The sequence below is a fragment of the Cydia strobilella genome, chromosome 8 (assembly GCF_947568885.1).
Source record: "Cydia strobilella chromosome 8, ilCydStro3.1, whole genome shotgun sequence".
NCBI lineage: Eukaryota > Metazoa > Arthropoda > Insecta > Lepidoptera > Tortricidae > Cydia > Cydia strobilella.
The window spans coordinates 4429904-4980669 of record NC_086048.1 but is presented as its reverse complement, the minus strand read 5'-3'; the positions used below and the strand labels follow the sequence as shown (position 1 = coordinate 4980669).

Here is a 550766-nt window from a genome sequence, read left to right as displayed (position 1 = left end):
TAGTCTCCATGGACAGGGTGGCTAAAAAATAAGTGCATTCCCGTTACCAGGGAAGTTTTTGGGTTATACTAAGCAACTTTTACTATGCGGCCAACCACGAAATCGCAAAAAAAAATTTACCCTCCTATAGAAAATGAACCAGACAAGATGTATGAAACAGACAATTTTTTTTTCGCGATTTCGGGGTTGGTCCCATAGTAAAAGTTGCTCAGTATAATCCCAAAACCTCCCTGGCAACGGGAATGCACTTATTTTTTAGCCAGCGTGTATATCTCGTCCGTATAAGATGAATAAAGTCTAACTAAGGAAAAAACGTGCCTCTGAAATCAAGAAAATTTGATTCTCGCACAGATGGCTCTACCACCAAAACCAACCTTTGGCTTATTCTCGTTTAAATGGCGTTGCTAACGGTTTCGTTTGTTATTTAACAATTTTAACACATAAAATAACATGGGTCAAAATCATATAAAAAAAAAAGTTTATTTCAGGCTTTTAGCCCATAATACAAATACATGACGACACAAAATAATAATAAAAGCAAAATTAAAAATAATGTCAACAACAATGATTACTTAACTAAGTATATACCTACGTCATTTAGCCCAGTTATGGGACACTGGTGCATGCAATGAGGGCTATCGTTTTTTTGCTCCCCAGTTGGCGCCTCTGTTGATGGTGGTCCAAAAGACTAAAGAACAGCTGTCAGTCATTGAAGTGACATCTGACATTTCGAACTATGGAAAAGACCACCATCTACACTAGCGCCCCTAGCGGCGAATTCATACGCGTACGCGTTAGCCCTCATTGATGCAATGACCACCAGTGTCCCATAAATGGACCGTCAAGCCTGTCGGCGACGACTGCCAGCAGGGCGCTGCCGCTGGCGCGCACACGTCGCGCTGCTGAGGTTGCTCTCTTGCGCATGGTGGCGTAAAAACAATCCACACGCGCCTTCGCGAACATCCCCGAGGCGCTGCAAAACCTCGGCAAACGCAGCAGCGCCCTTAACGCATTATTGTATTGAACACGGAGAGCGGAGAACTCTCGACATTATAATGAATACAAATAATAATAAAAAAACATTTATTTATAAATTTTTTGATATTTTTATTTTTAGTTTTAATCGTGTGTCGATGTGGATAGATGGCAGTAAATTTACTGTGACTACAAAATTTACTATGACAGTACCCCTCTATCCTATATATTATCTTTGATATAAGCCAGCAGCCAGCACTAAATTGTTACGAGAGTCAAAGAAAGGGTTTTATTTTATGACTATTTTTATAGAATTTTTATATCGCCCGTGTTACATACGTAAACATTTTCCATGACAGTTGATAATAAGTAAATAACAATTAATCACGATTCTTTACAATGCGTATGTAGGCAGAATATGATCAGATGTCATTTTATTTTATTTTTTATTTTATTGATAAGAATGTTTACATGACATTACAGTTGAACCAATGCGTCACGAAACTTAAAACTAACAGCAATAATAATACATAAAACAGCAACAATTATAACAACAATAATATCACATAACATTAGAATAGACAGACAGACAAATTATGTTGGAACAGTTGAGTCATATATAACAGTTTCGCCTCTGGCTAGATGCGCTTATTCTTTAGCTTAGTGCCGGACGTCAATCAAACGCAGAAAATAGTGGACACCTCGCGGACAGAATTAATTTGTTTCGATCCCTGTCTAGTATGTAGTACAGGTCTATGGTGTATAAATACTTATATTGGAGACTAAAAGTTATGATTAACATTTGTGTGAAAAATGAAGCTTAATATATCTGCCATCTCTGATGATAATCTGATACTACTGTGTACATTTCATAAAAGTACTAGACTATCATTACACTAGCTAAACCCGTCAATTAGATCTTAAACTAAAATTGGTTAACAAACAAAAGCCGTAGTAGGTATATCAATGAGGATATAAGATAGAGCGGTACTGTCATAGTAAATTTTGTAACCACTGTAAATTCACTGCCATCTATCGACATACTTTAAAAATAAAATGAAGATTTAAAAAAATACGTTAAAATGTATTTAAATATGGATAAATTATTTTTTTATTTGCATTAATTATTTTTATATGATTTTGACCCATGTTCTTTCACTGGTATTCGTTAAAATTATAAATAACAAACGAAACAGTCAACGCCCTCTATACGAGAGTAGGCCAAAACTGGTGGCGCCATCTGATCGAGAATCAAATTTTCGTGATTTTCGAGGCACGTTTTTTCCTTAGACTGTATCCATCTATTACGGAGTTATATCTATCTTTGTAGGTATATATAGGTACGTTTCTGCGCTCTCGACATCCAACAATACTCTGTACACAAGAGTGCATTAAAGAGATGGTTATATAATACACACAACAGTAAGTGCGACGAAGATGGCGAATCACGCGATACGATCCCGCCATAGAAGGAATCTTATATGGATCCTATACACAGAAGTGGCCTACCGCGTGCGCCCTTGAGGGACAGAACATACGCAATGCGACAATAATAAGGGCCCTCCACACTCATGCGCGAATCACGGCGCGTAGCCGCGAACGTAAGTGTGGCGTCGATTTCGCAGATTGTTCACGCTTTCGCGTCAAGTTTCCCGTGTATTTCTCGGGTTATTAGCCCGCGTCAAAGGAGGCGCGAAGCGCGAACTGGCAAGACCATTACACACTATTTTGACTCACATTGGCAAGATAAATCCATACTTCCATACTAATATTATAAATGCGAAAGTCTGTGTCTGTCTGTCTGTGTGTTCCCTCTTCACGCTTAAACCGCTGAATCGATTTAGATGAAATTTGGCATAGAGATAGGTTGAGTCCCTGAGAAGGACATAGGATAGTTTTTATCCGGAAAATCATCCCTTAAGAAAGTAAAAAGCGGGGTGGAATTGAGATAATTAATGAAGTGTCTGCTAATTTGTGTGCATAATATGCTCAAATTGAATAATTGCTACAAGACTTTCTCCAGGCGCTATTCTTACTCTAACTGGGGTTACTTAAGTCCACACAGACGAAGTCGCGGGCAAAAGCTAGTATAATTATATTATTTTACGGTTTTACAACAAAACAAAATGAAACAAAAAAATAGTTAAATCACGTATGATGCCATAGTTATCTATGGCATCATACGTGATTTAGCTATTTTTTTTGGTTCGCGCCAAGATGGCGGAAAAACATCAGCTGATCGAGTTTAACTGCTAGATAACTAGGAGTTAAACTCGATCAGCTGCGAAACCAAACTGCGAAATCGCCGTGAAGTTTGCGAGTGTGGAGTCATACGTCAACGTCGCGACATGTTCTCTCAGCGAAGTCGCGCCGCGATTCACGCACAAAGTCTGGAGGAGCCTATATATAGGTATATAATGATAAGCCCTATCCTAAACGAGGCATGCTCTTACTATTCAATTCTTAAATCACATAATAAAATTGACTAGCATATTATGCACTCAAATTAGCAGACACTTCATTAATTATCTCAATTCCACCCCGCTTTTTACTTTCTTAAGGGATGATTTTCGGGATAAAAACTATCCTATGTTTTTCTCAGGGACCCAACCTATCTCTATGCCAAATTTCATCTAAATCGATTCAGCGGTTTAAGCGTGAAGAGGGAACACACAGACAGACAGACAGACTTTCGCATTTATAATATTAGTATGGATGAGAATTTTTCCAGGCGCTATTCTTACTCTAGCTGCGGTTACTAAGTCCACGCAGACGAAGTCGCGGGCAAAAGCTAGTAACTAATAGTACTCCTTTACCAGCTGGTGATGAGCTGGTGTGGTGAAATAGTACAGCGGCATCTAGCGAACGATTCGTAAACTAAACAAAAATTGTAAAGATCGATCAAAATTTGTTAAACAAATGCATGTCATATTTTTAAATCAACTAACAATATTGCTTACGGCTAACAATACTTTGAACCAATGTTATATTGAACTTTAATAATTAAAGTGTTTCTAAAATATACAAGTTACTTAGGAGTCGTGCTAAAAATACAAGAATATTACAAAATATATTATGAATATATCACAACTCCTGTATACTACATTCAGAACAAGAAGAATTTGCTATTCAATGACACTTACGTGAGTGTTGCCAAGTCGTACTATTAATACTATTTTAGTTTTTAAATTGACAGCATAATGGCTAGCTAAAATACAAGTTAGAATACACTAAAGACATCAAATTAAAATCAAAATTATATAAAATAACTCAAAATAAGAAGTTATAAATTACTGAATATTTGAAAGTGGATTTTAAATGTGTTTCCAAATTATATTTTATTTTAGTAGAAAAATAGAATTTGTGATTGGTATCACTAATAATTGCCCTGACCCCATCCATCAAAAGTTTATATAGTCAATGTGATACCAATTTTAAGCTTATTTTTGCTCTTAAAATCGTTGTGAGTGTTTCTTATACATATGACTGTCTATTCATTGCTATCCTTTTGAGAACAGTGCTAAAATTTACTTGAAAACTATAAATAATCACTATGTTATGTGACATCGTTGTCCAGACGTTTTGCTTCTTATTGTGTTTTATTTCTATGCTCTTCAACGATGTTTATTATACTAGCGTAACTTATTTCGCTTTCAGATACTAAATGGATAACGTTTGAGAGAAGCGGTGTGCGTTAAAGACGAGTTTAGATGCAGTGCAATATGATTTTGTATTGAAATCTGTTGTTCACTGCACAGAGGTATAATGGGGTCCATGCGACCAACCGGACGATTCCTTTCGTTTACGAAGAACATTCCGAGGGCACAGAAACCCACTGGTGTGTGTAATGTTATTTTGTAACTGTATAAACAAGATTCTCGAGTTTTGGATCATGGAATTGATATGATCTTGAATGTCCTTGCTGTCTGAATTACAAAGGCACTTCACTGTGTTTACTGTCGGTTTAGACTGTATCATCTGCTTCTTTGTAGAATTATGCCAAAGATTATGACAAAGGTAGTGAAAATTGCATCATGCGCTTAAATATTTCTTGTTGACTTTCACCTTTAAATGCCAATCTGACTTCTTTATCATGAGCTTACTTTTATATTTTTGGGATGTTTACTTTAATTTTATGAATATACATCTGTAACTAATCAGGCCATTTGTGCAAACTATGTTAGATTATTATAGCCTCTTTATTTCCATAACTTACAAATTATTTATTTACATTTTAATTTTAAATATCGTTAAAATATGCTTGCTCCGTTGATTTTTCTCCTTTGTTCAGGCATGGATTCCGTTTGGGTATAGGCCTCCTCCCATTTCTTCCATAAATGTCTGTGTTTGGCATTGTACAGCCAGTCTTTTCCAGCAACCTCTACTATGTCATCGGTCCACCATTTGATAGGTTTACCAGCTTCCCTCTTGGCTGGTCCTTTCCATCTTGTTATTAGTGTTGTCCATCTGTTATTTGTATACCTTGAGATGTGTCCTGCCCGTTGCCATTTGACCTTTAGGGCTTTTATGTTTGTTTTGCAATAAAATGCACAAAATTAAAAACTATGTTAGATATCTATAATAATTTTAATTTTTCAGCTTGTGTAAAGTATACTGCCTGATTATTAAATTCTAGAAAATAGGAAGATTCATTAATAAAATATGTCTTGAATTTGTTTCAACCATGCTTTTCTTGTTATTGGAATTTAATTTTAACTGTGTTCTATTGCTATTAGCAATTTTTACATTAGCAATTTGCTAATGTAAAAACAGGGGGGTGTCACTGCGCAGTTTAGGTATATTTGGCCGGCGCACCGCCTGGGCAGGTGTATTTTTTCTATATATATATATAAAGAAAAGTTTTTTTTTTTATTTCCGGACTATATTACGGTACCTTTGTGGCATACCTACTTCCGTGAGAATCAGACCGGACTACTACTATCTCCGGCTAAAAATTGTATGTTTACAGAATCTACGTTTGTAATTCCTACATATTTATCTTAAAAATAATAAATCAGTAGGTATAGGTACAGAAACTTGTCAAGTGACAACCCCGTGCCGACACTCGCAGCTCGGTCATAAAACTGCGGCGCGCAAAGAAGATTCACGGTTCGTTATAAGTTATAAGTTTCAATTTTGCTTGCAGGCGGCGAGTGTAGGTATAATTTAATACCTAAATCTGGCTTTTGTGAAGAAGTGAATTTTCTGTATGGTAGTACTATTAGTTATTCTGTGGTAAAAACTTGTTTTTTGTTTCATTGGAAATATTATTTAATGGCGCCATCTAGTTTTAACATTTATTGTACTTGAAATCTGCTTTTTGACTATAACTAGTCAGTCAAGTCCATTTATATGTTTTGAAATAATAAATAGCAGTAGTGTGGCAGTTTTCATATGCAAATATCTAAAATGTAAGATTAATATTTAATGTAATCTACAACATTGATGATTATCATGGTGTATGGGGGTTGACAGTCTTCTTTATTTACTAGACTTTGATGCTGGAGCGAGTCTTGTCAGGTATTGCCAAAAAATCTGTATTAATTTTATTATATTACCTTTCAGTGGCCAGTGGGTTTCCCCAAAGTTTGTCCGGTAGTGAGACGGATGTCTCAACGTCGAACGAGAACCTGTCCCGCGAGGAGCGCTATGTGGTGCGACACACTGCACGCGTCGAGCCGCAGGGACAGGAAACGCAGACCCAGAACAATAATAATAATAACAACAGGAATTCCTTAAAGGTAATCTAAACAATTACATAATATTTGATTGTCCAGAAGTTAGCAACAAATGATAAACTTGACGCTAGAAGTAGACTGCAAAAATGGTGGTCTTTTTGGTAACAAAACCGATGTATGAAGTAAGCACTGAGCACTCTTTGGTATTTTACGAGTAAGATTGACATTTGAACGTAAATTCTTAACTGCTTTGTTCTGTAAAGATCCCTTGGATATGATATAATTATGTTTTTGCAACAAACTGTAAAACGTAACTGTATAAAACTTTCAGAATGGAAAAGTTGCGTGACTCCAGCGTCTTATTGTAACGTATACTTAAGAAGAGTATATTTTGTAAATTACTTGTGACTAAACTTGATAAAAAAAAAAAAAAACTTGATTCAACCATAGATCATCATCACATATTTTTACATCTTCATACTGGCGCAGCAAAATTTGTTGAAATGAATGATTATTGGTTACTTATCACAATAACATTACTTCTATTTTCCCCAACAATTCTTGTACAAAATATGATAATGAGTCCTGGCAATTTTAAAGGCGAATATGCTCATTGACCTTTCACACCTTTGCGTTTATCCTGATTGCCTACTACTTCGGAACTCGGGGTCCACTTTCCAGCTCTTAGTCCCCCTTTTTGCGGACTTTGGCATCTTCTTTCGTATAACTATTGGCGCGCATATCATCCCTCGCAACGTTAACTCATTCACTGCCAGAGACCCGCTAGGCGGGTTTTCAGTTCGTAGGCACTTCGCACTGGCAGTGAATGCGTTAAGGCGGCATCTCCAGAGAATGGAGTTGGCCGGTCGAAGTATTGTACATATGGCGCCACCATAGGTTTTACCTGTCAGTCCTATGATTAGTGTCAAATTCTTGTTTTTTTTGGGCTTTTATAGCCTGGAGCCCTTTAAGCCAAATTCATAGAACCAAACCAGAGACGGGAAAAACCTATGCTGGCGCCATCTATACAAACATCTATAGAAACACATGGTTTGCAGTTGCCAACCCCATTGAGAAAGAGAGCTATAGACCTCTTCACAAATGAGTACTAAACTCTAATGTTATTCTGTACAGGAAAGTGTGACCGGCAGCAACCGCAACTCTCTGAAGGAGTCCGTGGGCGGCGGCAACAGTAACCGGAGCTCTCTCGATGTGTCATCCTCATCATATAACACGCTCATCATACACAACCAAGACGACCCATGGCCGGCGAGGCCTACGCCTATTCGGTAAGTTCTTGGTTTGTTATAGAGCGTATTTATATATTAAGACCATGTCAGTTTCGTATCAGTCTATGAACCCACTATAAAACGGTGTGTTACAGCATAAATCGTCTTCAATAACTGAAAAAACCAGTGATAAAATATATGAGATATTTTTCACTATACAGAATCATATAAACTACTGTCTCTATCTTCGACGATAAAAATCACGAGACATATAGGGATCGTGCGCGTTGCAGTCAAGTCAAAAACCTGAGGGCTCACGTACTGCACCTTACAGTTCACACACGATCCCTATGTGGACCTGCCCTAATTCATAGGGGCTCACACGAATCCTTTCTCAGATCTCCTTAATATCTTTTTGGACGAGTTTGAGGGTAGACTGCGTTCGTTCGCACAAAACTTGTTTCTCAATGAAACTAACAAATTAACATTCCACAGAGAACACGAACGAACCAGCAGCGAAGTGAAGCACACCACAACTCAATCCTCGCCATACCATACGTTAAAGAAGGCTGAAGCTAAGAAGCCCAGCGGCATACCACTACCCAAGGTACACAAGGAACAAGCTGTCACCACCACGGCCAACTACATTGATATTGGTGGGCAGAGGATCTACACTAGTCCACCCGATCATTCCGTTCAGGTTAGTATAATAGTTTTGTTAATATTACTACATTTTTAGCTTAGTCTAATCTCAATAGATAGCAATATTGTATTTCGGAGCTGTTAGATGGGTTGGATGGGTGGGGTGCATTAAAAATAACCATATATTTTCCTACCTACCTCCTTAATCTAGTCAGTTTAACCTAATGGTTAAATAATGGGTTATTTAACCAATAGGTTAAACTGACTAGGTCGAGGAGGTAGGTAGGAAAATATAAGTTTTTTTTAATGCATTTATTATGTGTCCGCGGCCTGCAAAACGTCCCACTTTGTCACTTGCCATAAAGACGCTTTGACAGGTTATTCGTAAAAAGATACAAACAAATCTCGTCCTTATGGTAAGCGACAAAGACTTTGTGGTAAAAAATGCCCTTATAAGCTTATGATTCCTACTGATGTGAAGACTGAATATTTGGCGTCATCATATTCACGCAAGATCTTCTACAGTTTGCTAATGAAAACATGGGGAAAATAACCCTAAACGGGAGGGTTGTGTACACCAGGGATGGGAAGGGCAATCTGGGCTCTCCTACGATTTCTCACACCTCGTATGTTACTTACTAAATCTTAGATTTTTTTACTTCACAGGAAATAACCGAGATCCCTGATGACTTTCTCAACCAATCATCAGTCCTCAAACATCTGGCCAAAGAGGTGGCCGGCACGCCAAGCGCGGAGCGCGGGCCCGCCGAACGAAAACCGAAGGGCAAACCCAACAAGCTTAGCAAGGAGAAGCTTAGCTTGAGTCGGTCGCAGCCGGACCTTACTGGGTAAGTCCTCAAACACTTGGTCAAAGAGATGGCAGTGGCAAGCCTAGTATTCACCTCATGATTGGAAGGTTCACTTCAAAATTTCGTGTATTCTTATTTCGTCTCTTCATAGGGCAAGAGGGACTCCTCGGTACGGAGTGAAACATGTCGAGCGTTTTTCGACTTAAAATACGTGAATGACCCGTTATTAATATATTTAATATGTTAAGAGGGACAAAGTTTTGGAATTTCTATGTTCACGGTAGTTCACAGTATACATACACAGGTAACCCAGTGTAGCTAATCTCGGGTTCCTTTAGACTTTAATCAGCATACAAAGATGATAATGTTAGAGTTTTCGACTGTTGCTTTATACTAATTCAGTTTTCTTCTCCTTCCCGCTAGACCTGTTTCCATTTACTTAGGGTCGGCCTTCCTTGTCCTCAATTTCCATCTAATACTAATTTAGTCTGCAATGGCTAGTATTAAACGATCAGCAAAAAAATACTAACCTAACCTAAAAACTAATTGCACAGCAAAAAAACTAGGTAATTGCATAGTAAAACAGTATTCTGCTGTGAAAATATTTCTTCATTTGTTAAGTTAGAACTATTTTATTTCGAAATAAATAATCTAATCTATTATTATCATTTGGAATTTACAGTCTACACACATTTGTATATTGTATGTATTTGCAATATGTTTTGGATCTATTTCTTTTCTATTCTTTTCTTTTAATTGTGTTGTACATGTTGCACTCTCAGAGCAAAACTGTATGTATTAACGTTCAGGGGATACAATTTTGGCTAATGTAATTATAAACTACCTTTCTTAGGCTAAGAATTATATATGCTGTTTGTTTCCCTAATCAATAGAAAAAGGAAAAAGAAAATCTGAATTTTTCAAGGACGTATTTTTTTTGAGGAATGCTTAAAATGTTTTCTATACCTCATCCACTGGAGTTTAGGATAAGTGTGGTAACTGTTCCTCCAGTGTCGGCACTACAGCGGGCGTGCGCGCCGTGCCCGGCGGCTCCGAGTCCTCGGGCTGGTGCAGCGGCGGCGAGGGCTCCGCGGAGGAGCCGGACGACGCCTTCGGGGCCGTCCTCGACGCCCTAGCCGCCGAGAACCAGCAGCTGAAGAGGCAGCTCGGCGACGCGCTCGAGCGCGTCTCCAAGACCAACAAGGTCGGTACCTATAAAACTTCCCGCAAACTTTTAGTTAGGCAGCGCCTATGTGTGGTGACTGCGAGTTGTCTTAAATGCATCTTGTAGTCGAGACGATCCGTTGGCAGTCCATAATTAATGTACAATTTTGTTCCAGTTGGAAGAGGAAGTGGAGAAAGTCCGCTGCGCTCACGAGGAGCTAGTCGGGTCCTGTTCCCGCCGGGAGCAGCTCGAGCGAGCCGCGCGCACGCGCCTGCAAGCCGACTGTCGCCGGCTGCACGACCTCAACCGCGCGCTCAAGCAGCAGGTACCTAATTCATATCTTATACTTTTAAACGAGCAATTCTTGTATAGATGTATGTATATATATTTCGGGGATCTCGGAAACGGCTCTAACGATTTCGATAAAATTTGCTATATGGGGGTTTTCGGGGGCGAGAAATCGATCTAGGTAGGTCTCGTGTATGGGAAATGCGCATTTTTGAGTTTTTATATGTTTTTCGAGCAAAGCTCGTTCTCCCAGATATTTCAATATATACAAATAAAAATAAAAAAGCCTTTTATTTCTGGGTAACATGAAATATAAAAAATATTTGCAAAACTTAGTCTAAATTTGTAAGGGTAAAAAAATCACACCGGAACCCTTATATGAGGTATAGGCCTCTTCCAGAATCTTCCACCTCTCTCGATCTTGGGTCATATTCAATACCTGACCTGAAATTCAGCATATTTATTTTCTTTATTATGCCGCCTCTCGTGCTAATCTTGCTTCCCTATTGCCGTTCGGCAGACCTGTCTGACCTTTTGGGTGATTAGGAGACTTCCAAGATCCACGAATTTGTGGATCAGTTTAGCCACTATTGAGCTTATTTCGACCAATGTAGTGCCAATCGGGCATTCTGTGCCGTGTTATTTACATTTAATATGTGCAGGTGGAGTTGCTGTCGGCGGGCGTGCGCGCCGACGGCAACAACAACGCGGAGGCGCTGCGGAAGGAACTGCAGAACAGGGAGATGCTCATCGCTCAGCTCATTGCCCAAAGTAAGTTGTACTTTAGAAGTTAGGAGAATGCGAGGAAGAGATGTCAGGGAAAAAATGCATGGAGAAACAGAGGAGGAATGAGTGGGAAAAAAGAGGCAGAGTACAAGTGAGATCAAAATTGGTGGAGACAGGCAGACTCATGCGCACTTGTGGATGAAACCGCGACGGCGCGTTATGAGGTGGACCGTATCTTTGATTTTAGTATGCAACCTCCTGTGGTCGTAACGCACTTAAGCTTATCAGAATGATGTGATGCATGTTTGAATGAATATTTGTTTGTTTATAGACAAGGAGCTGGCATGCAGTAAAGAGCGACAAGAGATAGAGATGGCAGCACAACGAGCCACTCTACAAGAACAGCGCACGCATATCGACATACTCGACACCGCGCTCACCAACGCGCAGGCCAACGTCGTGCGCCTAGAGGAGGAGGTACGTTTGTCTCGCTCGCTCGCACGCGGTAGAGAGACAAGTAATAGAGATGGCAGCCCAACGATTCACCCTACAAGAACTGCGTATGCATATCGACATACTCAACCCCCTAAATTTCCCCCTAAAATAAGAAAACAATAGTAGTGGTGGTAATTGCTGTAACTGATTCAAATTTTAGGTATCTACGTCAAACGGTCTCTGAGAAAAACGCATTTAACTGATTTGCAAGACCGAAGTGATCCCATAAGTGTTCCGTTCCGATTCCGATCCCATAAGGTGAAATTCGGCCGAGCTTGCTGCGGACTCTTAATGACAAACAATAATAATGTTTCATTGTAAAATATTTCAACGCTTTGTATTATTGTTTAGTGCCGCCATGCAGGCGGCTACGTGGAGCGCGTCATGGGCCTTCAACGTGCGTTGGCGTCTCTCCAACAAGCTTCGGACCGCCGCGAACACACCGAGAGAAAACTCAGGGCACAACTCGAGAAGGAACTACAGACATTGAGGTTGGTCTTATATTGTTGGTCTATGAAGCGTGTTATGTAACTACAGCGTGTGTTCTCTTTAATAAGCTTCATACCGTGGTCACACCGTGAGGATACTCAGGGCACAACTCGAGAAGGAACTACAGACATTGAGGTTGGTCTTATATTGTTGGTCTATGAAGCGTGTTATGTAACTACAGCGTGTGTTCTCTTTAATAAGCTTCATACCGTGGTCACACTGTGAGGATACTCAGGGCACAACTCGAGAAGGAACTACAGACATTGAGGTTGGTCTTATATTGTTGGTCTATGAAGCGTGTTATGTAACTACAGCGTGTGTTCTCTTTAATAAGCTTCATACCGTGGTCACACCGTGAGGATACTCAGGGCACAACTCGAGAAGGAACTACAGACATTGAGGTTAGTCTTATATTGTTGGTCTGTGAAGCGTGTTATGTAACTACAGCGTGTGTTGTCTCTTTAACAAGCTTCAGACCCTGGTCACACCGTGAGGAAACTCAGGGCACAGTTCGAGAAGGAATTACAGACATTGAGGTTGGTCTCATTTGGCAGGGCCGCCATATGAGGTGGAGTTATATAACTACAACGTGCGTAGTTTTTCAACAAGCATCCGACCGCCGGGAACACCGAGCCGAAACTCAGGGTGTAGCTCGAGAAAGAACTACAGACATTGAGGTTGATCTCATTTGGCAGGGCCGCCATGTGAAGCGTGTTATGTAACTTCAACGTGCGTTGGCGTCTCTCCAACAAGCTTCGGACCGGCGCGAACTCACCGAGCGGAATCTCAGGGCACAGCTTTGTTCGTGCGCTGGCTGTACAGTTTTCTCTAACTAGTTACAACAGTTGGCGAGCCTTTCGCAAATCTGGATTCACTTCTATGTTTATTCTGTCTTCATGATTTACTGTTTTTGTCCAGAAAACGCGAGTGCAACTGCGGCGAGCGCGGCGCGAGCACCGCGGGCGGCGAGGCGGAGCTGCGCCGGCAGCTGCGGGAGCGAGACGAACGACTGCTCGCGCTGGAGGGAGAGTGCGCCAAGTGGGAGCAGCGCTACCTGGAGGAGGCGGCCCTGAGGCAGGCTGCCGTTTCCGCTGCTTCGATACCCAAGTAATACTTTTACCACGCATACAACCACCAATCGTAGCCTTCCTTTCTTACTTGGCAAACGGCAGGGTCGCCATGAAGGGGGGGGGGGGGGGTTTAGAAAATCACAGTTTCGATTAATATGTTATTCCTGATCAAGTTACGTGCTATCCATACCATAAGCTTAAGTTATAACATAGAGTAACTTATACTAGAGCGGTACTGTCATAGTAAATTTTGTAACCCCAGTAAATTCACTGCCATCTGTCGACACACTTTAAAACTAAAAATGAAGATTTATAAAAATACGATAGAATGTATTTAAATATAGATAAATGATTTTTTTTATTTGCATTAATTATTTTTATGATTTTGACCCATGTTCTTTCACTGATATGCGTTAAAATTGTTAAATAACAAACGAAACCGTCAACGCCATTTATACGACTGTAGGCCAAAACTAGTAGCGCCCTCTGAACGAGAATCAAATTTTCTTGATTTTCGAGGCACGTTTTTTCCTTAGACTGTATCCATCTATTACGGAGTTATATCTATCTTTGGTTATAATAACGTCGTCGTCGATTATGAAAATTCTTAAAAAAAAATGTTTTTGTTTGTTTAATATTCCTGTTAGTAATAAATTTAGTTTATATGTGTACAGGGACGCAAAAATAGCTGCTCTAGAGAAGACCTCGGCGGAGTCCGAGCGGCTGATGGCAGAAGCCCGCAGCGAGAAGATCCGACACATGGACGAGCTGCATTTAGCCCAGAAGAAACTGGCCGACCTGGAGAGCAGGTATATCAAAATCAAACAAACACAAGAAATTATTTTTAAATTGTTTCATTATTTTTTTAACTCAAAATTCTTATTTATAAGATAAATTTATAATATCAGGAATTAGGGTAATTTTAACTCCCTCCCCAGTTTTAATAAATACAAAGTTATGGTACATTACATACAAGTATACAGAAGTCTTAGCACGGTACGCTTATCACTATGCCTGTCACGTTCTAACAAGTATGTGAGTGCGAAAGTGACGGACTTAGTGATAGGGGAAACCATGCTGCGCGGGCAGGTATCGCACTATCACATAAGCTCCTCACACAACAACACGAAGAATACTGATGTATATTTTTTATTAAGGATGGTATTACACCTGTTCAATTTATTTGTCCAATGTCATTGCGTCTCACTCTTTCTCTCATTAAGCAAAATGTAAGACGCAATACACATTAGTACAAAGAAATTGTACAGATGGAATACCACCCTAAGACAGATCACATCCTACGTACAAATAAGGAGAACTTCTTAACAAAGTCATAAAACGAATAAAACCGTTAATTATTTTCAGGGTTAAGGAGTTGGAGTCGAAGGTAGCGGAGCGCGACGCGATGATCAAAGTGCTGCAGAAACACACCAGCGCCGCCTACGACAGTGGCGCCTCTCTTCGGAACAACTCCAGCCGCGAGGAGCTAGGTAATGTCAAATGTGTTCTTTTTCACGATGACTATCTACTGATTATGTCTCGTCATTGTGCTAGATTTGTATGTGATGCGAGGTTATGTTACATTGTAAACCGACGCAAGAGACTCACAGCGTCATCTAGTCCGAAAATAACCGTTTTCCGGTGATACAAGAAACTACAGCCGGTCAAATAACATAGTCAGTAGAAAAAAGCACGGGATTCAAATTTTCTATGGGACAATAACACGTCGCGCCTACATTTTTTAAATGACTTTACAGTCTATAACAGTTGATATTTTTTTCTATTTAGAACATTGACCTCGTTTCCCAGTTCTATTAGGTAATGAAAGTAATGATTGTTGTTCGTATGTGTTGCAGTGGGCCTGTCGTCCGGCGCGTCGTTCTCCAGCGTGGAGGGCGTGGGCGGCGTGCCGGCGCGCTACCGCCACCTGGCGCGCCGCAACTACTCGCCGCAGGAGAACTGCAGCGGTACCTACTCACCTCTAACTTTCTCTAGAGCTCGCACTTATTTTTGGGTTTATTCCGATTGAATCCTCAGCTGCTGCTCGGGAACTCGAGCTCGGGAGGCTTATCGCGAAGATCGAAGTTTTGTTATTGCTCTTTTCTATTTACTCTTGCATATACAGTACCGGCCGATAATATATCGACTCCATATTTTTAAGGTATAACTTTTTTTAAATATTTGTAGTAACATATCTGGGGCATGTGATTTGCTGACAGGTTTTTTTTTTTTTTTTTTTATATTCTAATTTACAACTTAATTACTAAACATTTATATTCTCGCCAAACTGTTACGTTTGATGGCGAGATGCGCTCAGTTTTTATACACTTAACCTATTAAACTAGTTTTATAATTTAAACTATCAGTTTCATTAGCCATAATATACTTGTACAAACTATTGTTCAAAAACAAATAAAAAAAAAAAAAAAATGGCAAACAATGTAAACAAATATGTCAGTATGCGTTTCCATTTGACATATACCCTAAAAAATTTCAAATACTTAATAGTCAATAATATGTTTTCATGCAAAGAAACTAATGAAGATCAACATGTAATGACCTTACTCGCTCGACCTTAATTGGTGAGCACAAAATTATCAGTCCTCATTATAACATATCTCCCCGAAAAATGAGTATGCAAAGGTGACATTTGTTCAGCTGATTGTACCCTTCCCGGACAGGTTGCGGGTTCGACAGCACGTCGCTGCGGCTGGAGTCGCAGCTGGCGGCGCTGGAGTCGCGGCTGGAGCGCCCGCCCGTGCCCGCCGTGAGTTACATGCCGCTGCCGTCCGACCCCCGAGACCCCCGAGACCCCCGAGACCCCCGCGACCCCCGAGACCCCCGAGACGACCACCCCGGCTACTACTGACCCGCACCTCCACCCACCCTACCCCCACCCTACCAATCCATCTAAACGTGCCGATAAACTCGACCATTCACTCGAAAGCGGAACATCGAATAAGTATTCGCATTTTCTAGGCAGATTTGGCGAATTATTCGACGAACGCTAGCTTCTTCTGTTCGCAGGAATGCTCACTACGAGATGGTCGAGTCTATCAGCACCTTTAACTTTTTTTATAGTTTGACAAACTACTTTTATTTTGCAAAATTAGAAAGATGTAGGCGCGATGGGTCGATGTCTAATACCGATTTTGAATCCTAAATTTATAAAAATACTGGAGGTTACGCGTAGGACAAAAATGTATTATGATGCAGCAATTTCCTTTATATGAGTGTTTGCTGATGGTAAAATCGTTGAAACAAAAATATTTTATTGCGTGTATTTTCGTAAATGTAATTTCATGACTGCTATGACACGATCTAATTGGGGGCTTGCTTTGTTTTTTTTTGAGGTTGAATCTTAAAAATAACTTAGTCATTTGAAAATAATACTATAAGTGCGTGCCGTTTCACACTCATATTTCTTTGCCTCAAATTGAATGATGATATTTACACCTAAGCAATTTCTTTGTCTCACATTTTGCTTAATGAGAGAGTGAGACTCAATGAAATTGGACAAATAAATTGGACAGATGGAAAAACCACCCTTACCCGTTTCAATAACTTACCCTTGCAATGAAATAAGTACAATTGAGGACGAAAGTATTTTCGCCATTCACATTCCAAATTCAATGCAGCTATTTACAAATAATGCCAAAACTTGGCATTAAGGGTATATTCTATTTAAAAAAGCTTTTTCATACAGAAAATAAAAAAATATCTATCCAATAAGATAGGAAGAAATTAACTTAAAACTTAATCATGGCTAAGAGCCATTTCTAAATTATTTTTATTATGTAATTTTGAACTTTATTTGTAATGTTCATCAACCAAGCTTCAATATTTGTAATATTCGAATGAATATTCACGGATCGAATCAGTTCTAACATTCCTTTGTACCTTGAGAACACATTCCTTCACTGTCACAGCTTTGTTTTGTGCTCAGTGTGTTTCTAAAAGACTTGACGCTACCGTCATTTAACGCTTTTTTAACATAATGCTTCATCAGTTAGAACATCATTTAATAATACTTAAAAAGCGCTGATATTTAGAGTAACTTGTGGTCCTTTTTTACCAAATTCTTAATACAATTAGGCACTTTATAAAATATATTTTTTTACCTATGCGAAAGGAGTGCGACTTTGAACGTCGAATTACAAACGTGCGATGAACGATTGTGCGGCAGCGTTTATCGCGCTTCCGGTAGTTTGAACAAACGTTCGTCGCAAAGCCGTTCTGTCTATTTGAAAAATCGTTCGTCGCAGAGCCGTTCTGTCTATTTGAACAAACGTTCGTAGCAGAGCCGTTCTGTCTATTTGAACAAACGTTCGTCGCAGAGCCGTTCTGTCTATTTGAACAAACGTTCGTCGCATAGCACTTCTGTCTATTTGAACAAACGTTCGTCGCAGAGCCGTTCCGTCTATTAGTCGCACAATCGTTCATTGCACGTTTGTAATTCGTAGTACAAAGCCGCACTCTTGCGAAAGTGCCGAATTATGAGCAATTTTTTTATAACAATCAAGTGCCAAATGACCATTCGTGATTTAATGATATTTTTTACAGATACTATACTTAACAATTTTTGCTGTTTTATTAGTAAAACTCTCGTTACTAAGAAGCACTTGTGAATTGAATCTTATTTGTAGATACAGCAGAGATGGTCTGATAAGTGCCAATATTGTTATTAGAATCTCTAAAATGATAATTAGTAGTCATCTCCACTAATCTGCACCCTAGTCTCGACGTTGTGCGATATGAGGTCTGTTGGGGCTAGTACAGGCGACGTCAAAGATTACAAACCAGTTATAAGGTGCAAAAGTTTAAAATAGATATATTATCTTTGACTTCGACTGTACCATTAAACAAGGCAGGTAAGTGTTACGAGTATCGCGGTTATCATACTGGTGCCGCAACCGGATGCGGTGAAGGTGTGCAAGCGAGACAGCGTTAAGCATGTCCATCCATATGCGAATGCGGCACCAGTGTAAAGCCTAATGCACTTCCACCGTAAGCGTAAGTGCCTACTACATCGGCACTTTTTCAGGTCACTTTCGACAGGAGGCCGGTGTACCATGGATTCCGATGGTTGAGTTTTCCGTTTCACGAAATAACAGAACATCGTTGACAATTCTTAAAATGTACCTTAAACAACAATCGAATTGCCAAAAATATTTTTTTTTTGATATTATTAATTATCACACACTCTACTAGAAATGTCGATTGTGCGAGTATATTGATTCTTATTTTTAAGTATAGGTATTGGTAACGATGTCCTGATTGGTTACGTGGAACGAAAAACTGCTGTTAGGTTAGGATGCTAAGTTCCTGTTGATCGGCCTCCCTACAAAAAGTACCCGTCGACCGCGTAGATGTAATAAGCCTAGCTTGAATAAAGTATGTGCGCCATGGTGATAATATCTTTAAACCTTGCCATCTGAACATTCTTATAATATTTTTATAGATGATAGTTGGCGTATATGCCTCAGCAGACCTTATGCTTTAGCCATGCTTTGTATTGGCAACTAAGTTATATAGCGAAGTTTGCCAGATATGTACGCTATGGCAAACTTTATTTTTAGATGATTTCGAGTTGTCTGAACGTGATGCGTGAAGCGTGATGTCACAAAATTATGCCAAAGTTAGAATAACATTGTTATATTTTGGACTCGTGTTTTGTAAATTAAGTTAACATGCGTGGGTTTTTTTGATTTAAGATTATCGTATTTATATTAAACTTTGGGTTACAATTTAATGTGAGGTGATCCAAGGCCGATATTAAAAAATGTCGACTTCATAATTATATGATTAGATCCGAGCTGTGAGTGACATTGCTAGAGTTCGTGGAAGCTAACTCTGCACCGACTTGGATAGAAAAAATTCGTCAATTTATGACATTTGACATTGCAAATGGCTCGCAGAGTTAGCTTGGTCCACAATTGGTTACACAATGTTCATAAAATTAAAAGCAGAAAATTATCATGTCATCCTCGGTTCATCTCATTGTAACTGAGTTCCCGAGAAAAAAAAAAAACTAAACTATTTATTTCCCAAGCCTTAAGATAACACCTACAGTTTTGAGTGATATAACTTTTGTTTGATACCTTTTTTGCCTTTAACATTTTAAAGCTAAAATTATGGTATATATAAGCAAAACGGTGTGAATCAATCAGATTGTAAAATAATTGTTACAATAAAACGCCTTATCTAAAGAGGAAGCATCGCTTAACCCTTAAATGCATAATGATGTATATATGCATCGTATATTTGATGGTCCGTGGCTCAATATGCAGCTATCCAAAATCACATTTATTACTTTTATACAGCATGACACATCTATTTCAATTTATTAAAAAGTTATACAAAAAATCATGCATTTAAGGGTTAAGAGGCTTAAAATAAGAATTATAGATACTAATATTTTACTAAAATGCTAGATTGTATATAATAAAATATTTTTATAAGATATTTTGTAATCACTGTATTTTGTCGTATTTTTATAAAACGCATGTATTAGAATAAAAAAACATGTTTTGTTTGTTGTGGTTTTCTTTATGGCTTCCTAACCTAGATTGAGCTCAAGTTGAAAGATGTTTGAACCCAGGGTCTTGAGAAAGTTCCATTATCCAAAATGACTCTTTCGCGCAATAATACGCAAAACCGAGTTTATATTATACACCGTGTGAGCTTTATTAACATAAATTAATGTGTGCTTTTGTTCCGAGCTGACACAAACCTATTATATGCCAGTCACCCAGTTTGATATAACGCTACTACAACAATGCGATCGCTTCGAGTTTTAGCCGAAGGTATGTTCCAAACGTTTCAACGCAATGAAAACTAAACTATGTCAAAGTACGGCGGGTGAATTACTTATTTGCCATTGGGATGACTCCGGGTCACACTTTGAAACCATGACTATATAAGGAACAGCTGGCTATTTGTGGCAGTTATAACAAGTTAGGTATATTCATTCGACATGAGCCTGAGGCCCAGCCATGAAACAAATGAAAATCATAAATTTGCTATTGAAATGAATCTATAGTGCAGGGAATAGAGTTGATTATGATTTGTTTGAAAATTGAACGAAACCAAGTAAATGCAACTCTGTTTTAATTGAATATGATTTAAATTTCATGGAACTGAAGAAGTCCTATGGGTAGGACCTTGGGCCTTAGGAGGTTAGAGCATTTATTAACAATGTGTGTTTTTTATACCCTGGTTCACGGGACAGTATAAAAAAAAATCTCGCGTTCATGTATTTGGGTTTCGGAAGTAACTAAGTGTAGCAGAGCACGGAGATCAGCATATACCTATAATGGGTGCCGATGCATCTACTGGCGATATAAGCCTGGTAGCTGTTAAACCTTTTATTTATAAAACCACACACTCGAGGACGTCAGGATGTGTATTTTACGTGGTATAATGCGTAATTTTTTATTATTATTTATTTATAAATTAATAACTTATTTAAATCAAAAAAAATTATAATTTTAGCTAGAAGTAAAAAAAATAAGTGTGCGGTTCAGTCAGTGCAACCTATTTAAGAGAAAGCGAGGTTTAGACTAGCAAGAACTTGCATGCAATTCTCATTACATTGCGGTATCTGATAAACATTTTGAATGCAGTTAACCTTAGTAGTCAGCAATGTAACGTAAATTGCATGCAAGTTCTCAAAATAAAGCCTATAATTATGAAGGTTTAACTCCGCATCAAATTGAGAGTGACCGTGTTATAACTTTCTTCAGCCGCTTCCTTAATGAGGTAAGAATTACTAATTACTTTTAATTGAGTTTGTGTTTGACTGTGCTCCCATTGTTCCATTGTGGTAGATTAACACGATAACGTTTCCTAATCATTGTTGCTTAATTCGAGAAGATGTTTAGTGAAACTGATTATCATATATTTGAGTTCTATGCAATTAGGTAGAGTCTGTGCTGAAAGAGAAGCGTCGTGAAATATATGGGAACCATACATTCTACGACTCTTCTTTCCGCACAGCCTCTTCCTATTTAATGTGCACAATACAAGAAAAGTAAACTTCTACTTAATTTAAATTCAGAATCAACTCCAATAAATTGTACATACAATTACAACTACATCAATTCAATACAATACAATACACTACAACAATACAATACAATACATACAATATTCACTACATACAATTTTAAGAGTCAATGAAGAATCTAAATAAGATTTGAGATCTTGCATAGTAGATATGGATCTCGGGGCCAAGCAACTAGGCAAGAGCTCACAGTGCAGGCAAAATGATAAAATAGGTATCTCAATGTTAACTTCCTTCTTATTGCTATGTTTACAGCGCGGGCTCTGCTGCTTCCCCGGCTTGGGCACGGTTGGAGCTCGCGGCACTAATGGCCGCGGCGAAGAAGCCCTGCTGCTCGAGAGACAGGGCCGGGCTTCGCAGCAAACCCGTTCATCCAGCCTACCGCCCCCGCCGTCTGCCCTGCCGCGTCCACCAAGGAAACCCTCGGCCAGAACTACGAGATACGACCGGCTGGAACACACGAACAACAGGAAGGTATGTCCTGCTTGAGAGACATGTTAGGGTCTCACAGGAAAACCCGTTCATCCAGCCTTGCGCCCCCGCCGTCTGCCCTGCCGCGTCCACCAAGTAAACCCTCGTCCAGAACCACCAGATACGACCGGCTAGAACGCAGAGAGAGAATAGGAAGGTATGTCCTGCTTGAATAACCGGGCCGCGTCTCGCAGCAGACCCGAAGCTAGAACTCCTACCTCCAGCTGACGAACAGTAAAACATCTATAATTCTTAAAAACTGTAATAGATGTCATATATTAAAGAAAAAGTGACGAAGCCCTCCAGTGGTGAAGGCCGGATTCGAACCGGCGTCTTTAGCTATCGCGGCTAACGCCATGAACCCCTAGGCCACCCCGCCCAAACTTGAATCCCAAACTTGATCTATAATTCTTATAAAAAAAAACGTTTTTTATAAGCGGTCACCGCAGCCTATTGACGCCTGCAACTCGAGGGGTGCTACTGCGCGTTGCCGATCAGCCTCCAAAGACTATCGATCACTTATCACTATAGGAAACTAGCCAAACGCGACCCAAAAGTATGTTTCGACGCGTCCGTACGGTTCGGCAGTTTTTTGGCCGTAACAAGATTTTTATGCCGAAACCTGCCGAAACCGAAACTTCGGACGGACACTAACTTCTGTTTCTAGAGCAGCAGGACTTCACATTTACATTCCTGTTGCCAAGGGTACAAATTCCACAAATCTCGGAATTTCCTTCACATACCTGCCATTGATTAGACGCAAATGTACCTACGAAACGCATGTGTATAAACAATCAATAAAATCACGTGGCGCGGTCATTCACTGCCGCATTCCGTAGGCAAAACAGATTAAGATAAGATAAGGCCCACATGCCCGGCTCGCATCCATTTCGGAAGCAATCTCGCCGATTGAAACGTCCGGTAAACAACATGCACATACACTTAGTGAGGGTACATATGTACCTGCAGTTGACAAGATAGGTATAAAGCATTCGTACTGTATTAACAATGGACGAGCGATGTAAGCTATGCCAGTCCGCATTGCTTGATTTTTAATGATACTCGTAATTAGCGGTTGGAACGTTATCATTTGTTTTAGAATACTTAGGTATGTACTAATAAGATAGGTACGCAATTTCGCACATAAACAGTCGATGGACATATTGGATGTATACATACATTTCGTTAGGCAATGCCATTTTGTTGTGTCTAAAACAATTATATCTAAATCCAATTATTATTTATAACGGTGTTCTGTAATATGTCTAATGGCCATTTTTGCGTTATCGGCACGCAATGCAAGAATGCTCGTAAAATATAATGTTAGCTGTGTTAATAAACTGGGCTATCTTCCTTTTTATAGCCTAGTCAACATCACAATAATTGAAGATTAACCAAATTACTGTAGGTACAGTATTTATTATTATTATTGTTGGGGTGTTGTGGGCCTGTGAGTGTCACGTCGACCAAGCAGTGATCTATTGTGATGGCCCTTTAAAGTTCGTTACTAATGCCCGTTGAGTCCAGAAAATTCCAGATTCTTTGGGCCGTAATGTTCTGTACCTCATAAGGTTGCAGTATGTGCCGCCCTAAGTGGATACTTCTTTTTGACATTAGTGGTCCACAGGAACAGAGAATGTGCATTGCAGTCTCCTCTGACTCCTGGCAGAACCTGCATGTCGCATCCTGTTTTTTCCCAATTCAATAGGTACAGTAGCTGCGACGTAGTACTCTACGTATTATTAGGTACTTAGGTACCATAAGTATTTAATAGCGCAGTTGGTCTGATTCAATAAATCAATGAAGCTACAGGCTTTTCAAGCGTTCGACACAGAATTTAACTATAGGTACAGGAAATTAGCTTTTTATCGAATTAATGCGCGAAGCCAAATCCCATATCATAATCATTGGCTTGTCTAAAATAAAATGTTTTTGTAGCGATTCGAGTGATAAACTAGACCACTGTGTAGGTACACAAATACCTACTAATGTATGAACTGTATGAAACTGTTTCGTTTCTAATTAATTTTGTGAAACTAACACTTAACGACAGGAAATTAAGCACGGATCAGTAAACCGTGGACACCGTGATGTTAGGGTCACTCACGTTATTTAGGTTGAATATCGTTTGACATAATATTTCGTTGCATTTAGAGAATTCATCATCTAGCTGCACCCGCGAGCCTACGAGGCTTCGACCGTGACCGATCGAACACGTCGTCATCGATATCGTCATCAAGTCCTTCCTTTAATTTTAAACTATCATTACTAAATAAAAGATATTTTTTAAGAAAAAAAAACCGACTTCCATGTGGGATGTACGCGAAAGACCCGAGCGACCCGTTTTACTCGTCATCATTGAATTTGTTTGTGTCACAGGAGAATTCTAGTTTAAATCGTTGGTTTAATTAGGCACATCAAATAGGTGCATTTAAAGACTCTTAGAGTCTTTGAGATCCATCACTTTAGAGCCGATTCCTCTAAAAAAATTCGTCATACAGACTCATCATCGTTACTTAAAACTATACTTTTCAGGACTCTGACGGCTCCGGCTCAATCGCCTCCACGGCCTCCCGCAGCTCACCACTTCCCTACGATACCGTTCGCAAGCTTCCCTCCGTGCCCACGTCGGCCTCGCTGCCAGCGGCCGAGTCTCGCGAGTCCCTCGTGCGGCCCCGGGACTCGAGTCTGCCGTCGCCGTCGAAGCTCGCGGTGTACGCGGCGGCGCGGCGTCGCTCCGCTGAGTCAGCGAAGGATAACAAACGGACGCATCATTATCGAATTCAGTTCTAGTCATTGAGTATGTGTCTTTTAATAACGTCTTGGGTAGACTTGTTTTTGACGAAAGCACACTTAGTAGAGCCTAATTTCTGGTTGTGAATTTTATCGGCATTTAGTGCTCCTAACATAATACCGTCCATATATAATACCATTTTACCTTCTGCCACGTTTCCGAATCGAACTGGGCCGCTGGGGGCCTAGCCAGGATAACAATTAATCGTACATCGGCAAACGCCGATCGAATAGAAAAAAATGTATCAAGATGACCGATGCAACAAAAAAGTCACACGTGACATGATCATTTCCATACATTATTTATTATTTCACTTTTGATTGGCATTTTCTATCAACAATTGTCACTCTGCTTGGCTTGTCCCTTGAACTGTATAAAAAATACCATAAGTATTTATAACCCACAAGATGTTGCGCGCGAGTATATAGCACAATTCTTCTTTGACAGCCAAAATTACTTGCTCCAAAGCTTACGGTTATGGCACAGCTTCGCATAGAAAGGGATTCAAAGGGACTTGGGACAAACGCGCTTACATCTTTGTCCGTATACCTGTATCGTATTCAAAACTTGCACATTGCATAAGTTACGGAGAAGATACTAGCTTGCATTAAGTTGTGCCTTTGTAGGTTAAGTGTTTAATTGAATACAATTAAAATAAAATTGTTTTAAGTTTAGTCATGTCATACGAAATAAACGAGAAAATTCATACATATTTATGTTTATAAGAAAATTTAAACAAATAAGGCCTGTCCCGTAAAGTTTTTTTACATGAACACATTAAGATACAAAACTTTCAGATGAGCTTATTTTATCTGTACCTAACTATATTATTTATATAGCCCTTGACTAGTGATTCATATCAAAAAAACTATTTTAATGCATACATATTACACATACGCACCCTAATGCAAAAACGTAGAAAATGTTTTTTGCGAAACTTACAAGCAATGCCACTAATATTTTGTATTCGCAGGAAAGTCATAACAAGCTCCAAGGTTCCAAAGAAGAAGGTCAAATCATTGCAGAACGTGAAATTGTCGACAGAATATCATCGAAATATATACATAAAAAGAGAAATAAAATGGCACCTTTTCATACAAAGACGAAAAAGCATGGTATACCCATATAAAATTGCCAAACTTTTACAAAGGGGTTTGTGTTTAGCATTATTAAAAGCAGAATTTATTGACATTCTTGAATTTACAGAACAATTACTTAACTAGTCAAATAAAAATATTGGCGACAGGTGCAAATATATCCGAACATAGTGCTCCCAAATTTTATATGGGTCTTAAAAGCAAAATATAAAAACTTTACGGGGCAGGCCTTAACATCAGGCGGGCCGTATGCTTGTTTGCCACCGACGTAGTATAAAAAAAATAGGTATTCAGCAACGAATTAAATTTTAAATATAATTTCTTGTGTAATTGTAGCAGGCACAGAGCCTTCGAAAATGATTAGGCCACCACTTAACTCAGGCGTTTGGTAGAGTAGCTATGCAGTATGCAGTGGTTTTTTTTAAAGTATTTTTTTGTTTTTTAACTATAAAGTAAAAAGTAGGTACTTCGCCATACATTTTCTACGCAAGTATCAAACGAGCGTTCCATAGGCACTATTTCCTATGGGCAGTAAGTACTTGGTAGTTTAAAAAAAGATAGAACATAGTTAAAGGTGGATTAGGTCATACCAAAGCCATTGTTAAATGGTAGGCAAATATTGCAGGTTGTACCGATGTGAGTATAATATATTAACTTGCATTTAGTGTGCCACGTATTGTTTTGTATATCGGCCCAACGGCTCAAAATAACTGTATGAAAGTACGTATAAACCCTACCTAGTTGTGAACTAATTTATGTTAGTTTCAGACACTTTATTCAGTCACTATATTAAGTTTAAACAGAAATAGAGCCGTATACATTTTTTATGATTAATTAATTGTAAGAGAAAAAAAAAAACAAAATAATGTAGAAACTAGTGTGTGCCTAATACCTTTTCATGGAGTGTGACGTTTGGTACAAAGTTCCATTTTATCTGGATTTTTAGTTTAATTTCAGACTTACGATACTATTTATAAACTTCTGTATACATTTGATTACCCAAAAGTTTAGTCAAAATATTTAAACTTTTGCTTGGGCTTCGTCATCGCCAATAACTGGATCAAACTCGTGTACGAGCCATATAAAACTCGGTAAAAAATCGTTGCATCTATTTCGGTCGGAAATTGCTTGTATCACGGTAATATCGGGTTTGGGAGAATAAATCCGAGCTGGAAACGATTTGAAGAATCACGGGGGTTTACATTCTACAAATGTCAATGAGGATAATAAATGCTCTATTAACTAATTAATTGCCATTTTTTCTACATTAGTACTACGCCGTACACTTCAGTATGGTCAACTCTATGTACCTAGCTAGAGGATATTTATATGGTGTAAACCATCGTACGGGACGTAAAACGTTTTAAAGCTCTGGACAGCTGGTGTAATGTTTGATAATTGGTTCATTCCACATCTTTTTGCTGAATACAATACACATTTCATTTATTTTAAGCTTTTTATTTCTAGGTACCTACTCTTAATAAAGTTTAAGTCCCTACTAGAACCTTGATCTATAAACATTCTGCTAGATAGTGTGGGACGTTTAAAGATCTTGATGGTAAGTAAAATATTATCTGCATTTTTATATGGATAATACAGTCAGCATCAAAATGTAGCGTTAAAAGTGTCTACAATTATCTAATAACTTAACAAAAAGGGATATCTCATGAATCATGAGGAACAATCGGACTGACATACCGTATACTTATGCAAGTGAACTGTACAGATATCGCCCTTTTTGAAAAAAGTAGGTATTCCCAAATAGGAGATACTTTGGGTGCGTTGTTTCATCTGCTACTATTAATGCTGACTGTATGGTATGAATAATATGAATAAAACGTAATAACCACCTCTTATTGTAAACTAATAGCAAAAACATTACGGCATACAAATTCTTTCTGTCAATTTCGTAACCAATGTTATTAGGAAATATAGTATGCGCAATCTACCGACCTTGATCCTGACATTCGCTTGCGAAATGAGGGCGAGGCGACTCACGCTTAGGACCCGAGCAGCACAACTGGCTCAATTGCGCTCAGTTTTATTCATTCATTGATGTTATCATTGGGTGACGCGAGTAATTAAAGCGGCTGTTTGATTTGGCATGACAGTTGGAGATTGGTCGTACTCGGTATTGAAATAATGGTCTTTATTTCTCTAAGTAGGTCACTGGGGTACTTTTATAAGTCATGTAGAAGAGGCCTACATTATTAGGATTGAGAAATGAGAAAGGCAAATAAGAAGACGAAGGAATAGTGAGCTGTAGGTAAGTGAAGAAAGGCAAAGAAACTCGACTCTCAGTAATTGAGCCGCAGCTTTCGTTATACCAAAAGCAGTTCGTTTTGTACTTACAACGTGGGATACTCAGAAAAAAACTAGGAGGATATAACCAACGGAGACGCCACGTCTGTAATTTGCTGTACAAAAAAGTCTGCCAATTTTTGCGGGGGAGGGGAACGTCAAAATAGCCATGTCAGATAAACGTCAGTCCATACATTGTGTATGACAATTGGCCGTCTATTTTCGACAGAGGGGAACGCCTGTTAATGGCTACTCCGTTTGGTTATATCCTCAGGAAAAAAACATTTAAAAAATCCCGTTCCCGACTAGTTGACTCTTAGTAACCCCAACTTAAAAAGTAAACAACGTTGTATTTTCTCGATTATTTTTAGATGTAAGAGTTCGGTTACACTAACAATGGCGGGTCAGCTAAATATATCTAGATCAATACTGACGAAGGAACGGTTTAGCACCGATTTAGCACTTGACTGAATTGCCAATTTCATAATAGGAACTCCATGTATCAGTAATACCCGGAGTTAAATTTAATGGTTTTTAGAAAGTACCGATCGGTAAGCTTTTTTCTTTTTTCTCTTAACATATCAATGATGGAACTAGGGATGGCGGCCTCAAGCATTTTAGTTACCTACCGGTTAACGGAGAGATTAAAAAAAAATCATAAGTGATTGGTTATTAACTTATTATGAAACCTATATCGTCCTTAAAACATTAAGATCAAGGTCGCTAGACCAGCTAAATAGGTAGGTATATCTATCTTAATGTTAGAATGTCTCTTGTTATATCACGTAATTGCTCATGTAATTAATAACAGTACCATCGCCCACACTGTTAACTGAAAGTTCGTAAACCTTATTACGAAAGGCGTAAGGTCCACCGATGGACAGTTAAGAATGTTGCTGTACCTACCTATTTGTGTAGGTACTTGCGGTTGTGGTCGCTTCATCACGAATGCTATAGGTAGAGAAACTAGCTATTTCAGTTAAGGTCGATTATTGTTCAAAATTAAATTGCATCTTATTTGGTCCTGTGATTTAGGGACAGAAGACCCCAAATTGTTCCTTTTTATATTATTTTTTGATATATGATTAGGTTTCGTTTTACTAAAATAAAAACGGAATGGAAGGTATTTTAATATTGGCCTAAAGGTACAGGTTTGCGGTTTGAGATGTAACCCATTTCCATTTTACAAGTGAATAACCACCCGTTAAATTAAAACCTCAACGTTCTTGCTTCGTACGTAAAACGAACGCGAAACTCCACGCGGAGCTCGGAGTTTTTTCCTATACATGCTGTGAAATTAACTATATTATCTCTTCATAATTGAATACACAAGTAGACTAATCTGTCCTTATGTCCTTTATACAGGCATTGAATTTAATAACGTAAGTGAAGGTGTTGAGATATTTTTTTCGGTTGGGGAAAATAACGAGAGTTGAACACTTTTCGCGCGCTTAGGCTGCGGAACGCGTGCATCAAGCACGGTTGAGCGATCGGCGATCATCGATAAATCGAGCCAACGTGCAAATTAGGTGCTCGATACGCCAGACGATAACAAACTGGACGAAGTATGCAAAATGATTTATATATAGGTAGGAAGCTGGAAGGTAACGAACATGGTTTGCAAAAATTGAAGTTTAAAGTCCGCACGCATTGCAGGTGCCCTTTAAAAAGCAGCAGAAACTACCTGTTTACATTTCGATTCTTTCAACTTTTACTGCTTTTTACATAAAGTGAATAAAAGTAAAAACTAAACTTTGTCATAACAAGAAATATGTTAAGTGTGAGAAGTTTATTATTCAAGTTGGCATATTACAATGCGCTTATGAACATTAAATAAAGTCGTATGACGGCTGATCGGTGATCACGTGGTGCTTTCCATAGAAAACGAATCGCTGGAACTACCGGAAGCTCCGGCCCGGCCCCGGACAGGTCTAGCCTGAGTCATCCTGACAGCCGGATGAGCCGGACAGACAGACAAAAGCATAGGTATATGTTTTTCCCAAGCTGAAACGGAGACCTTCCCTTCGTGCTGTCAATAAAGAAATGCCTTGTCATGTGTTATTTGTTACATACCTATACTTATGATGTTTTTTTTGTATCCAATTCCATATCCAAATCCAAGACTCCGCTGTCCGTCTGTCTGTCACCAGGCTGTATCTCAGGAACCGTGATAGCTAGACAGTTGAAATTTTCACAGATGATGTATTACTGTTGCCGCTATAACAATAAATACTAAAAAGTACGGAATCCTCGGTGCGCGAGTCCGACTCGCACTTGGCCGGTTTTTTTCAAGCATTCTGTTCACTATATTACTATACCTACTCTAATCTAGAAAAACCTAAACTCTCTGTTCATATTAATTCCCCGCAAGCGTCTCAGTTTGTAAACCTCATTCAATAAGAAGCTGAAGTGCTCCGTTGAACGGCCGGCCTCGGGCCACGGTACTCATGCAGCCTATCAAACCGGTCGCGCGCGATTTTTTGCCGGCGCGCGCGCACGCAATCATGTAATCGTGGGTGATCGCGGAGCCTACTTTCGTTCGTGTTACCGTTTCCACGGTAAGCTGGTAAGTGTTGAGCTTCAGAAAATGGAAGAATTACTGCAGATTCTCATGCTCATTTATTAAGAGGATCTTCCAAAAAATAGCAAAAAGTCAAACAACATAGCTGTGTTTAGTATAAACCAAATTGTGTAAAAATGTATGATGTCAATATCCAGAGAGTAAAATGGGGTAAACGTTTGTATGGAAAAGCGGCCGCGTGGTCGTCCACTTTCCTCTTAATAATAATTAGTTGAATATTCTGCAAAGTGGGTAGTCTCTGTCCTCGTCGCTCTTATTTATATTAGTATAGTGAAGCTCAATTATTTATTGTTTATAAGTTGGATGCTTATTATATTTATCAGACATGAACGCGAGTCAAGCCTGTAGTTCTGTTCGAAATAGGATAGGTACCCGTTCGTAGTTAAAATTTCATACATTATTTATACTAAGGAGAATGCAATATATTTTTCATCACACTCGCTCAGTAAATGTGGAATTGCACGCAGGCTTATCGGGAACTATAGAAAAAGCATTTTCCATAGGGAGTTATGAGAAGTTTCTAGTATTATAATTAACAGTTTTTTGTCTTTATACTTCATTTTTGTATCGCAAGTGTAATGAAAATCATTGTGTGTAACTCGGTGCGTAATAATATTGCTAACTCGAGTCTATAAATCGCTCCGGCAAGCCATCGCGATTTAACTATACTCTAGTTTGCAATATTTAACTTACGCCTTACGTTACGCCCCATGTTGCACAATGTACTATTGACATTCTGGCTAGTAGGGTCACTAATATTAGCGGGAGGAAAAGTAACATTTTATAAAGATTATAAAAAACCGGCCAAGTGCGAGTCGGCCTCGCGCAAAAAGGGTTCCGTACCATTACGCAAAAAACGGCAAAAAAATCACGTTTGTTGTATGGGAGCCCCCCTCAAATATTCATTTTATTCTGTTTTTAGTATTTGTTGTTATAGCGGCAACAGAAATACACCATCTGTGAAAATTTCAACTGTCTAGCTATCACGGTTCATGAGATACAGCCTGGTGACAGACGGACAGCGGAGTCTTAGTAATAGGGTCCCGATTTTACCCTTTGGGTACGGAACCCTAAAAAAGGTGTGGAATTCGTGGAATTGGAGATGAAACATGGTCGGAAATGACGAGCTTTTTAAGTTCGAGTCACATGTGCCACGAGTCATAAGCTCCATTTAGACGGTTTATGAACTTGCATGCGATTTTCGCTACATTGCGGTTTTTGGTCGATCGACTGAATTCGTTGTACTCTGTAGTTAGCAATGTATCGAATATATAGTATATAGCCGTTGAATCCCTTGCCAGTCTTTCGTGACTTATTTATTTAGACCAAACTTCCTTAAATTCTTCGTAATGCTCGTGTTAACCTTCTGTGCGAGTTTAACCTTTACCTTGGAAGACGATTATCCAGCAGTTGCCTTAAAACTTTATAGTTTTACGAGCATTGCTATTAACTTAATTAACAACACGGTAGCGCTATCTAAGTAAATACGTACGTAGATATTTATTGTGTGCTTAATGCTTACAGTAATGTTTATCTCTTTGGTAATAGGCAAGCCTGAAATGAAGAAAGAAAAAATACTATCTTAAGGAAGAGGTTAGTTGGAAGATATCCCTTATAGGGATAAGTTTGGCTTTGTACCTTAGTTTCTGTAATTTTTTTAACCTGTGTACAATAAAGTGATTAAATAATATCAAAGATTTATATAACTCCGTATAAGATGAATACAGTCAAGGGAAAAAAACGTGCCTCGGAAATCAAGAAAATTTGATTCTCGAACAGATGGCGCCATCACGTTTTACCACCTTTGGCCTATTCTCGACTAGATGGCGTTGACGGTTTTGTTTGTTATTTAACAATTTTAACGCATATCAGTAAAAGAACATGGGTCATAATCATATAAAAATTAGTGATGTACCGACTATGGATTTGGCCGACTAGGTGCTAGGAATTCGGTGCTCGGAGGGCCGATTAGTCGGCTAGTCGGCCAGATCATTAGTTTCGTCTAAGTTCGGTTCAGATGCACTTAAAAACAATCGTTTTACCCCTTTCGTCGCGTCAATCATCATAGTATTGTAACGCCAAAAAATATAATAAAATTAATTAAAAATACGACAATACTTCATACGACAACCGGACATAAGAAAGCGACCACACGGTTAATAATTCGACCAAAAGTTTTCGTAAGCACCCTAAATAGAACTTGGGGTAAAAGAGGTGAAAAGCGTATGGTAAATACTTGCTTTTTATTTTTTTTTGTCCTGTTTTTCTGTCACTTATAAAGTGCCGACTAATCGGCCATTTTTGCCGACTAATCGCCGACTACAAATGATGCCAGATAGTCGGCTTTCCCGAGTAGTCGGTACATCCCAAATAAAAATAATAAATGCAATAATTTATCCATATATAAATACATTTTATGGTATTTTTAACCATCTTCATTTTTAGTTTTAATCGTGTGTCGATAGATGGCAGCGAATTTACTGTGGCTACAAAATTTACTATGACAGTACTCCTCTATCCTATATATCCTCTTTGATAATATTATTAGTACCAGGATAGAGGTGGATTAGTAATCGACAGACAACCTATTTTGTCTATACTCTATAAGTATTAAGCAAATGCACATTTTAGTTTTTTTAGATAAGTATAAGAAAGGTAGAGCCCTGTTGGATAAAAATCTAACCAAGCAACAACAGAAATCGTGTTACGATTGCACCTACTCTTCCCTAAACTAGTTAGTAGTTATCCATCAATCCGTTTCACAACGCCATAAGCTAGCAACGTATGGTAACGGCAGGAGCAACTTTCACTGCCGGGGAGCTTGACTGCTCGAGTCAGTTCCTTGGCAGTAAACTTGTGTCAGACTTTCAATATTGTGTAATTGTGTTAATTATGCATCTCGTGATTCAGTCTTCCGGCATCGTGGTCGGAAAACTTGTCTCAGTAGGTTTTGATGTAACAAATTTCTGAGCGGCCAAGGAGCTCGCAGATATCTGAACACGCCTCTATTGTCAAGGCGTACTCCTGTACAAAGGGTACCTGCTTAGATATTTTTGGGCACCTCGGCCGCTCCAATATGTCTGATGGCGACTGTACTTATTTTAGTTTGTTTGTACTCGTGTGTTTAAGCATTGGACCATTTGTTGTCTTGAATAAAATAAATAAATAAATTGGCGGTCATGATAACATTTTCTATTTATTTGGACCAAAATGTTGGTACTTCAGAGTATCTACGTACGTCCTCCAGACTGCGCGATCTTCCCCCATCCGGACTACCTAGACATCCTAGACGCCCTAGGTACCGCTGGAGAGAAGAGGTGCATAGTGAACTCGGCGCCGTCGACTGGACAGAAACGGCTTTGGACATAGTAGCATGGCGTTCTTTGGTGTCGGAGGTCAAGATCCACTTCGGGTCGTTCCGCCACAGCAGTAAGTAAGTATATATATTATGTACCTGCGCCATACGACTAAATAAATAAGTAGGTAAGTAAGTTGACCAAAATTTTCCGTCTGCCGACACTGATGCCCTACTAACATGGATGGAAAAGGTATTCTAATGGTAAAATAACAAATTTAACAGCAAAAAGAAAATCTTTGAAGCCTATCCTTTAACAATAAAGGAAGAAATATCAGAATTGCTAACGAAATAAACTTGACCTATTTTCATAAATAAGATAACGAATCCTTCAACATTCTAATACTGCTTGAGCCACTTCTTATTTTTCTCGGTATTGAGAAAATAATGAGGATGAAATTAGCAACTTTAGAGGATCAGAAATCTTTTTAGTATGTTTATGAAATAAAAACAAAATTCGTCCGCCAATATTCTGAGAATCGAATAAGATGATTAAATGAGAATAATTTTAAAAGCCCGCCCGTCAAAATAATCTATTAAGGTTAAAACATTTTTCGAAAAAGGTATCTTCTGAGAATGATACAATAAAAGTTAAAGACCCGGGTACATTGAGTCTCTGCTTAATACCTAGCAACAATGTAAGTTTAAGCCCTAAAGTGACCTTGCCTTTTGTTTAGTGTAAGCTGGATGCATTATATAACACTGCACGTCCACGTGGAAGCATAATCGATTCCTCTTGACCCAAATCCGGCGGGTCAAAGCCGTGCGGCGGCTCTGGTAGGCATCATAATAGACCTAGCACATGTGCGAACTGATGTTACGTTGGACCGGGGCTGTTATTGGCGGCGGTGTTTGACTCGGTATTGAGAACCTAATAGTATTACACCTACTTAGGTCTGATCTGTAACTTTTGCTTGTTTATTATAAGGATTGTATGTAAGTAGAAGTAGAATTTGTCTTTATGTTAAAGTTATTACAACTACGCAGCGTACATTCGTATTGACGACTCCCATGCAACTGATACAACCATTTTCGGTCGCCGTTACGACGCTAATGAGTCGACACCGTTTTTTCCGGTCATAATTCCGGTCGCAGTGTCGTCGCCGTTACGACACCGTTACGCGTTACCAGAAATGGGAAAGAGTATATACGCAGACACATTTTGGCCACAAAGTGTGGTCGCCGTGTGCACACATTGTTACCAGTTTTTTTCGGTCATAATGTTTCGAAACAGTTCGGTAACGGCTACGACACATGGTGTATAGATTTGGGCATAAACTCAACGCACAGTGTATACAAATGTTTCGACACTTTATGACCGAAAAGTGTACACACAGCGACCACACTTACTCGTAGTTACTTAAACAATAAAATTATGGTCGCATTGTGTGCACACTATTACCAGTTACCACACTAAGTTATAACCAAAGCTGTATACACGGTCGCAGTGTAGTAACTGTAACGACACCGTTACGACACATCTGACATTTAGTTACTATTACTTTGATGATTCTGCGACCGGAATGGTTATATGGGCTGCGCTGCGAAAGCATACTCGGGTTCCCAAGTCGAGCATTTGCTCTTATTACAAACTTGTTAATCTACGATTTAGTCCTACCAAAGATAGATTAGATATATATAACTCCGTAATAGATAGATACGGAAAAAACGTGCCTCGAAAATCACGAAAATTTTATTCTCGATCAGATGGCTCCACTACCTTTGGCCTACTCTCGTATAGAGGGCGTTGACGGTTTTTGTTTGTTATTTAACAATTTTAACGCATATCAGTGAAAGAACATGGGTCAAAATCATATGAAAATAATTAATGCAAATAAATAAAACATTTATCCATATTTAAATACTTTTTATCGTATTTTTATAAATCTTCATTTTTAGTTTTAAAGTGTGTCGACAGATGACAGTGAATTTACTGTGGTTACAAAATTTACTATGACAGTACCGCTCTATCATATTATATCTTCTTTGGTCCTACTATAAGACGATTATATTATCGCACTGGCGCCGGTAGGTAACCCGAAAAGGGATTCGAGAAAAAAACAGTTGAATACAGCAAGAACATGCTGCACTTGTGTAATGCACGATTTAGTCTTAAGTTATCCCCACAAGTGACCTTTTAGAAGGTATTGCGAACTTGTAACGTTTATTTTAGCTCTACACTTATCCCAAGGATATTCAATTTCATTTATTTAAGGACCATATAATTATCATATCATATCATATATTGCCTGCACCTGACCAGTTTTACGTTTATACCTAATTAACATTCTCGTTTTAAATTTTAATGTAATAACGTGTTTTACTAGCGATATTTTGAGATGTCAAAAAAATAATGTTAAAATCACCCCTGCGTTATCTGTAAACAAGGTGATTTACAGATTGGGTGGAAACATAAAAAGTTTCCTTTCTCCTTTTAAACATTGGACAACAAACGCGCCAGATGCACGTAATTAAAGTAAGTAATTAATACGTTATTAAGGAAGTAAGAACATAGTGGGTAATTAATGTAGGTGAACTAGGTATAGTATCATTTACCTACTTATAAATGTGTAGAGAGATATTCATTTTACCTACGAGTAAACCCCAATTTCAGCTTAATATACTACTTTAAGAGTACCTAGGATACCTAGGTCATATTTGTCCAAGATTGCTTTTTGGATATTTACTTATTCTTGCCCTGACTTATTAAGGTCGTCCAACAAAATTAAGTTCGTTACTTACCTAAATATGTTAGGTACATTTATGAGAAATTTAAATGCGTGGGGAGTACCTATATCAGACCTCGCAATTCATATTTATTTAGAAAATGTCAATCATTAGGTATTCTGGGAGCGTAAATGTTATATTTAGTATTATGTTCATTCATAAAGTGGCAATGCGCTTTTCAGGTTGGGTAATATACAACCATAAGTACATATTAATCTACTAATTAAATTGTAATATCATTATTTATAGAGAAAACTACAATGTGTGCTACTGTCTTTACATGTACTCACACTCTTTTTTAGGGTTCCGTACCCAAAGGATAAAAACGGGACCCTATTACTAAGACTCCGCTGTCCGTCTGTCTGTCTGTCACCAGGCTGTATCTCATGAACCGTGATAGCTAGACAGTTGAATTCACAGATGATGTATTTCTGTTGCCGCTATAACTACAAATACTAAAAAGTACGGAACCCTCGGTGCGCGAGTCCGACTCGCACTTGGCCGGTTTTTATTAATTTAAATTATTTCTAATGCGTACATTTTCTCCTGTTTAATGTAATTACAAATACGCAAACTCGTATCTGGGGGCACGGCACTGCCCCCGCCAAGTCAAGCAAAACAAAGAGGCACGGCCGTACCATATCCTTTTCTCGAAGCCATTCACGCCATTTTCAACGTTCTGTTTTGTAATGGTTAAAGCTAGAACCCTGAATTTGCAGTGACGTATAGAACATAAGATGATTTAGATATATTCTCAAAAACATTTCATACCTAAGTACATATAATGACTTGGCAATCGCACACAATGCTTTACTAGTACTCGTATGTGTAATAATGTGTATTGCTCAAACTGCATGCTGTCATTAGGCTAGGCTATGTTCAATTAGGATTATGTAGCCGTGCGATTGCCAAGAATGCCAAGTCATTATAAGTAGGTAATAAAAAATAAAGATATCTATCACCCCCCGGCACTGACTAAAATAACCGACTTGGAATTACATCTCAAAACTTTTTGTAGTAGAAGAACTGCGTTGCGAGACTTGCATCTTTTTACATGTAATGTTTTTGATCGGATTAATTATACGAGTTATGTTAAACATACCTTCTATGTCACAATCCTGAGCGGGTAACCTTCACACGTTTAGTAGGTCAAGAGCAATGCCGCGAGAAACACGAAAGCGAATTATTTACGCTGTCGAGCATTTCGTGAAATGTTACCTGGTTTTTGATCACACTTGGCCGATTAGCGGTTTCCTTTTGTATAAAATTGCATGATATTTTTTTATTGAGTTGCAATATTTTTACCAAATATTTTAAGTTATAAGTGTGTACAGTAAATGATTTTTACTTTACTTTACTTTTACACGCTCGCCGGTTTAGGGTGCTCTTCACCTGGCCTTTCTTCAGAATTTCTCCGATCCCTTTCAACTCCAGCTTCTACTTTCATTTTGTTAGCCTTCTTTCACTCATTCTTTCCACGTGTCCAAACCATTTCAGCATACCTTTTTCAATGTTTGTCACTACATCTTCGCTCAGTCCACACTTTTCCCTTATCACACTGTTCCTAATTCTGTCTTGTAATCTCACACCACACACACTTCTCAACGCTCTCATTTCCACTGCATTCACTTGGCTCTGATGCCTCTTCTGCCATACCCAACTTTCGCTACCATACATAAGTGTAGGCACCAACACCCATCTATACACAGCCAACCGTGCGACACCTTCTGGCTGCTCATAAAAGCGTTAAGTGCGGCTCGCGAGCTGCATGCGGCTCTTTGGAGTTAACAATTGCGGCTCTCCAAGACACCCAATATATCAAACCACTTAGGGCTCAGCTCAGACCACTCAAATCAAGTTTATGGCTCTTTGAGATTCCTAAAACTGATGATTTCTAGGTACTTACATATAGACAATTATCTCGCCGAGTTTGCCTAAAGGCGGGATTACACCAGTGTGCGGTGCGGTACAAGCATTCAGTACAAAAATGCTTACGCCTTAAGGGTTGAAAATACACTATATACTTACAATAGTACATCAGGTAGCCTCTATGCAGAACCTTAAACCTTAACCCTGCCGGCGCAGCAGTCGCAGCGTGCAGCGTAGTTGCACGCGCATCGTAACGTAACCCAATTATCAACTTTCACAACGTTGCGTCACTTGGTCCCTTCCACATCACAATGCTATGGCAATATCGAAAGGTGATCCGAAAGTTGCCAAGCGGATTTATCGAAAAGTTCGGAGTTAAAAGTTTATACCTGAGTTAGACCATGATAACTCTGCAGCGATTTTGACAGCACACTGTGTAAGTGTTATTTATTCGTCATAATAATTTCATAGAAGTTTGACGTTTAAAATAACACTTGCGCAGTCTGGGCTATCAAAATCGCTGCAAACTTATCTTGGTAGAGTTTTTTTATTATTTCCCACCGTAAATAAATTTGTATGGTTTATGGTGGGCTACAAACCTACTCGACCAATCATATTGTCGCATTGCGTATGTTCTGTCCCTCACGGGCGCAGGCGGTAGGCTACTTCCATAGGACCTTCTATGCTATTAGGACTGGTACGCCGCTGTTTACAGTACTCGTTCTGTATCACATTATGACTCGTTAAAAAAACTGGTCGCGAGCGGCCTACTTTCGTGCAGAACCGCGATGTCATCGTGTAAGCCGGATATGAACAAGTTCACACAAGTAAATTTTTACTCTCTTTCGCCGATTAACGAAGAATGTTTTGATATTTCTCCTTTGGCATGTGCTGCGGCCTAAACGGCAAGGAAAACCGTCGGATATTTTGACTACTTACGTACCCAAATCGGTTCACCTGTTGCGATGGCAATATGGCGACGATTACAACTCTGATGATTTATTTGAAAATAACAACATGCTGGTGCATGCATGGCTGCAGACTTATCTTGGTCTTAGTTTTGAAATTCAAGACGGAAACACACATATATTATACAATATTCAGGTTTCACGGGCTAGCCTTCAACTCTGAAGGTCTCAGGCGCCTCGACTGCACTTCCTAGTAAAAGGCAATACAGTAATCAATTTATTGGATTCTCATTAAGGATGCTTGCTCCACTTCTTAAAGCCAATAATAGGATAGAGCGTGGGACTGTCATAGTAAATTTTGTAGCCACAGTAAATTCACTGCCATCTATCGACACACGATTAAAACTAAAAATGAAGATGTGTAAAAATACGATAAAATTTATTTATATACGGATAAATGATTTTTTTATTCGCATTCATTATTTTTATTTGATTTTGACCCATATCTGAGAGTAGGCCAAAGGTAGTGGCGCCATCTGATCGAGAATCAAATTTTCTTGAGGCACCTATATTCCTTAGACTGTATCCATCTATTACGGAGTTCCTTATCTATCTTGGGTTGCGCGATCTGTGCAAACAATGTTGCACCGCTTTATGTAATTATACTATCCTCCCGCCCGCTCTGTCCGTGACTTGGTCCGCGTAAAACTTTTTAATAAATACTTAAGTGAATAGGACAATCTTACACAAATCGACCTAGCCCCACAGTAATCTCAATAAGCCTTGTGGTTACTAGACGACAATATGTGGCTTTCCATCACAGAATGGTCTTTATATGCTTTAAGTGGAATAAGGAAGTTTCCATCTGAAATTCCAATAGTAATTCTGATAAAAAAGGCCCTTTGTTTGTTCCCAAACTTGTTCAATGCCATTTGGCATTAAGTCCGCCATTTGTACATTGTTGCAATAAAGTTTAAATAAATAAAATAAATAAATAAAAGTAAAACGAACGTAGTTTTTCCGCAGGCGAGAATATTGTGTATTTGTTTAGTTGTTCGAACTCGTCCGATAACCCAGTTTGCGGTTGACTCACTTGACTGAATAATGCCGGGTCATTAGGAGAAATGGTAATTAAGTCACACCAATTTCAATACAATAAGGTTTTTTTATTTGGTTCATCACAATATGAAATCGAATCTTGTTGCCATTGCCATCTATTCCTAACTTTGTAATAGTATCTGCGGCGATGTTTCGGCGTATGGAATGTGCCGTTATCAGGAATTTTTCCCAGGCTGATAATTTTCCGGTACTATGTGCCCGGTTTATTCTATAGGTATGTAGGTGTATTTCTATAGAATAGGTATTCCAATATTTCCTATTATATTTTTATATTGGTTTTCCGTGAGTTAATGTAAAACATATACCCTCACAATTCTTACAAACCGAAACGTCTGCAATCTGCATCATGAAATAAGTACATTAAGTACTCGTATGAATTTCAATGTCCTTGGGAAATATTTCCGGAAAGGGGCGCTTCCCAGCGGCACGTCACTATAGTCCGACAAAAAATGTTAGAAAATTATTGAGAGCGCTATTTCCTAATCTTCCTATGTAACTGTCACATTTTTGACGTGAAATGCTTAATCATAATGAGCTCCTTCCGAGGTTTTCCCGAGGGTCTACCTACAGTATGGGGTTCTTCAAAAAAGGAGTGTACAGGCTTTAAAAGGTCGGCAACGCGCATGTAACACCTCTGGAGTTGCGGGCGTCCATAGGCTATACGGTGACTGCTTACCATCAGGCGGGCCGTATGCTTGTTTTCCACCGATGTGGTATAAAAAAGACATGGCAACAATTTAGTATGGAAATTTTTAGTTTAATTTTATTTAATTTCTACTATTTTATGTCGCACTATAAATACGAGCCTAAATTGGTTCTTGCCTGAGGGCCTACCGAAAATGTCTAAAATAGAATACATATTCAGTATATGCCTCTCTATCACCCGAATATTCAAGAGCGATCTGTTAGAGCGCGAGCCGGAGCATATATCGTCAGTCATCACCTCCCAAATGATACTGTGTCAGGTGATAGTTTAGAAGCTATCATGAATTTAAAAAAATTGTCAGCCGGTTGTATCGCGGTGGAAACACCGAAAGTTGATGGCATGAATGTTTTTTCATCATCGCCTCCCGATTGATATTGTGTCAGATGACAGTTTAGATGCTTTTATTTCATGAGTTTAGATGCTATTATTATTTTTAAATGTCAGCTGGTCACATGAACATTTTTCCTGCTGTGATAAGAGGGGGCAAACGCAAAGTTGTAGTTATTATGACAAGTTACACATTTTTAGGGTTGTGGCAAAAAACGGAACCCTTATAGATTCGTCATGTCTGATGTCTGTCGGTCCGTCCGTATGTCACAGCCACTTTTTCCCGAAACTATAGGAACTATGTTGAAACTTGGTAAGTAGATGAATTGTGTGAACCGCATTAAGATTTTCACACAAAAATAGAAAAATAAAACAATAGATTTTGGGGGTTCCCCATACTTAGAACTGAACCTCAAAAATTTTTTTTCATCTAACCCTAACGTGTGGGGTATCTATGGATAGGTCTTTAAAAATGATATTGAGGTTTCAAATACCATTTTTTTCTAAACTGAATAGTTTGCGCGAGAGACACTTCCAAAGTGGTGAAATGTGTACTTGTAAGTTGTAACTTCTAAAATAAGAGAATGATAAAACTAAAAAAAATATATGATGTATACCATGCAAACTTCCACCGAAAATTGGTTTGAACGAGATCAAGTAAGTAGTTTTTTTTAATACGTCATAAATCGTAAACCGTAATTTACCTTTCACTCACGCTTCACATAAAAAATACATTGTTTAAATTGTGTAATGTACGTAACCCTCGGTGCGCGAGTCCGACTCGCACTTGGCCGGTTTTTTTAGACAGGCCATGAAAAAGACTACACCCATAACCTTACTATGTGTATGTACACACACAGGTAAAAGTTGTCTATATAGAAAAATCTTGCCTGCTTGTGATATAGCCGAGGGACATACACGCACAAAATTTAAAACAGAAGTATAGTTTCAGTGTTATCTATTTATAACATTTATTAGTAAATCATCCACATTAACTGTATCAATTGTCATAATTATACCCCGTGCGCAAAGACGAATGTAAATACTTGTAACTAACCTTGTATCTTGGCCTTGCCCATCTACATTGTACAAATATCTACGAGTCTACGACAAACCAGTGATAATAGATTATCAGTATATACCGGTAGTCACATCGCCTCGTTTTATTCACGCAATTCACGGTCAATAAGCAACGATTCGTGTAATACATACTTACATACTTCTGTATGTTGATTTTTTTAAATTGGAATACTATATCATAGACGACGATGGCGAGCACCTGTCCGCGACTTCATTTGGTTTGGATGGACTTCGGAATTGCGGCCAGAAAACGGTAAGGATTCTAATCTAAGCATGGGTTTACTTTTAAACTATATGTGTGTTAAATTTATTTCGATCAATTCTGTACATTTCCTTTTTATGAAATATCACACTACCTTTTTATAAAATATCACACACACGTTGACAATGACAATAAGGCTTTCAGCGATAACCGCAAGGTTCTAGAGGAAAAAACTTGCTACTTACGCGGGTAAAACCGTGGGAAAATGCTAATTAGATAAAGTAGGTATCAACCTGTCTCAGGGTCAATCCTTGTCTACATATCATAAAATGCGATTTAACTCGTTACGTAATTAAAATAAATGTTCCATTATTTTATACATTTACATCCTGATGGCCTATCGCGAAAAACGAAAATAAACATAATAATAGAGAGAAAATAACGAATAATAGAGAGGCAGATAATTTAGATTTTCGTAAAAACCTTTTTTTTTAACGTAAGTTACCTTATTTTGCCTATTCATTTTTACAACATCGTAAAGTATAATATTTATTACCATATAGGTATAGGGTCGTGTCGTTTATCGTAGACTCATATTTGCTCATATATAATACCCTAGTTTTATCCGGTCAAACTTTATTTTAAATAAAGTATGCCGGTCTTCTCCGCATTGACCCTAAAATAATAAGTGAATGAGCCATAACCCATAACACATAGTAGCTATATTGTCAAGTAGGTACAATAAAATTAGGTTTGGGTTAATTTGGAAGCGGGATATTACTGGGACAAGGAAAATATTTGTACCTAAATAATGAATACCTATTTCCTTTTATATTTGATGGTACGTTAACTTCGGCTAATAGCTTATGAAAATAATCAGCTACGAGTCCAACAACGTACGTAAGTATTTAACAGTAAAAGGTAAAAATAAGCTTATATAATATTTCGATGCAATACCGATACCATCACCGTAACTGTAAGCAAACCTCGATTATTTTCTATCATAACAGGTGAGATTAGTTAGGCGGATGACGTCAGTAGCGATGTACCTACGCCAAAATAAGCTAGGTAAAGTACATAAGGTAGGCATATAAGGAACACGCAGTCTAAATAAACTCGTTCGTCAAACGTAAACGAGCCGGGTGTACGACCGATTACGCTTGTTTAGGTGCAAACGTATTTATAGATCCGCGAAACGCCAGTCGAAACCGAGCGAGCACTTTGTAAATGAACACTGCCAAGAGTGCATCACTGACAAGAATGGAAGGATCGGCCTCAGCGGCACGCAGCAATATGTATGACAAGTTTGTTCATTCGTCATTGAAGAAAAATTAAACATTCACTTTGTTTAACGAGTTCCGGCACCTGTAGCATGATCGTGATTTTATAAACGATAAATATCTGAATAGTAAAATTGCTCGTAACAACGGCTGAAAATTGTAGACAAGTTGAAGTATGAAACGGAACGAAAACGAATTTTCCTAAAAATTAAACCTAGATCTAATTCGATTTTCTGAGAGCATTTCAAATTCAGGGAATTCGTAGTTTATTCGAGTATTGTCATAATTACCTATTCATCAGTGGATATAGTGTTACTTACAGTGCGAGCTCTAGTAACCTAAATTGGTTGTTGTTGTTATATTGTACTATTTGTAGTTGACGTTTAGTGGCATTGTGTAGGGAATGTTTGAAAAACAACCTCCACGTTTTGACAACATAGCAATCACTTGTCATAGTATCGAGCCATAAATGTTACCGAGATAATATATGTTAAGGCCGTTCCATCGGTTTGCCGCTGTCACTGTCACATTTCGCAAGAAAGAACGGGATAGATCATGCGCGCCAAGCGTCAATTTTGATCGAATTTTGTCGATTTTTATTTATTTTAAAAACGTTACCTTACAATATCCAAATTCGAAAGCTATGAAATTACTATTTAAGTTAAGATTGTTTTTTCTTCTTTTTTTGTTTATAGTATCACATAATAAATAACCGAGTAAAGTTGGATTAAAAGTCCGAGTTAGAGGTTACTTAGGGAATTAATTGTATCGAGCGAAGTGTCATAATTCGTGTATTGGAAGCTATGATATTAAAGATAATATAGTCAAGAACTACATATGTTTTTTCCACGTCTACGAATATCAACGCCTCTTAGGAAAACATGATCATATAAGGAGATTTTTCGCCTTCTGGCTCAGGGAACCGCCTTAACGTATAAAGTTTTCAGCCGAAAGATGCTTTTCTGGGCAAAGGCCTTCCTTAAAATCCATACAGTGACCAGTCCAGCGCTCGCTGCCCACAGTCAAGGGTTGTCTGTTGTTTTTTTTACCGAATTGTCGGTTCGTGTTATTAGTGTAACCTAACCTAAGTATGGGAATTGGGAATCTATTTAACTACTTATCTACCCAAAACAAATTTCTACAGCGAGTTTCTAAATCAAGTAATTATGTTAAAATAAAAACTGGAATCAAAATTATTGACCCCAACTCCTTGTTCCCAACTCCAGAGACAGCATACAAAAATAAAAGTTCATCTTGAAGGATCTGGGTCAAAAACATTTTTAAGTATAAGTTACGCGGTTACGCACCTCCTGTGGACATTATGAAATAAACTGACTGATACTGATACTTCGGGTAACTCCAGTTAGCAGATCCTGCAGCAAGGACTAGGAAGGGGAGAGTACAAATGGGAGGCGAAGAGGCGATGTTGATACAAAATAGCACTGTAAGCTGGCATGGCTCTGTTGATTCAACCTAAGCGGCAGCGAGTCGGTGGAGTATGTCAGCGTCACATCACACCGGCTAAGCCTCAAACGCGATATCAAACAAAGTGCGCTCGCAAATCGGCTTATTACGCAACAACCCCTGCCACGTACCCCGCCGTGGGCACCCGCAGCCTGCCCGAGACACGGAGCACCCAGTAGATAGGATAGGACTGGAGTGTAGGGTTTGCAAGTCAGGATAGTAGGAGACGGGAAATTTTAAGCCTACCCGAATACAAGGCATCGTGAAGTCAGCATGGGGTAAATAGATGCTATACTTGGTGTGTTATAAATACTTGGTAATAGGTATGTGAGGGAATGTGACTGCTTTGTTTTTAAAACTCCCCTACCCCCGCTTCTTCCCACTTTAAGAGCCGGGATAACCTTATCTTTTTTACGTAATCTCTGATTTAATCAAAGCGAACTAGGTCACCTGGGGCTCCGTATTAGATGTCCTACCGCTATAGTTCCGCCACCGCTTTCGGTTTCCTCTGGCTCTGATTCAGTGTCCGTTTCCGGTTGTTTGTATATTCTTTCCGCTTTTTTCTTTAGGTTGCTTCTGTTTCCGGATATGTGTCCCCAATAGGATCGGGGTCGGTTAGTATAGTGCCGAATATCGTGGTTCAGTGAGTCCTCCCACGTATATATTGGGCGTCCCTCCTTCCTCTTGTTCTCTTTATATTTCAGAGCTGCGTGGAGTAGGTGAGGGTTTTTTCGTCTAAGTATGTGCCCGTAGTATGAGAGTCGGCGGACTTTGATAATTTTTAGGGTTCCGTACCCAAACGGTAAAAACGGGACCCTATTACTAATACTCCGCTGTCCGTCCGTCCGTCCGTCAGTTACCACTGTACTCATGAACCGTGATAGCTAGACAGTTGAAATTTTCACAGATGATGTAGGTATTTCTGTTGCCGCTATAACAACAAATACTAAAAACAGAATAAAATAAATATTTAAGTGGGGCTGTCATACAACAATCGCGTATTTTTTGCGTAATGGTATGGAACCCTTCGTGCGCGAGTCCGACTCGCACTTGGCCGGTTTTTGTAATTATTTTGCCTTTTAGGTTTTTGGACATTACGAAATAAACTGACTTTAAAAACAGCATATATTTCGTACTTTTCCTTATAGGCATCTTAAGACTTTTGTTTGACGACCGGTCTGGCCTAGTGGGTAGTGACTCTGCCTGTGAAGCCGATGGTCCTGGGTTCGAATCCCGGTAAGGGCATTTATTTGTGTGATGAACACAGATATTTGTTCCTGAGTCATGGATGTTTTCTATGTATTTAAGTATTTGTATAAGTATTATATATATCGTTGTCTGAGTACCCACAACACAAGCCTTCTTGAGCTTACCGTGGGACATAGCCAATTTGTGTAAGAATGTCCCTATAATATTTATTTATTTTATTTATTTATTTATCTTTCAGAATTTGCATGATAAAACTCTTAGCGACACTTGCACCATCCCACTAACCCGAAATTAACCGGTTTAGGGCCACTTGCACCATTCCACTAACCCTGGGTTAACTGGTTAAACCTCGAGTTACCATGGTTACCAGTACAATTTGTCACTGGGTTAACGGTTCAACCGGTTAACCTCGAGTTAGTGGGATGGTGCAAGCGGCGATAAACCCTCCGAATCCGAGTCGTAAAATTTGTAATATCCACAGAAAAGACGGCGGTTTACCCGAAAGTGTTTGACTCACTAACATTATTACCAGTTTATTTCCCCTACTAGTCGTAACAAGGTATATCGGATGCCACATTTGGCACAGGAATGTGTAAGCATATTGATTGTTTATTTTCGTACGTGCGACCACGACCACGTGCCGCGCAAATTGTTAGCTATGCGTGTCGCTCTCGAATAAATGTCACGTTTATGAGAAATACGGTTGCCGAGATCTGGTAATCGGTTTATTCCAAGGTTATTAACTAGTGTCTGTCCGAAACCGGATTTTTTGCCGAAACCGAACCTTCGGCCGGACACTACTGCAAATAGTTTCGGCGCGGCCTACAGCATAGACTACAAGTCTACAGGATAGACAATAAAATGTGTATCACCCGTTCGCATTCGGTTACGGTGTTGTCCTTCATTAACGTTTAACGGTCCCGTTTTTACCCTTTGGGTACGGAACCCTAAAAATTATCACAAAAGTGTGACATATCCAAAACTTTTGTGTCATGTCATACATTGTATGTTATAACGTTTACTCATCAAAAACGGATATGGCAATAATAAAAATGCTTTTATTTCATGACTACCGCTATATTCAAAATACAGTGGAATCTGTTTATTATGACTCCGCATATACTGACCAACCGCTTATTATGACGTAATCACTGTGCGAAGCTGCGAAGTTTGGTTTTCATATAAAATTCTTTGTGACATAGTCGGATTTTCATGAAATTATGACCGGTTATACTGACATTACTGATTACTGACACATTCACTGGTTTTCGTGGCCGTCCCCACGTCTTTCCCTTTGAGGACGTTTGGTGATGCGTGCGTGGCGTTTAAGTTGTTTTAGTTTTGATTCTCGGTGACAAGCAGGGCTCGGAACCGGTATTTTTAAAAAACCCCGAAATAGCCCAATACTTTGAATTATTTTATGCTCATTACGTAGGACTGAATCATGTATTTAGGAAACAATTTTGCATTATTAAAACGTCCCATTAAAAATGAAATTATAAACAAAAGAACGAAAAAGAACGTAATAATACCGGTATTTTTGTATGGAGCAAATACCGGTTTCCGACCCCTGGTGACAAGACTGACAAGTTGATTTGGTACAAGGTTAATAAAACTCATCTCTCACAAAGGAATTTGAGATTAATTTGGAATAATTAAGGCGGTTCCCTGAGCCAGAAGGCGTAAAATCTCCTTATATGATCATGTTTTTCTAAGAGGCGCTGATATTCGTAGACGTGGAAAAAATATATGTAGTTCTTGACTATATTATCTTTAATATCATAGCTTCCGATACACGAATTATGACACTTCGCTCGATACAATTAATTCCCAAAGTAACCTCTAACTCGGACTTTTAATCCAACTTTTTCGGTTATTTATTATGTGATACTATAAACAAAAAAAAGAAGAAAAAACAATCTTAACTTTAATAGTAATATAATAAAGCTTTCGAATTTCGATATTAGGGTAACGTTTTTCAAATAAATAAAAATCGACAAAATTCGATCAAAATGGACACTTGGCGCGCAGGCTCTTTCCCGTTCTTTCTTGCGAAATGTGACAGAAACAGCGGCAAAACGATGGAACGGCCTTAACAAAAATAAGAAGTTAATCAACTGTGCTTTATATGACATCCGCTTAGTATGACGTGTTTGTCACTTCCCTTCGATATCATTATAACTATAAATAGTAAACATGTGCCTAATTGCAAATATAAACATGTGCCTATAAATAGTCAACATGATGTGCATAAATAAGTATAATAAGTTTGATATTTACGAAATGTAAATTTTTTTTGCTTATTTCCGCTCTCGTGCAAACCAATGTAAGCGGCGGATGACACAAACGTATTCTCACCCGACGATAATTATGACATTCTATGAATCTGTTTTCAGTGGTTAGACTACCTCTAGTAAAGATCATAATCAGTACGGATATCGGAATATGAAGGGACCCACTGATTACCAATCCGCCGGACGATATCGGCCTGTCAGTTGTTCGGAACTGTCAAATTTTTGTTCCAACTGACAGGCTGATATCGTCCGGCGGACTGATAATCAGTGGGTGGGCCCCAGCGAACGAAAAAAGCAGTGGGCCCATTTAGAGCTTCGGATGTCAAGATAAGGGATCTAAATGCAAAACGCAATTGTAATTAAATATTGTTATTACTTACTTTGTTACAAAAATCATGACTATTTCTTTTCTTCATTTAGAAAGCGTTAAGTAAATAAGTAATAAAGTAAGTAATAAACACTTTATGGTACGAATGAAGAAAACAAGGTAACGGTAAGGTTGGTCATTACATTACACCACATTAGTCATCATGATCCCGTGATTAAACATCAAGTATTCGACCGAATGTCCTGTGTGTATAAATAAATTAATGGACTTCACACTTTATGTAACGAAGATCGAAGAATATGTAGACTGGTACCTACCGAAGTAGCGAAAGGGCATCCTAAATCAATACATTTTTAAGGCTACGGTGCTAGTTAGTAATATCTACTTATGGAAATTATGTCAATTATTTATGTGTAATAAAATATGGTAATAAAGTAAGCACGTCATTAATACAGATAATACCATGAGGGCGACAATGAGGGCTACCGTTTTTGTGCTCACCAGTTGGCGCTACTGTAGATGTAGGTCCAGAAAAACAGATCTCAAAATTATTCTATGCTTATTTTTATAAAATCAATACGTTCTAATATACACAAAGGTATTTTAACGTCTAAATGTGTCATTTTTCAACCTGTTTAATTTTGCATATATTTTAGTTGACACTTTTTTTTTAAACCACTAAGATTTATTGAGCTATATCTATTTTTTAACGTCTAAATGTGTCATTTTTTCAACCTGTTTAATTTTGCATATATTTTAGTTGACACTTTTTTTAAAACCACTAAGATTTATTGAGCTATATCTATTTTTTACCACGATTAATCAAAGATGGACAAAGAATTATCACAATTATGTTATGAATAAGGAGTGAAAACTGCCGAAAAAAGCTTGAAACTCCCCAAACTTCTATGCATTTGACATTTTGAAAGACCTCCATCTACACTAGCGCCCCTAGCGGCGAAATTTAACGCGGTAGCCCTCATTAACCCCACACTAAAGAACTTATTACTGAAGCAAAAACTCCGGGAAACATCCCAAGGCAAAACGTCGCGCAATCATAAATAAGTTAGGCTCGCACGGAACACGGAACAAAAACACTTCAACGGCTTCTAAATAAAGGCAGTAAGCACCTATAGGTTTCATATACGTTTACACCGATATGAGGAAAGCCGTTGGAGTTTCCCAGCGGTACAATGCATCGGAAAGTTTGCGAAAATTAGTCGCGCGAAGTAAGTATCTGTGAAGAAAGTAGCTCGAAATGCTTGCGGTGCACATGCACCTGACTGCATCAGAGCATTCAGAGCTAATAACAACGACGTAATATATTGTCAAATAGTGATTTAATATTAAAACATTCGTGATTTTTCTTGCATGGTTGAAGATGTATATTCACTTTTATGTTTAAAAGGTGTGGGTGAAATCAACTTTTAAGATTTGACTTATAAATGTATTATGTGTATATTATATATATGTATATTTTAAGTATAACATGTATATTATAAGTATATAAACATTTTTTTTATAATAAAATTAATAAACTGTTCATTTCTTTGTTTAGTTTGCTTGTGCTAAGTTAAGATGAGGTGTACTTAGGGCGAAGCCGATAATTATATCAGGTAACAATGGAGCGAATTTGGTATAATCAAATTTACATATATATAGACACAAACCAAGAAAAGTCTGCAGAGATTTTGACAGCACACGCAGTTCAGGTGTTATTTTAAACGTCAAACTTCTATGAAATTATGACGTATAAATAACACCGGCACTGCGTGTGCTGTCAAAATCTCTGCAGACTTTTCTTGGTCTAACTCTACCTAAGTAATTTACGATATATTGTATAGATTCTAGATTGTACGATAGTTAGATTTAGTAAGATAATAATCGTATTAGACAAGATTATATAGACATGTCAATTGAATCCGCTGAAGTCAGTTTCATACATCGATATGTACCTACAGAACAGAAGTCATACAACCATGTGACAATAAGATAGATAGAGTCACTTTAGTGCGATTACGTGTGCGCCTTTCCTTTGCTTTCAACAATTCAAAATCAACATTAATTCATTTTGCTATGTACGTAGAGACATTGGACATGTACGGGTTAGACTAACCTAACCACATGATTAGATTATTACCTGGACCTAGACGGATTTAGTCCGAAAACAGTTTACTTAATTACTTTTGATTTGAATAAACTGTCTTGCTTTCTGTTAGGTATTATGTTTAAGCGCATCGTACATTTTGTTTACATCTTCAACAGCGCTGTACTCAATCAATATAGCTGGGTTGTTTGTGATTATCTGCGGCGGTGCATGCGTTGCACCGCAACTTGTAGGAGGCCAATGCCGATGTCGGAGTACCGCGGCATCGTGTCCGCGCCCGCACGTGCACGCCCTCCCCGCGGCTCCCGATACCGTACCGACATAGCGGGTGCTTCTCGGCCGGCTTCGGAGCCCCTCGGCCTTCTTCGCGCCCCTACTCGGACGTGATTGCGAGAGCGGAGCGCACAAACCAGACCGCCCCCCTTCACCACCCGCCCGGGCCAGTCTACTTACGACAAGAGCCGTAAGCGGACGCCCTGTCGGTTATCCGTGCGTTCTGATCCGTCTTCAATTTCGTGGATTATTTGCGGAAAAGCATAACCTCTTGGAACTTTCGTGCTGATATTTGACATTTGGCCCGCCCAGGACTGTTGTGAAGTGACTTAGAGAGTGATTGTGAGAAATTGGTGACAGTGAGGCAAGGCTGGTCGCGCTACGTCGCCGTGCCTGAGTTGGCGTCCTCCCTCCGATTCTCGCGAGGTAAATGAGACTCCTACGACACCAATCGCATACGTGTACGGAACCGGATTACGTTGTGCTTTATATAAAATTCGCTCATTGAACTATCAGAATTTAATAGTTTGTTCGGTTGCGCTCCAGTGGATCCGAGATGAATGTGGTGCAAGTCAAGACTGTACCGTTAGCCAGATAGCTGCGTCGCGGTCGGCGCTCGCTTTAAAATGTGCTCAATACTTGTTAAGAATTTATTCTATCACTGTCTTAATAAGAATACGATTTCCTGGTCAACAACTAATAAAATACGAAGTTGTTGGGACATCAGTGCTAATAGCAGACGGCGAAGTTGATAGAGAAGTTACGTATACGGAAACGTTCACGTCTTATTGTTTCTCAATAATGCGGCTGGTACAACTGACTTTTGTTCCAAGTGTAAACAAAGCATTGTATCAGAAGACTTGAGAATGGGGCAATTGATTGCTTGGATTACAGCGACTACTGAACTTTAATTGCTTATCGGTAATGAGATCCTTTTATTTAATGGAGCATACATACGATTAAGTACTATGGGCGTGGCAAGCACCAAATGCTTCAAGGCTGCTACGACTGGTTTTTAAACCACTTGAGAAATTTCGACATCACCAGCGCTCGGAACTCGCAAGAACCTCTTTAATATCGACTACGATTGCCAGATGGCAGACTTGCCTTCTCTATGAACTTAGATTCTCTATGATCTCCGATTAGAAAGTTATGCGATTGAGGAGAATTTGACTAGGTGCCTTCAGATTTTTATAGCTTTCTAAATCGTTTTTAGTTACATCGCTAGCAGTTTCGGTTGGCTTTCTTTGTCATAAAGAGGTCACTTCATGGGATTTTTACCTGCAGCTGCAGGTGTTTGTTGACTTAATGTTTTCTTTGTGTCTTAATTTTAACTTGATTTTGGTAGCCAATTATCGTGCTAGCACTCCCCAACTGATGGATAATCAGTAAAATAAATATAAAACCTACACGCTTGCGTTTTTATGTCGAAGAAGATTGTGTCATTATCTCACGGCACCCGGTTCCGTTAGACGAAGATTTACTAATGCGCTTTGGTAAAGAATAGCTTTTTTCTTTCTGTCTGATTATTAACGATCCCTGGAGTATGATTTACTAACCTGTTACCAGCAATAATGGGCACCCAGTGCGAATGTGTAGGTAGTAGTTGACATTGGGCAGAAATTACAGTGATCTTTCGATTTAAAAGCAATTATTGTTCATTTTCGTCTTATTGGATTTAAAACAACTAAGCACCGTTAGCACTCGCACTCGTGCTCGATGAAATTGCATATGAAACGGAATGGTGGATAATAGTTGTACCTAGCAATTTGTCTCTTTTATGGTCTTCTATTTGTCGGTTTTAAACACGAGCATTGTCTGACTTCCTAGAGGAGTACGAAAGCGACGAAACTATGGGCGATGCTGTCTGCCTAGTGCTTTCTCAACCCGGCTATTTTTAGAGCGCTATGCTCGATGCGATGCGCGCGGCGGGCGCATGTAAGTAGGTCGCGATATTTGCTCTACCTGACTGCACGCCACTCAATGCCACTAAACAAATACGAAGGACAACATATTAAACATTATTTGCTCCAATTATACTGAGATAAGAGGGATTGCACTATAAGATTTTGAGACACGAAGAAGTTAGCGAGTTGAAGACATAGGACATAGGACCAACATGTTTTGTATTCCAATCAGATGCATGGAATTTTGTGGTTTCAATCGAAGGAAGAGCTATACACATACAGCGCTGTTTCGTTTTAGCTTCCGAAAAGATCGCGGGTGTCATGCAAGTTAAAAATAAGATTCCTTTGTTTACCTACTTAACGCGATTAGGAAAACCTAAACCAAGAAATATAGATTCGTAAACCCATACAAAAGGTATTTATTAGATATTATTAGGCAACGCAAACTTGATGTTTGGACTAGTCTGGCTGGAGTACTGTTATGGAATTAACTAAGCGACCTTTTGGTAATTACTTAATAAAAAAGTGCCGACGAAGTTTGCGTGAGACTTGTTCTTAATGTTCCAATCTGGGTTATCTTTTCCTTCGGCTACATTACATAGGGCCTACCGCGAAGCATGAACGAAGTTTTACCTCTCTGTGACACTTACATACGAATTCATAAGTGCGACAGAGAGGCAAAACTTATTTCGTGGTTCGCAGTAGGCCTTCTGGATTGTTCTTAGTTCTGTTTCCCATTTATTACATTACGTTTAATAGGAATTATTAATGTTTCCTTTTCTTTCAGCTGTTTCGAGCATAACTGTTGTTATTATGACTTTTGATTGGTTTTATTAGTATCCGACCGAAACCGGATTTTTTGCCGAAACCGAAGGTTCGGTTTTGGCTCAGTTTCGGCCGAAACCGAAACGTTTTAGTGATAATATCGTTGAAAAACAGTAAAAAACCTATAATTCGTGCAAGTGGTATAAAAAATTGGCCAAGTGCGTGTAGGAAAACGCCTAGTTTTAGTTAGTTTTACTGGGCATTTTCCGCAAATCGACATCCAATGTGCCTATTTTGCGTGAAACGAGGTAGCCTTATTCTAACCACCCCAGCTCGTCCATGAAACCTCAAGGTCTTCAGGTTGCTAACTGCCTCCTTCAGTGTGCACGGATTCCCTAGGTATTTGCTCCTGTGTACTTTTACCTGTTAACACTTAACAGTCTAGCAGAATATGTTTTGTTGTTTCTTCTTCTTCCATACACGCTCTGCACATGGGGCTGTCCGTTTTACCCATATTATGTAGGTGTTTGTTTAGTGTGTTACGTCCTGTTATTAGTCCTACTATTTTACGTAGTTGGCTTCTCGGTGTTTTCAGTAGTATTTTGGTGAGCTTGTAGTTTAGTTCCGGTAGAATATCTATGGTTTGCCTGCATGTTTTCATATCATTCCAGTACTTGTTGTGCAGTTGTATGTGATGTTGTTCTAGCTGGTTGTGTATGTAAAATACTGGTAGGGGCATAATTGGCTCGGGTCCATATGTGTTTCTGAACCTTTTCTGGCCAATTCATCCGCTGCATCGTTTCCTCTTGATCCACTATGCCCCTTTATCCATTGTACTGTTAGTTTATTGCCTTCTTTGCTCACTTCAGTGTTGAGGCTCCGATGACACTCAAGTATGAGCTCTGAAGTAAGTTTGTCGCTGCATAGAGCTTGTAGTACTGATTTACTGTCAGACAGTATTAGTATGCTTTCGTGTTTCACTTGTCGTCTTGTTATGGCATTGCAAGCTTCTATTATTCCTACACATTCAGCTTGGAATAGTTGGAATACCGTATTGTGTTCACCCAGGGGTTTTGAGATGCGTATGTTCAGGTCTTCCGAATATTCTTAGGTTTGTTTGGTTTAGTCCTTCTTTCGGATCTTCTGTTAACGATATGTCGTAATCTTTCCAGAAGATCATAGTTTTTGGTATTTTGTCTATAGGTGCTTCCAGCATGGGCAGTTTCGAGATCATATTTTCATAGATCTTCTTGTGCGATGAGCTGAAAGGTGTCCATAGGTTTAGATTTTTCAACCGAAGAGCCGTGGCAGCCGCTTCTTTCTGTATGTATATGTGTAGTGGCAGGAGTCCTAGCATTATTTCTAGGGCCGCAGTCGGAGTGGTTCTCATACAGCCCGTCGGAGCCACACATGCTAGTCTTTGTGTTTTATTTAATTTGTCTATTACCGTGGTTAGCTGGGTGCGGGGCCAAAACGCCTATTCTAATTAAGAAAGATTAATTAGAATTCACTGACCAATATAGAAAACTAGCCGATCTCGGTCCGAAAGTACAATGTTGTAAGTTGTAAGTTTCGGCGCGGCCAAAAGGTTCAGCAGTTTTTTGGCCAAAACCGAACCTTTGGCCAAAACGTGATTTTTATGCCGAAACCGGCTGAAACCAAATTAAACCGAAGCCGAAACTTAGGCCGGACACTAGTTTTTATCTTCGTTATTTTTATTATCGAATAGACGATTCAATAAAGAACTAAATCATTTGAAGATGATTGATGACTGCGCAGTAATCATCGAATGTTTTACAATCGGAGGTTTATGCTCCTTTGATTAATCGGCGGAGATTCGGAGAACCAAATAAAAACGGGTCAGAGCACCAGAATAACGAAACGCCGGATGCTACTGATTCACGCTGATCGTTGCATTTCGTTTTATTGGCTTTGGTAAATATTTGAACAGCATTGCCAAAAATACGTCCGGTATTCTGATAGTGTTAGCAACGATGAAACATTGAAAATACGTAGGTATAGTTAGTATTAGAACAATATTATTTTATGATAGATATGTAACAAAAACCAAAGAATGTATTTGCATAGAACACAGTTTATGAGAAGGTGTTACAAGATAAAATAAATCCATGCATTCAGTTTGCATGCAGGCGTGCAAATATTTAAAAAAAAACAGGCAATGTTTACAAAGCTTAAAATAATATAAATATAGGTGATATAAAATTGGAATGTATTATAAATTCAATATACGCGATATAATCCGTTTTCATAGTTTTATTTCATGAGTAACTATCGCGGTAACCGTGTATTAGATGACAGGCGACAAAACCACGACAAAACAATAAAGACGTTTTAAATCGCCCAACCGCGGAAAACTCACGAAAGAGGTTTTCTACGGTCATGAAATCATTGCGTTGTTCGAGCAATGCTCCCCAAAATAATTATCGTTTCTCGAAATGCCAGTGAACGCCATGGAAGAATGTCCCCACGGCTGGGCCGGTGTCGTCAGCTGATAGCCGGGGCCAACGGCCTCGACTTTGTCTCGTACGCACTTATCATACGCCGAGGTCGATGGGTTATCGGACTATTTTTTCGGCTTGATTTGCGATTAAAAACGTCAATAAATTCTTAGTATTGTTATATACGAGTAATTGAGCGAGTTCCTTTGTGTATGCGTATAGTTAAATCAACAGACAAGGTACAGTGAAATTATTGGATAGAAATTGCTATTCAGGGCAATCAGGGCATTGCACTGATCACACTAATAGTTATTGTATTTATAATATTGGGACCATATTCTACTCAGCTGTATATCTATTTTATAAAATGTACAGGCACCAATTTAATAACTTACACTTACCTTAACAAACAAATTACAACAATCCTAGGATTAAGCTATGATATGAGCAGGCATCGTAAACTGCGAGCGAAATCCATTGAAATGACGTTTGACAACCAGTTACAACCCTAGTACTTCTATGGATTTCGCTCGCACTTATCAAGTTATGCTTATGACGGTGGAGTGCATAAGTGTGTATCATCATATTCATAATAGAAGGCAGTTGGAAAATAAGATTTATAACAATATTGCCGCAAAAAGATTGAGGCAGTCTGATGTCATGTGCCCTTTATCAACGGTAACTAACAAAGTTAAAGGCCACATCAAGGTCAGTGCAAAGTAATAAGATATCGAAGGCGACCTACGCAGACCTATTAATAACACATCTTATAGGGACGTAATCCCATTTCTCTGCAAAATGGAGGCAATCAAAGCCAATAAATTGATAAATTGCTATTTACGGAGGTCTTTCATCTATGCTTGTCGGCTTTCAGGGAATTATTATTCCGAGACAAATTGTGGCATTATACTGCACTGCAAGCGACGACAGAGTCCATTCTAGAACATCTTAAATTTTCGTTCTAGAGTCACACTCTTCCTAGAGGATTATAAGTAAATAGTTGTCATGCAGATTAGTAACTAGAAAGGCAACGACGTTGGGCGCACGGTGAAATCCATTTTCAAAAACCTCAATAATGAGGAGCGATAGAGATGAAATAGTCTTTTACTTCAAAAAGCTAATTTCACTATTATAGATTTATTTCACAATGTGACTACACTCTTTGCCTTGCTTATCGCTGCTCTCAGGCTACATTCGGCGATAGCGATTGTTCTTTCGATTCGTCCTCCTCATTGGTACATCTGCCACATGGTCTGGTGACACTATGGATTTTACGGTGCGATATATTTCGATTAATGCATAGGTATAGTTCCTATAGTTTCTGAAAATTTGCAAATGCCAAACCATGCAAGAGCCGGGTTCCCTCTGCTTCTAACTATAAAGTAAATAAATAAATAAAGTTTAGGAATATAAGCGTCGTAAACGAAAATCCTTCAACAGACAGACGTCGATGACATCACAATAGTACGAATTCGCAAAGTTAGTTTGTAATTGGCTAAGATTGCCCACACTCGGCCGTGACGTGACTCATGGTTTTGAGCTAAGTCGGCACTTTAGACGATTTATATCTTCGAATAATAAGCGAATAAGTTGAGGTGAGTAAGTGCGTATGATTTGCCTTTCACATCCTTCCCACACAATCATAATTCATGCGAATGGAAGCACCATCAAACCAATGATATTTCAACTCAACGCCCAAATGATTTTTTTTAAAGGAGAGGATTGTCAGAAAGTGAGGTAAGTTTATTTTGTCGTTATCGCCGCGATAAGCACCATAGTCCGTAGGACGCAAGTGTGTGCTAAGTAGCTACACCACTATATTACATAGGTACACGAGTACTAACAACCTTGTGCAACGGGTAATAATTTAAAGGTAGATGTCCCCATTTCAAAAGCGCGAATAGGAGTTCTTGATCCCAGGAAGAGATACGGGACAGATAAGGTTGATAAGAAAAACGCATATCTGATACTAGAAGGAAAACATCCGAGACTAACTATCTGCTTTTAATCTGAACGCGTTTGAAGAATCTTGATTAACATTCAAATAAAGAATATACATAGCTCAACTGAACAAGAACAAAAGTAAGTCTATGAAAATGACGTGATTAATTGGGGCTTAGCAAAGCTGCCCTTTTAGTTATAGGTAGAAGGGAGTAGGAGTAAACAAACATGTGATATGATATGTAAGTTTTCTTCTAATATCTAAATCCTAAACTCCCTAGATTAGGTACTCACCTAACTGGGAGTAGTATTTTTTTACAATTGTATGTAAAAAAGCTAAATGTTGGTAACTTGATCGAGGATGTTAATTTTGAATAGAGGCGCATGTTAGACCCTTGCATTGTTCAAATAATGTTGTAAATAGGATTATACTAAGCTTTTGTTAATAGCAACTAGCACGACTAAACAAAAAAGCAAAACAACAACGTAAGATAAAAGCTTTTAAAATGTGTATTCATGATCTAGGTACTTATACTTCCTATAACCTACCATTAACCAAGCAGAAATTAATCTACTTATGTACGCGGGTGGTTAATTCTCGAATGAAATGTGACGTATTACATTAGATACGAATCTAATCACTTGGTTGGAGCCGAAGCCGACTCCGCTAAAGCGAAACCTGTGCGAGCAGAACGTCCGGATAATCAGATTGAATTGACACTAAAATAAGATAATGTCAGAATCAGGGCCCTGGCTGCTCCCAACTTATAATTGTGTTGTCGGCATAGCAACGACGTGCCGTAGTAATTCCATTTAGGTCCCCTTTGATATTGAGACCAGTCTGCGGGGACTGAAATTGATTACTTTCTTTAAAGGCGTTGTTACCTATACATAATTATTAAACTTCGTCTATGTTATTAGAAAACATTAATAACCTGCCTTAGATTACACCTTTGAAAACATAAATTTATCCCCGATGTTATTAAATATTTGTTTCCATTCTTGATATAAAAACCGAGTAGCAAGAATAGGTATCTATCAAGAGTACCAAGTCGGTTTTATGTTGTGTTTACCTACAGTTTCGGAGTTATAGCTCTTTTCTGCTTAACTTTTGACCCATAACTTTTATTTTTGTCTTTTCTCCCTCACTAAGCCTGAAAACAATATCTTTTGTGACAACTTAAGATATTAAAATTGAAATAAAACTATGAAAACGGATTATATCGCGTATATTGAATTTATAATACATCCCGACGTTTCGAACTCTTTACAGCGTTCGTGGTCAAGAGTTCGAAACGTCGGGATGTATTATAAATTTAATATACACGATATAATCCGTTTTCATAGTTTTATTTCATGAGTAACTATCGCGGTAACCGAAGACAATATTATATTAAAATTGCCTAAATTTTAATAGTACATATTTATTATTATGTATGTAATGTACACGAATTTGACATTGATTCCATTTTGTAATGTTACCTTCTCAAATTCGGTATATATCTCATATATGTAGGTAATATTAGTATTGTGTGGATATAAGCAAGTTTGACATGCAGTGACATATCAACCTGACCGTGAAATATGTTATACTGATGACCTTTTAGAACTAGCCGAACTTTGTTTGTACCGCCACAAGTAGCTTTGTTAATTTACGGAATAGGAAAAAATTACACTACAACGACCAACAAGGGCAGAAATACACACTTTTAAAATGCTATGCGAGAGATCAAATCCACGCAAACGCACCTGAAGCGAAGCATGTTACTTGAAATGAAACATTCCGATTGTGAAAACATTGCTGTTTAGCATAGCAGTCATTGCAGCAGCCAGCAGGTAAACAGCTACATATCTCTGATTATCACCTTGATGAAAATGACTGTTTTTAAATTAAATTCATCAAGAATATGACATTGCCCTTATTTCGTTGTTGCAGACCTGCCAGATCGATGTGTTGCTGGTGTACACTTGTACCGTCAATAAAACTATTAGATTAGCTTAGCACTCCCGCATTTGGCGGTCGCCACATGCATCCCGTCGCGATTCAATAGTTCAAACTTCGCAAGAATAAGTGCAAATCCAAAGTTCCTAGATATCAATGAATTGGTTTTCTCTTCCACTTGTCTAAATTGCCTTTGCTCGAGGAAGCGGACGTTACGTCAAGAAGTTCATTCCTCGTTTACGACTTCCGGCGCAGCTAGCCACGGAAGAGCGACCTCGATACTCGGGGCAGGGTTACCAAATTGAAGCTCACGTGTACCTACTGCGAACCTGAATACAGCGTGTACATACTGATACCGGATCGCCTCCTGTACTCTGACATAAACGATTTTTATTGTGATTAATCAAGATGAAGGACGATTACTTCTAGGGCCTTGACTCTAGGCCATGCGGAAATGTAAAGAAATAATCGAAGAATTGTAAATAAAGGTTTTAGTTTACTCAAAAGGATGGTATGACATTTAGACCTTTGGTTTTTATGGTAGACATATGTATGTATTATTAAGTATTTTCTAGTTAAGGCAAATCTTATTTGTATCAAACAACGAGTAAGTAATTATGGTTGCATATGTACTGAATATATATTAAGTAAATACCTTTTTCATTCTACCTAATTAACCGTTTTGGCCTCATTAATTTCAAGTCACTCAAGTATCTGCCTACGTCTGGTTGCTTTAGTTCTCTAGCTTCAAGGTTAATTCATAAAATTCCAATTTAAACTAATTTGTGTATGAAATATCAATAATTACGAGTTACGACAAGAGACCTAGGTACCTAGGTAGGTACATATATTTGGTCAAGCAAATGTAGTCAGTAGAAAAAGGCGCGTAATTCAAATTATCTATGGGACGATAATCCTTCGCGCCTACATTTTTTTATTTGCCGCCTTTTTCTACTGACAAGATTTGCTTGACCAACTTTATTTCGAATTCATGATAATGAGTCCTTTAAAAAAACAATTTATGTCAGTCTGCGCTGCGACCATGACCATGGTCTTGAATGTAGATTTTAGTTTCCGGTTTCATGTTTATTACACATATAATACCTACTAATAATTGCTATAACATTGAAGATGAGATAATAACTACCTACTACCTACTTTCTTAATCAGTTTGTCGCACATGTTCTTCTTGTCTCTAATACAATCAAACTTGTTTTGAACCGTCGCCAAAACCCATTTGTCTCTTTTCATAAGCATGCAAATCCTTAATAACAAACTCATTAAGTAATTAGTCTTTATTAATTAAGGACGTACGGTGCTCGTTATCGCTAAAATGTCCGAGCCGGAGAGCGCGGCCACCGGCATCGGCAGCACTGGCCACTTTCACCGCCCGCCATCTTGCGAGCGGCGGCCATGTCGTGCGTCTGCCGGCCACCGATCATTGAGTAATTGGCACGTATATTGTTATGCATTGCCTCGTGGTATGAGTATGACGTCATGTACTGGTAAAATACAGGTATATTTGTGATATTAGTTCAAGATGTTTGTGGTGAAACAGAGCTATGTCGCGTTAAAGATTGCCCTTGATCGTCAGTTAGATATCTTGTTACATCATCATCATCAATCAACGTAATCGTATATTTATTGAAGACGGGATAAGTAGTGAATAATCGATCTGGCTTTTAGCCTATAGTCCACATACATGAAAATAATGTGTCCAATAAAGTGGTTTTATTTATGTTCCCTCGGAAAGAAATATAAATCCTTTTCAGAGTTATAAATCATCACAAAACAGCTTCCAATGGAAGCAGTGAAGAGGAACAAAGGCGTATACGTATACCACTCCTACTCGCCATTTAACATTACAAATTTTGGCTAGACGAATTTGTTATAAATAATATATAAAACAAGTACGTAGGTAGATATTACAAGAATGAATTTCGTTGGTGTCTTTTCAATATATATTAGTCTTCGTGTACCTTCGTATTCCTATATACGAGTAGCTTCAGGTTTAGGCCGTGTGTAAGTTGTGTTGTAAGTAGATAGAAAGCTAATAATTTTATATCGGTATAAATACTAAAAAGATATAATATGTACAAACAAATACAAAATATACAAAAGTCAAAAGATATTTAGAAAGAAATATGTTTTAAAGCAGTCGAGTCATTTAATAAACGACACGATCATGATTAAATGAACGCAGTGCTTTCCGGCTTTCACAAGTTTGTGGCGAGCAATCTTCGTGACTACTTCCTTGACTTTGCTACGTCGGTCGTAAGCAAAAGTATGTTGTGGAACTACGTCTTTTAACTTTCCATTAGTTTTCCAACATTAGAAAAACTTTATAATTGTTTTCATAAGAGTTTCTTTGGAATCCTTTGTATTATTACGTTCCGAAAGTGGTCCTGACTGGGAGTGGTTTAACAAGGGATGATAGTTTCAGGTTTTTGTTATTATATCTCCGTAAATTAAATTGCTCGACTTGGCAGGGGCACTGCCGTGCCCCCAGATCTGCCACAATATTCTTAGCTTAGATTTTTCGTCATCCTTAATGTCACACCAGCATAGCTGATTGGCTAGCACACCTTGCGGCGACTTGCGCGATTTCATATTTCCATTTGTGCCGATCCGTACTTCTTCTTCTAATAAAACCCAACCCACGTTCACACTTGCCACATTCAGCCTTGATAAAAGTTCGTTCTCATACATAAATATGTTCTTTTGTTTCAGAAAAGTTTGACATTTTACGACGTCCCGCGTCCTTCAAGACATATAAATACTGTAAGTACCTACCATAAGTATGATTCTGTGTTTTGGTTTTTACTTATGTCAATCAACTCGAACAATGGCCAGACTTTTGGCTCAGGCCTGCGAATAAGCAGCTCTGTGTCGCATTTCCAGAGGTCAAAGCGTTATCAGACACCTTAATAGAATTTGTGATTGCAGTCTTGAATTTTGTAACATTTAATTACTTGCAAATGATTTGGTATCCAAATTTTAAAGCCTTTTGGTAGCAGTCCAAGTCCAATGACTTTTTTTTTATTTTCTTTTCTGTGGATCCTAAGGGCCTGCCCCGAACATAGAAAATATAAATTTCGTCCGTGCATTCGAGCGATAAAAAGGCAATAGATGAATAGACGAACGAACTAATGAAGTGGTTCTACAGTGGTTCGCGCTAGGTGCCCCTCTCATTTTCTGAAAAGTAAGTAATAAAAAACCAAAACACTTCGGAAATCCCGCAGCATTAGAACCATTGACCGGGCTCATAATATGCCATGTGTAACGCGATACAAACGCGTCGTGACGAGGACAACGTCCGGCCTTCGGGCAACTTAAATATTAATGACGCGTACCGCGGGAGGTTTCAGTCATTCAGTGTACAATTAGCGACGGGACTAATGCGAGAATATGCTGATTTTAAAAGATACTTGTATAAAATCTTACGAACAGCCTCTAGTAGCGATCATTAGTCTATTAAAAATGGTATTATCAACAGATGCATTTTAGAGCTTGATGTCATGACTATAACCGGGAAGTCCGGGAACTACTACGTTCGTTCGTCTATTCTATTTGCCTCTTTATTTCTCAAATATGTAAGAGCGATAGAGGCAGAAATTGAAATTGAGATTTTTGATGTTTGTGGTACATTAGGTATTAATTATAACAAAATGTTTCGCTCACATCACAGTTGTAGCTTAGTTCGAAGTTGTATTCAAAACACTTTCTTAGCCCACGATTATTTCTCACGTCACGTCGCAATTCGAACTTGACCTATTTCACTCTGTCAATGTCAGTAGTATTTTACCAGCAACATCTATTAGACCGAAAACACCCAACATTATCAAAGTTAAAAATATGTTACGAACTTTATGACTATTTCTGAAAGATTTTTTACATGAGTTAAGATTGTTTTGACAGTGACATATAATAGTTATTTGTTATACAAGGGTGCAAAGTTGTATTTTACCCGCGAGTGTGGAATTGAAACACGAGCAAGCGAAAGGATTCTATAGTTGAACCACGAGCGAAGCGAGTGGTTCTAAAATAGAATCCTGAGCGTAGCAAGTGTTTCAACACACGAGAAGTAAAATACATTTGCACCCGTGTGTAACACAAAACTTTTCACCTCACTATAGCGAGGAAAGTGCAACATCCACAGGCGTTAGATCATCTTCATCACTGAAATCACTCATTTTTTACGATATTATAACAAAAAACTCTGGAAATTCTGTATTTTTACGTGAGAAGTTTTTAAGTAAAAATTTTGTTGACAATGTTGACATTTCTGACGTATGAAATGTCAATGATGCGTTTTGAAATTGCATTTACTCAACTTGTGCGTTCAGAATTATATTTAACATCATTATTAAAAAACAAACGTTTCTTATGGAACTTTAAGGTTTATGACATAAAATCATTAAATAAAGCTAAATTTGGTATTTTTTATTACATTCTCAAACCATTTGTTTAATGATAATTAATATCAAACGAATCATTATTATGAGCGTTTTACGTTTTGTTATCTGTCAAGCTACTTAAACACGCTCCATCCAAGGTCAAGTTACTTTCCCCACTAGTGGATAAAATGCGTTTTTCCCCGCTTGTTTTAAAGGATAAAAGACAACTTTCCGAGCTTGTGAGGGGAAAATAAATAAATAATCGTCCAAACTGTCGATGACGACTGCTCGCCGGCCGCCCACATAATATGTATATGTAAGGCAGAGACACCTCGTCACCTAAAGGTAATTTCTGTAACTATTATTACCTCTACCTACCTGCGTCTATACTCTATTCTATAGTCGTCTATAGTCGTTTCACATTACGATACAATACCTATATTACTTTAGTAGTAAATTGTCAAGATTTCTATTTTCAGTTAGTTCATGATTTATTAACAAATCCGCCTTAAAAAAAGCCTATTTTGTATTCCATTGCTAGGCAATGGCCTCTCCTTTCTTCCGCCACTCATCACGGTTTGGTACATAATTTAATAGCTGTTCAAAATATTTTTACACTACTTTAGGCTTTTTGTCTCTAGTCTTGTCAAAAAAAATTCAAACAATGGCGAGCTCATATTCATCACATATATTAATTAACATATAATTTCGACTTAAATACACTTATTCCATCGTAAATTGTTATATACGAGTAAACACGGGCGATATATGTAAAGATTGAAAACTCAAGTCATGCATAAAATTCAAAACTCAGCAACCGGTTACTATTTGAAAATAACGTATGCAGATTAAATGTGACTGGACAAAATTCATTGTCGTATTAAATAAAAACAACATGGTTATTTTTTTATAAATTTTCATGTTCTTTAATAATGTATGCATACACGCAAGATTAAGTTTGCTCAAATGCGAGATTTTTAAAGGCAGTTATGGTACTTTAAAGCCATCGGTGTCAAAAACACAAATGTTGGCATTTTTTTAGTTACAATTTTATCTTCCTGAGGATATCTCTTCTTATTAGGAAACTTCGCATGGTCAACACATTTCACATTATCGTCCATTGGACCATTGTTCTCAAAATAATAGTTGCCTTGCCATGAATTTCCATTTTAAGTGACAGTGATTTTGTGACTCACAAAATGTTCCACTATCTTCCCTTTCGGCCGTAAGGAAATAGTACTGGAGAAATTACATACAGTTAATTTCGTGACGGTGTTCTTCTAGATTGACTATAATTTCAAGAGAAAGAATCCAATGCCCATCAAACTAACCGGATTAATTGACAGATATATTGACTTTACATTGGCAGTTAGATATAATTTTTTGTTTACTTTTTACATGTTCAAAATTTTTTCAAGATTTCACTCCGCATACGTTATGCATTTTTTTCTTATCAATAGATTTTATTTTAGAGATATCGAATGATGTTTATTATATAGAACTGTAATTCATTTGCAAAATGTATGAGGGGAAGAACGCAACCATTTACATAATTATTATATTATTTATTAGTCAGATATTGTTAACGAGACTTCCTCACATCCATACTTAGAAATGTATAAATATTGTTATTCGTAAATTCATAAATATTATGGGGAATATGATTCAATCGTAATGGTCTTGTGTTTACACAGCTTGGAAAATCAGATCATTCAACCTACAGTACGTATACTCGAAACTTGAAGCAAAGAGGATATAATAAGATAGAGCGGTACTGTCATAGTAAATTTTGTAACCGCTGTAAATTCACTGCCATCTATCGACACACTTTAAAACTAAAAATGAAGATTTGTAAAAATACGTTCAGTATTTAAATATGGATAAATGATTTTTTTATTTGCATTAATTATTTTTATATGATTTTGACCCTTCACTGATATGCGTTAAAATTATAAATAACAAACGAAACCGTTAACGCCCTCTATACGAGAGTAGACCAAAACTAGTGGCGCCCTCTGATCTAAATGCACTCTCTAACTTTCCTTGTCTCATGTGTATTCCACAATATGAACTTTAGATTCGGTACATGTTAAACGAAGATAAATCTAACCTGTATCTAAACTAAAATGGAAATTTCTTGTAAACTTGCCTCCCTAGCTGGTAACGAGGCCCGCAAGGCAAGCCTCCGCGTTTTACGATTATTCCACTTTATATTTTCCCGCAATACAGCGGGGAAAAGCCTTCTCGAGTTCACTAGAAAATCTTGGTGGTAAATCTAGAAAGTTCAAGCACTTAGGAACCCAGTTTTCAGTTTTGCATCCTTATTAATAAATCAATGAATATACCTATTTATGTCGACAATAACTTATTTTATAATTTACATTAAATGTTTTTTTAAATACAGGCCCTCACAACAGGTAGAACGGTAGCCGTAGTTGACACTTGACGTTTACGTTAGCAACTGCGTAAACTCGATCGCAGTCCATCTCGCTCGCACTGATATATTGGTGCGATAGAGAGGTTATGCGATCGATTTCACGCAGTCGCTAACGTAAATGTCAAATGCCAACTCGTGCAGGAGTCTGTGAAAGTATTATGGAATAATTGTAAAGTTTAGTGTTTCTAGCGGGATGAAAGCACTACCTACCGGTATAATCGCACGCGTACCAATAGTGCAACATACCTAGGGCGTTAGTTAAATATTGCAAGCGAGAGTATAGTTAAATCGCGACGGCTTGCCAGAGGGTAAAGACTCGAGTTTGCAATATTATTACGCCCCGAGTTACACACAATGTTTTTCATCACACTTGCAAACACAAGAATGAAGTATGAAGACAAATAAAACCGGCCAAGTGCGAGTCGGACTCGCGCACTGAGGGCTCCGTACCATTACGAAAAAAAAAACAGCAAAAAATCACGTTTGTTGTATGGGAGCCCCATTTAAATATTTATATTATCCTGTTTTTAGTATTTGTTGTTATAGCGGCAACAGAAATACATCATCTGTGAAAATTTCAACTGTCTAGCTATCACGGTTCATGAGATACAGCCTGATGGTGACAGACAGACAGACAGACGGACGGACAGACAGACAGCAGAGTCTTAGTAATAGGGTCCCGTTTTTACCCTTTGGGCATGGAACCCTAAAAACTGTTATTTATAATACTAGAATCTTCATAACTCCCTAGGGAAAATGCTTTTTCTATAGTTCCCGCTAAGCTTGCGTGCAATTCCACATTTACTGTGTGAGTGTGATGAAAACACAAATTGTCATACCAGTTTCCGATAACTAGTACCTAGACGACATAAGTTTAGTAGGTAAGGTACTTATAAAAATTTCGAAAACGAGTATTTACAAACTCTTTTCATAAAACTTAGCAACCTCTTACAAAAGTTACAAACCTCTGTTAAATTTTGTCTCTTTCTAACAAATAGGAATGTCGAAGAGACGTACAAACGATTATCAACGGTTTGTTCGATTTGACAAATGTTAATGAATAACGCCTTAATAATTTATGTATTAGGTACCTTCTAACATCATCCTTATTTCACTTCAAAAAGTCTTAGCTCAGTATAAATTAACCACATCCCGTCGAACAGGGGAGGCTGGGGCAAAAACGCCCCCGACTAGTCATCTTTAAATAATGAACTTGACCTAGTTGGGCCGGACAGGGCTGCTCGTCTCCGACATTCGCTGAACTCCAGACACGCCCGATTTCAGCTTGGAGAACAACCGATTACGGTTCTCATAAATTTTACGCGTATTATATTTTAATATTGTACAATTTAATTTGGAAAAAAAACACCTATTCGAAAAAGTGACTGAATTAGAAGGTGCATAATATGCATGATCGTTTCCGAGTGAAAAAAAAATTAAAAATTCGAAAATTATTGCATATTATTATGAATAATATGATGCTGGGAATAATTTAAAAAAGAAGAATACACGTACACTCAGCTGCGAAAGTGCATGGCCACTTTATGAATAAATTCCATTTATGTGTCCATGCAATTTTGCAGCTCGCTGTACATTATAATAAAAAATAGCAAGCACAATTGGCCTAGAAACGTTTAACCTACCAGTATAGGCAATTAATCGTTGTAAAATGTTAGGCAGGTCAGGCCAGGTGCCAGGTATGATGACCTGGTTGATTTTAGGTTACCTAATGATTGCGCCGTTTGTTGATCGAATCGAGTTAAACGTCACGTCACGAGGTTATTGGAATGTTCAGGTGTATTGAACTTAATTTCATACATATTCAACAGTTTTCATGTGCCTATTGTTATCGTAACTTTTATGATCGCACGTACGGACTTTGTAGAAGATAAATATATAAAAAAACGTGTAGCTCAGTGAGTAAAGTTAAACTCACAAACCGCTACGTCCATGTATGCAGCCTTGCTTATAGCTCTTTAGTTATAATTTAGTTTTCCGTCGAGTTCCTGTCAAACTTTCGCAAAAACACCTAACAACAAATTTGATTCGCAGTGCGCGATACAATGAAGTTACGGTTTGCGCGGGTGTCGCGAGTGGGGGTAGAGGGGGGCCGACAGGTCAATGACGTCCCTCCGTCTGGGCTCCCCGTTCGCCCCTTGTGAACCAGTTCCCGTCTCACCTAGGGTTACCATTTGTCAGGATTTAGATTTGACAGCAAGAGACAAATAACTCTTGAAGGGTACAGCGTTAATACGATCGAAATTTGCTCACTTTGTGACATAGATTGGGCCTTGTATCACCTTGTATCACTTTACGTAGCTAATAGCTGAAATACCTTTTTTAAGGTATTCGTCATATTGCATCCGAGTAACGTAGGAAGGGCAGATATATATTTATTTTTTAAACTATAATAAAAAACAAAAAGTTAAAATATGGCTATGCTTTGCCCTTGACACGGTTCCTCTGCTATATATTAACCATTATAACAAGTACAAAGTTGGATGATACATAGCTATAGCTTGAGAACAAATTAGGAGACAAATCAATATTAATATTAATTTGCATCATTCAAAGGCACCATTCGATTGCGAATTCCTAATGCTTCTCAACTCAAATACACTAATTAAACCTTTAATAGCATGGAGCATTTTTGTGGTTTCAATTTAATTAGTTAACGTTTATTTTAACGTTACACCAATGTAAAAGTAGCAGTACTTGTTAACCCTAACGCAGCCAGTCTCTTACTCGCTTACCTGCTGAACATTCCTGTTAGGTCACATTCTGCTTGGATGCGTATCAATAATAAAAAAAAGAAATCTATTTCCAACAAACCTAAGAATAAAACTTATGATGAATCTTGTATATAAGCAATTTGATGTACTATAGTTAGACTATAATCTATCTACAATGTTTAAATATGTAGTAGGCACAAAATGACAGCATTAGCATAGGAAATTAAACACAAACAACTTAGGAAAATGCTTATTTACGAATAAGAGGGCTGTTGCTGAGAAAATGAAAAATAAACAAAAAGCAACTACGCCAACCGAAGCTGTAGTAATACATCGATCGAATTGGCAATTTGGCATCTAAAACACAATATGTTTTTCGATTTCCGAAAGGGGAGAATGGGGTAACGCTAACGTCTCCCCTGCTTAGTTCCTCGAATTCGCGCAGATAATGCGATGTTATCGCACGAGCTGTCAGTGTCAACAGCGCGATCATGGCGCAATGCAACGCTTTCGCAAGTCTGTCGCAACTGACTACTACCGAAAATAGTCGAAAGTTTCTTCGTAATATTTTTTTGTGGCGGCTTTGCACTCTTTAGAAAGCGCGTAGTATTCTATGGAGGAGGAAATTTTTATTATGTTTTATAAGTAAGACTCAGTTTTTATTTAAAGCATTAGTGCCACATTTTCACGGTCTATTAAGTACAAAAATGTAAAAAAATTGTCTTTAAAAGGAATATTAACAATTCCAGGTTCTTCAAAACACTAAATTTTATCTTCGATGTCTCATGTCCTGAACAAGTTAGCCGGTGGGCTAGCCTGAAAAGGCAAAACGGCGACAACAAAATCTCGACAAGTCACGTTTGTTGCGAAGTTAACCTAGCTCCCGTCCCGTCTCCGGCGACCTTCGCTTCGCTAAAACCGTGAGATTAGCTGTTTATGTAACTCCTCATAAATTCCACTTGATCGCGATGAAGGCAAAGAAGAGCTCGTAAAACGATTTAGGTCGGCCTTATGTAACCGCATTTTACGTTTTGACAGGTAACGATAGAAAAAATATATTTATTAAGGACAGAGGATTCGATAATGAAATTTTACATGAATATTGTGCTCTGCTTTCGTCTCCGCAATCAATAACATAACAAGGAACTAATTAATTCCATAATAACTTATCAACAATCCTGATTACACGTAACGTTTTTCCTCCTCAAGTAAACGTACAACGCGTATTATGTCATTTTGTAACGGGAACCACAACGGTATCCTGTTTTTGATGGCTGCTCCTCTTAATGACGTAGGTATAATGTTTATATCTACCGTTATGACAGTTTAATAACACCGATATTTCACCAACTTGCTCGAGGAAGTAATAGCTAATATTAACCACACCTAAACGAGTATTGGATTCAAAAATTTACAAGGTAAATCATTTCTGTTGCCAATTTTAAGTCATATATTTTAATGTGCTTATCATACCATTTATGTAGGTATGTGTAAACTGTGAAATAACTTGTTCTGTGTTTCACATTCACAATAACACAGTAACAATGCTCAATGAAATGTATATCTACTATTGTACTTAATGCAGGACGCACTACCAACATCAAAACATTAACTTGGTATCACGTGCAGGAGAATAAACGAATATGTGGCATGAATAATCATTAATAAAATTAACCCATAATACGGTTTTGAGGCACTCAATTTAAAATTTTGAAAATGTCTCAATGCCAGTAATAAATCTTAAAATAAATCTAAATGTCACAGGCTAAACAATCTACAACTTTTTCTTGTCACGATACGAAGAACCATATTCCGGAATATCTAGGTCACCTGTTAAATAAGCCAATTGACCGTCGTAAATAATAATAAAAACAATAAAAGCATTGACCCGGGTGACTTCATTTATTAGTAACACCAGAGTTATTATCAATTTATCATTAATGCCCATGATTTGCTGATGTGATTTTTACAAGCACCTAAACCAACCTCCCAAAAAGGTGACGTACATCGTACATAGTAAGCAAAAAACTGTGTTAGCATTAGCACAAGATCTCCGACCCTAGAGCGCCTCTGCGTGGTGATGGAGGGTCAACGATTCGCTATGCGAGGGTGTTCACCTCTGTTTACACTTTATATACGACCGCGATTATCATAGAGAGATTTAACAATCAGATGACATTACCAAAAACACAATGTCACATTGTGAACAATAGATTTCCCCGGCCTCAAGGTCATCCGGGCACCTATTTTCTAATGTGACATGACAAGTGTGACAACGACGATTTCATGCGCCAATATAAAACATGGAGATGTATGGAAACGGATCTCAAGTTTCTTCTGTAAATATTGTTGACATTTAATTTTGTCATGTTTCTGACAAAACCTGAAACCCACGTCAGTGTAAAGATACTTTAAGATACTAATAATATCAAATAACATGCTGCTACTCCGTGGTAGGTACAACTTTTCACGCTCCGAGAATCCACGTAATTTGCCCAGATAAATTACCCGGTTTGTCATGGTATTGTTTTTGCTCCTAATTACACCTCTAAACACTATCAATTCACAACACTATCGTTACTTAATTGGTTTAATTTCTCGAATTGAGCTTACTGCTTTCTAAAAATAAACACATTTTTATAATCAATAACCTTAACTCTCGACATTTTCGACGCCAATTCAATGCGCAGAATCAAGTTTTTTGCAAATTACGTTGATCACCTTGCCGAGTGGCTATTCTACCAATAAAGGTTATTGCAAGTCACAAAAAAGTTGAAGCGTCTCGCTCAGCTTCGACAATAATAAAACACACGGCAACGTACTTTCAGGGGCAAATGGACGATAAGATTTTCAGAGTTCGATTCCTAGGTACTTACCTAGTAAAGAATTGTCAGCGTTGAATAAAATGTGTGTTTAACAAAGTGTATGTCTGTTTTGTTTTTAATTATAATAGATCCTTTTATTTACTTCTACTTAAACTTTTAAATTAATAATTGTGGGAAGTCGGTCGCGTTGACAAGGCAACCTTGCGGCGGGTGCGACGCGGGCGCACGCAGGTCAGATTTTTCGAAGGTCGATGACTCGCCGCCTGTTATTGCTACGAGTTATTATTATTAGCGCATCCCGAATAGTACGGGCGAACAAAGCCAGAGCGATTCAGAATCACGCACGATTGGGTACGATCTTTTTTTTTCTCTTTGACATTTTCTTGCGTCCCTTTTATCACTAAGTTACCTGCTGAAGTTACCTTGTAAATCGCCTACGGGTTGAATTTAAATGTTTAACTTACTTTACTGCGAGCAATACTTTTTTATTTCCTGTTGTATGTATGTAAAAAGTAATAAACTTTGCACCTTTGTAAAATCGTTAAAACAAATTGTACAGTGGACGGCTGTCAATTTTGTTTTTAACTTTTTTTCAACGCAACACAATCAATTGGAAACCAATAAGCTCCATGTTATGCTGTATGTTAATTCAACCACACATCAATATCCTGTTTAAAGTGAAACATGCCGCGAACGATAACAAGGTCATAAAATTAGATTGAAAGTTCGATATTTATTGGTGGAATGTATCGGTAATTTTTTGCACGGTATTATAAAGAGAGCGAATAATGAAGCCATTGTTGCATTGCATGTCACTGCGTCGCCCCATCTTCCCCGCACATGTTGCGCAAGAGACAAGTGTCAAATAATTTACGTCCGCACAATGCAATTGTCCATCATTGTTGTGTCGCTTAGGGTTGCTCATTGGCAAAAAAAATACTGCAAACTTTTGAAATAGTTTACACTGATACTGCATGCACTGTTATTAGGCGGCCTATTATTCGTAGGGGTATAAAAGTACACGACGCAGCAAGGTAGTTTAGTTTGTAGGGTAGTTTTTTGAGCAATAAAAAAACCGGCCAATTGCGAGTCGGACTCGCGCACGAAGGGTTCCGTACCATTACGCAAAAAACGGCAAAAAAATCGCGTTTGTTGTATGGGAGCGCCACTTAAATATTTATTTTATTCTGTTTTTAGTATATCTTGTTATAGCGGCAACAGAAATATATCATCTGTGAAAATGTCAACTCTCTAGCTATCACGGTTCATGAGATACATCCTGGTGACAGACGGACAGACAGATACACAGACCGACAGACAGACAGACAGACAGCGGAGTCTTAGTAATAGGGTCCTGTTTTTACCCTTTGGGTACGGAACCCTAAAAAGGATGTTATTTTCTCGGTCCGATAAAAGGTGTAGTGTAGTGTAGATAGGTTTTACGTCATAACGCCGTATAGTAAATATTTACATATAAAATATCAACACATATCGAATCCAGATAATGTAGGTACCTAGGCACAATAGGTATCTATTATATGTGTGGCTGGGAGGTATTATATACATATTTGTAGGATAGATAACGGAAAGCAAAGAGGTATAGGAGTTGGATCCGATAATCGCATAATGCGAAGCCGCATTTATGATATCCGATTGCATAACCAACCTACATTCGCATTAAACATACGGTCACGTCGGTCACGATATTTTCCTACTGTCACACACTAAACGTGACCTCTAAGAACAAGTTTGTGCTAGGTTAACTATCAGACACTTTCATTTGAGTGGTAGCCCTAGATCTGGCACGTAAGTCACTAATGCACCTGAGTAAGTTTTTATTACCTTAAATTAGAGCCTAATTTCGAGTAATCCTTGTGCAGTGTTATATAGTTTGGGAGCTGTCTCAACATCTGGCTATCCGGTCCAGACGTACAAAAAATTAAGATAAATGGCCCACTGACGTTTACAATTGGTATTCGGAATATTGTGGACGTAGCTTATTTAGAATGTCCCCAATCCCGATTTTATATGGCTTACTAAAACATTTAGAAATATAATATTGTCTTCGGTTACCGCGATAGTTACTCATGAAATGAAATAAAACTATGAAAACGGATTATATCGCGTATATTGAATTTATAATACATCCCGACGTTTCGAACTCTTTACAGCGTTCGTGGTCAACGGGTGACTGTGTCACCACGGTGTCACCCGTTGACCACGAACGCTGTAAAGAGTTCGAAACGTCGGGATGTAATATAAATTCAATATACGCGATATAATCCGTTTTCATAGTTTTATTTCATTTAGAAATATGTTTGAACAGGATGTTTACATTGTTTACGTTTTGCGAAAGAAGTCAATTTCGCATTTTCTGATGAAGTATTTTCAGGAAAACTACAAAAAATATTTCCGCATTCTTAAAGGAGAATGTTTTTCGCAACGCCATCGGTCATATTAGTATTTAAGTAATGTACTTACCCAGTTTCCATTATGAAACTAAGTATATTTTCTTTTCGAGCACGATATATCTAATCTTAAATTTGAGGTACTTAAGCATTTTTTTAAAGCCATTTAATATTCATGTGTATGTTATAATGTCACTAGTCTGGAAATTAAAACATTGCTATCATTATGATTGGTTTCGCGATTACATAAAGTTCGATCCGAAAATTGATTTTATAGCGGATATAAAATACACAAACATTGTTTTTTTTTATCGTACATCGGATAAAGAAAGTTACTACAAAATACTGTAAAACAAGGTAAGTACCAGACAATCTTCTTACTTCTGTACAATGATATAAGTACTATAAATACTCACTAAGATATTAAGCTGTCTACTGTCTAGTCTACTGCGAAAGAGGACAAAAGACTTAAATTGTGAACAACGAGAGACATAATACGAAATTGAAAATGTTATCCGATTTGATTCTTATTCTAAAAAACGAATACTTATAAGTTAAAGTTATTCGGGTGCATAAAAACCACCCCCTCAAATAAAGAGTCATCTACCTGCGAGAATTGATAATAGAACGCTCAAGGGTAGGGGACAGAGTTATGCTTCCCTTGTAAAAAACGGACATGGGTCCCGGATAATCGTATGTAACCAAAAGATTGGAAAGCGAAACCAATAGATAATTTGTACGTTTAGGAATTTAAATATTGGAAAGTTTGCTGAAACCAGATTTATATATAGACACATAATTAAATACTTATATTCTTTTGAATGTTTTATTAATATGTTTCATACAAAAAGTTTGTAACACATCACGTATTTCTGCTTCTGTCTAATTTAAGAAATAACATTAAGTAAGTATCGTAGGAATTATATTAGTTATTAATAATCTTAACCATCTATTCTGTTAGATTACATTCAATTAAATCAAATATACAATTATACATCACAATAACAAATTACTCTTACTCTAAACTATACTATCCTAGAAGCTAACACTAATAATAATAAATCACATTTCAGCCGTCCCGTAAATCGTCCCGCGACCCCCCGATGCAAAGGTGTAAAATAAAACGACGAGTTTCGTTCGAATGATATGAAGTGACTGCTTTATTAACTAAGATCGGTTACTTACAACTTGAGCACAGATGGCGCTAGGAGTTATAGAGTTGTGCATATTTTGACATTTACAACACCCCCACTCAAAATATATCTTACAATAACTAAATAAACAGCAAAATAATATAAAGGTTGCCGCTACACTCTTACAATGCCCAAGGCATTCATAAATTTGTAATGCTTAATAGTGCTTAAACTTTTTGTAAGTAAATCAGCTGGCATATCAGCTGTGCATAAATACTTAACTATAACAATATCTTTTGTTATCAGGTCTACAATAATGAAATCTTACATCAATGTGTTTGGTTCTGTTATGAAATACAGGATTAACTAACAATTTGTGTGCACTTTGATTGTCATTATGCAAAGTAATTTTATACATTTTCTTTGTGATTTCATATTGTAAGTTTCTTAAATATACCGCCTCCTTACAGGCCTCTGAAATACTAACATATTCAGCTTCGGTACTTGAAAGCGATATACATTTTTGTTTACTACAGCTCCAAGATATGACCGATCCGGACATTGTAAAACAAAACCCTGTGTATGATTTTCTATCATTAATATCACTACACCAATCTGAATCTACAAAGCCCTGAATATTGACATTCTCATTTTTACAATATCTTAATCCTACATTTTTAGTTTTCTTTAAATATCTTAGAACTCTTTTTGCATAAATCCACTGTTCTTCATTATTACAGTTATTAAATTGACTAAGATATGACACAGAATAAGCTATGTCAGGTCGTGTTAAGACCGCTAGATACATTAAGCTTCCTATAAGCTGTTGGTAGGGATTTTGACAGGTTATAACATTTTCCTTCTTACTCTTCAAATTTGCCTCCATCGGAGTATTTGCTGTCTTACATTCTGACATATTGAACTTCTTTAATATCTGATCAATATATTTTTCTTGACTTAGAGTGACAATATTATTTTTTGTATCAAATTTAACTGACATACCAAGACATTCTTTGACTCGACCCAAGTCTTTAATTTTAAAATTACTACTTAACATTTCTTTTAGATGGTTTAATTCTTGTGGGTCATTTGAAAAGATCAAAAAATCGTCTACATATAATGTTACCATGGTTTTATAATTACCAACAATTTTAGTATATAAACATGGTTCTATTTTAGATTTATTATAACCATCGGCTAACATACAACTGTCCACTTTTTTATGCCAAGCACGGGATGCCTGTTTGAGACCATATATAGCTTTATTTAATTTAAGAACCTTTTTGTCATCAGTACAGGCAAAACCTTCTGGTTTCTGCATGTATATAGTCTCATCTAGGTCTCCGTTCAAAAACGCTGTCTTGACATCAAGATGAATTACATCTAAGTTTAACTGAACTGACAGTGCAAACAAAAGCCTTAACGTAGTATGTCTAACTACTGGAGAAAATGTCTCTTCATAATCTACACCATACTTTTGAGTACACCCTTTAGCCACAAGCCTTGCCCGATACCGCACATTATTGTCCGAGTCACACTTCTTTTTAAGAACCCACTTACACTTCACTATTGTACTACCACTAGGAGCATCGATAATTTCCCACGCTTTGTTGTCCTGGAAACTCTGTAGCTCGTCCTGCACAGCTTGCTCCCAAAACTCCTTCTCTGGTCCTTCTAGTGCTTCTTTCAGTGTGAGCTCATTATCAGATTGGTCGTCGTTCATGCACATAAAACCATACATGTCAGGTTTTTTCTTTTCTCTCACTGGAAAAACCCTTCTATTTTCTGTAATTAAGGTTTCATCACAGACTGTCGACTCTTCTGAGGGCACATAAGTTTCATCATTTAAATTTATGCTACCTGTGGAAACAAATGAGTCCTCTAGCTCACTGACCTTGTCTGTGTCCTCCACTGGTTCTGGGCATTGTGGACCTGGGTTCTGCGCAGACTCTTCTAGCATATCTTCCACTGGAACATGAGTTTCTTGGTGAGTATACTTATCTTCCATAATGATGACATCACGACTAGTTGTAATACTTCTAGTTGTAGGGTTGTATACTCTGTACCCCTTGACATCCTCAGGATAACCAATAAGTATGCATTTTTCTGATTTCTTGTCCCACTTGAGTCTCTTTTCTTTTGGTATATGCTTCATGACTGTGCTGCCAAATACTCTGATGTGAGCCAGATTTGGCTTCTTCCCTGTCCACAGCTCATACGGTGTACGATTATTCAGTCCATTTTTCACAATGCGGTTCTGGAGCCTCCAAGAGACGGACTTTCCATGGGGCCTGCAACGTCACAATGCACTACATTCAGCAGCTCTGTACTTCTGTTACCTTCATTAGCAAAAGGCAACCGACTCTGCTTTCCCTCGCAGCACACAACACAATTTGACTTGCTAATATCTGCCTTCTCTTCCAATCTGATGCCTTCTACAGCATTCTGCATTTTATTCATGCTATGACTACAAACGTGTCCAAGACGGCGGTGCCAAAGGGACGGTGATTCCACTACAGAAGCCACAAAACAGGTCACTGTATCCAGTTTGTAAACACCATTTATAAGTGTTGCTGTAGCTATCAATGTTCTCTTCTTATTAAAGATTTTACATCCATTTACCGTAAACTGCACCTTATTCCCTTGTTTTATCAGTTGACTAACTGACAAAAGGTTTGTAGTCAGGTTAGGAACACACAGTACATTCTCGACCACTATGTCGTAATCACACTCTTTAGTTGAAGTCGTGATATTCATGTTTCCGCTACATATCACAGGCACTCTAGTCTTGTTAGCGACCATAATTTCTTTTTCAAAAGAGCCTGAATAACAAGCATCAATCACCCAATGTTCATTGCAAGTAATGTGAGTACTCGCACCGCTATCAACGTAGAAATCACTTTTCTGAAAGTCTCCTGTATAGAATACAGCACTAAAAGCATGACTTGTTTTATTTTCACGTTCAGATTTGTCGGCTTTGTCGCATTGATTACGATAATGTCCATGCCGTTTGCAGTTGTAACATTTGACGTTTCGTTTCTCCTTGACATTGACAGGTGACGTCTGTGCAGTCGCGCCATCCTTGCGAACCACAGACTTGTTATTTTTCTTATGTTGGCTGCGGAAACATGCTAGTGCGTTGGTCACATCACTATTTTCCGGTTCCATGTCCATCAACTTAGCTTTAATGGCGTCCGTTGTGATATCTATGCCGGCATGTTCTATCGCCATTATCATCGGCATATATTTTTCACTCAATCCCGCTAGCATGATAGAACCGATCCACTCGTCACTTATGTTGAAACCCGTTCCCGACAATTTTTGACCCGTCTCGACAATTTGAGTCACATAAGACGCCATTGATGTACAGTTTTCAAGTCGAATTGACATAAGATTCCTCAACAAGCTAATCTTTCTTGTAAAGCCCGAATCATCAAATAGTTGCTTCAATTTTGTCCATAACTCATACGATGTCGTGACGCTTTTTATATGAATATAAATAGACGGATCTATTGTCAAAATCAATTTAGCTTTCGTTTTGCTGTCTTGTGTCGGTGTCGCCGCCGACGCCGACGTTGTTTCATCTGGTTTTTTAATGCACTTTTCCATGCCTTCCAGCACCAGAAAGTTCTCGACTGCAAAACACCACTCACTATAGTTTTCGCGACCTTTTAGTTTCGGTACATTCACTAAATAACTTGAGCTAGCAGCCATGATTTTGGATAACGGTTTTCACCAATTACTATTTTCGCACAGTTTTATGAGTTTTACTTCACTTTTTAGTCCAACCGTAAAATACACAAGTCCCTTAGTCCATCACACAAAACTTTGCTGATAATTCTGACTATTAACTTGTAAAATAGTAATTATAAGTAGCTGAGCACATAACCTAAAATAAAACGACGAGTTTCGTTCGAATGATATGAAGTGACTGCTTTATTAACTAAGATCGGTTACTTACAACTTGAGCACAGATGGCGCTAGGAGTTATAGAGTTGTGCATATTTTGACATTTACAACAAGGTGCCCATCACGCTCGCCGCGTTGCCACGTTGAACCGCGATGGACAATCTTTGCATCAGGAAGGACCCAGAGCGAGGATCCAAACCTCTCTCCCGCATGGGTCTCCCCACTTCCCCATAAATAGTTCGCCAGGACCTCATAAAAAAAACATTTAAGAAATTATCTACATATAATCGGAGCAATCTTTTTCTTCATAAATAATCAATGGAATATTAGCCTATTAGGTGATATTTTTTAATTATAAGAGTTTTCTTTTTCATCTTTAATATTTTATATTTTCTTGATTACACTTTGTTCAAGATTTCTTCCCATAATTTAAGTCAACAGTCTTTGATGACATCTATATTTTTTCTACCTATATATACATGTAAAATTCATAAAAAACCGCGAGGTTTGGCAAGGAAGTACAAACAATGTTGAGGTAAAACAGCAATGGCACCTGAACGCGTAAAAAGCGCGAAATGCTCGCCCTACTGACCCAAATGTGGCGTCCGTGGTAGCGGCAAGGTCGTGCTAACTCCGTCAACGTATATCAAAATGCTATTAGATTGGGTAAAATGGTCTTAGGAAATAATGACATGTACGTGCGCACAACTATCATATGGATACATAAACATGAATTTTCTATTCGTTTGTCATTCGAAGATTCGTCCATGAAAAAATTACGAATAATTCATCTTCATGCAAATTTGAAGTACTTAACAGTAGACCACCCTACTAAACAGCTTATGCCAAAACGTATTACAGAATGCAGCAGTTTTAATTTAAGACACTAACTCCGGAAAATAGGTATTGAATCTCGTTTTGTCCCTGTCGAGATTTGAAAAAAGATTGGATGCAACCGGGGGTCTTATATTCTAGCTAAAATATGTTTTCGATATAATATTTGACGTATCAATATTATATCGAAAACATGTTAGTTGCGTGACTTGCGTGCTTTCGTTACATTTAGAGCATAGCCACATGATGCGCTCTCAAATCGAATTCGAATTACCTTCATTGGTGTTCGAATTTCGTTTATAAATACCTTGTTACCTTATCCCTCATTTTCTAAATTCTAAAGGATTGGCTATCTAAGTATATAAGTATTGAGTACGACAATCGAACCGACCTTCGGCGCTTAATTACACTTTTACTGTATATCCGGTTAGATGGACCATTCATGAATAGATGAACATTGTAAATGTAATGTTGCATTGCGCAACTATTCACCGTTGCATTGCACAACCACAGTTGTAATTTTGCGATATATGATTTTGATGACAGTTACTTTACGTTTAGATCGGACTAATTTGTAGTTATAAATTCAAATGACAGACGGACGGAAAGGGTTCCGTACATTACTTTTAGTTATAAATTCAAATATTATGCCGAACGTATTGGATCTGGGATTTCACTGTTTTACGAAGTACGTTAAAGTTCAAACTTAAATTGGTAGATAATATTCCCGAATATGTCAGGGGATAGTATCTTATTACAGTGTCTGTAAAGTTTTCTCGGGTTCATGCAAGATAAAGACCTAGGATCTTAATAAATTAAAGATAAATACTAAATATTCTTGTAGAAATTCGCTATCTTTTACGTAGCATAAACGTGTCCGGCTTCATGCCTCATTCATAGAAAAGCCATCCTATGAAAATGACAAGCTCGTATGAAAAAAAAGTTAACTTCAAGTAATGCAAGTGAAAGGTACCTAAACCATGTATAGTGTTTAAAAAACGGTTTCGTCGTGGCATTGTCATTGAAGAGGGCGATCATATTAACTTCGCAAATAAGATTTATATTGTTATTGGCGCTGAAATGTCCATGACTCATATCTGACTAATATAAATAATATGCTCATGCTGCATAACATAGGTAATTAATTAAGCTCTATTAGATTCAGTACGTAGGCGAAATTCTCGGGTTACGCTGCCCTAGACAGTCTGGCTCGAACAATTAGAAGTTGACTGGCCGTGTCGTATTATGATACGGGTACACTTGAATAAATAATATAGTAATGAAATGTGAGACGCGAACTAACGAAAGTGGAAAGTCTCGACAGCGTCGGGCGTTCACGGTGCATCGTTAGACAGAAAGTACCTATGTATAATATGCTTATGCAAATTGAAGCAGCATAAGGAGCGAATAAATGAGGCATAAATATTAATAATCCAGATACATTGTAAGTCATGACTTTACACCACCTCAATAAGATATTATTTACACAATGGTGTAAATAATATTGAAATCGCATGAGTAGAACCGGAGCTGCTAACAACTTTCGGACCAACCCTCATATGTGACTTCATATTGCTACTTAAATTCGTCAATTACCGAGCTCCATTAATTACCAACGGCGCTTTGGCATTTTGGTGGAATGCTTTCGGTATGCAACGAATGAAATTTATCCCGAAGCAATTGGTCCTATCCTTTAGATTCCTTTTCCTCTTCAGTCCGGACCCTCATTCTTTAGGATCGTTACTCCGTCAACGTAGCCTTGTCAATATATTCATCTCCATGCTGCTTTAATTGAGACTTCAGTCACTGCACTGAATTTCCAGATTGTCAGACTCCGATCTTGGTAATCAACGATATATATCTGTTCTCCAGAATCATGCTATTTAATTTTTTCTTACTTTTCTCTAAATACATAATTACTTCAAACTAAAATCCGAGTTTACAAATTGCCCTCGCTTTATGAAGACACATGTGATGATGTGACAGTAAAATGCAATGTTAAAATCGGAGCGGACGCAGCACTATCCTTACGTACTCTGTTTCTGTACAAGTAACACACTCATATTTAGGTCGGCAGCGCGTTTAGATACGCAAAATACAATGTTCTAGAGATAAGGAAGTCGCTGGACGCTGGTTATTTACTTGACAGATAACTCTTATTTACCGTTTGCGATATTGTTATGATAGGTAATGACGTAAACAGATAAACTGAGTTAAATAATTGTGTTTATTAAACCAAGTCTTTATAAGTGACAGCTTAAATGAGACTTTACTTTTTACTAGGTGGTACTAGAGTTAGGTACCAAAATAATTTAATCTTAAAAATCGTCATAGTAACACCACGCCATTTTAGTTTGTGATCGATCGACAGATGGTTTGGAGATACCTATTTGATTTTCTACTTCATAAAGTCCATTATTAGAAAGCGTGTACTAGTTGTAACTATACAACAATGCCTAGAATACTACGTGTTTTAAATGTCGTTTTTCAGTTTGTGTTACTGATAAGTGTAGAAAACGTATAAAAAACCTATCAATCACAAACTAGGCACTTACTAGAAAATATTTACCTATATCTTTCTCTGAAATCTCTATGTCTAGGAAGACTAACAAATAGCCTCGATTATTTCTAGAAAGATTCTTGAAGATAGCTCCAAAATAATCACGATCTTCAAACATCAAAGATCTGCTTGATAGCTGATACTACTGTTGAAGCTATGTCGCCAATTTAGCAAATTCCACGTACCTATTCTATAGTTTAAAATTGTTGGTGTGTTGCGGCACGTTAGTATGCGCGGGCGCGAGTAGCGGCGCCGGCGTTGACCGTTCGGGTAACGGCAAACGTTCTTATTATTCTTTTATTACATTCTACTGATTCGGCAGCCCTGGCAAGTGGCTTCAAAATGCTTAGTGCTTCCTAAAGTTATTTGACCCGCAACGGTTTTGCAAGATTATGTAGAGCGATCCACACGATTCGATGGCGATAGAATGTTAATAACTCTAATTTTCAATTAGCTATCTGTATAGTGTATCTGTACCTAAATGCCTACAACACAATCAACACATATAATACTTAGAAACAATAGAAAAAATAAGCATAGATAATATACGTCAGGTTAAATTAATGTTCATTAGTATCCGATATGGATCTCTGACACACCCACCCAGATATTTTATTCCACAATAAATAGAATTGAAAAGGTTATCATTGACTATTATTACCGCAAAGATAACTCTTATCAGCAAATACCAAAACTGTAACCGGAACTCGCCGGTTCTAAACCAACATGCAACAATCTATTCAGTGCGCATTCCAAACATTCGTAAACGCATTCTACGGAACCTCCGCAAGACGAACTTTAAATTTGAATCTTGGAAGGTGGTGATAAGGTTGGATTTGAAATTATAGAGTTGGGAGAGATATGAGGTTTTGAGCTTTGAGGGTCAAGCTCGGGCGCGCGGCCGTTGCCTGACTAGTGAACCCCTGCAGGACATTGACTCGCCCCCTAAGCCCCTGACCGGTTACCCCCCACGCCCACGCCCTCTATAACAAACCGACTAACTGCGGCAAACTCGTGTCTTGGTAATTAAATACCCAACCTAGTCGCGAAACAAAAATAAATAACCGGCCAAGTGCGAGTCGGATTCGCGCACGAACGGTTCCGTACCATTACGCAATAAACGGCGAACAAAAAACACGTTTGTTGTATGGGAGCCCCACTTAAATATTTATTTTATTCTGTTTTTAGTATTTGTTGTTATAGCGGCAACAGAAATACATCATCTGTGAAAATTTCAACTGTCTAGCTATCACGGTTCATGAGATACATACAGCCCGGTGACAGACAGACGGACAGCGGAGTCTTAGTAATAGGGTCCCGTTTTTACCCTTTGGGTACGGAACCCTAAAACGTGTTAATTCAACGGGTTTTTATCGTTCCCCGAAGTCTAATTAATTACTTACAGCGAAATCTTAAAATCTAATCATTCATTGAACGACTGTATAAATAATAGATCGCTGAAAAAAGTTTCCTTCAGATATGATTACACGCTAGTGATTCATTAATGGTATATTTAGATAATATGTTTGCCCGTGATCTCATTATTTTTACGCGATCTCTAATGTAAGTGTAAGTATGTATATGACTTCCTTCGTCTTCATTTCGATATCCGCCCGTCCCATCCGACCATGATTATCTGCTTATTACGTTATTGCCGATGTCATTATATCACTACCAATAGTACCAATTAGTAATAAGAGTGTTTACGACCCGATTACATAACGAGACGGTTTCCCGCCTCAGCACTAAATACAGCTCATTATATTGTTTACGTCATTCTTATTACAAATCGCTGCGTTAATATCGTTCTGCACTGTTGATGATATCCGATTACTCTGTTGACATGAATACTATGACTGTGGCTCAAAACGTGGGTGTAGGGAATGCCGAACTTATGGTCGACCTGGTTGCGCAAAGCGCACGTAACGGTAGTGTCGGTAGACCCGCGAACGTGCATACGGAGACCCCTTGGAAAGTAATCGCAGCGGTCACTTTCTCTAGAACAGGTCCCAGTATCGTATACAATCGACGGCCGTGTGCTTGTCACTCGCGCGCTTGAGGTTAAACTAAGGTATATGCACCTACTACACTTTGTTATATACATAGACTTGACAGTGCCCCACTTATTTCCTTTTCTGCAGTTTTATATTCCTAAGCAGGCGGAGCATCCTCAGACCTAATTGTTTATTGCTGCCCGTAGTCCAAACGAAAGCGACGGCTAGAGTAGCAACGGACTAAAATCACAAAATACTCGACGAACGTGATAAACGCTAAATGTCCTACGGGCAACCATGCCAGCGTGTTAATGTATGCGCCTGCCTTACGTGCGGTGCAGATAACCTTGCGACTGCCGATATTGCAACAATATTGCTGACGATTTCGCTCGCGCAATGAAAATAACTTCCATTTGCGAACTTCAAATCTAGCATACGTTTTTCTTTTATTAAATTGAGAAATGGAATCTTGGCAATCGAGTTAACTTTGCAAATAGTTACTGCGTCAGCATTTCGCAAGTGGTGAATTTAATGAAATAAATAGATCATTGGCGGTCGTTTCTTAGTGAAAGAAAAGTTTATAGGTTACTCCAGAATGGTGAAAGAAAACCCAGGTTTAATCCCCAGCTAGGGAAATTAAAATCATCCTTTGTTATTCGTATATGATGAACTGATGACATCTACAAAATAATAATTCATTCGCATGGGTATTTATAAAACATTAATAAAACATAAGTTTTGTAAAAGGTTTGCTAGCGGCGACACGACACTCGACTGCGTAAAAAAAGGAATGGCAGGCAAGCCGATGACTCGGCGTAGGGAACAAAAAACCAACAAGTGCGTTACCCCCTCGAAGTTATCGTAAGTATATATGGTTATCTCGCCAACTTACACGCTCGAATAGTGAACGGGCAACCATGTTTATAACAACGACTTGAATTTATGTTGATGATTTTCCTTAGCGAGTTCAGTTTATTGTATCGTAATTTTTGTTTACCTAGTGAACTTTATTTTAAGCGTCTTTACATTTGTAAATTTGTCTAATTTCGAGGTTACGAGTTCATCAAACTGCAGATTGTTAACACGTCCTGTCGGACTGTTAACACGTAAATTCAAATTACAGGCACGAAGTAATTAGTATTCTCGAATACTTTGTTTCGATACCAAGGTAAGGTAGTTATTGAAATTACTTTGTCATTATCAGCATTTATCAGTCTGTTGTATCTAAATTAGAAAACCGGCTTACTGTGCCTATTCTCAAAATAGTCAAAGATATTTTGTGAACTACCTACCGTGTCATTTACTACACTAATTTAAAATATTAGTCAATAAAAGTCAAGATACTTTAACTACGAGTAAATAAATAAAATAAATAAATATTGGTGACATCTTACACAGATCGACCTAACCCCAAACTAAGCATAGCTTGTACTATAGGTACTAGGCGACGATAAATAAACATAATTATATAGATAAATACATACTTATATACATAGAAAACAACCATGACTCATGAACAAATATCTGTGTTCATCACACAAATAAATGCCGTTACCGGTATTCGAACCCAGGACCATCGGCTTCGCAGGCAAGGTCCACTACCCAGCTACCCACTAGGCCAGACCGGTCATCAATCCTCGGTTAAGGGGTATATTATTTGTGATACTGACGATCCTTACAAATATGATAGTAATTATCTACATGATATCAAAAAGCATGAAGAAGAACTAAGCTATATACATAGTTGACATAGATATGGACACTAACGTAATACGTCAAGGTTAACATACTTATAATACGAGTACGTGACATAGCAGCTATATTTAAGTAGGAAGTTGGACCGAGCATTATCTGACGAATAAAGTGTGAGATGACAATAACGATTATAATGGGAATTAAATTAAACCACGGATTTTAATACGATTTTGTAGACGGTTTTATCATTTCCCATCCTTCCTCCAGTTTAGGGTATGGATTTAAAAATGAAAAGTGTCAGTTTAGACCAGTAGTAGTAGTCCAGATAAAATATATAACTAAGACGTCACCTTTAAAATAAATTAACAAGAAAAACATGTCCTGTTGTCATGTTTAAAAATACATTTTATAGCATTTTTCGCATTATCGCACTACCTGAAGTTGTTGTAGATCAATTTTTACTAGAGTTAGGTAGTTGATTGCCTAGCCCTGCAACAGCGAGATGACCTTTACGGACGAGCGCGTGGCCATGAGAATCTCCTGAAGGTTGCGTGTTTCTCGGATGACCGCTCAACACTGTAGCCGTCCAACATCTAACGTCCTGAATGTGCTAATAGTGTTCCTTTAAGGTCTTACTTCCTTCAAGTTATCTATGCATGCGAGTTATTTGTCTGGGTCTCACGAAGACTTCTTGCTAGTGCGGCATTGTCACGCAATTATTTCCTGCTGTAAACGCGGCTTTACCGTGTTGGTGGATGCCAATAGGTCGACCAACCAGTCGGTCAGAGGCCCTCCCTCCCTCTATATGTCCTCCCCCGTCCGTCTGCCTCTCAGCCTGCTCTCTCCCTCCCCCCAAGCCTCCCCACTGCGCTAGCGACAGCCGTGCCGTCCAATCCAGTCAGTCAGTGTCTGGCCGCCCGACCGATTGTACGTCTCTAAAATTATACCACGGACTTTTTACGTCACAGTTTATTTTGTCCTCAATTTAAACTAACGTTAGCCAAGTACGTACGTTTATCATTCCGTTAACAGTATTCATGAACATAATCGTGAATTTGAAGATGTACATGAGAAATCATATAACTCGACTACGGCTTTGTCTTGTTACAGGTACTCTGCCTACTTGGAACTGGGCTGGGTGTGAACTCAGATACGGTGTGTGAAGTTTTATGTAATCGTTTTCTTCTAATATAGAAGAAACCTAAGTGGAATTTGTGTGTGGAACATCAGACAACATTTTGGCTTTGCAGTGGATTTGTGTTTAGTAAATAAAGTGAAGTGTGCGGAGCAATTAATGCCCGATTGTTATGCTCTTTGAACAAGTGATTAGTGTTATTACTCGTACATTATTGGATTGTTATCTGTTTGCTTGGACTTCTAGCAGCTCAATGGCCGCTGTAAGTATTTTATTATTATTTTACTAGCTTCTCTATCATTTGTGACTTATTATGAGTTTAAAATTTGGGACATTATCTAGTCGAATAAGTGTATTTAATAAAAATGAGAAGATTTCGGCGTTTCGTCTTCCGCGACCTATAAAGCATAATCTTCAGAATAAACCACTTCCGACGGCTAAATGATAGCCTCGTTTTTCGTCTTGTCTCCTGCGATAACGGCAACAAAATATTTTCAAAATCCTTTTAATTTGAGAAAGAAGAAGAAATATTTTAACTCCTTTTAATTTGAGAAAGAAGAAGATTACCATATTCTAGGTTTGGTTGGGCTAACACTTCCGATAAAAATGTAGGTACCCTAATGAAGCTACAAGCAACAAAAACTTGTGAATCCAGAACCACAATCAAATGTGTTGCGTGAATATTCCGCGAATTCCCACGCGCTCAGGCAAAAATGCTTTATTTGAGGCTATTTACTAAACTAAATCACTCATTGTGAAGCAGCAAGGTTGTAAAGCTTTATTGTACATATGGAAATTAATTCCGATTTCAAAGCTAACTAGAGTAATGAGACAATTGCAAAGGTGCTGTTGGTATACGGGCGCCATCTTCTCGCGATCGACTGACGCGCGCGACGACCTCGTGTACAAGTTCACTAAATTTAGATCGCCAGTGACAATGTTGACAACTTGCGTGCGTTTTAAATATCGTAACATTGATTGTTGGACAATCTAAAGTTGATCGTAGTGAAAGATGAAAAATATCGCCATTTCGCCAAAAAGTTATAGACAATTCAATAAAACAGAACAGACAAAACAGGAAGATACAAAACTCCCGAGGTGATGAGATCTTTTGGTATTTGAAGCTCCCTCATTTATTAGAAAAACCGGCCAAGTGCGAGTCGGGTTAGCGCACGAAGGATTCCGTACCATTACGCAAAAAAACGGCAAAAAAATCACGTTTGTTGTATCGGAGCACCACTTAAATATTTATTTTATTCTGTTTTTAGTCTTTGTTGTTATAGCGGCAACAGAAATACATTATCTGTGAAAAGGTGACAGACGGAGAGACAGAGGAGTCTTAGTAATAGGGTCCCGTTTTTACCCTTTGGGCACGGAACCCTAAAAACACAAATCAAAAAATATTTAATAAAATAATTTGATTTGTTCCCAAAGTTATGAAGATTCAGATTGAAGATCAATAATCACATTATGAGCAAAGGGTATTGCTACTATTGTTTAACGGTTTGATGAAGATATACAAATAAAGTATCGCTAATATTAAAAGCATTTGGGAGTGTTTCGTGTTTCTCGGATCAATTATCCCAAGCAATACTTTACACCGATTTTGCTAGTAGATTAGATACGTGATGATCGCAGTCTAGCCTTTCGAAAGCTCGAATAAGTATGCTTGTAATGTAAGTATAGACGAAGTGGGTCAAGGCGCGAGCGGCTGCGTTTCCTACTAGCTCAGTCCGCCGCGGTGCTATGAGGAAGACACTCGTTATGCGCCTCTATCAAACTTTTATTGAAATAAACTGCCTGTTCAAATTATTTGCCGGGAATGGCGGATGTCGAGATTTCTGAATGCGTTTGTAAATGTCTCAATTATGTGAAAGAAAAAATAATAAAACAGAGCGGCATATAACGCTTCGTATAACCATATAAATACCTATAACCTAACAGAATAAACATGCAAAGAACGCTTCAAACTAACGGAGAATGTAATAAGCTGGTTATTCAAGTTTCGAAGAATTCGTCGTTTTCTCACGAGAACGTGCAAGTGTTGCTGCAAGCTTACAATGTGTACTTTCATCAACTTTTAAAGATAAAAGGTTTCTGTACTGTGCGAATATACTTCCTTATTAAAAAAATCAAACCTGTGTTAAGTTTTGTCTCTTTCTATCTAACACAAATATCGAAATGACGGATAGGGACAAACAATAAGTAATCAAGAGCTTGAGACAGTTGAAACGTTTATGAAAATCGGCATGTAGTTAGTTAATTTGTAATACCGAAATAATAGCATTACCTATTTGTAGATATTAAACAAAGACGTTTTTATGTGCACCTACAGATTTCTAGTTTACAATTGCTGATAAAAGTTCTCCCGAATGTGGGTCGTACCGTACGATTATCTATTTCTTTTTAGGTCAAGGATTTTGTTGATAAACGTAATCATTATTGTCATTCGAATACAATTTGGACCTTGCCACATTAACGAAATTAAGGAGCTTCTTGATTTATTTACTCTTGCTAGAAGTTGTGAAACTGAGTCATTAGCACTAGTGTGTGTTGTGTGTTGTAAACAAAGAAAGCAAACGCACAAGATAGCAGTTCGCGCTAGATGTTGCCAGTTATGTGCCTGCACCGACCCACTTAGATACTGGTGGTATCTCTATAACAGTTACGATAAAGACGAACCACTTTCTTTAGCACGCTCTAATCACAATTACAAGTACTTACAAATCATGTGAATTGATAGATTTAACGCCGATAAATATTACAAATGTTCTGTGACTTTTGCAACTTTCTAACTCTAGTAAAGTTATTTATAAACAACCTCTTTGCTCTGACCTTTTAGTGAAGCTATGTACATTAACGTATTTGTTATTGGCAACAGCTTCAGTGGCGTCAGTACCGGCTCATCGTCTTCCTACATTTTATTGTGCGTCCACTTACGTACATGAAACTTCGCAGTTCGCGAAATGTAAAGCCGGTCATGATGATCAGAAGTGGGATCATCGAATGTAACATTGACTTTCACATTAGTGTGGTGGGTCTGATGTAACGCCGAGGCCGCGCGCGCGCCGGGGAGTGATTAGGTAAACGTTGCGCGCGCCGCTTTCACCCCACTTTCACCTCTATTTCCGCATTACTCTGCACATTGGTGCACATTTATCGATCTAAAATTGCCATTAAATCGACTCATTACTGTAAATAAAAGTACAGTACGCAGCTTATCTTATATTATATGTATGAATTTATGTGCGTACAGTTATTGAAGTGAGATATTGCCGAGCTAGAATTACGAAGTAATGTTACGACGGTTTGAGATTCAAACGATCAATTCTCAGAATCAGGGATCAGGTCCGTTTTGTTGACGAAGCCATATGAATCACATATTTTTTGTCGTCAAAACCGATACGATGTAGAAAGACACGTTGATTTTGATAAGATTAAATTCCAGGTAGGATTTTTTAGTTAGCATTTCGTATAATAATAATATGTATAATATAATATTATTTCGTATAATAATATAATAATATAATCGTATAATATTAGACATATTTGAAATAGGTAAGGTACATAATCGAATTGGAATTTCTAAGAAGAATTGATACGATACGGTGTTTCTTGATTGATTAGTATTATATATGAGTTATCGTACTTATCGTATCGATTCATAAATATCGGCCCAGAGAGCGGCCGGGCTGTGACACTGGCCTGGTGACCTACAAACTGAGTGTTTTGCCGGTTCACCCACTTCGCATGCACAAATTCGTCAGTATCTTGTGTTACGCGTTGCATGTGATCATCAACCTAGTTACACTTGCAGTTACGTCTTCAATGTAAGTAATAAAAGCGCTCTATTAGCGCGAGTTGTGTCTGTGATGTTACATCATCACTTCATCATTGGCCACAGCATCTTTACAGATGATAGTTGCAGCGACTACAGGTATTTGAGGAGGTAGTCTACAGTCTACATCGACTGCACACATTCATCACTATCATCACTTAAGAGTTTCAAAATTGTGTATTATATGATTTTACTGACGCTTATAATGTTTGTAACATGATCACTTAGTAGGTTTTTACTGTTTATAGAATTTTGTTTCGTATTTATTTTTCCGTAATTAGTTGAACTCACCTAATCTAATGATTTGACGATGAAGTTTTTAAGTCCCAGACGGATTTTACGGTTTCAGAAAATAAAACACAAACTGCGGAATGATTTCGCTCTTTAACAACTTCCATAACAGACAACTTTTGTTAACAAACCTAACGGCTTCTATGCAATGGCCTCAAGAACCTAAGTTTCGCGGGCGAAAAAGTTTTCCGTAACAAAAACATTTTAGGAAGGTTTTTCCTTCACCATTTTCCTTCCTGCATCCGTAATGGTTGTTATGATGGGAAATATGTTAGATGTATACAAAACACGGCCAGCACCGGCGTCGCGCGATTTGCACAACGCCTGCAGCTATTGACCCACTGACACAGAAACTGCTGACGAAGGATAACGGGTCGGTTGCATGCGACACGAGTTTCAACTCTTCGCGCAACACAACTATGGTTTTGGAGAAACGCATTAGCAATAATAATGATTTTTTTGCGATTTTCAGAATAAATACAGATAAGTAATAGTGCGTGGGAAATTGTAGCTCAATCCCTCTCGTGCGTAGCCAGTGGCCAGGTGTTTAAATTGAACTTTGATCTACAATATTTAATAGATTAGGTTATAGGTATGAACCACCATATACTTCATAAACTTTACACCCTAAACTATTAAATCATAAATGGTAATTATAAGCATACAACGTTTGAAATGCGCAGTTAGATCGATAGTACGAATTCTCAGATAGTTTAATTGCATCTGCTCGTATTTATAATAAAACAAAAGAGTATTCTCAAGTAAATGTTGGAATGATTCCAAATGGATATACTCTAGTTGTCACAAGTCTTTAAATAGATCGAGGAGGTATTTCATCGCATTCTATTTGCATACTAACAGCTGCTGTAACCTGCACTGGTGCATCAGGATGTCATTAGTAAAACGGGAAAAACGACAGTGACAGACGACAGAGGGGATTCCGTTAGTGTAGATTAATAAAATGCAACATGTCGATGAAGAATTAACGAGCCTGTGACATAGTTCCTTAGAGAGGATCAAAGTTGGGCTCTGGTCTCGTATCTGTATCTTGAATCGTATGGGAGTGGAGACCATATTTGGGTCGCACAATTCAAGTAAGATCAAACCATTAGCCTATTGAAGCAAATTATGTGGACGAGCATTGAGAACACAAAGGCAGGCTCAACGTGGATTCGAATCGAAATGATTGCGAAAGGTATTTACTATATTGTCTATGGAAGATGGTAACGGGGTCACAACAAGAAACTGTTCTGATAAATAACAACTTGCATTTGATTTGATTAAGTGCCCTAAACAAACATCATAGTAAATAGGGCTATGGCCTATGATTCAACTAACAGCAATAATTCAATCTATCAACATCCTTCCATTACGGAGAGTCGGTTGTTATTAGTCCAATTGCGACATTCAACATTCCAATTTTTCTATGTTCAAACTGAGCGCTGAAAACATCGAAGAAAATCTTATATTTTTACAAACGAAATTACGGGTATAGGACAAGTGACATTAACAGATGTTTTTGATATTGTCAGTGTCACGCTGCCACGTTCGTCAGTTGAGTTAGCTTAAGACTGGGTCATAAGCAGACTACAAGCTGCACCGGGTCTCAGATGAGTCTTAAATGTTCATAACCTGCTCAAGGCTTCAAGACTGAGGAACGCTTGCAGTTGAACAAGGCTGAGTACGGAACCACAGAATTTGGCAACAAAACAGTTCCGGTCGTGATACACACGGATTTTGGTCGGATTAAACATAATCTTTTAAACTTTCGGGAATACGGCGGGTTTTATGAGGAAACTTGGAAACTTTTGTAATTAGCTTTGTAAATACGTGAGAAGGTATCTTTTGGTAGTGTTTGCATCCTGATATAATTATAAACATGATAAAGAAAAGGTTTCTGAAGGTTTCTTCTATGTATCCCTTCCCCTACGTTACGTTTCCCTTTGGTTGCATAAGTGGATGGAATATTTACTTAATGAGTATTTAAACTTAGGCATATTTTATAAACTTTACTGTTTATTAAACTCCTTATATACTCTTCCTTTTTCGTGATTTGGATAGAAACACCACTACATTAATGCCCTTGATACAATTGTATATAGTATTCCAAGAACGCATAGAGAGAAATGTAATGTGCCGATTATATTAGCGATAAACGGGAAGTAAACGTTAACTGAAACAACAGTTCGGCGATAAGTCGGTCGCAAACAACAAACAAAACTAATATTAGATGGCGTTGGCAATATGGAACGCAAAATGTGGGCCACAGCCGCCCCGGCGCATCACACCTACGAGCTCGGGCTCTTAAAACATCGTAACTTCTCAGGAAGTTCTACGCAGTAATAAAATTCTCTTTTATTTACTCATTCATGACAGTCAAAAAATGCTTCTATTTGTATATTTTTCTTGATTTATCTCGACTGTCTTGTCTGTCAATGACAGGAATAAAGATATCACGTCACGACCCATTTACTGAATTATTTATGGACGCTATCTACGAATAGAATTACATAGCGGGAGTCCGTTCACAAACTACCTACCTCTCATGGACTGAGAGAAACATTATCTTAACTAGATCGGTTGGTGAAACAGAATTTTATTATTGATCTGTTTAAATTTCGCTACCCAAAGGTTGTCTGGAAGAGATAGCTTTTTAGCAATAAGACCGCCTGTTGTTTACCTCTGTTTTCTTTTATTGAGGTGTGCAATAAAGAGTAGGAATTTGTGTTGTATAGGTATTGTTGTATTAACACCTGACGCAATCTCGTGGCTCGATATCCTGAATGTGAATTTATAATTTTTTGATTTAGCTACATATTTAATTGAAATGTTTAATGTAATACGCCATGCGATTAATTAAATTATTGAAACAAGACACCAGACTGATCCATTAATTATTTGTGTTGATCTATTACTTGGAAGATCTGTCTAATAGGTTTGTGTGACTTATTATTGTAACTTTCCCTCATTTTAGCACCAATTTAGAAGGAAAACAATTAATGTACCCTCTTTTATGGTAATGGTTGTCTGAACGAGCGAGGGGTATTGTTATTCGTGTTGCCCCAAACTCAGGACGAGTTGCATCTAGGGTTGGCAGACAGATGGTTGGTAAATGCCTCGGTTCTTACGTCATTTATGTAAATCTTTACCTCTTTACTCTGGGTAAGATGTAAATCTTTTAACTATATGCTTTTATTAATGTTTTATACAAATACCAAATCGACGAGGCGTCATATATGTACAACAATCGGTTTTGTATATTCAATAATAATGTCAGATTCTTTCTCTGTTACGCGCACGTCACCTAAAACATTTCTGCCCCATCCTGAATGATGCAAAAGATGCTCATCTCTATAATATACAATACTGGCGACCCGCCCCGGCTTCGCACAGGTGCAATGCTGATGTATTATACATATAAACTATCCTCTTGAATCACTCTATCTATTAAAAAAAAAACAGCATCAAAATCCGTTGCGAAGTTTAAAGATCTAAGCATACATAGGGACAGGCATCCATCCAGACAGCAGGAAGCGACTTTGTAGTGATGTTACTTCGTCCATATTTCGTTTTTTTTTTTGACATTAATGGCCACCATTAACATTTTGTTGAAATTACATTGATTGACAACCCTGGTTGCATCGCACTAGGTATAATTATACATATTTGTATTAGTGCGATCCCAATGCCTTTTACGAGTTTTACGTGATACATGGAACATTTGGAAGATTTAATATGAAATGGTCTTCGATGTTGTAGAATTGTTATTTTATTTGTCTTTACTCACAGAATATTGACTTTGTAGTGACTGATATTGGAAAAACTAGTTATAGCTTAAATCGTAAAAACTAATATCATTCGGAACAAGAGTTAAAAACATTGGTAAATAAGTAGGTAGTGAAGTAAAACACACTAAAAGCAAGTTAACACGTATGGAACATTTATGATAATTACGATAAATTCGCGAACGCAGTCATAAAAGACGATGAATCGAAGGAAGAATAAGGGCCATAACGCACTAGCGGATAACCGCGGGGGCGGCTAACCGCGCGGCTAGCCGCTTTTCCAGTTTAATATGCAACCGGAGTCCCCGGCAAGCTCGGCCGGATTTCACCTTCCCATACAAACGGAGTTTCGTTCTCATTATAAAACTACGTGTTGGATTGTAATGAAACTTTGCACATACAATGAAATGAGGTATATCTAGGTCTGTAATTAGTTTGTATAGCTGCAGTTTATAAAACAAACGAAATAGAGCAAAAACTAGTTTTGTATGAAAAATTTCAAATCACTGTATTTTTAAACTACGGTAAACTATGGTATCTGAAGCTACATAAACTAACTACAGACATAGATATACCTTATCCTATTGTAAGTACAAAGTTTTAGAGCAAACTAGCTACTCGTTTAAAAATGAGAGCGTAACTACGTTTGTATGGAGAACCGAGCTTGCCGGGGACCCTCAACAGTCACAAAATTTCAACCGCGGCGGTTGAATGGCTGGCCACCATCTTGTTTATACGCACTGACGACTCATTGTGCGGCGAGCCGCTGATGAGTCGACGTGTCCGTCCAGTACAATATTATTTAGCATAAAATAAAACTATGAAAACGGATTATATCGCGTATATTGAATTTATAATACATACCACGAACGCTGTAAAGGGTTCGAAACGTCGGGATGTATTATAAATTCAATATACGAGATATAATCCGTTTTCATAGTTTTATTTCATGAGTAACTATCGCGGTAACCGAAGACAATATTATTATTTAGCATTATTTATTATTTAGCATGTAGATATAGAATAATTTATTAATAATTAAAAATAAAATATGTAGATACATTTTTATAGTAAAGCAAAAAATAGCTAATAATAATTTAATGGATCCAAGACGCCGAGCGGCCCAGCCGCTTAACACGGTTTCATCACGGTTGGCCGCCATAGCGGTCAGCCGCTATGACAACCGCGTCAGGCGGCTGGCAGCTCAAACGAACCGCCTAAGCGGCCAACCGCTAGTGCGGACACATAGCCTAAAAACCAGACGCGCGAGTCACCTTGTTTCGCGGCGCGGGGCAATGACCCCGCACAGCTGTGGCCACGGCAACACACTAACGCAATTAGGAACTAGTGTGCGTGAAAAAATATTTTCGTGTGTGGATAGTGTAAGATCGATATACTTGTTAAGTTTCTGTTTTTTTTATATATCTAACTACGATAATAAACCAATAATATGATTGTTGAGTAATTAATATTTAAACTAACTAAATTTACTTAAGTTTAGGTATTTACCTACCTACAAATAACAACAATATTTACCATTGTTAACATCGTTATCTCTGTATTATTTTGTGCAAATTATGAGCCGGTATCATGATTATTATTAATGACATGTTATTTTATTATATTATAAATTTATATTTAAGTGAATATAGAAAACAACTGTTTAATTGCAGCCACTTGTTTTGTTTGTCGATGTTTGACACTTTATCTGAGTGGAATTTTATGTAGGTGACACACAAGGTGACATCATCACATCAGTCATCAAATTAGATCGAAGTCAACGAACTAGGGTGCGATTCGATGTGTTTTTAGCAACACGTGACATCGCAAATCTAGTAAAGTGGCCATCGTATGATTACTTCAATTTTATACCGTAATGCATTCCGAATTGCGTTTTCGACAGTTTGCAATTGACAATTCCACAAAACATATGACGTGGTCGATAGCCCAAATGCACTTTGAGCGATGACCATAATCCTAAGACATACAAAATTATCGGAGATAAATCAGATAAACAATGTTATTTTTAGAATGATTCAAATTGTGTCATACATTCGCGCCTAGGGTTACCAGATACAAATTTTGAATTTCCTGACAAAATTCCTGATTTGCGAATCTTTTTCCTGACGCTCATATCGATATCGGTGAGGTGACGACGGGGGCCCGGGGGTCTATCCGTAAGCGATATCTAATATCTATGTATGCTTGAGTTAAGATATGTTAATTAATACTAACCAAGTTATTGATAAAGTTAAGTTGACCTCATTGTTATTTTTTACATTGTTTAAATCTGTTTTGGATTAATGTAAGTACCTAATTTTTTTATAATATATATTTTAGGTAATTATCAAAACGTCGGTTAATTCATTAAAATTCCTGACATTTTCGTATTCCGACCGCATTTCTGGAAAACGGCATGTCAAGAAAATTCCTGACATCTGGTAACCCTAGTCGCGCCTCCATATTGGAATTATTCAGCCGAGCCGTTCTCTGCTTTCTTATTCATCAAAATACATTTGAACGAGCGCTTTGTTTTCATGGTCTCACTTTGAATTGGGTCAATGTCTACATTGTCTACTTAAATCATATAAATCTAAAATTTGCGTAACAGATGTTAGGTTAGGTCTAGAATAAGTTTTCGGAGTCTATTTTCGTGTTGTAGGTAGTCTGATCTCAACGTTTACATCTAATCATCAAAACAGATTACAAACACGAGAATATCTAATTTGATTGTTTGGTCGGTTGTAGGTTGTAGATATATGTAGTATATATAGGCTGCTAATTGTGTTAGAAAGGTTGTCGAACTCTTTTAGGGTGCAACCGGGTAACCCGCCTTCAATTTTCTTATGAGACTAAAACTTTTTATAGATAGGAGATATGTTAAGTTACTCTGTATAGTAATTAATTATACTATGGTTAAGCCTAGAATTGATCACAGTAGTGTAGTTTTAGCAAATATTCACCATCTTTCTACCTTGTTTCAGATCGCATGGGAAGCAAATACATAGTCATGAACGCGATAAAGGAGCACTCGCATCAAGCAGGGTAGCTGTTGACAAAGGTAAGTATTCATTCAATGAAATAATATACTTACTTATTAATAGTCTAATATACAGTAGGAATACAAAGTAATACAACGAAAATAGGAACGTAGGAATGGCCTATTACTATTTTTACCATAATGTTTCGAGAACTGAATGTGAGGAAGCCGCGAAATATTAAACTCCAATCCATTGCAGAGTATTTGTATGATGATCACAAGTAATGACACACTTATATTGTCCTCGAGTCTTGGATGTTCGACGTACTTATCTCAAATACTTACCTACGCACGTCAAACGCATTTAACCGATTTGCAAGACCAAAGTGATCCCATAAGTGTTCCGTGAACAAAATTTGTTGTAATTCCTTAACCCTTACCTTACTCCTTTTTCTATAACTACCATTGTACCTAGCTTTAAGTGTTTAGTGAGTAAGTTCTTTTTTGTAACTGAAGTGGCGCTGTTTGTAGAAGGTTTTTACAATAAATGTCTTTTCTTTTCTTTCAAAGTTTTGTATGGAACACAAAAAATTGGCAATGTAATATTTTAATCAGAGTGAAAGTGTTTAGAATATGTTCCCCTGCTGAAAGTACAGAAGTAAACAAACGAAACAATGTTAAATTATCTGCCGCGGTGCGTGTATATTGTTTACATCAGATCTCCATAAGTAAATATTTATAAGACTGACGTATAACTGAATGCGAAGTGACTGGACATCTAAATTTAAACCTGTTCCCTTCTGGCTTCCCGCTTGACCGACTTTTTCGATAGGTACACGTATTAATGAAAGCTTATTTAGTATTTTATACTGCGCTACTAATGTTCTGACGCAAAATTGAATTCGTTATTCATTTATTTTTTTGCAATCTGACACATATTCAGCTGTTACACATACCTTATGGTATCTCATGGGCCTTGAATACAGTAATCCAAATATAAGTGTTACGTAGATCTAACGGAACACTAATATTACCTGTGTCACTCACAGAAGTCAGGTTCAACTAACTGGTTTTTGAACTTTAAGTATCTTTTAGATTTCTCTCTCAAATAATGCGACAGTGTAAATTATTCAGTTCACCTTATACGCCCTGTCTAGACTTCTAAGTCGATTGCCGAATTCGCCGAACGACAAAGACTTTGCGGACGGGTTCACCTATCAAGGAAAACAAACCAGACGTTATTAATAATGTCGTTATGCTGACCACTTAATAGAATTTAAGTTTAAATTATCGTTAATCGGACGGATCAAAGTGAGTTTATTACCCGAGCTACGGTACGGTAGAAAGCATAACGCGTATAAATACACAGACTACTAATAACATTAACTTTTTGGCTTTCCCGTAGTTTTACGTTACCAACTCATATTTATACATATCTCGTAGCAGTTTTAATAACAGTGTTTCCTCTAAGCGCGGGGTGCTTAAGTGCTTGGTAAAAGAAAATTTGATTCTCGTTCAGAGGGCGCTACTAGTTTTGGCCTACAGTCGAATAGATGGCGTTGACGGTTTCGTTTGTTATTTAACAATTTTAACGCATATCAGTGAAAGAACATGGGTCAATCATATCATAAAAATAATTAATGCAAATAAAAAAAATCATTTATCTATATTTAAATACATTTTATCGTATTTTTATAAATCTTCATTTTTAGTTTTAAAGTGTGTCGACAGATGGCAGTGAATTTACTGGGGTTACAAAATTTACTATGATAGTACCACTCTAGTATTACTCTATGGTAAAAGTATGTTTTCCAATGGTTAAGCCTTATAACGGAAGCCGTGCCAGTGCATGCATAATTGCATCTTGAATACCTACACGCAACCGTCTGGTAGCTCGCGTGCGAGACGTGCTGAATATTGTTACTGATCGATCGATGCTAAATCGAACAACAATGATGAAAATGTGAAGCTTTCTTTTTAATTAATGATGACGAGCAACCAAGATAGAGTTATTAGCAACATAACAGTACAAACATTAATTATCTACTACTATATATAGTTGATTACGCAGTCCTTATGTCGTCTTGATTCGTTGAATGAAAAGGTTAAAACTGAAACTTAAAAACATTATTTTAACCTTTTATAGTTCGACAAGTTTTAGCAAAAACAAGTTCAAAACTGGTAACCTAATTAACATCCCAAATACTTATTAAATTAAACGAATTAAGTAATAGGATGATTAAGAAACAAATGTTCTGTATGTGACTTTTAAATTAAAAAGCAATAGACTTACAGAGTCATTTGTTCCAAGTTTTAACAAAGAATATTTTTTACTAATAGCAAAGACACCGTAACTCGTGTATGTAACTCCGTATAAGATGAACACTGTCTAAGGAAAAAACGTGCCTCGGAAATTAAGAAAATTTGATTCTTGCACTTGATATTTTTATTTTTAAGTTTTAATCGTGTGTCGATAGATGGCAGTAAATTTACTGTGACTACAAAATTTACTATGACAGTACCCCTCTATCCTATATATTAAATACTAATTAGTTTAAAATTATTTTGTTATTGACATACCATGTAATGCTTATGTTACTTTATGGCAAATAAACTGAAACTGAAATATTATCTTTGCTAATAGGTAAAAAATGTTTTAGGGTAGAAGTAATTTACTTTATGAGAAACATGCAAATCGTAGGTATAAACAAGCCTTTGTTGTCCGGGCGGGAGTCTTTCCGGTGTCCTATCGATTCGTTCAGCACAAGCGCGACTCCATGACAACGGTGAGGCTCTAGTCTAGTTGCGTACAGCGCGCGGGCAAATATTACGGCGAACCGATGTAAGTGCATTCATTGAAGGGAATACACGTTGTATGCATATTGACAAGGTCAATGTACATAACTACATAAGTATATAAAAATATTATGGCCTCACTTAACTGAAACTGACTGTAAGTTACTTACATAGGATAGGTGTCATGTTGCTGGGGTTATGTATCTTATTTTGCTAAAATACACACATATCCCGTAAAGAAACTAACATTATAGCAAACAATAAGTAATAGCGCAAAAATTAAGTAAATGCAAGCGGGCTTAAATATGTACGTTAATAAGAAGAATAGGTAGGTAAGGTATATTTAGGTACTCACTGCATTCAACTTAATATCTACTTACCTATTAGTTATTAACTAACTAGGTCGCAGTTGGAAACATAATCATGGATCGTCCCTCAGAGAACCCGCAGACATTTTTGTTGTGAAAAGTTGGCACGATTTTTTTTTCTGTTCCGTGAAATACTAAACGTTCACAACTCTGCGATTACGAGAATAAAGTATCAAAAAGGATACGGCTATTTATTAACACTACCGTTTGGAGGTCAGTAAACTTTTTCACAACTATAAGTATATCGAGTCATACGGAAGTTTCTGTGCGCTACATGTGTGCGTATATTAAAACATATACGCGATAATTATATACGCTTGAGGGCGAAGTACGCTCAAGGGCAGCCCGCGGGTAACGACCCCATCGCACCTTCGGCAACTTGTCTTCGACATTCACGACTCGTAACGATTAATGATTTCTCTGCCATTTACAATTACTCCCCTTTTATGGATGTTTTCAATTTACTTCTACATATTAGGTAGGTACGATAGTTTATTGTGTATTAAAGTAGCTCTTTCGTTTTAGGTGGTGATCCAGCCGGAGGATGGACATCAATAATGTACTGGAAGGGACTCGCCAGTACTTCATGGGTCTCCCCAAGCAAGCGCAGGCGGAAGGCAGCGGACAGCCAGTGTGGCCCGCGGGCGCGCCGCCTCACGAAGAGGGCGCTCCAGGCCAGTCCGGCGCCCCCGCGCTTTCCTCGCGCCCGCCGTCCGCCGCGGCCGCCCCGCCTTCGACACCTGCGCCTGTCGCGACCGCCGCACCACCGCGGCCACCTTCCGAGCCCCTGGAGCCGGAGCCCCACATAATACATAAGGCCACAGTGATGCGCGAGGCGGCCGAGAAGCGGCGCGAGCTGCCCGAGCCCGAGGACGACGAGGAGCCGATGAACGCGCTCTCACCTCCGACACACATTATTCGCAAGCCACCGCAGCGCACCCTGCCGTCCCCCGCCCCCGCGCTGGCGGCGCCCTGTCCGTCCCCTGCGCGGCCCCCCTCGGCCGCCCCGCTGCAGCCGCAGCCGACGCCCGAGCCGCATCCCGAGCCTAGCACGGCACAGTACCGCGCACCTTTGCATCGCGTGCAGACACCTACGGCACGACCAGTCGAGCATTTAGCTTCCGGCCGCCCTCCGGATCATTATACCGCGTCACGTCCACCTGAAGGTTACTCGCGGTACCACTATGATTCAAACATGACAGACCCTAGTAGAGGTTCCCACGGGTCATTAGTAGCGTCGCCTCAACCGTCTGCGCCGCCACGACATAGCAGTCCTCAGCAAACCTATGCGAGGCTGTCCAGTGCGGTGCCGCAGCATGCGACGACGCGGCTGCGGGAGACGGCCACACATAGTCCACCGGCAACACGCTACGCACTGCCAGCCACGCAGCCTCCCGCACCGCATCCGCATAACGACCGCGTACCGCCCATACACCATCCGCAAACACTCACAACGGGTGATAGACGGTCGCCACAAGTTTACGCAACGCTGCCGCGTCACGAATCTTCGCATTTTGCTCGGACGCCAACACATTACGAGCGGCAGCATACTATTCCTCCAAGAAAATACGATCCCCAACAATCATATCCTGGGTATCGACAAACACAAACCGCGGCACAAGCCGTGCCGAGTCAGCGAACAGAAGTATTTAAAGAGCATTATCAAGTCCAATATAAACATCCCCCAATGGATGCTATGAGTGCGCACTACGCCGCGAGGCCACCAGATCGCGCACCTGCACCGCACCCTCATGACTCGGCGCGTTTACCGACGCAACGACCTGTAGATTATCCCAGCAGCAACCGAACGGTAGACGCAAGAAGTAGTTACCTGTACCAGAGTCCATCGACTTCTTCCGTGCGCTATCAACCGACGGTGCCGGTGCCCGTAGTTCAAAATCACCAGCAGACAAGGACTGGTCACCGACATTCAGCGGCACCTAAACCTTCGTATGAATATCCCACGTCGAATCATGTTCAATCTAGTGCTCGACCAGCAACAAAACCTGGCTTCCCGAGCCAACAGCAACGTATGACTGTGTCAGTGACGTCGTTGGTCAATCAAATGAATCAAACAAAACAGAAAAAAGAGTCTCCTTTAGATTTATCTGTAAAAACTGTAAAAAATTCAGCAGATTCTTCTACAACCGTAGACGATGCTGCCGACTCAGCGTCGCTTGAAAATAAGAACTTGCCGTTGCAACCGCGGCAATTGCCTAATAGTCGACACGTTCCTCCTCAACACGTGCCACCATTTGGTGCGTCTCACAAAGTCGACTTTGCGCCTGACTTTACTCAATACAGAGAAACTAACAATAACCATAGCCCCGCCTTAGCTCCTGGCCATCCACCGGTACGGTACAATGGTACACATGAAGCACCTCGGCCCATCGTAGAAGCCTATCCGCCTGATCCCCGTCACCAAAGGTATCATGATCGCACTAAATATAGTATTCCGATTGCTACTCGACCTGAATACGCAATACCTCGCATAGATCTCACCACAACGATTCCTGAAGAACGTCATCTTGAGAGTAGAATCCGCGACGACCGGCACTTTGTAATTGAGGAAAGGAAGCGGCCCGCGGGACCCATTGTTAGCAACATTCCGGAGAAAATTGTCAGGTATGAGACCTGGACAGCCGACAGTCGGATATCGGACCGGTCTAGTCGCACGGCGCGGGAACAACATGAGCTAGCTAGCCAACCTGTCTACAGTTACAGTGCTCATAAACGTTACGAGGCTTATCCGGGTGATCACAAGCGACCGGTCACGTCAAGTGTCTATCATGAACACCGTCATGTAAACCATAGGTACCCCTATCCACCCGAGGTTCTCAGCAGAGATGTAAGAGAGTATGCCCACCCACAGTATGCTCCAGACAGAAATTCGTCTAGTAATAGCCGCCAGGTTATACAAAAAATTCCGAACCATAGAGATATGCACGCCCATCCATTAGATCCTCATAGTGGAGTACCAGCTGACAAAAGAGTTTTAAGTATACTAAGAAATAGTTTGGAAACAAAGCATCCGGAAGTCACTAGACCGAGGCCAATACCAGAACTTATAGTCATAGATGATGTAGATGACTCTGAGGTTGAAATAACAGATTTGACAAAGGAAAATGATATCGACTTGGTAGGTAAAAATGGTAATTTAGGCAAATCTAACACTAATAAAATAAATGTACCCAGTGGACACCAAATACACATGCCTAAAGCCATAGACTCAGTGTTAAAAGAATCAATTCATCAAAAAGTGGATCCAACTAATTTAGATCCAATGAGTAAATCTCCAGAAAATGATGTAGCTTCAAGGATACGAACGAAGGCAGAATTAAAAGTTATGCCTCCATCTCAAGATGGTCATTTGAAACCTGAAATAAAACTTGGTGTACCAATAGGAAATCATGAAAATCTAAAGCCTACTCCAAAATCACAAAAACAACATCTTTTCAATCAAATACGAGAAGATCTTAGGTTGGAATCTGTTATAAAAACTGAAAAGCCAATCGCGTCGTTAATACCAGATATAAAATCTGAGCCGATGAATATAGAGGAGATAGAAAAGGATGCAGTGATATCAATTAAAACTGAAAACTTTTTAGACACCGAGTGTATTTCTGAAAATAATACCCCAGATGACTTAGATTGGGCAAGCGCTTGTGATAACTTTATGGAACAACTGAAAACAGGATGTCATAAAAAGAAGCCGCGTAGGAAACGCACTGAAACGATGGAACAAGAAACTCCAGCTAGTGGTGAAAAATCTACTACAATTGCAACGTCTGAAATAACTCCTAGCGAACCTACTCCCAATATTGTAATTAAACAAGAGCCCATAGATGCTGATGAAATGGAAAACCAAATAGTGGCTGAAACTATAAATTATCTAAAACACCCTATCGACAATTCGTCTATACCTAAACTTCTGACCCAAAATAAACCAGACTCGAACAAAGTACCAGCTATTAGAAAACCTACTATAAATAAACCGGATATTAAAGATAGTATCGGAATAGAAAAACAAACTAATTTAAAAGAACCAATTGGTAATCAAAATTCAAGAAAAGATATTTTATCAAAATCATCAGTTACAAAAGATATTGATAAGAGTGATAAATCTAAGAACAACAAAAAATATAAAGATGTTGAGAAATTCACAAGATCGCCCTTAAAGCGTAAATCAATGTCAGATAAAAGTGAATCATCCACATCTACAAGCACTACGCCTATGAAGCACATTACTAAAGAAAAAGAACAAATAAAACCCGTCATAAAAGAGGAATCAGAGTCTACTGACGATGACGAACCATTAATTAAAAGCAAGATGATAAAAGAAAAAGAACGTAATGAGCGCCTCAAATATGCTATCCTTAAAGATATGTCAGTTTATGTTAAATTAGAATGCTGTGATGTAGACGTTAGTAAATTTACAAAAAAGAAAAATGATACAACCATAAACGACAAAGGCGAAAAAGCTACTAAAGGCAAATTAATTAGAAAAAAATCAAGATTGAAAGGGAAATCGTTATCTACAGATAACTCTAAAAATGATAAACGTAAGGATGATACAAGCTCTGAGAGTGAAGATGAAGACCTAACCGTAGCTAGCAGGCTGAGAGTACGTAAAACTATTAAGACAGAAGATTCCAAAACAACGCCTATTAATAATAAAACTCCCGTAAAATCGTCTCCCACGAAAAAACAAGATAATAATGTTAGCAGTAGCGCTAGTTCTACTCCAGCTCGAAAAGCAGGTTTTGGAGATGGTTCCGATTTTCATCCAGGATGGGAAGAAGAGCTGTATAGATACAAGCGCTCACTTCGCATGCCAAGCAGACTTATTGCTATTCCTCGAGGACGCTCCGGTGGACCTTTTGTTAAAGGCGCAAACACGTTATTTTCAAGGGGTTCTACTTCTTTGCCTGACTTAGACCCAGCTCCACTTTCCCCGGCGCCGTCTTCAGCCCCCTCTGCAGCAACTGATGATTTGTATGCCAGACGTCCTGATAAATCAACCATAGACAGTGATCTCGATTCTAATTCTAGTTGCTCAGTTGTTCATAACAATAGACTCCATTCTGATTCTGAAGCTTCCACCTCTACAGGGTTCTCGACGAAAATGAAAAAGAAGGGAAGTTCTATAGTAGATGTCCTCATGGAAAAGTATGGTAAGAAAGATGAAAAGAAAAAATCGAAAGATAAAGAAGACAAACTCAATAATACACCTAAGATCATTCCAAAAAGTACCAACCCGACTGAATTACTACCGACACCTAGCTTAGGTCTCATGAAAAGCGGTACGAAAGGAATTTTGAGTGCAAAGAAAGATAAATTGATGGAAGACATTTATTATTTGGGTGCATTTAGGAAAGAAACTGTGTCACAATTTAGAAATGCCTTTATCAATAACACAGATGGCCTTATGGGTGCTACAGAAGAATTTGCCCCGGTTGTATTAAAGTCTAGGACAAGAACAGAAAGTAGAGTTATTAAGCAACGAGCAACGATTAAAGAAGTTTTTGGAGACGAAAGGCCAGCATCAGCGCCACCGTCCTCCTGTAGAGACAAGGAAGAAGATGAGGTTAAAGCAGACAAACCAGTAGAAATTAAGAAAGAACCGGAAACTAAGGCGAAGATCAAGCCTAAGAAAATCATGAAGGACAAAATGAAACGCAGATCTAGTTCTATACGAGATGGACTTAGGAGTACAAAGTCACTGAAAAGAAACGATGCTAAAGGGCGTCTGATGCGCTTGAAAAAAAGAAACAATTTAATGAAATCTTTAGCAAACAAGAGAATTAAAGATGTTTCCACTCCAAAGATCAAAAAAGAAAAAAGTCCATCTCCAGATGACAAGGATGATAAGGATGCCCCAAAAGAAGAGGGTAGTTCTCCGGGCACAACAGAAGGAAGTACTAAAAGGCGGTTGAAACGTTTGTTTGGAAGAAGAAAGTTCAGTTCTGGGTTTGATTACATCCGCAAGAAGAAGAAAATCATCCGAAGAGACGATTCGATCAAACAAGCGCGCCGGCTAGCGGCGAAGCCTAGTCCTGAGTCAGTCCACGACATCCAGAAAGAGATCAAAGGCTGGTTTATTAACAAGAGCATCGGAGAATCACATCTTCACCGCGCAGCGAGATTGGGTTATACGGTAAGTTTTTGTTATAAAAATAAATGAAAAGCAAAAAAGAAGGAATTATTAAATTCAAGAAACAACAATATTCAACTGAAATGCTCCTTCCAAAATGATTCAATCCAACGGCATTAAAAGTTGTGAAAGATAATATATGTTCCATATCTGAATGTTTATCTTTTCGTTTCAGGATTGCGTGGCGTACTGTCTGGAGAAGATAGGGGCGGAGCCGACCGCGAAAGACAACGCGGGTTTCACGCCCTTACATGTGGCTGCGGCGAAGGGTCATGTTCGGATCGCGAGGCTGCTCTTACAATACGGGGCCAACGTCTCCGCTGCTGCGCAGGGAGGTATTAGGTAAGGCACATGATTATTATTTTTGTTGACGCCAGTTACGGTAGCAATCTTAGGGGAGTGGTTTAGTCACCCCTAAACCTTGACCCTTTGGCCTTGACTTGACAAGCCCAAAGTCAAGCCCCTTCCAAAACAAAATCCTAGATCCGCTACCTGGATGACGCAGTAATCGTTGAAGTTGTTAAATATAAACGTTCCGTTTAAAAGCCAACAAGTATTTTTTTGGGTACACATAAATTGTCAATTTTTCTCTTTAAAGTTGCAATTTCTATTTCCAGACCTTTACACGAGGCATGCGAGAACAGCCGCATAGAAGTAATCCGCCTGCTGCTTTCTTACGGAGCGGACCCCCTGCTCGGAACGTATGCGGGGCAAACACCTGAAGAGCTGGCGGAGGGACCGGCGGCCAAGCTTCTGCGACTTCATATCGCGGACGTTCAGGGCACAGCCACGGAGCCGTGGGTATTCCCGCCGTCGACGGCTATCATCGGTTAGTTACCATCATTATTTCCTCATCTGCTCTCTTACGGGGCGGACCCCCTGCTCGGAACGTATGCGGGGCAAACACCTGAAGAGCTCGCGGAGGGACCGGCGGCCAAGCTTCTGCGACTTCATATCGCGGACGTTCAGGGCACGGCCGCGGAGCCGTGGGTGTCCCCGCCGCCGACGGCTATCATCGGTTAGTTACCATCGTTAGTAGGTACTACCGGGGGGGGGGGGTCCGCTCCGTAAGAGAGCAGATGAGGTCATCTGCTCTCTTACGGAGCGGACCCCCTGCTCAGAACGTATGCGGGGCAAACACCTGAGTTCATGTTCACGAGTGAGTGATTTAAATGAATATCTTTTGATTGAACTCGCTCACTCTTCAACTCACTGATGATTTAACTCGGTCAGTAACTCATCTTTCCCACTCATGATTCGAATAAGCCGGTCGAGCGTGACGAGCGAGTGAGATGATGCGAATATGTTTCGGAACGGTTCGGAAGAATTCTTAGGGTGTCGGGAAAACATGGCGGGATGATTCGCTATCTTGGTCGCACTTATGGCTGTGTGTATCTAATTGGTTGACATCTCTCTCTACTCACTCGTGAACAATATAGTCTACAGATCTACTGAGCGAAAGATATGAATCAATCTTTTCAACTCAGTTAAGCGTTTTGCGCATCTCTACTGATGAGCTCGCACCGACCGGCAAAGACCGGCGATCAAGCTTCTCCGGGTACTACGGCTGTACAGGGCTATGTTGATAGTTGGAATGATAGTTGTATCATCGGTTAGTTATCACTTCTTGTACTAGAACATGGTCATGTCTAATGGTGATGAATTAGTTTCGTAAAGAGCGGGAAGTTATCTATGGGGTAGGGTAATTCTTTTTGCCATGTTTAGATTCGTAATTGCAAAGTTTCTGCCAACCGAGTGATATCACTATCACTAAATACTCTTATCAAACATAATAAACTAGCATATTGAGCTCTTTCTAACAAACACAACAACAACAACATAGATAGGGACGTTTGGGACCAACAATTATCCTCGGCTTGTTAGATATGACAAACGTTTATACTTAAATAATGTCATAAGATAATAGAGATTTGTATATACGAGATTGTCCCATTTAAAATCTTTTTATTACTGCAGACAAGGAAGAGCTCGGGTGCGACGCGCTAGCCTCCCCGCCGCCCGCGACGCCACCACCGCCCCCGGACGCCACCATCGAGATCCAATGCACGGAGGCGCCGTTGCCACCGTTCTACAGTCTACGGCCCGCGCCTGGCCAGCAGTCGGACGGGCTGTGGTGCTTACTACAGGACATCACCAACTTATTACAGGTGCGTATGGTAATAAATGCCATAATAAGGTAATGGGCTATGCAGATTACCATCAATCCTCTTCTTCCTCGCGTTGGCCCGGCACTTTGCCACGGCTCATGGGAGCCTGGGGTCCGCTTGGCAACTAATCCCAAGAACTGGAGTAGGCACTAGTTTTTTACGAAAGTGAGTCCGGTTTCCTCACGATGTTTTCCTTCACCGAAAAGAGACTAGTAAATATCAAATGATATTTTGTACATAACTTCCGAAAAACTCATTGGTACGAGCCGGCGTTTGAACCCGCGACCTCCGGATTGCAATTCGCACACTTACCGCTAGGCCACCAGCGCTTCCCTTCCAAATTTACCAATACATGGCAATATATTAAATGTAAAATGATAAAATAAATTAAAGCAAGTGTATTGGTGTAACGTGTAACCCGTTCTTGTGTAAAAATAACTATCTGCATGTTGTCAAACCAATACTTCTAATCATACAATCCTAATAATATGTATATTCAAAATTGAGGAAACTACCTATTGTTAGTACTAGCTCCCTACATTTAGAACTTCTTTCTCTACAGTTTTTATGCAATTAATTGCTTCTATTTCAAAGTTGCTCATTTGCATCATATTATTTACAGATAAAATCAAAAGACAGCCTGCTGAAACAGATCCACTGCGGCTCAGGATCGCCGAAGGAACTGCTTCGCGAGATCAGAACCCAGGAGTTTCTTGAACGGGCACAGTGCCACCAGCTATTGTGCGCGGGCGAGAAGGTGAACGTGCGAGCGAGCAAGGTGGCCCTCGTCAGGGTCACCGACAAGCTGCGACAGCTGCTCAAGGTCGAGACTGTCCTTGTTAGCTGACACCATCAGTGCTCGCAGAAGTGCATGTGTGTAACATGAGCATAGATCGTGTAGAAAAGACGACAGTTCAAATGCATACTGGTAGTATAATACGCGTAGCGGAAGCGTAGTCGCAACGGCCCGGCCACGACATCGCGCGGCGGCGGCAGCGGCGAGCGGCGGCCATAGGTGGGAACGAAAGGTCCGATCGCTGTGTCTCGCTCCAACCTATGGCCGCTGCTCGCTGCTGCCGCCGCCGCGCGATGTCGTGGCCCGGCCGTAAGGAGAGAAACCTAAGCGCCTGTATGCTGCCCTCAGTATTACGCGGGAAAACCAGCACTATAAGATAAATAAGCGAGGTGCAAGACATCTGCGTGGTTTCGTCTAAAGCACTTAAGCCAATCACGTCCTTTTAGAGGACCAGGCTCTACGAGATCTTAATACTTCGACTGATTATTTTAATCTTAACAAAGCTGTATCTCATTTAAGAACAAATAATTTCTTTAAATTAAAGTGTAGCCAGCCATTAACTGATAGTTTGTGTTCGTTGTTGTTTAGCTATTCTAATGAACAATGTGTATATAGTGTATATAGTTGTAGTAAATTGTAAAAATTGGTGCTACATACTCATAAAAACATATGTGGTGAATGGTGTATATTGGACTAGAATAGATAGATAGGTAAATGAAGTGATTGAAGTGGAAGTTTGATAATAGTTAGAATAATATAATTTTAAAATAATACAAGTAATAATTGAAATAACGAAATAAAGTTACCACAGTCTAGGATCAGACTTTAGCATATACCTATCTTAAATGTGTGTGCAATAATAATGCTTGGTATATTATTAATATCTGTAGGCTCGAGTGAGGAGTTGGTGCAGAGGTATCAGTCACAGGGTTGGAAAAAGCCTTAGCACATGATTGCTGTACTTAAAATACAAAGGACATTAGCAAGTGCAATTCATAGGTATTGTATGCGACTAGATAGGTTGTGAGCAGCTCCCGCCCTGCAGTGTCCACTGTTCGGGGCTTCCAACACTTTACGCTTGATATTATTTGACTAATACATCACTGACACTGTTATATTTTTAAAATGTTAAAATTATAAATTAAATTCATCATATTATTATGAGATTATTCTATTAATTTCTTTTTAATAGTGAATACATTGTTATGTTTGCTATTATTATAATAATATCCCAATATGTTAATTATTGTACAATTAATTTACAATTATTTGTAACAGTTATGTTTTTATTTATACAGTTGTGTAAGATATTAGGAAAATTTATTAAAGCATATCGCAAAATTTTAAGTCTGTAAATAAGATGGATTGTAAACAGAATACCTATTTTTAACTTATTTTGGAGCTCTATCTTGTCTGAATAGAACCACTGAGAGACTATTTGGTATTTATTTAGCCTGGAAATAGTATTTTGGAACATTGTATGGATGGTAGCAGTTTTTACTCTGTATCTTAAGACCATGTTCCGCCCTATCTACTTATTCCTTGGAAATAGTCAAAACGAAGAAGTACATGAATAATCTGTGATGAAACTTAGAAGGACTAGTAAACGCGGGATTTGGTAAGAAAACTAAATGTAATTATTGTAACTGACAATTTCTACAGTGTGTATACTTTTCTGAATGGATACATTAATACCTGTCTGTACGTACATTTAAGTATTATTGTAATTATTGACACCGTCTGGTTGATAACATAAAAAATAAAAATGTGAACAATTCAGAATAAAAGGTTTTTCATTTTCATAGGTCAAAAATTTAAAACAACGGAGGGCTTGAATTACAAATGGAGGGCTTGTATGTTGTGGAAACCAAATTTTAATAAATTTCCCTATAACATTTTTGAATAGTCCTTAGGTAAGTAAAAAGATTTCCTCAAAGGTAAGTATTGTGATGGTAAAACATTTGGGTTATGGGGGTATGGGGTATGGGTTTTCAAACCTAAAAATTTTAGTCACATGCACAGAACTAAAGCGAGGTTTAGACTAGCAAGAACTTGCATACAATTTTCATTACATTGCGGTATTTGATAAACATTTTGAATGCAGTTAACCTTAGTAGTCAACAATGTTACGTAAATTGCATGCAAGTTCTTGCTAGTCTAAACCTCGCTTTAGCATAAAAAATAAATTACCGGTCTGTAAATTGTACTTACTGTTTACAAACAATGCGAGTTTTATCATAGAACTTGCGTTGCGTGCGTGTGGATGTGGACTTGAATTCTTAATTCACGTAGCGGCGATATAAAAGAATTAAAAAATTAAACTTAATAGCTCTCATATTCCAGAGTATATTTATTTCATTTGCAAATTAACGATTAACATTATAATCATAATCAATTTAAACGTCAAATGTCAAAACAAAATGACATAGATATAGATGATGGAAATAGGTTTAGAATATCAGAGAATAACAAAAGTAATTACTTATAGCTTAATTTAACGTGTACATCGATTTGCGGTTTTTTAATTCGAACGGGTTACACTATATAAAAAATCGGTCGCATCACTAGCGAATCTGTCAATAGTGTCAATATATGGATTATGGAATGTAGAGTTAAGGAAACGAATCTTCATGTATCAAAAAGTGTAAAAGTGTACAGCAGTTAGCTGTAAATAATAGTTCGAAATCTGTCCGGTGGCGCTAGGGTGGCACAACGATATGACATGAAATTAGACTTCATTGACGGAGTGAAGTGCGCTGTCAGTGATTTAAAATTGTTATTTAAATGTTTAAGATATTTATTTTAATAACGATTTAGGATTTCATATTTCGCAGATTTAAAGTCTTGCCCGCCTAGGAACCAAGTGCTAGGTACCTTGCAGTCAAACTAGCCGCCCCTTTCTCAGTACGCATTATTTAGACTGCCACCCCTGTTATCTATTAGCCACCGCCGCCCCGGGCCTGGGCTTACCAGGCCTTGGGGCAAAGCCGCTGCTATATAGGATATATATATAAATTAAATAAATATGGGAAAAGTTTGCGTCGTAAACAGTTGCCACAGTGGGCGTAAGGTGAAAAATCTGAAAAATGTTACGAAGTCCATATCATTTTTCCGACCAACGGTAAGTTTGTAAAATATTTAAAAAAAGTATTAAATTGTTACTTTTATAATTTTTTTTAGTAAATTAACAATTTTACTTCAACCATTCTTCATGTTTCTTTAATTCCCAGACTCCAGCACGGTTAGAAAGTTGGAAAAAGTCGTTAGGAATTGCATTAAGACATGAATGAAATGTAAATTTTTTTTGGAAAACGCTCATTTAGCGTGTTCTACATTACGCTTACGAAGTGTCCATTGCTAATATACAACTCTCAGTGGATTTCGGTCTCCAGGCGCAATTCTACCTGGAGAGAGTACTAGCTCTCTATTACGCCTCTACTACTCTCACATGTGTTTATATGTAGTCTGGCTAATGAAAGATGAACCTGAAAAAACGCAACAATTTCAAAAAATCTGTTGCAGGCAGCCCTTTGATTACAAGGATTGCATAATTTTGATCGGTATCGGTATAAAGATTATGCAATCCTTGTAATCAAAGAGATGCTTGATATATACTTTCATTAGCCAAACTGTTTTGTGGGTATTGTTTTGTGACTATTTTTTTATATATATTTTACTTTTATATTCATGTAATGAAAACCTAAAGTAACGTTCGTGCTTTATTTATTGCTAAATAAGTTTTATAACAAAATATATAATTGTTAAAAAGATCTAAGTAATAAATAAATGAATAATATTATTCTATTTTTATTTTATTTGTTAGGAAAACCTACAAATAATAAGTAATAAGTTAGGTAATGACATAGAATCAGTGAGCCAATTACAAGTTTCCATTGGTAGACTAGGTAGATTATAGGAAAATTTTACACAGATCGACATACTCTCACTAGACGATCATATATATAATTTTAAATTGATATATAAGGGTTTTTTTTATTACAAATATTTGTAATAAAAAAAAAACCAAATAAATGCTCTTGCTTTTACCAGGATTCGAACCCGGGACCTCCTGCTTCATAGGCGGGGTCACTACCGACAAGGCTAAGAGACCGTCAAAAATTGGTCCTCGATTGCATTGTGGCGCCACCTAATTACTGTTTTTTACAGTCACTTTTTGATATATGAAGATTCGTTTCCTTAACTCTACATTCCATAATATGGATGGCTATTGCATGGAGACTATATAAAGGAGCCAAATCTCTATGTATGAAAAGTGTCCATCAAAAAACAGTAATTAGGCGGCGCCACATTACACCGAAATACTACCAAAAACAACCTACGTAATTTGGTCGGGTTATTTGTTGCCTTACATGTTATACTCATGTCCCAGAGCCTAACTAGCGCCACCGGAGAGATTAGGAACTATTATTTAAAGCTGAAAGCGGTCACTTTTGCAACAATTCTGCCATAAGAGATTGGCATCCTTTCTATACCATCCATAGGCTATTGGCTTGTGTCAATTATGGATGGTATAGAAAGGATGCCAATCTCTTATGGCAGAATTGTTGCAAAAGTGACCGCTTTCAGCTTTAAATAATAGTTCCCAATCTCTCCGGTGGCGCTAGTTAGGCTCTGGGACATGAGTATAACAATGGTATAACATGAACCAACAAATAACCCAACCAAATTACGTAGGTTGTTTTTGGTAGTATTTCGGTGTATGGTGGCGTCGCCTAATTACTGTTTTTTGATGGACACTTTTCATACATAGAGGTTTGGCTCCTTTATATAGTCTCCATGATTCATGGTGGCGGTGGCAATGGTGTCAATAGAGAGATATGCGGATGCGAAATGGATGCAAACGATTGCAAACGATTATAATTTGTTTCAAAAGTATCAGTAAAAAAAAAACCTATTTGTTAATTACGGAAACCTCAACGGAAACTTTCTACCAAGTAAAAAGTACTGCGATTACACTGTGAAGAGTATAATACGGACCGGATGTCAACCAATTTACAATTATCATGTTGGTAAATGTAATGCTGCCAGTAAAAAGACACATACTCAAAAAGAAGGTAAAAAAAAAATCGAATAATTTGATAGACAAGACGGATTTGGCGTTAGGTTTTTCAGAAACCATTTCTTACAAAAAACCTAGAAGGATTTAACCATTTGGTTATACCCTCCTAGTAAAAAACTGATGGTTAAGACTAAGTTATCATTGAGTTGACAATACAAATATTTGGCAAGTTGGCAACACTGCTCGTTACCGTACCGTTGATGACGGAATGGGCGAGGCTTGAGTTTATCTTGTTATTGTAAATTCTTTTAATTTTAACAATTTTTCTATAAAAACATGTATAAATAGGAAGGGAGTATTTTTTAAAGGTTTAGAGGTTTTTATTAAAAGTTATTTCTTAAGGTGAGAAAAGCTCGTTATTTGTGATGGATTTGTTATGTTTCTTGTTTATTAAACCGTTGTTTTTGTTCCAGCAAAAAATGAAGAATATATTGTTACTGTTAGCAGTAACGAGTTGCGGTTACGGGAAACTGGATCCTTATAACCAGAACTTCCCGCCGCAACAATTTCCTTCTGATAATACGCAGAACGGCACATATCGTTCTAATCCTCAAATACCGTACGGCAATCAAGATTACCAGCAGTCACAAAGTACGTTTTATAACGAAGGTTTCGACTCTGACCCCTATCGCGATGGTGACAATGAAGTGGACCCGCAGAACACTGCTAGTTACTACGCAGGTTTAGACTACGAGGAGAGGTACAAATGTCCTCCCAATTGGATTCGATTTAGAGAATCTTGTTACCGCTTCACGAAGTCTCCCAACCGGCCGAGGAACGACGCCCGGAAGATCTGCCAAGCTTACGAATCAGACTTAGTGGCAGTGAATACTCCTGAGGAACATGGATTTATCATTACTACTCTAATGAAAATAGATCCTCAAAAGGGTTCCTGGTATGTTGGAGCGCATCAACAGTCACCTGGATACTGGTCTAATGATTTAGATGGTTCTCAGCTGTCAGGTCTTGAAAATGCTTTTTTTGAAGATGTCACATCCATTTACAACAGCTACAATTTGCTGCCCCGCGATTACTTAGTATACAAGTTCTCACAACATGATGGTCGCTGGGGTCTATCTGCTGTAGAAGGTACTCAATATTATCATTTTATTTGTGAAGGGCAGCCTCAAAGGTTAAAGTTTCTAATAGAGGATACTAGATCCTTTACCTATGGCTTAGATGTTTATGATCCAGAGAGAATTCCGAGGGGACCTTATTTTACAAAAGAGCCAGTAGACACAATATATGACCCTCTCCGCAGCAATTTTGTGCAGCTGACTTGTGTTGCTGGAGGATATCCCACACCTGTTTATAAGTGGTTCAGGGAAGACTACCAAGTTGACAGCCCTGTATTTACTGAAATCAACCCCCTGGATGATACTAGATTTATTGTAAGTGGTGGAACTTTGATGATTTATTATCCAGATGCGGATAAAGATAACGCAAAATATCATTGCACTGCTTCAAACAAATACGGCGTCATCCGCTCTGAATCAGTCCGACTCTCATTTGGATTTATTAGAGAGTTTAATCAGAAAAGACCTATGGAGAGTGGCAAACAATACTGGGGTAAAGTTATGTATTGTGATCCTCCATCTTACTATCCATCTGTGAATTTCTTATGGGCTCGTAATTATTTCCCAAATCTTGTAGAAGAGGACAAGAGAGTGTTTGTGTCTTCAGATGGCGGAGTATACTTTTCTGCCCTCGAATCTATTGATAACGGCAATTATAGTTGTAATGTCATGAGCAAAGTTTCAGACATGGGTCGCAATGGGCCATTTTTCTCACTGTCTGTTTTTCCCCATTCTGATTATCAGCAGCTTAAATTCCCCAATAATTTTCCTAAGCTTTTTCCGGATGCTCCAGTTGTCGGTCAAGAAGTTATGTTAGAGTGTGTTTCATTTGGATATCCAGTGCCTTCATACAATTGGACCAGGAAAAACAGCCCTATGCCAAGGCGAGCGAGACTAAGTAATTACGATCGCATTTTGACTATTTCCAATGTTGGCGTTGAGGATGAGGGAGAGTACATTTGTGACGTCAGCAACGACCGGTCGCGCATATCTAACAGCGTGTTTTTAAAAGTACAGGCAGAACCTAACTTTACTATACCATTAGCTGACAAGCATGTTGACAATAAGGGTGAGCTGCATTGGAATTGTGAAGCCTTTGGTATCCCAGATGTCAATTACACTTGGTGGAAAAATGGCAATAAACTTTCTATGGAAACCTTAGAATTGGAAGACAGGGACCGATATATAATTCAGGATAATGTGTTAACTATAAAGCACTTAGATTCTGCAAGGGACCCTGGAATGTACCAGTGTGAAGCAAGGAATCAGTTGAAAGCGAGATATTCCACAGGGCAGCTGAGAGTATTATCATTGAAACCATCATTTAAGAAGAAACCCCTTGAATTAGAAACATATGGCTCAGAAGGAGGAAATGTAACTTTGAGATGTAATCCAGAAGCGGCACCCAGACCATCATTTACATGGAAGAAAGATGGAAATGTAATAGGTGCTGGTGGGAAACGATTTATCACTGAGAATGGGAATCTGATCATTAGACAAATTTCCAGAGATGATGAAGGAATATACACTTGTGTTGCCAAGAACCAGTACGGGTCTGATGAGAGTAGAGGAAGACTGATAGTTTTACGCGCTCCCCGATTCCTCGTGCGTCTACCTCCGCGCGTAACAACGCAAGTTGGCCAAGTAATCTTTTTACATTGTAGCGCTGAAGTTGATACACTCTTAGACACGGCTTACCTCTGGAATCACAACGGCATCCGCATGAAGGAAGCAGCCGATCTTTATGCTGACAAAAGAATTAAAATTGATGGCGGAGAACTGACCATTTATAATGTTAGTCTTTCCGATGTCGGCGATTACGAGTGCATTGTTAAAGCAGCTATCGGCCGCATATCCAGCCACACACAACTGCGAATCGAAGGTCCGCCAGGTCCTCCGGGTGGTCTGCAAATTTTGAACGTTTTGAAAAACACTGTGACTCTCGAATGGACTGACAGTAATTCTAACGGGCGCCCGATCACTGGCTACGCGATCACTGGTCGAACCAATTGGAACTCTACATGGATTACCATTGCGGAAAATATCGCCAACGTGATGGAGGTAGATCGTTACAACGGGCGCAAGCGAGCGGTCGTCCCCGTCACCCTGCATCCGTGGTCGGTTTACGAATTCAGAGTTCAAGCTATAAACTTCCTCGGAATCGGCAAACCTTCAGCACCCAGTCCACAATTTTCGACGTTAGCTGACAAACCTTATGAAGCACCCACAAACGTCGGTGGAGGTGGAGGCAAAATTGGTGATCTTACAATTGCCTGGACTCCTCTACCGAAACATTTGCAGAACGGACCAGGAATACATTATAAAATATTCTGGCGTAGAAACGGATCTGAAGTGGAATTCCAGTCGCTCTTGCTAAAGGAATATGGGAATGTTGGTAGTCATGTTGTGCGTATAGTGCATCAGTATTTTTATACGCCATACGATGTCAAAGTACAAGCTTTTAACGACTTGGGCGCGAGTCCTGAGAGCGAAATAGTTACTATATACTCTGCCGAAGATATGCCTCAGGTTGCTCCACAGTTGGTGTCAGCACTTTCCTACAACTCTACATCCCTCAACGTGACTTGGAATCCGATAGACCAATCCCGCGAGAGGCTACGTGGCAAGCTCATCGGCCACCGTCTGAAGTATTGGAAGCAGTCCAACAAGGAGGAAGAGTGTATCTACTTCTTGTCCAGAACTACGCGCGCCTGGGCTCTCATTGTAGGCTTGCAGCATGATACATATTACTTCGTGAAGGTATGTACCCATTTAATGTATCTAATAACGTTAAATTAATAATTGAATTACTGAGCATTGATTTATTTGTATGTTCTTTTCCCAATCCAGTTCAACAGCCCATATTTAGTTTTTAGACAATATATTTTTAAGCGCCTTCTGAAGCGTTGGAGGCCTATCATTAACCCTTAAATGCATAATGATGTATATATGCATCGTATATTTGATGGTCCGTGGCTCAATATGCAGCTATCCAAAATCACATTTATTACTTTTATACAGCATGACACATCTATTTCAATTTATTAAAAAGTTATACAAAAAATCATGCATTTAAGGGTTAAGGCATGTGATGTTCGGTCCTGAGCTTCTGTAGAATTCAACCGAACGCTACGATTTAGAGAAATAATAGGGTATCCTGCAATTTTTTATGAATGGTATCAGTCGATCAGGTTTGTTTTGAGTTTGAGGATCAAATGCCTGTATGGGACCCATTGTCTTAAAACAATACAAAAGTCACAAATGATGGTCAAAATCTGGCACCCGCACTTTACTGACGAAACTCTTCATACAAAATGACATTACATCGTGACGTCAGCATGTAAAGTCGCTATCGCTTAGAAGAGTTAGAAGCCGTGGAAAAGAAGGACAATGCGATTTTGTCGGTGAAATATTGCGTTTATGTATATTGTTGCTATACATTTTTTTAAAAATAAAATGTAAGGAATCGAACGGTACCATTCCATTCGGAACGGTTTCATTATGTTAATGTTTTTTTAACTTAGACGTCTTGTATTTATTTATGAAACCCATATATTATTAAGTTTCCAATTTATTGTGATAAATTGCTCATTTTCTATCAATCAATCAATCAAACTTTTATTGGTAAAATAGAAGTATTTTATATGTCAACACATTATTATTATCTTATACATAGAACATTACTTACACATTTCACAGGAATAATTATATTAGGTACATTATTATTTTTGGTCAAATTATTTTTATATGAATTATTTACTGATTTATATTACATTTAATTATAATTATACATTTTTAATTAATTCGGTTTCAAAATATATATAGATATATATACATATTTAAAGTATTACTTATTTCTATTACATGTAGTCAATATTACTGATTTATATTACATTTACAATTATACATTAATTAGGTATCAAAAAAAAAAAAAAACAATTAAAATATTTAAAGTATTACTTATTTCTATTACATGTAGGCAATATTAATATTTAGCTTCTAAATCTTAAATAAGTAAATAACAATCTTATGCTAACTATACATATGTACATTTTCATTATTTGGTGGTATTTTATCTTACCTTCCATTACTATTGGACTTTGGCAAGTAATCAGGTGGTCTCAGATGGCCGAAAGAAATCATTAACAGAGTAAAGTACATCCGTAATCAACTTTGCCTTTAGTTTGTTTTCGAACGATCTACTACTATTTGTATTTTTAATTTCGTCCGGTATTGCATTATATACCTTTGGACCAATTGAGTGCAGTAGCTTTTTCGACTTTGCCAGTCTAGTCGGGGGTGGTCGTAATTTATGTCGCTGCCTTGTGTTACAATTGTGAACGTCGCCGTATGTCGTGAATTGGTCTAAATGCGTTCTTACATATTTTGCGATTTCCAGGATATACAGACTTGGTAGTGTTAGTATCTTGTACTCCTGGAACAAGTTTCTTGCGTCACTATCCCACGGGACCCGCCACGACTCGCATCGCTCGTCTTTGTAACCTGAACGCTCTTTCTCGCTCTGCAGCATTACCCCATAGGTCGACACCGTAAGCGAGAAGTGAGTGAAAGTACCCGTAGTAGGCTTTTTTTCACATTGTCTGTATTAAGGCTAGGACGCAATCTACTTAGTGCGAAGCATGCAGATGAGAGCCGACCGCACAGGGTGTCAATGTGAGAACTCCATGTAAGACCGGAATCTACTATTAGACCGAGGTATTTCACCTCATCCACCTGTGGAACCGGCTGCCCATTACAGACCATGTTCAGATTGTGATCCTGCCTGCCACGAAGCCCAAATCGGATGATATTTGTTTTTTCGACATTTAATGTCATTCCATTGGCCATGAACCATGACGCTACCTGATCCATGACCATACTGGACTACTCTATCTATTTAACTAGATTTAGTTATAAAATTCAACGAGAAAAATACCCTATTTTGTTTTGAGCTTCTTTTGTTACGGGTGCACCATTACACTTGCAACTTGAGATCTTGGTACGTAAGAAAAACTAATGTCTGATATTGTTTTAGGTAATGGCATTCAACTCTGCGGGCGAGGGTCCGGAGAGCGAACGTTACCTGGAGCGCACGTACCGCAAGGCGCCGCAGAAGCCCCCGGCCTCCGTGAACGTGTGGGCCGTCAACCCGAGTACGGTGCGCGTCGTGTGGCGCTACGTGCAACCCACGGATGAGGAGGAGCCGCTTATTGGCTACAAGGTCTGCTTTACATTGAATTGAAATAATCTGCCTTTTTCCCAAAAGACAACAGTATGATGACTTTCGAGGTGGAACCGTTGAACTTTTGTAGCCAACAGACATTGTGGTACGCGGCTTATTATCACATTGATGCGGATCCTCACGCTGCAAGTAGCCGTTTTCCATCATGCGAGCCGTAGGTATGCTTTTTTTTTTAAATCTGGTTTTTATGGAGGCTTTGGACACTCTAGGTGAACATGTCAGCCTCATGGGTGCTATCATAGTTCCCTACTCAATGGAGAGGTCAATAAAGTGGTAAACACTGATTGCTTTGTCCGATATAGGCTCTGCCAACCAACAATTGATCTGTCCATTGTGCATGGAGCCCAGACTACCAAAAATTCTTTTTCTCAAGTCCGAATTCCGGACGCATTCCAACAACACGTGAGACGAGTCATCAGTCTTCTGACAGTTTGCACACAGTGGTGACGATTTAACACCCATCATGCACAGAAATTTGTTTGTAGGGATGTGTCCGGACCGGACTCGGAAAGCTGAGACTAACACTTTTCTAGAGAGGTTGGCAGAATCAAACCAGGGTATCCACAAGGGTCTCTCTTGAATTGTTCTGTACCAGATTCAAACACCCCTTGATAAAGCTTGTTCTCCAAAATGGTATTCCCATTTCTGTAAACATCTTTTTTTAATTCTGGGAATTACTTCACTTGAATATGGTATAGAATCGAGTACAGAGCCATCCATTACAGCGGTTTTAGCAAGCTTATCTACTGCCTCGTTTCCTACTAACCCTACGTGGGAAGGAATCCACTGTATTTTAACAACTCTATCATTACAAATAAACTCATGAATCAACTGTAGAGCTTCATATGCAACAGGCATGCCTCTTTGTCCATAAACACAACGATTAAGGTGTTGAAGTGCACTCTTGTTTGCTACCATTGTAGTAAAAAATACTCAAAATGTTGAGAGACGAGAGAATTTTCACATTTTTGAGTTTCAATACCGCTTTGTAATAATTACCATTATTATCATCGTTACAAGACCCGAAAGACGTCAAAATAGGCCTCTACAATGACCGGTGCGGTGCTCTCATTCAACCGTTCCCTGCGATCCTGACCAGATTATAGTATCAAGAAATGGACTGAGCTAAATTAAATGGGAGACAAGCCCAGACCATTTATATAACCTACCTGTGGTTTTGTCAATCTGAGCTAACGCGTCTATTGTCACTGTATCCTCATTGGCTGCAAGGTCAGTGTGATTTATTAGGCGATTAGTTACCATTGTACTCGGTAAACTGATCATTTGTAAAGTAAACTTTATGGCAATGGAAAAAGGTCTAATATTGACCACGTATGGCCACTATAGTTAAACAACAACTGTTTAGTTCGTTGATTGAGTGAGAAGTTAGATTTGTCTAGCAAGGTGGGCGCTTAACAACTACACAAAGTATTTCAAAATGATTCATGCTCTTATTTAGTACGTGTATATACTTACTCGTGTTTAGCAGTTTTTTACTTATTATTATTATAACTCGATTATGTAAGAAAACGACAGTTTTTCCTTAATAATCTTAAAATGCCCAACCTCTCCACAGCCACACTAAAGTTGCAAACCATGGTTAGATCCAATAGGATGGTTACATGTATTCAGTATAGATCACTCTGTCGATAAAACAAGTTGACACGCAAAACCGAAGAAGCAAGAACGGACCGATGCTATCTTCTCTTTGACAATAAGGGTAATTGCCCCTCTTCCCTCTGACGGGACGTCCGAAGTATTTTGTTTTGACTAACTGACCAAAATCCACATATGAAGTCTCTGAATTAAAATCTGCATCCGTGTCTGATTGGTTCCTTATCATTTTACAGGTGCGAGTATGGGAAACCGACCAAGACATGAGCACAGCGAACGACACCATTATACCCGTGGAGCACAAACTCGAAGCATACGTCAACAACCTCATACCCGGCAAGACCTACAACCTCCGAGTCCTGGCCTATTCCAACGGAGGCGACGGTCGTATGTCCTCTCCCCCAATCACCTTCCAAATGGGTGACTACCATAGCGATTCTCTAGGGTACTACGTAAGGGGTAACTCTGCTCACAAAGCAAGCTTAGCTTTAGGATCTCTTTTCTCACTATTTCTAGGTGTCTCTGCCTTTAGATGGCTGCTATCGTGATGTTTATTTTGTCCTTATTTTGCGTAGCTGTGTAACTAAGGTCTGATAATGATATTATTGCAATAGACTTATACCTATATTTTTACATTGAAGTTTTAAGCTATATTTTTGTACTGAAAGACGTAAATTGATAAATATTTCTTTATTTGCACAACTTCCGAGGTTGTGAATTATCCCGCCCATTTTACTCGAGATTTTATATATGTGTCATTCTCAATCAAAAGGGTACTTATTGTCGGTTGTCAATAAGGCGCTATTTCCATATAGCATTAATTTGAAATCAACCTTATCGACAAGCGACAATTTGGTACGTTTTGGTTGAAAACGTCACATATTTTTAAAATTTCTTTTTTACTGCTTTCTTAGCTTTAAATAATTTAGTCTCTCATGCACTACTTTCTATACGTTAAGATAGAATAACTTAAACTTACTATTTTAACTAACATTCCAAGTCGATATTCTATTGACAATAAGCCAGGATAAAATCTCATTACCTAATGATATTATATGGAGTCCATATCACAATTTTGATTTAGATATAAGAGATGTATGTAAATATTTTGCAATGTGTTGTTTATACATTTGTTTAAAATGAAATGCATTTTTACTCCTATAGACTGTCAAATTTTAAAATTATTATTATTTTACTTCTACAATCCGAGCCATTTTCTTCGTTTAGGATATTATAATTATGTAAGTTATTTCCAATTACACGCATAATGACATACTTGCGTAATGTCACATGTACGCTAAATGCTATAGTATATCTACAGGTTCGCGGGCAAGCGTATACATTGACAACCAATTTTATTAACCTTGGAACTGTGTCGCCTTTTACCATTATTCAATTCCAAGAGCTGATGATGAAGTAAACAGTGGGAATCAGAAATGGTAGACGATGAAAAAAAAAGAACGTGAAATATCGGATTGAAATTTGCTCGGAACTCTTAACTACGTTTAACCTTTTGGACGCCAATTAAATGACGAATATATCGGCAGCGTGGGTCCAACGCCAAAGACACACAGACCACAGAGCAACATAGACCGTGCATTCGAATAAAGTTCAATTACAGTTTTGACACTGGTGGCGTGGCGTCCGAGTGACAGCTTTTGTGTTTGACACGGCGTCGAGTACCTATGCCCCGTACCGTACGTATGTGTCATAGCGAGTGTCGTTTCGCGTGGTAAAAAATGTGTCATTATGCGTCTAATATTATTTTATTCTAATTATGTGGTCCTATGTATAGTACAAAGTGATGAAGTGAAGCAGTGGGGTAACTTACTTGTTATGTACAATTGTACAGTCAGCATCAAATAAGTGGTGACCAAATATAATTGCAACACATCCATATAATCCTTATTGCTTTGGTGTTAATGGCGTGTTGCAAAATTTTGGCCTCTTTGGCAGTCACTCTATTCTATCTATCTATTTGACGCTGACTGTAACAGAAATTAAGGAAGGTTTTGTTATCAAGATACTAAATCTAATTTAGCAATAAAGCAAAATTCGCAACTCTGGCTGGAAAAGTCCACCCCAGTGAACACTGTTTTTTTCAACTAAATATAAAAATAAAGAAAGTAATTTAAAATTGCCTTAAACATGTTGAAATCATTGTACGTAATGTTTAATATTAAAAGTTTCGTGGAATAAATGTTTTTATACTTGAAACTTACTTTGTTTGTCTTTGAAGATAAATAATAAGACGCCTATTTATGATAAGATCCCTTTATTTACATACAAGATATATACAGTGGTAACTACCTACCTATTTATTAATTTTGTGCTGTTTCATATCTACTTAACGCAATTTATTAACTCCTTGACCTTTTCGCCGCCACGTCACTCAATAAAGTAACAGTGTCATCAACGCCAAGCCACAAATTGCACGTAAACAACCCGTATAACATCATATGTACTGTATCAAAAACTGCCGATTTTTGCGGGAGAGGGGAACGTCAAATGTTATAGGTACGTAACGTAAAAATAGCCATGTCAGGATAAACGTGGATACGTGGAGTTAGTAATTTTGGTGCTTATTTTTTATCAATTTCCCATACAAACTTCCACCCCCCTTTACACCCCCTTAAATGATATGATGATTTCTGGGATAAAAACTACCTTGTCCTTCCCCGGGTCTCAAACAATCTCTATACCAAATTTCAACTAAATCGGTTCAGCGGTTTAAGCGTTAAGAGATAACAGACAGACAGACACACACTTTCGCATTTATAATATTAGTATGGACTAGCTTTAGAAATTAGTAGGTAATAAATTTTTAAACATCTGTATCTAAATCCATCCTTTTTAACTCCCAAATTGGTCCACTATAAATTTCCACCCCATTTTTTACACCCTTAGGGATGATTTCAGGGATAAAAATTGTTCTATATCCTTCATGTAGGCCGAGCACATGATTGGCGCGACAGTATCTCGCCGCGAGATATACTATACCCGTCTTCTACTAACTGTATGAATTAAAGGGGGACGGGTAGTCTATGTCGCGGCGAGATACTCTCGCGCCAATCATGTGCTAGCCCGGCTGACAGCTCAAGCTATCCCCATACAAAGTTAATTTCATCTAAATCGGTTCAGCGGTTATTGGTTCCCCATACAAATTTCCATTCCACCCCCTTTTTCTCCCCCTTGAGGGGTGAGTTCAGTTAAATACTCATCATTGGGTCCTTGTTCATTAATATTGCCGATACCCTATATGTTATACTTAAAATAAATGTAAGAAAAAACCTTGTATTTCTTCAAATATGTATTCATCTAAAAACTAAATATAATTATTGTAGTTTCTTATATTTTACTTTCCGTTTTAAACAGTTAGCATCCAAATTAAGGGACAAATCTCCATCCAAAGATTTTCGCTTTAACGTGCTGTCTTCTATAGGTTGCACATGCTTCAAAGGCAGAAGACCCACAGCGTACGGAATGTCATCATCTAATGTGGAATCTATTGTAGACTCATTGCTGGGTTCATTTTCTTTATTCATGTCGATTTTATTCTTATCTTCCCATTCAGATGCTGACGGTGCTGTGAGATCAATAACTGCATCATTATATCCGCATTCTGGTTCATGATTATTATTGGTTTTTGAATCGTTGTTGTTCACATGATTATTTTCAGTTTCGTGGGCATTTATATCCATATTATCCTCCCATTGTAAGCCACTTGAATTTATTCTGGAAGTAATATCAGCTGGAGGCCTGGTATTTTCAACAGCCACCTCATTGTCTCTAGTTTCGTTCGAAAAAGCATTGCTAACATTTAACGCATCGCCGTCAAAATCAGCTTTGTGATCTGTTTCACCTCTTTCAGCTTCGTTCACGGCACAGTCATTGCTTGATGTGATGCCCATATTCTTTTCAATATTCATTAAATCGTTCATAATTTCGTCTCTCCCTAGACAAGGTTTTTCCAATTGACTGTTGATGTCGAAAGAACTATTATCCAGAGTCTGTTTAGGAGTGGACATTAGGCAATCTAAACCATCATCTTTGAAGTCGCTGGCTTGAGGAAGCTGAAGGCTGAAGTCGTAGCAATCTTCGTTTCTTCTTAAGTCCTCTTGCAGATTAAATTGCTGACTCATATTTTCATCCAAGTGGGAGTTTTTCGTGTCAAGCAGGGACATGGTAAAACTAGTGTCCAGAGCGGTGCTCGTAGGACACAGCTGCTCCATTGTTCTCGCCTCGTTGAGGTGTTGTTCTTGATAATATTTCTTAACATCATCACTCATAGATTTCGTGAAGAAATGCATGTCTCCCTCGATCCCCGAAAAATCATGTGACGGATCATGATCCATAGAATGATTATTCTGCATACGTTGATCTAGAACTACATAATTCTGTTGGTCACCAAACGAGTCTAAATTATCTGGCAGAATTGCGTTCAGACTGTTTATAGAATCTTCGTGGTTGCTGAATTGTACGGCATCTTTGTCAAACTCGGCTCCCGAATAACTCTTATTTCCGGAGATCAACTCGCCTCTTTCTATCGATTTGGACAAATCGTCAATGCTTTTGATTTCGCTCGGATCCGCAACCTTTTCAATGATGTTAGGCTGCTCGATAACTTCATATTGAATCTCGCTGCTCTGCACCATGTCAAGAAGAACTTGTTCGTTGACGTTGATGTAGGATCCGTCTCCGGATTCGAAGAGTATGGGCAGATCGGTGGGAAGTCCTGCGCTTTTTAAGGCATCAACGTATTGGGACATGGCATTACTGATGTTGCTGTTGGAATCACTGGCAGACCTTGTGGTCGTAGTGTTGACGTAGGAGGAGATTCCCTCTGACCGCATGGGGTGTTCTTCAGGGTACGAAATAGTAGGATCTAGAACGTTGGAGGAGACAGTTTGGTCCATATACATGAGGTCGTTGTCGACGCCCATGTAGTTGTGAGCGCTGGTGGATTCAGGGCCGCAGATGCTGTTAACCGCCTGGGAAAGCGTCACCCTGTCCATGTAGTCCTGGAAAATAGAACCTAGTGATGAAGGAAGAAAAGCAGAGGAAGGCCGAGACGCGTGTTTTATGGTTCAAGCTAAATTCATAAGGTTAGTTATTTTATTTATTTTTCTTGAGTTTGGGTAAAAGTCGATCGAATGTGAGAATAATCTGCAGCCTGAAGATGAAGTTTAAAAGACGAGAAGAACGGTCTCACCTGCATGTGTCTGGTCTGCAAATGCTTGAGCTGGTGGATGGCTTTGCGCGAGTCCTGCTCGCGGCGCAGCAGGGCGCGCTCGGCGGCACGGCCCAGAGGCCCGGAACTCTCCCAGCCCCCGGTGCGCTAGAACAGACCACATCATGAACAGTGCCCAAAAGTCACAAGAAAACATTGCAAAACTCTACTGACCCTGAAGTCTTATCGTTTTCAAGGTTGGGTAATTGAAAAATATAAAAAAAAAAATTCAACCTGTTCCAAGATAATGTTGACCTATCTATCGAATCGAAGGTGTCAAAAATAATGTATGTTTTTCCTAAACAGAAACGCCAGTCAGGGTGAGTGCGTCTATCCAGCCATCGATGTACCTATTGAAATTTTGCCTCACCTAGTCTACTAATGACAATGCAACATAATATAAACCCCCCAACTTCACAACAATGACAGTATGCCAACAAAACATAGCTGCTTTGAAAAAAAAAAACGTTACGACTGGAAGCGTTACTGAAAGGCGAAATTAAGTGTGATATTCTTGCGATCTCTGAGCATTGGTTGTCAATGGATAAATTAAAATGTGTTAATCTTGACGGTTACAAATTAGCATTAGTGCAGAAACGTAACTTCGCACGGTGAATCTTGTATATTTACGCGGGATTATGTCAAATGTCTCGAGAACCACGATCTAGTTCAGTTATCGACCGAGAGATATTATGTCATTCTTGTATATATCTATCTATATATATTTATATATTTCGGGGATCTAGCTAGGTCTTATATCTGGGAAAACGCGTATTCTTGAGTTTTTATGTTTTCCGAGCAAATCTGACTACGGGACCCTAAAAAGACTCACTCTCACACTGGGCCGACCTCGGCGCGGCTTGATGGAGCGCGGGGCGTCCCCGTAGTCCATGCCGCCGGGGGCATTGCTGCCGTTCTCGATGTCAAACGGTATGCGAACCACCATGTCCTGATGAAATTATTATACCAGTTATTTGATTGTGAACTGGTGTTTAAGATAGGCAAAAGTGTGAACTTCAAGTGTCAAAACAAAAACAACTTTATGGCAAAAAATAAAACAACATGATATACAAATATATAAGTAAATAAAAAGCTAAGTTTAAACCTTGCTCGGGCGTCCCATATTGTCCACTGGCTGACCGGTGTTAGGCGTAGTAAGGTGCTTGGGGTCATTGCTATCCTAAAAATATAAACAATAAAAGATAAATGTGGTATTTTCTATAAAAAGGGACCTTATTATAAACGATGCCCCGATATAAATACAATGCCGCGCGACGCTGTGCGACGTAAGCGCCATCGACAATAAGGTCCCTTTTTATAGAAAATGCCCCAAATAAATAAGATAAATGCGCTAAAAATAAGAATATAGAGCCATATACTCAACGATTACACATGTCACCGAAGTCACAGTTTAACGCCGTCAACACTGATGCTTATTAGGAATCATGACGTCAAGAACGATTTTGTACACTGATGGCCTATTCAGATTGTAATTTCTTGTTATCAAACGGTTATGGTACATATATAAAGGTTAAAATAAATAACCGTTTCATAACAAGAAATAACTATCTGAACCAATTCGAACGCGCACTGACTTTAGAATGATACTTGAATCATGTTATTCAGTTATCGTGCGTCTCGCCCGCGCACTACATGTACGGACGAGTGCGAGTAAAATACACGATAACTGGATGACATCAGTTAGATGTCATTTGATATCAGTGTACGTTCAAATTGGCCTGTGTTCGAATGATTCCATCCATTCTCGTTATGTAGCGACATTGCTACGGACTCTTACTTGTAGTCTCGTAGCACATAAGGGCGCTACGCGGGAGCAATGTGTATGGCATTATATTTGTGAATTTTGAGATTGTGACAAAATGGCGAAAGGAGGAATAGTGTTTTTTTTTCATAATTTTCTTATCTTTAGAAGCTAGTCACAGTCACGGAAGCTAGTGCAACCTAGCTGAAACGTCGGAAAAAAGGTAAAATAATGAAATTTAATCGCGTTAGACCCGTTAATGACATTAATTAAATGTAACTACCCTCCTAAGGCCCAAGGTCCTACTTATAGCTAGCACTTCTTCAGTTCTATGAAATTTAAACTATATTCAATTGGAAAAGTTGTATTTCTTTTGTTCAGTTACATTTTGGGTTTTTCATTTGCTTGGCCTTAGGCGGCTACAATATTTTTTACAATGAAAGAAGTGTAAAATACCTGTGTATGCATATCTATTAGAGACTGTGGCGGGCGATTGATGACAACAGGAGGCGTGAACACCGGGAGCTCGCCTGTAAGATTAAAACATATTTAGGTATTTTTTGTTTAGGTAGATTATGCGATTGAAACTTGTTTGCGTGATTTTTGTAATAAAAATGTTGCGACATACAAATGTGCTAACGAAAAATTTTACTTATTATATTGAATTGTTGTTACACGTTTTAAACAAGAGCAAATGCCATGAACTAAATTATAATAGAATAGAATCGTTCATTGCGAACCATGGTACATAATACAGTTGTTACACTAAATTTGTGGAACACATGGCGCCGTGGAACACAAGGGCAATGCAAATTAATCTTATATCTAGTTATTTATGGAACAATTACACGGAAAGTAGATTACATTTGCAAGGGCAGACTGATCAAAACTTTACTACATCAGTTGGTTTGATAGAAAAAAAAATGTTACCATGCATTCCATTCCACAGCAGTATAATTTCAGTATAAAGGCTCCGTCACATTGACGCGGAAGCGTTCCGGAGCGATCGCGGAGCGGGGTGGTAGCAAGGCGGTGATGATATCACATTGAGCGCGGTTGACGGACTGAAAGCGTTTTGATCGCGGACCCGCGTTGTAAGTTACCTACGGCTTATTTCTGTAATATTTGTGTCTTAAATCATATAGACATGAATATTGTCTAAGAACGCAGCGTACTACGTAGGCGAACAACACGCGAACGCGAAGCGAAGCGATGCGGCGCGGGGTGAATCAATCCTTTATAACCTATAGAAGTGTCACGTGGGCGATCTCGTTGCGAACGCGAACGCCGTGGGCCCGCCGCGCTGCGCCGCTTCGCGTTCGCGAGTTGTTCGGTTACGGAGTTTCTCCGTAACATCCGTCATTGCAAACAGTTAATTGTTATTTACTTCGTTCCGCACAACCGCTCTGCCTCCGATCCGCGCTCAATGTGACGGGCGTGTAGCCGCTGGCGGCGCCCGCGCCGCTCCGCCCCGCGTCAGTTCCGCATTCGGTCGGCGGATCGAGGGCGGATTGAACGCGGTGCCGCGCTTCGGCAATGTGGCATACGTTCTGTGCATTCAGAGTTGCGCGGATCGCGCGCTATCCGCGTCGGTTCCGCTACATACCGCGTCAATGTGACGGAGCCTTAAAACAACTAGTGATATAGCCAAGCGACGACACTGGCAATTTTTTTTACCAGAAGTACATTTTCAGATTAAAGGTAAAACGTTAAAATTTCACATTTTTCCCGTAGACCGTATTCGGGATTTTATCACAGACAGAAAAAAATGTATGGCAACTTCAAATCGTTCACACGGCTTTTATTTCCCGCATAGATGCCGTGTGAACAATTTTGTAACTTGCCATACAAAATTTTCTGTCACTACGGTATTCGATAAAACCCCGTATAAGTACGGTATACGGAAAACTTCCCGTGGTTGCCATAAGCCATAATTATTAGCAATTCTTAATTTCTTACCATATAAAAATAAACGAACAAGAAAGAAAAACCACAAACAGGCCAATTCGAACGTATGTACACTGATATCAGAATGACATTTAACTGATATCATTCAGTTGTCGTGCATTTCGCTTGTACTTGTCCGTAGGTACATGTATTGACACGGGCGAGACACACGATACTTAAATAACATGATTCAAATATTATTCTGATGTCAGTGTACCCATGGTATAGTATCTCTGAAGAGGAGTAATGTAATGCTGATAATAATGCCATCTCTGGGTTATGCTGGACATATATTCCTCAGCCGTGGTGCCCTGCTGAGCTAAAAAGCGGTATCTCAATTGAAGATTGCATGCAAATAAGTACCTTAAATTTGAATCATAACGTTCCATTTCCAGTTCATTCGTTTTTGAGATACCGCCTTTAGCATAAGGAGGGCTGAGTGTGGCTAGACATCATTCTTGTGTGTAGATAGTAGAAAACAAAATATACCAAAACAAATATTTAAGCAGGTAACTTAATCGTATTTAATTAAATCTAGAAGAATATATTTTAATAAAAAATGTTTTGATAGTGTTACTAACCTTACGTTGCAAATGAACTAGGAAACAAAATAAATTTGAAACGTAAAAGTAGTTTTTTTAATATGTAGTGCAAACACCGTACAATGACAGACTGACGTATTTAGACGAATAAAAAAACCAAATGACGTTTGGTTTGACGGGAAATTTTGAAATTATTTCTAAGTTGTTTTTTAATATAAATTCCGTTTAAACATATTTTTGGTCAGATTTATGTTAAGATATTAACAAACAGCGTTTCTTTATATCACAACCAACCTTGTAAGTTGTGTTGAGTTGTGCTCTTACTCATTCAACCAAACCAACGCAGGCAAGATGAAAAGCAATGCCGGGCCGCGCCGAATCTGTGTACCTTCTTGTATGTACATCGGTATAAGGGCAAGGTAAGTAAATTTTCGAGTTTATAATATATATATACCTCCTGAACATTTATTTATTATTTCATCTTTATCAAAAGCTTTGATAGAGGCTTCGGGTAAAGCATATTTATGAAATGTTGGCGATGGAACATGGAACATTGTAACATTTCAAATAACAGCCGTTGAACTAGCACCATTCTTAGTGCCCGTAAGGCCCGTCATACACGTTGCTCTGATTATCATAATTAAGATACTATTTTCCGTGCCTAGGTCTTAATCTGATAAATCAACTACAACCTGCCAAAATTAGAAAGACATACATCTACTGATAAAATCCAACCACAATACGTTACCTTTGTCGACATTTTACATGAATAATATCCCGATTCACTGATTTCTTGTTACCTAACATTAAATGTGACAATAGCACACCCTTAAAATGCATGCTCAACACTTGTCCTGTTTCGCTGTAAAATAACCTTTTTATACTTTTGATAACATCTTAACTGTTAATATATTTTCAGGTATTAAAAAGCTTTCAGAATAAAGTTGCGACACGGCAGGTATCGTGCTTTTCTTCGATAAGTTTTTCGATGTTGTCAATGGCAATTTCAGTGAACCTAAAAAAGGAAAATCTACCTAATCTAATGCGCTGTAACACCCAGATCACCGCACCACAAATTGTGGATAAAAAGCTTGAATGTTCTCAAAACTATGAAATATGCGACAAAAATGGATCTAAATTAAATCAAAAAAAGTTGGATCAAACTATTGAAGCTTTCCAAGTTATTTTGGGATCAAGAAGAAGAAATGAATTAGGTTGCCTCTAATTATTGTTTAAAACATAGTCAAGAAATAAATTGTTACATACTTGCTGTTAAGTTATTTTCACGGAAGTGCGCTTAAAGCGTCGCTGTATTTGCATGTGTCTTAGTTACTTGGAATGGAACGTATGTAAATAAGTAGGTACTTATAAATAATATATTGTACTTGATTCAACATAAGTTTTCATTTATTTATTCTGAAAAACTGATTTATGTAGTTTTCTAAGCAAATGGAAATTGGTACGACAAAGATTACTACATAAATCAGTTTCCAATATTAAAGTTGTTACATGTAGGTAAAGAACCCATAAGTACGTGTGTGTGTGTGTGTGTGTGTGTGTGTGTGTGTGTGTGTACATGTGTGCGTGTTTACTGCATATACAGTCTCATTAGTTGAGAGCAGGACCGCTAGGGGCAGCACTAGTAGAGACGTGAACGTGAAATGTCCGAGAGTTTCTTATCTATTACAGTAATAACATATACTAATCTATGAGTGTACCTACGTTCGAATTGGCCTGTTAGTCTCTACGCCAAGTTAATTTGCATCGATTAGTAACAATGTATAGTCGCGCCATAGATGTAGGTATCTATACTCTCGTAGCACTTGGGGTGTAAGTCCTAACATAGTTAAGTATTTTGAAATTTATAAAACAAAAAAAAATACTTACTATGATTATTAATGCCCAGGCCTTCTTTCGTTACCTTCGAAAGACCCTTAATTTTTAGAAATTGTGCTGCCGATACTAGTTCATCTAAGTTTTCTTCCAAGCATTGAGTTTTGCCACAATACATAAACTCTACAAGCGATTTGAGAACGCTAAATCTCATTTTCAATATGATCAACGGCTCACCATTCTGTTTCTGCAGAACTTCCTAAAAACAAGATGATTAAATACGTAATGACTTAGCGTGTACGTTTATTATACTTACCTACAATATTATATCTGCCTACATATACCGTGAAATAGTAATAAATACCTGAAAATAAGCGCTACTGGCCGCAAGAACTGCTTTGTGAACACGCAAAGTGTGTGAACTACACATTAGTGTCATGTCCACTAATGATTGCATTTGTAGCAATTTACCAAATCTGGACATTAAGTGTTCAGAATAATCTTCATAATGAAGACTGTAACGTATTGGAGCCATTATAATTACTTTTACTCTACTGTAAAACAGTTTCCATTGATTTCAATTTACTGTATGACAGTCTTTTGCGACGTTCAGACTTTGACAAGATCTTAACAAACGAAAAACGAATAAAAATAATTTGACATTATTTTGATTTAAAAAGAAAGCCATTTTGTGGCAGCCAGTCAGTCGGTACCATAATACCATTGGTAAAGAGGTTAAAAGGCAAAATCTATATGGCCGCCACGACATCGACCCACCTATAATTGTTGTCTATGGACTCTATGGTAGGCGATAAAAATAGTATAGTTGGTCAAGCAAAACTTATCAGTAGAAAAGGCGGCAAATTTAAAAAAATGTAGGCACGAAGGATTATCGTCCCATAAAAAAATTGAATTTCGCGCCTTTTTCTACTGACAAGATTTGCTTCGCCAACTTATTATACGTATATATACGTAAGATTGTACAACAAGGGCATAAAGCGATCCATTTTTATCCGAGGCAATTTATACCAATATAGTCGAGGATAAAAATGGACATTTATGCCTGCGTTATACACTGCTTTTCACTTCGATTGTAAGTAAAATATACATACAAAAATATCCCATATTTTAGGATATTTTTACCGTATTTATTGAAGACTAAAGAAAATTGTACTCGGGCTGGTCGGGGGCACGGGGCACACCGGTCGGAAGCGCGCCGGTCGGGGGCGCGCTCGCAGGGCTGGCAGTTTGTATGGCAGATTTTGGACTTTTTTGATAAGTCAATAAGGGTAATAATAGATGATTTTACTTTATGCTCTAGAACATAAGCAACTTTATGTCGTCTACGCACTACATAAAGTCGAACTTTACGAGCATGATGAGAAGTACATGTAAACAAATCCACGAGATTTGGTCATTCAGCAATTGAATTATTGGGAGAATGACCGAGTCACCTGCGGCGGTAGCACGGTCGCATTTTTTCGCTTGTCACCATGTCTGTCACGTACTATGCTGCGCCCGCTGGTTTTGTTTGTTTCCGTTTTGTTAAATGGGTCATTTTATTGTAAATTGTACACTTCAATTTTATAATATTTTAAATGTTATATGTTTTTTCTACTCAGAATAACGAGCTATTTGGATCCTACTAGGAGAGAGGGTTTTTCCATTAGACTATGTACGACGGTAAAGGAATGGAATAAATTAAAAATGCATGGGGACAATTTTTTCTTCTATTAGGATTAAAAGGGCTCGTGAGTCTGAGGGATAATATAAAAATTCCCATATTAAAAAAAGGACAATTTTAAATAAAAAAAGGCACATAAACCTAAATTTAAACTTTTTCATTTATGTAAAGTAACTTTGTCATATCATTTGATATTAACCAGTCGCTTTTCGGTGACCGGACTTCCTTATAAGGCCTTGTTTCCCCTCTGGGCTGAAAGGTCAGATGGCAGTCGTTTTCGTAAAAAATAGTGCCTACCTCAATTCTTGGGATTTATTGTCAAGCGGACCCCGAGCTCCCATAAGACGTGGCAAAATTCCGGGATTACGCGGGAAAGATGATGTAATGTAATTTTGTATTGAATTGACGTGAATTATTTATTCTCTATTGTTGACACGACTTTTCCCCTCTGGGCTGAAAGGTCAGATGGCAGTCGTTTTCGTAAAAAATAGTGCCTACCTCAATTCTTGGGATTTATTGTCAAGCGGACCCCGAGCTCCCATGAGACGTGGCAAAATTCCGGGATTACGCGGGAAAGATGATGTAATGTAATTTTGTATTGAATTGACGTGAATTATTTATTCTCTATTGTTGACACGACTAAGTCACAATACGGTTTGCCTGGCGACATTGCTGGCAGCAACAAGACATGAACAAGACATTATTAAACAAAAATAAAAGAAGATCATTTTGTTGTATTCTTTTAATATTTAAAAAATGCAGAAAGAAATAGTAAATACGTTAGAAAATGAATTTATTACAAATTTGTATTTATAGTCCTTAATTAGAACAATAGCGAAAAGTAGAACATTAGCATTTTATTCGGCAGAAAAATAAGTGAAACTAAAAATCTATCACAGACTAACGTTATTTAAGTACTGTTGGTTACAGAATATATTTAATGCTAAATATTATATTTAATTAGCATCAGACCATAGTTCCAGTTCATAAATACATTATAAATAAAATTGGAGGATACAAGTCAAGGCAGTAAAAAAAAACTAGTTGTTTGCTTTCAGGTTGGAATGTATAGTAGGAATGCAACGATTTGTTCATAAGGCACTTGGAACAAATACAGCGAGATCGTGGTCAGATGTGTCCAATAAATCTACGATCATAACATTTAAACGTTTTCTATACAGTAAAATAAAAATTGTAATGAATCTTTTCGATACACATCTGAAACTACTAATAGTAATTTATATATAAACAAGAAAACCATTACATAGTTCCATATAATCTAATCACATTTATCTTTCATAAAATGCACAATTAACACATACGATTATAAGGAAGAACATCAATAGAGCTACGAGTTGAAACAGAAATATAGCGACAGGCGTCGAACAAACTCTAAATACAACCTGTGTGGATCATGCGGACACAGATAATGCAACTGCTACATCATCCACACAAGAAATATTAAAAAATACAAATTTGTAACATCTCCAATACTTTTAGTATCGTCTTAGAAATCCATTTCTACACAATAGTTTTACGTTTTACCCTTACCTTACCTCCCTACGACGAAGCTCATACACGACGGGCCGCGGCCACAAAACTTTTGCGCCACACCGCACGTTTCGCATAAATACCGGAACACATTCTGATAAATATCTGAGATAGAAAAATGTACCTACTTAATTGTGTACTTCTATTCGTTATTCTGGTGGTATTTATGTACTAATAATTCCGTTTGCAAAAAATATTGATTTTCATTTCATAGTTTTTGGATCATACTCTTGAGACCATAGACAAAACTCCTTATGAGAAAATGGTCTGTACATTTTAGGCGGGACCTAAATTAAAAACATTTTTTTTTTGTATTTAACATCTATAATAGGATAATTATCAACACTTTTTAATGTAATATACACTACAATATTGTCGTACTAATACGTTGAATTATTAAAGTGAGATTCCATCCCAGATACTGCAGAACACAAGTAACCAACTGAAATAACAGCCATGAGTTCGCTTATTATCTAGGTATGACATACATTTTTTTATTTGTCTGTTAGTTCGTGTTAAATCCAATATTAATAAAAAAATAATATACTTATTAATAAAACCTTTTAATTATGTAATATTAGCATTTGGACGTTGATTTTGGTAGGATTCAATAAATATCCACAAATAAACCGGGCTGAGCACGGTCGCATTTTTATCGCCTGTAACCTTGCCTGTCACGTTCTAACAAGTATGTAAGAGCGAAAGTGACAGGCATAGTCACAGGTGATAAAAATGCAACCATGCTGACACCGCTGAACTTTGTTGCGTAAGATAGTTATGGTCGGTATTATTCCTAATGCGAAATAAAGCAGCAAGTTTTGAAAAATTTGTGAGCTTTCTGGATTGCAAAAACTTCCAACTTTTTTTTAAAGTTATTGAATGCCTACGGCTGATCTACTCGTATTAAAAGTGGCATCATAAGAACAGCATAGTATCTATCCGAATGGACGATAAGGAATCCTACATAAATTTACGTTAAGTAAATATTTTTAGACATAAACATTTTTATGGGAGTTGAATATCTTAATAATCTATTTTAATGTCGATTGATAGATTGACTCATTAATTGACGGCTATCTAAATTAACTGCATTGTCGCTAGATTAGCTGCAAGAAAAAGCTATCATTGTACTAAGAATCATTTAAACTTCATAATTTTGTCGGAGATTTCTTTAAATTAATACTGCAAGTAAAATTACGCAATGAAATTATGTAAAGTATTATAAAATATCCTTCAAATCATCGTATATGAACACTTTACATAAGTATGAGTAATTTTTTTACAATACATAGCATGTAGAAAAAATAGAGATTCATTTTTAGAGATCGTCCAGTGAAACGAGACTATCGCTAGTCTACAATCATTTCAACGATGCTACGACCACGAAGTTGTCTTTAAGTTTTAGATATTCACTAATAAGTTACATTCCAAATTGGGGTCCTTGAGTAGACTGAGTGATAATTCGTTTCAGTGGCAGGTTACATTAAATCTAATATTAAAAGCAAATTACAATATTTACACCTGCCGGCGATTACACCTAGCTAGCGGCTCGGCTAACGAAACTTGAATTCACTAGACTTAAGTAGCATCACTTGTTAACCCGGTGGATACAACTTTCTTAGCCAGACTACACATCGATAGTTCGTCCGTACATATTTAAAAATAGCTGTACCGCGTCACAAATTTTTCACTTCACTCAATTGTCAATAATTTTCAAGAAGTCCTCGTCGGAGGGGTCCCAGGGGGCTTTGGCCTTGGCTGCGGCGTCGGGTACCGTGTGCTTGAGCTCGCCGAACGTGTACGTGCGCTTGTTGTGCCGCGCTCGCTCGCCGTCCAGACTGGCGCGCTTGTTCCAGCAGAACTGCGGCCGCGGCTCCGCGCCCGCCGACAGCGGCATGGCGAGCTGCACGCGCGACCCGCACAGCTCGTTGGCGCTCGACTGCCGCTTCAGCTTGTCCTTGCCGACGACGAGCTGGAAGCCGCGGAGGTCGGCCCGCCCGAGCTCGTTCTCGCTCATCTGCCGCTTCAGCTTCGTCGCCTCGGGGCTCCGCTTGTCCCCTAGACTGTTCTGGCGCTCGGTCCGGAGCCGGCACCGACTGCCGGCGGAGCTGGCGGTGTTGGTGTCGCTGGTGTCGGGGCTACGGCGGAGCGTGTCGACGGTGCTGTAGGCGTGGTCGAGCTCGCCGGTGCTGTTGTGGCGGGAGGAGCTGCGCCGCTGCGGACGGGCCTGCAGGGGCTGCACTCGCGGCAGATGGCCGTGGCTGGCCTGGCGCATGATGGCGGCGGGCTGGCGACGCGGCATGCTGCAGCTGCGCGGCACGAGCGCGTCGTGCGCCACGTTCTCGTACACGTGCGCGCCGTCGTCCTCGTGCGTGATGAGGTTCTGCCGGCTCTCGGTCGTCTCCTTTCGCTGCCCGACCGAGTTGCTCTTTTTGTGCCCCGGATTTTTCACTACGGGGACGTTCTTCACTAGTTTGCAGTCGCTCGCGCTTCGGGGCAGTAGATTCGCATATCCGTGACTCTCCTGTTTTTGTGGCCTATCCGCGGATTTCGGACATGTCGGAGCGGCAGTGTCTACCTCGTTTTTAGTGGAATTGGAATGTTTTAGAAGTTTACTTTGGGAAGGATTCGATTTGGCGTGGTCCGTGGCGGAAGTCGTCTGTGGGGTCGCCTCCTGGCGTTTTCTTTCGAGGTCGGGTTTGGAAGATTTGTCGAGGACGACTTTAGTTTTGTCGCTCTTGCAGATTTTCACGCTGAACCTGAACGGCGGTTTGAAGACGACCTGCAGGCGAGCTTTCTCGCCGGACAGCAGATTGGTGGCGCTCTTGGACGGTCTCGTTTTTCGTGTGCCCTTTTGTACTTGTCGATGCGTTCGCTCGGTGAGTCCTAGGGGTATAGATTTAGATTTAGGAATGGCAGTAGGCTGTGGCGAGCTCAGAAGCCACTTCTGAACTTTTGTTAAAGCTTCCGTATCTTTAGTGGGGGTGGATGGATGTTTCTGCATTGAACTATAGTCGATGGTTTCTTTCTTGATTTTGGATTTTCGTTTCTTTATTTTTGCTTTATGTTTTGACAGGAGGACATGTTTCGGAGACTTCCCCTCCGCATTCGTCACCACTACGGCACTTTCCTTCGGAACTTTGGCAGGGTCGTCCGGTTTCGCTGAATGACTTGGATTCTAAAATAAAAACGAAAACGTTATAAAGTTTTTTGTCACCTTGGAAATAAGATTCACAATGGTATTTTAATACATTTTCCACATTAATTGATTATAAAAGTGCCAACTTACCCTCTTTTTGGCGGCGTGTGCCGGAGATGCCTTATCTCCTTGCTTATTTTTATGATCCTTTTTATTGCGGTAAGCTTTTGTGCGGAGGGCAACCTTTTTCTTTAAAGGAAGTTTTGATCTGAAAAATGAACACGTAAATTTCGGTCATTTGATGTAGATAAAGGGGATAAAGGAAGGAATAAAGAATGTTTTTAATACATAACACTGACTTTTGTATTTATAAAAAAGTTATAAATTTCGAAATAATTAGGGTGGATCTTTTTCGCCTCAAGATTTCTAAATATAGGACGGACGCGATATATACACGCTATTTCATATAAATGTATAAAATATTTAAAAACAATTACCAGTTTTTGTAATTTCAATTGGCTCTCGAGGGGTTAAATTAAATGTGGTGATTGGCGAAGTAGCCATGATATTCACCTGACAGCCGTGTGGACGATCAGCCCCCCGTTAGGGTCGGCAGCGTCAGGCAGACGGACGGTTTCTGTGGTGGACGAGTGGATGATGGTGACCGACTTCAGCTTCTTGCCGTGGCGGCCTAGGAAGCGCGTGCTGGCCACCTGGAATGTTGAGTTTAGCATTAATTATATATACATATACTTATCTACTTAACAGAAGTAAGTTAATCTTTAAATCAACTTATGAAACAAGCGACACGTAGCGATGCGAGCAGTATTATCAGGAAAACTAATACCCAACAAGTTTTTCTAATATGATCCGTGTATTTTGATAAATTTGAAAAGTATTATGAATAATATAACTTGCTTATAGGAATTATAGGAAACTAGCTTATTCTACTACTACTAAGTAGGTAAAATCCGACGCACGCGTCTTCGTTATTCCGTTCACCCGCTCCGTGCAACTTACACCCGTGCCCTTAGACTAGAGTATACAATAAATTAAAGATAGCATCCTATTTAAATCTAGCCTTAACTTAAAAGTTGAAAATTAGTTTATCTAGCATACAAAGTAGCTCACTCGTCTAGCGTTACAGCGTAGCGTACACACAGTAGTTACCTAGATACAACACGATACCTCGGTTGTAAGATGCTAATACTTGTTAGAATCTATCTCGAGTTCGATTGCCGAATCTAAGATGCGGCAACATCGCTAAGGAACAATCAAATTAATATAAAAAGGAAGAAAAAAACGTATTTAATTCCATTACATGATTGGTTGGTTTACATAAATCTTAAATAGTCGTCAACTTCAGATGCTGTGTAATTCAACGAAATCTTTTATAGATTTGTTTCATTCAACAAGACCGCTATCCTGTCTCACTGATTATTGTCACTATCAAACATAACTTAGAACTTATCATGGAAAGCATAAGGCATTTAACATAATACGCTAGTCATAAGACCGGTTCATGTACGTATACGTACTTCCTCACTACAAAGGCCCAAGGACCTCAAAGAAGTCGACACCAGGTTATGTTCAGGCGCAGACTCTACTGCATACAATAAGCCTATCTGAATGCTTATTTTCACTGTGTCTCGCAATATTTTCCTGCATACAATAAACTGTTGTAGTAGTAGTAGTAAAACTCTTTATTGTACAAAAATAAACATAAAACAAGAGAAAACCGAATCATTGTGTATTTCTTTTTTGAGTTAGAACATGAAGAGGATCATTTCAGGAGTTAAATAAGAAATATCGAACAGAGATGTTCGTGACGAATACTTAATTTAGTTGATAACTCACCAACAAAGCGATGACAGCCAGCAAGATGAGCAGCACGGCGTACCAGTGGCGGAGCACCCAGCGCTTGAAGCCGGCAATGCTCTCGTCCGACAGCAAAAGTTTCCGCAGAGTGGCCAATGGACCCGACGGGTCTACTTCGCGACAGCGTTGGAACACGTCGCAGTACCTGCATCAGCAATATTTTAGTAATTAATGTAAATAAATTGTGAGGACTTTTGAAAAATTACGAATGTTTTGTAGTTTGTTTTGTAGTAGTAAAGATACTCGTAGTTGGAGAGCACTTTGGATATGCATTAATTTACTTATCGATGTTTCCACCATAAACTATGACATTTCCGCTATTATAGTCACATTCTCGAGGAATATACTCTTATGTATAAGCTCGTATAAGCTAATAAATAATGTATAAGCTCGGCTAACTTACCTTAGTTACGTTGTGGAATAGCTATTGTTAATATTAAGTATTAGGTGTTTTGTTAATTAGTATTTTATACTTATTCTAAATTATTGTAATGTATACTAAGTCTTTTTCTAGGTGTTATTGTTGACTTAATGTTTAAATTAATATAGTAATGCATGCTGAGATTGCCTGTAAGTGGGGGATCAATAAAAGATATGCCCTTTTTGTAATTTAATACTAGTATGTAAATTGTATCTTTTGTTGGTGATCCTAATAAACAAATAAATAAATAATATAATAACTGAAGACACTTTTATGGAATCTGTAGATCTAAATTTCTCGCTTGGTATTTCCGATATTGATCAAAACAGTAGAGACAAAAACAAGTTAAAATCATCTTCGACCGCTGACCTCACTGTAGATGGATAACATCAGCACACGGTGGTTGAATCCAGGAATATTTATTAGTAATACGATTGGTTAAAGGTTACATTGTAAAAAGGCTTACCCGTTGTAGTCGTTGCATGGCGTACCCGGCTTAGCGTACATGTCGGGTACGTCGAACGGCGCCTTGTTCCAGTGGAAGGAGGAGACGCAGGGCCCGCCGCCGCCGCTGCCGGCGCCGCCGCCGGGCTTGCGGCAGCACAGCTCGCACGCCGAGCGCGGGTCGTCCTTGCGCGGCGCGCACTGGCACGACTCCAGGCCGTACGCCAGGCAGATAGAGCCGGTACACTCCTGGAATATACGTTACAGAATTAATACAAGCGAAAATGTATCATTTATCTGCAAACGGGGCAACGTATACTTCCCCTCGTACGTCTACGCATAAAGTCGCCATGCACTTTTGCGGCTGATCGTACAGTCGACGGCAAAAATATCGATCCAGACAAATAGCTCAAAAATATGTGAACACGACTTTATTGTCTAAGGTGTAATATATATTTATGCCCTTGACTGTACATGAAGACTGCATACTAAAAGTACAGCTAGGCGTTTACACAAGTGGATAGAGTTATTCGGTGTTCATTTTGCAGTCCAATAATAAACTGCAAAAGTGGTCGATGATATAATAACTGATGATATAATATAATGCCACGCAAAGGCTATGTATAAATTACCCCCATGAAGCAGACCAGCTCCTTGTCGCAGCGCGTCTTGTTCGCCTTGTGCCTGCTCGCGGGGCAGGCGGCGCGTTTCCCGTCGCAATGTGCTGCATCGCGACAACCGTTGTCGGAGCGACATTTATCGCCGAACTTCAGTGTGCATGAGGCCGTGCAGCATGGACCCTGTAAATAACACCTCGATTTCAATGCTGGCCATAATTATACTTATTTTTTCGCCTATAGACATCTGGAGCCGTGCATGTGTGTTGATATGTCAGCTGTCAAAAGCGACATTGCTGCACCAGAAATACTCTCCAACACACACACTCATAATTTTGTCCAGATCAAATCCATACCAGTTTCAGAACAAGAAATTGGAATCAGAATAAATAGGGCTCCTGGAAGAGCAAATCGATTAAAAAGAAACTGGATAAATTCAGACGTGATAGAGTTCATTTTGATATACCCGTATAATTCTGTCAATCAGTCAACAAACACATAATCAAGTGGCTCACCTGACTAGGACTGCACACGCTGTGCTCCGTCAGCGTGCAGGGCTTGTAATGGGGCCTGGCCGCTTGAGGCCGGCAGCACACGTCAGTGCACTCAGAGGCCCAGCCGCAGTCGCATTCCTCGCCCTCTTCCACCACGCCGTTGCCGCAGATCGCTGGTTGAGGTTCTGACGATATATTTTTTGTTAACAACACATTTATTAATTACCAATCCGTTCCACTGCTGGGTACGGCTTCCTCACATTGCACAAGTTGGTTTGCGCTACAACAGTTCCCACGCATATTCATATAACGTATTTTTTTAGATTGATTTTGGTTAACGCTTCACGAAACGAGTCGTCACAGCGGCAAGTTGGAAGGCAACAACATTTCTATAAAACGTGACGCTATAAGCAGCGTCCGGCGTCAATCGGATACCAAGGCCTGAAAGAACTTAGTGCAGGCAGAATTTTGATTCTAAGTATTTATTTACCGTCGTGGCATTGGAGCAGCAGTGACAAGATGCAAATGGGATGGAAGGTCTGATTCAGATTTGACATTTGTAGTAAACATTACATGAACTAACCTGTGAAACATCCTTTGGGCGACCGTGCCTTGTTGTTTAGCACGGGATCTATGGCCCTGAGCGAGCACGGGGAGAACTTATTGTTGTTCTTACGGTCCCCGCTGGTCGCTCGAGCGAACATGATGTAGTTCCCGTCTTCCCCGAACGGGGTGCACACCTCTGGGTCGTGCTGGAATGAAATATGCCATCTTAGTTCTACTGCAAAGTTCAGACTTAGCCCCTGGAGGTCCTGGTGCTCCAGAGTTCATAATTTGCCAGCCAAAAAACGACCTTTAGCTTTTAGATTTAGAATTGAATTTAGATTGTCATTTCGGATTTAATTCGCGTCTGTGGGTTCAAATAAGGATCATTAAAATACATCTTGCTTGGTCTTGATGTCGTCAACTTGTGTGTTTTCTTCTGTTTAGCCTAATAGGTCATCCATCTATGAGTCAAGGAATCCAGCTAGGTAATGGAAATTAGAATGTACCTGACTTATCAACTACTGGTCGTTTAAAATGTGCCTAGCATAACCGTGAGCAATGGAAACAGGTTAGTTTGTAAAACATACACTTGGTACCCATTTGAATTAGTCTTGTGTGTAATTTTATGACATTTAATAGTACTCACCGGCGAGCCGAAGTTGTGTCCGATCTCGTGCGCGAGCGTGACATGCGATACTGCCGGCGGCACGTGCTTGCCGTAGTTGAGCAGGGTCACTATGCCCGTGTTCAGGGACTTCATGCTGCCCCGGTAATGCTGCAAGGACATTGGTTATTAGCGAAAAACAATTGTAGATGTATTATAATGGCATGTAATTGATTACAGTGGTCCCTTACACGATACAATTTAAATTAATCTTAGGAGTAATCGTAAATTATAGTTCCATTTCGAGCCATATAACTTGTATAAAATGTTAGACGCTAACATCCGTTAGTGGCCTATTTTGACCACCTTATGCGCTGCAATCGCTTTACTTACCCCCACTATGCACTTCGCACGGTGCCAATAGCATATGTAATTCTCATGTATTTCACACAACTATCTGCCGAATAACGAAAGAAGAAATTATCTTACCCCATTCTTTTCGCACACTCCGCCTGCGTTTTTAAGGTCACCAGTCCACGCTAGACCCAAAGTACCCATTTCAAAGTCTCGGTATGTGAACATGTACGCTAAACAAAACGCGTCGTAGTCTTCCTCTGAAAATAATAGTCATAATTGAGTTGAGTTGATTAACGTTATTTTTCTCCCATGGCGTTATTTTTCATTTTGGTTATTTTTCTTAAGTGCTTATTAGTTAGGAAGGTATAGGCATACAAATTTTTATTTAATTGAAATCGATGGATTCCAACACGTAGAAAAAGGCCTTCTATTTGTAGTGCAAAAATCTGCGTTGCGTAAAAGTAAAATTTAAAAAGTCCTCTTTTTTCGTGTTACTAGTTTCACTTTCTCAAACGCTCGACTATATACTTTAGAAAGTATTTTCGTGTTTTTCAAATGTCTAAAAATACTCCACATTAAAATCTGAAAAACTTATTTAAATAAATAAATTGATGTCCTTCTAAATGTTTTATCAATATCATGTTAGATAACGAGTAGATAACGAGAAATTTAAACAAAATGTACCTGAGAAAAGTTCCAAGTATTTCTCAACACCGTAGTTGTTGGGAAACCTGTAGGCGGGGTCCTTCATAGCGTCTAGCGTGTGTACCTTTATCCGTTTGATCATAAACGTGATATTGTCTGGCTTGCCGTCTTGGTTGAAGTCTGTAAAAGGCAATCACATTATAAATGTGTCTGCTCAAGGATGTTAGTGAAAGTAATACAAAGTAAATTTCATTTTCTAACCTGTGACTTTATAAATAGCGTTGACTTTCTGTACGTGGCGAGTCATAACTTCTATACAAGCTTCTTCAGATCCATATCTTTGATAGAACATGTGATCGGCTTGCAAGTAGACTAGACAGGTGGTCTTTCTCGGGTCGACGGTTGCTCGTTTGTTGACATGTCTACCATCGTCGCTTCCATTTCCACTCAAGACTGTATATCCTACGGGCTCCTTCTTAACAATATCCTTACTAACCGTTACGACCCCGGCTTTCGTCTTTATCACTTCGACGTGCGTCTTTGGTTTCGACGGTCTCGTTTCCTCAGAATCGAGCCGGACTTTAGTAATGAGGTTACTCTTATCGATTTTAATTTTCGGCTTTCTAGTACTTAATTTTTCGAAATCGCTGTTACTAGTATAAGGAACGTCTAAATCTAATGGTAATTCGGGATTTTTCTTAGGTTCGTCGTCTTGCATCTCGTCTTCTGGAAGCCATCGTTTTTTGCGACTATGTATTTCTTTGTTTAAGTTTTCTGTGTTGTTGAGGGAGTCATCTAGAGTTAGGTTGAACAGTTCCGCTTGGCTTCCGTGTAGTCTTTTGAGGTGTAGTTGGTGCGAGGCGCAGGGCGCGGGCTGGCCGTCGTTGGGGTGGTCGACGTCGGAGCGGCGGTACACCACGCTGTGCATGGAGGGGTGCGAGGCGTCGTATCGGGAGAGCGGCTCCACGTAGTATTCCTCGGTGGCCGTCCAGATGGTGCCGTCGAACAGCCCGTCCGCCGTGATCACGCCGTACACCTCCGACGTCTCGTCATCTGGAATAAAACATAAATAAATGTCAGTGGACGATTTCACACAAATCCATCTATTAACATAAAAGATAATCATGCAAAATAAATATTTCTCCTTACTGTAATGAAAACACGGATAGATTAGCAAGCAATTCGCTTTTACACAAGACTAACTGTATCATCTCATCATAGCTATATTGAATTATCCTCCCACACATATTATTTAATCACACTGGAGAATATACTTCAAAGATACATACAAGCTTTAAGTAGGCTTGTAGCTGTGACTGCTGTGAGTAGGCGTACTAACACAATAGGTAACTCCAAATTATATATAACGTAGTTCGTAGTACCCAAAAGGAATAGCTAAACATTATTTGTCCCTGATTAATTAAATTGGTAGGAGACCGTTCACTATTCCGAAACAACCTTTAAAACACAAATGGGCCTGGGACACTAAAACAAATGGCAGGCGATATTTTATGAAAACTAATTCGAGGTGCAAAGGGCGTCAGGCATCTGAATGAATAAAATCACAGCCTGCAGTCGCAGTCGAGGGATAGAAACCGCTCATAAATAACGGTAATTACTACCGCACCTTCCCATTTCCCCCTTCATTCATTCCTTGATAAAAGGAAGAAATCAGCTAAATGTTAAACAAGCTCTCTTGAAAGCCCTTGTAAAAGGCAGGATTTCGGAAGAAACGGTTTTAATGAGGTTTAATGTCTTCTTGGATTTTCGGATCAGAGCGGGCACTTCAGACTCGCGAAACGCCTCGCTGAAACCAGATTAAAATAAACGAGGTCTGTAAAGGGTCATACGCAGTTTGCACAGGACAGTCTACGAGACTCCTCAAAGGGTGAACACGTAGGTACAAAAATACGTAAATTGCGCATATTTTTATAAGTCGTTGACCGAATAAAAACAGGTCAAGTGTCTGAACAGGGTGCACATTTAAGAGGGGAACGGTTGCGGCCGCGGCGAAACCGAAAAGTGTTTATACGGATACGGAAAGGAACCAATAAGAAACTTCAAGAAGCATTTACTCAATTAAACTTTTGAATTAATTTCATCAAAATTAACTTTGTCTCCGGAAGCCAGATGGGTCTCGGTATATAATTCTGTTTTATTAAGTTAGTCACAGATTGTTGAAGTTTACTGGGATCGTGTTTAATTGGTAATGTCGGCAATTTGGGAATTTATATAACTGACTTAAGATCGCTTATAATCCATGAGTTATAAAACAACTTAAGTCTTCAGAGTCTTCGCCTAGATAGAGTTCGCCTAATTAGAGTTAACAAGAGGATTCATTATGGACATTTTTAATAGGACTGCAATTTTAGATGACAAGATCTTTCGCGACGAATAAGTACATTTTATATAAAAGCGAGGACCAATAGTGTCTAAGTATGAGCAATTGTAAAAAGATTTGTTTAAAATAATTAATGCTCTCCCTACAAATATAGCACATCTAAACAGTTTTTCTAATTTTGTAGTAGCTGAACTTTTAATTTTAATTTTAATTAAAAGAAACCCAGTTCGCGGCTATAGACCGGTTTAAGGAAACAATTTAATTTCCGAGCCCAGTCGTACAATTTATGAAAGGCTGAAATAAAAAGCTTAATTGGAAAGTGCCATAACGGTTGTTTACGACTGATTCTTTAGATATTTTGCAACGGGATAAATTATACAAAAAATTACATTACGCCGTTAAATAAACGGTAAATTGTCCAAAATAAAACGAATGTCTATTAACATATTTTTTTTACTGACTCGCAATCGATTCGTAAACTGACATAAAACTAAACATTAGTAGAGAAAGATAAATACATGTCGGGAATCGTGGGCGTATCATACTATCGGAAGCACATCAGAACCTTCAAACGTGGGTGAGAAGGGCTTTCAATTAAATACGATATTCAACTCACAGTCTTTACTGCACCAGACTGTTTACAAATCACAGCACACGTTACATTTCTTATCCAAAGCAAACCAGTGGATTAGACCCAGGAACCGTCACCAGCGTCTTCTTCTCCCATTTGTTCTCATCTGAAGATTGATTGACAGCATAACTTCAATTGCTCTGGATATCATTTGTTTTTGACAGCACATTCTATGACGCCTTGGCGGAACTGCGTCGAACGCCACTCAGGTGTACAGACATAACACCTTAATTTGCTCTATTTGTCAAAGATTGCGTGATAAAACGCCTCTTAAAGGCGATAAATGGAACAATTTAGCCATTTTCCATCATACATATCAATAAAATACCATTTATTGGAATTTTTAGTTGAAAGTAGTTCTCTTTTATATTTAGTACAAAATGTATCTGAATTGCAGTATCTCAATATTTTTTTCAAACTTTTTAAATTTTGCCCGACTGTCTAAGAAAGGTTATGTTTTTACTCTATGCAATTCTGAATAGGTACCTGTTTAATTTCACTAGATGGGAGATGATGACAAAGCCAAAGATTACTGCCGCGGTAGTATGGTCGTCTTTTTATCGCCTGTCACGTTCTAACAAGTATGTAAATGCGAAAGTGATGCATAACACGACAGGCGATAAAAACGCGACCATGCTACCGCCGTCGATAATATTCCAACTATTGCTTGCCTTGAAAATACCTAGAAAAACAAAGGGCGCGAATTCCATTCTTTAGCATTAGAAAATCTGAAGTAAATTGTTTAGAGCGAATAAATTCTACCTATAGCATCTACCTATAACAAACAACAACGTATATCATCGTAAGTCCCACCATAGAGTAACTTATACTAGAGCGGTACTGTCATAGTAAATTTTGTAACCCCAGTAAATTCACTGCCATCTGTCGACACACTTTAAAACTAAAAATAAATATTTATAAAAATACGATAAAATGTATTTAAATATGGTTAAATCATTTTTTATTTGCATTAATTATTTTTATATGATTTTGACCCATGTTCTTTCACTGGTATGCGTTAAAATTATAAATAACAAACGAAACAGTTAACGCCCTCTATACGAGTGTAGGCTAAAACTAGTGGCGCCATCTGATCGAGAATCAAATTTTCGTGATTTTCGAGGCACGTTTTTTCCTTAGACTGTATCCATCTATTACGGAGTTATATCTATCTTTGGTCCCACGTACAAGCACAAATTCAATTCGAGTTTTGAACTCTTAGATACGAGTATATTTACTTTAAAAGAAAGTTCCAAACCAAATTCAAAAGCGCAATAATTGCCCTGGGTCGGCTCTTACGAGGATAGAAGAAGTTGCTGCTAATAACATTTTACAACGGTAATTTATTCCAGCATCATTAAACTAAGTTTGCAAAAAAATCAATTAAAACTTTTGCTCTAGAAAAACCTTGTGATATTTAAATAACGCTGCATTGAACGTTGCCCGAGCATTATCTATGCAACATGTGTGCCTAATTGCCACCGCATTCTAGTTCTAAATGAAAAAGTGCAAATTAATTCAAACTAGCAATTTACCCCCTTAACTAGCTTCCTCGTTATAACTTCCCCGTTTAAACCCGGCATTACAGAACAATGGATCTAATAAATAGGGTAAGTACGGTCAACAATAAAATAATAAAGGAAAACTGTAATATTATTACTATAAATGAATGGGTATGCAGGGTATTTCAAAACAAGGAACATGACATGTTTTCAGTTAAATATTCATCCATGATTAAATTTAATCTTGACATTTTAATTTAATGAAAAATGATTTATTGTAATTTTAATTCTAGACATACTTTTTTTAATTATTCTCAATTATGTGATGATAATAATTTATTTTCTGATGTTGACATGTAATATTTTAATATTATGAATACATGAGTATGAGTATGAGTATCGTTATCACTACGTCGCGCTCGCTCTTTTACTGCTGTTGTTACCACTACGCGCTAAGGAAATAGGTTTTGTTATGACTACAATTCCAATATCTTATTGACGGATCCGTTTTACCCATCCCCAATCCCAATCAACCTGACATCGAATCGGACGTCCCTTTCAATGTATGAAATACCATTGACCTGGGCTTCTGCGGCTCATATAACAGCAAGTTATACATAGTTTTAAGTGAAGGTCTATATTTCAATCGTGTGAAGTCGCGTCGACTCCGTATAAAAAGGGCTTAAATGCCTGTACTTTACTATCAAGTCTTCCTTTTTAAATAAAGAGTAGTGGTAGACGGGCGGATGAATTGGCGCAAACGAACCGCGGGATACGTGACTGGCTTTTGTTAATAGTTCCTAACTAGGGTTGCCACAATCGCTTTCAGTAATGAGAAAATACTACGTAACAACGTTGGCCATTGTAAAAGCCAAGTTTAATTGGCAATCTATTAACACAATAGCCTTATCGTAGCAGTTCTCGACGTTTGGTCGTGCTTTCTGAAGGGTTAACCAAGAATAAATTTAATTATTTGACTAGTCCAGGATTAAACGTCATAATTATAGTCTTAGTTGCTTGTATTGTATCTTCGCAACCGCAAAAATATACCATGACAATTTGCCTATAGATTACTATCTTCTTCTCGCATTGCAACTTCTTCTGAGTGATGATCTGATGATGATTAGGCATCCTGAACTGCGAGCGAAATCCATTAAAGTACTAGGGTTTTCATACGTCTAACTGGTTGTCATACGTCATTTCAATGGATTTCGCTCGCAGTTTACGATGCCTGGTGATGATTGATAAAAATTACCCTATGTTAATTCTTTCCCGGGCCTCAAACTATTTCCATACCAAATTTAATCTAAATCGGTTGGGCAGTTTAAGCGTGAAGGGGTCAGACAGACAGACAGAGATATTTACTTTCGCGATTATACTCCTAATATTAGAAGGGATCTTTTCGTCGATTCAATTTATGTATTTTTTATTGGGGGTCTTCGAGGCCTATTAGGTTATAGTTCACAGAGTAGTTTGTTCGGAGACAACCCTGCTCAGAGTCAGCCGAGTTGCATAACTAATGTTTATCAGATGCGGTGAATGATTATGTGAATTCTTTTCATTGTGTTGCTATCTTCGTGTCCATGTAGCGTGTATCGCTTTAATTGTGCACTTAGGGATGGGATGCGGGAACGTTCCCGGAATGTTCCCATATAAGGAGACACTGAAGTGTAAAAACATATAAACAAATTTAAAGTTGTTCTTGATGTTATTGTTATTCGTTGTTCTAATTGACACTACGCCCAAGAGCAATGAGATCTACACACTGTTTGTAAATTTCCATATGAAAAGAACCCTCCTCGATATTTTTCGCTACAGCAATATATTTTGTCTTGTCAATGCGTCTACATCCCTGGCTACAATTTTTTTAGATGTCGCATTACAGTGGAAGGTCTAAAGGCGATAATGGTAATAAATATATTTAAAGGCAAAAATAGATTTATCTTTTTAGGCGAACACTAGAATAATATTATATTAATGTATCTTAGATTCAAAACTCCTCAATAGCCATTCATTAGGGTATTTGACTACTAGTCAATTTAGTTTCTTTTTTCGAACTGTCAAAACGATTTTGTTACTATGGAATTTGTGTGAAACACTAGCATGTGACGTCACAATCAAATTACCTTCTCTTTATAGTTTTATAAGGGTTTTAAAATAGAAATTGTGGACTCCATTAATCTTCTGGTGCTTTATTTCATTACGAAAAATTGGACATTAGAAACGAGTGGCGATAAATTAAAACACGTCCGAAGGGTGTTTTATAATCGACACGAGTTGCAAATTACCTATTCGCGCTTATATCGTACAACGTTTTACAGTACATATGGCCCTTTAAATTTTCGACGGAGTTGCGTAATGTGCTAATTATCGAACTAGTGCGGTAAACTAATGTAAACCCCATTGGCTAAGATTAGCACCAAACAGATCGCTATACAGGCTTATCATGGTTATGTTTGCTCACTGCTCAGATACAACGTTCTCCTCTGGGGAAATTCAAGCCATGCAAGACGCGCACTTTTAGCACAAAAACAGTTTATCAGGGCGATCTGCAACGTAGATGTCTTAATATCTTGTAGGCCGCTATTAATAAACCTGAATTTATTAACTGTGCCAGGTATCTATATATATGAAGTTTGTTTATTCGTTAGAGCCCACCCAGAACTCTTCAAAACGTTTAAAGATATATGCAACTTTCCTACAAGGTACCCAGATCGTCTCGCTGGCCCTGGCTGTAAGACACAAGCAATAACGCATACTGTAAGTCCATTGACATTTTTAATCGCCTGCATGATGACATTAAAGATCTGCCTATTAGTTTATTTAAGCGTAAACTTAAGAACTGACTCATTCAAGAATGTTTTTACTCTGTTGAAGAATATTTCGATTACTTTAGACATCAAACTTGAGATTTTATGATATAATTAGTTATTGAATCTGTATTGTAGTTATGACATATTGGTAATATAATTGTAATTTTGACATTTTAGTAATACGCTAGATTTAAGAGCACTAGAATATTAGTTGTAAGTACTCTAAATGCGTACCGTTGCATGCTTTCTTTTAATATTTAGGTACTTTAAATTTTGCATGCCTGTTTCTGGTGGAATGTGTGTGACCACGATATATTTTTTATAACATCTCTTGTACCACATTTTTAAGCAAAATAAAAAATATTCTATTCTATTCTATTCTATATGCACTGTAATAGTACATTTCGATGCTAGTGCGGAAAGTATGTCATATATCTGCACGTGTATCGAACGACGTTTTTTAATACAGTTGCGAAAAAATAAGAAAAGCAACAAGTAAGGAATGGAATTCGAAACTTTTATATTATTAATTCTGTGACACTGACATCATTGACATTGACATTATGAAGAGGTGTTTTTCTAGCTTTTATTCGACTAGAATAGATTTTGTTATTATTATTGAACCCACTTCAATGAAAGTTTTTTTTCAAATGAATGTTCTATAAGACAGAAACAATTGTAAATATTAAAACATTGTACTATTATTACCTAAATATCGTTATTTACGATTATTTGTGTGTCGTATATTTATAAAAACAATATCGAATGTTGCCTTTGGAAACTTAAAACATTCTTGCAGTAAGAAAATACGCCTCTTCTTTGACAGGCGTTCCGTTCCATTCAGACAACTTATTAAGAACGGTTTTTCAACATTAAAAAATAAAATACTTATAATGATGAAGAGGTAAGTAATAAAATATGAAATATGCATATTTTTCGTATTCTTACATTAACAGTAGGTTTTTATGTTGATTACGACGTTTAAAGGAAACTAATATTAACACTCATCAAAAAGTAGTCATGAATTGGAACAAGTAAAAATTAAAAAAAAATGGAAATGTAAAAAGCACTAGTTCGCGAAAACCAACTTTCCGCACGCTAAACAGCCACGAAAAGTAGCACTTACTTAAAAAATAATTTATTTTAAATACATAATATTGTCTTCGGTTACCGCGATAGTTACTCATGAAATAAAACTACGTGTTTCAACTTTCTTGGATCATCTAAATTCCATCCATAGCAAAATAAAATTTACTATGGAGTTGGAAAAAGACTGTTCTCTCCCCTTCTTAGATGTATTGGTAAAAAGAAATCCTGATAACACCCTAGGTCGCACTGTGTATAGGAAACCTATTCATACTGATAGGTACTTAAATGGCAAATCGCATCACCATCCCAGTCAACTTGTTACAGTAGGCAAATCTTTGTTTCAGAGAGCCCAGAGGATATGTGATGACCAGCATCTGGCCGCGGAGCTCCAGCATGCCAGGCGCGCGCTCCAGGCAAACGAGCTCAGGATACCGCGGGTCAACCAGAGGTCCCACATTAAGATCCCCACAGTCGAGCGCAGGCCTGCCATTCTGCCTTTTGTCAGGGGGGTCACGAACAGGATCAGCCACATCTTGAAGCGTGCTTCTATAAAAACATATTTCAAGCCAATGAAGAAGATGTCACAATTCCTGAGGCCTGTAAAATGCAATACCCCTCCACAGACTGCAGGAGTGTACAGGCTGGACTGTGAGTGTGGCCTATCATATGTCGGGCAGACGAAACGGAGCATTTCCACTCGGGTGAAGGAACACATAGCTGATGTCAAGCACCGTCGACCTAGGTCTGCTGTCTGTGAGCATGTCATGGATAAAGCCAATCACTCAATCAAGTTTGATAAGCCTCTGGTTCTTGCCAAGGAGAAGCGTTACATACCCAGAATGCTGCGCGAGGCCATTGAGATTAAGAAATATCCAAACTTTAATAGGGAAGATGGCTTTTCTCTACCACCAGCTTGGGATCCTGTAGTCCATCTGATAAAGGAGCAAGCGAGACATAGACTGTGAGACCTTAGTGTTGGATGATGCTGGACATTCTGATGTTTTGAAAAGATGTGTCCCGCCGAGTTTGTTGCCGGTCCCATATTGGGATACCCTCCTACAATTTAGGAGGGAATTAAATCTTCTCGGGTCCGTGGTGTAGGGTTGGAGCCGGCATAGTTTTTTATCGCGTATATATATATATCTTTACTTGAAAAATAATTATAGTGTATAACTAGCCTTATGAACCGATTTTGCATGTACAACCAGCCTTAAAGTTTGTAGTCTATGATTGTTCATTATTTTAGTATGTGGGTATTTTTGCACTTTGTAATTTTTCCTCAGTCACCCGTTGACCACGAACGCTGTAAAGAGTTCGAAACGTCGGGATGTATTATAAATTCAATATACGCGATATAATCCGTTTTCATAGTTTTATTTTATTTTAAATACAGTCAAATACCATCTATAGGTATTTTCTCGGGAACAATATCGGGAACATCACATCCCTAAATGTACTATTCCCTGTCCACATAATCCGACCATAATTAACGAATGGTTACGGACGGCGGTAAACAAACTTGAAACAATAGAACGATCTTTGATTAGCATCGATGAAGTATTATTTTCAAGTAAACTGACATTAGTCGGCCGTGAGAATTTTGCAGCCGACCTGATATTTTGCATTGATTCATTACGAATGAAAATGAGTACATTGTGCACAGAAATTATTCCAGTACCAGGTATTCCTTGCTTTGTTTATATTTTGTTTGGACTTGTGCCTTGTTACTGATTGTGTGCGCACATTGGTGATCGTCAAACGACAACGGGACACGTTAATTATTTAACAGATACCATGTGCCAAATAATGTTAGCCTCGAAGCATCAAGCATATTTATATAGCTTAAAGAAAATGGGTTATCAGTCTGGCAAAATTGATGCGTAAACTCATTTTCCTGACGTAAAAAGGTACGCTGTAGGTAGGTAGGTAGGTGGGGAGGAATTATTTAGATGTTCGGCGCGTTAAGCCTATCAGATACATACGTGGATTCGAAGTCACCTAGAACAGCACGAGCCTGAGAGGATACTAATCCTCTAGGGTAGGTAATATTTTTTATCCTCTTCAATAAATATAGGTAGGTAGCTCACTCAAAATCAAATAAAATAGATTTAAGTTTACCGAACCCTTTTAACGGCTTCGAAAATTTGTGACAATTGACACAAAAGCTACTTTTTTAGTTTATGAATCAGAGGTTTCCAAGCTACGCATTCTAAGTCATATTCTGTTAAGCTGGCTGCGGCAAAGCTGTATAGTTACGATTTTTCACGACGATCTTTCGGACACTCGCTGCATGGTCAAAATAGCATTGTATAGACTAAGCCGGATTTGCAGGGCTCTCGTTCGCCGGTCGTTATTTAACGAACACAATAACCCTTAGACGTTCTAGTAAATACTCCATGGAGCAGCTCTAGTTTATCAAGAGTGGCCAGGCACGAGTTTTAAATGCAATCCAATTTCGTTGGGTTGGTATTTCGCTTTGAAACACTAATTATGTAATCGGAAACAAGATAAACCATTCGTGAACCTATTTAATTAGTAGTAGCAACACTATAATAATATAGTGGTCAAATATGAATTAGAACATTGATTAGAGGGGAGAAGTGCGCGAACTTACTTGTCCATCTGTTCTGCAGAAAAATAAGAAGACGAAAGATAATGGTAATGCTGCCGAGACAGTAACCTTCAGGTCCAAGTCAAATAAAATAGGCTGTGTAGGTATAGTTTGTTAAAGGACTTAATATTGTCTTCGGTTACCGCGATAGTTATATACTCATGAAATAAAACTATGAAAACGGATTATATCGCGTATATTGAATTTATAATACATCCCGACGTTTCGAACCCTTTACAGCGTTCGTGGTCAACGGGTGACTGAGGAAAAATTACAAAGTGCAAAAATACCCACATACTAAAATAATGAACAATCATAGACTACAAACTTTAAGGCTGGTTGTACATGCAAAATCGGTTCATAAGGCTAGTTATACACTATAATTATTTTCAAGTAAAGATATATATATATATATACGCGATAGGCGCTATACGCGCCGGCGTAGTTTTTTTTTATCGCGTATATATATATATATAGGTATATATATCTTTACTTGAAAATAATTATAGTGTATAACTAGCCTTATGAACCGATTTTGCATGTACAACCAGCCTTAAAGTTTGTAGTCTATGATTGTTCATTATTTTAGTATATGGGTATTTTTGCACTTTGTAATTTTTCCTCAGTCACCCGTTGACCACGAACGCTGTAAAGGGTTCGAAACGTCGGGATGTATTATAAATTCAATATACGCGATATAATCCGTTTTCATAATTTTATTTCTTGTTAAAGGACTCTTATTTTAAACATAGATAGAGAGTACTAGCACCCTAGCACACAAAAGAAAATGTATTAGTATAGTTTTTCTGTTCTTACTTACTGACAATTTGGTTTGACCAACTATATATATATATATATATATATATGAGATAAGCGATCGACAGCTTGCCAGTTTCCGACTAGGCGTCCCTAGATTCTAACGCAGTAGGTACACATCATCATCATATGTACTTACAATTGTATATATAAGAGATCGACGGCCTCCATTTTTAGGTGTCTATTCGAGTCCTGGACCTATTAATCGTCATAATCAAACTGATCTCATGGTCAAATTTATACTGGTTGGGTTGAGGCGAAGCGCTGAGCCGATTCAAATATCGCCCCCGAAGACGGTTGACAAATTTCCGAATGGCTCGTTCAGGACGGTCGCGTCTTTGCGCAACGGGTATTGGAGTGGTCGGACGATCGAGTATATTCAAACTTTTGCTTTAACGGACTTGAGGCGTCGCCATTTCAGTTACAGAGGAGCAAGATGGGGTTTCCTACGAAAGTGGGATAAAGTTTTCACGGGTCAATGCCCAGTTAAGTTTTACCTATCCGGATAGTAAAGTTTGTCCAATTTCCCGCCCAATGTATTTACAGGGTATGCGGTCATACTGTACCTACACAAAAACAAGTTCTCCCCAACGGCCCTCGGTTCTGCCATATATTTGGGGTGCCGACTGCCACTTCAGCTTGCTAATTCGCTCAACTATCCGTATAACCTCGTTCCGGATTCGATTCCCTGAGCGAAGCTCTCTCCATCCCCCGTTCGCAATTGATTATGTAGGTATTGTAGGTAGTAAGGGTCCGGTCTAAGCAGGTGTAGACTTGCCAAGCGACATTAACATCAAATTACTATGACAATATGTTCATAGTGGTACTGCAACACTCAGTGGCGTAGCTAGGCCTGGGCGAAGCGGCCCTTCGCCCAGGGCCTCAAATCTCATTTCATTTCATTTATTGCAGAACCATGGTTACATTAAGGCCTTACTTCCTCTCTATTACCTTGGGAATACATATTGAAAGAAAACGCCTCGCAAATGCGACTTCGTTCGCGGCTAGATTAGTTCACGCGACGTCACTGGCCACACTTAGCAGAGTTAGTTTTCACGAACCTTCCAGCTTGCCCGTGTAGACCTGCGCCGTGTAATCCAGCGGGCCGGCCGACGAGTGGAACTGCGCACCCTCCGCGAACACGGAACTCGTGTCCGGCTTCAGGAGCAGCGTGAAGTCCCTGCAAACAACAAATAAAACAGTTTAATTAACCAGTTACAATGATTGCTAAATCCTGGACACGGCACCAATTGAAAACATTTGAGCTTACGATCGTGTATCAGCGTGAGAGCGTGACCATTACTCTAAGAAGTGAATATGTAGGTAGGAATTGAACAATTTTTACTATAGAGTACCAACTTGGAAACTTGAATAGTAAGTTATTCAGTACGACCTTCACATTTATTCGTCAAAAACAATAAATTCACACGCCATAAAACTCAAAAAGATTTTATGAAAAGTTTATTTTAATGCTTTAGTTATAAAAGGTGAATACAAAGAAAATATTTTTTTACAATCATCTCTTACCTAAGAGAAGAGCGTTAACTAGGGGCGAAAGTTACTATGAGAATCAGTCATTTTTGAAGTTATCCCGAACGTCCCACCGACGCCCGTTTGTCTAAAATGAGTAATAGCTTCTGGAAATTACGTCTGTTAATAACTTCGAAGTTGAGATCTGCAAATGAGGACGGACGGTGGATGTGGGCCAACTTGTGCCAACTTACTCAACTTAGTAATGAAACTTGAGTCGTCGGATACTTTGTTTCCATTTAAAGGGCTCCGCTGTTAAGAGGCTCAATGCGTTCCAACTCCGACTGACAATTTTTAATTTAATATTCCCACAGTAACAAGTTTATTTAATTTTTATTGTTTAAAAAAAAATCAATTCTTTTCTTGATGGACTTGAGAGCGGTGTTGCCCGTAGCCAATGTCATGTAAAAGGGTAATAGGAACAAAATAAATGCTCTTAGAGCACGACGCTGTTCGCTGGTTGTTGTAGTTGTCTCGTAAAACCGATAGCTGGATTTTACGAGAAGCACGTGGACTACCGGCCGTTGACTCCAAAATGGTGGTTAAACACGCTTTGAGATTAATTCTCCATTCACTGCACACTACCACATTAGATTATTGTATAATAAAGCTATCGATATTACACTTTAAACAATATTAATGAGCAAAAAACAAAGGAATTAATCACGAGGCTACTATCAAGATGGCGTTCGAACTGGAAGTAATAAAAAAAATAAAAAAAAAAATGCACAAAAGTTACGTCCAATAACACCTTTTTTTGCTGAAACTGTCAAAGTTTAATGCCATATATCTCGACGATAGTGCGTGTTGAAGTAAATATGTACGAGCATGGAACATATTTAGTCGAACACCATGTCAATATGATATTTATGCCATAAAACATGAAAAAATTGTGTGACAAAGCTCGAAGGTCATTGTGAGCAGGGTCTGGTCAGTCTCAGGGCTTTGTCCTATTTAGTGTAAATACTTTTAGTCAGCGGGTTTGAAACGTTGTTTTATTCTCGTCACTTCCTGTTTTACTAACCATACGACTTAGGTATATACCTAAGTCATATACACAAACAGTACAGTCAAACAAAAGATCCGCTTGGCAGGTCACGCACACAAAGATTTCACTCATTTGCGGCACCCACACTGCGAAGGAATTTTATGTTGCGTTACATTTCACTACTTAGGATTTATACTTTTCTACCTTAAAAATGAAAAATGAGGAGCACTGGTTTTCTGGTGTATAATATGAACGTTTTAGACACGCAATATGCACGTACGGTACCCACCGTTCTGAAATGTGTTTCTTCATATCAAAGACCGTAACTCCGTATAAGATAAATACAATCTAAGTAAAAAACGTGCATCGGAAATCAAGAAAAATTGATTGAGATGGCGCCTACACCTTTGGCCTACTCTCGGCTAGATGGCGTTGACGGTTTCGTTTGTTATTTAAAAAAAATTAACACATATCAGTCAAAGAACATGGGTCAAAATCATATAAAAATAATAAATACAAAAAAAAAATATCCTTATTTATTTATTTATTTTTTATAAATTTACTATGACAGTAACCCTCTACCCTATATATTCTCTTTGCTTCATATAAATGATACGTATATATACAGCTAATCGGTTCGACATGGATACCAAAAAATACATAAATGATACGAATATAACAAAACTAATCCATGGATTTATATTTAGTTTTTTTTTAAATCTTAGTATCTTTTTTCACATAAGTTTCAGTTGTAGGATTTATATTATAATCACCCAGATCATATTCATTTACTTCATTTATTAACAACCGTAAAGAAACCCAACTATCGTTCAAAAACTTCCAACTATGGTCAAAAATTAACTCTAATATCAAAAATAATTATTATTTGAAAGCCGCACTTCTAAGACAAGAGATGTTCATGAATGGAAGAAAAAACTCAAGACAATACCAGCATGAAAATTAGTACTCATACTTAATTACGTGTTGAACTTGTGGAACATAGTTGTAATTTGTAATACTAGACTATAATAGGGTGGTTTTACTCACAGAAATAAATATATCATAGAAGACGCAAATGCATCTACTTCGCGTGTCCGAATCCCGATCAAGCGTCGAGGTTGACCGTCGCTATTTACAGTCCACGCGCGTCAGTTGTTGCAGCCGGACGTCCGTGAAAACTCAAAAAATGCTTCGTTGCATGATAATAAACTGCAACAGCCCAAAAATTGCGAGCACCCAAAGGCAAAAACATATTTCCTATCACAGATTAAGTAATTTTAAAATTATATTATGCGTAAATTTTGTACGAAAAAGTCGGCACGCTTGGTATTTGCGTCATCTAGCGTATATATTAAATCTGTGGTTTTACTAAACTTTTTCAGTAAGAAAATCTTCTCCGAAGCAAAGGCAAGTATAATTGCCTTAGATCTCGCCAGCTTCCACGGGATACGTAGTGTTTTAATTGGATTTACCTTATATTTATTATGTCGTCGCGCTACTGCCCTCATACAACTTAATAAAGACTGGCTAACTTCGTTATATGACTCGCCCCGTCTAAATATAGCTACAATGTAGCTTCCTCGGACTTGGATTAGGAGCCTTGCTTAAGAGGCACACGAACCTACCCGCCGCCATATGTATAATCCAAGTTACGCCCTTATTAAAACGACCTTTATAACATAAAATTTGACATGAACATTTTTCTTACATACAAAGTTACTTAGTAGCTACCTACACTATCAATCAAAAATCGTCAATATTCAGTTCGGGCCAACGACGTCGTTATACCACTCGCTTATTCACAAACTGGATTTACTAAATATTGATCCGCAACACCGTGTATACGATTTCGGTCTCTATAGTCTATATAGTATAATATGTAGATATTATAGATTATACTCGTAGAGACGGAAATCGTAATTAATTCATTACTCAAGTAAGGTATCCGATTGCCACACAAAAGATGTACGAAATATCGCTGATCCAATTTCATAACAAAGTAGGGTTGAAATAATTATATGCTTCGTTGAGCATATTCTATTAAGTTATTTACTTTGCCAACCTTTGCCAAAACCTGGTATACAATACAGACAGTCAATCTAAATAAGTACATATTGTTTATTATTATTTAAGTTGACAATTGTACCTTAACAGCTAGAGCCACAGCGGCACAAATTGAGAGACAGTAATACATTGGGTACAAAAGTATTTACACTCACAAACAAACATATAATGTCATCTGGGGCTTGCAGTGGACTAGTAAGATCAACGTCACAGAACTATATCAACGTCTACTTTTAAAAGTTATATAGGTATATTCGGATGCCTAGTGCAGCGGCGTTTCTATTGCCGCGTTATTGCTGCAGCATTGATGTTGACGATGCCACTGTTAATATCCGTGATAAAATGACGGATCGAACGTTATATACGGAAATACGTTGCTGGAGTCGCCATTTGTATATGTATACTTAATCTTCTCTCTAGTTCTCGCTCTAGGGCCGATTATTAGAGGACGCTTCGTTCTTACACGTAGCCTCTAGTAGCAGTAGTCCGGTCCAGTAGTTCTGTTGAAATATATTTAATATTTATAGTACTGCTATTCTTTAGTAGCAACCGTTCAGTTTGTAATACTAAGAATTGTACCAACCGCCGGACTACTGACTCGTATTTTATTGCTTTACGCAATTGTAAGTAAAGACCGTACAGCTACTATAGATGACACTACAGACCTGAGACCTTTCTACGAGTCATCCACTACAAGCAAGAAGATCTCGCAAACCTCAGTGAAAGGGCCAATGAGTATCTGAAGAGTGCAAACCGCAATCTCTAGATTAATATTTAAATAAATCCAGTAATAGTAATGCCATACGATAAATGAATAAATAAGCAAGCGAATCTGTCAGTCTTTATTATTTACTTCTCTTTCTTTCCTTGCTGTATATGAAGCAAACGCACGTTTCTGCTCCAAGGCGGTAATTGAGTTAATATTTACTGCTATTGTTTATGATACTGCCCGAACATACTTTTATTAGATAGAAAGAGAAAATACAGGGATAGCGCACAGCCGTGGCTTCGCTCACATTGGTTTTATTTGATGGAATCCGAGCAAGTTTGCCGGTAACAAAGTTAGACCAAACAAATAAGAAGAAGAAATAGAACATAGAATCGTCTGTCTATGGTAGGGTTGCTATTATATACAAGCCCCGATGCAAATTAGTTCGTCTAGTTCCACACAATAATTTTGTTAATCTAATAAATTTTACACATGAAGATAACATGACCCAGGAATGGGAACCATAATAGTAATGTCTAATCCAGCTTATTTTGATCGTATATAAAATTGCATGAGACTTTAATTGTTAAAAAAATTTACTTTACAAAAACGTTGTCCAAATCATATTGTCCTCTCCTACAGCACGCATGGATGCATGGACTCAAAACAATATTGTCAGTACATTGGTAGAGCTGTGTTGCTTTCCCTAGCCCTTTTCACATCTGTTATATTCCTACCCGTCAAATAAAAAAAATCGTTATTTTTTTTTTCTTTCAGTACAAACGGTATTTCTTGTATTTAGATTTAGTTATTGGAGAATATCACCATATTAAATTAAACTACATTAGCATTAGTATTAAATGTTAGTGATCTTTAAACTAAAATATTATTTTTGTACAAACGCGAGAACCTCAAAAATGGTCTGACTAGACGAAAACATATGCATCAGGGTTGTAATATGGGGACGTTGGCTGGGACATTTTAGCATAAGTAGAGTATTAAGCTAATTTTAATTTAACTCACGTATTTTTTGTCACTCGCGCGACATGTTTCGAAGAGCCTAGGACTTTATTTTCAAGTACTTACAGTGCATGAACACCAATCACTATAACCAATAGCATGACATGATATGTCGCACGAGTGACTAAAAATACGCGTTAAACCGTAAAATTAGCTTAATGTAAAATGTATTACTCACGACAGTTTAAATTCGAAAAGTGGAGTAGCTCGTAAGGAGATAATTATTTAGGTAAAGTCAGGTATACAGGTAAAACCACGTAAGGTACGGTATTATGAATATTAAGATTTGATTATTCTTACTGTAAATTATGTGTTAGATATAAGTAAATTGCTTCACCCTATCCGGGTTCATGTACCATAGTAATAAGTCCTAGACATAATGCATTGTACATGACTACAGGTAAAATAGGTAAGATTGAAAAAGGTTTTTGGTTTTTCAATCCTTCAAAAAATGTCTCGGTATTGTACCAAGATTCAAACCCGGACATGTTCGACGTAGGGCAAATTTAGTCTAATGTGAAAAAAAATACAGTAAATAAAATGTACTTGTCTCGGTACACTAATAATTGGAAAAATCTCGTTCATCATCAATGGATATGTCGATGTAAAATATTTGAAAAGTTGTCGGAAACTCGAATGGCTTTATTTGATGGAATCTGCGTAAGTTTCCCGGTAACGAAGTTATACCAAACAAATAAGAAGTCGTCTACCTGCCGTCTAAACTAAAGATGTACCGAGATTGTTATCATTCTCGGCTGGGAATGGGAAGCTTTAGTTTTTCATCAAAGTTAGGTACGTCAATATAATAGTTACTTGTTTTACGAGGAGGCAAAGTTGTTGTGGAAATCCTTATGTTAATAATATTGATACCCGAGCAAGCGAAATATTCTAATGCTTAAAAAATGTTATTAAATATTCGTCATTCAAAGACATCAATTAAGACTCAATTACACTAAAAACACGGTTACTTTTAAATTTGAACAAAAAAATGTATTTTTCTAAGGTAAATATGCCTAAGAACAAGAAAATTACTCTAAAAATATTCAGCGTCACATTTACCGTCTTACAGCATTATGAGCACTTTCGATGTTGATTCTTTGGAAACCGTGAAAATGTTACCCACGCGCCATTGCATTTGGTTAATAAGATGCCATTTCGATTAGGCTTATGCAGATGTTTCGTAACAAGAGCGAGTAAACCTTATAAATGCAAAGCTAAAGTTAAAAGTTAAGTATGCTAAGTTGTCATGGTAAACAACTTTGTATTTTTTATACGTCGCTGGCAAGCAATGACGCCTGACGGTAAGCAATGTAGCCTATTGAGGCCTGCTCCAGAGGTGTAAGACTTGCGGTCCCGATCCTCCCTTAAATCGGACATGTCCAAAATACTGAAAATAATCCTTGACCCTCTTTTTGTATTTTTTTCTAAACCAGAATCATTGATTGACATGACATGACAACAAAATATCTGAATATAGGTATAAAACAGTTCCGTTACTTATTACATGCTGGTAGACACCGAACTGCCCCCAGGTAGCAGTGACGTCAATGACGTCGCTGACGTTATTATGACGTATAAATGCTACCTGGGCCTAACTAAACCCTTGAAATTAGGATCCTGAAATTTTAATCATAATTATATTCTTCAAAAGTTGTTATATACAACCTTCTACACTACTAATAAAGGATTTTTTGGAATTAAACCTCTAAAGGGGTGAAAATGGAGTTACCGATTACTAAGCGAACAAGATCGCTTGCATAACATTCGGACACCTTAAAATTCTAACCATATAGATGTCCCTGAAAGAACCTATGTGTAAACCAATCAAGTGCTTGTGCCAAAAATTTGTACTTTGATTTATTCAATAAGAAAGCTAATTATATTTAAAATATAATAAATAAATATCTGGTGGTAAACAAGTGGAAGTCCCTTTCCAACAAAAGCTGTCAAAAAGTGACATCCGCTTGTATTACAAGTTACAAGCTTTTGAGAAACGGGCCCCTGTCCTTGCTTATTCAGAAAAAAAGGCTCTTTACATGGAACAAGCAGTATTAATGTTCGCGAAGCACGTAGGACGTTAATTATAATTTAGCACCTTACAGTCGAAAGTAGAGACAACGAAATAATAAAGACTGTCTAGAATGTACGAAAATCTAAATTATGTAAAGTGTCATTAGAAGTATTGAATCCAGAATTAATATGTGACTGCGTAAATTATTTGTACTTGTATTTTTTTGTAACAGTATATTCCAAGATATAACCACTCACCGTACCTATCTCCTAAATGCAGTTTTTCGTATTTTCCACTCCGCTAAGGGTCTCCCTAGCTACATATATCGACGCGGATTCGGCAAAAGCCGATAGAAAAAACCTTAATGTCTGCTCGATAAGAGCGAAAACGTGGTCATCCGGCTCGGCTCGCATCGGCCGGCGCTTGCCCACGCGCCGACGCCTTTTACGATCTTATTGCGTAGTAATAAAGGTTTTTTCTATCGGCTTTAGCCGATTCTGCGTCGATATATTTAGGGAGACCCTAATCTAGTATTGTACATCCAAGTCGGCCGCTCGCACTCATGAAGTGTGAACCTACGTGATTTGCCCATATCAATTATCTTTAAGCAAAAGTGTCATTCTATATCTGTGGTCCGCCGATAGAGTTGTTAGACTATGACAGTGCAACCATCATATCCTTACTTATACCAGTCTAGACTTTATCAGTTATTTGTCTCTGCCTAAAGTGTATTAAAATGTAGAAGAGCAGGGCCGGCGGTCTATAAATCAGCCATAACTCTGATATATGAACGGGGAGCACGTCACCACCTTATGATTTTGGTTAACTCGCCAACTAGCACCTGCTTAAAGGATATATAAAAGTTACGACACAGTAAAACGGAGCAATCTCAACTTTCAACAAACTAAGTACCTGCGAGTACCTAAGTAAACTTGGGAAAGTTATCGACAGCTACAAACTATCGTTCATGTAGCATGTTTGATGTATTGTTACGCTGCGTTTTCATAGTCGATAACTTTCGAATTCTCTGGATACGGTGTGATCCGACTAGGCGGGCTAATAGGATAGTTTCTAGGGGCACTTGAAAAAAGCCCTGATACCTAATTAATTTAATTTTAATAATGTCATAAAACAGCTTATACGTCTTGAATACTATTATAAAAGCATGAAAAGGTTGACCAACTCTTGGAAAATGTTGGAGTAAAAGATATTTCCTTAAAACGTAAAACAGCTGTCGCCGTGCACAAGCAATCTATGTGAAAAATACTATAGTAAATCGGGATATCTACTTTTATTGCCTAATTTTGCAAAGCGACGTTTTACAAAAGTGACGTAACACATCCTAACCATTCGTAGCACGTACATTCAAAAACACCCCCTGACTAAGAGTATAATATTGTGTATATCCATCTGCTCAGCGTCGAAAACTTCGCCTAAACTTCACAAATTGTCGGGTCTCTTTAAGCCACAACCGGGAAATACAATTAAACTTGCGGCCAGTTTACCATCCACATGACCCCTCTCTGACCTCCCTCCCCATTCCTGGGTCCCCGAGGGTCCCTGGGGATTCCCGCTTGACCTCTTTGAGATACAATCGAATAAAATATATATGGGCCTCGACCGCCATTGGACTTCCGCGATTACGAACGGTCCTCTAAACATCATGTCAATCGGAATTAATTGGGTTATATTGTACGATTACAGCTATATCAAAACACACATGTGTTCATATATGTACTAAAATACTAGTTAGGTATACAGTTATTGTGACTAAAGTTTTAATATTGTATGTAAGCGCTTGAAAAGTCATAAATATTTTTCTGTTGGAAAAATTGCGCATCAGAAAATTCATATTACATTGAGAAACTTACAGGCCTTACTCTATTCTAAAGCGGATATAAAATACTTATTTAAGTATGTCTGAGCGTTATCACACTGTCATTTGGTCCAAAACGCAATGCATCCAAAGTCCAACCCGCACTACGTAAAACAAATATCTGGAATCTGGACTAATGAAGCATTTTGACAAACCTACGAGTACCTACTTTAGACGGATACACGAACGACATGCGTATTTTACTGCCACTGTACTAGTGTGCTCGCCAAGGTGTAAGCGAAAACAGGTAAAGTTTAAATTCCCTTGTTTGTTTATATACAGTGGCGACACAACCCAGTAATCCCGTACACACAGGGGCACTACGTAATCTCAAAAGCTAGGCTCCGCGCGATTAAAATTTTAATGTAGACACGAGCCGCGCGAGATAAACTTTTATAAAAAGGTGTGACACATTCACGAACCAATTTAATTACTTTGGAACACTGATGCCTCTCCCCGTTAATTAAAGCCACAAAGGATTTCAAATGTTACATGACTAATATATGTCAGGTTTTCCAGATCTTGCAGCATAACAGTCATGGTTTATTTTGTGTCGAAGAGAGAGCGCTATTATTAGGCACTAAAGATAGAGTAAATATTATGATCATTTTGTAAGTAGGTACCTATTTACTCTATCTATTCACTTTTTAGGTTTAACGAAAACAGATAAGGCTCCTATTTTCTGGTCCATGTAGCTCACAAATCAGTTTAAAATATAAAGGAAACTGGTCTAAAGCTTTTAAATCGAGGCTAGCAGGAAGTAGAAAATGAAACGAAAATATCTTACGTATAATGTCATGTTTTCACAAAACTGAAATAAGTTTAAGAAATAGCGTTCTTTGTATTAAAGCTGAAACAGTGTTTATTATCTAGCTTACTGAACCTGTAGGCAGGTATTCATAAGATATTTACTTCATGAAAATATCAAAACAACTATCACGACACCTATTGTATTTATTTAACATCTAGCTAGCTTCGGCCCACAACTTGCAACTTTGCATAAGTGGAATGATGATGATGGTTCATATAAAACATCCTATGTCATTTCCCCTGTTTCAAACTATCTCCATACCAGATCTAAAGCAGTTCAGCGGTTTTTAGCGTGAAAATAACAGACATACAGACAAAAGTTACTTTTGCATTTATAATATTACCTATTAGGGATAATGTTCGCGTTACGACATTTTAAGAGCATAATCTGGGCATTCGTACCGAAAATACTTCTGCAGCCTGTGAAATATTGCAAACTCGGGAACATTTTAAAACCACAAAAGTGGCAAGTACCCGTAAACGCTAACTTTCAAAAACTTCAGCCTGATTGTGAACTCGAAGACACGCGAATAGTTCAAAAGGAACTTGCTAACGAAATTCCAGTGCTGCAGTGTTATTGAATAGTACGATACAAGTGCGAAAAGTAGGACATTCGCAACGAGTGGCGATAAATTGAAACACGACCGAAGGGAGTGTTTTAAATCGACACAAGTTGCTAATAACGTTTTCGCTCGTAAATTATGAAACTGTAAATTAATTTTACTCGTTGAGAATTGCCTACTTTTCGTACTTGTATCGTAATGCACTATTATTTTTAATAGTGTGTACGTGTAGTGTACAGGAAAATACACAGTAAGCACTGTTAGCATCATAAGTAACAAACTAGAGTCGGACTAAAAAGCTAACACTGTATGGCATTTGCAGTGACAAAGTGTATTTAAATGTCTATGAAAATATGACCTTTATTTATAATGCAACTCCCATACTTTGTTCCGTTCAAATCGGTGCAAAGTTAGCTTAGACGGACCCTACAACCAAATTAATTGCTCAAATAATACAATTTACAGTTAATGTGTATTGCAATAAATGAGTTTTGTAAAATATGTCGTATTAGATTGTAAACGCAACGTAACTCATCACAGGTGTTTTATCTCTATTTTTATTCGTTGAGACACTTGAGACATCCTAAATGAGAAAAAGCAAGTTATTTTTTTTATTCTATTTACGTAAAACCGATTATGAATTATGTACGCCGTGTAGCTTTTCTTGGCATAACCTGTGTCACGCAATTTAAATTTTACCACCGGCACCGTCTTTTTATGACTTTATTAACATACGCGAACGGCACTTTACGCGCGTCCAGAACGTCTCGGGTTATAAACGATCTTATATGGCGCGGCATATTGAAACTATAATACGAGTTCAACACTCCTAGTTCAAGGAATAACCACATTTTTATTCACGAGCCCAGTGTCCCAGTGCTGGGCAAAGGCCCCACTCTTTTTCTTCCACGTATTCTGTGAAGTCTCCCACCCGGGGGCTTTAGCGCTTATTGGCTGAAACCTAGCCTTAGGCCGAAACATGATTTTTATGCCAAAACCTGCCGAAACTGGAACCGAAACCGTAACTTTGGGTAAATACAGACACTATGAAAACCGGCCATGCTTGATCTGGTATGAATGCACATACTCAAGCAGTTCTTTTTTTATTAATCTGTAATTCTTGTAATTCATAATAAAAATCCAATCATATTGCAATGTGCTTCTGCGAGTTTTCGCCAAATATATTCCATCATACCTTAAATTTTTGCCCAACTTTTTTGATAATCTTTACTCGCTTCGTACTACAATGCCACAATGGTATTTATAATATTTTCATAAGCTGTTTTATGCTTATTAGAATGTCATCTTACCAAAAACATACTTTTTGAAACTCTTTTCTACTTGAGGTAGTCAGGAAAACTTTTTCTACTTGAGGTAGTCAGGAAAACTTTTTCTACTCTAAGCAATGAAAGTTGTTTTTATATGGGAGGCATTTTTTTGTCAAAAAGTCAAATTCACCAAAGTTAAAACTATCTCAATCTGAACACAATCAGAATTTTTTAGGTATTTTAAAAAGGGAATGTAATAAGGTATAATTTGGTTCATATAATTAAAAATAATAAAATATTTTTAACTGAAGAATTTGGTAAAGACTTCAGAAGAGCGTGGACAAAAAAATATAGGTACCGTGGAATATATAACGCTCCAAGTCACAGACAACCTAACTTTATATTATGTTTCTAATTTTATTATGTAGTTTGATAACCACAAATTATTAAGGGAAAAGTGCTGAATTGAATATGTACATTAATTTAAAAGATTTACCACAACATGCGTGGCCGGGTGTCATCGTGCACAGTCTTTACTATTAAATATAACATGACACTTGAAAAATAGGTTTTGACCTCATTACATTACTTACTCAGAAGCGAGACGTCACGATGTCTAGATAAGTATCGGTAATGTCATTTCGTAGTTAGAAAGTTTGAAAGAACATTTTATCCCGGGAAGTGAGCCAGAAAATTCGGGACAGTTGTCTCGCAGGTAAGTGCTAAGTAGTTTTAACTTCATAACTCGTAAGTATTTTGATGTTGTTACAAAGTTGAAATGTCGTGATATAAAAAAAAAAGGGATCTTTTGTGTGTCAATAGTCAGTTCTATCGTTTTCTTACGAGTATAAAGTAAGTTAACATCGAGGGCATTTAAATGTGTAATAGGTACTGTTCATAAAACTATGTTCACCATTAAACTAACTCTAATCACTTTCACACACACAGAGACAGATTAGCTTTGGGGGCCTAGACAAGAAGACAATCGTACATCACACCAACCGCCAAACGAAAAAAAAAAGGGGCGGGTCAACCCGACTATTTTGTAGTTAGAAATAATTTTATAAATATTATATTATATCTCTAGCTTACATTTTGCTGCACTATCGCATTGGGCAACTGTTATGATAGCTGTATCGTTATTATCAATAAATAAATAAATAAAAAATGTTACAGTAAAATCTCAAACCACTAATACTGCCATAGAAATGAGCTAACACGATCTACATTTAAATAGGTACAGCGGCATGTAAGTTAAGTACGCAGTTCCCAGATTATGAAGTTTGGCCATTAGAGCTGTTGAATATGTAAGCGAATATCTGTTTGGCAGCTCCAAGTGGAGGGGCTGAATGCACAGACTACACAGGCACCGCATTATAAAGCGTTTACAACGAGCATGGCCTAGCACATAGGTGCAATTTTACTTGTAAAATGCTACGATTTCAGCAGCACAACCTAGTTGTATTTTACACTATTTCATACTATAATAGCCCAGTTACACCCCCAAAACTATTTTTGAAGTAAGTAAAACTTTTTTAGGCGCGACTAGAGGGTAACTTAGATTTTTATTCTGGCGGAAGTAACGCTCAGTAGTGACACACGCACAATAGGACACGTCAAAGTGCCAACATAGCGTTAAACGTCATCGTCAAAGAAGTTTTACTTCAATCGCGCGTAGATTACACGCACACTTTTTTTGTTAAAATTGTGGACGCAACTGAGATAGAGTTAGACCAAGCTAAGTTGGCAGCGGTTTTGATAGCCCAGACTGTGCAAGTGTTATTTAAACGTTGTTATTTCATAGAAGTTTGACGTTTCACCATACTAAATGTGTACGGGAGCGCTTGTGACTGGTGATTAGATTGTCTAGTGTGCTCTAGGGGTCTCTATTGTTTGACATAATTATTGAAAGTCATAATGTAATGATTGTCATATTATCATTAGTCATAATTTGGTTTTTTCTCAGAAACGATGTGACTAGCCATATGCTCTATCCATAAATATAAAGCATTTAAATAGTAAGAAGCCTTAGATTCAAAATAAAATTAGTTTTTTTTATAATATTCATATGATCTTATGTCGAATTATTTGATTTTCTCTCTTTCTAGGGTTTTGACAAAACATAACAATATAAATACAATTGTATTAAAGTATAAACAATAAGAAAACTATTAGACAAAAACTTAGAAAATAACAACAACTTTTGAAAACAACGCCATCTGTGGGCCGCGTGAGAAATTCAGTGCATTATGATGTACGTATAAAAGTATTGACTATCGAAACATTATCAACGAGCTGTTTAATGTTCAAGTGGTTGCATGAGAGGGATCATAGATGGCTCTGATTAAGGTATTACATCGTGGTCAATCAAAAACATATCTTATGTATGAGGAATAAGGATTACACGAAAGACATGTTGTTACGACTTTTTGTTCTGAGAAATCGAATGTCCGCACAGATGCGTGTCCGACTTATGTTATCAAATAAAAATGAGACTTAATTTAAGGAAGTAAAAGCTATATTATGAAAATTGCAATCTTAAATTTGATAGGTAAGTTTTATTGTAGACATAATGTGGACAGAGATTCCGAGAACCATGTCGACATTACGCAGGTGCATCGCAGGTGTTATTGTAATGTAGACATAATGTGGACAGAGTTTCCGAGAACCATGTCGACATTACGCAGGTGCATCGCAGGTGTTATTGTAATGTCGACAAACGAAATCATATAAAAGGGAGTAGGCAAGGGTCAGAATTCAGTTTTACTTTGTGCTTCGGACCGGCAATTGACTCTGGTTTAATAGTGATTGGAAAAAATTACTGGTGAGTGGAAAATCTCTGTTCATTTTTCTAAGTGTTTGACTTTATTTAGGACAAAGACTTAGTCTTTGACCTGATAGAGTTAGCCTTTGGAAATTGTGTCTTTGTTTGGCTTTGCGGAAACTATGTTTGTTTTCGTAATGGATAAACTTTGATACTATCGAGCAGAGTGCCTCCACGTTTGCTATTAATTTTTAACAGGAGTATTGTAACGAAGGTTTAACGTCTAGTGAATACTCTGCCCACAATATCTATTATTTGGTTTTACTGAGGGCAAACGTCTTCGACAAGACTAAGTTTAGAAGATGTGTTATTTTTCGGACGAATGGGGTCTATGAACTCATATCGTTTGGACTTAATGCATCCGGGCTGAGTATTTCATTATCATTTTATGCCTTCATAAAATAATCATCTAATTAAATTGTTTTGATTAAATATTTGCGTTATGATTGTTTGTTTTAAATGTAAAATATAATGTCTATATGACATAATTTATAAAGTAATAAAAATTATTTGTTTAAGAATAATATCAGAAAACTCCTACTTGTTTTTCTTATGATTCAAAGCCAGATCAGTGTCTAGACAGACAGTAGTCTAGCCTTTCACTTGCTATCCAAAACGGTGACAAACGGCAAATGGAAGGAGGTCTTTCTTTTACCAAGATGAGGGTGTACTTGGCGCTTTCTCTTTACCAACATAGAAAGCGAAATATCTCTCCCTCCCTGGTCTCCAATGCCCAACTGTTAGACTAAAGCGAGGGCATCACGTGCGTGCCATTGAGTGTAAACTCTGCTCGTTTGAAACCTACAGTATTTGGAGGTCTTGTATTTTAAATATATTTATATGTGCCATTTATAGACATAATAGGGACCTAATCTATCCAAGTGCTGTCCCTGCCTCTGTGCAACCCGCCTTGGAGGGGATTAAACACACAGGCCGATTAGCTTTGTTGTATCAACTTGGCCGGTTGAACGATTAGCTCTCTAATTAGGGAAATCACTTGCGTGTTTTTCAAAGTACTAGGTCAATGGTAAGTACGATCTGTGCTTTGATTACACTAGAATAGGCCAGTGTATAAGGAGTAGGGTAGCTTTACACTCACCATTTGTTAGGAGTTAGGGTCTCTTTTAATGCTTGATCTAAAAATCTGATATATGGTTGATATATATATTTTTCTTCATTATCCTGAAAAGCGTACGTGTAATAGGCAAGGGGTTTAATTGCCTAGATATTCCTATTTTATAATGAATCTGCGTAAAAAGGTATTGTTGTATATAAAATCTTATACTATTTGTTTTATTTTGTTAAAATTTCTAGTGTTTTGATGTAAGAGCGAGGTACTGAATATTTCATTCTGGTTTCTAAGGTATATACAAAATAAATTCTTAAAATATCAAGCTGGGTTTAGGTATACATACCGTTCTGGGATAGAAGAATGGTTTGTTTTAGGGATCCCTTGGCAGGCAAGAGCAGTCCAATGGGAGGAGTCAAGAGTTGAATAATGCTCGACTTGATATTTCTGTTTCATAAAATAGTTAACAAATAAATTTGGTACTTCGTTTGTGCGTCTAAAGACTGGAAATGCAGTCTATTCTTTTAGTTTTGGGGATTGGGGAAAAGGGATCAGTATCCCTAGCTTTTGGACATAAAAAAATAAGTAATTTTGATTGATTGATGATACTTGGCGCTTCTTTCATCAGATCATCTAGGAATGCATAGGATTGCGAAGCGTTGGTCATAGCCCATCTGGCTACAATGTTAGGATAGGTGACCCGATTGATGTTTTGAATCGGGATAAGGCCTTCTGACCCGCATCGAGCATGCGAAGCAGTACGTGTGAACTCACACATCGTTTAGAAGGTGATAGTATAATTATAACTTTCCCTAAAAAGCTAGGGTGTAAATGGGCTTATCCTGGGAGTGCTGCTTCGTATGTTATCCCGAAGGCTTAATAGGCGTAGCGGGACTTCACCAAAAATATTTTTAAACTCATTTTACCAACTACATTTTTAACCTCATACTAACCATGTATGCTGCAATTACCTAAATAACATTATACGTGGTAGGCCTTTAACAGCATTTACATTACATGAATGGATTTAACAAAATTGCAATATTATTTCATCACTGCGCTCGGGGTTCTATTTTGGAGCTCTTCGCTACGCTCGGTATTCAATTGTGGAATCCTTCGCTTAGTTCAGGATTCGATGTACGCCTTCATCGTAAATGCGTCATTTTGCTCTCCCTTGTGACTACTCTACTACTGACTTTTCTACTCTTGTAACTATTAAAATATTCCTTGAATTATTCTTTAGTGTTATAATAAAATATAATCTTCATTACCATAAATATTTATTCCTTAAAATAAGGGTCCAAAATATAGTTGTTACTCATTAAAGAATCTAGGGTTCTGCGGTTCACTTCGAGGGGTTCTAACGCTAGACTAGACGATCACATGGCCAAATTTTAGGGGTAAATTCTTAAGAGGTATTTAGCATAAGAGTAGTTTTAAATAGTAATAGTTGGGGAGGTGACATTTTGGTGTAACGTGACGCAGGATTCATTTTACCTGGGTTACTATGGTTTTTCAAAATATATAAAAGTAGCCGTTGGCTACATTTTGTTGACGTGAAACGGAGTGTGTACACTATATTTTAGACTTTTAAGAGAAATTAACTGACCTTTTGGAGATAAAAAGACAAATATTGACTTCATTATTTAATAACGAAGGCTTTAAATACATTTCTTCGGCTTTCAGTCTTAGTTCAGGGTAATGTTCTTAGAGATACTGCTGCCAGGAAGGTACCCATTTTTCATCTTTCATATTCCTTCATCACTTAGTCATGTTAGGGACTTTTAGGAGCAACCTTCATTTTAGTAACTGCTAGTGTATCTTGTATCTAAGAAATAAAAATAGACACATTAGTTAAATAACATTGCCTTATTAAATAGGAAATTTACTAGCAGGTTAACACTTAAGATTAGATGAGACGGGATAGCTTATAACAATGTCATGTAAGAGTACTTCAGTTTAGATAATGGGGGGTGAACCTTATTACATTAGCCACAAAACCGAAGCGTATTAGACTGATGATGATGAGGAGTGGGGTATAAAACACTTCAAAATTACAAGTAGTCTAAAGGAATGGGGGTGAAGTCTAACTTTTTTATTAATAACAACGCAAATGTGACACTACATTTGACAAATAGATAGCTAGTAGTGTGCAGGTTACAGCAGTTGAGATGGAACTAGCTGGGGGCACAGGGGTAGACATTCACATTGGGTTCCTGTTCGTTGCAGTCTTCAAATACGGGCATTTTTTCTTGATTTTCTGCTTTATAATCATTTTAACCTCTAACACTGCATTTTCCAATAATTATTGTTGTATTTCATCCATAATTCGCGGCAAAATCCTTTTGTAGATTCATGGGAGTGATATTTCAATCTGTAAATAAGAATTTTCATTGAAAGATTGACACAACGTACATAATTTTCACAAGATTGTTCATGCGGCATTACTGGAACAAAACAATATTTAAGGGCTAAAGTTAAAGTGTAATACTAACTTGTTCTTTGAAATTAGTTACATTCCAAACATTTGTTTTATTTGACTTGGAATCACATATCGCCAGTTCACATTTTATGCGAACGTCCATGTTTTGTTTTGAAAGAAAACGTTTTGCGGATGGTTGGTGCCATTGGTACATATCACAGATATACTCTGACACGGCGACTTTGTCAGTAGAGGAAGGCGGCTGATTTGAAAAATATAGGCGCAAGATTGACAAGTTAGGTTCGTTTTATTATAGCAATACATCAAAATGACATTTATGCGTTTATCTCGTTACGTTGGTAGTATGAATTTAGTATAACTAGAAGAGACTTAGAGGGAAAGGGGAGATGACCGAGCGGGGTGGTCTTGCGTCTTTTGATAGGAGTAGCAGGGATAGCGCAATCATTGCGTATGTTCTGTGAATGGGTTGACTTTATCTCGTTAACTTGGTAGTTAGATGATTATTACAAATGCGATTTTTTAGGGTTCCGTGCCAGGGGGGTGCAAAGGGAGTCTTTGTGGTGCGACTCTGTCAGTCTGTCTGTCACATTGCTAAATATCTCGAGAACTAATTAAGCTATTGATTTTTTTTTTATTGCTATTTAAGTAGGGTGGTATGAAGGAAATGTTGGTAAAATATAGGGACGAAATGGAAAAAAAAGGAGGGTTTTGTGGTTTGAAAAATAAAACAAACATCATTTGTGTACCTACATTCATTAACAACAAAACTTATTTTTTTTATATATGGACAATATTCATTGGAATATCTGAAACAAAAAGAAAGAAACTCATTAACGGTTACATTTAAATCATCCATTTGAGGGGGTACAGCATCATTTTGAATACTATTTTAATCTAGGTAATTATTAAACAGATCCACAGGAAATATTAAGTTTCATCTAGAACAAAACTATTTTTCAAAACTTTAAGAGAAGTTTGAGAACCTTTGTCTTACAGGTTGTATTTGCATAAGTTTAGATCACGAATAAGCTAGAGATTAAGTTTAGTTAGTAAACAGAATTAGAATAGGATATGTAAGCCTAAAGACATTTTCATCTTTTCACTCTTTCATCGGGAACTCTCCGTTTAGGCTTTTTGAAATATTTGTGATAGATGTAAGCCATGAGTTTTTAAGCATATAATAAGTTTTGTATTTATATAATGAGATAAAATACCTGTCTTAAGTGGGAATAGTCAGTGGATGTACAGTGAAGGCGGGTATGTTGATGCTGCGGGGGAATGTCAGTTCTCCAGGAAATGCTGGAAACAGAAAGAAAAAGAGTTAGCTAATAGGGTATATGTAAGAAAACCTATTTATAAGTTTTATTTAAAGTATTTATTATTTACTATAGGTATTTCTACTTAGGGTCTTCAGTTAAGAAAAGGGAAAATTAGGATATTTTTGCTTTACGGGGCAAATTTCTATAAATTAGGACACAAATAGGTTAGATTTAGATTAACAGGATTAAAACTAGGTTAGTTAACATAATTAAAATAATATGTATAACGCTAGGAATGTTCTTACTAGGGACCCTCTTCACTTATTCCTTGGGGTTTTGAAATAAGTGTCGGTCTTTGAAAACATTTTTTTTTTGTCAAACCTAAGAGTAACTGTCAACTAGTAGTATGGGGTTGTACTTACTTTATATATTTATTTATTATTCTTTTATTCAAGACAATAAATGGTCCAATGAGTGAATGTTTCTTCAAAATACATTTGTCATGGTATCTTCATAATATAGAGCCAATTTATTTTGTTCCGGTAAACAGTTTATGCTTATCGGGTACCCGGGGATCATATCAGCAGGGTTGTTGGCTTGCTGTAAAAAAAAAAAAGATCAGGTTGTAAGCTTAATTTTCTTTATTTCTATTATATTAGATAGGCAACTAAAAACAAACAAAAAAATGTTTTAAATACTCATCTTAACTGATTATTTTCTGTTTTGAAACATACAACAGTAGAGGGGAGCATTATATATAGAATTTTAACAACAGGGCTAAGTAGTTACTTATTATTCAACAAGAAACCTTAATGCAAGTCTGTAAGGACAGGAATCATTAGACAGTAGATTTCATGACAGATAGTTCAATTTGTGATCAATTATTTAGTGCTAAAGTAGGTTTAACATCCTCTAAAAGACATTTTTATCTAACAAATAAATAAATAAAAAAAAACCTTACCTTGTTTGTGCAATAAATTCTCCAAGTTTAAAACTCAGTTCATGCACAATAACGATATGTAGGCCTGTTAAACATCCTTTATAGACTGATCGTACGCTGGGTCATAGTGAAAAAGCACTAGATTCATCCATAAGTTGACGAGAAAAGAGGGGATTGGCCATATAATATTTCTGAGTTCCCACTTCATTTTGTTTTCTACCGATTTTACGATAGATTATATTACGAAAATTACACGAGCGCTCTTAGAGGCAATCTTTGCTTTGCTTTCTGGTTTTCAAATTAGGTCCATCTGGTCAATTTTGTTGTCGCAAATCACTTATGAAACAATGTCACATCGTAGATGGACACGACCTCCATTACAAGAATGGCGTCTTCAGTTTTGTTCCCAGCGTTTATCGGATGTTTTGGTATTTGAAAAGTATAACGCCGGTAACTAGGATATGTAAAACGCTGATAATAAATCACAAATAAGAAAAAATGAACGTCGTTTCAAGAAGAAAATAAATAGGTATTTAAACAATTGACAGTAGCGAAGGTTGCCATAGACAAATCAAGTTAAGCAGGTGTTAAACGTTTCGATTCAGTCTAGAGGTTTGATTGTGGTTTTGAAGCTATTAAATTGATTAGTTAAATTTTCCCATTGTATAATGCATCTTTATCTTTAAATTAATATGACGTGCAATTTTAAGGCCTAAATAATAATTTATTTTGCTACGCCATCTATTAGAAACTTACTTAACTAAGTCCGATACACTACATTCATAGACAAACAAACTATACCCGACCCAATTGCGTGGGTTGTGTTCGGTGTGTTGCAGGGGATGTTAGAGCATGTTTTGATTTCGTCACATTATACTCACGGGCGCTCGCGCACCTCTATAAAAGAATATTGTCTATGCGAAAAAGCGGGTTTACACTGTCGTTTTCATACAGTATTGAAATTAATTAATGAATCGATTGCTAATTATTTCTTCATAAAAAACAGATTAGATTGATCTTTAGAAAAAATATATGACCAATTAAAAATCATTTCAATAAAATTATTTATTTCTGATACTTTGATCTGTCGTTAATAGTCTTGGGTGGTCTTGGGTTTTGGCAATAACCTGGCGGTAAATTTATTTGGTTTCAATTTTGACAGTTCAGTTTGATATTTAATTTGCAAAATAAACAAAGTGAATTTACGGATAAAAGATTGTTTTAGTGAAAAAGTGTAGAAAGTGTAGTGGTATTTGATTCAAATTATGTTAAAATGAGTATAATTTGTGATTATTGTTGTGCGCGAGTGATAAAAATTGGTGAATTTTACAATTAATTTGACTTTCAAAGTCAAGGCAGAGGCTTTATAACAACGTTGAAATCTGTGGAATTGCTGAAAGTGACACAGACGTGCTACAGCTGGCTAAGGCGTTCACGCAACTGCTGGACTTGAACCAGGCAATCAGGAGATATTCAAGAACACAGGAAGAAAAAACCTTACCTGACTGACACCCATCAGATCAGACAGCGTGTTAGGATCAACGCTTCAATCACAGTTTCCCTGCGCGACAGTAAACACGACGAATGATGTGCAGTTGCTTCAATAAAGGCTCAAGATTTAAATGGAGAAGGAGAGAGCAAGGTGTTCTTTAGATAATCATTGGCATTCACAACATCATAACTACTATGGATGATTAATAAAACAATCAAGGAAACCTCTTTGCAAGTATGTTTAAAGTCAAGATAAACAGGTGATTGCACGGGCCCAGGAGGGAGACTAAAGAATCTTCAAGGTGCACTGGAGGTGATTTGGAAAACTTAGTATGTACTCTTTTCTTCTTTTGCCTCCTTTGTTTTTAAAGAATTGCGGAATAAACCATTTATATGTATGAAATTATTTATATACAGTGGATTTCATTTATTGCCAACTTGGTTGTAGCGATTATTCGGCCCATGAATTAAAAGCATACTTTAGTGCTGGATTTATGTGGATATAGCGACTTCGGGAGTAGCAACAGTACTTTTAATAAACCATATTTGTAACAAGTTCTTAGAGGTCCCATGCACATATTGCGATCAGAGTTATCAAAATCGGAGAGCTTTACTTTCTTAACATTATTCATTTACCCACATCGACAGATGACTAGCAACTGTGGTGACCTTTTGTTTATAGGTGGATAGTTCAGAACATACTCACGTATTTGTATTTATTTCTTTACATATGCCTATAACACGTGAATACAAATTTTGACAAGTCCAAAACAATTTCCAGGTTGTGTTTAGTATAAAAAAATATATTACTACTTGTCCACATTATATAAAATATAATACTAAGTTGGTGTTTAGATCTCTGAAGCGTTCAAATAATTTTATAATCACATGCTTTCTTGATTATTCTGTTTGCAATTCGGTAGGTAACACATTTTCAAGAGATATAATTTGTACATAGGTATATATGCATAGGTATTTGCGTTATATTGTGTGGATTACAGAATTATTTTTGTTAAGTAATTATTTTAAAAAGCAATTGAAAAATAAAACAATAGTATGTACAGTTAGCAGTATTATCCGTTTGTAGGAATGCAAGGTGGGTCATTTTTCTCTGCAACTAACTGTACAGTTCCAACGTTGATTCACTGTGTAGTGGGTTGTTAGTGTTGCGTTTTGATAATATAGCGTAGTTGCGTTTTGATAATATTGCATTCACTTTAGAATAAACACAAAGCCTAGTAGATAAAAAAAGGGGCTAAATTGGTGCATTTTTCTTTCTTTCGTGTGAGTCAATAATTATATTATTAATTTTATTAGTCAAAATATTCACAGATAATGATAAATAAATAAGAAATAAAAATCAAATTATTAAAGGGTAGGCTCGGGATGATTGCCACGAGTTTTATTTTTATTTTAAACATCTAGAACTAGAAATAATGGATTAGTATTGGATCAGGACAGAATAGGCTTATTCTTTTTTTTTTTTATTATTATTCAAGTTTTAATGAAATAATAAATTAAAATAATTTTTTTTGATTACTTGTTGGGGCGTTGGCTGTCTGTAATCAATTGAGTGAAAGAGCGAATGAGGAAGGAAAATTGTGTGTCGAGTGCTTATACTTAGTTATAAGTCTGTGATGAATTATGTGAGGATTTGTATGTGAGATGATGAAAGCCAATGTTGATGAATGTATTTGTGTATTGGAAAGAATGGATTGATGCAGATAGACAAAAGCTTAAGGGTAATCAGGGTAAACTAGAATTGTCGGTATTTGCAATGGGAACAAAACGGGGGGGAAAATGGGACATCTGGCTGGAAAAATCTTATCAGTAGGTTAAAGTCCATTGGACTAGACCCATTTAAAGGGTAGATTTTTGTAGCCAGAACTACACATGGTAATAAGCCCAATACGAAACTCTACACACCTTGGCTTGGATGGGATATATCCGACATTCGACATATTTTGATGGGCCGTGAGCGTCTAGAAAGGGCGAGGCTCTTTTCAAGAGGTTAAAGAAGTACAATTATGTTTTCATGAAAGTGAGGTATATTATTGAGCAAATAATTTTAATGTTATTTATTTTGGTTAAGCAATGCTTTAGTTTAGACGAAAAGGTTTTTATCATACCATGATGGGATATTTATTTGTGTCAAACTTAAGTTTGTTTTATATAAAAAAAAAAACACCCAAACAAACTTAAGTCGGTATATTTTATTCAAGTACAAGACATGCGCCAAGAAAGCGTGACTGAGGGTGATAAGGCAGTGAAAATTGGTTCGAATTTTGGCAATGGAGTTTGAAAGCTTCGTACTTATAAGAATTAAAGGTCTCTTCGTTTCGTGTGGGGAGTTCTTGCTGTCTCATTAGATGCTCTTCTACGGAAGTGTGCGGCTCACAGGGGGAAGGAATACCCGACGATGCCGGAATGAACTGGCAAGGATGAGTTATTAGAACTTATCAGACTCACAACCTGGTATCTCATAGCGGAGCGAGGATTCTGGGGAAAGAGTTATCATGGTTCATTGACAGAATTCTGATGAACTTGTTTCAGAGCTGAGTCATTTACAGTCACTTAGTAATGGAAAACACACTACACGTTTAAACAGGTGGGGAAAAGCACCGACAAGTCTAGAAAAATAGATTAAAGTTTCCATAGCACACATTGTGAGCCATTACAAAACTTGAATCCATTTTGGGGGTGAGATGTGACTAGCCATATGCTCTATCCATAAATATAAAGCATTTAAATAGTAAGAAGCCTTAGATTCAAAATAAAATTAGTTTTTTTTATAATATTCATATGATCTTATGTCGAATTATTTGATTTTCTCTCTTTCTAGGGTTTTGACAAAACATAACAATATAAATACATTTGTATTAAAGTATAAACAATAAGAAAACTATTAGACAAAAACTTAGAAAATAACAACAACTTTTGAAAACAACGCCATCTGTGGGCCGCGTGAGAAATTCAGTGCATTATGATGTACGTATAAAAGTATTGACTATCGAAACATTATCAACGAGCTGTTTAATGTTCAAGTGGTTGCATGAGAGGGATCATAGATGGCTCTGATTAAGGTATTACATCGTGGTCAATCAAAAACATATCTTATGTATGAGGAATAAGGATTACACGAAAGACATGTTGTTACGACTTTTTGTTCTGAGAAATCGAATGTCCGCACAGATGCGTGTCCGACTTATGTTATCAAATAAAAATGAGACTTAATTTAAGGAAGTAAAAGCTATATTATGAAAATTGCAATCTTAAATTTGATAGGTAAGTTTTATTGTAGACATAATGTGGACAGAGATTCCGAGAACCATGTCGACATTACGCAGGTGCATCGCAGGTGTTATTGTAATGTAGACATAATGTGGACAGAGTTTCCGAGAACCATGTCGACATTACGCAGGTGCATCGCAGGTGTTATTGTAATGTCGACAAACGAAATCATATAAAAGGGAGTAGGCAAGGGTCAGAATTCAGTTTTACTTTGTGCTTCGGACCGGCAATTGACTCTGGTTTAATAGTGATTGGAAAAAATTACTGGTGAGTGGAAAATCTCTGTTCATTTTTCTAAGTGTTTGACTTTATTTAGGACAAAGACTTAGTCTTTGACCTGATAGAGTTAGCCTTTGGAAATTGTGTCTTTGTTTGGCTTTGCGGAAACTATGTTTGTTTTCGTAATGGATAAACTTTGATACTATCGAGCAGAGTGCCTCCACGTTTGCTATTAATTTTTAACAGGAGTATTGTAACGAAGGTTTAACGTCTAGTGAATACTCTGCCCACAATATCTATTATTTGGTTTTACTGAGGGCAAACGTCTTCGACAAGACTAAGTTTAGAAGATGTGTTATTTTTCGGACGAATGGGGTCTATGAACTCATATCGTTTGGACTTAATGCATCCGGGCTGAGTATTTCATTATCATTTTATGCCTTCATAAAATAATCATCTAATTAAATTGTTTTGATTAAATATTTGCGTTATGATTGTTTGTTTTAAATGTAAAATATAATGTCTATATGACATAATTTATAAAGTAATAAAAATTATTTGTTTAAGAATAATATCAGAAAACTCCTACTTGTTTTTCTTATGATTCAAAGCCAGATCAGTGTCTAGACAGACAGTAGTCTAGCCTTTCACTTGCTATCCAAAACGGTGACAAACGGCAAATGGAAGGAGGTCTTTCTTTTACCAAGATGAGGGTGTACTTGGCGCTTTCTCTTTACCAACATAGAAAGCGAAATATCTCTCCCTCCCTGGTCTCCAATGCCCAACTGTTAGACTAAAGCGAGGGCATCACGTGCGTGCCATTGAGTGTAAACTCTGCTCGTTTGAAACCTACAGTATTTGGAGGTCTTGTATTTTAAATATATTTATATGTGCCATTTATAGACATAATAGGGACCTAATCTATCCAAGTGCTGTCCCTGCCTCTGTGCAACCCGCCTTGGAGGGGATTAAACACACAGGCCGATTAGCTTTGTTGTATCAACTTGGCCGGTTGAACGATTAGCTCTCTAATTAGGGAAATCACTTGCGTGTTTTTCAAAGTACTAGGTCAATGGTAAGTACGATCTGTGCTTTGATTACACTAGAATAGGCCAGTGTATAAGGAGTAGGGTAGCTTTACACTCACCATTTGTTAGGAGTTAGGGTCTCTTTTAATGCTTGATCTAAAAATCTGATATATGGTTGATATATATATTTTTCTTCATTATCCTGAAAAGCGTACGTGTAATAGGCAAGGGGTTTAATTGCCTAGATATTCCTATTTTATAATGAATCTGCGTAAAAAGGTATTGTTGTATATAAAATCTTATACTATTTGTTTTATTTTGTTAAAATTTCTAGTGTTTTGATGTAAGAGCGAGGTACTGAATATTTCATTCTGGTTTCTAAGGTATATACAAAATAAATTCTTAAAATATCAAGCTGGGTTTAGGTATACATACCGTTCTGGGATAGAAGAATGGTTTGTTTTAGGGATCCCTTGGCAGGCAAGAGCAGTCCAATGGGAGGAGTCAAGAGTTGAATAATGCTCGACTTGATATTTCTGTTTCATAAAATAGTTAACAAATAAATTTGGTACTTCGTTTGTGCGTCTAAAGACTGGAAATGCAGTCTATTCTTTTAGTTTTGGGGATTGGGGAAAAGGGATCAGTATCCCTAGCTTTTGGACATAAAAAAATAAGTAATTTTGATTGATTGATGATACTTGGCGCTTCTTTCATCAGATCATCTAGGAATGCATAGGATTGCGAAGCGTTGGTCATAGCCCATCTGGCTACAATGTTAGGATAGGTGACCCGATTGATGTTTTGAATCGGGATAAGGCCTTCTGACCCGCATCGAGCATGCGAAGCAGTACGTGTGAACTCACACATCGTTTAGAAGGTGATAGTATAATTATAACTTTCCCTAAAAAGCTAGGGTGTAAATGGGCTTATCCTGGGAGTGCTGCTTCGTATGTTATCCCGAAGGCTTAATAGGCGTAGCGGGACTTCACCAAAAATATTTTTAAACTCATTTTACCAACTACATTTTTAACCTCATACTAACCATGTATGCTGCAATTACCTAAATAACATTATACGTGGTAGGCCTTTAACAGCATTTACATTACATGAATGGATTTAACAAAATTGCAATATTATTTCATCACTGCGCTCGGGGTTCTATTTTGGAGCTCTTCGCTACGCTCGGTATTCAATTGTGGAATCCTTCGCTTAGTTCAGGATTCGATGTACGCCTTCATCGTAAATGCGTCATTTTGCTCTCCCTTGTGACTACTCTACTACTGACTTTTCTACTCTTGTAACTATTAAAATATTCCTTGAATTATTCTTTAGTGTTATAATAAAATATAATCTTCATTACCATAAATATTTATTCCTTAAAATAAGGGTCCAAAATATAGTTGTTACTCATTAAAGAATCTAGGGTTCTGCGGTTCACTTCGAGGGGTTCTAACGCTAGACTAGACGATCACATGGCCAAATTTTAGGGGTAAATTCTTAAGAGGTATTTAGCATAAGAGTAGTTTTAAATAGTAATAGTTGGGGAGGTGACAACACGTAACTTTTCAGGATTGCCATAAAACAAACCTAACCTAACCTAACCAATCTATAGGATAACCCGAGGAAAATCCTTAACGGTTTCAGAATAATGACTAATGATAATATGACAATCATTACATTATGACTTTCAATAATTATGTCAAACAAAGGGACCCCGTGCTCTAGCTGTTGAGGTGGTCTGTGACTGAATGCCACGGTTGCTCGACTCGACATCAATGTATTTCGTAATCTCCTTACTGAAATACAGGAATAGATCTCGTAAATATACTATTTATAAGGATTTAGACTTGGAAATATGTGTTCATTTACGTAGTATTGTCTTGAAATTACCGAGGAAATAATTAAGTAGGTATTGTTTACTCCAATAAAGGAATGCTGAAATAAAAGAGTGCTACAAAAAATCAAAACTTTATTCTGCGAATAGAGTTCAGGGTGCACTTACAAGTGTGGTTTGCGTTGTTTATAAATAACTTGGAATAATTTACTGCTACCACGAGTATAAAGACGGCGATAAAAGCAGACCCTCTCAAGCACAAAACATACTGACTAGTATTCTGTTAACCATTTTCTTTTCGCTATAAGATTGAGACCTAGGAAGACCGTGAAGTCCGTGACGAAACACGGATAAGACATATTAAGGGAGAGCCAAATTACACTTTGACCAAAGTAGATAATGACAAAAAGTGAACAAGACGAATAAAGAACGAGTGACGAATACAGAATGATATATGAAAACCGAATGAGACGAGCGATGATGATACCTGGGTCAAAATTCTTTTCGTTGTCTTGTTTTTTGTCCCAAAAAAATGTGACGGAGTGTAGCTTTTTGTAGGGCGTAAAATTCAGTTTTTAATTATTCTCTAGATAATTATAATCTACAGCTAGAAAGTCATGCAACAACACACAACTTTTTTATTTATTTGATAAAAGACAAAAATAGAAGCGTGACAGAGTGGACAGAAACAAAACAACGAAAAGAATTTTGACCCACCTGTGGGACCAGCACGCGGCTTTTGACAACAACGCTGTAACTGAACACACTTAGGTACATGAACAAATGCAAATTATTGTATGCAATAACGCTATAAACTAAAATGCATTTACGTTCCACGAACCAATATCAATAATACTCAAACGAAATTAACTCTAACAACTACAATTAAATAAAACACAAAAGCGTCCCCCGCAACAAGAATCGGTAATCATTAGCTTAAAGTTAATCGCCCCATTTGACTAAACGTGCATTTAGTATACCCATTAGTATTTTGTGTTTAGCCAGCCCAGTTAAGCTGGGTGGTTTTGTGCAAACCGTACTTAGTTATTCGATATTTTCAACGACTGACTCGAAAAAGGGGATATAATTATAATCCACTTTATAATTATACTAGCGACCGCACCGGTTAACATATTATACACCTTCCACAAGAATCATTCTATTGATAGGTGAAAAGCGCATGAAAATCCGTAGTTTCTGAGTTTATCGTGAACACACAGACATACAGACGCGGCGGGGGGCCTTCGTTTTATAAGGTGTAGTGATGGCATTATTCATACACGTCTGTCAAATCTAACAAACCGTTGTAAATCGTTTGTCCCTATCCGTAATTTTTGACATTTCTGTTTGTCAGAAAGAGACAAAATTTAACAGAGGTTTCTAAGAGGTTTCGAAATTTTATGAATAAATACGGGGGATAACGTGAAGTGAAGAAAATAACAATTTTTATTTACTACCACAAGTTATAGCCATATTCAACGTACTAGTACCAAAACATGGTTGTTTTTTTTTGCAATGAGATGCCCATTCGAAGAATGAGATACGTCATTTACTAGTTCTAGAAACGATATGGATTAGATGTCAGTGTCAAAAATGACGTTTGTGTTTGAAGAAACGTCATTTTTGACACTGACATATCTAATCCATATCGTTTCTAGAACTAGTAAATGGACTTCCGGTTCGAACGCCATCTTGATAGTAGCCTCGTGATTAATTCCTTTGTTTTTTGCTCATTAATATTGTTTAATGTGTAATATCGATAGCTTTATTATAAGTAATCTAATTTGGTAGTGTGCAGTGAATGGAGCTTTAATCTCCAAGCGTGTTTAACCACCATTTTGAAGACAACGGCCGGTAGTCCACGTGCTTCTCGTAAAATCCAGCTATCGGTTTTACGAGTCAACATAACAACGTCGTGCTCTAAGAGCATTTGATATTTCTACCTCTAACCGTGTCTGGCTAGAGCCCTAGAGGCCCATAATTTTATTTTCACATCACCTATTCGAAAAGGGAACTTTTCTTCCCTGCTAGGAGGGATCAAAATGGCACTTTTCTGTTCAAGGACATTTTGTTGCCAGTATGAAATATTGACACAAAGACATATGAAATTAGTATGCATATAATCGATTACAATTTCTTTATAATCGATTACGTGCGTACAATTTTTCTAACTTAAATAATATTTTGTTGTAATTGTAAACAATAAGTGTAATAAGCGTATTTTAAATTAATTAATAGCATATTTAAATTAAGTAAATTAATTAATTAGCGTAATATTTACAAAAAAACGTAAAAAAACATTAGTTTCATAATTTAATTTTTTAGGTCTCCTTATACGCAGCCATACTTGTCTATGCAATTTAAAAAGTTTATATTTAAAAAGTTTTGTACAAATATTTTACAAAGCATAATTAATTATGCGGTTCTGTATTGTGTATAAATTTGTAAATACTTAGTTTAAATCAATAACTTTATAATAATAAATATCAGTGATATAAGTCTTCATAGTTTTCTTCCGAAGATTTGGTTCAAAGGGGTAAGAGCTAATTTGTTACCAGAAAAATCTACAAAAATAATGTACTTGATTTTCATTGTATCATTTTAGGTGTTTGCTGCTGTCTTTGAAAATATATTAGGTTCATAATTATGAGCTGTAGGTACTTTTAATTTGTCAGTACAGTTACGTCTGAAAATATCGATACGGACAAAGTGCCAGAAGTATGTACCTATACTAAGGTCGTGTATACATACTTTTGCCACTTTGTCCGTATCGATCTTTGCTTAAAATAATAATGTTTAGAAACCTAATATATGTATGTAATTTCCTCATAGGTGACGTGAAAAGCAGTATCTGTCACATGGTAGCAAAATTATTTTCACCTTGGGCGTTAACACTTGAATCCCTCACTACGCTCAGGATTCTATGTTAGAATCCCTCGCTACGCTCAGGATTCTATTATAGAATCCTTCGCTTCGTTTAGGATTCAATTGTACGCCCTCGCCGTAAATATGTCATTTTGCTCCCTTGTGACACAATCTACTATTACCGTACACTGGCTGAAGAAAATCAAGAAATATTAATTCGATCCCACGTGGATCCCACTTTGACGTTGGCGAAATCATCGACAGTATCGATGGAGCCATACTACTTAAAGATTGATTGAACTAGTAAATGACGTCTCATTGTGCGGTTTGGCCTGTAAAGGGGCCCACTGACTATCAGTCCGCCGGACGATATCGGCCTGTCAGTGGTTCGGAACTGTCAAATTTTTGTTCTAACTGACAGGCCGATATCGTCCGGCGGACTGATAGTCACTGGGCCCCTTAAGTTTTGGATGTCACCTGACGATAATCTCTATAAGTAATGTAAAATTTGACACATTTATTAAAATTGAATCGATAACGTACCTACTAGTTGCATTGCATGTTATGCTACAATTTTAGCATAAAACGCCTTCGTTTGAGGTAAAATTTGTACGAACGTCAGTCTCGAATTAGCGATGTTAAATTTGAATTAAGATCGAATTAATGTAGTAAATGTTGGTAGGCGAGCCAGTTCGAAGCTAAGTGATAGATTGTATCAGGCGTATTCGAAAGTACAGTCAAGGGCATAAATATATATACATTACCAAAGCTTCAAAAATATGTGTACGCTCTTACACCTTAGACAATAAAGTCGCGTTCACATATTTTTGAGCCCGTCTGGATCGATATTTTTGCCATCGACTGTACATCAGAATGTTATTTGAATGACGTCATTTAGTTATCATGCGCCTCGCTCGTACCAAATACATGTACGGACAAATGAAAATCAAATAAAAAATTATAATATAAAATTTACGAACGAAAAAATTACCCTGACAGGCCAATTCGAGTTTTAGTAATTCGATCTGTTTACGATATGATACTGATCTGTCAGTATCAAACGTGACATTTCTTCAACCAAAACCGTAATTAAAGTTGCTCGCCAATGGAAATCGTAGCAGTGCTACGAGTACAGCTACGGTTCGTAGCCATTACCACTGCAGCGTAGAACTCGTTATGTGCATCCCATAAAAACTTCCAAGAGGCCAATTCAAACTTATATTTAGATGTCAAAACGATGTCTAAATGATATCATTTTGTTATCATTCGCGCGTTCTTTTTAGTACATTTATTGGCGCGAGCTAGACTCACAGACGAACGATAACAAAAGCCTATTTCAAGTCTGTAAGAAGTCATTCCTATGATTTAAAAAAATTGGTAGGTCTCCGGAACCTATACATCAAAAATAGATGAAAAGGCTTTTATTCTATAGTAGGTATTCACTCGTGTAAGAGTCGAGAGTATCTACACAAATCAATATGTTAACTACCCAATTGATATTCTATAATTATCTTAATACATCGGGATAGAAATCCACTACATACAATAATATGGTACCTAAGATTTTTGCAATAATCGCTTTCTGTTTCTGTTGCACTGAAACTCTACAAAAACACGTAAAATAAATAGTGTGCAGCCAAAAGAACAACTTAATTAATATACATAGAAAGTTATCGAGCATAAACACAATTTGCAAATGGAAATAAGTTTTTGATGGAACAAATATTTGATTTGATAATGTAATTTATTTATTCTTGTTAGTGCTCGCCGAAGCGGGTTTACGTTCATTTAGTTAATATAAAAAGTATAAGTTTTTTCTGTCGTATCTCATTAAGATTTTCTGTATGTTTTTTGTTTTCGTATTGTTATTAGTTTTTCTCTTTTGAGATAGAAAGACTACTCGTCGACCTAACGTTTCTATTATAAATAAAACTGCTAATGCGGTAATAAAATTACTTTAATCTCTACATAGTATAAAACAAAGTCGCTTTCCGATGTCTGTCTGTCCCTATGTATGCTTAGATCTTTAAAACTACGCAACGGATTTAGATGCCGTTTTCACCTATCAATAGAGTAGTTCTTGAGGAAGGTTTTAGTGCATGTATAATTTGTAAAGGTTTTGTGTAACCCGTGCGAAGCCGGGACGGGTCGCTAGTTCTTAATAAAGTTAAAATTTAATTCCGATACAAATAAGATGTGATTTTGTGACATACATACATACATGCCTGTCGTTTTTTGTTACGAATGAAACTCAAATTTGTACCCCTAGTGTAAATTTCATTGGATAGCGTCACGTGACGAACGCGTTTGCGTTAAGTGTCATTTTGTATGGGATTTTGAGTTTCCAAAACGACCCGCTTGGTGCGCTGTTCAAAATCCCACGCGCGCTCGTCACGCTATCGAATGAAATCACTAGGGGTTCAGGACACTGACGGACGGTTGACGGTTGGTATAAAACAGTGTTTCAAATCTGGACTCTATTTTGCACCAACCTTTGATACCTGTCAACCTGTAAGTAAGGTAGCTATGGGGCCCTAATAATAGGATAGTTAACGCTATATGTTGGTACATCCAGCTAGTACCACAACTTTCACATAACTTTAAACTTGTATCAAATGTTAACGAAATTGCCAACAAAAAGTTATATTAAACTCTCTTCACACGTTCAGCTGTAAAGGATGAAACGCCGCAAACTTGAGTTTTACGGACTTCACGTACACATGTAGTATTAATGCAGCCTTTAGTAGTTAGAGGAGTTGCGGTGCGCCCGGGGGCATGCAGCCACGGATTACACAAACAATCACAGATACGACACACTTTTGTGGCACATAAGTATATGTGCCGTCGCCGACGGCCAGTCGGTTTTATTTCGCAATAAGTTTCTAAAATTGCGAAATTTCCACAATGAAACATTCGGAGCTTCTCATATTTTTGTATGGGGATCGAAATATTAGTTTACAAAATGAAAGTTTCCTTAACCTGTGAAATTTTCCTGAAACATTTTCAATTTTTTTTAAACTTTCCGCAACTAATTACATCTCTAGCATTGTACATGCATTCTCATTTTTGTGTGAGCAATTGTGCACGCAGGCATTTTCTCAGATACTGCTGTGGATGTATCTACTCTCTCTTATTGGTCAAGAAATTAGAACAAACAAATAATATTAACCATGTTTTTTGACACTCATGATTATGTTTACATAAGGGTTTCATCGTTCGATAATGTAAAGCAATTGATTTCACATTAGTGACATATCCTCGTTTTGATAGCACCCCCATGTCTGCCGCAGCCAGTATCAGAATCCTTGGCGTCGACATTTCGAGTGAAGTCCAGTTCCGCGGCCATTTAGAGGGTAAGGCAAAATTAGCCTAAAAAAAGCCCGCCTACAGCTTTATAAGGCGCAGGTTCGCCCACACATGATATACTGTGCTCATCTATGTGCAGGGGCTCCCCAATACCAACTTCTCCCTCTGGACCGCATCCAACGAAGAGTGATTCTAATTTTCGACTGCCAGCATATTTCGGATCGGCTTGACTCCTTGGCGCTGCGTAGAGATGTGGCCTCACTCTGCATTTTCTATCGCATGTATAATGGGGAGTACTCCTAGGAATTGTTCTGATTAATCCTTGCCGCTTCTTTTCGCCATCGCCCTACGCGACACCATTCCATCTTCACCACTTTTTTATTCTATTCTTTTTAGATGGTTGGCAGTCCTCAACTGTGCGCTTTTCCAGAAACTTCCTGCCTAGCACAGCTAAACTGTGAAACGAACTGTCGCCTGCGACATTTCCGGACCGATACGACCTTCAAACAGTTCAAACCTTCAAGAAAAGAGCGTACTCCCGTATTAAAGGCCGGCAATGCACTTACAACCCGTCTGGTGTTGCGGGTGTCCATGGGCGGCGGTAATCGCTTACCATCAGGTTATCCGTCTGCCCGTTTGCCTCCTATATCATTAAAAAAATTTTTTGGTGTTAGCCAATATACCGTTAGCGCGATCGTCTGTCACGGCGGCGTAAATTTTTGCTATGTCAGTTCTAACGTCAGTTTTTGTATGATAGTGGCATATCGGCAGTAGTATTATGTAAATCTATAATGTAACTTATTTACCCCGTAAGTAACTTCTCCCCGCAGCGCTGGTCTAATCAAATACGGCGTAGTATAGTCAAGTCTTCCATTCATTACGATAATTACGTTGAAACGTTGACATACTTATACGTAAATTATAATTTATAATACAGTTGACAGTGTTGACACTGACCGACAACGCACAGCACAGCCTAAATCATATTCTTCAGCTGAGCTCCACGAAATAATTCATTTTTGGAAGATCAACCCTTAATGAGGGTGTAAAAAGTTGAAACTTTTTAGCGTCTTGTACTCGGGCAGAGTAGCGAGCGAAGGCTAGTCGTACTCGCATATATTTGATTAAGTACAGTACAGGCCTTAATGAGCATACTTTTATGGGTTTTATTAAAAATGTATGACATTTTTCCTCATAAATGAGTTCAGCACGCAATGTTTGTTTTTATTACAACCGTCGCTCTTACTGACGCAACGTCACAAGTGATTAATACCTACCTACCCAATATTAATTACTGGTGGTCGTACAATTTCCAACAATTAGTAGACAATAAGCCTCTCTCTAAGTCTTTACATTGTCCCCCACCCCCTCCTCCTTAGAACTCTCGTGCTAAATGAAAAGGTATTTATTTTGCAAATAGGCCTCAAGAGCTATTTTACAAGTCAGTACAACATTTACAGTGGCATGAAAAATACATAGCAACATTTATATAGTCCGTCAAGCCATTTCCGTCAGTAGAAGAAAGCGGCAAATTTAAAAAATGTAGCCGCGAAGGATTATCGTCCCATAGAAAATTTGAATTTCGCGCCTTTATCTACCGACAAAGTTGTTTGACAAACTATAAATACAGCAGCCAATTATTATAATCTTAAAATAAATAGCTTTTACAATATAACAGAGATGTACAAGTCTCTAGAGTAGTATATACATAAAATTTGGAGATGTGAAAGGTTCATGTATACGACATATATACGACAAATAACACATACGACAATAAATGCACTGAACACATGCTAAGTTTGTTGTCAAATACACAGCAATTTGTCCGAGTGCAGTCCTTCGTACAAACAAACCACGAAAGCAGGTTATACGGCAAAGAGCCATAAAGTTTTCAATAGTTTATTTCCTAATCACAAAGCAGTATAAATAAGGCACGCTGGCCACCGGCTGTCCGCTGGAAAACGTTTTAATTAAGGGAATGGACAAGTAATCATGTTCTAGTCGGCGGTGCCAGCGCAGGTAGTCGAATTGAGAGAGGACCAGAGTAATGAGAGCTCGACAACCTACAATTCTACCCCACGGTAATTTGACCTCACGGTATATTTTCCTTGCCTTCAACTCGTAATTTTTTTTGATAATATGATATGATACAGATACAGAGGACAAATGAGACCTAATTTATATAATGATTACATTAATACTAATACCTAGCATACTTTAGATTTAAGACTATTGCTGTGCCCTACCAGGGTCCATGTGAAACCCACTATGTATGTAATACCACCAAATGTAAACCATGGTTGCAATAAATAAATTATGAATTATGAAACGAATCACCTGATGGTAAGCAATTACCGTACTTATGGACACCAGACCTGCAACACTAAAGGGAGTTGCAAATGCGCTGCCGGCATTTAACACGGGAGTACGCTCTTTTCATGAAGGTTTGAAGGTCGTCGTAAGTTTGAAAATGTCGTGGGCGACAGTTCATTCCACAGTTTAGCTGTGCGATGCAGAAACACTTTGTTGGCGATCGTTTGGAATAACACCCCTGCACTCCAGTAGATGGTCGATACATTTACAAATTGACTGTATAAGTACACGACCTCTTATCTATCCTACAATAAACATAGCAAAGTCAACCTCAATGCGCTTAAATAAAGTTGTAATTAAAAGGGCAAAAGTAGTGAGATGTGATGTTGATAAGCGAGTGTTGGAAATGGATTAGTTCGTACATTACGACGAGTTGGGCAATAGTCGTGGTTGCTAAAATGCTAAGTTGTTTCTAGGTATTTCAATTTATTTGGGACAAAAAACTAAACTTTAATATATAAAAAAAAGGGTTCCGTACCATTACGGAAAAAAACAGCATAAAAATCACGCTTGTTGTATGGGAGCCCCATTTAAATATTTATATTATTCTGTTTATAGTATTTGTTGTTATAGCGGCAACAGAAATACATCATCTGAAAATTTCAACTATCTAGCTATCACGGTTCATGAGATACAGCCTGGTGACAGACAGACAGACAGACGGACAGACGGACAGACGGACAGCGGAGTCTTAGTAATAGGGTCCCGTTTTTACTCTTTGGGTACGGAACCCTAAAAACGTACTCGCATAAAAAGTGCGAGCGAGATGTATAGGAAGCAAGTAACGCATACGTTAGCAAATATTATGTCAGTTTGACACTGCTAAGGCAACTAAAGTTCGTCTAAGCTAACTTAGCACCGACTTGAAAATTGTAGATAATTAATAGGCTAGATGACAAATTTTCATTAATGGTATCAATCGATCAGGTTTGTTTTTAGGATCAAATGTCTATATGGGACCCATTGCATTAAAGCAATAGAAAAGTCAGAAAGTGAACGTTACGTCAAGGTCACTGAGAGCCCATCTTTAATGTATGGACAAAACAGGAAAATCGCGTTTTTGTCGGTGAAATGTTGCGTGTATGTTTATGGCAACTATATACGAGTAGTTGCCATACAATCTTTTTTTGGATAAAATGTAAGGAATCGTACCCTTATTTTTTTCCTTTTTGGAAGTAAAAAAAAACTTAAATCTTCAATCTTTCAGGTCCTGTATTTTTGTATTATTTCCATTTATTATTTTAATATCCACATTATTATGATAAATTGCTCACTGGTAAACTTTAACTCTTAACTATTTTATGAATGTTTGTAGTTTTAGTTATACGTTTGTATGTAATTTTAGTTTTAAGTTTATCACGAATAAATCATATGGATTCTATTTTTGATTTTACTAGATTTTGTTATAAAATTCTACACGTGTCATCATCCCTATAATATGGTATTTCGAAGAAATGTCTGATTTGCTAGTCATTTCAGGTTGTAAACTGCATACACATGGGAAACTTTATTATTTATCCAAGTTTAGATTAACGAGGAAATTTGAATAAACCAACAATACCTATATATTACTAACCGTAGTGATCTAAATATTTTAAAATATGTCTCACGATAGTTTAATTTCGATTGGATCAAAACTGTAACAAGTTGTTAAATATGAATCGGATTCCTGTACTCTCTAGCTTAATTACGTAATTATTACCCGACGTATATACGCGTCAAGTCTTGTGCTAACGAGGACTTGCTGCACAATATTCCGACCTCTAATAATACGCAACATATAACTTAATTAAAGTATGTGTAGCAGATGCGCGCCTCTCCGAGCAATATTGCATTGTTAAATGTCTAAATTGGAAAATAATTGACAACTGCAGCGAGTGGCGTATGACATTCGATTAAATAGATTGAGTTTGTGTAATGATGTTTCAGGGAATACTTAGTCTCCTACCAACTCCCAACCTCTCTATATTTGAAAGGTGAAAACCGCATGAAAATTCGTTCAGTAGTTTTTAGGGTTCCGTACCCAAAAGGGTAAAAACGGAACCCTATTACTAAGACTCCGCTGTCCGTCTGTCCTTCCGTCTGTCCTTCTGTCCGTCTGTCCGTCTGTCTGTCTGTCACCAGGCTGTATCTCATGAACCGTGATAGCTAGACAGTTGAAATTTTCACAGATGATGTATTTCTGTTGCCGCTATAACAACAAATACTAAAAACAGAATAATATAAATATTTAAATGGGGCTCCCATACAACAAACGTGATTTTTTTGCTGTTTTTTTCCGTAATGGTAGGGAACCCTTCCTGCGCGAGTCCGACTCGCACTTGGCCGGTTTTTGAGTTTATCGCGAACATAATACATACAGACAGACAGACGCGGCGGGGAACTGTTTTATAAAATGTAGTGATGGCTGCATAAGTGACAAACACTCTCTGATAAATAACCCTATATATTTAGCTAAAATATCTAATAATACCTATATTTATATTTATACCGACGAGTGTGGAAGCCAAGTTATGTTTTTTATAGAAAGCCCGAAGGTTTGCCGACGGTATTGGGCCATCAATCATCGGAAAACAAATATAAACAGGCAAAAACTCAAACGTTGCAACTGATTATGACACGTTGTCGCGGTTGCGTGGTCGTGTATGTTGCTTCAGTTAAAAAACCGGCCAAATGCGAGTCGGACTCGCGCACCGAGGGTTCCGTATTTTTTAGTATTTGTTGTTATAGCGGCAACAGAAATACATCATCTGTGAAAATTTCAACTGTCGAGCTATCACGGTTCATGAGATACAGCCTGGTGACAGACGGATAGACGGACAGCGGAGTCTTAGTAATAGGGTCCCGTTTTTACCCTTTGGGTACGGAACCCTAAAAATGCTATAATTTGTATAAAAGGGCACTTTCATAGTAGTTTATGTGTGAGTGCTACATAATGAATGGCATTAAAATGCGAGTGTGGGTTTGAAACGAGCTGAAAGCGATTCACTGCTTTATTTACACACATATACACAAGCTTAATGTTAATATATCAATACGTATAATATATATAATAAATAAATAAATAAATAATACGTGTTTAATAAACATTTTTTTTTCTTTTTTATTGTGGAACGTACCACAATACAATTACACACCACACCACATTACCACATTAGGTATTATTCGCGGTGAATGACAGATGGTGAGCTGGCAAAATTGGTAATGCGTTGGACCGGCAATCCAAATATGTGGGTTCGAGTCCCACGTTGGCCAGTGTTGATCACAGTTAATTATTTGTATACAATTTATATATTACAAGCTCTCTATGATGTGTCCAGGATCGCATGTTACGACCGCCATTGCGGCATTTGATCACACACTCAATAAAATCTCATTTCAAGTAATATCATATCTTGTGAAAAGTTCCTCAATTTATTTTACCTTGCATCAACCTTTAAGTTTGGAAGCCAAGTTTCGAAGTCTGTTTGGTTTGCCGGCGGGTATCGAACATCAATCATCGAGGAACAAATATAAACAGGCAAAACCTCAAACGTGGCGATTGATTATGACGCCGAGTCAACTCGGCGAGGCGGCCAGTGCGCTAATAAATCGATTTTTGTAAAAAAATATTAGCCCGGTATATTAGTAAACACCCCTATGTTGGATTGGACGCCGTACCAATAATGAGACGTACCTTGACTACAAATCATGTAAAATAAGTATTTAACATCAGTTTTTAAACACTGGCAACATTTTAGCATAAAATAAAGCTGATTGAGTTTGACGTTTCATTAATTTATCTCAAATAACAAGATATTTAAAATAATACCAACGTACAGGTGTGACTATTATATTTTGGTTGACGTAGTTCTAAGGCCAAACATTTTGTATAAATTGAAGAAAAAACTCAAGACTAAATCAAAAATAAAATTGATTAGTGTTAAGTATAAATTTTACGGTATCTACATAATACGTATTACCACTCAAAGTTTGTCAAATTGCGCATCATTTTTTAAAACCTTGTCAAAATGACCTGTCATTCGTTCGAAAGAAGAGGCGCAGGATTTTAGACCCATAAAAAATCCTAAGATATCGCGTTTCAGGACTTTTACCATAGTGCCACATAAAATACTAGAAATTAAATAAAATGGAACTAAAAAAAATCCACATTACTAAATTGTTGCCATGTTTAAGCATTTTACGTCAAAAATGTGACGTAGGAAGTGGCGCCCTCAATAATTTTCTACAATTTCTTATCGGACTATACACGGAACAGCGCTATTATGCCGACCGCTCGTATGCCGCCGGCTGCCATTGTCGCACGAACGGTGTTAGTTTATGAATAAGGCATTACCTGTCATGTGCGCGGAAAGAAAGGCGCAGGGTGCTCCGCAGTTAGGGCGCGTGCGCGGGCGCCGAGCGCCGCCACCGCACGCGCTTGTATGCGGCCGGCGGCCAGTGTCGCACGAACGGTGTTAGTCTATGAATAAGGCGATTACCTGTCATGTGCGCGGAAGGAAAGGCGCAGGGTGCTGGGCAGTTTGGGCGCGTGCGCGGGCGACGCCGAGCGCCGCCGCCGCACGCGGTCGTATGCGGCCGGCTGCCAGTGTCGCACGAACGGTGTTAATTTCACCCCTGTAACAAAGTTATGACTAATCAATAAAAGTATGGGAGAAATACTATTGCCTAGTCTTCTTAGTAACACCGTGTTTAATAATCTGACCATTTACGAAACTTGATAATTTCACCTTTTGAACTAGGTAAATCACGTCACGTCACGTCAGTATCTTCGACCATGACCATTGAATCCTGCATTGAAACATCAAAACAAAAATTAGGCCTGAGTATAAAATATATTTGAATACAGTGAACGGAAATTTGAATACGAAAATAAATTCATTTGTATTTGTATCTGAATATTTCTGAATCCATCCCAAAAACTCGAATTTACCAAAACCCTTTCGCTATAGAATTCGTTTGATAAAAAACATAAAATCAAGCATCAAACCACACCAGCTCAAAGCGAATTCGTTTCCAAAACTCGTTTCAAAAGTATGTAAACTAACCATTACTGCCCAGTTCAAACGAATCATGATCAAACAGAATTTAGTTTTTACTTGTTAAATCCAAACAAACAATCCAGGACACTATATAAAAAAAACAAGCTCTAATAAGGTATTTCAAAGTTTCAACATGTAAATTTGCCCCAACAACTCTATCAATAGAGTCGTGTTTCATTTTTCATTAGTAAATTTGCGTTGTTGGCCGTATCAATTTGGGAATTTCGAATACTTCATAAAGCCATTGCGGTGATGGTATTTCTCTAAAAGTCACCTTCACCGCGAGCAACCAAGGTCGAGTTTGCGACTGACGATTTAATGAGATACAAAATCCACTTCGTAAAAAGCTCGGTCTCATTTTTGCCGGTGATTGAGTGAGACTTTAATCGGTAATAATTGAATCAGCGAGAACGGAACGGCGGGACAAGTGAAATATTTAAATACATCGGCAAGCCGTGTTTGCCGGCGCAGTTGATTCGGAGGTACTGTGGAGGTAGTTTGATTAATCGGGTATGTTTCACTTTGTGTTTATTTTACGGGAAACGGCAAGGGTCGCGTTGAACGAACGTTAGGTTATGCGAGTTACTACGAATTACAAGTTGAGGGTTTAATGTTTAAGTATATGTAATTATGTACATATGGAAAGGACGTTATTCGCACAAGCGTTACTAAATGATTCGATCAAATGGTGTTTTTTTGCAACCCTTACTCATAATGTACAGTATGCTGCAGAGAAAATAGACCCACCCTGCATTGAAATTTGTTTCCTGGTGTCAACTATCTCTGTAGCTGATTGTACTAAATCGTGACAAAAATTGACAGCTTTATACATTTTTTGGAGTATTTGCGTTTGTCTCATAATTAGTTGAAAGTATTTCAACTAATACTTACTACTTACTTTTTACTTCGTCGTCTCGTGAAATACGGCAAAGAAAATTACGAGCAGCTAAAAAAGCAACAATTTAATACTTTAGATGTAGGTGCTGCAAGTCTAGAGCGCACCATAATGTGTTTAACACTTCACTTCGTTCTTCTTTGAGCACCTTAACGAAGCCAATACTTTTTGTATGTAGGTAGGTACTCGTACTTTCACTCATTAAGTTCATCCAATAACTGAAGTTTTCCAGAATTCCAATGCTTTCAGAGAAGACATAAAAACGGGAAATTACCTCGCAATACCAAGTAATTGCTAGAGCAACTGTTTATTAACTAGAATAGCGCAAGAAGTCTTATAATTTTGAAACTTAATTCATAACTTTAGTTTAACGAGGATAGAAAATAGGAAATGTCTGTAAGTGGCAGAGAGCAGAGTGAATGATTAATTTATGAGCGGTCCCGCCGTATTTCCATAGAATGATTAGTGATGAGCATATTTTACGAACCGGGAATGTTCCCGATTTTTAAAGGATCCCGAATGTTCCCGATTTGGAAATTTTAAAGTGAGATATCATGATATGTCAGAATTCTTAGGTTCAAGACATTGAACGTGGTAACGTGCACGTTTTACCTTTTTTATTTGCAAAAATACCTAAATTTTAACGTTACTATTTGCTTGTTCATTTGCCATTTATTTGGGATTTGGGTTAATGCAGCACGTTTTATCACTGTCATACGTATCTGTCTCTCTCACTCGTCATCTCATCTTACCCTCTCCCTGTTCATATTGTCTTTCACACATCCACCTTTTCCTCTGTCTACCTTAATCTCCTACGGTGGGAGTATATTCAAAATAGGTACCTAAATGTAGTATTGCCACGGCAAACCAAATACAGTGAAATCCGCTTAATACAATCACGTTTGATACGATTTCCCGCGTAATACACCATTTTACATTAATCCTTGCAACTGTTCTCATCCATTTTTTTACGGGTCATACGTTTTCCTGCTTAAAGCCCCATTTTAGGCACGGCCGGCCCCTTCTTCTTAAACGTGATTTACTGTATTCCCACGGCACATCACTAGAAACGATCGTTAAAACGCAGCGGCCATTTTTAATTAAAAACTCCAAACGCCGAAATTCAGGTAAGTAAGATTGATGGGTATTTGAACAATGTAAATAGTATCCATTAAATGCAGATGATGACCGAGCAACAGATGAACGTAAACGGTATTATGTTTTTAATATGCCGTAAGAAGATAGTAAGTAGTATATATGGAGCAGCAACATTTTAAAAATATATACCTATTTCAAATTACAAGGTCCTACTTTTGAGTTGTATCCCAGTATCTTTGACGACCGGTCTGGCCTAGTGGGTAGTGACCCAGCCTGTGAAGCCGATGGTCCTGGGTTCAAATCCCGGTAAGGTCACTTATTTGTGTGATGAGCACAGATATTTGTTCCTGAGTCATTGGTGTTTTCTATGTATTTAAGTATTTATATATTAGATATATCGGTGTCTGAGTACCATGAACACAAGCCCCCTTAGGCTTACCGTGGGCCTTAGTCAATCTGTGTAAGAATGTCCTATAATATTTATTATTATTTATCTAAGAAACGGAACAGTAGAATATATTATTATAGACGACAGATTGATATAACGACGACCGAGTAACGCGAGTCGCTCGCCGCATAGGAAATATGAGGCCAAGTTGTAGCTAATTGATGGGAATCGCGGCCATACGTACAGGTCCCGGGGGAACATTTCCGAAGGCTAGAATCAGCCTGGATTAGCGAGGGATGCTATTCCCTTTCGTTTATAGGACTTAGAATAACGTAATAATAGCCTGCCTGCCATGCTGCCGACGAACAACATCCTCTCTTTAGCGTTTTTCCATGTACTTTAAGAATTATTGCATGTCAAAGTTCCTTAGTTTTGTCACTGACACACTCACGATCATCATAATTCTATGGTACTTCTAGCAGACCCACAAGCTCCAAATTTGAAACGTAATTAGTTTCTAGCGTATTAAGCCAATAAAAACTTAAAAATACTGAACACCCCTCAGTGAATGTGTCCATTTACTGCATGGGGGGTGTTTATTCACTGGAGGGTTTACTTCGTCATGGACCTACAATACAACGGACGTAGTGCCGCTAAGGGCCGATACAGACGGACTGCAACCCGACTGCAACTTGTATGGGAACTCAACCGACTGCACGCCAACTGTACAGTCTGGCAAAAAAGAGTAGAATTTAAAAAGTGGCAACACTGTAGTGTCGTCCCTTTCAAATCAATCTAAGAAAAACGGGACGACATTACAGTGTTGCCACTTTTTAAATTCTACTCTTTTTTGCCAGACTGTACGCCAACTGCAACGTCGGCATGCAGTCGAAATACAAGTTGCACAACTATACACAACTAGGATTCCGTCATATGCCAATATCCTTGTATTTACGGGCGACACAAACACATTGACAGTCACAATGACCTCTTATGCCAATCTGCCATCAGTCGGATCGAGACGTCTGTGCAGTGAAATTGTTAGAAGAAATTTCAATACGGCATGCGTTGTTGATATCTGAATAATATTTAGAATCGGGGTCCCTTTGTTTGACATAATTATTGAAAGTCATAATGTAATGATTGTCATATTATCATTAGTCATAATTCTGAAACCGTTAACTTTTCAGCATTTTTCTCGGGTTATCCTATAGATAGGTTAGGTTTGGTTTGTTTTATGGCAATCCTGAAAAGTTACGCGTTTCTGAGAAAAACCAAATTATGACTAATGATAATATGACAATCTTTACATTATGACTTTCAATAATTATGTCAAACAATAGAGACTCATTGGAATCATATCAGTTATCTGTCATTTCTCTCGGATTTGCTTCCCATAGCACGTTTTTAGAAACAAATACTGTTGTTACACTGGTCCATTGAGCGATCAGCTCGCCCGCATCCCACAGCAATAGCAATACAAACCCAGGATTTATAACCGCTGAGCGTCACTTCGCTCGGATTTGCTCGTCGCCTGATCCAGTGTTTGTGCAAATACCCTGGATGCAGTTCAATCGACATCGATTAGTGAGACGTGAGCGCCATTGTGGGGGAAATTTGAATTTTAAATATCTGGGGATAATATTACACAAAGCTGCCAACTAGGTTAAGCTGATGCTAAGGTTTAAGTCTGAAGTCTGATGTTTGGCAAAATATGTGGCTTTCCATCAGAGAAGGGTCCTTATAACTCATGTGCAATAACGGGCCATAGTAGAGGACCTTCTTATAGAATTTTCTGCTGTAATTTCAGATAAAAGGTCCTTATTGCACTTAAAGCATAAGGACCCTTCTGTAATGGAAAGTCGCATAAAACGTTACTAGTAATAACGTTACTGAATTTTCATCGGCGGAATGTCAGATGCGTTAGGCAAGCCGGAGCTTATTTGCTTTTTTCGTTATCGGAATGGTAAAGAATAGATCATAAAATTGGTTAGACGGCGAGATACGAGTTATATATGGGCGCCCCGGTAATAAACATAAATACTTTAATGAAAAGTGTACAAACTACATTAATTCAGCAGTTTTTCCGCTTTCTTACTTGATAGGAATTTTGCTTTATTATTATTATTTTTTTTTTATACCACGTCGGTGGCAATCAAGCATACGGCCCGCCTGATGGTAAGCAGTTACCGTAGCCTATGAACGCCTGCAACACCAGAGATATTACACGCGCGTTGCCGACCCTTTAAAAACCTGTACACTCCTTTTTTGAAGAACCCCATACTGTAGCCCCTCGGGAAAACCTCTTAATTTAAGTAGGTTGTTTCTATCCAAAACGCAAGAAGTCAGAAAAAAATGCGTGGCGTAGCCAGTGGCCATACAAGTAGAATTTAGAATGACATGTATAAAAAATACGATGAAACTAAAAAAAACTTTTACTGTACATATGGTGCTACTCACAGTAAACCGCCTTGGTCTGTGGGTGCTACTTTAAAATCAATTGCACGAGGTTTTCGCGAAATTCATTATTAAATTATTCCCTCGTGTTATCGACTGAATAGGAATCTCATTACCTGCAGGTTCGGCCAATAATTGAAAACATTCATATGCTAATTCAATGTGTATAATTATTAGTTTGCATCGTTAATTTTGGCAGTTGGCAGTGTTGGCACAGCCATAATTATAAGGGCTATTTATTGTTATTGTATTAATAACAATGGCGCCGGGCCTAACCTATTGGGTATAATATTTCAGCCAATTCAGGACATGTCTACTCATTACATACATCGAATTAAACGAAAACATTCGTTAGACATAATAATTAATTGATTCATGTAGACTGTTATAAAGTTTATTGAAATAGAACTAAAATATAAATAAAATAAAACTTAATTATTTTTTAACAAGCAGAAACGTCTGCGAACGACGCTATTAAGCTTAAAATAAATTTAAAAATAGAAAAATTACTGCCTTGGGTGAGACTTGAACTCACGGCCTCTGGATAGATACTCCAGCGCTCTGCCAACTGAGCCACCAAGACCTCATCTATAGTCACCGAATAAAAAAAACCGACCGATAGAGGAAGACCGCTTCTCCACTCAAACATAATCCCCATATTTATTGTATACCATAGCTATGCCTTTTATATGTATGTATAGGGCGATATAAAAAACACGATGTGACTTGACGTGAAAACATGGTCAAGCGCATGGTATAATAATATACTCCGCCTGGTACTCTCTTCCGAGACTCGCGAACCACGTGACTGACACAAGCGTACGTCATCGAGAACCTGTGAACAGCATGATGACGTAGGCTTGTGTCATTAACGTGTTTCGCGAGAATCGCGAGTCTCGGAAGAGAGTACCAGGCGGAGTATATGATTATACCATGGTCAAGCGCAAGCGGCATGCTCTCATATATAATTAGGTTTATCTATAACTTATTAGCAATAGCTACATACATGTAGTATTGTGATATACCTACTATACTAAATTCTATAAATAAAAAATTAAAAACTGTCGTAATAATCGAAAAGAATCAAACGAAGGGGCATAGTTGTGGTTATGTGGTTATCTAATATGCATCAATCAAATTGCTTAAAAATATTTTCCATAATGCCAATATTCAGGGAGGAAAATGAGGTCTACGTTTGTATGGAAACGCGGTCACGTGACTTCGTCCCCTTTCCTGTTAATTTAGATGACATTTCGTATTCTAATTACATAAAGAAAGAACGCAATACGGACCCAGGTAAGGGGGTGAAATAAAGAGCACCTTATTTCCGCCCGCCCCTGCCTCTAACCCCGCCACATGGCTCTAATTAACCAATTTCGTAAAGTCATGAGCAAATGTCAAAGTTATGCAAATTACACAAAGAAGGGATTTTTGGTTTCATTTTAAAGCGACGCTCATCCTTTTCCGAAAGCAAGAATCTACATAACAAGATGAGCTCGTGGAAAAGATGCTTTAAAAAACAAATGTCGTATGTGGATTGCATATTCTTTTTCGTTCAGCTATTTGCGTTTGGAGGTAAAGAATCTTCACACAGACATGATATCTAAATAGATATCACATGTATCGCGATTTACATGAAAAGCTAATGTTAGTGAGTGAGTGGATAGATAAAGTTCCCTATTCTGTACAATATATTACAATATAAGCACAATTTCACCGTATGTCCTAAAAAAACTTCCTCTGAGTTACGAAAACGTATGGAATTTTCGTAGCTCAACGAAAAATTACATACATTTGTGTCGCGTAACTTCAAACTCGGATAAATCCATTCGACCCTCTTAACCTACCCTATTAAGTACCTTTTCTTAATACCAAAATCGCAAAATATGACAGTTGGATTTATGTGAGTAAGAAGTTAAGCGACAAATTTTTTTGGACAAGTTTTGATTTCGTATGTATTTCTCCCAGAATAAGCTCTTCAAACCAGCAAAATGTTTATGCAAACGAAAAAAAAAAAAAAAAACGGCCCTAGTGACAGTTTTAACGTTACACATTTAACGTTACAAAATTCTCCTTCCGAGACCCATTCCATTGTGAGCTATTTGTAGGCGCCTCACAGTTTCGCTGTTACTTACTTACAACGACCCATACGGGTGTTCTATACAAGCAAACCTCTGTGCTCCCGAGTACATTACGGTGCGCTCGTGTGTGCGGAGCGGAGCGTATAATTTTGCGCGCCATTTGCGAATGGACGTGCGCGGCGTCAGCCTGCCTCGACGTGACCGCCGTCTGCCGCTCCTGGAAATGTTTTACCATTGCGACTGGCCAGGGAAAAGTAGAGTTCGCTAGACAACCAGAGTAACTTGAACTTGGAGTCACCAGTCTCTGTGTCACTAAAAAGTCACTTAAGAATCTAGAATCATCATTCGCTTGCCCTTATCCCATTCATTTGGGGTCCGCGCAGCATGGCTTTTTTTTCCATACCTCTCTCTCGCCCGTCATCTCATCATTCACTTGCGTTCGTTTCATATCATCTCTCACACAGTCCATCCACCTTTTCCTCGGTTTTCCTCTCCCGATACTTCCCTTAAGAATCTGTATATTAAAAAGAAAAATAAGCAAGAACCAAAAAGTGTCTCGATTAAGTTCTAGTCATCCTTTCCTGGTTGTTCGAGCTGGGCAATCGTTTGGAACAACCATGGTACTTCGATAGAACACATTTTCGTATGAAGTTTCCGATATTTAACTACTCGAGTCCCGGGTTCCATCGCTGATCTACTGGCGAATGGTAATGTATAATATAATCGACAACTTATGGTGAAGTAGTAGGCATGTCCTCAGAGGTAGGGTGAAAGCTTCTCTAGTGTCAAATTAAATGAATAAATACATATTTTAAGACATTATTACATAAATTGACTAAGCCCCGCAGTAAGCTCAATAAATAAGTTTGGTACTTAAACAACGATATAAATACTTCAATACATATTTATAAATACTTAAATTCACAAAACTACTACTAGTACTAATTAAACCACCCAAACAATTAAACACTTCACATCGCTCATACACGTATGTAGTAAACAAAAGGCTCCAGACATTAAATGATTACAGTGAACTCCCTCGCTAAGACAGGGTCACAGCTGCTCCTAATAAATGGCTTGCTTCATAAACGGGCTTAATAAGACAAAGTCTCATCTCGCCATGGGTGTTATACTGAGATATTACTGTTTCGCCGGCGGGAATGGAAAAACTTGAAGTAGGAGCCGGATTAAATTATGCGGGGCATTTTATGGAGGAATACAGTTTTATAATACGGTGGGTGTCTGAGTTCTAAGGCAGCTTTTGTAACGGATTAAATATAATGTACTTACCTAAACATGGACCCTTAGGAAAGCTGACCGTAACCGAATTGATGCCTTTGAGATGTGGTGTTGGAGGAGGATGCTGAACATACACTGGACAGCGCGCCGCACTAATGCATCGATCCTTGATGAATTGAACATCACAACCAGGTTCTACTATCTGCTTACGCAAAGTGCTTGTGTATTTTGGCCACATTGCCAGGAAAGACAGTGATAACCTGAAAAGCTTGTAATCACTGGTAAAATCGAAGGGGATGAGCCGAGACGCTGCCCAATGCGATGGACAGACCAAAGTCGCTCAGCCCTTTGATGTAATAACGCTCCACGGTGCCCTACACTCGGCGACAGACGGTGGCGGCAAATTGTCCAAGATAAGCTATTCCCTAGAAGTGACCACGACCCTCAGTGATGAAGAAACCGATGCATACCCATACTTAGGTATGTTATTCATATATACTATAACTGCAATGCCATTGTTACTTAGTTTGACAAAAACTAACTAACTTTGCACCGATTTGAATAGATCAAAATGAGGGAGTGTCCATATTAACGAATATACAAGTTTGACAACAACCCTTCGTATGCCTTTCTCAAAAATTTGGAACTGAATTAGGGTCGGTTGCACCAAACTGTTTGTCATCGTTAAAGAGTTCGCTAAATTGTTTTGTATGGAAAATTTCATAGTAAACCGCCGCGGCGCGCCGGATGACGTTGATCAGTCTGTCGAGTGTGGACGGTGCAACTGGCACTTAATAATCTTGAAATTGTAAATTACAGTCCAAATTGTCGGAGACGTATACGGGACAAGGCATATATACGAATGGTTAATGATGATATTGTCACACTTTGTCATTGCTAATGCCATGCAACAGAGTCCCTACTAATCCCTACTATATTAGTACGAAGTCGGACCTAGTCATTACAAATATGAAAGTAACAGCCTGTCTGTGTCTCCTCTGTTACCTCTTCACGCTCAAACTGCTGAACCGATTTAGATAAAATGTTGTATAGAGATAGTTTGAGGCCGGGGAAGGATATTATCTATCATCATTATCATCCAACGCAGACAAAGTTATAAAATAAGGGAAGTCGTTATAAGGATTCTTCGTGGAATTTCGAATAATTTCGCAAGTAATAATTTTCCAAGCAATTTCCGCTGAAGTTTTGTTTCAAAGTAAATATGTTTAATTAAATAAAAATGTAATTAAATAAAGTTGTATTAATTTTGACGGGGCTTGGGTTTCAGAAGAGGAAAAAAATCGGAATTAATGAATGAAATTAGTTCAGTTGCAGTACCTAAAGCGCGTGGGTGGAAAGGTCATACTCTAGTAGCACCATAAAGCAGTCACATTTTTTGCATATCACCCCAAACGCCGTAATCTTTTCTTTAATGGCCGCTCTCGGATTCTGGTCGACGAGGCAATGCATGTCATTCCCAAATACATTATGCCCAAACTAATGCCAGTCTATCTTAACTTTAAAATCTGTAACAAGTATTTGAAATCGAAGATCTTATTAAGTAACTGGTTTTTGGCAAGATTTCAGGGAGTTGTGAATAGTAACAGGTACCGTTTGGAAGCAATCGCGGATCGTTCCGTGGCTCAAGGGGGTTCTTTCCATGCAAATTCGACCGCTGAAGCAATATCGTACCGCTTGTGGTCTAGAATCGTAAAACAGACGGGCGCACTAATACCTTACCTTCCGTAACGTGGGATACGTACAATCGAGGACATTCCCGGTGAGCCACTTTAGAAAAAAATTACCTTGATCCTTACGAGCGACCTAAACTCCGCCTCCCTTAGAGATAACCAATTACGATGCATTTAGGATTCTTTATGTTAATAGTGAAAAGGGTAATAAAAACAGGTAATGGGACAAACAACTGGTAGTAAGGACAGTTTATTAGTAGTAATAGTAGTAACACTCTTTATTGTACAAAAATAAACATAAAACAAGAGAAAAACGCATCATTTGTACAAAGGCGAACTTATCCCTTTCAGGGATTAGTTGCTGTTGTTTAGGTTAAGCTTCGCCTCCCCATTAATGAAAACCAATTAGGATGCATCTTGGATTCCTTATCTGTTTGCAAATGCCGGCCGTCACAAAGACAATGAGCAGCAATAAACTTTACGTGAGCTAACCTTTTTTTTTTCAACACTCATATTTTTAAGTGATATTGGTCATCACTTTTGTGATATCGCCTGACCGTATGCAAGGAGTTAAAACGATTTTTGCCCTTAAGGTGGTGCACCGGGAATGCCCCCGATTGTACCTGGGACGTAGCCAAGACATATGATAATCGGTTATCGCCAATCGCAAATAGTTAAAATGTATCGAGATGACAGTAGCGACGAAAAGTCACGTCGTCGTTTCCATCTCAACATTATTAGTTTCGATTGGTTTGATTTGTTTTCTTTACACGATTGTCACGTATTCTCAAGATGTATGAATAGATCTAGGCTAGCTTAGCTAGCCTGTCTGTAGGAATAGGTAGGCTTTATTGCCGGAATATGCTCGGAATTTTGCTGAGACGCTAGTGGTATAGTATGAATTATTTTAGATGATTTTTTCGGGCTCTATACATTTTAATGATGCAATTACAAATCATATCTTTTGATAGCTAAAAAAAGTATCGAAAAATGCATAGAACGTCACGTGATATGATCACTAATATTTTTAGAGCCGAACTTAAAAGAATCGCTATAGTTGGTCAAGCAAATCTTGTCAGTAAATAAGAACAAAAAAAACTACTCATCCTATTCTTTTGGGTGCTAGTACCAGTGTAAGAAAAATATAGTATGATTCTCTCTGTCTATGTTTGAAATGAGACAGTCCTTTGACAAACTATATATTCGCCATGAACGAAAATTAAAAAGAGAACCTAGATTTATTTTCAAATTATTCTATTTTTAATTCGCGTATCAAATAGTAGGTACCTCCACTTATTCGTGTATATCCTGGTATTTTTTCACAAATATTTTATGTTCGTAAAAATCGTAAAAAGTTATTACTATTTTTATACAGTACCGCGTGTAAATAGTGAATGCAACGTAAAAGACTGACGAATACAGCTTCAAAATATAAATGTATAAATTGTTACCCTATATGCATCATTTTTATATTAACTATTACATTAAAATATAAATAAACCCTCGTTAATATATATTAAGTACCTGTTACCCTTTGACATTGTACATATACTGATAAAAAATTACATTTATAATTAAAAACTTTTATGCTAAAGGATCATCAAACGGTCTACATTTTAAATAGGTTTTACTCACGATTATCGTTCTTATTATTAAAATTGTATAAGTATAACGTGGGCAATGTTCATAGAAAATTTCCCAAGCCTCAGATCCCTTAAAAATTGATAATGCCAATTATCATGTCTTGTCTCAGATTAAGGTGAACAACAAAATTTCCCCCAAAAGAAACCGTTAAATGGAAAGTAAAAAGAAAGCACAATGGCGTTTAACGAATATTAATAACTGGACACGGCGGCCATTGAATAAGGAATGACGGATTGTCTCACGAACAAATTTAAAACACAATGTATCTCATTTAACTTCGAAATAAACAAGTTAGAGACCCCACGGAGAGAATTGGATAAACTAGGATGGTGAGCGCGTCGGAATCTTTTAGCAGTAGTATTCTATTTGCACTTTTTTAAAGCCTGTTAGTGTGTTCCATCGATGGACAAAGGCCTTACTATTACAGCTGTGTTATTGCTGACTTTATTAATAAGTGTCACTTTTTAACACCGAGCGTTTGAAAGAGACATAGACGTAGTCAAATACGACCATGATATCGATTTAAACTGTACGAATACGATAGTCGTCTGTACCGACGTGCAAGCATGACAATGACAGTGCCTCTTCCTCTTTCTCTTATAATGGTGCGGTACGTGTTAAACTTACTTTATCACCTGACCTCCCAATCTTCTGTCCCAATGTAAACTTTATTTTCTAACAAATGGCTAGTTACTAGCCGCTAGTAGGTATCAAGAATGGATAAACTCGAATGGTGAGCGCGGAGAAAACTTATTTTTGCGACGCAATGGTTCTTAGCGGCGGGCACCTATTTATATCAGGTATTCCATGGAAAACACTGAATGTGGATTATTACCGTTACGCCTTTTCACACTCTTCTACACTATTTCGGATATCGTCAGTTTTTAAAATTCAAAAGCGAGCTTTGCGCATCATAGATCGAAAACCGGTAGACCATCCCGCTAAAGACATATTCAGACATCACAAAATCCTTACCTTATCAAGTGTTTACATACTGACTGCTTGTACATACATTCGTGGCAACCTACATAACTATAAAACATACGGGCAATCTACCCAAAGACCTACACGCAGTCGGCACCTGTTGATGCCCCCGCGCACACGTCTAGCTAAGGCTCGCGCGGCTCTCAGCGTTGCGGGGATCCATTTGTATAACTGTGTTCCTGAACACATAAAAAAACAGGATAGTAATGCCTCATTTACAAAAAAACTTAAAGCACTCCTTATTGACCTTGCGTGCTACAATGTAAACGAATTTCTGGAAAAAGATCATTAATCCTAACACTACAATCAAACCCTGTAAATAAAAATAATATAATGTGCAATTTAATATTATGTAACTTTATAATTTAATGTTTATATTATCTTTGAATATTTTCTATTTTTGTTTGACATGTAAATGAGATGTACATTTATCAATAAATCATCTAAAATCTGAAGTCAAACAAGACAGGACCAATCCACATCAATAATTACTTTCTGGAGGATTCATCACAATTAAATAAATAAAAATTATGACAATCTTACACAAATCAACCTAGTCCCACAGTAAGCTCAATAAGGCTTGTGTTGTTGGGTACTAGACGACGATATATATATAGTTATAAATAAATACATGGAAAACATCAATAACACTGGAACAAATATCTGTGATAATTATACTTACACAAATAAATGCCCATGCCAGGATCCGAACCCGGGATCTCCCGCTTCGTAAGCAGGGTCACTACCAACTAGGCTAGAAGGCCGTTAAAAAACAACAACGTTACAAATACATGTCTATCCTGAAAGGGATCAATTAAGTAATCAATCCGTCACTGTTTGTCCCAGGACAATCGTAATGCTCGTTGGTCTAATGTAGTCAGATGCAGGAAACGTAGGAAACTCCCTGGTTTATCAATTAAGGCCTGTCACGCGCCAAGGCAAGACAAGGCAAAAAAAAAAGAAAATTGGAAGCGTAAACAGCGCTACTATGCATTACATAATACATAAGGTAAAAGGTACCTGCCCAACAAGGCCCATAGTTATTTTTATTTTTCTTGTTTAATATGAACTTGCCGTTTTGTCTATATAATAGTGGACATGGACGCAAAATTTGAACCCATTCAAACGTATAAAAGTATGACGTTTTGGTAGTGTCATGATTTATTTATGTTAACATTTAAGATAGCAGTTAAATAATAATTCTACTGTGGCAACATTAGTACGTTACCCCGATTAATACAGGGGTAGCTGGGAAAGTAACATTATACTGTTGGCAACACGGTAGTTTTAGCAAGGGTGGGTGGGGTTAACGACCCTCAGATAAAAGGTTTCAATACTTTGATTTTAATGAACCTATGCAGACGAATAATGTGAAAGGTCCCTAAGCAGTGCAGACACACGGCCGCAGTATAAATACATATACTTAGATACTCGCTGGGAACAAAATCGCATTGACAGAAGGACGCGGACAAAAGAAATTCTCTCTAAAAATATTTTAATATTGTAAACAGATCACCGTCTTGCAATGTTTACGGAGGGATAACAAAGTAAGACATTAGCAGAAGCTCAGCGTTTTTCCCTGTAGCATTATAGTATTTTATACAATCGTGATATAATAGAGAGCTTTTCAGTCGAGTACCGTGTTTAAGCAACGAAGCTTGCTGAGTTGCTTAAGTTAAAGTACGAGATTGAAAAGCTTGATTATATCACTATTGTATACAATACTTTTTCTACGAGACAAAAAAATAATACTTTCAACTAGTAGAATCATATAGGTAAACAAACCAAAAGTATACAGCTAAGATACGCGAGCTGCCGCGGCCCGCGATACCTTCATACAGTTCATACCGATGCCCCGGCCGCCGGGCTCGGCGCCCCCGGCGGGTTGGTCAACGACACCTCCTCGTAACTCATGAGGCCCTGGTACCTGCTCCTTGCTAAATTCAATTTTAAGACAGTTTTTTTTTTCGATTTTGACCACCGTAGCCTATGGAGACTAACAAGCAACGCTAAGTGGTTTTCGTAGGGTATGGATGTTGCTATATGAAGGGTGTCACATGCGCGTTTCTGACTTATGAAGCAATTGTTTTTACTACAACATAAAATAAAATGTTTTTGTTGGCCAACCAATCACAAAGCAGATGCATTGAATGGAGTCTCCTCGAAATGTATGAAGTTCTATTTTCTAATTTTTTATAATTGACTAAACCGTATCGATAAAATTCTTATGCTTGAGTCGGAAGTGCCATAGACTATCCAACGTTGAAAAGAGTAAGGTTGTAGTGTTGCATGTGAAGTTGTAATACACAGATTATACTCGACGAGTAGAAACATTTATTAATGACATTACTTATTTCATTTATTTACAATGGCCTTATTGTTAAATATCCAGAATTACGTTAGGGAATTTTAGAGTAAGCAGGCAGTACTCGTATTTTTCTTTTATATGCTTTTTACTAATGTCCTTCCTCGGGACTCAAACTATCTCTATACCAATTTTCAACTAAATCGGTTCAGCGGTTTAAGCGTAATGAGGTAACAGACTGACAGACAGACACACTTTCACATTTATAATATTAGTATAAGGTAAAAGGTGCCCAAACAGGCCCATAGTTATTTTTATTTACCTACATTTATAATAAACTAGATTTTATTTTTCGTCAGTCAGATAAAAAATAAGGAGCCTAGCTTTATCCGAAAGAGGCAAAAGAAAGCAACTACTGTAGGTAGGTATCGGTGTTAAAGGGACTTTGTGGCAGTCCTTTTATAATTGCGGTCTGACCAGGTCTGACTTATCATTCAAACCGCCAAGCGAGTCGAACAGCTTTCCCAGTATAAAGCGCTCTTAAATTGCCCATAGTTCTTATGGGTCTTAAGGTCTTGTTTCAGTTGCGACCGAAAATTCAATTTACCCGCGCCACGTCCGCTCAATCAAAGGGAATACGGCAACGACAGGACAAAGGGAGCGATAGTGCGGCTTCTTTGAAATCCCACTGAACGGCGTTTTGAAAGCAAATTTAGCGTTTATTAGACGGGCTGAATAAAATCAATAGCCTTGCTTAAGAGGATACGGGAGCTGAGATTTAAATATTTTTGGTGAATATATCCGTCTCACTAACGGAAGCGGCTCCTAAAACTAGTGCGATAAGGACATCCTGCGTGAAAATCTCAAAAAACGAGGTTTCGTACTCGACTGTGTCCTCCTCCAAAACTTAACGAAATGTAACGAAACTTTGAGATCTGGTAATGAAATTATCTGTGTCGGACTGTTTTGCTTTTTAGGCTAATTGATGTCAGTTTTCCACCATGCTTTTCTTGGCGGCCACTGGGCTGAAAATTAGGCCGTTTTTGCGAATATTTGAAGTGATGTAGATTGTAGCGCCCTAAAAAACAAAAATATCAAAAAAAGCAAAACAGTCCGACACAGATATTAATAAAAATAATCTGTGTTGAAAAAAATCATTGCTCTAGCTTCAAAAACCACGGACACAGGCGAGTACGTTTGTATGGAGTAATGACCACTCCTGTTGCCTCTTAATGAAAGCTTGAAGGCTGCTGACGGGGTAGCGGAGATGCTTTGTCAGCCTAACGAGTAATATTCGAGATTAGTACCAGTGCTGTTATTCTCTTTAGCGTACCGAGCGTCTAGTGGCTGACTTCTGAAACTTTGATTGAAGCCTACATCAACAGCAAAATTGTTAAGCGAATACACTTAGTGCCAGTTGCACCATCTGCACTTGAAAGACTGATCAACGTCACCCGGCGCGCCGCGGCGGTTACTATGAAACTTCCCATACAATAAATGACAAATGGTTTGGTGCAACTGACCCTTACTCTCTTATCAAAATCACGAATTTTGTGCGAGCTCCTTTCAGATAATATTATGCATGATTATTAGGTTGTCGTGGGCATGGCACTATAATAACTCTTGGCAACGTTAGTTCTTTTAAATTAGCTTTATACATGAAATAAAACTATGAAAACGGATTATATCGCGTATATTGAATTTATAATACATCCCGACGTTTCGAACTCTTTACAGCGTTCGTGGTCAACGGGTGACTGAGGAAAAATTACAAAATGCAAAAATACCCACATACTAAAATAATGAACAATCATAGACTACAAACTTTAAGGCTGGTTGTACATGCAAAATCGGTTCATAAGGCTAGTTATACACTATAATTATTTTTCAAGTAAAGATATATATATATACGCGATAAAAATAAAATATTAAATAATAATAAATAATAATAATAATAATAAAAATAATAATAAAAATAATAATAATAAATATTAAATAATAATAAAAATAATAATAATATTAATATTTTCATAGTTTTATTTCATGAGTAACTATCGCGGTAACCGAAGACAATATTAGCTTTATACATATTTAGCGGTCACAAACCCCCGGCTCATTTTATTCGATCTCACGGCACTCGGTGATAGTAACACAGTGACGTCACGATTTACGTCCGATACAAACATAATGTCTCGCCGTCAAAGCCCCGATGAGTTAAGTAATTTCCTTTTGAGACTCGAGTTGATTTTATAATTGCGATTCGAATAAGCCGAGGAATGCGGTGTCGAGTGACTCTCGTTAAAATCTGAATCCAAATCATTTCAATTTAGTCGTTTGCAAACAAAATGAACGTTTTGAATGTCCGGAGTTTAGAATAGAATTTCCTATTGCTTAATTGATTGCACACAGAAAGGGTAAACAAATAGGATTTAAATTTTGAGTGAAAATATTAAGCAATTTTATAAAACAATGGATAAATTTGCATTTTGCTAAGTGAATAAACTGTTTTCACAAAGTGCAAACCTTTATGTGTAAAGGAATTTTCCACCTACAACAAATGCTTCGTGGAATAATACGAACGAGTCGCTCTGGGGTGTGCGGTTAGTGCGAGTATATTATTTCTTTGATAGAACACAAGTCCACTCCAGTGAATTGAAGTATTTATTAAAATACTTTCATATTACTTGATATGATATGAATGTTGGAACTGACTTTAAATATGTCGTAATAAGATTAAAGGTATATAAGATTATAGATATTAGATTTGATTTTAATTCTTGATTTATTATGTTATTCATTATCTTCTTTTAATAGGCAAAGTTTCTGGCCTGAATAAATGAGTTGGAAGTTTGAATCATATACCTAAGCTACTACTATTCCAAAAAATATTTTTCAAGTTGTGTGGTGTAGCTATAGTAGGGTAGGACGGGGACGTTTGAAACACTATGTTTAACCGCCTGTAACTATTTTTTCACCTCAGCAGCTCGAACAAGGGTACTTTGCTACTTAAAAACAGTGAGCAACATGTGTTGTTTAGTTTATGCCGCAAGTCAAGAATGCGTCAATCTCAATTTATGCCTAAATTCAAACCCAACTTTGAGTGTAACTTTTGCTTCACCCTGTAGGTAGTGTTGATGGGAGGATGTTGACGATCCCGCGCGGCGTGAAAGCGACACGTCGACGCAACACATGTTCAGCCAAACTTTGTGGACACGGCTTTACTTCATTCCCCTGAGACTGCGATACAACACGTATTAACTCTGATGCACGCCTGCATTGAGAAGGTGTATACAGTATCATAAGTATTGGCCGCTGTATTATATGTAGTGTTTATGGCAGAATGTTGACGATCCCGGCGTGAAAGCGACACGTCGACGCAACACGTGTTCCACCAAATTTTAAGGACACGGGTTTACTTCATTCCCTCAAGACTATGGTAGTACGGTACACAGGCTTAACTCATTCACTGCTAAACTATGGGTGTAGAGCTACGTCGAAGCCGATAACTTAGGTTTCTCGATATGTAGTGAAATGCTTCATACAGGTCAAACTGTGTCGTGAGTCGTGCCGTGCTCGACACGAGGGTTCGCCGACGCTTGGTCCACCTCCCTTCTATCCAGTTTGTTTCCTATCGATAAAGATTAGACTGTTGGCATACCCGCTTCGCACCGCGAATTGAAATGGAATTTTGGGAGCGACATCACGACCACTGGTCGTCGGTGTCCGTGCGAAATCGCCTTTTCATACAAACGTACGTAGTCCTTATTTTCCTCTCTGGATATTAATTAACATTATTGAAAATATTAGGACACAATTAGATAAATAATGTTTCAACCCTTTGTTTGATTTTTATTTAAGATTTAAAACCCTTCCCCTTTCCTCTTAAGTAATATTGGCTCTAATAATATATTTTTTTTTTCAAATTATTTCAATACAGGAATGATTGCATTTATAAACTATGAAACAGTTTAATAAAACGCTATATTTTATTGTATTCACATCTTTTATTAGTATTATTAACTGCATATTTCCTTTTAGCTGCATATCATTTGTCAATAAAGATTATTATCAATATAGTGATGGTATTTATTGTGCACTTTACCTACACTTTATATTAACAATAGTTGAGTTGAATTGCCCATGCCCCGGCCACGTTTACAAATTAAAAATCTTGTAGCAAAAATATAATTATTCCTTGGCGTAAAATATTAGAATCAGTTACGTATTATCAAAGATTCATTGATATGAAAGCAGTGTAAACTCTAAGACAAATACGTACCTTGAGTTCGACTCGTGATATCGTATCCCGTGTACTATTGTATTGTGTGTTCGTGTTGTGTGATTGTGTATTGAATTGTATTGGAGCCGATCAGAACCCATAGTGTTTATTTCATTCGATAGCGTGACGGACGTACGCGTTTGCGTTAAGTCTCATTTTGTATGGGATTTTGAACAGCGCGCCAAGCGGGACGTTTTGTAAACTCAAACGCGTACACGTACGTGGGTACTGATTGTCAAATGTTGATATTTGACAATTCAGTGACCACTGAACAAGCCGTAGCACAGCGCGATTGGTTTCGGATAGCTATATTTATTACTCTATTACTATATAGGTAATCAATACCTCTTCGGTATTATAAAGACACATAACTATATATAACCTATAGGTACTTTCGGAACGTCAAATAAAATAAGATTTCTCAGTTCAGTGGGCACCGTCGCTGGATGCTATTATGGCGAATGCATTAGACCTAAGAGGATACTAACTTCGTTTCAAAATGGAATTTATTTCACTTTGAAAATTTGTTCGGTTCAGAAATAAACCTTTTTAGGAGCCCACAAAATGCAGCTATTTAGGGCAAGATACATCGGTATTTGCATCGGCCAATTCGAACTTCCAAATTGATGTTAATTTAATCTATTTTCATTATCATTCACCCATGCATCTCGCTTTTACTTATATAAATCGCGCAAGTAACAGGTTTTTAAGCTTGAATCCACTTCGGGTAATGTTATATTATGGTGCCGGCAGCTGCCATCCTATATCAGGTAGTCAGTTACCATATCATCCCACGACAATTCTGTCATCCCCCATGACTTCCATGACTGCTGAGACTAGCAGATTTTGATGGACGTAATTTACGTTAGTCCATAGTCTTCAAACTACCCCTTAAGCCTTTACTAAACTGGATTAGGCTTTTAAACTAAGAAAGTGTTAACTTCTTTGCGTCTTGTTTGTCTGTTTTGTAAAATGTACCTACTCGTACTCTGGAAATATTCTAAAGGTAACATTTGGATTTTGATGGCAACCGCGACTGCTTTACTGATGCGGCATCGGCATGGCATTAACTTACTGCTACAGCATTGACGCGTGCGCTGTTACTGTCATTTTCGTTGGTAAAATGAGTCTTATATTACTGCATTACTGCTGCGATTGGAACGTTCAATCAGTCACTCATTAAAGGAAATTGACAGTGACTGGTCCATCTCAACACTGCAGCGGTAACGTCGTTACAGTAATGCGGCTGTAGTCGATATCCGAAACACACTTAAGTAAAAATGACTATGAAATATACGTTTTCCTTTTAAAATTGACTTAATACTAAACAAAATTAAACTCCAAGCGAGTTTGTACAGTATAAACAATACTCTTGTCAGGCACACAACTATTTACCGAACTTTCTAGTCAAAGAGCCAACTTCAACTACAGCTAGGGTACTCGTAGCATATTCTGTGGGCATCATACGTCGCACACTTGTAGAATGTTGGAAAATTGTTCTAGTAAAAGCTAGGGTTCAGGGTTATAAGTAGGGTGGGGTGGTGTGATAACCTCCCCGAGCGGGAGATAGGGGGAAGTTTGGGTGGGCTTCGGCACGCCCAAAGGTCCGTCTGTCACCCCTAGTCTACCCTGGGCAACGTCATTAGTGACTGGCATTCGTGCCTCTTTCTAGTCCCACTGCCAACAGGCTGTCGCGACCTATTCCTCGCCTCGGCGTACATGCCTGGAGAAGCCGAGCCGCCGCCTGCCGAACTACAATGACTGGTTAGCCACTGCGAGAGAACAGGCCTCGCAATAATCATCGGGGCCAACCCCAACGCACACCAGCCGCTGTGGGGAACGGATGCTGCAGCAACATTTGTAAACAAACGATGCAGAACGATTATCGACCTGACTCTGGCTTCGGAGGAGGTCAGTGAACTAGTTATATAATACAATACAAACTAGGGTTCCCTAGGGAACCCTAATTAAATTTATATGTGTTGTTTTCAGGCAAAATAAACACAGTGCTTACGTCTAGTTTGAGATTTAATAGTTACAGTCCCACAGTTCTGAAGCATATTTCAGTGAAAACTAATAATTTTAGCCGAACATTAAAAGATTACGAGAATAGCTTGATTGGCTTCAGAAATGCAATGCAAATGAGACCAGCCAGACAGACATGCATAAGCATTTTACCCAAGCTGGGGGCATAGCCAAGATGAAAATTGTACATTGACAAACGCCAACGAAAAGGAAAAAACCGGCCAAGTGCGAGGACTCGCGTTCCAAGGGTTCCGTACATTACACAATTTAAACAATGTATTTTTTATGAAATAAAACTATGAAAACGGATTATATCGCGTATATTGAATTTATAATACATCACGACGTTTCGAACTCTTTACAGCGTTCGTGGTCAACGGGTGACCCGTCACCCGTCACCCATTGACCACGAACGCTGTAAAGAGTTTGAAACGTCGGGATGTATTATAAATTCAATATACGCGATATAATCCGTTTTCATAGTTTTATTTCATGAGTAACTATCGCGGTAACCGAAGACAATATACTGTATTTTTTATTTGAAACGTGAGTTACGTAAGTGAAATGTCTTTAAAAAACCCGTTGGGGTCGGATCATAAACTAATTAATTAAGTCCGACTCACGCTTGACTGCACATTTCTAATAGGTTTTCCTGTAATCTATAGGTAATGACCTATTTTGTGTTTTTTTTTTCAAAATTTTAGACCCAGTAGTTTCGGAGATAAAGGGGGGGAATGGTAATTTTTTGCCTATTTTCTTGAATAGGTTCTAAATTGTTTATCCTAAAATTATAAAAAAAATGTATCTGAGATTCTCACAATGAGCTGTTTCATTTGATATGTAACACGATATAGTTTAAAAACTTTATTTTTTATTATCTCATTTACCCCCCAAAAGTGGCCTCCATGTTTAAAATTCATTTATTTACGTTACATGTCCGTCTTTGGGTCACAAACTTACATATGTATACCAAATTTCAACTTGATTGGTCCAGTAGTTTCGGAGAAAATAGGCTGTGACAGACGGACAGACAGACAGACAGACGCACAAGTGATCCTATAAGGGTTCCGTTTTTTCCTTTTGAGGTACGGAACCCTAAAAATGTATCGGAATGACGGATGCTTTTTGGCGTTTTCTTTCAGCAATTGTAATCTTGGTTAGGGCCCCTGAAAAAAGACGATTCGCGCTCGCTTGGTCAATGAAGACCGAGCAATGATGATGACGATGTTTATGACTTTCATAAATAAGTTGTCTGCCATCCTTTAAATTGGCAGAAAATATCCTATTATTCAGTAAAAGGACTGCACAATGTTTGATGTACGAGTAGATTGCCCGGTACAGTGGAGGGGACATGTTTGATTAAATAATAAAGATCCCCCTCACCCATTCGTCAGTCGTTAGTCCGTGTCCTGTCCTGTTATTATTGTCGCTTGCAGAACGTGTTCAACGTGTTGTCTGTGGTTCGGGCACAAATACCGCTTTCCGATAACACAGTATATACTGCCAGTGGTATGTCACTTAATCGGCCGTCAAGCTCAAGTGGGATAAGTGCCAGACGCCTGTCGAATTCATTCGAAAAAATGGACCAAATTAGCGCCCAAATGGACAGTACAGATCGGCAGGCCAAAAAGGAAATGGCGAGACGACCTGGGTGCCTAGTCATGGTGACAATCGCTTGCGCTACGACAACGAAACGCTTTGTGTCTCTGTATCACTCTTCCATATAAGTGCGACAGTGACAGTTGCGTTTAATTTTCGCGTATTGGTTTAAAGCAGAACCACAGAACTCTATTCGCCGCCGCTCGCGACACTAATAAGAATACGAGACCTTTTTAAAAATAAAAGAATTAATGGGCATATCCAATTGGAAGCATAAAACAATTAATTCCGGAGCAAACAATGGAATTACAATGAATGTCTTTCCGCTTACAAATGGCAAAAAACATTATTGTGTGTTTATAAAATTTTACTTATTAATTGTTTAGTTATTTTCAGATAGGGGAGATCGAGGTGAGTTGACACAAAGAAGAGTTGACACAGCGTCCATATCTCGCCAACCTTTAACCTTTTTAACGTTAGATAGCCGCTCCAGATGGGACGAGGATGCGTAATCAATTAGCGTTAGTTTGTGACTAGCCTGCCGCGAACATGTTTCCGGAGTTTATCAAAGCTGACGTTTTTGTGTAAATTCGGGGTTAGTTTACTTTATCTCTATCATATTTAACATATCACAGTGTGTTATGTATATAACACTGTGATGTTTAAAAAATGCGTGAGTGTCATGGAACACTCGGTTTCAAAGAAATTAAGAAAGGGTCGTGACGGAAACTCGTGACGGTAAAATATTACACTTTTTCTCGCCATGCCCCCATCCGCCAAGTCCGTACCGTGCGATAAGAAACTTCGTTCCAACATCCTCATCCTCATTCTCATTCTTTCTCGTTTTCTCATGCATGTTCATGGAACACTCGGTTGGAACGAAGTTAAGAAAGGGTCGTGACGGAAACTCGTGACGGTTTTCTCTTACACTTTGTGTCGCCTAGCCCCAATCCGACAAATCCGTACCGCGCGATAAGGAACTTCGTTCCAAAAACGCAATTGATGTAAGATAAAATCTTGTAACTGCAGCGTGGGAACAGTATTAATAAAATACGTACTTCTACATTTTAAAAGTACTTTGTTGTAGTTTATTAGTACTATATAAATTCACAGATAGTTGCTTGTAAGCTTACATTGGGGACAGTAAGTTATTTGAATAATTAATTTATTCAAAGATATTTCGTTTGCAATCGCATAGATAACTGTAACTTAATAAACATTTTTATCGCTATTTATCTACATATATAATTTTTTGTTCTCGAATACATAGCCTCTAATTACTTTCGCAAACTCAAAGAAGAAACTGGAGGCAATTGATTTGCCTTTATGAGAATATAAATTAAGACAATAATAAATAATTTAATTTCATCTTACACGCTCTCCGCATTCGATCATAAAGCTTAAAGACACTACATAAATAATAAATAAATGACTAGAACTTTATTATGTATTTAAACCGGATGCCTTGTTAATGCAGGTTTAATTGCATGCATTTTAATTACAGCAATTGTCCCGAACAAGTGGGGAAGACCGGTCACGATGGATCGCCGACCGGACTAATTATAGCTGGGGCTGGGGTTTCGTGGCATGAATTAAAACGATGTAATGTCAGATTTGCGGGGGCTTAATAAAGCTGTGTAGGTCTTTTGGCCGGTACGAGATATAACGAGACACCTCGTTTATGAAGTACAGAGAGTTTAGGCAGGTTGTTTTTTTTATTAAAACAGGACGTAACAATGGACGTAATTTGATTTTTTGTAAGTGGTCTTGTGATACATAAAATCTCTTAGGTACAATTTATTTCACATGGTGATGTTATATTTTTTATGTTATATTTTTCTACTTCAATCTTATTTTGTTAAACCTACCCTACCTATTTAATACTAAACCTATTAATACCTATTTATTCACCCTACTATTTTAATAACCTTGCTCCACACATTAAAGACAACTTGCATTAAATGTAGCTATCATACTCGTACATATAAGTTTAACCGTTTTATTTTTAGTTTGAGAGGAGAGGAGGAGGTAAGGAGGAGTTCAAAAAGGAGATGGCGGGACGACTTGGACGCATTTTACCCCAAATGGTGGGAAAATGGCGATGACAGGGTCGAGTGGAGAAAACGAGGGGATGCCTTTGCCCAGCAGTGGGACACCAAAATAGGCTAACATAAAAAAATAAAATTAGTTTCCCACTTAGAATGTTTATTTATTTTGAACTTCAAAATACTGTTAACGCTTTTGAAATACTTAAGTATATGTATATCTTCCTTTTTACAAGCTTTTTATTAACTTGTAATGTACCTATGTACGTATGTTTGTAAGCTCTGCTAAAAAAAAAAGCTCTGCTTCACTTGCACTATCCCGGTGACCCCGGGTTAACCGGTTAAACTATTAACCCACTGTCAAATTGTACTGGTAACCATGGTAACTCCAGGTTTAACTAGTTAACCCGGGGTTAGTAAGATGGTGCAAGTGGCGCTAAGGGTCAAATCTTGCAAGTTAAATTTGACCCACTTCCCGATTTCCAACGAAGCTTTAAATTTGCATACATATGTAAGTCGGGTGACAATGCAATATTTGGTACCATCGAGCTGATCTGATGATGGAGACAGGAGGTGGCCATGGGAACTCTGTGATAAAACAACGAAACCTAATTGTGTTTGGGGTATTTAGAATTGTCTCGTTGAGTATAAGTGGCCTGTGGAAAGAAAAGTACAGTCAGCGATAGAAGCTTGTACCAAAAATGAATTTTTTGCCAAAAACTTATTACATCAAGAATAAGGCTCCTAGTCGCGTCGTCCCAAACATCTGCTGTTTATTCATCGAGACAATTTTCCTCTCCCTTTTACTTTGTTTGCAAAGGGAAAGGCGAACGTAAAATGGACATGCCTTTGATACGCGGCTAATTCGACGTGAAAATGTCAGGGACAGGGGCTGTTTAAACTGAATTGTTAATATTGACGTTGCTTCTGCGATGTTTAAGTTTATTGTAAGGAACCTGGAGAAAACGTAGGTATTGACGTTTAAGTACAGTGAGGTTCGAAATTGCATGGAGAAATTATGAATGAACCTCTGTTACCAAAAATAAAATAAAAATCCTGCTGGTAATCTAATCTACTGGTACCTAGCTAAGTATCTTCTCAATACAATCTATTGAGATCAATAACTAATCCCTTACGTACCTTAGGTACCTCATTGTCTTTACCTCAATATTTGACCAATATTGTTGAAATAACAGAGCCAAAATCCCTTCAACGGGACAACAAATCGTAGACGACGTAAACGGGTATTACGAGTATTAAAGCCAGGAAAATTTAAAACTTTTTTACGGTAATAAACCCGATCCGCTTTGGAATTGTGTTTAAACCGACACAAAGCGCTGTCAGTTACAGTTTTGTGACACGAAACAAATTAAATGAAAATCGCGACATGGAAATGAGAAAAAGTTACAAAAAACTTTTCGAATTTCCGTATTGTTTTAATTATACCTATTGTAAGATGAGAATAATGAATCTAACATTTCTTCGACGTAATTATCTAAGTATACAAGATGTTGTTTTTACTACCGGCAATATTTTGCGATGTGAATAGGTATTTGGTTTCAACCTCAACATACAACCTCAAGTTGTATGAGTTTACAACATCGCAAATAATTGCCGGGAATAAAAAATACCGTATATGGAATACAGATGCATAAAGTAGTGTAAAAAAGTTGCTTTCGACAAGCATCAGTCAAATATGTTATTACCGTCTTGCTCTTGTTATCTACATTTGTTCACTAGAGAGAAAATCTAGCGTTGTTTACAAAATTTACCTTCAATATACGGCTGATGTGAAATGGAAGCCATGAACTGCCTTTTGTAATTCAACGTACCTGGAAACAAAAGAAACGTTCATTAGGTAGGTACCTAGCAATTTCCGTTTGATGCGAACAAAAACTGTCTAAGTATTGAAAATTTATGCTATTCAAAGGTATGCGTTGGGGTGGACTGGCCAGGTAGGAAAATATGTGCCCTAGGGTATCAGACCTGCTAGCATGAATTGCGTTTTCGCGCGCGAATCCATGCATTTAGCGCAGTAGAAGTATTGCGCTGCGAGACTGGCATCTTTTTACATGTAATGTTTTTGATGGGATAATAATTTACTTTAACAACTCGCATACACACTCGCCTGTGTATGAAAAGGATCCTGACCAAATTATTAGTAATTATTTTGCTAATGCACTCCTACGAGCTATCTCGGTCTCTGGCAAATTTCTGACTCTTTCCCGAAGAGAAATTCCCATATAGCATAGCTCTTAAAATTAATGGTGACCGAATTGTCTTATCTATAGGGATAGTGATAACGAAATAGCAGTGTGAACACCAGCGGTTGACTGTACGCTTTTATAAAGAGAATAACCCCGAGATGACAGCTACAAAACAAAGCTTGACGTATTGCCGGAGATTACACGCCCAGGCAAATAAAAAGATGTAAACCAAATAAAAGAGAGCGCGTTCTAACTGCTTACCGAGCAAGGGTGGGGTCGAAGGGACGGCCGAAGCAGTCTCAGTGTGCTTTTGGTCTGCCGCCTTAATACTACTTCTAAGACCGCCGGGCTACTTCTGAGACCTTTAGGGAAAGACCAGTGCTTTTTATTACAATAAATATTATTTTTATGTACTCGTAGTTATAAATATTGATGTGGTTTATTATTTAAAATTCAGGTTGTAAAATTACATTTTCATTTTCCGTGTTCACCGTTTAATTTACTCGTGTGAACAAGGATTGCAGACGAATTTACTTGGCTTTTATTTTAAATCATTCTCATATTTATAGTAACAAGTCCGGCAATACCTACCATTAACATCTGTCCCTCTTCCTACATCGTGTCAGGCCTCGAGAAGCCGACCCCTTGTTTATTACGAATCAAGATCACATAAATCTCTCATCTCAAATATAAATTGGTCCGGTTAAGAGTCCGGGAGACAAGGTTTCCGACTTTTCCTCCTACACCTCAAACAGTCTTCGGTATCCTCTTATAACACAATCATTTGTAATCCCTTGCGAGGTCTCGATAAACTGGATCGCCCTGAAACTCGAATTCGCACAGCTTTATGAACACCCCGCCAGATAAGAGCCGGTACAATTCGGGACACTTTACGGCCAAGTGTTCTTGTTTAAAACGGGGACTTTTGTGGCGTATTAAAGGGCTTTGTTTAATTCTTGTTGACACAGAAACCTTGAAATAATTACGCACCTACATCTACAAGTTTGAAACGTTCAGGGGGGGAAATGATACTAGCCTTTTACGACACCTAGCGCCATTTGCACCATCACACTAACTCGGAGTTAACCGGTTAAACCGTTAACCCAGTGTCAAATTGTTTAACCGGTTAACCCCGGGTTAGTGGGATGGTGCAAGTGGCCCTTAGAGATAAAACAACTAAAACAAGTCAAAATCACATTTCTTACCTGAATTTCTGTATGATTAGGAACGTACCGTATAAGGTTTACATCGATAATTCAGAGAGCGGGAAACAATAAATCTTTACAATACTAGCGCCGCAAATTTTCTCGCAAAAACCTTACATTTAAGGTGCTGTCGTAGGATCAGAGAACAGAGTTTTTGAAAACTTGTACCGCTTTTTTGCGGTTGCCAAAAATTTAATTGGTAATCTTGAGGATTTCCTCTTAGTGACTTTAAAATAACCCAATTATATAGTAAAAGTTCTATAGGTTTATCGTTTGTTTGTACCGTCAAGCTTTTACCGCTGACTGTTCATTTATTTCAACAGGCAACTAATACTCACCGAGGTAATTCTAACAAACCCAAACACAATGAGGTTGCGTTATTTTATCATGGAGTTCCTATGACCAAATCTGATGTCCATCATGAGATCAGCTCGACGGTACCATAAATATTGCATATTGTCACCCAACTTACATATTGTACGTGATATTTCAGCTTAATCAAAATGGGTCTAATTTAAAGTCTCTTATTTTAATAAGAGGCTATTGTTTTAATAAGTCGAATGTGTTCCCTAGAGAAATTTGACTATAAAATATCTCAATTCTAAAGTGTTCTCTACAATTGGGAACCCTTAGCCTTATCTATGTCGTATCGGGTGTCGACAACAAAACTCGACCCTCTCTTCTCCGAAACACATTTAACAAAGAACTTCAGTAGGTAACCGACCTAGATGTCGCTCTACTCTAGTTATCCCTCATCAATAATTCCCAATCTAAAAGGCTGTGTACACCATACTTTCCCGGGGAAGCCGGGCATAATTGGCGCAGGTGCGCTCATCGGCTAGTGTCACTGTTCCAATTTCCTCTCCCCCACGTTTTTATTTGATTTCTTCGCAATATTCCTTGTTGCGTAGGGGAGGAATAATTCGCGCGGGACTTCGATTACGCCCGCTTCGTTTATTTTCAATTTTATTTTTATTTCGATTATTATCAAGATGCTTTGAAGGTGCCATGTTTTTACGGAATAAATTTGGCAGAGATACTTTTTTAGAATTATGTCTATACTTATTCGCTGAATTAACTTATCGCTAAGAGCGTTTTGACATCGTCCGATCTAATATCGGATGTCATCACGGCGCATTTTTTTTTTCATAAAATTGCTGTTTAGTAATTATTATCGAGATTAATATATTCTGGTATGGAGGAGAGACGCAGCTGTGTGCACTGGATGAATAAACTCAAGAGCGATGAAAACGGATCAAACGTTACGAAAAGTATAAAAAGTAACCTGTTTTCATTACTGTTGCATGATAGGTACTACTATCTGCACGAAAAGCTAAATGTAAAGATTTTGCAAATATGATCGAGTTACCATAATATGTTTTTCGCAGAATTATATATACACATTTGTTAGTGATCTCGTATATATATTTTTTTCTTAGCCTACTTTGGTGTCCCACTGCTGGGCAAAGGCCTCCCCCGTTTTCTCCACTCGACCCTGTCATCGGCATTTTCCCACCATTTGGGGTAGAATGCGTCCAAGTCGTCCCGCCATCTCCATTTTGGTCTGCCTGAACCCCGGCCTGCACCGTCTATGGTGTTCCGTGGGTCCCACTCCGTAACCATTTCAAAATTTCATTGTCAAAATGTTTGATCAATTTCATTTATGTCATTAATTACATTTTTCACTTAGAAAATCACCATTTTACGGAGAGCCATTGAACTTCCTATATTGCGCTAAATATTAGGCCTGACGTTCACTGGGTCACGAAACGCCCTAATAGTTATTACAAAAACATCCTTGCAACACGTTTCAACTCCTTGCAAAGTTAAAGTCCAAAATCAAACAAAAAGTCGCATTCGGATCAGCCTTGAGTTTGCTGAAATTGGGACAAGGCTACACATTCCTTAACGATTTTAAGGACGCGTCGTATTCGTATTATTTACATATAAATAAATAAATAAATTAAATAAGAATCATTTATTTCGGACAACAAAAATCCATAAGAGGATAGTTCGCAAGAATCGCAGTCCACATTTGGCCCTGCAGGTACTTAACTATGTTAGTTACCTTAGCTTTAACACTAAAAACTACATTGCATAGTTATACAGCTAAGGAGCGATGCAGGTTCGACCAGTGCTGCATATAGCGACTATCGAGCCTACCCGCTATCACGCTCAGGATACTGTTGCTACTGTCAAGCACTCATTATTTACATATTATTATTAAGTTTGACATATCTATAATAATTCAATGTTTTTAAGAATAATAATAACTGCATCAATAAATTGCTCTGATATTTAGATTAAGGTAATATTTAAAACTTGACAATTTAAAAGTGCTTGTTGCTAGGCCTATTTGAATAAAGATTATATTGACTATGAGTCCTTTCATGAGCGTACATGAAGTAACAGTTAATTATATAGTTCAAACATACCTACTTAGTATAAATGACGCCAGTTATCAATTTAATGTGACGTAAAGGTAGGTACAACTAAAAATAGATACCTAATAATTAATAGTATTGATTGAGAATGAGTTAGAATATTTATTGTTGAGTATCTAATGGGGCACAGAAATCCCTGAACGTAAAATGAGGAGTGTTTTAAGTTTAACATGTATGTATGTACCTATGACAGTGAACGCATATTTGCGTTGGTGGTAGTCAGAATGTGTTAAGCCGATGAACCAATTTGGGAGTGCTACATATATTAAATAAAAATCATTTTAATCGTAGACACAAAAGAAACAATTTACATATAAGAAAAACGTAAGAAAGTGCGAAGAAAAGTGCCGAAGTCTAAATCCAGTCAATTTAATAGCAAGAAGAAAGAAACACAAATCTTAACTACACACGCGCCCCGAATGATAAATTAGTGGAATTTCCAATAAAATACTGAACGGAAGGCGTACCGCCACTTTGCCTAATTGGACGGCCGGGATTGTCAGCGCACGCACTTTTCCGCACAAGGGAGCGAATTCAGCATTATAGCCCCGGTTCAGAGGTACGTAAACCGCTTTCAGTACGATTGGTGCCTTAAATTATTCAGAGATTATTGGCTGGAAAGCAATTTTGGCCTGTATTTGGTTGTAGACATAAGGCTTTATGTCAATTTTGCATTAAAATTCCATTATGTGCTTGGAGTACAATATACAATTTTAATGTTAACAGTTTTGACCGGAATATACAAAACTACAACAAAACAAAAGAACAATACAAAAGGTAATCACGGTCCATATCCCGGTCAATATAAGTCTAATTTAAGTCCAGGTCTTAATTTAAGAAATATTTGTAAACTTGTTTGTAAACGACTGTTTGTTTCTTAAATAAAATAAATAAATAATTTTAATGTTACTAATTATAATAGTCCAAGAATAGGTAGGTACACATTTAATATTATGAAAACATTTATTTATCATTTTCAGTCTGGATACATATAAATATTCATGTTTAGATAATGACTTCAACCTTAGTGCCAACCCAACGCCGGCGAGTCACGCATTTAAGGGTGTACCTACAAATAAATGAATTACAACAAGAAACATGTAAGTCCTATAGTATATTAGATATCTCAAATGCTTCAAGTACGTTTGTTAGTATAAATGCCAAGCTGAAATTATAACTAGCGACTACATCATACCATTAGGTTTTTTAAAACATAAAAAAATACTTATTGATGAACGAAAACATTGGAAAACCGGATCCAACAATCATATTATTTTACTCAGAGCAGAGGTAAATAGCTGAATGATTTCGTAAGAAATACCATCCAGCACATTCTTATCAACCAAGTGGACCCCGAACTGCTTTAGCATGCAAACGAGCATCCGCCAAGATGAGGTTGACTTTACCCACATAACCAGTGATGGCTAAAAGAGTCCTTTGAGTAGCTGTGCTAGTTAGACTTAGTTTTTCAGACCAATTAAGTCAAAGCTCGAGTCCTTTTTAATCTGTTAGAAACCAAGTCTTTTGTAGACTTGAGTACTTGTCAGATAACTTAATTTATTTACATTAACTAAAATTGATGTGTAAGATACACAAATCATACAGCAGACTAAAATATTTTATTTCGACGTAAGCAATAAGAATCTTATAAAAAAGATTTTAGATTTATATAAAAATATAATATATGTATATGTTTATCTTGAGGGATCTTCGGGATCTACAACATAGTACTTTACTGGTATTTAGATAGAACCTATAAAATTATTGACGGGAGTCTTTCTTCGGAGGTTCAAGTCTTTTAGAGTTGCGCTTAACATAAGTGTAAGATTTTTTTTCTTTTTTTGGATTTTTTAAATTCCTGATTAATAAAAATACATACAAAAAATGGAAAAAAAAATATTTCATTTATATATTAGTATAATAAGTATATAAGTAGGAGGCCTAGTATATAAGTAGTATATAGGCCTTTGCCCAGCAGTGGGACACTAAATTAGGCTAGTAAAAAAAAATATATATATTAGTATTTATGGCATGTATCCTATTAGATACATTGCCGAGTGTTCTAGATTATAAGGATACTTTGCCTGCTGGTGAGATAAATAAAACACAGTAGATTTTGAAATAAATACATCTATAATAACATATCTTATATTAAATCTTGTAATATAAATATATGATGATGATGATGGTATCCTTTTATCCCTCATCAGAGGCATTATAGGGCTCTCAGAAGGTATTTTCATCATTTGCGGTTCAGCGCGGCCTCCTCCAGCTCCGCCTAGCCGAGGCCAACTGGTTAAGCCTCCTTTTCCACTGTGCGCCTCCAGGTGGTACGTGGGCGACCTTGCCCCCTTTTTCGGGAATTTTCCAAGTCAGCCCTTGCTTGGATAGGTGGTTGTTTGGCCTTCGTAAAACATGTCCTATCCAGCGCCATTTCCGTAGAAGTATCTCCTTAGCTAAAAGGTTTTGTCCGGTTAAATGATGACTGTGGAAGTCCATACGGGTTTCAACTGCGCATATGCGGCGCGGGCTTTATTGATGCGAGCTTCAACATCCGCTTCTGCACCTCCCAGGGAGTCCATAACACTTCCCAGATATGTGAATTTTGTTACTTGCTCAATTTTGTCAGCTCCCCGTTTACTATGATTGGCGTTGCATTCGGGGCGTGCGCCTGCATAGCATAGCTCTCGTTTTAGCACAGTTGATAAGCAATCCTTCTCTTGCTGCGGCATCGGCCAGGTCATCGGTCCCCGACTGCAGATGGTCTTGGTCATGGCGAGTAAGCACAGGTCATCAGCGAAGTCAATATCTTTATGGGTTCAAAATTCTTTTAGATCTTGGCTGCAAACCACGAAAAAATATATTTTTGTTCATGAACAATGTTTGTTTATACTACCATTTTATTGGCAATGTGTACTTAAATGCACAGATTAAAGGTAACTAATAATATACGAAACTCGGCAATGTATCTAGAAATGCACACGACCAAATTGAAGTAAATATATGGTAAGCTGATAATGTGCATTCAAAGATACATCAAGAAAGACGTTAATATTTTACTTTGAAAGTAATGTATTTCTATCGAATAACATTAAAAGTAGAAAGATCAATTATAAGACTATAAAATAAAACCGTTTGCTACCCGCCAAATTAATAAAATAAGGAGTTATAATATATAATCACCTTGAACCTCGAAGCCGCACGCATTTCGTCCACCATCTTGCTAGCTACTGTGAAATAGTGTTGCCAGAAAACTAAAATGCGTATTTTGACCGTAAGGCTATAAGTTTATCTACCGCTTAATACCAAAAAAAGAATTGAAAACATTTGCTACTACCCGCCAGATTTTTTCAAAAGAAATGTGCATTACTAGATACGATGTCGAGTTTAGGGTTAAGAAAGACTTAATAAAGGACTCGACTTGGGAGTTAAAAGCACTTGGTTTTTTTTTAAGCGCTGAGCCTCGTAAAAGCGGGTTGAGTTCTTCAAATTTATACTCAAAAGAATGGAATTCCTACCAACACTACACATAGCTGGCATAAAGTTCGAGTCACGCACTTTTCCGGTCCCGGGTAACAAAATTAAACATTACAGCATCGGAGACACGTAAAGCGCTTTCAGTACGATTGGTGGCATGATTTATTCAGCCTAGGCCGGAACAGCCGGTCAATTCGAACGTAGGTACACTGACATCAAAATAATTTGTTTATTTATTTATTAACCAACTTACACTAAAAGGTAATACCTAACATGTAAGTTATAGGTTACATTAGTAAGATATACATTAAACTTAGATTAAAAAAAACTAGACGAAACGAATAAACTGTATAAACATTACTCTATGGCTAAATGGAGGTCTGTTGAGTCCTCTGAAAGTATAATTTTCTAAATAAGCTGTAGATACAAAATTGCCAGTAGAATTTGTCTTTCGCAATCGACAGCCAGACGATATTTTCCAAGATGGCTGAACCTAAAACGCAATTACCTGATAAAAGGAATCCGAGGTATTCCGCCACGATAACACTTTTTTAGTCTAACCATCTATCTAGACTGATGGTTATTTTTATTGGATAGATAAGGTAGAGATTGTCTTTGGTAAAGACTTTATTCGTCCCTTAAAAAACCAAGACAGAGGACATTTGGATTAACCATTTAAACGTCTTTAGGCCAGTTTTAAGAGGATAGTCGAATTATAGGTAAAAAATAAGATTTTATTCTATTTAAATCTATATTAATTCGATTCACATTTTTGAACAAAGATAATTTATACCAAACGTACTTTTTGTTAATATTTTTCTAATCGCAAACCATAATAATAATAAATAATGCCCTGGATCGGAGGGTCCGACAGCTGCTCACCACACATCGTATGCTACACCCACGCTTGTGTATTATGAGATTGTACATCCCACGGAAATGTAGAGGTCGCGGCTTTCTAAACGCCAAAAATCTCCACAACCGTGAGGTGTACAATCTCAGAAATTATTTCCTCAACAACGAGTGTGTGATGCATCGTGATCTGGTGGCAGCAGTCAGGGGCCTCACGCCGCTCTCCATGGCAAACGATAACTGGCACAAACCTGTAGTACTAAGCACCGAGGAATGCAAGGCGGTATGGAAGGATAAGCAGCTACACGGGCGGTTCTACAAGGCCCTCATGGGACCCGATGTAGACCTGCCCGCGTCGGTGAACTGGCTACGATTCGGAGAAACCGAGGGGTTTGCCTGTGCAATTGCGGACGAAGTTATCATGACGAATAACTACCGGAGATATATCCTGAAGGACGGTACGGTCGATATTTGTCGGGCATGCCGCCGTCCCGGAGAGTCACTCAGGCAAATTATCTCCGGTTGTTCTCATCTTGATAACGTCGTAGCCAGAATTATTCACGAGCAGCTTTATTGGCGAGAGGTCGCACAGGATCGAGAAAAATGATACATAGAAAACACCCATGACCATGTACACCCAGATGCAAAATCGCATGCAATTTTGCAGCACGCTAAAGTACTTAATATTTTGTACTAGAAAGCCATTAACAAACGAGTACTTCCAGACGTTTCGTTCAATTTATTCTTTAAAAAAATCTAAACAATAAATCATAAGGTCACATTTCCCACAGCCATAGCAGATTAGGGCAAAATACGAGGTAGCAGAATTAGTCCCATAGACGCTCAGGTGTTCTCGCCACAGTCTTTAATATTTAATTATGAACAAAGTCGAGCCATGGAAAGCTCTTAAGCATAGAACAATATGGGGTTATTATTTTATACTATTAGTTCATTACATATTGTAGTTAGCTTATGCTCGGGGCTTTGACTACGTTGGGCCGTTGTAGGAAAGTTATTACATTTATTATTCTCTTTATATTGCTATTTAGGTCATAAAGTGTGTCCTACTGGCAACATACAGGGTGTCAGCAAGATGACTGCAAAGACCTTTGATGATGATAGAAATAGTTAATCTTGACACAGCAAATGTAGTAGTTGCTTGAAACATTTTCTTGTACATAATTAATACATGGATATGGTTTTGTCCTTATGATTGTACGCCGCACTATAAAAACGATTTTTTTTCTAACGTAGGTACCGTAACTTTCCCGCTAGAGATTAAGAAGCATTTAAACTCGTTTTTGTAACTAAATGCCTCGATGGCCCCTTTTGTAAAATATTTCATGAAAGAATGCTCCCAAGTCAATTATGACCTAAAGTCAGTATAATATATACCGGGAATAACAGCCCGATTCGAACAATGCTTATAAGAAGTCACAGCGGTACGATACCGATCTGTCAGTGTCAAGTGACGTTTTTTGGTCGAAGAAGGCCGTAAAATTTATTAAAAACAACAAAAAATATCTTAACCTATTCATATATATATACATCAATTTCTTACAACTGCCTAAAATCATAACTCCCGCCTCAATCAACATAAAACACAATTCGACTTAACGATGTATTCACGATTCTAGTATTACCTCGTTCATAAATAATGGATGTGACCCGATTATTATGTTAACGAATGCATGGCGCCAACCTAGACGGCATTACAGATCTGATCCAATACAGAATTGATCTCGGTTGGGCTCAGTAGTAGGTGACGTTCGGACTGACTGCACCAGAAAAATCCGGACAACAACATCGCTGCAACACTGCTACAGTAAACTGCATTACTGCAGAAAACGTCAAAATGTCAATTTACCGAGAAATTTATAATAAATTTTACGTTTCCTGCAGTAATGTCGCGCTGCAATACTGATGCAGTGGATTACAGCAGTGCGATATTACTGCCGCTAATGTCCATTCGATGTTGATACCCGGTATTTTGACATTTGCGGTAGTAATGCGGTCGGAAGTAGTGTCGCGCAGCAATACTGCAGTGTGAATCCGTCACATTTATATTCATATATGCGCTACCAAATGAAAAAGAGTCATCAGTTACATCTCCAAACAATAATTGAGAGATAAACTATATTATGAACTGAGCGCCCCTGCCCAAAAGCACTCCGCTTGGGTTGCCATATAAAAATATGGAATATCCTGACAGTCCGGACATCACCCTAAATATCCTGACATTTCCTAGTCAGTAATTTCTTCAAAAATCTGCCCATTAAATCCCTGTTCCACAACCTTTCGTGTACCACTAGCCCCTTAACTCGACACAATATGCTGTAGCTAGCATAACCTTTCCCTTGCTCTACCCAACTCCAAACTTTTATTAGCTAGCTTCTATTGGTTAGCTGAGGTTACTAGAAAAATCGGACAAGTGCGAGTCGGACTCACCCAACGAGGGTTCCGTACTTTTTAGTATTTGTTGTTGTAGCGGCGGTTACATCTGAAAATTTTAACTGTCTAGCTATCACGGTTCATGAGATACAGACTGGTGACAGACAGACGTACAGCGGAGTCTTAGTAATAGGGTCCCGTTTTTACCCTTTGGGTACGGAAACCTAAAAACCCTAACACTCGCCGAATTCCCCCGCTATCCTGACAAAGTGTAAACGCAGCCTAAACCCTCATTTCCTTTTCTTTCGTTTTGATTATGATCCAATGTTGGTAGTGTGGTATTTATTTTGGCATTGTTTCTTTATTCATTAGCGGACTGCTTTGAAAATGAAAGTAGGGGAAAGAATAATGGCTAATTCGATAACACTATCTGAAAACTACTCCTAACCGTGTGGTATTTATGTGTTGAAAGACTGTACTTTACGCATTTGTATAAATTACCTCTTTAAATGGGCGTATTCAGGTAAAGAGGTAATTTAAACAAGCAGCAGGAGCAGGCGGCTTTTTGGCGTTTCCCTTTAGAATAATTTAAAATTGTGCTATCGAGGTTCTACTGTATTTACATTTTTAATAAAGATGGACAAATTAGCAATGTCGTTGTTAAAAGAAGGTACAGCAAGATGGAGAGCTCATGTTGCAAAATAACTATGATCCGCTCAATACTTTAACAACAGGTATATCAGCAGTACTAATAAAAACTTCGGTATATAAAATGCTACAGTAATTACGTTAGAGGCAGGGGTATTTTATTGGCTACTAAAACAGTTCCGTTATTTTATTATCGTACTTCCCGGATTCTTATTTATTCGAATGGGAAACTAGTTCATATAACGTGCCAAGATTACAAAACCATGACCTTCACAATTATTCTCATTTTAGAAAAACCAGTATATTATATACGGTTGATCTCCGAAAACGCAGAAGTAGGTGATTTGTTCTCGAGTACATACAGTCAACCGTTTTATAATGACAAACCGGGTAAGTACCTATAACAACTGTTTAAACTCTCGCGTTTTGTACACATAATTAATATAATTACCGGGTCTGACGCGATGTGATGGGCCAGTGTCGCGTTCCGGAATATTCTAACCTACTAAAATGTCCCGATAGGTATGGGAAATTATAAATGAGTAGGCAGAAGAACGTTCAATAATAAATGATTTATCATTTATTACCACGACCAGCTCAGATGATAAGAACGGGTAAAATGTCGTGGTTCGCGCTAATACTTGATAAGGATCGGATTCCGCTAGTCGTTTGCAGCCAAAGTACTCCCCTGACGGTGCCGAGGTGGTAGGCGCTGGTATTTCTGATCGGCGCTGAGTTCAGCGCAGCTCGGAACTGCGTGGCGCTGAGTCGACGTAAGGGCCAGAAGCAAGCCAGTAGCAAAACGGCAAGCGGCGGCAAGCAGGAAGCCAACAAAAGCGCCCCCCGCGTCGTGTTAGACCCGATAATGACATTAATTATAAGTATAGGTACCTATAACGACGAAATTCTGAGGTCCCACCTTGGTACAATTATGAGTTGAGTATCTTGGTTACAGTGACTACCGGTTAAAGCGACTTAATCGATCGGTCCCTTCGAGGTCGTTATAAACGGTTTTGACTTTGTATTGGTTAGTCTGAGAGAATGGGCTCCGGAAAAGATACCAACAACAACCTTTCTTGGCAGCTTATTTGTACTACATCATCTCGTTCCAAGTTTAAAAGTGCTATCACAAAAGGATGTAAGTCACTGACTATATCCATGACATTTGCTCCGTTATGTATAAAGAAGAAAGCATCTGCATTGTAGCGGGCGTCGGCATTGGACATCAAGGTCGCACGTGTAGGGTTGATGAGATTTGTAATGTAAAATTCCCTTGTTTAATGTAAAATATAAAAAAATCGGGTTATTTGTTATGTAATGGTGCAATATTGATGACTGGATTTTTAATATTTGCTGCAGCAATGCTGTACTGCAATAGTGCAGCAGTATGGTGCATGCTGAATAAGAATGTTACCTTTACATTCGGATTGCGACTGCAGTAGCGTTAGTGTTGCTGTTGCAGCGTTGCTGATGCATGTTTGAAGCAGCGGGAAATGAGCGAATGTCGCTGTAAGTAAATGTTTCTTAACAAATTGATTTACTGTTGTTGCCACACCACCCACCACCCATTTCCAGCTGCTGCAACGCTGCATCAGCAATGCTGTTGCAGTTGTAACCAGAATCTTACCTTTAAACAAACTACTCGGTGTAAACGCACTCTTACAGTGTAGTATTTGTCACGAAGATACGAAATAACCGAAACGGCATACGAACTCTAAAAACCTCTCTAAATTTGATACTTATTCATTTTACATTATTCAGTGCATCTCGCTCGTTCATGTGTATATATTTGTGCGAGGGAAAAGCACTAGATGTCAAAACATTATAAGATTTCGAGAGTTCGAATGCTCCAAGTATTTCTGCATTGTGGTAAGGTCAGCAGATGTGAGCTTGTCATGGGGCTTGCAAGGTTAATTTGCGTTTGGCGACGCGCCAACCTCGCGCTGGGGTAGCATGAATTTGTAACGCGGTAATTACTAACTAGCCCATTGTTATTTAGTAGAAAACTAAAAACAAGCTGTTTGTGATACAAAGTCAAGTTTTTTAATCGCTAAGGCCTGAGAAATACGCGCGACAACGACACACACAGACGCAACATACAGAAGCTAAGACACAGCATACAGGGACGGGACGGGACATTATTTAAGTATTTACTTTGTCAAAAAACTGTTCAGAAACCTAGAAAACGTATTTTTAAAGATCTATCAAATAATGTGGCACGCGTTCATGTTGACTGAAAAATATTATTTTCACTTTTAGGTGAAACAAACATTTTTGTACATAGATTAAAAAAATGGTAGATTTAGACGAAGCTAAGTTGGCAGCGATTTTGATAGCCCAGGCTGTGCAAGTGTTATTTAAACGCCACAAATCATAATTTCACACAAGTTTGAAATCTGACTTAGCTTGGTCTAACTCTGAAACAAAGCCACATTTCCCACAAAATCTAGCGCCCAAACTATCCTACAAAAGCGCCTGTATTACTAAGCTCACAACACTATGGACCTAACAGTCGGTTCCCTAACATAAGTATCCACTTTTCTATGCAATTATGGCAACGTGGGTACTTAAGTTGGGGGCGTTGGGGCACCCACTGTACTGTGTCCTAGGATCTAAGGTTATAAAAATAAATCTACCCAGTAATTGTTTAATTTCCCTTGGAAACTGCAGCTTCGTGCAAGTATGAGGCCACCAACTATGACTAGAGTAAGGTCGATGCATTTACTACTTATTTGCGAGCAGATGTTTAAGATACGAATCTACTAGCAGGTTAGGCCCTTTTAGAATTAGATGGCAGATTACTGGTACACCTCGGTCCATTTGCAGTAAACTGTTAGGTTAGGTTATTGTAACATAGGCTATGCCTATCTGTTAATGGGTATTACATGCGTTGTTGTCGTTCAAGCCACGTAAGTTCTCAACCAATTTTACGTAGGTATTAGTCTATTAAGGCCCATTAAGACGGTTCAAGAACTTGCAAGTTTTTTTCGTTACTTGCGTTATAAAGCGGGAAAATATTACAAAAAAATCCCCTCATCACAGCAAAATTATAGTTTCACAGTCCTCCACGGACTCTAAATAACATACCAAAAATCTTTACATCACGGTTTGCATTTTTAATGTAAAATTTTACTGCTTTATTATTTGGTCGATCGACTGAAGTAATTGTACTCTTAAGTTGGCAATGTATCGAATAAGTATTGCATGTAAGTTCTTGAACTGTGTAAATGGGGTTTTAATGGTGGATGCCAATATTAATCCTTCTTCAGGACAAATAAAAACTTGCCAAGACAAAATACCTACAATGGAATGGAAAGCCTTTTTATAGGCCTCTGGGTAGCCAGAGGATATGATAAGATAGATAGATATGTTGTATGTCGTCGGGTAAAATTGCAAACCTCGTAACTCCGTTTAAAGTACATCAGGGACTTGCAAGTTTAGCCAAAAATACCTTAAGTTACAAACCTCTTAACTCCATTCGGAGGAGATAAGAGATTTGCACCTTTAGGCGACGTTAGATGCTGGCTGGCACAATTAGCACATTGTACATTCTCTGACAAACGGCCTAATCGTCTTGATGGATTTTGAGGTGGGCGATTTATTTCAGTTGTAGGAGTGACAGGGTATCCATAGTATGGAAAATAACACTTAAAAAAATGGTGAGTGTCGTGGAACACTCTGTTGGAACGCAGTTAAGAAGGGCTGGTGACGTGTTCATGTTCATGCTCATGCTCATGCTCATTGCTCATGCTCATGCTCATGTTCTGTTCTGTTCTGTTCCCTAGTATGGCTTGTGACGCCAATATTTTACATTTGCATCTATTGCACTAAAATGGTATGTTACGCCAATATCAAACATTTGCATCTATCGCAGTAATATGGTGTGTGACGCCAATATCAAACATTGGCATCTATCGCAGTAATATGGTCTGTGACGGCAAAATCTCACACTTTTTTTTGCCTAGCAAACCGTCTGATAAGGAACTTCGTTCCAAAATGTCTGTCTGTGTGTTTACCCTTCCCGCCCCTCAACAGGTGGATTTCATAAACTATAAATAGCATACATCAATTCCCGGGGCTTTCTTTATGGCAGATTTCATCGAAATTCGTTCAGTTATGTCGGGATCTTTCCCGACACGATCTTTAACAGACACACAGACGTTATTTTCGCAGTTATTGTTATTACTGTGCATTAGATATTAGACGATAACAATATGAATTAGATGGATACCATGTAACTCGAAGGTATTAACCATTTAATTATACCATCGTTCTACCCGGATTAGGCCTATCCGACGCAATTAGTCCAACTTAATGGCCTAATTCCTGCATGTCTGTGTGGTACGGATGCATCGGAGCTTCAGAACTAGATTAATTATAGACAATTTAACTCAATCCCGAGCATCCCTAATATGTCTGTTAAGGTAAATGTCTGCATACCAGGGTTATACCTCTACAGTATTATCTTTTGCCCACGATTCCCCTGAGTAGAATTATGGTTTCTGAGACAAAAACTCCTATCCTATCCTTTCCACTGCCCTCTCTACACGCTGGCCCATCTTAATGTTTACCGTTGTATGTATATCAGAATAAACGAAAACAAAACGTAATTAAATAAAAGCACTGAGCCGGTTACTGTTTTTATTCGAGTATTTGTACTATTTGGCCGTACATTTAATGCTGGCGGATTAAATCGCAGTCTTTCGGGCTTCCGGCGGATTTTGGTTATTTTCAATTGCAATGCGAGTCCAGAATCAGTTAAATAGTATTTTATACAATCGTGATATAATAGAGAGCTTTTCAGTCGAGTACCGTGTTTAAGCAACGAAGCTGAGTTTGAAAAGCTTGATAATATCACTATTGTATACAATACTTTTTCTACGAGACAAAAACATAATGCTTTCAACTAGTAAAATCATACAAAAAAAGTATACCTACAGCTAAGATACGCGAGCTGTCGCAGCCCGCGATACCTTCACTCTCGTACGCGCCCCGGCCGCGGCCGCCGCGGGCCCGGCGACCCCGGCGGGTTGGTCAACGACACCTCCTCGTAACTTATGCCCCTTGCTAAATTCAATTTTAAGACAGTTTTTTTCTCGATTTTGGCCACCGTAGTCTATAGAGACTAACAAGCAACGCTAAGCGGTTTTCGTAGGGTATGGACGTTGCTATATGAAGGGTGTCACATGCACGTTTCTGACTTATGAAGCAATTGTTTCTACTACAACATAAAATAAAATGTCTTTGTTGGCCAACCAATCACAAATAAGCAGATGCGATGCAGCAGCGTGTTTAAGTAGGCTAATTTGCATTGAATCGAGTCTCCTTAAACAAGAAATATTTTATTGAAATGTACGAGTATGAAGTTCTATTTAAAAAAAAATTATAATTGACTAAACCGTATCGATAAAATTCTTATGCTTGAGTTGGAAGTGCCATAGACTATCCAACGTTGAAAAGAGTAAGGTTGTAGTGTTGCATATGAAGTTGTACCTAATACACAGATTATACTCGACGAGTAGAAAAAGTAAATAACGAAATCCTATATAGAGATTATTTTAATAACAAAACTTCCGTGAGACTCAGATTGCAAATATATTTGAAGGCATATAATATTTCCGAGATCTCCGCAATATATAAATATATATGTACAAGAATTATAGTGATTGGGGTTCCGTACCCAAAGAGTAAAAACGGGACCCTATTACTAAGACTCTGCTGTCCGTCTGTCTGTCTGTCACCAGGCTGTATCTCATGAACCGTGATAGCTAGACAGTTGAAATTTATGATGTATTTCTGTTGCCGCTATAACAACAAATACTAAAAAGTACGGAACCCTCGGTGCGCGAGTACGACTCGCGATTGGCCGGTTTTTTTTAAAGCCTACTTTAGTGTCCCACTGCTGGGCAAAGGCCTCCCCTCAACCCTGTCGTTTGTACTTTCCCGTCAATCTGGATAAAATGCGTCCAAGTCGTCCCGCTACCTCCTTTTCGGTTTTCCTGAACCCTCTGGTGTTCCGTGGGTCCCACTCGGTAACCATTATGGCCCACCTTTCAGGGTGCATGCGGCAGACATGTCCCGCCCAGTTCCACTTAAGCTTAGCGGTCTTGACACCTACATCTACAACTCGAGTTCTGGAGTGAAAATAGACGCGGAAAAATTATTGGGCATTTACTTAATATGAAATACTATGAAATCATTATTTATATGAATTTAAATTAAGAGAAAACGGTAAATTTTTGACATTCTAATTATTATTCTAGTCTATATTATTTTGAATCTGACATATTAATTATTATTATTGTATTCATTATTTAAATTTATTGGATTTGATTTTATTGTTAAAAGTTTTGTTTTTATTTTTAATGTATTTACTAACACGTAGCTATAACGATGGTACTAACAATATTGTATGGAATTTTGAATGTTCTGAAATAAAGATATTTTATTTTATTTTATTTATTTTTTATTTTAATAGGGTATTTGACTACTAGTCAAATCAGTTTCTTTTTTTGTCTTTGCTACTATGGAATTTGTATGAAACACTAGCATGTGACGTCACAATGAAATTACCTACTCTTTATAGTTTTATACGGGTTTTAAAATAGAAATTGTGTCTAAAACTAGCTGCGGTCTACGTTTCTCTATTAATCTTCTGGTGCTTTATTTCATGCATGGTGTAAAATAATTTATTTTAAATACAATCAAATACCCTATATGACACGACCATTTCTTTAAAATTATTCTGGAGGGGCGGATAACACACAAGTGAGGTAGAGAAAACCCCAGACGCGGTTACTTAGATCAAGTGAAAGAAATAGTAGGGGTTGTGTCGTACCAAAAAGTCAAAGAGCTGGCGCAAGATAGGGAAAGCTGGAAGATACTACACCAACAAGAGAATAACTCTTTAAGTTCATGATAATGATAATATTACGACGTATTGTTGTGTATATAGCATCTCTCCTCGGTACGATACCTATACGACTGACTTTGTTAATTCAATTCAATTTATTTATTTAAGACAACACTGGCCCATAACGGTTAGTAACAATTAAGGTAATAGTACGTCGTTTTTTCCTAGTTGTCGGAACAAACTACTAACTCAATTTTAATTGGAAACATGACATAACCAGGAAACTGCAAACTTAAATTTTGACATTAAAATGATTTCATTTATCCATAATATATATTTGTTATCATTTGCCCATGCGTCTCGCTCGCGCCAATGTAAGTACGGACAAGTACGAGCGAAATACACGCGCGAATGATAACTAAATAAATGACATTATTTAGATATCAGAGTATACGTTCGAATTGGCCTCCAGGTGTTCTCGTGTTCTTATATGTACTCAGAATCACACATTCCCACGCAGTTGCTTAATACTAATACATATTGAGTAACTTCGTGAGAATTTGCTTTTAAGTACCTATGCTTTAGGCTTGTCACGGAGTCTAGACAATATAGGTCGTCGGGTGAACCTGGATAGATTCCAAAGGTCAAACAACTTGTCCTAAATACAATACACATTCCGACGAACTTTATACAGACAGGCAGCTAGCCCAAAGTTTAGATTTTAGACATAAGTCCGACCTTGGGCTAACGGGGCCTGGATTGCTTCCAACAAAGCCGAGAGGTCAAAATAAGTATAGGTCAATTGGAAATTGCCGAAATGTTTTTGAACTTTACTTAAATAAATATATTATAGTTCATAATGATAAAAGGACCTTGGGCATTTAGCAGTTTTTATAAAATGCGGACTTTTTACAATTTTTTTTAACTTTTCACGTTTGTAAAATGACGACGCCGTTTGTGAAAGGCGGAATTATACAATTTAAGTATTAATTTATAGATTTAGATTTAAGTATAATGAATGATATATATTTTTAAGTGCTAAGTAAAGACAGGTGTGTTTCTACAATTTGAAATAGTTGATACATTTATTTAGGTGTATTTTACAAGAGCGGCTTTGGCATACGAATTTTATTTTGACATAACTCGAGGTGCTTTTCGCTAGCATTTATATAAATCAGGATACGAGCCGGTGCGGTGCACTGTGAAACGACGCCAACTTGTGGTTGGACATGAGAATTTTCTGCCAAATACCTAGTCCTTCTTACCCATGCTGATCGTTTTTGGTGTCCTTGACACCAGGAGCGGGATGCTGCGAGCCTTGGCCAACATCCCGGGGCCGAGCATTGTCCTAGTTCGCATGCAACAAATATAGGTTGCATTTGAAAGCGTGCTTTATCTTCTGGCACAGAAAACAGCCTCTGGGTAGTCTCTGTCTTCTGGTTTTGAAGCATCTGTCGTCTCGTGACATTTTGTTTTTTCGTTTGACGTTAGTCGATGTACGCTAGTCATCTTGGCTAGGCCCCCTGTACTCGGCACGACACGGTGGCGGGTCTTTTACCTAAAACTGTGTCCTTGGCACCAGGAGCGGTAAGCCTTGGCCAACATCTCGGGGCCGAGCATCGTCCTAGTTCGCATGCAACGAATATAGGTTGCATTTGAAGGCCGGCTGATTTATCTTCGGTGTTGTAGTCGAATAATTGTGTTACAGCTCTGACAAGTGAATGTCCAATTATAGTTCTCTGTTTATAGCGTTATGGTTTTACCGACTAACTGTTTATGGAATTATTTCATGACGTTCAAGTCAAAACCCTCACTCTTTTGTTTTTAAATCTATGAAAAATCATTTGAACAATAAACACTATTTTAATGTAATTAATGTATTACTTAATAATGTATTACTTAGGTTCAGACACCTAAAGAGTGCCGATAAATTTTTCAATAGTTTATATCTTCAACTCATTGGCCGGCTTAATCTGTAGTGCTACGACGTAACGCGTAGCGTAGCAAAAGGTTATGAAGTTCGAATAGAAAGTTTGAGTTCAATTCGACATTCTTTTGATTATTGTAGCGAATTCCCGATTAGAGCCACCCCACACTAGCATCTCCCGAGCGCCGGGCGTCTAGTCAACTCTATGGCTGCTGCTTGACGCTACGTTGACGCAACTACGCAGCGACGACATTTTCCATAACGCTAACTAAACGCCGACGCTCAAAAACCGCTAGTATGGGGTGACCCTTAGAAAAAACTTTGTAAAACGAAATTCTTAATTGAATACAAAACTAAAGTACTAGGCTAACTATGGACGTACGTACAATTTATCTAGTTGGCCATTTTCAACATTTCCAACCAGTTTTTCATTTGATTGGTATAATAATTATATGCAATAATAATTAAATGCATAAAATAATACATATAAAATGAAAGGGAATATTCATTAAGCACAATTGTACATCGGCAAAATGTTAAAATGATGGGATATTTCCGATAATATTAAAACGGTGTGTTTTAATATTAAAGCGTTGGTTGCGGCTTTAGCGCATAATTGTCGTTGTGTTGGAAGCTTGCAAACGTGCAACTCTCTAATTCCGTATCGTTACATACAAACAAGCTTTGTTTAAGAACTAAATAAATAAGGTTTAGTAATATATAATACTATTTAGGCGCATACCTTTCTAACTGTAAAAATAAAATAGTTACAGGTCATCAAACATAAATTGTTTTATTTGTCCTCGGTCTACCCTTCAAATATATAGCAAATGAGCAATTTATCACAATACAAGTCATCTTAGTGGGCCAGTATGATGGCCCATCGTGTAGAGGAGCCGTTAGTCAGTATCTGGAGACCGAAGGTGGCCATGTGAAATTTAAATTGCTAGCGTTGCCAGAGCAAACCTTTTAATCTAAGGAAACACAATTGCGAAAATAATAATTGTTGGTAAGTGCCTAAGCGTTTAGTTTTTACGGCGTTGTTTCGCCGAGTCGAGGCATTTGCTGAGATAGTACCAACGGCTTTAAGCTAAGGGTTTTATTACACTTTAAAAGCGAGTCCAACGGCCGTTGAACCAGCTGGCCTTGCCAAGGTTACAATCGCTATCGTTACGTTGTGTGTGTTCTGTCCCTCACGGGCGCACGCGTATATAGCTTATCTATGTAATGCGAGACCCATAGGGGTCTAATACTTATATCGGGGTGTCAAGACTGTCAAGCGAGTGCTTCAACATGACGAAGAGATGTGTTATGTGTTAATGTGCAAGATGAACTAACTAGCTTAATTTGCAGTTGTTCCGGAGATCGGTCACCACATTGGTTTTCCGAAGCGTTCGACTTGCCTAAGATACCGATTAACCGATGGAGACAGGAGGGGCAGCCGTTTATGGCTTAGGCCGTAAACACATGCTGCGGTCCGCCACCGATAGCGACCCTCGTAAAAGACACGCCCTCTGAAGCCGTTATTCACAACGCTAAACAGTGACGCGCGCTTGAACGTCAACTATGCGTCAAGTTCCGAAAACACGAATTGAAACTGTTGTGACTGTTGTGAGAATTTCACGGTTTAGACTCACTTGTTTTAGTCATTTGCGCGACATGTTCTAGGTCTTCTTTCTCAAGCACTAATAGTACGCAATACACGGTCGCCGTGAACGCTGCTCGAAAACTCATTGGTACGAACTGGGGTTTGAACCCGCGACCTCCGGGTTGGAAGTCGCACGTCCGTAGCCGCTAGGCTAACAACGCTTTTAAACTTATATGTACTTATATCAAGATGATATTTTAAAAAGTTGAATGCTGCTCTTAGTCACTAGTAAATGTTACAAACAAATGGCGATGATGTTCACTCTCTAGGTACAACGAATACTCAGCAAGTTACTATCGTAATAAAATACCAGAAGTTCAAGTTTGTGTCATTGGAGTAAGGCCTGATTTCCTCCTACGCTGAAGTCAGTCGCTGACGTCGGGCGAGCGTACCGTCGGAAGAAAAATTAGCCGCGGACGTCAGCGTCGCTGTGCGGGGGCCCATAGGATATTGTGTTAATCCGTACGCTCGACCGACGTCAGCGACCTACTACAACTCGTATACAACTTTTATTCGCCGTTTGAAGCTCTAGAGAATTGCGCCCGAATCTCAGCATGGGGATGACGGATGAGCGATCATTTACCTGTAACAAAAGAACTTTTGTGAGTAATCGTCATCAAAAGATATAACTGTGGGCTATAACTTACAGACAAGTGTTTTCTTCTTATTTTGTCATCTACTGATAGAAAACTATAGTTAGAACAAATACTTATACAAGTCTATGACCCCACGGGAATTAGCTCGATGCATGTTTTTTTTTTAAATTTTGTAATCATAATTTATATCGTTTGAACACCGGAAAAAATTAAAATACTTTTGTAAACCTTCACATAATTTTATTAAAAAAATATTTAAAATGTTGAAAAGTTTTGAGCGCTTGAAACGCTCATAATTTTTGGCGCGAATTTGACAGAGCGTGATCACGTTACACGTTGGACGGTCCAACTGACGTTTTGCTACTAATGACACTTATGTGAACTAATCTCTAGAACGCGTGATGTCACGCGACGTTTCGCGCGTTTCGCTCACTAGCTTTCCGCGGGCAAATTTTTGTACTTTTATTATTTTAAGCAATTAAATTATAATTTAATAACGGAAATGCATTTGTAACATGATATAACGGTAAGAAACATCCGAATAAAAAATATTTCGTAAAAATATAAACTAATTGTGCCGCGAGCGACTCAACTGTACTACACGCATGTTGCCAAACGTCAAATATTGCAATGCCGCGCAAGAGGTTTGACAAGTATAGAATTTTATTTTAGCCAATCAAAACTTTTATTGACCATTCACAACTTATTTTTAAATGCGGGAAATGGTGATGTATTAGGTAATCTTCAAAACTATGGGCGGGGTATATTTATGCAGAAGGGAAGGGATAACTGTCAGTGATATGTGTTACGGCCCGATGCGAACTTTACCATACGTCAATTAATAGATCTAGAAACGATATGGATTAGATGTGTCAGTGTCAAAAGTGACGTTTTTGACACTGACATGTCTAATCCATATCGTTTCTAGATCTATTAATTGACGTATGGTAAAGTTCGCATCGGGCAGTTAGTCATATAGACAGTTTTTCGAAGTCCAAATTGTATAGAGAGCTTTGTCTGTCGCTAATTGAGATTGTTATATATTACGAGGCATACAAAGCCGCGTTAGGAATTGGAAAATATTGTTTACGTTTGCCGGAGTTAGTAGATACGAGTATGAGCGATATATTATTTATTTATAGCATTATTTCCAGAAAGTGCCTATTCTGTATGATCTTTTGCAAAAACGTTGACCTTTTCGTTTTTAATTAATACGAGTAAACATGACCTTTTAATTATTGAATTACTACGAAATGTCAGAAACAGGTTGGAAAAAACGATAATTTATATAGTGGACATAATGAGCTCATACTGCTGTAATTGGAATAATATTAAGCAAATTTTTAGTAAATATAGGTGATTTTGTCATGACTGACTAGTGACCATACTCGTGAGAGGTGAATAACTAGCTCATACTGAACAAATTTTAAAATATGGCCAACCTCTTCGCGAGAAAATCAGCTGTTTCATACATTTCGACGAACCATAATTAATAATTATGGTACACTTTCTATGGAACAGAACGCTTTTTTCAACGATTTTCGGATTGGCTTAGTAAATGTTCCTATAGCTAGTATGGTCAATTGGTCAGTCATAACACTTATAACAAAATCACTATACTTGAAACTTGTTCGAACGTAAATAAACACCATATTTGAGCAGTGAGGTCATCAATACAATTTCGTTCACTCTCTGACATTTAAAACTCGTACGTAGAGAACAAGTTTTACCTTTTAGAGGCACACGGCGCCATCGTAAAGATCTATTGTCGCCCAAGTGCGAAAAGTCCTTCGGGGGAAGTTACTCCTTTTCCTATTCACTGTCGGATGTTTACGAGATATATGTGACATAATATACCTATGATTCTTGAGGGATATAATCCTTTATCTGACCCAATCCTACTTTGCGCAGAGATTGTTTTGTACTTATAAATAAGTTTATACTTCTCAATCATTTTTGGTTTATTTAGCGAATATACATTTCTTTGGACGGTCACTGCAGAGATTGGTTGGCTTTGAAAAGAAAAGAAAATTTTTATCAATAAAACTTGTTTTTTTTTAAGTCCGTTGTATCTAACTTCTAAGGCAAATAGTTTTGTCGTTGGTCAAGAGTCAGGTTGATGAATCAGAGATTAACAGAATTTAAATAAGTATACTTCTACTAAATCTACTAAATTACTGGAAATTTTCGGGTAATGCCTAAAATAGACTCTATTTTGATGCAATTAAGCGCAATTTTCAAATTTACCCAACATTTTGAAGTACATTCGGAATTACCGGAATATACCTTATTTAGTACTGATGTTTCTAAATCTTCCTTTAACAGTGGTTTACCTAACTTTTTGAATGACACAATGGCCAACAGTAAGAATTGCAAATTTTGTCGGATAGTGTGTAGCGCCTTTAAATCGGCCCGTATAAAAGCCGTACAGGGCGGATCGGATCGGATTTGCCGACTTACGTGAATCTCCACTCAGTTCTCCTGCAGTACGAGTGCATCTCATAGATTCCATTTGGGATGTATATTTCTGACATCAGAATTCTACAATGTAAACTAAGTATTAACATTTGTTTGAATACAACAGTTTAATATAACCTGAAATATGTACCTACATACAGTACAAATCATCCAAGTTTAAATAAATCAATTATATATGCTGTGATTTGTAAAAATAAAATGTAAACTAACAGAGCGTTACTTTGTAAAAGTGTTTACATAATTTGTTTCGATCACAGTAAATAAATGTCTGATGACTACATTAACTAACTAACTGCAAGCGCGAGCTACGCGCTACATTTGTAGCCGTTTTTTTCCACGCGCCACGTTTTTTCATAAGCGCCTATGAACAGAGAATCCTCGTCGACCTAGCAGCGAATGAGTTAAAATTAATTTAAATACTTTATTGCCACAAGATAAAATAACAAGATACAAAGAAGAATCTAAATTAAATTAGACTATTCTAATAAATGTAGTTAACTCTCTATATATGAACATACTCGTACATATAATCACGATGTACCTATCTGTAGAAGTGTCAGTTATTGATTTTCAAAGTTGTGGAATGTGTTATTTCATTGAACGTTGGAATTTATATTTTCCACGTGTACGCTTCTCTTGTTTTCCATTAAAACAAATTTAACAGCTTTCCAATTGCTACAGGCATTTTATTAGAGATAAAACAAATTGGTCCACTGAAAGGTTTTTGTTAAAAATAAACGGTTTTCATTGCCTTATCGTCTTCGTTTAATTTCGATATAAATGCGGGTACCTATTTTGTTTCCTTGTTTTCCTCATTGATTAATATTAGGTATTTCGGCGTGACAGTATTTGATGTCAGCCATAGGTACATTTAAGATCATAAATATGTTTACAGTTTTTCACCATAATTCAATGGACTAAGGTGAAAAATGTATAAAATACAACATCTAAAACCTTCGCGCTTTGAACACACATTAACATTTATAATCGGGTCTATAGCGAATTTATTTTGTTACCTTTATTCGCGATATACCCGATTATAAATGTGATTTAATACATATGTATAAAATACGATGAACGGTATATAACGAGAGGGAGCCAACCGCAACTAATGGACGGATTAACGTACATATTTAAAAGGTTTTCACTGAAATATGAACCTATATGTACTGTTTAAACACACGTGTGCGCAACGCAGTTAATATTTAACCATAATAATGTTCGCTGTACGGGCACCTGCAAATCCTGCAATGCTACCTATCTTGCACAAGTTGCACAATGCACGCCAGAATATATGATACGCTCGGCTTTACGAATACGTTTGTGTTATATATATATACTTATTGTTTCGTACATACAACAATGCACAAAGTTTCAGCATATATTTGCCAAAGCTGTGTTTTTATCAACGAACTAGAATAAGTATAGAAGTCTGAATAGAACGACCACGTATATTTTTCCGCGAGCGATTCAACTGTACAGCGCCACTGAATAAATACTAGTACTAGGTACAGAAGGTTCACTCTCTAACAAAACACTTCTATTACGACAGATATGACCGCAAGGTGGCGCAAGCGCGAGCAGGCGTCCGTTCCGTAGCGGTGCGCGGCAACTACTATGGCTAGACACCAAAATTGGTGTGGGCCGCATGTACTTGTAACGACGCGACGAAATCGCGGAGCGAGGCACGCCTGACAGCGCGCAGCTTGACGAAGTCAAATAGGTATTGTAATGCTGCGCGTGAAAGGATTGTAAGGGTGAACTTACATATAAACGATGAAATTTAATCGGTGATCAGGGTGCGTAGCCTATGTGCAATCGTTAACGCTCCGTAGCGAACGAAACGCAACCGTCATTGTTGCACTAGTGTAGAAGAGTGATAGAGAGAGAGATGATTATGATACGCTTCGGAGCGTTAACGACTGGCACGTTGGCTACGCGCCCAGGAACCAATTTTTCTAATTTAGTCGGAGTTGATCGCCAACCATCACTGAATTAGAAAAATTGGTTCCTGATCACCGATTAAATTTCATCGTGTATTATGGTTAAAATTCCAGTCGATCAACAAGTTTTAGGCTGCCTGGCTATTTACTGTATTTACCGTTTGATTTACTTAATGCTACATTGGTAACGCAAGTATGTATACTTATCTTAAGCCTAAGTTGGGATTCGATAAATTCTCAGCTAAATTACCTCGAGCAGGATTAAAAAGTATGTCTTTTTACGCCCGCTCGAAGTTCGCAAGGAACGCGAAGTTTGCCTGAATCTTCGCAAGTTCTTCAGTTTGCTGAGCCAACTTGAAATATTTATCAGCCAAATTAAAAAAAACATCGATTTTTTACACGGCGTAATTAAGAGCTCTTGTTTAATGGGTTACATTTTACAGTGTATCTAGACGAACCCGAAAAATGTTAACGGTCTAATCATAGACGAGTATTTATATATATGTATAATCTTAAACTGCAAATTAAGTAATTAAAATTTAACCTATACGAGAGAGGTAGAAATACTCGTAGGTATGTGTTAAAAAAGATTATTGTATTTTAATGTTAACATTTTTTTGTGCCAAGCCTCAAGAGCCATGGCAAAAATCCGAGACAACGTCAGGAAGATGATGTAGTCGTGATCAAATATGTCAAACTTTAACACATTCACTGCCAGCGCGTAGCCGAGCGTATAGCCGATAACACGGTACGTAGCAAAAAGCGCCGACCAACAGCGAACCCGCGTAGCGGGTTTCTGGTAGTGAATGTGTTAAGTAGTATATTATGTAATAGGTGAACAATATATAATACAAACAAACAATTACTACGTTTGTTCATACAATTTCTACACAAACAGTTTTACCACTGTTGGTTGTTATTTTATCGTTACCAAGAAGTTATACTAGAAGCCCATAAAACGCGTGGTAAAACTAAAACGAATTTAAAGAGGTAAAAAGTAATTACCGTTAGCAATGTAGGTACATTGTTGTACCTACGATAAGGTAATTTTGTATAAATATTCGTAACCTTTTCAGGAAGAGTGTTGGTTGCAGATTAAGACGATTTCAAATTTCATCATAATGGCAATACTTAAGCGGGGGAATAAAGTCAGGAAATTAAAAGAAAACAAAAAATATGCATGGCACGCTGCGAAAAATGCGACGGAAGATTGAGGTAAAACGTTAAATCCCCGCGATCGCCAAGATCGCTGTGGTAAGTACAGTCGCCATCAGATATATCGGAGCGCCCGAGGTGCTCAAAATATCTGAACACGCACTCTAACGCCTTGGCAATATAGGCGTGTTCAGATATTTGTGAGCACCTCGGGCGCTCCGATATATCTGATGGCGACTGTACAAGTATGCATGGTAACCAAAAACAGTTGAAATTAAACGAAAATTTACATGTTTCTGTATTTTTTCTCTTGAGCCAACTTTAACCTAGTAAGGTTTTGCTTGGAATTTGCCCTTGCTAATATAATTTAGTTTCTGTATGATTTTTCATGGCATTTGACTTTGTCAAAACGTGCAACAATCAACATGCAACAACAATCTTAATGATCTTTTGTGCAGCACGTGCGTATAACATTCATAAGGTTACGTTTTATTAGCTACATGAGCGAAAATAGATTTCTAGAACTTTTCGAGAAAAAACCAACCCACTATACGTATTTTTGGGCCATCTTGTACAGTGCTTGGTCATATTTAGAGAAATACATTGCCAAATCATCCCTAGGGAAAAAATCGAAATAAAAAAATTATAAAATTCCATGAGGAATGCGGGAAAAAACTAGTTAATATTTGTGCCACATCAAATTTTCCAATTAACTTATCAGAATACACAATACATAAGCATAGGAAAACAACAATGTATAGAAGTAAATTAACTAGTTCCTGTTCAATACGAAATTAAACACAAACTAGGTTATTTTCACGTCAAAACAGTTTGAATCCAAACACGCCCTTTGTTCGACACACATTGTTTCGGAAAACAATTTCATAACTACGGTTAGTGGTGGACAGATTCGTGGTTTCCGAACAACTGTGGTACAGTAGTCGCGTCAGTAGCAGTATTTTGGGTTGAATTTTGAATCTTACCGTTTTTATTTTGGACGTATCCGTCTCGTCAGTACGAGTAGAAAGGTGATAGATAAAAATACAGAGCGGGTGTGAAGCGGCAGATTTCCGATTTCAAATTCAAATATTTTTCGAATGCGAAGTGAGAGGGAGACACGACGGGATGAGTTGAGATGAGATGAGGGGATTTAGTTTCGTGAGTGTTGTGGATTGCAAGTACATAGAGTCTCACTTAGTACCACAAGGCGTACGTTTTGCATTAATTTCAGAATATACGGAAAAGGTTGGTGAATTGCGCACACAACGAAGGTCGACATTTAGAAAATGTGATTTTCATCTTCTCTTCACGTTTTAGTTTTTTAATAAAATTTTGAAATCGGAAATTTGCCGTTGGACTCCCAGTAGTTCTGGCGAGTCGAAGAGGATGCCCCGTGTAGTTAATTGCCAATATACCAACCTTAAGATTACTTTGTAAGAGGTCGCAAGGACATCGGGGATGTGATATTATGCGTCATGCATTTATACATTCGATGCAATTTATATTTGATGGCAATCGTGTCAAGTCACAATAGTTGCAACGGACTTATAAATACGTATATAAAACCAAATCCGCTATATTTGCTTGTTAACTTTATTGCATAAGTTTAAATATAAAAAAGAGTAACTTCGGGTACTATATCAAAACAACTGCGTCAAAAATCAGTATGAAACTGCACCCCAGTACCGGTTTACTGTACGAGTAGGTGTTCCGAGGCGCGGGTCATAATTAATTTATAACTGCGGCCACCGGCCCCTATAACTTCCCCGACAATTTTCCCAATTCGGATTAGTAAGTTGCTAAGTTGAATTTACTGTGACAGTGTGGGAAATACGTACTAGGGTAGTCTAGCGCTTGCAACTTGTGAAGTTATAACACACGGTGGGGTAATAAGATGGCTAATTGGTTTGGGAAATGTGGATGTTGTTAGAAATGCATGGTACGGTGAAACATATTAATACCTAATATGTACACGGCGCTTAGCGGTGAAGGTTTTATTTTTAAAGTTGTATCTTGAAATATCAATGCTCTGTCTATACAGAAAATTTCTCAACCCTGTGACCCTAAGCCATGTTGAAAGGAGAATAAGAAAGTCAAACTGATCAACTTTTACTATGGAACCAACTCCGAAATCATGATAAAAAGCAAGTTATATAATAGTGTAAATGCTATATAAACTGAAATAGTTGGAGTGAAACTGCTATCAAATAGATTAAAATAACCGTAGCAGTAATCATTTAATGCTACATATACAGGTTAAGATAAAATTTTATAGAGATTAAGGAACGAAAGCGAACTTATTCCTAAAGGATATTAGGAATTAGTTCGCTTTTGTTCAGCTTATATTGTTTTCGTACCCAAAATTATATTGTTTTAATACTGCAGATTTGACGAAAAAATGCGTTAAATTCGTCTCCATGATTACATGAAATATGATAACTACAGCTTAAGCGGTTGTTCTTCAGTTACAATAACTCCAAATATTAATATCTAAAACATGATATTTGCTTTTTTTTTCAAATTTATTTACTCGCACAGAACCCACGCCTCGTGCGCCCAATCTCGCCCGTTGCGGAGTTGCGTTTGGTCCTAAATAAACTGTACAGAGCTCTAAAATGCCACTATGGCTCATATTTCAGCGTGAGAGGTGACAGCGGGATCGTGTACGCTGAGAGCCAATAACAAGGAAATCGACGTTTACAGATAAACGGTTGCAGATGCAGAAACGGAAATGTAATGGGTGCAGTATGCCGATAATTTCTTCCATATTCCATGTATTTCAAGAACCGAAACTACGTGGCAGCACACAACGAGCAAAAATTGATAGAAGCATACCCCTGATAGTGATACATGTATGTGTAGTAATAAGAATAGAGAGGATATGAGAAAGAAAGGAGTGAGTGCTAAGCTGACGAAAGATAGAGGAGAATGGAAGAGAAAAACATGTTGTGCCGACCCCACATAATGTGGGATAAGGGCAGGAAGAAGAAGGAGGAGGAGAAGAATCGAGATGGTATTCATTGATTGCCGCTGCGGAGCTATTTATTTTTTAGTTTTGCCGACCCCTGGACTAAGGTATCCACTATTCTGACATTCCTGGTATTATAAATTGATTGGTAACTTGTATGAGTTTGCGTCAGTGTCGCGTCGAGTAGCAGTGTTCACTCAAACGCGTAGGATTATATTGACTTTGATTCTTGAGTCGCAACACGAGTATAATGGATTCAAAGGATCACTGATGCATACAGAACTACGTGTTCTGAAATCTGAGATTCCCTGTCTCATCTTTATTCAAGCAAAATATGGTAATACTATACTTGGTATCTCACTATACGTCTTTAGTCACACAAAACAAAATATTGTAACAATTTTGGTGACTTTGGCCAAACCTCAATAATTTGTACGATAAAACTAGACTACCTTCTAGCGATAATACGCAAAACTATCGATACACTGTTCAAGTCAAAGCTTTCGCAAGGGTTCTATTCCAAAATAAATCACGCCCCCAGAGACAAATGTAAACGCAGTGCAGTTTACACTGTTGAAAGCGACATCGGTCACAAAGACCCGAGCTACATATTAAGGACCCGGTTTCCATTATCCCTAGGGCTCGAAGGTCCTCGGAGATGTTGCGAGGAAAAACACGAAAAAGGAAGATCGTCTCGCTACTCGAAATGTCCTATGTCCCACACATTAGATGACACAAGTGCTGTTTCAGAATAACAAGCGAGTAGTTCCCGCACTTTGGATTTGATAGCAAAGGGTACTTTACAAATTATTATACTTCCCAGTATAAAAGGGCCGCATTTGAATATTTTTGTAAGTTTGCGGACGTATTTATAAGGACATACGTCTTGTAAGTGAGGTAAAACTGTTACAAAGGGAGTGTAAATCACAAATGACAACATGGATTTCCAAATAATTAATGATCGTTGATCGTCTCTCAAGTGCATTTCTTAACAGGTATTCTTTTGATACCGGATTTCTATGATCGGTTTCTTAAAATTCCCGGAAATTTTACACACAACAAGTAACGGGAGTAGGCCAGAGGTTACTCGTAGACTGATCAAACGATTGTCCTCGCATATACTTGTATAAGTACCTAATAGAAGTGTAGCTTAATAAAATTGTATGTTGCTTAACTACCCGTATACTCGACACTATCCCTGTACATGTAAGCTTTCCACCAATAGGACGTTCAAGTAGTAAATCTAGTTCTTCAAATTATCATATTTTATCTCCTCACAACACGATAACGGCAAATATCACATATCACATGACAAAGACGAAGGGAGGACCGCGACGTCCATTAATGTAACGCAATTTGTGGGCGTCCCTCGTGAGCACTGCTGCGATTTAATCGGAGCACTTGAAACATGCATGAAATTAAATGATGCTTCATAACAAGCTTGGGATATGATATCTATGTCACAGTGGTGTAGACTTCAGTTCAGAGTACCTACTGGGAATTTACTTTTAATGCCATTGGGACTTTAGAAACCCGATCCGACCCGATTATTAAACACAGGATGTCCAGCGGCAGATTTCCGATTTCGAATTCAAATAATTTTCGAACGCGAAGTACCTACGAGACAGACGCGAGAAATATTTTAGAATCGTGAGTGTTGCGGATTGATTAGTGACAATCACAGATATATGAATCTTATATTATAAGGAGATCGGACATGCCGGCCGATTTCTATTGAGTTCGCCTGTCGCAGGTTTTTTACCCCTTACACAAAGCACGAATCATTCGCGCATCACGCTCAAATATGCAAGTGATAAAGATGCAAATAGACTAACGAATGAACGAAGTTTGACGAAGTCGAGGTGGTTCGCGGTAGATCCTCTGTAACTACTAAGAGACAATTTGTCATCGAGTCTATTGTTTTCTACCCTATTCATTGCGGCGTTAACACTTGGCTTTGCAATAATGTAACTTGTTCAAGAGCAATGTAATGCAATATGTTGAATATTATTGAAGTGAATCAAGCTACAGTTTATATGGACGAAAGGCGGAATATTAGGTTAGGTTAGGAAAAGTGATTCCATTAGAGTGGAAATGAATCAAATCACTATGATGTTTGCAGGTAACTATTGCACAATTGGGCATTTTGGACAAAAACGTTATATTTTGTGTCTTAGCATTCGTGCACACTCGGTAACAACTGACGGTGAACTAGCGGCAGTGTGCCCATTGAGCTAACAACTGCGACGCGGCCACCGAAGGCGGCTTGCCCTCTCTCTAGTATTCATATGCTCTGAGGTAACAATGGATCGCTGGCCAGCAGAGCAGCTATGGGGAGCAGCGTGCTATGGATATGGAGTGCAAAGCGAGAGTTTTGCATTAACTTCGGAATATGCGGAAAAGGTTGGAGGAGAGCATACATAGCGAAGGTTTACCATAAGAAATTGTAATTTTCAAAAAACTCAATCAGCATTCATCTTCTTTTCAACAAAATAAATCACTATCATCATCGTAAATGGTAAGTCATATAGAATAAACTGGGCATCTATTCCTAGCTAAATAAGCCAAAGTAGACGTTAATGAACGCTAATTAGCAGCTAGACTCTAGTCGCAAACATGGCGACTTAGAGCGAGTTCTGCGCTTTACTTTGATTTCAATATACCTCATTATAGTTCGGAATGTATGTAGGTACTACACTGTTAACTGTCAACCTTATTGTAAAGCAAGGGCGTCGCAGCCGATGGACCAGAGGGGGGATGGGAGGCAAGTTGATATCGCCCAAGAGCTAGAGGGGGGAGGCTCATAAATTGTATGTAATATTAATAATTGATCTCCGTATGAAACAAATACTATCTCTTATTCTGTAGTACTTACAAATAAAATAAATATGACGTTTTCAACCATTGTCAAAACATTGTCGCTTGCCGATAAGGTTGATTTCAAATTGAAGCTATATGGAAATGGCGCCTTATTGACAATAAGTACCCTTTTGGATGAAAATGGCACAAATAATAAAAAGAAGCATTGGCTTTCTTCACTTATTTTTATTTTCCCGTAATTGTTTTCTCATGAAAGTCTAAGTGAATTGCTAATGGAACATAAACCGGCAAATCCATGCAAAAATTCCTTTCTTTTATATACTCTTTCAATACTGCCGATGCCATAAACCCCGCCCTTTTGCGATTGAGAGATACTTACAAAAAAACATTATTCCCATAAAGAGAAAATGTGGTTTTCCTTCTACGTACAAAAGTTTTTGAGATTCCGTTTTTACTTTTCTTTATGTTTGTGGTGACGTGAAAATGTGAAAAAATCACAACCCACGGTTGTTCTGATAGAGCAGCAAAATCGTTGACAAAAAAAATGCTATAAGATGACTAAAAAATCGGTCAGGCTCCTTAACGTAACACAGGCAAGAGGTTGAAGAGGTTAAACTATTTCCTCCCCGAAAACTTAACCCATCTAAATTATTGTATGTCTGTTATGTGGACAGGACAGTAATGTAGGTGAAGTCACCTTCAATAATATCTTATACAGCGAAGCACGGAAAAATATATGATACGATCCGACGATCCTGTGGCTTCACAAATAATATTGTGTCAGATATTTTGCGTGCGTTGTTGATGGATGGATCACAGAGCGTACGGTGTCAACTAGAGACCAAAGTCTTACCGAGCGCATCACCTCAATAGAATTATTATAGATTGTGATTGCTTTGCTTTTTTTTTCTGGAAACAATCGCGATCGCGGACTTCTAGCTGTAGGGTGTGGTACTTTGGCGGTTCCGCGGGAATTTTCCGAATCCTAGACCAGAACAGGTGACGCGGCAAAAAAATTGTTGTCTCGCTAAATTAATTTTTAGTTTTTAAGATTATCTATGTATGAGTCTGTATGTATGTATATATGGGCCTTTGTTCCCTGACAATAATTTTTTACGGCTTACGCGTCTTTATACGGTTTCGCTTATAGCGAAAGCTCTGAAAGTGATAGGAACACCAGCCCATTTAAATGTAATCTGCATAATTTGGTAAAAAGGCTTTCCATTAAGCTTGTGGATAGTGCGGACTTTATTCCATCACGTTATCGCGGGTCAATCAACGCGTGCGACCTGTTTGCTCTTTAATTACTTACGATGATGTGCAGTGGTTGCATAACTTGGATGTTGCCTTTGTTTTGCCTGTTTGACTATATATATATATCGCCATACGATTAAATAAATCAAACATGTGATCAGAACTTCTGTCAACGCCCTCGTCTGCGTAGATTTCCATGATAAAAACTATGTATCCTGTGTTTTTCGCCAGATAATTTGAGTCCTCTGGGATTCAATGTGTCTCTATATTTAACAAATTTCAGCCAAATCGGAGAGAAGAGGTAACAGACAGTTACAATATTTATAAAAGTTCGCATTCATTGATTAAAAATACCCTTCTAAATTTCAAATCGATGTTCGCATTATAATATAATAGAATGTCTCTAACAAACGGGTTTTTGGAAAGCTCTTTTGTACTTTCCAACGTAAACTTGTATTAAAAAAAAACACAATTTTTTTTTGTCTACTTGGTCTTACTGGCAGTTTTTCAATGCTATTTCCTTATGTTACGCACTTTTTGGATTAATTATATTCATAGTGGGTATGCACTTTTGCAGCTCGCTGTACCTACACAGTTCAATCGTACTTTTCTATGGTTTCATAATAGTAATAAGCATCTCCTTACATATGATACGACATCGAGCAACCATTATTTCATAATAAAGTACCAAAGACAGCGTAAACAAACGCCATTTTCCCAAAAAATATCCCACTAATGTTTACGAACGCCCGCAAGCGTCACCGTGGTTCAATAAACACAGGTAATAAATAAGGAATATCCGCGGCCGAAAAATAATGGAAGCGAACGAGAGGTAATCCTGCCCTCGGCGAATCAATGAGCGACCTTGGCTGGATCTAGGCACGTTATGTAATAGAGATACGCCTCTCTCATGTCTCTCATACGAAAACGTGAGTTACTGTTGTTATTGTTAGCCAACGGCACTGTCCGCGGGGGCGCCATGGTAGAGTGTACTCAATCCCATGGCGCCCTCACAAACGGCAAAGAGGATGAAACGGCGGAGTGGGTTTAGTGGGTAGGGCCAGGTTCTCCCTCCCCTCTCGCCAGCTGAGAGGGGACAAGAGCGGCGAGTCCCACACACCCTCCCATCAATGGCCTTCCCGCGGCCGGGGGGACGGTGCGCAAAAAAGCCAACGGCACTATGCGGATACGGCATACTACGGAAATCGTTTGAGTATCTATAGGAGTACCGTTGGAAAGAAGTTGTTATGGTCAGCTACGGTCTGGTTGTAACTGTTGTAAGCTTGGCTGCATACTGTATTAGTTTAAGTTATCAAAAATGTAACAAGACTAATAAGTATATAAAGTAGTTTGAGACCCCAAGCTCAGCTACATTTTATTAGAAAATCAGTGCGCAACTTCATCACCAACTGCCTGAGACAAGTGGTAGACCTACAGACACCCCAGGCCAAAAGTATGGAAACAAAGCTTATATGACAATACGTGTATTACCCGTTATGACGTTCTCCCAGACGTATCCGTCGACGGCGACATCAATAATTTAATAAGGTCTTTATTAACTATAAGGTTAAGGCGTTGGGGTAAGATTGAAAGGGATTTTCATGCGGGATAAGATGAAAAGTCGCCCGTAATGCTTCAGCATACGGACGAGTTTTTTCCTTATCCCTCATGAAAAACCAGTTCAATCTTACCTCAACGCACTTTACACTTGACTTGGCATTTAATTCGATTCCACTACAACTTTACTTAACAGAATTAAAAAAAAGTTTTAGGCAAAAATTTAATTTTTGGTACAAGCTTTTATCGCTAACTGTACTTTTCTTTCCACATGTAACTAATACTCATCGAGACAATTCTAAAAACCCCAAACACAATTAGGTTTTGTTGTTTTATCACACAGTTCCTATGGCCATCTCCTGTCAACATCATCAGATCAGCTCGATGGTACCATAATATTGCATTGTCACCCGACTTACATATGTATGTAGTAATTTGCTGTGTAATTTTTTGCATCAATAAAATAAAATAAAAAATATGTATGCAAATTTTCAGCTTCATTGGAAGTCGGGAAGTGGGTCAAATTTAACTAGCAAGATTTGACCCTAACAAACATAATAGGTACACTGCAAGTTATTAAAAAGCTTGTTAAATACGGTGTTTCCAAAAAATGCAAGGGTTAAGAGAACATACTTGTAGATATATTTGTATATTTATAGTGACCTCTTAGATATAAATACGTAAGCAATACGAGCCAGCCGATAATTTCGGGCGCGGGTGCGGCAGCTGAGCGACTTACACAATAACTTGGAATACCCTCTCATTCCAAAGATAGCCGACATATGGACATCGATATTTAAAAAAAACTGTACCTTTACGGCTACCACCAGTTTGACACTGACATACTCATACACTAGGGTGTGCGTAACTTACTTTCTTTGCATCGCGCTCGTACTCGCATATTAGTGCAAGCGAGATGTATAGAAACTATAGAAAGTAAGTTACGCAGACGTTATCGCATATGTCAGCTTGGCACTGCTATGGCAGTCGTGGTATGGCTACTTACACAGTTTTAAGTTTTCCAGGAGTTCATCAGACCGCTATTTACTTGGGACTAAAGATACTGTGGATATATAGGATATATTTATTCAGTATCTGCTATTACTACTATCAGTTTATTTATGATTAGTAATTCCATCGCCGCTTTCTAAATAGCGAAACCTCAACCTGTATTTAAATTTTAAATACAACCCTTGAAAACAGAATTGGCCGGTATCACGCTAATTAAATTTAGAAATCCATGTCCATACAATACGTCTCCGACCCCAAACAGCTCCGGACAGCCGCACCGATCTCACATTCCGCCCCGTTCCTTGTACAAACGACTCGCCTTCAATTCTCCTGTCCGTCGCTGAAGCCTCACTGGGACTTACAAGGGTCTGCAGTAGAATGGTGTTATTCAATGTTACATGGTAACTTTTAGATTTAGAACGCAGGAAAGTGAAAAGTTCGATTTCCTATAAAACTCCCGTGAGACTCGAACATACTCGTATTAAATTATTTTAAACCGGGTCACTCACGTATTATTAAGCTATTCGACTTAATAATACGTGAGTGACCCGGTTTAAAATAATTTAATATGTTCGTCCGTAAAAGGACTCATAAGTTTAGTAGCCAGTGGCGAATAAAAAAGAATTCATGACTATTTTAAATGATTTATAGTATTTATAGGGTAGAATTTTCCATTTCCCAGCCTGTGTTATTTTTCAAACAGTATTGAACTATTTAGGACACTTTATATAATGTGTCCATGTCTACAATCAGAGGTATTAAGGACCAGATATAATAAATGAATTGGCTAAAAACCCAGTGATTACTATCCATCTTTATATGCGTTACGATTCTACGGACGATTTTCGCTACAAAGTACAAAATACTATTACAGGCTACAGTGTAGCCGGTCTCGGCTTTTGCCGCATACAGTGAAAAATAAAACGCATAATTTGATTTTATATTGGGTATTTCAAATCAATGTAAAATCAAATTCACCTTGTCCGTTATCTAAGTCCATAAATTTAAAGTGACACCGGTCGATCTCGCCCTGGATATTCAAAACTAGACTTTATGTATTATAATATAAGTAACACAAAGATAATATACACCGTAGATCAAACAGAAACAATGCCATTATGTCCATTAAAACATGATGAGCCTTAACACCGTAATGAAAAGTAGAACAATGCCCGTAGATAATGGGAGTAAATTCGTCGGCGCACATCGAAACTGCACAAAACAGGACAGGCTCCCTTAATTAATTATTATTGTAATTTATTATTATTGATATTTATAAAATGTATTTAATGTGATTTCTGACACAATGATTGTATTGTTTAAGAATAAAATAAATGAAATGAAATGAATGAAATTACCAGAGCTAATCTGCCTTATCAACTCCCTGAGCAAATATTATGGAGGCCAATTCGAACGTACATTTTGATATCTAAACCATGACTGTTATTATTTTCCTGGGCGTCTTGCTCGCGTAGGTACATGTACGAACAAGTACGAGCGAAATATTTTGCTTGTACCTATAACAGTAAGCTCGCTTTGTCTTCACGTCCTTTCTTTCCTCTCTTTCAAGTAAAGAATGTTATTGCTATACTTCGACAATTGCCCGGACGCGCACCGAACTCGAATTTCCTCGCTGATTCTGCCTTTTCTTGTAACTCCAAGAAACGAAATTTATTGGAATTTCCCATCAAATACCTGGATTTTAATATTATCCGCGATATTCGTGATGGATACTTATTTCAGTCACGAGCAAAACTGATTTTGCAGGAATTTTATGTGATACAGTTGATAGACCATTTCAAAAGAGCGTCTTGATGAGCTGCCTGGCGGCTAATTCGTGACAGCAACGGTCGACCAACTAGGGAAAACTACTCAATGATTGGCACTAGAAATTACCAATGATTAAAACAATCCGATATGTTTATAATACGTACAACATATCTCGCTCAGTGAAGCGCAAAGATATTTTACCTGACCCAATGTGCGGAGCAGAGCTGTTATATTATAAGTAATACGAACACTAAGAATACCATTTCTAATAAACTTTATTATTCAACGCTTTGCAGCCTTTATTACTTTATAAAAAATAGTACCTAAAGCAGGTAACCCATTATAATAAATATCTTTAATTAAAACACATCAAGCCGGAGAATCAAAACACGGACAAAAGTTTTAATTAAATTACATTTGGAGTCTTTTGTTTGCCACGTGCATACAAGTACGAATGTCTCTCAAATCTCTCAATATGTAAGTATGAATGTGGTTCTCGTATGTGTTTTACAAAGTTCCACAAATAAGGTACTGGCTCAAAATATTCACCTATAGAAGGTTTACTCTGAACACAATAATGTAGGTATTTCACTTTACCAAAAGCGCGTTTGTTAAAAATTAAATGTACCTATGTATTTCTTGTTTCATATACTGAGTCACAAAAGACCGTGCAGTGTTAAATGGAGAATCGATTTTACTACTCATGCAAAACTAATGTATGTACTACCTCATTTTAAAATTAGGTGATAGAGATCATAGAGATATTTATTATACTTGATTTATTTGTAAAAGCAGTGGCGCGATTCTGACCACGCCGACTGATTGTTATAAATTAATTATTTAATTTGAAAACGAATGTACCTAACCATTATCAAAGATAGATATAACTCCGTAATAGATGGATACAGTCTAAGGAAAAAACGTGCCTCGAAAATCAAGAAAAATTTATTCTCGTTCAGAGGGCGCTACTAGTTTTGGCCTACAGTCGTATAGATGGCGTTGACGGTTTCGTTTGTTATTTAACAATTTTAACGCAAATCAGTCAAAGAACATGGGTCAAAATCATCAAAATAATTAATGCAAATAAAAAAATCATTTATCTATATTTAAATACATTTTATCGTATTGTTACAAATCTTCAATTTTAGTTTTAAAGTGTGTCGACAGATGGCAGTGAAATTACTGGGGTTACAAAATTTACTATGACAGTACCGCTCTAGTATAAGTTACTCTATGCCATTATGTTGTTATGTACTAACTAACAGCAGATACCCGATATTGAATTATCTGAGATGACGTCAGTGAAAAATCTCTAAGTATACCTACAACTAATTCAAGATGAAGCCATAAATAGTTTCAAGTCAAGCAAAACGTAAGCTAATAAACAATGCTTGTTTTTTTTATGGTTTCGTACAAAAACCAAGGATTTCTGTAACTGGCGTGGAGGGAATTTATTAACTTAAAGGCGTTTAAAAGAGTACATAAAATCATGATAATATAGGTACTTCCCGTAAAATCAGTTAACTTTAGTCCACAACTTACAAATATGATCCAAGTTCAAGTTCCAATAAAATACTTAGGTATAAATATTTTTATTTATTTATTATGAGTCCAAAATAGTCCAAATTGATTGTCCCACTGCTGGGCAAAGGCCTCCTACTTATTTCTCCATAAAAAATAGACGAGGCAAAATGATAGGTCACTTAAGAGGCCGTAGTCGATTTTGGAGCAAAAATTTTAAATTGATAGATTTAGTCGTTGAAATTATACACGTTTTGTTACGTAATATCTAAATAACAAGTATTGGTTTCTATTAGCACGTTGTCTCATCTTGTCTTTTAATAATGAGGTCGCGAGCGTCCGTCACCGGTAATATATGAAGAGAAGGGGCAGTTTTTAAAAATTCATCAAAAAATTATGGTGGTAAATTATACAAATTGATGTATAAGAATAGTTTCAGCCAATGTTGTAGATTGTTCAAGTATCCAAATAACGTTGAAATTAAGTCGATTTTCAGAGAAATTGTAACTTGTTTTGAAGTAATTTCTGGAGAAAATTGAATTCGTTTAACTTTCATTTTCTCGAACTCTAAGCCATATAACAAAAATGTAATCGGATAAAGGTCAAGTACAGAATATGTGTAATACAAATTTACCATTTTTAGCAGTCCTAACTTTACGAAATTTACAAATAAGAGCGACAAAATCAGTGCTTTAAGCGCGTTTACCTAAACGTCCTTCAGAAAAAAAATCATTACTAGTTTAGTGAGTCTGTTTTCAAAAAATTGATCTGATAAAAGGCAAGATAAGAAGACGTGCTAATAGAAAGCAGTACTTGTTATTTCAATTTGGTAACAAAGGGTGTACAATTTCATCGACGAAATCTATCAATTTTACATGTTTGCGACTAAAATCGACACCGGCCTCTTAAGACACGACACTTTCTTTAACACTATATTAGAGGGCAAGATAGAAGCGAGAAGAGGCAGCGGAAAACCACGAGCAAGCTACACACAACAACTGAAAGCGAAAGCAAATGTCGTGTCTTACAGGGGCCTAAAGAGCCTGGCCGAGGACAGAAAACTGGCGCATACTCCACCGACAAGAGCCATGCTCTTAAATTATGATGATGATGATGATGATTTCTCCACGTATCCCTATCCCCTGAAGTCTCCCACCAGACTCTGTCAAAGGCTAAGCTCGTCCCGCCATCTCCGACGAGGTCTACCCTGACGACTTACATATGTGGGACCCAACGGGTGGTTGTTTTGGCCCACAGTGCATCCGGCATCCGGCAGACGTGTCCCGCCCATTCCCATTTGCTTGGCGGCTGTTTCAGCTACGTCAGTGATTCGCATTTTGGAGCGCAGTATAATGAGTATCTAATATAGAAAAAGCATTAGTAAATCTAAGCAACAAAATAAATGTAACGAGTACAAATCAAAAAATCAACGTTCAAAATTGGACCATAGTTGTATTATAGGACTATAGTTACCTGATTTTACGGCAGTAAAAAAGTTAGAAAATCTATAAACAGACTTTTTTTTGTTGTGTATAACTTCCTCTTTTTTGGAAATCGTTTTCAGCAAATACGCCGATACTGTGAAATATCTGCCCTGCTAAAATGACCTTTCCCTTAGTTTTTTTTTTTTTTTTTTTTACTAGCCTAATTTAGTGTCCCACTGCTGGGCAAAGGCCTCCCCTCGTTTCCTCCACTCGACCCTGTCGTTTGTAGTGTCCCGCCAATTCGGATAAAATGCGTCTAAGTCGTCCCGCCATCTCCTTTTCGGCCTGCCTGCACCCCGGCCAGCACCATCTATGGTGTTCCGTGGGTCCCACTCGGTAACCATTTTGGCCCACCTTTCAGGGTGCATGCGGCAGACATGCCCAGCCCAGTCCCACTTAAGCTTAGCGGTCTGGACACCTACATCTACAACTCGAGTTCTTGAGCGCAGTTCCGTGTTTCTGATTCTATCAGTTCTGCGAACACCTAGTATACTGCGCTCCATCGCTCGCTGGCAAACCTTGAGTTTGGACTTTAACGCCTCAGTTAATGACCATGTTTGAGCACCGTAGGTTAGGATAGGCAGGATACACATGTCGATGAGTTTGCGCTTGAGACACAGGGGAAGGTCGCCCTTCAATAGCGCCTTCATGGACCAGTTAAAACTAATAATAATTATCAGGGGTAAGTACCTTAAATAAAACTTATAAAAAACAAACCCTTGCAAGAAAATAATCTGCTTTATTAAAATATAAAAATGCCGAACGCGTAGTCAGCCAAATTACTGCACGCTCCCAAGTGCCGGGGTTTGAAAATAATTAAAAACAACCCGCCACGGAAAGTGTAAAGTATTTTCAACATAAAGGCTGCGGCTTACTACAGGCAGACACTAGAGCTGAAAAAAAAAACCGGCCAAGTGCTTGTCGGACTCACCCACCGAGGGTTCCGTACTTTTTAGTATTTGTTGTTATAGCGGCAACAGAAATACATCATCTGAAAATTTCAACTGTCTAGCTATCACGGTTCATGAGATGCAGCCTGCTGACAGACAGACAGACGGACAGCGGAGTCTTAGTAATAGGGTCCCGTTTTTACCCTTTGGGTACGGAACCCTAAAAAAACACAGCCGCTCGTAAACTTGGTTGGACCGAAAATTTTAAATGTATATACTTTTTATAACAAAACTACGCCGACACAGTTAAGTGGGCAAAGTTTGTGCTTACGAACTAAAAATTTCCCTTCGACTAATTGCAACATTCATAGGTAATTATTTAATCGCGCGCTCGTCCACCCGTCCGGTGCTTTCTACACGGTCGTCAAAGACGCGTTGGGCAGAAACCGGTGGAGGTAGATCATCCGCTCCAGATGCAACCCTGATACTAACCATGATCCTCAGACATGAGGGACCGACCAGAGATCTATTATCTTCGGATAATAGCCTTAGATCATAGAAGATAATGGCAATTCGCAAATGAGGCAATGTAGTTTAGTTACAAGTTGAATTAAATTCCATATTATAATGTGCCCATGCAATTTTGCAGCTTGCTGTACATTATTTATACGAGTACCCATTGTAACCATTATGTATCCAAACTAAGAGCGGAATTCCTCGATTCTTCAATGTGTCTAATACATATGGTATTGTTACTTAAGGTACCCCCCGCGCCTAAGAAGGCACATCGTTTTTTTTTTTTTCTTATGTTAAATATGCACTAGCGATGGACTAGCTGGTACTTTGAAATTTTGAAAGTTGGCAAGCTTAAGAACCGAGCGTTCATTGGTGCAGATACTTTATGTACTTAGAAATCAGCAAAAACAGCACAGCCAGACAATCGCATTTAGTGTGCTCCAGGCTTTCGCTTTACACCATTCCATACAGTAATGAACGACCTAAAATATACACGTAGTTGAACAAGTCTACCTACAATGAGACACAAAGGTAAGGTCACCCTCGAAAATGTACATGAAATTCATACCCTTTTCATATCTTCATGAATAATACGTTAGGTTCAGAATGGTTATGTAATAAACTGACATGATATATAATTGACTTATTAAAGGTGAATAATATTATCAATTTATCACAATACGATATCAAAGAGCTTTTGTTTATTATTTATTAAAGCCATTATTTTGGTGAATTGCGCTGTATTATGTTTTACTTACCAAAAAGAGCCGAAATTAAATAATGGAAGCCGATTTACAGTATTTATGTCAAAGCTGTGGGATAATTATTATATTAACGTGCTGTAATGATTTTGCGAAATAATAATTATAATAGTATAATGAAATAAAACTATGAAAACGGATTATATCGCGTATATTGAATTTATAATTCATCCCGACGTTTCGAACTCTTTACAGCGTTCGTGGTCAACGGGTGACGGGGTGTAAAGAGTTCGAAACGTCGGGATGAATTATAAATTCAATATACGCGATATAATCCGTTTTCATAGTTTTATTTCATGAGTAACTATCGCGGTAACCGAAGACAATATTATATAATAGTATAATTATTTATAAGGTATTTCTTATTATTATAAGATTTAAGTATTCTTAGAAGTCGCAATTATTACGACAAAGATGTTCAAAGTGAACTAACGAGCAGGGACATTTTAGGACAAACAAAGTGTCAAAAAATGTGACATTGACTATAAATGTTATGTTCGGTCTTTAAAATGTTTACCGACTGGCGTAGAAAAGAGGGTGTTGTTTTCCAGGTGAGTACGTTTGTATGGTTATTTGTGTTGTAGGCGTAACAGCAAGAAATGTTGTAAATGTCATTATTTCGTGTCATCTGTCAGTTTTTCTTTGTCTTTGCGCCCAGTCACTCGGCCTCCAAATTAAAAACATAAAAATACAAGACACTTAACCCATCAATGCCTGAAGAAAAACCAGGTTCTTATAAGATACTATTTACAAACCCACCTATTTCGCCTTGATCCAGCTCGTACAGGTAAGGAATTCGTTTTCTGTGCCACTTTGTACCGTCTGGGACAATCAATATTACAATTTCTGACAAATAAAACTAAGTGGTAATACCTTGTATAGTAACAAGTAAAATGCCACTAATATTCATATTCATATTCATATATTTTATTGGTAATAAATAATTACATGTCAAAATAATGTAAATACAATTGTAAATAACATTCTTAGTTTAAGGTCCTATTGCTTAAAAATAATTCTTTATGGTCATAGAACGCCTGCTCTATAAGCCATTTTTTAAGTTTAGCTTTAAATATTGCTGCACTATGTGCAGCGATGATTTCACCCGGGAGGTGGTTATAGATCTTGCGACCCATGACGTGTGTGAGCTTTCCTGACTTTGCGAGTCGGTGTGGCACGTAAGGTAGCTTACCAGCGCGCGCGCTGCGGGTCTCATACCTGCGCGGGGTAGCGTTACAGTTCTTAGGCGTTACGTCTACTTCTTCCCGTGTAGTTACCGCCATATTGAAAATAAAGAGAGAAGACAGAGTTAAAATGCCTAGTGACTTGAAGTGTGGCTTGCAAGTTTCGGTCTGAGGGATTCGCACTATAGCTCTTACTGCCCGCTTTTGTAGACGAAATACCCTTTCCCAATCAGCGGCTGCCGCCCACAGTTCGACCCCATATTGAAGGTGCGAATGTATGGACGCGAAATAACACGCTCGAACCATTTCCGTCGGAAGTAGTCTCGCCAGTCGTTTAATCGCGAAACATGCCGTAGCTAATCTACTGCACACTTTGTCTATATGACAGCTCCAGGTGAGGCTGCCACTCAACTCGAACCCAAGAAACGTTGAGTTTTGGACTTGATTGATCAGCTTACCGTTAACCAATACTGACAGTTGTCTCGTTTGCCGGTTAGAGAGGTCAAAGTGGATGTACTGGGTTTTTTTGGTGTTTAAACTAAGTCCATTAGCCATAAACCACTTTGACACTGATGCCGCGGTCAAATTTAATTTATATTCGAGCTCATCACAGGTCGAGGCGTCCACTACCACAGCCACATCATCAGCGTACATGAACGTTTGTCCGGTATCGATGGCGTTCGGAAGGTCGTTTAGCAGTAGCGTAAATAGAATATTGGATACGGACGAACCCTGTGCCACGCCCATATTCGTGGTAACTGCGTCTGATCGCACATGACCGTTATTAGCAACCACAACTTGGGACCTGTTGCGTAATAGGTCAGCAATTAATGCAAGTGCGGAGCCTTCAAATCCGTAGTGCTGCAGCTTGTTGATTAGGACGTCATGGTCTGCGACGTCGAATGCTTTCGACAAGTCGCAACACAGTACAGCGACCTGGCTCTTACGCTCACGGGCGTCCATTATTTGCCGAACTAGGGCTCGTGTTAATGAGGTAGTTGAACGCCCTTTCCGATATGCAAATTGCTTATCGGATAAGGCGTCAGTTGATTGTAAAAAATCTGTTAACCTCGAACTTAGGCCGTACTCAAAGATCTTTGCCATTACGGGAATTATCGCAACAGGTCTGTAGCCGTCGAGATCGTCCCTCCTTCCCTTACCCTTGTACAGCGGTGAGATGCGGCTTTCCTTTAGTGGATCGGGAAAAAACGCCCTCGCGGAGGCACCTGTTATATATAATAGTAAGTATTGGAGACAGTTCTGTTGCAGAGGAATTGATCAGCTTCACAGAGAGTTCATAAATATCCCGTGTTGCTTTTTTAGCTATACTAGAGGTGATAATGCGATATACCTCGTCGGGTGTAAATGGTTTCAGTCTAATGCATCGGTCTGAGGGCGGGCGGGCGGCGCACAGCAGAGCTAACGCGCGCGGTGCGTCCGCGGGTGGCACTCCGCATGTAGCGGCCGCACTAGCGAGTCTACTATTCATAGCATCTGCTGCCTCTTGTTTTAAATTTTTCCCCATTTGAGTTCAAAATTATGTCGGTAAAATCCACTGGGTCGAGGGGTAGCTTACCCTTTTCCCTATTTATTACCGACCACATTGTTTTGATGGTGTTCGAGCTGTTAACAATTTTGTTTCCGTAAAACATGGCCTTTCTTGAATTAAGGAGACTATTATATTTTAAGTTCATGCTGGCGATAAGATTTGATATGTGGACGTTGTCGGGTAGACGATTTGCTAGGTCAATAAATTCGAACATTAATGTTTTAAGGTTGTAAATATCATTCGTTACCCATGAGTCTGATTGTCTGTTATTAATAGTTTTGATAGGGAAGCAAATTTCGAATTTATTTTTGAGAACGTTAATTACGGATATTATTAGTCGGTTTACGGATTCATTGTTACGGCGTAAAATTTCATCCCAATCTACACTTTGGATCGCAGCTCGAAACTCGTGGTAGGATCGCGTCGAGATAACTCTTGCGCGGCGGGTGCGGGGCGCGGGCGGGGCGCGCGGGCGCAGCAGCTCGGCGCGCACGGCGAGGTGGTCGCTGAGGTGCGTGACGACGGGCGTCGCGCGCAGCACCGAGCGATCGCCGTTCCAATAGACGTGGTCTAGGCTGGTGGATGTGGTGGCTGTCACTCTAGTAGGAAAGTTCACCACGTTCCTAAAGTCATGAGTCGCAAGTAGGTCATACAATTTTTTTAATTCTGGTCTCACATTGCTGTCTGTGTCATCTATGTTAGTATCACCTAATATTATACAATCTCGATCGATAGTACTTATTTTGTCGAGCAGGCGTTCTAGGTACCAGAGAAATTCGTTACTACTAATTCCACAATTAGACCTGTAAATACATACAATAGTAATTTTAAAGTCTATTAAATCGACTGCAGATATTTCACAATATCGTTCGTCCGATAATGCAGTTATGTAAACATTTTCAACAGCTTTAACATTTTTACGTACATAAATACAAGAGCCGCCGTGTTCGTAACTCGAGCGGCAGAAACTTGAAATTAATCTAAAGTCGTCTATACAGACAGACACATTTTAATTTGTCGTCAGTTAACCAATGTTCTGTAATTGCAAGCACATCACATTTTAGTTCATTACGCAGCAGTATTTCTATTTTCTGAGTCTTGTTGTCAAGTGCGCGAATGTTTTGATGACATACAACTAGTTTGCGCGGTGCATCGGGTTTACGAATTGCGTTTAGTGCGGGTGTATTGCTGTCGCTATGACTGGGCGCCGGCGGTCGGTAGCTCTGCGCCGGAGTGATGACGTTGGTGACCCCGCGCAGAGCGGGGGCCGCCACGAAACCACTCTGTGAATCGCACGCGCGCGGGCCACACAGTAGGCGAGTTGAAAGTATCATAAATATTTTCGGGGATGCCAATTAAGAATGAAGCATGTCTTTCAGTTTTTATAACCCTCTTTTCTACATAATAATCGTCAGAGTTTACCTGTTCTTTTAGAAAACTCAATACGTCTTCACGTGTCGTCTCGGGTCTAAATGACCAGGCTTGTACGTATTTTAGTCGTTCGACCCCTTTAATTTTGGCATGATTGGAGCCCGTACCTACCACTATATTATTTTTTCTTATGCTCCTGCGTTTTCGAGAAACAGATGTCCATTCGTTGTCATTTTCATTCGCTTCGAGGGAGTCGTCAGTCTTCACGGTCAGTCCCACAGCTAGATTAGCGACTTTAGTGGTAATAACAAGCGGTCTTCGAGCTAAAAGTGAAGCAACCATTAACGTTGCCCTAGAATTTTTTAATTACGAAAAGACAACGAATCACTTTCGCATGGCGCTAGCTATCGTGCTAGCCGCCAATTATCCATGTTACTGTTACTATTAGACATCTTTTCACAGTATCGTTATTCAACAGCATTTTAACTTTATAAAAGCATATTTAAATACTTTGTGTATGTTAAGGTGTGTACCTATAACAACGACCTGCAGAAGTGTGACTATATATAGGTAGAGCTCAAAAATAATCCCACGGGAATTGTGCCGCGAGCGACCCAACTGTACAGCGCGCATGTTGACAACGTTAATATAAAATTAGTTAACATTAATTATTATACAAAAGTCCCATTATTGCATATTCCCTATTATCCAATGATACTGTTACACAGTTCCTTAGTAAACAGCATTTTAACTAGGCTTTTTCTTCCCCGCTAGGAGGAAACAAAGTGGCACTTCTCTTCCCTGCTAGTAGGGATCAAAGTGGCACTTTTCTATACTAGAACACGATTTTTTTCCTTTTTTGCATACTATATTTTTAGGTTAAACCATATTTTGGAACATTACAATTTCCTCACGGGTGATGTGAAATGCAGTATGCTTCCCTGCTAGTAGGGATCAAAGTGGCACTTTTCTATTCTAGAACACGATTTTTTTTCTTTTTTGCATACTATATTTTTAGGTTAAACCATATTTTGGAACATAACAATTTCCTCACGGGTGATGTGAAAAGCAGTATGTGTCACATGGTAGCAAAATTACTTCCACCTTGGGTGTTAAAACTTAAATCACTTCGTTCAGGATTCAATGTACGCCCTCGCCGTAAATATGTCATTTTGCTCCCTTGTGACACAATCTACTATTGTGTATGTTACGGTGTGTATACGAGTTCGATGTTCATGATGTTTCCGACAAGAAGACGGCATGTCAAAATATGGAGAACTCGCAAAAATAAATTTACCTAGAAGATAAATACGCTGCTTTTAGGGTTCCGTACCCAAAGGGTTAAAATGGGACCCTATTACTAAGACTCCGTCTGCCTGTCACCAGGCTGTATCTCATGAACCGTTATAGCTAGACAGTTGAAATTTTCACAGATGATGTATTTCTGTTGCTGCTATAACAACAAATACTAAAAAGTACGGATCCCTCGATGTGCGAGTCCGACTCGCACTTGGCCGGTTTTTACAGTATTAAAAATGTAAATGGCCATTTCAGCTCGAAATTTTATACTTATGTATGTGTAGGTTTAAGGAATTTAATATGTCAGATAACAGTATGAGGTAATTTAAACAAGTGCGAGTCGAACTTGCGCTCGAAGGGTTAACACTCATCATTAAGTAGTCGTGAATTAGAACAAGTATAAATTTAAAAAAACTGGAAAAGTAAAAAGCACTAGTTCGCGAAAACCAACTTTCCGCACGCTAAACAGCTACGTCAAGTAGCACTTTTTGAGCAACTGTATCATCGAAAACAAAGACGTGGATCGCATCAATTTTCTTCATAAATTAACTAAACCTTTTTAAAACTAGAAGGTTAAGTATGCAAGAATAAATACTTAATATATTTACACAGATAACTATGTAGAGTCGAAGGCAAAAATATCGATCCAGACAAATTGCTCAAAAATATGTGAACACGACACGACTTTATTGTCTAAGGTGTAAGAGCGTACTCATATTTTTGAAACTGATAATGTATATATATTTATGCCCTTGACTGTACTTATAACGTTTTTAACTACATCATCAGATCATCACTGTGCTTAAAAAACGAAATAATATCTGCAGAAATTTTACATTATACTTAACACCACTTGAAAGGACGATATATAGGATATTTGCGAAGATTCTGGAATGAAATTCCATGTAAATGCGACAAGAATTGCATTAAATATACAATATATGAGAAGCATTCGAACCCGTTCACCCGGCTGCAAATTCATAGAATAACGTCGCCAATTTGATGTAATATTTGGTACTGCTATAAAAATGTATTGTGGGTTCATGTCATGCAACAATTGGGACGATTATGGCAGTAAAATAACTGTTATACGAATAATACAATAATTATAAGAAGAATGTACGAGTTGACTTTATTATTCCTATGTGAATATAACAAGTATACCGCGGTTTAATGACATGACCTTATTACGACCACAATACTCATAATGTTTTTCGCATGTATTCCCCTAACGAACAAAAAAATACAGTATTACTTTAAGTATCATTAGACCTTTGACGATCAAGCATTTTTAAACATTTAATTTTTTTTAAGTAATTTTGAACCGAAACCAGAGATAAACGACACCACAAGGTAGTCCCAGCTTTTAGCAATATTATATTTTACAATTATTCAATGCAAACTTAACAACAGTGCAGAATCACGCGCGATCGTGTTGCGAAACCGCTAGGCATAGATCTTAGTAACAATCGTAGTCAATAACCGTAGAGTCGCTCCCGTTCTCATCCATCACACTGGAAAAAATGTACAATACAAAAACGTCTTATGCGTTTACACCTTACATAGCTTTTAGGCCGTTTATATCCCGCAGGATTAAAGAACTTAAGGTAAAATAAAGGCGTAAGATTGCATTAACTAAAGACGCACTCACGTCGTTTTTGAATCGAGAGTTTGGTGTGCCGTTATGGCGAGGTTCCGATAATAGTTTTTGCTTAACTATATGCGCTAAATGCTGACTATTATATGTATTATAATTGTAAATGGTGCGGTTGTTTTGCGGGATTAACGTAACTAAACTGAACGCTAATGGCGGAGAGCGAGCGAAATACGCATCAATTTTTGAGTTGAACCAAACGAACATCAGTACATTTATTTGTATCGTGTTTCTGTAATCTTGTTAGTTTTTGAATCACTTTCATTGATTTTATCAATTGAATCAAACGGTGTTTGATTGAGCTGAAATCTAATATATTTCGACAATTTCGATGACAATGTAATTACCTCTATAAACTAATGTAAATATAGTTTGATGATGAAGTGGGAAGGTGGCCTAAGTTTACACCGCAACTTGTTAACGACAAGACTGCTGATTACCGAAATCTCCTTGTTTAAGTATTAGTGCACCATTTCCACTCCACGGACTCAAATCGCACTGTCGAATTTTGTAGAAAAATGACCCAAAAGGCTACGGCAAGATTGCCAAGTCATATAACCCTGCCCTCGCTGGGCCCATTCGTTACAGTGCGCGATAAAGCTGCGAAAATTTATGGCCTCGGAATTGGTTTATTGGAGCGGTGACGCGCGAGTGACGTTTCGTTGCGTTGATCAATGGACTGGTTCTTTCCGGAGCCCTTATTCACAACGGATGACTCGGATGAGTATAGTTTGGATCTAAAGTCTGGCAAGCCAACTTGTCAGTAGAAAAAGGCGGGAAAATTGAAGAATGTAGGCGGGAGAGGTCGAGCTTCTGTACAAAATATTTATTGTGAGCCTATTAATTGGTTTATTGGAGCGGTCACGCGCGAGTGATGTCTCATTGCGTTGATCAATGGGCTGGCTCTTTCCGGAGCCCTTATTCACAACGGATGAGTAATGTTTGGAAATATTGTATATATTAGGATTGTTAAATTTTTTTAGACCCCCATTTTTATTTTATTTTCTGATAATATAGGTTCATTTAAGATACCAATTTGAATGACTGCCCTTAGAAACTTACACACACATTATTGATGCGCATGCAGACATAAAGTGTGTAGATACTCAATCGATTTCCGGACCATGCCGTGTCCACTGTGTGGCATTCTATGGAATCTGAAAAGCGCCATCTACAATTAGCTTTCACCGGATTTTTTAAAACAATTTGCGTGCTCAAATTGTATCAGGAGCTGGTCACGAGAGTAGCCAACTGCCATAGGCAGCTGGCAATTATTGCCAATAAACTGCGTTTGAATTTTATTGCCATTCATGTGTCAATTTCATCCGCGTTTCAAGACTTCGTTAACATTTTTATTTGAATATTTCAGAATGATATTAAGAGCCATTTATTTTCAAGGGATTAAAAAGAGCAAGCTTAATATAAGAGAAAAATGTTATAGGAGACCCATGCTGTGTAGGAACGTCATGTTGTCATGTTTTTCACTATAGTTAGGCCAGCTAATGCAGGCCCTTCTACAGATGTGCAAGATGCGGTAAGTTTCCAAAAAGTTGGAAAAGTTCTTGCAAATTTCAGGAAATTTTCACAAGACAGATAGTTTACATTTTAGGAATGGAAAATTTCGTTCCTCTTTCAGAACTAAGTACCCAAATTTGTATGATTTTCATGTTAACAATTTTTGTTTTGTACAATAAAGTGATTTACTACTACTACTACTACTAAGAGAAATTTCCTAAATTATTCCATGTCGAAATTTCGTAATTTTGGAAACATTCTTAAAACAAATACCCTTAGCTTACAGCAGGAATCGTGTTTGATAGACGTTTTTTTCAAAGATAATGAACCAAAAAATACGAATGGACGGTTAACTTAAGAAATATTATTTCTGCTTGTTACCAATTAGACATCGTTAAAATCTGTTGAAACCGGTACCCCGATATCTATTATTCTGATGGGTAAAGGTTGACGCATACTTATAAACAAAAATTTACGAGGGAGGTCACTAAATGTTTTATAAACATACACTAATAGGTCAATAAAATTAGATCCAAAAATAGCGTTTTGAGGAATTAATTCCCAGCAAGCTGGCAATCGTCTTAATATCTTTATTTGGTCCTAAATGCGTGTAATCCGAGTTTGCTTAATCCCAGGAGGTGTGCATAAATTTTGAGAGCCTTGGAAACATTTTTCCTTGGATTGCCAAACCACTCGATGTAGAAGGAACCCACCATCAATTACAATGTCACTACCAGCAAGGTTTTGTGGATGAGACACTGGTGAAATAGAGTCTTCGGGTTTATAACATGATTTTGATTACCTATATACCAAAAAAAAGAACTTCAAAGTGACGGCCATTATTTACAAACTTTGACTACGAATTCATATTAAGGTACCTCTTGGATCCTATAATATCAATTTTTATCACGATTAGAGTAAATTGTCCGTCAGGCGTACCGTTTTTGAGCTACAAGCAAAAAACTGAAAAAGAACAAAAAAATATGCACACCTGGGATTGAGCAAACTCGGATTACACGTATTTAGGACTAAATAAAGGTATTTAAACGATTTTCAACTTGCTGGGAATTTATTCTTCGAAAATATCAAATTTGATTCGCCTATAAATCGAATACCACGGGAAGTTTGCGGGTGACGTCACGTTTTTTTAATAAACAAGCGGTTTCGATACAAAAATTTGTCAATATTAAATCAATAAATGTGATGTATCACGGATTAATGTATTAATATTAAAACAATTATAAATAAGTATTTATAAATACTTAGCAGGTTAAAATCGGTGATAGCAACAGGACACCTTACCTGAAAAGAGACACAATAACACAATTAGATTACAACCATCTAGGCACGTTACAGCACCACTGATGTATATAAAACCAGATGTTGGCATATTAAAAAAACGTAACCCTTACTCAGTTATAAATCAACTTAGTATTGGTAGGACTTATTTTGCTAAAAGGCAATTTAATACCACATCTATTCATCTTTACAACAAAGCGAACAGAATTATTAGTATTTACAATAAATCATATAACGAGTGTAAAATAAAGACTACGATATGGTTAAAAAGTAAAACATACGAAGAAACCGAAACAATGATACCTTGACCTTTATCGCACCGGATCCGAGATTTGCACGACTCATGCGACCATACACACATACACTCTTACACACTTACTATTCCACCTAATTAAGATCTTTACCCTCTTTATTTGAAATGTAAGGTTACACACCTTATGTAAAATCAAAATGTATATAGGTATGTATGTGTATGTGTGTTTATATGTATGCATATATGTATATATATATATGTGTGCAATGTATATATGTATGTATGTGTATTGTATATGTGTATATATATTATATTATAATTACAACCGTGAACGCTTAATGCACCTACACCGACAGGAAAAAAAAAAAGAACTATCAATTCTTGTAATGTTTAGTTTTAGTTATAATACTTATAATATTGTCAAACCTATTTTTTAATTTTTTTCTCACCTTTGTATGAAAGAGCGAATACCTCCTAACACAAGTGTCAAACTTAAAAGGAGGATTCGACACCCAGGATAAACCTTGTTAAAAAATAAACGAATTTTGAATTTTTGAATTTGAATTAAACCATCCATATTCAACTTAACCTAAAATTCTAACCGCGCTGCTGCAACTGATCTGGGGGCCTAGCCACTATGACAATCGTACATCGACAAACGCCAAACAAATGTCAGTGTAAACAAAGAAAGAATCGAGGCAAATAGTTTAAAACAAAAAAAAAAACGCCAGACGAAAAGTCCGGCCAAGTGCGAGTCGGACTCGCGCTCGAAGGGTTCCGTACCATTACGCAAAAAACTGGAATAAAATCACGTTTGTTGTATGGGAGCCCCACTTAAATATTTATTTTATTCTGTTTTTAGTATTTGTTTAGTAACAGGGTCCCGTTTTTACCCTTTGGGTACGGAACACTAAAAAGTACCTATCGGGATGACAGATGCCACGTGACTATTTCCATACTTTATTTAAGTTTCGATTAGCGTTTTCTATAAACGATTATCATCTTGGCTAGGCTCTCCTAGCGTATTCCACTACAGTACTTACGTTGTCGCATAAGGATAATCCCCTACTTACGGTAGTTTTAACAAGCCCGTGCCAGATTAAGTGTTCGTTAACCATTACCGTAAGCAACACGTGCCTACCCCCACCCTTCACCATGGAATCAAATTACCAATTTACCGAGTCAGTTAAATTATAAATGGGATCGTAAAATGTTAATCCCAGAGTTCGCTTCAAATACCATCTCAGCTTTTTATTGCGGGGAGTATGTTTCTATCCCATCTACGCAATGCGAATTTTCCATTTTAGTATAGATACGTTAAAGTACGGCGTTCTTAAAGGGTAAAAACCCTATTACTAAGACTCCACTGTCCGTCCGTCCGTCTGTCACCAGGTATCTCATCAACCGTGATAGCTCGACAGTTCAAATTTTCACATATGATGTATTTCCGTTGCTATACTAAAAACAGAATAAAATAAGTCTTTCAGTTGGGCTCCCATAGAACAAACGTGATTTTTTTGCCGTTTTGCCGTCGAACCCTTCGTGCGCGAGTCCGACTCGCACTTGGCCGGTTTTTTTTTTTCACAGTAGTGCAATGGCACTAGCACGGTATGTCATATGATGGTAGCGTTCATTAACGTAAAAAAGATTTCACGACAATGATTAAGGGGTCATGTAAAAAAAATTGGTACAGTAAAAGGTTGGAAAATCCAGCTCTAGCTGATCTGTATTTGTACTCGTATCTACCTCCCGCATTAGGATTGGATTATTTATTATGTTTCCCAAAAAAGGCAATATTTATTTATTTACTTAAATTTTATTGCACAAGAAACAGTACAAATGGCGAACTAAAGAAAACAGTCCTCCCCAGTTGAGCTCCAATCATGAGCATGAGTCATGCATAATCATGACATTTAGTTTTTTTCACCCCTAATCAAACAAGCAAGTTCTAAAATAAACTGTTTAGCTGGATAAGTGTCTCAAAGTCAAAAAGTCAAAGCTAGCTCGGCAATATCGCTTCAGGCCCTGTAAGTTTACGACTGATACAAATTGTTTTGGCTGGATTGGATTTGGGCTTGAACTTTACGCATGGTTAACTTTGTAAATAAGCTCTTTTCAAGTTTTGTTCGATGGGTAGATGAAAAAGTTGTCCATGTATCTAAATAGGGTGAAAGTAAAATGTAACCCCCTTATTCATAACTTAGCAACCCCTTCCAAATCTCTGTTAAATTGTATTTCTTTCTAACTAATAGAAATGGCAGAATGACGGAAATTATAAGGATTATCAACGGTTTTTTTAGATCTGACAAACGTTTAAGTAGGTATAACGTCATAAAAGTGTATCTTACCTTAAACTTACCTTACATTAAACCCCCATATAGCAAATTTCATCGAAATCGTTAGAGCCGTTTCCGAGATTCCCGAATATATATATATATATATATATAATATAATATACAAGATTTGCTCGTTTAAAGGTATAAGAAACAATATACAATAAACAATCGGTTATTTAAGTATGTAGGCGATAACCTGGTTACTCGTAACAATTTTTTTAAATGTCATTGAGTAAAGTACCTACACATCGTCCCATTGTCGAAAGGCATGTAGGTGCATGTGAATGAACTATAAGCATACAGGCGATAATAATCTTTATTTCAGGTGCATAAGTTCTCAATTACTCAAGCATATGAGGGAACCGCGACGTACGTAGGCTTGCGCGTAGCACACACGGAGATGTACAACATACAGCAACTGAATTAGCTCCATGCACGATTTTTCTATGTAATCTTAATTTATATGAACAGCGGAAAAAAAATTTAAAATGTTGAAAAATTTTGAGCGGTAGAAACGCTCATAATTTTTGGCGCGATTTCGAGAGTGATGACGTCATACGTTGGACGGTCCAACTGACGTTTGCTACTAAATTACTAATGACACATGTTTTTTTTTTTAATACCACGACGGTGGCAAACAAGCATACGGCCCGCCTGATGGTAAGCAGTCACCGTAGCCTATGGACGCCTGCAACACCAGAGATATTACATGCGCGTTGCCGACCCTTTAAAAACCTGTACAATCCTCCTTTGAAGAACCCCACACTGTAGCCCCTCGGGAAAACCTCGGCAGGGAGCTCATTCCACAGCCGAAGCGTACGCGGGAGGAAATTCCTCTTACACCGCACAGTACGCGACCATTTAGGTGCTAGGGTGTGAGGATGAACGCCCTGCCGATGGCGAGCGGTGCGGTGATAGAAAGCTTATGTGAACTAATCTGTCGAACCCGTGACGTCACGTGACGTTTCGCTCACTAGCTTTTCGCGGGCAAATTTTTGTACTTTTTTATTTATTACTAGCGACCCGCCCCGGCTTCGCACGGGTGCAATGCTGATGTATTATACATATAAACCTTGCTCTTGAATCACTATCTATTAAATTCGAAAATTCGGCGGGTAACTAAGAACTAATCAGACCGTCCAACTCTAAGAGATACTAAGGCATTATTGTAATTGTATTGTTGGAAACACGGAGGGCAAACGAGGCCGAGGACGATCTCCAACTAATAGATGGAGCGATCAAGTAAAAGGGGCCCCATCCTCAACCAGCTTTTGCTCGGTCGTCAGACGCGATGGACAGGCACCGATGGAGGCAGAGGTGTGGAGCATCCACATCCAACGATGACCACGATCCTCAGTCATGAGGGAGCGACCACAGAGAGAGATTGTAACCTAGGCTAGGTGAAGATACCGGACTCATCCCTTTGCAGGAAAGTTAACTACCTCTGCAGCTGACTGTACAATAAAATATTTTTTTAAGTGATACTTCTTTCTTGCTACAAGGTACAAGTACTACAAGACAAGTAACAATCGCGTTTTTCCAAAAAGGCGCTTCTATCCATGTGTGCTGCCTTAGAGAACCATGTCTCAAAGACACAAAGGCTAAGTATCACCAAGCACACCGCAACGCCAGACTGCTTTTGTAAACTCACCTTTATCACAAAGGGCTGAGGTCAGAATAGGCGGTTATGCGATTCGCACGTCGCTCCGATGTGCGAGTGGGATGTCGTTATAATACGCGCATAGCGTTGTCTCGCCCGAACGCCGGAAAAGCACTCATAAAAAAGCGAGACCATATGGGCCTTTTGAACTTTTACAAAAGAAAGAAATAATTATGCTGGTAAGTGATCTACAAAGAACCACCCACGTGATGGTATAATGTTACGTTACATATTGTTAGGCAGGAATGGAGTGGGTTAAATGGATAAATTAGAATTACGTCAAGTAATTCACTGAGAATTTCTTTTGCAATACCTATAATCATTGACAAAAATAACCAAAAAACGCAAAGCAGTTATAATAATAAATATGTTATAAAAATACCTAAATCATTATTATATAGGTGCCGTCATTAATGTTTAAAGAGTCCCATCGATTTTCGGACCCAACTTTATTACAATATGATGAACTTTACAGTACCTAGGTACCCTTTAAATTTTATAAAAAAAAAAATCAAGCGGTCCAGCCACCTTCGAGAAATCATTTCGTACAGGGAATTCTGGGAAGTCTGCAGGTATAATAAGTACAATAAGTACCTACCAAATACATATTTTTCCTTTAAGTTCAATTACCTAAAGTATGAAGCTTTATTAGGCAGCTATTTCGATTTAAAGGACATTTTGTGCACAGTTATTCCTCTTAATGTCTGAATTTGGCGACAACGTGCGTCAGGACCGCATTGTTAATTCCAAATTCCAATGCATACTTAATACGCAGACTTTGTAAATTATTCGCTTTCATTGAAATAAATGGCATTGGTTTAAATTCAAATAATAATCGAGGTGTTAAAATTAACAGTACCTATTGCCAGGCGTGGCTCACTCCCCGATTTAGTCGCGTCGCTACAAGTACATGCGGCCCACACCAATTTTGGTGTCTAGCAGTAGTAGTTGCCGCGCACCGCTACGGAATGGAACGGACGCCGGCTCGCGATTGCGGTCAAATCTGTCGTAATAAACGCGTTTTGTTAGCGAACCTTTTGTACCTAGTACTATTATTTATTCTGTGCTATTGCTCATAGTTATATTAAGGAGTTTTTAAAAAGTCGTAGCGCTTTTTTGGATCACAATACGGCTGCCATAAATTTAATTAGCAATCTTGAGGCCTTTCTCTAGGGACTGTAGCGATTCGAATCCTGAGTTTTTTACTTTCGCCGGATACGGTCAATAGAAAAAAATCACGAACATAGGTTTAAAATGCGCTTTAAAAATTTGTAACAAATTATGCACAAAAGCTAAAAATATGAAAATTGATTTACTTTTTTATTTATTTATTTAAACGTACAAAAAATTAAAATTAAAAAACATGATATCCGAGCTCCCGGGCACGCACTTCTATCTCGCTCACGCTTACGCTCAGTAAGAGTGAGAGAAGAACACGAACTTACTGGGCCTTCAAGGCCGTACTTGTGGTAGGTTAAATAGGTCACAAGCTTACGTATATACGTAACGCTAATTATTTTTTAAATCTTTACATATGAAACATTTGCAGACAGTATCGCCTAGTATTGTTGTCATGTCTCTATGGATATTCTCGACATACCTACATCTTGCCAATTAAACCCTAATATCGCTGATAATATCTATCACCTTTTCACTTTAAAAGTGACTCCTAATGTCATTAAACACGACACACAGACCATTCACAATCTTCGCTACAGGGAAAACAAGAAATCGTATATAGAAAAGAATCGCTCCGTTATTTGTATGCGGCCCGGTCCACAAGAATCTTGAAGAGAAGTGAGGAAAGCATCCGGGTGTCGTATGCATAGTTTGTGAAATCTCGCGACGACGGCCGGAATCGGTCCCGCGGGGGGGCTCAAACTACTGTTTTAAGGATGAACCGTAGAGACTAACAAAGCTCCCGTATAATATGTGATACATTATATTGCTAGCTTTTATAAACTGAAATAGATATACACTAAAGAAAAAGTGACCAAGTCCACCGGTGGCCGAGGCGGGCATCGAACCCGCGTCTTCAGCTTACGCGGCTAACGTCCTGACCACCCGGCCACGGCGGTACCCGTCCCAAATTCTCTGGTGTAGGTGTGGTATCTTTGCTAGCTTTTGCCCGCGACTTCGTCAGCGTACAATGACGATTCATACAGACATTAAAAAGGAACCTATGCTGAGACCAAGATTCGCCCATATAATATGTATATGTGATATAATGGGGTTTTCACATAGCGCCGTATGATGCTAGCGGCGTATGGAGTCGATATTAAGACGACAATGTATGGAGAAAATTCATACCTACACCATTAAACACCACATCATACTTCATACTCATTAAATAAAGGTTTAATACATTTAAACACGGAAAACGGACTTAGATAAGCGGGCAATGCTCATCTGACAGCCGCCAAGTCACACACAACCAGCCATTAAAACGTGTGGAACATTGCCCCAGTTTGTTATACGCGTATTCGCAGAACGTCGCCACATTATCATACGGTTTACGACAACTTTTATAAGCCCACGAAGCACGCAGCAGGCAATCTTCTTAGAAGCCTGCGTTAATTTAATTTTGTAATTACACACGATAACTCGGTTTATCTCTAGATGACAAAAATCAGCTTTTTGACTAGGTGACGTACGGATTCAGACTGCACCAGCATTATTGCTGCAATATTGCAACGCGGCATTGCTGCCGCAAAATGAAATGTATGACAAGAAAACATACGTTTACAAGATTACCGTAAAATGTGCCTGCTTTGCTCCAGAATTGTATTATAATATCAATAATATTTATATCAATACGAGTATATTATGCCTTTTATGCAGATTTAAAGTAGACAATAACTACTATCATGTTGTAAACACTTAAATGAGGTTGTGATATAATGTTTATGTATAAAAACTATTGGAGCACAGTTACCCAGTGGGGAGCAAAGTAGGCACATTTTACGGCAAACATTTTAATGAAAACTCCTCATTTCATTAAGATAAGATAAGATAAGAATGATTTATTTGCTTAAACATGGTACATTAAGTTGACAAAATCGGTATAAGCAGGCAAAATCACATGTTTAGCCACGGGCAGCATGCAAATATTGATCTTAAAATTAAACTATTTACCTACATTATATAAAATAACAATCAATTATTTATATTAAAATGCTTTCACTTCGTAATTTAACCATAAAAGCCCAATTTATCGCTACGTGCCAAAAATCATCGACTATTAGACTCAATTATGGATATTAAAAGGAATCGTAAATCTGAAGCCATTTTTCTTAATTAACCCTATTCAAAATTCAAGGTTTTGGCAAAATAGGCTAACCATTAGTCATTTTAAATTGACGGAGCGATTACTTTCGGTTCTTCGCGTGGTGGCCGACGGCCGACTTAATTGTGATCCGGTAGCAATCTTGATGAGGCACCTGGCACCCACTGAGATTTTAAAAATGTATACAGTTGCGGGGATCCGGGCCTAACCCGTGCGTATCTTGACATTTACGTATTTTATTTAATTATTTTGTGTTGATGGAAATACAAATAACATTATAATTATGCCTACATGATTTGTGGAGTTCCCTCAATTCCTCGATATAAAAGACTCGGAAGTTTTTTAAGCGCAGAGCCTCGTAAACACGAGTCGAGTTCTTCAAATATAGACTCAATAGACTCAAAATCCTACCGACGCCAGAGAATAAATAATAGTACCTACTATGTACAGTATCTCTATGAAAAATAAAAACACGTCGATTACGACAGATATGACCGCAAAGTGGGCCAAGCGCCAGCAGGCGTCCGTTCCGTGTAGCGGTGCGTGGCAACTACTATGGCAGACACCAAAATTGGTGCGGGCCGCATGTACTTGTAGCGGCGCGACGAAATCGCGGAGTGAGCCACGCCTGCCGACACTATAAATTGCATGCTACAAGTAATTTTACGTGTTAGTGTATAAGATCTTCTCCTTTTTTAAACTTGTATGGTGCTGTATGTAGATTTTTACAATAAACGTTTTCTATTCTATTGTATTCTATTCTATTCATATAAGTAAAGCCGGACCTCCGGCCGCAGTCAGATTACTATCAACAAGGCGACGTCATCCCCAATCGCTGGCATTCCTTAATTAGTTTCATTGTAGGGTCGCCGGGCTCTCATTAAATGACTTACGGAACTTTGTAAATTAACTTACGAGTTTTCTAATAAGGACTCAAGATCTACAAAACAAAATCTCTAACAACTAATTATACGAGTCTGACAAACTGAGTCAAGTCCTAAAGCAGAAGACTTAGTGCCAGTTGCATCCGCACTTGACAGACTGATCAACGTCACCCGGCGCGCCGCGGCAGTTTACTATGAAACTTGCCATACAATAATATTTAACGAACTCTATAACGATGACAAACAGTTTGGTGCAATCGACCCTTAGACAACACTACCCGGGCCTCGAAAGGCCGATTACTATCAACAAGGCGACGTCATCTCCAATCGCTGGCAGCCCTTAATTAGTTTCTTTGTAGGGTTGTCACTAGCTGGGCTCTCATTAAATGACTTATGGAACTTTCTGCTACAAGGGCCGGGATTAATGACAAGATGGTGACGCTGACCAATCGCAACGCAGTACAGCGTGAGTGTTAGAAATTAATCATATGGACATAAATGCTTAGTGTAATTCGTAAAGGCCCTAGTGAAAATACCTCATGTTTCATTGGAAATTATCTTTTATTTCCATAGAATAATTTAGCACGCAATGTGTTTCGTTTACTTTGTTTCCATCGACGTAAAAGGAGCTGTGTTATATACAGGGTGATCAATCCAAATGGGTCAGTATGGAGAAGCCAGAAACTGTTCTCACGTTTATTTCCCGGAGGGGTACGCAGAGACCACGGATTTCCACTTGCAACGATCCTGACATACCTCTTTCGCTTCCTTCACTTTCATAACATTCCTCATACACGCTCGCCGGTTTAGGGCCGGGTTAGTTGCTAGACCCTCAGAGGTCATGACTATATGGGTTCTGAGGCGACTACTTGGCAAACAATCGTAATGCTAAGCTTGAATCTTTTAAGTGCCCTTGGCATTGACTACTTAGTTTACAACTTCTGGCCAAAGTTACGTGAATGAATAATTTTCCCGAAATCTCACACCCGCAGGCGAGGTTACTCCTATTATTTCTAGTTCCATTATAGAACGGCGTGAATAAACAAATAGGTACTTACTTACTTCGCTGGCTCAGCGACCCGACCCGAAGTGGATCTTGGCCTCCGATACTAGGTTTTGCCATTCGTTCCTATCCTGTGCGATCTGACGCCATTCAGCCGCCTGGATGTCACATAGGTCCTTCTGGACCTCATCAATCCACCGGTACCCAGGCCTTCCGGCCGGACATCTCCCAGTTAGTCCCCCCAAATAGGTAATAAAACAAATAGAAAATTTTCTTATTGCATTGAGAGGATCGCTTTAGAAATGCTACGCTTTTAATAAGATACTTCTGAGAATCTGATATAAATACATGTATTATTTCATGAGTTTCATGACGTGACTCAATGTATCAATTTTGTATAATTCTCAGAAGTAGGTATCAAAAGACTCTTGGAATACTTTAATAAATGTAATAATTTTATAATCTCGAACATAAACTGCTTATTGCTCCAATATTTTTTTTAGATTAGACGTTAAAATTGTAAACAGTTATTAGATTACTACTAATTCTAAACTATTAACTACTATTATTAAACTGATTAGATTTTATAAAAGACGAAAAAACTCCAACTGATTTGTATAGAACCGCACCTAACTATATTTACCATGACGTCCGTGACTTTCCACGAATACTAAAAAGACCTCCGCCTTTGTGAACAAGAAAAAGTACAATTCCCGGAAATGGAAAATGCCAGTTTTTCACCGCTGCTAGAAGATGTTGTCAACTTTCAGGTTAAGTCTAATTTTAGTTATTAGATCTGTTTCCAATATTGGAAACAGATCTATACCCGGTAAAACAACTTTGTCAGTAGAAAAAGGCGCGAAATTAAAATATTCTATGGTACGATCATCGAAGGCCTATTTTTTGCAGCTTTTTTCTACTGACGGAAATTGCTTGACAGACTATAATAACTAAAACTAGAATTGGCCTGTTTAGCTAGTCTTTCTTCGAGACCACCTGGACAATGCCGTCCTCGAAACGTCAAAGGTAATTTTAAATTGTCTAAATAATAATGTGTATAAATCATGAAAGTTTAAATCGATGAAATGCAAACAGTGCCAAAACAATAAACTATCATTAGTATTTAAGCCTAGTCAGCAGCTAATGCATTCCGCGTAGTCTGAATTTATGCAACAAGTTACTAATTAATTACGGTTTACAAGCTCAAACGGGAATTACAACTGCATAATGGAATAATAAATATATATATATCACATAACACATGTGATGCTCGTGTATACAAACGAATTACTGTTTCCAGGAAAGTGCGCAAAATAAGCTTCTATTATTACAAGCTTTTATTTAAATTGCAATGTATCTATGTAAGTATGTATGTAATATGTATGTAACATGTTTGTGAGGGTCAAATCTTGCAGGTTAAATTTGGCCTACTTCCCGGTTTCCGATGAAGCTGAAAATTTGCATACATATGTAAGTCGTGTTCTCGTGTTACAATGCAATACTATGTGGCCATAGGAACTCTGTGATAAAAAACCACGCAGTTTAATTGTGTTTGGGGTTTTTACAATTGTCTCTAGTGTTTAGTTGCTTGTGAAAAAAAAGTACAGTCAGCGATAAAAGCTTGTACCAAAAATGTAATTTTTGCTAAAAACTTATTATATTTATAATTTATCATAGCTCATTTGGTATAAATCCCTACTATGTATAATATTATAAATATCCGCTTTAGGTACATTTTGTATGGAGATAATTTCAGGACCGGGGAAAGAAATAAAATAGTGCCTATTAATTATCATCATCATTTTAATGCAACTCCTAGATAACTGAAAAGAAATTTAACAAAAACCGGAGTCGGACTCGCGCACGAAGGGTTCCGTTCCATTACGCAAAAAAAACGGCAAAAAAATCACGTATGTTGTATGGGAGCCCCACTTAAATATTTATTTTATTCTGTTTTTAGTATTTGTTGTTATAGCGGCAACAGAAATACATCATCTGTAAAAATTTCAACTGTCTAGCTATCACGGTTCATGAGATACAGCCTGTTGACAGACGGACAGACAGACAGCGGAGTCTTAGTAATAGGGTCCCGTTTTTACCCTTTGGGTACGAAACCCTAAAAATTACCATGTCAGGATAAGTATCAGTGAGACAGAAAGTACCTATCATAGATTCAACATTGGTCGGTCTCTCTTATATAAAAATCGCTCGCTCGGTCGCTTTAATAAAAAATTCTGTTTCTGGGTACGATTCTACTGATGTGTCTGCTTTAGCATTATGTAATCTGTGCCTTAACATATATCACAATCTCGGCGGCTAGGAAAAATACCTCCAAATTTATATTCACCAGCGAGATGAATCGCGGCCAAATTGCTCGGATGCTACCTTTCTCAGACCACGTAACTAAAATGTATGGAGAATATGCTCATTTTAGCTTTTAGCAAAGGTTACGGGACCCTATTCCCTATTTATTTGGTTCTTCTTGTGTTATGATGTGCCACGAATAAATTTTAGCAAAGGTTACGGGACCCTATTCCCTATTCCCTATTTATTTGGTTCTTCTTGTGTTATGATGTGCCACGAATAAACTATTTATATTTCTATTTCTATTAGTAAGACTCCGTCTGTCTGCCCGTCTGTCTATCACCAGGCTGTATCTCATGAACCGTGATAGCTAGACAGTAGAAATTTTCACAGATAATGTATTTCTGTTGCCGCTATAACAACAAATACTAAAAAGTACGGTACCCTCGATGGGCGAGTCCGACTCGCACTTGTCCGGTTTTTTTATTATGATGTAGGACAGGGGTCACCTATTAGTTTCTTCAGGGGTCCGGTTCTTAAAATAAAATGACCATCGCGGTCCGTTTCTCCTTGAGTTTATTCAATAAGCAAAAAAATTTAATATGTCGGCGGTCCGCCATTTGGTGACCCCTGCTGTAGGAGGTAAACGAGCAGATTAATCGCCTGATTGTAAGCAATCACCGTCGCCCATGGACACCTGCAACGCCAAGGGGGTTACTAGTACGTTGCCGGCTTTAAAATGGGAGTACGCTCTTTTTTTGAAGGTCGTAAGGTCGTCGGAAGGTTTATTTTAGGATAGTTTTAGAAAGCTTATTTTATATTTACAGAATATCAACCAATAAGATAAGATAAGATACATTTATTGATAAAATTGTACAAATTTTACACGTCAATTCAACCATACTATAATATACAATGTCAACAACAACAATAAATAAACTCTATTCTCTTTCTGGTTGTGCCGGTCATGTAACCTGGCTTTAGGTCGTTCCAAAAATATAGTAATGCCTTAGTAAGATTTTCGCGTCGACTTTATTACATTTCTCCAGCCCCCGCGGTTATCAGGAATTCCCATCGTTTCCAAATAAGTAACGACATTTCTGAATTCAGCAATTTGCGTCCTTTGCCGCTCGCGATTTCCCTTCTTTTATGAATACAAAAGATCTTTATCAATACGACAAAAGGATAAATGAAAATGCAGCGAATGAAATTCGGTTTTTCACTTTTGCAGGCTTTCATTTTTGCTCCTGTTTTTTTGAGTGTCGATTCGATCAATCAAGAATTGATTTTAATTTAAGATTAAGGCTTAGATCTTACAATTTTGACTTTGATATCAGGTAAGTCTTTATTCCTGTGTGGTCAAATCGCGCATCTCATTGTACAATTGAGATATTTCTGACAGGTAAAAAAGAAGGATCTATTAATGAAACAACTACTGAAAAAAATCTGCAGTTGGTTTCTATTAATTGCCACTAACAAGTGGCAATTAATAAATTTCCTTCATTTAGTTTATATTCAGTAAAATTGTTTAATACAATACTGAATGTCAAAACTACAATATAGAGTAAAAATCTGTAGTGGAAGTAAACTTCGATTATTAAATGCATAATACTCACAAGTCTTTCAAGTCCTCTTCAACATGAAATAACTAGATAATGAGATTTCCGATCGCAACATCCATTTCCTATTGAAACGGTAACTCCACAATGTATTCTCTGCAAGGATGCTTTACCTCTTCAATACGTAGCGGGGTACCAGTGAAGTGCCCGGCTAATTAGCAAGTTTTATGCAGCAGGGCACGCCGAGAGACCACTCAAACGTCATGGAACGCGAGCGAATGAAAAATATCCGCCAATTTTGTTAAAACATGATAAAATACTCAATCGGTAGGTGAATTTTTAACGATATTGCAGTCGGCGCCAGAGGTTGGAAGTAGTTTTTTTTGTAAAGTGACTGGACATTTTTTAAATAAATGAAAATGAATCATCAATCAACTTTGAAAAAGGCAGTATAGTCCATCTAGTATCTATATAAGTGCAATGAACAAGATAATACGTTCATCTTTGAAATAATTTAAAATAATTCATTGTCGTGATTCCATTTTGATATCTACATGATGCAACATGTCCTACAAAATGCCGTAGGTATGAAACATTCGTGGAAGATTATAAAATAATATAATACAATAAGTAAAGTGATAGTTAATTTAATTATATTTCGTTAATGCGTGGATCAAAATAGTAAACGTCATCTACCCGTTATAACTGTCAGTTATCTTAACCAGACCAATTCTTATTTTGAAAGCGGACCAAATTAACCATCTATACGAACAAGGGGAACCAAAGAATCAGTACCGTCAACTCCTGCCCAATTTAAAAACGTCTTATGTCAAAGGAATCTGATACTATTTACGCCGTTTCAGAAGAGGTGAGCGTAGCTTGTGGCTTGTCAAAAAGTCGTATTACAAATTAAATCTCATGACATTTAAGGCGTTTTGGAAGAAATGCAGAATGCGTTGGCCGTGATTCGGAGAAACAGCGGGCAAATAAACAATGCCATGAAATCACGTTTCAAATATCCAAATCAGCGTGATACTGCTGATCACGCGGTAACAAGAAACAATTCCGATTAGCGTGTACGGCACGCTCGCGTATTTTTTTTCAACAAAGGTGTCATAATATTTATTTATGCATTTAAACTTTACTGCATAAGCAAAGAAAAATGTACAAATGGCGGACTTAATGCCAAAAGGCATTCTCTACCAGTCAACCATTAGGTCAAACAGAGACATAAATGTTGGTGCAGGATAGATTCATAAATTATAACGAGAAATAAAACCAAAAAAAGTCAAATATTATGTATATATATATAAACAAACTAACAAAATTATGATTAAATACTAATACTTATATGATATACAAAAGATAAACTAATACATATTAGTACATACAAGATGGAGAAGATTATTTAAATTCTTCTGACAGAAGATGCTTGCGGAGTAGACGCTTAAAAACAGGTTTGCTTGGGGCTTGTCGAATCGAGAGAGGGAGGGAATTCCAGAGACGGATTGCCTCAACGGCGAAAGAGTTGGACATAAAACCAGTACGGTGAGAAGGGATAGTAATATACTCATTTCGAATCATTCCCTGAGAATAGTGCAAATCGTGCAAAATAAGTCTCAGTTCGTCGAGTCACAGGTACAATCATAATACCAACTGATCTCACGAACTCACCGCAAGCAGAATCGTGTCTATATGACAGTTTGAATGTCTGACAAGTGGCAACTCAGATCGATTTACCTATACACAGATACTCTTCACTGACCACTGGTGGGATTTATGCCTTAGCAATAAGGTTTAAGTAAGTGTTATCAGTTAACAGTTTGGAGAATGGTAATTGAGTAGGTGTTATAAATATTGGTGTTTTTCAGTATTCATGGTATTCTGGTTATTTTTACCCTACCCAACCAATTACGATAGGTCATCGCTCAGCGTCATGGGACCAACTATTTACAATTCATTACCCTCAGATATACTTAACTTAAATAGTGACCAAGTATTTAAATCTAAACTTAAACTGCTGCTTATAGAAAAAGCATTCTACAGCATTAACGAATTTATAAATACTCGATGGGGTCGTTGACTTCTGCATCGTAGTTTAAAAAAATATGTATATATTTCATGTTAACTATATTTAAATGTAAAAATGTTTTTATGTTTAAAAATGTTATGAAATATGTAACTTATTAACGAAATATGTACATATATTTTTTTTGTAAATGTAAAATTTGCTTTTACCAATAAAGTTCTGTATTCTGTATTCTGTTATCACGTTGACAAAAGTAACGGCGTACGTCATTAGTTAATTCTACTCAATAGTCTGTACATATTATAATGACTAGTGTGTTTATTATTATTTTCTCCGTACTGGTACTTTGAATCGCGGGAAAACATTGATCATCGATTTATGAACCATATCTAAGGAATTTCAATGTTTCCCCGCGATTCAATGTAACCTCAGATTACGTTATATAGGTAAATGAGCACATTCTAGACTGCACTTGATGGTACAAGTACAACATAAAAGCGAAAACACGAGAGCATGAAAAAGCTATATGCACTATATTATGACTTAACTTTTCAATTAATAGACGAGATAATTCTAAAATGATTCCTCCAGGTAAAAAGTACATATACATACATACATATACTGAGTAGCCTATTGTAATTCACAGTATTTATTTGCAATATTCATCATATATTTGTATAAAATGACTAGTAAAATATGCAATCTACAAACTAACCAATATTGTTTACTCTATACAAGCTCTACAAAAACACTCAAAGGTGATATATTATTGGCCGGTACTATATAGGTATATATATATAACGGGTGTTTCCTGTAACAGGAGCAATAAATTAAACTGGAGGCTGTATGCCTCAAACTGACCAACATTTGTTTAGTAGTAGCATATATATATATATATAGTACCGGCCAATAATATATCACCTTTGAGTGTTTTTGTAGAGCTTGTATAGAGTAAACAATATTGGTTAGTTTGTAGATTGCATATTTTACTAGTCATTTTATACAAATATATGATGAATATTGCAAAGAAATACTGTGAATTACAATAGGCTACTCAGTATATTACTAAAAAAACCTCTAGTAAAAAATGAAGTTAACAATACATTTAAAAAAAAACTGAAAAAACCATTACATGAGACCAATTTTTCTCATCGCCCGTACAAAGGAATACTACTAGACTACCTAAACCAGTGAGGAGTCAGTCACAACTATAAAAAAAAAGTTATACCGTAAAAACATGGAGGTGATATATTATTGGCCGGTACTGTATATCTTCTGGTATTTAAAACCCATGATGTAAAAAGGTCTTTAACATTGAAATGTAAATTTAGTTTTTTTCACAGTGCGTTGCCCGCGGTTGACTCACACTTCGCTTAACGCCCGCGTACTCGTAGTTCAATGCTCAGTGTAAGTTCATTCTACTCGCACTTGTCAGCCGAAAAAAAATCTTATTACTTATAGTTAAATAAAAGACATCCATTTAATAATTTAAAAGTTTGACGTTCGCTTGAAATTGGATGTTTTTTTAGTGCCTAATAAATCTGAATATGCAATCGTACTTATGAGAATATATTGCAAAACTCCTAACTAGTCCAAACAAAGCTACGATGTCAAAAATTGTGTTCCAAGCATTTCCCTCTATAACTTTTTTTGAGCATTTATTTCCTGGCCTAAATTTCCAAGTTATGCGTCATGCGACATGTTTTGCGCGATATGTTTCTGTGGTTATTGACTGCGCATTACATGGCCCGCCCTCGCCCTAACATCAAACACGCTGTTTCGCAACAACACGCAAATTAATCTTCTCCCACGCGCAAAAATACTTAAAACACACACGTCACTGAAGGCACACCGCTGTATAGTCTTTAGTTTTCAAGCTGGCCCTTACGGCTAATTGTCTATTGTCATTGTCTGTTAGGAACAGAATGAGGAAAGAACGAAATGGGCTCGAAAAATAAGTGTTTTATGAAACATTACCTTGTCAGTGAGATTAAGTTACTTGGTATTCCCTCGTTGGCGGGCCCGCTGGGTTTCTAAGATCTTCTTATCTTCCTTCTCACTGTTTAAGTCTGTCACTGGCAAGTTATAAAACAATAGGATGCCGAAGGCAGAAAAACAAAGGAAGTGCTAATATATTGGACTGATTTTAACGCGGGGGCACGCTCGGACGGCCATGATGGTAATTGTCGAAGTGAGGTTATTTCAATCTAAAGTGACTTAATGGAATTTTAATGACGGATATCCGAGAGAATGAAAGAATGCTTACGTACAATGTTGCTACATGAAACAATATATTCCTAAACATTGTCTATTGTATGTAACACCGCACGTGCTACTTACCTGCATAAAAAGGTTCAGCCACTTTAACCGGTTATTGAATTACAACTATTAACGAAATTGCAATAAGATTCAAAATGAACAAATGGAAAAATAATTTTCGATTTCTTGTGTGGTCCCTGTACGGTTACTGAGTGCCGGCGAGTCGAACGCTACAGAACCAATCTAAGATGTGTCATTGAGATGCGTAACAAAGGCGCGTTATCGGAGAGCGAGACTGGTTTTTTTAGCGTTGGACTAGCACGCGCTTAGGTGCCAATTAGAATTATACGCCAATTACCGACCCTTTTTTTTGCAGGTATAATTTTATAAATCAGTATGCGAATCAAATAATGGTATATATAAAAATATTTTATAACAAAGAAAAACATTTGCAGACTCCTACCGCGAAAAACGAAACTCGGAAAATGTATTTTTGAGGTGCGTCTTCTTATTAAGATATATGTCTGCGAAACTACTTAATTCAATTGTTTATTTCTGTCAGACGTATCAAAAGTTGAGTCTCGGAAATCCTGGGATTACGTTCCGTTTTAAGCTTATTGTATTTAGGGAAAAGGTTACGAAAACAATCAGGCCCGGTTTTTGTTAACTTTAGTCAGGGAATAGGATGAAACACAAACAAATTTCTATAAAGAATTCTCGTATATATTTTTTTTAAATAAAATTTCCAAGCAACGTCACCCATTTCAACTCTTTATTCTCTTTATAAATGTGGGCTGTACACACTCGTCGAGAGACCCCGAAACAGACCGAGAATGAGTGTGTACATGCTGCTCCCTTCTCGTCTCGCTCTTCCTTGTCTCGTCTCGCGCTTCTCCGATTGTATCGGAGCGGCGCCGAGACTCTCGACGAGAGGCTCTCGACGAGTGTGTACATCCGAGATTATAGCAATTTCATCAACATCACGATCGGTGTAAAGAAGACATCGACGACACAACACAACACTCACTCGGATGACGCCAACACAGGCACGAAGCACACGCCAGCCTAAGCTGCCGGTCGCCTTCACTGCGGCCCCGAAACCTGGCCCCGCTCAAACGGTATCACCAGGCTAGGGGTCGCGGGGTTGGATAACGGCCGGTAGCGAAAAAGCTGGCCCTCACCAGATTACACAGTCGTCCCCAAAATGACGATGGAAGACCGCCCCACGAAGATGGGGCGCGAATGGAAAGTCTCCGCAGCAGGAACGCGGTCGAGACCCCTCACACCCTCCCAAAAGTGTATCGAGAGGGCAACACAACAACGATCGGTGTGTAGTGTGGATACAGTCATCATCAATAGTAGCGGATCAGACAACGCACCAAAAGTATCTGCCACCTTGGAATACCTTTCCAAATCTCTATTTGGTATATATGTCTACATATTTCTATTTGGTATATGTATCTTTGGGATGTCTCTACATATCTCAACAGTTCGCATTAAAAAGTTACTCTTACAGCCTAATTGTTCTACCTGTAGAAACATCATTTTTTTGGTAAGAGTCCCCGGCAAGCTCGGTTCTCCATACAAACGTATTTACGCTCTTATTTTAAAACGACCAGCTAGATTACTCTGAAACTTTGTACTTACAATAGAATAAGGTATATGCAATTAGTTTATGTAGCTTCAGATACCATAGTTAAAAAATACACTGAATTTAAGTTTTTCATACAAAACTTGTTTTCGCTCTATTTCGTTTGTTTTATATACTAGAACTACATAAATTAATTACAGAACTAAATATACCTAATGCCTGTACAAAGTTTCATTACAACCCAATACGTAGATTTAAAATGAGACCGAAATTCCGTTTGTATGGGAAGGTGAAATTCGGCCGATTATTAAAAATTGTATCTACACAATTGACACGTAGTTCTATCCGTTACTTTTGATGCCGACTGTACCTACCATACCCATAACATAATCATTCCCCTACAACGGGATTTCTGCTTCCTTCAAAAACGCAATATTACTAAGTGTCCCGCAACCCGTTTTGCGTGAGCTCTTATTTTGCGTGGAATGGAACGTAATTTGTATAACTCGCTGCTCGCGACGCTATTCGAAGTCAAACGTACTTATACATTCGTTGACAATAGACTAAGGAGTATAGGTGTAAAAACCGGCCAAGTGCGAGCCGGACTCGCGCACGAAGGGTTCCGTACCATTACGCAAAAACGGCAAGAAAATCACGTTTGTTGTATGCCATTCATTTTGACTTTTGTTCAAAAATAACGCAAAAATTTGTAGATTGGGATTAGGCCAGTTTAAACCGTCACAAATATTATGATATTCGGTTTTAAAGCATCGTTTCATAAACATCTATTGTCAAACACGCTGTAGCATAATGTTGCGGGTCACGACACAAAATGGTGGACGCGAAATTGGCTCGTTATTTAATAAAAGCGGCCGGCATTATCGCAAACGGCCAGTCATTCACTTATAATACGTATAAAGGCATTGTAATCGGTAATTATATTTTGATGACTACATTAATGCAGCAGTTTTGAAACAAACAGTTTCTGTTTCACCTTGTTTTAACAGTTAGTGACATCGCTATGAAATAACCGCTATAGTACGAGACTTGCCTTATGTCAAAATTCTATGACCAATTATGACCATTCAATATACCCAAAGATAGATATAACTCCGTAATAGATGGATACAGTCTAACGAAAAAACGTGCCTCAAAAATCAAGAAAATTTGATTCTCGTTCAGAGGGCGCTACTAGCTTTGGCGAACTGTCGTATAGATGGCGTTGACGGTTTCGTTTGTTATTTAACAATTTTAACGCATATCAGTGAAAGAACATGGGTCAAAATCAAAATCATATAAATAATTATTGCAAATAAAAAAAATCATTTATCCATATCTAAATACATTTTATCGTATTTTTAAAAATATTTATTTTTAGTTTTAAAGTGTGTCGACAGATGGCAGTGAATTTACTGGGGTTACAAAATTTACAATGACAGTACCGCTCTAGTATAAGTTACTCTATGATATACCTATAGATAGGCCAATCAAATTAACTCCAAAAATAAGCGTTTCATGAGGAATTAATTCCCACCAAGCTGGAAATCGTTTTAATACCTTCATTTGGTCCTAAATGCGTGTAATCCGAGTTTGCTCAATCCCTTACTTACTTCGCTGGCTCAGCGACCCAAAGTGGATCTTGGCCTCCGATACTAGATTTCGCTATTCGTTCCTGTCCTGTGCTGTGTGTTGCTCAATCCCAGGAGGTGTAAATAAATTTTTGCTCTTTTGTTTTGTCTATGATCCAGTAACTTTGTCGCCTTTTGTAACGGGGTTCGTTTGCGTCAAATCCGGTAGTTCTGATTTTTTGCGGACTTGTTTATGATGTTGGCTCAATGAATAATCCAAGTTTGATACCTCGAGCGCCGAACGCAACTTTGTAAAAAATCGAAAAAACCGCGATAATTTCGGTTTTTGGTTTAGATTTGGGCGATTATAACTCTAAAGGACTAGTTTTTGATAATACCTTCTCGAGACGTTTTTAAAGTAGAGTAAATTTGTACGTTCGATCACATGGCTACCGGGCTAATCCGGCTTTGTTTGACCTTAGAAACAATCGTGCCAAGCGGCATCACCTGAGACAAAAGCGTATAATCACTGCACTCACTTAGCCTACGTATACAACTTAAAAAAATTATAAATTTTGAAAGGCTTTATCTCGAAAACTATTAAATTTACAAAGACAGTTCTAGTCTCGTATTGTAGCAAATTTAGTCTACTTTAAAAACGTCTTGAGAAGGTACTATCAAAAACTAGTCCTTTAGAATCGCCCAAGTCTAAAAAAAACGAAATTTTCGCGGTTTTTATTTTTTATTTTTGACAAAGTTGCGTTCGGCGAACGAGGTCTCAAACTTGGATTATTCAGTGGGCCAACATCATAAACAAGTCGGCAAAAAATTAGAACTACCGGATTTGACGCAAACCCTAATGTATAAAGTTACTGTACTATTGATGCTGAGTGTACTTACCCCTAACCGTAACAATGTAAATTCCCCCAACCGTGCTGTCTTTGCATTTTGCAAAACAAACACAAATCCCCGTTCAAGAAAATTTCAACCGTCCCGAGATTCGATATGTTCCGTTTCACTCAAAGTTGGATCGGTCTGTCGGCAGAAATAAATAGCATTTTCGCGTAATTTGGCGAGAGTATTCCGCGATTGTGCTCGACGACGTCAACTCTCACAAATTACAGGGTGCGGATAGGGTTACCCAACGGCAGATTTTACTTCTGAAATGTCAGGAATTTAATATTCAAGTATGGTAAACGTCCGAGTGCTCGACGCGGTACCTAGTATATGGCATGGGCACTCTATGTCAAAGTGACATGGCTTAAATTCGAATGAAGAAAAATCGTCTTAGTTCGAATTTAAGTCATGTCACTTTGACATAGAGTGCCCATGCCATATACTAGTACCGCGTCGAGCACTCGAACGTTTACCTTACTATTAAAAAAACCGGCCAAGTGCGAGTCGGACTCGCCCACCGAGGGTTCCGTACTTTTTAGTATTTGTTGTTATAGCGGCAACAGAAATACATCATTTGTGAAAATTTCAACTGTCTAGCTATCACGGTTCATGAGATACAGCCTGGTGACAGCCAGACAGACGGACAGACGGACAGATGGACAGACGGTCAGACGGACAGACGGACAGACGGACAGCGGAGTCTTAGTAATAGGGTCCCGTTTTTACCCTTTGGGTACGGACGGAACCCTAAAAAAGGAATCCGACAACTAGTTTATATAATAATGGCTCCTATCCATTATTATATAAAGTAGCTGACGGACGGACGTTATTGTTTTACTATTGCATATGGGTATATTCCTTCAGAGACGATTTTTTAAAGAATCAGAAACTTGTATCAATTACATTCCGGCAACCCTGGGCACTGTAAAACGAAAAACAAAACTTCACTGGTCCCGTCTCGTTTACTTTATTGTTCAACTTCCAAGGATGAAAGAGATGCATCAGGAGTTTCAGGTTTTGTTTTTAAGGGTAATGTAGCTAGCATTGAAAAATGCTCTTTGCAGGTTCAACTACTTATTTAGTCGACTTTTTACTCATAGAAATACCCCCCGTGAATAACACTTATTCTCTTCAAGTTGGCAGTTTGCTCCTTTGTTTGAAACGTCCGCGTAGTTGTGAAACCACTCCTAGTGAAAAATGCAGCAAATTGGCCTGGATTCTTTCTGCATTTTCGTCTAGTGCATTCGAACTTTTAATTCTCAACTTGATAAATTTGATTCGCAGTCGATCTGGCTCGTACTAACGCGTATTTGTTAGTTTTTATTTTGTATTTACTTTCTTTTATGTGATTAATAGAGTCACGATTAATTTTGCGTATTTTCCTGATTTGTTTTTTTTTTGTTTCTTTCTTTGACCGTGACCTCAATGGAAGATCAGCACGAAATGGCTTCAATGGAAGATCAGCGCTGGGCAATAGGCCAGGACTATGCAAAATTGGGGACATTTTATAGGATTTATTATGTAAAATGTATTCAAAATTGAATTTAATTAAATATTAGTGAGCACAAGAAGCACTGCGAGTAATGTAAAATAAATACCTATCAAATCTAGTTAAGATGTTTAAAGTTCAAATTGGGGATAATGTTTCAATGTCCTGGGATGAAATGGGAACGGGTTTGACAAATTATTCTTAAATCTATTTGAATCAAGGGTTGAAACGGGAGTTGTATAATCTTACTGTTTGTACGGTTAGACTTTTGTAAGACCCGTCTTAATATTATAAATGCGAACGTAACTGTCTGTCTGTTACCTCTTCACGCTTAAACCCGAGATAATAAGAAAAGGACATAGGGTAGTTTTTATTAATCATCATCATTTCACGCAGACGAAGTCACGTGCCGAAGGTAGTGTAGTAGCACTATATAGCACCAAACTGCTAACATATTGACATGTAGGTTCTAACTACTAGAAGCGAATGAGAAAAAAAATACCTCGAAAAAATCTAAACGAAAATAATTTCAACAAACGTGTAAATATTTGGGCCTTTTGGAATTCAACCTAAAACCCGCAGAGAGCAGAACAAATTCTCTTCTTTTTAAAAATAACTTGCTGCTCTAGTATGCAAAAAAGTTTAAAAAAGCGCTTCTCAAGCCGACTTAAGATGCGGCAAGCCACTTGAAACAGCAGACAAATATGAAAAATCGTGAAAAATCTGCAGAAACCTAGAGCCACAGATAAACAGACTAATAACTGAATAGACCACGCAAAAGCGTTCAACATCTTGTCTGTGTATGATTCTTCTCACATGGTCTCATCGGAAGATCAGCGCTGGAAGTCACCAGCAACATGCTGAGATGAGGCCATTTTGTGGCACTTTAATCTTATTTTATGTTTTCTTTTATATTATGTAATGTCTTGTTTGTTTGTGCTTACGAATAAAATCTTATTCTATTCTATAAGGATCCTGACCGAATTTTTAGTCATCTTATTGCATTTTTTCGAGAACTATTTTTTCTGCTCTATACAGCCTCACCGAGGGTTGAACAAATGATTTTTGACCACCACATACATATGAAAAGTTAAATACGTCGCGTTCAATCACGTTGTGAAACTGAATTGTATTATATTCTAACATTAAATAAAAACTTTTACAACTTATAATATAATCCAAATTATATTTACCAAGCACTCATATATATTTACATCTATGTAATTAGATCTGGTTTAAATCTAAATTGCATACATACTATATCCTAGTACCATCGCCCACACTGTTAACTGACAGTTCGTAAACCTTATTACAAAAGGCATAAGGTCCACCGATGGACAGTTAAGTGTTGCTGTTTGTACTTAGGACTTTAAGCTCCACTGCACAAAACATGCGTCGCATTACTAGCTTTTCATACAAACCGCAGTACGGCAGTACATGTCACATCTATTTAAATATATGTCTGCGACTGAAGCCAACAATCCTAAGAGAAATTCAGCTTCAAATAAGAAGCTTAATTAAATAACAATTTAAAGCTATTTTTACAAACTTTGCGAAAGACTCGGTCATAAGAAGGCCGAATGAAACTCGATATACAAAATAACATTCGAAACTTTTCAGACGAAATTTTCGATCAAATTACTTTAATAACTTAGCTTTTACTTTCCTAATATTTTTAAATGATGCACAGGAATTTATAAACGATAATCATCAATTAGCTGTCGGCTCTATACCTACTGGAATGATGGACTGGAGGATACTTTGACATATTTTCATAACATGTCAGATGGCGATCATATTATCATGTTATATTAAAACAATTGCGAGTCGGACAGACGGACAGATAGACAGACAGACAGACAGGCGGACGGACAGCGGAGTCTTAGTAATAGGGCCCCATTTTTACCCTTTGGGTACGGAACCCTAAAAACCTTCAACTACATTTTCATCCCTTGGGGTTGAATTTCAAAAGATCCTTTATTTGGAGTTCTACAGCACCTATAGGTATGTTCCGCATTTCAAGGTCCGTTTTCATCAACGTTTTAAGGAGTTACTCGTACTCATAAACGCGCTACAAGTCTCAATTAGTAATTATTAGTGTTCCGTACCCAAAGGGTAAAAACGGGACCCTGTCCCTGTCCCTGTCTGTGTGGACGACTCCACTGTCCGTCTGTCTGTCCGTCACCAGGCTGTATCTCGTGAACCGTTATAGCTAGACAGTTAAAATTGTCACCGATGATGTATTTATGTTGCCGCTATAACAACAAATACTAAATCCATACTAATATTATAAATGCGAAAGTCTGTCTGTGTGTTCCCTCTTCACGCTTAAACCGCTGAATCGATTTAGATGAAATTTGGCATAGAGATAGGTTGAGTCCCTGAGAAGGACATAGGATAGTATTTATCCCGAAAATCATCCCTTAAGAAAGTAAAAAGCGGGGTGGAATTGAGATAATTAATGAATTTGTGTGCATAATATGCTCAAATTGAATAATTGCTTTAAGACTTTCTCCAGGCGTTATTCTTACTCTAGCTGGGGTTACTAAGTCCACGCAGACGAAGTCGCGGGCAAAAGCTAGTAGAGGATAAAATAAATATTTAAGTGGGGCTCCCATATAATTTTTTTCCCTTTTTAGGGTTCCGTACCCAAAGGGACCCTATTACAACCATTTACGTACCTAACCGTTGTTGGTTTTAACATTATTTCTTACAGCATTTACAACAGTAGTTTCATTTACTTTTAGAGAGTGCCTTAAGACATTAAGTCCGCCATTTGTTAGTACATGATAGTTCATGTGTTGTGTAATAAAGAAAATAAATAAACAAGTTTGCTTAGCTAAGAAAATGGTTTGTTATTGTAATGGAACAAGTGTGGTAGAAATACCGGTCAGCGCGAGGCACTAAACTTGGCATCAGTACCGATTCAGTGCTCTTTACGACCTCCCACAGTTACTTAGGCACACCCGTATATTGATTTCGTATAGATTCACTGTACAACGTGGAGAGTGATATTTGTAAATAAGAGTCTAAGCGCCAATTGCACCATCCTACTAACCCGGGGTTAAACCGTTAATCCAGTATCAATTGTACTGTGTACCGGTTAACCCCGGGTTAGTGGGATGGTGCACAAGTGGCCCTAATAGAATCCTAACGCAAAGCGAAAGGATGATTCGAGTTTGTAATATATGAGTTAGCCTTTGAGTTAGTTACATACTTGCAAGGAAACATACTCGCGTATACTTTAATATCTTTTACTAGCTTTTGCTTATCTTAGCGTTTCCGTGCTCAGCTGCTGCTTCGTTACCCAGGGTCCGCTATCCGACTTTTTCTCCTCCACTTGGTACGGTCTTCGGCATCCTCTAAGACCAGACCATTTGCACGCAAGTCAAATACATATAGTTTGAGTGTAATATGCACTTATTCGCAAAGAGGTGGGAGCTATTTCGATGACATTAGCTGACGTAGATGGCCTGCGCTACTGTTTCCCGGCATTCTTGGGGGTCCCAATACCACGCCAAACAACATACTAAAAATTGGTAGCGGTTACCGGCTCGGAACTATCCCTTTGAACGTTTCCCGCCAGGCATATGACTATAGGGCTTTTCTTCTTTCTTTCACCTAGCCCAGGGGAAGGCGCCATAATCACGTACATGTTGCTTACGTAATAGGTATTTTACAAGCTTTTATTGAACTTGCAATGTACATAGGTACATACATACATAGGTATGCACGGGTCAAATCTTGCAAGTTAAATTTAACCCACTTCCCGACTTCCAATGAAGCTGAAAATATGCATACATATGTAAATGTAAGTCAGATGACAATGCAATATTATGGTACCATCGAGCTGATCTGATGATGGAAACAGGAGGTGGCCATAGGAACTCTGTGATAAAACAATGCAACCTAATTGTGTTTGGGGTTTGTAGAATTGTCTCTGAGTATTAGTTGCCTGTGTAAAGAAAAGTACAGTCAGCGATAAAAGCTTGTACCAAAAATGAAATTTTTCTGTGAATTTTTGCCAAAACCTTATTTATCTTAAATTGTGATCATAATACTGAAAACGATCCATTGACTGTAACCACGCTATCGCTATTACATCGAGTTAAACCTACCAGTTTCTGTCATAAAAAATATCGTCGCCATTTTTATATTGCCTTTTAAACCTCGTGATTTAATTTATTTTTTATATCGCTTTGCGAATGCATGTCTATTAAAAAGAATAGTTGATATACAAAAAAATAAACTAAATCTGTAGGTACTAGGTACCAGTTGTTATAAGTTAAAAAGATGAACTTAAATTTTTATCGGTATTTTAAACTACCGGGCATTCAAAAAGCTATCGTAGTAGGTATTATATGTAAGCTAACTATAAAGCATTTAAGAATCTATCGTATTATAGAATACCTTATAAATTCATAAGCATAAAAAAAACTAACGTAAAAATGTACATTTGTACATTATAGTCATACTTGTTATGGCCATTTTTTGCCCGGATGCTGCACTTTATGATAAAAGCAAGCCGCTTTGCACAGTGCTAGTAGGGACCAAACTGAGTGATTTGACCCGCAGCAGCGCAAGTTTCACCCCTTAGGAACAGAGATGGCGCCACTTCTTTAAAAAATATTTCAAAAAATTCTACAAGCTAAACCAATGAACCGATTTAAATGTTTAATATCTCAAATGAAAGCTTATTATATAAATTACTTTTAAAAAAATACTCAAAAAATATATACTGATTACTTTCGACAAAAAACGGCATCTTAAGTTTTTTTTTTACTCGATTGATAGTTTTTACTTGGTTTCTCAAAAAAAATGTATGGAACATGAATAGCTTAATGCATGTATATATTACTGAATAAATAACAAGTATTATAAAAAAAACCCGACACCGATACCTCTCATACTTCACGAAATGTAAAAGTTTGAATGTGAGTGTAAATTTCTTCAAAATATATCTCAAAAAATTCTACAAGCTTAACTATTTGACCGATTTCAATGTTTAATATCTCAAATAAAAGCTCATTATATACATTACTAATAAAAAATACTCATAAAACATATACTGAACCCTTTTGGCAAAAAACGGCATCTTAAGTTTTTTTTTCTTACTCGATTGATAGTTTTTACTTGATTTCTTTAAAAAAATATTATGGAACATGAATAGTTTAATAAATATATATAGTACTGAGTATATAAAAGTATTACAAAAAAACCCGACACCGATACCTTTCATTCTTCACGAAATATTTAAGTTCAATTATGCACGTTCTTACAAATAAATCCTTTAAAAGAAATCTTCAACCGCAGTAAGTGCACTGATTTTAATATGAAATGTGTTATATGAAAAGAAATCACCCCATTTATTTTAATAAATAAAAAAATTATCAATAAAAACTGAATAAAGTTTTTTCCTGGTGGTGAATTACAAAAAAAAATATAACAAATCTAAAATTAGGAATTATTTTTATTTAAAGTGACTACATTTGTAAACAAAAAACTTAAATGTCCTCTTCGGGTTCATATTTATTTATTGCAACCATGGTTTTATATGTATTACAAATTCTTGGTAGTTCCACATGGACCCCGTGGGGGCATACCAATATTACATGCATACTTAGGATCTAATCTTAAATCTATGTGTATAATATAAAAGTAGGTCAATTTAGTAGTTTTTATACATATAGCCGAATTGAATCAGATAATTGTCAGATAATTGTCAGTGTATTAAATACAAAAATAAACGGGCAACTAATTATTATTAGGTGATGTCAAATTATATGGTTCACCGGTAGATGTAAAACTGAAAAAGAAAAGTCGTTTTGAAGTACTCTTACCATTCCAATACTACATAATCACTGATCATACATGAACTGGTTGCTGTAGATTACTGTTGAATTATTTTTGTGCCTAGTTGATAACCATTAAACCTATAATTTTGTGCCAGACCTATAATTAGTGGTCAGCATGCAAAATAACCCTGGATTGAAAATTACATTAACTTACTTTTGATTTGTACAGCCACATTTGCATGATTTACACTGGGCTGTGCATGGCCTGCTGACGCGACGACACCCACAATGCATAGTTTCGCAGCCAGATTTGCAGCCACAATGGCTGCAAATCTGGCTGCGAAACTATGCGTTGTGAGTGTCGTCGTGTCAGCTTACCATGCACAGCCCAGTGTAAATCATGCAAAGGTGGCTGTACAAATCAAAAGTAAGTTAATGTAATTTTCAATCCAGAGTTATTTTGCATGCTGACCACTGATTACAGGTCTGGCACAAAATTATAGGTTTAATGGTAATCAACTAGGCACAAAAATAATTCAACAGTAAATCTACAGGCACAAAAATTATCCAACAGTAATCTACAGCAACCAGTTCATGTATGATCGCTGATTTTGTAGTATTGAAATGGTACGAGTACTTCTCAAAACGACTTTTTTTTAAGTTCTACATCTACCGGTGAACCCGAAGAGGACATTTAAGTTTTTTGTTTACAAATGTAGTCACTTTAAATAAAAATAATTCCTAATTTTAGATTTGTTATATTTTTTTGTAATTCAGCACCAGGAAAAAACTTTATTCAGTTTTTATTTTTTATTTTTTTTATTTATTAAAATAAATTGGGTAATTTCTTTTCATATGACACATTTCATATTAAAATCAGTGCACTCACTGCGGTTGAAGATTTCTTTTAAAGAATTTATTTGTAAGAACGTGCATAATTGAACTTAAATATTTCGCGAAGAATGAAAGGTATCGGTGTCGGGTTTTTTTGTAATACTTTTATATACTCAGTACTATATATATATTTATTAAACTATTCATGTTCCATAATTTTTTTTTATGAAATCAAGTAAAAACTATCAATCGAGTAAGAAAAAAAACTTAAGATGCCGTTTTTTGCCAAAAGTATTCAGTATATGTTTTTTGAATATCTTTTTATAAGTAGTATATATAATGAGCTTTTATTTGAGATATTAAACATTAAAATCGGTCGAATAGTTTAGCTTGTAGAATTATTTGGAATATATCTTGAAGAAATTTACACTCACATTCAAACTTTCATATTTCGAGAAGTATGAGAGATATCGGTGTTGGGTTTTTTTTATAATACTTGTTATTTATTCAGTAATATATACATGCATTAAACTATTCATATTCCATACAATTTTTTTGAGAAATCAAGTAAAAACTATCAATCGAGTAAAAAAAAACAAACTTAAAATTCCCGTTTTTATCAAAAGTATTGAGTATATATTTTTTGAGTATTTTTTTTAAAGTAATGTATATAATGCGCTTTCATTTGAGATATTAAACATTTAAATCGGTTCATTGGTTTAGCTTGTAGAATTTTTTGAAATATTTTTTAAAGAAGTGGCGCCATCTCTGTTCCTAAGGGGTGAAACTGCCGCTGCTGCGGGTCAAATCGCTCAGTTTGGTCCCTACTATCACTGTGCAGAGCAGCTTGCTTTTATCATGAAGTGCAGCATTTTGTTCATAACAAGTATGACTATTATGCGCAGAAAAAAAAAACAGAATGAAACGGATCGAGTAACGCAGAACGCATAAATCTATAAAAAGAACTGCTTTTATTTACTTAACCTGCGTACATTATCTTATGATTAGCACATGTTTACTTTCAAACAGCTATTTTGGGTAACTTTTAGGTTCCGCAGCAATAAATAATTCTTAAATAAACGTCGGAAAGATGGTTTTTACGGCCCCTGTTTAACGGAGCCCAACTTTTTACTGTAACTTGAACCGTAACCACAGTGCTGTTTATCTAAGAAGCTTTGAGATATTTTATGAATACTTAAATTTACAGCAAGGCATTTAAAAATGTTTAGACAAAGTACTCTCCATGTTAGCCAGATTAATAAAACAGGGTCTTATAATTTTATCTTAAGTTCATTCGTGGCTGTAGGGTGAAGTAATTTAATACTGTCTGTGATAAACGATGCGCGTCGCGCAGCGCGTTGGGCGCGCGATAAGATAGATGTGTGATTTTTTTTAACCCTTCTACTTCCTTAAATTTGTATGATGAAAGTCTTAAAGAATGTATCGAGATTCGATTGGGGGTGGCTTGCGCTGTCGTTGTAGGCGGGTAAAAATACTGTCTGTTGAATTGAGTTAATAAATGTTTGTGATTCGTCATTAAATTTCGCAATGATTCCGAGGATATTAAGGCTTTACTCCTTACGTTGACACTCGAAGGCTCCAAACTTTTCTGTCTCACCCTCCTCAAGTAAAACTTTACAAATTGAGATCAATTCGTAAAGTAAGAATGCCACTCAACCTTTCTCTTTAGATTCTAATATGATTCCAATCTGTAGGTATTCTTTCCATACGTATTTTTGAAATTCTAGAACTCCGCTCCTTACCGTACACAATACATCTTAGTCATATTAGATATGGGGGCAATTTTTTTTTTTTTCTATTTACTTTTCATACATATATTATAGTTTGATATATCGCCATTTTAAATAACGTAATAAAAGGCATACAACTATATTACCTAATCAACGACATACATAACAATGTTATTCTTGGTATAATAGTTATGGGGTATACTTGCACTTCATCTAATATACACTGCCATAATTATTACATAGTCTAAAACATATTTGTTCAAACTAGTGACATTATATAATTATAAGTAGGTCTCAATAGGAATAACAGGCTACCAGAAGAATAGGTTGTTAGGTTACAAATGTGACCCCAAAGACTGTGGCACAGAGGAATATCTAGCAAAAAGTGGGTTAGGTTATTAGGTTAGAACTGCGACCCCGTATAAAATAATGTTTTTGATTGTATATTTATATAGTATTACGTTACTTATGTAAATGTCTTTATACTAATTAAAAATGTATATAAAATAGGCATTATATCAATTACTGTTTAGATTGAATTATAATACATGTGCATATCCCCGTTATGTTAATTCTTTGGCCCAGTTTTCTGTCTTACTTCTTATCAGATTTCCTGACCATTTCCATTTCAGTTGTTTGATCCGGTATTTTATATTGTCGTCAGTAAACATGTATATAAATATATGTACAGGTTAATGTGAAAAGCACTGTTTATAAATAAATCAATTTTGCTTATTTTTTACTTTAAACAGCACGTAACCATATCGGCTTTCAGTATTCGCTAACAAACCAGTGTGCGATCCCGATTCCTAGTATATCCAATTAGGGAAATGGACTGCTCTAAATCGTCCATAACTAGATGCGGGAGTTCCATAACTAGCTCCAGTTTGTGCGACCTAGTTCCTATATCTGTATAGAGATACGAAAGATACTATAAACTCAGTATTTCTATGGTGTGGTGTATGTAGTCAATTCAGTTAAAAAAACATTACTTAGTCACATAAAATTATATGTCAAAGCCTACAATGTTTTTTGTTAGTGAAGTTTTATTTACAAGGCAAATTTAATGAATTGATGCGTCACGCTCACGCTTCGCGCTCAGGCGCTCAACTAGCTTGGAGCGTGTGCGTGTGGCCTTTGGGTAACAGACTTTGACAGCTGTTTTCATAGACAAATCAGTATCTCGGCTCATATTAGTAGCCATTACAATGTTTAAATGCTGTAAATGTCAATATGGACTACAACTATTCTTGCGTGATTATCCCAAAACGTTAAAAAACCGCGGCAGACGTTTGGGAATAGGTACCTGCGCTAAAAGAAATCCGATAGCATGTTATTTAGGTACCTACGTGTTCCTGCGCTGAAAGGGAAACCATAGACTATTATATACAAGTACGTGTCAGCACAACGTATCAACTTATTAACCGAATTGAAGACGCCGCTCCGAACAATTCCCCGAGTTACATAAACTTACACCAACTCAATTCCTCGTGAAATTCCATTAACGGAATACTCCAGTCATTTTACGGACCGGACTAGTGACTACGTCAATTCATAGGATTAGTTGTCAAGCGGGCCCTAGGCTCCCATGAGCCGTGGCAAAATACCGGGATAACGCGAGAAAGATCCTATTTAAAAGATTATCGAGAAAGATTTATCTTTTTACTGATTTTAGGCAAAAATGTCCTTAGGATTGCAGATAAAAATAATAATAATTGTTTGAAATAAATAAAAACGGGGTTATTTTTTTCCTAATTACGTACTTTCGGTAAAATGCTTATAAGATTCCCGCATATATTATCTGGTTAGAATGATATTTAAAAAAAATCTGGCTATTATAATTTAATGTTTTGCGCAACCGTATCTTTACCGGGCTACAACTGAACTCCACGTGTTAGATCAGCGTGAACTTTGTCATGACTGACGGTAAAATGACATATTAAAAGCATCGAACAAGTAAAAATTGGGAACTTTCGGTTTCGACGAGAGTTTTAACGCACTTTGGGAATTCGGCAAGCAAGCTGTTTGAGTTGCGGTTCATTAAAATTCAATATTAGCTGAGGATATCGATCGCGGCGAGCGTGGCTCTTAGGGATGTTACGCGTTTTTGTATATTCACAAATACTCAAGCTAATAGATTTCTTTAATTTAACCATTTGAACGCCAAGCATTGACGTAACTCGACGTGACACCGCAATGAAGCAAAATAAAACCTTAGAGAACAATAGTGATTACAAAACAGGATATCGATATTTTCACTGATTTCGTTTTTGACATACTTAGATTAGAAGAACCACTACACAGGTGTTTTACAATATAATATTAGATAATTCTGGCTTTTAGCTCTACTAAAAACCTTTAAATAACGTATTTAAATATCAAAATGTACTTGTAACTTCCACTCAAATCTCTCAATAATGCCACATCACTACTTAGTGGTGACGTCAGGCATCGGACGTGAAGTGCCGTCATGGGCGCACGGAACACTGATAAGCGCGCGTTACTCAGAGATGTGCAAACCCGTTGTCGATTATTATTACCTACTAATTAGCAAACTGCAGTATCGTTACAATAAAATAAATGCATAAGGGGTTACATTATCACAAAAGGTCAGTACCGTCTTTCAAACCAAGTTGTTTAAATTAAGCACGAAAACAAGTACCGTAACAGCACAAATAGCAGTTATTTTAGCAAAAACAACTCCTATTACAAAATGTATGGGATTAAGCCATATCTATTATTGATGGCGCTATCGTGTTTGTCGGAACTGCGCGAAACGATTTCTATTAGGAGATTGTTACTTTCATATAATAATATTATTCCTCCATGACTCGGTCACATCACTAGGCGACGTCAAGTGCCGTTTTTGGCGCGGCTAGCTATGCTATTTACTGGGTAAGTCGTATTATAACATAATGTTGTTTTTTTTAACCTTCTATTCATAGTTGAATTGTAATAAAGTTATACAATAAAGTAGAAGGGCAAAATAAAATAATGCAAATACAAACAAAGAAATATAGTTATTTATTAAAGAGTCTTTGATAAATTAAGTTTGGACGGCAAATGACGTCGGCGGCGTGAGTGGCACAAAATGTCGACGACGTGATTTACCGTCTTTGGCGGTCAAAAGGTTAATGCGGATATTTGTCATTTATATTTCCTAGTACAGTCGACGTCAGACATGTTTAAATTTTTCGCCTTATTACAAAGGATCATCATCATTCAATTTAAGAGCTGTGGGCTCTTGTCGGTGCTGCGTGATGAAGTTGTCTCCACCTTGGTCGATCCGAAGCCAGCCCTTTAGTATCCCGGTACGACACGGCCCCTGCATGCTCCTTTACTTGGCTCATGTAACTTTTTCTTGGCCTTCCCCTACCTCTCCTTCCGTTTATTTTCCCTTCTATGATGTTCCTGATGAAGTGGTCATGTCGTAGCAGGTGGCCAATCATTTTTTCTCTTCTATTTTTAATAATGTTCATTATCAATCTAAGAACAAATTAAATTATTTTAATTTGTGTTTTTCCAAGTAGACACACTACTATTTAATGTTATTTTAATGTTCATTATCCTTCTCTTTTCCTTCACTCTTTTTAGGACGTCTTCATTGGTAACTTTTCCGTCCAACTTATTCCTTCCATCCTTCGCCTACAAAGGAGTAGGGTGCAAAAGTGTCTTTACCGTCGACTGTACCTAACCTCCTGACGACCGGTGTCCTACATAGGCCCTAATCAAGTTTTGACTTTTTGTCAGTTAACTAGCAAATTTTGATACCCAGTCGCCAGAAGAATAAGGGCCACTTGCACCATCCACTAACCCGGGGTTAACCGGTTAAACCTGGTGTTACTATGGTTACCAGTACAATTAGACACTGGGTTAACGGTTTAACAGGTTAACCCCGGGTTAGTGGGATGGTGCAAGTGGCGTTAAGTAGTGTGATGTTAGAAAAAACGGTATTCGCGAGGGTGAATTCAAATATTGCTGTTAACAGACCCCAAAGGCTCAACGAGTCTCAAGACGTTTCAGTCTGTTAGGTTCCGCGGAATTTTTAATTTGTAATTTATAAATATTCTGTAAACCGCCAAAAAATCAATGATAACGCAAATGGGTAAAAAACGTTCGGAAAAACGAGCGCCTTTTGTAAAAGTTAACGATTTGGGCACATTTTACTAAGGCCTTCGTCATGCAGGTTGTAAAAGTAGAAGGCTTGAACATGCGGAACGGAAGTTAGATTTTAAAGCCCATCTATTTCACGGGAAAGACGTATAACCTGTACTAATAATGAAAATGTTTTTGACCCAAACATAAAAAAAATAACTAAAATTCCCCAATCCGAATGCAGATTAATTCCGTCCCTAACGGCGACGCGGCGGCGGCGGAGGCGCGTAAATAAACAACGCACAGGGCCCCGTGCATCCGGGCGCTACTATTGCAGTAGTATATTATCTAGTCGAACGTTAAAGAAGACTAGTATAAAGGTTCCTTTATAAATATTCACTTAATGACGCAAATATATAAGAAAACACTAAAATTCCCCAATCCGAATGCAGATTAAGTTCATCCGTAACAATTTTTGATCCGGTATCTTCTATTTTCTGTATATAGAACTAATTGTCATAGCATAACATTATGTTGATAACCATAGTAGGGAGGTTAACTACTGGGCCATTTTATTAAAATTTGTACACAACACTTTTTTTTTCAAACGGGAAATATTTATGTTATTTCTAAAACACCATTTCCATACATTTTTCGTTCCTTTTCTACGACAACGGCGTCATACAAAGTCTATGTTAATTGGTAACGTAATGGAAATACAAACCTTCCGACACTTTTTTATCTTCTATCAGGATCGCAAGAGCTCGTGATTCTGAGTAGAAATGTATATAATGTAGTTAAAATGGCTCATACCTATGTGTTATCTCTAAATCTCTAAAACACATTTACACTGGTTTGCGTGGTTGATTGGACTGGCTCAACAATAGCACCACACGACTTGTTGGCGCCCAACGTGGGGCCGACAGCCTACAACCGATAAACAAGGAAAACAGCTGACTCATCTATAATTGAATGCAAACTGCTAAACGCAATGCAAAGACTATTAAGGTGAAGCTTGAAACGGTATTTTATGAAGCCCGATATGTTCCGAGTGTACTTTTGAAAATGGAGATTCCAGGCGCAAAACCACCAAACTTAATACGAGGTTTAATACGAGATAAAGTATCAATATCAATGTTTTTTCCTTCCGTTTACAAAGATACCTTAGATCATCTTTCAAATAATAAAGCGCCTGAGCGCCCGAATCGTTATCTAAATCCCCCACAAACTCGCAATGTCAAAAAAAATGCCAGGAGTTATTGGTCGTAAAAACTATGCATATGATAAATTACCTAAACATCTCAAAAAGGAATCAAGACTGACCGTGTTTCGTGCTTAAGATAAATATTATTAAAAAAGACTGTATAACATAAATGAATTTAATACAGTGTAAATGTTACAAATTATGATATGCATGCACCTTAGTTTAAAAATTCCGCACTTGTTAGTAGTGTAGTTATTGTGGACATTATATATTTTTTAAATGTACCTATTACCACGTGTGATGAATAAACTATTACCTATCTATCTATCTTCGTACGATAACGACAGAAGTTTCAGGAAACCTCGTTATTACCTGAAAAGAAACAAATGAACATAATTAAATTAAGGTCCTCAGTAAATAATTAGGCTCGGGAAGATGACCCACCACAAAACATAGTTAATCAAGGTGAAATGCTTATTAATAGAGATTACTTTATTCCACGACGAAGAGTAACTACATAATTATCATTTACAAGTTATATACATATAAATGGAGAGGCAAAGATCTTATCAATGAATTATAAATATGTGTTACACATCTCTTATATATTTATACACATGGAAGATAATATAATTAATATGCATACTAGATACATTTTATTCGTACCGTAAAATAGGCCTACTTTGCACCTTGGTGGGTAACTATATGCTCCAATTTAAAAAAAGAACAACGTCTAATATATTCAAACATAATATTTCTATATATTTTAATCAGTTACGACGAAAACTGTAACTTACCGATACTCAATGCGTACTGCATAATTATGATTTATTGTATTTTAGACAAAACTTTACGCCGGATATTCGGCCAAACCTCTATCCGTTGCATCTACCGATAAACGCTCTCTATTCACTCGCATACAAGAGTAGCTTTTTAGATCGTCTGGCACCTGTAGAAAGTCCCGCCAAAATGATCTTTTTTTGAGTATTTTACCCTGTAGAAATTTCAAGCTGCCTCAAATACATGGTTTTAGGGTTCCGTATCTCAAAAGGAAGAAACGGAACTCTTATAGGATCACTCGTGCGTCTGTCTGTATGTCTGTCACAGCCTATTTTCTCCGAAACTACTGGACCAATTCAGTTGAAATTTGGTATACATATGTAAGTTTATGACACAAAGACGGATATGTATCGTAAACAAATAAATTTTAAAAATGGGATTTTGGAGGATAAATGAGAAAATTAAAAAATTTAGTTTTTTTAACTGTATCGGTTACATATCAAATGAAAGAACTTATTGTGAGAAATTCAAATGTATTTTTTTTGTAATTTTAAAATAAATAGTTTAAGTTATTTAAGAAAATAGACAAAAAAGATGGGGAATGATCTTTTTTGTCTATTTTACACAAAAAATAATAGTTTACCTATAAATGGCAGAAAAAGCGTGAGTCGGACTTAATTTAAGTTTTTTTGAAAAATTATTTTGCACGCTTCAAGCAAGGTTAAAGACTCGGCCAAATGTTCAGGCTTAATTTTTTTATGACTATTTAGATATTTAACTATTTTATGTAAAAATTACAGACTGCCTCAAGAACCTTTTTTGGAATTTTTTGAAAAATTATTTTGCACGCTTCAGGCAATGTCAAAGACCCAGCCAAATGTTCAGGCTTATTTTTTTGAGACTATTTAGATATATACTTAACTTTAACCTGTTAAAATTACAGCTTGCCTCAAGAACCTTTTTTGGGGCCCAACAAAAATCTTTAAAAATATAAGGGCTGATTTAGCCCTGCTACCCTGCAGTGCTGAGTTAGGGTATGATAGGAGACGTATCAGGCAAATTTCCAGCTTGCCTTAAGGACCTACACCAAAATTCTACCAGCTCTCCGTCTATATGTATTATTGTTCATTCTGACAAGTATTTTAGAGGGTGTAATTTTTTTTTTAATTACAACAGGGCCTACCGCGAAAATCGGAAATCGACTTTATTGCCTTATACAAAATATCGAGCGATTGAGAGGCAGATAACGAAATTTCGATTAAAAGTTTTGAATGGTTTTGTTTTGACGAAATATCGGGAGCTCATAAATAATTCAAAAGGTAATCACCGTCTATATCCTGGTCAATATAAGTCTAGTGAAATTTCGATTTTCTATTTTCACGGTAAACCCTCCGTTCCAAGGGTAGAACTAACGTATGCAAGTTTAGTATAGGTAATAAGAAACCGCTTTCGAACGTCGCGTCGGTACGATTTGAATAGCCATATCAGTTTTCCATTTGGACTGCAGTCTGTTACCATTAGTAGTGAAGCTTACGTATATATTGATTTCTAATACACTTGCGTTGTTTCGAATAGTCATACAATCGTGTGGTTTGTGGTTCTGCGGGCTTACGGTCCCGAAGCGCGATTACATAATACTTTGGATACGCAATTGACGAAAAACCGGACAAGTGCGAGTCGGACTCGCCCACCGAGGGTTCCGTATTTTAGTATTTGTTGTCATAGAAGCAACAGAAATACATCATCTGTGAAAAGTTTAACTGTCTCGCTATCACGGTTCATGAGTTACAGCCCGGTGACAGACAGACGGACAGCGGAGCCTTAGTAATAGGGGTCCCGTTTTTACCCTTTGGGTATGGAACCCTAAAAACTATTTTACTTTTGTTCAATTTTCGTTGTAAACACCTAATAAAATGTGGATTCTCCGTTGTTCATATTCGTCTGTCAAATCCACTAAATAAACCGTTGATAATAAAGGTTTTTTTTATAAATAAGGGGGTTAGAATGGCGTATCTGTTATGCTCTCAGCATCTATGTCCGTAGCATAGCTTGGTTAGTTTCATCAGAGTGTAATTTATTTATTGGACCGCAATAACATTTGCCGGCAATAACCGTATGAAGTCGTCGAGCGGCAACGGCAAAGCAGTATGCTAGTAACGTTCGCTACAATGGCTGCTGGAAATTGTAAAGCACAGTTCCGATATTATTGGCCATATTTTAACTTTCCAGATTTATTTTTATCGTAGTACAGAGGTGAAATGCGATGCAAGGCGATATTTCATTTCTCGAAGCCACTGAAGGATGTTTTATCTCGGTCGTAGATGAATACCGGCGGTATTGTATTCACTGAAAGAAGTGTTTGCATATCAGAACAGCAGGTAACAAAATGTTTTGTTACTATGTATCTACTTACATAAAACTGGAGACTTGCGAACTATGTATTACACCTGTTTTTGTAACAATAAAATCGGTTCTAGGATATTCAAACTCAAACTCAAACTCAAAAATTATTTATTTCAAGTAGGCTTAAAAATAAGCACTTTTGACAAGTCATACAGTCATAATCAAGAGAAAATAAAATATAACAAACATTCACTGAATAAAATAAAATTTTGAATAAATACAATTGGTTACAATTAATAAATTAATAGAGAATTTACATACAAGAAGGGAATAAAATGTCAGACAATTGGTAACAATTAATAAAGTAATAGAAAATCAGTATCAAAATTACATACAAAAAATTGAATAAAATGTCAGCACAAGAAATAAAACAAACATAAATATCATTCAGTCCCAGGCAGTTTTGTCATTAATGTAATCTTTGGTACTATAATAAGCTTTACAAATTAATTTACTTTTAATGTATGTCTTAAATCTATTCATTGGAAGCTTAGTTATACTACTTGGCAGTTTATTGTAAAACCGTACACAATTACCTTCAAAGGAATTTTTAATTTTTTGCAGCCGTGTGGCTGGTACTGCTAACTTGTCCTTGTTTCTTGTGTTAATATTATGTACGTCACAATTTCTCTTAAAATTATGGATATGTTTATGAACATACACAATATTTGCGTAAATGTATTGGCAGTATACAGTTAGTATATTAATATCTTTGAACTTATTTCTGAGCGAATCTCTAACATTCATTTTATAAATTGAACGAATGGCGCGCTTCTGCAGTACAAAAATGGAATTGATATCAGCAGTATTACCCCAAAGCAAGATGCCGTATGACATGATACTATGAAAGTAGCTAAAATACACTAATCTTGCTGTTTTTTCGTCTGTTAAATGACGCATTTTGCATACTGCATATGCTGCAGAACTGAGTTTACCTGCGAGAATATTTATGTGAGGGCCCCATTGCAGCTTGGAATCTAACGTCAAACCCAGAAATACTGTACTATTGGTCATTTCCAGTTCCTCATCTTTGATAGTGACAGTCGTTTGTATATTCCTGACATTTGTAGTGACGAACTTTATATATTTGGTTTTCTTCTCGTTCAATAATAGGTTATTGACATTGAACCATTGCACTACTTTTGCTATAGCACTGTTTACATGATCGCTCGTATCTTCGTGACGCTTGACTTTAAAAATGAGGGAGGTATCGTCAGCAAACAGTACTATACCATGGTGATCTCTCACTAAGTACGGTAAATCGTTTATATAAATGAGGAATAGGAAGGGCCCCAATATCGACCCCTGGGGTACGCCCATTGAAACCAGTGATCCAGAGGACCGCTCTCCATTCACATCCACTTTTTGGATTCTCCCATCCAAATATGATTTTAGCAAATCCAGCGCTTTCCCTCTAACACCATAGAAGTGAAGTTTCCTCACGAGTGTTTCGTGACAAACGCAGTCGAACGCCTTAGATAAGTCACAAAAAATACCAATGGCATCATGTGACTCCTCCCAGGCATCGAAAATGAATCGAAGGTATTGATCCTTTATTAGGATATTGAGCTGCAACTGCGACGCGTCGCAGAGTGCTTGACAGTAGCAACAGTATCCTGAGCGTGATAGCGGGTAGACTCTATAGTCGCTACATGCAGCACGGTAGGTCGAACCTGCATCGCTCCTTAGCTGGATATGTAATGTAGTTTTTAGTGTTTAGCTAAGCTAAGGTAACTAACATAGTTTTAAGTACCTGCAAGGACAAATGTGTACTTGCGAATTAACCTTGTATGGATTTTATAGTGGTCCGAAATAAATGTTTTTATTTTTTTTTCATTCTTACATAAGAAAGTTCAGTATTTTTTTAATTGTTTAATGAGTTCGGCTTATTGTTTCAGTGTTGGTTTGTCTTATTTGATTTTTATTCGCCTCATTCTGTATTACTCACAATTTTTTTGAAAACCTTTTTCGTTATTCGTCATTGTGTTTTTGATCAAATTCTGTAACTTATATCGCTTTTTTATTAAAGTTTCTCTTTGCAAGCGATAACGACCTGTTCCATCCCAGTTGAACGTATCAAGCGTTACGCGACTAGGAGGCTTATTCTGATTGTTATAAATGAAACCATGCTGCTGCCACCGCTGGATTTGTTAAAAAGTTATAACCTGTTATTACTACCAAAATAAGTCTCTAGGTACGCGATAAATGATGAACAAAGCGTCTTCGATATTGCTGTTTGTAGCTTCGGTTACAATAAATACGTGACGATACCTACTCGGAAACTTTATTATTAAAGTAAGTAAAATATAGTCGTGCCACGTAAATTTCTCAACCCAGTTGAATCGTAAAACGACATCTTCTTGAAACAGTAAGAGATACATAGGTATCTAGTTTATTTTGCCGGGGGCAAGTAAAACCGTATGAGGAAAGTCCTTCTACGCAAGTATTTTTAAGTTAATTTTAATTATGCATTAGTTTTATTATTAGTATTATCATTTACCTACTTAATTTAGTTTTTAATATATTTAAGTATGAATCTCACTGTTTATTTTCCTTACAAGTGTTTCTTTTTCCCCATAGTTTCTCTACTTCCTCTTGCCCCACCTAACCTGTAATTAAGCTACAAATACATGGAAGATATTTTAATCACAGTTAAAATACTGGCACATTAGTGTCGCGGAGGCGAGGCTGTTAGCGCGATTTAAAATAATTACCGACTTTGGGGTTTATTCCAGTGAAAAGGCTCCGCTGCGCTAATGGACGCTCGCTCACATCGCCTTTATTGTTCTGTGCTCTTGGTACTTCTCTCAAATACTAAGTGTACTTAGTGTTTAGGTTATAGTTGGGATATTTTACAGCACATTTTTGTAGAAGTGGTAAGTTTTGATGGCGTTTTAATAGAAAATAACTGAAAATTTCATCAAAACTTACCGCGAATTCGTTAAAAATAAAGCGGAGGAGTAAAATACGTAAGTGACCCGATTTAACATATTGAATGTGTCTGTGTCTCACGAAAGTTTTGTGTGTTAAATATTATCATTATAGCAATATTCCTAAAACCTTAAGTCTTCAGCCATAATGCTTGGAAGACTGGGTTTAATAGTTCCCGCTACTATAAGGCTTTCAAGTTAGGAATTCCTATTTCCTAGTCGTTTCAAGACACAAAGTAGCACAATGGAGCCCGGAATTTTTGATCTAAACTGTCTAAACTAAGATATTTACTTATTAAGTATTTGATCATTCGTAAACTTTTTTAAAAAAGAAATAATGTCTGGCTATGTTCAGTAAGTGCCATTCGATACCTTAGTTAATTCGTCCTCTATACTGAATGACTGTATGAAAACAACCAATCCTTCAATGAAACATAACTGATTAGCGTGACAGAAAAATGTAAATAAAGTTCACTTTTTCTCCATAGTAAATGTACGAAAACAGTTTTCTTTAATTTCTGGCTTTTTTGTACATTACCGAAAGTTGACCCCAAGAAATTATTGATACTGGATAGAAATGAAATCGATTGACATAGAAAAATACATGTAAAAAAACTTTTTTCATTTTCATACAAATTGTATGGGGAAAGTTTTTCTCGATTTATGGCTTTTCTAGCCGGAAATTTATTTTTGGTCCCATACAAGCTTTTGATCCTGGACAGGAATGGGATCGATTAGCATCAAAAAAAAAGTTTGTCAAAAATTACCATTTTCTCGCACCCTGTATGTTTTTTCCAAAATCTGTAAACTTGAAACTGTTTATTTGAAATCGAAGGAAGGTCTTCTAAGACCATTTTCGCCTAGCAACACGGGATCTGGCAGCTGCCCTCACTGACCCAAAATCTATTTCCACCCTGTATAGTTGCTATTTTGAATAGCAATTTTCTTGTCTTCCATACTTCAAGACGGATTCAATTGGATGCTGCAACGGGTCCTATATGCACATTTAATCCTCAAAATAAACCGGATCGACGGTTACCATTGATGTCATTTTGTACGTACGGGCGCAGCGCACTCCCCCCCCCCCACTTCCTCGACCTCCGAATGCACGGAATTGGCGCGCGGACAGTATGTATGTTTGCAATAAATTTTCTTTTGAGGTCGCTATTTGACAAGAGAAGGAAGTGAAAAACGGACTGAAAACGCCTAGAGGAGCTATTGGTCCATAAAACATCTGATGAAAGGCGATCTGTCACTTAAGCGGAGACTCATGAACATGTGCATACTTCCAATTCTCACCCATGGTGCATAAACTTGGTCTTTGACGGCGTGTCCGAGGTCCAAACTAGGGATTTTGTCAGCGAGCTATGGAGCGCATATTAGGCGTCAAATTAACGGAACCGTATCCGGAACACCACGCTGCGCTCCAGAACAAAAGTAGTCAACGTAGCTCGGAAAGCAGCCCGGCTATTAAAATGGGACTGGGCTGGTCATGTCTGCCGAATGCCGAGCGAGCTGTGGGCCAAGATCGCCACAGAGTGGCAGCCCAGCTCAAAACGAGGATTTGGCAGACCACGTCGGCGATGGCGACACGAGTTAGACTCCTTTTTAAAGGAATGGCCAGAGACTGCACGGGAACTTTAAAAAGTGGGGGAAGGCCTTTGTTATAATAAAATAGGCTCCCAATAAAATTTGGCTTAGGAGGGCAGTTATGTTTAACCCCCTTAGGTACCTTGTTTTATTCAACAGCATCTTCACGTGTTGGCAGACCCTTAAATAAATCCTCTCATTATTCACCCAAAAATTCAATATAAATATAACCTTTCCATTACTTGACAAATAGTAGTTAATTATGGTTCATTATTTTTGCATGTGGGTATTTTTGTACATTATAGCTTTTCCTCAGTCCCCCGTTGACCACGAACGCTGTAAACTAAGGGTTTAAAACGTCGGGATGATTAAAAATTCAATATACGCGATATAATCCGTTTTCATAGTTTTATAACCTTAACAATATATTCACGTTCGGCGACGTGTAACCAGGGTCTTTAATGTAGGTAATAAATTGCTGTACAAACAGCAACACTTACTGTCCATCGGTGGACCTTATGGCTTTAGTAATAAGGTTTACGAACTGTCAGTTAACAGTGTGAGCGATGGTATTACCGGATTATTTACCCACGGAAAATAATTAAAGACAGCTCTGCTTAATTACTTGTTGTTAAAACTGTTAATAACTATACTTGACGTAAACAGGGACTTTTTATTTTAAGTTACAGGGGTTGAGGTTCATTGCTTATTTCAATATTTACATTTTACTGGATTTTTGATTGTATACTCAAAAGCAATGAAACGGTTCACTTTGTATGCGGCAAAAGCGTGACAGGCACAATAAAAAAAAATATAAAAAATGTAGTCTAAAGTAGTCTAATACGGCACAAAACAAAGTTATACACTAATTCATAAAACTTAAAAAAGCTCTGTTAAATTATGTCTCTTTCTAGCAAATAAAAATGTATAAATCACGGATAACGGACAAATGATTGTCAACGGCATGTTAAACCTGACAGACGTTTATAAATAACGTTATAATACAGGCATAATAAAAGAATAGTTATTTGTGCAACAAGAGAGGAAAGTTGGTTTTTCTTGCGAGTGTTTATTTTGAGTGCCGAGAAAGCGAAAGATTCTATAATTGAATCACGAGCGAAGCGAGTAATTCTAAGGTAGAATCTTGAGCGTAGCGAGGGACTCAAAAACACGAGATGTAAAATAACTTTGCTCTCGTGTTGCACACATAATTTTTCACCTCAGTAGTGAGAACATATTAAAGGTTAAAATGTATTTCGAATTACACAGAATCAACAGAAAAAAAAAGTATTATAATATGTACGATACGATACGAGACGAGACCGGACCGTACCGTACCGTACCATAAAAAAAATGTAATAAAAGTATGAAGTTCATGGCCTTCACTAAATTAAAAAGCTACATTGTTTCACTCCCTGGAGTGAGGAAAGTCGCACTTTCCTCACTCCAGGGAGTGACGAAAGTAGGCTTGTTCGAGCTGCTGAGGTGAAAATATCAGTTAGCTAGCTGATAAAAATGAAAATCCTAAAATGGTCAGAAAAAAACCTGAAGAAAATGTAATTGCAGTAAAATAAACGAGCACAACGAATTGAAAATGTATGGAGAACAAAACATGAATTCATATTAGAACATACTTTTATCGGGTCTATCGCTCAATGCTCAAGATTCCAGTTATTGAACCACTCGCTACGCTTGTGGTTCAATTTTGGAATCTTTCACTTGCTCGGGGCTCGGATATCAATATTAGCACGAGGAGTAGAACAACAACTTTGCGCCCTTGTAAAACAAATATTAAAACTCTACAGCGAGGATCTTGTAGACAAAGTAAGATAACGACTTATTACTAGACTATATTGCATTTTCGTTCATCCGAAAAGATTTATTAAGTACTCGTAAATCACAAGCTTCCACGTAAACACAGATAACCAATCATAGATTTTGCATCATGAAGCATACTCGAAGATCCACGCTTACGTCGTTTACTATCAGACATAACAAAGTAACTGTATATCTTATACATAATGCGAGCTATACCAGTCAATCGTGGCATATAATTTATCAGTTTTTGTTATAAAATGACCGTGGCAAAAGCATCGTTCGATCTGCCTAATGATAAACAGACACTACAGCAAAGGCACCTATCACAGATCCATTGAACGTGAATAAATATAACACATTATAACAGATCCATTTAATTTAAAACCATGCTTGACCTATGCGATACCTCATCTTTGTCAATAAATCTTTGGTAATAAATACAAAACTCCAACTTTATCCTTGGAAGTCAATTGACGTTGATGTACTCGTGGTTGCACACGCATGGTGCCGTGAATGCAACTACCGCATATGAACTAAGGGCCATTCCGCGAAAAACAAAAATCGAAATTTCGTTATCTGGCTCTCTATCGCTGATGTATACAGTGTGGATAGAATGAATGGGCCCTGGAGGGAAAGTAACTCAAAACCTCAAGTTAGCTCATTTTGCTTAAAGGAAACATTCTTTTATTTCTGAAAATAAACAAAACTGCATTCAAAGATTTTTCTTTTTTTTTCTTTTTAATTTTGCTTCTCTTGAATTATTCTTGAATACTAAATATTCGATTTTATGGATATTTTGTACGACAGACGAGTGTAAGGCCTAATGTTTCTTGGAGAAATGTTATCATTAACATTAACTGTATCGAATAGGAGAATAAAATAGCGACTGTTTTTTTTAAATATTTAGTCGGTTCAATTCCCGGGTGAAACAAGCGAATTTCAAAAAATCCTTGAATGCAGTTTTGTTTCTTTTTAAAAATAATGTTTCCTTTAAGCAAAATGAGCTAACTTAAGGTTTTAAGGCACTTTCCCTCCAGGGCCCATTCATTCTTTCCACACTGTATACTCTGTCCAATGGCAAGTAATCTGTGCTCACAAAGCGCCTGCTTGCGAGGCAGATTTGATGAAATTCCTCGCGTTTTCTTCTTTATTGCATTCGTTGTACTTGAAGTACCTTTTACAGCGCAACGATAGTGGACTCTAGTCTTTTAACTCTTTGAGAACTGCTATTGACTGGAGGGAAAGAGGTAATTGGGGGATATTCTAACCTTATTCGCCGTATGATCTAAAATACATTGAAACTATTTATTTTATATTTCAATCTGTAATAAAATTGAGAAACAATCCAGTCGATATTACCTACTGGATTGAATTTGATGGTTCATGGGTAAAAACTCAGTCTTACTAGAGTCTACGCGGAAAGAGAAGAGTGGAATGTATGGAGCCGATACATTCCACGACTTATCTCTTTCCGAACAGACTAATCGTCGCGATTATTTCGTTATAATACCGCTGACAAACCATTTCGTTAGAACTTTACATTTCGTGCGTTAAATTCTAAATGTAAATCCTGCAATTCTTAGGACAAATATGTCCATTTATTCATTTACGAATGTGATTAAAACGCGGCCATAACTAATTAGCCTTCCCGTTATTATTTTAAACCATAATATTAGCAAAACATAAAGCATAGCATAAATAAAAATAGATGAGTAGTCTTAGAGATTTTCAGCACTTTGTTATTTATATAAATTGAAGTTTGAGATTTGGTTAAGTGAGAATTGTATTTGTGTTTTGTAGTTAAATACGGAGCTAATTTAATTTATTTTAATTGGTATCTTGGTCTGGGCTGAAAAACAGCGCTGCAGTGTCACTCACGCTGAGTTGATGCTGGCAGCATTATGCTGACGCCCAAACCATTTGTCACAGCAAATGTTTAGTTATTAAGTTACAGATATAAGGTTAAGGTTATAGATTATAGATATAATGTTTATAGGTTAAGTAACTTTTTGATATTGTGTTTTCTGTATTCGCTATGGTGGCAATAAATACATATTCATTCATTCATTCATTCATTCAAAACAACAAGGATCGATTCATAACAATACATTGTTTGCTTTAATGGCGATATCGTGTCGTCGAGTACCATTCGTAAACCTTATTACAAAAGGCATAAGGTTAAGCGCCACTTGCACCATCACACTAACCCGGGGTTTAACGGTTAGACCGTTAACCCAGTGTCAAATTGTACTGACTGGTAACTCCAGGTTTAACCGGTTAACCTCGGGTTAGTGAATGGTGCAAGTTGCCCTTAAGTGTTTTGCTGTTTTTATGAGAGCCGCAAATTCTTGGTCCCCAGAATAAAAGCTTTGCAGAACAAAGTTTGCGCATAAAATGCCATGAGGAGGCCTGAAGGGAGTTATTCCCCATGTGAATTTGCCTCATGAGGACCAGTACAAATGTGATCTCCGACAAAAGAAAGAAAGAAGCCAAGAAGAAAATCGTTTATGGACAAATACGAATTGAAAAGTAAAAATGTATCGGGGTAACAGCAGATGCGATCGGAAGGGTGGTGTCCCAGGAGAACGTAACCATGGCAACGAGCGACAAGAAAAAAAAACAACCAGAAAATTAAGCGATCATGCTATTGACATTTTCTTTAAAAGATTGTCACTAGGGCTCAGGACCAGTGGTCATACACTTTTGCAGCTTGTACATGATTCCATTGGTTGAAATATAAATATGTAGTTTATTTTGGTGTTGAATACAAGCTTAACTTACCTATAATACATCTATCTTATTCTAATACATGACACCAAAATGGATGCCACTCAGCATATATGCCGATGACGTATTAATCATGGCGCTAGTTTTCAGTGTAACCAAGTGAAACACGCATAAATAAAATGAAACAAAACTAATATAACATATGGGAGAAGAGGTAACAGGTGAGTTTAAACTATAATTTATCAATAATACCCGTATATATTCCATGCTTGAACAATATGAAAGTAGAAATATGTGGTTGTTATTATGGTATCTAAAGGCGAAGGCTCGGTACGAGATGAGAACGAAGGGGCTGTTAAAAGGTGCAAGCGAGGCCGATAATGAGGCGTTACTGACTTTATTAGCCCAATATAACGTCTACACGAACATGAGGAAATATTCGTGAGTGTACCTTTGGTCGTGTTCACAAATATCTTTACAAGTTAACGTTTGTCATCTTGACTAGGCCCCCGGGGCCGTTTAGCCCCTTCTGCTGATGATTATACATAATTTTCTGAAGTTCGAAAATTAGTACGGGCCAATATTACATTAAAATTTTATTGTAGTTAATTTTATCGTTTCGGTAATGTGAATCAAACCATAATAATTGCCAAATTAACAAATTATGCCTTTCTTTGAAACAGGGATTGTCTACCAACTCTACCAAATAGCTTTCTCTTATCTTTCTCAAAGAAAATAATCGCTAATTAACAAAGTTTTCGAATTTCATACCTTTTTGATTATAATTGAATTATTTGTTAGTCTATCTTCATAATTATTAGCTCCAGGCTATATTTTAGCTAATTAGGTTAAATAGGACTGGGACGCTGTGTCGCAGTCTTTATGTTTAATAACTAAAATGTAACATCATAGACAAAAAGGGATCCATTACTTAATAATAATAATTTCACGATAAAGTAAAATGTGAGGTATAATTGAGTGAAACCAAGACCCGTAACGAGGGGATCCGCAGGAGAACCAAGGTCTTCGACATAGCTTAAAGTGGCAGTAGACGTGAATTTTATTTTTATTAGAACCAACGGTAGCTGGGCCAGGAAGGTTTTTAGAGGCGGGGCCCGGCGTCCCGTTCCGTCCACGTATCAGAATTCGCTTCGTGCATGACTGTGGCGCCGCGTGGGCGCAGCCCTAGTAGGTTTGGGACATATTGGTTATTTAACAGGTGATAGCTGCCAAATAGTATGAAGATGTCGTCCCATGATAGTTCATATTTTCACCACGTCGTGTGTTGGCTTACATTTCCCCACCACCAATTTCACACATAGCCAATAGCCTGCCAAGGAAAGTGGACCGAAGACGATCAGCGGTGTCAGCATGGTTGCATTTTTATCACCTGTCACTATGCCTGTCACTTTCGCACTTACATACTTGTTAGCACGTGACAGGCATGGCGACAGGCGATAAAAATGCTACCGCTGGTCAAGATCGCATAGGAAACCGATGGTTATAAACTTGGGGGAGAAATATATTCAGCCGTAGACCGATCGTGCCAAGCCATAGCTGATATGAGTGATATGTTTTAGGTTGCCAAAGCGGACCTTTAGAATCTTTAGATGCAATATGGAAAACACTAAAATGAAGAGGAGCTGATATGAGTGATATGTTTAAAAAGCATAGAGTTTTGATGATCCCTTTTCACACGGAACATCACAAGCTCCTCAGCGCGACAAAATCCATTATAATTAGATTTCAAAGGTTCGTTACAGGATTAAACACACCGCAGATAGTAACTGTTTACAGGATTTTAAGTAGGTGCCGAAGGAAGGGTATTTATATTACACGAGGGTTTAAAATCGCATGATGTGGCTGTTTGACGCTTAAATAAAAACTACCATTAGTTTAATGAGTTGTGTGGGTTATTATGGAGTGTGTTATTTATGCTCAGTTGACGGTTGAAGCCGTGACATAGTTATATCCGGAAATTAGAATTTAGGGGCAAAATTAAATTACATATACGGAGTTCCTATATCGATCGATGCCTTTCCCATGTACTTGTGATCGCTCCATGTAAAAATATATAAAATGGTAAAAAAATACAGCCGAGTTCATAAATGTGTACAGTTCTTCACCTTAATCACGCAGGTGAAAAAATGAATACATATTTATGAAATCGACTGTACACTTTGCGTAAACTAGTTTTGACTGAAATATCCCAGTACTAGATTTCACCAAGGCGTTACGGAAAACTAGTTTTAACTATGAAATAAAACTATGAAAACGGATTATATCGCGTATATTGAATTTATAATACATCCCGACGTTTCGAACTCTTTACAGCGTTCGTGGTCAACGGGTGACTGAGGAAAAATTACAAAATGCAAAAATACCCACATACTAAAATAATGAAAAATCATAGACTACAAACTTTAAGGCTGGTTGTACATGCAAAATCGGTTCATAAGGCTAGTTATACACTATAATTATTTTTCAAGTAAAGATATATATATATACGCGATAAAAAAAAAAAAAAAGAAAAGATACCGCGGGTCAACCAGAGGTCCCACATTAAGATCCCCACAGTTGAGCGCAGGCCTGCCATTCTGCCTTTTGTCAGGGGGGTCACGGACAGGATCAGCCACATCTTGAAGCGTGCTTCTATAAAAACATATTTCAAGCCAATGAAGAAGATGTCACAATTCCTGAGGCCTGTAAAATGCAATACCCCTCTACAGACTGCAGGAGTGTACAGGCTGGACTGTGAGTGTGGCCTATCATATGTCGGGCAGACGAAACGGAGCATTTCCACTCGGGTGAAGGAACACATAGCTGATGTCAAGCACCGTCGACCTAGGTCTGCTGTCTGTGAGCATGTCATGGATAAAGCCAATCACTCAATCAAGTTTGATAAGCCTCTGGTTCTTGCCAAGGAGAAGCGTTACATACCCAGAATGCTGCGCGAGGCCATTGAGATTAAGAAATATCCAAACTTTAATAGGGAAGATGGCTTTTCTCTACCACCAGCTTGGGATCCTGTAGTCCACCTGATAAAGGAGCAAGCGAGACATAGACTGTGAGACCGTAGTGTTGGATGATGCTGGACATTCCGATGTTTTGAAAAGATGTGTCCCGCCGAGTTTGTTGCCGGTCCCATATTGGGATACCCTCCTACAATTTAGGAGGGAATTAAATCTTCTCGGGTCCGTGGTGTAGGGTTGGAGCCGGCATAGTTTTTTATCGCGTATATATATATATCTTTACTTGAAAAATAATTATAGTGTATAACTAGCCTTATGAACCGATTTTGCATGTACAACCAGCCTTAAAGTTTGTAGTCTATGATTTTTCATTATTTTAGTATGTGGGTATTTTTGCATTTTGTAATTTTTCCTCAGTCACCCGTTGACCACGAACGCTGTAAAGAGTTCGAAACGTCGGGATGTATTATAAATTCAATATACGCGATATAATCCGTTTTCATAGTTTTATTTCATGAGTAACTATCGCGGTAACCGAAGACAATAGTTTTAACTAGTAAAAACGTATTTACACCAAGACGACGCCAAATTAGTTTTATTTATTTTATTTTATTTATTTTTTATTTTATTTATTAGGAAAACTTACAGCTGAAGTAACACGTTAGGTAATAACATAGAAGCAGTGAGCCAATTACAAGTTTCCACAGATAGAAACTGCGTAAAGTGCATGGTGTGCGAAATTACAACTAATAATACTTACTAACTTATAAATATACTTTACTTATCTTACTAGAGAGGGAAAGTTGGTTTAAACAGTTAACAAGAAGAACAAAAGAGAGAAAAAAGAACAGGATAGAGATACAATGTTGAGTTAACACTTTTTCGACTGTTAACACTTAACAGTGGGAAAAGTCCTGAGTCATTAGCTTACGTATCGAACTAGAGCTATCGCAGAACAGATCGATGAGATCATGATGTTTGCAAAGCTGATTGAAAGACTTACCAGCTCTTAGAAGGAAGGAGTTTTTCCTGTAATTAGTATGAACGGAGGGAATATGGAAGGTTTTTTTGGTGCGAGAGGATATGCGTGGGGGGACTGGGAAATTCAAGTTGGCTAGTAGATCAGGACAGTCTACATGGTTCTGAGCAATTTTCATAATATATATTACGTCGGATATATTACGCCGGATGTAGAGAGGTAGCAGATGAAGTTTTGCACAATGCTGTTTATAACTTTGTTTTGGAATTTTGAATTTAAATCTCAGAGAACGAATAAACTTTTTTTGAACTCTTTCTATTTTAGAAATATAGGTGTCATAACAAGGGTTCCAAACCTGAGAGGCGTATTCGAGATGGCATCTTACAAATGCGCAATAGACAATTTTAATTGATTTTAACTTATTAAAGTTCTTGCACGATCTTGTGATAAAACCAAGTGCCTTAAAAGCTTTATTGACTATTGAATCCACGTGCCGATCAAAAATCAACTTATTGTCCATTAAGACACCCAAGTCCCTTATCTCACTACACTTGGAAATAATCTCATTTTTTAACATATAGTTATAATTAAAGACATTGCGCTTTCGAGTAAAGGAGATGGCAAAACATTTGGACACATTTATATCTAGTTTATTGACAGCGCAATATTGATCTAGTCTAAGAAGATCTTCTTGAGTTTTAACTAGTTTTTATGGTAGCATATACAACGTGCCCACGATGAACCCGAGAGTTTAAAAGTATAGTACTGATCACATTTAAAGACGAAAATGTCCTTTAAACTTTTCTGAATTCGCCTACTCTGAAGTAAATACCAGTTTAAAAAACATCTCTTTATTGCTACTTAGTGCAAAATGCCTTTTTGATGGCGATGGTGACTATGGGACCTAATCCAAAATTAAATATCCTAATTGATAGATGTCAAAAAGTGACAAGTAACACTGCAAAAAGTTAAAATTCTTTTTGAGTGACAATTTTACAAAAAGCATTAATACTTAATACCCCCAAGAAAATCATAGGTGAATTAAGTGTATTTTTAGTTTACTTATTTGACCCAGGTGATTTGAGCTGGGTGAACAGAGTCAACTACAGGTTAACTTTATGTACAAATACATAAAAAAAAACGAAAAAACTTTTTTTTTTGCGAAATTGACCTAAACTAGTTTTAACATTTTTTTCCTCCTTTTGGCCTCAGATATACATGGTTAAAGTCTCGGGTTCCTCATGGGTACCTTGTATAATATACTCGTACGAAGCAAAAGCTGTCAGTTAAATGGTACGTCTTGGCTTCATTTAAATAAGAGTCAATCATAAATGTCAGAAGTTAATTCTTACGTTACTCCTTTATATTATTACATTATCGTGACTGTTTCATATATTATATTATGTAGATATATTTAGATTACGTTGTCACGTGTATGCTTCACTTAGTCTGTCTTGAACAAACACTTGAGATTCATGCAGTAAGTAATTATAAAACTTGTGTCGTTTACACTTCCATTCCAGTTTGAAAATGGAACAAGCTCAGCCATCCATCACTCAAATTGTTTTATAACTGGATCAGCTTGGAAACTTTGACAATTTGTGTACTTGGAGTCGAGGATGTTTAACTTATGGCAATATACGTTTATTACTGTTTGATATATTGTTTTTGTATGATATAAAGGGATAAGAGGCAAATCAAAGAGCAGACGAATCGCCTGGTGGTAACCAATCGGGTACCGACGCCCATCGACACCAGAGGGGCTGCGAGTGCGTTGGTTGCCTTAAGCTCTTTTCTTGAAGGTTTGAAGGCCGTATCGGTCCGGAAATGCCACAGGCGGCAGTTTAATCCAAAGTTTATATGCGGGTGTGATGTATGTATAGTGAGTTCCGTCATAGCCAAACTATTAGCCGTTTTTGTCATGTTTTTGGTTAATGAAGTCAATCGACTCGTTTTTATGACGCGAGTGCCGTTAAAAATGCCGACATTTTTAATCAACTTCAAGAAAAGGAAAGTTTTTTACGGAAAAAATCATAGTCGATTTACAGTTTTTCAAACGTTTGAATGCTAGTTAGAGTCGGACACCGCTATGTTTTCATGCCAAGTGCTACTTCAAGTATGGAGCTTCTAGGGTTATGTATACGTTCTTACTGCCAAGTTTGAGCAAAGTTAGCGTGGTCGGATTTTAACGTTATAATCATTAGGTACACATTGTTCGCAAACGGCCCAGTGTATGACTATAACAGGCAATTTATAGGTCAGATTCATCAAGATCGCGAGTAAGTGCACTTTTGTGTCCGCGGCGCCGCCGTGATTACTCACAATTTGGCCCTGTGAGGTCGCGGCGTGGTCGCGGCTTTCGCGGCTGCGTTTAAATATTATAAAAATACTGAAACATTTTATCATTTGGGGCGAAGCTGTAGTGTGTTCGCCGTGGTAAGAAAAGTTATAATGCCTTCCTTTTCTCGAAGCATTTCGTCATATTTTCGAACTTCAGTTTGGATAACGCTCTCATTATCTAGGTTTGTCAAAACACCAAGTTTCATTGCTCTAATACTTAGAGGCAGTTATACTTTTGATTTTATTGATACCTATAATATCCTCGTATAGGCGACAGGCACGCTAAAAAAGTATACAGAGTAAACCAACCAAATAAGTCAACATACGGCGAAAATTAAAGGACAAAAATGTTTAATATAGGTATTGTATATATACTTGGATTGCTAACCTTTCCACCGAAAAATAATGTAACGATCTAATGATTAGTCATACATTGAAACTGCTGATTTATAAATAAAACAAAGCCAGGGCGTATAGTTTTAAACAAACATGTTGAAACCGCCCAGACAGAAAAACAAATACACTTAATCAACGTCATTGGGTTACTTGTCACTGCGGGTAAAAGGTACTCCAGGTAAGTCTAATTTACGATACAGTACGTTCCAATCCAATTCAGCCTGTAAACATTACTTAAGAATATGAACATGAAAAGCTATCTTGTTTTTGACAGGTGACTGATTTACTTTCAGCCATTGGATTGGATATGCAATGTGCAAAGAGTTAGCTGCCCGGGATTTGGACATTTGCGGCAGTTATGTCGCTCTGCAGCTGCACTGTTGCAGCAGTACCTAATGCTGGTGTACTCTGAAGCCGAATGGCACCTTTTCGGTGCCGTAGGTGGTATTGGTTGGTTGACTAACAATATCATGCCTTCTCTCAAAATCAAATTATTTTAGTACTTAGCGTGATGATGATGACATGCGGCAAAGGCGACAGAAAATCTCGTCATTACCTGGAAGAAAACAAAATTACATTTCAACTGATCTTCTAGGTAAGTACAGGCTGGCACAAAAATACGTTGACAAAGATTTTTTTACTGTGCATATTGTTAAAAATTTTAAGTCTCCGGCAAGCTCGGCCGAATTTCACCTTCCCATACAAACCGAGTTCCGTTCTCATTTTATAACTACGTGTTGGATTGTACTAAAACTTTACACATACAATGATATGATACTCTGAAATTAGTTTATATAGCTCTAGTATATAAAACAATCGAAATAGAGCAAAAACAAGTTTTGTATGAAAAACTTAAATTCGCTGTATTTTTTTTCCTATGGTATCTGAAGCTACATAAACTAATTTCAGACCCATATACCTTATCATATTGTAAGTACTAAGTTTATGGAGAACCGAGCTTGCCGGGGACTCTTAACAAATGTAAACATATTTTCTTTTTTGTATTGAAGCCAAAAGAGGATATTTTGAAGATATTGCGGTTTGTTTCAATGGCGTGTATGTAAGAAAACTAATCCTAAAAAAATTTACAACTTATTTTTTGGTATGTGCCACGGCGTGCACGTGGTATGAAAGGAAGTCGAACAATTCCCCAGTATTTAATAATACAATGACATACGCACAAATATCGGATCGGATCGAAGTTTATTACGGACCACGTCGTGCCGTAAAGTCGGATCCGAGCTCATAAACCCATGCAGGAATACAAAGTGGCCAATAAAAGAATACCCCTATAATGTCGAACCTCGGAAGATTCAGTACCCGGAGGTCCTGGTTTCAGCGACATCCATTTTAATTCCAACAGTCAGATTATCAGAAATTTGGGCCACTTATCTTTAAGATTTGGGCATTGTTATGTTATTTCTTTCTACTCGGAATCACTTAACAAAAACAATACAAAAAAATCCAAATAAAAAAAAGTATAGTGTACAACTTGAAAATAATGGCCCATGGTGTTTTAAAGTTTACGTTTGTGAGGTGAATATACTTAGTACTTAGATCAAGGGAAGCACAATCGCGAAAGAAAAGGAACAGGAGGAAGTTCTAAATTAGGTATGCATCAAAGGTCCCTGTTTAAATATTCCCCTTATTTCTAAAATTTACAGGAAATCCTAACCACCCCAATTATATTTTATTGAATTTGACGTTTAACAAATTAATTATTTGCATCAATAAAATAAGAATGTATTATTAGTGCGCCGCACTCTTTTTGGCCTTATCAAATTCAAGTAGGTTGTTTGCACACGCGAGAATAGTCCCATTAAGTTTTGATTTGGGATTTCTGTTGGATTGGTTTCTAATATAATGAACAATAAAAACAGCTACATAAGATATATTACTTCGGATTAAGTAAATCCATTTTTGCCGCTATAACAACAAATACTAAAAAGTACGGAATCCTCGGTGGGCGAGTCCGACTCGCACTTGTTTTTATCTGACTTGTGATCTGCCTTTGACGCGTGAAGGCGATCTTACCACACGGTGGCGATGGTAGCCTACGGAAAGTCTAGAGGAACCATGTTTTCAAAACAACAATGCTGGTTTTTAAAAGAGACAAAATTTAGAGGTTTGCAAGAGGTTGCTAAGTTTTATGAATAAGGGAGTATTGTACTCTAGAAGATATCATTTTTGAAACTGTTTCACCTAAAGCAATATATACACAAGATGCGATTGGTTATGTTGAGTACGAGACGTGTGGGGACACGTCGGCAAACTATCCAAAAATGGCGGTGCGATTGGCCACAAGTCAACGGTCTACCTCTACTATCCTAATAGACAATATAGACATCTTGGTACAAACTACGAGCTGAGCGCGAACCGTGTCTACAAGGTTTGCCGACGTGTCCCCACACGTCTCGTACTCTAATACGACCCGTGTAGGGACACGTCGGCAAACTACTTACCCAAACATGGCGGTGCGATTGGCCACAGGTCAACGTTCTACCACTACTATCCTAATAGACAATATAGACATCTTGGTACAAACTACGAGCTGAGCGCGCACCTTGTAGAAATACGAGACGTGTGGAGACACATCGCCAAACTATCTGAACAGAGCTGAGTGCGGACCTTGTAGAGTAGAAGACGTGTGGAGACACGTCGGCAAACTATCCAAACATGGCAGCGATTGGCTACAGGTCAACGTTCTTGCCACTACTATCCTTATAGACATCTTGGTACAAACTACGAGCTGAGCGCGAACCTTGTCTACAAGGTTTGCCGACGTGTCCCCACACGTCTCGTACTCTAGTACGACCCGTGTAGGGACACGTCGGCAAACTACTTATCCAAACATGGCGGTGCGATTGGCCACAGGTCAACGTTCTACCACTACTATCCTAATAGACAATATAGACATCTTGGTACAAACTACGAGCTGAGCGCGCACCTTGTAGAAATACGAGACGTGTGGAGACACATCGCCAAACTATCTGAACAGAGCTGAGTGCGGACCTTGTAGAGTAGAAGACGTGTGGAGACACGTCGGCAAACTATCCAAACATGGCAGCGATTGGCTATATGCAGGTCAACGTTCTTGCCACTACTATCCTTATAGACATCTTGGCACAAACCACGAGCTGAGCGCGGACATTGTAACAGGTAAAATATCCAATAATAAAGCAGAGCCCCGTGTGCAATTGTGCAGAGCGTGCATGGAAACAGAGGAAGCATCAAAACATATTCTTCTAGACTGTACTGTACTGACAGGTAGAATTATATAGGTCTCCGTGCACACTAAAGGAGGCAGTTATAGCATCCTTACCTCGTTTTTAACGCAAAAAAGGCACACTGGTTGTCAATTCGAACTAACTAACAGGTAAAATATCTAAGGATATTTCATAAATAAATTCCGATAAACATAGAGGGGTTTGATTTGACATTCGCATTTAAAGTCGTAGGATTTAGCGCTAACATGTTCAAGCATTCACTTCCTACCGGGTGCGTGAATTGTATAGTCACCATCAAATAGATAGAAAAAACCAAAGTGATCTATAAAGGTAGTAAAGTAATTAAGTCACTTTTCCCATCACTTTCTATTAGTTTTGCTGACTATACGCTATGTTCTCTTGTCTTACAAAATCCGCCCCCTGCCGCATCTGATATTGATAGACTTCCACAATCCGCTACAGACATGTATTCATTTCAAGAGTAGTGTTCAGACGAGATACTCAAGTCTCTCAAGCGTTTGCTTAAGACTTGTCGCTGTTTTCTCCTAGCTTCCACCACCCACCCCCTGTCGCATCATGATAGATAACTTCGACAATCCGCACGCGACACACAACAATTAATTTCAAGTAATTACGGTTTAATTACATCCGAGTAAAGGGCTGATTGTAATTATTGGACATGTCGCTCCAACGTGCAGTTTGACTAGTGTTGTGCACGGCGTGCATTAGTTTAATCAAAGCAGATAACAGTAATGACTAGTAGGATATCTGCATACTATGGAAATTGGATCAGATTAGATTAAGTATAGCTGACGCATTCTGACTCCTCTACACGATTGGCCGTGCTACTGGCCCACTACGATGGGCCAGCGTGTAGAGAGGGGAGTGGTGTCGGATGGCGCGGCGGGATGGCGATAGGATGGCCACGGTGTCGGTATTTCGTCCGCACGTCAAAGGTAGTGGGCCGGCAATGGCAGTACGCATCTACACGTGGTTAATTCCGAATTCCGAAGGCTTGCTCGAACGCGGTTGAGTGTGGACGTTCGTGCTTTGTACCAATTTACATGGCCTCATCATGAAGTAATGTCGTTTTTAAAACTCGCGTAGTTGCGTTTTCAACCATCGCATGGCCGTCACGCTGGTCCAGCGCTGGGCCATCGTGTAGAGAAACCATCACCATCGCATGGCCATCTCGCTGGTCCAGCGTTTGGCCATCTTGTAGAGGAGCCATGAACATGCTGATGCTCTGGAATCAGAAATCTCGAGATTCCGAGCCTAAGTACCTTTTGTTATTCACACGGCCGCAAGAGGAACAGAGTCCATCAAGTATTGACTGACTGAAACAAGTAAATAAATGTAGGTACAGTGCCCTCATTGTTCTATTTTACTTTTGCACAATCTTTTATCCCGTTATTAATAACACAGATGATATCACGTTTTTAAAATCGTAATACAATTTAAGATCAAGAACTTCCCCAACTGTTAATAAACCCGCCCCTCATTGTTCTATTTCACTTTTGCACAATATTTTATCCCGTTATTAATAACACATAATCAACTACCATTTACCTAAAATACAGTTCAAAATCCTATGTTAAGAGTAATCAGATGATTGGAAAGCAGATATTGAAACAGAAAACATTAGGGGGCTCCCCTTTGCACATATTTTACGAGAAATTTAATATCACATCTTTATATCCGTGGGGATTATTAAAAAAAGGTTTCATTATTATATAACCTTGCTAGCTACGTTTCAGCCTGGGGTATACTTAATCCTACTTTTACACAATTCGTTAAGACATGTTATACATGCATTTATAATACACCTTTATTAAAACTCTTGCTTGAAATTATGCAGGTATTACGATTAAATAAGCTTTCATATCAATATTTCAAGTTGCTGCTAAGGTTTTGTAATTTTGTAGGTTCAATTCAAATTATCGTCAGGTGACAATCAAAACTCACATTGCATAAAAATAATTAAACAAAAAAACCGACCAAGTGTGAGTCGGACTCGCGCACCGAGGGTTCCGTACTTTTTAGTATTTGTTGTTATAGCAGCAACAGAAATACATCATCTGTGAAAATTTCAACTGTCTAGCTATCACGGTTCATGAGATACAGCCTGGTGACAGACAGACGGACAGACGGACAGCGGAGTCTTAGTAATAGGGTCCCGTTTTTACCCTTTGGGTAAGGAACCCTAAAAATCAACGGTTCACTATGGCTTTGAACTTGTGGTACCTAGTAATTATTGCGTTTTAGGCGTCACCAGACGATATTATGATATTAATTGTTTAAACTAAAATAATAAGTTAGTATTAAAATCTAACTTGATGGTCTAGAAACCAATGTCTACTGCGCTAATAAACAATTTTGTAAACCTTAAGTAAACAATTTCATTTTTATGATAATAAGTTGCAACAGCAGACGGCGCGGCAAATAAAAATAACAAAACTATAAGATTCCAAATTTAATAAATCTACGTTGAATTTGTATACAAACAGAAATTAATAAATTGAATAACGGATAAGAGAAGTTTCAGTGTAATATAATCCGCAGATTACTTAGACTTTGGCTAAATACTACTTAAAATTCAGTTCAGCAGAATTCGTTCTACTGGTAGACTTGAACAATGTTCTAAAACCAAATCATCATAATCATTTGCTGGCCCTTTTCCCTTGGGGTCGGCGCAACTACCATGTCTTTTTCCTCCATACCTCTCTGTCGTTCGTCATCTCATCATTCACCTGCTTTCTTTTCATATCATCTCTCACACAGTCCATTCACCTTTCCTTTGATTTTCCTTTCCTCTTATATCCCTCCACATCTACACCTTTCGCGTCACATGAATTTTATCCCTACGCTTCACACAAACAAACAGATTTCATCCTTCAAATTCAAATGTTTCTTTCTTAGAAATAGGAAACATAATATCAGACAAAGACACACGACTCTTGAAAGATCAGTCCTCGAATTGTTAGTACCGTACGGTTGACCACGACGAAACTATTCGATAACACACGTTTGTCACCGTGACCAAAGTATTTTCAACCCGTGCAATTTAACATTAAGTTTGCCTGCAAAATACAAACAAACTGGTAGTATATATATAATTAATATAATATACGTAATGAATATCCTTAGTCCTTGTTATATAAATACTGTCATGCCCTCATAACATATAGTATAGTGTGTGAGGGGTAGTTCCTTTTACTTTCATTCACAATTGTATCTAAATTATATTCCCCAGCGTAACGCTAACGACCCTCAGGAGTCAGGATTCATAACAACTATACATAATATGAGACTACATTTATTCTGGTTTGTGTGAAGATGGTTTTTGAAAGCCCAGGCTTATTACGTAGGCCTAATGAGACCACTTGGCACCTCGGGTTGCTACTCTACTCTTGTAAAATAACGTATTCATTTGCATTCATACTAATTATTTTAATATTTTTTTATAAAATAAATGTATTCATGTTTGTATTCATACATATTATTTTAATATTCTGTTTCGATCCTGTCTTACATTAGTTTAATTGAAAGCAGTCCCAAGTCGCAAATAAGGAGCACGCTATTTCTTTAGAATTATTCAAGTTACTACTTATTACATGAAAAACAGGACTCATGAATAATTAATTACAGTCTGACCAAGCTAACTCTGCATGGCATTTGCAATGACAAAGTGTGGCAATGTTATCGTTAATATCAAATTTCTATGAAAATATGATGTATATAATGATACTGTCACACTTTGTTCTGTGTGAAAAGTTAGCTTAGACGGACTCCAAGGTATTTGTGGATATTCGGTAACTTTGCGTGAATATTAGGTACCTATAATTTATTTCTGGAATACAAATAAAGATGATAGGTGTGATTTTAGGTATAAAATTTACGAGCTGCAAAATTACATGGACACATTATAAATGGAATTCATTATTAAAAGTGGCCATATACTTGTGTTGTTCGGCTGGATTACTAGAATTATTTAGAATCATTTATTCATCAATTGTGCATTACAGGTAATGAATACAGGTATTATAAACAATTTGTCGATAATAGATAAATAACAGAATATAACTATAACTTTGATTAGAATAATGCTAAACATATTGTTGTATCAGGGAACAATTTATTTTATTCTCATCAGACGTGTAGGATGTTGAAGTTGTATATAGTATACAACTACTATATAGGTATATAACTCTACTGCTGTGAGTGTGAAAGAGTTTTTAAGAGCAAGTTTGGTCTGGCCAGCCACATAAGAGCTCATGAGAGGAAATAGCCTTGATCGCCGTCATCGAAATTGTTGTGGAGGACTATATATATATAGGTATATCTAATATCTAATATTGATTACTTCTAATAAATCTATCATATATAATTTAAACTATAGTAACAATATTGTTGTATTAAACACTATTCTAAGACAAAAATTGTCAATCATTGTTTCACAATTTGGTCTAAATATAGCCTTTTCTTATTTAGGTACTGGACGATTCTATTCTTAACGAGTTTAGTTTTGTTTGCATTGTTTTAATTAATGAAACAAAATGCCACAGTCTCCGTCGCCACAGCTGTTCATTTCGTGATAGTTTTAATTAATGCTTTGTATTATCATGGAAATTGTAAGTTCATTGCCTCATCAGGCGAGGCTACACTATTTAATTGTCAGCAGTAAAATAACTTACAGTGCCGGTCAATAATATATCACCTTTGTTTCTTTGTATGAGCATGTATAGAGTAAACAATATAGGTTAGTTTGTAGATTGCATGTTTATCTAGTCATTTTATACATACCTACTGCAATGGAATACTGTGAATTACAATAGGAGACAACATACTAAAAAAGCTGCAATAAAAAATTAAGCAGACTATAATTATATTTAAAAAAAAAACCTCTTTGAAAAAACTATTACATGAAAGTTGAGACTTGAGACCAATTTTTTTCATCGCTCGCACAAAGGACTACTACCTAAAGAATTGTGAGGTGGAAATCACTTACAAATATAAAAAATGTTCTACCGTAAAAACATGGAGGGATATATATACGTGTATTATTGGCCGGTACCTTACTGTATTTTGGTGATAAAAATAAACTGGCTAACAAATGTAATTGTAAACGAGTAATATTAATTAACAGTTAATGAGAAAATATTGATTTAAACGTTTTAATTCCCGGTAGTCCCAAGAGTTCCATATCTTAATATGTATACTACCCGTCCTTCTTTAATTAACATAGTTAGAAAAAGATGGGTAGTCTATCTCGCCGCGAGATACTGTCGCGTCAATCATGTGCTAGGCCTATAGATATCGAAGGCTAGCCTATAAGATAAATCAAACCGGCCACCAGACCGCCAGACGTATTTACACTAGCGTGACGGCGTGACACGCGACAAAACTCAATTATAGACTTCCGCTACTACGAGCGTTTCCCTCCCCGTTTATTCACACAAGATGTTTACGCTGTCAGCAGCCTTTTTAACAATTCAAACACGTAAATTAAATACACGGTGGTATAATAACATAAATATAGGTAAGGGCAAACCCGAACAAAATTGTCACATTGTGCGACACTTGACGTTCTACACGGATTTTTGCTTATTACATCTTTAAATTAATTTGTTTGGTAGGTTTTTTAATAATGTTTTCGTACACTATCTTATCCGTATATATACGGATTGAACATGTGTCGCGCTTATGATCTATGTCATTTCATTCATCAATTTCGCACTTACATAATTGTTAGAAAATAATGACCTCGGTGCCAGACGGTAAAAGCGCGACCATCAGGTACGCTCATGAATTTACCTATTTATTTAGATGACTTTTTTTGTCTTACTCTTACCGTCATGTGAGATTGTAGTCAAATGCTCACCAATTAAATATCTATAAAAAACACTAAAAATAACAGCCTGTAAACCAACGTTACGAAACTCGAGTTATGTTATGCTCCTCGCCTGTCAAATGTTTTTAGAGTCGCACAGAGATACTAAAGGACTATTTTCTCTCGCAATAACCGCTCGCTGCCCGCAAAGGGGCTTCCCAGAGGACCGTGGCTTAATTCGGACCCCAGGAATATTCAGACCCTGCCTAAATTACCCGCGACACGTACAAAATGAGGTCACCTCCCGCTGAATAGTTAAATTCAGGTTAACGGTCAAAGCCTCAAAGTTTGAGAACACATTGTCAGTAATTTTAATAGGACGAAGATTGCGGTTAGGCTGACAGCGGATTTGAGGTTTAGCTATGGTAGAGATCTTTATGATATAAATGCAAATTGTTCTTTGCCAAATTTTAGGGATTTCGGGATGAAAGTTCTGGGGAGATATTAGCACGTTTGTATTGGAAAAAGGGAAAAGGACGCGAGAATAATGACACAAGGACAGGAAAGACATGTCAAGCGAAGTCATACGAGTTCGCGAAACTTCGCCTGACATAAGGACTGTACAAAATCCAGGCATGCATGATCTGGTGTATCTTTTTACCGGATGCACATATTTAAGCGGTTCTTTTATTTTAATAATTTATAATTATAGTACTTTATCCTTCAGACGTAGTGTGGGTTTTGTTTTATAATCTAGACTAGGTCAGTACTCACTCAGTAGTCAGTACACTAGAGCCAGTGAGTGTTGAGTCAGTGACTCGCGCGCACTGGCCGGGAACGAGAGAAAGTCCGGCTTGTAAACAACGACGGGAATGCGCTGGTTTCATTTTCTAAACAATTTAGGTTGTGAGATTAACAGATAAGCGTTGTGATTATTAGTTTCTGTTATGCGGCTGTTAATTCCACATTTATTGTACGTGAGTGATCGACAATTAAGCAATGCTAGCTGTGTGCATGTTTTTACCAGCAAAATTACACCAGATTTAATTATAAAATTGTACCAATTTGTTAGTAATAAAGGCTCCAAAAAGAACCCAATTTGTGTAAAGTAGTCCAAATTATTGTCAAGCGGTTAACACCGAGTTCCAACCTATGGGCTATCGACACATTTAGGTATAAACACAAAACTGTCACTTGTAAATACTCTTTAAGATTTGTTTCCAAAAATTGGTTGCGTAATGTCGCTTTCGACGTCCAACTTAGAAATGTCTTCAACAAACTCCGCAATAGGGAAAATCAACTTTTTAGTGCCACTCATTGCCATGGTTACGTTCCCCTGGACAACTCTTAAAACCCTGATTTTATTGTATTTAAATTTACACAAACATGCATTTTCGAATTTAAACTGTTGTGAGACATACTAACATTAAATCATTTTACGGTTTAGACTCACTTGTTTTAGTCACTCGCGCGACATGTTTACACAATACACGGTCGTCGTGAACGCTGCTCGCACTATTAGTGCTTGAGAAAGGAGACCTAGGCTCTCCGAAACATGTCGCGCGAGTGACTAAAACAAGTGAGTCTAAACCGTAAAATGATTTAACATGCATTTTTGTTGTAGTTATAAGCCATTTCCATAATGGTCCATACAACAGAAATACATTATCTGTAAAAAATTTAACTGTCTTGCTATTACGGTTCATGAGATGCAGCCTGGTGACAGACGGACAGACGGACACTGGACAGTGGAGTCATAGTAATAGGGTCCCGTTTTTACCCTTTAAGTACGGAACCCTCCTCTCATACTTTTTCTCGCTAAACAAGTCACAGTATAAAGCTATAAATAGTCTATGTATCGTATATTCATAACCTCATAAATAACAAACACGTTATGATGAATAGCAGCAGAATATTTTTTGAAATGAAATACGAGATATGATCACGTGAAAACACGTGTCAATGATTTATCGCCGTGTTCGAAATTGAAAGTGACGGATAGGTGCGGGTGCGGCGGGAGTTTGGAAATCTATATACCTTATAAAACAAAGTCCCCGGCCGCGTCTGTCTGTATGTATGTATGTTCGCAATAAACTCAAAAACGAATGAACGGATTTTCATATGTGGTTTTCACCTATCAATAGAGTGATTCTTGAGGAAGGTTTAGGTGTATAATTTGTTAAGGGTAACCCGTGCAAAGCCGGGGCGGGGCGGGTCGCTAGTAATATACAAATTTAATCGTGGACATGCAAGGAATACATTTTTCATTAACGTTGACACTTTCGTGATTCAGGGAATCTTTACATTCCCGGCGTGCTATATGAGAAAGTTTATTGCTTTGTGTTAACAATTTATATGAATGATGGATTGCTAAAAAAATACACAACGGAATATTATTAATTTCGTATGTTTTCGTTAAAAAATTAATCAATATGTAGAAGAGTTTAAGTCGAGTTAAGCACTTAATTATGGCAATGTTAAGTAATAATTTAAAGTTGCAATAAAGATTATTATTATTATTTTTTAATTAAGTAGGTACATTTGTATTTTGTTTAAATAATTAAAACCTCCGTAGTAAAAAAAACACGTTACTTAATATTAATTTAAGGTTAATTAGGTACGTTATACATATAAAAATGTTACTTAATTACCAAATGTTATAATAAAACGTTCCTTTCTACTTTTGCTAGATTTCAAACATTAATAATACACTACGTGTTTCCCACATAGCATGAACATTAGCTTGGGCAAGAACGAGATCAAAAATCGCGATCACATTAGTAAACACATAGCTTAAGAAGGTCAGAGTATACATAAATAGAATATGGGTCAACCTAACCTTGACCGGACAGAAACAAAAGCGTCCCTTTTATGTTATCGACAGAATACCTAAATCTACTGGAAAGGGCAGATTCCGTTTTACGTTTGCACGCTTTTTGACTTAACATAGCTTTAAGGGTTTTAACGTCCTGGATAAAAAGGGATCTGACGCTTACGCTCGACGCCACATTTGTTTCTGTGCGTCATTGCTGGCATAAGCGCGTAAGGCTAGGTTCACGCGGCGTTAATTTTTCCCGTATACCGTACACGGGATTTTTTCGAATACCGTAGTGACAGCAAAATTTGTATGGCAACGTTCAAAATCGTTTACACGGCGTCTATGCGGGAAAGCCGTCTAGCAGTGAAAAGGTTGATAATGATAAACTTACAAACTGCGACCCAGTTGCATTCGTTTAAGATATGTGTTGCGAACGCAACCTTTTATTTGTATATAATGCAGTAGCTAAACGCAGCCGTCGGGCTCGCTTACTATGCGGAGGAGCGCTCCACGTAACCTGTATCGCGGCCAATAAGAGGCACCTAAATTTAGACTACCTTTTTACCATTCAAAATTAGCTTAATCACTCTTACATCAGCCTCCATACCATTACCACCACTTCTACACCATTTAACCGTTTTCGTCAACTGTACCTCGTAACCAGCACCTATATGATTACACGTTTACTTCAAATCGAAGTCTTTTATTTGTCGTCGAGACCTGCACGGCGGCTACAATATGTTATTTTTTATTTTACAAGCTTTATCCAAATCTGTTATTCCGTGCTGAGTGAAAGAATAACAAACCGAAAGTAATACACAATTTTACCAAATTCATATTTCCAATATAATAATAGTACTTATACATGCCAGTGTAGTGAGTGTAGCACCACTCGATGCAAATAATACTAAAATAAATATAGTCCTCTAAGAACAAATTAAATTATTTTCTATGAAAAGGCCAGGCCAGGGGGCGCCACAAGCCTTCGGGAATTGTGTCATATACTTGGAAATTTCGACCCATGCCACCGTGGCCGTATAGCCGAGCGGTTCAGGCACCTGTCCGATAAACGGGGTACGCTGGTTCGATTCCAGCTCTGGACACTAGAGGCTTTGGTCATTTTTTCCTTCGTATATGATATTTATTTCAGTTTATAAATATAGTCATTAGGGATTATTTTCATTGTAAATAAGGAGATTAAATTCCACAGTAGGAGCGAATGTAGGTCATCACGCGAATCATAAAATGAATATAAAACATTGAGAATACCAGCAGAATTCTAAAGGTTCAAAAGATTACACTATTGACTCAGTGAGCTGTAAATCTCGCGATAAGATTCATAAGACTTGTATTGACCGGGATATAGACCGTGATTACCTTTTGTATTGTTTATGAGCTCTCGATATTTCGACGCAGTTACATGCATCTTGTTCACGGGTGACTGAAGATAGCGGGTGGGTGTCAAAGTTGTGTAGACCGCTCTCGGTCAATATAAGTCTAGTGAAACTAACCGTGAATCATTCAAAACTCTTAAGATTCATAAGCTTAAAAATTGAAATAAAACTATGAAAACCGATTATATCGCGTATATTAAATTTATACTACATCCCGACGTTTCGAACCCTTTACAGCGGTCCTGGTCAACGGGTGACGGGGGTTTTTATAGTTTTATTTCATGAGTAACTATCGCGGTAACCGAAGACAATATTAAGCTTAAAAATGTTAAAACAAAACATACTTATTTCGTTGTGTCATTATCACAGCGTTCTCACAATGGTCTTAATGCGCCATTCATTTATTACGTAAGACGATTTTTGCCAGTTTTTGCTCCCTCCCTCCCCTATGTAAGAAAAAATAAGAATAGGCTGACTCCTTCCGCCTATATTACGTAGGAATCTAAAGGAAAAACCGGCCAAGTGCGAGTCGGACTCGCGCACGAAGGGTTCCATACCATTACGCAAAAAACGGCAAAAAATTCACGTTCGTTGTATGGAAGCCCTTAAATATTTATTTTATTTTGTTTTTAGTATTTGTTGTTATAGCGATTACAGAAATACATTATCTGTGAAAATTTCAACTGTTTTTTTTTTTTTCAATTTAAACAAGCTATTACGGTTCATGAGATTCAGCCTGGTGACAAACAGACAGACAGATAGACAGACAGACAGACGAACAGTGGAGTCTTAGTAATAGGGTCCCGTTTTTACCCTTTGGGTACAGAACCCTAAGTAAGTAATAAGAGTAGACCAAATTATGCATGTATAGTGTCCTTGGCAGTAAAAATATACCGTTTGACAGACCACAACGAGACTTCCGTTCAACAAAGTCCCCCAGTTATCCCAAAGGTGCGTAGGTGCATTAGCATTGATTTGTGCAAAGTGCTACAGTAGCACTTGACCGCCGTGAAGATAGTCGCACAAATCAATGCTAACTCCGTCGAGGACCGACGTTCCAACTGCTTTCCGTGCACTAGCGAGGCAATGGCTCTAAGCAATCCACAGGATGGATTACTGTAGGTATTTAGTTTTTACTAGCCTTCCAGAGTGTCCTGAGCAAAGGCCTTCCCTGTTCCCTGCCATTTGGTCCCATCCAATGCACACTCCCGCCACTCTTTACAAAATGTATCAAGTCGTCCCACCATCACCATTTTGGTTTTCCTCTGCGCCGAGTTTACTGTAAATTGAGAATATTTGAGAAAGAAAGAAATTATAATAGTTTTCAGAATGTCTGTCTTTGAGGGGGAGTTTGGTTCTGACCGCGGCCGGGGTCGGTTGTGTTCCTGGGGCCCTTTACAATGGCATTCGCAATTGCATCTTGTCACCAGATGTTGACCGGACCGCGATAATTTTTACCGACGCGAGCATCTAGATATATTATGCAGTTTACGTTTCTCTAGAATATCTGCTTATCTCGAAAAACGTGGGTTGGTTGTATGTGGAAGTGAAACAGTGAGTGGCAATGTTAACAGTGCAATTTACCGGTGAGATTTTTCCATTTCACGTCTTTTAAATAACGGTCCGTTCTTAACAGTGTTTGTAGGTACACATTAGGTATTGTTGGGGATAAGTTAGTGTAAAAACAAACAACTTATTAGGCTACAAATTGTACGCCTGAACCTTCCTCGGGAGTCGCCCTGTTGGTGGGTGAGGGCCGCATGAGGGTCCGCTCGGGGGTTTTTAGGGTTCCGTGCCCAAGGGGTGGAAGCGGGGCCCTGTCTGGACTCCGCTGTCGGTCTTTCCGTCTGTCTGTCGCCGGCCTGTGTCTCGTGAACCGGCTGGACGGTTGAAGTTTTCACGGATGATGTGTTTCTGTTGCCGCTGCAACAACAAGTACTGGGGAGTGCGGAACCCTCGGTGGGCGGGTCCGGCTCGCACTTGTCCGGTGTTTTGAGTTTATCCCGAACGTGCAGGCTGACGGACGCGGGGTTGGGGGGGGGGTCAACGAACAAAGAACTTAACGAAACAATCGTATTATTACTGACTGCGAGTGGTCAACGTTACCCTTCAAAATTCCTTTTGCATTGTCTACAACAACATGTGCAGTGACAAAAAAGGGTATCGCCACTTCACTACGCGGAATTAGAGGACTCTACCACTCAAATTTGATAGCTATGCAATTCAAGTAAGGTGCTATTTGTGTTTTTTTGTGGTGCTATTTGTGTATGAATTGTTTCAATGAGTGTTGTTTAAGTGACAACGTGCCGTCCTCTTGTGCTCGAAGTATGGGCATTTTGGTAGACTTAGTTTTTTATAATATAGGAGGCAAGCGAGCGGGGAGAATCGCATGATTGGGAATTGATATCAAAACGGCAAAACAATAAACAAGAGGATAAAATGCTACCTTGGACATCCTAAGACGCCCAAAACCTCATCTCTTAGAAGCCGCATAAAATATAGCTACAGAGCTCCATCCCGGCATCCCTCTGAGTGGCTCAACACGGCAGACGACAAAGGCGAATTCATCAAAGCAGCAAGAGAAATATATCAACTGGACGAAGAAGAACCAACACCTCGAATCGACGAGCAAACGGCACCTCAAGATGATATTGGCCTCGCTTGGCACAAGATGTTACGAAGACCGAAACGAAAACGACGAGAAGCATATCACCAACGCTCTCCCCCGACGACAAAACCTACCCCACCTACCTTCCAATATTGGCTTAAGGCTGCATAGCCGGCTGATTATAACTATCCCTTTCCCATCCCAGAGCGTGTCACTCCCCATAAAATTACGTCCCCTGGTATGCCGGCTAGTCCGGAGCAGGCATGTTCCTGGCTGGGTGTGGCGTCTCTTGTCTTGTCTTGTCTTGTCTTTTCAGAATGTCTGTCTTTGAATTGTCCGCGAACTCTGAAAACCAATTTGATGAGTTTTCGTATAGTTTATAAGCATAACCTAATACGCGCGGTACCGCATGAAGTATAAAATTTTGCGCGGAAGAATTCGTGTGCAAAACTAGGTACCTACAGTAAGCATCAAGAGTATAGCGGATCAGAATACGCGTCATAAGTATTATTTTATAAGGATCTCTAATAGGTACCTCAACAAAAAATATATGTCTCTATTATGTAGAATAATTAGATACTTTTGAAGTATGCGTTCAATCTTAGTAGGAAGTAAAATACTTTTCTAAATAAACATTTATCTATATAACTCTTTATTTAGACAAGTATTTCAGGGTGACAGGTACTTTTGGTACGTTGTTTCATACGCCACTATTGATGCTGAATGTACCACTAAAGCACACAAATCTTACGTAGCTATTTTAAAAAAAAGTCATTTATTGTCGCAGTGAAAAAAACAGTAGTAGGTACAATAAGCTTAGATTACAGCAGTACAAGTACATATACAAGTAGGAACTAACTATATATATATGACATTTCGAATTATAATATGTGTATGTGTATTAAGTTGAAACTAAGATTATCAACAGATTCTTAATTTCTACTTTGATATGTTCGTTTTTTTTTTTTTTTTAATTTATTTTCAAAAAAGTATAACACATTTTAAACTTGTACAAGTTTCGCCAAACTTGCGTTTAACGGCGAAATGGTGCACTCATTTTCAATGTTAGTACCTTAATCTAAATTTAATGATTAACTTATATTACTAAGGTTAATACTTTTATATTACATTAACAAAGTGTAAGTTGTAGGTATATATGTTGTTGTTATTCTTTAAGAATTTATTTGTAGTTTTACATGTATGTAAAATGTATGATTTTGGTGCAATAAAGGATATTTATTTATATACAATATTTACCTATCTTATATATTTAGTCATGCGTTGTACTCAATAGCAACTTCTTAATTTTTGATTTAAAGATGTTTTTACTAGCACACTCGTCATCTATTGATAAATTGTTCATTATTCGCGGTGTGATATACTTGCGCGTCCTTTTACCTATATGATTTAATAAATTCTGGATCTCGCAGTCAGATAATACAGAATTATTTTTTAACGAGCAGTATCGACTGCGAACGATGCTATTACTATTACTTTTTTATTAGATAATACTGGTTCACCGGTCTCCGCCCGCGTTTAGCCGCTTTTAGAACCGACATCTCGGAGGACCGCTCTAACCCAATTTGCACGAGGGCTTTAAGTATCAGATAGTGCTCCGAAACGTATATCAAATTCGATTGGAGGATATTTGCGGAAGGTAGGCCGGGTTTATTTTGTTTCTACCCACAGATTATGTAATACTTTTGCCCTTCGAGCAACACCGGAAAGGGAGTCGGCATTCGAACTCCCCTCTGACGAAGCACATGCACTTAATTAGCGCAGTACGTGTTGTGACTCATGCGTACACAAAGGGAGATCGAGGTGTGCAAGATTTGTATTTGAGGTGTGTCATTTTCTATGTATTTGTGTCGTCATTACAGATTAGATTTTGTATGTAGGGAGAAGTGCGACTGTGCGCACGTTTCCCCCCACAAAAAATGGCAGAACGATTTGTACGGTAAGATATCGCTTGGGCTCCTCCCTTCCGACGTGTCGGAAACCGGTGTTGCTCGAAGCTTTTGCCTGCGACTTTGACCGGATAGAAATCGGTGATCGTTTCCATACAAACTTTAACCCATTCAAAAATAATAAAAGGGGGTTTATTCATATTCAAATCCAAACTTTATAACAGTAACGTAACATAGGTTAGAGTAACGTTATAATAACTGTAACTTGTGTCAAAGAAGACGATAACTTGATTAGCCACATCACATAAGTAGGTATAACTTGTGTGTCAACACTTGGCTTCGCGTGTCTAAATTTAGCCACGTTTTCTTAAATAGATAACGTGTCATATTTAATCTTGGAGATCGTGCTTTTGTGTGTTGAATAATCTGTGCTAAGGAATATCTCCGTCCTTATACCTAAAGTATTTTATTATGCTACAGAAAACTTGCATTTGTGTATGTTATGAAAAATTCCCGCATAACAATGCGAAACTATGCATATTTCTTACTCGTCCGTTTTCATCGTAACAGTAACAAATAGTTGAATCCGTTGAAATACCACGTGATATATTTATATAAGTACATATTAATTTTGGGTATAAAGTTACATGCAATATTATTAATTTCTAGAGTGGAGAATAGGTGACATGATTTACGGCATTTCGGCTAGTGTACCGATTTTGAACGTAATAAGGCCTCAACTTTGAGGTAACACAACTCACACAGATCGATTTTGTCCAATTCTTAATCCATACTAATATTATAAATGCGAATGTCTGTCTGTTACCTCTTCACGATTAAACCACTGAACTGATTTAGATGAAATTCGGTATAGAGATAGTTTGAAGCCCGTGGAAGGACACAGGGTAATTTTTATCTTTCATCATCATTGTTCTACGCAGACGACGTCGCGGGGAGAAGTTAGTAATCTGTACGAGTATATGTATACTAGGATTACCTACTAGAGTACTAGAGCACGAAATACGATTATAAGGTTAATGAGCAAAATATTAAATATTATCAAAAACAAATGAACAAACTTGAGAAAACATGTAAGATCTTCACGCTTACATTAAAAGAGGACGATGTTCTAATAATTTTCCCCTAATATCAAAGAAAACGAAATCGAAACGATCCAGGACTGACATATTTTCGGATAATGTAATTTATTTGAAGATATCAAAGGAAACTTCACATTTACGTAAGAAAAACAAGTCGAGGAAGAAAAGCGTCTGATTACACAAAAGGAGGAGGAGGGTTTTGTATGTTTTATGTTCCGTAAAATGTGTCTACTTTACTCCAAATTTCAAAATTTAAAATAAGTTTTTAAAATTGTTACATTGTGGTATGTTGATATATATATATATGTCGATTAAAAGTAGACCATCGCTGCTACCATGTTGTAACCTTAAATAAGGTTGTGATATTGTTTTAATGTATATAAAAACTGTTATAGCACCAGTGCCCAGGGGGATTAAGGACAAGTAAGCCTGAGAAAAACGTCCGAACCGGCAGGAACCGCAACATTACCTGGAAAAAATAAAACGACTAGATTAAAATAAGTTTTTAGTAAAAATTTCATTTTTGGAACAAGCTTTTATCGCTGACTGTACTTTTTTTCCACAGGCAACTAAAGGACCACTGATTACCAGTCCGTCGGACGACATTGGCCTGTCAGTTGTTCGGAACTATCAAATTTTTGTTCTAATATATAGGCTGATATCGTCCGGCGGACTGATAATCAGTGGGCCCCTTAATACTCATCGAGACAATTCTGCGTTGTTTTATCACAGAGTTCCCATAGCCACCTCCTGTCTCCATCATCAGATCAGCTCCATTTCATCATAACATTATATTATCATCCGATTTACATATGTATGCAAAATTTCAGCTCAATCAGAAATAACACTAACAAAATAACATACATACATACATATACACACACAGGGCAAGTTAAATAAAAGCTTGTAAAAAATAAGGTCTTAATTAAGTCATGTCCATCCACAGATAATTAATGTGTGGTATTTTATGGTTTCTTCGTTAAATATATCCATTAAATACATTATACACTTCTGACAGATTTCCCGACCCAAAAGGAAAAATTAGGTATATTAGGAATTAGACCGGTTTCCTCATGTTTCATTTTAACTTAAACCTATGACCTTAATTTCATTCGCAGTGCATTAAGAATTCGGAATGGAATTAACGGTACAGCTAAAAGTTAGACAATGTTGACACACATTACCACATTAGGTACCTGTAATATTTTTAAAATTATTGAATATTAAAATAACTTAAACCCTATTTATGTACTGTGTTCTACACCTAATATTATTTAAAAAAAAAACTTATCCGGAACAAGGATTGCCTGCCTCAGTGCCAGTTAGCTTGTCAATAGCGAACAATGACCTCACTTTCATCCCGATGCCGATGGTAATTAGCGATAAGTATAACCATTTCTATGTAAACCTGTCGTCCCTATTTACGCTCGTTCGTTTATACCACACTCAGACAGAAATCTCAATTTTCTCGGCTTTTTAAGACGTGCTCTTATTAAAAACTACTCAAATACATAGATATAACATAAGACTTCGAACAAGTCGCTCTAAGAAACTTTTATTAATATCGCAAACAGCTGTAACAGATACTGTACACTTGTACAGCAAAGTTATGGGTAAGTGTTTGGGCAAATAAATCCGAGTCTTGGCACTTAATGTGCCTCACGGATCACTAACACTAGATGGGGCATATAATACGATGCACAGTTATTATACTTATTCTATATATATGAACACGGATATCCCTACTACTTTTATAAATGCGATAGTAACTCTATCTGTCTGTCAAACTGATGAACCGATTAAAATGAAATGTAGTATGGAGATAGTTTGATGCCCGGAGAAAGACATACGGTAGTTTTATCAATCATCATCATCATTCCACGCAGTAGAGTTCCGGACAAAAACTAGCAAACTATAAATTATGAATGAATTCCATTCATAATTTCAGTGGCCATCACATGTGTAATCTAGTGTGTGGTAATCAGCGGCGTGCAAACATGACGCGTTCGACGTTTGCTAGTCCTAACGAGTTGGCGCCCAGCACTTCGCGTTCCATTGTGACGACTGCGAGAAACGAACCGTACATGAATAGGCCAGGAGCCAACTACAAATAGAATCAAGTTTTAAATACGATTATATATGTAACAAAAAAACCCCGTTGTCAATCTTGCAGTTTATTGAACATTGGCAAAAAGGGTTCCCCATGGTAGATACTTTTGCCAATCCTGATTTTCAATTAACATTGATAACGGGGTTTGATTACAAGATTATGATGACGAGCCGCGCACGATAGGCTTGGCTTTCAAAGCTTAGACGATATAACCAAACGGAGTAGCCATTAAAAAGCTTTCCCCTCTGTCGAAAATAGTCGGCCAATGGTCATACACAATGTATGGACGACGTTTATCTGACATGGCTATTTTTACGTTACGTATACATTTGACGTACCCCTCCCCGGCAAAAATCGGCAGACTTTTTTGTACAGAAAATTATAGACAAGGCGTCTCTGTTTGATTATATCCTCTAAGTTTCAAAGCATTAACAAACATTTTTAAAATAGGAACATTGATGTAATTGTTTTGTCCCCAGCTCTTAGTCTATTTTAACCTACGTCACGGAACAAATAGGGGCTTCTCGATAGACACGAGTTTTCGTATTCATTCATTCGTTACTTTTCTACATAAAGAACACCTCTACATCATATTTTTCGTATCTTCCTATTCTTCCTAATGATGTATAAAAGATATGGTGACAGTTCGCATCAGACATATCGGGGCGGCCAAGATGTTCACAAATATTTGAACAAAGCCTCTATTAAGCTTAGAAACAAATTAAAAGTGGAAAAATTCACTGTCTTGGGTGGGACTTGAACCCACGACCACCGGATTTTTGCGTGCTGGGCCGCTTCGATATACCGTCAATGTATATGTATCTGTCCTTCGTGTATCTTTTTGCTTACCTGGAGATTCAGGGTTTACATTAAAAACGGAAACGGTTAATAATTATGCTACCCTCCGGCCGTCCTAGTCTGGGACCGGTCTGAATACCAGCGCCGGGCATCTCGGCCCGGCGCACTTACTTATAAATTAATAATTGTTTTTTCTTATTCTTGTTTTATGTAATTTTATTTTATTTTCTTTTGTACTTTTATTTCATTTTCTTTTGTACTTGATAATGTGGCAATAAACAATTCTTATTCTTATTCTTAAAAAACGGAACTAGATCGTAAATACTTCCGGAGGCGCCTCGCTAGCGAAAAATACTTTCGCAAACTAAACACTGTTTGCGTATTAAAATAGCAAAGAAAATTTAGCGCTTGTTAATCCGCCGCAGCCTATAAATAACGAGGGGAAAAATGGAAATTGCGTGTACAAATATTATTTCAGTCGTCTTTTTTTTTACGATAAGCAATTAAAATTTTGGTTTTTAATGGATTTGTTGTACAATTTCCATTCTGATAATTAACTCCCCATTAAATAAATATAGTAATAGTAATAGCCTTTATTTCATGCTTCTTTTTTTACAATTACATAAATTTCAAATATTATTGGTTTATTATTTGCATGTCGCTTGTATGGAAAAGGCCTCCCCCAGTTTTTCCCATTCCTTCCTATCCTGTGTCCATAAATATAACGATAATGTTACCTAAATTGTTAATTGAAAGTACCCTCAAGAAATACTGCAGTGCACGTGTTTCGGTTGATATGATGATAAATATCAAAATAAAAACCAATTTTCAGTACTCGAACATGCCTCCTATCCATCATCGGAACACGTCGCGTGTTGTTTAAATCCCCGCATTGATTTACATTATCGTGGCCGGTTAGGCAAAGCATTATTTCCTCACGTTGCCAACGTGTCATTGGCAAAATATTATTTATAACCTGTCAAGCCCGTGATACACCTTCGTGTACAGTCGAAGGCAAAAATATCGATCCAGACAAATATGTGAACACGACTTTATTGTCTAATCTAAGGTGTGAGTATGTATATATATTTATGCCCTTGACTGTACATACAAATATTAAATAAAATATTTTGTCCGTTGTTTATTTCCTTTAACGCATTGAGTGCCGGGATTCTCTGTTCGTAAACTTTCCTCTACAAAGCGGGAAAGGAAAACGTTGAGATCGGCTACGAGCGTAGCGCTATCTACGAAAATGTTGGCAATGAATGTGTTAAGCACATTTATCTGCATGCAAATACAATTATAATTAAAATGATAGATTAAATATTTTAAGTCCACACTGCATGCTTAGTGCGCGTTGCGATCAAATGTGGAAAGCGCCGCACGTAGAAACGTGGCTACGCTTCGTAGCGCTACGAACCATCTACGCGTCTACGGTCTAAGCAGCTGAAAACAGTGGCGTACGTTCTTAAGGTTTTTGATCTTGTAATTGTAACCAAAGTACTTGTACTGTGAAGGAAAATGGTTTATGTATTGTAGGGCAATGTCAATGAACCATGATTCGTTAAACTAAACTTTTCAGTATTAAATAGTGAAACAAAAGCGCACACGTTTTTTTTCAAAACTTTGTTTTAAACAATAGTCTGATTCTAATATTTTCCGCAGCTTTGTCAAACCGAGACAAAGCCAATGTCCGTTGTTCGGTCGTGTGTTTCGTTTCACGCACCGGTCTGTGACGAAAGTTTGTATTAACGTGCACCATCCATTTCGACGCACTTGGTCATAATTTGAAAATAATGTAAGTAGGAAGGTACTGCAAATAATAATACGATTTCAGTATACGTAAATTTCTTTGAACTCGGTCATCGCTTCTCGCCTGTGTCAACATGCGATAATTGGTCGTCACGTGGTACTTTTAAATTCGTAGAAAATATCTATTACTAGCGGACCCGGCAGACGTCGTCTTGCCAGACAAAACAGCGCCACATTAAAATAAGCATGTGCTTATATTTAAGCCAACAGCAGTGCCACCTACCGGGTCCAATTGTATTTTCAAACCATCCAGGAACCCGTTGAAATATACACACCAAATTTTATCCAAATTGGTTTCAGCAAATCAAATTTGGCAATATACTGTTAGTAGCGCCACCTATACCGGATTCAACTGTTTTGTCAAACCATCGAGGAATCCATTGAAATATACAAACAAAACTTCATCCCAACAGTCGTTTAAGAGAAGTTAGTTCTGCGACTTATGTTTGTCTCTAATCGCTATAAAACCAAAACTTCTTCTGAAATAAAAAGAATCTATTGTACTTATTCTTCTTATAACCATGTATACCTTCCATTACGGTAAATTCTACTACCTGAAGGTTGTCTGTAAGAGATCGCTTTTTAGCGATAAGACCGCCTGTTGTTGCTTAGTTCGCTATGTTAATTATAATGTATCTAAATTTGTTTTAATTATGCACAATAAAGAATATATTATTATTATTATACCTTCCTACTTGCTAGTCTATTAAAACTTGTCAAAACTTCATATTAATTGCCCTTTTGAACTTTAAATTGCCCTGAACCTGAACATTCAGTCATAACCAAACACTTCTCAAAAAGCTCACTGTACAATGGAATCCACTGTAAAATGTGAATTAAGAACTGATAAATTAATTATTTTGTCAATATTATAATCGCGCATTCTGTCAATCACTGACAGTTAATGTCAAACACTATAGAAAAGTTTATATTGACAAAGGTACTAAAAAGGTTACATTAGAAAAGTTAATTATGGTTGATAAGTTTTCTTAAATTTTCTAATGTTCCGCGAAACTTTTTTTTCTCTTATAAGAAACTTCTGACAATAGCAAACACAACAAAAAAGAATTAGCGAAATTGATCCAGCCGTTCACGCGCGACCAATGGAAATAGGGGTTCATTTTTATCAGGGTGATTCATGAGACGTGAGCAGGACTAATCCTGCACACTCAGTAACTGTTAATTGATCGATCACCGTCGTATTTAGGGGAAACAACCGCACTTTTTCCTATTTTTTTACTTTTTGGTGAGGACAAATTTAATTCTCTACAATCATGGTCACCCTACAACACCTAATTAATAAACATAAAACCTCTTTAACCGTAATTACAGCATTTTGATTATGAAGAAAATAAACTGTCAAACGAGTGAGATACGAGTTTTCAGAAGTAACCAGACATAAGATTCTTGAACCAGACCAAAGATAGATATAACTCCGTAATAGATGGATACAGTCTAAGGAAAAAACGTGCCTCGAAAATCACGAAAATTTGATTCTCGATCAGATGGCGCCACTAGTTTTGGCCTACACTCGTATAGAGGGCGTTGACTGTTTCGTTTGTTATTTATAATTTTAACGCATACCAGTGAAAGAACATGGGTTAAAATCATATAAAAACAATTAATGCAAATAAAAAAATCATTTATCCATATTTAAATACATTTTATCGTATTTTTATAAATATTTATTTTTAGTTTTAAAGTGTGTCAACAGATGGCAGTGAATTTACTGGGGTTACAAAATTTACTATGACAGTACCGCTCTAGTATAAGTTACTCTATGACCAGACTGATGACAGTGATGAAGTGATGACAGAACTATTGCAAAAGTGACCAGCTTTCAGCTGTAAATAATAGTTCCTAATCTCTCCGGTGGCGCTAGTTAGGCTCTGGGACATGAGTAGGTATAACATGAACCATATAAGGCAGCGGTTCCTAACCTGGGGGTAATTACCCCCATGGGGGTAAAACTGGCATTTTACGGGGTTCAAAATCAAAGATAACAAAGACCTATCTATAAGAAAGAATATCAATGATTATGGAGGAGGGGTAAAATCGAGTTCCCTAGTTAGTCAAAGGGGTGACAGTACTGAAAAGGTAAGGAACAACTGATATTTAAAGGTAACAAATAACCCGACCAAATTACGTAGGTTGTTTTTGGTAGTATTTCGGTGTATGGTGGCGCCGCCTATTACTGTTTTTTGATAGACACTTTTCATACATAGAGATTTGGCTCCTTTATATAGTCTCCATGGTGATGACACTCAATTTGACACAGAATATCGGTAGTTTAGTACTTATTCTAATTGTAGGGCGAACAAGCATGTCATAAATAAATTAATAACTTTTTTTAATTAATAACGTTAATCTCAAAAAACTGATACGAAACAGTTGCTTGTAATTTACGAAATGCGCAGTGTTGGTCCTGCTCACGTCTTCGGAATCACCCTGTATATAAGATAAGATAGACAAAACCTTACAGAAAAATCCAAAACTAGAATGAAAAGATCAAAAACATTAGTTTATTATTTGTCAATATGACAAAAAAGGTAGAATTGAAACTGTAATTTACGATTCAAGAAATATGGAGTAGAATCGCTGAATTATTGAGCATAGCTGGAACTTTGAATGCCACAAAGCCTGGCCGCATTTCGCAGGCTATATACATTCTAACCCCACCTCGGACAGGTTTTTAGAAGCTCGCTAAATAAACCTGGAAATCTCGTCTGTACAACATTTCAAAACATTATTTTCAGTTTGTTTTACGATTCGTCGATAAGTAATGATGTGCCGTTGGAAATTTTCCAAAATTGCGAAATGTCTACAAGGGTCAAATATATACTGAGTCATTACAAAAAAGTTACAATTTTAGTGGAATTCGTTTTTAAACTAAAAAACTAAAACTCCAGAAAAATCACCGTACTACCAACTAAAGCATATCCTAAAAACAGAAATAATTAAAACATTAACTTAATAAACTTTAAATCACACCGAAGAGACGATCAAAGTCGCTATTACTCACAAAAATAGCAACGTTTTCCGAAATGCGAGGTTTCTGGTCACGCGGCGCACGGTGAATTATTGGCCCATTTGTCTTTTAGGCTAGTGGCGCCGTCTGGTGGTGAAGACGATGCGTCACCAAACCGCGACTTGTGCCAAAAAATATTTATGCTATGATGAAATTTGGACCTTACTTGAAAACCTTGGGTGTACTTACATGTTTTTAAGGTTCCGTACCCTAAGGGTAAAAACGGGACCCTATTACTAAGACTCCGCTGTCCGTCTGTCTGTCACCAGGCTGTATCTCATGAACCGTGATAGCTAGACAGTTGAAATTTTCACAGATGATGTATTTCTGTTGCCGTTATAACAACAAATACTATAAAGTACGGAACCCTCAGTGCGCGAGTCCGACTCGCACTTGGCCGGTTTTTTTCAATGTTTCAGATTAAAAAACCTGAACATTTGTTTGCAATAGTGACTGTGAATGTTTCTTCTTCAGATGTATTAAATTAAATGTGTAATGTGATTTGATCGACTTTATTTCGCTGTTTCGCTCATTGTAAAACGGGGGTGTTTCCTAATTCCTATAGATAATACAATTGTTTCACAGCAGCCATGAAATATGTATAGTAGGTCAAGCATTTCTTGTCTGTAGAAATAGGCGGCAAATTTAAAAAATGTAGGCGGGAAGGGATTTCGTCCCATAGAAAATTTAAATTAGCTCCTTTTTCTACTTCAGATTTGCTTGACCAACTATATAACTAGTATATAATATTAATATTTCAGCCTATATACATCTCACTGCTGGGCACAGGCCTCCTCTCACGTACAGTCACCATCAGATATATCGGAGCGCCCGAGGTGTTCACAATATCTGAACACGCACTCTAACGCCTTGGCAATAGAGGCGTGTTCAGATATTTGTGAGAGCCTTGACCGCTCAGATATATCTGATGGCGACTGTACGAGAGGGATTGGGCTATAGTCCCCACACTAGCCCAATGAGGGTTGGGGACTTCATATACTATGTATAACTAGTATAAAACATAAAATTATTTTGATATCATTAAAAACTCATCAACAGATTGTTGTAAATAATAATGAAGCACAGAATTATTATTTTCGAGTTTTCCAACCAAACATGTCGTCGGTAAAGCAAATTATTAAGTAAACAAAAGTAAGGTAAACATTAAACAAAAGTAGGGTAAACATAAACAACGCACGAACAGGTAACTAGCTTGTTGTCGTCTAAACAAATATTTGGAACAAAATTGAGCTTGGATTCAGATGATTTCAAACGCAAATGAATGATACGATAATATACCCGGTAGTAATGAAAATGATAAAGGACGTATTTCTAAAAGTTAACCACAATCTGTGAGGTCAATACTCGATTATAGGCCTATACTCGATTCTAGAAAACTTTATATATTTTTCTCAAAAATGGACGGCAAAATCGACGTTGCCGGTTAAGAAGTAGGTCGCGAAGTGCGTAGTTTATGGTCAGTCAAAAAATTAAAAAGTTAAAAACATTGCAGTCTCGATTTCGGGACTGCAATGTTGCATACAAATTCCATTATTTGTCGAGTTCCAAACTTTTAAAAGTTGAAGTGGCCATATCAAATGAAGGCATGGGTCCATTAAACAGCCAAACAGATGATCAGTACTAATTATTATAATGTTGGTACCGGGACTATTTAGGTGTCTCAAATAGGTTGGCGTATTTTCAGCAGAAAAATACACTTCTATTTTTAAATTAAAAATAAAAAGGCGGCAAAGCAAATCTTTTTACTTTTTTCTGTGAAAATATATACATAAGAACGTTGCTTCTGTAAAATATTTATATTATATTTATATTTATTGCGCCATTTTTGAGAAAAGCACTATATATGACTCGGCTGGAAGGGTACTTGCTGGCTTCGAATTCAATTAAACGGACTCCCAAGGTCGTCCGTTTAAAACGAATCCTCAGCCAGCTACTTCCGAGCCTCGACAATAATGTACTATTTCTTTCTTTCTTTATTGCGGAAAAAAACAGATACAAGAAAGTAACAATACACAGATAAGATTATGAAATGATAAATTTAGCATGCATCCTAACACAATTCCCACTAGGAGTTCAGGCATTAATTTTAAGACAGCGTTGTAATCGGAACTTAAACAGATATCCCTACTTATACTAAAACTTAACAATAACGATAATTACTCGTAACACACTTAAGCAGCTAAACCTACATAAACACAAAAATAAATAAATATATTATAAATATAATATAATATAATATAAATTAATATAAATAAACAAATAAATATTATAGGACATTCTTACACAGATTCACTAAGTCCCACAGTAGGCTCGAGAAGGCTTGTGTTGTGGGTACACAGACAACGATATAATTATATAATATACAATACAAATATGTACATAAATACATAGAAAACACCCAAGACTCAGGAACAAATATCTGTGCTCGCAGTTTGGCTAATTATTAAAAAATTATCCCGTATTATTTAACATTAATTTTACCTATTTAAAGAGTTTAGTTGAGTGTACAAAACATGGATGCATCCAAGCAGCTAATTTATTTCCCTTGCATACATTAAATACAATGATTACACCTGCAAATTACTACCTTGGTTATTATACCCACTAGGTGCACTGATGCACATACAGTAAAAAAACCATGGCGCTTAAGTATCTCAATAACGATTATCTTTAAAGCATGTTTAAAAATGTACCTATTAAATGTCGCGACGCATTTTTATAATATATACATACCTACCATACAGATGTAAGTAGTGCACAATTGTTTCTCATAGTATTTTCTCGGGAGCAAAAACAAAGCCAGATCAAATTCATAACCTGCTAAAACAATCAGAATACGCCTCCTATTGTTTTTCAGTTTCACCTTAAATATTAGCATGAAAACTGAAGCTTAGCAATTCAGATGAATTTTAGACGAAAATCCGTTTAGAAAAAGCGTTTGATTGCGGCGGTTAATTAAGGCGATGCTCGTCACCGGAATCCGTAATATGTCGTAGGGTTGTCAGTCTTCAGAAATATTGAGTCATTGTCAATTGACATGTTAAAGAGCACAGGAGATAGCAATAGCATAGAGTGGAGAAGGAGACAAGAAGGCCTTTCAGTCATATAAATAATTTACAAGTTTTTTGTCAAAAGTTTCATTATTGATACAAGCTTTTATCGCTTACTGTACTTTTTTTTTCAACTTACAACTGACTAATACTCATCGAGACAATTCTAACAAGCCCAAATACAAATAGGATGTGCTATTTTATCACAGAGTTCCTATGGCTACCTCCTGTCTCCATCATCAGATTAGCTCGATGGTATCATCATGCATTGTCACCCAACTTACATACTCGTATGTATGTAGTTTCAGCTCAATGAAGCATATGAAACCAGTAATTGGTGGTAACCCTAGTCCGGACTCCGGATCCCGGATCAGTATTCGCGGAGGCTGCGTTAATCACGTCTCCGGACACTTTAATGAGATTTCTTTTCGGATCGAGGCTTTTGTTAGGTTTCTCTCGGATCTATTTAGGATTTACTTGTAAAACTAGTCAATGACGTGTTTATTCCTGAATTCTTTTGTGGATTCTTTAAGACTTATGGTTAGCGATATCCGAATATTCCCTAATCTTACTCATCCTGATTGCCTTATGTTACTTATCAATTGTTTTTGTTCTTTGTTGGTTGGTAAGGAAGATTTCTTTAATAGATATTATGTATGTAGATAGGTTTCGTTGTTTTTTTTTAAACAGTGCAAAATTAAAGATCTTCACTCGCTGTTATGATGGAACAAATCGCCGAACAATACACTAAACTAAGCTACGGAGTGGTGTCCCAGCGCCAAAATAAGAGTTTCGCCTTAGACAGTGAGTTTTACATTGCCAAAGATAGATATAACTCCGTAATAGATAGATACAGTCTAAGGAAAAAACGTGCCTCGAAAATCAAGAAAATTTGATTCTCTACTAGCTTTGGCCAACTGTCGTATAGATGGCGTTGACGGTTTCGTTTGTTGTTTAACAATTTTAACGCATATCAGTGAAAGAACATGGTTCAAAATCATAAAAATAATTAATGCAAATAAAAAAAATCATTTATCCATATTTAAATACATTTTATCGTATTTTTATAAATCTTCATTTTTAGTTTTAAAGTGTGTCGACAGATGGCAGTGAATTTACTGGGGTTACAAAATTTACTATGACAGTACCGCTCTAGTATAAGTTACTCTATGACATTGCTCCTTTAATTAAAAAATTACAATTTACTTAATTGAAGGCTTTGCTGACCACAAAAAATAACTAATAATAATTTACCTTCAGCATTTACCCCGGACCATTAAATTTAATCCCACCAATTCCATTACAAGGTATAATTTTAATGAAAAGCTTAAATTAAACTAATCTCTAAGTCGTAAAGGTCATATTTCCCGGTGTTTAACTTTATTATCGGAGCCGCGAATCCGAGTGTTCGGCCTAATCCCGCTTAGCCTAATTCACTCGCCAGCCTGCTTAGACGGATTAAACTGATTTGTTGACTTTATAAGTCTACGTACAGATATAAAAACATACCGTCAGCATCGATAGTAGCGTCGTAATTGCGTCGAACGATTTTGTCGGTGAAATATTGCGTTTATGTATATTGTTGCTACACAAAAATTTTTTTAAATAAAATATAAGCAATCGAACGGTACCATTATTTTTTTCCTATTTGGAAGTTGAAAAAAAAATTTTTTTTGAAACTGAGGTCTTGTATTTTTTTATTATTCCCATATATTTTTTAAGTTTTTAATTTATTCTCTAATATATACATATTTAACAAGATTTAGTTATAAAATTCAACATGTGTCAACAACCCTATTGTTCTACATATTGCGACATAAAATTTTGTTAATCTACCTATCAGAGAATCTACCTTGATGCGTAGACTCATAGAGTAACTTATACTAGAGCGGTACTGTCATAGTAAATTTTGTAACCCCAGTAAATTCACTGCCATCTGTCGACACACTTATATACGAATATGGATAAATGTTTTTTTTTATTTGCATTAATTATTTTTATGATTTTGACCCATGTTCTTTCATTGATATGCGTTAAAATTGTTAAATAACAAACGAAACCGTCAACGCCATCTATATGACAGTAGGCCAAAGCTAGTAGCGCCCTCTGAACGAGAATCAAATTTTCTTGATTTTCGAGGCATGTTTTTTCCTTACACTGTATCCATCTATTACGGAGTTATATCTATCTTTGGTCTGGTTCAAGAATCTTATGTCTGGTTACTTCTGAAAACTCGTATCTCACTCGTTTGACAGTTTATTTTCTTCATAATCAAAATGCTGTAATTACGGTTAAAGAGGTTTTATGTTTATTAATTAGGTGTTGTAGGGTGACCATGATTGTAGAGAATTAAATTTGTCCTCACCAAAAAGTAAAAAAATAGGAAAAAGTGCGGTTGCGGTCTTTGGTAGACTGATCCTTTACTTTTGATGCTGACTATGCCTACTTTGCATGTTAAAAAAATATCTGAGCTATAGGTATTCAGTCTAGGCTTGACACTATATAAAAATAATAGGCAGTATTAATGGCATTATACGCAAATATTTTGGTGGCACAATTTAATTTTTTCCGAAATAAATCACACACAACGCGAAATAAGCAGATCATTCGCAGAACCTGTGGCTAAATTACGCTCGAAATCTTCAAATCAAATTATATAACCTTGGAAAAGTAATAAGAACCCCTTGAGCCGCCTAAACGTGGGGGATTACTTAAACAACATTTTGCTGGTTATTCGTTTCGTATTTTTTAATCTTACCTAACGCGGTATGCGAATACTTGAAAATATAAAATATTGTAACTTAACAAAATCTGTTTCTAGATATCTGCGAGTAGCGTTGCGATGGACACACAATAAAGGTTCCTAATTAAATTTTATTAGACTAGATTGATAGGCCTTAAAGAATAACAATTCCTGGTATGCTATACGTCTTAAAGTTAGACCAAGATAAGTCTGCAGCGATTTTAATAGCCCAGTCTGTGCAAGTGTTCCACCGTCAAACTTCTTTGAAATTATGACGTTTACATATTACTTGCACAGTATTTGCTGTCAAAATCGTTGCAAAGTTATCTTGGTCTAACTCTTCATAGTTCATTCTTATATTATATTAAAAACAGTCTTCAAAAAAAGCCTTGCTTGAAATCGGTTATCTCAATTATCGCCGCACATCACATAGCAATCCCGTCACGTTACTGCAATCTGCTCAAAGCAAAAGCTCTATTACCAAGTTGATACAGGAGTTGTAAAAGTAATAAATGATTCAAGCAAATAAATGATTTATGATTTAATATCATAGACGGAAAGTGTCTCTTTGCAGCAAACAGACCTGGGCACTCGGGTTTGCACAAACAGCAATATGCATTAGCATCCAATTTAACGGTTGGGCGTCCGCTTGCTGAGTAGAGATGAGCGCTTTCCGCTACCGGTTTCGAATAACGATTGTTAATAACAATAATAACTGAAAAACTGTTTCGTTTCAAAAATAATATGCCTCGCGGACTTGGCGCCATTTGAAAATTTGTTGCATTTTTGAAGCATTCCAGTGTTTACGAATGCTTCTTTTGATTTTTCTGAATAAGTTGCTACGAAGCAGTTACAAAACTAGCCAAGTGCGAGTCGGACTCGCGTTCCAAGGGTTCCGTACATTACACAATTCTTAACAATGTATTTTTGAGTGAAATGTCTTTAAAAACCCGTAGAGCCGGATCAAAAACTAAGTTATTAAGTCCGACTCGCGCTTGACTGCACATTTCTATAGGTTTTCCTGTCATCTACAGGTAAAGAACTATTTAGTGTATTTTATTTTTATTTTAGTCCCATCAGTTTCGGAAATAAAGGGGGGGTGGTATTTTTTTGCCTGTTCTCTTGAATAACTTCTAAACTGTTAATCCTAAAATTATAAAAAGTATATATTTAAAATTCTCACAATGAGCTCTTTCATTAGATATGTAACACGATATAGTTTTAAAAACTTATTTTTTAATTTTCTCATTTACCCCCCAAATGTTTAAAATTCATTTGTTTACGTTACATGTCCGTCTTTGGGTCACAAACTTACATATGTTTACCAAATTTCAACTTAATTGGTCCAGTAGTTTCAGAGAAAATAAGACAGACAAACACACGACTGATCCTAATATAAGGGTTCCGTTTTTTCCTTTTGAGGTTCGTAAGCTGAATATGACTCTGTCTTCTTCTACCATGCCCTTTCTATGTTACATAGAAAAACCAGCTATTTAATATAAACCGGCCAGGTACGTGTCGACTGTCAGGCCACGCATATGGGTTCCGTACCTTCATACAATACCAAAAGCCGTACAAGCAAAAGTTAGAGAGGAGGAAACACAATATTTTTGACTTACGGAGCGATTATTTCCAAAAGTATTCACAAAATCAAAAAATCCCTTCCTCTTAGCAACTTCCATGTTAATTTTAAAGACCTATCGAATCATGTGCCACGCGTTGATTTTGCCATCTTGGCTACGGAACTCTAAAAATGGTTTACCCAAAACAGTTTTGGCATAACAAGCAATAACGGTAACGTTTCGTTTCTTGGAAAACTCGAAACGCCGAACTCTAGCGTATCGCCGCGGTGCATTGCTGGGAATTAATCCTTTTTACAACTTGACACAAATGTATGGCTGCTGTGTTGTGATGACGTGTCTTAATGTAGAAGGTTAGGCTTTAAAGTAAAGAGATAGAGCTCTTTATCCGTTGCACGTCTATTTTAGTGCTGGTGTAAAATTAGAGCAATTATGTTTTATCTAATGTATTTAGCTTTAGGTAATTTTGTTACAGGAAATTAAATCTGTTATCTTAGGGTAGAGTAAAGATAAAGATAAAGATAGTTAAGGTATTATTCAAGTAGGCATATTACAATGCGCTTATGTACGTCAAATAAAGCTACGCCGGCTCCAACCCTACACCTCTGCCTCGACAAGATTTAAAAAACCCGTAGGGAGGAAGGAGACCTACACTTGTGTTGTATAATTTTAAAATCTGAATACTACTCAAGTATATTATCTCACAGGTACAAGCGGAAGCACGAACACTATTTTAAATAAACCATAGTTCATGATCAGATCAGCTATGTATACCATACCATAATATATGCAACATTACCACCCAACTTAAAGCAAAAGTAGTAAAAATTTTGCTCAATCGAATCATTGGGAAGTGGGTCTATTTTAGCCTGCAAGATTTGACCCGGACATACATAAAAACATTACATGTTAATTCAAAGCTTTTAAAAAAAGATCTGAAGATAAGACTAAGAATACATGCTAAGTGGGCAGTCTGGGCAGAGCGTAAACGGGCATTTAGGTCATGTCTTTGCAGGTGCTGAGATATTTTTTAATTCGAGACACGACGTAATCCCTGGAAGTGTTACAAAGTCGACGGTAAACGCGGGTCTCAGTCAGAGGGGATTTGGGAACGCCTCTCGAGACTTTCATTAAGTCCTCGCTTAAGAGGCGTTGCGTCCTTGCGTCTGAACAGTGACATGGTTGTATTGGTTGTGTGCGCGACTGAAGAAATTATATATTTATTTCGTAAAAAGAATAATGAAAAAGTTATAAAATTTTGATTTATTCAATAGAACAACAAAGACCAAATGATGGAGTTTGGGGGTATCGTTGGATAGGTTTTTTACAACGAATCAGGGTCTTTAACATTTTTTTTTAATAAAAACAATTCAACAACAATTCTATTTTTGTTTATAAAATCAATATGATGTTGAGTTTTCACATATTATTTATGGTTTACGGGTCCCCGGCAAGCTCGGTTCTCCATACAAACGTTGTTACGCTCTCATTTTAAAACGAGTAGCTAGTTTGCCCTGAAACTTTGTACTTACAATAGGATAAGGATATCTATCTATCCGAAAATAGGAACCATTGTCAGTACTGGGACCTCAAGTCTTAAATGAGGACTGTCCCGAGTAATAACGTCACTAAAATGGCTGCCTCAATACGAAAGTTAGAATTTATAAAAGAGTGTACGTCGTGTGGAGTATCAAATTATCAATGTTTGAGCTAACTAGATCCACGTAAAGGTCTCTCTACCTATCTATGGAATCAGTAATCTGTAGTAGAAAAAATGAGAGAAACATCAGTCCAAATATACTTTCAATCCAATAACTCTGTCTAGAATAGCCCAGTTTCATTTAAATTCCGTCCAAACCATCTGTCTGGTCCGGTCTAGAAGTAATTTGGGACGCCCGAAGAAAAACGTTCAACAAACATAATTGTTCTGGAAAAAGTAGCAAGTTTAGGATGTGAACAAATATTTAGGACAAGCATTTGTTCCTCTAGACTAGGGTATGAGGTTGGTAAGTGTAAACAAAACACTTTTTTGTGAAAGACTTGTCATGTTTTTTAACTTTGTATTGGTATTGAAGATGGAAATATGTGTAAGTCAAAGGTAGGGTTTTTACAAGGATAGCTCATGGTTTCTCCATCGGAATCTATAGTAAAATATTTAAGTAGGTACCTATTGTGAATAAAAATGTGTGTGGGTGTGATTCTACGATCCCTGAAAGCTTCTGAACTAAAAATAATAATAATATTTCATTTAATCTGGGCCGGGTTCGTCCTGGCTGTAGGTGGATTACTCGTGAAACTCGCCATGTGTTTTTTTCTCTGTAAACATAACCTTTTGCAAACTTTACCAAGTAATAGCTTTGGCAAAAGGGTCTTCACGCTTGGCAACCTACTGCCGCAGTTGTTTGTTGACTCCGACCCAGGCGAGTTAAATCAGACAAAGAATTACTTTTAAACAAGAAAATAGTTGAAACAATTGGCCGCCATGTTATTGTTTGTGCAACAATAGTTCCCTTTGATGATAGAAAGAGTTGGTGGAACTATATAACCCTTGTGCGTCTTGGGATAACTTCTTTTGATGTTTAAGTAGCTACTGTACTGAAACCAGTAGGTTCTCTTAACGTTTTAGGCAATTTTATTTCGATGAAATAGGTTTCGTTGGAATCTTGTTGATAATAGTTCGCGATCATAATAAAATTCTTCTGCTGGAGGCTAATGCAAACTTACACATTGACATCTAAATGATATCTAAAAGATGTTATTTAGTTATTATTCGCGCGTGCATTTCGCTCGCACTTTTCCGTAAATGTATCAGCGCGAGCGACACGCACGGGCGAAAGATGATAAATTTTATGTCATAGTGTAAGTTTAAATTGGCCTCTGGAATTATCCCCTCGAGCGGCAATGTGCCTCGAAATGGACAAATGCGGCGGCCGCCATTTTTAATATTGAAAACTTTGGCACATTCTTTTCAACCTTGGTTAATGAAATGGACATTCTGTTTTACCTTATTAACACTAGCTACGTTTCTGTGAATCGTAAGGGACGGCACAAGATTGTAGTCGGAAACTTTGTTGAGTTGTGATAAATCTTGACTCGCAGTGCAATCAGTATTTGTTTATCCTTACCTGGAAAGAAGAAAAACAATATCAGTCAATAATTTAAATTGCTAAATTCTGTAAAACTCAATAATCAAGAGAAAATGCTTCATTAAGCTTCGAATGTTATTGAATTTCCATTATTATTCTCTTATTAATCTGATATCGGATCGGACAGTGTAAAAACGCTCTAATTAATAATAGGGAATATTACGCAAAACTGCGTAGGGGGCGCCACTACCACAATCTGAGGGTCTATTGCGAAACAAGAAAATCGAAATTTCGTTATCTAAATCTCTGTCACTCTTGCATATTCGAGCGATAAAGAGACAGGTAGCGAAATTTCAGATTCGCGTTTCCCGATAGGTCCTCTGTAAACAAACCGCCTGGATGCATCAATGTCATATTTCATTATCTCTGAAAATTTGTCTAAAACCTGTTAAAGGTACAGACAGCAGCAGAAGTTGCTAAACCCTCCCCTCCCCTCACCCTCTTATTCTCTTAACATTAAAGTCGCGTCAAGATCATTTTGAACACCTCGCCCGCTTAGCAACTTCTGCTGCTGACTGTACAGTATGTATGTTACTCTATGGTTTACAAAAAGGGGCTAGTGGCAGAACATTGCAGTAATACCCCCTATTCCTGGTATAAAACACGTTCTAGGTAGTCAGATTCAGTTTTGCTACCCATACATCTGTGAATTTAAAATAAACGAGCAAAACTACAGCATTTACAATTAGCATATTATGATACGACTGAACGAATGCATCCTCGGAAGGCTTGGAATAGCCGTCAAGCAAATTGCGACAACATCAAGAAAGACCTCGGGCGTCATAAAACGACTTTCGGCCTGATTCGAACTTTAAGATACATTAAAAATTTGATAAAGATACGATATTGACGTTTTTGTTTTAAAATCGTCGCTTTTGGCACTGACATATCCGATCCATGTCGTATCTTTAGCAAATTTTCGACGTATCTTAAAATTCGAATCAGGCCGTAAGTAATATTCAAATGTATCTCTGTTCGTTTGCCACAAGAATTTAGCTAGAGATCTTAAATGGATATATTGTAATTTAAATGTAAAATAAGGGACGTATGTTACGGCTACAGACTTACAGAGGTGTTGCTATGAAGTGTAAAATGTAAGGAAACAGTAAGCGACGTAGTTACGTAATATTTGACATTACGATCGGTTACACTACACCACTGCTTAAGAGGCCGGTGTCGATTTTAGTCACAAAAATGTAAAATTGATAGATTTAGTCGATGAAATTGTACGCCTTTTGTTACCTAATTGAAATAACAAGTACAGGTTTCTATTAGCACGTCTTCTTATCTTGCCTTTTATTAGAACAATTTTTTGAAAACACCCTCACTAAATTAGTAATGATTTTTTTTCTGATGGACGTTTAGGTACACGCGCGTAAAGCACTGATTTTGTCGCTCTTATTTGTAAATTTCGTAAAGTTTGGACTGCTAAAAATGGTAAATTTGTATTACACATATTCTGTACTTGACCTTTATCAGATTACATTTTTGTTATATGACTTAGAGTTCGAGGAACTGAAAGTTAAACAAATTCAATTTTCTCCAGAAATTACTTCAAAACAAGTGACAATTTCTCTGAAAATCAACTTAATTTCAACGTAATTTTGATACTTAAACAATCTACAAACATTTGCTGAAACTATTTTTATACATCAATTTATATAATATACCACCATAATTTTTTGATGAATTTTTAAAAACTGCCTCTTCTCTTCATATATTACCGGTAACGCACGCTCGCGACCTCATTATGAGAAGACGTGCTAATACAAACCAATACTTGTTATTTAGATATTATGTAACAAAACGTGTATAAATTCAACGACTAAATCTATATCAATTTTACATTTTTGCTCCAAAATCGACACCGGCCTCTTAAAACTTTGACGGACCGTAAGCACCGAGAACACAACACGATACGTCAGACAAATAAATGTCGGCCGGGCTTTACGCAGCAAAATATACGACTACTCGTAAAACAACTAAGACACAACTGCGTAAACACTTTAAATTTTGGTGTGGTCATTCCTTTATTTATTTACCTAAGCAACAATTCTTTTGCACGATATTTAACATGTGATAAAAACAAGGAGGCCTATAGTCCGCAATCCGATAGTTTACTGGTACGAATGACTGGGGCAGTTTTGCGTGTTCCGAGCGCTAATCTTCTTCTTTTCATTTCGGGCACGATGTGGGTATTGAGTGCGGATAAAGGACCATACATTCATATACGAGGACTTAGTTCCTTGACCTTAGCAATCAAATGATAGTGAAATTAATGTGTTTTTCCTTCTGGAGTCCAATTCGAGCGATAAAGATGATATCTAAATGATGTCATTCAGATATCATTCGCGCAAAATATCTGAACACGCACTCTAACGACTTGACAATAAAGGCGTGTTCAGATATTTGTGAGCGCCTCGGCCGCTCCGATATATTTGATGGCGACTGTACATGTAATTTAGATATTTCTGAAGCTTGAATTGATCGCCGCTAGCCTTTTCTTTTCGCGATTTCGGGGTTGGTCCCATAGTAAAAGTTGCTCAGTATATGACCTACAGTGTGGAAAGATAAGTCGGGCCCTGGAGGGAAACTACCTTAAATCCTTAAGCTGGCTCATTTTATATTAAGCCCGTAAATTATTGCAGGTGACTAAATAAACAGCCTGTATTATTTATAAACATTATCATCTTAAGATAATTAGCCAAGCAGGCATAACGTAAAAAATATTAATTTCCGGTAAAATACTGGTAAATAATTAAGATAAAGTATCATATAAATTATGATAAGCTAAATTAATTATCTTGGAAAAGTTTATAACCGAACCGTCCTGATTTAGGTACGAGAAGATAGATATAACTCCGTAATAGATGGATAAAGTCTAAGGAAAAAACGTGCCTCGAAAATCAGGAAAATTTGATTCTCGATCAGGCGGCGCCACTAGTTTTGGCCTACTCTCGTATAGAGGGCGTTGATTGTTTTGTTTGTTATTTATAATTTTAACGCATATCAGTGAAAGAACATGGGTCAAAATCATATAAAAATAATTAATGAAAATAAAAAAATCATTTATCCATATTTAAATACATTTTAACGTAATTTTATAAATCTTCATTTTTAGTTTTAAATTATGTCGATAGATGGAAGTGAATATACAGTGGTTACAAAATTTACTATGACAGTACCGCTCTATCTTATTATATCCTCTTTGGTACGAATTTATCCTAACTAACAAAACCTATAAGTAATTATAAGGAAATCTCGTATTTTTAATCATTTGAATTAAATCTCTCGTATAGCTCATTTGTTGTGCCAGGTCGTGTCATTCAAAAGTACACCTAAAATTAGCTTAAACTCATACCAAACAAGTGATCGATAAATATTTTGTTTTCGAAGACACACATACCGTACAAGCACCCGGGTACATGTAGTCCAATAGTGCAACGTGTGCAACTATCATAGACATAGTATATACAAGTAGTTATAGACATGAAACCGAGCGACCAGGGGTAAGAGAAAGACATATTCATGTATTGACAGTTTCATGTATGGCAGCGTAATCCTTTTCCCTTTCACTCTTATAAATTTCGGTATTTCGCCATCGCCTCCTTGATATGATGCCATAACCCGACCATGAAAAAATGCCCGGTCGGTGATAAAGACAAAGCATGGCACTATTTTCTCTTCCCTCTTATAGGAATCGCAATAAGACTATCTTTCTCTATCAAAGAGTGTCATGCCCTTTGGCAACTATGGTCCACAAGTTTAATACGTAATAAAGTATGAATATCAACGTTGTTTTGGTTTTGTCTTGGTTTTTTCTCCCACTTATGAATATGTTTTGTCTCAAAACTGTGTAGTTCAAATAATACCATAGAGTAACTTATACTAGAGTGGTACTGTCATAGTAAATTTTGTAACCCCAGTAAATTCACTGCTATCTGTCGACACACTTTAAAACTAAAAATGAAGATTTATAAAAATACGATAAAATGTATTTAAATATGGATAAATGATTTTTTTTTATTTGCATTAATTATTTTTATGATTTGGACCCATGTTCTTTCACTGATATGCGTTAAAATTGTTAAATAACAAACGAAACCGTCAACGCCATCTATACGACAGTAGGCCAAAGCTAGTAGCGCCCTCTGAACGAGAATCAAATTTTCTTGATTTTCGAGGCACGTTTTTTCCTTAGACTGTATCCATTTATTACGAAGTTAATATCTATCTTTGATAATACTAACTTTAATGCATGTTAATTATAAGATGTATCGTTTTGAAAAGATGTGTCCCGCCGAGTTTCTCGGTGGTCCCATATTAAGATACCCACCTACAATTTAGGAGGGGATATCTTCTCGGGTCAGAGGTGTAGGGTTAGCACCGGGGTAGCGTATAACGCAGCGTCTTACGTGAGCGAACAACTCGCGAACGCGAAGCGACGTACCACCCACCCAAAACGTAGGACACTTCTATAGGTATCAAAGGATCGATTCACTCCGCGCCAGACGCTTCGCTTCGCGTTCGCGTGTTGTTCTCCTACGTAGTACGCTGCGTAAGTCGCATCGCATGGCGCCGCACTGGTACTAATCGTACGACCTAGGGTTACCGTTAGTTTAAAAACTAACTTGGATAATAAAGCGATGGCTGGGAGTTAATGGCGCGTAAAGACCTAACAGTGATTTAACTACCGTTAAATACCAGTGTAACTATTAGGCGATTCACACACTGACGCCGCTTATCTATGGCGCATAGTTAGGATTTTTTAAGTTGTCAGAATGTTACTTCCTACCATACGGACATATTAAAAATTACAACAGTAACCTATCCTTGCTGATACGCTGATGCCCATATACGTTTATCTTATGAGATAATGTATAATTTGTTTAATACATTTAATATAATACAGTGTATTTTTGACGTGATTACGTCTTATAAATCGATGAACACCGGTGTGCATGCACGAAAAAGTGTCACGTTGTGGACAGATCTGCATGGTAACGTTGTGGACAGATCTCTATGGTAACGTTTTCATCATATGTTTTCTTTTGACGTTATCACGCAAAATTATCGTCCGTAAACCGACTTTACAGACAACCATATTTTTTTCGGGGTTATCCCATAGTAGAATTAAGTTGCTCAGTACCTATATACATATTAGAATTTTAGTTTTTATAAGATATGTAACTTGACATTGTATGGGCCTAAAGTTGTTTGAAAGAAAACTTGTTTTTTTAATATAACACCCTAAAACTCAAGACTATCAGAGCAGATGCAGGTCATTTAAATTATAAAAGTTATAAAACTATTGCAAGCAGAATATAAAAAGCTTTATAAAACTAAAAGCAAAAAATATTGCACCTTCCATCCATCTATCAGGCGTTCAGGCCTTTAATGGCTCCTCTACACGATGGCCCAGCGTTGAGAGCACGCACTATGGAATGGGCCACGTGTAGTGTGTAGATGCGTGTAGATGCGTACGGACTATCGCCGGCCCACTACTTTGATGTGCGGACAAAAACCGACACCGTGGCCATCCCATCGCCATCCCGCCGCGCCATAAGCCATCCGACACCACTAACCTCTCTACACGCTGGCCTATCTTAGCCCATCGTTTAGAGGAGCCATAAAATCGATAGACCCGTGGAAACCCGTTTAAAAAGTACAAAAAACTAATCAAAAATGGCAAATGTTACTGAAAGTGTAGCAAATAACGTGTGCTGAACCCTCGTCCCACGGCTGGCTGAAAACTTTTAAAATATTCGCGTGTTAATGAAATGCTAATGGTTATCCCTAATACCATAGATTATCTCCCACAGATTCTGTATTATCAAGCTTTTCTGAATAGGTACTCGCTGTTAACACTTATACACGGTGGCTAAAAAATAAGTGCATTCCCGTTGCCAGGGAGACCAACCACGAATGCACTTATTTTTTAGCCACCCTGCAGATATTACGTGTATACTCAGCGTCAAAAACTTTGTAGCAACCAAAGTAGTCAAATAGACTACTACAATGACTGCTACAGAGTATTTGACGCTGAGTGTACAACGTGCAGTCGTGGTCAAATATATCATATAGATGGGAACGGCCAAGGTATTCACAAATATTTGAAAATGTGCTAAAAATATTTGAACATGAACTGTTAAGTGCATGTTCAGCATGTTCAGATATTTTAAGCACATTGGCCGCTCCAATATATCTTATGGCTTCGGCATTCCGTACTGCTATATCGTATCCTATATCATTCTATAACATTAATACAAAAGTCCATGTTGACTCCTAGAACATTTTTATTATTCTTTGCAATTTAGAACGGCGCCCGTTTCGAGAAAGCTTGATACTGTAATATTAACGCAAGGCTTTATAAAAGTGTTTAATTAGAATAGCACTTCAGCTTGTTTTACAAGTCACAGGTTTTGGTGAAACCTCTAGTAGTACCTCTAGTGCAAACTCTCATACATAATTTAGTATAGAAACGCCGATATTTTGTGGTAACTACGAGTCATCTTAACCTAAGGGGACATCGAACCGACATAAAACACGGTACCTAGATCGTGAGTTCAAATCTCGGCGCTCAATACCTAGTTGCAATGATTCTGGTTAGTTAGACACAAAATCAAAAAGGGTGTCAAAGTTTTTGTCCAGCATTTTGGACGTTATCGTTGTCGAGTTAAGGATATAACGCACCATCTTGTATGTTAGTGATCTGTACTAAATACCTTTAAAAGAAGTAAAATTACATGAAACTCGCTCATCCAAATACCTAAGCCGGCAGGTACGCCATTTAAAGGATATTATAAAATTGTTTGCGGTTTAGGTATCTGCAGAAACATTGAAATTTTAGAACAAAAGTTTCCAAAACAATTTTAAGTTTTACTTCTGTGTAATAAAATGGAATATGATTTTGGTAGTCCGGGTATATTTAATGATGGTATAAATTCTTTATCCCGCAAATTAGATTTGAAAATTAATAGAAACTTTACACTTAGGGGCCGCTTTAGGTATCTGTTAATTTATTCACCTAATTAATTCAGTCATAATTATGTATTGTTTGTCATATTATCATTAGTCCTAAAACTGAAACCGTTAACTTTTCAGGATTTTCGTAAGGTTTATCCTGTATTAGGTTTGTTTTACTCGTATTGTGATCCTGAAAAGTTATGCGTATCTGAACCAAATAAATTATGTATGACTAACGAAAATGCGGACAAACAATACATTATGACTTAAAACTTTATGGGAAACAATAGAGACCAATGACAGTGATATATGTCAGATAAGTGCTAGTCATATGGAATGCTTTTCGAAGTTGAAAATGTACTATGAGCTTCGTCTACATATATTCCGTCGCTGGTCCAAAGGCGCCTTGAATCGTGCATTTTCACTTTATCAATTCCCTTTGTACGCTCGCTTTGTGTATTCAGCATTTAGCTTCAAGGAATCGTATAGGTTTATTTGCTTGTCCTGATTTCTACGCCATTTATTCGATTGGTAAATAATTGTACAAAGAACTGTTGACAATAAGTTTTACTTGGGTTTGTTTGTTGTCAATCACTTTGTTGCGCTTTCTTTAGAGTTTTATATTTTTACCCGCGAGTTTGACCTCATAGAAACTGTTGAAATAGTTTGACAAGGACAAACTTCTTCCCCGTTTTACACCTTAAGGGATTGACCATAAGGATATAACCTCCATCGCGACCATCGCGGACTCCTAGCCGAAGGGTGTGGTATTTCAGCGCTTCAGCGGTACCGTGGGAATCTGCCGAATCCTATACCAAAAAAGGAAGGAAGTTTCTTGTTGTATGTATGACTGTAGCGTATGTATTTATAGGCATTTGATGCCGACTTTTGATTTAGTTTGGTTAGGCTATTTTGTACGAATATTTCCTCAAAACATAACACGTTTTCTCTTCAGTGTATTTCTCCAGCTCATTGTACAATAATATTTACCTCAGACATAAAGCCTTTGACAGTCTTGTCGCTAAGGAAGCCTGTTGATCAAATGCAATATTCCACTTTACAGCGCCCGGTTTACACTGAGAGTGCATATTGCAGAGAATGCAATAAACAGGACCTTTAGATGCACTCTCGACACTACGAGAGCATCATACACATTGGAGACATTCACGTGGAATAATAAGTCTTACTGGCTTTGGGTACCAATTCTATTTTTTCATTCAGATTGAATCTAATACCAAGACTATATTTCTTACATTTTTCACCAGACTTACATAAAACGAGAGTAATGTTCGAATTCGTGAACGAAATCGGGTAAGTATGTAATGAAAAACAAAACATAAATTTCTATTCCTAACAATCAGATACATATGTACCGAAAATGTACTTACAGACAAAAAAGGTAAATAAAACAAAAAAAATATGTGCATCACGAAATGAATCCAACTATAATACTATTTTTTTATACTATGGCAAGCGGTCACCGTAGCCTATGGACGCCTGCAACTCCAGAGGTGTTACATGCTAACACCCCACACCACTATTAGCTACCCCCACTAGCTTTAAAGCCAGCGCTGGTTTTTCTATTCGTATAGTCCATTCGGTGATGTCACGACACGACAGATGCCAAACAAAAGTACCTACCTACATATGAAAACATTACAAAAATAACTTTCCAAGAAAAAATTATACTAATGAATTCGCATATAATGAATACATGTTGTCATATGCTTTAGTGGTTGTTGTAGATATGCTTATTTTAGTTATTATACATTTTAATACGATCATTACAACACGAATACAGTGTGAAAGTGAATAGGAAAATTGTACCTTATTTCGAAGCGACACCGGTGATTTTCCAATGAGCATGTAATCGTGTCCAGAGATGGGCATTAATCGATTAATCTTTTAGTTAACTAATCAATCGATTAAAAATATCAATCGTCATTTTTTAATCGCGATTAATTTAGTTGCGATTAATATAGTTGTGAGAATGTTCGACTAACAACTAAATTAGTTTTAGTTTCAATCGACTAAATTTCACGATTAAATCTATATTAAAACTACGTAGTCGCCCGTTTTTGCATTTTTTATCTTGCAATATGTAACTACAAGTACGTATGTATGTAACATACGGAGGTACTCGTATGTTGTAACTATGTTAGTTTGGGTTCCCCAGTTCTTATTTACCCTTAGATAAGAGAAATTTAATCCAATTTCAGAGAGATGCACTACTTTAGTAGCAAAATAATAGTGAGAACAGATCTCACTCCTTAGAAACAGTCAAAATATCGTAAGTAATACATGACTAAGATGTCCTAATCAGTCTGTCAACAAAGCCATACCGAGGTATTCTATTCAATTTGCTTCTAACATTAGTCGCGAGAAATTAGTCTAACTAATTAGTCGATTACAAAATTTAGTTGTCCGAAATCAATCGGCAACTAATTTAGTTGCAACTAAATTAGCACTCTATACAACTAAGATTGATCAATCGTCGTTTTCAATCGTCAGTCGCAATTAATTCTTGTAATCTTAATCGTTAATCGTTAGTCGATTACATTTTGCCCATCTCTGATCGTGTCACACATCAGTCAGATTCAAACTAGATATGATATTAACACAGTGCGTGCTTCAGTAGGCAGATGGGTGACCGCACGTTCTACATATCCACTCGGTTCACAGTGTAACATGTTTTCTCGGTAGAGGTGAGAATTGAGATGTACTAGACAAAATGTGTCTTGCGAGTACGCGTCCACAAAAATACTCGATCCAAAAACCTGTTCCACGAATACTTACGAATACGGCACTCAATTGGTACCTATAGTTGGTGATGTGCGTATAGCGAATACGGGCTAGATGTGAGACTATCGAGTACTTATGAGTCTTGACTGGAATGTAACAAACATGGCTGAACCAATCACTACTGTCAAAATGACATTTCCAACCATGGTTCCTAAAACAAGCCTTTGTATGGCGGGAAGTAAGTGCTTACCTTTTTTTGCGAAAGGAAAAAACATACACCATTCCCACCACCATTTCCGAAAACTCCCCATCAATAAAAGATTATGATTAAAAAGCTACGGGGAAGATAACTGCCTTCTGATTGTAAACTTTGTATGGTTTCCCTATATCAGAACGCAGTAGGTAGTCAGGAACGAAGAAAATGCTCACACAACTGACCCGTTTTTTTCATTACTCTTGTAGTGCATAAATTGTCCATATTCTACAATAATTAGTTGCCACAAGCAATCAGAAGCATAACCCACATTCTGCCTTCAATTCCAAAATAAAAAAAGCATTGATCGCAAGATACACAAAGACTTACGTCCTTTATCTTCGGACATGTCTGGAATCTAGTCATGCGATATGCGACCTCATCAGCAGTCCATATGAGTAATTAGCAGAAAATGCTAATGGACGCCATGATGGCAGCAACCGGCTCTACACATCTGCATAACAACCGTAATGGTGGAGATTACGCTTTGTCGGTGAGCTGGGCAATTTGTTTACTTTTGTGCATAAAATTACTGTATATTTAAGCAGGAAATAAAACTATATAATTTTTTAGGGTTCCGTACCCAAAGGGTAAAAACGGGACCCTATTACTAAGACTCCGCTGTCCGTCCGTCCGTCTGTCTGTCCGTCTGCCACCAGGCTGTAGGTATCTCATGAACCGTGACAGTTGAAATTTTCACGTATGATGTATTTCTGTTGCCGCTATAACAACAAATACTAAAATCAGAATTAATATTTAAGTGGGGCTCCTATACAACAAACGTGATTTTTTTGCCGTTTTTTGCGTAATGTACGGTACGAACCCTTCCGACTCGCACTTGGCCGGTTTTAAATGTATATTGATGATTACACAAAAGTCACGATTTTCCACTTTTTTATATTTGAAGATGTTGCGACTGCTCAAAGAAAGAATTCTGAGCTGCTGCTGAAAGGCCTGAAAGATAGTGAACAGTTCACTCCAAGGTTAAGCTGTGCGAGCAGGGAGGTTCTGGTGAAACTTACAGTAGAGGACTGCCAACCATCTAAAGGGGCCCACTGACTATCAGTCCGCCGGACGATATCAGCCTGTCAGTTGTTCGGAACTGTCAACTTTTTGCTCTAACTGATAGTCAGTGGGCCCCTTAAAGATGGATATGTTGTCGCGGAAAGAACTAAAAAAACCGGACAAGTGCGAGTCGGACTCGCCCATCGAGGGTTCCGTACTTTTTAGTATTTGTTGTTATAGCGGTAACAGAAAAAAAATTCAACTGTCTAGCTATCACGGTTCATGAGATACAGCCTGGTGACAGACAGACAGACGGACGTGGATTCTTAGTAATAGGGTCCCGTTTTTACCCTTTGGGTACGGAACCCTAACTAATTAAAACTAATAACCGAATTCTTGGGAATAGTTGTCAAGCGGACCCCAGGCTCCCATGAGCCGTGGCAAAATGCCGGGATAACGCGAGGAAGAACAGTTCATGAACTTGTGTAAAGTAAGGTTTGTGATAACGAAACTGACAGTTTTGTTGTCTATTCAATGCCACGGCTACACCCATCCTAATCACTGCGTACAACTTCAAGTGGCCTTGAGTAATCGGTGATTACACTGATGATGACCAACTGTTTGTACTGTTATTTTTTTTCGTGTACATGCCCTACCCAAATACCTATACGGGTGTGGCTATATTGAATGATTTATACATTTTTACATTAGTAGTTACAAAAACAAAAATTTGACACAATTCTAGGGATTGACAGGGCAAGCTACGCTGGCGCCATCTGCTAAAAACTTCCACCGGCCAACCCCATTTAGCGCACATATTCCTTATTCTATGAAGTATCGCTTCAAAGCAGGAAGTCATACATTTTTTTGTAAAAATAAGCGGATGGCAGTGACGATGACAACAAGAAAAAAAAAGAAATTTACACACCTAAGAGCAATAAGATAAAACTATTCACACTTTCAAATGGAGCTTCAAAGGACCAGACAAAATGACACATAGCAACACCCATTCTAAACATGTAATCACCTTGGCATTATCTTCGATGCTTTTTGCCTCATCCTTGCGTCCGCTAGAAAGGTGCAGTTCAAATCGTGACTGTGTATATTTATTTAAGAAAAGGTTAAACGTAACGTAATGTAATCTTAAAATTTGCCTTAGAACTGTGTCTTTCAAATAACAGTTACAGGTGTAACTTTGAACGAAGATATTCGACAATAGTTGGTATGTTTTGGACTATAGTTAAGTAATTTTGCGGTTATAAAAAAAATTGACGTTATTTATAAATGTCTGTCAAATATAACAAATTGTTGATAATCGTTTGTCCCTATCATTTTGATATTTTTGTTTGCTAGAAAAAGACAATATTTATTAGCTAGGTTTGTTATGTTTTTTTGTAGTTGATAAATCAACGAAATAGGTCAGTTTATAGCCGATAATATTTACAACTCTACTTATTTAATGCCTTTCGAAAGTCCCTTTTCATTGCTACGTCAACCCACAGTCCACTTTCTAGCTTGTCAATAAATTCGATAAAATATTCGCGTCAGACTTCAAAACGTCACAAACAACCCCTTTCATTTGATTTCCAACATTACTCATCAACATCATAAATGCTACTCAAGTATAACTTCAAAGGAACACAATAAATACATATCACGTCCCCGGAGATATGTAGAATAAATGAGAATCCTCGTGCTTCAATCAAGTTATTTAGGTTACAGGGTCATTCAAATTATAGAAACGTAACCCGTAACACGTATTATTATTGTGTATTTATACCATGTCAATATGTCACGATATGTGTTAGGTTTACACTACGTTACTAAAAATTGTATTACAAAAAAATTACGAGCAAGTAGAAAATTTACATACAAAACTTCTATTCTCGCTGTAATTTTTTTTGCATTTTATAACACGATAACTAGTACCAGACATACTTAGATACCTATATCATATATGTTACCTAAATGTTCGTTGCAAGTTTCATGTAATTTAAGCACGTGAAGCACGTCGTTTTCAAATGTAAGCGTGACTTCGAATGTATGGGATCGGCTTATTGGTCCGGTCTGGAGATCCGGTTTTGATAACCCTGAGTAAAATTGTAAATGAAATCTCAACTTAATCCTAAGGGTCCTCAAGGACAAGTGAGGAGAGTCTTTTCTAAAGGGCTTATTTCTCTATTAACACCATATAAAAATAAGCCCTTTCGAAAAGACACTCCTCAAGTGGGGTCGGCTCTAGACACCTCGCTCCATCGAGCTTTAAGTAGCTTTCTCAAAACACTTGAGATAACTGAAGCGGGACCGATACATAAGTTTGGGGTAAAGATTGATTGATTTTCCTACCTTTTACCAGGACAGTATTCCGATTTTCCGATAGCCTTATTTTAGAAGTAATGCTAATTATACTACTGAATTACGAATCTACCACACCGGAACTTGATTACTTGACACAACATTTACGTACACAGTGATAAATCTTATGCGTTGCTTTTTTGACTTGTACAGCGGTGTGGGCGATCTTTTAGGAATAATAGAAAGTTTTTTATAACTTTACTTAATACCATCACAACGCGACTTCGGAAGGTACTACGTAATTCAGTGGAATAGATACCACAATAACACTAAACTAAGAAGAGTAAATTTAATAACAGATTGCGGTTATGTAAATCTTCTGTGCCTTTCTCCTCCCGACAAAAGTACAGGAAATAACACCTTTACTGACCTTAAAACTGCTGGCGTTTATTATCCTAGAGACAGCTGGTCGATCGCTTGCTCATGTTCTTCTTCTTTGTCGTTTCACTCTTGACAGAGTGGTCGTGGTCATCATTTTAGCGACTGGTGACAAGCTTCACAACACTCCGCTATTCTTCTCTGTTGGCTGCGTTCCTGGCACATTCGTGTGCTAGCTCATATATGTACTGCAGCTTTGACCAGGTTCATTTAGATACTACAGAAAGCGGATCACCATGACTCGGCCGACAAAGGTAGCTGATTAATTTTACGTAGGATCTTAGCATACATGTATTTTTATGACATTAAAGTCCACTTTGGTAAACCCACTTGGCATGTACATGTCTGAATACGTTCACACGCCGCGTTATAACATCATTGAGAACGAGAACATAACTATTGTTTTAATAAGTATTAAAATATGAAACTAATTAGATATCCTATTTATGACAACACTGACAGTTATTTTTCTGCCGTCATATATATATTGAATCTCATATATCTATGTACTCTTTGCTTCCGTCATTTCTTAATGACAGTAATAATGGTCTATGAATGTTTAACTGAGTTATAACTTGACAGGCAATGTCATATCATATGCCACAATTAATGTTGTGCTGTAATATAAATAATAATGTTTTCCCATGATAGCCGACACGACAGTACTATTTAGGTGAAAAATAGATAAATATTACCAAGAAACTGAGAAGTAAATTCAAGCCATATTTTAATCACATTGGGCCATTGGCAGCGACAGCAAATATAATCAAGTGAGTCCTCTTCTCATAATTTGAGTAAAATATGCTTATGTATAGGTTGTATGTTACATGTTAGAATATATAAAACCTGGCCTGCTAGCACGAGTTGCGTTCTCGCGCGCGACTCCATACGTTTAAAACATAAATACCTACTTGCGATCAATAACCATGGCCGACAGGAGCTTAACTCAGAGGATGCATTAACACCAGTTAATCACACTTACATCACAAAGGCTGTGACTTCAGGCAAACTATGCGTTCCTAGAATTAATAACTGCTACGGGGATAGAACCCTTTGAGAAAAGAATTCCATATTTGCTTAATAGTTTGCCCGAAGCCATAAGATGTGATAATAAGAAGTCTAAATTTAAATCTATGTTAAAAATACACTACCTCAATATTTTGTAGTAATTGCACTACTATAAAATTAAGTTAAGTACATATGTAACTAGAGACTGATGACCCCACAGTCAAACTCTTTGTTGAGTTTTGCGGGGCTATGATTATTGTAAGAATACTCTGTATTTTATTAAATAAATAAAATAATAAAATCTAGCGCGACTTTAAGTATGGACTCGCGCGCGAGAACGCAACTTATGCTAGACCGCCAGTCTAAACTCATGCAAACCAAACCTTTAACCCCTACTGTACGCATATTAATATAGACTATCAATTGGTATCGATTTCAGACTTTAGTACTATCTAGAATATTCATATCCAATTACCTGGGAAGCTGAAGCACTAGACCGGGAATACAATAACCAATTAGAAACTAACGAGGCAGACAATAATGCATATACATATGTATAAGGGTGGCTAAAAATAAGTGCATTCCCGTTGCCAGGGAGGTTTTGGAATTATACTAAGCAACTTTTACTACGGGACCAACCAAGAATCGCGAAAAAAAATTTACCCTCCCATACAAACTGGACCAGCCAAAATGTATGAAACAGTCAATTTTTTTTCGTGATTTCTGGGTTGGTCTTATAGTAAAAGTTGCTCCGTATAATCCCAAAATCTCCCTGGCAACGGGAATGCACTTATTTTTTAGCCACTGTGTATATTTTTATGTGATAGCAAACGAGCAGAAGAGCCGCCTGATTGGGAAGCGTCACCGTCGCCCATGGACATAAGCAACATCGGAGGAGCCACGTATGCGTTGCCGACCCTGGAAAACCCAGAATACCCGCTCCTCGAAGAACCTCGTGTCGCATCGCAAAGGAAATAGGTACCTCAGGAGGTAACTCATTCAGAATTTCTGCACGTTCTGGGAAGAAACGAGCAAGATGCCCGCTTATTCTTGATGATCTTGAAAGCTCATTCGCACTTCTTATATAGATGGGACCTATATAAGAAGTGCGAGTGATCTTTAGTATAGTTATTAAAAAGTAACCACGCCTTTATGTACTTCGTATCAAATTTAGGAAGACTATAACTAAAAATAAATAAATATTTAAGGACAATTTTACACAGATCGACCTAGCCCCAAACTAAGCAAAGCTCATAACGTAACTCAGGAACAAATATTCGTGATGAATACACAAATGAATGCCCTTGCCGGGATTCGAACCCAGGACCTCCTGCTTCATAAGCAGGGTCAATACTGACACAGGCTAAGAGGCCGAATGTAGGTAGACTATAATTAAAAATATTGAGACCAATTAGCTTTAAATCACGACTTGTTACATTGCATGTAATTTAATTTCAAACCTTTTCAAACGCAGACTCAGAATTCGGTACTCAACAGAATTTACGTAATTGAGCTGAGTGTTTGAATTCGGTTGGTAAAGCATTTTTTTTTTATTAAAAGCGGTTTGGGCCATCTTTTGCACGGACCTTTCCGCTTCATCGATGTCAATTATTTTTAGGGGTGTTGTTGCTATTGCTTGCCGAGCCATCGCTTCAAGGGAATCAGTAGCCATCAAGGGGGCCTAGACAAGTGACAATTGTTTATAGAAAAGGCCAATCGAAAGTTAAATAAAGGCTCATTTAGAAAGCGCGCGAACTCGCATGCGTGTTTAGTTATATTGTGGACTCTTGAGGTTACATCCATTTCAGCCTACCTTGGGTGTTTTTTAAGTATTTATGTGCCTATTTGTATGTTATATATATCGTTGTCTGAGTACCCACAACACAAGCCTTCTTGAGCTTACTGTGGGAATCTGTGTAAGGATGTCCTATTAAATTTATTTATTTATTACAGGCAAGACTACTAAGGCATACTTAAATGTAACAGGTTTGGCCATAATGGTCATATTTATTTATTCTGAATGTTATAGGATGAAATACTTGAGACCGAAATTTCGTTATTGTATAGAGTAGAGGAAACGGCCAGTAGTACGGTATGGTACGTTTGAATTGGTCTTGAAACCAAATTCAAGTTTCCTACGTACGTACGTGTGCCACAATTATTACTTATACTGAATCACCCAAGTTTTTTTGTCGTTGGGAATAACATTCCATCAGCCTGCCCACTACGTTTAACCTATGTTTAACCTTTTCGACGCTGTGTCAAACACAATAGCTGTCATCCAGACGCCACGTCACCGAAGTGTCAAAACTGAAATTGAACTTTATGCATATGCATGTAGGTCTATGTTGCTCTGTGGTCTATGACTGATTAATCGGTCTTTGGCGTGAACCTACGGTGCGTATATATCGGTCATTGGCGTCCAAAAGGTTAAAAGCCAACAACAAACTACTACAAAAACAACAAACTACTACAAAGAACTAGTAAAAATTCTCGGTGCAGGGTACGCAAGAAAAGAGAATCAAATTTTGGATGAACAAAGTAAAAGTTGTATCGAAAGTTTCATAATTATAAAATTTTCTAGTCAAAATATTTTTCACTGAAAAAGGACATCCCTTAATATTAAGAATAAGGCAAATTTTAAACACACAAAGCGGACTTTTCTCATTACACAATTTGTTATTGATGTCAATTGGCATCTCACGTGCAACAATCCGTTATTTCATATCTTAGGTAACTGAACTTCTAATAACACAGCTCTGACATCATTAAGCGTACAATCGCCATCAGATATATTATGGCCAACTATCAGGACATGCACTTCATAATAGAGGCATTGTTCAGATTTTTTTTTTTTTCCACACATACAATTATCATTACGGGATGAACCCAATGCGATAATTTAGCAAAAAATTAAATGTATAAACATACAAAATACAAGTACCTATATGTAACAAATCATTTTTTTTCCTACATAACTACCTATTCAATATAACAAAGATTTAATAATGCTACTTTTGTGAATTCACTCATCGTACATGAGAATAGGTCTATATGCGTGGCTATGAGGTTCAGGGAACGCACGGCGCGCGTCATCGGCGCCTCGCGCAGCAGCTTGGTGCGCCCGCGCGGCACGGCCAGCAGCCCGGGCCGACGGCGCGCCCCGCCCCGCAAGTGCGCGGAACACAAATACCCACCGACCCCAATATATCCGCATTGTATATCTTACCCCTAAGCAGCTTAAAGATATATGTAACGAGTGCTAGCTCCCTTCTGACTTTCAGCTGATTGTATCCGACCATGGCTAAAATAAACAATGTCGGATACATCAACGGATAAAACGGGTATACGCCGTATTGCCTCATATACATATACCTAATAAACTTATTTTGTATCCGCTCTAACATAAAAATATACTTTGCTTCGTGTGGAGCCCATATTTCAACATTGTACTCTAACTGGCTTCTAACCTCCTAAATATTTGCGAACATCCTATAGCCGCTGCGGTATATGAGTGGTATATCTGATGACAACTGTACAACAATTAGTGCGAGCAATCAGTCATGTCATTTGAAATACATATTTGCTTCATAAAATGTAAACTATACTTATTCGTATTCTTCATTGTATCAAGAGGCAGAATTGATCCGTGTACTTTACTAAAAATGTTTCCCAAAACCCGCAGGAGGCGGATTTCTGTGGACACACACACTTACAACAAGCATGAATAGAGATATCTCTCGGGTGAAACATCACCACACGTGTCGGAGATACAAACTTGATAAATGGGACGTGGTCGAGACAATTCATCCTTTCCGGACAGTCGGGAATCGTCGGGACACGTCCGGACAGGGATCACTGTCGCTATGACGTGTCATGACTGTCATGAGGGACAGTGCCAAGTGCCAACACACCATAAGTTCAATCCTTAGCCATACTCGTATTTTGCAAGATGAATATATAGTGGAGGACGACCGAAATCGGCCCCGTGCGTATCGGACTACGCCTGTTATAATTAAGGAAGACTCATTAGAATTCTCTTATCATTATAAGGCTTGGCAATTTTTTTGGCCGAACTTTCATGCCGAAACCGAAACTTCGGTCGCCCACCAAGCGTCGTGCCCATGTTTCGATCGGAAACTTAGGTTGAGCAATATAATAGCAAAACATGACTAAGAGTCGAATAAACATCCTGTATTTAAAAAAGTATGTCCAGATCTGCACTAGTTTGCGAAGGACTAGCTAAATGCTTACATGCATAAAGTAATTGTGCGGTGTGTACCTAAACCCGGAAATGGGCCTGGGAGCCTAGCTAAGTGCCAATCCTGTATAGAAAATGCCAATCGAATGTTAAATGAATGGAAATAAAACGTTAATATATGGATTATGACTTATGACTTTTCGATCGGCATTTGTCGGGAAACGGTTGTCATCTTAGCTACGGCCTCTGGAGCAGAAGAGAGGAGTGAAATAAAGCGTAACTATAAAATATATGGTAAATGTATATTTTTACCATAGATTTTATAGTTACGGGTTAGGAATAATTGCACAGGTTTTCTGCTAATTAGCATGCCCTCTCGTATATGCCTTTCAATCCTTTCATTATGTAGCAGTCACATAAATAACAATTTTTTAATCTTTCTTGCAGCGTCTCTGCTTTATAAAGTTAGCCCTGCTAGACAGACGCCACAAGTTTACGGCAAATGTGACGTTTCCGAGTCGGACGCGTAGGACGAGTCCATAGATTACCGGTTGACGAATGGTCCGGAGTCGGGCCGGACACGTGCCGGATGCTGCTAACTATTAATCTTGTGTCTGCAGTTACTACGGCTACATACTAGAGTCCATCTAAGCTAACTTTGCACCGATTGGAGCAAAACAAAGCGCGAGAGTGTCATTGTTAACGGCACATTTTCATAGAAATTCGACATTAACGAAGACATTACCACACCTTGTCATTACAAATGCCATGCAGAGTTAGCTTGGTCCGGCTCTATTCTGTTATATGAAATTGTCCATGCTAGACACATACTCCACAGCCAAGTTTACGGCAAATGTTAGGTTTCCGAGTTCCGAGTGTGACGTGATAGATGATGGACACGTGATGAATGGTCCGCGACACGTGTCGGATGCTGCTGACTATTAATCCTGTGAATGGACAAGAGTCGGTGGACAAGACGAGTCCTTGAATGGAGGCCCTGAGCGGACACCCGAGGGAGCGGTAGACCACCGCAACGCTGGGTGGACGACATCCGACGACACGGAGGTCGGGACTGGATGAATCGGGTACTCAACAGGAGTGGAAGAAGAGGGTAGACGCCTACATCCAAGATTAGATCACAAAAAGGCCACCATGATGATGATGATGATGATTTATCCTGTATGTCCCAGTCTGCAGTTACTACTGCTACTCCTACATACTACCTACTTCATTAATTAAATATAATTAAGACATGTAAACTGTATACTTTGATGTAGAGACCGACGAAGCAACGACTCTGGCAGAACAAAGTCACGAAGTGCCGATGTAAACGACATATTTTCATACGAATTTGATGTTTATGCTGGCACTTCCATAGTTTATCACTATAAATACTGTGCAAAGTTAGCTTGGTTTTACTCTACCGGTTATTAAACATTGCGCGTAATAATAACATAGTAACCAATAAAAGTCATTTAGATCAAGGTAAAAGGCGCTATATTAATACCAATTACACAGTTCGACAAAATGTTTTGTGATTTAGATAGGCTGGATAGATATCACGGATAACGGCGTCTCCACTAAACTCGGAGTAAAGCCTCAGGCTAACCTAACGTACTCGTACGTTGATCTTTGCTGATGAACTTTTTCGGGTACAGTTCATTATCCTGCCGCTTATTCATCAGTCGATCAAGCGACAATAGACTTTGTTCCATCGCCTTAAGAACTTTGAAATTTCAAGTAACGGTGCGCTTGCTTAATTATTATCTCCTAAAAAGGCTGAGGAGGTTGTCAAACTTGTGTGTTCAGTCCTTTTGTCTCGAGCGGGACCAACTGAATCATCAAATATCGACCTACTTACGCCCACATGAGTAAGCAGTGTAATTATGTATATAAATATTTATGTGAAATGTTGAGGATAAGTATTTGGGAGTAGTACCTAATGGTTATACTGTCTTTTAGAATACACTCCTTATGTGAAGTTACTTACCCGTGAACATAGGGGTCAGTGACCTTTTCGGATGTCACTGAAGTGTAAAAAGGGTAGACAATATCCTTCGCAGGTTCGCAAAGGAACTATTACTTGAACTGGGGTAAAAATAAACGGGATACATTTACTTATTCTCAGGACTGGATCTAGACGAGAAAATATTATTTGATCTGAAGCTGAAGCGAGTTGTCTTTGATCAGAGTATTGCTACTGTACAAAATGCTATTAAGAGTAACTGAGGCGTCAAACATTATTTCTATTAGTTCACGAAGATGGCTGGATGGATTACTGTAAAGTTCTGACGAACCCATAAGTTTTCTCTCCAGTGGACAATAGTTAACAGCTTGTGGGCGTGTAGGTAATAATTTTATTATACTTATCCGAATAAAAAGGTACTCTTTTCATGTGGATAATTCTTAAATAAGAAAATTAACCATGGCCCTTAACTTTTGAGTATGTCTACAGGAAAGACGTGAACACAGTTTTGTGTTTGACCCATAGTATGCAAAAACAGCATGGTATAACAGAGCTCCGCCTCTCCGTGCGAAGGTGCGAAATTGCAAATCGCACGGCAGTTCGCAGCGCAGCGTACTACTAGGCGAACAACACGCAAACGCGAAGCGAAGCGATGCGGCGCGGGGTGAATCAATCCTTTGATACCTATAGGAGTGCGAATCTCTATCTCGTTGCGAACGCCATGGGCCCGCCGCGCCGCTTTGCTTCGCGTTCGAGAGTTCTTCGCTTACCTACGTAAGACGCAGCGTTACGGACGGAGATGCGGTGCGGACCGCAGGGTATGCCACACTGAGCTCCGTAGTACATAAATACCTGTCATAATATATACCATGACACTATCTTCCCTCGCTCCGCCACTTTCAGCAAACTTCCAAACTCATACTATATTCCGGTGTTAATAAGTTAATTTTTAGTGTTGAGTTGCATCGTGGCGCGGTAAAGTACCCGCAACGACACATTGTTTATTCAAGGGTGTTATTGCCATCGCTCACCTAGCGCGGGTGAGTCTGATAAACCAGTATGAGCGCTGTGATTACGGTTTTTAAGAGGATTTCAACTGGTTTGTTTGAGAATTAGAAACGTCAGGGCTTGCTATGTTAATAGGAATGCACAGGTTGGAAATTTGTTCCTAATTGGTTACCAAGGAAAGTTGAGCTGCGTTACGCTATATAAAGGACAGGATGCAAAGAGAGCTAATTAACATAAGGCCACTAAGACCAAAGCGCAAACTGGTAGCACAACGGCGTCGCAAACTATGGCCCTAATGCAGTTGTTCTCAAACTAGCTTACAATACGCTTACTTCATAAGCTATAGAATAGAATAGAATAGAATTTCATTATTTGCCAGAATACGTATGGTACAAGATGACAACAGAAAAGGGTTTTACATGTATCAGTATTCAGTCGAGGACACGACATGCAAATAATTGACAATTTAATAATTTTAACATAAAATAAAAGTACAATATAGAAAATATTACGACAGAAATATAAAAACTATAGAAATATAGATCAGCTAGCGGCGAGTATGTTCATTTACTTGTAAATTGAGTGATTTCAAAAAAGTTTTGGAACCCCTGCTCTACGAGTAATAACTAATAATCAATGAAAAAGGACTGTAGTAGGTAGCCTAATCTGTAGTTCCATTTCTCATAACTACGGGGTATCTGATGACAAAGCGACATCCACTTACAAACCGCTGATGGTAGTGATGGTATCATTAGCGGTCATCCATCAAAATCGGTTATAAAGGGCAGGTAAAGGGGAATACAGAAATCTTTGACAAACTATTCCGATTTTTAAAGAAATTAGAGCGATTTGTAAGAAAAATGATATTTTTTTAGGGTTCCGTACCCAAAGGGTAAAAACGGGACCCTATTACTAAGACTCCGCTGTCTGTCTGTCCGTCTGCTGCCAGGTCTCATGAACCGTGATAGCTAGACACTTGAAATTTTCACAGATGATATATTTCTGTTGCCGCTATAACAACAAATACTCAAAACGGAATAATATAAATATTTAAGTGGGGCTCCCATACAACAAACGTGATTTTTAGGGTTCCGTACCCAAAGGGTAAAAACGGGACCCTATTACTAAGACTTCGCTGTCTGTCTGTCTGTCTATCTGTCTATCTGTCCGTCTTTCAGGTCAGTGTTGGCCAGGCTTTTTTTCTTTGTTTGTTTATTTATTTACATTTTTATGATTTTATTGTTAATTATGTGAAATGATTAGTGTTTATGTAATATGTTATTACTGTATTTGCCTGGCTTATGTCGATATTTGCAAATAAAGACTTGATTACTGATCCGCAATCCCGTCTTCCTCATCAACAAATTTTCAGGCAAATTGGCTAGACGAGTCCTTCTAAGATGTCCTCCCACAAATAGCGTCGTATTTACCGTATATTACCACCAGAGCTTGTTAGGCGTGTCCCGTGTCAATTCTACCGTACGTCCAAATGGTCTTATCTCCATATGAATTTTTAAGGCTATATGCCCTTTTGGCTCAGGGTGGGGTTATTCTGGACTTCATTGAGGCAGTGAGCTAATCTTGCTGCCGTACTTAGCTAAGTTAACTTGGCCTGCGGCATTGCAGATCGTTTCTAAGAGCAGATATAGGTTTATATATCGGTGTACTGAATAATAATTTAAGCTAAGTCATAGAGAAATAAGTGAGCTCAGAGTGCTCACTCCATACATAGATAAAAACCCTTTTATAATAAGCTTAACGAGCTTTGCGAAAACTTATTTGTATTAAAATATAAGCTTAATAAGTATTAAAATTTAAGCTAGTTTTAAACTTATTAATATTACATTTTACCATACCTCCCATCACAACAACTTAAATATTATTATTAAGCAAGGAAACTGCATAACTTATTAGCAATTTTTATGTAACTTTTCTCATTTAAGTGAAGTTCTGTTATATCTTCTTGAGAAATAAAGATTATTAAACCTGAAATTGATGTAATATAGAGTGAGCACTCTAAGCTTATTTTTATATGACTAAGTAAAGAATAGAATTTCTTTCAGAATAGAAATCTAGCTGGTTATAGAATAAAAATAAATATTCTTGAAGGAAGCACTGTTGACGGACCTGAACACAACATTATTGGTCTGATATCGAACTTAATAAACGGTTGAATAGGCCCTTCTGATTCCATAACTCCAGTGCTATGAGAACTAAAGTAAACAGGTACCATGTCGGTATATTTATGATTAGGCATTCATTACTGTTCTTACTTATTAGCAGAAGATGTATTATGTATGCGGCATATGAAGAGAGTTCCTATAGAGCTAAGGACTTGGGACGATTCAGCCAGTGACCGTTCACGTTGGAGGCATATTGTGCAGACGCAAGTGCGTCATTTTGAAGCTAGGCGGCGCACAGAACTCGATGCTAAAGGCCAGCCAGACCACCTGTGGCCATAATTTAGAATTATGTGCGAGGTGCGAGTGTATCCGCATATTTGGTGCAAAAATCTGCTATGTCTGTCAACTGAAAGCCCCCACCAGCGACTCTCAGCGGTGAACGCAGTCGTTGTGACCGAAAACGGCTAGAAGGAGGTGATGATGATGTCAGTTCCGACACAAAATGTATTCCAAAATCGACTTCTAAACCGCACGCAAAATAAATTTACGTAATTCACAAAGAATAATTCAGGAATGAAGAGTACCCCTAAATTACTGACGAATGAACCCCCGAAACTTGGGCCCCAAATACCTAAAGGTATGTTAATAACGAAAAGACGTAACTGTATACAAAATATACAAATTCCAATATCACGTTACACCCTTGTTTAAAATATACCAACTGTACCCTTATTGTAAATTTGTGGTGTTTTGCATGTGTGCGTCCGCACGCTCACAGGCGCGGCTACTTGTACTGTACGAATACTAGTAATAAACGAGCATCTATCAGAGCCGGTTGTTTCACTCAAGTACTTGTAAACACCTCAGTGGCGACGAGGATGGGATAAATGGTTTACTGAAAGAAAAGAGATTTGGGTTCTAGGCACTATTCAGAATAAAATTGGTAACCGAATGTTTTTGATTTATGTGCATACTAAAAATAATGTATGTAGACGCCACGTAGATCAAATGCTTAGGTATACAGGTGGTGAATTTGACGTTATTAATGTAAACGAGGATGCCGGGGCTGGCGAGGACTCATGGTCACCACCGGTCGAGCCGCCGCCAGCTCCGGCTGCCCCCGCGCCCCCGGCGGCGTGCGTGCTTCCTCCGCCCTTCTCACCCCGGGCCGACAGTCCCTTACAGGCGGATGTACAGCCGCGTGACGTAGTAAGCGATGAGGCCGATGAGTACGATACATGGCTCTCCGGGGAGGAGGGGGAAGTAGAGGAGCGTGAGGGGTCGCGCGCGCCGGCCGCGGAGGTTCCGGAGGTCGCGGAGGCAGCGGTCGCACCTGTCGCGGAGGAGGCGCCCGCGCCCGCGGTCACCGCCGACGCGCGGTTGCCGCCGCCGTCTCCGACATTTACTAGACCGAACTTAAGGTCTAAAAATAAAAAGATTAATTATAAGAGTTGATGTTATTATGTAGTTATTGTTATGTTTCTGTTAGTTATTATATTTATTAGGTAGTATTAAATACTGATGTATTGTTATTTCTATTGGCAGGTCTTACAATTAACGGTGGAGAAATGTGGTGTTTTGCATGTGTGCGTCCGCACGCTCACAGGCGCGGCTACTTGTACTGTACGAATACTAGTAATAAACGAGCATCTATCAGAGCCGGTTGTTTCACTCAAGTACTTGTAAACACCTCAAAATTTCATTCGTAGCGTGACGTGATGTATACGCGTTAAGTGCCATTTTGTATGGGATTTTGAGTTTCCAAAACGTCCCGCTTGGACAGCGCGTCAAAAACCCATACAAAAATAGACATAACGCAAACGCGAACGCACGTCATGCTATCGATTGAAATTTACACTTGGGGGTTCAGTTTGCGATTAGGGTTAACAAGTTTTACATCGCGATGTAAAATTATGCATGTATAACGATGCATCGTACAATCAGCAAACTATTAAGTAACTTAGCACTTGCATATAAAAATGTTTGCTGGCGTGTTAAGTTTCGCTGACTGTACAAATTCGGAAAATCCCCTGAAATCCTATGTATGAAACATGAGGAGGAGAACCCGGCTTGATTATAGTTTCCCATCTGCGTTAGATCAAATGGCTGACGAAAAAACTGGTGCCGATGCCAAATAGTTTTATTTCATGCGTAAATGAGTAACTATCGCGGTAACAGAGGCCGTTCTGCGAAAAATTAAATTTCTATTTCTGCCTCTATCGCTCGAATACGCAAGAGCGATAAAAGGGCAGATAACGAAATGACGATTTTCGTTTTCACGGTAGGTCCTCAAAATCGGCCTCCCTGTCTGCGGTGAAACATGACGGGTAAATGCGCTTCGGTTATAAATGACACGCAACCTCGAACGATACAATTACAAATACAAATTAATAGCCCTTTAACGAGACCACTCTAATGACCGAATTCTGGAGTGAAAACCGCAGGGGCTAAGTAGACTCGCCTTAAATTCGATATGGCAGTCGGGTCGTAAATTGGATTTTGGGAAAAAAGTGATGGCGTTTCGGTAGCGGGAGCGGGCATTTTACGACAATCAAATTTGGTATTTAAGGGTCAAGCACACTTTAAAAAAAGGTCACTTCTGTGGACAATACAAGTTAACGACTGTTACGTATACCTATATCCCGTTTTTCTTATTTGAGTCTCAAGTACCTACTGAAAAAAATACCCCACCTGTAAATTAGCTTCAGATTTCCTTAACTTTGCGATATCTACAGGAAAGACGTGAACCAGTTTAGCACACTAAAAAATATGTTGATTGATTGTAAACTTTTGCAAAATAGCTAATGTTGCTATTTAAATGACGCAAACTGTATTGAAAAGCATAAAAGGAAGACCTTCGGAGCGGCGGGCAAATATTGTGCTAGAAATAGCGTGTGAGAATATGGTAATGTGACAAAATTGGTGATGCAACGCTTGTTCAAATAATATCCAATTTAATTATCAACAAATTAACTGAATATGTATGTATTCTCTTAATAATACTGTAAATTACTGTACAATAGAGAACAAAATAAAAAGATGGTTAAATGGTAGCTTAAATGTAAAAGTTGTGGAAACTCGATAAAATTGGAAAAAAATCTAGTATTTTTTTTAAAATTTCACAGGAAACAAAGAAAACTTTCGCTTTGGAAATGTAAAATTTCGATTCCCATTTAGAAACATGAGGTTACGAAATGTTTCTATGACTTACGACGGCACATCAGTACTTAAAACTATCAAATTAATGACTAGTCGTTCTGTCCGTTTTAAGCATTGCTCATTTTGTAGTTAGACACCTACAATTAACGTTTTTCGGGCTCGGACGCAAAGCGGGCCATTACTTACCAGGGCCGGGAAACAATTAGGACAGTCCGTCGACGTTAATGCGCTGCCACAATTTTACACAATTTGCTGAACATAGGAATAATTACTGGTGAAGGATGGGTACAGTTTGAGAAACTTTGTTCATTTAGGTTTGATATTAGTAGTAGTAGTAATCACTTTATTGTACACACACAGGTTTACATACATTTTACAGAAATAGAGGTATAAAGGCGAACTTATCCCTATAAGAGATCTCTAATCTTCGAGTAAATGAAGAGATAATTCAAATTAGATAGACAAACTTACGGAATGCACAATAATATATATATTATGTTGTAATTTTAAAGCTGGACAGGTTAGAATCGATCAGTACTCTAACTATTACAAGCTAACAAAAGTATGCACATGCACGTCCAAAAACGGATGTGACGCATTAGATACGAGTAGGTACTTAATTTTAAGTATATATTTGGATTTTTTTCCTTATAATGTGGACGCAGATTTTAAAATCGTTTCCGGATTCCGGATAGACGTAGCAGATCTTCTACTAAATAACCGGAAATGTTATCATAATTAACGGTACGTCAAAAGTGTCCACAAATATGACAATACACGCTTGTAAAATTACTAAATTTTTTACCTTAATAGATGAACTTATTCCAAAAATAGGGTTATCCTCGTCTTGGCATCTTCCTTAGTTAACTTTTTCAGATTAGAAATCTAATCGAAATCGTTAAAAAAAAACATTTATTTCTTATAACATAATTGTGGGATGATATCTTAATAAGAAATTCAAACCCAAACTAGAACTAGTAGCATTTTATGGTTCCTCAAATATACTTAATCAACAATGATGATGTAAGTAATCCAATGGAAGCACTGTTACTGACAACATTCTCCATGAATAAATAACAATCCAAAGGGGATATTATAATTTAAAAATTATTTATCAGTACAACCTTTTCACAGAAATACGAGTGTTTGTTTTGCCTCATGAAAAAGTGATCCTCAACAATTTTGTTGAGCAATTACCGCACAACTCAAATGTGTGCTTTAGATAAAAAATCCCACAATTGTTCCCGTGCCCGACACGCTACAGAATATCGCTCAGAGAAGCCACTTCGCTTCGTTTTTTTATTATGTAGGAGGCAAACGGGAAGACGAATCACCTAAAGGTAGGTAAGCGATTACCGTCGCCCATAAACACTCGCAACACCAGAGGGGTTGTAATTGTAAGTGCGTTGCCGGCCTTTAAGATGGGAGTACGTTGAAGGTTGTGAAGCGTCGCAAGTGGACGCGCTGATTGTCGGTATCTGTTGCTTTATCTACCGCAATACGTTTTGGGTGTCGTGTAATGTAAGGATGATTCACGGTGGACCGAACGGTCCGGGTCCGAGCCGAGGCTTTCGTCACTTCGCTTTCTATTTAAAGCATCACGTGATCACCGATGAGGCAATCACCCAACATAGAAAACGAATTGCCGGACGCCAGACAACAGACAGTTTCTTGGAGGCCTATTCTCTTACATGCTGCACAAACTGCACAATCCTTTAACGACTTGATTAATTGCTTAACATCAAGTTTTCATCACGTTTATACAATATGTATATAAATATAGAGAAATCCTACGAGTATGTTTTTCGAAAAATTAAAATAATCCATAATTACAGAGCCCTTCTTGACATTTTCCAATTTCTCTATGCACCTCTAAGAGAGGTTAGTCACAACAGTTGAACACCTACAAAGAAAGAGCAACGACCGGTCGTGACCTACAGTTTTATAGGATCTAGACCAGATCGTCAGTGCACCTTGTGCTTCTCTTGCTGTGCGAATCTCTTATTGATCGTCAATGTCTTGCTACAATACTGGCGTTACAACTATAAACATACCAAAAACAAAATCACGAACTATGAATGGACTTGTTTTTTATTGTTAATCTAAATTGTTTTAATACCTGTTTGTGTGTAATTTATTTTAATTCAAAAAATAAATAAAAATTAAAAATGAACTATCTTCCCATCACTCCTCTATAGGCCAGTTATTGTAAACTGTGAGAACGCGCTGGAAACAAGAGCAGCAATAACCGGTTACGCAACGCGACGCGAACCGTACGCGATTGAGTAATTACGGTTTTACGGTTCCCACCGGTTTTTCACCGATACCGCGCGATTCGGACCAATTTGAGGCTAATTTTCTTTAATTTTGGTCTTGCATTCGCAAATGGATGTTCGTTAGGTTCGGATTTCGTTAAAATTGGATTTGGTTAATTTAATGACTGGTTAGTTTAGGTACTTTAGATGTTATTCTTTCGTTTTCTTCTTCTATTCATCTAAATATTTTTTAGACAGATACAGTTACTTACGGAAAAAACGCGCTTTTATGGCAGCAATAAGCTTTCATGAAGATTTATCGAATTTATTGTCGGATCGTTTTTAGAGTGGTGTTGGTTGTCTGTTTTCTATATACATAGTTACCTGGAACAAAAATAAGTCGATATTAATTTCGAAACATTTAGTTTATTATTTAATACACATATAACACATACATTAATGCTTCACTTATATCCCTTTACATATACAAGCCCTGTATTCTACTTGACAGTTTTAAATTACCTACATTACTTCAATGAGCTTTTAAGCTTACATTCCTTATACGTGAACTTTAGCTTCAAATTCAAACAACCCATTTAAGATTTACTGTAAAAGCACGTAACTAGTAACTATAGTCCAGAAGCTTCATTCAGAGGTGACTATTATTTGAATCTCGTAGTTCTATTCTATGGCAACATATTTTTATACTTATATAAATGGAAGAAAAATCGGATAAAACCAAAAAGAACATTTGTATTTATAATTAATTTCGTATCGTACTTGTGGACTATAGTTGAGTGACTTTTTAACGGTACATATTACTTCGATTTTATTGATTCGATCATAGCTTGTAAGCTTACGTTCCTTGCAAGTTACGTTTAGCTTCAAACTACTCATTTAAGATTTACTTAAAATGTAACATTTTTTCTACCTCTATTCCATGCTATACTGAAACATAATCCATAACGAAGCCCCACAATGCCTTATCCAATAAGTTACGTAGCTCAAGCCTCACACAGTCGGTTTACTTACGTAACTGTTACACTATAAACTACAAGCAGTCATGCCGAGAAAAAAAGCGTAATTATACACCAAGATTAAAATTAAGTCGGCACAAAACGACCACAACTTTAAATGTAAGGCACTAGTAAAACATTGCGTAACGGCGATTGAGGTGAAGATAAGAATAAAACAACATTCTTATAAGTATGTAGGTATACACTTTCCAGTAAGTTCCCATGTCCGAGTGTTAACACATTCGCGGACACGAATGCTTAGCATTCGCGTAGTTTTTTGTTTCCTTTGACCTATGACACGTGAGTCACATGACGTACACTAACCGTCCGCGAACGTGTTAAGAATTCTCCTACAATTAGAACATTAATTAAATGGTTTTTTTTTCATTGATACCCATATTAAGTTAAGTGATTAAATTACGCTAAAATTCGGACAAACATGTGTAACAAGTTAACAACATAAAGCGAACCTGCAATTTACAGTTTTAAATGATAGGTTTTTTAATACTACGTGCTCAAAATAAATCTGTATCATCATTTTCTCAACCGTTTACAATGCGATTCTATAGACGCCTTAAGCAGGACTTTGCACTCAAATGCATTTAAAATCGGTCACTTTGTTAGAATTGCCATACAAAGGGATTCGTTTTCATTGCTGTATTTCGAGTAGGTACTAGCTATACTACGAGCTACGAGTATACAAAACATGCAAATTAATGCACAATATTGATTTGAATAAACAAGTAAACAAGGTCTGCAGGTATCTGTGTGCATTAATATCAAACGAATGACGAAGATCGGGCTCGACTCGAGAGGTGACCTCATGATGACTCATATTTAAAACATTTTTAAAATCCTGGGCCTGCATTAACCTTTCATAATACTTATATGAGTGGTGGTCAAAAAACGTGGGTTCAAACCTCGGTATAGATAGAGCTGTACGAGTATAGAGCAGAAAAAAAGTTCGTAAAAAATAAAACTATGAAAACGGATTATATCGCGTATATTGAATTTATAATACATCCCGACGTTTCGAACTCTTTACAGCGTAAAGCCTGATAAAGGAGCAAGCGAGACATAGACTGTGAGACCTTAGTGTTGGATGATGCTGGACATTCTGATGTTTTGAAAAGATGTGTCCCGCCGAGTTTGTTGCCGGTCCCATATTGGGATACCCTCCTACAATTTAGGAGGGAATTAAATCTTCTCGGGTCCGTGGTGTAGGGTTGGAGCCGGCATAGTTTTTTTTTTATCGCGTATATATATATATCTTTACTTGAAAAATAATTATAGTGTATAACTAGCCTTATGAACCGGTTTTTGCATGTACAACCAGCCTTAAAGTTTGTAGTCTATGATTGTTCATTATTTTAGTAGGTATGTGGGTATTTTTGCACGTTGTAATTTTTCCTCAGTCACCCGTTGACCACGAACGCTGTAAAGAGTTCGAAACGTCGGGATGTATTATAAATTCAATATACGCGATATAATCCGTTTTCATAGTTTTATTTCATGAGTAACTATCGCGGTAACCGAAGACAATATTAAGTTCGTAAAAAAGCAAAAAGATGACAAAAAAATCGGTCAGGGTCCTTATCATAAACAGAAGAGTTTACGCTATACAGTCAATTCAATGTAATTACACAATATTCTCATTTTTTTTACGAATGCGTACGATTAAAATACGATTCATCCAGTCTCTAAAGAGAGAAATAAAATAAACGCTGTTTCGCTACGCTGATATCTAGATTTAGATGGTTTGCCTAAACTTACGTTATCAGATCTTATTGTAAATTACTTAAAGTTACCTACGTTTATTTTCAATAAGGCTCTATTATTTCTTAGCGCCACTTGCACCATTCACTAACCCGGGGTTAACCGGTTAAACCTGGAGTTACCAAGGTTACCAGTACAATTTGGCACTGGGTTAACGGTTTCACCGCTTAACCCCGGGTTAGTGGGATAGTGCAAGTTGGCCTTACCTGTATATGTATGTACCTGGGTATTTATAAAAATGCCTGTAGCGAAATTAATAAGCGTAGGTGGTTTTCTTTTTTTTTTTGTAAAAAAATATCAAATTGACCTCAATAATGTTAAATTAATTTTTATTTGGAACCCCAACAGTAATATTTAAGCCACGGGCTTATATTAATACTGTTGACCAACGCTTTGTTTGCAGAGCCGTTATTTTAATACATTAACGAATTAAAGGCAAATGAGGCAAAAGTAAATACTGTTCCTGGACTATAAACCGTACAATGAATGCATGCAAACTCAGAATGTCAAACCAGCGAAAAGAGACCCTGGTGCAGGGGAGCTTATGTCGCGAAGCGTCGAATTTGTATGCGTTATTCGTTCAAAACGACATAAGTGCGTGTGCCAGTAATGTTCAATTTTGTTAACAACATGTATGTATACGACATTGGGGTATTCTCATCACTTTTAATGCGCGTTGCGCGTTTCCAAAATGGATCTTACGTAATGGTAATATGAGCGTTCTGGTACGATAGGAAAGCCTCATTATAACGGAGTGTAGATATTACTGCTGGTGATAATATGATCGATCACATGTCTACGTGGCTTCCTGTAATACCGCCTACTTGATTGCTTTCCAGGTTTTACACATTAAACCCTTTGGGTGCCAAGAACCTTTATTAAAGGTGTCGTAAGTTAATTTTGTATTAAACTAAAACGTCTGCACGAAACCACAACGCTTAGAAACGAAACAAAAGTGGAAAAAGTCACTGTCTCGGGCGAGATTGTCAACGGGTAAGTCCCGGTAGCGCAGTTGGTAGAGCGTCGGGCTGGTATCCCGAAGTGTAAGGCCTGAGTGGACGCTCAAAGCGAAGCGTTCGGCAGGGCGTGCAGCGTGGCGTCGGGCTCACAAGTGATGTGAGCAGCGTTCACTAAGGCCGCTCCACTCCTATACGTTTGCATTTGTTTAACATGCACGCTGCACGCCCTGCCGCGCCCTCGCGAGATCGAGTGTCGCCCGATAGCCCGAGTTTTTCCACTATTCCTTTGTTTCTAAGTTGTCATTATCGTAGCGCCAATACACACTCGTAGGTTAAGGTATCTATACCTATCTAACTGCGGAGGATCCCTAGTCTGATTTGACGGTAGTCACATTAAACCAACAGATAGGTGAGGTGAGGCGAGGTGCGATAGTACGAAGTGAAAACTGACCAGCGATAGAAGCCCCTTACGCGGGGCTCCGTCGACTCAGGGGATGAGACAAAGATTTTCACGTTTCACGATATGCCTAGGAATTTCACAATCTGCCTGATCTTACGATCGGCCGCCGACATATAGATCATAAAAAAAAAACAACTTTTACTATGGGACATGGGACCAACTCAAGTTAACTCAACCATCCACGAACGCGCGAAAAAAAAATGTCGGTCCATTCCATACATTTTGGCTGATCGGATGTCGATGTTTCTATGGGACATACAGCATTTTCTTGTCAATTTAGTGGTTGATGCCACAGTAAAATTTGTTAAGTAGGAGTACTAGGACTTTCGCATTCATATCACAGAGCAAGACTAAATTGGTCAAGAGTTGAAAATACATCATGTATCTGGAAATGTTTTGATTCTTCCGAGGCTCCTCAGTCATAAGGCAACTGCCCGTGATAAACCCAAGTTTTCATGGGATTTCTATTGAAAACAAAACGTATTTTAAAGTTTAGTAGGTGCTTACAAAACCAAAGTTACGGAATAAAATCTCACACAAATTGCCAATGAGTATGCAAGCCATTGCCAGCGCACGTCGACTTGTCGAGCCAGTCAAAAGGCCAACACAATAATTATTAAAGATTTAGCAATACCAAGATATTGAGCATTAAAGTACCTAGCTAATGAAGCGAAGACGTCTCAAGCTGTACACTTTATAGGAAAGGTGCTAATACACACACACACAGTTACTATTCAAGGTAACATAATAGCATACTCACTTAATGACTAGTCTTATCTCCTCTAAATAAGGTTGTGATTGTAAACTACAAATAACATTGTAGAGATGCGCGAAACATTTGGTAATTCTCCGTTCGACATTCTGCACATTCGTCGTTTTATTATGTTGGTGTATTTGCATCAAAGGTATTTTTCGCTTACTGTGCGAAAAGTAGTAACTTACTGAATAAGGTGAAGTTTTAGATATATATATTTGTGTATGAAAACAACAGTGCAAGGAAGATGGTAAATATTTTGGAAAATAAATGTGCCATTTTCAACCAAAAGGGTAATTATTGTCGCTTGTCAGTAAGGCGCTATTTCCATATAGCTTAAATTAAAAAAATCTACTTTATCGACAACCGACAATGTGGTACCTTTTGGTTGAAAACGTCACAAATAACTAAATTTAAAAACATCAATTTTGAACACAATCAATTCCTCTAGGACGAGAATAGAAAGTCTTTCGTGTAATTCACCCATGCAATTTACGTTACATATTACATTGCCGACTACTATAAGGTAAATTGCATTCAAAAATTTGATCAGATACCGCAATGTCTTGTCAGAAGTCAAAGACAGCATTAACAGCAGGGCTAGCACATGATTGTCGCGACAGTATCTCGCCGCGAGATAGACTTCCCGTCCCTCTTTAATTCATACAGTTAGTAAAAGACGGGTAGTCTAACTCGCGGCGAGATACTGTCGCGCCAATCATGTGCTAGGCCTACAGGTAAAGACCGCGGGTACATGAAAGGTCATGCTACCACGCGGCACCGTAGACACTTATAATATGCCATAGACTAGCCACACATCTATACTCATATACTAATTATTATATGTTTAATACTATACATGCAAATGTAACTCTGTCTGTCTGTTACCATTTGGTATAGAGATAGTTTGAGCCCCGGGAAAGGACATAGGGTAGTTTTTATCTCGGAAATCACCCCTTAACGGTGAAAATGATTGAATTTCCTATAGAAATGGAATCATCACCATCATTGGCCTGTAACATCAATAAAATGATGATTCAAACAGCGTCCATAAGAGTGCGGCACTTAAGGGGCCCACTGACTATCAGTCCGCCGGACGATATCGGCCTGTCAGTTGTTCGGAGCTGTCAAATTTTTGTTCTGACAGGCCGATATCGTCCGGCGGACTGAGTCAGTGGGTCCCATTACGCAAATTACCTACTAAATCAATGCGAGAGCGGCAGCCGCGACCGCATAGCTGGCAAGAAAATGCCATGCCCGGAAAGAAATGAAATATGAAATTACTAATTCTAACGCAGACGAAGTCGCAGGCATAAGCTAGTATCGTCATAAGCCCAAAAAGGTTTTTCCATTGCTCCGATGATCCTTCCTGGCTCAGTATGCGAGAAAGCAATCGCTATTTAATCAAAGCCAGCCTTAATTGGCTTGTGTCGAAATAATTAGACGTAGGGCTCCGGCATTGAATGCGGCCTTGTCTTCAAATGTAGCAAGTTCTAATCTCGTCAGAATTAATCCTATTTAGGTGCTACAGGGGTAATTCGTAAGTCGTGTTCTCATATTACCATCATCCAATTTGGTAGTCGTGGAATGAAAAATCTAGCAACATTTGGGTTTTGAATACTTCAAATAGGTAGAATAAATGAGGATTTGAAGGCAATGTTGTACGTTATAGTCACTCGTACGCGTTTCTTCCTCGTGTCTTCTTTAACCTTTTCGACGCCGTGTCAAATACAAAAGCTGTCATCCAGACGCCACGTCACCGAAGTGTCAAAACTGAAATTGAACTTTATGCATATGCATTTAGGTATATGTTGCTCTGTGGTCTATGACCGATTAATCGGTCTTTGGCGTTGAACCTAAGGTGCGTATATTCGGTCATTGGCATCCAAAAGGGTTAATACTATACTACAACTAACAACTCAATAGTTTTATAAACTATTTTCAATCATTAGTGCTTTAATAAACAGGAGGTATATAGTTGTTTTAGTCCATATTGCTAATTAGAGTAATTAAGGTCGGCAACGCGCATGTAGTACTTATAAAAAAAGAATGATTGACCTTTTCTTTTACACATCAATCAAAGGCTGCACACCTACACACCTCCAACTGCCGTGAAACAGGAAACACTAGCTAACAGGCGGATTTCAATTTGAGGTGTAATTTAACCGCAAAAAGCAGAGGAGACAAACGCGTCGCACAAAAAATAAATTGCCCCTCTAATAGCTGTTCATTTTTTTAAATAACCGAATAACCGGCAGACAAAGGCCGCGGCTTTATGTGCCAGAAACAACGGAATCCTCGCTTTTTTAAGCCAATGCTTTAGTGAGCGAGGCTGCGAGGCCTGTGATGAGGAACTATCAAAATGACATTCTCAACTATGGTTACTTATTTTTAATAGCCTATTTTGTTTCGCACTGCTGGTGCTGGGCAAACGCCTCCCCTTGCGCCACTCATCACGGTTTCCACCAGTGCAACTTTGGTTACTAAAACAAGCTAAATCAATCCACAAATGGTTTTGATGTAAATAAAATCGACCGAAACTGTTCCCTAACCTCGCGACAGATTCATCCGCTGAAGAGTTTAATAAAGATTATATTTGCAGTAGCACTAAAATAGTTAAATTTAACGAGTGCCTGAAATTCCAGTAACGTCATGAATAGACTCAATTAATTCATGAATTCATTACTGGCTGTGGGGGAATCTAATAAAAAAAGCAATGAATGTTGAGCAATTGACTTTCAAACGTTCTCTCCCTTTGTCGCCGGGCTGATTGGGCTTGGAGCCAGACGCCAGACGGGTCGCGGATTACGATCTATTGCTACTTGCTACTGTCTTCGAGGTATTTTCTGACCACTAGCCTCTTCCCGCGATTGTACGGATGTCGCAAAGCATCTATGTGAAAAACTACTAAAGAGTGCCAGCTATGGCATCAAGTCCGCCATTTTTGCATTAGAGTTTATTTCTATCAATAAAGATTTCTTAAAAAATCTTATTTAAAATAACACTCAATAGATCGAAATTAAAATATTTTGAACACTCAATAGAATTACTTTTTCGAACAAGATTGTGGCATTTGAGTCATGTCCATTCATGTACCGTAAAATCAGGTAACTAGGTATAGTCCTTAAGTATAACTATGGTCCAGTTTAACGTTGATTCTTAACGAGCCTTTATGATTTGTATTCATTACATTTATTTTGGAGCTTGTATACACTAATGCTCTTTCTATACTATATACTTACTCAACATAATTTGAAAAATACTTATACATATTATACTGGAACTTGAATTTGGACCATATTTGTAAGTTGTGGAACTTGTGGACTAAAGTTACCTGAGTTTTGTTCGGAATCCCGCGGTGTGGCACCGTCCGTGCGGTCCGTGTCGATCACTGGATGCATACATGTTTCAGCGTGCCGCAGTCTGAACGCCATCAGCCACACAATAACCGAGGCCATACAATCGCCTGGCTGCGTTCACACTATTCTCAATTGTCCTTACATAATAATATATTGCGGTTTTCTACCTTAATGTGGCTATTGTAAGGTAGCCTTACACAATTACTTGATTAGAGTTTCTTAAACATTTGAAGCGCGTGTTAATTGCGCATATAAATACTTAACTAAAACAACTATCGGAGAATGAGGAGAATCTTAAACAAACCGATCCGAGTCACAATGCAAGCTTAAGGATGACTCACGTTAGACCGGGCCGTGTCCGGACCGGAGCTTCCGGCGCTTACTTTTCTATGACATGACAGGTGATCACGTGATGCCTTCCATAGAAAACGAAGCGCCGGAAGCTCCGGCTCGGACACGTCCCGGTCTAACGTGAGTCATCCTTTAATAAGCATTGTGATAACACAACCCGTTGTGTGTGTATGAACCCAAAAGGGTTCTAGGTTTTACGATTATTTAATTTTGTATTAAGTATTACAAATAAAAGTAAGTTATCTACTTTTATTTGTAACAGGTAAATGTTACGAAACGATCCCTTTATTAGTAAGTAGATCTCATTTTAAACGTCAATTGCTTTGCCAAAATTAATAAATCTACAGCTTCCACAATACCCAACCCAATTACCCTATTATCCCGACCGTCCAGACAGCCTATCCAGAGCATTATTAGGACCTAGGTATCCTATTGTTGCCTACGGATACTATGAGCTAAGTCAGCTACGTTACCTAGCTTCCTAACGGAAAGCACCATCCGTTCTAGCTCCTAGCAAAGGTTGAACAAGTATATAACTACTATAGGTATAACCTAGAGATTGCCACCTTCTAGGTAGAGCATAGCTCATGGACGCGTTTGCGCTCTAGTATAATACACATACTTATGTAAAAAGCAATACTCTATATTAGACACCTCAAAAAAAACCCTGACACACGCCAATTCTTCCACAAGCTCTGTCAGGAACAAAATTACCAAAAATCCTGACATGTCAGGGAAAATCCTGACGTATGGCACTAGTTCCGCTCACGGTGAGAGTGGGAGTCATTGAGTTTGCTTCATTCTATCATATTGCATTATCTTATTGGAGGTAATCTGAATCTCGTTACAAGTACAAGCGGGTATATTGTCAGAGTTCTGTGTCTTCCTGCCTTTAAGATCGCGCCGAAACTACCTTCAATGAAACTTACGAGGAAACATTATCAAGCGGTCCATATTGAGCTCAATGGGGTATGTGGTAAGAGCACTAAAGATCTACCGTTTAACTGAGGCGGCCGGTAAGTTATTATGGTGGAGATTGATTGACAGCATAGCTTCAATTATTGTTCTTGATGTCAACTTTCTTCTGTCTTGACAACGCACCAGTTTTCTTTAATCGCGTAAAATGGTCCTCCACAAATCCCATGGACGTTTCATTAACATTATTTTCATTTCATTTCATTACCGCAAACTTACACAAATCTATCTAAGTCCCACAGTAAGGGACCTTCTACTTCTGCTCCATAGGTAGGGTCACTAGTGTCACTACCGCCTTGGAGGCCGTCTATTACCTACTAAGTACACTTAGTATTTCTATTTAATTAACGCCTAAAAAGCTACTAGCAACTCCAGAATGTTGTTCAAACCGCAGTACTGGCGACCTTTACAGAAACTTTGTCCAGAGGAACGAACAGCATTATTTAACCTGCGCTATTCAGTTTAAAGTTAGAACTCCATTTAATTACGAGAACATTGATAGTCGCTATGACGGCGAGGCAAACGGGAATGAATTGCTAGTTAAACACGAGCGCCATTTTTATTTTTTTACGTTGGCAACACAAATCTTTATGTGTCGATCGTATCACATTCATATTCATAAATTCAATAGTTCTATAGGCAAGTGTGAAACTGCGAAAAATCTAGTTGCATCAACGCTCTCGTCGGTATGTCCCTACAAAAAACAGATCCGTCAACAAGTTGTCCAAATTGAGTACAGACCGACCGGTCGCCGGACTCGCTGGCCAAGCGTAAAAACATAACGGAACTCCCACGCACTGACCAGCCTCAAACTGAGTTGTTATGTGATGCCTTTAATTAAGGAAAATATCCGTTTAGATTACAGTTTTACTTTTCCTAATCAGCATATTTTAATGCCGTCTTTTTTTGCCACATACGGCAGTTAAAATGTTCAACTCCATTAACAGCTATTAAAGTTCAAAGGAGGATAGGCTGATTTGTATGGACACTGAAGCAATAAGATTAGCGACTACCATCGGAAAGGGTTTTTTTATATACTCCATTTTTAGGGTTTCTTACGAAAAAGGTACAAAAGGAACCCTTACGGTGTTTTGTATGGCGAGACTTGTCAAATCTCTGTTCAAAAAAAAAAATGATACATAAGAACATAAGAAAACGAATAAAAAACTAAAATATCGTGACACAAAATCATCGACAATAACAAAACCTTCATAATCTGCGACTAGGGCATGCTCCCGGGAATTCTGCGACACTGGATCTTAGGCCAGGATTACACTTGTAAGTTTTACTTACGTAAGTAGGGACAAAGCTATTTGCAAGAATGAGATAACGATATTCATATCTCATTCTGTAGTATAGCTGTGTCCCTACTTACGTAAGTAAAACTGTGTAATCCTGGCCTTAGTATCGACAAAAAACTATATACCTACGTTTCAACTCACACTACTTTTTGCGGCGATAACTTTTTTCACACAAAGATTTGGGACTACTGCCACAGTTAAAGTTTTACAACTTAGAATAACCTATAGGTACCGCTTGGCCTTATTGGTCAAATGGGCCAATTAGCTCACCTTAAACAATTTTTATTTTATATCATGCACTAAGGGATAAGTGTGGTTATCGTCTGGTAATAAACAGCACTTAATTCTTAAGGCGGGATTCCACCAGTGTGCGGCACTATGCGGCACAAGCATTTTTGTACTGAATTATTTTGCGTGTTCCGCACAGTGCCGCACACTGGTGGAATCCCGCCTTTACTTGTGCTTGCCAAGTTCCTACAGTCAGCAATAATTTCGACTATTATTTATAATTTGCTAAATGATATTTACGAATGTATGACTCGTATTTCAATTAGATCGTTTTTACTGTAGTATAACTTTAGAACCAGTTATCTGATATGCAGGCAGACAGAAACCGGCATTCGGACTTTAAAAATCTCAACTTGATTTGATATTAATTTGATTCTCGCTTGCACTTACCTATATCACACGTGCGTGCGTAATTTAAAATTAAGTTTAGATTTTCAAAGTGAGAATTTCGCTCACGCACAGGTACAGGAACCGCGCTCGGCGCTCCGCACTTGATCATATGAATCAATTATGGCCACGTAACAATGGCGTACGGGCAATTGGTCGCCGCACGCCACTACACTACATGACATCCTATGGAAAATACCTAAGAAACACTCGTTTGGTTCCAACTTATTTGTTGCCAGCAGACAACTAAATAAGAAATGAAAGTTCCCATGTGAATCATAGGAATGATATTACATTTACAGATGGTTGGGTCGTTGGGTGCAACCGGCCCATAGAAAAACTCTTCAGAATCTAGTGTAGGTGTGAAAGGTTGAATATTTAGTTCGAGTTAAGAGCAAGAAATAGTTGAAAACCGGAATTGAAAACCAAATAAAGCATGTTTAAACTTTCTGATAGCAATACGAGTATATCTACGGGAGAATTTCTAAACTATAGGCTGAAAGGATTGTATAGGAGCGGCTTATGCGACTCTTATCTACATGTGGTTTTATTAGATAAGCTAATTCTAAGCAGACTAAGTTAAATCGGATTTTCTAGATATTATTTATTAATTCTAGAAAGGCTAACGCTAGCGACCATATTGTCTTAACGACAGTTTTAGTTAGTTTGAAAGTTGTTTAACTTAACGGGCGAAAGGACAGCACAGGATAATGCCGGCGAAGTTTAGTTTAAACTTTTATTTTCAGTTTTTAACCAGGTTTAGTAATAAGACATTGAAGTGTTGAGAACTAATCAAAACAAGAAAGTTTATAAGTACGCTTACGTCAATACGTACCTAAGTATAGCAGGCAATTGACTGTAAAATTGGTCGATATCGATTTTGACAAATTACCTGACTGAATGACTTCAAATGTTTAAATTTCTGTTTAGCTCAAGTTTTCAATCAGTTGCGGCATTGTGATACCTATAACCTTTGGGAATAAAATCTAATCAGGGTTACTACCCTATGGTCGGCACTCCAACAATGGAGGGCAGGGCTCATAGATTTTCAGATATACTCAGTTTTCCATTTGTCCTTTTTGTTATCGTTTTTAGGTTCCGTACCCAAAGGGTAAAAACGGGACCCTATTATACTAAGACTCCGCTGTCCGTCTGTCTGTCAGCAGGCTGTATCTCATGAACCGTGATAGCTAGACAGTTGAAATTTTCACAGATGATGTATTTCTGTTGCCGCTATAACAACAAATACTAAAAAGTACGGAACCCTCGGTGGGCGAGTCCGACTCGCACTTGGCCGGTTTTTTTTGCGTTTACAAACGTTTTGTAATTTACAATGAAATTTCGTCTCCTAATCGATATCGTGACTGTCCACTTGTGATGCAACCTTTTGTGAGTTTGTCGATTAACGTCCGTAACGTTCAAACGTACGAATCGCGATTGAATTGAAAGTTTAGTAGAACCAAATAATCAATAACTATATCTGAAAGTAAAAAGACTGAGTAATGTTCATTGGACTTTATAACAACAAGTAAATTAAAAAACATGCTAGTGAACAAAGTGTATTATGATTTAACAGAGTTCTTGAATGATAGGTGGACCTAGTAATACAAAGAATGACAGGCAGACATACTCGCGTGATGGAATACAAAGCATATAATGTACATATAAATAGTAATGTTAGTTTGTAGTTTTTAGCATTAAGCTATGTTATGTTGCTACACTCTTCCAGGGTACATGTTTACAAAAAATTGGTGTAAATACTTAATATGTTGTCCATGTGTGCAAATAAATGAAATCTGAAATCATATAAGATTTTTTTAAATACTATCATCATCATCATTTTAGCCTACTGCTGACCATAGGCCTCTCTTCGTGTACGCCACTTGTCCCGGTCCTGGGCTAGTCTAATCCAGAAGTGCCCCACGATCTTCCGAATGTTGTCCACTCAACGAGCTAATACTTCCTAAACTAACCTGGATTATTCCATAGCAATACAAGCAAATATTGGTGAACTGTAGTTTAATGTACTATAATATACTTACAGGAGAGTACAAATACACTATATTGTACAGTCACTTGCAATAATAAGTCGGCAAAAATATCTGATACTATCTTATTTGTAGAGCCATAAGAGCGTGTCACATATTTTTGCGGGCTTCGAATATAGTTACTATCTTATTGCAGGTGACTGTACGCATACATAAAAAAATAGAAATTGTATACATTCAAAAACAGAAGGTATCGGAATAGATCACTTTACAAAGAAAGCTCTCAGATCACTATTTGGCTAGTCGCAATTTGAGTCTTACAACATTAGTCGTGGAGTTCAAATTCCCCGTGAACCTTAAATGTAGTTGATACCTTTTTATGGTTAGACGATGATCTGTCAAGGGCATTGTGTCCGATCCGTCACGGTGCACGGTGTCGGCGCGGTGCACGAATGATTCCAACGACCCGGAACTTTGAAAATATACAGACTTATGACTTCCGTAGCGGCAAAATAATACTTTTTAATAGCCAATTTTTTGTCGGATAATGTTTGAAACCAAGCAGGCATGCCTAGGCATTCTCGTAAAAATCAAAAGCGCTTTTACTGGTTGGTATTTCCTATCACATTTCACACAATGATTTGTGCAGATACTCCAGATCTAGCGAATGCGCTGCAAACGCGCACTGCGCATGGATATACTGCGCGCTTTATGCCTTGCATGAGTTGCTCTAAAAAGGCGCGCAAACTGAAGAAAACATGGGCGCGAATTCGCGGCGCATTCACTACATCTTGATGCCCCTTAACTTGTTATAAATACAAAGTAGTCAAAGTTCTGTACCACCGTTCTCTGCGCATTCATGTTTTAGTCATGTTTCGTGACGACGAGTGATGAAATAAGGAAGAGCCGTGAGATACTGCATTATCTGTGCTATTAAATTGAAAAGGCATTTACAAAGTAAGCTTCGTTTACATTCTTGCAGACATCTTCATTTGGTTAGTGTTGGCGTGTTTAGAAGGTACTCTTATGAATAAAAGTACTAACACGTTACCTTTATTTATAATTATAAACAGATTGCATAATATTAGATCTTGACCGCTCACCAAGACATGCGATGGTTTGTCGCGCGTGACTCTATACTTGAAGTCGCGCTTGACATATGGAGTCGCGCGGGACAACGGCGACAACGCATGTAATGCGTAGCGATCAGACATACCACTATCATTAATGAACATGTCTCGTTTGTCTTGTCCCTTCATTAGAAACGGTTTTTTTTGCGGCGTGTTTAGTTATGAAACCTAGGTAAGAGTTCCTAGTACGGATATGATGGCTACACTTTTATCCTCTATCGTGTCATGCGTCTCGCACTTATATACCTACTAATTACAAGTCACGACAAAAGCGCGACCATTTGGTACAATGTTAAAAGAATAACAATATGAATCATCTACATATTCTTACATTTTCAGTTCGCGGTATAGTGTCAAGTTTCAGCATATCATTACTAGTTCCCTTAGAAACCTTTGAATTCTCGGGGATTGGATTACGCCTGTTAGAGCTTGCTTAAATGCAAGATAATGATGATTACTGGAGCGTAAGGATGTCAGAATACTGACAAAGGTAGGTTTACTACGAGTACCTAATTACTAATTACCTACCATTAAAGCGAGACCGTCGCTATGAAATAACAATTTATCTCTAAGATTATTCGTAGAATTTTACAACCAAACCTCAGATAGGTGAATTCTGCTAAGTGGAATATTTTAAAGTCTATCTAAGCTAACTCTGCATCGATTGTGACGTGGCAATCGTGACGTTGAAATGGAAACTTTTATTTTCCATAGAAAATTGTCTGAAACTTTCGAAATTTTTCCATGTTGAAATTTTACAATTTTAGAAAAATTACGACCGCACATCAATAATTATGTTCGTTGTTAGTTTATAATAAAGTATGAACGCACGTTCGATAGTGTCGGTCCCGTTAGCCGGATGCCGCTTGTTATGCAACCTCTGCGCGGCTTTGCATCCGTCACGTAACAACAGTATGTGCGCAGGAAACCTTTTTGAACAGTAGGTAGAGCCTATTGTGGCTGATGCCAGTCTTTTAACCTTTTAAACGCTGTAAGTCCTGAAAAAAAAAACGTCACTGACACGCTTAGGTCCCGGGAGGGTCCCGGGCGCAAGCGAGCTAATGTAGGTTACTTTGACAGCGTCCGCTATAACCATGCTATAACTATAGGTATAGTTGCCCCGCGCTAGTGACGACGAATTTAGGTGTTCTTTGCGTTCAAAAGGTTGAAGAGAAATTTAGTAATACATTATGTTGAGATGACAGCTCCAATCGAAACTTAAATAATGCATGTACATTTTTTTTATTTCGTTTGGCGTTTGTTGATGTACGATTTTCATCTTGGTTAGGCCAGTGATAACCAACCCAAGGGCCCACCAGTTACTATGGTAGAGTAAGAGCTGGCGCGAGATTTCTCAGTGAACAGTCAATATTCTCAAATAAAATCCGCGCCAGCTTTCGTAAATGAGGGCTACCGTTTTTGTGCTCACCAGTTGGCGCCACTGTAAATATAGGTCCAGAAAAACAGATCTCAAAATTCTTCTACGCTTATTTTTATAAAATCAATACGTTATACACAAAGGTATTTTAGCGTCTAAGTGTGCCATTTTTTCAACCTGTTTAATTTTGCATATATTTCATTTGGCACTTTCTTTAAACCACTAACATTTATTGAGCTATATCTATTGTCTACCACGATTAATCAAAGATGGACAAAGATTTACCACAATTATGAAAAAGGAGTGAAAATTCCCGATAAAAAAGCTTGAATCCCGCAAAACTTCTATGCGACATTTTGAAAGACCTCCATCTACACTAACGCCCCTAGCGGCGAAATTAAACGCGGTAGCCCTCATTAACCTGTATCTAGATCTATATATAATTAGTAAACTGACAACAATTAAAAAAAAATGGCGGAAGACAGGGGAGGCCTTTGCCCTTTGTAAAAATATAATTGAACAGTTTACAGGGTGGTCCAAAAATACGTTATAACTTTTTCCCCTCACTAGCTCGGAAAGTTGTCGTTTATCCTTCAATACAAGCGGGGAAAAACGCGTTTTATCCACTAGCGGGGAAAGTAATTTGACCTTGGACGGAGCGTGTTTAAGTAGCTTGACAGATAACAAAACGTAAAACGCTCATGATAATGGTTCGTTCGATATTAATTATCATTAAATAAATGATTTGAGAATCTAATAAAAAATACCAAATTTAGCTTTATTTAATGATTTTAAGTCATAAACCTTAAAATTCCATAAGAAACGTTTGTTTTTTTATAATGATGTTAAATATAATTCTGAACGCACAAGTTGAGTCGATGCAATTTCAAACGCATCGTTGACATTTCATACATCAGAAATGTCAACATTGTCAACAATTTTTTTACTTAAAACCTTTTCTCACCGACTTGCGTAAAAATACACAACTTCCAGAGTTTTCTGTTATAATATCGTAAAGAAATGAGTGATTCCAGTGATGAAGATGATCTAACGCCTGTGGATGTTGCACTTTCCTCGCTATAGTGAGGTGAAAAGTTTTGTGTTACACACGGGCGCAAATGTATTTTACTTCTCGTGTGTTGAAACACTCGCTACGCTCAGGATTCTATTTTAGAACCACTCGCTTTGCTTGTGGTTCACCTATAGAATCCTTTCGCTTGCTCGTGTTTCAATTCTACACTCGCGGGTAAAATACAACTTTGCACCCTTGTATAACAAATAACTATTATCTGGATATTAAGTACTTTATCATACTGTATAAATCAGTGTATAAATAATCTATAAACCTATAAGTACACTTAAGTATATGTGGCTTTTCATCAGAGAAGTATCCTTATGCACTTAGAGCATAAGGACCCTTTAGGCGTGTCGTTCCATCGACACATATTTATTTACAACAAAAGCGACATACCAAGAACGTGTAGCATGTACATACTTTTTATTTTTCTACGTGACAACAAAGAAATTTGCCGCGTATTCAATATTTTCGTGATAAGATTTAAAAGGTCCTCCAAAATGTATTTTATCAAATACGGAGTAAACTCAGATAAGGTAAAGCACTTAAACATAAAAGGTTACTCGGCTTAGGAGCGCTTAATGTTCTTCACATCTCACAATTTGTTTTCTAAAAAATAACAGAGATAAATACACCTACAAGAATCTTGTTTTATACTAATGAAGAATGAAAATTTCATTAACTAAGAGCTTACTGTAGTGAAATTATTAAGATTCTGCCGAGCATATAAAAAAGTAGACCATACAAGAAAAAACACATTCCCATTTGAAGCTTAAGCTTAACCGTTTATGTCTAGAACAGGTAGTGCTAAGAACTAAGCAAAAATCGAGTAAATACTGGTTCGCGAGCATCCCGTATGCAGCACAGGTGCTGCGAGCCAAAATAGGAGAAACGAGTACCTTATTAGCCAGCAAACCTGTCCGCCAAGCTGAGCTGCGATACCGTATATGATATGCAAAAACATATCTTATAAAACTAGAAATATGTCCTCATTGAAATAAGATCCACGATAAGAATTTTATTAATCGAATGCCGTTGCAGACTAGTTTGTCCTATCCAACACGTTTTTATGTACATAGTAGCTTTCCGAGCCTCAACATAGGCTCCCCTCTTTGACGGACGAAAACTCGGTTTCTCGTACTTACCAAAATACTCGTGTTGCATCTCGACGCCGTGTTGCAAGGCAAAGTGGAAGCAGAAGACAAGGACGGCAGACCCCACTTTTAGATGGGAATAATAAATGCCAAAAAGAGAGAGCCGTGTTGCATCTGAACTGGCGGCTGCTAGCCTTGAACTAGACAAGACGATACAATCTCATAATAAATGATAAAATCCGTTCCGCAGGTCAAGTATATCGATCACATCCAGTCCAGTGACAACATGCCCTCTGATCCTAACCGACACAAAGATTAATTACACCCGCATATCTCCACTCCACGCCATCCATCCTGGGAACGACCTGCGTTATTCATTAGTAAAATCTCACCACGGAACACGTCCTTTCAGGCCGTGACACGCGATGTATGAGAATATGAAAATTTTATGAGGCAACCGATTTGACACACGTACGCTCTGCTGCGTTAAGAATACCGCCACGCAAATTGACTATCTACCAGGTATTATTATTGATTATATGTCCAAAAAAAACCTTTGGCGAGACTTTGCCGTAAACTATGTTCATGGCGTGGCATCTTAAGTGTGGTAATAGTTTTAAGAGCAGTGCAGTTACGAGAAAACACACGGTAATTCCGTGATGAGTAGTAATTTGTTGGAGCCATCACTTACGAATTACGAAGCCCTGCGAAGCTATGGCCTCGCATACTGACCAGACGTCTGAGTCCGGGACCAAAATTGAGTCACGCAACAAATTGTTCATGGATCGACCAGAAAAACAAACTTCATAAACATTGGATACAGTTTACGAACTTTGAAATCCGCCAACGCGTGACCGTGCTAGCGAAAATTTCGGGTTAAAAGTTCCCGCGACATTTTTCAAAGGTTAGCTATAGCTCTCCGAGTTGAATAATTTTGCTCAATCAGTTATATAAGAACGTCGTTTGGTATGCATTAGCTGCTATCGGTTTCAAAGGCCTCTGCGTAAAAAACATTGAATGGAGGATAACTAATTCGGGGAGTGTTTTAAACCCAAAGTGGAATGCCATGGTGCGAAACCAATCGGCATCAATCGGTATCCCGAATGAATTACCATCTGCGCCTTTATTCTCCACCAAATTATATTGAGCCACGCCGCAATAACGATTTCCTTAACGAGATCGCAACAAATTGAAATCCGAGACCCGAAAATTCTACCCAATGTAGATTAGAGAAGAAAATGAGAACATTCCTTAGCGTAGCGAGAACTAATGTGCGCGCTAAATCGTAGAAGGCTGGACCGATAGCTGCCAGATTATCGTCTCTGGGAGCAATTTGTGGGGATTTGTGGCCGACCTCCAGCCAAATAAAGCGATCGTCCGTCATTAGGCCTCCCGCTAGACCAATTCGAGATGGCTCGAGACGTCTGTTAGGTCCAGGTAAACTTGCGCCGCCCTTCCGTGAGCCGAGACGGCTAAGGCGGATAGACAAAATTAAGTTTCTTGTAAGCTCCTGTAAGGCTAGGGAAACTGGACGAGACTTTTATTATTGAGTAAGACATTATTACTTACATAAACGGGACGTAATCGTAATTAGACTTTAAAATTACTCCTCCGTCCTCATGGTCTCGAAGAAAGACTGGCTAGATTTGACATGAACATCTTCTAAATAATAATGTGTAAAAATCGTGAAAGTTTAAAGAAGTGTATCAAGTTGTTTCTATTTTTTTTTTTTTTTGGAGATCCAACAGGTGTGACATTAACATAAAAATTATAGTAGATACAGGAAGCCAATTATATTATAGGAACTCACAGGTAGCAACATGGTACTAAACTAATAGGTACTTTGGTACTATACTAAGGTTTCTCAAAACACCGTCTTTGTTTGACTTAATTTGCATCAGCATAACGTAATAAAGAAAAGTGTAAGTAAACACCGCGATAAAAATTGATAGGTATTATTATCAAATTTAGTCATAACAAAAACTATTTGGTTGTTTGTACCTATATTCGTTCAGTACAGTTGACTGATTAATATTTGCTTGTGTGATTTGCATTTTTTCGATTTTATTTATTTTTTATCCAAATATACCAAAAAACTGAACTGCGTTCCTCCCGCTCACTCAAACTCGCCATCCCTTCTCACCGTACTGGTTTTATGTCCAACTCTTTCGCCGTTGAGGCAACCAGTCTCTGGAATTCCCTCCCTCTCTGGATTCGACAAGCCCCAAGCAAACCTGTTTTTAAGCGTCTACTCCGCAAGCATCTTCTGTCAGAAGAATTTAAATAATGTTCTCCATCTTGTATGTACTAATATGTATTAGTTTATTTTTTGTATATCATATAAGTATTAGTATTTAATCATAATTTTGTTAGTTTACTTTATTATGTTTATATATATATATATATATATATACATATATATATATACATAATATTTTACTTTTTTTGGTTCTATTTCTCGTCATAATTCATGAATCTATCCTGCACCAACATTTATGTCTCCGTTTGACCTTATGGTTGACTGGTAGAGAATGCCTTTTGGCATTAAGTCCGCCATTTGTACATTTTTCTTTGCTTGTGCAATAAAGTTTAAATAAATAAAAAAATAACTGTCAAAATATAACTCTCTTTAAATGTCATTTGAATATTTTATAACTTTTTGGGGGTTGGATCTTAAAATAAGTCGCCTTGTTTGAGGATAACTGTTGCTGTGGGGGGCTTTTTTGCGTTGGTTTTAAATTTAAATGATTTCAAGCAATTCAAACTGAATTTAATTGTTTTAGTTACTTCCGATAGCTTGTAAATCTGTGTAGTTTTAGAATTTTAAGTCCTAGTTAACCTAACATTAAGTAAAATTGTCAACCGGTTATAACACTCTTTGTTACAACTACCTACTGTTTTTGGTCCCCGCGATACAGGCGCGCCTAGTGTGGGTACCAAAGTTAATCTTACAGGAATTGTAAACTCTTAGTTAATAAATATTTTTTTCATTTTTCAATTTTAGCCCCTGGAGATGTTTTAATTTTTTTTTTCCGTTATATTGACATGGACAAAGTGCCAAAAATATATACACACATCCTTAATGTCCAATACAAAAAGGTTGTGTATTCATGTTTTTGTCACTTTATCGGTGGTGATATAAACTGACTGTATTACTAAATAAAAACAAGACATTTAGTAAATATTGTCATAAATACTCCAAGCACCATGTACCTTGCTGATTTGATTATAAAGATTGAAATGAAAGTTAATTAGCCATTGCAATTTGAATCATTGAGTCCTTGACCCATGAATTGTTGATCTGGTACTGACGAGCCTGTTTCCACAACCTGATTAGTAATAATTTTAGCTTTCCTAGCTGTTAGAATACATACTACTACAAAATAAGGCACATGCGTTCAAGCGTACAAGTTTATTAAAACATAAACAAAAGTTCCATAACATAAAAGTGTAAGTAGCTTCCACGAAATCACTTTCAATGACAGAAAAAGTATTGTGTGACTTGTGCTGTAGCGCATGCAATGTTAACGAGAGGCATGAGCGGAGCAGACTCGGAGGTAAGCGTAGGTGGCAAGGTTCTTCCTCTCACCTCGCGGGACGGGCATCTCGGACTCCAGGGGAGTCGCGGCCACTGCTGCCACCGCCACGGCCACCCACGCCATCCACACCAACCCCCGCATGTCCCCGAACCACATCACAACACTCCACTATCTCATTATTGACACAACATTCACACAACTTAACCAATACGAAATCCTAACTATGCTAATAACTCCTATTGGCACGGTCATGCTTTGGGAAAATTCATGTCGCAATACCACGGCGTATCACATCATACAAAATACGATCTATCACAACATTTTAACTAACAATCTTCTCGAAAACTATACAAATGTTGTTGAAACAAAGACAGTTGCTGCACGTCATAACATCTCCCCGCAGAACATGAGACCCGTCATATTCTAGCAACGTTTCGTTTTGCACTAGTGTTGTAAATCTAGGTAGGAGTGCTTCGATGCGAAACGAAGTGACCCGACTTGTTTGTGATAACGTTCAGAAACTTCAATCATCGTTTTAAATCGATTGTTAATCGGTATGATTAATCGAAAATATAAAGGCATCGAATGTAAACTGATATGAATAGTAACCAAAGAATATAATACTATAGTAACTATTAAATTGTAAAAAATACGATTTTCAAAGAACATAAAAACGTTTGCCAATAAAATAAAAACTATCTGTAAAATCGGGTACTTCGACATACTTTCGCGGATAAATTAAGCCGTTTACAAATACAAGGAGTACAAGATGCAACTTTTGGTAACTTTCCCTGTTGCATATTCATGCACAATCGTGCCATTTCTTCTAAATATGGTAGTTTCATTTCTGGATCTCTTGGCATTAAATAATTATCTGCTGGTAACCACTTTCCATTAACATAATGCGCTGGCTGTGAAAAAGCACCATCGAAATGTAAACCAAACGATCCTGAAAACACAATATACTTAGGTAGGCCTAATATGCCATTACTTCAAGTAATATGTTGTCCTCGTTTCACCATATCATTCATAGTATGCCGGTTATTTGTATACCTAACGCCTATGAGGGGTTTGAAGATTAGAGAATTTAGAGAGATCTTATAGAATGTTGTAGTTTAGTTTTTAGTAGACAACCCGTTTAATGGATAAATTGCAAAAATACCGAAATACAAATGGACGCACTGGAATTTACACGTAAGGCCATAAGTAAGTACCATATTTACCGTTACATTTGATACCGAGACAAATGATCTCGTCAGGTTGAGCACCAAATAGCCAAAGTTTAACCACATTAACAAGACTGATGACTTTATTAATGGGTAGTTGTGAAAAACTTGCTTGTTTCTGAAAGAATATTAAAATCAAATAAATAAGTAGCAATACATATTATGAGTCCGGTTACCGGCTACTTTCAATAACCGTATATTATTAACTATAGGTACCCATTGAGAAAGAGCTTGAGAATAAAGTTAAATTCATACACTTACTCTTCTCTCCAGGACCTTCGTCCACAAAGTATTATCAAATATCATTAAATATTCCATTGTTCGCATTTCTGGAGTAATTGATCCTACATTTAAGGTTGAATTTCTCACTCTCGTGTATCTCTTATATGGCTCGAAGGTATTGTATTTATGTATTGTAGTTCTTATATCCACTAAATGATTAACTCCTACAAATCCCCACACGGGAGGACAGAACATGTTTCTCATAGCCACTTCAGCAATTTCCGCGGCTACTGGAGCTACCTCCAAACCCAGATCCGATGTAGCTACTACTATGTTATGTTTATCAATATTCGCCGCTTTCATCAGAATTGTTGCATTGTAACATGCTGGGCCAAGATTAGGTAATAGGATACGTATATCTCGCTTTGCTGATGCATTTAGCATTAAAGCTATTTCTTCCATTGCATGTTTGTTTGCTTTCAACCAATCCCCAATGGGTGCATCCATGCTGAAAACAAGACATAACGTAATAATAACATCCAATTACAAGCACGCACTAGAATTTTTTAGGCTCTCTTCTTCCTTTTAGATAGATAGATAAACCATTTATTCGTTTGCCACTATATTACTTTTGCTTTTGATCAATACATGGCTGACCACACGTGTTTGGCTGACCACAGCTGCCTTTGCCCTTCATACCTATCCTACTCAACCTTGTAAATAGTTTGGCACATTCCGAAATACTTACTGAAAAGGTACGTGATCCAATACTATCAATAGGTCACAGTACGTCAGAGCAATACCAATTTTTTCAACATATTTCACTACTTTTCCAGAATAGTTAGTTTCAATGTAACTACATTCATGTTCTATCTTGTCTATCGGTGGGTTAGGGCATTCACCATCATAGATAAATATTTTGGCTATAGTTTTAGTGCCAACCGATAGTTCTAGTAATTGTGATATTAGGTGTTCCGTCAACTGATATCCAGCACCTGATATGCATACAACATAATCATTTTTCGGTAGACTTTCGGCTATCTTATATTCTGAAGAAAATTTTAACTGTATCTCTTGTTTATCCTTTTTAATTTTTGTTCGATATTGATTACAGTTTTCAGTTATACCTTTAAATTTAGAATCTGCCATAAAATAATCAAATCGGTAATACGAGTGGCAATAATCTAAAAATTCTGGGAGGCCGCCAATATAATAGGGCTTACTTCCTTTCATTAAGAGTTCTTTCCAAACTAAAGGAGATCCTATGTGATGCCATTTATATTTCTGATTTATCTTGGCAAGCCATGTCTGAAAAGGAATATGATAATGTAAAAGGTTTCTTGTTCCACTAGCTTGCAACTGCAATTAATTGCTGAAATAAACTAATTACTTTCCATTCCGAAATACTTTTTTCTATACGTTCGTAACAAAAATTGGGTAGATTTTGAGAGAGATGATCCACCACCAAGTTAACTTGCGCGAACTTTTCGCATTGGGATTCACCCGCAATAATTATGCGGACAACCATATTATTTTCGTACTAACACCGAATATTGTAATACACTACGTAGTAGCAAAAATGGTACTTTTGCCTTGATTTAAATAAATCTGACAAAATACAATTATTTGACGTAGCTACAGGACGTGAATGGAGTCTTTAGAGAAAAAGGTTGAATGACTTCAAAGATAAAAAGTGAAATAAATTTATAGAGCAGAAAAACATGACATAAAAACATAATAAACTATAGTTTGTCAAAGGACTGTCTCATTTCAAACATAGACAGAGAGAATCATACTATCTTTGTCTTACACTAGTACTAGAACCCAGGAAAAAAGGATGAATATAGTCTTTTTTGTTCGTATTAACTGATAATTTGGTTTGACCAACTATAGATTAAATTTATCGATTCGATGTAAGTATCGATTATTAGTATATAAAGAAATTCCGTACGATTTCTGAACGAATATCGCAGCTGATACGATGACACTTCGATGACATTTGTTTGACATTCATGGCAACACTCCATTTGAAGCAAAAGCTGTAACCGAACTAAACATTTTGTTATTGCTTTATTTTGTTTTATTATATATTAGATCATTTTTCCTCGATTTGACAATAAATATGAAATATACTGTATGCAATCTTGAAAGTTTATTGAGCACTATTACTATTGTTAAGCGTGAACACACAGTTACTAAAACTTTGCTTGAATTGGAACGTTAGTTTATAACCTAACGTAGTCATATATTATCGTTTGTTGTTTTTATTTCTGTTATAATAAATACCAATATTTTAAAATAAGTACTTATCTTGGAAAAATATGGCATCGACAAAAAACTGGGGTTTCTGTGACCTGTCCCTCAGTAGAAATTACGATGTAAACAAGTTATACTTCTTGGAGAGACTTGGTTACAACACTGTTGCCATGAATACACATGTTGAAGAACCCAGTGAAGAACCAAAGAAGAAAAAGAAAAAAGGTGAAGTTAGAGAATCCCAAGACTATATACCTCCTCCGGTAGAAATTCCTAAAGACTTGACAGAAAATTTAAAACTTAGTATTCTTCAACGCGTAACAATAGAGTTTTCAGAGTCCAGCATTGCCCATAAAATTAACCGTTCTGAAAATATCAAAAAGTATGATTTTGTCGCTGTAGTGCCGAAAACGTTGCAAGCTTTTCAATACGCCTGTGGCACTTTAGATATTGATATAATTAGTTTCGAACCTGAGACTAGAATACCTTTCAAAGTTAGCCGTAAGCTTTACCGACAAGCAGTAGATCGAGGGATTTTCTTTGAACTCATGTACTCACCGGCTATCAGAGATACAACTGCGAGGAAAAACATTATAAGCACTGCTCACATGTACCATGCAATTGGCAAGTCTAAAAACATCATTGTTACCAGTGGAGCGGAGGACTCCGCACAAGTCCGCGACGTGCACGACATCATCAACTTGGGATTCATTCTAGGACTGAACAGCAACCAGAGTCTTGATGTTATCAGAAGCAACACTAGAAAGCTTATTGTTAAGGCTGAGGGAAGAAAGTGTGGGAAATTGTATATGACTGTTAGAACTCTAAATGAAGATGAGAATAAAACACCTGCCTCCTGAACTCGTTTTTTTATAAAATGATGTAGTCCAATAACCTTTTAAAAACTTATCAAAATTTATTTTTTTATAATCTTATTTTCCTACAAATACAAAGCATCACAGTTAGGAAACATTTGTACACATTTATAATTATTAGAAGTCCCACTCTTGATCTAAGAATGTTGTCCGACATTGTTCGATCATTCTGACTTGTCTGATTCAATCTTCTCAGTTATAGTCAAATCTGCTGATGCTCGCGGATTCGTTGCAGTCAATTCTATTGAAGGGTCATCTTCAGGAATTGTAAATAACTCTGCTACCCATTGGAATCTGGATAATAAAACATACATTTTCAACAGCCAATTAAAATTGAAAATAGCCAATTGGGAACCTAATGAGACTGAATAACATATAGGGGCAATACTTAGGTGGTTATCACACTGGCGCTGCTTCTAGAAACTGTATGTGTGTAATAACAGTATTAACACATTCATTGCCACCCAGCTACACAAGACATCTGCGCCAGGCCACAAAATTTTAGTCATATAAAGCTGTAGTACAACAATCGGGTTGTCCGGCCTGAATTGAATATGTTAAAGTACAACTTGTGTTTAACCCTTTGACTGCCAAAGACTTCAACTGCCGCGTGGCTACAGCCCAATATCACCTTTGTGGTCCATGATGACGTGCCGCGCACGATAGGCGTGGCTTTCAAAGGGTTAAACTGCTTACCAACTGCAAGATTGCACCTGACATCCTAGCATGACTTGCGTTGCCGCGCGCGGCTGCATACTTGAAGTAGCGCTTGACGTACCTAAGTACCTATGGAGTCGATCGTGACAACGCAAGTCATGCTGGGTGGTCTCGGATACAGTCTATAAAGAAATAAGCAAATGATTTCTTAGTTGTGTTATTTTGTGATAATATAATTGTATTTAGTTGTATGGGTGAAGCAAAGTGAATGAGTGCTTGTCCTAGTAATTGAGTTGGTTGGGTTAAATAAAAACATATCTTAATTTTCTTTAATGTATTATTTTCAAATGCAATCTCAACGTTTGGTACAGGTAATACAAAATGTATAAAATATGCACACATTAGAATTTTAAAAATAATATTCACAACACAATTTTCACACACAAAACTTATATAAGCAACATCCTAGTGGCTGCTTTATTTAAGAATATAATAACTTGTATTTTGAATGCTTACATTACTTTCAAGGAATACTTAGTTGGTAGCACCACTGGCTTTATTTGCTGACTACATTGGAACTAACAATATAATAGATATTTTTACAACACATTTGCTTTATATATTCATAGTTGCTTATAATATTTCATTGTGATATAGTCGTAGATATTTAACAATTAGTTAAATTATGATATTATTGCTGATGTTCAAAAAATATGTCAGGCGATCTAGAAAGTACAATGCCTAAAGATTTACAGTTACAATGTCTTATGTTAACGTGAATACATGTGTTAGTAATGACAGCAATGAAAGCTTGTTAATCCACAAAAAACGTCAAGTTTCGCTACAACTGCTACAAGAAACCCTTCCACTCAGAAAGGAGATTCAACTTGACTAGAAAACAAATTAGCCTCCAAATAAAATGCTTTTATGATTGAGCAAACTGAGAACAGTCTTGTAATGTCTTTTTTATGTTTCATAATAATCATAATTCATGTTTGCCAGATGTCGCTTAATTCGTGCACTTATTAATACTCTACAAGTAAATATGTGGCATTCGTTGGTGTCAAATTACATATTCATCCATAATTAAAATACCACAAAGAATAATGTCATGGCAGAAATTAGTAACTCATTTTCACAATACAATTTAAACTATATTTAATTACAGCAAACAATCTGCACAATGTTGAATACATTTAGACATACTTATAACAAAATAAATAATCTCCACAAAATTAATCACACCTATTTAACAAAATTCAGTCTCATTGGTCATAAAAACAATTATATTTCCTAATGTGTCTTTCCTCAAAAACTTAAAATTTAATAAAATACATGTGTTAATAAAATAAAATTAGTAATCGTGGAATAGGAATCAAGAGTCTCTAAGAGAGACCACACACTAGCGTCTCCTCTCTATGGCTGCTGCTCGACGCAGCCTTGGCGCAACTGCGCAGCGACGCCATTTTCCATAGCGCTGACTAGACGCCGATGCTCAAAAGACGCTAGTGTGGGGTGGCTCTAAAGATTAAATGCGTGGGTCTAAACATTACAGCATCTACATTAAATACTATGTAGCAACCGATTGGTTTCACTAATTATATTGGCAATATTTTTCGCACATAACAAATGCATTTGTTTTCGTATAATTTGAACAATGATTACGCAAAGACGAGTAAATAATAAAGATTTTAATCCCCATACAATGTTACGGTCTCCAATATCTCAAGTATCAGTCCCATATTTTTTATGGCGCTGGGACCTCAGTTTATTTAAAACACCATTCAGTTTCGCGACTTTGTATTGACATACATAGTCTTTATTAACTCCCCTCTTTTTATATATATCGAAGCTTCCCAAAGTGTAAAATAAAAAGGTAAGGTGGGGTAAGATAAGATACATTCTCTTAACCAACTGTTTCTTTTCCAGTCGGTCCACATAAGGGCCACCGCACACTAGCGTCTCCCATACGTCGGCGTCTAGTCAACTCTATGGCTGCTGCTCGACGCAACGTTGACGCGCAGCGACGCCTTTTTCCATAGCGGTGACTAGACGACGACGCTCAAATAACGCTAGTGTGGGGTGGCCCTAACACACACACACGTTAGGCCATTCAGTCTCATACAAGCTACTCAGTTCGATTCATTGTTCTTAGTTTACTGATACGTTTCCCATCTACCACCTACCTTCACACTACGTAATATCACGAGTTGGAACCAACAACAGTCCTTTACATTACAATATGCCTCATCTTTTGGTTGTCCCTTATTATTAAAGTAAGCTAAGGTCGAAGAATTTCATACATTGATCCACCATTTTTTTATCTCTATCGCACGCTCAAATTGTATCGCTTGCAGTGGCATTGACGCCGGGATAATCGTCAGAACTGCAATATGATTATTAATTATGCGCGTGCGTTAGATATAGAAACAGGCGGGTTGATGTACGTAATTTTTTGTTTGCGCTTACTTTAGTTTGCGCGGACGTGCCTTTAAGGCTTAAACCATTAAGGCTAAAGTTATAGCCTTGACGGTTTGAGCCATTAAGGTCAACCCGACCCTAACTTAAAACACTACCGCTTCTTAGCAGGCTTACATTACAATGATAGTAAGAGAACTGATGCCTTATATTAAAAGTACCAAGTGACATCTTAATTATTATGTTAGTAGAAGTTAGACCAAAAAAAGGTCGCAACGATTTTGATAGCATACGCGTGCAAGTGTTAATTATACGTCATAATTTCATAGAAGTCTGACGTTTAAAATAACACTTGCACTGCGAATGCTTTCAAAATCGTTGCAGACTTTTCTTGGTCTCTATGAAGCTCTAATTTTGAAATAGCGGTAACTGGCTAGGAAATGTGCCTACCGTTTCTACGTTTTAGCAGTGATATATGAAAAGGTGTATATTTTAATTATAATAAATCTTAAGCCAGACTATTGAAGCTTCATCAAAAAACAACTGGTCTATACAGACACACGACCGAGCAAGCGGCTTTGGTGCATAGAGCACTGCCGTTGGCCGCTCGCTTCTCAAAGTTTTCATTCGTTAGTATGGTGATAAAAAAGCCGTGCAGTCAGAATCAAATAGATAGTGACGGGAATAGTGGCCAAATATAATCGTAACACATCGGATGTGTCCGATATTATTGGCCACTTTGGTATTCAATGTATAGGGTATTTGACTACTAGTCAAATCAGTTTTTTTTTCGAACTGTCAAAACGATTTTGCTACTATGGAATTTATATCAAACACTATCATGTGACGTCACAATCATATTACCTACTCTTTATAGTTTTATACGGGTTTTAAAATAGAAATTGTGTCTAAAAATAACTGCTGTCTACGTTACTCTATTAATCTTCTGGTGCTTTATTTCATGCATAGTGTAAAATAATTTATTTTAAATACAGTCAAATACCCTATTTGATGCTGACTACCCTACTAAAGTAAGGACGCATATAGCTGTCTCGCTCGCACCGTGGCTTTGACCGCCGCCATCATCGGCGCGACAGCAATATAATTATGCGCGTGCGATAGAGATAGGCAACGATGCCACTAGCCACTAAGTCAGTTGTTGAGAAAAGACACGCAATGCGCGACCGTATTCACGTTCTCCACCAACCTGTTGTACAGCTCTCTCCGCACAGAGGCCGTGAACTTGGACACGAGGCACAGAGTCGCGATGCCCGCGAATATGGCGTTGTACAACATCACCAGTTTGAAGTTGCCCAGCCATTCGATGCGGCCGAACTCTCCGAGCAAGTCGAAGTTTGTTATACCTGGAATCAAACAATAAATAATAGTACTACCGTACAGAAAGGACAGTTCCTAAAAAACCGAAGTTTGACAGCGATTCAGGGACGAATCACGCTGTCCCTTTCTAATGTATAATTTTTAATTTAAGTTATTATCTTATCTGTGGTCGTGCACGTAAAGGGACGTAAGTTGTGCCAACCCTAATAATTGCTCGGAGCAATGCTGAGCCGAACGGAGCCGAGTCGCCGATTTTGTAAATTCAAAGTAAATCTTCGTTGTAACTGATTTTATTAAATATGGCTACATTCAATATATTCACTCTTAAACTCTTAACAATACGTCCGCATTCATCAAGCGTTGTCACCACAATAAATTGTTAAATTAAATTTAAAAAATTTAATCAAATTTACAGGCGAAGCCTACTCGACGCCGGTGAATTTTTCCAACATTTTTAGTAACAGTAGCACACAATTTGGCTCCGATAAATTATATTGAGAACACATCGGCTAGAGTGCATCTAGGCTAACTGTCGAGCGAAAAATGACATACTTTTATAGGACTAATGTTTATGGCGGGACTTTCACTCTGTCGTCTCTGTCGCTTGCCAAGTCGGTAATGAGTTAGGATAATTTGATGATTGTTTTTTATTTCGTTCGTTCGTCGATTCGTATATACATATTATCCCTGACACTTAAGGTGGTTCGACTAGGTTACCCAAAGCTTAAACCCCGCTAGATGGCGTCACTTTCGCAAATTTTCAGGTTTTATTTTTTTGCGGAATAGTGTCGGTATCTGTATACTTAAAAGTATGTTTAGCGCACTCTTTACATAAATATTGAACTATTATAATAAACGTTGAATACTTCATTAGTGCAAAAAACACTTTTAAAGTCGACAGAGTGTTTCTGTCATGCTATTTCCTACTATTACTCACACATGCAAACAGTGTTTCCGTGATGCTTGTAGTAGGCAATTTCATACAGTGTAAGTATGCTGCAATGGCGTTGCGGTATGTTCGTGGGAATACGTGCAAGAGGATTCGGGTTCGAGACTGGTGTCAGGGGTACTTTTTTTGTCCTTTTTGTGTTATCTTATGTTTCTTATACCTTTTATTCTTCGAATTCTTGTCCGATTCCGATATAACCGAAATATATTTCAGTGATATCGGAAACGGCTCTAACGATTTCGATGAAATTTGCTGTAAGGGGTTCGATCTAGCTAGGTCTTATCTCTGGGAAAACGAGCGTTTTTGAGTTTTTACTTATGTTTCCTTTTTCTCCCAGATATTCAGTATTATTAATAAATTAGTTTATAACGTTTTATAAAAATATGTGACGTTTTGAACTAAAAGGTACCACATTGTCGGTTGTCGATTAGGTTGATTTCATTTTGAAGCTTTATGGAAATATGACAACAATAAGTAGGTACCCGTTTGGTTGAAAACGCCACATATATTGAAAACCTGACTTTTACAAATCTCACCTTTTTGGGTTCTTCCAACTCAGAAAGGATGGAGAATACTGACGATTCTTAGTAGCACTAGCCCAAGGAAGTCCAGGTTTGTAAGTGTCAGGTATCAGTTTTTTTTAAAGCGCTAAATATAGTTCTACAAGTAAAGCCATCCCTTACTGCCCAGCCTCTATAGTATTTTTCAAACTGGAAGGGTACGATGATAGATTTCATCTCCATACAATTTATAACCTAATAATGCCAAATGTTGCAAAATTATATTGAATTGAGATCTATCATCGTACCCTTGCAGTTTGAAACATTTATTTACGATACAAGTGCGGAAAAGAGAAAATTCGAAACGAGTGGCGACAGATTAAAACACGACCGCAGAGAGTGTTTTAAATCGACACGAGTTGCGAATTACCTATTCGCACGTGTATCGTACAACGTTTTACAGTACATATGGCCCTTTAAACTTTCGACATATGCATGAAAAGTGCTCTTTACGCACTAGGGCGAGAAAGTTGCACCATATGTACTGTCAAATACTTTTTAGTACATATGGTGCTACATATACGTTACCGCCCTAGTGCGGTAATTAGTACAATACGTGCATATGTCGAAAATGTAAAGGGCCATCATTATGTACTGTAAAACGTTGTACAATACACGTGCGAAAAGGTAATTCGCAACTCGTGTCGATTAAAACACTTCCTTCGGTCGTGTTTCAATTTATCGCCACTCGTTGCCAATTTCCTACTTTTCGCACTTGTATCGTAATGTACTAATAATAAAGTAGTAATTGTAAAATAAAATTAAAACTTTTATATATATATTTTTTGGATTCAAGTAGGTACAGTGAGTAACAACATTGCATGGCCTTCTAATTATAACTATTATAGAAAACGGGATATTTATCATGTTTATTTATATTATTTATTTCTCGATATTTTGGCCGGTCTTGCAAGACCAGTCGTTGTGGAGATCCCTGGGGAGGCCTATGTCCAGCAGTGGATGTCTTGTTGGTGTAGATGGATTCACACAAAAAATGAAATAACATTTTTTCATATTTGTTATCCGTAGTTGTCCCTGTACCTGAAAGAAAAATAATATCATGATAGCACAAAATCTCTAATGTTATAGGAAGAAAGATGATGCAACAATATGGATTCTAATAAAGTTATGATTTACTTACCTAGTAATAATTGTGTTTTTCATTCATAGACAAAATTCCATAATTTTCATCCCCAGGAAATCTTTTATTTTACTTTATTGCAGTGAGGATGTCCTGATTTTTTCTGGCTAATGAAGGAAAACATTTTATTTCCAAGAATGCCTCTTCATTTTGCACAATACCTAAAAAAACCTAGAGTTAGTGACACATTGACTATTCGGCAACCAAAACAGTAATAATTACATTATATAGGTATTGTTCACTGCTTATATCTACCATTACGGAAGAAGTGAGAATTATTTTCTAAAAAGATCGGCACGAGAAAATTACAATGTACAATGAAGGAATGAAACTGTACCTACCTTACGAAACTTCACCATCATGAATTCCGCTTCAATTGAGTCTGAATTTTTCTGGATTTTCGCGGACCAGAACACCGATGATTTTTGTAACTTGATTTAGACGTTGCTATCATTTTCAATTTATACAAACAAATTGATAAGCATAGATGTAGGTATCCATGTTGATAAGTCACAATAAACATGACCCTATGTGTCAGTGTCAACACTGTCAAATAAAAATGCACTAAACATGACGGCACTGCAAATCCTGCCAGGTCGGCCAGGCAACGTCGCCAACGTCATAGAGCGGCAACGCCGCACGCAACGTATTTGTACACGACATTTGTGACACACACATACGTAAAATTGATGAAAAAATTACGTTGATTTATGTATGATTTCTGTATGAAACAAAGTTTTTCTATTAATTTAGCGCAAACGAATATTCGAAAGTAGATAAATGAGCAAATATTTGTGTAGTAATAGTGTGTAGTGCCTTAATTAAAGCAGATTGAATTTTGTATGAAAATCGAACCACCTTAAGAGACTATTACATCTCTAAGCAATTTTAGTATTTGTCTGTTGTTTGTATATTTTTTATCATAGTTTATTGCTTGTCAAAATTTGACCCTGGGGCCTATTTGCTAAATAAATGTTTGATGTTTAGCTTGGACTAACTAACAATTCGTTTCCTTCCGGTATCCATCTCACTTTTCAAACCTTATTGTCGTAACATTGTGCCATAATAAATAGGTACGAGTATTTATTGATTATTTTTACCTAGTATCTTGGCCAGCAGCGGCATAGCAGTAGATATGGCCAGCGACACGCCACACAGAGCGATGATCCTCGGCAGCGGAGTGCGTCGCGCGCGCGGCGTCACGCCCAGCGCGCGCAGGCCGAGGCTCAGCCCCGTCACCGACGACACGTAGAGGTAGAGGATGAGGAACGTCTCCAGCGTCGCCCCCGCCCAGCCTAACTTCGATAGCGAGGCTATGCCTAGTGTGAATTGTTCCAACTGAAAAAATAATACAGTAATATGTATGTGTTTTAATTTTTCCGGTGCGTTCGGCACTCCCACCACTAAAGAAACTTTATATTTATTTAGTTAATAGACGCAAATTTCTATAGAACAACATTTTCATGATCTGACACATGATAATATTTTAATAAGCCTATCGTTTTAGCCAAGTTTTTGAAATTTCATTTTCTTATGGAACCATTACTAAAACGAAATTGGATGTTAAGTACCTTCGCTTGTAAAAGAGACATGCTATTAGATTAGCCTAAATGTCCGAATAGCTTGTGGATTAGATAGGTTATTTAGATTGGATCCGCCAGCATGGCTCCGACAATTCTTTTATTCTAGTCTAGATTCATTTAGATGACCTTTAGGATAAATTAAGTTTATTTTGGTATAAATATCTTTATCACCAAACAGCCTTGCCTACGTAAGACAAGACAATATACCTAATATTAAAGACTCGCGCGCCACAAGCATTTAAAGTCGGTACTTTTTGGCCTGGTTTTTGTGAGTTGCATTTATAAGATTACGTTAAATGTACGCTGACAGTTACATGTCTATATATTAGAGGTCTTCAAATTCAAAACAGCTACACGATCGGCTATCCTGCTTCTTTTTTCGTGTTAAAAATAAGGACTCCCAGACGGTATTCAGATTGTTGTGTAGGTATGCGATATCCCCCCACCAAGCAGTATCTATAGAATGTGGAACTACGCACAACCGTAGCCAGAGGTCTCCAAACTTTTTACCCGAGGGCCACAGCTAAGTCTCGGCTTCCATTTCACGGGCTAGATTGTATGGAATTGAGCCGTTTTCGCGGGACGTAGTTTGGGGATCGTCGCCGTAGATCAAAGCCTATGAAATAACTCACCCGTGTATTCAGCGGCAGCGTCTTGATCCCGATGAGCTCGAGTGTGTTCTGTATGACAATGAGCACGGTGATGGCCGTCAGCGCCAGTAGCAGCATTGCTAGTGGGTACACCACGTTGATTCACCCGTGTACTCAGCGGCAGCGCCTTGATCCCGATGAGCAGCTCGAGTGTGTTCTGTATGACAATGAGCACGGTGATGGCCGTCAGCGCCAGTAGCAGCATTGCTAGTGGGTACACCACGTTGACTCACCCGTGTACTCAGCGGCAGCGCCTTGATCCCGATGAGCAGCTCGAGTGTGTTCTGTATGACCATGAGCACGGTGATGGCCGTCAGCGCCAGTAGCAGCATTGCTAGTGGGTACACCACGTTGACTCACCCGTGTACTCAGCGGCAGCGCCTTGATCCCGATGAGCAGCTCGAGTGTGTTCTGTATGACAATGAGCACGGTGATGGCCGTCAGCGCCAGTAGCAGCATTGCTAGTGGGTACAACACGTTGACTCACCCGTGTACTCAGCGGCAGCGCCTTGATCCCGATGAGCAGCTCGAGTGTGTTCTGTATGACCATGAGCACGGTGATGGCCGTCAGCGCCAGTAGCAGCATTGCTAGTGGGTACACCACGTTGACTCACCCGTGTACTCAGCGGCAGCGCCTTGATCCCGATGAGCAGCTCGAGTGTGTTCTGTATGACAATGAGCACGGTGATGGCCGTCAGCGCCAGTAGCAGCATTGCTAGTGGGTACACCACGTTGACTCACCCGTGTACTCAGCGGCAGCGCCTTGATCCCGATGAGCAGCTCGAGTGTGTTCTGTATGACCATGAGCACGGTGATGGCCGTCAGCGCCAGTAGCAGCATTGCTAGTGGGTACACCACGTTGACTCACCCGTGTACTCAGCGGCAGCGCCTTGATCCCGATGAGCAGCTCGAGTGTGTTCTGTATGACAATGAGCACGGTGATGGCCGTCAGCGCCAGTAGCAGCATTGCTAGTGGGTACACCACGTTGACTCACCCGTGTACTCAGCGGCAGCGCCTTGATCCCGATGAGCAGCTCGAGTGTGCTCTGTATGACCATGAGCACGGTGATGGCCGTCAGCGCCAGTAGCAGCATTGCTAGTGGGTACACCACGTTGACTCACCCGTGTACTCAGCGGCAGTGCCTTGATCCCGATGAGCAGCTCGAGTGTGTTCTGTATGACCATGAGCACGGTGATGGCCGTCAGCGCCAGTAGCAGCAACATCGCCAGTGGGTACACCACGTTGCGTTGAAACGACGACGTCTTGCGTTTGTTCTCCACTTCCTGAGGAATTGATAACAATCATTAAAAATACTTGCATGACATGTATATATGCCATATAAGATAAATAAATAATAAATATAATCTGTGAAAATTACTCTCCCAATCTGAAACGATTTGGTTTCAAATATCAACGTGATAGTTGCAATAGCTACTCGTCCAAATGTAAACTTAATTTAAGCGTTACAGCAGCAGCTTATATACAAGTTGAAGATATGAGAATAATATTTTCATAACATTCAACTTTATGTGTTATGTCATGAAATGCCAAGGCATTATTTTCCTACAGAATGGTGAATAGCCTTTGTACGATGAAACAGAATGGGTATTATTATTGTAAGTAGTTTTCTTTAAGGATATTAGGAAAAATGTAATAAACAACTGACGCTAGTTGTGTATTTGTATGTTAATATTATTTTTTGCATATTTTATGCAACAGTTTTAATTAAATGAAAAATATTAATTTTACAGGTTATGGCGTCAGCTGGGAAAGCTGCGGTGTCAGCATGGTTGCATTTTTATCACTTGTCACTATGCCTGTCACTTTCGAACTTACATACTTGTTAGAACGTGACAGGTTTGGTGACAGGCGATAAAAATGCTACCTTGCTCAGCTGCTGAAGTCGCTGGTTCGAATCCGGTCTCGGCCACTGGAGGCTTTGTCACATTTTCTTTAGCTTATTATATGACATTTATTTTCCCTACTAATATTATAAAATAAATGGGAAAGTACCTTAAACCACTGAACCAATTTAAGTAGAAGAAATTGGTATCCTGGAGATAGTTTGAGGCCAAGGGAAGGACATAGGATAGTTTTTGTCAATCTCTTCTTTTTCCTCGCGTTATCCCGGCATATTGCCACGGCTTATGGGAGCCTGGGGTCCGCTTGACAACTAATCCCAAGAATTGACGTAGGCACTAGTTAGGATAGTTTTTATCAATCATCATCATCATTCGCAGATGAAGTCGCAGACAGAAGCTAGTAGTTTATAAGCGCAATAGAATTCTTGTTAAAATAAAATAACTAAGTAATTACTATGAAGGTAAACAATCTGTTTTTCCTATTACATTTTTCACTCGAGTCTCAAAGAGAATGAAGTCCACAATATAAATAGAAACCTAGAACACAAATCCAGAACGTGTTAATATGCACACTGAGTTATCACATTCGCAATGGTCGGTGCACGCTTTGACTGATAACTGTCTTGTTGTACTACAAACGAAAACGTACCGAATATTAACCCTTACCTGAAAGCATTAAGGTTTATAATAGATTGGTTGTGATGTAGGTGGTACTTAGATCTAATTATAGTGCAAGTCAGTGGTAACCAACCATAGGTTACCGACCTTGAGTTTTCACTCGGTTTAGTTGACAGGTTGTTACATTTTATAGACTTGAACATAGCAGACCGGCGTTCCTCGGCAGTATCGTTGCGACGGTTTAACACAAATACATCAAGCATCATAGAGTCAGTCCAAGCTATATCTTAGTAAGCGACAGAGCGTGGTAGTGTTACCATAAGCGACAAATTCGTATTAAAATACCTATGGCGTTTATATTTAGACGGACTTTGCAGTGACAAAGTGTCACTAAAGCAGAATTGGTTTAGACAGACTATTTTTTATCGTTCCCGCAATAATCGAATGACAGGGAATGAGATAGACTTTTGAAGTACGGTTTTGGTAGTTGGATGTCACAAAACAATAGTAGTCCAAGGGCAATACCAGTGATATAACGACCTAATTCTGTGATTGGAGTCCTTAATTCTTAAACGACCAATGTCACAATGAATGAAACCATACTGACTTGAGTCGTTTTTAAATAAACAGACTCAATTAAAAGTCACGTGCGATATATATTAATTTCGGCTCTATAGTTAAGAATTTATTTTGTCAATCATTGACTTAGATTTTTTTTAACATCTACTTATTCTATTATCACATCCGTTTCCTTACGTATGTTCACAATTGAAATTAAAAGTTGTTTTTAACTTCATAGTAAAATCAATCAATCAATCAATATTTTTATTTCAGGCAAAAAACCCATAGATAAAAATTACACATTAAACTTAAATACATAAAATCGATTTAAAGCAAAAGTTTAGCATGCAAACTGTTCTAAAATTTTATCAATTATTTTTCTGTCTTCTGTAACACACTATTAGTTACTTATCGGAGGCAATGTGACAGTATGTAATGTTTATTTTAGTTGTAAACATACTTAATCTATGTAATATTTACATACTTGTAGTAGACACAATAAATCTACTTATTTAATACCTATAATATAAACATGCATAAGACACATGATGAATTAAAAATAATACAAATATTATAAGTGCATACTTGAACGTGATTCATGTTTATTGTGAACATTCAGCATCAGATCAGATCACTGGCCAAAGCGAGCTTTTTTGAGCCTCTCGTTGAGACCAGCCTCTAAGGCTCCGTTTCTCAGCCGAAGTAGCGGGGTGTTTTGATCGATTAAGACACGACGCCTCGATCTAGATACATAGGCTCGGGCGATATGTAGCCGATTCCTGGATATTGACCCTTAAGTGTAAGGAATAAAGCCTACCCTTCTCATGCCGACGATTTTCTTAAGCCTCTCGTTGAGGCTAGCCTGTAAGGCTCCGTTTCGCAGCCGAAGCAGCGAGGTGTCTCGGGAGTCCTTCTTCACAGAGTCGATGCCCGATGATGACACGTTGCTTCGGTCTGGATACATCGGCTCGGGTGATATGTAGCCTTGGATTTTGAGTCTTAAATCTTAGGAATAAAGCCTACCTTTCTCATGGCGACGATTTTCTTAAGCCTCTCGTTGAGGCCAGCCTGTAAGGCTCCGTTCCGCAGCCGCAGCAGCGGAGTCTCTTGGGCGTCTTTCTTTACAGAGTCGATGCTCGATGATGACACGTCGCCTCGGTCAGGATACATCGGCTCGGGTGATATGTAGCCGATTCCTGTAGGAACAAAATATAAGTGATATAAATCCTTTCTCCTCAGGTTCGATCCTTCTCAGGTGATTTTTTTCATAGTATGTATAATTAATGATGTGAATTTATTTGGATTATCTTGCTATTAGGTTATTAAATTAATTTCTGACGATCACAATATAGATTCTTATAAATTGATTGAATCTTAACCTGTTCGGGTAAGTGAACCCATCGAAGTAAGACTATACTGGAACCAAATAGAAACACTTCATTCCTACTGTTTCGTAGTGGGAGTAACGTAAGAATTGTTTTTTGACAGTTATGAATTGACCCTTACTACATATATGAAGCTATTAGTTAAACGGTAGGTCTTATATAGCTTCATATATTTAAGGGTCAATGGGGTTGGCGGGTCGAAATAATTAGCAGATGGCGCCAGCATAGCTTGCCCTGTCAGTCCCTAGAATTGTGTAATTTTTTTTTTTTTTTTAATGCCCTGGATGCCCTTTAAGCCAAATCTCATAGAAAAAGGGGCAAGCTATGATGGCGCCATCTCTGCAAACCTTTGACAGTTGCCAACCCCATTGATACCTGTCAAAAATCAATTGTTACGTTACTCCGACGTCTCCGACTATACAACTTGTTTACGCGTGTGGTAGTCCAATCAACAGCGCCTAAACACGTACACACAACGGACACCGTTCATGACGTAAAGCTCAAAACAAACAGCGGGTGAACGCAAACTCCCATTGTTTGTAATCGTCGCTATTGTTCGCGAGTGTAATCGGCCGTTGTAATCTTGGAGTACAACTGGGTGAATCAACTTTTTTTTTGTGTTGTTATCCTGTCCCGTTGTCCAAGGGACAATACTGGCACAGCTTGTTCGAAGAGATGTTGTATGGTGATTTACTAACATGCTCAGTGGATGGTCTGTTATAGAAATGGCATAAAACTACCACAAAAATGTATGTTTGATAGATTTATAAAAATCAGGCTTTCAAGAGTGGTTGTCCAAGGGACAAATAAACCGTAACCATGGCAACAAGTGATATTAAAAAGTTGATCCAATCCACCCAACTGCCTGTACATTCATCTGTTGAAAAATCTGACTTTCCACCATACAAAAATGGATCTCCCTAATGAAGTTCAGATTTCTCTTCAGCTGACTGTACCTACACACAGCTGCAAAAGTGCATACCCACTTTATTGTAATTCAGTCATAAAGTGGGTAATGCACTTTTAAAGCTTCCTGTATGTACTACATACATTCACTTGAAACAGTATCTGACAGGACAAGGTTCCCAAAATATTTCACATAATTAATTAATTATGTAGGTAGAGCCACTAATTAAAACATGTCAGATAATTACATAATAGCACATTTCGATGCTAGTGCGGAAAGTATGTCATTACTTCACGAGTACCAAGATATCTTGCCCCGAGCCGTAGGCGAGTGGCAAGACTCGGGACGAGTGAAGAATGACATATCCGCACGTGTATCGAACGACGTTTTTTAATACAGTTGCGAAAAAATAAGAAAAGCAGCAAGTAAGGAATGGAATTCGAAACTTTTATATTATTAATTCTGTGACACTGACATCATTGACATTGACATTGTGAAGAGGTGTTTTTCTAGCTTTTATTCGACTAGAATAGATTTTGTTATTATTATTGAACCCACTTCAATGAATGTTTTTTTTTTCAAATGCATGTTCTATAAGACAGAAACAATTGTAAATATTAAAACATTGTACTATTATTACCTAAATATCGTTATTTACGATTATTTGTGTATCGTATATTTATAAAAACAATATCGAATGTTGCCTTTGGAAACTTAAAACATTCTGCTGTGGCTGTCGGACCAGAATTAACTGTTTGTGACTATGGATGTATATTTATTTTATAAAACGTAGGTATTATATATATTTGTTATACTGTTACTTCAAATTTTTATCTTATTTAATTTATTTTCGCCCTCTTTTATAAATTTATTGACTTTCCTCTAGTCTATTGTACGCAGTGCTATATTTGTCTACCGTTCTTCATCAATTCTCATCTACTCAAAGGTTAACTGGAAGAAATCCCTTAAAGGGATAAGTTCGCCTTTGTACTGCCTATTTCTGTGCCATATTTGTGTTCTATGTCTTTGTACAATAAAGAGTTTATACATACATACATACATTCTTGCAGTAAGAAAATACGCCTCTTCTTTGACAGGCGTTCCGTTCTATTCAGACAACTTATTAAGAACGGTTTTTCAACATTAAAAAAATAAACGTGTTATAATACTTATAATGATGAAGAGGTAAGTAATAAAATATGAAATATGCATATTTTTCGTATTCTTACATTAACAGTAGGTTTTTATGTTGATTACGACGTTTAAAGGAAACTAATATTAACACTCATCAATAAGTAGTCATGAATTGGAACAAGTAAAAATTTAAAAAAATTGGAAAAGTAAAAGGCACTAGTTCGCGAAAACCAACTTTCCGCACGCTAAACAGCCACGAAAAGTAGCACTTTTTGAGCAACTGTATTAAAAATATTATTGCGAGAGACTAACTATTTTGTCCCACTTGCGTTTTTTTTTTCTATAACTAATATGTCGATATCAAGTTTAACAGTTAAATTTTCTTATAACGATGCGAAAAGTGTATAAGTATTATAATTGTTTAGCGTATTCGCTGACAGGGCTAAGTACCTATTTGTATATTCAAATAGTATCAAGATAACATCAAGCAACATTGTATTCTCTTATATTTAGACATATTTTGATTCGGTATCTAGATCTAACACGCATAATAGAAACATGTTTATTGAACAAAGTGCTAATATCAAAACGCTTCAACGAAATGACGTGGAAGCTATGTTAGTTATAACAACAGATTTAGTTTGGTCGGTATATGAAGGTCAGAGGAGCTACCGCCAGCTACATTCGACTTGTTGACTCTCTTTCGCACTTTTAAATTCGTACGTAAGTGTGACAGGGAGGCAACACGTCGAATGTGGTTCGCGGTAGGTCTCAGGTGCGAAGGTCGCAGCGATCACGCGTACGAGCAGAAAAACTGCGGATATCATGTCATGTATATGCCATTCATTGCTTATGAGAGGGACCATACAAAATGTACAGTCGGCATCAGATATATCGGAGCGGCCAAGGTGTTCACAATATCTGAACACGCACTCTAATCCCCTGGCAATAGAGGCACAGAGGCAGGTTCAGATATTTTGTCTTTTGACTATTTAATAGATTAGAGAGAATCCTTCTCTAGGAGACGTATTCGTAAACAAAAGAACCCAACACTGATAATAGTCGTAATCATGCAATGCACTTTGGATGGAAACGTTTGGTCGCAACCAAATAAACAACAACAACCAATCTAGATCTATATTGGTTGTTGTTGTTTATTGCCACTAGTGGCTCTGTGAGCTATAGACCACGTGATAAGCTTAAAAACTGTAAAAACGAAAAACAGTTCGTTGAGTCATTATCACAGTGAACACACAATGGTCTTAAGCGTTAAGCGCCATAGACGCTATTGGCAGTTAAGTCCTTACAACGTCATTCCGCGGTCAAATATAGGTTTGTTAGACAATGAAAATTCTTCTGTGCTCTTTAGGGTTTCGTAGTCACCTAGAATTCCTTATAGTTTCGCCATGTCTGTATGTCCGAGGCTTTGCTCCGTGATCGTTAGTGCTAGAAAGCTGCGATTTGGCATGGATACATAAATCATGCATTGCGACAGAATGGTAAAATAAAAACTATATAAAAAAATATTAACCTAATTTAGTACTGGCGGGGAACGGACTCCCCTCGTTTCCTCCACTCGACCTTGTCGTTTCTACTTTCACACGAATCTGGGTTGGAAGAATTGAAATCATCCCACCATCTCCTTTTCGGTCTGGTCTGCCTGCACCATCTATGGTGGTGCCGTGGGTCCCACTCGGTTTTTAGGGTTCTGTACAGTCGAAGGCAAAAATATCGATCCAGACAAATGGCTCAAAAATATGTGAACACGACTTTATTGTCTAAGGTGTAAGAGCGTACACATATTTTTGGAACTTTGGGAATGTAGATATATTTATGCCCTTGACCTTGACTGTAAGCAAAGACTCCTCTGTACGTCTGTCTATATCTCATGAACCGTGATAGTTCTGTTGCCGCTATAACAACAAATACTAAAAACAGAATAAAATAAATATTAAAGGGCTCCCATACAACAAACGTGATTTTTTGCCGTTTTTTGGGTAATGGTACGGAACTCTTCGTACGCGAGTCCGACTCGCACTTGGCCGGTTTTTAATTATCCATACTAATATTATAAATGCGAGTGTGTCTGTCTGTCTGTTTGCCTGTTACCTCTTCACGCTTAAACCGCTGAACCGATTTAGTTGAAATTTGATATAGTGATAGTTTGAGTCCCGGGGAAGGACATAGGGTAGTTTTTATACCAGAAATCATCCTATAAGGGGGTGAAAAGGGGGGTGGAAGTTTGTATGGGAAATCAATAAAAAGCAGATTGGATAAAAAATAAGCTACCCAAATTACTAACTCTACGCTGACGAAGTCGCGGGCAAAAGCTAGTGTGCTATAATCCTAAAATTTGTCTTTAGAATGCCGGAACTCATACAGCGGTCAATATTTTAATGAAGTCACTAATGCTAACACATTAGTTATGCATCAGCATCAGCATGCATGCAATCACAAATGCAATTACTTGTAAGATTTATGGAGTGCGTGCATTTGTTCGGATTACCGTGACTGTGTACCGGTTCTTCGTCACCGGACACCGGTAGTTTTGATATATCGAAATTGTATACTTTAAACTTTAAAAGAAGTATAAATCGATAAGTTAGTAACTATTTCTTGGCCTTCGACTGTCTGTATTATATACTGATTTAAACTAACACGATTTTCACTTATAATTTTAAAACTAACACGGGACTTAATCGCGTACAAACTTACGTTTATTTATGGCCTGACGTTTCGAACGTGACGTTACGTTCGTGGTCACAGGCAGACTGACCAGTCTGCGTGTTAGTTTTAAAATTATGTCTGTATTATGTTTAAAATGCATACAGTATACCTCATTACTCATTACTATTAAGTATCAAATATTGTTAAGAGTCAGTTTTGTTATGTTGATAATTTGTGTATTATGATAGGTATATAGGTCACACATCACATGGTAGAAGGATCATAGAGGAGTCAATTAACCAGACCATCAGTGACAGGTTTATAAAATAAAATCTTTCTGCCAGACAAATACACTTAAATACACTTCACATATGCGCCGCGTTTACTCTTACACTCTAAGTGTTAATGTTTAATGTTTTTCATTCTGGTTAGTTTAGCTCTGTGGTTGAACATACAACGGCATTTGCAACAGTACCGAAATATCGAGCTCAAAAAAACAAATAACATCATCATATCATACTTTATCACTTTGCCAAGCATGGACCCCTATTCGAGTACGCCACTTATCCCGATCCTGAGATAGGTAATCTCATCCAGAACAGACTCGTAATCTCCCGAATGTCGTCAAACCAACAAGCTAACGGACACCTAGCTTTCCTTTCATCCGAAAGCGGCCACCATTCCGTTAACATTTTGGTCCACTTTACCTGCCATCACTCTGCTTAATCTATATTATTTTGGATCTGACATATTAATTATTATATTGTCTTCGGTTACCGCGATAGTTACTCATGAAATAAAACTATGAAAACGGATTATATCGCGTATATTGAATTTATAATACATCCCGACGTTTCGAACCCTTTACAGCGTTCGTGGTCAACGGGTGACTGAGGAAAAATTACAAAGTGCAAAAATACCCACATACTAAAATAATGAACAATCATAGACCTTTAACGCTGGTTGTACATGCAAAATCGGTTCATAAGGCTAGTTATACACTACAATTATTTTCAAGTAAAGATATATAGGTATATATACGCGATTAAAAAAAAAAGTTTATGTGTAATGTAATTGTAATTTTTCCTCAGTCACCCGTTGACCACGAACGCTGTAAAGGGTTCGAAACGTCGGGATGTATTATAAATTCAATATACGCGATATAATCCGTTTTCATAGTTTTATTTCATATTAATTATTATTATTATATTCATTATTTAAATTTATTGGATTGTGATTTCATTGTTGAAAGTTCTGTTTTTTATTTTTAATGTATTTACTAACACATAGCTATAACGATGGTACTAACAATATTGTATGAAATTTTGAATATTCTGAAATAAAGATATTTTATTTTTATTTATATTATTTTATCCATTTTAGCTTGCTTTCCACTCCAAAACAAATGATATAAACCCCGTTAAAATACCACATACCTGATGAAACAGCGTTGTTCATCCTCCGCCTGACGGTCTCTTCCTCAAAGGAGTATACGTAGTACTCCTCATTGAGATCTTGGAGGAACTGGGGCTTCACCAGCACTCCACCCACCACGCCGAATAGATGTACGAAGCCGAGAGGGGTGAATACTGAAAACGAAAAACTTGGTTAGGTTTTATACTATAAAACAAAAACTTACTGCTTATAAATATAATATCCCAAGACATTTAAAGACAAATCTAGTGTTTCCCACGACTTTGGTACCTATACAACCTGTCAGGTGGTAAGCGGAAACCGTAGCCACTGGACGCTTGCAAGTCCAGCCAGTCCAGGGATTGCTGGCCCTTCACAAAGTAATCTGTCTAGTCTACGACTTTTATGAAGAACCGCATACGGTAGTTTTTCATGTTGCTTTTCCTTACCTCGCTCCAAACAAGGTAAGTATACCTACATGGAGTGAAGAAGAAAGCCTGAAGGACCTTCGTTAATAACCGATCTTTTTGTATTCACTTGGTAACTATTGTGCAACCTTAGCAAATACTAAATTAAGAAGAAAAATCAATACTTATAATAATATCTACTATTAAAATAAAACCCAGTCACGTTTTTATCGGTTACGACACATAATGCGCTTATCGGTTGTATCTGTATCCTTTTATGGTTAATTGATATGTCCTTTGTCGGTACTTAGGTAGGTTTCGCTTTCAATGACCCACTGTGGTGTTGATTAACTATTATAGAAGTAGTAGAGTGACGAGCGCATACAATACTTTTAAGTGTCTTCGCTATCTTTCGTGGGTATACGGAGCGGGTGAGCAGGTGAACGAAATAAATGTGGTATGAGAAGTGCTAATTGGCTCGGACGCATGCGACAGATTTTATCCATAATGATACCCGCGGGCGGGTATACTATTTTATACATTTTTTTTTACTGGAAATGTATTTTTGACCGACTGCATCAGAAGAAGGGTAATGTTTTTCGAGCGTATGTATGTAGGTATATCCATTTATTTGGCAAGCCCTACAGCCCAAACGGCTGGACGGTTTTTGACATATAAGGTGTGGTTGAATTCGTTAGAATTGTGGTAGTGACATAAATAAATTATAAATAATATACATACATATAAATTTATATAAATTTTGAAAATGGCGCCCGCAAATAAAAAGGGGGGGGGGGGGGGGGTTTACTATAGCAATATGGGTACCAAATGAAAAGACCATTTAAAAAATATATGTAAACAGTCTGGTTTTTTGTTTGTTGTAATAATAGTTGCAGTTTAATGTAAAAGAAAATTATACTGTTTTTAACTTGATGTATTTTTCTTATTTTTTATTTTAATATATCTGGTTAATTATTTTTAGGCATTATATAGAGGATATTTAGTCTTTTGGTAAACAATTTGGACTAATCCATTCAGTCATTTTCAATTAAGAGCAGTTAAAATTCAACTGGATTGTGAAATTTTTGAACGTTTTCTAATAATTTGTTATACCACGTAGTGAAAATGTTACAGTATGTTATATATTTGTAATCTACTCACAAAGCCCTTTCATCTGCCGACTTTATGACGTCACAGTAAGTACTCTCACCACTTTCGCGCTTGTCATCTCATATATTTGTGTTCAGGACATCATACTGAATGCACTGATACCAAATATACCCATATCCGAGTTGACATGAGCGAAAATCTATTTCTAGAAGACTTTTCGAGAAAAAGCCAATCCACTAACAGGCAATTCAATACCAATAAATACCAATTGATACCAACAAGATTGTGTAGTATAAAACTCAGTGATAAATCACCAGTAGATATAATAACCTTATCGATTATCAACTTTCTCGAAATTATTCCGGTTCGATTGCTAATAAATAGCAGTAATATCTGATCCGGTTTTCAAACCTTTTTACTTCACTAGCGTTTACTTCGATAAAAAAAGTTGTTGACAACCGTTGCTAAGCGCTGTTTTGTCAATAATATTGAGCTATCAACAAATTGATAAATAAACAGAAATACATTTTTATTCCTCAATCATGAGTTTAAATAGAATCTTATCAAATCCAGCTTTGAAAGATAAGAAGGAAATGGAGTTAAATGAAGAATGGAACAACTTCGTGAAGAGAATAGGGGAGGTGTCAGGTCTTGTGAAGGATATGGCGAGCGGAGACAAGGCGAAATCTGATGCTGCAAGCGCGCTAGCCGACCAGTACCTTCAGGGGAAGGTTATAGTTGATGAAGACGTGGAAATGAAGGTCAAGTGTGATCGTACTGTGATTAATAAGAAGGCGTTCCGGAGTATGGAGAATGAGGTGTGTTGTGAAGGGTTTGTATGCAAACATAGGTAGCGAAGGCGATAACTAAGGCCCAGTTTAAATCACTTATCAAGCGGTATTTGAGGAGTCATTAGTACAAACTCAAGCACGAGCACGCGTATACTTTTTTTAAATACTACGTCGCAAACAAGCATACGGCCCGCCTGATGTTAAGCAGTCTCCGTAGCCTATGTACGCCTGCAACTCCAGAGGAGTTACATGCGCGTTGCCGACCCTAACACTGCTCTCCCTCGTTGAGCTCTGGCAACCTTACTCACCGGCAGGAACACAACACTATGAGTAGGGTCTAGTGTTATTTGGCTGCGGTTTTCTGTAAGGTGGAGGTACTTCACCAGTTCATTTTAAGAGATTTAGATTAAATAGGTAAGTAATTTATCACCACACCAGCTCGTAAGCTCTCTTTTTAGGTACTTCAAAAACTGATAAGAGTTGCATTTTATCCACATGTGTGGTAAAGTATCTAATCTGATGCAAATGTTGAGTTGTTTGCTCATGTTGGCTGATAGAGTTGACTTTATTAAGTGATGATTTTAAATAATATATATTTAATAACGTTCATTTGAACTGAATTAGTAACTTTGTAATAGTTAGTGTTGTCCTCGCGTTGGCGTGGTGAAAAAAATTTGTGTATCACTCGGGAACAAAGTTCGCAACGAATCTTTCGCTTTCTCAGCACGAGGGGTTAAACAACAACTTTGCCTCATTGTGAAACAAATAACTATTACATACGCTGTTTAGAAACGCACGGACTAACCGCATAGGCATAAAGTTCTAAAAATATCTGCATACACGGAAAGCGATTCATGACTCTTGCAACTTCACTTATGCGAAAAAATGTGAAATTAAAGATTATTTACGACGTAAATACATTTAATTTTATCGTCACGATTTCTAGAAGCTAAAAAAATGCACCTTATGCACACTTGTACATATAGCAGTAGATTAGGTAATAATATGCATGAATTTTATTTACTACAATTCACGAGCAATGAAACTGGTTATTTTTAAATCAATTGAAACAAATATTATAGAGAAACCAACGAAAGGTGCGGATTATGTAAGTTACAATTACTCTTTAGAACTTTTAGATGTCCTTTTACTTTTCGAAGAAAAAGTCAGCGATTTCTAAAGGTGCGACACAAGATTACAGAGTTACCCTACTTACCCTTATCTATACCCGTTTTCAGTATATTCTTTCGATATTTTCACAGACATTCGATGTCAGTTCTTGTGAATCATTCTGGACCTGGCTTACTACATTTTTGGTTTACATCTCATGAATGTGTCTGACAGCAGAAGTAGCTAAGCGGGTGAGGTGTTCAAAATGAATCACCTCATTTACCTATCCTCGCTCAGCGCAGCTCTAGTATTGGTTCTTAACAAACACATTCCTCGCACAGTTCTGGTGAAAACGCAGCCTTATTCTCTTAATAAAAAGTTGTGTAAAGTAATTTTGAACACCTCAGCCGCTTAGTGCTGCTGTTTTCATAAACCTTCACGAACAAATTAAATAACTCAAGTTGTTTATTAGTGAAAGCGATTTGGCACGTGCAAAGTGCATAAATAAACAACCAGATCGCCCTCGAATATCGTCCATCTATTTGCAGTACACAATCAAACAGAGCTAATGTTCGACACAGGTGCAGTTTCATAATTACGACATCATAATTTTGTATATTGAAGACTGAAGTCTATTCGTCCGTTATACTTTTAAACGTTATAAGATTTAAAACGTTTAGGTTCTGAGATTGCTTAATTTTCTTGGCACTGCTTATCATAATCGGCGTTACGATTAAATCTTATCATATGTTAAATTCAGGTGTGCAGACGTTGAAAAACGCGCTGTATTAAAGATCAGAACAGACTATTATGAGAGGTCTATTTTCGAAAGTTACGCAAGATCTATAAAGGCATCTCGGGCATCTGATATCAAGACACTCTTTGTTAGTGTTCAATTAGCCAGATCGAATACCGCTCTGATGAACACAAAACATCTCGATGATACTAACTTAGAGCTTGGCAATGTCATATTAGTAATAGACGGATGATGCAAATTACGTTATAATGTTGTCAAAGTTTGATTTATAGCCCAATAATTATTAAGTACAGTTAGCTGCAAAGAGAAGCGCTGGTGGCCTAGCGGTAAGAGCGTGCGACTTTCAATCCGAAGGTCGCGGGTTCAAACCCCGGCTCGTACCAATGAGTTATTTTTTCGGAACTTATGTACGAAGTTACGAACTATCATTTGATATTTACCATTCGCTTTTCGGTGAAGGAAAACATCGTGAGGAAACCGGACTAATCCCGATAAGACCTAGTTTGCCCTCTGGGTTGAAAGGTCAAATGGCACAGTCGCTTTCGTAAAAACTAGTGCCTACGCCAATTCTTGGGATTCGTTGTCAAGCGGACCCCAGGCTCCCAGGAGCCGTGGCTAAAATGCCGGGATAACGCTAGGAAGATGAAGTCAGCTAAAATAATCCTGACCTCTTCACGATATTTCTAACGATTCTTAGAAAGACACGTAATCTAACCATAGAGGCAATCAATATAAGAAAACTTTCTGTTAACTGGTTTGCCCATTAGGGAATTCTTACGTGTATGGAAAGCCTCGATGATGACACACAGATCGGCACGTGTATTGTCCACATTCCAAATCTATAATTAAATACGGAATCTACCCAAATCAATAATGGGTAGTCAATTGTGTAAATTTTAATTTGATTGATTTTATTTATTTATTTGTGAATTCTATTTTAATTGATTTTAATTATTTATTGCAAATTTTGATTGTATTAATTTAATTTATTGTAAAAATAAAATCCATTCATTTAATTTATTGTAAATTTTTAAATTAATTTAATTTAATTTAATTAGTATTTAAAATATTAACAATAGATCTTAAGTCACCATGTACCTAACCCCAATGGATCCTAGTTATCTAAATAAATAAATTATAAATTAAATTAAAAAAATTAAATTAAATAACCATCTTGTTCGCAGCAATCGCAGCATACCAACTGCGTCCATTCAATATTGGCATTTGGCACAACTTTCTGTTGACTTGAATAATATATCTTGTATTTACGAACAATGCATTTTGTTTTCTGAAATGTATGATGATTTCATTAGGGTTCCGTACCCAAAGGGTAAAAACGGGACCCTATTACTAAGACTCCACTGTCCGGTATCTCATGCACCGTGATAGCTAGCACGGTAGTTGAAATTTTCACAGATAATGTATTTCTGTTGCCTGCTGTTAAAGTTAGTAGGGCTAGTAAGTTTTTAAGAGCTGTAGACATTTTCTTAAAATAAGCAATCTAGGCAATTAAATGCTATTTGAGACCTAAAACTCTTAAATCTTATCCTTAATCCATTATTTTCTCTTTCAGGGTGAAATGGACAAAGACGCATGGATGGCAGAAGTGAGCAAAGATGCAGAGATGCGTTTCCAAGACAGAAAAGTACGCCGCGAACGCGCCGACACCCTCAAGACTCAAGCCGTAAAGGCTTTCAACAGAGGAGAGTACGAGAAAGCACTTTCTTGCTACAATCGGGCTTTGGAGCAAGTCAGAGACAACCCTATGCTGTATTGTGACCGTGCGCTTACTAACATCAAGCTGGGGAATTTTCAAAAGGTAAATAAAGTCTGATTATCTACCTAGAGTACAGTACAAATAGGCTGAAGGCTCGAGCAATGAAGGTGTTCAAAGGTGATCTTACAAGAGAAAACCTTATCTTAGACAAGTTATGACCAAGGCTGGGGTACATTAAAATAGTAAGAGTAATGACACTAACGATTTGTGATCAGATAAGTGGTATATAAGAGTTATGACACTTTAACGACTTGTCATCAGATAAGGCGAGCTGCCGACAGGCTTAAAACAAAGGTACGACACGAGCAGTCAAAGAGAATTCGAGAAGGCATTGTCCTATAGAAGGACAAGAGTACGGCCAGTCCGATGGCAGCGCTCTTGCAAATAATAAAATAAAACAACTCATCTGTCATGTGCCGTCGGAAAGTTTCCAAAATTGCGAAATTTTCACATAATTTGGAATTGGAAAACAACATTGCAAACGGCAACAAAATCGTAAACGATTTCTTGTAAAAATTTCCCGAAATTTTTGAGAACTTTTTAAAGTTTTTGGAAACTTTTCGCAACTCGCACATCTTTAGTCATGCTAAAGATGCCAATACCTAAATAGCCACAACATTTTAACCTAATCTCATGTTGGAATATCTAAAAAAATATGTTGCTGTCCATGCCACTCGAGTCAAGTGTCCAAAGTCGTTCAATATGTCCATGACTTTTACAATATCAAACTTAGAAACTTCCAGAAGGCAAAGTGGATTAAAACCGTCACCTGTCACCCTTTAATCAGCTGAGTACTCAGCTAAGTAATAAGTCTACTCAATTATGTATAAGATAACCAATGAGTCAATTTTTTTTTGAAGGTTAAAGCAACTTTCTAAGTGACATGAAAATAGAGGATCGATCGATTTTATGCTAATAGGTCTATCCTACCTAATAACAAAATTTGTTGTTGCTTCATTTAACTAATGAATAAAGGAAATAAGCATTTACTATAGGAAATACCTACTAAAGTAAATATTATGCCTCGTCCGACTTTCTAGGAGATAAACAGATGTAAAGTAATTATTAGCATTTACGAGATACAAGCTGTTGTGGAAACCGCATTGAATACAACTTCTTAACTAATCTAGTGTTAGTGTGTCAGTCACCGACAGTTTCTAGTATTTGTGACGTTTTCAGACGAAAGATACAACTGTATTAGGTGTAGATAAGGACGATTTCTAATTGCATCTTTACGTCAAAAGCGCCCTATTGTTAATTTGTTAACTGACCCTTTGGCTGAGAACCACACAATTATAGGTCGATCTGTTAGGCAATTGAACTTCGGACCGAATATAATTATCTTCACATTGACATTATAATATATTTAGACTAATGAATGATCGAATGTGTCACAACACTCTAACTAATAGATAATAGATCAATACTACTACTTAGTGTAGAAATACACGTATACATACTCGTATGATAAGCGTGCGCATGCGTAATTTACCATTCTTATCCTAAAATTTTGTAACTTTCTCGAATTGCGTGTATACAGCAATCGTTATGTGATGATAATGATAAAAAATAATCACGAACAGCGGAACAGACTGGACAAAAACAGATTAATTAAAGTATAGGAAAAGTTACGTTGGCACCAAATCCCTAAGAAAAACTTAGATGATAGAGTTAAACCAAGGAAAATCTGTAGATACTTTGACAGCACACGCAGTGCAGGTGGTATTTTAAACGTCAAACTTCTATGAAATTTTGACGTATAAATAACACTAGCACTGCGTGCTGTCAAAATCTCTGCACTTTTTTTGGTCTAACTCTATACAGTCGTGGAATACAACGGTTGACCAGTTAATCCTTCGCGGTAAAATGGGGCATTTTTTTATAAAAAGGGACCTTATTGTCGATGGCGCTTACGCCGCACAGCGTCGCGCGGCATTGTATTTATATCGGAGCATCGTTAATAATGTAAATAATGGCGTAAGCACCATCGACAATAAGGTCCCTTTTTATAGAAAATACCACAAATAGAGTCGTAAATTGGCAAATATATCGGTACGGTTGACAATCTAAGTCGCTTGTCACTGTAGAGAGATTAGCACCTCGTCGTTTTTTCGGGTTCTTTAAGTTTGTCAATTGACTTTGTAGCTAATTTTCGTCCTATTGTGACTTGTGACAAAATACTCAAAGTAACCCGATTCCCAATCTGTGGGGCGCAGCGAAATAGCAATGGTGGAGAGGGCGTAATACCTCACATGAAAGAAGCCCAAATAGCTTATTTAACTTAGATTTTACTACGATAATTATGAAAAGGGGTTTCAAACATGTAGGTAACCCCTGATGGTTTGCCAACAGCGTACATTTTTTAACAGTTTCAGCGTATCTACATAACCAAAGTCATTTCGATTTGAGTTGCGTTCTTGCGCGCTACTCCATACATCTAGCGCGACTTCAAGTCGCGCGCCAAAACGCAACTCATTCATGCTAGCCGGTCTGATGTTGCGTGTTATTCCTACTACGTGTACACTAATCATGACTTTTGTTCAAAGGTATTCAAAGACTGCGAATGGGCCCTGAAGCTGAACGAGAACAGTTTCAAGGCGCGTCTCTACACCACTAAGGCTCACAAAGAGTTAGAAGAGACAGACAAACTGGAGAAATGCCTGGTAGAGCTGAGAGAGAAGTTCCCGCAGCATGAGGACCTGGTGCAGTACTTTTTGGAGAAGAAGGAAGGTAAACAGGAGGAAGAGGAAGATGATCAGTAATTTTGTTTGGAGCCAGGCCGTTAACCGTCAAGTAAGAACAAAGTTCTGTAGTAAGAAAGGCTATTTTAGCCTTTACGGTTTGAGTCTTTAAGGCTCGACGTTGTTCTAACGTGAACATGAATCTAGGTTAGACCGAGATAACTCTGCAGCGATTTTTGATAACACGGACTGTGCAAGTGTTATTAACACTTACACAGTTTGTGCTATCAAAATCGCTGCAGGGTTATCTTAGTCTAATTCTATTTATTTCCAACTGGATGCCAACTCACTTAGTCGTGTTTATAAAGCCGCCTATTCGAAATGTACCTAATTAGTTATTGCTTTGAATGTAATAAAAATGTTCAAAACCTAAACAAAATTGTCCTTAAACATTTTCACATGAAATAATTCAGAAGATAGTTATTTATTCTTAGATAAAATTTAGTCTTTTTTGTACTTTTACTGGTGAATAACGAATGTTAATAAATTATTTGATTTGTGTTTGTATGCATTCTATTTAAATACATTACCTAATTTGCACAGGATCCTCATATCGTGGTAATTACCTTTTGACGATGTTATAAAGCTATCGTTAATTAAGTAGATAACGATAAAGGATCCTGTTCCATTTTAAGGCGTATCGGATCCGGTAATTAATATAAATGCACGACAAATATACAAGTAAAGAAATTAGGGTTGAAAAGAAATTAGTTTACAATTGGTAGTCAAAATTGACACCCTATTCGCCTCGATTTTAGCGCCGGCGACGGTACGGTTAGCCAAATAAATTTCAACACCAAATCGCAAACGCGGTCATCGACATCCAAAATCAGGGTCAGTGGCGCCTTGCGCCGACGCAGTGACAATGCCACACTGACACACGAATCGCAATTAAATTTGTTGACCCTATATCCTGACGACCGGGTTTCAAAATTTGCCAGCTTCAATTTAACTGTCAGGTTGACAAAGGGACAAAAGTTATTTGGGGTCTATGTACTACGTACAGAACGCCGGTCGTCAGGAAGGCTCATGTCGCGCGCGATAAAAACTAGTATTTTAGGACACGTATCGCGCGCGATAAAAATATTTATTTTGTTTTTTTACTCGTACACAATCTAAAGTAAGCACGTATATCTAGTATAAACGCAACTTTCACACATTGGAAATTATCGATTAGTGGAGCGATGTTTATTATTATATATATTATGTTATTATCGCCTAACAATATTGTATGTACTTAGTTAGTTTATCAAAGTAGGTAGAAAAGCTTTATCGACAATATGCAGCGGTGACCTCATTAAAATGGCTTAAGATTTCCGTCCAACGTCCAACCAAACAAAGAAATTTGGTCGATTGTATTGACTGCTTATCATTTTACTACTTCTTAAATCCATATTACTTCCATCAGTTAAATAAAAGATCGAGGCTTTAATCGAATTTAAACTGCTGTGAGACATACTAACATTCACATTGACATTCAGGCTTTTTTTAAAGTAGCCACGATATGCAAATATTGCAAATAGAAAGTGTTACGTTAGCGAAGAATGCGAACACTATAATTTACTTTATTACAAAAAGGTAAGCTTAAGCTTTTACAAAAGAATTGAGAGTTTACAGTAGGTAATGCTAGTAAGGCTCAGAACGTACGAGGATTTTGCCGTCAATAATTTTAAAATTGCGAATGTTGTTATAGAACTTGTTGTTTCTGCACAATCAACTAATGTATAATGGGTAGTTTAATTCAGACTGATACCAGTTATATGGCACAAAAAACAGATTCATAACTTTTAAGGTTTGAGCTGGGACTTATTGACTAAAGTTTGGTCTGAAACCAAACTTTTATACTATTTTACAAATTTCAAAGCAGGTGAAATCAAAATGTACTCACCCAATAGCATCATAACACCGACGAAAGACACGCAGGAGTACAAGAATGGTAGATAAGTCCATAGATCTGCGAACAAAAACATATCATTCAATCAAGATGCATCTGTGTCAATTTAAAAATTCTTCAACTTCAATACTATTCGTCGGCACAGTTGTTTATTTGCTTCCGATACCTAACGAGTGTTTTTAAAGTATGGTGAAAAGTAACGCAGGAACTTGTTAAATAATAGTCCAAAGTCCAAACTACTTTACTTTCCAAAAAACTTTACTCGTTTATCGCACTGACGCGGCCCGCAAGGCTCGTCCAGTCACAAAACTATTAGCTTAGCTCCCCTGCATACAAATGTGTATCTTACTTGTATGCAGGGGTGCTTAGCTAGTGGTTTAGGCTAAACCGTTTAGCTGACTGTACATATCGATGTCCAACTCGCACACTGCAGCGGCGTACGCACCCAATGTGAAAATCGACTTAGGCTGAAAAGTGACGTTCGCGTAATATACAGCCCTCCTAAGCCGAATAGCGCTATTTCATTAACAAACAGTGACCTACTGTATACATAAGTAGGTACCTAACGTTTCTATATAGCCGCGACTACCTTAGCATTTTTAAAATTTTATACAGTGCAGTAGGGCTAAGATGGTCAGTTTTTTATCATCTGTCATCATGCCTGTCACGTTCTAACACGTGCGAAAGTGACACATGACATGACAAGTGACAAAAATGCAACCATTGCAATGTACACAAAAGACAAGAAATAGTGGTAACAGGGAGAATGACCGATATACTGACATTCGCCTGCCGAATATCGAACCGAGTTATTTTAGCGGCATAATGAAAGTGATAAACGGTAAAAATAGTCTGGGCCGTCATGGGTTATAGCCGTCATCGATTGTAAAGTTAAACTTCAGGATTCAGCAAACTGTGTTTGATTTATTAATACCTACCGACACAAATTTTCCAACGCAAAGACCTCTCAACATATAGGTATCTAATATTTAAGTTTAATATAGGTAGCACGCAAATTTACACAAATTAGATAAGTTTCGCAAGACGACTTGTCCAAATGTATACTACCAATTTATTTCTTACCTGTAAGCCTTATTATTTACATATGATTTTAATATTTCAACTACTTGCGAACATAGGAATCGAACTGAATTTATTATGTAGATGTAGAACATGGATGTTATCTATTTTCTTGTCATGTGGCTATATGTATTCAGCTTTCATTTACTTAAGTAATGCGACTATTGTTTTCTTTCGTACAGAAATTAGTTAAAACGTCGTTTAAAAAAAAGTATATACTGAAATAAAGAATAGTGCGCCTGAAAATGAGTTTATTACCATTTCATCCCTAGTTAAAATGACTGATGACCTGGTATTGCTAGCGTCATCGGGTGAAGAGTTGCAGGAGATGGTAACTAGAATGCATGGATCTTTTGAAAGGAAAGGAATGAAAATAAATGTAAGTAAGACGAAAGTTATGGTATTTGAAAAGGAGGAATATATGACAAACTGTGGAATTTTGATTGGTCAAGAAAGAGTAGAACAAGTGAAAGAGTTTGTGTATCTGGGAACATTATTCACTAGGGACGGTAAGCATGATAAAGATATTGAAAGGAGAGTGAGTGCTGGAAATCGCGTGAATGAGGCACTTAACGCTTTTATGAGCAGCCAGAAGGTGTCGCAAAAGGCACGTTTGGCTGTGCATAGAGGGGTGCTGGTGCCTACACTTATGTATGGTAGCGAAAGTTGGGTATGGCAGAAGAGGCATCAGAGCCAAGTGAATGCAGTGGAAATGAGAGCGTTGAGAAGTGTGTGTGGTGTGAGATTACAAGATAGAATTAGGAACAGTGTGATAAGGGAAAAGTGTGGACTGAGCGAAGAAGTAGTGACAAAAATTGAGAAAGGTATGTTGAGATGGTTTGGACACGTGGAAAGAATGAGTGAAAGAAGGCTAACAAAGAGAGTGTATATGGGAGAGGTAGAAACGGAAGTTGAAAGGGGCAGACCTCGGCGGACTTTCTCTGATCAGATCGGGGAAATCCTGAAGAAAGGCCAGGTCAAGAGCACCCTAAACCGGCGAGCGTGTATGAGGAATGTTATGAAAGTGAAGGAAGCGAAAGAGGTATGTCAGGATCGTAGCAAGTGGAAATCCGTGGTCTCTGCCTACCCCTCCGGGAAATAGGCGTGATTATATGTATGTATGTATGTATGTATGTTAAAATCGCGTTGTTTCCAGGAAGCAATATTTTTTCCGCCTATAGGACATAAAGAGATGCAATGAAGCATATTTTTTTATAAATCCAACCGAAATCGAAGACAAAATTAAAATCAAATGTTATATTACGGCTAATTTGCACAGGCCGTATAAATATTTCCTTTGTTTCAAAGACAAAGCAATTACAAACTTTGCAATACAAATAGTGACATAGTGCACAAGTGTTGCTGTATTGAATATTAAACGCAGTTTGACACTACTTAGATTAAGACATGTTAGGAATACTGATTGCGAATTGATTAATTAGGTTTTATTTATGAGGCCAGTTGTGTCGTATACATGTGGGCGGACAAAGACAGTTATAGACAAAAAGCCGCCCAAGTGCGAGTCGGACTCGCGCACGAAGGGTTCCGTACCATTACGCAAAAAAACGTCAAAAAAAATCACGTTTGTTGTATGGGGATGAGCCCCACTTAAATATTTATTTTATTCTTTTTTTAGTTTTTGTTGTTATAGCGGCAACAGAAATACATTATCTGTGAAAATTTCAACTGTCTAGATTCATGAGATACAGCCTGGTGACAGACGGACAGACAGACAGACAGCGAAGTCTTAGTAATAGGGACCCGTTTTTAGCCTTTGGGTACGGAACCCTAAAAAAGACAACAGCGCAATATTTATCTATTTGATTTGCAGGAGAAATTTAAGTTTTTATTCAAGCTTTTATCGCGGATTGTACTTTTCTTTTAAAAAATCTTGTAGGTACTATACTCATCGAGACTATCAAGAGTCAAGAGTCAAAATATTATTTATTCAAATAATATCCTAATTCCTAATCCTAACAAACACAAACTCAACGAAGTTATGTTGTTTTATCACCTAGTTCCTACAGCCATCGTCGGTTTCCATCATCAGATCAAATTGACGATCAAAATATTGCATTGTCACCGGTTTTTATCTGATCTGAACAGTACCGAGAATTTACCTCGTAACTGAAGCGGGATTTACATTACGAAATTAGTGGCGTGGCGTGAAATTGATTTCGTGACAGTAGTTTTACCAACAGTTTCACGTGTAATTTAATATTTTCGTAATGCATGCATCAATTTCGTGCATGTCGCGAAAGTGTTTGCGCTGTGCGGACGTGTAGCTTCGATGCTGATGGGGCCGTGGCCACTGCGATACTTTGAATTTCACGACACTAATTATTTCACGAAATTACTTTCGCATATATCGAAACTACTTTCGTGAAACTGATTTCAATATGCATGACACTAATTTCGTAATGTAAATCCCGCTTAAGTACATAACTAGAAAAGCACATAGCTGTCGCACGCGAGTAGTCAAACATAATGCGTTTGCGCCCAATCAACATAACAATCTTTCCGTTTGGAATTGTCTGCTGTGAGGCGGCATCTATTATTCGTGGTTAGTTGTGTGTGAAGAACGACGCAGTCTCGCTGAACGTTTTAAGCCCATCACAGACGGAGCGATAATATATCGGCAGATACCGACGGGTACGGCATCTGCCGATATCTTTTACGGACTATTTGACAGAGCCCACACACGAAGCTGTAATATATATTTTGGTATCTGCCTATATCTTATCGCATCTGCAAATGCCTTAAGATGCCTTGCGATGTATCGGTCGGTATATTTCGTCTATCTCACAATGTAGGTGCTAGACAGAGAGATTTATATTTTGGTATCGTTGCGTATGCGGTGCTTAGCGACACTCGCAGATATCTGTCGAAATCTGCCGATATTGGCCGTCGGCGATATATTATCGCTCCGTCTGTGACGAGCTTTATACCGGTTAATGGGCTTTATCAACATTTGTAGGTATCAACACTATCAACAGAGGCTTCCATAATGCCATCTGATCTGCCGTACTAACAGCAAGACTCAACTGGCCATCTGTGAACCCTTAGAGCGTTATCGATCCGATATCGGATGACCTTCGGAGAAAAACACCTGCTAGAAAATGCCTCATGGCATCAAGTTCCTTTATTTTTGCATAAACGCTTTCTTTTGAACAACAAACAAATATTAAATGTACAAACAATATAAAAGGGCGCTTTTCTACTTCTTTTTTGTGGTCATATCCGACATCCGATATCGGATCGTACAATACGAAAACGCTCTTATTCCTTATTGTGAGACGTGCCCTACAAAATGTACCCACACGCATTGGTTTAGAAAATACAATCCTGAATCCTACGCTAGCTTGAATAGGTATCTTAAGGAATGCCGTCAGACTGGCTACACCTGGTGTTACGGCAATAAATATATCGAATGCATTTATTTGCTGTTTGAAGGATTCGTTAACCTCACATTTACATACTTGTTAAAATATTATGACACACACACTCTGCCTGGCATCCTGGCAACATGTCCCGCCCAATTCCATTTTATCGGCGTTGGATGTCAACATTGCTTACTGGGTCTTGAAGTTTAATGCCGATTATGGCGCGCCCCATGGCTCTATGTGCTACTCGTATTTTATGAGCGTCCAGTCATGTCTTGTCACCGTATGTCATGGTGGGCAGGATACGTGGACAGGTACAAAAATACAAAACTATAACGTAAAGAATCAATACTGGATCATTCCCCCTCCAGCCACCCTGATATGATACGTCATATCAGCTAACCCCAGCATGGCGACTCCAAGTAACGCCAGCACCAGAAAAGTTTCCTACACACGCCCTTGTAGACAGGCAACCCAAAAGAAGTCATAATGTAAAATTCTCACTAAGCAAAGCATCAATACTGGATCGGTCCCCCCTTCCAGCCACGCTGATATGACATACGCTAACCCCAACATGGCGACTCCAAGAAACGTCAGCGCACTAGAAAGATTTCATGCACACGCCCCTGTAGACAGGGGGCCCAAAAGAATCATAAAAAATCATAATGTAAAATACTCACTAAGCAAAGCATCAATACTGGATCGGTCCCCCTCCAGCCACGCTGATATGACGTACGCTAACCCCAGCATGGCCACTCCAAGTAACGCAAGCACCAAAAAGGTTTCATACACGCGCCCTCTTAGGCCTCTGTAGCCAGGGAACCCAGAGGACTCGGAGAAGAGATAGGCGAACGGTAAGAATACAAAGAGGGAGAGGTTTGAGAAGAGGAATACATGGTTCCATAGACCTGCAACAAAAGAGAATACAATTTAGATATTTACTGGAACTTCAGATAGAGATTCAGATAGTTTACTAGGTGGTCTCCAATGTTTTTAGCGCTTGGGTAAGTTTCAAGGGCTTTCTTTTTGCAGGCAGACTGTAAGTATGGAATTTGACTTTTTTGCGGCATATAGTGTGGTGACCTATGCCGTATATTTATATTATTGTGGTTGATGATAATTTCACTAAAGAACCTGATAAGGTTTCTATAGCCGGTCAAACAAATTTGTCAGTAGCAAAAGGCGCGAAATTCAAATTTTCTATGGGGCGATGATGTCGACGCCCTTTAGCACTTACGTTTTTTTAAATTTGCCGCTTTTTTCTACTGACGGAAATGGCTTCACAGACTATACTATGCCATCCATGAAGTGATTTCGGCACCACAAATTAGATATTGAATCCAAATATAGTACTATTTATTATATATTTGCATGTATACTTGTGTATGTATGGCAAATAATGATATGACTTTGACTTTGAAATCTTTCAATGTTTTATCTGTTTATATATATTTATTGATATATGATAACAATAAAGACTCAACATCAATTGTTCGCAATTGCATCATAATTATTGAAATTACTTGGTATGTATAGCACAAGCTGAAAGTATGGATTAGGTACTTTAATAAGGATGTAAAGCCAGGGATACACTAGGCGACAAATTTCAAAAAACACATGTCGCCTAGTGTATCCCTGGCTTAAGGGTCCAAAGAAGTTGATTTGATCATTTGCACACATAATACAGTCTGGCAGTTGATTTAAAGGCAATGTATTATATCAAATATGAGCTAATTTATTGGTGTCCATAATCTTGTTTTTATCTTTCTTCAACGAGAGACAGTAGGTATCTTGTAATAATATATACTTAAAAATTTATATTTAAAATGTGACATAGGTCCTGAAAATGCCAAATCTGTGACACTAAAGGTGCAAAAAAAAAGTTAATTATCCTGTGGGATGAAAGCAAAAAGTCCAGATCTGTGTGAAAAAAGTTTCCAAGATTTTTTAATAAATATTCTTCTATATGAAGGCTGAACACTTTCACCATCAAATTAATTCTCAATGCTGCTATGCCAACTTCACACCTTAACCCAATTCTCATTGTTTTGTAATGACTAAAATTCATAAGCTTTTGGTTTTGATGAATGGCAATGGCGTTAAAAATGAGGGTTGTGAACTGTGCCAAATTTACATCAGCAAGACAATTGTTGCAACAAGGTCAGTAACCAGAATAGATATTCAACTATACTACTACTATGTGTTTAATGTAATGCCAAGTTTTAATGATGTTTCTAGAATTTTTGAGTTTGCAGTCAGGCTGCTAACTTAAATTAATTCATTAGCGGTCAGCATGTACAGTTGTACACTTAAGTACCTACTGTTAATGGTAGCCAAATAAGTACACTGTGCTAATGAGTTACTAGGAAAGGCACATTATTTTTTGAACACCTCTAGTCCAGAAAACAAGCCAAGTATGAAATTTATTATGGATTTTGGTTTTGTTTACCTACCCATTACATATGTGAGACCCAAGGTTATGATTTTGAGAAAAACCAACTAGTGGCGTAACTAGGGGGGGGCAGAGGGGGCAAGTGCCCCGGGGGCCATTTAAGGGGGGGGGGCGCCAAAATGGGCAAAAGGCAGCAGCAGGGAAACTTTTGTCAGTAGTCACGGGGCGTAAATTTGGTGACTGCTCCGGGCTCCATATCCTCTAGCTAGGCCCCTGAAGCCAAGTAAAGGTGGGCTTTTGGATCTTTTGACCAGCAGTTGCTTCTAGCATTGAGTAGCTTTTCTAAATAATGCTGCTAGATATTAAATAGAGTGTTCTACTTACATTAGTATGATTTAATGTCCACTCACCTTGTATTAAAGAACTGTTCAGCCATTTCACATAATAACTTTTTGGGTACAGTATGAGCACCTCATTACTGACTATAGACACAGGCAGCAGAAGCAGCGACCCCAGGGAAACGGCCAGTGCGAACGTGCACAGCCATAGGCTAATGCGGTACACTTTAACCTCGTCCTCGTCGGCTGACAAGAAGTCCTCATGGTCTCGACGACGGAACTTCTCGATGAGCATAAACGAGAAGAGGTAAAGCAGGATAAACAGTAGCAGGAATATCTACAACAAAAACACAGCTTTAGTTTCTCTTTTTTCCGGAATTACGTGATGTGAAAGCTTTTTGTTTTGAAGTAGAAAACATGAACTCACTATCTGTTCCCTGACATTGTTATGGAATATCTGTTCACGCAAGTCCGCTTCTTCATGATCCATCGTCCATCCGTTTAGCACTTATCTTTTGTTTTTTATTTCAACGAGATATTTCACAAAATACCACTTCATTTTCACTGTTCACAACATTCTTTTTGTGGCACAATTCGGTAAGTACACTGTATTTTTTCTTTGTCACTTCATAATACATTGATACGCGAAGTCATTATTTTTAAAGAAGCGCATAAAATTAGATAAACGGATGTTAAAAACACTCGGATAATTTTAATTAAACTTGACGTGACATATTTATTTTATTTGACACAACACAAATGAACGACTGCAATCCATCGCATTCACAATACAATCTGCATTCCACACGCACAATCGCACCCACAGACGCGATTGACGTTTGACGTAGACATGTTTCGTTCACGAGAGATTCATGTTCACGAGTGATTGATTTAAATGAACTATAAGGCCCCATACGCACGAGAGCTTAAAAAGCGTTGCGTGTGTGACGCACACATAAGTAAAAGCGAGAAAGAGATATCGCTTCCTCGCTCTTGCTTATGGGTGAGTCGCACACAACACACAACGCTTTTTAAGCTCTCGTGCGTATGGGGCCTAATAACTACTAACTTGTATATGTCTATAGGGCCCTCCACACTCGTGCGCGAATCGCGGCTTCGCGCCGCGTAGCTGGAGTACACTTGCGACCTATGACGCGAAGCGAACGAATGAACGGTAAACGTTTCGTTGTACGGAGTTGCACTGTAGATTTTTGTTTATTTAAATTCCATTAATCTAAATGAATCTTAACTATAGTTGGTCAAACCAAATTGTCAGTAAATAAGAACTAAACAAACTACTTATCCTTTTCTTTTGGGTGCTAGTACTAGTGTAAGACAAAGATACCTAGTATGATTCTCTCTATGTTTGAAATGAGAAAGTCCTTTGACAAACTATATTTAAATATTATGGCAGTTAAAGCTGAGCAATAAGACGTCTCAACAACGTCTCAACCATCTCTCAACTTGGTCTCAACGTACAAATTGTCGAGGAGCCAGTGCCTGTGTGAACTATGCTTTATAGTGACAATGACATTGACAATGACATTAGTTGCTGGACTTGTCACGACGTGACGAGTTTGAAGTTTGAAAACAAATCCTGAATCCAATGGCGCAAATACGAAAAGAAGCAAAAGTAAATAATTATATTTAACTTGTTATAAAACAGTTCAGCAATAATGAACCTGTTATACATTAGGTTGCAATTGTGTGACTGTTCAGAATTATGAATTCTACTAACTGTGAGTAAACAAATAAATAAAAAAACAAAGTACAAATAACCTTTCAAATCATGGTATATTTTTATATTCCTCAATAACTGGCATGTTTTCATTGTTTTCAGCATTTTGCCAAACAAAACCTGAGTTTTCTGTGAGGATCGTTGTCTGCGATCACTACTTAACCAAGCCCATACCAGGAATAGATGTTATCTATTCAGACTTCAGAGGGTCTGATATTAAACAGGTGAGTTTTCCTCGTATCTGATTTCCATGTAATTTAAGGTACAGAACGGATTTATTAATGATATTCTGATATTAAAGCATCATGATTAGGAATCAAAGGTAAGTTGACCTGAGCTACTCCCATTTTTTTTTTCAACTTTTTAATTATTATTTTTTTAATATTTGGCAGGTTCCAGTACTGCGTATATTCGGCCCTGCGTCCGATGGCCGTAAGGCCTGTGTTCACGTCCATGGGGTTTTCCCATACTTTTACATACCATGCCCTGCACCAAACCCTGAACCCCAGTTTCTATATCAAGTATGTTTATAATTCTGGGATATTATTATCATATCTTTAAATATTTAATTTCCCCTCTAATTAATACCAAAAAGTTACTCTAATCAAGTCATTTTGCACTTGGTTCATTTAGAAATATTTTGTTAAACTTATTATTTATCACATATGATAATACTGCTAATTGTGTCTTCTTAGAAATACCTAAAACTGGAAATGAAAGGAACCAATTCCTTGTGAGATGATGATGAATGTATCTTCTTACAAAATATGTTGCTTATTTTAGATTGCGACAAGTTTGGATAAGGCCCTGAACATAGCCTTAAAGCAGGCCTCATCAACAAACCAGCATGTCTATAAGATTTCTCTGGTCAAGGGATTGTAAGTATACAAAAAGAATTTCTTATTATGAGTTAAATTTAACTCGGGGGTAATTGAATCGTTTTCCTTGTCATTATTCTGTTTCAAATGCCAGAAGTGATCCGCTAATTTATTACTTACTTGCTGAGGAAGACAGTAAAAAATGGAATAGGGTTTTTTAATACAGATGTAATCAAAATAATTTGCTACAGAAGTAAATTAATTGACTCAATCATAATATTTTGCAACAAATGAATTATAAACTGTAATAGATATCATATACTAATGAAAAAGTGACCAAGTCCACCGGTGGCCGACGCGGGAATCGAACCCGCGTCTTTAGCTTATGCAACTAACATCCTAACCACTAGTTGCAAAAAAAAAACAACATGTTTTTGACAAATAAAATTATTTTCTCATTTTCAGACCCTTTTATGGATTTCATGACAAGGATCATTTATACTTAAAGGTTTTCCTTTACAATCCCGGCCTAATGAAACAAGCGGTAGAACTCTGCAGTAATGGAGCCATTCTCGGACAGACATTCCAGCCCCATGAATCTCATCTGAACTTCACACTACAATTTTTTATTGATTTCAATTTATTTGGAATGAGCAACATAGATCTACAAGCAATAAAATTCAGAAGAACTGGCATTTCACAAAATAGCAATGATCCTATTGAAAGCAGTCATGATTGTTTAAAATCTGAAAGTGTGTGTTACTATGAAGGTGATTGTGTAGCATCTCACATTATAAATAGACAACGAATAGGAAGAGGTGACGGAATTGAAAATCCAGGTCTGGAAGAAGTGTGGAATCAAGAGATGGAAAGAAGAAAGCAACTCAACATGTCTATAGCTAGCAAATCACTGTCTCAGGGAAGGATCAAGAGTCAGGAAACAGACTCACATTACAAATTTGAACAGATGTATTTACTAAAAATGTCCGATTTGATAAACAAGCCAGCTGATCTAAACATTAATAAAGTTCTAGATGAGGTGTATTATCCAGCAGAAAGTATGGAAGGCTCGCAATTTTTTAACGCAGTAGATGTCAGTATACATTTACCTGATCAATCACATAATGCTAGTATGAATCAAACATTGAGGCTAATGCATGAGAGTTTGAGTGAAGATCTTGATGAAACCCTTGTGGATGAAAGTGTGGCGCTAAACAGTAGCCTACATTACAGCCAAATATTGTGTAGGTAATGGTACAACTAATATGCATGCTATACTGCTTGGCAAACTTTGCTGTGTCGTAAAATGTTAGACTTAGAACTAAATAGCGACAATGTTAAGCTATCCACTTGGCTTATGAGTTAACCGAACAAATTTTTCATTATTGCTTGCTTGCTTACTTAGGGGTTCTCAATTTTTTTCGTAGTGTGACTCCCTAAATGAAAATTCCTGTGCATAGCTCTCCAGAAACTAGAGCTGGCAGAGTAAGTATACTTATTTTTTTACGCCCTGTGGCATAGATCGCCACTCGCAATTTGGGAACCCCTGCTATAACATTAATAACTATCTGAATTTGCGAAAGGTATATAATTTGACATAGATTATTATAAGCTGATTTTTTTTAGTGGACAGTGAAGATTTGGAATTAATAGGTATGCTGCAAGATATGGAAGACACTGAAAAGCCTGAAGAGGACAGTATTATGGCCACTCCTGGCGTAGAGCAAGATGAAGATGTAGATTCTGATGATGCTGAATATTCACAAGTGTTCAATGAAGATACTATACTCCTGGAACCATTTAAAAGGTAACTAAGAGAAGGTTGTATTATTTTACTTTAATTTAATTAATGATTATTTGAATGAATTGATTATATTATGTAAATCCAATTATGACGTGTAATATGAAATATTATTATAAATAAACGAGTATGAGTATGAGTATATCGATTTTTATATTCAATACTAATGTTTTTACGAATAAGGCAAATTATCTTTTATTTCTAGTGAAATGGATTCAAACGAGAATACACCACCTTGGCATGACTCATTTTGGGATGGAGTGAACATACCACAGCTTGATGGGACTTTCGATGATGATCGTAAGTATGTCTTGTAATACCTATATATTTTTTAATTGTTAACTATAAATATTACAAATTAATGTTATTGATTTGATTTTTTATTTGTCAGATGTTAAAAAAGTAAGAAAAAGAAAAATGAGACCGTTCAAATTAGGATTATCGCGGCCTAAGAGTAAGAAACATGTACCTGAAATAAACAAACAAATTGATAAAACATCTGATGTAAGTGATATTGATGAGGTAGACGTTTCTCAGGAAACAATAGATAGTATTTCAAATGTGTACATACAAGGACCTGTAAAAAAAGAAGTACATAGTAGTTTAAATAGTTCTTCAGAACTAACTTCCGATACTGAAGATACCAATGAAGTTATTATTAAAAAAGAAAATATTACAGATCTGGTAGAAAAAGTAACTAGTAAACTCGAAAGTACAATTAGGAAAAGTCCTGCCACTGGTGGTTTCGTAAGTGTTAAGAAAGAAGCACAATGTAGTATGTTTAAAGATAATATTGCAAACAGAGTACATGTAGAAATAGAAAATATTGTAGATCTGGTAGAAAAAGTAACTACTAAATATGAAAGATCTACTAGAAAAACAATGGGCACATGTGGTATTGTCAATGTAAAGAAAGAAGAACTTTTATTTGGCGATAGTACAACCAGCAAAACAGATGTAAAAAAAGAAAATGTCACAGATCTGGATTTAAGTAATGGACATGTAAGTATAGGAGTAGCAGAAAAATACGATATTGAGAAGCATTACGAACCTGTAGCCGGTTGCTCCACGATTGTAAAACCAGCTAATATTTCGCAACAATCGGACAACGAATCATTCTTATCTTCACCGGAAGAAGACAAATTTGGAATACAAAGTTTCTACAACAAGTCTAGATTTTTTGATATATCTGTAGAAGATCATAAACCCATCGATAGTTATATTGAAGATACTCAAACAAAAAGTGAAAAAAATAAACCACAAGTCACAAATACTCACCTCAAAACAGAAATGGAGGTTTTGGATACTACAGCAAAGACATTATACAATTCGTCATTTGCTAATCTTGTAATCACTCCTAAAATTAGACCACCAACTAAGAGCTATATAATGTCTAGTTTAGAAAACTACAAAATACCCAAAGTAAAAAATCATGAACCTTTCTTTTCCGATCATAAGGACTCCGGTGATAAAGTAGAGATCGGTCTTATGGTGTTGAGGACACATAGCAAATCTGCTAAGGACCAAAAACCTTTCGAGAAAGTTCTGGACGTCACGAGTCTCAACGAATGGCGACAACTGCTGTTTCTTCAGACCAATGAAATTACTGAAGAGACTTCCAAACCAGAAGCTTTGCAATCACTTCTAGCAGGAAATAAACAATACGTTCTAGAACCCATTAGGAAGCCGCCAACTAAGAAACAGGTTGAAAAGTGGTTCAAAGATCATCAAAATCATGATAAAGAGGAACATACAGTGGAAGTAAAGGAAAGATCTAAAATATTAGATGATCTTGAAAATTCGCAAGCTATTGGTTTGAATGAAGATGAATTTAATCGCAGTATTAGCTTAGAAAGTAATGATAAGGTATGTCTTTTAATGTTGTCATTATTTTTTATATAATAATGTCAATGGATTTTAAATTGTATATTTGTTTAGCAGGATAAATCGTCTTTGAATAATAGTCTGCAAGTGACTATGCATCCAGATGGATCTTTTCTGTGCTTTGGTGGAAGTGAAAATCATGTAGACAGCATATCAAACGATACACCAGCATTAGAGGTAATTAATTAAACACATACTTTGATTTATTCTTGTAATAAGAGTACATATTTATTGATGAGCCTATATTTGCAGGTGGATTTTCTAACAATAATGCTAATAGAGGTCCATGCATCAGTGAGGGGAGATTTGAACCCCGATCCTTTAATAGACCCTATCCAAGTTGCTTTCATTAAAATTTCTAACGACTGCCCAGCAAACCACTTCTTACAAAAAAACTTAACAGAAATTATATGCGTCTATGGCAGTCTAGAGCTAAAAGTACTAGATAGATGTATTTTCGACCAGAAAATTACATACGTAAATTCAGAATCTGATCTCCTTGACAGGGTGATTGAACTAGTTAAAAGTCACGACCCTGACATAATAACCGGTTACGAAATAGAAATGGGTTCTTGGGGTTATTTGCTGGAAAGAGCACAAATATTAGGTTTGGAAGTGGTGAAAGAGATGTCTAGAATTACAGAGAAGTATCGACAAAAACGTTGGCGGAGTGAGGAGAACGATTTTGAAGGAAGAATTATCGGTAGGATAATGTTTAATGTATGGCGTTTGCTGCGGCACGAGTTAGCGTTGTCCGATTACAGTTTTGAGAACTGTATGTATGAGATCTTGAAGGAGCGGGTGCCGGCGTATAGCGCGGCTCAGTTGGCTGCGTGGTGGGACAATCCGTCGAGGATTTTGAGGTGGATCACTGTGGAGCATTACCTCACTCGGCTGTCGGGGACTTTGAGGATGATGGAGAAACTCGACATGATTAGTAAGTAGTCATTTTCTAATCTTATAGGAAGTCACTGAACATCTTGATCGGTCGGTCGGTTTACTGTCGAATAGAGTTTCTACTCGTAGGTACTTCCTAGTCTTCCTCTTATCATCATCGTCACCATATACGTCTCACTGTTGGGTGAAGGCCTTCTCTCTTTGTACTAGACTGTTTGGACCACGCTTTTCAAACGTAAACGCGAACCTGACTTCACTTTTCTCCTCATTTAGTCGTAAATGCCCGAGCGGAATGGCACGGTAAAACCGGTTAAATACAATTATTGTTATCACGTAAAACTAGTTATTATAAAACCGGTAAAATGTACACTCTTTCAGACCGCACATTCTAACAAGCGCATCTTTTTTGAGGATCCTAATTTAAGTTTCGCGTTATAACGATAACCGATTTATAAAATTCGGCTCCTTAAGAAAACTTCTTACAATATACAAGCTCTTTCAGATCGCACATCCGAGCTGGCCCGGCTATTCGGCCTGCAATGGTGGGAGGTGCTGTCCCGCGGGTCCCAGTTCCGCGTGGAGTCCCTGATGCTGCGCGCCGCCAGACCTCTCAACCTGATCGCCTTGTCTCCGAGCGTGCGGCAGCGGGCCGCTATGAGGGCTCCAGAAATACTGCCACTTATTTTTGAACCAGGTAAATAACATTCAACACGTTTAATTAGATTTTAAAAACATAAATGGTAATAGAATTAGTTTATTTTTGGCCTGAAATTATACAGCTACGACCATATTATTAAGTTCAAATGGTTGTAATGCTAGCTGACTCGAACTTTCTACAATAGGGTTTTCTACACATGTTGAATTTATAAACTAAATCTAGATAAATAGATAGAAAATGAGCAATTCATCACAATAAACTGCAATTTATCTCAATAATCTTGCATTATTTTATTATTCCCATATATTTTTTATGTTTCCAATAAAAAATATATGGGAATAATAAAATAATGCAAGACCTGTTTAAAAAGAAACTTCCAAATAGGAAAAAAATAACGGTACCATTCGATTCCTTACATTGTATGCAAAAAAATATTGTACAGCAACAATATACATAAACGCAATATCTATTTCACCGACAAAATCGCAATTACTTTGTTTTCCATACATCGAAACGGCTTCTAAGCAATAGCGACGTTACATGGTGACGTCATGCCATTTTGTTAGAAGCGTTTCGTCAGTAAAGTGCAGGTGCCAGACTTTGACCATCATTTGTGACTGTTGTATTGCTTTAAGACAATGGGTACTATACAGACATTTGACCCTCAAAACAAACCTGATCGACTGATACCATTTATAAAATTTGTCAAATACCCTAACCTAAGTAAGTAACTATATTAGCAGTGTGTTGTGTACACATGGTGTACACTTTTAAACAAAAAGGTTAATTTATTAACATATCTGAAAACAATTTTTTTTTCAGAATCTCGATTTTACGCGGATCCCGTCATCGTGTTGGATTTTCAAAGCCTTTATCCATCCATGATGATTGCTTATAACTATTGTTTCTCTACGTGCATTGGTCGAGTGCAAAACATCAACGGGTCAGTATAGAAAACTGCTATTATTGCTATGAATAACAAAAGCATACCATACGATTGACTCCATTGTTGAAATATTATTCATACTATTAGAATTTACTCAATACATGTATTTGTCTAAGAAGTAAGAGTCGAAAACTCCCGATTTACTAGGATCCTAGAATACCACCTTATGGACGCAGATCATAACTCAGTTGATTATATTCATCTTCCTTACGACACTCCTTTAAGTAAATTGGTGCAGTGACTGTACTATAACCTGCTCGTTCAAGAGCAAATCAGGATCGCAGTGGCCCGAACATGTAGTGATGTTAGCCCCCGAAACCGGGTTGCCTGCTAAGAGGCTCGACGCGTGTATCAATTCTTTTGTATGTGACCTGGTAATGGTAAGTAACAGTCTTCCTTCGGGCGTCATCACAAAAATGGCTGCTGGTCCCTTTTTGCCTTCGTCAGACTCTAATGTCTATTAGAGAACCAAGCGAATTGTACAGCCTTCCATTTTTGACGTGTACTTCTAATGGAACCCTGTCTTTTGCTTCGTAATAATGAACAAATGTTAGACATTTTGATTTCTGCCAAGAACAAGTTTCTTGCTTGTTCATTTAGCGAGTTTTCATTTCGTGCGTGCCATATGCAAAAGCCAGGGCCGTAGCTCCATTGTGTTTTAGATAGTCCGAACATTCTGCAATGGGGGAGTCACTGCAGAATACTCGGAACGAAAAACGCCAATAACAATCTGTGGATTAAAAAGGAAGATATTATAAAACACAGAATAGATATAAGACAAAACCTGTACAAATAATAGTCAACCGCAACTGAGTACCTGACAGTAAAAGTGTCACGCTACGCTTGTACATTTTGCAGCGAATCAGCCTACGAATTCGGCGCCTGGCGGCTCCGTATACCCCGAGCCAAGCTTGAGGCCTTAGTAAAAAACGGTCTCGTCCACTGGTCGCCCGTGGGCGTGGGTTTCGTCAAGCCTTCTGTAAGAAGGGGGGTGTTACCGGCGTTGCTGAGGAGGATACTTGCTGCAAGGCAGGCTGTGAAGAAGAGTATGAAACAGCAGACGGATGAGGGTGTTAAGAAGGCGATGCATTCGCGACAATTAGGTATGTGACTCTTCAATCTAAGGCCTAAGCCATCAGTCCATAGTTTTATCAGCCACGGTGAAACCAATGCGTTGGCGACGATTGATTGCGACGTATACACACAGTTAACTACGTGGACCGTAAAACACAATATCTTCAAAAAACGATTGGGTATGTTACATGTCATCATCATCATATCAGCCTTTTATCGCCTACTGCTGAGCATAGGCCTCTCTTCGAGTACGGCACTTATCCCGGTCCTGAGCCAATCTCATCCAGAAGTGACCCGCAATCTTTCGATTGTCTTCAACCCAGGACAGGCTATGTCTAGTGTGGGAGCTAGCATAAATGTATTCCTGTTATTATCTTATTTCCCAAATTAAAAAAATGTATTTATTTCCGAAATAAAACATTAAGGTACATCCTTCCTTCTGATTTAAAATTCTGGAAACATTGCAGATATCAAATTCTAATTTCTTCCACAGGTCTAAAGCTGATAGCAAACGTGACATACGGATACACAGCTGCCAATTTCAGCGGCCGCATGCCGTGTGTGGAAGTTGGCGACAGTGTTGTCGCCAAAGGTCGCGAAACGCTCGAAAGAGCGATCAAGATGGTACGAGATAATAAGGAGTGGAACGTTAAGGTACGGTTGAAGATAGCTACGTCGGTAACTTCAGCGCGTGCCAGGAGGACGATAGAGTGTTCAAGAGACGACCAAGAGAGAATAAGGAATGAACAAAACGCTAAGCTCTTTTTTCTCCTAGCCGTTTTGAGTGTCCCACTGTTGGGTGAAGGCCACTACCCTTGTTCACCACGACTTTCGACTTATGGCTTCCTCCGGCCAGTTGTTAAGGAAGGTGCCCATGTCGTCCCGATACTCCCGATATCTGCTATAATTTTATCTTTATTTTATTCTTAAGAATTTGTGACTTGTAAAATGTATTTTATTTTACCAATAAAGATCTGTATATCTCCGTCTGAGCCTGCCCCGCTCGGTGGCGGTAACGATTTGGCGGACCTAACATCCCATTTATTATCCTAACAGTTTTTTCTCCACGTCAGCCGTAGACCTAGCATTACATAGATGTGCTATACGCGTGCGCTCCTGAGGTTTTAACATTCCTGACAACATACCAGAAATAACCTACGTAATTTGGTCGGGTTCATTGCTAGATTGTTACCCGCCATAAAAACGGTCGGCAACAAAAAACGTCTACGTCTGTTGGGACTTTTTAGAAGTAGGCAGAAAGGAAAAGTGACACTATGACAAGGACAAACAATAATAGCGCTTTCTCTGCTAATCCTACTGAAAGTACCATAAGAGCATCTCGTTCGGTCAAATGGGGGAGGGGCCATTTCCTCTATATTATTGTACCTCTATGATGTCAGCGTTGCCTATTTTAGCGTCTAGAAGGTTTAAAAAGTTCGGTAGCTAATCACTGGCCAGTTGTACAGAAAGTAAGTAACGTTTTTTCAACAGGTAGTATACGGGGACACTGACTCTATGTTCGTCCAAGTGCCGGGTGGTACGCGGGAGGAAGCTTTCCGGATCGGGCAGTTGATAGCCGACGCCGTCACTGCGGACAATCCTTCGCCCGTCGCACTAAAACTAGAAAAGGTAGCCCCATTGAATTATGAATTATCTGCCCTGTGTTGTTTCCTCTTTTGTTCTGTTTATATCTGTGTCGTTATTCGATAGCTTTAACCCAAATCCCCAATCTCCAATGAAAACCAATGCCTCAGCATTATGCTTAGTGTCCCTACTTTGAAATCGCCCACTCAAATCGGTAAGTCCGCTATCCATACTGAACGCGATACCGTATATACATTTTTTATTCAAATTTCAGGATCAATAATACAAACAAATACTCACGCGATTACATAAAGAAAATTGACCAGGTTCGATTCCCGATTATGTATGAGAGTTAAAAAAAAGTTTGAATGTCATTATTATTAAATTTAAAATCGACGCCATGGTTCCTAAGAACAGATTTCGCTATCTCTCATAGTTTCTGACTTCTCCCTACTGACCCATTTGGATTGATACCCCTGTATATACAGAATTTTGTTTTCATGTGATTAAACATTACCACTCTGCTAGTTGGAGTATTGTATGAGTAACAGCTGTCCTTGTCAAACAGGTGTACCAACCATGTATCCTACAAACTAAGAAGCGTTACGTTGGCTACATGTACGAAAGCCCGGACCAGGAGCATCCCGTATACGAGGCCAAAGGTATCGAAACGGTGCGCCGCGATGGTTGCCCTGCACAAGTCAAGGTAATAAGGTTTGGCAGAACTATTTTGCAAGTATTGGTGCTAGATGATCATCGTAATGATAGTTCTAAAACTCTTTTAAGGGTCCCCGGCAAGCTCGATTCTCCGTACAAACGTAGTTCCGCTCTCATTTTAAAATAACTATAGCTAGATTGCTGTGAAACTTTGTACATAGTATAAGGTATGTCTGTAATTAGTTTATGTAGCTTCAGATACCATAGTTAAAATAATACAGCGAATTTAAGTTATTCATACAAAACTTGTTTTTGCTCTATTTCGATTGTTTTATAAACGAGCTATATAAACTAATTTTAGATCTAGATATACCTCATGTCATTGTATGTGCAAAGTTTCATTACAATCCCACACGTAGTTTTAAAATGAGAGCGGAACTACGTTTGTATGGGAAGGTGCAATTCGGCTGAGCTTGCTGGGGACTCTTAAACAAAACTTCTTCAATATTGTTCAATTGTTCCAGCTCCTCCATAAATCCCTGTGCGAGCTGTTCTCCAGCGGCGACATGTCACGCGTCAAACGGCTCGTCACATCTACCCTTACCCGATTGGTCGACGGTACAATGCCCCCTCAGGAATTATTTTTCACGCGCGAATACCATGGTGTGGGTGGATACCGACCGGCGGCCGCGGCGCCCCCCAATGAGATTGCCAAGTTGGTAATTTTTTTCTATATCCTAGTTATGGAATTAGAGGAGTAGCACTTCAATGGGTAAAAAGTTATTTGTCTAATAGGAAACAATGTACCGAAATTGTAAAAATTGAAAAAAATAAGAATAATTTTGTTAAGGTCAGATATCGGTCAAATTTTCGAGAAATTAAGACGGGTGTACCTCAAGGGAGCAACTTGGGCCCCCTTTTATTCTTGGTATATATAAACGACCTTCCCCTTACTATTCCACATAAGTGCATATTATTCGCGGATGACACTACAATATTAATAAAGGGAGAGAATATTCTAACATACGAAAATAATATTAATGATGCCTTGGCTGACATACATAATTGGACATTTCATAATAATTTAAACATAAATATGACAAAGACATTTTTTATTCAATTTCATTCATATAATAGTAATCCATTGCAATTAAATGTTAATTATAATAACTCTTCCATATCGAGTTGTGAAAGTATAAAGTTTTTGGGATTATATATTGACCAGCATCTTAATTGGAAGGAGCAGGTCGACTTTGTCTGCAGCAGATTAGATCGATTCGTATTTGCGTTAAGGAAACTGAGACACACTATTAATACTGCGGCGTCGATTACAGCCTATCATGGTTATGTGTCCTCGGTGCTAAATTATGGATTGCTACTTTGGGGTAACTCCGTAGATGCCGAAAGAGCCCTCCTGTTACAAAAGAAATGCATCCGCGCAATAATGGGAGCTTGGGTACCCGACAGTTGCCGACCACTCTTTAAGGAATTAAACATACTACCATTACCTTGCATGTATATTTTAAAAGCGGTTCTATTTGTAAAAAATCGCCCAGACATATTTAAAATGAGATCTGAGTTCTTCTCAGGGACTCAGAGATCTCAATATCAAAATCTAATATATCAGCCAAGATGCAACACGGCTATATACAAAAATAACGCGTATAATATGTGTATCCTACTATACAACAGTATGCCTGTCAATTTAAGAAGTCTAAACACAACTGAATTAAGGAAGAAAATGACAAGCTTTCTATTAGAACATTGTTTTTATAGTGTCAAGGAGTATATTGAGCACAATAATGCGAATAATTAATATTACATACTTATAATAATCAAATTCAATATAAATGTTATGGAACGTAGTTATAATCAACCAATGTGATGTATTATATGATACTAGTCCAAGTGAAATATATTAATCGTAATTGTAATTGTTATTGCATGCATTAAAATTAAATTCAATAATAGAATTATTTTCAGTCTAACATATGTGCTAGACTGATAATTAATTGTTATGTAGGGACTATAAAATTTGCGCATCGTTTAATCACGATAGAATACTGTTCAATATACTACAATAACATCCTGTAACTAAAATTAAGTATTCTTGCAAATAAATGATATTGATTGATTGATTGATTGATTGATACTAAAATGACAGTTTGATTGACCAATTTGCTACCAAATCAAATTGCTTATGAGAAATTGGGACAATCAAAAATAATTTTAGTAAACCCAAAAAAAAAAAGGTAGGTGTGGCATTAAATCCAATTCTTATAGTTGACAGACAGTTCACGCTAAGGATGGTATTCCACTTTCTTGGTCCAATGTGCATTGCGTTTCACTCTCTCATTAAGCGAAATGTAAGACGCAAATACACCCCCAAGAAATTGGTGGAATACCTCCGCCCGCGCGCTCCGGTCGCGATAGACCCGATTGTAATAGTACATTATTGTCGAGGCTCGAAAGTAGCTACTTGCTGGCTGAAGATTCGATTTAAACTGACGACCGTGGGAGTCCGTTTAATTGAATCCGAAGCCAGCAAGTAGCCTTCTAGCAGAGTCATATATAGTGCTTTTCTCAAAAATGGTGCAAGAAATATAAATATAATAGAAATATTTTACATAAGCAAAGCTAAGTTCTAATGTATAGTCGAGTCTTTGCCGCCTTTTTATTTTTTTAATTAAATATAGAAGTGTATTTTTCTGGTGAAAATACGCCAAGCTATTTGAGACACCTAAATAGTCGCGGTACTGGTACGCGCGGTAATAAGTATTGATCATCTGTTTGGCTGTTTAATGAACCTATGCCTTCATTTGATATGGCCACTTCAACTTTGCCGTCCAATTTTGAGAAAGTTTGATTTAATAGTTGGAATACCAATCTAATAAGCTGGTCCTGCACACGCACAGTTTACACACATACCACATGTAACCACATTACCTTTTCAGGAGACTAGTGTGCGTGGACCGGCGCGCGCTGCCCCGCGCGGGCTGGCGCGTGTCGTGGCTCGTGTGCGCCGGCGCGCCCGCCGCGCCGCTCGTTAAGCTCGCCCGTACCCCTAACGAGGTATTCACCGAAGCGTACAGTCTGGCAAAAAAAAGTAGAAATTAAAAAGTGGCAACACTGTAGTGTCGTCCCTTTCAAATCAATCTAAGAAAAACGGGACGACACTACAGTGTTGCCACTTTTTATTTTCTACTCTTTTTTTTGCCAGACTAGTGAAGGTTTACGTTTTGACTTGGACATTTTGCTTTCGTATGTGCGGATGTTCTCCTATACAAGTCGCAATTTAACCGAATTGTCGTGAAATTTTGTGACCATATTCTATGATTAAATAGAATTTTTTGTCGATCCGGTTTTTGGAAACTTTACGAAAGTTTTAAGTTCTGCTCGCAAGATCTACAGCTCACATAGCCACTAGTGTTATGTTTTATTATCAACCCTTTAACCGCCAAAGACGTCAACGGACGCGCCCGGCGAGTCTAATATCAACCTTCGTGCATTCCGACAAGGTTCACGATCACGAAGACGCGCCGCACACGATAGCCCACGCAAAGGGTTAGGACGATAGTGGACTACCGCTTTTCCATACAGATATAGTCTCCATTTTCCCCCTGGATATTGACATTATGGAAAATACTTTTACGAAATTTATTGTATATTAACCATAGATTATGCCCCTTTTGACTTTTTTAAATATATTATTTGGACTTATAATATAAGAGTTTGGGACAATAAACAAATTATTTGTAAATGTGTATTGCATTTAAAAAAAATTACACGCCTGCATGCTCGTTGAATGCGCCGAAGTTATTTTAGTGTAAAGATCTGTTCTGTATCTATAATATGTTCTCGCAAATAAATAAATGTTGATTTTGAGGTGGCGCGGGACGGCGCGGTGCCCCACGTGGCGTACTACGCGGCGCGCGTGCTGCTGCCGCCGCTGCAGCGCTGCCTGTCGCTGCTCGGTCTGGACGTGTTCAAGTGGTGAGTAGAATTAGTTAGTAAAACCAAAGATAGATATAACTCCGTAATAGATGGATACAGTCTAAGGAAAAAACGTGCCTCGAAAATCAAGTAAATTTGATTCTCGATCAGAGCGCTTTGGCCTACTGTCGTATAGATGGCGTACTATGGTAAAACTGACGGTGTAGCCTTGCCGGAAAAGGTTCATTTCCAGGTTTGTCTGTTTCGCTTGCCGATGAACAGACAACAGAGGCCCAGGGCCGTCTTAAACTATGCTGGGGCCCGTGGGCACTCAAGAATTTGGGGCCCTTTTGGTAAAAAGAAAGCGAATTAAACTAACACCCGACCCGACCAGACTCGGTTGCTCACTGTTCTGTTCTGTCCTTCGGGGCCCCGTGTGCCCTTATGGTAAAGACGGTACTGCAGACGCCTCGCGAAGTAATTGCCGCGCGAAGCAGCTCGGTCTGTATAGACATAGACGTGCCTCGCCCGAGACAGCGCCGCCGCACGTGTCTACCTCGGGCGAGGCAGGTCTTTACATACCGAGCGACAATTTCTCGCACGGCGGCTCGTTCTGTTTGAAACCGCCTAATATAGCTCATGAATTTGTTTTATCTTCTCGCAGGTGGAAAGATCTCGGATTCCACCGCCCAGACATCCCCACGCCCCGCGCTCCCCTCGCCGGCAGCATCGCTCGCTACATGTGGCGTTCGGCGTGCGTGGCGTGCGGCGTGCGTGGCGTGCGAGCCGTGTGCGGGAGCTGTGCGCTCCGGCGACACTCTACTGTGGCGTTGCTGACGAACAGAGGGACGCAAGCGAGACAGCGGTGTCTAGATTGCCAACAGGTCAGTACAGTATACAATGCTTGAGGCGGAAGAGGAGGAGGAAGAAGAAAATGTGACATGTTGTGACAAGGGGGCGGGGAAGTCACAATCTTTGTGACGTCACATTTACCTTTTTAAATTATTTTATTCGCTGTACAGTTAAATAACAAGTTTTTGGAACGATAATCGTTTTTAATCGTTTAATTTTCTTTCCTGATTTGGTTTGGGTTATAAAATTACTAATATTTCTGTTGTCAAACATATTTTGATAAACAATTAATAATACCTATACTTAATTCGATTTGCCAATTTCATTGAAAAAATGTGACATCACACCAGGGGGGGAGGGGTTTGCCAAATGTGGCCAGGTGTTACAAGGAGGGGGGGAGGTGTCAAATTCATGTGACTTAATTAATAGATGACCCCTTAATGGACGCCCCCTTAAATAGAATGTGCATATTGTTCCAGATATGCGAGTCATGCTGCGGGCACGCTCAATCCGTGCACTGCAACAACACGACGTGCGCCGTCTTGTGGGCGAGGATCAGCGCACACTCCAGGCTAGAGGAGTTGCAAGACATCGTTGTACATTTGCCTGACCAGTTCAACACTGAAATTATCGAATTTTAAATTGTCGTTGTTGAAGTAGGTAGTGAAATTCTTTATAATCTTGAAAGTGAAATTGTCAAAGGAAATTAAGCTGTATCTTTTTACGATATGGTCTTATTAAGGATTTATAATTATGATGTAATAAAATATTTATTTATAATACACACTCTTTTTGTAGACATCCTGACTTTTTTTTGCGTCGCAGTAATATCACAACTTCACCCCCCCCCCCTCCCCCCTTCGCCCCCAACAGTTAGGCTCCTTCCATAATACAAACTAAGAAATCAGTGTATTGGGAACTTCTAGTCATATTCAAGTTTTAAGGTAAAATAAACTATTAAATATGATTATACGCGTTTATTTAACTACAACACTGGTTAAGCAATACATTTCATTATTTTCATTAATTCACGAATTAACTTTTACCCGAGGTTTTGTTTGTTGTTTTATAGTTATTTGTTTTACAAGGGACCAAAGTTGTTTTTTAACCGCTCATGTTAATATTGATACCCGAGCAAGCAAGTGAAAGATTCCAAAAAATACACAAGTGTAGCGAGGTTCGAAAAATGGAATCTTGAGCGTTGCGAGGGTTTCAAAGCACGAGGGTTAAACAAAATTTGCCCCCGAGTGAAACACAATATTTTTCACCACACCAACCCGAAGAAAATATTAACTGTAAGATATCAAACAAAATCAAATCCAAATGAACGTCATTAAATATTTATCATTCAAAATCATAATTTTAAAGACAATTCTACCAGCTAACATAGGAAAACAACTCAAAATTTGCATCTGATTACATGTGAATAAAATGCAACTTACTTATTAGTTTTTGAACAATCAATAGAGCCTTTACCAGCTGGTGTGGTGAAGAGGTATTTATCCATGAGCCACGCTAGATGTCTAATATAAGAAATCATTTCATTTCATTTGGGAAATCCAGATAGGGGATTACAATGAGATCTTCAATTATTTATATGATAAGTGCTATCTTCTAACGTCCAGATACTCCAGATGAGGTATGTAAGTTACATTTAGTATTATAATTATGAATACATTTAAAGAGTCATTTAGATTACTATGTATCCTCTTCAGTTATGGAGATCTACACATTTAATAAAGATATTGTGGCATTGAATATCATATGAGGGAACCGGGAACCCACTATAACACTTTCTATCCCACAAACTTTGAGGCGTGCGTAGCGACTGTAGGATTCTTCTTTGCTTTGTCTACTGCGGGGCTAACACGTCTGCCTTTCAAGTAGTAAGTAATGCCAGGCGTGGCTCACTCCGCGATTTCGTCGCGTCGCTACAAGTACATGCAGCCAACACCAATTTTGGTGTCTAGCCATAGTAATTGCCGCGCACCGCTACGGAACGGACGCCTGCTCGCGCTTGCGCCACCTTGCGGTCATATCTGTCGTCATAGACGCGTTAGAGAATGAACCTTCTGTACCTAGTACTATTATTTATTCTGTGGTCATGCTTCCATATCTTTGGCGCAGGAAATTAAGAAGAGGTACACAATCTTTCAAACCCGCAATCCGGTCGCGCTGTCAGTGCTAGGAACAGAATTCGCGCTTTGTCAACGATTCACTTCACTTACGGCAGTTATGGTCGGTGCGCAAAAGCACGAGCTTCATTTCTGGTCGCTTCGAGTCTCCTCAAAAAGTCCTGACTCGTCAACTGCCTCCTTGCCTCCAAACTCCCCAGTATCTGCTGCTGGTCTTCCTTAGTAGAAATGCAAATGAGGGTTTCTAATATTTCCTGTAGTTTTTTGGAGAGTTGCTCGTCGTGGATGTTGATGTACATGACTTTTAGGAGGAGGGAGAGGAGGTGCTGGTCGGATGGCAGACGAACGTTCCATACGCACCAGCAGTGCTTTATCCATTCTTCGAAACACTGGAAAAATAATGATAATACATATTACGTAAAGCAAACTAATTATATTAAGGTGGTTCGACTAGGTTACCCAAAGCTTAAACCCCGCTAGATGGCGTCACTTTCGCAAATTTTCAGGTTTAATTTTTTTGTGGAATAGTGTTGGTATCTGTATACTTAAAAGTATGTTTAGCGCACTCTTTACATAAATATTGAACTATTATAATAAACATTGAATACTTCATTAGTGCAAAAAACACTTTTAAAGTCGACAGAGTGTTTCTGTCATGCTATTTCCTACTATTACTCACACATGCAAACAGTGTTTCCGTGATGCTTGTAGTAGACAATTTCATACAATGTAAGTATGTTGCAATGGCGCTGCGGTATGTTCGTGGAAATACGTGCAAGAGGATTCGGGTTCGAGACTGGTACGTCAGGGGTACTTTTTTGTCCTTTTTGTGTTATCTTATGTTTCTTATACCTTTCAATCTTCGAATTCTTGTCCGATTCCGATATAACCGAAATATATTTCAGTGATATCGGAAACGGCTCTAACGATTTCGATGAAATTTGCTGTAAGGGGTTCGATCTAGCTAGGTCTTATCTCTGGGAAAACGAGCATTTTTGAGTTTTTACTTATGTTTTCTTTTTCTCCCGGATATTCAGTATTATTAATAAATATGTGACGTTTTGAACTAAAAGGTACCACATTGTCGGTTGTCGATTAGGTTGATTTCATTTTGAAGCTTTATGGAAATATGACAACAATAAGTAGGTACCAGTTTGGTTGAAAACGCCACATATATTGAAAACCTGACTTTCACAAATCTCACCTTTTTGGGTTCTTCCAACTCAGAAAGGATGGAGAATACTGACGATTCTTAGTAGCACTAGCCCAAGGAAGTCCAGGTTTGTAAGTGTCAGGTATCAGTTTTTTTTAAAGCGCTAAATATAGTTCTACAAGTAAAGCAATCCCTTACTGCCCAGCCTCTATAGTATTTTTCAAACTGGAAGGGTACGATGATAGATTTCATCTCCATACAATTTATAACCTAATAATGCCAAATGTTGCAAAATTATATTGAATTGAGATCTATCATCGTACCCTTGCAGTTTAAAATAGTTATTTACGATACAAGTGCGGAAAAGAGAAAATTCGAAACAAGTGGCGACAGATTAAAACACGACCGCAGAGAGTGTTTTAAATCGACACGAGTTGCGAATTACCTATTCGCACGTGTATCGTACAACGTTTTACAGTACATATGGCCCTTTAAACTTTCGACATATGCATGAAAAGTGCTCTTTACGCACTAGGGCGAGAAAGTTGCACCATATGTACTGTAAAATACTTTTTAGTACATATGGTGCTACATATACGTTACCGCCCTAGTGCGGTAATTAGTACAATACGTGCATATGTCGAAAATGTAAAGGGCCATAATTATGTACTGTAAAACGTTGTACAATACACGTGCGAAAAGGTAATTCGCAACTCGTGTCGATTAAAACACTTCCTTCGGTCGTGTTTAAATTTATCGCCACTCGTTGCCAATTTCCTACTTTTCGCACTTGTATCGTAAATGTACTAATAATAAAGTAGTAATTGTAAAATAAAATTAAAACTTTTTTTTATTTTATTTTTTGGATTCAAGTAGGTACAGTGAGTAACAACATTGCATGGCCTTCTAATTATAACTATTATAGAAAACGGGATATTTATCATGTTTATTTATATTATTTATTTCTCGATATTTTGGCCGGTCTTGCAAGATGGGCGCTAGATGGCGTCACTTTCGCAAATTTTCAGGTTTAATTTTTTTGTGGAATAGTGTTGGTATCTGTATACTTAAAAGTATGTTTAGCGCACTCTTTACATAAATATTGAACTATTATAATAAACATTGAATACTTCATTAGTGCAAAAAACACTTTTAAAGTCGACAGAGTGTTTCTGTCATGCTATTTCCTACTATTACTCACACATGCAAACAGTGTTTCCGTGATGCTTGTAGTAGACAATTTCATACAATGTAAGTATGTTGCAATGGCGCTGCGGTATGTTCGTGGAAATACGTGCAAGAGGATTCGGGTTCGAGACTGGTACGTCAGGGGTACTTTTTTGTCCTTTTTGTGTTATCTTATGTTTCTTATACCTTTCAATCTTCGAATTCTTGTCCGATTCCGATATAACCGAAATATATTTCAGTGATATCGGAAACGGCTCTAACGATTTCGATGAAATTTGCTGTAAGGGGTTCGATCTAGCTAGGTCTTATCTCTGGGAAAACGAGCATTTTTGAGTTTTTACTTATGTTTTCTTTTTCTCCCGGATATTCAGTATTATTAATAAATATGTGACGTTTTGAACTAAAAGGTACCACATTGTCGGTTGTCGATTAGGTTGATTTCATTTTGAAGCTTTATGGAAATATGACAACAATAAGTAGGTACCAGTTTGGTTGAAAACGCCACATATATTGAAAACCTGACTTTCACAAATCTCACCTTTTTGGGTTCTTCCAACTCAGAAAGGATGGAGAATACTGACGATTCTTAGTAGCACTAGCCCAAGGAAGTCCAGGTTTGTAAGTGTCAGGTATCAGTTTTTTTTAAAGCGCTAAATATAGTTCTACAAGTAAAGCAATCCCTTACTGCCCAGCCTCTATAGTATTTTTCAAACTGGGAGGGTACGATGATAGATTTCATCTCCATACAATTTATAACCTAATAATGCCAAATGTTGCAAAATTATATTGAATTGAGATCTATCATCGTACCCTTGCAGTTTAAAATAGTTATTTACGATACAAGTGCGGAAAAGAGAAAATTCGAAACAAGTGGCGACAGATTAAAACACGACCGCAGAGAGTGTTTTAAATCGACACGAGTTGCGAATTACCTATTCGCACGTGTATCGTACAACGTTTTACAGTACATATGGCCCTTTAAACTTTCGACATATGCATGAAAAGTGCTCTTTACGCACTAGGGCGAGAAAGTTGCACCATATGTACTGTAAAATACTTTTTAGTACATATGGTGCTACATATACGTTACCGCCCTAGTGCGGTAATTAGTACAATACGTGCATATGTCGAAAATGTAAAGGGCCATAATTATGTACTGTAAAACGTTGTACAATACACGTGCGAAAAGGTAATTCGCAACTCGTGTCGATTAAAACACTTCCTTCGGTCGTGTTTAAATTTATCGCCACTCGTTGCCAATTTCCTACTTTTCGCACTTGTATCGTAAATGTACTAATAATAAAGTAGTAATTGTAAAATAAAATTAAAACTTTTTTTTATTTTATTTTTTGGATTCAAGTAGGTACAGTGAGTAACAACATTGCATGGCCTTCTAATTATAACTATTATAGAAAACGGGATATTTATCATGTTTATTTATATTATTTATTTCTCGATATTTTGGCCGGTCTTGCAAGACCAGTCGTTGTGGAGATCCCTGGGGAGGCCTATGTCCAGCAGTGGATGTCTTGTTGGTGTAGATGGATTCACACAACAAATGAAATAACATTTTTTTATATTTGTTATCCGTAGTTGTCCCTGTACCTGAAAGAAAAAATAATATCATGATAGCACAAAATCTCTAATGTTATAGGAAGAAAGATGATGCAACAATATGGATTCTAATAAAGTTATCATTTACTTACCTAGTAATAATTGTGTTTTTCATTCATATACAAAATTCCATAATTTTCAACCCTAGGAAATGTTTCATTTTACTTTATTGCTGTGAGGATGTCCTGATTTTTTCTGGCTAATGAAGGAAAACATTCAATTTCCAAGATTGCCTCTTTATTTTACACAATACCTGAAAAAACCTAGAGTTAGTGACATATTGACTATTCGGCAACCAAAACAGTAATAATTACATTATATGGGTATTGTTCACTGCTTATTATCCTGCCATTACGGAAGAAGTGAGAATTATTTTCTAAAAAGAAAATTACAATGTACAATAAAGGAGTGAAACTGTACCTTACGAAACTTCACCATCATGAATTCCGCTTCATTTGAGTGAATTTTCCTGGATTTTCGCGGACCAGAACACCGATGATTTTTGTAACTTGATTTAGACGTTGCTAACATTTTCAATTTATACAAACAAATTGATAAGTCAAAATAAACATGACCCTATGTGTCAGTGTCAACACTGTCAAACACTGTCAACAAAAAATGCACTAAACATGACGGCACTGCAAATCCTGCCAGGTCGGCCAGGCAACGTCGCCAACGTCATAGAGTGGCAACGCCGCACGCAACGTATTTGTACACGACATTTGTGACACACACATACGTAAAATTGATGAAAAAATTACGTTGATTTATGTATGATTTCTGTATGAAACAAAGTTTTTCTATTAATTTAGCGCAAACGAATATTCGAAAGTAGATAAATGAGCAAATATTTGTGTAGTAATAGTGTGTAGTGCCTTAATTAAAGCAGATTGAATTTTGTATGAAAATCGAACCACCTTAAATGACTTTGCTATGAATGAGCTTCATAGCTAAGAATACTCTATAGTCGCAAGCTTTTGATGCAAGAAGCTAAACAGTTTATCAACTTTTATATTCCCATAATTTTAACCCTATAGATGCAAGAACGTGTAACTTCATAATCATTTATTTGCACACAAAAAGGGTTTTACATAGAAGATATTATAAAAGTTACATGTATACGCCTTTTTAGCTGTAGAGAGTAGCCTACGGCAACGTTTTCATGGAACCAAGCCAAGTGCGGGTAGTTCGAAAAACTCGCGCGCCTAGAAGATGTTGATGTCAACTTTAGCCAGTCTTCTCCGAGACCACGGGGACAACGCCGTCCTCGAAACGTCGGAGGTAAATTTAAAACTTATTTTACGCGATTAAGTCCCGTCGTTGTAAATAATAATGAGTAAAAATCGTTAAAGTTTAAATCAGTGTTTTCATGGTTATATTAGCTCGCTTGTGCTAATATGTTGGCGTGTGAGTGATGGTTTTAATTTAAACGTGTGACATTTAAATTAAAGGGTTAAAACGAACCTGAAATCACCTATGATTTTATTAAAAATATATGTATTTATTTACCTCTAAAATGGACATAAGCAGCATTTGCGCCACATCCACATTGGAGCACGTGTCCAGGTTGTCACACACGATGGTGCAGAACGCCTTCTTCCTGTTCACGCAGTTCACGCCGTTGATCTCGATCAGCTTCCTACTGAACCGGAAGTTGTTGGCTTTTCTGAGCAAGTTGGACTCTTGGTACAACTGCTCCAGGGTGACTACAAAGAGGTCACCTGACTTTACTGTCTGAAATCGAAATTATAAATTAAGTTACAGTGAGATACAAGACAACAGGGCCTGTGGTGAGCCTGTTGTGTGGAAAAGGAGTAGGCTAGGCTTGTAAACATATAAAGAGAATAAATCTATGAAAACGGATTATATTGAATTTATAATACATCTCGACTCCCGACGTTTCGAATCCTTTACAGCGTTCGTGGTCAACGGGTGACTGAGGAAAAGCTACAATATGCAAAACTACTCACATACAAAAATAATTTTGTATGTGGGTAGTTTTGAAAGAAAGAAAGAAAATAAATTAATTCAGGATGCTTACAGTATTGCTTAAATGTAATAAAACACTTTATTAATATATTATAAAACATAAACGTCACTGAAAAGGTCTCCCCTCAGCTTGATGTCAAGTTACCTTTCAGGTATCTTGACGCTGGTCTTCCATGGAGACATGTCCAAACGATCGCGTAAACTTAACTAACATTGGTAAACTAAATTGAGATCAGAACAGATTACAGTTTTGCACATTGTAGCTTTTCCTCATGAGTAACTATCGTGGTAATCGAAGACAATATTATAAAGAGAAAGTACAAAATAAAGAGTTACAAGGCCCCCCCCCCCTTATAGTGCAAACATAAGTTTATCTGGGGGCCTAGCCAAGATGATAATCATGCAACGATAAATGGCAAGTGAATAGAAAAAATGTATTGGGGTGACAGATGGTACAAAATGTCACATTACACACTATTTTCATACATGATTTAAGTTTTGATTGGTGTTTTCTATCAATGATTGCAATCTGTGCTAGACCTCCTGATCTGAGTTTAGATTTGAATAATGATCTAAATAAACCCTTATTTCTTAAGTATAAGGTATAAATTTGTGTAAGTTTTTAGTTTCCATACCTTTTCCTGAGCAGGCAGGAGCCTTATCAATTCCATTAGGCAGATGTGAGAGAGCTTGTTCACATCGACATACTGAACCTGAAGAGAGTTCTTGAGGCTTGTGTACACAATTTCATAGTAGTTGCCATTATGGAACCCGTTTGATGCCTTAAATAGAACAGAAAATAAATAAAATATTTATTTGAATATGTAGGTAACAATCAGATTATATTATATAAACTCTTTTTTCAGTTTATAAGCCAAGTGATAACAGTTACAAAGATTGTTAGAAAAAATATTGTAGCATGTATTTCTTACAATATGGAAATAGTCTGAAAATTACCAAAAAATGTCTGTCTGATGTGATAAAATTCTATATAATGACTATTTAAAAGTAACCATGTCAAACTGCAAGCATATTATGGATGGTTTTATTCACGTGATAAAATAACAGTTACTTTTAACATCGCGGGATTGAAAGTGACGGACATAGCTTTATCATGCTGTCACATAGAAAAGAACCATCATCATAATCCATAGGGGTGCACTAAGTAGATTAACCCATGTTTTGGCAAAACATTTTCGCATGGCAGCAATAGAAACAGTAACAGCCCTTACCAAGCCATATAAGAAATCCAATATCCGCTGTTCATTTTAGTCCCATAATAAACACAGCATGCATCCCTCAAACCATACTTAAAAAAACGACCGTTAACTCGGATAGACTAGATACACATTTTAGAACTTTGAAAAGTGCAAAATAAAATACAAGTGCTCGATATACACGCATCAGCTCCAAGAGCTGCTAGTGTATCAAATAGATAATAAATAACAATTCTACTTGAAAGTTCTCACCATGCTCTGTAAAATAGCAGCACAACTCTTCAAACCTTTGGTTTTGTGAACTGTCATGTAATCATCAATGAGGAGCAGGGATGCTGGCAATGTCTTCTGTGGAATCACTGCTATACTGTAGTCCTAAAAACATATTAAAATAAATTATTAAAAATCTGCTTTGGGGCACAACAGTCAGATATGTAAGGTCAATGTGGTGAAGACCGTCTACAAGCTCTTTCGTCACTTTTAACGCGTTTGTACACATACTCGTCTTACAGGAGGTTGGTACAGCATGGTACAGCAAGAGTAAAGCTCTTCCATTGTGACTGTGGCTGAGTGACATATGTGGGTCAAAACTCTTTTCGTTGTCTTGTTTTTTTTTCCCAAAAAATGTGACAGAGTGGAGCTTTTAGTATGGGGTGAAATTTAGTTTTTAATTTTTCTCAAGAATTATAATCTACAGCTAGAAAGACATGCAATAGCACCCAACTTTTTTTATTTATTTGATAAAAGACAAAAACAGAAGCATGACAGAGTGGTCAGAAACAAGACATGAGACATTGAAAAGAATTTGGACCCATGTATACAAATAAGAGAGTTATTGCCCTATGACGGTCTTCCCTGCAATAAATTTTATATGCCGGTCTTCTCCACATAAACCATATTATAAATTAATAAGGGATTTATATACACACTTACTTTTATATTTTGAATGAGTTTGCAATACACATCAATAGTTGCCGGATATCTTTTAAAGTTCTCAGGTGTAAGTCTTCGATGTATCTTTTCCATGCAGCAGTCGAATACCTCCTGCGCTTCATAGAAAGGTCTCTCTACCTTCAACATGTTATCAAATGTAATGTCACATGACAAATCCAGAAAATTATTTAGTTGTTTCGCGTATTCTGCAGAAACCTCTGGATTCCATACTGCATCTAATCGTAGCTCCTCGTACATTATTAGCAGAGAAGATAGGACGTCTGCGCAAGATGGAACATGTCTCAGGTCCACCTCTCCAAGGAGGTTAAATGCTATTGGAAATTCTGCAATTAATATATCTTTTCGCAAAGTATATTCATCATGATGTTTACATTCTTCACAATTCCTTTCAAGTTTAGCTAGTAAACACTTATCTATCTTTTGCATAAGCCTGGAAATTATATCCTCCATTTTTACTGGCTCGTCTTAATTAACCCATTTATTTACTTTCTTATCTTGTTTCGGAAATAAACTTAAAACTGAAATTTCAATTTTCTATTGATCGATTTTTGCAGTTCAATGCACTCAAAAGTCAAATCAAATTAGTCAAAATGATTTTTGTTTTTTTTTTTCATCCACCTGGACAGGCTAAAGCTTCAAGCCATACTGCCTGTGCCTTAAGTCAAAGTGAGTATTATATTCTTTGGTTAAAATGAGATGCACCGCCCACAGATTATTAACTATAGTTTGCTCAGAATAATGACTAAGAGTGACTAAAGCATAGAAGTCGGGCAAAAATGCTTCGCAAATATGTATACCCGTACTTTACTTCCTTACGAATTAGATAATGTGCCGAAAAGAGACGCATATATGCTTGTTATTTCTCATTTACGTACGGTGTCATAAGTTTGATAATTTGCTAGGGATGTAACTGTGTCGACTTTTTATATCGATAAATTATGCATAAGCTTATGTGCCGTGTAAAATAATAATCACGAAATTGGCAAATTGATAATAGTCTGGCTCATGAAAGTTGAACCTGAAAAAACGCGGCAATTTCAAGAAATCTGTAGCAGGCGGCTCGTTGAAATGAAATGAAATGAAATGCGTGGAATACAAGGATTGCATAACTTTTACATTTTTTATAATTTTCATATTCTAAAAATCATTAAAAAGTATAAAAATTATGCAATCCTTGGAATCAAAGAGCCGCCTGATATGAGGATTAATGCATGTACCTAATATAGCTTTTATCTCATTTGCAGTCTACCACTCAGAACCGTCTAACTATACCTCTCGTTTTTTTATCATTAGAAAGAAGGCGAGCGATCTTAACGTGTCGTTTTATCGAAAAACACTGAAAATAAGTCACAACAAATATAATATACGATCATTTACATACTTTTGCTTTCATTAGTAAAATATTGTTATATTTATAAAAAAACTTGTCAATAAAAAGACACGTGGAAATGGTTTACCGTTTTTTCTAATGCTAAAAGACTAAGTATAGTTTCTAGTCATGTACAGTCAGCTGCAGAGAAAAGGCACCCCCCTGCATACAAAGTTCTGTAAATTAGTATGGACGTGGGGTACCTTTTCTCTGCAGCTGACTGTACCAAATAGGAAATAATAAAAAAATACGTTCCTGTAATATTTTTATTTTATTTAATAATAGGGAATATTACGCGAAACTCGGCGTAAGTGGCGCCACTATCACAATCTGAGGGTCTATCGCGAAACAAGAAAATCGAACTTTCGTTATCTAACATCTCTGTCACTCTTGCGTATTCGAGCGATAAAGAGGCAGCTAGATAACGAAATTTCGGATTCGAGTTTTCCGGTAGGTCCCCTGAAAACTTGTCAAAAACCTGTTAAAGGTACAGTATGAATAAGTTACTCTACGGTGCACTAAAAAAGCTAGTGCTGCACTCTGGTGGCAGAACATTGCAGTAATATCCCCTATTCCTCGTCCTTTGGAAATCTGAAATAAAAAGTTAAGTTTTGTGACCAACAATATTAATAAAAGGAACATTCATCAATGATCATTAATGTCTTTTTTATTAGGGTTCCGTACCCAAAGGGTAAAAACGGGACCCTATTACTAATACTTCGCTGTCCGTCTGTCTGTCACCAGGCTGTATCTCATGAACCGTGATAGCTAGACAGTTGAAATTTTCACAGATGATGTATTTCTGTTGCCGCTATAACAACAAATACTAAAAAGTACGGTCCCCTTGGTGCGCGCGTCCGACCCGCACTTGACCGGTTTTTAGTATTAAACTATAGTCTGGCAAACACAATCTGTCAGTAAGTAAGAACAAAGAAAACTATAGGTACAGTCGAAGGCAAAAATATCGATCCAGACAAATGGCTTAAAAATATGTGAACACGATTTTATTGTCTGAGCGTACACATATTTTTGAGACTTTGGGAATGTATATATATTTATGCCCTTGACTGTACTCATCAATTAAAATGAGACAGTCCTGGGCCAAACTATAAGAAAGCTGTAAATGTCGATAGGTTATTGATCTGAGGTCGATACATCACTATGCCAAAAATATAACCTTTCATACTTAGCAGAAAAGTTCGAAAATATATGCAAAAATCTGTATAGACTTGAATGAAAGTAATAATTACATAAACAACATATCGATTTCTATGTTTAGGGTCAGGTCCTATAAATAAATTTCTTCAAAATTGAACAAAACTCACCGATTAAAGGTTATCGGTTCGAGCGTATTTTCTTTTGTTCCTGTATGCGATTTACAGCCCTCGATCACACAAGACATTATCACAAAGGGAACTTCAAACCATTACAAATAAAAACTCAGCACGTTTTTCAACAATCTTTCAGGAATAGCAAAAATATAATTAAAATAAACCAAGATGACCGCTGAAACATCCCGAAATATTTCAACTAAAATAATACGACTATGTCAAGTTGTTACAGTTGACACCTACCTGTGAAATAACGAACATATATTTTATTTGGCTGGATTATATTATAGAACCACATAGGACCATTTGACATTTCCCTCAGTTTATCTTATGACAATACTGAAAAAAACGAAAGAACTTGCAGATTGTTGTCTCACTCACTCATAGACAAAAAGCAATAACGTGTTGTGAATACGATATCTTTTACCAAGCTTTTATTTTTGCCCGGCTTCTTTGCTTTAGTCATTATTCTGAGATAGTTTGTCACTGTCTTTGTCTTGCACGGGTGCCGGCGCTCAGAAGAAGGGGATGAGTGTAGTTTTTTTTTGTTCTTATTTACTGACAAGTTTTGCTTGACCAACTATAGTTACTTCGTAACGTAACTCAAAACCACTTAAAGCCCCCACACTCGTGCGCGAATCGCGGCGCAAAGCCGCGAACGCAAAGTGTGGCGGCAATTCGCAGACCTGCGAACTCAACTCCTCACCTCCTCACTCTCGGTTATGACCAAAGAGTAGTATAATATACTTTAAGGCCCCTCCACACTCATGCGCGAATCCCTGGGGGCCCTTAAGACGCAGGTTTAGACTTGAAACTTTTGATAGTTTTGATCTTTGTATGTATCAAGTATGTATCATCTAAAAAAAAATTTTTTTTTTCCAATTTATTTAGGAAAAAAATGAATGACTAATTTTATGTTTATTGTTATGTAATGGATCAAAAATTGCTCACTTCAATTAAACACTGCGCGTTGTTTGCCCTATTCCGCTCATGAATATAAAGTTCGCTCAACACTCGCGTTAACTAGACCTGTACCGCTGGCTATATTTTGACCCCTAGGTTATAAAAATATTAAAGTCAATTCTGTTTTCGCTTATGAATACTTTGTTAAGATGTAAATCTTACATTTTGTTTTGTGTCATATATATAATTTGCTTTTCTAGTAATTTGTTATTTTGTGGTAATTATTTTTTATTTTGAATTATCTTGGAGAAAAAAATATTCGAGAGAAAACATGTAACTGTGTTGCATTTAGGATAGTGTTTTTAGTGTGAAAACATAGTTTGTGTCAATTACGTCCACTGCAATCTGATACTATGTCATAATATTCTAAATGACACAAAAAAAAATTAGAGTTAAAAAAAATTACTTAGGTCGAATTTAATCGTTTAAATAGGTCCATTAAATGATTTTGTGTCTTATTAAGGCATAGCTTCATAAGATATTTGATGATTTTGTTGTAACAGGCTGTCACCGTTACAAAAGAATATTAAAGATATTAGAGTTTATATCTTATTAATTTGAAATGCGGGATAAATAAGATGTATGAATTTGTGTCACTTGCATCCACTGCATAAACAAATATTACAAAAATATTATTTGCGTTCAAACGAAGCTAGCGGGCGGTCTGAATGGGCAACGGAGGCCGTGCAGGGTGGGGCCGCGGCGTGACCTTGCCGTACGCAACGCATGTTTACTTCGCCTGTGCGCCAAATTAACGCAACTTATTCAAAGAAGTTACGCAAACAACACAACAACAAGCAAAAAGCAAGTAAAGAATGCGTCGAATTATCTTTTACCTATTTAAAACTCATAGATATTGTACAATGTCACCATTATGCAAAAGAACTGTAAGTACATGTTTGATTTGCGAGCGAGCTGGCAACATTGCGCAGGGAAATCTTAAAAATATCGCGTTTACGTGAACGCCACATACATTTGTGACAGTGATAGGGAAAAGGTACCAATAAAGTAAAATTTGGTTATTAATACCGTGACTTTCTTTCATTCTTTGATAAAAAAAATTGCTATTTATGCAACAAGTGCGGAAATCATCTTTACGCACGTGTATCATACAATGTTTTACTATGCATTGTGCGAGTAAATAAAAAAACATGTCATGGCAAATAAGTTTAATTATTAAAAGGAGTGTTTTAAATCGACACGAGTTGCGAATTACCTATTCGCACGTGTATCGTACGTTTTACAGTACATATGGCCCTTTAAACTTTCGACATATGCACGGTAAGTGCTCTTTTCCGCACTAGTGCGAGAAAGTAGCACCATATGTACTGTAAAAAAAAATTGAAAACAAAAAGCACTTGTGCGGAAAAACAGTACTTTCCGCACGATATGGCTCCGTAGGAAACGCACTTTTCGAGCACATGCATTGTAAAAAAATATATAGGACTGTATCTCCTAAACCATGCGTCGTAGCGCAAAAATAATAAAATTTTCGTTCCCCTTTATGTAACCCAAAAGTAATACATGAAAAATACAATGAAAAAAAAAAGAAACAAAATCTTTATAGGGCTGTATTAGCTGTATCTCCTATATCGTGCATCGTAGCGCAAAAATAATCAAATTTTCGCTCCCCTTTAAGAAGCCCCTAATTAAGATTTAAAAACGCAAAAAAGAAAAAAAAGAGGAAAAAATCTTTATAGGGCTGCATCTCCTAAACCGTGCATCGTAGCACAAAAATAATCAAATTTTCGTTCCCCTTAAGAAACCCTTAATTAAAACTTTTAAAAAAACCAGGAAAAAAAACTTTATAGAGCTATTAAAGCTATATATATAGATATAATATCTCCTAAACCGTGCGTGGTGGCGCAAAAATAATAAAAATTTCGTTCCCCTTTATGAAGCCCCAAAGTAATATACTAAAAACACAATGAAAAAAAAGAAAAAAAATAACAAAAAACTTTATAGGGCTGTATCTCCTACACCGTGCATCGTAGCGCAAAAATAATTAAAAAAATCCCTTTATGAAACCCCTAATTAAGATTGAAAAACGCAAAAAAGAAAAAGTGGAAAAAAATCATTTTAGGGCTGTATCTCCTAAACCGTGCGTCGTAGCGCAAAAATAATAAAATTTTCGATCCCCTTTACGGAACCCCAAAGTAATATACAAAAAACACAATGAAAAAAAAAACAAAAAAAACTTTATAGGGCTGTATCTCCTAAACCATGCGTCGTAGCGCAAAAATAATAAAATTTTCGTTCCCCTTTATGCAACCCATATTTTATATTTAAAAAAAAAACGCAAAATAAAAAAAAAAAAACATTATAGGGCTGTATCTCTTAAACCATGCGTCGTAGCGCAAAAATAATTTAAAAAACCCCTTTAAGAAACCCGTAATTAATACTTAAAAAAAAAACAAAAAAAAACCAGGAAAAAAAACTTTATAGAGCTGTATCTCCTAAACCGTGCGTGGTACCGCAAAAACAATAAAATTTTCGTTCCCCTTTATGCAACCCATAATTTATATTTTAAAAAACGCAAAATTTAAAAAAAAAAATTCTTTATAGGGCTGTATCTCCTAAACCATGTGTCGTAGCGCAAAAATAATAAAATTTTCGTTCCCCTTTATGAAACCCCAAAGTAATATACAAAAAACACAATGTAAAAAAGAAAAAAAGAAAAAAAAAACAATAAAAAAATCTTTATAGGGCTGTATCTCCTAAACCATGCGTCGTAGCGCAAAAATAATAAAATTTTCGTTCCCCTTTATGCAACCCATAATTTATATTTAAAAAAAAACGCAAAATTTAAAAAAAAAATCATTATAGGGCTGTATCTCTTAAACCATGCGTCGTAGCGCAAAAATAATTTAAAAAACCCCTTTAAGAAACCCGTAATTAATACTTAAAAAAAAAAACAAAAAAAAACCAGGAAAAAAAACTTTATAGAGCTGTATCTCCTAAACCGTGCGTGGTACCGCAAAAACAATAAAATTTTCGTTCCCCTTTATGCAACCCATAATTTATATTTAAAAAAACGGAAAATTTAAAAAAAAAATCTTTATAGGGCTGTATCTCCTAAACCATGCGTCGTAGCGCAAAAATAATAACATTTTCGTTCCCCTTTATGAAGCCCCAAAATAATATACAAAAACACAAGAAAAAGAAAGAAAAAAATAATAACAAAAAAACTTTATAGGGCTGTATCTCCTAAACCGTGCATCGTAGCGCAAAAATAATCAATATCCGTTCCCCTTTAAGAAGCCCCTAATTAAGATTTAAAAACGCAAAAAAGAAAAAGAGAAAAAAATCGTTTTAGGGCTGTATCTCCTAAACCGTGCGTCGTAGCGCAAAAATAATAAAATTTTCGTTCCCTTTTATGAAACCCCAAAGTAATAACAAAAAACGCAATGACAAAAAAAAGAAAAAAAAAACAACAAAAAAAACTTTAGGGATGTATCTCCTAAACTGTGCATGGTAGCGAAAAATTATCAAATTTTCGTTCCCCTTAAGAAGCCCTTAATTAAGATTTAGAAACGTAAAAAAGAAAAAGAAAAAAATCTATATAGGGCTGCATCTCCTAAACCGTGCGTCGTAGCGCAAAAATAATCAACTTTTCGGTCCCCTTTATGTAACCATTAGTTTATACAAAAAAAACGCAAAAAAAAGTGTTTTTTTTATAGGGCTTGATCTCCTAAACCATGCGTCGTAGCGCAAAAATAATTAAATTTTCGTTCCCCTTTATGAAACCCCAAAGTAATATACAAAAAACACAATGTAAAAAAGAAAAAAACAATAAAAAAAACTTTATAGGGCTGTATCTCCTAAACCGTGCGTCGTAGCACAAAAATAATCAAATTTTCTTTCCTCTTTATTCAACCCTTAATTTATATTTAAAAAAAAACGCTTTCACTAAACTGCTGTAACTCGGAAACTTATATTTATATTTATATTTATTCAACATTACATGTCATGTGAATTACAAAAGATGTTAGTTACAGGTAGTTGGTACATGACACCCTGATAGGGCACAAAATGCTAACAGATAGGTACTTACAATTCTAGCGAAAATCAAAATAATTAATATAATTTAAAGCTAAGATAGTTCATGCAAAGCAAAGGTATGTCAAAACAATATTAATTAAATTAAGAAGTTATACAATGCAATGTCATAATCTGATATTATAATTATTTTTAATATTTACATAATCATATTCATTCCTACTATATTTAACTTAACGGATTCCATTTCAACAAAGTGTCATCATTTAAAAATTCGTCAATTGAATAGTAAGACTTATCGGTGAGCAGCATTTTTAACTTATTTTTAAATATTTTGTCATTACTTTCCTGTTTCAATATTTTGGGTAGTTTTTGCTATGATGACGCATCTACAGTAAGGACCGTTTCTGTACATAGCTAATTTCGAGATTGGTAAGAAGTACTGGATTTAGAATCCACAAAGGGGACTTTACTAAATTATGACACATATTAAAGCCTGACCAGTAATATATGATCATTGTCAAGAGGGCGCTGTTCATTCTCATGTATAGGGTGACAGTTCAGTATAGTATGAAAAAATATTGTATTTAATGAACATCATCATCAATGTAATTAATGTTGCTTGCCACGCTTAAACATAACAAAAATCACAATAAATTGCGTCTTAAAATAAACTTAAAAAGTCTACTAAAAATCGAAACAAAAGTAATTTTTAAGTCGCTGTTGTGACATTGTCAATCAAAAGGTAGGTACCACTTTGTCGTTTACCATAAAGACGAAATTTGATTATATCTTTATACAAATAACCTGTCAGAGAAAGTGGTACCTTTTGATTAGGAACGTCACAAATGTTGGTCAGTATGAGGAGTGCAGCCTACAGTTTATTTTTAATTATATTTATATACCTACTACGGTAAGATTGATAAGACAATGTAATTATGCCTCCGAATGAAATAAATACACTGTATCGCAAAACTAAGTGGCGAGACAGCTCATAATGCCATCTCTTGGTTGGTCTTAACAAGGGTAAAGGAGATAGTATTAAGATCTCAGTCGCCAGCTGATATTGCGGCAAGTATAATAAGCACCCCACCCGCGTAGGTACCCTTCCCCGCGCACGCCCTTCTTGCTCAATTGAGTTTTATTTTGCCAGATAGTAAAAAAACCGTGGATCAAAATGACCCAAATTATGAATGATGTCTCAATGTGGTATTATAATATTGTAGACGTAAACTTAATAATATGAATTTTTTTTTGTGGCAGATACAGGGTGTTAATTAGAAAAAAATTTTTTTTAAATAAAAGCGGTGGATGAATTTGACACAGATTTGTTTGAATAACATATAACAATGTTCTGTAAAGTACAACACTTCACTTACCGACTCTAATATTTTTTTAGGCGTTTTAGGATCAATATTAGGTATTTATTAAATGCCATTATACCCGTGGATGAAAATGACACAAAATGCGTGTGTACGTCGGAAGCCACTTTGCCTTTACAGGGAAACAAAGAATTTAGTCTCGAATATTTTTTTTACAGAATGCTGATTGAAAAAAGAAATACCTAAATTTCTACCTAAGCAAATACCTAGGATGACACAAAATATTATTTTTAGGTTTAGTATATGGTCTGGAAACTATATATAAAAAATAAGCAACATTAATATTCTTATAACCCCAGAAGTTATTGGTACAGGTCTAAACGGCTTCGCGCCGTGATCATATATTCTTTGGCCGTGATTCGTGCATGAGTGTGGAGGACTCTTAAAAGCGAATAGTGGCAATTAGCTCCATGCATGAATTTATTTTTATTTTTGGATTCATAATTTATATCGTTGGAACACCGGAAATGATAAAAATACTTTTGTAAACCTTAACATAATTTTATTAAAAAATATTTAAAATGTTGAAAATTTTTGAGCAGTTGAAACGCTCATAATTTTTGGCGCGAATTCGACAGAGCGTGATGACGTCACACGTTGGGCGGCCCAACTGACGTTTGCTACTAATGACACTAATCTGTCGAACGCGTGACGTCACGTGGCGTTTCGAACGTTTCGCTCACTAGCTTTTCGCGGGCAAATTTTTGTACTTTTTATTTATAATTTTAAGTAATTAAATGGTAATTTAAAAACGGAAATGCATTTGTAACATGATATAACGGTAACAAACATCCGAATAAAACATATTTCGTTCAAATATAAACTTCATGCATGAGGCTAATTGTTTTCGAACAAATAATTATGCAGTATCCAAACGCAATTTTGACATATGTCATCTCGACCAAGATCAAGCCAGAAAAATAGAATTATAGGTTAAAACTGAATTACATAATTTCAAAGACATTCCTGGAAGAAACAAACATTTGTTATTATTTATTAAATATTGTACTTTAATGTTTGTAGAACAATCATAATGCTGAAGTACGTATCGGGCTTAAAATTCTCGTTAAACCTAACTAAGAATATTGTTCTATTCGCTCTTACTCCTGTTTTTAGGTTTGGAATCAAATCTGCTATCTTCGGCACAGCAGTTTATTACACGATCGACAAAGGTGTATGGCAGGACAGTAGCACCACTGCTGCATTATACGAAGATCTTGAAAAGGGGGCATCACCTTATGTTGGGGAGCTCAAGAAACAAATACCCTATGAGGTAAATATATATGCACCATTATGTACACATTCCAGGTTCTTAACACATTGATTGGACAGTACTTTCAATTAAGAGGTGTTAAGCTATATATATATATATATATTTAAACGCCTATGGGCGTAGTGACCTTCAAAGTGTTAATAAAAAGCTGTTTAAAATGATTTTAATGAAAATATTTTATTAGGTGTCCTTTCTACCTAATTATAGTTTTACCTAGTCGGCTCATAAGTTCTGTCATATACATAGTATCAAATAAAATCAAAAGTTCAAGTTTATTCCGTATAATTTGTACAGCATTTGAAAGCTTATAAACTAGAGAATCTAAATGTATAACATTTATTCAAAATGACCGCCATAATTATCTACACAGGCTTTGACGTCTTCGTGGCCAGTTGTCAATGGATTCACGCACCACTTTCATGTCGATATTGGCCACTGCCGTAGCAAGAGATTTTTTCAGCGAGTCTAGATTTGCATGAGGTTTTGAGCACACCTTTTCCTCGAAATACTGCCATATTTTATAGTCTAAAGGATTAAGATCTGGGCTAGAGGAGGGCCAATCTTCATGCCGTATAAAGTCGATTTTATTGGAGGCGAGCCAGGCTTGTGTAGACTTTGCCTTATGGGCTGGAGCAGAGTCCTGCTGGAAAACCCAATGCTGGTTTAGAAACATCGTATGGGATAGTGGTTTCACAATATTAGTCAACACCGTGTCTTGGTACACTTTGGCACTAGTTTTTACTCCTTTCTCACAAAAATGCATACTAGTGACGCCCGCATAAGAAACTCCCAGCCAAACCATCACAGATGAAGGGTGATGACCTCTTTGAATACGGGAAATGCTATTAGACGCTTCTTTACTATTGCGAGCGTACACTCTATCATTTTGTTTATTACAGTTTTCTTCTATGTCAAAAATTTTCTCGTCCGAAAACAGTATACAACGGTGCTTATTTTTAGTGTACTTCTTCAATAAAGCTTTAGATCTTTTAAGCCTTAAAGCTTTAAGCCGACCATTGAGAAGATGGCCAGTTTTTCGTTTATAAGCACGAAGTCTCAGGTCTTGATTAAGCACTCTTTTCACCGTGTTTTTGCTCAAACCCATCTGGAGGGCCATAACTTTTTGTTTCCTAGCGGGATTTCTGGCAATGCGTGCCCTAATTGCTTGTACAACCGCTGGAGTCCTAGCTGTACGTGGACGACCGCTTCTTTTCTTGTCATTTAAACTAGAGACCTCACTGTATCTTTCTATGGTACAATACACAAATCTTAGAGAGAATTTTAAATTTTCAAATAGCTTAAAAATTTTAGTCGGCGAGTGACCACAACGATATAGTGCAATTATTGCGGTTATCTTTAAGCGTCCACTCCATGTTGAAGAAAACAGAAAATTGCAAAATTATACTACTCAAATATTTAATAAAGATTCGAAATTCAAATGCAGAACGGTTTTTGTTTTAGGAGTTCCAAATTTAAATTTTAAAGGCCAGTGACAGAACTTATGAGCCGACTAGGTAGCTATGTTAAAATTATTTTATCGCCTTTTTAAACTGAGTATTTTGTTACCATGACTTATTGTTCGTGAAATTTAATACATATTTTTTGATTCAGTCCTAAAATATTAATATACTAATTATGATTATGTTTTCAGCTACCTCCACTTCCATCCAATGATAGATTGTCATATCTATTTAAATATTACTGGAATAGTGGAGTAAAAGCGACATTCAGGTTTCTTGTGGATCTCCCTGAGCATGTTTCTGATTTAACTGTGAAGACAATTGACATGGTGTCCGCCTCTTTGGATTCAGCCGAAGAAAGCGCAAACCTTACTCAAGCAAAAGTTAAATGAAAATGTCTGTAGGCCACAGTAAAAAAATATCTATTATTTATTAAACATGTAAAACAGTTTTTTTGCCCAAATAGGTATCTTTTACTATTACATCTTCAATAAACCTAAAAAAAAAACAAGTTTCTTTTGGCAACAACTTCCAGCACTTGTAGCATGATATCATTACATTACAATCCCATCCCATCTCATTACAAGCAACAAGTCATTTAATTTTATATTATTAGCAGGGATAGTGGTATGATATAAGTGATCATGCTAGCTAGTCAGAGCCATAGATTAGTATATGTTATTACTGTAAGTCAGAGCAGTAACGCCATTATTTCACCGATGCGGATCCGCATGCCACTATGGTGTGTGAGCGAGATGCAGCTATTTGACACCAGACTGATGTACAGATCCGAATCCAACGTGAAGCTAAAACTGGACGGAAAATTTTAGTCACTTATGTATCATGAAATTCATGAGAACAATGGTGCTTTGTCCTTCTTATGTTTTAGTGGCAGATAAATCCCATCATATTCGGATGTATTCCCATTTGTTCCTGCCTCATTTATGGCTGCAGTCACGTGGGATGGGGACAGATATTCGGCTTGTAAAAATAGAAATATTTCTACTCAGAATCGCGAGGTTTTTCATTTTTACTGAGAAAAAGTGTCCCCAAAATTTTTGGTCCATTTGGTTACGGTTTTCAGTACAACCTTCTATGACCGCAACAAAACGGACAATTTTTTTTTATTAATTTTGATATAATTTTATTCCGTAGACTAAAATTATGTTTCATGTGTATGACATGACATTTCTTAGTACTAGAACGTAGTGATTATATGCTCTTTGCTTAGTACCACATGAAATGTCATTTTAGTCTACGGAATAAAAAAACCAGAATATAGGTACGGGTTTGATAAATAAAAAACGTTTGTTAAAAAACAGCCCACAATGTGGCACAGTTTGATTTATTCCTTTCTCACAAGTGTCACACAACTGGATAACTTAACATTCCTAGCAGAGACAGCCCGGTCACAGAACACGAACATCGAGATTGAATGGGTTACAATTTATTCATAGTGAGAACGGATTTGTGCACAAAAAAGTGATCAATCAAATAACATCACTAAGGAATGGTTGTCAAATGTATGTAGTCTGCTTTCACATTATGCTCCGTTTTTATTATGTAGGTGTTAAGTATGTACAAAGCATTCATCTATCAAAGACGTCACAAAATCGTAGCTACAAAAAATTTTGGAATGAAATACAAAAAGGAGTGCTCTATTGTCTTGTAGGATATGATAGGTCATTACTAGTCGTTAGTTTCTTAGAGAAAACACCTAGATGAACAATAATTACGATAACAATTTCATACACACATTTATAATTTCATTAACATCAATCTGTGGAGGGGTTTACGATGATAGTATCAATTTGAGAAATCTAAGCTTGAATGAAGTCTGTAGAGTCCTTAGAGGGTAATGCGATAGCTGTTGATTTCAAATAGATTTCTTCAAAGGAATTAGATGGTTGCTAGGCAACGGTTTCGACTTCCATAGGTTCCTCGGCAGTCTTCTTTTTCTTCTTCTTATTGGCTTTCGCAGAGGAGTTCAGGAGGGACTGTAGACAAAAAAAATAATAAGAAGAGGCAATATGAATTTACTTATTTATAATTTTTATAACATTATAAGTTAATAGGACGGAAATGTCGTAATGTTACGAAACAACGTGTTAATAATTAACATATTGGCTCAAGTATTACATTATAATGTACCCTGGGCTTGTAACAAACGCACAGATTTACAATGTGGTCTGGAAAGATTTCAGGGAACACAAAATAAATCACGTGAATAGAGAGCGCGATATTTTTACATCGTTTTCAACATATAGGAGATTTATTTTATTTTTGTATTTGCCTGCAATGTCTACATCGTTTTCAACATATAGGAGATTTATTTTATTTTTGTATTTGCCTGCAATGTCTTACACACAATGTCAAAGCGCGCAGAAAGTAGAGATTAATTTTGTATTACAAAAAAATATTGCAGAACGTCAAATTAATTTTAAAGCAGTATAAATAAAAAATAGGATCCTATGAACCTCTATTGCATTCTTTCTGGCTACAGGAACTGAGGTAAAAATCAAATGTCACCCCCTGAAAGTCTTTTCACTCTAGTTTCAAAACTTATATTTTGGTATTTCACGCCGCCATTAGCTGACATTTAGTAACGTTATTACAAGTAGATAAGGTTTAGTTTTGTTCGGCAAGCAGTAAGCACTGACCTGGAGCTCGGGGTCCTTGACCGCGCGCTCGCTCTTGCAGCCGGCCTTGTCGAAGGGCAGGCCGGTGATGCGGTGCGTGCCGCCCGGCAGCAGCAGCGCCGTGAACTTGAACTGCGCCACCAGCTCGCCGGGCCGCTCGTACAGGACCTAATGCATTCATAAAAATCCCTGTCACTATTAATATGTATTAAGTGGAAGTCGGGGTGCATTTCACAAAGCTGTAAGTTACCATTTTACAAGTCTAAAGCGTCAGTGTTACAACCAAAATACCCCTCGCCATTTGTCAAGCGCATGTCAAACGCCGTTTTACACCTGTTAACTTGTGAAGCTTATAAAATGGGGTAGATAATTAAAAGACTTCAACTTTGGTATTCCAAAAATTAAACAAAATGAAAGTAAATAAGAAAATAATGCTCAAAACTAGTGACATTGCAGTTATATTTAAGACAGGGTTCGAAAGAATAATTATCAATTATAATTATCTTGATAATTATCGTTATTTTTATACCTGATAATCATCGATTCGATAATAACCTAATACAAAGATTCTAAGATGTGATTTTAAAATTTACTAAAGAATTTAAAGAAAATAAATATAGTACCATCCATACCTGGGATAATTATCAAAGACTATAATTATCTGGATAATTTCGAACCCTGATTTAAGAGCTATTTAAAATATGGGTTTGTGAAGCGTCCCATCTTTATTGCACTAGAATGTCGTAATGTTACGAAACAATGTGTTAATAGATAACAAATTGGCTCAAGTATTACATTATAATATACCCTGGGCTTGTACCAAACGCACAGATTTACTATGTGGCCTGGAAAGATTTCAGGGAAATAGGCGGGTGCATACAGAACCAGCCGCCTCGCGAGGAAATTGCGGCGCGAAACAGCTCGGTCCGTGTAGACGTGCCGAAGCACGGCACAGAATGGCATGTTGTACGTTGTATTCGCAAAAACAAATACAGTAATAGAACTGATAATGAAAACTTTTGGTCTTTGAAGTCTTAATTCAAAATGTGATGTTAACCTGGAAAGGCTCGATAAGTTTGTGGTTGACGCACTCGACGACACCTAATCTCGCGCTGGTCTCCTTGTCGAAGCTCCTGAGGTTGAACGGCATGGACCCGTGCTTATTGCGTACCTACAAACATATTACAATACTGTTATATTCATTCTGTTCAATAATAATAAATTGCCAAAGTACTTGACGTAGTTTTTTTTTTATTACAAAAAGGCAAGCATTTGACCGCAATCTTACCTGATGGTAAGTGCCGATGCAGTCTAGGATGGATCATGCTTACCTAAAAGATGTCTATTCACTCTCGATTTAAAAAGATCCAAGTTATAGTGGACTGTGAATAGATTTGCAGGTAGTGAATTCCAGTTTAGTTTAGGGAAGAGGGTTCAAAGTGTTCAATCAATTTGACCTTTTTTTATAAAGGCATTTATCATTTATATCAGAATTATTTTCCAATGAGCTACGTCTGTAATTTTAATTTTAACCTAAAGAAGATAAATGTCGCTAATAGTAAAAATAAAATACACATTTAAATAAATTAAAAACTATATACAAAATTGGTCACCTATAGAATTACATTTTATTATAACCTTCATACTTTAATGGCAAGCTTATCCCTACTAACGATCTCTTTTCAATGACTTTTGACCAATAGAAGTTAAAGAACATCTGGGCTCAGTTTTTTGTAAGAAACACAAATTATATTACGATACAAAGTGTAATTAACTAATTACTCATAGCACATAAAAAAACAACAGGTCACTAACCTCACTGTAGAACATTCTAGATGCCTTCAGTTTCAACTGATATATCTCCTCGGTCTTCTTGTATATCGTACACCGCGTGTCCATTTCACGACCCTGTAATAAAAAAAAATGGTTGAGTGTCGTGGAACACGTTGGAACGAAGTTAAGAAAGGCGGGTGACGCGTTAGAACACGTCACGTTACGTCACTAGAGTTCTAGTTCATGTTCTTCGTGTCCGTGTGCCTCATCCTCATTTTCATTCTCATAAGTCTCAATAAATATTTCTCAATAGTATGGTCCGTAGCGCATAGCTCGCGTTATTATGTTGCTGCTGCTGTTATGTTGTGTTGCTGTTGTTATGTTGCCTACAAAGGTGCGTATATTTACGAACCTTCTTGCATTCAATTCAAGGTCGATGATGGATGAAGATGAAATTGTTTTTTTCTTGTTTCGGATTCTACCATTACAAAATCATTTTCTGTGCAAAAACTATTACTATAAGAATTATTATGTGCTCAATACTACTTGATATTTTACCTAAGATCCATATAAGGTCTGTTAATAACTAACATTGTATTGTATTTGTATGTATAAGTAAACCCAGAAACAATAAGTGTTTCCCGGTAGAAATTATACAGTTATTTTGCCCTGAGAACTGCCAAGCATATCATTGTTGACATACTTGGAAAGAATTCAGGGACTAATTGTTTTTGCCTTGTTTTTTTTTTATAATAAAACTTAGGTTGTTAGGAAATGGCATGTACACTAAAGTAATATAGTAAATTCATATCAGTATTATAGTTGAGAGGTTTATACATGCATATGATCAGGTTGATGATGAAATGAAACGGTCCTATATCGATCGAATGTCAAAGAAATAGGACAATAATCACAAAGTTCTTAGTAGTAGGGGTGGAAACTGTAAGTAACGTTTAAAATTATAGCTTGAACTTGTCAGTTGAAGTAGATGTGCGACTACAGCCCTGTGCAGCCAGCATCAAATAGATAGTGGTGGCAATATGCCAGTAATAAAGGTGTGTTGCGCATTTACGATATATTTGGCCACCTCAATCTCTGTTTGTTTGGTTATGTTTGATGCTGACTATATTTTTTTTCTCTATAATAAAATAAAAAAAACTTACAACACCCTCTCCCGTGGAAACCAGGACATCCATGGCGTACACGTCATAGGTCTCAAGTGTGCACTTCTCATGCTCCTTGCGCTGCGCTTCCGAGGGGTTCTGAATGATGCTCTTCTCTCCGTCGATGCGGAACTGTTTCAGCTGGTGCGACAGCATGCCCTCTACGGGCTTGCAGCCAAATTCTGCTGAGATCTTCTGGACAGCATCAGTTACCGCGTAATTCTGGAATGATAGTTCATTGTTAGGAAGTCTAATGGTGTATTGATGTTCCATAATCGCCGGAAGACCAGCGCTGACTTTAGGGTTAGCATTATGCTGAGGGGGGACCATTTCGTGGTAAACTATATACTTTTTGTTTTAAATATACTTTTTCTTTGTAATACATATATAATATACATATATAATGAAATGTAGTTTGCCATGAATAAATGAATTATTCTATTCACCAACTTACATTACATAGGTATGTGAAGTTTCAGCTGAATCAAATACTGGGAAGTGGGACTAATTTAGAGATTTGACCTGAACATGCATACATACAAACATTACAAGTTAAAGGAATCTGAACTTTATTATGTGTAAAGGAATCATTTGCTGTTTTCGTCTGCATAATACATAAGCTTTAGATCATGACCTTTTAAATGAGATCCCTTTGAGGTCAATTAATTCCATTGTATTGTATGTATAAGTAAACCAAGATACAATAATTATTTCCCGGTAGAAATTATACAGTTCCTGTCCCCTGAGAACTGCCAAGCATGTCATTGTCGACATACTTGGAAAGAATTCAGGGACTAATTATTTTTAATTTGTGACACCCTTATAATTTATAATCAGTTCACAATACAGTATAGTATTGTTTATTATAATTTAGTTTTTTTTTACATTTAGCTACTAGTTTCACCAGTACCAGAAGTTTATTACATACAATCTGATTATGGCTAAGAATGCCGTTGGTAGATGAAAGTAAAAAAAATAAAAATTAGTTACCAGTGTGGCCTACAAAAAACTATATAATTGCATAAAACTCAGGTAAACCTAAACGAGAAACTATAGGTGCAACTGAACTAACAATTTATGCATTGCATGTCTCTGCAAGTGCTGCATAAATTGTAAACATTAAAAATATTTTTCAAGATCACGTAGGTAGGTACATTACGTGTAGGTATTGCATAACAAATGCTTTGTAGTTAATTTCTGAGTAGGTATTTATAAAATGTACAATGTGTGTGGTTTAACTATTTACTAAAAATTAAAAGGAATGTTTTGCTTAGTTTTCACGTAAACTCCAGTATCCAACTTCTATGCTAGAAAACTTTAGTGTAATGGCTGAACGGGTTTTATTTGCAGTAAAAAGTTACAATAAAAATAAAATATGTTGACAAAAGACCACCAGCTGTGTACACAAAAACTCATTACTATGGACTACACATCTGCCTACATGGCAGTTCATTGACCTTAACTGAATTAACAATAGGATATTGGTAGTGAAACTATTCTTTGCAATTATTATAATGTAGCCAATGGCCATAGCTAATTAATGTGACATTATATTAAATATGAAATATATGAAAACGGATTATATCGCGTATATTGAATCAAGGGTTATGTTTGTCAGGGCAAACATTGTCAACTTAAGGGTTTAGAATTTTGGCATGTTTAAATTTAATAGAGATAATTTCATTTCTAATTGGAAAACTTCCAAGAAGTAGAGCTAGAGTATAAACATTTAAAGTTATCCCATTTTAGTGCCATGTTGTTGTTTTGGGTCTCAGAAATTGCGCCGGCCAAGTGCGAGTCGGACTCGCGCACGAAGGGTTCCGTACCATTACGCAAAAAAACGGCAAAAGATCACGTTTGTTGTATGGGAGCCCCACTTAAATACTTATTTTATTCTGATTTTAGTATTTGTTGTTATAGAGCAACAGAAATACATCATCTGTGAAAATTTCAACTCTCTAGCTATCACAGTTCATGAGATACAGCCTGGTGACAGACAGACAGCGGAGTCTTGGTAATAGGGTCCCATTTTTACCCTTTGGGTACGGAACCCTAAAAATGTACTTTAAACTTGCCTACAATGCTAAACATTGCCATGGGTATAATAAATTTGAAAATATTACCTCATTGTCTGGTCGTAGCAATCTCAAAGCAGCTTCACTTGCATAATGAGCAGCTAGGAGAACATCCGCGGCACGGCCAGTCACCTCACCAACTCCCACGCAGACGGTGTGTGCCACTACTGCAATGAAGCCCTCTATGTGTGCACCCAAATCTCTGTGAAATAATGAGTTATTCAATTACAATTTATTCACCAAATGAATCAACTAGTTTTAAAGATTGTAAGAATTGTTTCCACAAATTTTAATCCATCAAATCCCACCATGCTTCGCCCATATAGCACGAAATCCCAAACAATAGTGCTATCTCTGTCACTCTTTACTCTATGCGCGAAGGCCAGGAACATATAACAGCAGCTGCACCACCTTCAGGTACTTGGAGGCCTTTGTGTCTAATTTTTACTTTTCATTTTTTTGCTATTACAGTTAAATTCTAACATAAAGTTTGCTAGATAGAAAAATTAGACATATCATCTTAAAGGCCCTGATGAGTAGCACCATAAGGGGTAATCCATTAATTACGTCACACGAATTTCTAGGTTTTTTGACCCCTCCTTGTCACACTTGGTCACATTTGTCAAACCCCTCCCCCTGGTGTGATGTCACATGTTTAGCAATTTTGATTTCAACAAAATTGGCAATTCGAATCAGGTATTATTGATTATTGTCACATTTGGATCATGATTATGATGATAACTTGCAAAAGTTTATTTATTTATTTAATCTTTATTGCAACATACATAAAGGTACAAATGCCTTGCGGACTTAATGCCTTAAGGCATTCTCTACCAGTCAACCAATAGCTTAAACCAGAAAGATAGGTGCAGTGCTAAAATGAATTTGTAACCAAGACTATATATATATATGACTATAAAATAAACTACATTAATAAACTTACTCAAATAAAAGTGGTGTTTTTTAGAGATTTGCATTAAAAGTTCATTTTAATTAAAGTGTACATACATATTACCATTCTGTAATAACAGAATGTAAATTAATCTAAGATATTTGTGTAGATTGCCACAACTTATATTCTTAAAATAAAGTTGTTTGCTGAATATTTCATAATCACACTGGTAAGTTGTAATTAGGCAATATGATTAGAAATCCTTATCGAAGCAATTATTATTAATATGTATCAAAAGAAGCCAACTTACACTTTCACCAAATCACCCTGTTTCAGAATGTAGTCAGTTTCACTAGGGATGGGTGAGAAGTGACATATACAGTTGTTTACCGACACGCATGTTGGGAATGCGATGCCTTTTTTGGAGTCTTTCTCCTTCTTGAACACCTTTGAGGTCTCATCAAGGATAGTCTTGTCTCCGAACTCGCAAATCTCTCGCGCAGACGCGTCCGGCACGCATTTTGCAAGAACTTGCTCTAGAACACCTGCAAGAGACCAAAAGGGCTTAGTACTAATAAGAGATTAAGTCAGGAATGTGCCAAGAACCTTAACGATCTCGACGGACTCGGCAAATTGCCCGCATGGCGATGACATGACACGCGTCGGTTTCAACCACTCGAGCACCCATAGCACAATCGAGGGTCCCAGTAACATTCCACAGAAAACTTCACTGCACGATCAACTTACGGTTCACAATTTGTCCGGCAAGTTTATACTTGGTCACAACCAAGTCCTCTGCGATCGTTTTTTCCACTTCTTTATCGTCAGCCATTTCCCAAAACTGTGGTTAGGTTTGTGGTTTGTGTAGTGTAGATGTCAGTCACGTGACTCGGATATGAAATCACAATGGCGGGTAAAATCCGGAATGAAAATAACCAAATATATCTACTAATAAACAACTATGAATGAATCAATATATTTTAAGTGAATTTATGTACGACGGAAAACGACGGAGTTTTTTGAAATTGCCAAAAACCAATAATTAAATAATAAAGAGGTCGAATTTGATACAAAGGACAGTTCAAATACCTTACCATATGTTGGTTCTCTTCAGAATGTCAACGCCTGTCTTTCATTATTTTTGAAATTATAAAGCTCAAATAATAATGTCGATTTACTTAACCACAGAATGCACACAATATTTTGTTTATTACTTATATTTTTATTAAAATGTATTACATTTATTTAAAGAAAATACATATTTTTAGCACATGATTTGATTTCAAAACGCGTTCTATTTTTTTAAATTACATTACCATTACGAAAAACAACAATGACAAACTGTAATTTTATGTGTTTTAGTAAATTGACGAACATAATTTGTTCAAAATTAATCATAACCTTATATACTATAAAATAAACGTACATAAACTTTGGCAGCGGTATCTTATAATCCATGATTACAGTCTGGCAAAAAAGAGTAGAAATTAAAAAGTGGCAACACTGTAGTGTCGTCCCGTTTTGCTTAGATTGATTTGAAAGGGACGACACTACAGTGTTGCCACTTTTTAATTTCTACTCTTTTTTGTTAGACTGTAGGAACCTAAATTTTAACACGCTTTTAACTTTTAAGAAACAATAAGGATAATGAAATTATTATAGTGGCAACTGGCAACATTCATGTCTTCTCCCAAAATACATATATGTCGTACCGTACTAATCTACCAATACGGCCGATTGATTTTTCGCATATTTTGATTCACATTTTAAAAATAACAGCAATAACTTGAGATTTTATTGCAACATAGAGCAACTTATTATCTTAAGTGTCTTAACTCAATTCTGAAATATCGGAGAAGTTTATTTGCCGTAATCATCGATTGTTTTTCACACTTTTTTCCCATTCCCGTTATTAGTTTTGTGCCACGTTCTTGTGGCAATTTATCGAATAAGTTGGTTTAAAATGGTGCACATTTTCTAATCTACGGATAACAAATAAGGTAAGGCACCGACATTTAAATTCTTATAGGCTTGTAATGATTCACTGGAGTCCCATTAAGTTATGCGGGTGGTGACATCAGAGGTGGAGCTGTCAATAGGATTGATATTTGGTGAAAGCCGCTGTAAGTGATTTAAACCTCAGAATAATAATTCTGAGATTTAAACTTAACATTTGCGACTGCTAAGTTTATTCTAGCGTCATTTTTAGTTTGTTCATTATAAACTTGTGCATGAATCATCTTTATTGCCATAATTTGCATATATTTTGAAAGCAAGATCCCAGAGCTGCCATTGTAGTTTTTTCAGATGTGTTTGTGTATATATTAGTTTTGTTAAAGATTAATGTCAACCCGGGCAATTGCAACTATGGGTCAAATGCAACTACCCTATAAATACAAGGAGTTTAAAGCCAGAGCCACTGGTATTCATGCCCCGCTTTCGATACAGAATAAATAATAGTACTACCATACAGAAAAAAGCTTCCTACAAAACCATAGACATAGTATAGTAGTTATAGACATGAAACCGAGCGACCAGGGGTAAGAGAAAGACATATTCATGTATTGATAGGTTAATGTATGGCAGCATAATCCTTTTTCTCTTTCACTCTTATAAATTTCGGTATTTCGCCATCGCCTCCTACCTATGCTGCCACAACCCGACCATGAAAAAAAACCCGGTCAGTGATAAGGAATTATAGGAATCGCAATAAGACTATCTTTCTCTATCAAAGAGTGTCAGGCCCTTGTACAAAACCGAAGTTTGACAGTGGTTCAAGGTCTAAGGTCTAAGGCTAATATATGGCACCATCCCTTTCGGCTATTTAGGTGTGTCAAAATTCAGGTCATTATCTTATCTGTGGTTGTACACGCAAAGGGACGTCAAGTTATGCCAACCCTAATAATTGCTCGGAGCAATGCTGAGCCGAATGAAGCAGAGTTTGCCTGAAGCGAGGAGATTTTTACGGTTGCCCCAATGCTTAAAGGAGGGGTGTTATTTTTTTTATACCATGTTGGTGGCTAACAAGGATACGGCCCGCCTGATGGTAAACAGTCACCGTGGCCTATCCTATGGACACCTGCAACACTAGATATAACATGCACTTGCCGACTGTTTAAAAACCTGTACACTCCTTTTTGAATAACCTACAGTATGGGGTCCCTATATGTTTGACTTATTTTATTTAGTTCAGTAAATATTTGTTAGATTCCACCTGTTCTAATGGAACAAAAGAGGGATGCGTATCACTGATTTCTAAAAATTATATTGTGTAAGTTGAATCATAATGCTCACTCAGTATGTAGACGCTGACATGTTCGCCGTTTAGCACATTTGTACAGAACTGCTAGGCAATTTTTGAATTTTTATAATTTTAATTGACTGTCATGACATTTTATTTTGTATGTTGTATATTTTATTGACATTGTTTAATATTATACCCGATTTTTTTTGTTTCCTAGCGTGTAAGTAAATTTGAAATTAGAATTTGTTTTGACATTTTTATGCGCATGTTTTTATAAGTATTTATGTTGAGGTTAGTTTTAATTAGTTTCCATGTTCCTACTCTTATCTGTACTCCTAGCATGTAAATGAATTGGTTTTAAACTGTAAACTTACATTGTTTCCAATAAATAATAATAATAATAATATTTACAGAAGCAGCCATGTCGAGCATGTCAGACCGCAAGGCGGAGCTGGAGCGCAAAAAAGCAAAGCTACAAGCTTTGAGAGAAGAGAAGGATCGTCGGCGACGTGAGAAAGAACAGAAAGATGCAGAAGATTCACTGGTAAATTAGCATAATCTGTTATAAGGCACTAAGGCAGTTTGTCTTTTGTATCTGTTTAAAAAAATGAGAAGAAAATATGAATGTACCTAATGCAGCATAGATTCTTAAAAGCCAGACTGTGGTCTGTTGTATTAGCTATTTAATAAAATAATGTAAACAAACAAATCTATGTGCCTCTATCATTTCTTTACAATCTAAAAATAAACAAAACCTACATCTGGAAGTAGTTCCCTACTTTGTAGGAGAACACAACACATTTTTTTGCAGGTTTACATACTAAGGAACTTTAAGTGATTATCCTTATCTTATTTATCACTGTCCCTTGTCTGTTTCAATAAATCTATTTTAATCAATTATGTGGAATGCATCTGGGAAAAAAAGAAAAAGACTATTCATACTGAATAAAAGGTTCAAATTCCTTTAACTTTGGTAAAAAACATTACAACTCCATAGCCGCATACTATGGTTTGATATAATCATTTCACGTAGGCCAGAGCGTCCACAACGTCCAGCCTGGATAGCCGTCGCGACCTGGACGAGATGCTGTCCTCGCTTGGCGTGGCTCCCGTGAAGGATGTGCTGTCGTCGCTGTCCTCCATGCAGTCCCTCACACCCCCGCAGACCGCATCACCGGAAACCAGCCTGCACACTCACAGCCCTCCGCAGGGGTCAGTACCATACAATCTCGTAGCAGCAATATTTTGTCAGCAATGACAATCAAAATTGAATTCTAAATTTAAAATCTCAAAATCTTGTTTTGGCTATCTATTTTAGATCTCCGCGAGTTTTCAAAAAGTACGCAATTTTTGAACAAATCCCTTGCGGCAAGAGGGGTTAATGATTACACAGACAGGTACATAGAGTTACCTACTACATATTGCAAAAAAGGTGTTAATGAAAGATTGGGTAAATGTGATTTAACTCCTGTTTGATTCCTAACTGGTCCAAACAGAATTGTGTTCCTGGCGTTTCCGGTCGGGATGTATTAATAAATTCAATATACGCGATATAATCCGTTTTCATAGTTTTATTTCATGAGTAATAACTATCGTGGTAACCGAAGACAATATTAAGATCTTAAAGCTTGAAAAAATTATAAAAAAAAAATGCAATTAATCGATTTGCAAGACCGAATTGATAAGTGCTGCGTGAACAAAGTTTTATATGGAGCACTAAGAAAGAAATGAAATATATGCTCGTGGTTGCAGGGGACCGAAGAAAGCAGCTGCTCAGCTGCAAATCATATCAGTGCAGTCTACTGACATTCCGCCTAAAGAGAACGTCACCTACGCCAAGCAGACTCAGACCACCACCTCGGGGATAACTGAGATCAGAGATGGTAAGCTTCCCGAACTATTTAGACATACTTTAGTCAGTTTCTTGGGTATAAAATATATACATATGAAAAATATGGGTAACATTTTAGCTCAAAGAAGAATAATAAAGTGATAATAGATCATTACTATTCCAGATAGATCAGGATCCAGTTTAGCGAGTCAAAATTACATTAAATTTGAGAACTTTGTTTTTGGCAAATTATAATTATAGTTTGTTTGAGGTGAAAGGACCACCTAAACTATACAGGTTGATTTTGTTATGTCTGCTCTGAGGGGTGGATATGTAGGCCATACTAAACAACTTTTACTATGGGGCCAACCCTGAAATCGCGAAAAAAAATCTGCTGTTCCATAGAATAGAAAACATTGACGTGTGATTCCCCGAAATGTATGACTCGGCAGATTTTTTTTCGTGATTTCGGGGTTGGCCCCATAGTTAAAGTTGTTAAGCCCACATATTCACCCCTCAGAGCCGCTGCTCTCAAACTTCTCTCAAAGTTCTCAAACTTTTTTGGCGACGGAACCCTTTTGAAAAGCAAAATATTTAACGGGGCCCCAAATAAAAAAAAATCGTTTGACAAATTAACTGTGGACCAGAGGTATAGGAGAGCTGGTTATTGATTTGTTTTCGCTTTTTGCGGCTTTGCGGAGCCCTAGGGGTCCGCGGAGCACACTCTGAGAATGTCTGACTCAGAGTATGGTCAGACATAACAAAATCACCCTGTATCCAAGTCAATTATGTTATCAAATATTTAAAGTGATCATTAATTTAAGGGCTCTACACATTTATGTGCGTGAATCACAAATCACAAGCAAAGCCGTGAACGCGAAGTGTGGATTAGATCCGCTCATATTTCACGGCTTGTCCTCGATTTCTTAGATTTTCGGTCCCGCGAGGAAAATAGCAGAAACTGAAACATTAATCCCATTGTGAATTTTTGTACATTTGTAGTTTTGCTGAGCTTACCAAACCTGATTGTACATAAGGCGTTTTTTCTCATAAATTATTTTATTCCACTTATTAAGTCCTGTCAAAGCTCACAAAGCTGGCATGCCTTTCTCCCTGTGACTGAAATTGAAAGAAAAATTGGTTGGGTTTGGTAAGAGCAACATTATTCTGATGATTTTCTTTTGCTCTTTTTTAAGAACTGCATACAAGTGAAGTTTTATTAACAGCAATGTCGGGTGCTGGTATTAACTAGGCCATTTGCAAATATTTTAACTTTAATTTTTAACCCACTCTCTTCTTTTTGTGTTCTAATTCTAACATACTTAATTATTAACACATTTGCATGCATTGCCATGATTTTTAAATGTTATTTGTCAATAGTATCGTAAATCTGAACCACAGATCTTATTAGATTAGAACTTCACACCATCTGTATATATGTACATATATGTAGAACTGTTAAGCCTTTGAAGTCAACACGTATTTTACGTAGAAACTTGGTGTATTATAGACTAAAAATTCCTCTTTACATTAAAAAATGTTCCATATTAGTTTAATTAGTCAGAGAAAAGATGTTGTTAGAATAAAATCAAATTAAATGAGATTTTATTTTAGTAACGAGAATAACTATGTATTTAGCAAGAGTTACGCGGTTATCACACTGATGTAGATCTGCTCGCCGCTCCGGTGTGTGAGCGAGACAGCACAATGTACAGTCGCCATCAGATATATCGGAGCGGCCGAGGTGCTCACAAATATCTGAACACGTCTCTATTGTCAAGGCGTTAGAGCGCGTGTTCAGATGTTTTTGAGAACCTCGGCCGCTCCGATATATTTAATGGCGACTGTGCAGCTGGGTGTATGTATACATATATCGGTGTACCCCTCCCACATCGGAACGGCGTTTGGGTCCGCATCTAATGTGAAGATCGGCTTAGTATATTATCATTTATAGCCAGAGTCGAAACTTTTCGGCAAATTCATTTGAAACTCTAGGTTTGTCTGCAAGTGCGTTATAACTAATAAATTAACCCAAATATTTTGTAACGTTCATTTAATCAATTATTATTTGCAAGTGCCGCCTCTCATAACCATGGCATCTGTAGTCCGACAGTATTTACTTTTCGCTCCTTCTATTTTTTTTGGCATTTCATCTTGCTGTCTGAATTAAACAATTTTTGGTAATTTTATAAAAATAAATAAAGAGTCCGTCAAGCTATTTGCACCGACATGGCAGCGGCGAAGTATGGCAGTGGCACTAAGCTACACTTGTGGCTGCCAATTCGATACAGACTGCGTAAACGCACTATTTAGTTTTTCGCCGGTTAAATGTTATGGAGACGTCAACTATCCTGTTAATTCACATTTACAATCGGGTCTATCGCGAATTTATTTTGTTACCTTTATTTACCGACGTTTCGACACAGATTTCACTGGTCGTGGTCGCGGCTAATTGTAAATGTGATTTAATATGTGTTCAAAACGCGAAAGTTTTAAATGTTATTCCTGTTAATATTTAAAAAATCAGGAATTGCAACAAATGTCGATCAAAAGCATTGAAAATAAGACCATATTATTTTCGCAAAATAGAGGATTTTTTGTATCTTTATCATGTTTTATTCAGACCGCAAGTATCATTCAAAATTCAGTTCGTCTAACAAACAGTTTATGTATGGTGACGTCCTCTGTGTTGTGAATCGACAAAAGTAAATACTGTATGAATGTTTGGTGCAATGTTTGTGTTCGTGCTGACATAAAACAAGGCTCTTCCAATGCGTCACCGCTTGCAGGATACATGGAGGACTGGTGGAGGCCCCGCAAAGGTAAACAATACTTTATAACGTTGGAATAGAGTACAATTTTCCTTCACTTAAAAGTTTTATGAAAACTTCAGTTGCTTATGTTAAAAAAATACTTGCAAGGTGATTTGGTCTTATTTTAAAAGACATAATTCTGGAAAACTACAAATTTCGTGCATAATCCTTTATACATACCATAATATTTTCACGGAAACGTACGAACGTGTCATGCTGTTTTATTCTTCAGTCTCAGTACAAAAAGTACTGAGGTTGACTGTAGTATCATGAAATACGAACGTTTTCGAGAAAATACGATGGTAAAGGATTATGCACTATATCTGTACTGCGTGGAACTCAAGTTTTAAAGCAGGTTACATTCGGAATTATACCAAATCATCTGAATTAAAGAGTTATTAATAGTAGAAGAGGTATAAAGCGTAAGAATAATTCGTGCCTCGAATTTGACAGCTGCTGAAGTAGATCTCGTTGTACAGCCCTAAATTATGCATTAGTTCTGTCCTTAAGTCTCATTTTGTATGGGATTTCGAGTTTCTCAAATGTCCCGCTTGGCGCGCTGCTCAAAATCCCATACAAAAATAGACATAACGCAAACGCGAACGCACGTCACGCTGTCGAATGAAATTTACACTAGGGGGCTTGAAAAAATTAACGTTTGACAATTAAGTTGCCACAAAACAGGGCGCCGTATAGCGCCATCTAGTTTGCCTGACAAACTCGGGGGCACGTTCTTTCTTACTTTACACCAAAGATAGATATAACTCCGTAATAGATGGATACAGTCTAAGGAAAAAACGTGCCTCGAAAATCACGAAAATTTGATTTTCGATCAGATGGCGCCACTAGCTTTGGCCTACTCTCGTATAGAGGGCGATGACGGTTTCGTTTGTTATCTATAATTTTAACGCATACCAGTGAAAGAACATGGGTCAAAAATTACTCAAAATCATATAAAAATAATTAATGCAATTAAAAAACTGATTTATCCATATTTAAATACATTTTAACGTATTTTTATAAATCTTCATTTTTAGTTCTAAAGTATGTCGATAGATGGCAGTGAATTTACAGTGGTTACAAAATTTACTATGACAGTACCGCTCTATCTTATTATATCCTCTTTGCTTTACACCTCTTCTACAGTCAATAACTCTTTGGTCTGATTTAATATTTGCAATTCCATTATAGTTTAATTATTATTCAATATATTATCATCGTTACACAATTTTGTATAATTGTAATTCAGAATTTTCTTATTGTTTTTGGAGTTAAAATAATATGATTTTCAAAATTTGTTCAAATGGGTTGATTTTCCAACTTTTCTAAGGCATACGCCTCTACAGAATCCATATTTTTAAATTGATTGCATGAATTTGTGATTTGATTTGAAATATTTTTGTCATTTCAACTCGGGATGAAAACATGTGTCACGCATGTCTCACTGCATGGGGTCCATCCATAACATGATTAACAAATTAATAAACACCCAGCTCGAACACTTGCGGTTAGTTAAAAGAAAGAGCCTTCGCGTCTTACTCGCAGAGTAAATTTCAATCTTGTTTGTAAGATTTCGATCCATTTTAATTTCATGTACAATCCATATTTTATGAAGTATTTTGGAGTTAACGACTCACGACTCACAGTTCCTCTTCCATATTGCGATCTCACTGAACTGTATTTTTGTATCCCAATTACAATAAATTCAGTTCGGTTGGTTGGTTGGTTGAGTCAATATATCTGTCCTTTTGTACTAAAGATACAGTTGGGTGAGGCAGATTGGGTTGTAAATTGGGTAATTGAAATGTTATTTTAGTATCTGGGATATAAAAATATACTTAGAACATACAACATAGCCTTATGTCTGCCGAATATTGCGGGGAAGTGAAGAAGTAACACATGCAAAAGATTACTCACACATGCAAAAAAAAATGTGTTGAAACACGAAGAGACACACGCACATATGAATAAAAATTAACACATTCTCATTTTGACGCACACAAACGCGTATATACGATTTTTTGCACATTGTGCAAGGATTTTAAAAAGGGGTAGGTAAGTTATTGAAAGGCTAGTCCAGTTATCTATGGTCTAAGAAAAATAGGGCTTAAACTTTACCGCGACAGTAAAAGCAAAGAGTTGAGCGTTGTACAATTAACGCTAAATAATAAATTGAATGAAAGAAACGTAAAACATTTTAAAGGTTTTTTGACTGGCCGCAATCATGTCATTTGTGAATATCATCAACATTATACGAAATGAGGTTATATATGTAAATATAATTGGGCGCAATATATTAAGACACACGTAGATATATCGAGTTTCGCCACACGCTATATTGACTGACGAAAGTGTTTATTTTTTGTCTCGTTCTAGCACACGCAACCGACTACTACGGTAAGTCATTATTCCTCCCGTTTGTTTAACCGTTGACGTTTTATCTCTGTCCCATAACTTGGTGTCGGTTGTAATATATATCTAATAGTTTTCATCTCGATAGTTGTAAATAGACTATCCACGCTTCTAGTTATTTCCTACTAACACTGTTTAGGCGATAATTTCAGATTACTCGATGTAATGGAGTTGGCAACTGTCAAAGGTTTGTACAGATGGCGCCAGCATAGGTTAGGTTTTACCAGTCTCTAGTTTAATATCACCCCACACTAGCGTCTTTTGACCGTCGGCGTCTAGTCAGCGCTATGAAAAATGTCGTCGCTGCGCAGTTGCGCCAACGTTGCGTCGAGCAGCAGCTATAGAGTTGACTAGACGCCCGGCGCTCGGGAGACGCTAGTGTGGGGTGACCCTTAAGAGCATCCGGGCCATAAAAAAAACAGAATTCGACAATATTCGTAGGATTGCCAGGTAAAACATATGCTGGCGCCACTTGTAAAATCGGCCAACCCCATTCGACCATACTAGCTAAAGATATTTTTTTTAATCAAGAAATCTGAAATATCTAAGGGTGGGGTATTGAGACGAGTGAAGTGAAAGTTCAGATGTCCGTCGTGTCAGATGTGGCCTTCCAGAGTTCTCCACACGACGCAGTATATATCACGGCCATATCAATATATGTGTATCTCTATGGTGGAAGTATGGGGCGCCGTATCATCTCACGCTCTCGAACTAACAAGCACCGATCTAACGTCATGCTGTACATTAGAGCACTGTTTGCTAAATCTATGTATAGTGTTTTTTTTTATATAAAAAGATACTGACATTTTTTGTTTTTCCTCCCTTTTTCAAGATGAGTACAATCTAAACCCGGGTTTAGAGTGGGAGGACGAGTTTACAGGTAGGTTTCAAATCGGAACATGTCTTTGTGATACTAATACTTGCCCTTGGTAGCGCCTGTCACAGCATGTTTGTGTTGTAACATGCATCATATCTATATATTTAACGCTATTTATATGACTTTAGATGCTAACAACAACATTTAACAGCACATAGCTGATATTAATTCATATATAGGTTGTATACTGGATATATTTTGAAATGGAAGCTTTTAGTTTTGATTTAGTGCTTACGAAATTTAAAATACCTACCGTAAACATTAAACAAGTGAATATAAATATCCTGTATGCATGCAAATTGTTACAAGCCAGATACAAAATATTTTGCATGTAACAGAACATCTGTGTGAATGCATGACACAAATCATCGTATATCTAGTAAGATATGAATTTATTTATATTTTTATACGTATATAAATCATGTATCTCTCTAGTGGAGAGCTCAGGAAGTTTGTTTGTGCATTCTAGTTTATTTAAGCTATCACAGTGTTGCTTTTTAATGATAAGATTTTTCTAGTTGCACATCAAGTTTTTTTGCGCTTATACCTTCCGTTAAGTTTTTCCACAAATAAATAAACTACGCGCTTAATATAGAATTGCAATACTACTGCTTGGCCATAAAAAATAACTTAATTACTAAAACTGTGAATTATTATAATTTTTACTTAAAAATTATGAAATATGTTATATACTGACTTTGAACCGAATGTTAGTTTACATAATTATATAGTGGTTTATTTAGCTACATGGAATACTTACCGGGAATAGTATAAGTATGTAGTTATTAGTTATTATCGACGATAAAATGAAAAGATTTTCGCTTCATTTGATATTTCAAACGGAAATATAGCTAGTATCCTTCCTGCTTTTAAGTAGATTCTCATTTCTGTCAAATTTTAACTACACAATTTACACATGGGTTCCTGTTTGTCACAATGAAATTTAATTACGTTGACTTGCTGTTTCACATAGACATATTTATTTTATTACAATATGTACCTTTAGTCCTTTACAGAGATTTGAATAAATATATTTTTCTTGTGACAAATATGAAACTTCTCACATTTCGACAATAGCTACAGTAATTTAATTTTAATGTTCAATGCGTAAATCAATAATAATTTGAATCGCCATATCGATACCCTAGTTCACACTTCACACTCGTACTAATTACGCGGAAAATTTGGTTGTTATTAAGACTTTTTGTTTGTGCACTAAGGCACTATACAATTACAATAAAACTTACCCCGTAGGTAATTAGTACGAGTGTGAAGTAGGGTATCGATATATGAAGGCGTTCAAATAAATTAGGCCAAAAGTCTTTGTAGCTCGATTAGATGGCGATTTTCTTAAACTTTATTTATTTTAAACATTGTAAAGAAAAACAGCTTTACAAATTGCTGCGGCTATTCTTTTACATACATAATTTGTAGGATTTACATTTTCATACATAATTTCTGTCATTTTCACCGTAGCTCAGTAATGTACGTAGTTCACATTGTGCTAACACTCAGTAATATTATACATTCAGTTTAACACATTTTTCATTCATGTACTAGCTAGCATTATTCCTAGAGGTGTGTATGTAGCATTTACGTAGTATAATATTCATTCACTGCATTCTAAAATAAGACGTTGAAAAACCAGGTGATAATGTTCAGTTAAAAAACGCATTTTCTAAATAAGTATTAGTTGTCGTATGCTGCATAAATATTTCTATTAGATTGTTTCAAGAGTAAATATTTCCGTTCACCGTAGCTACATCACACGTAGACTCATAAAAAACTACACAAACTACACTAACCCAATATTTTTGTGAAGTTTTATCAACAAGTACGGTTACTATAAACATAGAACAATTTCGTAATTCGAGTTTTTAAACTGTATTATTCAAAACTTCACGAATCTATTACTGTAATAAGAAACCGGCTGATTTATTATTTAAACACAACACAGATTAAAAGTTTGTCTAAAACTTCAATTATAATTTATGAACCTTATAAACGGAGTCTTAAGACTCACATTCGCGTAAATAAATCAGCCGCCACACACACCCACCCCCCCGGCAAGGGCCATTCTTATTCACCGTCCAGTGCTTACATTCGACGGCGACGGCGCTCGGCAAGGCGACGACGACGATGCGTTCCACGGCAAGCTCCCTCCCGGCATCCTTCCACATGGCCTGCCGACGGTTAAGGAAGTCCAGCCTGCGGTGACCGCTGCGCCGCCTGAGAAGAAAGAAGAGGAAAAAGAGAAGAAAGGTGAGCATTAAAACACAGTCTTTTATACATTTAGGCCGCCAACTGGACGCACGCGGCGACCGCCGCGGCCACCGTTGTCGTCCAAAACAGGTTCATTCAAGTCTATTCATTTTGATGGTGCCGCTGGATGCCGACGGTGCGAGCGGCGCCGTGCGTTCACTCCGCGGCCTTACCTATCGATAATTTCGCGAAATTTGTTTCGGTTGGCTATAAGTTGAATTGGAAGATGGTAATGTTGTATTGTAACTTCGGCTCCCTTGCAGCAGAAAGATATTACAGAATGAAGACCAAAGCAGTAATCAGAGAACAAGTTTCCTTAGTTATAGAAAATAAACTTAAGTAGGTACTTATACTTAGTACTTACTTGCACTTTAGAAGTAGGTACTATAATCCCTTAAATTTAAATATATAATACGTGTTTTCATATTTACGACTACTACATAACTATACCATAAAAAGAGACAAATTTAACACCTAACGCAAGCTCACTTCCAGTACGCGAGCTGAGCGCCGACGAGAAGCACACGATCATGCTGTCGGCGGAGTTCCAGCGTTTCATCACCAAGGCGGGGCGTGTCATCGAACGAGCACTCGGCGAGACCGTGGACATTTACACCGATTACACCGGCGGCGGCGACGGCGATACAGCGCAGTGAGTGTACCACAACAGACAGTTTCAGGGTCTAGCACTGCCAAGCCATGCCAATGCCAACCCAATCAAGGTCTCTCTCAAGGCGGTCTTCACATTGCATAAGAATCCGCACGATGCTCTGACTTCACACACCGGAGCGCTAGCGGATTCGCATCAATGGGATAACCATGACAGCCCCTCGTACGGGAAGATGCAGTTTGGGAAAACCTCAAAACAACTTAGTAGACCGACGATCTAGTGACTATTACGATCAAGATAAGTTATTTTGACACCATTATCATCTTCCTCGCGCTGTACCGGCACGAGTCACGTTGCCACGGCTCATGGGAGCCTGGGGTCCGCTTGGCAACTAATCCCAAGAATTGGCGTAGGCACTAGTTTTTACGTAAGCGACTGCCATATCTGACCTTCCAACCCAGAGGGGAAACTAGGCCTTGCTGGGATTATTCCGGTTTCCTCACGATGTTTTCCTTCACCGAAAAGCGACTGGTGAATATCAAATGATGAATGGTTTATTTTGACACCATTGAAGTACAATACATAATAAAAAAAAAAAAACTTAAAACTAATTATTACTAATTAAACCTAGACAAGCTAAAACTAAAACAATACAAATTTAAAACTAAATATAAAAAATCTCCCTTAAGTCCCCCGCTTCCGGGAAACTCCCCAAAATGCTGGCGGCATTCTCCCTCTGAATCGCCAGGCCCAGCCTCTGCGCAAAGAAGGAGCCCGCCCTATGGTCGCCTGAGACGCCTACTAGTCGAACCGACACCTCTTTAACAAACTTTTTAGTGTCGGTTGACCGCGGACCCAACGTTTCCACCGCAAGCGCCGCAAAATCGTATTCGTTCGTTAAGAACGCATTGAAGTTAAATAATTTTTCATGTGAAATCCTCGGTGCAAGAATCTAACTCGCACCTATCGATGTAGGTACTCGACTACTTTATTTAGAAAATTATCATCAAACTTAAACTAGCATTACCACCGCAGGGATGACAAATCCGACGCGCGTTTGTCCCTCGTCCGCACCTTCTACGATGAGCGCTGGTCGCGCGGCCGCTGCGTCACCTGCCTCGACTGGTCCGCGGCCCATCCTGAGTTACTCCTGGCCTCGTACCATAACAGTGATGACGCGCCACATGACCCAGACGGCGTGTGTCTGGTGTGGAACACCAAGTTTAAGAAGACGACGCCGGAAGATGTGTTCCATTGCCAGTCTCCAGTTATGAGCGCAACATTCGCCAGGTTAGTTTTTAATTGCTATCCTCCTAGACCTAGAGAATATAGTCTTCTAGATCTGTCTAGTCTGGTCCACGCCCATCCTGCGTCACTCCTGGCTTCGTACCATAACAGTGATGATACGCCACATGACCCTGATGGGGTGTGTCTGGTGTGAAACACGAAGTTTAAGAAGACGACGCCAAAAGATGTGTTCCATTGCCAGTCGTCTGTTTTAATCGCCTCATTTGCCAGGACAGTCAAAATATTAGTTATTATTATAGATCTGAAAAACTGAAATTCTATCCTTTTAATCAGGTTCCATCCTAACCTGATCCTTGGTGGCACGTACTCGGGCCAGATAGTGTTGTGGGACAACCGCGTGCCAAAACGCACGCCCGTACAACGCACCCCGCTTTCATCGCTCGCACACACGGTAAGCAAACATTCCAGCCAAGACCAAGGGAGCCAAGGGCAATATAGATATTCAATTTTAAATGATCGGCACCCTGACTCTTTAGAGCTTGAAACATTCCTTTTCATTAAACGTCTTTGCCAAGAAAGTCCCTAAATAATTTTTCCCTTAACCTCTATACAAAAATTCTAGATTAAAAAATATGTTAGATTGTACATAAGTAGGTCGTACATGTAATCCACTGCAATGCTTTCAGATAATAACATAACAAGCTACAAGTTTTCAATCCTCGCTATCAAAATATTGTCTGTTTCATTTAGCATCCAGTGTACTGCTTATCAGTAGTAGGCAGCCAGAACGCCCACAACCTGATCTCCGTCTCCTCGGACGGACGCATGTGCTCCTGGTCTCTCGATATGCTGTCCCAGCCACAAGAGACCTTGGAACTGCAGCATCGTCAGAGCAAGGCTGTTGCTGTCACCGCTATGGCGTTCCCTCACGCCGATGTCAACAACTTTATCTTGGGAAGCGAGGATGGAAACATCTACACTGGTTAGTGAGACTACTTCCTGTTGGGTCATGTGCTCCTGGTTTCTCGAAGCACCAGACTCAGGAAACCTGAATTTTCTTTGCAACTCGTATCATTTGTCTCTGGTCATTCGATATGCTGTCCCAGCCTCAAGAGACCTAGGAACTGCAGCATCGTCAGAGCAAAGCTGTTGTGTCACCGCTATGGCGTTCCTTCACGTCGATGTCAACAACTTTATCTTGGGGAGCGAGGATGGAAAGATCTACACTAGTTAGTAAGATTAAGATACCCGTTTAGTCATGAACTGGTCACTAGACATGCTGTCCCAGCCACAAAAGATCTTGGAACTGCAGCATCGTTAGAGCAAAGCTGGTGCTGTGACCGCTATAGCGTTCCCTCACGCCGATGTCAACACGACAACAACAACGACAATATGTACAATACATAGGAACGCCCACTTGCCATCTCCATCCCAGTCCGTGTAGTTTACCAATGGATGTAGATACCTGCTTAGGGACACAGCCTCAAAACTGGAGGTAAATGTTGGTTTAATGCCAGAGTATGCCTTAAGTCTTTACCCTGCGTACATTTTTAGGACCGTTTATTCTACTTGATCTTCAATATCTCAACGGTCATAACATTAATTTCCCCAGGGTGCCGTCACGGCCAACGCGCCGGTGTCACCGACATGGTGGAAGGCCACGCGGGGCCCGTCACGGGGGTGGCGGCACACCAGGCGGGCGGCGCCGTGGACCTCAGCCATCTCTTCCTCACGTCATCCATGGACTGGAGCGTCAAACTGTGGAGTCTCAAGGTAGACTAACTTGAAAATATGTGTTAGCTTTTACTATCATTATATCAGCCGAAAGACGATCACTGCTCGACATAGGCCTCTAAGGATCTCCCCGATGGATCCCTGCTATCATGATCAGACCTTCAGTCTATCTTGTTAGGGGTATTTTCTTACGGTCGCCACTCAGGAACCTTTCCGCCATCAGTCATCACTTCATCAGTTCTACGAAGAATATACCTTACTTATTTATAATCACGTAACTCTGGCGACTCTCTGGGCCATGTCGACGACTTTGCTTTTCATGCGGATCTCTTCATATAGCTTATTCGATTTCGCAGAGAAACATAAAAATATAAACATAGTTTTCCAATGCACTTTGAGTTACCAATAGCGAGCGACCACATTTCTGTTTTTTTTACTAACACGAGCCTTCTAATGCGCGATTAGCATTAAGTGACCATCTCTCTCAGTCAATAGTGTAAACACAGTCATGGAACGAATATCAACTCTATTTGCTTCATGTTAAAATTCAAATCTTGTTGCACAAGAAAAAGCCCGTTACTCTCTTTTTACTGGAAACACATGAACGAATATCAACTCTATCTGGTCCTTATTAACGCTCAAATCGTATTGCAGGAGAACAAAGCCCTGTACTCGTTCGAGAACAGCGGCGACTACGTGGTGGACGTGCGCTGGTCGCCCGCGCACCCCGCGCTGTTCGCGGCGGCCGACGCGCTGCGCCTCGACCTGTGGAACCTGAACCGCGACACCGAGGTACACTACACACTACACTTGTACTCGTTCGAGAACAGCGGCGACTACTTATCTTCTTATTATTTATCTCCACGGGACTTAATCGCGTAAAATAGTTTTAAATTTACCTCCGACGTTTTGAGGACGGCGTTGTCCCCGTGGTCTCCGAGACCACGCGAACTATATACGCAAAACTATTTTACGCGATTAAGTCCCGTGGAGATAAATAATAATGAGTAAAAATCGTGAAAGTTTAAATCAGTGTACTTATCTTCTTTCTAATGCTAAAAAAACGAATTATAATAACGAATGTATCGAGACTGTAGATTACTCGAATGCATGAGCTAGCCTAGTTAGGCGCGCAATCTGTAGCAAAATTGCACACGTATTTGCTACATCTGAAGATTCTGAACGCACCTCAATACAGGTCGAAGCGGTCGCTCATACTCCTATACCGTTTGCAGTTTACTTTTCTGTTAGCATTGTACTGTCTAAGAGGCTTTTAAACTAATATCGGTTGTGTTCACACTGCGATGTTTATGTCCAGGTGCCGGTAGCCTCGATTCAATCGGAAGGCGGCGCCTTCAACCGCGTGTCGTGGACGCCGAGCGGCGCGCACCTCACGGCGGGCGACGACGCCGGCAAGATCTCCGTCTACGAGCTGGCCGAGGTGTGTACACTCGCCAATACTATTCGCTTAGCACCTGATGGCACGTGGCACGTGGCACGTGGGCGGAGGTCGAAGGGATCTTCAGAAGTCGGAGGGAAACCAGCGTGTGTCTCTTATGGCGTATATTGGTAAAGTGGACGAGTACATATTTCTTATTACTATCCTAAACCTATGTCTATTCATTAACCTTTTGACCGCCAAAGACGGTAAATCACGTCGTCGACATTTTGTGCCACTCACGCCGCCGACGTCATTTGCCGTCCAAACTTAATTTATCAAAGACTCTTTAATAAATAACTATATTTCTTTGTTTGTATTTGCATTATTTTATTTTGCCCTTCTACTTTATTGTATAACTTTATTACAATTCAACTATGAATAGAAGGTTAAAAAAAAACAACATTATGTTATAATACGACTTACCCAGTAAATAGCATAGCTAGCCACGCCAAAAACGGCACTTGACGTCGCCTAGTGATGTGACCGAGTCATGGAGGAATAATATTATTATATGAAAGTAACAATCTCCTAATAGAAATCGTTTCGCGCAGTTCCGACAAACACGCTAGCGCCATCAATAATAGATATGGCTTAATCCCATACATTTTGTAATAGGAGTTGTTTTTGCTAAAATAACTGCTATTTGTGCTGTTACGGTACTTGTTTTCGTGCTTAATTCAAACAACTTGGTTTGAAAGACGGTACTGACCTTTTGTGATAATGTAACCCCTTATGCATTTATTTTATTGTAACGATACTGCAGTTTGCTAATTAGTAGGTAATAATAATCGACAACGGGTTTGCACATCTCTGAGTAATGCGCGCTTATCAGTGTTCCGTGCGCCCATGACGGCACTTCACGTCCGATACCTGACGTCACAACCAAGTAGTGATGTGGCATTATTGAGAGATTTGAGTGGAAGTTACAAGTACATTTTGATATTTAAATACGTTATTTAAAGGTTTTTAGTAGAGCTAAAAGCCAGAATTATCTAATATTATATTGTAAAACACCTGTGTAGTGGTTCTTCTAATCTAAGTATGTCAAAAACGAAATCAGTGAAAATATCGATATCCTGTTTTGTAATCACTATTGTTCTCTAAGGTTTTATTTTGCTTCATTGCGGTGTCACGTCGAGTTACGTCAATGCTTGGCGTTCAAAAGGTTAAGAATAAGAATAAATTTATTATCAATGAAATACATAACAGAGAATGTCAGGGGCTATACATATACTATTATACTCTTTGGTCAGGGGTCTCCGCACTAGGCTTCGCCATAGAGTAACTTATACTAGAGCGGTACTGTCATAGTAAATTTTGTAACCCCAGTAAATTCACTGCCATCTGTCGACACACTTTAAAACTAAAATTGAAGATTTGTAAAAATACGATAAAATGTATTTAAACATAGATAATTTTTTTTTTTTTTATTTGCATTAATTATTTTGATGATTTTGACCCATGTTCTTTCACTGATATGCGTTAAAATTGTTAAATAACAAACGAAACCGTCAACGCCATCTATACGACTGTAGGCCAAAACTAGTAGCGCCCTCTGAACGAGAATCAAATTTTCTTGATTTTCGAGGCACGTTTTTTCCTTAGACTGTATCCATCTATTACGGAGTTATATCTATCTTTGGCTACGCCGAATTAAGGCGCCACCTATGGTCTTTCTCGTGAACTACGTACCCTGGTGGGTGCGTAAAGTAGGTAAGCCATCGAGGTTTCGTGATAGAGGGTGTCCCATAGATGGCGCTGTTAACGCAAATTAACAACACGTTTGCATACAAACTTTTATGCGGGGGGCTATCACATTTTCTCTGCAGCTGAGTGTACCAGGCGTCAGTAGCGATGTACTGATCCACATAGAACCGGAGTCAACTTTTTTGCTAATCAAAATTTACCCTTATCACCGAGCAAGACAGTTGAGCATAGAAGACTAAAAAACACACTCCGAAAGAGAGGAGCAAACCAGAGGTGTCTCACTCGCACTAGTAGTTACGCACTAGTTATAGTCCGACAAGAAATAGTAGAAAAATATTGAGGGCGCCACTTCCTACGTAACTGTCTCATTTTTGACGTAAAATGCTAAACATGTTGCCGCATGCTGTTAAACATTGCAACAATTTATTATGAATTTTTTTTAGTTCCATTTTATTTAATTTCTACTATTTTATATCGCACTATACTCGTACAGTATTGTCATAAAATGACATATCGACTCATTGTAATGGTGGCATTATTGTGTAATGAACGTTATTTTGTGTAAGGTGAGGAGGAGGGAGCTACATACATAACTATGTCTAGTATACACTACATTTGCTCCCTTAATCAAAACGAAATACGATCCCCTAGTTTGACTTTTATATCGGTCACACTTTTTTGTTGAAGTATTCAATACGAATTCTATAACGGTAAGTGGTAGCGACGATCCAAGTAGCAGAACGCACATATTTAAAAAAAACACAATTTAAAAAAAGGAAACGTCAATACCCTTATATCGATATACCGTTATGCTGCAAATTTTCTCGTTCCCGTTCAGTTCAGGCGCGGATCCACCGTTGTGGGCACGATGGGCATGCCCACAACCTTAATTGAGTCCCCGAGTAAAATTACGCCGATTTTTCGCACACGCTTTCGCAGAAATTTCAGTACGCAGAGAAGTTGGCATAATATTGATTCGCGGATTTACTTTTCATAGAATGATCGTTTTCCGTCACGATTACCCGAGTAGATAACCATTGGTCGAAACACCAGTAAGTGATCATGTGGTATTCATTAGAAATTCTTGCATGTTAATATCAGCTGGCCACAGAGTCCTAATTATTTGCAAGAATAAAGATTATTTACTAACAGGGGCAATTATTTTTAGCTTGTGGGAGTTATGGGTGTTATAAATCTTAAACATTCACAAATATTAGTACAATTTCCTAAAATAATGCCAGCTTTTAATTTACAGCTGTAGGAGTTTTTTTAGCGTAGTTAGCGTAGCGTTCAGTTTTATATTTATCTATGTATAAAAAGTGCTATCTATGACTCAATGAATCAATGTTGTAAGTAATGCAATTGCTAAATTACTAATTTAACTGTAAAATTTTCACCACACCAGCTGGTAAAGGCTGATTGTTCAAAAAGTGATGAGAAAGTTAAATTAAATTAAATTAACAAGTTTGGGAACAAATCAAATTATTTTATTAAATATTTTGATTTGTGTTTTTTTAAGTAGTCACACTACTATATATAAATTAAAAATTGTAATAGATGTCATATGGTGGTGGTGGTGTCAGTGGTGAAAGCCGGATCCGGCCTTCACCACTGGAGGGCTTGGTCACTTTTTCTTTAATATATGACATCTATTACAATTTTTAAATTAAATTAATTAATAAGATGCAAATTTTCGGATCCGGCCTTCACCACTGGAGGGCTTGGTCACTTTTTCTTTAATATATGACATCTATTACAATTTTTAAATTAAATTAATTAATAAGATGCAAATTTTGAGTTGTTTCTTTATGATAGCTGGTAGAATTGACTTTTAAATGATGATTTAGTTAGAATGACAAATATTTGGATTTTGGATTTGATTTTGTTTGATATCTTACAGTAAATATTTTCTACGGGCTGGTGTGGTGAAATTTTTTGTAACCCTCGCAACGCTCAAGATTCAATTTTTCGCTACTAACTCTATTAATTATAAGGTATTCAAAATTCATTTAAAACTGAAAAAATGTGGTGTATATTAAACACGTCAAAGCATGTACTACTGTTAGAAATTTATCTTAAAGATATTTTTTTATAAGTTAGGCAATTATTAATTTAAAAAAAATCTTGAACTTACGTCTTTTTCGTAAACTAAAACTATGTATGAAAAATTATTTTTACGCCAATTATTTTAACATTTTATTAATTTACAACAAAGCCGAAATTTCGAGAAAAATGTGTTTATTAATAATTGGCCAACAACAGTAACATTCTTTAACATGTTTAAAATGCACCATAGTTTTTTTTTTAAATTTTTAAATAGATTTAGATTCAGATTGATTTATTTCATAATATTAAATTACATTATAAATTATTTTAAGCTAATCTATACGAATTTAATAAGTACCTTTAGGAATGTTTTTTCATTTATTAAATATTAATAGTTTATGATATATTTGCAAAAAACAAAATACTTACCATCCATACATGCAACATTGCATAAATTTAATATGATAAATGCGAAAGTCTGTCTGTCTGTGTGTTACCTCTTCACACATAAACAGCTGAACCGATTTAGTTGAAATTTAGCATAGAGATAGTTTGAGTTCCGGGAAGGACATAGAATAGTTTTTATCCCGAAAATTATCCCTTAAGAGGGTGAAAAGCGGGGTGGAATCATGGTGGAATTGAGATAATTAATTAATTGTCTGATAATTTGTGTGCATATTATGCTCAAATTGAATGATTGCTACAAGACTTTCTCCAGGCGCTAAACTTACTCTAGCTGCTGTTACTGATTCCACGCAGACGAAGTCGCGGGCAAAAACTAGTAATATTATAAATTCGAAAGTCTGTCTGTCTGTGCTCTCGAATTGGGTGAAATTTGGTAAAGAGATAATAATATGGGGAAGGACATATATAGGGTAGTTTTTATGGGAATCGATAAAATGCAGATTTAATAAAAAAAAAACACTAACTCCACGCAGACGAAGTCGCGGGCAAAAGCTAGTATATTATATAACACTTCCAATTTTTATGTGCTTCGCGAATAGGCCTACATATCTAGACAGTATTTTTAGGAGCAGTATATTTATTTTTCACCATTTGATTTGAACTTGTCGACTACTTAACGAAATCTTTAATAAAAAAAATGCATAAAATCTTACAATAATTGTTCTTCTAATTAACACAGAAGCGAATTGAAAGGTAAAACTAGCAAATGTCGTCTAAATCGATAATCTGCGAAACATTGGTAGGGGAATCATTAGGGGGGTACCCCTAATCCTAATACACAACACATGTGACGTGACACTTATACGGTCTATTGAGATCGGGATGATCGTTCAAGAGTCATGATTGTTCATGAGCGAGTTCGTACTCTGACTCTTACTTGCCGATTTTCGTGTGGCTGTGACCACAACCTTTTTTGGGGGCTGGATCCGCGCCTGGTTCAGTTCTACCGCCGTATAGCCCAGGGACATAATTTCCCACGATTCATTGCTATATCAGATGTTCTGACACTATCAATCCAGTTCTCATAATAATTCCTTATTGTATCTACTATTATTACTGTTGCAGAGCGAATATCAGCCGCGACACGACGAATGGACGAAGTTCGTGTACACTCTGCAAGAACTGCGCAACAACCAGGCCGACGAAGAAACCGACCGCCTCAGTCTGGCCAGCGGGCCTCCCAGCCTCACCAGTCTGGCTAGCAACCCGCTCCGATAAACACTCATTGTGTATTCCTGCTATTAATAGGTTCAGAACTCCAGAGTAACAGAAGATATGATAGACTGCATGTGCAATAAGGACCTTTTTATCAGAACTTCTGTGGGAATTTCAGATGGATAGGACCTTATTGCACTTGAAGCGTAAGGAGCCTTCTGTGATGGAAAGCCACATATTTCCAAAAGCGTTAAATACCTTGTCTACATGCTTCCCGTCGCATGCCTTTAGAACGCAGTTGGGCGATAGAGGAAACTACACTGATTTTTACCAGCTTTAAACCCCACGTAGTCGCGGCCTTTGTCTATGTACGAGTATGAATGTAGGTAAAATATTCTCGTTTCTCCCATGAAATCGGGTCAGCAAAAGGAACTAAAATTATTCTAAATTGAAAACTTCGAGGTCGTTTTTTAGATAGCAAATATCAATTCTTTACAATATTCTTTTTTTACAATTAAATTACCGTTTTTTATAATATTTAAATTACCTACCAATAATGGCATTTACTTGCTGTTTTATTTTACGTCAACCTCTTAAAAAATAAATATTAATTATTCAGCGTAAATCATGTAATAACTTCATAAGCCCTTTCAAAGTATCGGTTTCCCATGTCTGCTAACTAGTATATATTTATTATGCACAATGCATTTACTCTAATGAAAAGAGTGTATAACTAAATGTATTTTAAATAGAAATCGTATTAAAAGTTTAGGGTTGACGAGGACTGATAGATTATTTTGATATGGATGATGACAGAGCTTGTGGCGTTAAGAAGGAAAGTAAATTAATATCCAAAGTTTCTTGTAGATTTACCTGTAGATTTGAAATCTAATATTATGAAAGCAGCTACACTATTCTACCTACTGTTGTTAGTTACTAAATATCTAAATTTTGAACATCTATCGATATTATGATGTGGTATTTAATATCAACAATATACTTAGATTTGGTGCAATGTTGTAAATAATTTGTTTCAAAATTAATTTTGCTACATTGAAGGTAATATAAATAGGAAGATGTAATTATTTATTTTTGAATACAATCATAGTTGTTTCGTCAGTATATTTAGCAGTAAGCATAATATAACCGAGTATTTATGTTTTATGTTATTACTTACTAAAAGACAAGCTTAGATTTAGTGGTAATCTTTTCTTTCAAGCAGGTACTTGTATTACGCTTTATAACATTTTATTGTATAAAATAAATAATAACAACATATTATTACAATAAGATTTTTATTTATTAATTACTACCTGTCCCTAACATGAGAAATATTTACACAAAACATTTGGAAATCTATCACCACGAGTGATGGTGGTGTAGCTTGAGCATGTTGTTCACGAATGTAGCCTGCACCTCCGCTTGAGCCATTCGTGTCTGAAATGGTTGGCTGGACTCTTGCACTATAGTAGACCCAAACCAAACGGATGACCGGGGTCATATCTCTGTCACCCTACCTTCGACAACGCGAGCGTGAATGAGAAGTTTTACGACTTCGGTCGCCCGTTTATGAGGTAAAATTGCACTAATTTAATGGCTATCGTAAAAATAAATACCGTGAACCTTGATGAATAGGGATAAAGGCCATAATTGTAAAAAAGGGATAAAATTACCGGGATGACATTTACCTGATAATACCCACACAAATTGTATCGTGCAAAACCTGCTGTTAGTTTAACCCAGGACCACCCAGGACTGTCTCATTTCAAACATAGAGAGAATCAGAATCACACTGTCGTTACGCTAGTATCTAGCACCCAAAAAAAAGGGATGAGTATAATTTTCCCGGACCATAGTGACTGGCAATACAGGTTGTGTTTGCCAGACTATATTTTCAATCGCATCATACAATTTGTGTAGGTATAGTCTGGCAAAAAAAAGAGTAGAAATTAAAAAGTGGCAACACTGGTGTGTCGTCCCTTTCAAATCAATCTAAGAAAAACGGGACGACACTACAGTGTTGTCACTTTATAATTTCTACTCTTTTTTGCCAGACTGTAGTTTAAAGAAATTATCAGGTAATTGTCCATCCCATTTTTATCCCTATTTACGCCACCATCCATTTTCATCGCGGTTAACTGTATGTTTCACAAGGGATCCGTTACCAAAACAATTTGAGAAATACTTTGACATAGAAAAATACCACTCTTGTGTGTCATTCTTGACCTTTGACAACCACATGAACGTGACAATGACAATATGTCAACTGTCTAAACTGTCTACTTTTGTTGAAAAGCAGCAGCGGTGGCGTATATCGTATATCCATGAAGTTAAATTAGATTTTATAGTTAACTAATCAAGATATAACGATGGATTACCATTATGAACAGACTAGTGAAGTAGAAGCTTTAGATTCAATCTACTATGGCGATATGCAAAGTACGTTGTCTGTGAAATACTTGAAATTGCATGCAGTAAAGTTTGATATAGGCTAGTTAACTTATTTCATTTATGTTTCAGTTATAGAAACTGAGCCGTTCCATAAGTTCTCGATACCTATAAAGTCAGAAGGCTACGACGACGGCGAAGGTCTGGCATGTCAGCTGGTTTTCACTTACACCGCAAAATATCCTGATGAGGTGCCTCTTATAGAAATTGAAAATGAAGAGAATTTCGATGATATAGTAGACAAACAGGAATTACTGACACATTTAACAGAACAGGTATGTGAGATACATAACATGTGAATTTCATTGAGTTAAATGTGGTAAAAATAGGAACAATTATATTCTAACCTCTTGGTAACTATCAGCATAAAACAAATTCAACAGACTTCTTTTTTATGAATAAATTGATAATTGGGTAGATTGTTTAACATGCTCACTGTCATATGGAGTTTGCTCAACACCAAATTTTAAGTTTTTTTTTTGTGAGAAGATATCAAGTGGGATTATGTAAAATTAATGTTATTAATATGGTTGAAGTTGCTTGTCGACTGCCATCTTGGTGATATTGAGTTGTGATGAATTTCTTTGTTTTTGCTCGTCATTGTTTGAGTGTAATACTGATAGCTTATTATGTAGTAAACTAATGTAGAAGTGTGCAAGAAGTGTGCGGATAATGAAGAGTTAATCTAGATACGAGTTTACCCACCATTACGGTGTCAACGCCAAGTAGCTCCACGTGGCCCATTATAGGTCCTGCTATCGCTTTACAAGAGCTAATAACCATACACTGTCTTGTACTAACCATACAATATTCGTTGTACATTATAGCTCCCAATACCTTGATACTGGCTAAACTGTCCCAATGGACTGAGGCCATTTAATTTTAAAAACTGAACTGAATTAATATGGTTAAATGCAACACATGTGACGTTCTCAAGTAAAAGGTACCACATTGTCGCTAACCATATGGGTAAAATTTGCTTGCGTCTCTATACGAATAACCTGTCAGAGCGTCCTTGTGGTAAGCGACAGTGTGGTACCCTTTACTTGAGAACGACACATATAGTGGACTCTAGACTGGTGTCATAGTGCTGGTATATTTAAGTGTGTTACAAAATATGAAAAATGAGCATGCTTTATTGGGTAATATGCAATTAAAGGTCTTTTCAAAATTCCCAAATTCTGTCACTGTTTTCATATCAAACATTTCTGTTGTGAGTACACTATGGTACATTAAATTTAGGTATTACTGTAATAGTGGGGTCAGGAGGCCTTAGGGAGTGGTGAGCAGGGCAGTCACCTAGGTTCTCTGGCACATTATGAATTAAACAGCTCAAAGGACAAGGGTTTCGAAAAAATCTCCCACCCGGAGCCTCATAATAGTCAGGCTGCCAATGACAATAAACACTATCAAAATCGTTTCAGGCAAAAGAAAACTTAGGCATGGTGATGGTGTTTACATTGGTGTCAGCGGGACAGGAATGGCTCAGCGACCACTGGGACCGAGTCAAGAAAGAAAGAGAGGAAAAGGTGCTGGCCAAGATTAAGGCTGACGAGGAAGCTGAACAGGTATGCTACACATTCTTTATTATATTGTTGTCTCAGAACTCTCAGATGAACAACATGTAATGTATGAAAAACGTGTCGCCATTTAGAGAGTGGCCATGCAAACAACAATACCTAAATATAACACTGTTACCTGAAGGCCACGGGAGCTTGTTTTAACCAATCAAGCTGACCCCTTTTATATCACAGTATGTAATGTACGTTATTTCGTACTACTTAACTAAAACGCGGAGAAACCTTTTAATCTCAAAAAAAACGAATATGCTCTACATCAATGTTTGTTCGTTACTGGTTAGAAATCACATTTTCATTGTGTCAATATTTGTCTGTTAAAAAAATAACCACCACATCCCTCCCGCTTTTTCAAGGCTTAACTCATCTCATCTCATCTAATTTCGATTACAGAAAAGGTTCGAAGGCACGCGGGTGACAGTAGAATCGTTCCTGGTGTGGCGGAAACAGTTCGAGATCGACATGGGCATTCCTCAGAAGCGCGAACGGGAAGCCAAGGGCGGCAACAAGCTGACGGGCAAGGAGCTCTTCCTGAGGGACACCACGCTCAACGAGTCCGATTTGAAGTTCTTGGACGATGGTAAGTTGGCCAAGATCGTCATGGGCATCTCGTAAGCGAAGAGGCAAAAACAAGCCCTTGATTATTGATACCATGGTGAATGAGTGACTGACATGAAGTTCTTAGATGACGGTAAGATGGTTGACATAGATATGGGTAAGCTCAGGGCCGGATCTACCGTAGAGCGAGTGGAGCGGCCGCTCTAAGCGCCGGATGGCAAGGGGGGCGGATGGCAAATGAGAAAAAAAAAAAAGGTTTTAAAAGACGCGAGTGTGACGCGGGCCCAAAATACGGTTCGTTTTGCTTTTGGGTAAAAAGCTTTAACGAAGGGCGCCAAAACCCGATTTCGCTCTACCCTGATCAAGGACTCGGGCCCGCACGGTAAGCTAACATGCAAGCTCTTCCTGAGGGAAACCATGTTGAATGAACTCATTAAAGTTCGCTCGTTTGTGGTCGCCTTGAAGTTCCTGACGGTAAGATGGTTGAGATCGACATGGGCATCCCGCAGCTAACTGGCAAGGAGCTCTTCCTGAGGGATACCATGCTGAATGAGTCCGATTTGATGTTCTTGGATGATGGTGAGATGTCCTTGTATTATATAAAAAGTACAAATATGAATATTTGTGACGTTTTCAATCAAAAGGTACCACATTGTACGCTTAACATAAGGACGAAATTTGCTTGTATGGAAAACCTGTCAAACCGTCCTTGTAGCAAGCGACGATGTGGTACCTTTTGCTTGAAAACAAAATTTAGTTAAGAATTAGATAGCTGTTTGAAAAAAAAATTGAGTCATACTTATGCCATGGGGATCAAAAACGTTCGGAAAACATTTCTACTTTCCGTTTGGTGTTTGTCGATATACTGAGATATAAAAATAGGTTTTACTTGACAAATCTTATCTATGTATACTCTTAACTGTTCCAGGCGACGCGGTGAAAGTGGACGAGTCCCTGTTCCAAGACCTGGACGACCTGGACATCTCGGACGAAGACGACGAGGACTACGTGCCCGGACAGAGCAGCGACAGCGACTAGCGGCACACGAGCGACGCATGAGCGACAGATTAACGACAATGTGCGACAGTGGACAATGTCTGTCAGAAGGTGTATGAAAGTATAAGTAAGTCGCGATTTTATTGCGTGGCTTTTTATTAATAATGCATATTTAAGTGTCAATGTATCTTGGTATTTAGAGATAAATTAACTCATATCTTCGTAAGGCTCAATGTACATTAAAATGTACACTCAGCTGCAGAGGGGGTCAATTATCTCGGCAGCTGACTGTACATATTCGTTGCAATCTAAGTAGAACCTTTCATGAACCAAATTAAGAAGCATTTATTAGTTTGCTTTTTAAAACAAACGAAATTCATTCCAATTTACATATAGAACAAGGTTCAAATTAAAAATAGATTTTTTTGAATGGTGGGTCTTACGAAGCTATATTTGCATTATTAATGATGCATTCAATGAAATAGTGACTCGCTGTCTTGTTGTGGAATTATCCCAAACATTTCTGGCTTGCATTAAAGTTAAATATCGAGTGTTTTTTGCCTCTGGACAAATAATGTAAGCACGTAAATTTCAGTCAGTCTCAGTAAATTTTTTTAAACTTTGAGATAAATAACGAAAATCCAGAATAAGAAAGAGTATGCTGACAGATTTGCGGGCGTGTATTTTATGACAACGAGTTCCTTAACTTAAAGTAACTTCTATTTACGTGGCCTGAACAAAAATAATTAAATCTGTTGTCAGTTTAGTCTCCCTAGTCTCCCTGACTATGCCAGTAATCAGTACACCAATAAAATTTGTATATAATTTTATACCTCACAATTTTTTTTGAAATATTATTTTTTTTGGTTGGCCGTTGGCCGTCTTTTCTTCTATTACGCAACTATGGATATCGATAAAAAGATGTTTCTAACTCTAGCAAGATTGCGACAGTCCTTTGTTTTGCCGCAAAAATTCCGGGCTCTGGCAATGACGTTGCTTTTTGGATATGAGTGGCAACGAAACACGGTTAATTCAATATTTTTTGATTATGTTAGGTTACGAGGCCAAGAACACCCAGTATTTAGTTAGAAGGCAGTCATGACTGGTATTTATGCTTGTGACAATATTAAATATGTATAGTAGAATTATTACTGAGTGCTTAAATCAATACAAACCGTAACTTATGGACTTTATGGTAGGGTAAACTGCCCTTTTGTCGGCACCCTACAATTATTGGCATATCTTTTATTTCAAAGCAGCAGTAGTGGGTGTCATACAAAAATAGGTGCCAATGAAGCATTCCACGGGCTATCCAGCGGCGGTAGCGCGGACGCATTTTTATCGCATGTCACCATGCCTGTCACGTTATAACAAGTGCGAAAGTGACGGGCATAGTGACAGGCGATAAAAATGGAACCATGCTGCGCCCGCGGTACAAACGCATTTTGTCATTTGTCACTTAGGAGGATAAAACCTCCGGCTACTCCGTTTCCATTAACAGGCATTCCCTGTCGAAAATAGTCGGCCGATGGTCATACACATGTATGACGTTTATCTGATATGGCTATTTTGACGTTACGTATACATTTGACGTTCACCTCCCCCGCAAAAATTGGCACTTTTGTACAGCAAATTACAGACGTGGCGGCTCCGTTTGGTTATATCCTCCTAGTTTGTCACAGAAAAAGAAATTCCCTATAAGCAAATCTTGAGAAAACTGTTTGTACGGGACAACGGTAGATAACTTCCGAATGCTACAATTACTGGTATTTCCCAGTGCTAAAGGGTAGTTCACCCTTTATACGGACCTGGGTGCGTAGCCAACATGCCAATCGTTTATGCTCCGTAGCGAACGAAATGTAAATGTTACTGTAGCAATATGGAAGAGTGATAGAGAGACACAAAGCGTTTCGTTGTCGTAGCGCAAGCGATTGTCACCTTGGCTAGGCACCCTGATATTCTCTATTGTGTCAGTAGCTGAGATCTGAGTGTAAGAGTATTGTGTAAGTACCCCGTAAAGTACGGCCTTGTCGCTGCAGTTATTTATTATATGAAATCGTTTTCAATAAAACACAGATTTGTCTGGAGAATATTTTTTATTTACACTTTGTCACTATAGTAGGTACATATATACAGATGACAAGTGAAACATCAAATAAAAAGCGAGCACAACTAACACGTCAACATTCAACGAAACAAAACAACTAATATTCGCCTGAAGTGATGTGTTTGAAACATAAAGGCTAACCCCCTTATTCATAAAACCTTACGAGCCTGCGGGGTCAGCATTTTGCATTTTTATCACCTGTCACTATGGCTGTCACTTTCGCACTTACATACTTGTTAGAACGTGACAGGCATGGTGACAGGCGATAAAAATGCTACCGTGTTAAGCCCGCTGTTTTAGTTAAATTATGTTTTATCCCTTTCTTTAAATGCATTAGTCAAAATGACAGATAAAGACAAACGATTCATAGCTAATTCAGGCCAGTAACGCGTTTATTAATAATGCCATAAGGAACTAAATGCTTTCAAATATTTTTTTCTCAGATCCTCTTTAGATACACGAGGTGTTCACAAATACGTATCTGAACAAAGCCGCTATTATGTAAACGGTCAAGTGCATGTGAAGATTTTTGTTAACAAGTTGGCCGCTCCGATTTATCTAATTGCGACCGTACCTATAATTTTACTCTTTGAATGAATACCCCAAGAAGCCCCAACGACTGTTTTTAGCAACGCCTTCTAAAAAGCTATATATTATTAAATTGGCTTATTTGTACCATATGTTGGCATGTGTGAAAGGGTTAAATAATCGATCGAGCGAAGTGAGGTTTTAAGGTCAACTATGGGTCACTTTTCATGTCTATTTTCATGACTAAAGATAATATTTT

General features: G+C 37.7%; 15 protein-coding genes across 33 annotated transcripts; 9 read left to right on the top strand and 6 right to left on the bottom strand.

Annotated features, from left to right (window-relative positions):
- Window positions 1-4673: 4673 nt before the first annotated feature.
- LOC134743493 (angiomotin-like protein 2) lies at window positions 4674-25021 on the top strand. Of its 2 annotated transcripts, XM_063676942.1 has the most exons (17): window positions 4674-4813; window positions 6541-6716; window positions 7788-7942; window positions 8378-8582; window positions 9191-9372; window positions 10345-10537; window positions 10674-10823; window positions 11449-11557; window positions 11844-11989; window positions 12359-12498; window positions 13415-13603; window positions 14241-14375; window positions 14932-15056; window positions 15423-15533; window positions 16248-16333; window positions 21887-22105; window positions 24638-25021. In XM_063676942.1, the coding sequence occupies exons 1-17, from the start codon at window positions 4741-4743 to the stop codon at window positions 24893-24895; spliced, it is 2652 nt and encodes an 883-aa protein (XP_063533012.1). In that variant the 5' UTR covers window positions 4674-4740; the 3' UTR covers window positions 24896-25021. The 2 variants fall into 2 exon arrangements, with proteins under 2 accessions (XP_063533012.1, XP_063533013.1); XM_063676943.1 differs by lacking the exon at window positions 10674-10823.
- Window positions 25022-88993: 63972 nt separating this feature from the next.
- On the top strand, window positions 88994-112520 carry LOC134743492 (uncharacterized). Its single transcript, XM_063676941.1, has 8 exons — window positions 88994-89065; window positions 89172-89458; window positions 100095-100171; window positions 103780-109411; window positions 109584-109750; window positions 110026-110237; window positions 111386-111576; window positions 112199-112520. Exons 4-8 carry the CDS (start codon window positions 103799-103801, stop codon window positions 112421-112423), a joined length of 6408 nt encoding a protein of 2135 aa, XP_063533011.1. The 5' UTR covers window positions 88994-89065; window positions 89172-89458; window positions 100095-100171; window positions 103780-103798; the 3' UTR covers window positions 112424-112520.
- Window positions 112521-117648: 5128 nt separating this feature from the next.
- On the top strand, window positions 117649-127601 carry LOC134743491 (contactin). The gene is made up of 4 exons (XM_063676940.1): window positions 117649-117794; window positions 117866-121288; window positions 123564-123749; window positions 125621-127601. The coding sequence occupies exons 2-4, from the start codon at window positions 117872-117874 to the stop codon at window positions 125930-125932; spliced, it is 3915 nt and encodes a 1304-aa protein (XP_063533010.1). The 5' UTR covers window positions 117649-117794; window positions 117866-117871; the 3' UTR covers window positions 125933-127601.
- Window positions 127602-128691: 1090 nt separating this feature from the next.
- On the bottom strand, window positions 128692-137378 carry LOC134743490 (probable serine/threonine-protein kinase DDB_G0283337). The gene is made up of 7 exons (XM_063676938.1): window positions 137063-137378; window positions 136753-136957; window positions 132833-132906; window positions 131720-131794; window positions 131447-131563; window positions 130597-130722; window positions 128692-130405 (listed from the first exon to the last, which is right to left on the bottom strand). The coding sequence occupies exons 1-7, from the start codon at window positions 137231-137233 to the stop codon at window positions 128720-128722; spliced, it is 2454 nt and encodes an 817-aa protein (XP_063533008.1). The 5' UTR covers window positions 137234-137378; the 3' UTR covers window positions 128692-128719.
- Window positions 137379-139109: 1731 nt separating this feature from the next.
- On the bottom strand, window positions 139110-429370 carry LOC134743505 (uncharacterized). Its single transcript, XM_063676965.1, has 15 exons — window positions 428885-429370; window positions 203144-203279; window positions 161943-162061; window positions 149340-150131; window positions 149118-149258; window positions 148566-148690; window positions 148119-148247; window positions 147510-147678; window positions 146948-147111; window positions 146448-146615; window positions 145838-146064; window positions 144930-145095; window positions 143646-143785; window positions 143223-143340; window positions 139110-143111 (listed from the first exon to the last, which is right to left on the bottom strand). The coding sequence occupies exons 1-15, from the start codon at window positions 428988-428990 to the stop codon at window positions 141630-141632; spliced, it is 4182 nt and encodes a 1393-aa protein (XP_063533035.1). The 5' UTR covers window positions 428991-429370; the 3' UTR covers window positions 139110-141629.
- Window positions 417419-543569, top strand: LOC134743507 (cytoplasmic dynein 1 intermediate chain). 17 transcript variants are annotated; one of them, XM_063676971.1, is made up of 16 exons: window positions 520199-520448; window positions 522106-522236; window positions 522726-522904; window positions 523445-523575; window positions 526286-526345; window positions 528713-528733; window positions 529581-529628; window positions 531720-531887; window positions 532383-532539; window positions 533533-533787; window positions 534079-534196; window positions 534496-534727; window positions 535358-535518; window positions 536134-536271; window positions 536798-536920; window positions 542204-543569. In XM_063676971.1, the coding sequence occupies exons 2-16, from the start codon at window positions 522114-522116 to the stop codon at window positions 542354-542356; spliced, it is 2067 nt and encodes a 688-aa protein (XP_063533041.1). In that variant the 5' UTR covers window positions 520199-520448; window positions 522106-522113; the 3' UTR covers window positions 542357-543569. The 17 variants fall into 17 exon arrangements, with proteins under 17 accessions (XP_063533058.1, XP_063533057.1, XP_063533041.1 ...); XM_063676973.1 differs by having other exon boundaries at window positions 520201-520448; window positions 526313-526345; XM_063676974.1 differs by having other exon boundaries at window positions 520202-520448; window positions 531753-531887.
- Window positions 429518-431860, bottom strand: LOC134743512 (putative malate dehydrogenase 1B). Its single transcript, XM_063676993.1, has 5 exons — window positions 431673-431860; window positions 431031-431590; window positions 430322-430790; window positions 430058-430178; window positions 429518-429783 (listed from the first exon to the last, which is right to left on the bottom strand). The coding sequence occupies exons 1-5, from the start codon at window positions 431808-431810 to the stop codon at window positions 429530-429532; spliced, it is 1542 nt and encodes a 513-aa protein (XP_063533063.1). The 5' UTR covers window positions 431811-431860; the 3' UTR covers window positions 429518-429529.
- On the top strand, window positions 432538-433399 carry LOC134743488 (ribonuclease P protein subunit p30). The gene has a single exon (XM_063676936.1). The coding sequence runs from the start codon at window positions 432604-432606 to the stop codon at window positions 433396-433398; it is 795 nt and encodes a 264-aa protein (XP_063533006.1). The 5' UTR covers window positions 432538-432603; the 3' UTR covers window position 433399.
- LOC134743487 (protein Lilipod) lies at window positions 433393-471837 on the bottom strand. The gene is made up of 10 exons (XM_063676935.1): window positions 471465-471837; window positions 471110-471374; window positions 468988-469215; window positions 463839-463904; window positions 453281-453433; window positions 446775-446947; window positions 443832-443993; window positions 441577-441814; window positions 437696-437852; window positions 433393-433707 (listed from the first exon to the last, which is right to left on the bottom strand). The coding sequence occupies exons 1-10, from the start codon at window positions 471525-471527 to the stop codon at window positions 433578-433580; spliced, it is 1635 nt and encodes a 544-aa protein (XP_063533005.1). The 5' UTR covers window positions 471528-471837; the 3' UTR covers window positions 433393-433577.
- On the top strand, window positions 455267-461997 carry LOC134743489 (tetratricopeptide repeat protein 12-like). The gene is made up of 3 exons (XM_063676937.1): window positions 455267-455592; window positions 459006-459251; window positions 461756-461997. The coding sequence occupies exons 1-3, from the start codon at window positions 455317-455319 to the stop codon at window positions 461969-461971; spliced, it is 738 nt and encodes a 245-aa protein (XP_063533007.1). The 5' UTR covers window positions 455267-455316; the 3' UTR covers window positions 461972-461997.
- LOC134743504 (DNA polymerase zeta catalytic subunit) lies at window positions 472623-488645 on the top strand. Of its 2 annotated transcripts, none has more exons than XM_063676962.1 (21): window positions 472623-472776; window positions 472878-472999; window positions 473168-473296; window positions 473559-473653; window positions 474059-474837; window positions 475220-475400; window positions 475600-475694; window positions 475786-477260; window positions 477333-477455; window positions 477531-478215; window positions 478678-478869; window positions 479656-479776; window positions 480638-480882; window positions 481347-481507; window positions 482345-482482; window positions 483006-483143; window positions 483619-483809; window positions 486049-486166; window positions 486981-487087; window positions 487692-487911; window positions 488359-488645. In XM_063676962.1, exons 1-21 carry the CDS (start codon window positions 472761-472763, stop codon window positions 488518-488520), a joined length of 5493 nt encoding a protein of 1830 aa, XP_063533032.1. In that variant the 5' UTR covers window positions 472623-472760; the 3' UTR covers window positions 488521-488645. The 2 variants fall into 2 exon arrangements, with proteins under 2 accessions (XP_063533032.1, XP_063533033.1); XM_063676963.1 differs by having other exon boundaries at window positions 477336-477455; window positions 488359-488644.
- On the bottom strand, window positions 488894-498657 carry LOC134743486 (uncharacterized). The gene is made up of 5 exons (XM_063676934.1): window positions 498109-498657; window positions 497428-497550; window positions 496594-496740; window positions 495479-495703; window positions 488894-490403 (listed from the first exon to the last, which is right to left on the bottom strand). Exons 1-5 carry the CDS (start codon window positions 498577-498579, stop codon window positions 490113-490115), a joined length of 1257 nt encoding a protein of 418 aa, XP_063533004.1. The 5' UTR covers window positions 498580-498657; the 3' UTR covers window positions 488894-490112.
- LOC134743525 (MICOS complex subunit MIC13 homolog QIL1) lies at window positions 508056-510354 on the top strand. The gene is made up of 3 exons (XM_063677015.1): window positions 508056-508214; window positions 508290-508446; window positions 510098-510354. The coding sequence occupies exons 1-3, from the start codon at window positions 508207-508209 to the stop codon at window positions 510296-510298; spliced, it is 366 nt and encodes a 121-aa protein (XP_063533085.1). The 5' UTR covers window positions 508056-508206; the 3' UTR covers window positions 510299-510354.
- On the bottom strand, window positions 511214-519387 carry LOC134743517 (proliferation-associated protein 2G4). Its single transcript, XM_063677003.1, has 8 exons — window positions 519196-519387; window positions 518759-518993; window positions 517605-517758; window positions 515482-515703; window positions 514361-514453; window positions 513603-513716; window positions 512567-512713; window positions 511214-511903 (listed from the first exon to the last, which is right to left on the bottom strand). Exons 1-8 carry the CDS (start codon window positions 519278-519280, stop codon window positions 511817-511819), a joined length of 1137 nt encoding a protein of 378 aa, XP_063533073.1. The 5' UTR covers window positions 519281-519387; the 3' UTR covers window positions 511214-511816.
- Window positions 543570-544655: 1086 nt separating the features above from the next.
- LOC134743485 (RWD domain-containing protein 1) lies at window positions 544656-550134 on the top strand. The gene is made up of 5 exons (XM_063676933.1): window positions 544656-544732; window positions 544814-545016; window positions 546166-546309; window positions 546712-546898; window positions 547805-550134. Exons 1-5 carry the CDS (start codon window positions 544663-544665, stop codon window positions 547912-547914), a joined length of 714 nt encoding a protein of 237 aa, XP_063533003.1. The 5' UTR covers window positions 544656-544662; the 3' UTR covers window positions 547915-550134.
- Window positions 550135-550766: the final 632 nt, after the last annotated feature.

Coding starts and splice junctions, on each gene's coding strand:
- LOC134743517 (XM_063677003.1), bottom strand. CDS start 519,280: ATGGCTGACGATAAAGAAGTGGAAAAAACGATCGCAGAGGACTTGGTT. Junction 518,994..519,195: donor TGCCGGACAAATTGTGAACC/GTAAGTTGATCG, acceptor GGTCTCTTGCAG/GTGTTCTAGAGCAAGTTCTT. Junction 517,759..518,758: donor CAGGGTGATTTGGTGAAAGT/GTAAGTTGGCTT, acceptor ATTATTTCACAG/AGATTTGGGTGCACACATAG.
- LOC134743492 (XM_063676941.1), top strand. CDS start 103,799: ATGGACATCAATAATGTACTGGAAGGGACTCGCCAGTACTTCATGGGT. Junction 109,412..109,583: donor CAGCGAGATTGGGTTATACG/GTAAGTTTTTGT, acceptor TTTTCGTTTCAG/GATTGCGTGGCGTACTGTCT. Junction 110,238..111,385: donor GCCGTCGACGGCTATCATCG/GTTAGTTACCAT, acceptor TTATTACTGCAG/ACAAGGAAGAGCTCGGGTGC.
- LOC134743493 (XM_063676942.1), top strand. CDS start 4,741: ATGGGGTCCATGCGACCAACCGGACGATTCCTTTCGTTTACGAAGAAC. Junction 10,538..10,673: donor GCGTCTCCAAGACCAACAAG/GTCGGTACCTAT, acceptor ATTTTGTTCCAG/TTGGAAGAGGAAGTGGAGAA. Junction 15,057..15,422: donor CTCCAGCCGCGAGGAGCTAG/GTAATGTCAAAT, acceptor TATGTGTTGCAG/TGGGCCTGTCGTCCGGCGCG.
- LOC134743504 (XM_063676962.1), top strand. Junction 475,695..475,785: donor TGGGACTTTCGATGATGATC/GTAAGTATGTCT, acceptor TTTATTTGTCAG/ATGTTAAAAAAGTAAGAAAA. Junction 478,216..478,677: donor GGAGAAACTCGACATGATTA/GTAAGTAGTCAT, acceptor AAGCTCTTTCAG/ATCGCACATCCGAGCTGGCC.
- LOC134743489 (XM_063676937.1), top strand. CDS start 455,317: ATGAGTTTAAATAGAATCTTATCAAATCCAGCTTTGAAAGATAAGAAG. Junction 455,593..459,005: donor TCCGGAGTATGGAGAATGAG/GTGTGTTGTGAA, acceptor TTTCTCTTTCAG/GGTGAAATGGACAAAGACGC. Junction 459,252..461,755: donor AGCTGGGGAATTTTCAAAAG/GTAAATAAAGTC, acceptor TTTTGTTCAAAG/GTATTCAAAGACTGCGAATG.
- LOC134743487 (XM_063676935.1), bottom strand. CDS start 471,527: ATGGATCATGAAGAAGCGGACTTGCGTGAACAGATATTCCATAACAAT. Junction 446,948..453,280: donor GAACAACGCTGTTTCATCAG/GTATGTGGTATT, acceptor TTGTTCCTACAG/GAATCGGCTACATATCACCC. Junction 443,994..446,774: donor AAATCGTCGCCATGAGAAAG/GTAGGCTTTATT, acceptor TCAATTCCTCAG/GAAGTGGAGAACAAACGCAA.
- LOC134743488 (XM_063676936.1), top strand. CDS start 432,604: ATGGCATCGACAAAAAACTGGGGTTTCTGTGACCTGTCCCTCAGTAGA.
- LOC134743486 (XM_063676934.1), bottom strand. CDS start 498,579: ATGGAGGATATAATTTCCAGGCTTATGCAAAAGATAGATAAGTGTTTA. Junction 495,704..496,593: donor TCCTGCCTGCTCAGGAAAAG/GTATGGAAACTA, acceptor TTTCGATTTCAG/ACAGTAAAGTCAGGTGACCT. Junction 490,404..495,478: donor TGCTTATGTCCATTTTAGAG/GTAAATAAATAC, acceptor TTATTTTTCCAG/TGTTTCGAAGAATGGATAAA.
- LOC134743505 (XM_063676965.1), bottom strand. CDS start 428,990: ATGTGGTTCGGGGACATGCGGGGGTTGGTGTGGATGGCGTGGGTGGCC. Junction 149,259..149,339: donor CGCTATTTATAAAGTCACAG/GTTAGAAAATGA, acceptor TGCCTTTTACAG/ACTTCAACCAAGACGGCAAG. Junction 143,341..143,645: donor ATCGTCCACACGGCTGTCAG/GTGAATATCATG, acceptor TTCATTTTTCAG/ATCAAAACTTCCTTTAAAGA.
- LOC134743507 (XM_063676971.1), top strand. CDS start 522,114: ATGTCGAGCATGTCAGACCGCAAGGCGGAGCTGGAGCGCAAAAAAGCA. Junction 534,197..534,495: donor TTTCATCGCTCGCACACACG/GTAAGCAAACAT, acceptor TGTTTCATTTAG/CATCCAGTGTACTGCTTATC. Junction 536,272..536,797: donor ACCTGAACCGCGACACCGAG/GTACACTACACA, acceptor GTTTATGTCCAG/GTGCCGGTAGCCTCGATTCA.
- LOC134743490 (XM_063676938.1), bottom strand. CDS start 137,233: ATGGCTCCAATACGTTACAGTCTTCATTATGAAGATTATTCTGAACAC. Junction 136,958..137,062: donor CCAGTAGCGCTTATTTTCAG/GTATTTATTACT, acceptor TCTTGTTTTTAG/GAAGTTCTGCAGAAACAGAA. Junction 130,723..131,446: donor GAGGTCGGCCCAGTGTGAGA/GTGAGTCTTTTT, acceptor GGTCTGTTCTAG/CGCACCGGGGGCTGGGAGAG.
- LOC134743485 (XM_063676933.1), top strand. CDS start 544,663: ATGGATTACCATTATGAACAGACTAGTGAAGTAGAAGCTTTAGATTCA. Junction 546,310..546,711: donor CTGACGAGGAAGCTGAACAG/GTATGCTACACA, acceptor TTTCGATTACAG/AAAAGGTTCGAAGGCACGCG. Junction 546,899..547,804: donor TTTGAAGTTCTTGGACGATG/GTAAGTTGGCCA, acceptor TAACTGTTCCAG/GCGACGCGGTGAAAGTGGAC.
- LOC134743512 (XM_063676993.1), bottom strand. CDS start 431,810: ATGGTTGTCCGCATAATTATTGCGGGTGAATCCCAATGCGAAAAGTTC. Junction 431,591..431,672: donor AAAGTATTTCGGAATGGAAA/GTAATTAGTTTA, acceptor ATTCCTTTTCAG/ACATGGCTTGCCAAGATAAA. Junction 430,179..430,321: donor CGAAGGTCCTGGAGAGAAGA/GTAAGTGTATGA, acceptor ATATTCTTTCAG/AAACAAGCAAGTTTTTCACA.
- LOC134743491 (XM_063676940.1), top strand. CDS start 117,872: ATGAAGAATATATTGTTACTGTTAGCAGTAACGAGTTGCGGTTACGGG. Junction 121,289..123,563: donor ATACATATTACTTCGTGAAG/GTATGTACCCAT, acceptor ATATTGTTTTAG/GTAATGGCATTCAACTCTGC. Junction 123,750..125,620: donor AGCCGCTTATTGGCTACAAG/GTCTGCTTTACA, acceptor ATCATTTTACAG/GTGCGAGTATGGGAAACCGA.
- LOC134743525 (XM_063677015.1), top strand. Junction 508,447..510,097: donor AGAAACAAATACCCTATGAG/GTAAATATATAT, acceptor TTATGTTTTCAG/CTACCTCCACTTCCATCCAA.